The sequence below is a fragment of the Podarcis vaucheri genome (genome assembly GCF_965113315.1).
Source record: "Podarcis vaucheri genome assembly, chromosome: 1".
Classification (NCBI taxonomy): domain Eukaryota; kingdom Metazoa; phylum Chordata; class Lepidosauria; order Squamata; family Lacertidae; genus Podarcis; species Podarcis vaucheri.
In genome coordinates, this window is record NC_138759.1 from 59,189,219 (window position 1) to 59,723,869 (window position 534,651).

The following is a 534,651-nucleotide window of genomic DNA, read 5'->3' on the forward strand; positions in this document are numbered from 1 at the left end:
AGGAACCTGTAGAATGATTTATTTATTTTTATTTTTTTGGAGAGGGGAGTTGCCTCTCCTAACAGGTTGGGGATTAAGCTTTGATGGGGCAAATTTAGGCTCACAAACCTGCATACTCTCCTTCTCCAAGAAAACATTGTATTGTCATTTTATCTCATTTATATTTTCTTTCCATTCTAAAACCTATATTTTCCATGAGGCTGCATAAACATGATCCCCAGCAGAAACTGAGTGCAACCACAGGTTTGTCAGATAAAAAACCACTACTCCCACCCATCCCAATATGCTGTGGTTTTGTTATTTAAATTAGATTATTTTTCTCTGTGGTCATTTCATTATTTCAGTGGTTTATTTATGAGTCGTTCATATTCACCAGCCCTGACATGGTTAGGAGATTATAATAGCCTAGGACAAAGCTAAATCGCCCCACCTTGTTATTGGGTGATTATCATAATAAGAAAAGGGTCAATGAGCACTACTGAGTTGACTCGTTTAGCAAGTGATCCTATATGAAAGCATTCCAACTCTAGAAAGAATCTAAGGCATTCATCTGAACAGCTCAACTCTGAGCACAAACGTGCTCCTAGGACAAAAGAGCAGAGTTTGGGATTCTGCTATGTGGAAGACTGGTCCATCTACTGGGAATGGATTGTCAGTGCATATCTCTCTCTGTGCAGAAAATTGGGACTTCATGGTCAGATGGGGAATCCTCACTAACTAGAGTTCACTTGCTTTAAAATGTGATAAGTCTACCCTGCTACATGTGGAGCCCATCAAGCTGGGTGAAGGCCTGGAATTCTGTCCCAAAGTCCTGCAATGATGACCACTTTATAGAAAGTGTGATTGCATAGTGAAAACCCATACTAGTGTTTTCTTGTCTATTTTTTCTCAGGAAATGCACAGCTGAAAGCTTTTTGTATTGTCCATAGGAGGCAGCATTACATGAATTCAAGAACACATGCATCAAGATAACAGCTGAAGTAGAGGAACCATTAAGTTAAAGCAGTACATGTTTATGCCAAACCATTTTATTTATTATGCAAACCACCTTAGGGTTCCATCAAGATGGCTATCAATCAATAATAAACACAATAATGAGCAACAGGGCAAGATGATACAATGCCTCCACCTCCTTATATCAAAATGAAAACCCAAATGGGATCAAGCAGTTCATAACATACCTGCAAACATCTGCTCCCTCAGAACTTGGTGTGTCTCCAATTGTTGTTGTTCCACCTCTCTTCCTCATAGTATTAAAGATATTTGAGTTCCTTGCTGTCAGTCACTTTAAATATATGTTCCTTCAGAAAGATTCCTCTTAACCGGAGCAGCTTTAGATTCCAGATAAAGATCAGCAGGAAAACATCTTCAGCAGAGAGTTGGGTTAAGTCCAGGACAGGGTTTGCTTCTTTTTTTAAGGAAAGCCTGCTCTTTTTGAAATGTCTGACAGATTAAAAAGTATTTCTCAGTTTTGCGGTTGGTGCTGCATGACTATTCCATTTTAATTGTCCCCTGCCTTATGCTTTTACTGTGATTGTCATATTTTATGTGTTTTATTTCTTAAAGCTTGCTTTTTTAAAGAACAGCACCACATGCATTTTTAGAGAAAAATGAATAAATATCCCTAGCTTGCAGAGGCCATCTATCATATTAATTATGGCAACCACCAACATTCTAGCAGGCTAACTAACTAGTTATATGAGCTCCGAGCACTCAGTATCCCATGCCCTAGACTACACTTGCATAGTTCACTGGTTCCCAGGCGTTTTCTCCAACAAACCACTTGAATATTGCTGATGGTCTCAGCATACCACTTAATGGATTTTCTGCCTGTTGTAGCAATCATAAAGTGCTGTGCTAGATGCTGTGTTATTTGTAATTGTGTATTTGGTTAGTTCTTATATTCTATTTTATTGTATTACAATTTGCATTCCACAGAATTCAAATTCTAATACAATAAAATGCATTAAGAAGCAATAAAAAAACAATATGACTATTTAATGTAAAGATTCCATGGACCACCTTAGCTAAGCTCCTGGACCACTAATAGCCCATGAATCACAGTTTGGGAACCCCTGGCATAATTTATAACTCCCCCCCCAGACTGTGCATTGGGTTCCCTCCCCTCCCTAGTGTAAGTCGGGCAGCAAAAACATGTTTTATTAAGCCCAAATGGGCTGTCATGTAGTAGGTGAAGCCGACTCAGCTCAGGGGGTCGCAACTTGTACACTCCCATCTTGGAAAAATCAATGGCATTCAACTATCTGGGGAATAACAGATATATCTGTGATACCTTGAGGTGTCCTCTATGCTGACTGAGGTGTCCTCTATGCCTGTTCCTAATTATTTCTACTTATTGAATTCAGTGGGGCGTACTCCCAGGTAAGCAGGGTTAATATTGCAGCCTATTTTTTAAGAAACCAAGTCCTAATATTTTATAGGACAGATGTTGCCGAGGAAAAGGTGAATTGTCTCCTTGATGGCAATCTTCATTGTTTTAGGTGACAGCTTTATCGGCGACCAAGTCCTTGAAGGAGAACTGCTGAGATAAGCAATCGCAAGTGAGCAAGCATAATAAATGTTGGCCCTGGTGAGCCAAGAGGAATTTTGAAAATGAAAGAGCATCTACTCAAATCAGGAGCCATTTGTGGCCTGACAAATACAGTTGGACATGGGCTGGAAGCCAAAGGCTTTTAATTTGTATAGCAATGAGTCAGAAGATCAAAGACCTATAAGAGCGATCCCCAACCTCTAGCTTCAAGGCAATGGTGCTCTTGTTACTCCCTGCTTGGACAGATTTCATTCTTGATACTGCATAAGGTGCACATGAAACTCTGAGATGCTATACGATAAATCTAAAGTTCTGCTTGTGGTTTTGTCCTCTCTGTGTGATAAGCACTCACAATTTGACTTGAATGTCAGCACCAGCCCTGTTTTCCCATGGCAAATACATAATTGGCTTGTCTCTGTGACTAACACGACAGTCACATTTAATATGAATTAAGTATGTGTGTGTTTTACTGAAACACCAGTGCAATCTGTGAGCCTCCCACAAAATTTACAATGAGTGTTCCTAATAGTTTTGTTAACAAGTTTCTGGAAAGTCTAAAACATTACTGAAGAACATTTTTTAAGCCAGAGGTGGTTTTTCTCATTGGGAACCTTCCAATTCTAAAACATTAAGTGTGTGTGTGTGTGTGTGTGTGTGTGTGTGTGTGTATGTGTGTGTGTGTGTGTGTACACCAAAACCAGCAGGAAAACATGTTATAGTCTTGCAATGGGACCAAGATATAGGTCAAATAGTGAGAAAAGTATTCTCCAGTTAATTACTGTGATAGTTGCTTTCCAACTTCCTTTTAAGTAATGATGGGCCTCCAAATGCTAGTTTTTGCTAGTGCTCAGACTACTGGGATACATGTGCATTCTTAAACAATGATGGCAACATTTTCAGTCAGTTGTTATCATGCTTCTTTGACCTCTGGTCAAAAGTAGTAACTATCTCAATCAGTAGCTGATTAGTTACCAGTTTCAATATTTCATTTCTTTATGAAGAATGAAAGTGGAATCTCTAAAAACAATTCTCAGCCATCTCTCTCCATTTTAGGCATTGGCCTAAATCTGCTCTATAAATGTCATAGGAAGTGTGAGCAGATACGAGTTTTGCAAAGGCAACAAAACAAGATGGTACAGTTTTTTGTTTGTTAACAAATACAGTGGTACCTCGGGTTAAGTACTTAATTTGTTCTGGAGGTCCGTTCTTAACCTGAAACTGTTCTTAACCTGAAGCACCACTGCTGCCGTGCCGCCGGAGCACAATTTCTGTTCTCATCCTGAAGCAAAGTTCTTAACCCGATGTACTATTTCTGGGTTAGCGGAGTCTGTAACCTGAAGCGTATGTAACCTGAGGTACCACTGTACTTTGAAAATGTGAAGTGTCTCCAGTCCTTAATTCCCAAACAAGAAATACCAGGAGTATTGAGAAAACACAAGGGTCTAGATTGGTAGCTCTTACCCCAAATCCAAGACAATTGTAGCTTTTCAGTGTTATGGAAAATACATTCTGCACACTATTCTGCCCACACATTAAAAAGCTTCCTTCTGTATAATCAGTTATCCTGCATACTCTATATAGTCAGTGACATGATAGCATTGTTGTCTTAATTTAATAGCAAAGGAATGTATTGAAGTTAGAAATATACTTAAAAGATACTGTATGAGTGTCATTGAATGCATCTACTGGTATTTCTGCTAACAAGCTGGGCTGTTCAGGGTTAGATGACATCAACATTGCTGTGATGCTGCTGTTGAGCTCACATTACAGTTTCCACAGCAAAGGAACATTATAAACTGCATGATTTAAAGCTAGTCCTGGCTTTTATTATTTATAAATCTCTCACTTTCAAAGTAAAGGGCCGAGAGATAAGGAAATCAAAGTGCGAGGAGTTCAGAAGCACAGGACATACAAGCATCAGGAATTAATTACATGATTACATCAAGTTCCCACATTCCGGGTGCCTTGTATTCAGAGATCATATCATAGGATTGTGTAATGGAAAATCCAACATTGCCATGGCAACCCTGGCAGTATGAGCCACTGGATCTGTTCCCTGGTATGGGATGCAGAGCCACAGACAACAGCTTTTTAATAGAACCAAAGATGATGTAATAGAGACAACATTGCTAGTGGTGTAGATACTCCTTACTTCCTTCCTTTTCCCATCATCTCTGGCCAAACAGGTTTGGCAGGTTTTTGAAGTACTATAAAAACCTGCAGGTCCTGCAAACAGAAAAGCTGACTGTTGCAAAAGCAACAATGTCATCTGCACAACAGCATCTTCAACTCTGAAAAACTGCACACTGTCTCCAGTCCTGGGACTTTTGGGTTTGGGTTAATGCAGAAGGAGGAAAAAATTCTTCCCTGTGTTCACACAGGTTGGAACTAAGCATGACAGCAGATGCAGTGCTTGGGTTGGGTTGGATCCAGATTTTGGTCCTGCCAGTGAAGCAGGGGAGGAAACTATTGCCAATTCCTCCCCACCATCACTACAGCTTCCAGCATCAGCTCCCACACAGTGGGACTTGGGAATTCTCCTTGATACCATAGGAAGCAGCAGGAGGAGGGCTAGGCCCGCAAAAGTTGCTTTCTCTTCTACCAACAGGACCCCTCTGTTGGATCAAAAGTCCTTTGGAAACAGCTTTTCTATCCATGGAAGGTGAAGTGTGAACCGAACTCTCACTGAATGTAGCACCCCCATCTCATTCTCTTTTCTCCCTTGTGACATCAGAAGATACTTGACATCACTCTGCAAGTTTCCCCACCTCACCAATTGCTGCTTCCAGGGATAAGGGAATTAGCAATGTGATAACATCACCTCATACAGTGGAAATTCCTGGACTTTACACACAGAGAGAAAGAGACACGAGGCTATTATTTTGAGCGGCATCCTTGCTTCCCCTATTACATATTTCCCTTGTCCTTAGGTTACTCTGTTTTATTGATATTAAATTGGAAGTTTTATTGACAGAGTCTCCTTTCTTTTTTGGTATTTTTGTTACAATGTTGTATAGATCTTTCTTTTTTATTATCTTGCTTTGTTTTAGGTAAACTGCTTGTGGATTTTGTATATTAAGTAGTATATAAATATTATTTTTAAATTTATTCATACAAGGATACAAATAAGGCTCTGCCCATACACCAAAATACCTTGGATTGAATCAGCACTCTCAAGGACTATGGTTGGATGAGAGATGGTGAGGTGCTGGGGTGGCGTAAGCTAGTTGGCTGGATAATAAACAGCTCAGATTACATATATTTCCTATATAGGGTGTGTGCAAATAGAAATGCTTTTGCAGACTCTTTTGGACTCTGTCCTGCAATGCATTGCTGAATGAAGGATGACTAATTGGGAATTTGGTGTAAACCTCTGTACTGAACCCACAGAGGGAATTTTCTCCCACACTGAGTGGGAATCTGACCTCTGGTCTCCCAGGTCCTAGTCTAGTGTAGTAGTAGTAGTAGTAGTAGTAGTAGTAGTAATAATAATAATAATAATAATAATAATAATAATAATAATAATAGGAAGAAGAAGAAGGAGAAGGAGAAGAAGAATTTATACACTGCCCATCTGGCTGGGTTTCCCCAGCCACTTTGGGCAGCTCCCAGAAGAATTAAAAGCACAATAGAACATCAAACATTAAAGACTGCCTTCAGATGTCTTCTAAAAGACAGATAGTTGTTCATTTCCTTGACATCGAATGGGAGGGTGTTCCAGAGGGCAGGCACCACTACCGAGAAGGCCCTCTGCCTGGTTCCCTGTAGCTTCACTTTTTGCAGGGAGTGAACCACCAGAAGGCCCTTGGTGCTGGACCTCAGTGTCCGGGCAGAACGATGGGGGTGGAAACGCTCCTTCAGGTATACTGGGCTCATCACCATCATCATAATCTAGCTTTAGCCTCAGATGAGTGGCTTTGAATCTTTGAATCTTTGAAAAACATCTTCTCTCAAAACTACCCTAATATATTTTAATAGGTTTGACATTTGAATAGAAGGATCAGAAGGTAGTACAGCCCGAACCTAGGTAGCATCAGGATGGTAGAAAGGAAAAAACAGACATTCCTAATGCTGTAAATCAGAGGTATAGTTAAAAAAAAAATGTGTCAGAAAACAAGCCAGGTGAACAGTCTGTAGGGATCAGAGAAAAGTCTAGTAAAGTTTGAAAACAAATTGCTGGTGGAAAAGAGCAAGAGGGTGTTATTGTACTCATCTCCTGCTTGTGGACTTTCTATAGCTACTTGAGAATGACCGCTCCCCGCTTAAAACGGGGGGCGCCCTTTGCGTGGACGCGCGCAGCCCTGGATCTGGAGCATAGGCTTGGCTTTACCTTCCCTCAGGTGGGATACCTGGAGGTCCCCGCCTACCTCAGTCACTTGTCCAATCCCACCTGGGGGAAGCGTTGCCAAGGAGACCAGGTCAGGTAGGGGGAGGGATTACCTGCCCACACAATAGAGGGAGGATCTTACCTGGGAATCCTCACTTGGCTCCAGAGCTTCTCCCACCCTACCCACCCTCAGTCAATGTCTTCCTTTGCAGGTTAACTTTTCTTCATAGGTTTTGCAGGTTAACTTTTCTTCACAGGTATGCGGGCGCTGCTACGATAAGGTCGCTGTTAAAGGGCCGGAAATGAATTTCCCTGCATTGGCAGGTTTCGCCTTTCCTGTAGCAAAAGTCACAACTTTGGCGGTATCAGGCCTTGGGCGGAATCCTTTAGTCCATCTTCCTCTTTGCGGCGGCGATACCAGGGTTCCCCGTTAAAGGGGTTTCTGAAGGGAGGCTTTGACTGTACACCGAAAGGTCGTCATTGCTCTCCCCGGCGCCGGCGGCGTAACGGGGGCGGCTATCTCTGCTTGAACATATGTTCTCCAGAGCCGGCCCATCCCCCCCACACACACACACTGGATAACCCTGAAGCTCCCTAGGTCCCCAGCTGGGGACTGAGGAGGGAGAACACCCAATGCCTGAGCCAAGGTCTACCCACATTTGAAATTTAATAAAGTTATGGCCAATTTAATCCCATAGCACGTTGTCTTGAGTCGTTATTCCACATGACGGGGGGACCGCTCGGGATCTGGGGACTCCGCCTGTCCACGCAAAGAGGATGCTGGATTAGATAGGTCTTTAGGCTCCTCTTTATGTACTTGTTAATACAAGAGCAGAGGACGGGGAGAAATAAGCAGACAAGTAAGTAGATAATTTTATGGAGAAGTAGTGAAGCTGTAGTTTGGTTCCCAACTTGCACACTGCACAGTGGGAAGAATAAGAAAAAATCTGCATTTTCTAGCACAAGGCTGAACACAATTGCTTCCTGGGTCATTTGACAGTCTGTGAACACAGATGAGCCTGCTTTGTGAAGATTACAGTACCTCTAGTTATCCAGACGCTTCATTGGCCCAACAGCAGCGAGAAGCTGCATCATCATCTTCTGGTCAGCTGCATCAGAGGTTCAGAAATTGGAGTGCTGGTTTCTAGCTTCAAGGGTGGTTTGTGCCTTACGTCATAGCTCTGGGCTTTCTGTATAGATTAACAGACATTGTGTGGTATCTGCTGATACAACACACTTCTGCTGGAACTTCTTCTCTTGTACCCTCAAGCCTCCCGTGCACTCTCAAAATCTGTTCCAAATGTTTGGGGGACCCTCAAGAGACTGTTTGAGGGACACCCAGAGGGAGGAGAGGAAATGGAAGCCTTGTTGGACCAGCAGAACTAAGCTTTTAACTATGTGTGGATACATAAGATATGGGTTGTTGCTGTTGAAATAATGTCTGCAGGTGAACACTCTTTGCATTTCCCAAGTCTCTATAAGGGTCTTACATGGCTTACATGAGAAAATGTGGAGCCTTTTACCAATAATCTTGTTTTCTTTAATCAAAAACATAATAAAGAGACTTAGAAGACTTGACTTTAGCCCATCTAATTCCAGAATGCTTTAGAGAAGCTTGCAGTCTAGTGCAAATACACCACATAATACTAACACAGAATCAATACACTATCTTAGTATTTCATACCATACCTGTAATAGGTATGGGGGCGGGGAAGCAAACTCTGCTCTATTCTTTATTGCAGCAAGTTCAACTCCAGTACAGAACAAAAGCATACATCACTACTTGTGCACTGAACTATATGGTTCCCCCCCCCCATCAGGACCAAATTATTTCAAGATAGGTGGGTGGCTTTTTGCTAGGAAAACAGCAAGCAGCAAAATTGTTGCTGTTTGTTGCATTTATTTATCTCTTACTAAATAAAATGTCTGCAAGTAATTTACAGTTGTAAACAACATTCAACGCTTTCCTCTTCTCACACACCAGAGTCCCAGTCCTGATTGGGCTTCCCTGCTGAGAAAAGGTTTTAAAAGATGGAAATGCAATCACACACTTCTCATCTCACCTGGTTTTGGTCCAAATGAAATGTGGCAATGGTGAAAACAGGAGTGAACTTTTCAATTTCATAAATCACTTTAATTTTTTATAATTGTGACTGAATAGTATGTGAAGTAGACAAACCTTTGAGAATAAAAACAAGAAGGTAATTATGAAGGGTGAAGACAATGCACGATCAAATATTCACATCCTGTTTTTTGACCCTCAATGTCTAAGCAGCTCACAGAGGCTCCAATTGGCTTGTCAGTTGGAATGAATTTGTGTAATCCCTAAAAAAAAAAAGAACAAAGGCCCATCAGCCCTGTATTGTGTGAAAAAGCCTTTTCTATTATCTGTCTTGAATCTCTCCCCAAAACAGCTTCATAGGCCCCAAGTTATAGTGTTGCATGAGAGAGAGAAAAGGCTTCTCTGTTTATTTTGGCCAGGCCTTAATGTTCTCAGTCATCATGACTGAGAACATTAAGAGGCAGAGATATCATGCAGGCAGGCTGTGTTGATAAGCTTCATAAGAAAAAGGTTTAGGAAGCAGAGCAAAGTAGGATAGGATAGGCAGTATTGGGAAACAGATCTGAGGAAAAGATGGGCATCAGAGATAGAAACAGGTAGAGAAGGCAGAGAGATGAGAGGATGGATCACTAAGAAGGAAGAGCAGCAGAAGGGCAATGCTCATTGTGGGCCTGTTTGCAGGGTGGCAAGTGAGCAATGGACTAGATTTTGTATTGTTAGGAGTTTGGTGGTCTGGATGAGCATGAATGAGGTTTGTCCTGTTGCTCTGCTCAACAGCTTTAATGGGTGGTAAGAGCCATACCAAAATGAGCTGGATGGTCCTAAAGGCTGGGAATCTTTCCTCTTTGAAATGTGACATTCATCAAAGAGCCATATAGAGCAGTGTCCTAAATAGGTTAGGATATTGAAGAGGGGGTGGAGCTTAATGCGATCAAAGTGCAAAAGTGGTGGATATTTTATGCCTGCAATTCAACATGCGGCTTAAAGCAGAAGAGGAAAAGAAGGAGGAATTAAAAGTCTCCAGCCATAAACTAGTCCTAGTGGTTGTGTCTGTTTGTGGTGATGAACAAAGCCATGGAACTCAAGGTGTTTTTTTAGCTGCAGGGATCTAAAACAACTGCATTGGGGGTATTTGATGAAGGATCAGGGTTTTTGCTGCTCCCAGCAGTCTTTTTGCTTCCACTATGCTCCTCTTATGTGCTCATGAATGGATATGAAAAAGACCCAACAAGTAAACCCTGAAGTGCTGGTCTTGGACTTTTCAATCCTTGTGGAATTAAGACTAGAACACTGATTTGAAATAACCCATATAAGCTTTTTCCACAAGAACCTAACAAATAAATTCCATAAATGTTCCGTTCATTCTGGGAGTGCAGACCCTCTTTCAGCATAAACTACCCGAGCAAAACTTTTCCTTCAAGACCTTTCACTCACAAAATGCAGCTCTGAGTTAGGTTTCTGGGAGGTATGTTGTTCATTCTTATGTCTGTTATGTTCTTGGCAGTTGTTTGAACTTACCAATAAAAGCCAAACCCTAGAAAGGGAATAGATTTTTATCTATGTGCAACTCAGGGCAAGATATGCTTCCAGCCAGAAATAGTGATACAGTGTATGATAGCATAGGAGTCATACAGCCATTGCAAGTTTTAACACATACCGAATGCAAAGCAGATCCTGCCTTAAAAAAAAAATTAGGACAGAAAGACTTACACCCATAAATTACCCATATATATATATATATAGTGGTGAGTACTTTATAATACATTTATTGTTTTTAGAACTTGTTACAACAAATTAAACCCATGTAGATTCTTGCACCTTATTTTTCTAGAAAACAGAAGTATTGCAATTTCAAACGATGTTGTAGCTGAGCTTTCTCCTGCCTTTCACACAACCATTTTGACAAGATGGCATCTGCATCTTATTTTCCTATGCAGTAACTAAGTAGGCAGGTATTATCCAGTGTTTTGCATGACATGTCCCGTCGTATAAAATATCAGGTAAAAGCATTCTTTTGTTTTCAAACAATTGTCATCTGTTGTTTCATTATATGGAGCTTATTTCAAGATTTCCAAGTTTAATCTCATTTATCAAAATATATAGGCCTTCCAAGATCCTGCCTTCCATTAATCATATTGGCTTGGATGCAAAGAACAGCAATAGATGCTATGAAGGTACAACAAGGCTTTCCTACCTCCTTTCCATTGCAGCCTCTCTTGCCTCCTTAAAAATAAACTCTCCTAAAGATCAGAGGTCCCTCTGGAATGAATCTAGAATGCTGCCATATGTTGAGTCATTTTGATTCATCTAGCTCAATGTGGTTTATACTGACTGGCAACAGCTCTCCAGAGTTTCAGACAGGAGTCACTCCCAACCTTAAATGAAGATGCCATATGAGATGGCAAGACAACTGGCAGGATTCAGCTATTCTCCCCACCCCCTTCATGACTATGTGGGAGCAGTAATGCTTCTCCTCAGCTAAAGGGTTCTCTGGATCAAAGTTATAATTTCTTAAATTCATGCTTTCCCAGCAGAATGCTTAAAGGCCTTTTTAATTCAGGGCGGCAAGACTTGGCCTGGTCCCCAAGACACCTCCCCCCTTTAATAAAACACACATCACAAAGAATTTTTGTTTAAGGTTTTTGGCATAAATTTGGCCACAGCTTTATTAAAATACATGAATGTGAGTGGTTGCTTAGGCATTGGTTAGGACTATCTGTCCCCCCGCCTGGGGACAGAAATGACTCCCGGATCCCATCGAAAGTCAGTAATGGAAAACAAAATTGGGGAGAAACTGGAGCTGTGTCACAGGCCCTCACCTTCTCCCCGCATGTTCCCATGCGCGGCCCAAATCCAATTCCAGGGATTTGGATGAAAGCATGGCGAGCCCCTGAATTCCTTTAACAGAATTCCCTTGCAGCAGCAGCAGCAGCAGCATTGGAGCGGCAGGCCCAGCCAATCCTTACCCCCTCCACCAACCAATTTTTTAACCAATGCCTAACCGCAACCTTACAAGTTGTGACAATTTGCTATGCAGTAGGCAAAAACCAAATGGCACCAGCCAATCAGCCAAATGGACAAAATTCCTACCACGCCCCTGCCCCAAAAGCAGATGACCCCATGACAGGCATAGCAAGCTCAACACATGAAACCTAAAATTAGGGAGGGTGGGCGGGTGATCCGGTGCACGCAGTGAAAGAGAAAGCTCAAAGCTGTGTGCTCAGCTTAAGAAACCTCTGTTCCCTCCCCTAAATTGGCAACATCAAAATTGCCCCAGCAACTCAAGTGACCAATCACTGCCAGAAACCATCTATCCTTACCCACCTGACAACAGGGGGGTGGCTTGGCAAACCCCACCGCAACACATGCTCTCTTTGAATGAGAACACGCTTTGTCCTATCTTTGAATATGCTTCTAAACAAACCCTGAAACTTTGCAATCCACAGAGATGTTAATTCCTTCCCCTTGAGTTCAATGGGAGGAAGAGGAAAAGAGGGGCAAATTAAAAAGCAGGGGGAAGCAACCCCTATTCCCTCCCACTCTGGCCGCAGCAAGACTGCAGAGATTTCGATGTCATGACTTGCCTTGCCATGGACTCTTACTCCCCATCACTGTAGAATTGGTATCACAGGAGAATATTTATTCCGTCTTGCTCAGACCTCGCAAGTCTAGCCAGCAGGTCCTACTTTGAGTTGTCTAGTTTCCTTTCCTCACTGCAGTGAGGTGCAGAGAGCATAGAGGAAGTCCTCTAGGTGATCCAAACTTCTCCTGTGCTCTGCACCTCACACAGTAAGGAAAGGAAATAATTTTCAATAGGTTTTCCTGAAAGTTCTGGCAGATGCCGTATTTATGCTTAGCATGGAAAAAATGTACCCAAACAATGTTTGGCACCTGACCAACACCAAGCATACAATGGTCTATTGATTGGTGACACTTTCCACACGATAGAAGATAAGTATGTTATATTGCCTTACTAGGTCTTTGAGCTACTACCACGCAAAGGCCACTTGAAAACTACAGACATGAGGCAAGCAGTAGTGTATGTACTGCCTCACTGTGTGAATTGTCCTGAATGGTTTGTCTACAGATAGGGATGTAACAAGGCAGCAGTTTCCATCCTGTCCTCTATTCATTGCAATCACTGTTGTTTCCGCTCTGCTACAGTTCAGCTTCTTCTGAAACCCGTGTTAGTTTCATCTGCAGAAGATAGCAAGATGGCTAACATTCAGTGCCTTTCAATAGAAGGAAAATGTCAAAAACAACAATTCAATTATTATGATTATTTGTCTGTGGAATACAGTCATACCTCGGGTTACAGACATTTCAGGTTGTGTTTTTTCGGGTTACGGACCCACCAAAACCCGGAAGTACCGGAACAGGTTACTTCCGGGTTTTGGGGGTCACACATTCGCAGAAGTGTTAAATTGAGCTTTGCACATGCACAGAAGCACCTAATCACAACCTGCGCGTGTGCAGATGTGCCGCTGCAGGTTGTGAACATGCATCCCACACGGATCACGTTCGCAACCCGAGTGTCCACTGTAAAAAGAAAATATAGCAAATACTTCTCATATTTACTTGAGAGAGTTCTATTACTGACCTCAGGCATACACACGAATTGTGGCATTTCTCTGTTTCTGTTTATGACTGAGTTCTCCAACTTCCCTATCTAGAGACCATCGCCAAGTATCGATGACAGCAGTCAAGGATGACAGCCAAGGAGATTGATCAAACAGGAGTGGCCAGTCTGGGTCTTGTTGGAGAGAATACCCATGGGTGGCTCAGCTGCCATAAGGAGGCAATACCCCCTGCAGCCATTTAAGGTGCTTTGAAATGCTGTAGCAATCAATTCCCCTGCTCCCTGAATCATTTGCCTAGAATTTCAGGTGGAGAGAGACTCTACAGTGAACTTGTGACACAGCAAATGGAGTAGTTTCTTGGAACACCAAAAACAAACAACTGGTTGAATCAGGCTTGTTTTTTAATTGACTCATTGCACTTGCAACTTTTTAAAAGACTGTAAGACCGAAGCTGTTTGTGCAATTACACAACGTTATTCCATATTTTGCAGAAATTATTCATGCAAGTCTTGACCAAACTGTCTTCTAAATATTTACCAATTTCTTCTAAATCATCCCATTTGACTCGATATAGTTCTGTATAAACCTCACAAATTGGTTTCCAATTTCTTTCGGTTTTTCCACAAATCTTCCTCCTATATTTATTTTATTAATACAGGTTTTTTCTTGTTTATTTGCCAAGCTAATAGTTTCCCTGGCTTGTTGGCCTGTTTGAATTGTTTCTGTTTTAAATATTTAATATTCCACTCTATTTACTGGTTTATTATCACTGAATATTGTGTTTGCAATATCTTAATTAGGAAAATCTTAATTAGGAAAAAATTGTATAGAATATGGGATAAATATAAAAACTTATATATAAATATAAATAATTTATAAATTTATATATAGAAATAGAAAAACACCATTTTGGCTTTCACCTTTGGAAGCCATAGCGGTGAAAAAATATGCTGGAAAGTTGGGTGACATAGAAATTTGCTAAGACAGGAGAGTGGAGAATTTAAATTAAAAGAGTTTAAGGATTTATCAGGGCTGTTTAACAACATGGTTACAATATCATCATTTGAATGAAGTATTTAAAAAGGATAGGAAGCAGGGGTTTGGGGAACAACTATCACAACTAGAGAGAGACCTGTTAAACGGTAATGTTGAAGTGATGTCTAAAATGTATAAGATGTTATTGGAATGGGAGACAAAAGATGAACAAGCGAAATCTTCAATGGTACATTGAGCAATAGATATTGATCATAAAATAGAAATGGAAGCATGGGAACAATTGTGGAATACAGATATAAAAGTTACAGCATGTTATGGTTTAAGAGAAAATTATATGAAAGTGATATAGATGGTACCTAATACCTAACAGATTGACAAAAATGTATAAATCGAAATCGAATAAGTGTTGGAAATGTAAAGAGAAAGAAGGTACCATTTTCCATATGTGGTGGTCTTGCAATAAGGTTAAAGCTTACTGGGAAATGATATATAATGAATTGAAAAGAATGTTTAAGATAACATTCGTAAAAAGAAGAAGAAGCTTTATTCTTGGGAATTATGGGATCAGAACTACCTAAACAGTATAGAACTTTATTTATGTATGTGACCACAACTGCAAGAATGTTATTTGCCCAAAGATGGAAGGAAGAAGAGGTCCCGACATGAGAGAAATGGTTACAGAAACCAATGGAGTAGGCAGAAATGGGGAAACTTACCAGAAGAATAAGAAATCAAGATAACAAACTTTTTAGAAAAGAATGGAAATGTTTTATTGAGTATTTACAAATAAACTGTAAACAGATGAAGACATTGCCAGGATTATTGTAAAAACCTGCAGTTTCAAATATATATATATGATATATGTATGAGAATAGATGAATAAAAGAAAAAGTTAAGACAATTGGGAGTATGCAGAAAAGGACAGAAATAAATGTAAACAACCGCAGAAAGAGGGGGAAGGGAGTCGAAGTCAGAAATGTTAAAATTTTGGTTGCATAATTGTTGTAATGTATATAAATGAAAATTATAAATAAAATTATAAAAAGACAATTTGTTACCTGAGGCAAACAGTGCCTACCTACCACCATTTCCACATGCAGGAGCTGGCTGGACTGAGAGTTGAATCTTACTTAACCCCTGGTCATGGAACAACTTCGTTCACCATCCCTGAGGGAAGCAGGCTTCGCTTAGGATGCGGGTGGCGCTGTGGTCTAAACCACTGAGCCTCTTGGGCTTGCCAACCGGAAGGTCAGTGGTTTGGATCCCCAAGAAGGAGTGAGCTCCCGTTTCTCTGTCCTAGCTTCTGCCAACCTAGCAGTTTGAAAGCACGCCAGTGCAAGTAGATAAGTAGGTACCACTGTGGCGGGAAAGGTAAACGGCTGGCGTTTCCGTGCGCTCTGGTTTCCGTCAGGATGTTCTGTTGTGCTAAAAGCGGTTTAGTCATGCCAGCCACATGACCCAGAAAGCTGTCTGTGGACAAACACCAGGTCCCTCAGCCTGAAGCGAGATGAGTGCCGCACCCCACAGTCGCCTTTGACTGGACTTAAGGGTCCAGGGGTCCTTTACCATTACCTTAGCTTAGGGAGCACAGGGCAGGCTGTGTGGCAAATACAACTGTCCTCCAACAGGACAGAGGACAGAGACTGGGGAGCTGTGGTGACTGTGGTGAGGATGTGTTGCTCCCCCTCTACAGCCTAGTATCTTCCACTTGAGGAGCCTTCCTCACTCTGGCTAATGGCAAGGCCCATCCTGATTGAGAAACAGCTGTGTACTTTTGAACCACTGAGCTCTCACAATAAAACTCTGAAATGATCACCTTCCCTCACAGGCCTGATCAGTGTCTTGTCATACGGTTACTCAATGCAGATGGCACCAAACCAGCCTCAGAAGCACTCCACCGAGCCAACTTGGGGTTAGTTTCGGCTGTGTGAAAAGTACACAGTGTTGTGTGGTTTGTTTTAATAGTTGCAACAGCTTCATTGTGTAAATATCGCAGAGAGCATAGACGACTACTTGGCTTGTCCCAGCCCACTCCTTATGATCGCCCATCATTCATGGAAACAGATATCCGAGCACGCACCGTCTCAGAAATAAAGAAATCCATAGGATCAGGAAATAGCACCATCTGCTGGACAACTAGCAGTAGACAACTGCTTTGTCCTGACAACAGCTTTAGCTCTTCATTGTGCAATTGTTAGGGTTACCATATGTCCTCTTTTTCCAGGACACACCCTCTTTTTCATGGGTACTTAAAATAAGAGTTGTCCTAGCGATTCATAGTTAAAAGTAGAAGTCAGAAAATGTGTCCTCTTTTTTGCTCTTCAAAATATGGCAACCCTACCTTGGGTCAATGTATGAATCATAGAATTGTGAGCTGGAAGCAGCCCTTGAAACAGTCTTTTTTTAATTTGAAAAATCATTTTGGAGGGAGGACAGGCAACAAAACAACCTTTTTATGCAGAAATGGAGCATAACTACATTCAGGGTGATGCACAGCCTTAATGTATTGTTGGGTAAAGTGCAACAAATACCATTTGCTTTATTTTATACTATTTCACATTTTGCATGCTTACTTTATGAATATATAGATTTTTTAAAATGAAAAGGCATTTGGGGAGACGGACAACTGAGAGCACATAGCAGTGAGAAGATGCTTAATCCTTTCCCCATCCACCATTTTGTAATGGTTTCTCCCCCTCTATTTCAGTATTTGCAGTTTACACATAGCTTGGCCCTGTCATCTCCTTTTTTGCAGGGATACCAAAAGTTTAGGTCTAGTCTACATATGCAGGAAAATGATACAGTCATGTGGACTGTTCCATATTGGACAATGGTTAAGAGCGCCAGTTATGAATGTTCCCCCGTAGAGAAACAATATTGTGTAAGTCAGTAGGAACGGGGAAAATCTCATGGTTAATTCCTTCCTGACTCTGTCAACCATTGGCCAACAATCATCCATGGCAAGAAACCTGAAACCAAGGGAAGGTGGGCTGTGAAGTTGGTGATGGGAATGCCAAAGTCACAGCCCAAGCTCCCATTTATAGCCCACACATAGACTCTGTCCCTAAGCCCTCCCCGCAGGAGCCATCTCAAGCTACTGATTGGCCTGTGGATCAAGCTCATCCTGAGCTACGGTGAAGCCACGTCCACCAATCAGAGGCAACATATGCTCCTGGTTTCATGCCATGCAGTGAACACAGTGTGTTTCCTCTGGTGGTGAATTGGGAGCTGTAAGAAAAACTAACATTTTTTTTTAATAAAAAAAAAAACAGTCCTGTTTTCAAGCTTGCTGAATGAAACTGTGTCTCAGATGTAACATTTGTTGTTATCCAGTCCTGGTATTCAAAGGAATACTATCTTGATAAACTCCACTAATGTTTTTGTGTTTTTTGTTTTTAAAAACACACTTTAATTGCTACATCTTCTAAGAAACACAACCTGAAGTAGATGTTTCGCTTCTAACCCATCCAGCTTCCTTCCATCCAGAGGGCCAGATTTGATGAAGTGAAGGGCCGTGGAGGCCGACCAGAGTTGTTGACCTTTTTTTAGGATTGAAGTTGTTGAAGTTTTTTTATGTTCTTTGAAGGAAACAAAGCAACAGCTTGAAAGAGCAGCGTCAAAAAAATGAAGCCCTCAACCCAAGCCAGTCATCCCCTTGTGCAATGAGCAGATACTCGTTTAGTGCTTCGTAGGCTATTTGTGAAGCAAGTATGTCAAGGGTTCTGGCTCTAATCAGTAGCAAAGGTAATTTCAAATCTTGCATAATATTATGTGCAGTGCATGGAGTTTGCAGAGCAAAACAGATGAAATTGTGGGGGGTGGGGGGTGGAATCCATGCAGTCATATGGAACTTGTCATACAGAAACTGGGATACAGTAGTTCTCTGTAGTAACAGTGTTTCCAGATGGATATGACAGTGGTTAGCAAGCTGCAAGCTGGATTCAGTGAATGGGCCCCATCAACAGAAGTGCTGTATTCGCACAGTAGGGCTTGCTCTCCTCTCCTCACGCTGCACGCCCACCAAAATTAGCTCATGGGGTTGGGAGAACCCCCATGACCACATACAGGGGTTGGAAGAAAGAAAATAGTTTCATCTGGCAAGCTGAAATACATGCGTTGATGAAGCGATCAGAAAAGTGCAATGTTGAATTCCTCCCTCAGTTTCCCCACTTTCAGTACCCAGAGCCCATAATGCAACTTTATTCCTGGGGCATTAGGATGGGGCAGAAGGAGTATGGCCACTAGTTTGTGATTGTTCAGAGAGCTGCTTCCAAGAAATTGGCAGGAAAATGAGAAGTTGGGGGGAAAGTGAGCCATGGATAGAGCCTTCTCAGTGGTAGTACCACTGTTGGACTCTCTCACTTCCCCTTTTAGACAGACTGCAGAGACATTTTTATTTTATCTGCATTTGATGGATAACTCTCTCCTGGTTTTACTTGCTTTTTATTTTTACTTGCATTTTATTTTAAATGCTGCATTCCTTTTTAGTATTTGTATTAATTTTCATATCAGATGCTGCTTTGGTACATTTTTTGATCTGGAAAACAGAATCAAAATAAAATGAAATCTATCAGTCAAAGGACCATAGAATTGGAAGACCCTTCAAAGGTGACCTAATCCAATGACCCTGCAAAATTATTTTTTTATTTACAAAAACATGTTTGTATAGTGCTATTCATCAAAACGAATATAAAAGCCACTTACGACAGCTATGTAAAAAATTTAAATCAGAGATCAAGTATTACAGAGATATATTTTTCTTAATTCCCTGCATAAGCTTGGTGGTGTAAGAAAGTTTTCAGAAGACGCTGAAAGGTTATACCAGGTGGTGCCTGCTGAAAGGACTCCACCGCTATAGCATCCGTGAGAGATGGTCTTGCAACCTCTGAAAGATATGCAGAAGAAGAAAATAAACATACAAACAAAAATTGAGAGATGATGACAACATAAAAATAGAGGTACAAAACAGCCCCATGAGGATTCAGCATTCTCAGTAGCCACAGAATGCTAGTTGATTTTTGGAGGACAGGGAGGGTGACAGCAGAAAAATGGAGGGGGAAACTGAGGCTGCAAGCACCCCCTACATATAAAGCACCTTCCCCACTCCTTTAGAGAAGCCTGGGATCTGTAGCTGACTCCACACAGAGCTATAATTCCCAGGATTCTTTGGAGAGGGAGGAACATGCTTTAAATTGATAGTGTGTATGCAGCTGTTTCCTGGAAAAGGCACACTGAACAGAACCACCTCAAACTGCAAAATTTTGTTTGAAGCCCTACAGTAAGTTCATTCACAACATTACAGGGTGACATAGATACTATATATTATTCTTATTCAATAATGGTTACGCAAAATGTGTATCCAATCTCCTTCCTTTTCTACTCCTGCTGCCAGCATCATACTGTATCTTTCCACAAAGGTTTTGATGTCTGGACGTGCATGACACAGCGCTACTACATCCTTGGCTCTGACCCATGAAAAGTTCATGTCACCGTGTATTTCTTCATCTTTGAGGTGCAACAAGACGTTGTTTTTCCTACAGCGGACTGCCTCCTTTGGGGAAGGAAAACAGAAGCTGAAAAAGCCACTGGGGCATGCATTAAACATGTTATTTTGCAAATGTTTTACAAATGTGCAAATCAAAGGCAGCCCCGCTCCCTCTGTTTCTGTCCTGTCCCACCCAAAAGGAGCAAAACAGTCCTGGGAACTTCAACTGAAATTAAGAGAGCGCCACACCCTCTCAGACATGAAAAAGAACCATAAATATAAGTAGAAGAGTTCTTAAACCTTGACAACTGATAGCTGTCTGGCTTGGCCTCTGGAACAGAATGTGCATGTTAATGCCTGTCAACTTTTGACAAGGATTTAGAAATGAACTAAGGGCATAGGTTTTGGAATATTAATATCTACCAAACACAGAGCAGTAAAGGATAAATAATGTAAGAGAGACGTTCAGCTTTCTCAAGACTTATGGAACAGTGTTAAAAACAGCTCTTAATCTTTCATTCCTGTGCATTTTTGGTAGTCTGTCAGCATCCATCTCTCACAAAATTTTCATGATCAGACAAGTTGTTATTAGAAAGCTAGACCTCATGAAAATAGCTTGTGTTCCCTTCGACAACAGATTTGGATGGCATGCATATTTATGGTATGAGAAAAAGAAAATCCATAAAGGTTTTGAGAACCACATCTTCCGAGGTCCTCTAATTGAAGCATGGGATAGGTATAAAAACCTATTAGAACCTAGACTACCACACTGGTTATCTCCTTTAGAAGTCATGAGTGTAAAGAAAATTAATATGAGAGGCAATTGGATCACATATGGTCAATTGTTATTTAAAGGAGGAGGAAAATGGAAAATGAAACCATATGAACAGGTTAAAGAACATGTATATGATTGGTTGCATTATTTTCAAATAAATGAAATGTTTAGGAAAGATATTAAAGAATGTGGTTATGCTGACAAGGATTCTAAATTTCAGATTGAAATAATAGATAATGATTTTGAAATTGTATCCAAAATGTATAAGTTGTTGCTAGAATGGAATTTGAAGGATGAGGAAGTCAAGTCGGTTATGATACATTGGGCCAGAGACTTTGGCTATAACATACAATTTGAGGATTGGGAAAAACTATGGAAAGAAAATTTAAAGTTTACAGCATGTATGATGTTAAAAGAAAATGTTATGAAAATGTTTTATAGATGGTATATAACACCGGTAAAATTAGCGAAAACGTATAAGACATGTAACAAGTGTTGGAAATGTAAAGATAAAGAAGGCTCTTTTTACCATATGTGGTGGGAATGTAAGAAAGTGAAAGGCTTCTGGGAAAGGATATATAATGAATTGAAGAAGATTTTAAAATACACATTTATAAAGAAGCCAGAGGTCTTTCTGTTAGGAATATTAGGAAATGAGATAAAAAGAAAGGATTGTAAATTTTTCCAATATGCAGTGACAGCGGCAAGAGTGTTACTGGCCCAGAAATGGAAACAACAGGAAATACCGACGGTGGAAGAATGGAGAATGAAGCTGTTAGACTATGCTGAGCTGGATAAATTGACTGGGAAGATTAGATATTTAAGAGACCAAAAGTTCATCAAGGACTGGGGGAAATTTGTGGAATATCTGGAAAGTATAAGTGAGGGACAGATAACGCTAGAGGGATTTAAAGAAGCACTGTGAAAAATTGAGAAGTATTGTTTAAAGGGAATAGAAAAGAAAGATATAAATAATGACAATATAAACCTAAGGCATGTGTAACTTAAATAATGACTATGGATGATTTACGGAAAAGCTGAAGGAAGTCCAGAAAAGAAATAATTTGTGAAAAATTGGATGTGAAATTAGTATGTGTTTTTGTTTTTGTTGTAAACTAATAAAAATTATTTCAAAAAAGAAAGAAAGAAAATAGTTTGTGTTCCCTTTGTCCACCATTGTGATCACATGAGGAGAATTGTGACAGCCATGGTCATGCTTAAAATGAGAGAGGGTCGCTGCTTTCTTCTTCCTTTTCTTTCTATAAATCCAATTTGGTTCCAGACAACATACAATCCCAACATATAGATTGTACATAGGCTAGGGAAGGGGTTGTCAACCTGGTCCCTACCGCCCACTAGTGGGCATTTCAGGATTCTAGGTGGGCAGTAGGGGGTTCTACGGCACAAGCTGAATCCTCCTTCCATCGAGCACTGGGGGGCGGTAAGGAAATGTTACCATCAAGAAAGATGCATTAGTGGGGGGTAGGTATAAAAAGGCTGACTACCCCTGGGTTAGGGCACGGGAGCAAGTCATGAGTTCAGCGCTCCGTTTTCTAGCACTTCTTCTACGTGTCAGGTCATTGTGTGAATCGGCCCTTAGTTTCGCAAAACTGTGTAATCCATGTGGAAACCATTGGGTTCCACACTCAGCTGCTCACTATTTGCAGTTTAGTTGCTCTGCAGAAAGCTTGCTGGGGAGACCACGCATTACAAGGAACGCAAAAATAACTTTAACAAGGTTTTAATAACAAAAACAAAAACTCCTTTTACACTAAACATATCAACAAGCGTGACCCAACCACCAACCCATCCCCCAGGGTACTGAGAGAGCTAGGTGCTGCTCTTTATATACTATACCCAATTGCTGACACAGCTTAATTAACACAACTTAGCAGCACCTGCTATACTCCTTCACAGCTGTAAAACTGGGTCACATTATTTGCTCTGGCCCTTAAAGACATACACATCTTGTGGAACAATAATGAACCTTCAAATTTAAAGAGACCATTCAACATCACCTTGCAATCACAAATATCACCCCCCCCCCGCCAACCAATTGGTTAAATTGCCAAGTTGTTTGACTACTTTCACATGCAGATCCCCCCATAAAAGGTGATTACAGAGTCACTGAGCAAGCAGTGGGAAGGAAATATGTGGCCACATAAGTCTTGTCATCTTTCAGCTTGTTGTTCATATGACATTTGGATACATGTGTCACTGTGCTTTCTTAAAAAGCCAGTGGGCATCACACCATCGCCAAATGTATTTCTAGGTGGTTATCTGGTGGCAACACAGCAGCAACTGTGTTGGCCACCATTTTTCATCTTCTATCTGGTGTTGCAAGGGGGCGGGGAGTGAGAGCTGGTATTCCTCCCTCCTCCAAAAAAATATAGTAATAGGAGGGACGCGGGTGGCGCTGTGGGCTAAAGCCTCAACGCCTAGGGCTTGCCGATCGTCAGGTCGGCGGTTCGAATCCCCGCGGCGGGGTGCGCTCCCGCTGCTCGGTCCCAGCGCCTGCCCACCTAGCAGTTCGAAAGCACCCCCGGGGGCAAGTAGATAAATAGGTACCGCTTACCAGCGGGAAGGTAAACGGCGTTCCGTGTGCGGCTCTGGCTCGCCAGAGCAGCGTTGTCACGCTGGCCACGTGACCCGGAAGTGTCCCCGGACAGCGCTGGCCCCCGGCCAATAGATGTGAGATGGGCGCACAAACCCCAGAGTCTGTCAAGACTGGCCCGCTCGGGCAGGGGTACCTTTACCTTTACCTTTAATAGGAAGGAAAGATCAGTGAAGTGCCAAGTGAATACTGTTCTTAACAAAGTATTTTCTTACATCATTACGGCTGTAGGAGATTCTTAAGAAGGAATTGCATCACATGTCTTTCTGGCATTGGTGGATTCTCAGTATTTGCTGAAGAAATGAATGCATGTGAATGGGTCCCATTGTGCTCCTTGAATGAAGAATATCCCTCTCAAGGAATCATTACACTCTTTACTCAAGGAACAAATTAACCTTGTGAAGAAGAAAAATATACAGTTGACTGCAAGCTTACTGATTGTTAAAATACATGTGACTTTTTAAAAGACTGCTTCTAAATGCTTCCTGTCTATTAAGAAAAATATTCTTTCAGTCCTCAATTGCAGAAATAGAAAAAGGGAGGCAATGAATGGCTTGGTGGCCTTTTCTTTTCATTCATTTGTAATTAGTCCTCTCAGGGGACTGTGCAACCTCAGACTGCATGTGGGGTTTCTGCAGTATTCAGGCACAGTAAACTACAGGGGCATGCATTAAGAGCCTTGCCAGAAAGCTATATATACACTCTTGTGTGAAGTCTAAATCAATATTAAGGTTCAGCTAGCAACAGGAGGTTTCTAGAGGAGAGGAGAATATAAGTCAAGGTATGCCTCAGGCAATTTATTTAAACTAATTTTTAGGAAGAAACCTTCCGAAAGTAGGGATAAAATATTTGCATGCCAAAAGCTATAAAAGAACAGAGGGATACTAAGAGTTGGCTGTAATACTACTTTTTATTTGACTCAACCAGTTGGTCCATTATATCTGCACCTGAAGTGAGAGATTACCAGTTTGTGCTTGTTAAACTGCATTGTAAACAGTGCTTCGTTTATCCAGACTGTCCCATTTATGGGTGTGCTGCTTTGAAGTGGGGGGGCTAGATTCCATGCAAAGTCTTGGTGGAGTCTGAGTTACATCACAATCTTCCATTTCTCAAACACTCAGGACGAGTAAAATCAAGGATGCTAGAACAATGCTTCAAACAATGCACCCAGCAGCTATTGAATTTGGGAAGGAGGGGGATGTCTTCTTGATAACCAGTGCTACTTTTCTAGAAAAAAAAGTGGTACTGGAGCTCATCGTGAACTTCTCCCTTGTGCTCTTACAATGGCAGTGGCGCCCACCTGAGAGGTGACAGAACTGAGCTTCAGTGAGCTCTGGCTGAAAAAAAAGCCCTGCTGATAGCACAGTGTTGTAGTGTCCTGGGGCTGTCAGAAACAACACATAGAAAAACTCAAAAGTTTCAAAAGCAAAGAGAATGTGGTTTTTTAAAAATAAATAAATAAATAAAAATCTCTAGTCCTAGACTTGAATGCAGTCACACCGCCTCCTAGTGCTTTGTCCTAAAGTAGCCTTTTCCCAGCTAGTCCAATGTAAAACCTGGAAAGAACTGCCTTACAATTCTGGAATCCTGGTTAGGATCAAGGAACGGATCCATCTTAAACAGTGCATCAAAGTTTTCCACTGCACTGTCAGCCAAGGACTCATCCACACCATATATCGAAAGCACATTTAACACACAAAATGTGTGTTATACTCCCCGCAAAGAATCCTGGGATAAATGTGTGTTGCAGCTCCCCACAAATAATCCCGGGAGCTGCAATTTGTTAAGAGTGTTGGGATTGTAGCTTTGTGAATTGCAAAGTGCAGGTCATCAAAATTCACAAGGTGTTGTGGGGAAAGCAGATTAATCGAAGTCCAGAGACCTAGGGTACCTTCTCTCTCCTTTTCTCTGTTTGTAAAAGACAAACCCAGCTGCATAGTATAGAACAGGCTACTTTTCCTCCCCCCCCCCTTTGAAATTTAGAGATTAAGAAATAGAGGCTCCAACTCATTTTCACTCTCATCTTTCACTGAATCCTTTAATCCCTTCAAATCCTGGCACCATTTCTCACTCATTTTGTTCATACTTCCATTCTAGAGTTTCTCACCTGACAATCACATTGACCTTCAATTAAAAGGCAAGGTTGAGTACATGACACCTGATCTATGAACACTGAAGTTCTGGTTACAGTTTTTCAGGCTCCTTCCCACAGTCTCAAAATAATACTCTAGAAGTAGTAGCATAGGGGCTTGTACAGGGTGAGTCCTTTAAAAGAGGCCCCGTGGATGTTCTTTTAAAAGACTCACCCTGTAGTAGGCTGAGACTCCAGAAGTGCGGCTTCTTACAAATGAAAATATTTGCTGATGTTAACTATCATTCCTGCAATGAAAGTCTCTGCTGTAACAAAAAACTTTTTTAATTTTTCACCTGCCATTACTTCCTGTGCAACTTGGGTGGGGGTTGAAAGGGGGGGGAAACATCCATCTTGCTGCATCTGTTATTCCAGTAGAATGGCTAGCAATCATAGAATAAGTTTACTCACATTTCAGTAAGCAACTTCAGTAAGTTCATCCCTTTTGTAAAATTTCAGTGGAGTAGATATAAAGGCTGAGTGGCTTTTTTCAAAACTCTGTGAGCAGAGACCCAAAAACCCTTTGTTATCAACTGCTAGGAATGTTTCTTCAGCTGTAAAGAAACATTTAACATAAATTCAAGCATATCAGGGTTGTTCACTGTGTCCAATGACACCCTATAATGTACCACTTTTGGGTAACGGTTTCCCTCCCTTCTTGTGCTATGATCTGCCTTGGAAAACTTTGTAAATGGAGCTCAAGAACAATGTCCTTCATCGCTCTCATTAAACCTTCACGTTTGCACATTCATCCTAGAGGTACAGCCATCCAAATTTCCTCACCAGCACATGACCTACCAGTCTAGAAAAGCACTGCAGCTGATTCTCATCAGCTGAGTTTGAATAGCTGGACAGATTAAACCTGGTGGGAACAGCTCAGCCTCCAACAATTAGTTATTAATTCATGGTGCATGTCTTGAATGTTTAAAGACAGATTTTTAAAGAGATTTTGTTTTCTGCTTGACCTGCCCTTACCATTGATCTGGAGACCTTTGAAAACTGGACAGACTTGGATATCCTGTCTGGAAATGGGTAGAAATGGGAGGGAATGTTGTTTTTCTTTAACCAACATTTTTCCACACAGTTAACTGAGGTGCACACAAATATTCTACCTGCCATCATATGCTAGGTCCTAGGCACAGTGCTTTTTTTCTTTAAAAATGTTTAGGGGTACTCTCATTTTCCTACTCATATTGAAATATTGCCTCTCAATGAGGCCAAACTTAGGTTCACAAAATGTTTAGGGGTATGTGCCCCCCTGCATCCTCCCAGAAAAAAGCACTGCCTAGGCTAATTCTGATTTAGTTTCTTTGCTGGGAGTGGTTGCATAATCAAGATTCAGTCATTGACTGATAAGGAGTGGCACTGAGGTGAGTTGGGAGAACAAGGTCTGAGAGCCAAACTCTGTGTGTCAGAGACAGAAGCAAGGTCTGCATCATCCATGATCAATAATCATGGTCCATCTGAAGCAGACACCAAACGGTGTCAATTGTAAACTCTATAGCCAAATAATCCATTTAAGGACAAAGATAAGGAAAGGCATGCAGGAATATGCAAAGTAAGAAAGTTGGGTGCAAGAAGATGAGGAACATTAAGGATGGAGTGCATTTGAAAATATTATTTAGCATCCTTATCTAGAAGAGCCAGCCTAGCTCTCACAATGGCTGAATTCACACATAATGCCAAACCATGCTTTGGCACTCTGGTAATGAATGTTAGCAAGGCTATTTATTTATTTAAGTATTTATTTATCAAATTTATAGCCCACCTTTGCTCCCACAGGAGCCCAGGACAGCAAACACACTCACTGTGAGAGCCAGTGTGGTGTAGTGGTTAAGAGCGGTAGTCTCGTAATCTGGGGAACCGGGTTCGCGTCTCCGCTCCTCCACATGCAGCTGCTGGGTGACCTTGGGCTAGTCACACTTCTCTGAAGTCTCTCAACCCCACTCACCTCACAGAGTGTTTGTTGTGGGGGAGGAAGGGAAAGGAGAATGTGAGCCGCTTTGAGACTCCTGAAGGGGAGTGAAAGGCGGGATATCAAATCCAAACTCTTCTTCTTCTTCTTCACATTTTTAAAGTGTTCTAAAAGAGTTAAAGCATTCTTTTAAATTACAGTTTTAAAAGTTTTTTTAAAAAAATCCAGTGATCTCAGGCTTGCCAGGAAGAATATTCTTCAGTTGCCAAACACCTGGATTCTCCTGAAAGTGAATAATAATACAGACAGATGCACCTCACCAGGGACGGCACTCCACAAATGAGGAACCACCACTGAAAAGGACCTGTCATGAGGCAACACTGACTGGGCAGTCTCTGGTGGCTCACCCATTTGTAGGGGTATAAATGGTTGATATTGTGGGATGTACTTTTAGGTTCCGTTTAGGGTTTTATATGGTAGTACTAACACCTCGAATTGGCAGCCAGTGCCGTGCTTTCAAGGCTGGCAGTATACAGCCCCATCGGGTTGCCTCACTTACCAACCTAGCAGGCACATTCTACACTAACTGCAGCCTCCGGACCATCTCCGGCTAGACATTACTGCTCCCTTCAGGCAAGGGAGGGAGGAAGAAGAGGTCAGTGTGAGAACCTAGAGCTTGCCACTAGCCATTTGCATACAACAGTTGACTCACACAGTGAACTTTGGAAAACTACTCTGTCAAAGTGTCAAGTGAGAACACTGATTAAAGCATCTGGCCTCCCCCCTCCCCCCAGTCATATGTAATCATCACTTTTTGTAACATGTAAGGGAACCTTAAGAATTCTCCTGCGAATGCCCTTGCTGCCTAAACTTGAAGCAAAAATGCAAAAAATAACAATAAAGGGCATATAAAATTCCATTTGCAACCTTGTGTTGATTTGACATAGTGTTGAAATTTAAAAATGAAAAGCGTAATATGAAAACAAAATTCAATACATAACCAACTTAATTCAGTGGTGACATATTTCTGGGTACCAGGAGCTTACCGAAGACTTTCTCTTCCTACAAGCTTAGTGTCTGTGTCTGGCCACAGTTGGGAACCAAAGGCTAGATTGGAACTGGTCAATCCTACACTGGTCAAATACTGGCCTAGCTCATATGGATTTCTCATTTAATGATAAATGATGATGATGTATATGAATCTCTAAATTTGCTACAGGAATATTTACAAAAGCCTCCAATGGTTGAGGAGCTCCGTACTAGGTCATCCAAAGTCATGCAAATGATTAACTGGAGTGCAATGTGCACAAGCGATTTGGGGCCAATTAAAAAGATTTAAGAAGCTTTCTGTGTCAAATTTGTGGGTGCGCCTATTACTGCAAGGGCATAGATCATGATTTGTGCTTCGCGTGCATTTTGGAAGGATAGGTGCATGGTTGTACACAAGCAGACAAATGCAATCATTCTCCAAAGGTAGCAAGAGTCTTTTGGTCATCGCAAGGGATATTCTACAATTTAGAATCTAAATAGAAGGAGGTGGCAAATCAATGATGAAAACCGAAATGGCAGGAAGTTTTAAAAAGGAAAAGAACAGCCAATTGGGTTGGTTTCTTTTACTGTGCTGGCAGGGAGCAAGATGGTTTATGATCATTTCTACGCATTGCCATAACGTATGTGATTTAGTCATGTGGGCCCATCCTTAAAAGGAAACTTTTCTGTACGCAGGGTCTAGTAAAGCTCTGGAATTTGCTGCCACGGGAGGTTATCGCAAAAGTAAATAAGGCAGTGAGTCTTAAAAGATTGGACCAGCATAAACAATAACCTTTGCAGTTATGCAACCTGAGCTAATGACATAGGTAATCAAATGTCATTCTTTATTGCTTCAGCCTGAAGCAGGGTGAGAAAAATGTATGGATATTGCCCCCTGAACAGCATTTCATAATTGAGTAGGTGCCTTCTTGGGGGTTTCCCACCTTCAGAAGCCTCGGGGATACTGTATTTGGTTCACCTATGGCCAGAAATGGAGCTCCAAGGCTTTTGGAAGATGATTTTAAATTATCTTGTAGAGAAAATGAACTGGACGGTGCACATATCTAGTAATACAAGGTTTAAAATAAACTATTCAACCACTAATGACCTGAACTAAGGCAATATACAGCAAGGAAGTATTTTTGATAAGGTCTACGAAATTACAGAACGATCCTATGCATGCCTTTTTTTCAATTAGATTTATTCCCAGGTAACTGAGTACATGAGTCTTACAGTTCTAGCCTATGCATTCCTACTCAAAAGTAATCCCCATTTAAGTGAGAGTTGTAAATAGGTAAGTGTGTCGGGGGTCCTCCAGATGTCATTTGTATTGCACATTCATTATGATTTGTGCTCATGGTGCTATCGGAGCGGTCACATGAAATCTCACTTTCAATACTATTTGAACCTGCAAAGGTTTGGGGGCGGTCACCCTGCTTCATTTCTAATCAGTGCACATGGAGGGAAAAGTAAGCAGGTGTTTTCAGCTGGAAAAATACAGCTTCCATATTTTGCCCTCAGGTCTGAGTTAAGTTTAAGTATTTATACCCTGCTTCTCTATTACACTAATGTTCAGTGTGGCTTACAATGTAAAACAAAAATACAACATGCAGAAATATAAAATATTGAATGCAATATAAAATGCAAAATATTAAAAGTACATATTTAATTTTTTTAAGTACAATAATATATTCCAGCTGCTGTTCCTCCTCCTTTCTTCAGTGTAACAGAGGCTCCAGACCCCACCACCACCACCAAGATCACAGTAAAATTCCATCTTGCTATGAATATTACATGTTGGTGGTGGGTTGGGTATTAGGGGATACTGGTGTTCATGCAGGCAACAGAATCAGAGTACCTATGGTAAAGTGGGCTTTGGATTTGAACCATCTGCCAGCATCTCTTAGTGATCTGTCCCAATGTAAAATATCACTCTAATACTTAAAAGCCAGCCACATTTCACTATCCTACAATGAATAGCCAGCATCTCACCTATCCTGTAGATGATTACGCCATTCACAAAATGACTATAATGATAATCTAATTGTGATTATAACATTGCTGTCACCATGAGCTTCTCAGTGCTCATGGATAATTTCCTTTCCTCAAGTCGGACAGTTTCCAATAAGAAGACCTGAAGTGCAAGGTGATATTCTTGTCATGAGTTGTCCAGTGTATTTCATGGCAGCTGTCATGGAATGTGGGAGAGAACTCGTGCTCATTTCCTAGATATTCAGGAGGAAGTCACTTAATAGTTCCATGACCTGGTTCTGTGTGTCTTGTATTTCCAGAATTTTAATCAAGGGCCAATTATTCCTATTATTCAAGGTGTGGTTATATTATTTAGAAGATAGCCTCTAATGGAATCTTTCAGGGATGAAGGAATTAAACTAACTGTAAATAGTAGGCTGCCTCAGATTACCACATCCAAGAATATCTTTACACCATAAAATGAGTGCTGCTGTACTGAAGTGGCTAAGAAACTGAGCTGTGAATCAGGAAGTTCCTGGTTCAAATGTCATCTCTGCAGAGAACTCATTAGGTGGCCTTAGGCAAGTGATTGTCTTTCAGCTGCAGTCCCTATCTGCAGTGCAACCAAATGATAATACTGGTCTACCTTAAAGGGTTGCTGTAAAAATTACCAAGATAATGTATATGAAGCACTTGGGGGTTGAAAACAGGCAGCCATGGACATTCTAGGAAAAATCAGTCATAAACACAATGTAGCAATAGTTAACTGCAAGAAACAACAATGGAGGCCAAATATATGTGTGAAAATATATATAATATTTAAAAAAATGTGAAAAAATGATTTGTTGTACAGGGGCACAATTTGTATTGGGCCTGTGGCACCAGGGGAGGAGGTGCTAACCTATAATATTTGTATAGATGCTAATCCACATTTTTCATTTGCCTTGCTGACAAATTAAAAATGGTCAAATCATGGGGTCTGGATGGCCTTTACCTGAGATTTCTTTAAGAAATCAAATGTGAATGAATATTTATTTATGTCAGCCATTGGCCATAGCAATAAAACAACAATATGATATACAAAGAATAAAAATAAAAAGTAAATTATATAAAATATATCTTAGGGTCAATAGTCAAATAGTGGATCTTATTCTGATTCGGGTTTAAAGTAAACGAGGCTGGAGTACTTCTTTACCAAATGGCTATTCGCTTAAACCTAGCACCCCTGAATGGTTGCTGCCCTCCTGATATACCGGGGGAGTATACTCACCTAGGCATAAAATCAAATAGTGTACTAGATTACCTTTTAGCCTCGAGTGATTTGATGCCGAAAGCTCTCTCTTTTAAGATTGACAATATTCAGCTCAGTGACCACCTCCCACTTGCTGCTACGTTTGACCTAGACTGGCACGGGGACGAGTACAGTCATCCAACTCAATTAGACACTAACACAGAAAACCTGGTAGAGGGTATTAATATGACATTACGAGTGAAGGGTATAAAGTGGTCTGCAACGCAGGCTCAAAAATATTCTGAATTTTTTCATCAGGAGATCATACAAACCTATTCAGCCCTTGACATAACCTCATATGAACACGACCAAACTATCAATCTATTTGCCAATCTGTTGAATGACCTCACGTCATTCTTTACTGTCCCAACCCACCAGGCAAATCGGGCCCACTCCAAGACAGGTGCACTGTGGTTTAATCGTAATTGCAAACAAGCCAAACAACATCTTTGTGCTATTTATAATGATTACAAATCCTCAGGGGCGACTATGCTCCCCAAGGAGTACTATCAGGCAAAATCAGCTTACAAATATGTGCAAAAAAAGGCCAAACAGGAATGGCAACTGAACCGCTGGCATGCACTTATAGCTGCCTCAAATACCCGTAATTCCCGAAAATTCTGGCTGTTGGTTAACAAAAAATCTAAAAGATACCCCCTAACAGTTATCCCTGCCCCAGTCTGGGAATCCTTTCTAAGGAACTATTTTGCCTTACCAGACCTTAATATTAATACAATCGATGGATTCTATGAGCAGCTCCCTCTTTGGCCACCCACTGACCCGGAAGAAATCCACGGTCTCATTTCTAATCTCAAAGTTGGAAAAGCCCCCGGTCCTGACCTAGTACCGGCGGAAGCTATAAAACTTCACGCAGACTGGTGGGCGAAAATCCTGGCCGTTACTTTTGATGCCGTAAACAACAGTGGGAAGGTTCCAAGAATATGGAAGGATGCGATTATTATTCCAATTCATAAAAAGGGCTCGACAGATGATCCGGGAAATTACAGGAATATCAGCTTATTGTCCATAATTGGGAAAATATATGCACGGTTCTTGCTAACTAAGCTTACTAAGTGGGTCGAAGAGAACAACCTGATTGGGCCTGAACAGGCTGGTTTTAGATCGAATCAGTCAGCGGTTGATCATGTCTTAGTTTTATACCACCTTGCCCGGAAATATTCCGCCCCAAAAAGAGGCCAACTTTGTGCGGCCTTTATTGATTTAAAGGCCGCTTTTGACAGCATCCCCAGAGGACTACTTTGGGGGAAATTAGCACGATGGGGAATAGACAAAAGACTTCTGTGGCTAATAACTAAACTGCATGACGGATCGGCCGCTAGGGTAAGAATCACTCCGGCAGGCGACCTCTCAAATCCAGTAACCATCAATAGAGGTGTTCGTCAAGGATGTATCCTTGCTCCGACCCTTTTTAATCTATTTATAAGCGATATGAGGGCGCCTCTTATAGATTCTCAAGAGACGATCCACGCCCCCCGTCTTGCCCAATATCGTTGCCCCCTTCTACTCTACGCAGACGACGCAGTGATCCTATCTTTTTCAAGAGTTGGCCTTAGGAGGGCCTTAAAATTTTTTGATGCTTACTGCAAATCAAATTTTCTTACAATCAATCATGCAAAGTCCAAAGTCCTAATTTTCACCAAGAGTCGAAAAACCTATAATTGGAGAATAGACGGGAAAGCCATAGACCAAGTTTTTAAATTTCAATACTTGGGAGTCCTTCTCCAACACAACATGGGCTGGAAGGTCCATCTTGCATATGTATTAAATAGAGCTAAAGCCCTTTCATTTGGGCTACTGCGTTTTTTCTTTTCAGATGGGGCTTTCCATATTCCATCAGTGTTAAAAGTTTTCAAGGCAAAGGTGATTGCAGCAATAGCATATGCAATCCCAATATGGGGGTCCTTTGTTAATCTAACCCAATTGGAGGTAATCCAAAACCAACTGCTAAGAAGGTTGCTAAAACTACCCAGGTGTGTAGGCAATACAGCTATACGACTCGAACTAAATGTGACATCTCTAGAAACCACACTATGGAAATGCATCCTCTGTTACTGGTTGGCAGTATGGCATAAACTCCCAAATCTCCACCTGATACAGTGTCTCTGGAGAGATGACTTCCCTAGCCCTTGGGCAAAAATAATACATGGGAAACTTGTGTCCTTAGGACTATCCCCATCTGAACTACTAAAATTGGATTTAATTTCTGCCAAGAGAATTATAACTCACAGATTAGAGGAGACCGATTTACAATTTAATATTGCGACAGGTGGTGGCACCTGTTCGCCGATAAACCTTGGCTTAACACCACCAACAAAACTCCCATCTTATTTAACTACCTTATCTGTGGTGATGCACAGGTATGCCTTTATAAAGGCTAGATTCAATGTTTTCCCATCAAATGTGTTGGGTAACAGACTCTCCAACGGACAGATCTCACTCCTCTGTGACTGTAAAAGTGGATCCATAGAATCATTATATCATATAATCTTCTGTTGTCCATTACATTTGGCTTCACGGTCTAAGTTCCTGGCCCCATATTTATCGAGAATTGCTGACAGACCTCAGGAAGCCCAAATAATATACTTATTAAACGACGAAGACTCAAGTAGATCCCTTGCAGTCGCTAGATACCTGATTAATGTCTTATTTCATAAGAGGAGAAATGGATCACTGTATGACTCTGACAGCTTAGCCAAACTTAAGAACCATCAATAAGTGCCAGAACTAAGACGCATATCCCCGAGGGATTTGAATTACGGTTGACATAGAGGGAGCTTATTGTATATAGTGTTTACTTAATTGAAGTAAAATTGGTTTTATATGGGTGTTTTAACTTGGAACTGTTTAAATTGTTTGTTTATGGATAAATCTTGATGTATTGTTTTAGATATGGGCCAATGGCCGTAATAAATCAATCAGTAGATCTGATTCGGGTGACCCCGAATGAACAATAAAAAGGGGTTATAATCTCATTTCTCAAGTCTTTATAAAGAGTGCAAGCCAGAAGTCCTTATAAAGCGTGCAAGTGCCACCAATTTGGTACTGGCATCTCCACAGGGACAAAAACGTTTTTCGTGTGGAATCTGTTGGAATCATCCCTCAAGTACAGCCGAGGGCAATACATTCAATCTTGCGAGAGTAAAAGCGCGTCTATATTTTAGAATTGCTAGGTTATGCAGATAGGGTGTCAGAGAGTCGAAATGGGAAGGTGGAAAATAGTCATATCATGGGCAAAAATTCCTTATTGTGGCCAAGTTGTTCTGACGCTCAATATCATTTAGGTGCTGACAGATTAGACTGTTTACTAAAACCCAAAGTGAGTAGCTGTTGTGGTGATAAACCACAAGAGTGAAGTTTTTGATAGACAATTTTGGTCCAGGCACTCTTGTGACAATCTTGCAGCACTAGGTATATTAGACCGGGGGGGGGGGTTGAGTTTAAGCAAAGCCAATAGTGAAGTGTCCTACGCCAGATCTGTAATTCTACCGAGGGAAGATTAGTCTCTAGGCACAATGATGCATTTGGGACACAGGGTGGTACAGATAAAATTTGCCTTAAGAACTTTGATTCCATAGCTTCCATAGATGCAAGGTGAGTGCCTGTCCAAATCTGAGCCCCATATAATAACTGTGCTAGGGGTTTAGCTTGGAACATTTCCAGGACTGATGGTATATGTCAGAATTTGGTGCCTTGGGACGCTTTATCTTTTGCACATTTCTGGTGTGCTCTCCATGACCCTGTAGACTGGAAAATAAGGCCAAAATATTTGAAAACTTTGACCTGTTCAATTAGCTAATTGTCTAACAAATTGCTGGTCTTCTAACAAAGCTATGTAAATCATTCCTAAGATCAGCTTCCATACCTGAGGACTGGAAAGTGATGAATGATACAGTAGGTTTTAGAAAGGGATCCAAGAAACATGGGGAGAAAAATTACCGGTAAAAGCAATTCGTCAGTGGAACATCCTGCCTTAGGAGGTGGAGAGTCCTCTTACACTGGAGCTACTAAAGCGAAGGATGTATAGCTGCTTTCCCCAACCTGGTCCCACCCAGACACTTTGGACTGCATCAGCCCCAGCTTGCATGGTCAGTGCTTAGGAATGACGGGAGATCTGGAGGCCACAAGACTGGAAAAAGCTCCCATATGACCTTCTGTCAAGCATGCTGCAGCTGCAACATGTATTGTAGATCCTCTATTAAGAACAGAAGAAGAGCCTACTGCGTCAAGCCAATGGCCTGTCTAGTCCAGCATCCTGGTATCTCAATGGCGAACCAGATACCTGTGGGAAACTGGAAAGCAGGACCTGAGGACAAGAGCACACTCTCCTCCTGTGGCTTCTAGCAACTCGCATTCAGAAGAATTGCTGCCTCCAACCATGGAGCTAGAGTCTAGCCATGTTGGCTAGTAGCCATTGACAGCCTTATCCTTCGTTAATTTGTCCAATCCTCTTTTAAAGGCATGGGGTTGAACTAGATGGTCTCCAAGATCCCTTCCATCTTGATCATTCTTTGATTGCACAGCATATAGGTACGCATGTATGCACTCACACACTAAGGCAACTGTAATGGAAAGATGGTTCTGGAGAGGTTGAGTTAAGGATTTTTCCAATGAGTACTGAAAACTATGTTACCAGTGAACTTTGCTTGTACTCCATGCAGTGAAGCAAATGAGTTTACAAAAGATTAGGTGACAGGATCTCTGTGGCTTGGCAAAAAAAAAACCCTTGGCTGATAAACTTGAAAGAGTTCTGTAGAAGCAACAAGCCTAGTAAAACATTCTGCTCAAAGCAGACCTAAGTCGTGGCATTTACATGAGTCTAAAATCAACAGGTTTGTTCATGTTTCCAAGTCTTTGTGAAATCGAGCAGGTAATTTCTGATCCACATCCAAATAAGTCCTGATCTAAGGGCTTCGATGCACACATACAAGATGAGGACACATAAAGCAGCCATTTCAGCAACTGAAGCGGGGGGGATTTAGGTCTGGTCAGTGTTTGGATGGGAAATAGTCTGGGAGCAAGGTGCACTGCCTTGAGTTCCAGGATGGAATAAAGATGAGATATAAACAGACAAATAGCTTGTGTCAGTGCAAATAAACTTTATGCACATCCATAAATACTATGGAGGCCACAGCTTAGTAAGAAAAAAAGTTCACCAAACCTGCAATCCTAACCCCGCTAACCTGGGAGTAGACCTCATTAAAATCAGCAAGACTTACTTCTGAGTAGGCATCGTTAGGATTAAGCTGAAAAAATATTATTATTTGGTGAAAATCACAGTCTAATATATGTACAAGTATGTATGTCACTGGGATAGTCATCCTCCTGGCACAATTTTCTGAATGAACCCCATTAGCATTTAGAACCCTCTAGTAGAGATGGGGAATGATTTGGCTCTTCCATCTGACTCCTTGAATCAATTGTGTTGTTTTAGCTGGTGTAAGTGACATTAGGATTTCTACCTCTTGAGGCCCTAGAGGACTGGCTTAAACATCCAGTGTGTTGGAGCAACTGCCAGGGCTCATTGTGGCTGATGTTTGGGGTGTTGTTGTTTTTGCATTACAGTACTGTTTTGTGTAGGGATGGGGGTGGGGCTGTGGGTTAAACCACTGAGCCTAGGACATGCCGATCAGAATGTCGGCGGTTCGAATCCCCGTGATGGGGTGAGCTCCGGTTGCTCGGTCCCTGCTCCTGCCAACCTAGCAGTTCGAAAGCACATCAAAAGTGCAAGTAGATAAATAGGTACTGCTCCGGCGGGAATAATAATAATAATAATAAAATTTATTTATATCCCGCCCTCCCCAGCCGAAGCCGGGCTCAGGGCGGCTAACAACACTAAAATAGTGCAACATTATAAAAACATCATAAGAATTAATTAAAATCAGAATTGATGGCAACCATAAACTAAAGTATTGTAAGGATTGCCAAAGGAGGGAGTCAGGCTGTGCCCTAACCAAAGGCCTGGTGGAACAGCTCTGTCTTGCAGGCCCTGCGGAAAGATGTCAAGTCCTGCAGGGCCCTTGTCTCTTGTGACAGAGCGTTCCACCAGGTTGGAGCCGCAGCCGAAAAAGCCCTGGCTCTAGTTGAGGCCAGCCTAACCTCTCTGAGGCCTGGGACCTTCAAGATGTTTTTATTTGAGGACCGTAAGTTCCTCTGTGGGGCATACCAGGAGAGGCGGTCCCGTAGATACGAGGGTCCTAGGCCGTATAGGGCTTTGAAGGTTAAAACCAGCACCTTAAACCTGACCCTGTACTCCACCGGGAGCCAGTGCAGCTGGTATAGCACCGGATGAATGTGATCTCGCAGCGAGGACCCCGTAAGGAGTCTCGCTGCGGCATTCTGCACCCGCTGGAGTTTCTGGGTCAGTCTCAAGGGCAGCCCCACGTAGAGCGAGTTACAATAATCCAGTCTGGAGGTGACCGTCGCATGGATCACAGTGGCTAGGTCAGGGCGAGAGAGGTAAGGGGCCAACTGCTTAGCTTGGCGGAGATGAAAAAATGCCGCCTTTGTTATAGCTGTAATCTGCGCCTCCATAGAGAGGGAGGTATCGAAGATTACACCCAAACTCTTGACGGACGGTGCTGGCACTAATTGCACCCCCGCAAGAGATGGGAGTTGCCCCCTCAATCCCATATCGTCCCGTCCCAGCCAGAGGACCTTCGAAGGATTTAACTTCAACCGGCTCCCACGTAACCATCCAGCCACAGCCTCCAAGCATCTGATCAGTGTGTCTGGGGCCGAGTCAGGATGGCCATCCATCAACAGATAGAGTTGGGTGTCATCAGCATACTGATGGCAGCCCAGCCCAAAACTCCGGACAAGCTGGGCAAGGGGGCGCATAAAGATGTTAAAAAGCATCGGGGAGAGAATCGCACCCTGAGGCACTCCACACACCAAGGAGTGGCGGGATGACAGTTCCCCCCCAAGCGCCACCCTCTGTCCCCGACCAGAGAGAAACGAGCGCAGCCATTGAAGGACTGTGCCCTGGATCCCCACGTCGGCAAGGCGGTGGTCCAGAAGTTCGTGATCGACCATGTCGAAAGCTGCTGACAGATCTAGAAGAATCAGCAGCCCCGACCCGCCTCGATCCAGCTGTCTACGAAGATCATCTGTTAGGGCGACCAGAGCCGTCTCGGTCCCATGACCAGCGCGGAAGCCGGACTGGAATGGATCCAGAGCCGATGTTTCATCCAGAAACCTACCAAGCTGTTCAGCAACCGCTCTCTCAATCACCTTACCCAGGAATGGAAGATTCGAAACTGGGCGGTAATTGGATAGATCTAAGGGATCTAATGATGTTTTCTTTAAGAGCGGACGCACCACTGCCTCCTTCAGTTCCCCTGGGAATGTCCCGGTGCCAAGGGACAAATTGATGATATCCCCCAGGGGGGCCCGCACCTCGTCTGGACATGCTCTAATCAGCCAAGACGGGCACGGGTCGAGAGGACAAGTGGTGGGCTTTCCAGCTCGGAGGAGTCTGTCCACATCGGCTGGGGATATCCGGTCAAAGTGGTCCAGTACTGGACCCGAGGACAGTCGAGGGGCCTCCAGTTCCTTTATTGTATCCAAATTGGCAGGGAGGTCATGGCGGAGCGACAGGACCTTCTCCGCAAAAAAGCTCGCAAATGCCTCACAGCTGTGTGTCGAATTGTTATTTAAATTTGGCTGTCCTTCGAGGGACGTTAAAGACCGAATTATACTAAATAATTGTGCCGGGCGAGAGCTAGCGGATGCAATGGAGGCCGAGAAGTAGGACTTCTTAGCGGCCTTCACTGCCATCTCGTAGGTTTTCATAAAAACCCTATAAGATGTTCTTGAGGCTCCGTCACGGGCACCCCGCCATACTCGCTCTAGCCGTCTGAGGTCCCGCTTCATTTTCCGGAGCTCCTCAGTAAACCAGGGAGCCCGGTTTCTGCGGGGTCGCAGAGGGCACTTAGGTGCGATCTCATTGATGGCTGCCAGGAGCTGGGTATTCCAGCCCTCAACAAGCTCAGTCAATGAGTCGCCAGGGGGAGAAAGGTCCCGCAAGGCTTGGCGGAATCTATCAGGGTCCATCAGCCTCCGCGGGCGAGCCCAAATCGGCTCACCACCTAAGCAGGGTGGGGGTGGAACATCAATCCTGGCTTTCATAGCATAGTGATCAGACCATGGCACCTTCATCGAAGGAAACATGATCACATCTATACCAGCGCCAAAGATCAGATCCAGCGTGTGGCCTGCTTGATGTGTGGGGCCCGAAACAAACTGGGAGAGCCCTAGTGTCGCCATGGAAGACACCAGGTCCAGAGCCTGTGAGGAGGGAGTGGCATCAGCATGGATGTTGAAGTCCCCCAATACCAATAGGTTAGGGAACTCCAAGGCCCAGCCGGCCACCGCCTCCAGCAGGCCTGACAGGGTGGCTGCTGGTGCGCTAGGTGACCGGTACACCAGCCAGACAGCCAAGCTCACCTCGGAGCCCCACACTAGGCCAACACATTCAATGCCGGGGATCGATGGCGGTGGTAGAGCCCTGAAAGAACAATCTTCCCGGATTAATAATGCCACCCCTCCCCCCCGGCCCACAGTCCGTGACTGGTGGAGGACGGAGAAACCCGGGGGCGCCATCTCTTGTAAGGTAACAGTTACCCCTTCGCGCACCCAGGTCTCCGTCACACAAGCCAGGTCGACCCCCTGCGAGATGATGAAATCTCGCAGGGTGGCGGTTTTGTTGCCTATAGACCTGGCATTGCACAACACCAGTGACGGAGGTGAGTAATCCTTTCTCACCCTACCCTCGTCTCTCGGGATGGGGCGCAGATTGGAAGGGGTACGAGCATATCCGTATCTCGATCCCCTTCGCCTATGCCATCTGCCCCCACCGCCATACCTCCCTCGCCCCTCCACAGTAGGAATCCCAAGCCTCATACTCGCCTCCATTTACAGAATATAAAAGCAAACAAAAAATACACCGAAACAAAACCAATCCCCACCCCACTCAACAAACCATCCCACCCCAACCCAAAATAAAACAAAACTAAATAAAAATACATGGATAAAAAACCACCGTTTCTGGTGGTACAACAAAATAAAAAGTAAAAACACCTTTAAAACATTTTAAAATATATAACACGCTTAAACATTTGCTGCCACAGCAGCAGTGTCCTTAGAGTTGTGGCGGTGGTGAGTATGGGGGCCGCCCCCAGGCCCAAGGTGGAGAATGGGCTTGCAGGGGGAGCGGTCCTCCCCAAGACTCACTGGCAATAAAACAATACAAACAAGAAACAGTAAAAATTACAAAAACATCAAAATAAAAAATAATAATTCCCCAAGCCCAACCAAACATCAACCCCACCCCCACCCCCCACATACAAAAAAATCCAGAATTTTTTTTAAAAAAAAAACATTTTAAAAACACTCTGTGCCTCTCCGGCAGTAACAACTATCCTAGTGAGGCCTGTCAGGCCCCGCCCTGGGCCAGGTGGTAAGTGGCAGGGAGGAGCAGGGCCCTCAGGCACTCACTCAGGGAGTCCTCCTGGGCAGCAGGCAGCAAGCAGCACACAGTCCTTGTGAGGCCCCAGGCCCCGCCCCAAGCCAGATGGTAAGTGGCAAGAGCAGGGCATTTCCGTGGCATTTCCGTGTGCTGCTCTGGTTCGCCAGAAGCGGCTTAGTCATGCTAGCCACATGACCCGGAAGCTGTACGCCAGCTCCCTCAGCCAATAAAGCAATCTGAGCGCCGCAACCCCAGAGTTGGTCACGACAGTACCTAATGGTCAGGGGCCCCTTTGCCGTTACCTTACTGTTTCGTGTATTGTAAACTTCACTTTAAATCACCTTTATGTTTTCTAGAAATGCAGGATATAAATACATACAAATGATGATTTATACTATTTTGTATTATTATTTCAGAGAATTTATAAACTGCTTATTACTGGATGTACCAAAGCAATGTACAAAAACCAGTAAAATGGTATAATCAATAGTCCAAGGTCAGATAGCTCCATTATATCTGTAACTCACTGAAGCAGCTGCCATTTTCTTCTCAGATAAGCCCCCTCATTGAGGAAATGGCGTGGTGATGATCAAGACTGACATCACTGCTGCCTCCGTCACTGTCTGACACAACCCTAAACTGTGTCACTGTAGGCCGTTATGAAGCCCTGCAACAGCTTCGAGAGAAATGAAGGCAAACATGTAAAGCATGTTGTCAACCCTGTTGAAACATCTCATTAGGCGCATCATCTTTTATAGGCTTTCAGGTCAATATGACTCAGATAAGAAGCTGGGATAAGAAGATGAAGGAGAGATAAGCAGCACACACAAGTTTTCAAGGTTGCACAAATGCATCTCAAGAATTTATTATTATTATTTTTAATCCACAGAGGATTTGGGAACTAGAGCATCAGCAGTATTGTTACTTGATAGATTGAAACTATGACGAAATTTTAGGGTAGGGAATGTATCTGTTTATGCTTCTCATCTTAGCTCCCATCCTAGGGCCTGCTCATGTATGGCTATTGCTTAGTTGAGTAGATTTCCCTGTGTTTAACCAGTTTGTAAGTGGATCAATTCTTACCCAGCGCTTCTTTTCTATAAAAATAGGTGCTGGTTTTCACCATGAAGTTGTTACAGTAAGTGCCACACTTTTTAACAACAACAACAACAACAACAACAACAACAACAAACAGAGATGTCGGTACTGCATACCTTTGAGTACCCCCTGAAAAAGAAAAGCAATGTTCTTACCATTCTTTGGTTCAACCACCTTTCTGAAGAGTTTTCCAGAATGGTTGGTCACAATCAACAGTGAGAGCAGACAGAAAATAATGCTATGGAATACCAGGGAAACACAGATTTCCAGGAAACGCTTTCATCTATATTCATGACTCAGTTTAGGAAACCTGTTGAACCTTCCACCAATCCCTTTATGACACATAAAATAATTCAACTTGAGTTGACTTCATCATTGTTTTGAATGATCAAAAAAGTTGCTCCTTAGATAAGGATGTAGGCAAGTTCTCATTCAGCCGCTCATGAATATTCCAAAATCTTGGTACAGATCAAAACTTGTAGCGTGTACTGCATGATTATTGCCCCACAGAAAGAATTATAGGGCTAAAGAACTCAGAAACATGTAGAATCCTGAGAAAATGTTGTGTGGGCACTGCCACAAAATGGTTGGCATGGCAGAACACACAGAGATGTACCTAGGCTCCCTTGCAGGGATGTACAAGGGGGGCAGGGAGCGGGCCCTGAGACGGGTGACAAGATGGCCCGCTGCCTCTCCCCAGCTGTGTAGTGGCTGAGGTTCATACAGGTACGGATGCCGTGCACGCAGCAGCCCGTATGGGCTTTCACATGTGCGGTGTCTGTACAAGCTTGTGCACATGCACAGTCCATACGGGGCTTTCGCACATGCACACCCCGCCCCGGGTACCAGAGAGGCTTCCTCCACCCCTGCTCCCTTGTACCCTTGGCAAGGAGCTATATTGGCACCTCTGAAGCTGAGGGAGACTGTGGAAGCCAACAACCAAACTGGCTATGAGGCGGAAAAAATAGAGCTTCTGACTTAGGAGCAGTGCTTTTTTTCCTTTTAAAAAATATGTTTAGGGGTTCTCTCACTCTCCTACTTGTATTGAAATACTGCCCCTCAATGAGGCCAAACTTAGATTCACAAAATGTTTAGGCGTCCTCCCAGAAAAAAGCACTGCCTAGGAGTATGTCTCACTGAATTCAAATGAGACAGATGGGGTGAATTTTACATTTTTACTTTACTTTTTAACACACACACACACATGGGTGAGGAGCAGGTGGGGATAGGACACTGCCAGTTGGAAGGGGACAGTTCAGTTTTTCCAGGTGTTGCAAGCAGTGCCAGAGAGCCCAGCCAATCCTCAGTCTGTCCGTCCTCATTAGGGGCAAAGAGAAAATCAGCTTCCCCACCTCCTCTTCATGACTCCATCATTCTCGCACTTCAGTGGGACAAGTTCCCCAGAGTCTGAGAGGTGCAATGCTGCCACCTGATGCTGCCACCTCTCAGGTTACTACAAAGATGGCCACATTGGAGACCTCCTGCTCCTACTCCTGCCTGGGGCAGGGAGCTGGCAGGAGCAATGATCCATAGGGGAGCCTTGGCCATGGTCCTGGCTTCAGGCCAGGTTGGAGATGGAGAGGAAGGGTGGATTCACACACCCCTTCCACCCATGCACACACTCACCAGTGGCACAATTTTCACATGCTTCTGGGGCTGCGCCCTTGGCAGAGGCCAACTTCGCCAATGGCAAGGTAGACCCCTGGCAACATAGCTTGTTATGAAACAGTGGCGGTGAGAATGTGAACATTCTTTAACGCAGAAAGTAAACATCCACTTCAAACTTGTGAGGCTAAAAAGAAAATTAGGCAAAGGCAGGGAATGTGAGCCCCCAAACGCTAAGCCACTCCTTTGAACACACACGTTCTGCATCCACAGAACATCCATTTCATACAAAGTAAGTTCATTAATTCCCCCAAATCACCTCTAGAGAAAATTAATACTACACACACATGAAAACCCTTAGTCTTTCCCAGGCTCACATGGGAAGACAAACAAACTAATGCCAGTGTACTTGAAGAAGCAAAAATCACCAGTGTCGAAGCAATGACTTCGACATCAACATCAAATTAGTAACTCCCATATTTTATAGAAATTGACTAAACGTATGTCAAAGGACCTTACAGAACTCATGTAAGAACAAGAAGAAAATGAGGTTGCTATAGGGGGCTATTCAATCATACATCGCTTAGAGGCCAGACTGATTATACACTGTCTGTCATGTTGGGTTTCAAAGCCAATTCATTCCCTGCTAACATTTAAGAAGTCTGCTTTGATTTTTGTAAACAGATCCCCACCTATGTAAGATGTATGTGTGTATTTTATGTATGTATAATGTTAAAGGTAAAGGTAAAGGGACCCCTGACCATTAGGGCCAGTCGTGGCCGACACTGGGGTTGCGGCGCTCATCTCGCTTTATTGGCCGAGGGAACTGGCGTACAGCTTCCTGGTCATGTGGCCAGCATGACTAAGCCGCTTCTGGCGAACCAGAGCAGTGCATGGAAACGCCATTTACCTTCCCACGAGAGCAGTACCTATTTATCTACTTGCACTTTGACGTGCTTTTGAACTGCTAGGTTGGAAGGCGAAGGGACCGAGCAAACGGGAGCTCACCCCATCATGGGGATTCGAACCGCCGACCTTCCGATCGGCAAGTCCTAGGCTCTGTGGTTTAACCCACAGCGCCACCCGTGTTATCAAATTGCACAGGCAATTGGATCTAGTTGTCTGCAATCCTATATCCACTTACCTGAAAGCAAGTTCCACTGAACTCAGTAGAACTTACTCTGGAGAAGACACACACAAGATTCGGGAGAGGCTGGTGTGGTAACACCACAGAGCGAGCCTCTCAATAGTAGCATCGCTGATACTTATTCAAGTGGGACAGGGCAGTCGTGGGTCTAGGGTAGTGCAGACACAGCAGCAGAGCTCATCCAACACTATCAGCAGTGTGACCGCACTGCCCTAACCTCATCTCCACACTGTCTTGTCCCTGCACTGTCCTGGTAGGTGTCAGTGACTCCCCTGTTGGTAGGACAGCTTCATAGTCCCACTACACCACACCGGTTGCCCCTTGAAGGATTTCACTGTAAATTAGTGCCCCAGAAATAAAGGGAAGGGGCTAGCCATGCCTTAAAAATCAATGGAAATCAAGCTCAACTAGCTTAGGGTAATTCATCCAGTCAGATGTTTATGGGATGGGTGCTCCTCATACAAGCATGTTTTGGCAGGGTCCACACAACATCGGTGTCATCAAAATAATAATAATAATAATAATAATAATAATAATAATAATTTGTATTTACACCCCGCCCTCCCCGGCCAATACATTAAAAACACAAAATCAAACAATTGATTAAAACACAGCTCAAATCACAGTAAAATCAAGATAAGCTTAAGTACATACATTACGGTTAAAAGCAACACAGATCAAGATCCAAGAAAATAGAAGAAAGAATATCGGACCATCAAAAACAACAACAAAATATAAACTACCGGAACATCTATGGTGTCTATTGTATTCATATATAGGCATTGACCAATTTGTGCGGGTGATATGTTCTGACCCCTTGCCCACATCATCACCCCAATCTGTTCCGCCCCATTCCCCCCCCCCGTTTTGTAACATTTTTGTGATGTTTTGGGGTCACCTCTGGGTTCGGACCAATGTGCATGCACGTGGTTGCACACATATTAGACAAGCGTAAAATGGCTGTTGCTTGTATGCAATAAAACAAAACCCACCCACTGTAAATGTGTCCCCCCCCCCCCACTTGCCTCTTATCACCTTCAGAGTAGCGGAACATTTTTCAAGCAAGTGATCTGCCAGACTTTCTGATGCCAAGTCACAGTAAGAAAGCTGTAACTTCTATGTTAGCTTTCAGTCTATCACTTTGAGATAGGCTTTCCTTCCCCCTGAATATTCAAACAAGCTGTAAAGTTGCCCACATTAGAATATCTATGGGCTGATTAGTATGTGAAGCGGCTTTTTTACCTGCAGCACAGTTTTTTGAGTTCTTCTTGTTCAAGCATCTGTGCATGGACATATGTTTCTGTATATTGTTGCTAGATCAGAGCATAAATGGTTGCTTGCAGCATGAACTTTTAATGGAAAGATCTCATGAATGAACTGAACAAGCATTAATACATATTGCAATGTGCCGACTATAATTAAGCATTTGGTCTTTCAGTCCCCTGAATGTGTTAGAAACCTGCTGCCATTTCTGGTTTTACTGTTGTTTCACCACTACATCTTCCAGCCCGTATAATATATATCACTGCCTCCTTGGAGCCACTTAGATGACTTGCAGAGATAAAAAGTAATAGTGGGTCATAAACTGAGAAAATAACAGATGAGACCGATTCACTGACTTGGACCATCAGGTTGAGTTAGTTGAAAACTGAGCTGCATTTTTAATAAGCGTAGAAACTTGCTAAAATAGGGTAGTAATTTATTTATTTCTCTAGTTAAAACTATTAAAATACATAGTTTAGTTTAAACCCCGACAAATTACTCTGGCTAAGCAACAATAGGCATATTTGCAGCTGGTTAAGCTCTATTGAATCCTAGCAATTTCAGTGACAGACTGAAGCATATGCACTAAACAAATCTAAAGGTAAAGGGACCCCTGACTCTGGGGTCGTGGCCGACTCTGGGGTTGCGGCGCTCATCTCGCTTTATTGGCCAAGGGAGCTGGCGTACAGCTTCCGGGTCCTGTGGCTAGCATGACTAAGCCACTTCTGGCAAACCAGAGCAGTGCACAGAAACGCCGTTTACCTTCCCGCTGGAGTGGTACCTATTTATCTACTTGCACTTTGACGTGCTTTCGAACTGCTAGGTTGGCAGGAGCAGGGACCGAGCAACGGGAGCTCACCCCATCACGGGGATTCAAACCACCGACATTCTGATCAGCAAGTCCTAGGCTCTGTGGTTTAACCCACAGCGCCACCCGCATCCCTAAACAAATCTAAGAAGAGTTCTAATGAATGAGGCCAGCAGCCCATCTAGTCCAGCATCCTGTTCTCACAGCGGCCAGCCTGATGCCTGATGCCCCAAAAGTAGGACCTAAGTGAAATAGCACTCTCTACATGTGTGATTTACAGTAATAATAATAATTTATTATTTATACCCCGCCCATCTGGCCGGGCCTCCCCAGACACTCTGGAAGGCTTCCAACAAAATATTAAAATATAGTAATGCATCAAACATTAAAAGCTTCCCTAAGCAGGGCTGCCTTCAGATGTCTTCTAACAGTCTGGTAGTTGTTCTCTTTGACATCTGGTGGGACGGCATTCCACAGGGCGGGCGCCACTACTGAGAAGGCCCTCTGCCTGGTTCCCTGTAACTTGGTTTCTCACAGTGAGGGAACCACCAGAAGGCCCTCAGCGCTGGACCTCAGTGTCCGGGTAGAACGATGGGGGTGGAGACGCTCCTTCAGATATACTGTTCCAAGGCTGTTTAGGGCTTTAAAGGTCAGCACCAACACTTTGAATTGTGCTCGGAAACGTACTGGGAGCCAATGTAGGTCTTTCAAGACCGGTGTTATGTGGTCTTGGCGGCCACTCCCAGTCACCAGTCTAGCTGCCGCATTCTGGATTAGTTGTAATTTCCGGGTCACCTTCAAAGGTAGCCCCACATAGAGCGCATTGCAGTAGTCCAAGCAGGAGATAACCAGAGCATGCACCACTCTGGCAAGGCAGTCAGCAGGTAGATAGAGTCTCAGCCTGCGTACCAGACGGAGCTGGTAAACAGCTGCCCTGGACACAGAATTGACCTGCACCTCCATGGACAGCTGTGAATCCAAAATGACTCCCAGGCTGTGCACCTGGTCCTTCAGGGGCACAGTTACCCCATTCAGGACCAGGGAGTCCTCCACACCCGCCTGCCTCCTGTCCCCCAAAAACAGTACTTCTGTCTTGTCAGGATTCAACCTCAATCTGTTAGCCGCCATCCATCCTCCAACCGCCTCCAGACATTCACACAGACCTTCACCACCTGATTTGACTGGTCCTGATTTGAAAGAGAGGTAGAGCTGGGTATCATCCGCATATTGATGGACACCCAGCCCAAACCAACTGATGATCTCTCCTTGTATTCGGGTATTCAGAGGCTTACTGGCTCTGACAGTGGAGGTAGAACATAGTCATTGTGATTGGAAGCCATGAATGGCCTCATCCACCATGAATCTGTCGAACCCTCTTTCAAAGCCACCAAGTTGTAGGAGCAAATTCCACAGTTTTACTGTGTGAATGAGTACTTTCTTTTGTATTTCCCTATCTTCCAATATTCAGCTTCATTCATACAATTTACAACATCTGCGCAATATTTGCACAATTTATAATGCATACAATTTGGAGGCCATTTCACATTTATTTTATTTTATTCTTTATTTTCTTACATCTCACCTTTCTTCTGTTATGAAACCCAAGGCAAGTGTACACATGGCATCCAAGCACTGGCTTGACTCAGGTCTGCTTAGATTCAGCACCCATGGTAGCCTCACACACCTTTATACCATACCTTGGGACATCAGCAACGTGATTCATTAATGAAAAGTTAGCATTTCAACCTGTAGCATACATTGCTTATGGCCACATGGAATATTATGCAGTATAACATAAAAGAGAATCATGTGCAAAAAAAACCTCAAACACTTCCCACCAGCACAAGAATTTCTGCTTATGCAACAAGATTTTCCTCCCTCTCCTTCCACCACACATACTCCTCACCCGCCCCAACCCTGCTCCAGAAGGTTGGGGGAACCCCTAGAATAGAATTAGGGGGTGCAATGAAAAAGGAAGGTGGGGAAAGTCTCATTGTTCAAATGGAAATCTTTGCACTGAGGGTACGGTACTTAACACTGCTTTGGATACAATCTGTTGGTTTCAAGTGTGAAATGTGGTATCTTTAAAACAGTACCTTCAAAATATAATGCACATTAAAACAATTTCCCCCTTTTTTCACACGAATACTTCGGAGCAGAATAAACATGGTCATAATGTGAACTTCTACCAGTTTACCAAATGGCTGCCTCTGACTTGATGACACTTCTTTCCACTGAGAAACAGAGATTCTCAGTTGTTGTTGCATTCTGAATTTTGCTCAGAGGGGAGCACAGAATGGAAAGATCCATCGCTAGGTTTAGAATTAGGGAGTAAAGCAAGCGCAATTTGAAACCCCCTCCATTTCAGTCCCAACTGTGGCATGCCAGACATCCAACTCATGAATTCTTGGGAATCTTTTTTCAGATTTGTGTGGTATGTTCAAACACAGGCAAGATCAGCGATAGGGGCAGGGTTAAAAGGGGAAATTGGGGAGGTGAATGTGGCAGTTAGAGAGGACAGACTCCCTTGACTGCCTTGCAAATAGGATCAAGGAAAAATGAAAAGGAACTCAAGAACAGGCCCCAACAAAGACAATAGCAATGTTTCCCTGGGGCATTACAGAAAGTGTGCATATATACCACTCCCCTTTTTCTTTGTTTTTACACTGTCAATCAATTAAAGTGTTTCAATTGATTGATCCCCTAGTTTTTTATGTTATCCATTAATTAATTCCATAGAATCTATCTACAAATGATTCTATGAATCATAGAAACATAGCTGTAGAGTTGGAAGGTACCCGCAGGGTCATCTACTTCAACCCCTTGCAAGGCAGGAATCACAGCTGAAGAATCCCTGACAGATGGCCATCCAACCTCTGTTTAAAAAGCTCCAAGGATGGCAAGTCCATCACCTTCCAAGGTAGTTCTTTCCACTGTTGGAAGTCCTTCCTAATGTTTAGCCATTTAAATATATTTACATATTTTAGCCCCCCCCCCAATTATCAAGATAAACATGGCAACTTAGAATTTCATAAGTACAACCTACCCCACTTTGTTGGGAAGAAATGCCATTTTTCCTTTGATTTCCTATTACAGTGGTACCTTGGGTTACATACGCTTCAAGTTACAGATGCTTCAGGTTACAGACTCCGCTAACCCAGAAATATTACCTCGGGTTAAGAACTTTTCTTCAGGATGAGAACAGAAATCATGCAGTGACGGTGCAGCGGCAGCAGGAGGCCCCATTAGCTGAAGTGGTGCTTCAGGTTAAGAACAGTTTCAGGTTAAGAACAGACCTCCAGAACAAATTAAGTTCTTAACCTGAAGTACCACTGTACACCTATTATAAGAACCAAACTACTGTCTGGGGGATACCCATCAGTGACTGTACACAAATGGAAGGGAACCCTTGAAAAGAACCCTTCAGAGAGGCAATCTCCAGCAATCCTCCTCTCCCCTGCAGTTTCCTGTGCTCTCTCTAAATCTGCTCCAGAAGCTCCCTCAAATCGCTGGAACATATTTAGAGGGCTCTGCAGGGAGGAGGATTGCTGAAAATTGCATCTCTCCCCCCCCCACACACACATAACAAAGAAGAGAAGTTAATGGTCCTGAAGTTGTAATCAGACCTGCTTCTCTGACTGAATTATACCTTTTTTAAAGTCAGCATCCATGCTGTATTTATATAGTGGGTTATCTGGAAAATCAGCTGTCACATAGATATTTAGATACACAGGCATAATAAATTTGTCCTACTAGCAGTAGAATAATATCTTCCTAAGGGCTATATGGCTCTATTAAATTGATGAAAAAGTCATCCAGGCTGATTAGGGATAGGAAGATTCTATTGCACATGATTTACATTCAGTTTTGGACAGGTTTTCAAATATTTTGCAGAATGTGTGTAAATCACAAGTTTGCAAAGGAGGCACCATCTGGTACTTGGGATTTCCAGTTCCAAGAAAATGTCTATGTTAGGAACTGTTTCTGGTTTCTTCCTTTCTTCTTTCTCATTTCCTCCAAAACAGAAGCAAGTTCTGGCAAATGAAAGCTTGCAGAAGTGCTTGAATTAGAAGCAGGGCTTTGTGCTAAAAGTAAACTGCATTATACAATGGCTCATCTATTTTGAAAAGTTTTTTTATATATCCAACCTCAAAACAAATTAACCAAAACATATACGCTGCAGGATGAAGCAACTCACTTCAAGCAACACCTGAAGCCTGAAGCAAATGGCTACATTTTACAGCAAAGCTAGGTCGTCATTGACAGTAGCCTCACCCCAGGCCACTTACACAGCAGTGTCACCTTTTGCAATCATTGGTTCCTTCAAGGTATCGGAGTTTCCAAGTGTGGCAATCTCTCCTCAGAGCTCTCTTGAGCTCATCAGAGTCTGGTGGTCTCCTCTGAGCTCAGGGAAGGAGAGAGGCTCCATTGCCCACAAAAGCGTGACAGGACAGATGACAGACTGGATCCATCTCCTCCTTGGAGCTGCTGGAGGAGCTTACCTGTGGGAGTCCTGGTTCTGGGGCATAACTGGCCCTGAGTTAGCTCCTTTTTTCACCTGCAGTATAGATTTTACATGACCATTTACAGTCTACAGAATTTACTCTGTTAGTCAACTACAAAACATTTCAATTATGAAAATCACTTGAGACCTTTTTTGGTATATTTTTATTTATTTTCAAGAATAATAATAGGGTATAGAGCAGGGGTAGGCAAACTAAGGCCCGGGGACCGGATCTGGCCCTATCGCCTTCTAAATCCAGCCCGCGGACAGTCCAGGAGTCAGCGTGTTTTTACATGAGTAGTTGTTGTTGTTGTTGTTTAGTCGTTTAGTCGTGTCCAACTCTTCGTGACCCCATGGACCAGAGCACGCCAGGCACTTCTGTCCTCCACTGCCTCCCGCAGTTTGATCAAACTCATTTACATGAGTAGTGGGACATAGCAATTCATTCATTCCCCCCTCCTGCCAAAAAATATAGTCTAGCCCACCACATGGTCTGAGGGACGGTGGACTGGCCCATGGCTGAAAAAGGTTGCTGACCCCTGGTACAGAGGGGGGGGAATGACTTTGACAGTACAGATATTTGTCATTTTAAATTCAGTAACAGTTATATTTGAGACCTTTTAATAATGAATATTTTACAGCAAAAAGGGGGTGGGGACAGCTGTGGGGAATACTCTACATCTTTTCAATGTCTTAAAGTTTTGTTGGCCTAACTAATAAAGTTTTACTTTGCAACTCATTTTTTTCTGTTCCTTCACTGTCACTGTAGTCTGGTGTTTAACAGACTAGTTACTAAATTAAAACTTCAAAGAAACTTTGCTTTCTTTTTCAAATAACCACCTCTTATTCCTAACACCTAGTCACCCAGAAAGTCACCTAGAAAATCACGTATTTTACATTGTTTTGACTCCTCACCTCTGGGGAAATTCTCACAAACAACCCAGCCCACAATTTGGGAAGCGTTTCCCCCTGTTCTTCTATGTTGAATGAATGAATGAATGAATTTATTAATACGGTCATAGACCAGCCGTTAATAATATTATGTTAATAATATAAAGCCAACCTCTTGATGTGTGAACTACTTCTAGGTCTGAGAATTAAATGGAAAAACTACTTTTTTAAAAAAGTAAAATGCTTCAACTCCATTAGCTTTATAAAGATCAGACACAATTCAAAACATCCGGGGCCTTGTCTACCTCTCATAACCCCTAAAACCTGCCTGTTTTATAAAGAGAAGGGAAAACTTTAAGGTAAAAAATGAAACTGGTCTGAACTTAAACGACCATTTTTTTTTACTCTCATTCTCCTTTCAGCTGTGTCACACTGTTTATTATCACTGTCATCAAAGGGGGTGTGTATATAAGAACCTGAAAAACCAAACAGACCTGTCTGGAGAGTGTTCCATATATCACAGAACCACAGGTGGCCTTCCTTCCAGTGTACAACTCGCAGAGCCGGAAAGCCTCTTGGCTTTGGAGACCAGCTTTTGGATCTAACAATTCCTTGAGAAGAGAATAAGCACTCCCAGCAGCACGTAAGCTCTGTTTATTTATTTAGCTGAAGGGTCTTAAAGGAGGTTCCTGCGCAGTGTGGTGTTAGCAGTGCAAATCAAGTGAGCAGTGCAAATCACCTGTCACCGGTGTTTTCTGCCCTAACTGCCACCCTTTCCAGGCTGGCAACATTAATCTGTTCAAGCTCTTAACCGAACTGCTATCTGATGCACTTTGTGCTCTTGTCATACAGCAAACACAACACAGGAGCACTTCTATCATGGCACCCGGTCTAATTTTTGTGCTGAAGATCATTCAAAGAACATTAAGGCTGCAATTCTATGCATACTTTCTTGTGACTGGGAACAGGTTCCATTGAAAACAGCAAGACTTCCGTTTTAGAAAAGATGGCAAGGGCAAGGCTATAAATATTCATTAAAGAACTTTCCGCTCTTGCCACTGGTCTCTAAGAATGAATTTTGTTTTACATGAGGGAACACAGCACTGGGTAATGTTGAAATCTTCATCGTTCTAATGAATGGTGCCAAGGCCTGGTGTATAAAAATAATTAATCCTGCAAATCAGATTACAAACAAATACATGCAAATGTGTGTTTTTATCTAGGATCGACACCATAAACCAATTTATCAATTTAGTGGGTGTGGAAGGCATTGCTGAGATCTTCTGTAAATAAATGTTATCTTTTGTACTGCTGAGACCTCTGGTGGTGGTTGCCGGTAAGAAAGCTATCCTTAAGATACGTAGATTCAAGAGAAACACGCAAAGCTTAATCTAAAAACGGCAATGCTTGAATTTTCTAGGAGATGTATGTGGGTCTGAACAATAACAGTAATATAACTTTGAATATGTGTTTCCAACCACAATACACTTTGACCATTTGCCAGTGGAAGCAAAGAAAGAACCAGAGTCCTGATAATCCACCAGATGCTGAGGTGTCTGAAGTAAAAGATGGTTCCAGAAGAAATTTTATTCACTAGTAAAAATGGTATATTATTTTGGTAATGATCCAGCCAATCTTTTTCACATTTTTGTTGGCATCCGTCTGCCTCAAGAGACAATGGAGTATTATGTCTCTGGGTGTGAAGTCAAACCATGGGAGAATCGCAGTGCCTTCTGTGGCTGCAGAGACTGGTAACCTGTAACTGCTGCTTCACACAATGTTTTTGCTGTGTTAGCAACACCAAAATGACCTCTCCCATCCGCAGTCCTGGGCAGTGAGTTTGGGATGCTCCGACAATGATCCCATCTCAGCCTCACTGATATGATCCAAAGCAGAGCAATACATTTGGCACCAACTTGACTGCAAGAGTTTTCGGAAGGAGGCATACAATACGCCATCCAATCATCTTAGAAACTCCACTCCAGATTTATGTAGTGTTTACTCCTTAGCCGTTTCTTCTCCCAAAGATGCCCCATGTTTAAATCCCTCTGGATTCAATGGAAAAGATTTAAAGCACATGCCTAATTCTCTTTTTGAAACCAATGAGGCATAACAGTGCTAAAATCTTTGGATGGATATTGGCCAGCTTTTTCATAATAGAATATCTGGAATATATAGAATATATGGAATATTAGTGATCATGTGATAAAGGAGACTTCATTAGTCTTGCAAAAGTCTACTTTTTAGAAACTAAAATGGTTTCAGAAGCCTCATTTTGATTTTATTTCTGAGTATTCCTTCAATTAACAGATATAATGTTGAAGTACATTGTTGGCAAAATTGTAAAATATATAAAATTAATTCTTCCTTCCTTTTTAGTCCTGTACATGCATACTTCAAACTGTCTAATTGTTTGTTGAGGTCCATGGAACTGTTTTTGAAGTGGTGCATTTATATTCATATTGCATATCTGATCTAAAAAGTAATTGCCAGGAAACCATACGATTCCTGATTCTGCAATTATAACAATCACCTTGTTGTATTGTATCCCTTTTACCCCCAAAACTATATTGTTGTCACAGACTTTTTCCAATAATTATTTTGTTAGAAATACAAATAAGGAGCTGGAAATAGAGCAGGGGGCCAAGAAACCATTTTTCTTAAGCTTATGATAGTCAAGTCAAGATTCCAGGCTAAATTGGTTGTGGCTCACAGTGGCAATCGTCACCTTGTTTGGCAGCCGACTTTGGTGTATATCTTTTTTTTCTGAAGTGGGGGAAGACAGGTGGCGGAATGCAATTTAAGGCTAGGAACTTCCATTCAGTCTTGTTAAAATGTCATGCTGCTTCAGTTATCTTTGCTGCCTATTCTTCTAGGCTTGAAGTACATTGTCATAGACATAGACCAAGAATTTGAGGAGAGAGGACTATTTAATTTGGTTTGGGTCAAATTTGCTCTATTGAAGGCTATTTTTTATATAAATGTTTATTTGTAACAATAGATATCACTATTACTACCAAAGTCCTCAGCACTTACTAAAACAAATGTATACAGTAATTGTGTATCTCATGGAGCGTTTGAGACCCATCGGCTACCCTCACCTGGTTTAGCCGGCCAAGGTGTGGCCGCTGTCAAATGCTAACAGCTTCTAGGTGCTCCAGGTGAGAGCTGAGTGCAGGGTAGGGACCAAAAGGGGACAAACTACCCCAGAAGGGGCACAATGGAATAGCAATAAAAGGGTTTAACAGCAGTAATAGAAAGGTTTAAAGTCAAATGTTTAAGGTCACTTTGCCTTTCAGTTATAGTTCTAACATACAATATTATTAACTTTCATAAAGGTAGATAGAGCTTAGCTTCAGTTGCCGAACTAATTATGAACTGCTATTTCCACCTTATAAAGTACTAGCAGCCTCACACCTGGTTTTGCTTGGAAATGCTAATAATAAAAAAGGGCAAAATTTGAATCCACCAGTGAGGTTCAGCTAGTCATTTCTGGCAGATTTCTTTAAATGAAGGGTGTACTAGTGAATAATAAACCAATGTCAAATGCATATATCTATGGCAACAGGAATCCTGAAACCATTCAGATTCCTTAGAACAGCAGAAAGAGCAATTGCATTCATTAAATCTGAGAATAAGGGCTGAGTCAAACATTTAACCTGGGCTGACAAAGTTAAAAGTGAATTTGCCACCTCATTTTCACATGAAAATCCACTTGTATACAACTTCAATTGCAGGGAAGGAAGTTAGCATTCAGAGAAAATTTAAATATGCAATCCCTCTTTGATGTATTGCTTTTGTCAAACATCAACTCTTATTTGATTAGCCACATTATAGGATGACTCAGAATTCTTCCAGTACAATTTTCTCTTTCCTCAGAAATGATTGTAATCTGAGATGGAACAGTCAATGGGCTGGATTTGTGTCAAAAGCCATAATAAAGTTTCCTTCAAAATCTCAGTGAACAGCTTTTCTTTCTCAGCGAAAGGTGTTAACTGATCTCCACAGGTTGTGGTGAGACAGGGCTATAACTCAAATAGTTGTTCATTTCTTCCCGTAGCTTGAATCATACTTGATTAACTTCAGTATATCCCTTGACAAATAGCAAGCCCTGTGCACCTTGAGTGCTTTTGTCTTCTCTATGTAGCTAATTAAGATACAGGAAAATCTAGCAAGGGTGTCCTGCATATTAGTCCTGCCTCTATGCAAAAAAGTCACTTCCTTCCTTCAGCCTATTTCACATCCCTCTTATTGTGTAAGTGAAAATCAATTGAACCAAACAATTCAATATCCAGTTCTTTGCAAGGGATTTTATAACAAAATACATATCCTTACATTTTGTACTACCCTCTTTTATCTGTTTTACCCTGACATTCACTATGCTTGACAATCTAAGAGAGATGTCAGGGATAAAACCTACCAAAGAGCTGAAATTTTCTGAGTATGAAGATGTGCCACATAATCCTAAATGTGGTGGTTATGAAGAGGTCGGGCCAAAGCTGTCACTTTTTAAGCAGTGATTAAAGATACTTTGTTTGAACAAAAAGTTTGCTTATTTATTAACTTGCTCTCATTCTCAGTTGTCTTTATTTTTATTTATTAAATTTGTATGCCACCCATCATCCAACGATCCCAGGGCAGTTCACAACATAAACCCTTGACTATGCAGAGTCGCAATATCAACCTGATTGGGTGGAATGTCAAAGTTTCTAATCCAGGAGCATCTTTGGTTATTCACTGAGTTGATGAGGTCCATTTCAGGACCCCGTTTGGAACACCCTGACAATAGAGATTCAGTGGGCCCCTTTTGTGCCAACTTTCAAACACCTGCTGAAAATTTTTCTATTCTGCAGGGCCTATGCAGGAAATTAAGATTGCATCCTCCAGAATAGTCTACAGGTGTTTGGTCTTAATTTATTTTTGTTTTTGACTTGTTCTTAGCTAATAATAATAATAATAATAATAATAATAATAATAATAATAACATATTATTTATGCCCCACCCACCTGCTGGCTGAGTTTCCCCAGCCACTCTGGGCAGCTTCCAACCAAATATCAAAAACAATACAGCATCAGACATTAAAAACTTCCCTTCCCTTCACTATGCTTTTTTATGATGGTATTGTTTGGTTTTATGTTTTTAAATTGCTTGTTGTAAACTGCTGCAATACATTTTTGTGATAAAGCGGTATATAAATATTTTTATAGGTAAATAAATTCTTTTGTTGGCCTAGGGAATGAATGAAATGGAACATAATGCTCTGGTTTCAAGGCAGCTGTAGTCAAAGGCTAGTTTTCATATATTATACTTGCTTTTGACTACAAGAAATTCTTCCTTATTTTTAAAGCTCAGAGAAGTGTATATATACTTCCATGCAAACAAAATGCAGCATATTGGTGGATCAGACCAAACACCCATCTTTTCTGTTTCCAAGCACTGGCCAACCAAATTGCTATGGAAAGCCTACCAACAATGGAACTTTTGTTCCATAGCAACCAGTACATAGATGCACACTGCTGCTGATATTGGAGATAAACTATCACTATCATGATTAGCAGTCATTGGTAGCCTTATCCTCCATTTGTTGTTGTTGTTTAGTCGTTTAGTCGTGTCCAACTCTTTGTGACCCCATGGACCAGAGCACGCCAGGCACTCCTGTCTTCCACTGCCTCCAGCAGTTTGGTCAGACTCATGTTTGTAGCTTCGAGAACACTGTCCAACCATCTCGTCCTCTGTTGTCCCCTTCTCCTTGTGCCCGCCATCTTTCCCAACATCAGGGTCTTTTCCAGGGAGTCTTCTCTTCTCATGAGGTGGCCAAAGTATTGGAGTCTCAGAATGTATCTAATTTCCTTTTAAAAGCCATCCAAGTTGGTTACTACATCTTATTACAAATTCCATTATGCAGTGTGTGAAGAAGTATTTTCTTTTGTCTGCCCTGAATCTTCCACCATTCAGATTTATGGGATGACCCCAGAGCACTAAAGAGGAAGGGAAGCTTCTCAGGATTCCATGAATTTTCACTGGCTGGTGTCCAAACACAGCTCTGAGTTCATTCGTTGGCTAAAAACAAACAGACAAAAGCAGCCAGGCTGGCTCATTTCACAGAAATTGCTAGAGGGGCGCCAGCACATTTTGCTTCACAACTTTCTTCCTAAGGGGGAAAGAGACTGACCTTTCTTTAAAAATGAAAGCTCAGAATCTGTACCTCCTGTCTGGGGCTGCCAACGAAGGCCTTCAATGGTGCTGCGGCACCTGCGGGTGCCAGGTTGGCATTAAAACATTGTTTATAGTTTAATGTGACATGTTATTGCAAGTCTACTAAGAATATATATCAGTTCAAGGCATGAGTGGTCAAGCTTACTTGGTAGAGGATAGGGTTAGGACTATGCACTGGGGAACTATTGTTGTGGTTGCATGTGTAGGAATTAACCAATGAGAATAATAATGTTATATTTCAGGATGATGCTGGACTCAGTAAGCCACAATACCTTCTTGCCAAACACAATGCTATGTGAATCCCTGATGTCTTGGTCAGAACTGTTTGGAGCACCTGAAGAAAACTACCCTCCATTTGATCACCTAACAGGTGGGTACACTGGTGCTTCATTAACAAGCACTCAACACAGTAACTGCCAGCTACTACTTTTACTTAATAATTTGAATTGCACTGCAACCACAACAAAACATCCTCTACCCAAATAAATATGTCTTCCAGTGATGTAATATTCTGTGTCTGACCGTCTTTCCAGATACACTGCCCTTGTTCATTTATTGTGCTGAGACCTGGCTCACTGACAACTGTATCCATTTTTTATTGCAAATAAATATTTGTTGCTTTCATTCTTTACCTTTTTTAATTGTATATGTAAGACATTTCAGGTTCAGACCTTGAAAATAGGTTTATTTGCTTGACAGACTGGTAGCTGAAAGGGCAGCTTACCATGAAAATCATACAATCGAAGAGCTGAAAGGGAGATGATGATTATCTTGTTCAACCCTATGCAAAGAAATACAAATCTATGCCTTAGAAATCCACAAGAGAAGCCTGACTAACCTTTCCTTGGGAACCTAGTAAGTAGCTGATTCCACCATCTCTTCAGGCATCTTAGAGCAGAACTAGAGGTTCTGCCTGACTAGATGCGGAACTACTGTCGGCTCATTTCTCTTTGTTTGCTTTCCCTTGTAAAATCTTACACAACACACTACTAGCTCAATTATTATTCTTGCACAGAGGAAAGAACTGTACGTTTCTTACTTTTGTGCTAAGTTGCTCTGCTCATTGAAGGGCAAACTAGATAATACATTTGTTTCATATCTGTGCCCTAAACTTCAGGGTTGTTGTTGGGGGCTATAGAAATTTTTGGGGGGGATCTGCATCAGGACCTTATGCTAGGGAGTAGTGGGGCTCAACTCTTTACCATGTGCTGTGGCCCTATAAAGCCCACATCAACAATTTGCATAGGGGGAAACTTTCTGTTCGCATACTCCTCTTCATTGGTTTCTTCTTTTGTACTGTTTCAAGCTTAACTTCATCATCTTCTGACTTTTAAGCCTCTTGGTGTCCTTCCTCGCTCGTGTCTATCTTCATGGTTTCTCCTTTATTTTCCTTCTTGTTCTCTTAACGCATCCTTTTGTTTCATTAAAATGCCATTCCCTTATGCTCCCAGTGGCAGATCTTGGTTTCTAAAATTTTAGCAGCGCCCTGTGCGTCAACATTCGGTGAACCCCCTCCACTTCTCGCCTTCCATTATACAGCATAGTTTTGGTGTCCCCGAAGTTCTGCACCCAGTGCAACCAAACTGGTCGCGTTCCCCTAAATCTGCCTCTGGTACTCTTCTCATCTTTGTGTTCCCTCTGCTTTTTGCATGACTCCTTACATGCAGCTCTTGCCTCTTGGCTATTTCACATATAACTGCTTCTCAGAAAATTATTTTTTAAATCTCATTTTCCCCCCTCATGGTTTTGATCCTTTTTTAATTCCTTAATCTTCATGTTAGCTACTGAACAGATTTCCCTTTCAAAAAATGTTTTTACCATTCTCATTTTAATTTCACTAAGGTTTCTTTTTCTGTAAACATGTTTTTCCTTTTTGTTTCTGTTTAAATTGTGAGCTCTGTGTACAGCATATGTATAGTGCCACATAAACTTTAGGCTCCTTTTTACAAGCATTAGGTTGTGATGCATCATTTGCAAATATTAAATGATGATGTCAAGAAACTAAGATTGACAGCAGCCAATCCCTGCTGAGTTCATCATGGTAAACAAATTGGCCAGGTCAAAATTAAAGACTATGCACAAGTCCAGGAGCTGAGGATGAGAATGTGCAAGTTTCTGTTCTTGTTTGCTTCAGCAGGGCCTTGTAGACAACTGGACTGCTTTTGCAAGAGAAAAAAGAGGGTGAAGTAAGTTCACTTCCTGTTTCTTCAGAAATCCTGATTGGCTGGAAGGAGCAGCCTGATGTTCTGTTCCCATGTGCAGCTAGACCAGCCAACGCCTTCACATAACTCTCTCACCTAGCTCCCTGTTGCTTGGGAAAGGCTGTACAGAGCCAAGCTGCAATGACTAATGAAAAAGCAATTTACCGTGGTACCTTGTTTTGAGTCCAGGATCTGTTTCAGAGCCCCGGATGCTCGATGAAATGGACGCTCGACAAAGCACGGCTCTGCGCACGCACATGAATGTTTTTGCGCAATTTAGAGCTTCTGTGCGTGCAGCAAACCCGGAAGTAACATATTCTGGTATTTCCAGGTTTGCCACGGACGTTCCACGAAATGGACGCTAAACGGGCTGGACTCACAATGAGGTGCTACTGTACCAAATGCAGTAGAAGTGTTCCTTATGCAAAATTGACCTGATTAATTGTTTGGCTATATGTAGTCTTAGGTTCCTTCCAGATATCATTTTTACTGCACATTCATGATTTTTGAGCTTATGATGCTATCAAGGCAGTCACACACAATCCCATTTTCAATACTATTTGTGCCTGCAAAACGTTTTGGCAGCTATACTGCTTTATTTCCAGTCAGTGCATATTTTGTAACTTCCAGCTGCAATCCCATACCCGCCAAGTGTCCCGGAAAAAACAGGACATCCCATTTTTTTCTCATGAGATCATGGTGACCATTTTGGATGCTGCTGTCTTTTGCCACATTCACACCTTTTTTTTAAAAAAAGCACTTTTTCAGGGACACACACACCAACAGCAACAATGTAGTAGTACTGGGAAAGCATCGCAGAACAACTAATGTAGTAGAATAAATCCAGAAATTAGATGAATACCAGTCCTCCATAAAAGAGGCTGGAGCTTGTCACTTATCGCAGATACGAATTTGTTTTGTTAGGACAATATTTGTCTATACCATTGTTCTGTTGCAGGAGGATCCAGACTCTTATACTGGAGTGTTATTTATATTATTTATGCTAGTAAAAGAAAGACAATCTATGACTTGTGCACTGTGCCCTGGAGTTCCTTTCTGAAAATACTTAATAGCACCATTTTAGCTGTAGGTATAAAATTACAGTGCATAAATGTATTAATTTCACCAATTGCATTCAAAACTTGATAGTGGCTTTGAATTCCCACCAGATAATTTTTTAAATCCAATTCAGTAATGCAACAAGGTTCTTCATAGAATCATAGAGTTGGAATAGACCACAAGGGCCATCGAATCCAACCCCCTGCCAAGCAGGAAACACCATCAGAGCACTCCTGACATATGGTTGTCAAGCCTCTGCTTAAAGACCTCCAAAACAGGAGACTCCACCACACTCCTTGGCAGCAAATTCCACTGTCGAACAGCTCTTACTGTCAGGAAGTTCTTCCTAATGTTTAGGTGGAATCTTCTTTCTTGTAGTTTGGTCCGCTTGCTCCGTGTCCGCTTCTCTGGAGCAGCAGAAAACAACCTTTCTCCCTCCTCTATGTGACATCCTTTTATATATTTGAACATGGCTATCATATCACTCCTTAACCTCCTCTTCTCCAGGCTAAACATGCCCAGCTCCCTTAGCCGTTCCTCATAAGGCATCGTTTCCAGGCCTTTGACCATTTTGGTTGCCCTCCTCTGGACACGTTCCAGTTTGTCAGTGTCCTTCTTGAACTGTGGTGCCCAGAACTGGACACAGTACTCCAGGTGAGATCTGACCAGAGCAGAATACAGTGGCACTATTACTTCCCTTGATCTAGATGCTATACTCCTATTGATGCAGCCCAGAATTGCAAAGCTAGTTGAGGGGGCACCCGGATATGAACCAGGGACCTCTTGATAGAGACCCATTCCCCAATGGCAGAAATAGTAAATAAAACCTCAAGCAATAGCCTTCTCGTGCCATTGCTCTCATTCAGCATTTTACATTATGTTGTCCTGGTATTCTACATTTTGTGTTGCATGCCCACGATTCCACACACACTCTTGAAGTCACTATTGCTATCCATTCTTGCCCAACTGCCCAAGTCGGTGATATAGATTCTTCCCTCAAAAGTGTTAACGTACAAAAGAATATGAAAATAAATGAGAAGACACTAGATTTAAAGTTGCCATATTTGGCAGACTGATTAAATACATAATCACCTCTACAGGGTGTTTTCTGACTTCAAAAAAATCATCTGAGCTTTTTAGAAGTGAAAGCAATCAAGAAGACTAAACTGGCAAGAATCATTCATGAAAGAAAGGAACATGCCTTAGCATTTTTATTACTAGCAAAGCTGATATTTATCTCCATCGAGTCAATCCATCAAGTTTTAGAAACAATCACCAAAGCATTTCAAGGTTAATACATTTCAGCATCAGAAAAGCAGTTGACTTGGTCTCTTCAAGCTGTAGAGAACAAACACTGTAGAGAATAATAGAGAGAAATGTATTTTATAGAGAGAGAAAAGTCCATTTCATAGCAATGAAACAGGAATCATGATTCATAACACATTTATCATAAAAAACAGATTTCCTGTTAAAATCAATTTCCTGCTAAAGCTAGGTCCAAGTGGATTAATAAATATTGATAAGCATACGTGTTGCCTGCCTTGATCAGACAATCTAGTCTGATAGTTTATCTCCAATACTGATTGGCTAGAGCTCTTTTCAGATGTTATAAAATGCCTGGATAAAGAATAATCAGTGAGTGAATAAGGGAGCTGGATTGTGAATTTCTGCATAAACTCTGTGCCTAAATTGTCATTTTTGTCTCAGTTTTGCCCTGTTCCATCCCAATGTCTTCCCATTTCTATGCCCCATAATACATTGTGCAACACTGCTCATGTAGCTATTGCCAGTCCCCCCCACATGTTACCAGCTTAGGAACAGAAATTCTCCTGCTGCACAAGTGTAGGGTTGCCATATTTCAAGAAGTAAAAATCCAGACACATTTGCTCAGCTTTTGGGGGCGATTGTTCAAAAAGTTGCTGAGCACTTCAATGGGGAGCAGACAAAGTCCTGGATATTTACATTTACCCGGGCGCCAATTTAGCCGCCACCACCAGGACATTACAAGAATTTCCCAGTTTATAAGGCAACCCTATACAAGTGTGATATACCGTTATCTGTTTATGATACTAGGACCAGTGGCGTAGCGTGGGGGGTGCAGGGGGGACCGGCCGCAACATCTGGGGGTTAGGGGGCGCAAATCCACGGGTTAGGGGGTGCAAATTACTTGCCTTGCCCCGGGTACTGACAACCCACGCTACGCCACTGAATAGGACATTGCCACAGATTGTGATCCTTGCACAAAGATATTGGAACTAACCCTAATCAATATTTGTTAACACAGTGTTTCCATTTAAACTTCTGGTGTCTAAAATAAATCATCCAGTTTAAATGTACTGCTTTTTTCCCTTCATTGCACTGTGGCAGGTTCTGATTCTTCCTGGACATCTGTTTACCCCGAATACTGGACGAGAAACAACGTATGCGAGTGGCTACAATTTTGTTGTGATCAATACAAACTGGATGCCAACTGTATTTCATTTTCCCACTTTAACATCAATGGCCAACAACTGTGCAGCATGACCCAAGAGGAGTTTCTAAATGCTGCAGGCATTTGTGGTGAATACCTGTATTTCATCCTACAAAACATCAAGGCTCATGGTCAGTGTGCCAAAGATTTAATTGGAGTATGATTGTTTCATTCTGACTGTGACTGATAATATTTGCACAAGGCATTGAACTGACATCCACAGAGATTTATACGTTGCCCTGAACCACACTTTGGTCTGGGCATGTATGTAAATGCACTCAGTGTGCGGAAAACAAGAATAAAACAAGGTGGAAAGTGAATTTTACACAAGAATAAATCTTTTTTACAAAATCATATCTTGTGCTGTAGGCAGGTAGACAAGACTGGGACAGGGGAACAAGGACATGGAAATTAAAAAGGGAATATACAAGGGAAACTAGGTTTTTGATGAAGTGTAATGGAGGAGTCTGAAATGCTACAACAGTAGCACAGTATTGTATTTTTAAGAGTCTGTTTTGGACCAGGGACTGGGGTTTTTTAATGCAGTGTATGTACCAAAAGTCTCAATACAGACATTTATTATTAAAAACTTTTATGGTTTTCTCTATAGGTGTCTCCTTCTTTCATGACAATGAAGATACAAAGTCGTCTGAAAAAGATTGTAAGTAAACTTTTTTAAAGTGTGTGTTTTTCTAGATAAGAGTGAAAGCTCATAGCTAAAAGCCGTAACTGCAGCTTCAATATACAGCAGTCCACAGGGACCAGAACTCGCAGGGTGACCACTGGAGAGACAAAACTGGTCCCATGAAATTTAACATCTGGTGTTGAAAGCTCAGTGCTCTTCCCAATGTTCTTTAGAATCTATGTGAATGAAACCACAGGGAATTTTGAAATTGGGTGTGACCACTGTACTTATGACACCCAGCTCTATGTCTCATGAGCTGTGATCAAATGGATTTGGACACATAGACTGAAACTGAATCCAGGAAAGTTGGAGGTGATACTGTCCTGGAGGGTGAAATACGGCAACAATTGAAGAGCTTAGTTATTATTAATATTTATTAAATTTCTATACCACCCTTCATCCGTGGATCACAGATGCTTTACAATAAAAAACCCACAAAAATACATAACAAATGGAAACAATAATCCCACACACACATTGTTTAAAATACCATAGATTGATAAGCAAGTTTTGTGGTACATAAAACAACACTCTGGAAATTAAATCTGTTGTGCAGGAAAAAGGTAAAAAGTAAAGGACCACTGGACGGTTAAGTCCAGTCAAAGGTGACTATGGGGTTGTGGCACTCATCTCGCTTTCAGGCCGAGGGAGCTAGCATTTGTCCACATACAGCTTTCCAGGTCATGTGGCCAGCATGACTAAACCGCTTCTGGCACAACCATTTCGGGCTGGCGGAAGTGGCCAAGGAGTGGGCCAGGGAATACCGTGATGGAAGCCAGAGCGCACGGAAACATCATTTACCTTCCTGCCACAGCAATACCTATTTATTTGCTTGCACTGGTGTGCTTTCAAACTGCTAGGTTGGCAGGAGCTGGGACAGAGCAATGGGAGCTCACTCCATCATGGGGATTCGAACCTCCAACCTTCTGATAGGATAGGAACTTTGCCTATAAGGACTGAAATTTCCAAGGTTGGCTACTGTAATGTGTTTTATATGGGGCTTTCTTAAGACTAAAAAAGTATCAGTTGGTGCAATATTGCTGCAGTCTGTTTCCTGTTAAAAGTGCAGAGCAGGGAACATGCCTATGAAAGTTTACACAGTCTGGGATCCGTGGTCTCAGAGACCATAGGCCAAACTTAGATATGACATTAAAACATGTCTTTGTATTAACATACACTTTAAATACAAATACTAGCTACTGGCAGGTGCACAAGGTCATTTTTTGATCAGAATAGGCAGGGAAAGGGAATTTATCCCTTTCTTCCCCTTCTGTAGTGCTCATGAAAATTTCTCCTACTGTTGAAGAAAGAAGATCCAATGTATTTTTTTATCAGAAATGCAGCAAGGGAGGAAAGGGTTTAAAAAACCTCTACTACAATGCTGCTAATCTCCCTATTTGTATGGCTGATGTTTGCTTTCTTCTTCTTCTTCTTCTTCTTCTTCTTCTTCTTCTTCTTCTTCTTCTTCTTCCTCCCACATAAAATGCAACAACAAAAAAGAGCATTTATCACAATGGCTAGTTTGGTCCTTGCTCTTCCTGCCATCTTTGTTCATCAAATAAGCCCTGCATTAGTTTGCATATATTTGTGCTCTGTGAAATCTGACCCTGGAAGCAGAGCCCTTGCAGCATGGTCCTGAGGCTATGGAACAATTCCTTCTGGAACTGAGCAATGCTTGATACCCCTTTTGATCAGGCTTTTGGGGATTTCTGCCTAGACCAATTTTTTGATTGCCTGAAGCATTTCTAGTTATTTTGTTCCGTTTTTATTGATTCTTGAAGTTTCCTCTTTTTCTTTCCTCTTTTTCTTTGTTGCAAGCCACATTGGACAGACTTTGGAAATGCTATTAAATAAATAAATGGGACATGACCAAAGACCTGTGTAAATATAAGATCATATTTTGTGGTTCTCGGTTGTGCAAGTCTCTTAGAAACCAGACCCATAGGTTTACACTGTGCTTTTCCATGCATTTGCAATAAAACCCCAAAACACCAGCACTTGCAAAAAAAGGAAAATCTGCATCAACACTAACATCAGTCTAAAGATCAGCACAGAGGTACCAATGTCCAATAATGAACTTTGACACTGCCTACAATACTCCATAACTATGGCCTTCAGATTATACTGTAGGTAGAAGCACTATTTACATAGAGATACAATCAGGACACACTGTGTTTCCAAATAACCATGTTTTCAGATAATTGAAATCTGGCCACTGGTATCTTATGTACTTCTCTCTCTTTTTTGGCTGCCAGCTTAGCTAACTGTCCAGCTTCTGGTTAATAATTCATTTTGCTTTATCTTTATGTTAAAGTTGGATTTTTTATTTTAAGATAAATCACAGACCCATGTTGGTTTAGTATTGCATGGAATGTTATTGGGTGAACACTTTGACCTCTTTAAGTCACATTGTCACCCGACCCTGAAATTCATCCATATTTATTTATGTCCATGCTTTTTTAAAAAATGTTTTCCAGATATTGATAAGGCATGTTTGAGGACAGGTGGCATCAAGAGCCAAGAGTTTCAAAGTCACAGCAGAACAAGTAGGTATACCTCCGCCATCTATAGCCTTTGAAACATCATAGAAAACGTCACTGTTTGCAGTACATCTCCAAATACGCTTGTAGTCTGTATGAACAGTGCTTGTTTTTGTTTAAATGTTTATTCCAGTTCTCATATATAAGCAATAGTTACCTACTGCAATGCTCGCAGCATCACACAGCCACCAGGTGGCACTCCTAGTATCCAAGAGACAAATACCTTTTCAGATTCCTACTGGAGAATAAACTCAAAAAGCAGGTGTTGTAGGCCTTGAAGGTCCAAAGATGAAGAAGAAGCCGTGTCTAACTAGGCTTTTCCTGTTTTTTACTAGCAGTTTCGAGACACAACAGCTACAAAATCACTGCAGCCCAGTTGTGGGGAAAGCTCCATACTTATTCCTGTCACAAGGGAATTCTCTCACACTCTTTTTTTTAAAAAAAGGCAACTCTACATTTAGTCGGGAGGAGAAAAGAAGCAGAGGAAGGGGTGGAGCAGCTGAGAAGGCACGAAGCCTGAGAATAAAGAAATAAGAGAGTCAGAGGATGGTTTGGTAGAATGCTGAACAAACAAGAATGAATAAAGACAGGATATGAATAGCATCCAAAGGAACTGTGGAAGAATTGGTTTGGAAGCTATCAGCTGTGGCCTGTGTGGCAGGGTGGAGCTGTGGAGCCACCCTCCTGGCGCTGGCATTGCTGCTGTTTACCTGGATGGGGTGAAGCAGGGCAGCCGCAAGGGTGGGGCCATCAGTGCACCTGCATGGCCCTGCCCCATCCTGGCAAGCAGCAGAGGCAGCAGTATCAGCAAAGCAGCTCCACAGCTCCACCCAACCACACCAGTTGCTACTAGTCAGTAGGAGTGGAGGCATTTGGTCATATGCATAAAATATATGAATAGCTCTAAAGTGGAAATGGTGATTGTATCAGTTTTCTGTTTGAATGAATAGCATGCAAAGAAGGCTGTGCTGACTAGGGCAAAGTCGCTCATTAAGTTTCATAGTTGAGGGAGACTTGAGCTTAGTTCTCACAGGTTTGCCACAGGCATATATCCCTTTACTGCTTTTTTAAAAAATATATTTTTATTTGAAATTGTTGAATGAGCTGTAGTTATGCATATACGTTATGAGATTTTTTAAAAAAAAAAAACAGCTCTTATTATTTATCTGATTTTGCAATTTAGTCTCAAATATAGCAGAGCAAAACCTGAGTTTATTATGTAAGCGTGCAGACTCTTCTTATTAAAATCTGAAGTGGGGTCACCGGATTTCAAGTTCGGATTTAGGAAACAGAAGAGATTCAGCAGAAATTATCAGCATTGGCTTCCTGCAGCTGTAAACCTCCTTGAACTCAAGAGATGATGACTCAAGCACACTCATAGTTCATTCATTTCCTTAAATTGTTTGTTCTCCAGCTTCATGGGGATGGGGAGTTCAACAGTTAATTTCAATAGAAGTGTCAACACTCAAGCACAGCTGGGTATCAACCCATAAGCAATGAGAATGCCATAATAATCATATTGTACATTGTATATACTATATGTATGTACCATATTTATGCAAATCTAATGTGCCATCGAATATAATGCACACCTCAATTTTCAAAACCTTGAAAACAAAAAAGTATTTGCTGGCACCATCAAATCTAATGCACACCCTAATTTTTGTGAGGTCATTTGGCCAAAATGGTGCACATTCCATTCAAGTAAATATGCTATGTATAGTGATAGATAAATGAGATGAATCAATATTAATACCAACAGCTGTGTTGCAAAAATGAGGGTACTGAGAAACAAAAATATTTAGGGGAAAATATCTAAGGGGGTCTTTGTCCATGGAGTTTTCTTGGCAAGGATACTGGAGTGGCCTGCTCCAGGTGGATCATATTTGGTCAAAACTCTCCACTATGACCTGTCCGTCTAGGGTGGCCCTGCACAGCATAGCTCATAGCTCCTCTGAGTTATTCAAGCCCCTTTGCCACAACAAGGCAGTGATCCATGAAGGATCATGGGCTCCATGAACATTGCAGATGGTGACAGCAGTCACAAAATTAAAAGACGCCTGCTTCTTGGAAGAAAAGCAATGACAAACCTAGACAGCATCTTAAAAAGCAGAGACATCACCTTGCCGACAAAGGTCCATATAGTTAAAGCTATGGTTTTCCCAGTAGTGATGTATGGAAGTGAGAGCTGGACCATAAAGAAGGCTGGTCGCCAAAGAATTGATGCTTTTGAATTATGGTGCTGGAGGAGACTCTTGAGAGTCTCATGGACTGCAAGAAGATCAAACCTATTCATTCTTAAAGAAATCAGCCCTGAGTGCTTACTGGAAGGACAGATCGTGAAGTTGAGGCTCCAATACTTTGGCCACCTCATGAGAAGAGAAGACTCCCTGGAAAAGACCCTGATGTTGGGAAAGATTGAGGGCACAAGGAGAAGGGGACGACAGAGGATGAGATGGTTGGACAGTGTTCTCGAAGCTACCAGCATGAGTTTGACCAAACTGCGGGAGGCAGTGGAAGACAGGAGTGCCTGGCGTGGTCTGGTCCATGAGGTCATGAAGAGTTGGACATGACCGAACGACTAAACAACAACATCTAAGGGTGTAAAAATATTCAGAAATAGACCAGTGATGACTGAGAATGCCCAGATCCATGGAATTCTGAATGTCCATATGTAGGGGGGGGGGGTTGCAGGAGAAAATATTACAAAAACCAAGAGGAAACAAAGTGAATGTATTATCCTGAAAGTATGATTGGGGGCTGGAACACTAAACAGAAGTACTCCACATTTGTTACAGGTCCCAGTTGTCACTGCTGATATTTGAGAACCGATTGTGGCTCCTACACAGTAGTGAGGAAACAGCATTTTGCATGTGCTCAGTGGCATTATTACCATTTAGTCTTCAGAAGTCCCTAGGGCGACACCTAAAGGGGTCTAGTCAAATGCTGTTTAGCACTATCTCCAGCCAACCATGGTTATTTTTGTAATGGCCCATGTCAGCTTGCTCTACAGATTTGCAGTGTAGTGTGCCACTCCCCTTCCCTGCATCATAATCCTCCTACCCAAATGGAATTCTCAAAACCCTGACAGCCTTGCTTCTGAAATGAATTTTTACTAGTAAAATCCATGTGCTGCTTTTAATTCTTGAAGGTCTCCAGAGCTCTCACTTATGGGAATTTGTAAGAGACCTCCTCCTGTCTCCTGAGGAGAACAGTGGTATTCTGGAATGGGAAGACAGAGACCAAGGCATCTTTCGAGTTGTTAAATCAGATGCTCTAGCAAAGATGTGGGGGCAAAGAAAGAAAAACGATAGAATGACCTATGAAAAACTAAGCAGAGCACTCAGGTAAGCTATTTATTGAATCGGTATTATATAAGACAGCTGATTTCACAGTTTAACTTGTTCCAAAGATTTTTTGATTTTTTTATGCTGTATAATGCAAAGGTCATGAGACACAGCTATGGCTCTTTTGATTAAAGATAGGATCCTGTTGCCAAATCTGTGAGTAGAATAAATGAGGATAATGAGACATTAGTCAACAGATCATTTGCCAACCTACCCAGTGAATATGCCGCTTAATACTATTACCTTACCATTTCCCTTGGCAATAATCCTAGAATTTGACTCTGAACTGTTTTCTTAGGAAAACAAATGTAATGCTCAGTGTTTCAAAAGGAGGGAGTTGAACTTCATGGTGTCTGGGAAAGTGTTGAACTCTGAGCAGTTTAACTGTGCTGTAAGTGTGCAAGTTCCCCTTTGCCAGAAGACTAGAGTGGTCTCTCAAAAAGAATGTCTTATTGACTAGCATAGTAAAACATTTAACATAGTACTGTACGTTAAAGCTGTTTCTAAGTCCAACTTCATTTTTGTTGTTGCAGATACTATTATAAAACTGGTATTTTGGAACGAGTGGACAGAAGGTTAGTGTACAAGTTTGGAAAGAATGCACATGGATGGCAAGAGAGCAAGCTATGAAATAGCCTTTTGCTTCAGACTCACTGTCAAATATGCAACATGAAGTCACCAAGGGAAGCTCTTTGCAGGACCTCTCTAGATTCATAACTGGATAAAATAGCAACAATAGACTTTGAAGATTGTATTGGGGAATTCACTGTTCTCCATATTTTTTGGACTAGCATCATCAAATGCTTGACACTTATCAAAATAACACCCAAAAACTGCTCCGTAGACGTATACCATACTCTGGGGCTATATATGTAGCATTGTTCCCAATGCCAAGAGCAGCAGTTTGCCAGTCAGGGCTCCCCAGACCATCTTCTAAACTGTGCAGGAATTTGTAACTCACACTTTATGCGGTGAGATCAATGAGGGAGCAAGAAAGTAGAAAGCCTGCGGCAAATGCAGTTACACTAGAAAATGTGAAGAAGGGACACCATATTTCCAACCTATCCAAGTCAATAAGAAAGTACAATGAACTTAGCTATATATCAGATTCCCTCGCTGAATCCACAGTTCTGTCACTTTTAAAAAGCCAAACCCATAGATTTCAAAAGAACACATGCTTGAAAACTAATTTCAAAATGAGCCCATATATTTATCAATTTTTATCGACCCCCCTCCCCCATTTCTGGTGCTTCCATCACTGTATGCACTTTAGTGCAAATAGTTATCACTTGTTTATACTCTGTTAATGGGCTTGTTGGTTGTAGTAAGTCAAATACTATCTGACTGCATATTGTCCTACATTCGTTTTTATGGAGTGGAGTATATTGAGCATGGGGACGGCAGAATATAAATATTTTAAAGAAATTAAATTAAAAAATAAAATGAGGGTCTATTTTACACACAGACAGACAGACACACATTTTGGAATTTGTGAAAGCAAATACTGTGGTTCTGGTCAAAGAATAATGAAAAATAAGTTTGTGGGAACACTGCTGTAATCTAGTAGAATAGTGCTGAATCATGTTGTTGTTTAGTCGTTTAGTCGTGTCCGACTCTTCGTGACCCCATGGACCAGAGCATGCCAGGCACTCCTGTCTTCCACTGCCTCCCACAGTTTGGTCAAATGCTGAATCATAATCCCTATTAAACTCAGAGGACATACGTGCATCAGTGTATACATTTTTCTGCCACTCATATTCTTATCTAACTAGCATGTCTTTTCCACTCCTGCCTTCAGCGAGGCTCAGAAACTTATGGCATTTCTATATCAGGCACTTAAAACTGTGATATCCCCCCTCTCCACTTCCTAAAGAGCCTAGAAGGTTTGGTTTTGGGGGGTACTGAAGTTTCATTATTTGTATTCCTAAATCCCTCCACATTTCATGATCAGTCAGTTTGTACAATTAAACAGATTTGAAACATTTTAAAATATTGCAAAGCCATGCACTTAAGGTTATGTAGGTACAAGAATTCAGGCTACATAAATCCTTCTAAACTTACACAGTCATCCCTTGGGTTAAATATGCTTCAGGTTGAGCGTTTTCAGGTTACGCTCCGCGGCGACATGGAAGTAACAGAACGTGTTACTTCCGGGTTTCGCTGCTCAAACATGCGCAGACGCTCAAAATAACGTCTCGCGCATGCACGGAAGTGGTGAATTGTGACCTGTGCACGCGCAGACGTGGGTTGTGTTCACTTCTGGATGCGAACGGGGCTCCGGAACGGATCCCATTCACATCCAGAGGTACCACTGTATAACGGATTATGAATAGAGTGGTTATTTTTAAAGCAGTGTATTTGTACTATAACCTAATAGCAATTGTGCCTTTTAGGTTCAGGATTCTACCTCAGGTGGTGCTTGACCAGTTTAACTGTGGCTTTTTGTTCATCTTTAAAGCAGCAGGGCTTCTGCAAACTAACATAGGCCTCTCCTACCCTGTCAGTTTCAGAATTCGCTTTAATTCTTTTATCCTTTAATGATGGGCACATCCTAAGCACACTATGTGGAACTGAGTTACTCACAAGGAGCCAGCAGAGATAATAAATCCCTTTTGGCAAGTGGATATTTTATCAGGACTCAAACCCACCCAGGCCTGGGACATGAGAGCCATCCTGCTATGGCCAGAGAAAGGAACTGTGGGGATTTCATCCAGACCAATGTGGAAGACTTGTGAGAACAATAGATCAAAGCTGGTTAAAGTGTACTCCCTGATCCTTAACAGATTTTAAGTCAAGTTTGTTCACTGATTTGAGCAATTTAGGTATTTTTCTGCAGGTGCTGGTTTCCAATTGAATATTGACCTAGTATCTTTTCTTTTGGCTCACTTCATCCCTGCCTTACCATTTGATTGTAGCTAGGACAAAATGGCATCCTTTCGATGAAGCATTTAGTTTGGTGATGTCTGCCCTCTGTGTTACTTCTCCCAACCCGTTGTCCTTTTCATGTCATAGGATGAGAAATCTGGCATGCCTCATTTATGTACTGTAATTTCGCCCAATGTACCAAACCTTCCACCCCATCACCATTTTAGTTATATAAACACTGAGCATATTTTCAATGAGGTCACAGTGGTACACACCTGACAACTGCACTTTATATGGGGGGAAATGCCCAGTTTATTGCACAACACACAGCACCAAGACTGAGCCACAACATATATTACGTGCATCTGTTTCTCAAGAATTTTTACGCTTCTCCCTGGAAGCCTTGCTTTGAAAAGTTACTGAACTAGATTCAATTTTGATTTGAAGAGTGAAATTTTTGTGGTGCTGGGTAAGGGGACACAGAGAATACGTCACATTTATGAGTTTCTTTTTTAAAAGGAAGATCAACAGAGAAGGCTTATCAATAATATAGTTTACCACATCTGTGAGGTGCCAGTTCACAGGCCTCGCACTGCTTTTTCTATGAGCATGTGCCCTTCTAGTCACTGCCAAATTACAAGTGAATTCTGCATTATATAATAATGGGCCAAATCCTGTGCCAAAAAAGCTGCGTCTTAATTCATGTGAGTTTTCCCCACACCTTGTTAGTGGGTGCTTGTGACTCTGCTTTGTAAAGCTTCGTTTTATTTATTAATAGGACAGTTCCCAGCAAAGGACAATTGTGAGGCTGCATTGCCATTCACAGGATCTGGTTTTGACATGTTATTGCAAACATTTAAAAGAAAATGTAATGTGCCTGAGATCTAAATGAAGCATACAGTGATTTCTGTACACCATCAGACAAAAGGCCCGGAGCTGTGTATATAGGACTTTCAGCTATGTTTGCCATAGTTATTTGCAGGTCAAAACCCTATTCATCTAGCAGGGCATCTGTCTTATAAAATAATAATAATAACCAGCGCATAATTAAACCTTCCTTTATCCCCACATTATAAGTGAGGCTTTCGAAATAGTTTGGCCCACAGCATACTGGGGTTGTGTGAGGAGCTGCAATTCAAAGAAAAATTGCATCTAAAGAAGCTCCTGCATTCAGGTCCCCAAATACCATATTTTTTGCACTATAACACTCACTTTTTTCCTCCTAAAAAGTAAGGGGAAATGTCTGTGCGTGTTATGGAGGGAATGCCTACGGGTGGCATGCTTACGGATTTTCCTCCTCTAAAAACTATGTGCGTGTTATGGTCGAGTGTGTGTTATAGAGCGAAAAATACGGTATTTTGTTACTCGCGAGCAGTGCTGGTGTGATGGTGTGCCATGTTCAGGCCTGCTGGTGTTTTAAAAAGCATTCAACCATCTTGGAGTTGGCTAAAATTGCACTAGAATTTTTTCAGGTAGCACAGAATACCTTCTTGGTGAGCAACACCTTGCTACATGAGGCAAAGGCAGATTAAGGGGGCAGAACCCAGTGTGGAACTCTACATTCCTTTCAAAGCAGCTGTAGAAGTCCATATAAATTTATGATGTAGAATGAAGCATGGGTGTGAAGTGTGTGTAAGAAGATTAAATCCTGTACAATCATTTTGGATTTGTGTATTTTCCAAACCACTGTAGATTGTAAAGTGTTCATAAAAAATGTAATTGTAACCTGCGTCATTTATGTTGGATGTTATTTTACAATTCATTGTATTTGTTTTTATTTATTGAATTTATATACCATCCTATACCTGGAGGTCTGACAGCGGTTCACAGAACAGAATTCATGTCAACCTTTTTCCTGAGCCCACCCCAGATTTGGAAAGCCTGTGTCACGCCCAGTGATGTCACCTCCGATTACCTCAGCATTAACTCCATGCACCCTCCAACCTTAAAATACCACTCCACTATCCTTCCTTTTCTCTAAATGTACTTCTGGGTGGAGCAGCAGTGGCCAAGTGGGTATTGCCTTTCTCCTTTGGACTTTCTGTTCTCCCTCTAGTGTCTGAATGCTGCAACAACAGCATCACCAGACTGTGCTGCTGACATTAGGAAACATAGTTCTCATCTAGACCAGTGCTCCCCCCCCCCCGATGGTACTCAGTGGTATGCAGTACGGCACCCCAAGTGTGACACTTACTGTAACAACTTCATGGTGTGTATTGGCACCTTTAAAAAGCACTGAGGATGGCTGTGTCCATTGCAGGGACCCCACTACGTAGCTTTGGGGAAATGAATGGGTTCTTCCGTGCTTCAAATTACAATGTAATCCAGAAAAGAACTTTCAGGACTGTAACCCCTGCCTCAATTCAAGTGAAGCAACATGAGCTTTCAGGGGCATTTGTATTATGAGCCTTGAAGTTAAAGACTTTGTTAATTTCAGCTAGCATTTTATAAGAGGCTCATAAGTGCAATTCTGACCGAAGGATAGTTGTCATGTAGAAGTACACCTCAGTGTCATGTGCAGAGTTGTTGCCTGAAATACTTCCTGCAGCCAATGAGAAGCCGCAATTTGGTTTTTGAACATCTTGAAGTTGAATGGACTTCCAGAACAGGTTCTGTTCCACTTCCAAGGTACAACTGTAAATACTGTGGGATGTGACATCTCAGGGGGTATAGTAAAATGCACTTCTCTCTGATATAGTAACATTACATCATAACCAAGTGGGGGCATTTTCAGACAAACACTTATCCAAGTGCAAATTTGGGCCAGCTCAGAAGTTAATTGAGTTTGTTTGTACTGTTTTGGATATATGAAAAAACAATAAAAATATTATGAGGTGGGGAGTTGATTGTGAACCTTCTACATGTCAGGGGTCTTCTTGGCCTCACACATGCACACCCACCCACCACCACATGCAATGGAATTTATATGTTCAACCTAAGTTTTGCCCACATGGTCTATCTTCCTCATTTTGTTACAGAATGATCAAACATACAATTGCTTCATACACACATTAAATTCTACATAAATGATGCCTTCCGTCCAATGGCAAAGGTGAGCATGTAAGCCAAGACACAGTTCTTTGCCACGTGTGCTGGGCTACAACATGGACCAATCCTAAAATAGCATAGCCACATCTTCAAATTGTGCTACTTTGAATATTATACTAAGTCAGCCCTATATTTGATGTGGTGACACATAAGTGGGCCTGAGCAACAGATGCTTCCAAAGCAGTCAACCTCACTCTGTTGTGCCACTGATTCGTATTTCGTATTCTTCAACATCAACTTCGTTGGACTGGTCATGTTGTGCCAATGCCTGATGATCATCTTCCAAAGCAACTACTCCATTCTGAACTTAAAAATGGAAAGTATAATGCTGGTGGTCGACAAAAGAGGTTTAAAGACTGTCTCAAGGCAAATCTAAAAAAATGTAGTTTAAACACTGACAACTGGGAAACACTAGCCTGCGAGCGCTCCAGTTGGAAAACAGCCTTTACCAAAGGTGTCATGGGCTTTGAAGACACTTGAACTCAGGACGCAAGGGAGAAACATGCTAGGAGGAAGGCACGCTTGGCAAATCCACACCGTGATCAACTCCCACCCGGAAACCAATCTCCCCACTGTGGAAGGACGTGTGGGTCCAGAATTGGCCCCCACAGTCACTTACAAACTCACTGTTAAGAATGTGTTCATGAAAGACAATCTTACTCAGCTACGAGTGATCGCCAAAGAAGAAGTAGTAGTAGAAGAAGAACAGAGTTTTGTTGTTTTGATGTCATTGGCAGTGGAGAGCCAATTTTGCAAAGTCTTATAGTGCTTGGGCATCATCAGTAAATCGCAGCCTGGAATGGCTATATCGCTTGCCACATGCAACATGATGAAACACAGCATGCTGCCATTCTTGTGAATATTTCACCAGTGCTGCTGGGCTGGCAACTTTTTGGGGTTTCTGCTTTGTAGGGGGGGAAGCGCACATTATATGATGAATGCACATAAAGTGTACACCCATTAGAATGCCACAACCAGTTATGTTTAGGACATGTGACAATGTAAAGACCTTTTCCTATATGGAAGTGAAAGCCAATAGGACAATTATCATGTCTAGAGCAACCTTCAGAATAATGGTGCTAAGTAAGAAAATTGATGCACAGAATTCTGTCATAGAATTGCACAGGATTAGCAAAGTCCTGTGAAGATAGGCAGGGCAATTGCTTGAAAATCCAGAGCTTTCTCCAGTGTTTTCAATTATTGAAGAATCACATCAAACAGTATGGAGAAAGGAGAGATTTCACTGCTGGGAGCCTGGACAATACCCAATGAATTTGATTATTATACATCAGCAAGGAATGGCTTGGTTACTTTAGACATGCATTCATTTTGCACGGTAAATTTACTGACAGAGAGTATATTGTAAGCAGTCTGAGAAAAGTTGCGGCTCCTTTTACAGAGTGAATCAGCATCTTGTTATATATGTTAAAAGGTTTCATACCGTAGTTAAATTCTTGGTACTGCTATAACAAGTGCCTCAAAGTCTCATGATAGTCAAGCAAAAGTTCAAATGACTGGCAGGGACCCAAAAACCTACTTCAGATGTACACAGCAGCGTACATGCCCACAATGGAATTTTTTGCACTTTTTAATTCAAATAGCAGGGTACATCAAACTCCCCAAAGTTTGAACAACATGTGGAACCGGAAGGGTTTACTTTGAGATACATAAATTCCTCAAATCCAATGAGGAACTATTGGCATAGTTCTTTGCATCAAGGATGATTGCTGCACACAAACAGTTTAAAATAAAATAAAAAAATTAATTCAAACTCTGGATGGATTTTATCAAATTCATCATACCTGCCTTTGAGCGAAACTTGGTAATTAAAAATAGGAACCCAGGCAGCAATATAGAATTGGTTTCCTGCACTTCCCAAGTAATTCAAAAGAGCAAATATTCACATTTTCTTCTTAAAAGAAGCTGATAGTTCCTTGGATTTTGATCTTTCTCTTTCATCAACACATTCGCATGATTCAGACATAATACCAAACTGGTTCAGTATTATCTGAAAATAGAATCATAACATGCAGGCTTCCTCCCCCAGGTTCCTCTTCTTCCTGTGTGTCACGATTTCTTAACTTACTTTTGTGTTCTCAACAAACCCTAGAGCTCATCCAGACTTTCTTTTGTGCTGCGTTTCTCAGGCATAGGTCCATGCTTTCCAGGTCCAGGTCTGAGCAGTTGTTGATTGGAACAAATGGTAATCAGGTTTCCCACAGATTTATTTTTGTTCCAGTTCAGCAGTAAACAGCAGGTTCTCCCAGGGAAAGTGATGGGGGGGGGTGGAACCAAACCCTTGGATATGGACCTGAAAAGTGTAGACCTGTGCCTGCAAAGCTCAGCATGGGTGGAAGTCTGAATGACCTTGGCATTTTGATCAAACCTGAGCTCTCTTTAAGCATTACAACATGAAGGAACACCCTGGGAGGTTAAGGTTCTTAATGGCATGAGTCACCTCTGCACGTAAAAGAGACTCCCAGCTGTCAATGTTACAGGTGAAGATGGTGAAACTGGTATGAACTGTGAAACAATGAGGACAGGGCTAAAGGAACATCTCTATCCTTAAACACCAGAACCTCATATTCCAAAGATATGCTTACCTATGAATTTGTTCTTTTTGTGCTGCCTTGGCTTGTTCCTATGTTCAAAATTAAGCATGCTGAAATATTTAACTGTATACAGTGGTACCTCGGGTTACATACGCTTCAGGTTACATACGCTTCAGGTTACAGACTCCGCTAACCCAGAAATAGTGCTTCAGGTTAAGAACTTTGCTTCAGGATGAGAACAGAAATCGTCCTGCCAGTGGCACGGTGGCAGCAGGAGGCCCCATTAGCTAAAGTGGTGCTTCAGGTTAAGAACAGTTTCAGGTTAAGAACAGACCTCCGGAACGAAGTAAGTAATTAACCCAAGGTACCACTGTATGTGCCTTTTGACATGTTCTGCTTTCACAGCTGAATATGCGAATTTGTCATCCATCTTTGTCTGTCTTCATTGGGGTGCTTACAGGCTGTCACCAGCAGATGGAAGCAGATAATTGGAAATGAAAAAGAGAGTGGCGGAAAAGCTGCTATTCTAGGCTGCATCAACAGAAGTATAATGTCCAGATCAAGGGAAATAATTCTGCCTTTGTCAGACTACACCTGGAGTATTATGTCCAGTTCTGGGCACCACAATTTAAGAAGGATATTGACAAGCTGTAATGTGTGCAGAGGAGGGTGATCAAGATGATCAAGGGTCTGGAAACCCAGGCTTTTGAGGAAGGGTTGAGGGAAATGGGTATCTTTTGCCTAGTAAAGAGGAGATTGAGAGGAGAAATGATAGACATCTTCAAATATCTAAAGTGCTGTCACATGGAAGATAGAGCGAGTTTGTTTTCTCCTGCTCTGGAGACTAGAACCTGAACCAATGGATCAAGTTACAAGAAAGGCTATTCCAAGTAAACATGAGGAATAATTTTCTGACCATAAGAGCTGTTCAACCGTGGAATAGACTCCCATGAGAGGTGGTGTACCTTCCTTGGAGGTTTTTAAGCATTTTAATACTTCTATCATGTACAATCAAGTTGAGATTTCTACATTACAGGTGGTGGAACTAGATGACCCTCAGGAACCCTTCCAATGCTACAATTCTATGATTCTATCTTCCCTCCTTTGTTCTAGATGTCGATCTTTATTCCCCATCAGCACACACCATATTTCCTGATGTAGATCTTAACCGCCCCACCTCACCCTTCTTCCCTGGTTGGGGTAGGGATACCTTACTTGCCTAAATATCTTGGGCCAGCATGGGTGAATACGTAATGGTTTTATCATATGGTGTCTGCTTGTTATCATACTGAAAAGCTCAGGTTGAAAAATTGTTTCTTTTAGGTCTTCAATATTTTTTAACAAAAAAGGCAAAAGAAAAAAAAAGCTTTTTAAAAAGCAAAAAAATCCAAAAATTACTACAGGCATACCTTGGAGATATAGTGGTGCCTAGGGTTAAGAACTTAATTTGTTCCGGAGGTCTGTTCTTAACCTGAAACTTTTCTTTTTTAAAAATATAATTTTTATTAACAAACCAATCAAATCACATTAATTCCAAATTACAAAACCAAATTTTTGTTGGGGGTACTCATGCTTCAAGCTCCGAAAGGGATCCAAACATCTCTCTTGCTGCTGCTTTCATATTCACAGTTCTGTCCAAATAGTATTCACAGTTCTGTCCAATCTTCTCTTTATTGTTTTCTTCATCTTCTTGTTATCATATATTCCTTTCTTTGTGACCTCTGATAGTCTCCACAAGCGGGTTGGAAACAGACGTTGTTATATCCTGTGTGGATTTTCCATTCCTCCAAGAGCCATATTCAAACAGACAGACACCATTTCAACACTTTCGTACAAAACATTCTTAAAGTCTGCCCGTAAATCCTTGCAGGCCTGTCATTCTCTCCTCGAATTTCTTAGGAGGTTCTGCCAGGTCAAACTCACAGTCCGATATAATAACAAAACCATGGTCTCCTCCCCCTCGATCGTAAGTCTTGCCACCAGGCCTGTTTCCTAACAAGTCTCTTTTTATAATTGCATCATTCCAAAGGTCCTCCATTCCTTTCCAAATTTACACAAGCCATGTCTTTGATTAGTAATTCATTTCCACACAGTTCTTAATCATCCCGCTTATAATCAGTAATTGCAACGATTCTTCCGGGAGGGGGGGATTGTTAGGTAATCACATAAGATTAAAAAAAAGTCCCCCCCCATTCCATCCCATTCCAACATACCGACCCTTTGATGTATCTTCTTCTTGATTTATTTTCCTGTTAAATCCAGCCTGTCACTCCACGTCACAGAGGTCACTTCAATTAGCAGTCTTGACTCCCGTTCTTCACTCGAAATATGTGCATTTGCTTCTCTCTAATTGTTTATTTTGAGCTGCTGCAACCAGGCCGCGCGATTAGAGACAGCGTCTGGGAGAGCCGTCTCACATGAGTGCTGTGCACCTTGTGCCCTCACCCCCTTCTTTCAAACTTGGGGGTGATTTATGGCAACCGCAGGTGAGGCAGTATTCCCCATTCCCTTGGGGAAACAAGGGAGGCTGCATACTCCCATATCAGCCTTTTAATTACCTCGTGTGAGCCAAAGAGATGGTGTTGTTGGCCATCTTCCAATGCGCCCCTAGCGGCCCCCCAACCTGAAACTTTTCTTAACCTGAGGTACCACTTTAGCCAATGGGGCCTCCTGCTGCCGCTGAGCCACCACCGTGTGATTTCTGTTCTCATGCTGAAGCAAGGTTCTTAAGCCAAGGTACTATTTCTGGGTTAGCAGAGTCTGTAACCTGAAGCGTCTGTAACCTGAGATACCACCCTATTGTGGGTTTGGTTCTCAAAAGCAATTCTAGGGTTGCCATATCTCAAAAAGTGAAAGTTTTTTTTTAGTTCTGTCCAAAATTGTTCAGCTTCTTTTGCAAAACTAAAAAAAAAGGTTTTTGAGCTATTCTTAAGGAAATTCACCAAAATCTACACTTCCCAACATTTCCCCCCATTTCCTCCCCAACATTTCAGCAAATTCCATTCAGTTCTATCCCAAAGCAAGTCACACAATCTTTTTGGTTTCCCAGTGCATATAGTAGTCACATTCGCATTATAATGCTGTCTGTTAAGCCAGGCCACACTGCCTGCACAGACAGGAGTGGGGAAACCCAGCTGCAGCCCTAGAGGGACTGGACTGCCTGTATTCATCAGTAAATCAATTTTATTGTTTGTAGCCAATGGCCTGTCTGTAGTTGCACCCGTGTCCTCGCAAGGCACAGTATCTGCGAAGCATGATAAAATGAAGTGCATACCATGAGGAATGCTTGCACTTTTAAAGGGCAATGCCTAGTACAAAGGTTGCAAGTTGCAACTCCCAGCCATGTGAGAACTTTAACCATTTTCATTCCATTATTTTTTTTTATCATGCTGACTCTGGCTTTATGTTGCATTTGTGACATCTACCACTGTTTTTAATATTTCACTCCTGAAGAGTGGGCAATAAAACTTCTTTTTAAAAAGTACTTTCAAATCAGACTCCAGTTGCATTAAAAATAATTATTATTTTGTTATAATTTGTTATAATTTTGTCACTTAGGGCACAAGCCTACTGTGTCTGGGAGAACATCTCAGGGGTTGTCAGAAAAAGACAGCTTTCCTGCTCCAGTCATGGAGAAAAAGAGACAGGCAACAACCAATTTAGGTGTGTCCAGATGAAACATGATTGTGCATATGTGCACAGCACTGAATCTGGAAGTAACCCCAAAACCTCATAAAGACATGAAAATGGGCAGAACAGGGTGGAATGGAGGCAGGCAGAAAGAGCTTATGCTTGCTCTGCTGATGCACATGGAGGTCCAGAACCGCATAGTCTTTATTTTCAGTGCCAATATTACAGATACAACACAAATGTCCCAGAAGGAGAACGAATTCAAATGGAATCCAGGACTCTGACAGACTCAGGAAATGAAAAGGGCTGAGGGAGAAAAGCATCTTTGCAGTGGAGTCTTGAGATGAGTCTTTCTGCAGGCAAATGGTGCCCCCCTTTCCATCTTTAAGCAACACACATTTCCTAATAATAATAATAATAATTAATAAATAAATAAATAAATAAATAAATAAATAAATAAATAAATTTATGTTTGGAAATGACAGACCAGTTAGAAAACTGGTGGAAAGTATTGTTAAGGATAAAATAACAAAGGATATAGAAGAACAAGCCTTGCTGAAGCAGAACCAGCTTGGCTTGTCCAAGGACAAATCTTTTCTTATAAACGTATTAGAATTATTCGAGAGTGTCAACAAGCACTAGTTGAAAAGATCTGGTTGTCAAAGTGGATCTGGACTTTCAAAAAGCATTCAACTGGGTGCCTCACCAAAGATTTCTGAGTAAATTTAGCAGTTATGGACTAAGAGGGGAGGCCCTCTTGTGGATCAGGAATTGGCTAGGTTGCAGGGAGCAGAGAGTCTGAATAAAGGGACAGTTCTAGAAGTGCGGGGATGTACAAAGTAGAGTCCCCCAAGGTTCAGTATTAGGACCTGTGCATTTTAACTTGTTCATAAAGCATCTGGAGTTAGGGGTGAGCAGTGCTGTGGCCAAGTTTACCAAATTGTTCAGGGTTGTTAAAACAAAAAGAGATTAGGAAGCACTAATTCATAGAGGACTATCAATGGCTACTACTAGCCACAATGGCTACCTTCTTCATCCACTGTCAGAGGCAATATGCCTCTCAATTCCAGTTGTTGGGAATTGCAGGTTGGCCGAGGGCTATTGTGCTCATGTCCAGCTTGCAGGCTTCCCACAGGTGTATCTGATTGGCCGCTGTGAGAACAGGATGTGGGACTAGATGGGCCACTGGCTTGATACATCAGGCTCATCTTAAGTTTTTATAACAGGATTGCTGGGAAAGGTGAAGAGTCCCAGCAGGGCAGCTGAAGAAAAGTGGAATTCCTAACCGTTGTTTCTATTATACTGTACTCTAGAAACAACAGTTATAATTAAAAACATTCACATATTTATGGTAAGCATGCTGCTCCCTCCATATGAATTTGGAATAAATCAAGATAAAAACCCACTAGGCAATCAGGTTTCACCCTTTTACTTGCTGTTTAAAGTAACTAGGTGGACCAGGCCTGCCCTGAATTCCACTCCTACAACTCATAGTAAAAATAGCTTCCAAAGTCCTAGAAGCTGCCTTCTCCTTCTGTGTACCTCCCCCATCCTCCATGTCCCAGACTGGATGCTAGAGTATGAAAGCTTCAAGTCTCCTTAAAGTTGACCAAGATTCCTTCTGCTAAACACAGCATTTCCAGAGCTTGGATACTTTCCCCTCACCTTCCAGAGGCTTGGGGGGGCTGTGGATCTGGTGGACCCAGTCCACTCCTGATCTGGCCCTGAAAAGTTCCCGTTTTGCCATTACCACTATTCAAAGATTGTGGAGCAGCAAGGGCAGTGGAGGGTTCCATGTTTGCAGTGGGGAGGCATGGGAATATGAGAGACTACAGGCAATCCTCATTTTGCGCAGGAGTTACGTTCTGGACCTCCCAAGCCCTCTTTGGCCAGTGCCTCGCTCTCAGAAAGCATCATGATGGACGAGACTGGCTGCTCCCTCCAGCAAGTCACTCTTCAGCGTGCCCCCACCCCAAATCTTGGAACTCCTCTTGTCTGATCCTTGGCTGTCAGCTGTGGTAGGTGGGCCTCGGTCCAGTATATCTGAAGGAGCGTCTCCACCCCATCGTTCTACCCGGACACTGAGGTCCAGCACCGAGGGCCTTCTGGTGGTTCCCTCACTGCGAGAAGCTAAGTTACAGGGAACCAGGCAGAGGGCCTTCTTGGTAGTGGCGCCTTCCCTGTGGAACGCCCTCCCACCAGATGTCAAAGAGAACAACAACTACGAGATTTTTAGAAGACATCTGAAGGCAGCCCTGTTTAGGGAAGCTTTTAATGTTTGATGTATTACAGTATTTTAATATTTTGGGGGGAAGCTGCCCAGAGTGGCTGGGGAAGCCCAGCCAGATGGGCGGGGTATAAATAAATTATTATTATTATTATTATTATTATTATTATTATTATTATTATTATTATTATTATTATTACTACTACTACTACTACTACTACTACACTGAATTCACTCTCTAAGGTGCTAATGGACAATTTTTAAAAATTTTAAATTTATTTTGACTGTGTCAGACCAAGACAGCTACCTACCTGAATCCATAGGTAATAAACATTGAATTAATAATAATAATAATAATAATTTATTATTTATACCCCGCCCATCTGGCTGGGCCTCCCCAGCCACTCTGGGCGGCTTCCATAAAAACCAAAAATACAATAAAATATCACACGTTAAAAACTTCCCTGAACAGGGCTGCCTTAAGATGTCTCCTGAATGTCAGGTAGTTGTTTATCGCCTTGACATCTGCTGGAAGGGTGTTCCACAGGGCGGGCGCCACTACCGAGAAGGCCCTCTGCCTGGTTCCCTGTAGCTTTGCTTCTCGCAATGAGGGAACCGCCAGAACCGAATACAGAGGGACTCTCCTGTCACTTTTCATTTTATACTTGCTAAGTGACATAGTCTGTACAATAAAAATAGCCTTGTCAGTTTAATTAGATGAGAGTGAATAAAATGAAACTAAATCCAGATATGAGTATGGTGAATGGCCAGATAATCTGGAAATGCTTGAATTCACATGGCCTCTTAAAAGATCAGGTTTGTGATGTGAAAGTAACCTTGGGTTAGCCATTATTCCTAGCTGCCCAGGTGGCAGCTATCAACTGGTTCACCAGCTACACCACTTAACTGCAGCCAAACACAGTTTGTGTGTGTTTTTGGAGTTTTTGCCAGCATCCCAAAGAAAGTAAAAGTGCACCTTTTTCAATGGCACTGAACAATCAAGTTGAAAATCAAACAAAATTACAGAAATCTCGAAAGCTGCATTCATTAATAAACTGTTTATATGACCGAGTCCAATTGATTAACGCCATCTTTGTCACAGGAAATACACAGGACTGTATCACAAGCAGTTGAAACAAAAGGCAAGTTGCTCACTACCCTACTTTTTAACAGCAGCTAAACTCTGCTCTCCAGCAAGCATCAGTTCAGCAGTTCAGCTGCAGTCTAAACTGATTTAGGCAAGCAAGACACACTATATGCCAAATGGCCCAGAGTTTGTTGATACAAATTGCTTACAGCTATTTTCCGTACTAGCTGCATGTGGTGCATATTCTACTCATCTTCTCTCGGGTTATTTTGGAGACTCACTTGTTTATGTCTGTGGCTAGGCTGCAAAAATATTTGAATTGTTGACGATTCTGCTCCTTGTTCCTGGAGCTACCTCCCAGTTTGCAATAATGAACAATAAATATGAAAGATGCTGAAGAATCTTTTGTACAGAGGGATGAAGAAAGACTAAGTGAATATGCTTTGACTACTCTCATGAAGGTGCGGCTGTTTCTCATCACAGCCAAACCCTTTGCACAGCTTGCAGATCTGACCTACATTCTGCAGAGAAGCTTCACGTGAGGCGTTATAAAATCATTGTAATCATGCATAATAGCTATATAACCACAACTGTTTTGCTGGATTAGATATATTGATAAAGAGCAAGCATGTGCATGCTTTTAAAAAAATTTAAATGGAAAAATAGAATGACTCTGTTTCCATTTTCTTAATGTCCCTAAAATGAGGGTTTCTCAGTCCTGAGAGGTCACAGCACAAATGAAAGTGATGAAAGGGTGGATATTTCAAGACAGGCTTCTAAAAGCAAAACAATATGATGTTGCTCAATGGCCTTTTAGTAAACAGGGAGGATATTGACTCCAATCAGAAGTGGGGAGAACAGCCCATATTCCCTTTTTATACAGCTGCTAAAAAGTACAAGAGGGATGCGGGTGGCGCTGTGGGTTAAACCACAGAGCCTAGGACTTGCCGATCAGAAGTTCGGCAGTTCGAATCTCCATGATAGGGTGAGCTCCCGTTGCTCGGTCCCTGCTCCTGTCAACCTAGCAATTCGCAAGCACGTCAAAGTGCAAGTAGATCAATAGGTCTACTCTGGCAGGAAGGTAAATAGCGTTTCTGTGCGCTGCTCTGGATCGCCAGAAGCGGCTTAGTCATGCTGGCCACATGACCCGGAAGCTGTACGCCGGCTCCCTCGGCCAATAATGCGAGATGAGCGCCGCAACCCCAGAGTCAGTCATGACTGGACCTAATGGTCAGGGGTCCCTTTACCTTTAAACAGTACAAGAAGTCTGTCCTCTCCATCTGGACATCCTATTGTAACAGAACCTTTTCCCAACAGTATAGCTAGTTCCCCTACACAAAGTTAGCCTCCTCTTAGGGATACACTTTTAACATTTATTACATGAAGAAGAAGAAGAAGAGTTTGGATTTGATATCCCGCCTTTCACTCCCTTTAAGGAGTCTCAAAGCGGCTAACATTCTCCTTTCCCTTCCTCCCCCACAACAAACACTCTGTGAGGTGAGTTGGGCTGAGAGACTTCAAAGAAGTGTGACTGGCCCAAGGTCACCCAACAGCTGCATGTGGAGGAGCGGAGACGCGAACCCGGTTCCCCAGATTACAAGACTACTGCTCTTAACCACTACACCACACTGGCTCTCTGTTGCTAGGCTGCAAAAATATTTGAATTGTTGGCGATTCTGGATACTGCATTCCAAGTAATATTTAAAATGGAGTGAAAATGATTTTCTGTGGGAAATATCTCAGGATAATCCACTAAACAGCTCAGTATTTAAAATACCTGTGGCACTATAGTTATCAATGCTGGGCTTGCCACAGTCACCTGGTTGGCCAGGATGCTGGATTACATGAACCATCGGCCTGATCCAGCAGGCTCTCCTCGTGTTCTTCTGCTACCACACTAGCTGATTAGAGAGCTTACCGTGATAACAATCAATAACTCATCTAGGTGTGGATATTTCTTTTGTAACAGTCTCTAACACAGTCATATAAGTACCTGGAACTGGGACACATGAGAAACTTGTGTCTTCTCCATTAGCGAAGAGCTGATTTGTTTATGAACAATACCAATCCTTGAGAAACTCAACTTTTTACATCCTTCCATTCTGATAACTGCTCTTTGCTTCCTGTTACTTAACCAGTTCCTGATCCACAGGAGGACCTCTCCACTTATTCCATTACCACTAAGCTTGCTTAGTAGTTGTTGGTGAGCTACATTGTTGAAAGCTTTTTGAAACTTCAAGTATACTATGTTTTTCACGTCTTAAGCATTTGGCATTGTGTACCTCATCTAAACACTAGTATTGGCATAACTCATGTCATATCCACATCACACATTTAAAGCACATGGCTTTAAAGAATTTGGGGGAATGTAGTTAAGGGTCCTGGGAATTGTAGCTCTGTGAGGAGTAGACAAACAGCTTGAACAAGAACTAATTCATTCAAAATTCAAAACAGGTTATTATCTACTTCCACAGATATTGACATTTTCTATTGAACAAATTAGCAACAATGAGTCTTCTGCTAACTAAAGGCCCACTGAACCCTCTAAAATGCCACTCCTGGGGGTTATGGAACCATCCCAAGTTGTGGGGCCTGTGCAGGGTTGCAGCAGGGCTACAGAATCGGCAGACTTGAGGTGAAGCATGCCTTTTCACTTGTGAAAGGCATCTTAAGGTCCAAACTATAAACTGTTATGAGTGATAGGGGCAGAACCCCCCCCCCCCCCATAATCTCTATATTAAGAGATGGGTTGGAATTTGAGCAAACTCATAAATTTGTAAATTTAGCAAGGGCTGGAACTAATACTGGCTAGCTTCCTCATGAGGCCAGTCTGGCAAGGATAGGGCATTGAAGAAAGAAAAGACTGATAATGGCCTGGTTTGTTTGATAACAGTAAGACATCGGCAAAACATAAGACCCCTGCCCAGTAGCTTTTGGGGTAGGATTGTCGTTGGTCTGGTGTAAGCAGCTGGACAAAATACCTTTCACAATGGGCTTGGGAAATGGAGGTTGCCAGGGTGGCTGTGAGGGGGATGCTCGAAGTGGAAGGAGAAGGGTTGTTTTCTGCAAGTACAGCTGGGAAGGAGAAGGAGGAAGTGAGCAAAACTCCACGGAGGGACTGAAGGGCAATAGTCATGCTGGGTGGCTGGAGCAGGCCATTACAGAGAGACACGGGGATGGTGCTTAGGATCCCTCTGAATTGCTTGTCCTCTCTGCTGTGAACGCCATAAAACTCAGGTGTAAATATATGTGAATAAACCATATTTCGTAAAGACACTACAGTTGCAACCATTCTTCACTGCAAAAGAACACAACCCCTGGTTAAGTGCCAAAGCTCCTGGAATCTTGCTACCGCTCAGCAGAGATTGGGGTGGTTTGCAACAATACAATAGCAAAATGATTTGGATAGACCTAAGCAGTAAGCTTCCAATGGGTGTATATTATTCATAATATTACTTATGCCAGCCTATTACGTATACAAGCCAGAGAAGCATAAATTTGTTTTAATATAGATTTCATACATTATATGTGCCTTTACTACATCCACATAGGACTGATATTGGAAAATGTTTTCCAACTGTAAGAACAACCGAGCCATGGAATAAGTTGCATCATAAATGTTATTCAACTTCCCCCTGTCCTGGTAAGTTCTGTCTAAAATAGTTCATGCCTAGAACATCTTGCAAGTGTGTATTTTGATTTTGAACTAGACAGTCAATTTTGCAAGTGTGCATTTTGATTTTGAACTAGACAGCCCTAAAGGTATGGTCCAATTATCCAATCAAATGTAGCATGGACAGGATCCAAATAAATGTGTCATTAGTTTTGTATAGTCAAGGTAGTGTCTTTCCCTCCCAACAGCAGCCCAAGGCAAAACACTTTAAAACTTCTTAATAGTGTGGAAGCCAACCAAATATAATAAAGATCAGGGGCTGGATAAGACCACTGGGGTTCCCATGTAAGCTGATAAAAATACAATAATCAACCAAATACAGGGAGTATCAAAAGATAATATGGCTTTAGGAAGAGCAATTATGTGGGTGGGGTAGGGTGGGGTGGGGTAGGAGAAAAATAATCTCACAGTGCAGTGTCTCTAAAGTAGCTACTAATATTCTCCTAAAAAAGCAAAACTGGCAGAACCTATTTATTATAATGAATTGAGAGAGAAAAAACTGTTTTTAATCAATGTCAGAATGACAATATACATATATTTAAGAAAGTATTACAGATGAGAGGGAGTTGTATTATTTTTGGCTAAGTGCAAAGGGGTCCAATGCCAAAGGAAAATAATTTTTAGGGGTGCCTCGGAGGTTAATTTTGTTGATGAACCAATCACCTTAATGATTATCTGTTTTCCTTTTAATTGTGCTTTATGATTTAATTTTGTACATCATCCTGAAACTTTATTATCATAGAATTGGAAGGGATCCTGAGGGTCATCTAGTCCAACACCCTGCAATGTAGGACTCTCAACCAAAACACCTATGACAGATAATCCTAAACAGAAGGCATGCAGCAGTAAACTTGCGCAGCTACCTTTCAGCAGAAGGCTAGGCTTTTTAACCCATAGAAAGAAACATGGGGTGGGGTGGGTGGTTGAGAGCTGGAAAAACAAAATATATTTTTTTCAAAAGGAAAGGGAATAATAGCAGAACTCTGTTTTAGCCCCCATGGTATTTCCTAGCTGCTAATAACTGTTAGTTCCTTCCCTCGAGTTATTTTGCCCCTCCGGATTAAGGATGATAAATTGGCAAATCACGGGTCAGGTCTTGTTTGCAAAGTAGCTTTCTCTCTTCCCAAACGTATACCCAACAAGGTATGATAACATTGACTTTCACTAAAGTTGCAACCCTAATCCCACTTAACTACTATGTCATAAAATAGTACATTATTCAGTGTGGGTTTGGTAATGAAGTCAAATGAGTAATAACAAAAGCTTACTGTCAAAGTTAGGACACGGGTGGCGCTGTGGGTTAAACCACAGAGCCTAGGACTTGCCGATCAGAAGGTCGGTGGCTCGAATTCCTGCAATAGGGTGAGCTCCCACTGCTCGGTCCCTGCTCTTGCCAACCTAGCAGTTTGAAAGCACGTCAAAATGCAAGTAGATCAATAGGTACCACTCCAGCAGGAAGGTAAACAGCGTTTCCGTGCACTGCTCTGGTTCACCAGAAGCGGTTTAGTCATGCTGGCCACATGACCCAGAAGCTGTACACCGGCTCCCTCGGCCAATAAAGCGAGATGAGCGCCGCAACCCCAGAGTCAGTCACAACTGGACCTAATGGTCAGGGGTCCCTTTACCTTTACCTTTCAAAGTTACTGTCAATGTTAAGATGAAGCAGGTGCAGATTTGTGCTAGCTGCCCCTTCTGAGATGCAGCAGCTACTACCACCCAATGAGAAGACCTAGATGGGGTGTTTGCGCCCACTTGTGTGGGTCAAACCATTGCTCTGTGCCACAGTGCTACATGCCTTCTCTCCCTCTGCCACCCAAGCTTAGAGGGGATATGGCACAGAGCAGGGCATATGTGCACATGAGTGAGGAGGCAGCAGCTGCTCTTACAAGGAAAAGAAAACTGCTGCTTAAGGTAGCAACCAATAAGCAGCAGCAGCTGCAGCTGTCTTTCCCACTTGCCACCTTGGGTTGATGCGGTGGAGACAACCGGACCTGATGAACCCTCCACTCAAAAAAATTCTGTCTAGAGAAAATGGGCAACTGTATGCAGAGGTGGCACCTACTTTGACAAGCATTTGTTCTTATATGCGGAAGGGCTATAGCTTGGTGATTGAACATTTGATAGCATGCAAAAGGTCTCAGCTTCAATACTCAGCAGTTCCTTGCAAGACTGGAAATATCACCTGCCAACACCTTACAGAGTTGCTGTCAATCAATGTAAACAATACACAGGCAGATGGATCAATGGTCTCACCTTTGTATAAGTCAGCTTCCTGTGTTCCTATGCTCACATGAACATTATCACGTTTTGCCTTTCGTAGAGAAAGATAATAAACAATGGGAACCAACATACAAAGTTGGAAAGTCATCACTGGGGTATCCATACTGTTGCATGCCACCCCAATCTCTGACTGGTGTGATATTCCAGGGGTGCCAGCTGTTTACCCAGGTTTCGCTGTCCTCGGAATGAGGGACAGCAGAGACTGTGGTGTCTTTATTATATGTGGTTTGTTTAAATATATATACAACCTGAGCCTATGATAAAGGACATGGGTGGCGTTGTGGGTTAAACCACAGAGCTTAGGACTTGCCAATCAGAAGGTCAGCAGTTCGAATCCCCGCAACGGGGTAAGCTCTCGTTGCTCTGTCCCTGCTCCTGCCAACCTAGCAGTTCGAAAGCACGTCAAAGTGCAAGGTACCGCTCCAGCGGGAAGGTAAACGGCGTTTCTATGCACTGCTCTGGTTCGCCAGAAGTGGCTTAGTCATGCTGGCCACATGACACGGCTTCCTCGGCCAATAAAGCAAGATGAGTGCCACAACCCCAGAGTCGGCCACGACTGGACCTAATGGTCAGGGGTCCCTTTACCTTTTTAAGGTTTTGTTTCTCCAACAGCAACAGACTTGGATTCAAACCGAAATCAAGCTTGGCTCTTCCCCTATGCTTCTGCCTGCCCCCTGCTTCTCGCCATCTATCACACACAACTCTAGTTTTTGCCCTTCTAACTAACAGCTAGTTGAGGGAGTATCGGGACCACCCATTTGTTGTCGAGAACAGAGCTACTTTCTTTGTTACCTTAATGACTCATTACCAAGAAGCGGACCTGGTTATTCCAACAATTGAATTCTTAATTTATTTATTTTTATGATTTTCAGTTATATACATTTCAATAGTTTTACAGTTATTTTAACATTTCAAAACTCGACTTCCTTTCTCCTCTTTCTGCGGTTCCTTAAATTTATTTTTATCATCTCCTGCATATTCTAAATTAACTTAACTGCATTAACTTAACGGCATATTTTAAATCAGCTTAACTTAACTTACTATTCTACTTTATTTATATACTCTTATGAAACTGCAGGTTATTACAGTGATCCTGCCAATTTCCTTATCTGTTTACAATTTGTTTGTAAATATTCAATAAACCATTTCCATTCTGGCTGGGGCGGGACGATATGGGATTGAGGGGGCAACTCCCATCTCTTGCGTGGGTGCAATTAGTGCAATTAGTGCCAGCACCGTCCGTCAAGAGTTTGGGTGTAATCTTTGATACCTCCCTCTCTATGGAGGCGCAGATTACAGCTATAACAAAGGCGGCATTTTTTCATCTCCGCCAAGCTAAGCAGTTGGCCCCTTACCTCTCTCGCCCTGACCTAGCCACTGTGATCCATGCGACGGTCACCTCCAGACTGGATTATTGTAACTCGCTCTACGTGGGGCTGCCCTTGAGACTGACCCAGAAACTCCAGCGGGTGCAGAATGCCGTGGCGAGACTCCTTATGGGGTCTTCGCTGCGAGATCACATTCATCCGGTACTATACCAGCTGCACTGGCTCCCGGTGGAGTACAGGATCAGGTTTAAGGTGCTGGTTTTAACCTTTAAAGCCCTATACGGCCTAGGACCCTCGTACCTATGGGACCGCCTCTCCTGGTATGCCCCACAGAGAAACCTACGGTCTGCAAATAATAACATCCTCAAGGTCCCAGGCCTCAGAGAGGTTAGGCTGGCCTCAACTAGAGCCAGGGCCTTCTCGGCTGCGGCTCCAATCTGGTGGAATGCTCTGTCACAAGAGACTAGGGACCTGACATCTTTCCGCAGGGCCTGCAAGACAGAGTTGTTCCGCCAGGCCTTTGGTCAGGGCGCAGCCTGACTCCCTCCTCTGGCAACCTGCACAGAATTTTGCTTAATTGGTTGCCACCAATTTGATTTAATTAATTTTTATAATGAAATATTTTTTAGACTATAGATTATAGATTATAATCTATAGATTATAAATTATAATCTATAGACTATAGATTATAGATTTTATAGACTATAGATATAGACTATATTTTTTAGACTTTAGATTTTTATGACTATTTTACTGCTTGATTATTTGATTGTTGTTAGCCGCCCTGAGCCGCCCTGAGCCCGGCTTTGGCTGGGGAGGGCGGGATAAAAATAAAATTTATTATTATTATTATTATTATTATTATTATTATTATTATTATTATTAAAAGTTTGTTATCTTGATTTCTTATTTTTCCAGTAAGTTTTGCCTTTTCTGCATAGTCCATAAGTTTTTGTATCCACTCTTCTTTCATCGGGACTTCTTCTTCTCTCCATTTTTGGGCAAAAAAACATTCTTGCCGCTGTAGTCGCATACATGAATAAATTTATATACTGTTTAGGTAGTTCTATCCCTATAATTCCCAAAAGGAAAGCTTCTGGGGTTTTTTTTTAACAAATGTTATTTGAAACATCTTTTTCAATTCAATATATAACATTTCCCAGTAAACTTTAAGCTTACTACAAGGCTACCACATATGATAGAAAGTGCTTTTTTCTCTTTGCATTTCCAACACTTATTTGATTTTGATTAGATACCATTTATATAACATTTTTAGGTAGATTTCTCTTAAACCATAGCAAACTGTAAATTTTATATCTGTATTCCACAATTGTTCCCACGCTTCCATATCTATATTATAACCAATATCTATTGTCCAATATATCATTGAAGATTTTACTTGCTCATCCTTTGTCTCCCATTCCAGTAATAGCACTTTAACTTTACATTCCAACAGATCTCTCTCTAATTGTGATATTTGTTCCCCAAACCCTCATATCCTATCTTACTTAAATACTTCATTCAAATGCTGATATTGTATCCATGTTGTTAACTTTCCTGATAAATCTTTAAATTCTTTTAATTTAAACTCTCCTCCCTCTTATTTTAATAGATTTCTATAAGTTGTCCAACCTTCTATCATATTCCTCCTCTTTACCACTATGGCTTCCAATGGTGAGAGTCAAAGTGGTGTTTTTGTCCCAAATAAATTTTTGTATTTATCCCATACTCTATACAATTTTTTCCTAATTATGTGATTTGTAAATCTGTTGTGTACTTTCACCTTTTCATACCACAAATAGATGTGCCAACCAAAAATATTATCATGACCTTCTAAATCTAAGATATGTGGATTATCCAGTGTCATCCATTCTTTCAACCAACAAAGACAAGATGCTTCATAATATCATATCATATCTGGCAAGAAGAATCCTCCCCTTTATTTTGCATCTATCCATATTTTAAATTTTATTCTTGGTTTTTCTCCCTTGCCAGATATATTTAGAAATATCTTTTTGCCAAACATTGAAACAACGTATTGAAAAACAATTGTCTGTCATCTGAAGGGGGGGGGGAGGCATTAGGTAGCTTCCCTTCTTTTGTATCACTTTTTCTTATAGTCCTGTCCAATTCCTGGTTTCTCTTCAGTTAGTATAAATCTTTCGCCTTTTACCAACAATTGAATTCTTGCAGGATCCAGCAATTAGAAGGAACTAAGACATACAGCCTAACACACATCACAAACTTGCAACACTGCTATAGAGGTAAGCACATTTTCATCGCAACATTTCATTTATTTATTCATTAAAAATATTTATACACCACCATATAGATCTTTATCACAGCAGTTTGCAACAATATAAATACATAAAACAAAACAAAAAAACAATATAATAAGAAGTTAAAAAGCAAAAAGAAATTAAAACAAAATATTGATAGACTGTGTGTGCATGTTTGTGTACCAAACAGGAAGTCTATGTTACTTCTTTTCTGGTTAGCTTTAATGTTTACGAGAATTAAAGCTAAGGCTGCACTTCCAGACACGTTTGTTCCCTATTCCACCTCACCGACCACACTGGAGGTTGGGAAGAGATTCCTCTCGGCAGCAGCTGAAGAGTTCTTGACTATGATTAGATATTTAGCTCTCTGCACATAGCGATTGCCCATTGATGAAAACATGTGTTGCAAGAAGGACCGATGTTATGCAAAGAGAGATAACGATCACTATACTTAATTGGTGTTCAGAGCAAAGAAAGAAAAGCTCCACTTAGCTGAGCAAGTTAAGTCCAAATAGAAAAGGTGTGAATTTTACTACTTACCAATAGGCGTTGGGGAGGGAGCTCTGGCCAATCAGGAACGAGAAGGGGCGGGGCTTGGGGCTGCTTACCTTTCCTTGCTCTCGCATCCTCCGCCACCTCAGCGCTGGGCAAGAGGACGAGGTGAGCGCGGAGTGCGCTGCGCGCGAAGCGGGAGTCGCTCCGCAGAAGCCATTCGCCTCTTTCCCAAGAAGCCCGTCGGTGCCAAAAGTCATCCTCGCGGCCGTCTCGAGAAATGGCCGAGAGCCGGGACCCTGCTAGCGAGCAGCTGAAGCGCTGGCAAGAACTGCGGGGCTGTCAGGTACAGAAGAAAGCCCCCTCCCCTAAAAACCCATTGGCACGTTCCACGCAGCGCGCGCGCTAAGTACAGTATTTGGTCTGCATTCAGTGAGCTAAGCAGCTGCCTTAGGACGCAGTTAGGCGGGCGCGACCACCATCTGAGAGGCGGCGGGGGTGGGGTTGGATAGTAAGGACCATAGGAGTGGTGCTTCCCTAGACTCAGAGTGGAGAGTTAACAATCCACTGTCGATCTCGGGTGCTGTTAACGGGAAAGAAGGAGCGAAGTGGGCAGTGCTCTTTGGGGTGGGCGGGCCCAAGTGCCCACGAGGGCCAGGTGAGCCCGTTGGGGAGACCTAATAGCTGTAGAAGGGAATAGGGCTTGGGTGTCCTTAATAGCTAGGCAGCAGAGGTGAGCATAGTCTTTTGGGAAGATACGCTGCAAAGAGGTTGTTTAAGCGTGGGCGAAATGCAATAAAAAAAATGTTCAAAGCCAGGAATTTGTTGGCATCAACTTTAGGCTGCAATCTTGGAAGCCCCATTGAAAAAGATGGAATGTGCTTCTGAGTAGATATGTTCAGTATTATCCCCCCACCCCTTAAATTTATCACCCACTTTTCCTCTGTCATGAATGCAAAGCAAGATACTTAGTTCCCGGCTGGTCCTGAGTTTCCTGAGTGGTCAGCCAGTCTCTAACTTCACACAGACCTGCTTAACTTCAGCTAAGGGACTTCATGACCATTTTGGACCAAACCCTGGGGCCGTTTGATGCTCTAAGCTGGCTCCTTGGTGCCAGGGGAGGACTTTGGTAATATGGTGACCTGAGCAAGGACAACATTTGGTGCTCCCCCCCCCCCAAAAAAAAGAATAGTTCTAAATTTCACAATAAGTACTTTGGTACAATTGGTTTTAATGATTGAATACCACTTTCTGAGTTGTGCCTTGTGCTGTGCCAAGACCTGCTTAATCTTGTTTTTAAGTTGTATTCATTCAATTTGTTTTTATTATTGCTTGTTAGCCACCCTGAGCCCGGCCTTGGCTGGGGAGGGCGGGGTATAAATAAAAATTATTATTATTATTATCATTGAAGTGCCTCGCCTCTGTGCCTTGTGCCACCAACCACACCACCCTAAATCTGGCGCTGTTGCTGCACATCAGCATGTGCAAATGTTCAATGTTGGGGTTGTGTGTTTCAGTCTATTCTTGTTGCCTATTTTCAAGGTGCTGTAACGAAGCCAAACAGCATTTAAAGATGGGCTTACCTTTGTGTGAGTGATGCTACTTGTGTTCTAAATTGAAATGTATGTTGCACATCCTTCTTAAAAAGGCACCTATTCTCTAGTGGTAGCCTTTGAAGAATCTCTTCCTGGTTTGTGGAAGGCTCGTATCTGACCTGTTGTGACACTATTTGAATTCTACTTCAGCAACTTATTTCATTTTGCAGGGGGAAGTCTTTCAGAAATGGACCCTGGAAATAGCTGTGCATACCCTTGTTGTTTACTGATACAGTTCCATACATTGGCATTGTAACTGAAAGTTTAGCCAGTTTATTTGCTATAAGAGAGACGCTTCAATGTATTATTCTTTAGTTTGTTGATAAACCTAATAAAATACATGAAAACAGACCACAAAATAAAAACCAAGTACATTAGCTATTAGTTTCTAGTGCCCAAGTGAATCTTTATGCATTGGTAAATGTAGCAAATTTTAATACAGTTTGAATGATTCTACTGAAATAATTATAACCAGTACGGTAGCCAAAATACAGTAAAGAATGTGCTATATTGCTGTTTGCACTCACTTGTATAACAGCAGAACCTCTGTGATAGATATGTTTTTATCATATACCTCCTAGACTTTAATGCAAATAAAGTGCAGGAAGTATATGATTAAAGCATAGTTACTGCAGAAGTACTGATTTTATGCAAGTTAAGATTATCCCACTGCCTGAGGAGGGGGTGAAAATATTTAGTTTACTACTATGAACTAAGGAATATTTAATATGTCAGTTTACAGATTTAATAAAGCATAGAGTAATTTAATAGAGCATTTATTTAAGGAATTTATATCCAGCCTTTCAAAAAGTTCTCATGATAGCTTACAAAATTTTCTAATTACAATAACAGAATTTTAAAATATGGATAATTTCATGACAATTATACTTGTTGACCAGAGGGGCATATAAGCATATGAGAAAATGTGTCTTCCCAGAAGAATCCACTTCTCAGTTACACCTGTCAATTAGAGACCCAGTGTGGTGTAGTGGTTAAGAGCAGTAGTTTTGTAATCTGGCGAACCGGGTTCAGTTCCCTGCTCCTCCACATGCAGCTGCTGGGTGACCTTGGGCCAGTCACACTTCTCTGATGTCTCTCAGCCCCACTCACCTCACAGAGTGTTTGTTGTGGGGGTGGAAGGGAAAGGAGAATGTTAGCCACTTTGAGACTCCTTAAAGGGAGTGAAAGGCGGGATATCAAATCCAAACTCCTCTTCTTCTTCTTCTTCTTCTTCTTCTTCTTCTTCTTCTTCTTCCAGAAGTCCATACCTTGCTCTTTGAGAAACATTGGCATATAGGACCTGGGCTTTTAAATTTTACTTTTGAAAGGGAGACAAAGGCAGGGATTCTTATTTTCTGAAAAGCTTTTGATCAGCATGTGCTGGTTTATTGATTTTATCATTTTTAATTGAATATTCCCCAATTTTACTTCTCTAATAAAAAAGGAATGTAAATGAGATGGTAGTTATTTTAAGACTACAGGTGATAAGAGTTTTATAAAGGCTGCATAATGCTGAAAGTCTAAAAAGATCGAATCCACATTTGCAGACCCTTAGTCACCATGATTGAATGCAAATACATATTCCTTAAACTATTTTGGGTATGAGGAGCAGCTTTATGTCAACCATCATTTACTGCTATTTGTATTTCACATCTAACTTACTGTATAATATGCTATGCATGTATACATGGGTGTTCAAAATTAAGTTCCATCAAATTCAGTGGGACTTACTTGCAGATAAGCTTGTGTATTATTTCAGGCTGCAATCCTACATACCTCTATCTGGGAGTTAGTCCTACTGAAGTGAAAGTTCTGAGTAGCCAAGCAAAGACGTTCACTGTTAATTTTAAAATTCCAGAGATTTTGGAATATACATTTTAGATTATATTTACAGACTGAATATATGTTGTAATATTTGCAAAATTGGGATGGTTGTATGAAGGTAAATACTGATGCATATGGTTTTTTTACATCATTAAAAAAATTAATTTTAAAAACAAGTTTTTTAAAAAAATCATTAAAATGACATTTTACAAGCAAATGTGTTTAAGTCTTCACATCCAAATCTTTTAGAACTGAATTCATGACTGTCAAAGTGATTGGATTAAAGCATACCCCAATTAAAGCAAATTAAAGCTTTGATTGAATTATGGGAGAAATGACTTCTGAGGTCAAGTATTTTCATTATGTCACTATTTTGTATTTTTGTGACAAATTGTGAATATTTGTTACCACTGACCTCCTAACATGAACACTTATTTTCTTCTAATGAAAGAGACTAGTGATTGTTTCTGGAAAGTCTGAGCACTTTGGCCAAGCTCTTAAGAGCTTTCTAGGCTTATCCAAAAGGCTTGCACTAGCCCAACGGCATTTTGACTTTGCATTGAACAAATGACTTCATATCCCTTGGGCTCATTGAACTAGTTTCATGGCCCTTTTGTTTACTTGAAGACTGCTAGCCAATTTTGATTGGTATCTTTGCATGTGTATGGAATGAACAAGCAGATTAAAATTATGTAGTGCAAAGGGTGTATATGCCATAACAAAATTTTTGGAACATGCTCCTTAGTTGTAAAGCTTGGTTCTCTTTGTTGTAGTAAAGAAATAATATGTGCATTCAAATGGAGAGCTTGATTTAAATTAGTTACCGTAGCTAAACTTTATCTTGTATTTAAATCACTAAATTGAATCACACTGATTTAAATTGGCCCACTGTGGTCTGAATACTTCTTTACAAGGTGACTGCAAACTCATATTGTGATGGAAAACCATAGAATATGGTTGAGATTCATTGCAATGCAAATGAGAAAACAGACTACAGCTACACCATTGCTGAAGTGATAAAATCGGAGCCTGAAGTTTGGAGATGGAGTGGTTCCTCTCTGTCACCATGTTCTTAATAGCACCTGTGAAAGTACAGGTAACATAAATTGTTATGGATAGACAAAGGAATGGGTGGAGAGAGATGAAAGATGCAGTTCATTTGTGTGCCATCCTAAAGGCATTTTGCAACCCTCTGTACTGTATTGGACACAATCGCATCAATTCATACAAACAAAAAGACAGGATATCATTTAACATTGTGTAAGCAGAATTCCCCTTTTCCTCTGCAACTCCCTCCTGCATAATCTGCTCTGAGGGTCCCCCAACCCTCTGGAGCAAATGTGGGGGTTCATGGGGGGCCACAGGGTGAGGAAAGGGAAATCCTGTTGCACCAGTGGAAATCTGGTCTGCTTTTAGATGAGACCACTGGATATAATCCATATTATTAACCCACTGCAATAGTATTGCTGTTAATGGATATAGCAGGGCATGCTATAAGAAGAACCTGCCAGATCAGATCAGTGGCCCATCTGGTTTCCTGTTGCGTGGCGAGGCCCTGGACCCCTAGCTCCTCCGGAATAAATACAGCAACACAAGTATATTGGGTTAATGGGATAAAAAAGCCATAACTTTATTGGTTACAGATGTGAGCGGTTTGGCTTGGGCAGTTGGGTGAAGCAAGACTATATCTTGACTCCTGTCTGACTGCAGGAAGTCTCTTGAGGGTCAACCACCAGAAGGGGGAGCCCTATGATGTACATCAGTTGAGCACCCCCAGGGTCACTGTTGGGGTCGTGGCATGGCCCTAGCCCATGTCCAAGCTTCGGACAGGAACCACACCCCCGGATCCCTTTAACAGGATACCCTTAATGTGGAGGGGCAGGTGGAGGAACAACCTCCTCTCCCATAAGGCGCCCTACCCAATGCCTAACCTTACAAAGTTGTGACGAATGCTACTAGGTAGGCGAAAACGAAATTGCTAGTGCCAATTATGCCAAGTGGAAAAAGTCCTACCCAGCGCCGACAATCAGGCGACGACGTAAGTCATAGCAAGGCCGTAGTCGATCCACGCAAGAAACAAGGGTGGGTGGGCTGGGAGATCCCCAAAAATGAAGGAAAAGAAGTAGGCTGCTTCCCTGGCCACGCCGCAATTTAAACAGGCATAGCCTGTTGGCTGGGGGCCGGTTGGCTGGGGGTGTGACACAGCCAGGGATGCTGATGATGTGGGCGGCTTTCCTCCGCCCACTCCACGGTTGCTGCAAAGACCCAGATTCCCACCCACAAAGCAGCCAGCTCACAATGCATCCTTTGCAATAAAAGAAACCTATCTGTGAAATAAGTTAAAATATGGTAAAAAGAACCTCAAAATGCCAAACAGCTAAAGTTCGTGTTGCTATCACCATGCCTGGCTATCCACTGTTTCCTGAAACCATTAGCAAGTTTCAATCTGCGGAGCTCTTTGCTGGCCTTGCATATCTCAGACATTTTTATTAGATTATGATGGAAAGTCTAAATAATTTTTTCAACTCCAGCACATGGAAAACATGCTTATATACATTTTGAGATGCATTTCATCCTTCTGAATACCTGTTTCCCCAAATAAATTGTGGGAAATTGATGCATTTCAAGAGGTGTGAAGATGCAAAGCATAGCTGTCATTTGACTCAGTGATAATTATTTTAATTTTCAAAGTGTGTTTTGCAAGTCAAATGCCTCTCTACCAACTTTGCCACAGCTAATTTAGAACTCATGTATGAACTGATTACGAGTCTCTGTGCAACAAGCAATATTGCCTTTCTAAATCTTGTGACATGTTTAAGTGGTTTTCTTTTAAATATCCAACACCCAGGGGCTTAATATGGTTTATTACAAAACGCCTTTGAAATGACAGTGGTCATAATGATATGGGGATGATAAATTCACATAAACTGTCTTTTTAATCTCAGGCAAATAGTCTTCATTGCCAGGAACTCTTCAACAACCGCTTACAGTAACTTCCCTGTTTAGGGAAGCTTTTAATATTTGGTAAATTATTGTATTTTAATAATTTGCTGGAAGCCACCCAGAGTGGCTGGGGAAACCCGGTCATGGGTGGGGTATAAACAATAAATAATAATAATAATTGAGGAATGATACGGTACCATTAAGAGTATCTCTAATGACCATTCTGTTCCTGTTGAGTCCTTCATTTCCATGCTAGTGGGAATGCATGTCAACTTTCAGGGTTGATTTCCTACTGTTTTGTTTTTTGTTTTTTTTGCATGCATATTAGTATTTTTCGGTGGCCATCTTGAAAGGTAACTCCTTGCAGATTCATCTCCCACCCCCCTTTGCTTTGTTTCCCCCATTCCTTTTTGTCTTAGCTCTGTTTTGTTTATTTTAAAGCATTTTTGTACTGCTTCTAGTGGGAAAAATCAGCCTCATATAATCAACATGCCTAATTCTAATTAATACACAAAGAGGTTAAGACCATAAAGTAAGCTAACCTGCCACATCACTCCCCTTCACTTTGGGATGAAGGGTTACCAAACCCTTTGATCTCTCACTTCCACCACATGATCCCTGCTAGTAAGGAAGTCTAAGCTGGATGCTCCAAGCTTAGACCACATGACTTAAGCAAGCAATCTTTGTACAAATTGCTTAGAAGCTCTCACCATTTTGGAATCTAAGTTATACTTCCTGTCTTTTTTGCTGCTGTATGGGAAAGTATTTGAGTAGTTTATGACTTACCATTTTTAACTTACCAAATATGTGGTTTCTTTCTATGCTATGGGAAGTGGGAAACTTTGGAAGCAACTTAGAAGGGGATATTTTAAAAGTCTAACAACCTATATTTCCACCCTTTGCTTTGCTGCATGTTTTGTGATTTTAAGTCTCTCACCAAATAGCACTTGCCCCAAACCTGGATCTAGGCATCCAGGGAATTCTCCTTTTATTTTACTGTATCTGGTTCCCCCACCCCCAGCAAAATTAAACCAATACTTCTCTATATTAATTTCTATATCAATTTCAAAAGTGAGTCACAAATGAAAAAAGCAAGAAAGAAATCCCCATGGCACAAACTATTCCAGGCACCTTGTCTGCATCTTCATGTCTTTTGCTATTACAGTCTTTCTTCCGTCCACCTCCTCCACTTGGAAACCATAGTGTGACACAAAGAAATCTGCTAAAGGAATCCACAATTCTTTGGTGGCGGTGGTTGTCACTGTTGGCATCCAACTGTCTCAGGAGGAAATGGAGAAGTGCGCCTTTGGGGGTAAAGTCAAACCATTGGTGAGTTTCTTGGTCATGTACACAGAATGAAAGGAGGCAGGCTCGCTAAGAATCTCTACGAGAAGCTGGCTTCAGGCACTAGGCATGCTGGCAGACCAACTCTGTGTTATGAAGATGTCTGCAAATGTGACATGATGACTGGCAACATTAACCCCACTGTGTGGTCTAAACCACTGAGTCTCTTGAGCTTGCCGATCAGAAGGTCGGTGGTTCAAATCCCTGCAACAGGGTGGGCTCCCGTTTGCTCGGTCCCAGCTTCTGCCAACCTAGCAGTTCGAAAGCACGCCCAAGTAGATAAATAGGTACCACTCCAGCGGGAAGGTAAACAGCGTTTCCGTGCACTGCTCTGCTGTTGGTGTTCTGTTGCACTAGAAGCGGCTTAGTCATGCTGGCCACATGACCCGGAAAAACTGTCTGTGGTGCAGACAAACGCCAGCTCCCTCGGCCTGTAAAGCAAGATGAGCGCCGCAACCCCAGAGTCGTCTGTGACTGGACTTAACTGTCAGGGGTCCTTTACCTTTTTTTTATGGGAATCCCTTGCATACGATCACAGTGCCTGGAGACAGTCAGGTTGGGTATCCACAGCAGTGACCAGAGGAGGAATGACTGCTGGGAACTGTGCAGAGAGAAGAAACACCACGGTGTACCTGTAGCAGAAAATCTTGATGCCTTCATTTGCCCCATCTGCAATAAAACATGTCTCTCCCGTACTGTCAAAAAGCAAGTTACCAGATAGTGCAGAACAGGAACCAGGTCACATTTACTGTGTAACTAAGGAGCTATTTGTGTCTCTTGGCTACTAGAATCTGGATGATCTGCAAATATTTTCATGACAATAGAATAATAGTCCAGATTGTTAGCTTTTTTTAAAGGAACAGAAACCCCAATTTCTGATTGCAACTCATGCAGCAAATGTATTTGTGTGCATAAATATAAACTGCTCTTTGTCTGAAATTTGAGCCATGTTCTTGCAAAGCTTTAATTTAATGCTAACAAATAAGATGTCTGTTACTTAAGTGCAAAAGGGTTATCTACGCTTAATCGTAAGTGGGTTGTCCATAGAACATTGCTAATGTATTTTCCTTTTCAAAGTTTCCTGATCTGCTTCTGTCTACCATATATATGATGCACACTTCACTCCTGGGAAGAAATGTACAACACAGTTCTATGCCATTCACACAGGATTTCATTGAACATGATCCATATAGCCCTTTGATTAAAGCAATATATGTGGGGTTTTCTCAAAACATGTATACTGTGAAAGAGATCAGAATAAGAACCCACACTTCCCAATGACCCTCAGTGAGCTTCCTGACTGACTGGCAATTTGAAACCAAGTTCAGCCCTCCAGACACTTTTAAGGTATGCTGCATAAAACTGCACAGAAGCACAGAATGCTGCTTGCCTTGTTTTATGTGACCTCAGCCTTAGCCCTGTTTTAAGTAAGAAATACATGATTTCACACACCCAGTTTTTATGGTATGACTGCACTTGTCACTCAAGGCAGTTTGACCAAAATACGTTGCTCCATCATTCCATTTGGGAATTGACTGACACTCCTGTCAGCTGTAGCCTGTCCATAGTAACTGCTTTGACCAAGTTTCTGTGAAGATGGCACTTCGTTTGTGGTTCTTGTTGACCAGACAGAACTAGACAGAGTTTCTGTGAATGTTCAGGTATCAGAGGAACTGTGGGGAGTAGGTCCCTAGACCTGGGCTGGGCATCATCTTCATTGCCTCCTACCTAACCCCATGTAAGATTAGCACTCTGAGGAGTTTCACTGTGAAGCATCTCATAGTGACAGGTGTTGTCTTGCGCTGGGAAAAGGAGACACCTGAGCTGAGTTTGGATTCTTTTTTCTTCTCTGGGAAAGTCTCTCACAGCAACAAGTGCATATGATGGAGCTCAGAGAGCCAAATTAGATTATAGTAGCTGTTTCAGAGGAGCAATAAGTATCTGGATTGCAGCAAGTAGGAGAGGGAGTTTCATGCCAATAGGAAATTTCCTTCTAATGCAAATGGCAGTTGCGTGTCTAGACCCTGCAACCACCCCCTCGTTGAAGAATAAAAACACACAAGGACACAGATATTAGGTTAATGTTACTGGGCAAATTTTGGCCACAACTTTCTTGATTACAGAATGTGAACTGTAATTGGCTTAGACATTGAATGGACCCGACTATATCTGACTCCTGCCCACTGCGCAGGCAGTCCGGTAAGGGTAAACCACCAGAAGGGGAAGCCCTGTCGATGCTGACCAATTCAAGCTCCCCTGGGGGTTTCCGACAGGGTCATGTCATGGCCCTAGCCCCGCTCCGGGCTTTGGACAAGATCCACACCCCCGGATTCCTTTAATGGAACACTCTTAAGCTTGGAGGGGCAGGTGATGGCCACACCTCCCCTCCTCCATCATAAGGTCAAACAATGCCTAACCACCACAAGAGCCTAAAGGCTCGCCGCCAAATACCATCACACCTGTAACCAATGCCTCACACCCTCTGCAATATTGGCTAACCAGATATCATTTCCCCCAATCGGAAAGGTGTATGCCATCATCACAAAATAGGGCCATCTTGCTGTAAACTATGGTAGGGTGCTCTCTTAACTTTCCCTTGTGATAGAAAATAAAATATTCATTAAAAGTTTCTTCATGTTTTACAATCACCCCATACCAAGGGCAGTGCGTGCTATTATGTTTGCCTGTCTTCCCCCACTGCCCCACCTCCATTCTCATCTTCAAATATCTAGCAATAAAACAAGAATTCTTTCTTTTCCTCTTTATTACTTTTGTAAATTAATGTGTGCAGTTATTATATAGAACAGAAAGTTTATTGGCAGAGAGACTTAAATCTGTTGAGTTCATTTGTTGTCCGTGATCAAGAATCTAGGTGTAGTCCTTAATGCACGATTAAAGCAGACATAGAAGATGCAATATCCTTTTAAATCATCTGTAAAGGAGCGAAGGCACCTTTTATCCTCTGAATGGGTGGTGCCAGGGTGATATAACTCCCCTGTGTAGTTATTCCAGAAGACTCACGTGCTCAAGCGGGTGGAGCTGTGTGTGCTGTAGGAGACACTTAAAAATTAATGTAAGATTACTTTTGCTAATTTAATCTGCAGAGGTTGATATTAGACATCTGAATTTCAGGATTGTGTTATGGCTTGTTATCTTCCTTGTGTCTGGCTTCCAGTTATGTTGACTACCATTCAAAAGCTCTGTTGGTCTCTCTGCTAGCTATGAATAACCTGCAACTATGAATGTTACTGTAGGCATAGCCTGCAGTTTTCTACAGTGAAATTTGGCCTGCATCCTTATTTCCATTACTTAGTTTTAGCTCAGTAGATAGTTGTTTATTAAACAAATTGAATATTGGTTTGTATGTAGCTGTAGCTTGGTTGGCTGAGTTGTGCCCCCAAAGCAACTCACAGCAAATATTCAAAGCACCAAAATACAGAGCTTTGGAAATACAAGTATGCAAAACAGAACGTGTCAGTAAATTCAAAACTGACAAAAATCAATGGTTTGGCAAATGGGAAAAAATCAGTGTCACCAAAAAACCCCTCACCAAACTAAGTACATAAATACAAAGCAAAATAAGAAATAACCAACAGCAAAGTTTCTGTTCTGTTCTGGCTGTACTCCAAGTAGCCAGAAGGAGAGCGGTAGATAGCAAACAGCTAGCTCCCACATCATTCTTCCCAAAGGCAGATGTTGGTAGGGCAATGCTGGTAAGCCTCTGGGAAGTGCCAAATGTTGATGCAAGTATTGCTACACTTATGGTGCCTTAGAAGCCATATTTGGGCATTTTATTTGTTTTCAGTGTTCTTTTAAAAAAATGTGTTTATTGAACTCATATTTACAATAAAGGCAAGCTCTGATTTGCATGGGGGGGGTTGTGTTCCTGGCCTTTGCGTGCAGCGGTGGAGTGTGCATAAGCCCCCCCTCATTACACCCGCCCTCCCATTCTGCCCCCCCTGCCCTCTTCTGTGTCCTAAACAAATCACATGTCACCAGTCGGATATCAATTGAAAGCATGCAAAATGGTTGCTGCCTGTATTAAACAACCCAACATATACGAGTCTTATATTACACAAACAGAATTTGCTATGGAAATATATTATATAAAAAGATACATTTAGCCTTTAGTAATAGACCATGTGTAATATCCATGGCGTAGGCGGGAAATTCAATTACTTTTCATGCTTCAGGCTTTAAATTATTAACTTTTCGTAAGTTGCTGGAAAACCAATCAGTCTATTCTATTAAGCTTATTTTGAAAGCTTAAAGGTAAAGCATAAACACAATTAAGTACTTAATTACTATGCGCTTCAAAATTTGGTGACATTCAAGTTTGGAGTGCAGCAGGATGTTACTTATTCAACTATTTCTGCCTCAACATTAATTTAATAATGAGAACTCTTTGAAATGGTTTTCCTTTCTTCACATTTCTATTGGTTCTATTGCTTTTTTAACATCTAGATTCTTATTACATGCAAACCTAACCTCTCCTAATAATTCCTATTATAAAATGATTGAGTTTAATGCTGGAAGTAATTTTCCCTGTAGTGTAAGAAAGCATATTACATCATATGTCTGTCAAATTAACCTATAAGCACATTCACTAAACGACAAAAAAAGTAAAAAGCTGAGTGTACTTTTCCTTGTTCTAGTCTTGATGTTTTTCCCCTTTTGTAATTAGAAACCAGATAACGTGACCACAGGAGCCGGTATCCCAGTGGCAGACAGTTTAAATCTCTTGACCGTGGGTCCACGAGGCCCTCTTTTGGTTCAGGATGTGGTTTTCACAGATATGGTGGCAAACTTTGACCGAGAGAGGATTCCTGAGAGAGTTGTACATGCCAAAGGAGCAGGTTAGTGTTAGAAGTTGCTTGTTGTTTTAAAATGAAAAGATGGAGAATTGAATATTGTGAACTGGCTTTGTGTACAGAGCGAACAAGAAAGCAAAGAAGTTCCCAGAATGTGTTTCACTCAGTTTTGTAGTGCTGGACTTATGTTGTTATACCAAGAATGTGACTCCTGCCGTGGGCCTCAGACGAGCTCTGCATGGGCCTGATTCAGACACAATCCTCAGCCAAATCATGGCCCAGCACCCAGCAGAGTAGCAAAAGCAGGAGTAGTGGAGTAGTAAAATGACCGTATTCTCCCATCTCTCTTTGGTGTACCAGCACACTGCATGTTCACCTTTAAACTATAGTCAAAATAAAAAAATAGAAATAGACCGGAAAGAGAAGCTGCTGAATTGCAACTCATTACCAAACTTAAAACCATGGAGAGACCTGGTCTGAACAAAGACATTGGATTCTTATCTCATTATACACGACTAAGCCATTTTTCACCTTTTCACCCCTTGCCTTTTCCTGTAAGACCTATTGCAGTTGTTAAGAGTCGTCAACAGGCTCATCTCAGCTATCTGCCAATCTCCCATTCCCACCACCCTTCTGAGTTATACCCCTCCCCACCTTCTAACTATATAGAAGGGTCTGGCAACTTCTGTTTCAGTGTATCTGAAGAAGTGTGCATGCACACGAAAGCTCATACCAAGAACTAACTTAGTTGGTCTTTAAGGTGCTACTGGAAGGAATTTTTTATTTTGACTATGGCAGACCAACACGGCTACCTATCTGTAACTTTAAACTATAGTTAAGCTGAACTATGATTTAAAGTAGTGAGCACACCAAGGCATTGTGTGAGAGAGTGAAAAAGAAGAGTTGCTTCTGCAAGCATCTATACATAAATTGTCCTTTTCCTTCATCTGGGGGAGAAAATAGGCCAAAACATTAGCAACGATACACCCAAGAAAAGCAGAGATCTTCCACCAACTGTCTTGGTCTGTGTATCAATACTTGGCAACTGATAGTTGTTCAAACTTTGCCTGCATTCTGATTGATCTCTACAGTTATCTCCTGAATAGTTTCCCCTTATTAAAAATTAGTTCTCTGTTAATTATGAATCCAACAAAAAATTTGGCCAGTTGTTGTCCTTTATTTGCAGCCTGGAATCAGATATTTTTACTGAAGTGTGTGGTGTTTAGACTGCTTGTTTTTGCTTATCTTCAGTTTTTAATAAAAAGCAACCATTTTAAACATTTTAGGAGCTTTTGGCTATTTTGAAGTGACTCATGACATCACCAAGTATTGCAAAGCAAAGGTATTTGAGCATATTGGCAAAAGAACTCCAATCACTATGCGATTCTCTACTGTTGGTAAGTCTTTAAAAAACACCTCTTTGTGTGTCATGTGTACACATGCATTCATTAAATGGGTACTTAGAGGAGCTAATTTTGTTAGACTTTCTTCGTCTATTATTTAGGAGCTATCGGCTATATAATAATAATAATAATAATAATAATAATAATAATAATAATAAAATTATTATTTATACCCCGCCCATCTGGCTGGGTTTCCCCAGCCACTCTGGGCAGCTTCGAAAAGAATATTAAGATACTGTGATACATCAAACATTAAAAGCTTCCCTAAACAGGGCTGCCTTCAGATGTCTTCTAAAAGCCTGGTAGTTGTTGTTCTCTTTGACATCTGGTGGGAGGGCATTCCACAGGGAGGGCGCCACTACCGAGAAGGCCCTCTGCCTGGTTCCCTGTAACTTGGCTTCTCGCAGTGAGGGAACCGCCAGAAGGCCCTCGGCGCTGGACCTCAGCGTCCGGGCAGAACGATGGGGGTGGAGACGCTCCTTCAGGCATACTGAACCGAGGCCGTTTAGGGACTCATTGCCAGCTCTCAGCAAACCAAACTAGGAAATGATTGTGCAATGAACTCTTCCCATTCCGTTCTTCTTAAAAACTAGAAATGGCAACATATAGGTACAATCATCAGCGTAATCCTTTGAATTGGTGCTTTATGAATGTGTCAGCCATCAGCCATAGCAACATACACATTGCAATATACACAGAACAAAATAAAAAGTCGATTATATAAAACACATTTTAGGGTCCTGAGTCAGCAGTCAAATGGTGGACCTTATTCTGATTGCCCTAGCTAAAAACCTTGCAACCTTTGTTGCCATCTGTTCCTCTTGATCTGCCAGGATCAAGATCATGCCTGCTGCTTTATAACATTCATTAGGTGAAGGCTAGGAGGGCAGTTTATACATGTGATGGCCATGGTATGTGTAGTTCATGCTTTTCATAGCTGCGATCTCGAAGCAGCTATGTGAGCCCTTTGCATGACTGGCTTTGAACTTAAATGTTTCGTACTAAATTCCCAGTATTAGAATGGATGCCAATCTCCAGGGTTGAAGGAAAACTGTGTGCAGTTCTCAGTGTGTTCACGTTTATAAACCTTCCTTTTCTAGCGGGAGAATCAGGGTCAGCTGATACAGTCCGTGACCCTCGAGGCTTTGCAATGAAATTCTATACAGAAGATGGTAACTGGGACCTTGTGGGGAACAACACCCCCATCTTCTTTGTCAGAGATGCAATGCTGGTAGGTCAACTCATGACATGTTTATCTAAGTACCCAAAATAAGTTAATGGGTGGTGAACAAAATACAGTACCTGAATCTGTTTCTTCTGTGGGGCTTATTTTTAAAAATCAAATTACTGTTCCTGTGCCCAGAGGAATCATCTGCTAATATAAAGTACCTTTCTGTTAGCTTCTGAATAGTCATAATTATTGTTTTTGTCCAGATGTGTATTCTGTGTAATTTGAGCATTGAGGTTGCCTTTCAGTATTTCATTTCAGTTCAGATTTTTTAATTAAGGTGAGCACTTTCAAGTGATGCTCTGAAAAATGAGCTGCTTGCTCAAATGTTTGCAAGCAATATGGATTGCAATATGAATTGCCTGAGAGGGATTGTTGACTCAGGCAGGCTTTCCTGGAGAGCAAGTTCCAAAGAGCATTCTAAAAAATGAGAAACCTTTATCTCTGAGCACATTCACCTTTGAAAATCGTTGGGTGCTTGTGGACTGAAATGGGAGGTGTTCCCTTCTATACACTGGGTTCGGACCATTTAAATCTTTAAAGATTAACGCCAGCACTTCAGATTGTGTCAAGAAAAGCAATGGAAGCCATACAGTTGCTTTAGTGCTGGTGTAATTTTCTCCTCCACTCATTTTGTTAATTAAAGTGACGGTTGCATTTTCACTAGTTGAAGTCTTCTCGTAAAAGTCTTCAAAGCCAGGCTGCTGGGTGTTACAACATACATTTTGGAGCAGCTGTAACCAGTATATTGACCAAACCTACCTGAGAATCCAGAAAGCATGATGGACTCAACACAGCTCCCCAAATTACAAACCTGTTCCTTCAAGAGGGGCAGGGAGGGCATAAGTTCCATTGTTCATTGACCCTCTCCCTATGAACATCTCTGTCTTTCAGAGTTTCAGTTTTTTGTTTTTGTGAACAAATGCAGTTTCTCATGAGTTTTGTCAAAGTTTAACAAAATAGGAATAAGCAGGAGGATATAATATTGCAGTTTTCAGGATCTCCTGATGATTGTCCCAAACAGTCACTGCTCTCTTATGCTTCTTTGATTATTTTTAAGATTTATGGTTCTATCATTGCTCAGAGTAAGTTCAGATATATTGAACTTGCTTTACAGATAAAAGTCAACTTAGAATAAGGGATGTACACAATAATGTATTTTTCATTTGTATTTTGATTGTATTAGTTCATGTCCTTTATCCACACCCAAAAGAGAAATCCACAAACTCACCTGAAAGATCCAAACATGGCATGGGACTTCTGGAGTCTTCGCCCTGAGTCTCTGCACCAGGTAAGATTTACTCTTTCTAACCTGTTTTTTCTTTGCCGTGCAGACTGAGTCACCTTTGTTTCCTCCGTATATCCTGTGTGCACCTTGGGACATAATTCTCAGGCTCTCTCAGATGGATTATGTGGAAACGAGATATTGCGCTATTGATGTAGGGCAAAGGCTTCAGTAGTGAGGGCAGAATATTATGCTGAAAATTAATTATGGCTGGAGCATTCTTCAGTGCAGAGAAGTCTATGGTCCGCTATACAAAAGTGTACTTGGTTTTAGTTATGTGAGCTTTCATTGAGGATAGCCGAGGTAGATTTGTTAGTTTCTCAGTAGTGTCACCCTCCCTGTGGAACACCTTCCTTCAGATGTCAAAGAGCTAAAGAATTACACAACTTTTAGAAAACATCTGAAGGCAGCCCTGTATCGGGAGGCTTTTAATGTTTTATGGTTTTTTATTATGTTTTTAGATATTCTGTAAGCCACCCAGAGTGGCTGGGAAAACCCAGCCAGATGGGCGAGGTATAAATAATCAAATTATTATTATTATTATTATTATTATTATTATTATTATTATTATATGTGTTGCTTTATTTTTAGGTGTCGTTCCTGTTCAGTGATCGTGGCATTCCAGATGGATTTCGTCACATGCATGGCTTCGGATCTAATACTTTTAAGCTGGTAAATGCTGGAGGAAATGCCGTATACTGCAAATTTCATTTTAAGGTAATAATTTCAGTTTTCCTGTTCAGCACTTGTTAATAACCATTTCCTACTTCTAAATCAGTATTACTGGAATATTAACACATTGTTGTTTACTTTACATGATTTTGAAAATGTAGTATTGTAAGATTTTCATATGATGCTTCAGTTTCTACACACAAACTGGTCTCCTTAATAATTTTAATATTTTTTCTCTCATTGTTACTAGTATGCAATTCTTAAGCAAAAAAAAATTTGTAATGAAAAATTCTTAGTGATGTTATTTTGATTTTTACAGACTGATCAAGGAATCAAAAACCTTACTGTTGAAGAAGCAGCAAGACTGGCCTCTGAAGATCCTGACTATGCCCTGCGTGATCTTTACAACGCTATTGCTGATGCAAACTATCCTTCATGGAGTTTCTATATCCAGGTGATGACATTTGAACAAGCTGAGGCATTTCCATTCAATCCTTTTGATGTAACTAAGGTAAGTGTAATTCCTTTATCCTACATATTAAATATAAGGAATACAAGTTCTGCATTTCTATGGAAATATTTACCTGGAAACTATCTGTAATAAATTGTAATCTTGCATTTTATAGGTTTGGCCTCACAAAGACTATCCTCTGATCCCGGTGGGGAAGGTTGTCTTAAACAGAAACCCTGTCAATTATTTTGCTGAGGTGGAACAAATTGCCTTTGCTCCAAGCAACATGCCTCCAGGAATTGAACCTAGCCCTGATAAAATGTTACAGGTAATGAGTATAGTATTTTTATATTTATTTCAAAGACAAAAGCCTTACAGAAATCAATTTGCGTTATGTCCACAACACACCCTGATCCACCAAGCCTGTAACTCCATCAACAAAAGAAATCAGATTTGTCTAGCATGATTTGTTTTCAGGAAAACTGTGCTGGGTCTTAGTAATCACAGCACCCTTTTTAAAGTGCTCATAGACCAGCTATTTAATTATCTGTTCTAGAACCTTTCTTTGTCTTCTCCACAAAGCTCATTATGAGCTTTAGCCATCCTGACCTTCATCCTTGTTGGCTACTTGTGGATAGTCCTCCTTTGTGATTTCCCCTTTCTTCCATTTCTTATACATGCCCTTAACTCCCAGCTCACCTTTAGTAGGTTTCTTTAGCACCGCCTCAGTTTCCTGTGCAAAAATGAAGCTATTATCCCCAGTACCAGGTGCTCTCCTGTCATCTGTAATATTGTCCCCTCCCTCCCTTCAGGATTTAGTTTAAAACTCTCCTGCTGGGGTTCACGAAACTAAATCCCACATTTTAGAGCTGTGTGTATCACTGGTGTTTCATAACATAAATAAATATTCAGCATAATATTCTAATAATCTAGTTCTAAGAATACTGCATTATTGTCAGTAGTTGTTTTTTCCTTCTCTAGGGTAGAATAACTATGTTAATGTACTGCCAGTTCAAATGTGTACTGCCTGGAAACATGCAAAATATACAAGATTTTATTTTTTCAAATATAAGGCAGTCCTAGAAAAAACACATGATTCTCTTGTGGCCTCATGTGATTGTGTTGTGGGAAGTTTGCTTATTAGCGAATATACAGTAACTTCTGTAGTAAGCTATTTTAAATCAAAATTAAGAATGTAACTCCACAATGGCTTTCAATAGTCTCGGAGACTACAGTCCCAAAGCAGCTCATAAATTCTTTAAGAAGGTAGTTCTAATCGCACCTGGGGAGAGCCATCAGATTTATAAACTTGATAATTACCTAGTTTTCACTATGGGAAACAGAATGCTGGACTGAGACCTTTTGTCGTCTCTTGCATGTTCTTATCACCCTGGCAAGAAACAATTCCTCCTTCTATTGGCATTAGGAGCAAGAAACAGCTTAAAATGAATGGATACTGCCACCACTGAAACCATATATAACTATTATTTATTATTGTTGCTTTAACAGAATGTTTTTATTAAGAGTTTCTGCGGGGACTCGCAGCAAATAATTTGTACAGATATAAATCGCCCGAAACTCTCAAACATCAAACAGCACATAAGGATTTTACATAAAAAATATACATAGTTGGCATGTGTTATGAAATCGGTAAAACAGAGCTCCATCCTAAAGTTCTGTCTTTTGGGTTGTATCTTCCTGAAGATTCAGCTTTATGCTGGCTGGAGGGGAAATGATCTCTTCTTGTCCACTTCCATTCCACAGCCATTCTCTCAAATGGATTGGCACTCGGGAACTAACATTTACAGCCTCTTAGAACATAAAGTACATCAACAAACAAGGAACTTAAAGAACTAGGAAAATTCATAAGTCACTTTAAAATGTTTAGGGAAACCTCACTGCTCTTAATGGCTTAGGACGTTACAGAATGGAGACGAAAGCTATCATCCAAACTGAGGTTCTGAGCTAAGGTAAAGGTAAAGAGACCCCTGACCGTCAGGTCCAGTCGTGACCGACTCTGGAGTTGTGGCGCTCATCTCACGTTATTGGCCGAGGGAGCCAGCGTACAGCTTCCGGGTCATGTGGCCAGCATGACTAAGCCGCTTCTGGTGAACCAGAGGAGCACACAGAAATGCTGTTTACCTTCCTGCCGGAGTGGTACCTATTTATCTACTTGTACTTTGACATGCTTTCAAACTGCTAGGTTGGCAGGAGCAGGGACCGAGCAATGGGCGCTCACCCCATCGCGGGGATTCGAACCACCGATCTTCTGATCGGCAAGCCCTAGGCTCTGTCGTTTAACCCACAGCGCCACCCGCGTCCCATAGGTTCTGAGCTAGTTGCCCATAAAAGTAACAGCTCTATGCCTCACCTCTCCCACTGGGTATGTGCAGCTTTGTCTGAGTGATGTACATCAGTGGGATATACATGCACAGCAGGAGGAATGGAGCATCATAGTCTCAGCCCCCACCCAAAGCAGAGGACCTTGAACCTTTTCTCTTTGATGTATTCTAGGGTCGTCTTTTCTCATATCCAGATACTCACAGATATCGCCTGGGACCCAACTTCCTTCAAATTCCTGTAAACTGTCCATACCGTACTCGGATTGCCAACTACCAGAGAGATGGACGCATGTGCGTTTCTGATAACCAAGGTAATTCCAAAAGGTGTCTTCTGGATGTAATCTGCAATATCATGTACAATGACTTTTTCTTCCTCTGCGTTTGTAACATGGTCTGGATATGTGATCTAATATTCCTTCAGGTTAGATGCTTAACTGAAATCCATCACAACTTCTGCTCATGTAGTAGGATTTTTAATTTACTCTGCTCCTTCCTATAGCCCCCTCCAGCCCCCCAAAATCTGTTAAGGAGAATCCCCCAACACCTTCAGAACAGATTCGGGGGATGTGCTGTGGTCAGTAGAGCAGAGGATGGGGAAGTCCTGTTGTGTGAACAGAAGTCTGTTAAAGTTTGTGCCCTGACACAATGGAATATTGCCCTCTGTGGACTTTTACTTTTCTTTTGAAGCATATACCTACTGGCGGAAAAAAATGTAATAAAATTATATTTAAAGTCATGTCAAGGTGACGGTACTGCTTCAAAGATCTTCTGTAAATGAAGCTTTGGTGCTCAACCAAGAGCTTATAATAGGCAAGTAGCTTATCTTTCTTGAATGTTCTACTAGATTCCATTCAGAGTATTCTGTTTATCAGTAAGGACATGCAAACAAGAGTAGTATTAAGAAATTAAGTAACTGGGAAACAATATCCTGGTCAGTTTTCACTTGGACATCAGGATCACATAGGAATTGGAGAGTAAGTGAGTTGAGAGACTCCAGTTGACCTTTTATCTAAAAAGAGCTATTGCTGTACACTGACCTTTTTTTGCAAATGTTGATAGCTAGGTATGTGGGACTCCTAAAACACGCATACAAACATATATATTTTTCTAGGTGGTGCTCCAAATTATTACCCCAACAGTTATACTGGCCCAGAAGACCAGCCCAGTGTGAAGGAGAGCAACATGTTTGTTTCCGGTGATGTACAACGCTTCAATAGTGCAGATGAGGACAATGTGTCTCAAGTAAGCAGAGTCAAAATGGAAGATTACCTTATTTTGGACATGAGTTGAATATACGAGCTGAATTCATTTTAATGAAATGAATTGACTTGCTGGAGACACCTGCAAAATGCCTGCTTTGAAACGGGTTGAAGGTTATTTGTGATATAGTTCCATCTTGCAGGAACTTAGCTGTAGCTTCCCTATGCCATTACTGCATTACCCTTTTGTTACCCTATCAAGTTGTAGAGTTTCATACACGCACACGCACACACACACACACACACACAAAATAGATCAATGAAAGCTCTTTTCTAGGCCTGTATGCAATCCTAGACCTAATCTAGGGAGACCCACTGAAATCAATGAACATGACTAAATCATTTTTATTAATTTCAGTGGGTCTCCTCTGAGCAAAACTTTACTGGATACAACTCATGGTAACCTGTGCCTAACAGCAGGCAGAAGCTCTCCAACAGAGCACTCCTAACTACAGGAGGGTGCTGTAAGTTACCCCTATTCCGGAGCTGTGCTGGCTAAGGCCGCAGGTAAGTTTCTGCCAGAGTTTTGAGAATTGGGCCCAAGGTCAAATGGCTGACCTAAGCAAGGTTTGGAATAGGTGCAAGTATGTCCTTGTCCTGTCTTGGCCCTGGAATTCCCCCTCCATGACCAGGGCCATCTTACCCGTAGGGGTGCGGGGCACCCGAGCACCAGGCTCTCAGGGGCGCCAGGCCAAGAATCCGGGGCCCAAGAGTTGAGTCCAGGGAAGAGCCCACCCATTGGTCGGAGCACCACGGTGGCCTCTTCTGCTGTGGCAGGCTCTGTGCCACGAGTTTGGGGGCGACCAAGCCAGTGAGATGCTGAGGCGGCCGGCTGGTTTCGTCCTCCTGCGCACCCGGGACTGGGCAACCTGGGGGGGGGGTGCCGGGTGGATTTTTGCACCCTGGTGCCGCATATGCTTAAGACAGCGCTGGCTGCCACTGCCTCCTCTGCCGCTTTTTTGAATTAGGCCCGTGTAAATTACTTTGGCTTAAATTCAACCAGCTGAGCCAAGGTGAGCATCTTATGCCAGCATATGTCGGGCTCCAACAGGATGAAAGGTTTATGCTAATATAGGCCTGATTGAGCACCAGCTCAGCCAGGAAAGCCCAAGATCTGCCAAAAGCAAACTTTCTCACCCTGGTGGTGGCTTTGGATTGTGCTGTAAATTGAAAACCTGAGACTCATCTCAGGAGTAAGGCTGGTGGGCATCCCTTCTGTTTCCTGTGTTGGTGGCGGAGTTTAAAGTCGGTAGTGAGACTTTCTCTTAGCTCAGTTTTAATGTTATTTTAGAAAACTTCTGAATAATTATTCAGCACAAGATGCTCCCATAACGAGAGACAATTTTATTTTCATTTAAAGGTACGCATATTCTATACCAAAGTGCTGAATGAGGAAGAGCGCGAGAGGCTTTGTGAAAACATTGCTAGTCACCTTAAAGATGCTCAGCTTTTTATTCAGAAGAGGGCTGTAAGTGAAACTGCTACTTCTATCTGATGATATCTGAACTATCCTTCTTAGCTACATCCTACAATAATTTTAGAAGATAGAGTTCTATATAAACATATTGTAAAATGCATAAAAATATTATGTAAGACAGAGAAAATGTTTAAGCTTGAAAAGTTATCCAGCTTTCTAATTACTGAAAATGCTGAAATACTATTTAAAATAGGATAAATAATAGCAGAATAGCTAGCACAGTACTTCTAGCTATGGAAAGACAGCCTCCCTGCTTGCTTTTTCAAGTAAGACCTGGATATATTTAGGACTGTTTTGGTCCATGCTGTAGCACAGAAAGTGCATGAACAAAGCTACGAACAAAGCAAAAATTACATTTCAACTTTGGAGGGAAGATTTGTAATACTTTGGTCACAGGAGGTAATTTGGAAGCTCTTTCATTCAAACCCAGTTAGTAGTTTCAAATCTCCATGTCACTAGCAGATGGCATAGTTTACATATAATTTGAGAAGGTAAATTTAAGAAATTCAAGTGTTGGTGCTGACCTTTAAAGCCCTAAATGGCCGCAGACCAATATACCTGAAGGAGCGTCTCCACCCCCATCGTTCTACCCGGACACTGAGGTCCAGCGCTGAGGGCCTTCTGGTGGTTCCCTCACTGTGAGAAACCAAGTTACAGGGAACCAGGCAGAGGGCCTTCTCGGTAGTGGCGCCCGCCCTGTGGAATGACCTCTCATCAGATGTCAAAGAGAACAACTACCAGACTCCAAATAAAAAAATTCCTTCCAGTAGCACCTTAAAGACCAACTAAGTTAGTTCTTGGTATAAGCTTTCGTGTGCATGCACACTTCTTCAGATACACTGAAGACTGTTAGAAGACATCTGAAGGCAGCCCTGCCTAGGGAAGCTTTTAATGTTTGATGCATTACTATATTTTAATATTTTGTTGGAAGCCTTCCAGAGTGTCTGGGAGGGCCCGGCCAGATGGGCAGGGTATAAATAATAAATTAATATTATAACATCATAACATCATAACATCCGTCTAGTCCAGCATCCTGTACTCACAGTAGCCAACCTGATGCCTGTGGGAGCACCCCAGCAGGATAGGTGCACAACAGCACTCTGCCCACCTACAGTTCCCAGCAAGTGGAATTCAGAGACTTATTGCCTCTGACCGTGGAGGTGAAACGTGGGAAGAGAAGGGGCTTTGGATGAAATCTTAATGCAGGCTTATATTTGCTCTTCAACTTCACTTTGCCAATCTAGGTGAAAAACTTTGCTGATGTTCATCCTGATTATGGTGCCCGCATCCAAGCCCACCTGGACAGGTACAATGCTAAAGGCAGTAAAAAGGTATGGGGGCATCTTCAGTTTACTTGGTGTTGAGTGGCTAAGGCATTAAGAAGTAACTTGCAGTAGACCAAACGTTTACAGTAAGTTTCAGTGGCTTGGTTTTGGAAATGTAAAACTGCAAGAAGAACTCCACTCACACAGAATGGCCCCACTGAAGGAAGAGGTCATTTTTATTGATTCTTCCTTCCCCGTGTGGTCCCCTTAACTCCTCTGTTTTTTTATGCGTAAATTCATGAACATAACCAGGCTTAATTTGGTTGTTGTTTTTTCAAAAGCAAACATAGCAATCTTGTAATGAGAGTAAAAAAACCAAACTCTGTCTTTATCAAGTTTTAAAGTGATGTACATTTGTTATGATGGTTACTTTATTATACCTCAAAATAACCAGAGTGTTTCCCCCTCTAATTAAAATGGCAGTTCTGAACTTACTAATCATGATAGAAAACAAATATTGGGCATAGGTGTGAGAATATCAAAGCTTTAAATAAGGGGTAAATCTGGATTTGGTCTGGGAGGCATTTCCACTTGATTTAGTGTATCCTCCTTCCACTGCCCTTCCCCACAGCAACTAGACTTTGGATGGGGGGAACCTCCTCTCTCCTCCCAAAGTGGAACTGGACAGTATTATCAGTGGGAAATGTTATGCCAGAGTTGTACATGTGTATCCTGGTGGGGATGCCATGTTGTGGTATTGTTTCATATAAAAGTTATAAAGTGATGCAATGTTTTTATGAAGTCATCAGATTCCTATTCACCTTTCGAAGCTTTCAGATACTTAGTGAGCTTTTTTTGTCTCCACAGGGATGAGTTCAGGTTTTCCAGCTTCTTCCATGTTTGGGCAATCACCTTCCATGCTGTTACGAGGAGGAAACTATTCCATTATTCTAGGTTTAATCTTTTGGATCATCATGGGAAACTGACAATAAAGTGAGCTGTGGTGAACACTGAATCGTTTGATGTCAGATGAGACTTATTTCTGTATGAACCTCAGTCCAAAAACATGACACTTTGGTGTGTGCTTTTCCAATCCTGCCACATTCTCTCCAACACAGCAGGGAAGAAGGTGCTGGGTAGATGTGATGGCATTGTTGTGGAGCCAGCAGCAAAGCAGCTTAGAGGTGTTGTCTCTGATTTTTGTCTTTACAGATAACAAAGGTTTTTGGCTCACATTACAATAGTCCCCCTGTTCCATTTGAATCCACAGATCAGATTCCCAAAATTTGTTTTAGAGTTGAAATTTTCTGTCTTAATATCACAAATAATTTTATAAAGAATAGACAGTATCCTCTTTGAGTTTGAGGTTGAATTGAGCACTAAGTTTTCAACCGGGGTTTGTGCTCTGATGGATAAGGAAAGGACACCAATTGGTGGCAAAATGGACCACTTGGTGTATATAAAACCAATATATCCTGCCTGCCTGGTAATTTAGTAGCCAGCTCATCGGCCTTTATAGGTAAATTATTATCACATAGATCTCTAACTCTTGCCATGTATCCTTGCTGATCCTTGCCATGCTGCTCCCTGTCTTGATTTTGAAACTGTGAGTGGAATATGAAAGGAATCAAAGGTGAGACTGGGGGTTTAGGGATCTAGGAGCACCACACCTGGAGACCTGCAGGTGTAAATGGATTGGAAATTTGAGTGCAAAAGTGATTTACAATGGACTAAGAAGGGTACGGCTAAGAGTCACTTGGGTTTTTTGTATGAAGGCATAAGCAATCCTTAGGGTTGTGTATAATTTTTACAATATTATGTAGGTGGGCAGTTTCATAGTATCCCTGATGGTGTTGTAAAGGAAGCCCTTTTTTCGCAGAGGGCCAATATAAAACCAAGAACCGAATCTCAAACCAGGTCATTTGCCCTGGTGGACAAAAGTCACAATTAACTTTTTTAAACACTCAAATGAAACTGACAAAAATTCTCAGTGCCATCATTTTCACAGCTGATACCCAGTTCCTCTACGGCATATGGGTTGCGGCTGAAGCTTAGAGTTTGTTTTTAAGTTCTTTGAAATGGAGATTAAAATTTAATCAGTGTAGCGAAGTCCAGAATTTGCTCCCCATTGTACTGGAAATCTTTCTGAATATTGTCTGTTCACCCTGGCCACCACTCTACTACTAAGGTACAAGTTCATTGCCAAAGTTTGCATTAGCTAATATGGTAAATTTTGTTGTTTAGTCATTTAGTTGTGTATGACTCTTTGTGACCCCATGGACCAGAGCACGCCAATGAACTTTGTCAAATGCTTTGAGGGTTAGACTGCGATTGTCCTAAGATTGCTCATGGCTGCTTAAGGGCAAGAGGAAAAGGAGCTTGCCTAGTGTTTAAAGCAAGTGATCATAGGGTATGAGAGTATGGGATAAAAAGATGGAACGTGTTTCAAGCACCCTTACAGCAGAATGAAGACAGAATGTGTTAGACTGGGACAGCTGTATGTGTGGTGGTTAAGAACAGGTTTTGTGGCAAACCGATGTGAAAATACCTTTTTTAAAAAAAACACACAAAAAACCTTACTTTCAAAAGTACATTTTATAAGCCTTGTGATCTGTTTTTGGCTTTCACTGAACATTATGAAACAATTGAATGTCATTTCCTGTGGTCTGCTATACAGGAATACAGTGTTTGGCTGCAAAAGCAGAGTCATCTGCTTAAAGAGTAGGGAAGGGCGGAAAAGGCTTGAACTCAAAGCTTTGCATTGATGCGATCTCCCCTTATCTATAAAAACCTCTTAAAAGCTGCACTTCCTCTGCTCATCCTTTGCCCTTTTTCTCTCCAACATAATTGCAGCTTTGTCTCTTTTTCTCTCACCAAAATTCACCCTGCAGCTGATCCCATGCATATTTATTCAGAAATAATCCCTACGACGCTCAATGGCAGATGTGCATAGGACTGCAACGTTAGAAGTTTGCTCCCATGCACCTTTACTGAAAAGGAAGCTGGTGTTTTATTTCACTGGCATCAAAGCCTTGAAATCTTTAGGTTTTACCCTTCTTTACCTGGAGTATCAGCCGATACCCCTCATATTGAGAACATTTGTGGACTGTTGAGCGGGGAACGGGGCTATAAACTAGCAGGGAGGGAGGGAAGATATAAATTCTCCAATGGAGACTGTGTTATGTCATCCTAACATTTGTATGTATGTAGTCAGGCTGTTTACTCTGGCACCAGTACATTCCCACCTCTTTTTTGAATCCCCGTAGATAAGAAGTTATTTGTGGGTCACAGCTATCTCAGTAGTTTCTTCCGATACAGTACATTTTAATGCTGTTTTTCCCAAGCAAGCTTGGCTCAAAAGTGTAGTTTTATCCCAGGTGTGTACAATTGAAACAGAATTGCCAGGTACTATGTGTTGAGTGAAGACATCTGTCTCCACTCACTGGTGTGAATATATGTTAGGAGATACTAATCCACATCAAATCATCCTGATGTGTACACTGAGTACAAATTTGATTTGGCTCCTTCCACTTACCAGAACAAAAAAGTAATGACTGGTGAGTTAAGTTACAGGATTGGGAGAAAGAATCCTGCCTGTTCCTTTTATTTTCAACTCCCACCCACCCACACTTTACTTATGAATGATGACACCATCATATGTAGGTTGACCCACAGAACTAGATCTAAAAGTACACGGTTACAAAAAATCCATAGATAAATGTGAAACATTTCATTATAACAATAATTTTATTTGAGAATAGGCACTGTAAGAATTGTCCAGTATAATGGATTACCAGTATAATGGATTACCTTGTTTCTGTAAATATATTTATGTCAAAATGAAGTTAAAAAGAAGAAAATATGATTGAATATGTGTTTCAAGCTCCTGTAATCCACCGTGCATCAAGCAAAAGTCTGATAAATTTTAGATAAGATAAAACTGCTTGCATAATGGGAGCATTTATTCAAATGTGCTCTTTTTAAAATGTTAATACCTCTATGTGTAAGAGTTTTATTCACCTGTTGCTATATTGACTTTAACATAGTCAGTAGAAGATATACCATCAAAATATTATGCAAGTTTTTTTGGGTAAATAAATGCCCGGTTAGTTACAAGAATACAAAAATAAGGCAAACCATTTCATTAATTTTGCAAAAGTAGACAAAAAGTTACTGTAGCCATATATTTCAGTCATACCACTGAAAAGTGATTGCCAGTACAGATCGATTTTAACAGTCTAGACAGAATGCTTTACAAGGCATAAGATTATAATGCAATCAGTTTTTAATCACAAATGCAAACTTCAATGGTTCTGCCTTGCAACTGCCACAACAAAGGAGATATCAAGAAAAACACGAATATTTGCAGGATTAAGGCTTGTTTTCCAGTTGGACGGATGCAAATGCAGTGATCAATGGGACCACAGGTCATACTTTCTACAAATTAGATCTTTCCTTTGCAGCAACATGAGACGCTTGGGTGTAGGTACGAATACAATCCTAGAAACAAGACAAAAATAGTTTAAACCACTGACAGTCAGCATGGGTTGTAGGAGCAATCTTCTAACAGAGAAATTCTTTAGAGACTGGAGGGAGAATCTGAGGATGCAGGAACTACCAAATCCTAAAACGCCAGAGTAAAAGTGAGAGAGCTTTTCTTTTTAATTTTTTCATTCCTTCCATCTCCTCAGATTTTCCCTCCTATTGACCCCAAAACAGAAGGAAAATAAGCATGGCAGTTCCACAGCTGCCATACTCCCCCCCCCTTGCTTATGTTGGGGGAACAGGAGGGCTTTACTCTCCCAGAACTAAGGGATTATCCTAAGAATACGATGATTTGCTGGCATATTGGCAAATACATTTTTGTGCAATACATTTTGATATGACACTTAAAAAGGAACAATTGATCAAGGCAAGCTTGAAGGGGGGCTTTGGCCACTTGAACTGGCAGCATTTAAAGTTTGCATTTTAAACACCCCACCCCCAACTCCACAGTCCTCTCTTTCGATCATGCACTTTCATCTATGGCAATTTACAGATTAATGCCTTAGCCCCTCAGCGCACAGTAATTTGAATGGAAGTTGTTTTCATACCTTGTTTCCCCCTTTAGCATTGTACCTGTCCAGGTGGGCTTGGATGCGGGCACCATAATCAGGATGAACATCAGCAAAGTTTTTCACCTAGATTGGCAAAGTGAAGTTGAAGAGCAAATATAAGCCTGCATTAAGATTTCCTCCAAAGCCCCTTCTCTTCCCCTGTTACACCTCCATGGTCAGAGGCAGTAAGTCTCTGAATTCCACTTGCTGGGAACTGCAGGTGGGCAGAGTGCTGTTGTGCACCTATCCTGCTGGGGTGCTTCCCACAGGCATCAGGTTGGCTACTGTGAGTACAGGATGCTGGACTAGAAGTGCCATGAGCCTGATCCAGCAGCCCCTTCTTATGTTCTCAAAGTACCGTATTTTTCGCTCTATAAGACGCACCAGACCACAAGACGCATCTAGTTTTTGGAGGAGGAAAACAAGAAAAAAAAATTCTGAATCTCAGAAGCCAGAACAGCAAGAGGGATCGCTGCGCAGTGAAAGCAGCAATCCCTCTTGCTGTTCTGGCTTCTGGGATAGTTGCACAGCCTGCATTTGCTCCATAAGATGCACACACATTTCCCCTTACTTAGGAGGGAAAAAGTGAGTCTTATAGAGCAAAAAATACGGTATATGTAAACTATGCCATCTGCTACTGACATGGAGATTTGAAACTACTAACTGGGTTTGAATGAAATAGCTTCCAATTTACCTCCTACGACCACAGTATTACACAGCTTCCCTCCAAAGTTGAAATCTAATTTTTGCATGCAGAAGTCATAGCTTTGTCCATGTGCTTTCTGTGCTACAGCATGGACCAAAACATCCCTAAATATATCCAGGTCTTACTTGAAAAAGTAAGCATGGAGGCTTACTGTCTTTCAGCTGACAAGACTCCCTGTCAGAGTAGTTACTCTACTATTACTTTATCCTTATAATTTAAATAATATTTCAAAAAAAGATTGTTGAAGGCTTACCTTTTACATCTGGGTTTTTTTTTCTACCTTAACTTTTTTTGTCTGTCTCATATTTTCATGCATCTTAAAATAAGGTGGCACACAAGTCTAAGATTATTGTAGGGTGTACATTAAGAGCATAGATCAGATGTCATCAGATAAAAGTAGCAATTTATCACTTACAGCCTTCTTCTGAATGAAAAGCTGAGCATCTTTAAGATGGCCAGCGATGTTCTCGCAAAGCCTCTCACGTTCTTCTTCACTCAGCACTTTAGTATAGAAGTCTCGTACCTTTAAATGAAAATGAAGGACAAATTTCTCTCACATTATGGATGTATCCTGTGCTGCATAATTATTAAGATCTTTTATAAAATAAAATAAAAACTTTCAGCTGAGAGAGTCTCACTACTGACTTCAAACTCCACCATCAACACTGGGAACAGAAGGGATGGCAACAGTCTTATCCCCGAGATGTGTCTCACATTTACAGTTTACAGCTCAATCTAAAGGCAGGATCTACCAGGATGAGAGAGTTTGGATTTGGTAGATTTTGAGCTTTCCTGGCCAAGCATAAACCTTTCATCCTGTTGGAGCCCGACATATGCTGGCAGATATCACTCCCCCTGGCTCAGCTGGTTGAACTTGTGCTGGTGGAATTTACACAGGCATTATTCTATTTTTTAAAGGGGGGTGGCATTTCAGGAAACACTTGCATATATTCCAAACTCTAGGCCATGTGACCTAGGGCCCAATTATCAAAGCTTGGGCAAACACTCAACTGTCGGGTCAGCTACTGGTAGCCCCTCCCAGAGGCTCCTGAATTAGGCAAGTTCATTAATTCCAGCAGATCTCCCCAGGGTAGGTCTAGGATTGCCTAGAAATACAGGCCTAGAAAAGAGCTTTCATTGATCTATTTGGGGGGGGGTATATGAAACTCTACCACTTGATACAGTAACAAAAGGGGTAATGCAGAAATGGCCTAGAGAAGCCACAGCTAAGTTTCTGCCAGATGGATCACAGAAAAACTTTTAACCTGCTTTCAAGGTAGGTATTTTGCAGATGTCTCAAGAAAGTCAATTCACTCCATAAAAAAGCAGTGTATACATCCAACTCAGGTCCAAAATAATTTTCCATTTCTAATCTACTTACTTGAGACACGTTGTCCTCATTTGCACTATTGAAGCGTTGCACATCACCAGAAAGAAGCACACGGCTCTCCTTCAAGTTGGGCTGGTCTTCAGGGCCAGTAAAACTGTTGGGATAATAATTTGGGGCACCACCTAGAAGAAAGAAAGATAGACAGATAGATAGATAGATAGATAGATAGATAGATAGACAGACAGACAGAGACGTAGATGTAGATTTAGCTATAGATATGAATCCATTAGATGTGTTTCAAATGTGCCTCATACCTAGCTATTAATATCGGGGGCGGGAGGTGGGGAGTCAGTATACAGCAATAATCTCCTCCTAGAGGAAAAAGTCAACTAGAGTCTCTCAACACTCTCACTCTACAATCCTTATCCGATTCTGATTTCCAAAGCGAGAGGTGATCAGGGTATTGTTTCCCAGTAACTGCTTCCATATGAAATAAGACTACTTGATATAAAATAAGACTACTGCTTCCCTTTCTTCATTCTTACTGATAAACAAAATACTGTAAATGGAATCTAGTAGAACATTCAAGAAAGATCAGCTCCCTGCCTATTATAAGCTCTTGGTTGGGCACCGAAGCCAATTTCTAGAAGTTCTTTGAAGCAGTATAATCACCTTGGTGTGACTTTAAGTATAATTTTATTGCAGTTCTCCGAAATAATAGGCATAAATGTTTGAAGCCAAAATAACTGTTTACAGTATAACTGTGCATCTGTTCCCTGTTTCTCCATTCAAAAGGCAATACACTTTTGATTAAACTATTTTATGCATCCATATGGCTAAAAAAGTTCACAAAGGACACACATTTTAAACAAACTTCTGCTCACGCAACAGGACCTCCCCTTCATCTGTTCTACAGACAACTGCACATTCCCCAAATTTGTTCTGAAGCTGCTTGGGGATTCTCCAGAACAGATCTGGGGGGCTAAACACTCATGAGATGTTGAATTTCACCCACAGTTAGGAATCTAACATGAAGCAAAATTAGAACACATATCCAAACCGTGCTAGAAATTCAGAAGAAAATGTCCTTGCACATGGTATTGCAGATTACTTCCAGAAGACACCTTTTGGAATTACCGTATTTTTCGCCCTATAGGACGCACTTTTTCCCTTCCAAAAATGAAGGGGAAATGTGTCTGCGTCTTATGGGGCGAATGCAGGCTTTCGATGAAGCCTGGAGAGCGAGAGAAGTCGGTGCGCACCGACCCCTCTCGCTCTCCAGGCTTGAGGAAGCTCTGCGCAACCCTTGGGAGACCGGCGCGACTTCGCGCCGGGCTCTCGAGAGCTGTGCAGAGCTGTCTGCAGTCCGGGGCTTTGCGCAGCTCTGCGCAGCCCCTGGCTTCATGCAGCCCTAGGGAGCCCGGTGCGACTTCCCGCCGGGCTCCATAGGCTTGCGGATAGCAGGCTGTTCTCGGGGCTGGGGTAGAGGGAAGCTCAGGCTTCCCCTGCACCAGCCCCACGCCTTGGGGGGGGGGAATAATTTTTTTTCTTTATTCCCCCCCCTCAAAAAAACTAGGTGCGTCCTATGGGGCGGTGCGCCCTATAGGGCGAAAAATATGGTACCTTGGTTGTCAGAAATGCACATAAATCCATCTCTCTGGTAGTTGGCAATTCGAGCTCGGTAAGGACAGTTTACAGGAATTTGAAGGAAGTTGGGTCCCAGACGATGTCTATGAGTATCTGCATATGAGAAAAGACGACCCTAGAATAATATAATGGAGAGAAAAGAATGGAGGGGGTAAGTTTTCTTTAGATTGATGCTGACACCGTGCTGCTCCATGCTTTATATTATGACAATACCCATTCTTCTTAAGTTGCTCCTGCTCCTAACGTCTACACAATAATTCTTTCTCACAGGGGCAAAAAGAACATAATAGGAACTTAGGTCCAGGGTGCAGCAGGGATCACCCGAACCTTATATCCCACCAAGATCAGTTGCAGGAGTGCCAACCAAGCCTTTGGTGTCACTAACTCAGTCCTGTGGAACACTCGGCACAAAAGGTGCCCCTGATCTCTACTGGCAAACTTCTAAATGCCAGCTGAAAACTTTTCTATTCCTCCAGGCCTATGCAGGCAATTAAGAGTACACCCCCCCATAGGTTCCTGATCTTTATTTTTAACGGTTTTAACTTGCTTTCAATATTTTATGATTTTATTGTATGGTTTCATCTTATTTTTACCATTCTAAACTGCTTTGATAAATTTTGGGGATAGAGTGGTATACAAATATTTTTATAAATAAATAATGCAAGAGCAGACCTGCTGGATCAGAAGAAATCTTTCACTCCAGTATTCCGCTTCCCGACTTGGAAATCAATGTAATTTTCAAGTGTATGAATCTGACTGCTCTCACCAGGTGAGATCAGGACTACTTTCCTGAACAATTTATAAGCTGATTTGGGAATTTAGTCTCAGAGACTGTTGAATGCCACTGTGGAGTTACATTCTCAATATTTATTTAAAACAGCTTACAACAGACATTACTATATATTCGCTAATAAGCAAACTCCCAAAAACACAGTCAAAGGTAGCCATGAGAGACTTTTGTGTTTTTGCTTGGTCTTGTTTTGTTAAATATGCTTTTATTTAAGGGGGGGGGCTCAAATATTGTGTACGCTTCCAGGCTGTACCTGAATTGAACTGGCAGTGCATAAACAAAGTCATTCTGACCTACTGGCAAGAATACATTACTAGAGCTAGACAGCCGGAATATTCTGCTGATATTTTCTTTGTTATGAAACAGCAATGGGAGACCCACAGGTCCAAAATATGTGACTCATTTGCCAAAGAAGCTCCACCCTCACCGCTGAACCATCGTCAAGATTCCCTTAGCTAAAGCTTGATATATTGGAAGACTTAAAAAAATAAATTGTTAAGTGCTACACACAATAAATTGACTGAACATTTTTATAGGTAAAAACATACTGTAATTCTAACTAAATACATACCCAAAGTTGCTGCTCACTGTCTTAACCTATATTAATGGGGGCAAAGTGTCAAAGAGAAACATCCAATATATTAAATTATGAAGACATAAAAGTGAAAAACCCACAAATCTTCCACTCAATATGTTTATCTGCAATGAGATCTTGTGCTGATCACATGCCCACCCTTGTTACCATGCTAGGGATTTGAACTTCCAATAATGACCACCCACTTTTGATCCAAGTACAGTGGTACCTCGGGTTAAGTACTTAATTCGTTCCGGAGGTCCGTTCTTAACCTGAAACTGTTCTTAACCTGAAGCACCACTTTAGCTAATGGGGCCGCCTGCTGCCGCCACGAGATTTCTGTTCTCATTCTGAAGCAAAGTTCTTAACCCGAGGTACTATTTCTGGGTTAGCGAAGTCCGTAACCTGAAGCATATGTAACCTGAAGCATATGTAACCTAATAGGTCCTGCAAGCAGAGCAGACTTCTGTAACCACAACTGGGCTCTCCCTTTCCACACATGCTCCTGTGCCTCCCCCATTGGCTTCAAGGGGGAGGGATAAGCCCCAGAATAGCATGTGTGATGGAGGCGAAATCAGAAATGCTCACACTCTTTAGCACTGGGCTGAATTCCTCCCTTAAAAAAAAAAATGGGAAGGGGAAGTAAGAGAAGAGAACAAAACACACACCACACACCATGGAAAAATTGGAATAGTGGGGAAACCTCCCATTAAGACATCATCCTGGTGTTATCTTTTCTCATTATATTTGACACTACAGGTATTAAATAGAAAATACCAGCTGTATTTAAGAAAGGGTGCTCAAACTTTTTACCATCAAAGCCCACCTGCAGTTACAAACTGGTGGTACAGGGGCAGAGGGAGTCACAATGCGGTGGCAGAGTTTGGCCATTATTAACTTCCACCTTGTAATATCCTTGAACACTTCCTCTGGCACTTCCCTTCAGAAGAAGATCTCCCCATCAACGCAGACCACACCAGTCACCCTTCCTCATCATGCAATAACTTGCTGATGTTTGCATTGGTCTAACTAAAAGGCTATGCCACAGCTAATGGAAGAGGCAGGCAAGCGAGGAGGCACTGAACAGGCAGTGGCATTGAAGTCCTCTTAAAAGTGCTCCCATGGCCCACCATCTGTTAAATAAACATGAAAGCATACTATACTCCTTACCTGCAACATTTTATCAGGGCTAGGTTCAATTCCTGGAGGCATGTTGCTTGGAGCAAAGGCAATTTGTTCCACCTCAGCAAAATAATTGACAGGGTTCCTGTTTAAGACCAGCTTCCCCACCGGGATCAGAGGATAGTCTTTGTGGGACCAAATCTACAAAATGCAAGAATACAATTTATTACAGATAGTTTCCAAGTGAATCTTTCCACAGAGATGCAGAACTTTTATTCCTTATATCCAATATGTAGGGTAAAGGAATGGAAATTACGCTTACCTTAGTTACATCAAAAGGATTGAATGGATATTTCTCAGCCTGTTCAAATGTCATCACCTGGATATAGAAACTCCAAGAAGGGTAGTTTGCATTAGCAATAGCATTGTAAAGATCACGCAGGGCATAGTCGGGATCTTCAGAGGCCAGTCTTCCTGCTTCTTCAACAGTAAGGTTTTTGATTCCTTGATCAGTCTGCAAAAATCAAAATAACATTACTTTGAATTTTTCATTAAAATTTTTTTTTACTTAAAAATTGCATCCTAGTAATGATGAAAGAAAGAAATATTAAAATTGGTCTAAAGATCTGCTGTGAGAGAGGGCATGGGTGACACCTGGCTTGAGAGCAGTACATGTGAAAAGGATCTAGGAGTCTTGGTTGACCACAAACTTGACATGAGCCAACAGTGTGACACGGCAGCTAAAAAAGCCAATGCAATTCTGGGCTGCATCAATAGGAGTATAGCATCTAGATCAAGGGAAGTAATAGTGCCACTGTATTCTGCTCTGGTCAGACCTCACCTGGAGTACTGTGTCCAGTTCTGGGCACCACAGTTCAAGAAGGACACTGACAAACTGGAACGTGTCCAGAGGAGGGCAACCAAAATGGTCAAAGGCCTGGAAATGATGCCTTATGAGGAACGGCTAAGGGAGCTGGGCATGTTTAGCCTGGAGAAGAGGAGGTTAAGGGGTGACATGATAGCCATGTTCAAATATATAAAAGGATGTCACATAGAGGAGGGAGAAAGGTTGTTTTCTGCTGCTCCAGAGAAGCGGACACGGAGCAATGGATCCAAACTACAAGAAAGAAGATTCCACCTAAATTAGGAAGAACTTCCTGACAGTAAGAGCTGTTCGACAGTGGAATTTGCTGCCAAGGAGTGTGGTGGAGTCTCCTACTTTGGAGGTCTTTAAGCAGAGGCTTGACAACCAAATGTCAGGAGTGCTCTGATGGTGTTTCCTGCTTGGCAGGGGGTTGAACTCGATGGCCCTTGTGGTCTCTTCCAACTCTATGATTCTATGATTCTAAGAAGCTGCCATACTGGAAAGAAGCCTACAGTGGTACCTTGGTTTGCATACATCTTGGTTTGCATATGTTTTGGATTACAAACACGTCAAACCCGGAAGTACGTGTCCCGATTTGCAACCTTGTTTTGGATTACAACCCTTTTTTGGGGGGGGGGGATTACAAACAAATTTTTTGGGGGAGGCCTCATTGGCGAAAGCGGGCCTTCGGTTACAACCTGTTTTGGTTTACAAACAGACCTCTGGAACATATTATGTTTGTAAACCAAGGTACCACTGTATATGCAGAGGTGGATAGAATGGCAGGCATCACTACTCCTAAACCAGTATCTCAAGTGCAGTATTCAATCTTTGCATAATGGAGATGCTACAAGGGGATAAACATGTTACAGTACCCATTTTTCATTTCTTGAAGTAGGAATAGGTAAGAACTCCAGGTGTGGGGTACGTCCAGCTATTTAGGAAATTAGTATTAACAAATGTGAAACAGGAAAACTGAAATCATTACCTTAGCATGGAATTTGCAGTATACAGATTTCCCGTCAGCATTGACTAGCTTAAAAGTATGTGATCCGTAGCCATTCATATGACGATGTCCATCTGGAATGCCACGATCACTGAACAGGAATGATACCTAAATATAAAGCAAGAGCAACAAAAGTCTACGTAGGCTCTCTTTCATGAAAGCTCACATAACTAAAGCTAGGTACACCTGTGGACTTCTCTGCACTAAAGAATGCTCCAACCATGGTTTATTCTTGGCATGATATTCTGCCCTCACCCCTGATGATTTTGACCTGCAAAAATAGTACAATACATCATTTCCACATAATCCATTTGAGGGGGTTGGAGAGCTATGTTCGTATCATGGGGCTGCCAGGGAATGACCTGGCGCTGAGGGAGGGGGAGGAACAGGAGCCTTTAGACAAGACAGGAGAGGGAGGGGAGGACAAGCCAAAGGAAGGAACTCAAGCGGTGAGAATGCTCCCAAATGCTGGAGAGCAGCAACACCACTCAACTAGTTCAGGAACAGAGGGAGAGTCAGTGCCCATTCCTTCAGCACAGGATAGGAGGGGGTTAAAACACAGGGAACAAAGGAGGCATCTGGGGCTTCCCAAGCTCCTTTGCTGGAAGAGGAACCAAAAGCCCCCACTTCCTGGATCTGATACCGAGGACTTGGACACATGAAGCCATGTTCTGTACCTTGTACATAATATGTATATAAAGACTGTAAATATATCTCTGAGTGAGCAGAGGTATTTCTTGCAAAAGGCTTCCAGACCCATCACAGTTCAGGTGAGTTTAGGGAAGGGGAAACTTATGTCCTCCAACCATTAGTTTTCTTGAATGGGTGACAGGTATGTGTTTTAGTCATAGCTTGCCCAATTGTAAATGATACAAATATTGTCACATTTTAAAGAATAAAATTTATAGAAAATGGCACAGAGTTGATAAGGGAAGGGTTGTGTTGTGTATCACTCACAAGAGACCAAATACACCAATGTAAAAGAGAATATGTATTTTCACACATGAATCTTTTAGTCTCTGAATCAGAGGATGCGAAAAGGAGACAGTTGACTCAACCTGCAAGGTGAAGAAAAAAATGAATAGAAATTAAAAGAGTAAATCTTACCTGGTGCAGAGACTCAGGGCGAAGACTCCAGAAGTCCCATACCATGTCTGCATCTTTCAGATGAGTTTGTGGATTCCTCTTTTGGGAATGGATAAAGGATGGGAACTAACACAAAGAAGATACAAAGAAGATTTGCATTACTGTGTAGTTGCATTATCTACACAGTCCCTTGTACTAAGTTCACTTTGAAAAGATGTACCTGCAGATAAGTTCCATATATAAATTATATATGCTGTGAAAATTACATAATCATAAATCTTAAAACAAAAAAGGAATCAAAGAAGCAGAAAAACGTGTTATAAAAGCTCTTAATGGAAAAACCCATTGGCGACAGATAACAGATCTACACCGTCACCTGGTGTCACATGTTTATAACGCAGTTATAACGATATAATTGATGAGTGTAGACGAGTCCCTAATATTAGTGGATTATTCCTCAGGGTACAAGAACTGCAATTTGATATTAGAAAAGAAGCCCCATGGAAGAAACAGATCCATGTATGTTGCACTTTTCTCTCTCCCTCTCATTCACCACCCATTAACTTCTTTTGGCTGCCCAAATAAGTATCTGACCTACCAGCATCGCATCTCTAATAAAGAAGATGGGGGTGTTGTTCCCCACAAGGTCCCAGTTACCATCTTCTGTATAGAACTTCATTGCAAAGCCTCGAGGGTCACGGACTGTATCGGCTGACCCCGATTCTCCCGCTAGAAAAGGAAGGTTTATAAACGTGAACACACTGAGAACTGTACACAGTTTCCCCTTCAACCCTGGAGATTGGCATCCATTCTAATATTGAATGTTATAGCGCTCCAATTCCAAGGATGATTATCGTATGTGTATGTTGTCGTTTACAGCTTTTAAGAGGAACTGAATGGAAAGGGGACATTGCACAATGGTTTCCTGTGCAATGTAGTGTCCTTATGTGACACTTTCCTCCTTCGTTGCAAAACTCTTTGTTTTTAAGCACCAGATTGTTTAGTGTGGAAGTGCCTGTACTTTGAAGCTCTCAGCTTATCAAGATCAAACAGACGCCTTCACCATACTCTTTTCGGCACCTCCTAAAAACATTCCTGTTTAGAAAAGCCTACACAGGTTCCCAGAAAGCTGAGGGAATTTTAATCAGTTTTATTATTTTAATTTTAAAACATACAAAAGTAGGGTTGTCTCTCCCCCCCCCTTTGATTTTACTGTTTTATCTTTTGTCAATCGCTTTGAGGTGTGTGTGTGTGTGTGTGTGTGTGTGTGTTTTACAATAAAGCAGTTTACAAATTTATAAATAATAAATGAATAAAGTATAACAAAATTAGTTCCTCTAATGACCCCATTTAATAAATGAGTGTGTACACACAACACAAATAAAATGGAAATGAAAGGAGGGGTTGTTGTTTTTAAGACTTACCAACAGTAGAGAATCGAATAGCGATTGGAGTTCTTTTGCCAATATGCTCAAATACCTTTGCTTTGCAATACCTGGTGATATCATGAGTCACTTCAAAATAGCCAAAAGCTCCTAAAAATGTTTAAAATTGTTGCTTTTATTAAAAATTAAAGATAAGTAGAAACAAACAAACCATCTAAATATCAAGGGCTTTGGTAATAATATCAGAAATGGCAGTGCAGTTTGGGAAGAATAAATATCTCTGTTTCATATAATGTGGTGCTTTTCTGCTACAGCTGTTTCTGGCGTACACCTTAGCATATTGCCTTTTTGACCCTGAGACATTGTTATAGGACACAAAAGACCTTGAGTTTCCATAACAGAACCTTTACACGCAGGCAGGAAATAGGGAATGTTTATTATTAATTTATTTACCTATCTTATGGATTCTGGGGGACGCGGGTGGCGCTGTGGGCTAAAGCCTCAACGCCTAGGGCTTGCCGATCGAAAGGTCGGCGGTTCGAATCCCCGCGGCGGGGTGCGCTCCCGCTGTTCGGTCCCAGCGCCTGCCCACCTAGCAGTTCGAAAGCACCCCCGGGTGCAAGTAGATAAATAGGTACCGCTTACCAGCGGGAAGGTAAACGGCGTTCCGTGTGCGGCTCTGGCTCGCCAGAGCAGCGATGTCACGCTGGCCACGTGACCCGGAAGTGTCCCCGGACAGCGCTGGCCCCCGGCCAATAAATGTGAGATGGGCGCACAAACCCCACAGTCTGTCAAGACTGGCCCGTTCGGGCAGGGGTACCTTTACCTTTACCTTTATGGATTCTGGAGAGCTATGGGAAACAAGAAGGGCATGAGCCAAAATTTGTTTTCAGGAAGCAGTGATTCTCCTTTTATGCCTAGACCAAAGGACCTGAACAGCTGAAGGCACAGCATCTGTGAATACAGGGGGGTCTGCTTCTTACTAGAAAACTTTTGAGATAAGCTGAAACACAATGTCGAGTTGTATATTTTCCTTCCAGCTACAGTTCTTGGGGGCAGACAGCAGTCTAACAGCCTGATGGATCACAAGATGGCTCCTTTATTCAAAATAAACAGGAACATAATTGTATTTTTGAAGCAGTTCTGTCTAGCCTGGAACACCACAGATTTTGTGTTTAATTTGAATAAGGTTTTAAAAGAAACAGAACACAGCTTATACTTTTTTTCTGCTTTAAAATTTGATACGCTCTTTCATATGACAGCTTTTAATGCCCTGTAAAAGGCAGTAGATCTTAGTTTTGGAAGAGATGAGTAGCTTTGATTTCAAAAAATTTCCTTTAGTCCTGAACATTGTTGCAGTGGTTAGTATTATTACCACTATTCTACCTTGGGCTTTAGCAGAACTTGAGAGTGAGGGCAAGTTCCCTCCTCCTTCGGCATTCAGTATCTGCGTACAAAGTACAAGTACGCAAAGGAAAAGGTACAAAAACCAAGAAACTATGAGAAGCTGCTCATGTGATTATATATATATATATATATATATGCAGGTTTTGGTGTCTTCGGGTGTCTTCCCGTGTAAGAGTCGGGGTGTCTGTGCGACGTTTCGACGAGGTCTCACTCGTCATCTTCAGGCTGGTGCTTTCGGCTTCTTGTTACTGGAACAGAGCAGAATCTGGTGTTTGAGTTCCTATAAATACTGTTGAGGGGTGTGGTGTATAGCCTCCAACGTTCTGGGCAGAGAGGAAGTTCCTAGATTAGTGTGCCTCTTCTTCTTTTGTTCCTTAATTACTTGAGGGATATCTTGAGTGATTTCATGAGTGATATTCTGAATACCACTGGGTGGGTCATTAAGTGTAGATTAGTTGCTAAAGCTTTTGTGTCTTGACCTCTTGAGCTTGTGAAGAGTTTTTCTGAGAAGATGGCTGTGCTGCATTTAGTTGTGCTCTGGCTTGGCTTCGTGTATAGGGGCGAGCTGTGGTTTTGTGCCTTGTGCCAGCCAGATCTGTGTAGGGATTGCAGGGGGGTGCAGCATCCGGAGGTGCCACTATAGTTTGGCTACTGGATGGAGTCTGTAATATGTCTGTGGAGAGGGTCTGGGTTTGGGTCTGGTGTGGTTGATTGGTGACGGCGTTCTGTGTGCCTCTGGTTCTGGTGTCTAACGCTTCACACGTTACTAACTCCTTCCAGTTCATAGAAACAATAAAGAAGCAATACCTACATCCCGATGACCTACTTGTGAGCTTCGATGTTGTATCTCTCTTCACTCAAGTGCCCATTAATGAAGCCTTGACAGCCATTCAAAACAAATACAACCCCCCCAAATACATCCTGGACCTGACCAACCACTGCCTAACCAACACGTACTTCATCCACAATGGACAAAGATACAAACAGATAGAAGGAGCACCTATGGGATCACCCCTCTCACCGGTCATCGCAAATTTGTACATGGAACACTTTGAAACCAATGCTTTAGACAAGTCAGAACACAAACCCAAACTTTGGCTCAGATATGTTGACGACACCTTTGTAATTTGGCCACACGGGAAAGAAAAACTAGATAGCTTCCTCACACATCTCAACAGCCTACACCCCAAAATACAATTCACTATGGAAATAGAAGACAACAACCAACTCCCCTTTCTTGACGTCCTAATCTACAAAAAACCTGATGGCTCCCTAGGACACACTATCTACCGGAAAAAAACACACACCAACCGCTACTTACATGCACAATCACACCACCACCCTGCACAAATAAACTCCGTAGCCAAGACTCGCATCTCCAGAACCAAACGCCTGGCTGACAAAGACCACTTGACAACTGAGTTACAGAATCTCTCAAATGTGTTAATCGCCAATGGATACCAGAAAAACAGGGTTACGAAGCTAATCCAAAAAGAAACACCCCCCAAAAACCAGAAGAAAACAATGGCATGGCCCTCCTTCCTTATATCAAGGGCACTACAGACAAAATCAGCAAAATCCTCCATAAACACAATATCAAAACAGCCTTCTGCACCAACCAAAAAATAGCCAATATCCTCAGAAACCCAAAAGACAAAATCCAGCTGGAAAACCAAGGGGTCTATGAAATACCCTGCAAAGTCTGCCCAGCCACGTACATTGGACAAACAAACAGACGAATAAATGCACGTATCGCAGAACACAAGAATGCCGTCAAAAAAGAAGAAAAAACTTCCTCTCTTTTCCAACACATGAAAGAAACAGGACACGAAATTAATTTTGCAGATTCCAAATTGCTCTTTAACATGGAACATCACCACAAGAGAATAATCATGGAAGCCATCGAGATAGAGAAACACCCTCACAACATGAACAAGCGTGACGACACGTCCCGCCTGCCAGACATCTGGAAATTAGCCCTCCCCACAAAAACCGACACCAGAACCAGAGGCACACAGAACGCCGTCACCAATCAACCACACCAGACCCAAACCCAGACCCTCTCCACAGACATATTACAGACTCCATCCAGTAGCCAAACTATAGTGGCACCTCCGGATGCTGCACCCCCCTGCAATCCCTACACAGATCTGGCTGGCACAAGGCACAAAACCACAGCTCGCCCCTATACACGAAGCCAAGCCAGAGCACAACTAAATGCAGCACAGCCATCTTCTCAGAAAAACTCTTCACAAGCTCAAGAGGTCAAGACACAAAAGCTTTAGCAACTAATCTACACTTAATGACCCACCCAGTGGTATTCAGAATATCACTCATGAAATCACTCAAGATATCCCTCAAGTAATTAAGGAACAAAAGAAGAAGAGGCACACTAATCTAGGAACTTCCTCTCTGCCCAGAACGTTGGAGGCTATACACCACACCCCTCAACAGTATTTATAGGAACTCAAACACCAGATTCTGCTCTGTTCCAGTAACAAGAAGCCGAAAGCACCAGCCTGAAGATGACGAGTGAGACCTCGTCGAAACGTCGCACAGACACCCCGACTCTTACACGGGAAGACACCCGAAGACACCAAAACCTGCATTCCTGTACCCGTGAAAATCTACGAAAGCAAATATATATATATATATATATATATATATATATATATATATATATCACATCACCTATGATTTCTTGTTATACCTGGACTAATTAACCCAATTAGCTTTATATTTCATTTATTCTTTTACCATCACCTTGTGATAACCATGTTGTAATTGCTTCAATTATTATGCTTTAATGTAAGATACTCTTCATTTTACAATCATTCCTTCATGGTTTCTAGTGAATAAGACACCTAGGATACATTGATTTGAAATTATAGTACTGATTTGTATTATATGTTGCCGATCAAGTAACCTTTTTTTTTTTTTGCTTTTTTCTATTTACCCTTAGAAAGCAATAACCTTGTTTTAAGAATAGCATTGCTTCAGTTTCACAAGCTGCCTCAGAGCTAATAGTCTTCTTTAGCCCAAACACTTGCATTCAACTAACGGCATGTTTGATCTTTTCTTTCCCTTTCAGCACCATACCCCTATGCCAAACCACACTTTTAATACAAAGTCTTTTATCATGCAACCTAGAGGACGCTGTTCCACAAACACAGGTCTAAAGAAGCTTTGGGCACACTGAACAAATTAAGCAATTATAGTTCTTGTACATCCCCCCCCCCCAAGACTGAGCAAGGGTGACTTGTGCTTATTTCTGTGAATGGATTGCCTTTCTAAATTAGGTCAACATATGCAAAAGCGTGTTGTGCAAGATTTTTGTTTAATCAAAAATAGTAATAATCCTGAATTCAGCACCAAAAGATACAAAACTGAGGGAAACTCATTTTGCGAACTTCTTTGCTTTCTTGTTCCTTCTGTACGCAAAGTTATGTCCACAATATTCAATTCTCCACCTTTTCCTTTTAAAACAACAAGCAACTTCTAACACTAACCTGCTCCTTTGGCATGCACAACTCTCTCAGGAATCCTCTCTCGGTCAAAGTGTGCCATCTCATCTGTGAAAACCACATCCTGAACCAAAAGGGGGCCTCGCGGACCCACCGTCATGACATTTAACTTGTCTCCCACTGGGACACCAGCTCCGGTGGTCAAGGCATCTGGTTTCTAAATTCAAAAGAAAAATAAAATAAAATTAGGACACCAAAAACTACACTGTGCTATTACGTTTTTCGTGATTTAGTGAAAATGCTTATGGGTTAACTTGGCAGACGTATTGTGCTTCCTGACTACAGGGAGAATTGCTTCTGGCATTAAACAGTATTGTTTCATAACAGGAATTATTAGGAAAGGTAAAATTTGCATGTAATAATAATAATCTAAATGTTAAATGGCCAACAGATGTGTGAAGGAGGAAAATCATTTCAAAGAGTTCTGATTATTAAATTTATTTTCAAGCAGAAATAACTGAAAAGAGTAGCACCAATTGCACCTCCAAGCTTGAATGTCATCAGATTTAGAAAGTGTATTAAGCATTTAACAGATTACAGTGGTACCTCGGGTTAAGAACTGAATTCGTCCTGGAGGTCCATTCTTAACCTGAAACTGTTCTTAACCTGAGGTACCACTTTAGCTAATGGGGCCTCCCGCTGCTGCTGCTGTGCCGCCGCCGTGCAATTTCTGTTCGCATCCTGAAACAAAGCTCTTAACCCGAGGTACTATTTCTGGGTTAGTGGAGTCTGTAACCTGAAGTGTCTGTAACCTGAAGCGTCTGTAACCTGAGGTACCACTGTATGTGAATACAGTGGTACCTCAGGTTACATATGCTTCAGGTTACAGACTCCGCTAACCCAGAAATATTACCTCGGGTTAAGAACTTTGCTTCAGGATGAGAACAGAAATCGTGCAGCGGTGGTGCAGCGGCAGAAGGCCCCATTAGCTACAGTGGTGCTTCAGGTTAAGAACAGTTTCAGGTTAAGAACAGACCTCCAGAACAAATTAAGTTCTTAACCCGAGGTACCACTGTATTGCCTTAACAAAATGGACTCAGACATGAAAAGTAATTGAATTCCCAATATAAATCATGAACACTACGCTGCTATTAGGTCCATCCCTAAGGCTAAATCTTTTCATAAAACTGATTTCCAAAGAAATCAGGTCGAACCACCTATACCTTCTCATATTACAAAAATGTCATCTTTATAGGTAGAATATAACTAAGAATTATCATCTTACGATAAACACTTAAAACAAATAATATGCCCAAAATAGGGTTTCTAAAGCACTATCTTAAAGCCATCTTCTTCTGGTCCAAAACCTATGTTAATTTTGTTTAATAAACAGCTGTCTAACACACTAAACCTAATGGAAAAATGTAAAAAGTCCCGAATCATTCACCATAAAAAAATGTAAATTATGCAAGTACAGTACAATAATATAGAAAGTCTGGCATTCACAGCTGGCAAAGAGAGCAGGTGGTTCAAAAGAGACTATCAGAAGTTTGGGGAGGTGGTTAATATATTGGAAGTCAGACACATGGAGGATAACAAGTGATGACACAAGCTTGACAACCAGGTGAATTATCTCAACCTTTGCCGATTAAATTAACAACAGTAACCTCACATTAATTTTTAAATGTCTCCCACAGCACCTACAGCTCCACCCGCTTGAGCACATTAGTCTTCTGGAATAACTACACAGGCGTGTTTTAGCACCCTGGCACCACCCATTCAGAGGATAAAAGGTGCCTTCGCTCCTTTACAGAGTATTTAAAAGGAAATTGTATTTTCAACCCTCAGTTGTTTTAATCATGCATTAAGAACTACACCTAGATTCTTGATCTTACGACTACAAATACTCATTCACCCTAAGGGCATTGAGTAAGGCATTTAGAAAAAGGTTATTTCTAGCTTATACTTAACTTTCTGTTAAGTATAATTGTACGCATGTACTCATTGTCCAATATAATAAAGAGAAAACATTCTAGCACCCCCAGCACTGCTAGTCTTGGGAAAATTGTAAGATGTGAAGAAACTTTAACAAATATGTCATTGTCATTAAGAAACAATTATTAAAATATGTACTGCAGTGTTTAAATTTAGGTCTTAGTAGACCACAAGCTTAACATGAGTCAACAGTGTGATGCAGCAGTTAATGCTATTCTAGGCTACGTCAACAGAAGTACAGGGTCCCAATCAAGTTATAGTCCTGCTGTATTCTGCCTTGGTCAGGTCACACCTGGAGTACTGTGTCCAGTACTGGGCATCACAATTTAAGAAGCTGGGTTGTGTGCAGAGGGCAGCATCCAAGATTATCAAGGGTCGGAAAACCAAGCCTTATACGAAATGGTTGAGGGAGCTGGTATGTTTAGCCTGGAAAAGAAGAGACTGAAAGGAGACATGATAGCCATCTTCAAATGTCCCATGGAAGACAGAGCAAGCTTTTTCACAGCTGATCCTGAGGCTAGGTCCCCAACCAATGGATTCAACTTACAAGAAGGGAGATTCCGACTAAACATTAGGAATAACTTTCTGACAATAAGAGCTGTTCAACACTGGAACAGATTCCCATGAGAGCTGATGGGCTCTCCTTCCTTGGAGGTTTCTAAGCAGAGGTTGGATGCCTATCTATCATGGATGCTTCAGTTGAGATTCCTGTATTGCAGGGAGTTGAACTAGAGGATCCTTGGGATCCCTTCCAACTACAATTCTAAGATTCTTTGAAATATTTGAGCCCCAAAAACTGATAAAAGAGTGTGCTAAAAGTTAAGAATTAGTAGTTGTAATTTTTAAAGACATGTTTGTTCCAAAAAGCAGCCACAGAAAAAATACACATGGAAATGGAAAAGCAATAACTGACCTCCTAGAAAAAAAAACTCAGAGCCAAACTATACATGATGCTGATTGTGACTTTGCAATTCATGTACACTTTTCAAAAACAAAAATATCAGGGGCGGGGGGGGGGTAGCATGGGAAGTTAACCTTTGTGTCCCTTGACCTCATCCTTTTGAAACTCACTTGTTTGAAGCTGCCATCTGCATTGGGAGGAAATCCTTCATTGGCACCAAACTCCCTCTCCCACTTGTCATGATCCAGATAATCATCACTCCCATGAAATACCGTATTTTTCGCTCTATTGGACGCAGTTTTTCCCCTCCAAAAATTGAGGGGAAATGTGTGTGCGTCCTATGGAGCAAATGCAGGCTTGTGCCATAGCCGCGCGCAACCCCTCCGGCAGGGAGAGGCTGCACGGGGCTAAAGGGGAAGCCAAAACAGCGAGCGGGATCCATCCCGCTCGCTGCCTTGCCTTCTTCCATAGCTGCGCACAACCCCTCTGCAAGGAGAGGCTGCACGGGGCTATGGATTATTTAGCCCTGCGCAACCCTTCCGGCAAGGAGAGTCTGCACGGGGCTAAAGGGGAAGCCAAAACAGCGAGTGGGATCCATCCCGCTCACTGCCTTGCCTTCTTCCATAGCTGTGCGCAACCCCTCCGGCAGGGAGAGGCTGCACGGGGCTATGGATTCTTTAGCCCCACGCAGCCTCTCCCAGGAGGTAGAGGCTGCATGGGGCTAAAGGGGAAGCCAAAACAGCGAGCGGGATCCATCCTGCTCGCTGCCTTGTCTTGTTCCATAGCGGCACGCAACCCCTCTGGCAGGGAGAGGTTGTGTGCAGCCTGTACGCTGCTCTTTGGGGCTGGGGGGAAAATATTTTTTTTCTTGATTCCCCCCCCTAAAAACTGGGTGCGCCCTATGGTCCGGTGCGCCCTATGGTGCGAAAAATACAGTAGCTACTACTATCTGAGCCCCATCATATGTATCTCACATTGTAAGGTACTCTGGACAGGCTATGGCCGACAGGAGTTTCAGTCAATTCCCAAACGTATGGAGCAACGTATGGATGCTAGAAGTTAAGAATTGCTAGAAGTTAAGAATATGGATAAGTTAAGAATATGAATAAGAATTGCTAGAAGTTAAGAATATGGATGCTAGAAGTTAAGAAGTTAAGAAACGGATGGAGCAACGTATTTTGGTCAACCTGTCTTGAATGACAACTGCAGTCATGCCATAAAAACCGGGTGTGTGAAATCATGTATTCCTTACGTAAAACAGGACTATGGCTAAGGTCACATAAAACAAGGCAAGCAGCATTATGTGTTTCTGTGCAGTTTCATGCAGCATACCTTAAAAGGGTGCTGGTGTATCAAAGTAATGTTCTGTGGACTGGACAACACCTTTAGGATTAAGGCTAGATAACCCTTTCACATTTAATAAGCTCTTTCAAGGAGAACAGTAGAAGCACATTATTTGTTAGAATGTAATGAAATCTTTGCAAGAACCTGGCTCAAATTTCAGATAGAAAGCAGTTTATACTTAACCACACATAGAAAGAAAATTTGTTGCATTCACTGCAATCAGAAACCAGGGTCTGTTTCTTTAAAAGGAGCTAACAATCACAGAAACGTTACTCAGTCTAAACTGTCATGAAAATGTTTGCAGATCATCCAGATTCTAGTAGCCAAGAGTTACAAATAGCTACTTAGTTACACAGTGTCAAGTGACCTGGTTCTTGTTCTGCACCATCTGACATCTTTTTTCAATCTAAAAGAATTGTAGGTTCATTTAACAAAATTCTTTGTGTCACTTACTATAGTTTGAAGTGGAGAGGGTGGGGGGAATTGTAATAGCAAAATACATGAAGATGCAGGCAAGATGCCTGGAGAAGTTCATGCCACAACTTGCCCTCTTGATCTATGCCTATATTGACTGGCAACGGCCAACTAGGAAACATTTGCCAACCTTATTGGGGTGTTTGTAAAGGCATCTTTCTTACAGCAGCATTTTCCAATGGTCCTGAAGAAAGCAGACATTTCCTTTTTTAAAAAAAAACAAAAACCAACACTGTTGGAGCCTAGGTATTTATGCAATTGGCGCTGAAGTTTCCAGTCTGATCTTTTAAGGTGGATAAGTGTCATTCTGGATCTTGTCAGCCTGGTTTCAGGATAAGCTTTGAAACCGAGATTGTCTTGGCTCCTGGCATTTACCAGGAAACCAACTGGAAGAGTCTGATCCTGTTGATTTTTCTGTACTCCACAGTGGCTCATTAGAGATACCATTAAGCGTACAGTGAAGTTCTTCCAGTCATGTTACTGTGAGAGGTTGTTGAAGAGTTTCTGGTAATGAAGGCTGCCCGAGCTCCAAATGATTGTCAATTTATGTGAACTTATTATCCCCATGGCATTGTGACCACTGTGAAATCAAAAAAGTTTTCTAATAAACAACATTTAGCTCTAGGGTGTTGGGTATTCAAAAGAAAACCAACTTAAAGCATGTCACAAGATTTAGAGAAGAACAATATTGCTTGTTATACAGCAACTCATAACCAATTCACCCAATAGCTCTAAATTAGGTATGGCAGTTGGCAGAGAAACACATAACTTGTAACCCACACTCTGAAAAATAATCAGCACTGAGTCAAATGACAGCAATGCATTTTCTGCTCGCACAATGTTAGTGTTTGTGTGCTTGCAACAAATAAACTTTTTGGATAGTACACATAAGAGCTACCCCTTTCATCCATCTCTACCCCTTTCTCTTTCTGTCCCTAACTGTTTAGGTTACCGGTGCTTTCTCAGGTGCTGTGAAAGAATATCAAGACAGAGAGAAATCGCTGAACCTCCAAACTATAGATCCTGATTTTATCCCTTTAGCACTGGCATAGCTGTAGTTGATTTTCCCTTTTGTGATGCAGTTCTACAGACACAACTGGCGCTGTAACTCTCCAACAGTTTGATTTCATCTCCAAAAGGCGCACTCCTCCATTGTGTCCCAAGACAGACAGATGGAAGCTCTCAACCAAATTCAGCTGTTCTCCATCAGAAGATGACTTTACAGTCACGGTGTAATAAAGTATTCGGACCAGAGTGGACTAATTTTAATCAATGTAATTTAATTTAGTGGTTTAAATAAGCAATACAAAATTTAAATATCTAATTTAAATTAAGTTATCCATTTGCATGCAGATCTTCTTTCGTTACTACAACAAATAAAACACAACTTTACACTGACATACTTAGAAGCATAATCCAAAATGTTTATTATATACTTTTTGCACTCCTAGTTACATGGATGTAGGACTGCAACCTGAAATCCCGGACACACTTACTGCAAGTAAGTGCTGTTGAACTTGGTGGAACTTACTTTTGAACACTAACACATGCATGCATAGCATACTATATGATAAATCCAATGGAAAACAACAGTAACAGCTAACATGAAAGCAGGTGTGAAATATGAACAGCAGTAGAGTATGGCTGGCAGAAAGTTGCTCCTCATACACAAAACAGCTGAACGAAATAAGACAATGCAAAACGTGGTTTCAAAGGACTTTGGGGTCAGGGTATGCAGAGCTAAACCCAGGGTCCATTTTTGGAAGACTGCCTGTTTCCCCAAAATGAAAATAGCAGAATTCAAACAGTGTCATAGCAAGTCAGATACGAGCCATGACAGAAGCCTGCTTCCTGCTAGCCGCAGTGTTGGTTTGAGGGGAAAGCTGCTCCCCTTGGTTACATTCCTGCTGAAAGCCAGGAGGAGATTGTCCCTACATTAAAGACTACCAGTAGATAATAGGTGCCTTTCTGAGTTGATGAAGGATATGCATGATACATTTCAATTCAGTACACACATACTATCACTCAAGATATAAACATAAGTTATCTTTAAATGCCTTTTCACTCTATTACAACACACACAAACTAAAAGAGCTTAAAAATAGACAACAACAACATATAGAACCTTGAACATGAAACCCCACCACTGGAAAGTTGCTCTTGCTTTTGGACCAATGAGTCAACTTAGACTCAGAGCATCAAAATACCCTAGCACATGAGGCCACTTAATTGAAGTTAAGCAGGTTTGAGTCTCATTAGTGTCTGGACAGCTGACTGCTCATGAACTGTATGTATTCTGCTCTGCATTCATGACAGAATAAAGGTGGGTTATGTAAAATGGGGGATAATGCTATACAGTACACTCCATTGTGCATTCCATTGCTTTCAATGGAGCTTATGCCAAATAAGTATTTACAGCATGGTGGGCAAACTAAGGCCGGGGACTGGCTCTAGCCAAATCACCTTCTAAAGCCAGCCCTCAAACAGTCTGGGAATCAGCGTGTTTTACATGAGGAGAATGTGTGCTTTTATTTAAAATGAATCTCTGGGTTATTTGTGGGGCATAGGAATTTGCTCACCCCCCCAAAAAAAAACCCATAGTCCAGCCCCTCACAAAGTCTGAGGGACAGTGGACCAGCCCCCTGCTGAAAAAGTTTGCTGACCCCTGATTTACAGCTTAAAGTTGATCTAATTTCTATCCCTTCATATATATGATGCAAATAAACAATTTCCTAGCTACACTCTCATCTACATTCGTAGAGTTCCTTAAAAAGCAAAAGTGACATGCCCTGACACTTGTGTGGATCAGACGAAGGATTCATCTGTATCTACTCTCTGACTGGTTACTGTAGTCTTCAGCAACAATGAGTCAATCATGGGGTTAGTCTGCAAAACAGTAACTAAGAGGCCAGGGCTACAACTTCATTACACAAACAGAAATTGTAAAAACAGTATTTGAAGCTGTTTGCATCTAAATTAAATGACTGGTGTTTTACTGCATTTTTAATATTTTGTTGGGAGGCGCCTAGAGTGCCTGGGATAACCCAGTCAGATGGATGGCATATTATTATTATTATCTTGATACCTACTATCACATTGTCTAAATTCAAACAAGCTTCACATCCATGGTTTTATTTCATAAAATTTACATACTACTTGATTGAGGGCAGGGCGGGAATCTCTCAAAGCAGTTATAGAACTGTGAGATTTGACATACCCTACTCTTCTCCACTGCCTACATGTCCATTTCTTTTTTTAGCACCAACCATAGTTCACCACAATATCAAATATATATAATTAGCCTTCAACCTCCAAGTCAGAATTGGAAATTATGGCTTAAAATTGGCTTCTGCTTCAAATATGGAGAATGAAGGCTAACCATAATTTGCCAATTCGGGCAGCAGATTATGGATAGCACTAAAGAGAATACTGAAACTGTAAACAAGAACAGAAAGATAAGCATGCAAATCCAAATCAAGGTCCAAGTTGAACCACAGGATCCAACTATCAGAATTATTAACTAGCTCCAGTTAGTTTCCATCATGTTTTGCAACAAAATTATTAACCAGCCCAGTACATTTCAGTGCTACTTCATAACAAGAACATATGGTTGTGAAACCTGTTTCAAAGGTCCCTTTCGATGTCTTCTTGTACAGTGGTACCTCGGGTTACAGATGCTTCAGGTTACAGACTCTGCTAACCCAGAAAAAGTACAGTTAGCCACAGCAGGCGCTGTAACTCTTCAGAGGTGTGACTTTACCCCTGAAGGCGCAATCTTCCATTGTCTCCCAAGACAGACAGATGCCAGCAACTTCACTAACCTCTCATTGCTTGTAGCCCCCTGAGCTCAGTTATTTTTAATTTGTGCCATTTCATATTGATTCCTGTACAAATCACTGGCATTCCCTCTTATATCTTTTGAGACTACTGCCACAGATTGTCTCCATTTTCTACTGTCTTTCCTATTGTTGGCCAGATAAGTTAGGAAACTGTGTAATCAGCACACACTCACCCATGGCATTAACAATTGCTATTGATCTCAGTGAGGGAATTAAGTACTCAGTGGGGGAATTATGCTCTTAAATTCCTTCCATCAAAATCAAAGGAGCAGGGGAAGTGCTTCACTTTGGGTGGGTTGTACCTGGTCTTGTACTTTAGTACCTCTCTATCTAAAATGATACACTAAACAACTTGCCATATTTGACTCCCTATCTCTAATTGCAAATGATTATATTACTCTCCCTGATAGAAATAACATAGTAAGATAGGTTTCTCGCAAGTTCAACTTCCATCATGATTAAACCTTGCAGCATTATTGCAGTTCTTGATAACACTTTGCGAACTGCTCCGCCCTTTAGCAATGGAAATCTTTTTGGCAGGCAGCTGGTGCTGTGTGCCATGATAAACAAACCAATCCCAACCTCCAGAGATTATGGATGTTAAGTTTTGTTTTTGCAACAAAAGCAGCACAGGAACACAGCCCAAAGGGCAACAGTATCATTTTCTTATCCGATCGTCGATCCATGATGCAAACAGAAATCCTTGCCTAGGAGCATTTCAAGCTTGCACCTTTGTCACCCTTTCCACAACCTACTTAGCAGCGCCCCTTCCAAAGTGCAACGTTGCACAAGGGGGACAGAAAGCAACGCTGGACAAGAGCTCCTCCTCCGCCTCTACTTTTGGAGAGGGGATTCGGGGCAAACAATGCTGGCATATGGCATTGCAACACTACAGAGCGGCGAAAGCTACGCCTGCCATAATGTCAGAGCCACAGAAGTCCAATACCCTTCAACATTGCTCGCACACCCCCGCCGCCTCTCAGAACGTGGTCGCGCCCGCCGAACAGCCCGCGGAATGCAGACCCGATACGTAGCGACCGAGCGCGGGGTGGAACGTGCCAATGGCTTTATGAGGGGTGGGTGTCCCTTCTGTACCTGCGAGCCCCGCAGATCTTGCCAGCGCTTCATCTGCTCCGCTGCATTGTCTCGGCTGCCCGCCATTTTGTGCCACTTGGGCGAGACCCCTGCCGCGACGCGCGACGACTTTCGGCACCGACGAGCTCCTGTGAGGGAGGCGAGTTTCTGCTGAGGAGCGCGATTTACAAACACACACCCGCGACCAGCGAGTACAAGCCACCCGGTCCACCTCCGAGGCGGCAGAGAATCCGCGAACGAAAGCAAACCCGAGGCATGCCAACTGCCTTCAGTATAGACCCGCCTTTCTCAGTCCCGATTGGCTAGAAGGTTTCTTCACCGAAGCCCTTCTCGAATGCTTATTGGGAGTCGGGCGAGTTAGAGGCGGGGAAAACATGCCGAAAAGCAAGATCTTGCGAGGAGGGGGAGTCAGGAAGGGCAAAGGGTGTGAAGAGAAAAGTGGTTTGGCAAAGGGCTCTGAAGAGCCCGCAGGGGAAAGCTGGAAGCGGGATACAGGGCGGAAAAGGGGGGCGGGAAAGCTTATAGGGTTGAAGAGGAGAAACGGCAGCAAAGCATCTTGTTCCTCTTGCCCATATGTACTCTTAAAAGAGACAAAAGCAATTATCCCTTTGCTCATTGAGGGGAAATTGCGAGTAGACGTGTCTGGAATTGCAGCTTTACAGTTTTCAATTCACACTTAAGGATCAAAGGCGGCCAAGGTCAGCACAAGGTTATGGATAAGCCTGCAGCAATCTCGCTTTGGAGAGAGGATGCATGGCGGAACCCAAGAGAGAAGAGCTCATCTCTGGGAGGCTCGCTGGAACAATCCTCCCTCCCACCCCAGGCTCCTTCAAGAAAGCAAAAGGAGGCTGCTCTTTGCAGAAAAGCCCTCGTCTTCTGCAGACCTCGACCCCCTGTCCCACTCCCCTCTCGGTGTGGAGAGAGAGATGCTCCCAAAGTAGCATAGGAAACATAGGACGCCGACTAACACAGACTAAGTCAGACCCGTGAGGGCTACTCTTTCCTTTTCGAAATTAAAAATCTGTGTAAGCAGCTTACGCAGTGAGACATAACCCTGTGTTTCTTCAAGCTCGCACAGCCACCCACCCGAAACTGCTTTTCTCATCTACGCAGTGAAAAGAAACGCTGTCTCTATATCTTCCTATCCAGGGGTTAAAAAGTCTAGCTTTCTGTTGCAACTAGCTGCACAAAGGTTGCATTGTGCAAAGAACACGAACAGATGGCAGAGAAAAGCCTTTTTAGCATATAAGCAGTGAAGAATAATACTATAAAAAACCATGTAAGCCCACTTAATTTGTAGCTTTAAGCCTAAAACAGCAGGAGCAAAAACTAAAGATGCAAGGGTCTGTTTTTCTGTGGTTTACTGTCCCCTCAGAGAGCTGCTTGACCTTTATAGTGAATATGTAACCTAGGAACCTGTGGCAGGGGGCGGAAATGTCCTGTCTTTTGTACCATACAATCATGGTAAAGGTAAAGGATAAAGGGACCCCTGACCATTAGGTCCAGTCGTGACCGACTCTGGGGTTGTGGCGCTCATCTCGCTTTATTGGCCGAGGGAGCCAGCGTACAGCTTCTGGGTCATGTGGCCAGCATGACTAAGTTACTTCTGGCAAACTGCTAGGTTGGCAGGAGCAGGGACCGAGCAACGGAAGCTCACCCCGTCGCAGGGATTCGAACCTCCAACCTTCTGATCAGCAAGTCCTAGGCTCTGTGGTTTAACCCACAGCGCCACCCGCATCCCCACAATAATGGTAACACATCCTATAGGGAGAAAAATAATGAGCAGACATAAATATATGATAACTTGACAAAAACACCCAGAATGCCACAATAATTCCATCTTGACATCAACAAGCAAATTAGTGGCATATTACTAGCAGCCATAAGTTTAGTTTTCTGTCAGAAAGTATGTCAGGGTGAAATTGGTTTCATGGCTTATTTTGTATGTAGCATAAAACACTCCTTATCCAGAGTATAAGATGGCTAAGTAATACACCTAATACTTTTAACTCGAGTAGGTGGAGCTAATCTCTTCTTGCTTGGAAAACTAATTAAGAAAAATTATTATTATAGCCTGTCTCTATTTGCATAACACTGGTTATTCTTGAAGCACATATTCTTATATCACTGTGTACACAGAGCTAAACATGCAATCATAAGTCAAGAACTTTCCATTGCTATGCAGAAACTCTTCCCTGCCGCCCTTTGCATGGTTGCCAGATTCAGTTCATGATTAACTGTGTTAGATGTTTGTAATACAGGATTTGGAAGGTGCATTTTTTCATCTATTTTGTGTTGGGGAGCATCACTTTATACAGGTTTGAAGTGCAGTCAAATGGCCACCTGGATACACATGTGCCTCACTAAATCTGCACCTAGGTTTGTATGTATCAAATGAATTATTCATGTGCAGCAGCATCCAGTCCCACCCTATGCTTGTAAGGCGGCTTCTTGGATCTGTACTCTTTGCTCATGCTCAGCACCATTCACTGCAGATTTATATATATGGAAGAAGAGGACTGCATGGGCTAACTAAAGACGTTTTGGCATGATGGTTTTGTAGTGCTAGACTTAGTAATACCTACCAAAATAGAAATATGATGATCTCACAGTGAAGTACTTAACTATGTATGTATGTATGTATGTATGTATGTATAGAGAGAGAGATGTATGCCAGCACATTAACAAAGGTCTATAAGTGAAATACAATAAATAACAAAACAATTTTAATACCTAAATAAAAAAATTCCTTCCAGTAGCACCTTAAAGACCAACTAAGTTAGTTCTTGGTATGAGCTTTCGTGTGCATGCACACTTCTTCAGATACATCATACCAAGAACTAACTTAGTTGGTCTTTAAGGTGCTACTGGAAGGAATTTTTTATTTTGACTATGGCAGACCAACACGGCTACCTATCTGTAATTTTAATACCTGCTAGACATAACACCCAAAGCAACAAACAAAATTAATCACACACTGCCAGAGTAGACACTGGTATCTTTTTAATGCTCTTTTCACTACTGGCAATTTTAGAGAAAACCTTTTCAGATGTTTCCACACTGTATTTGTAATAAAACATACTTTAAGCTTACCATGTGAACCTCCCTCCAATCTATTAAAAGTTCACCCCAACCTCTCACCTCTCTCAAAACACCCATGTGAGCATTGTACTGGCACCACTGCCCTTCGTTGCCTTCACACTGTTCTGGTAAGTGGCAGTGATGCCACTGTCAGAAGGGTGCGTCCACATCCATGCTGCACTGCACTGGCTGCTCCTGGTGTGAGTGAAAGAGACTAGCAAGAATCCAGAGAGTTATTGACACTCCTGCAAGAGGCTAGCCTAAAAACATTTCTGAGTTTTATCACATCATATACAACACATACAACTTTGAAATTTCAACAGCATTTTGCTACTTATTTGCTTTAAAACATTCCTATCCTGCCTTTCCCCAGAGTCTATAGTGTGTAACAGAAATTAAAACCATACTATGCACACTCATGGAGAAAAACAAGGCTGTAATCCTATACCCAATCCAACAGGATTTAGACTTGCTTGGTATTGCACTGCTAAGCTCCTTTTGGCTCAAAGGAAAATTCCACCAGTCTTTGTATTCTGACCAACTGTGAGGTGTATTTAACACTTAAACAGACTAATTTAATGAGCATGATTTCGCTCATGCATTTGTAGAAACTCAAAATACCTGATGTTAAGAGTGTTGGACTAGGATCTGGGAGACCAGGATTCAAATCCCTGCTCAGTCATGAAACTCACTGAGTGACTTTCCCTATAGCAGCGGGTATGAATATAAATCTGGATAACTATATAAAATTAAATAACTATAAATCTAGCCATAAGTGATTTTAATAATAACCTTTATGTAACTGAAATCAACCAATATAAACACCCATAACTGCATTCATATTCTTTTAATGGAATCTATCACAAGTCACAAATATTTTATCCAACTGCATATTGTATACGTATCTAATATGTACATAATTTATGACTGCAGTATTCTGTTAACTATAATAGGAAGCTAAATGTAGCCAACAGCTATTTATGGCAACTCACCAGGAGCTTGATAAATCATCTAGTTTTCCTGCCTGGTTGTGATTAGGAAAAAAACAGGATGTGACCAACCACATCACGTGACCACTATACCATATCATGGTATAGTGTCTACCATAGACACTAACCAATTTCTCATAAACAATTGTGGATCAGAGTATACTCATTAGATGTATGTAATCCAAAACTGACAGACACATATACACATTCGGGGTTGGCAATAGAGGGGAGTCAATGGGAAACAAAATTTAGAAGAACAGACATATCTCAAAAAGCAATTGACAAGAAAATATTGTTGATAACACACATATCCTGGTGTCAGCAAACTAATGTACCATTGCTAACAATCTGTAATCTGAAGCAAGTGGAACTGAATTTCTATATCATGTTGTCTACTCTCAAGTTTGGTAAATCACAAACTATGCACATTTGCTCAGGTCTTGACAACCTCTGAACTAGTAAATCATATGTAAGTAACTTTGTATCCCAACCCACCTTCTTCAATATACTGCTGAAACAACATTTTTGAATTAATAGCATAAATCATGTCAACACTGCTAAAAGTAAACAGGCAGCGCATGAATGTTACATGGGCAAGAATAGTAACTAGCACTTAACTAATTGTACATGGGGTTTTGTTTTAGTTCTGTTTAAAAAAAAAGAATTGTGTGTTAAGGCCTTAATATTAAGGCCTAATGAGCCTCTGCTCCTATGTCATGGAACATCGTTCAACAGAGATCCAGCAGGTACCCTTGACTTTTAGGCTTCTCTTGAACAGCTTTTTATGCCGACAGTCCTTTATGGCTCTTTAATTTTTAAATTTTTGATTAGCCAATCACTTTAAAGATTATTGTATTTCATGTTTTAATGTTGTGCATTTCCCTGATGTTTTACGATATGGTGGCACAGAAATACATATATATATATACACAGAGAGAGAGAGTATTCTAACACTGATAAAAACAGTATTTATTGATCAGTTACAATATATAGGTTCTGCCCATTTTGCTTCTTTAGGTTAATCAGGAAGTGTTGAAGAGAACTTGCTCCCCAACTGACCTTTATCATGCTATATTACGGACACCTACCTTGACTAGGCAAAATAGTAATTATGTGTTTCTTTGTCTCCTGCCCATATCACCTTTGCTTGGATAATTAAAAGATCCCTTTAGAGCTGTCTAATCCAACACCCATGAACACCCATTTACAACTTGTTCTAGGCATGAACTGTTTTAGACAAAAACATAAGGGGAGAGAAAGTTTCATAAGATTTCTTTTGCCACTTAGGGTTGATATTGGAAAGTGCTTTCTAGGTGGATGCAGCAAAAGCACCTATAATGCATGAATTCTGTATTCTCTCAGCTTGCTGCAACCTGCCCAGGCCCCACAGCTTGGGATAGGCCCACAAACCCCAGCTTTTTAAAGAGTACGGGGGTCTTTAGTAGGAAGGAGGTTATATATGTTGCTAATTTGTGCAATAGAATATGTAATTATCTACAGCTGTGGGTAATAACAGGTTTTGAAGTAAGTTTGGGTTTTTAAATAAGATTTTGATAAAGCTTTTTGTGATACAGTAAGATAAAAGAAGCTAATTTAGATTTTAAAAAGAGAAAAGAAAAAGCAGAGTCTTCTCTCAAAGGAAGCTCTTAACCCTTAACATTACAGACCTCATATTTACTTTCAGACTTATTAACTGAAGGAGAGAAGCGGGCTGTGATTTCTGCTTTCAAAGCAGGCACTGGCACAAACTTCAAACCGTGAACTACATGAGATGAACTCTCCACATTCTGTTGTCAGAGGAAGGGTATCTACTCTTGATTTACATACCACCCAGTTATCTTACCTGAGATGATTCATCCAACAGGGCAGGTACTTCTCTGATTCGATACGTAATAAACATCGAACTGAATTCGGAATGACCCTCCTGTTTTCACTACTCTTGCTAACAAGTCTGTACATTAAAAAACAGCCTTGCCAATAAAACTAGATGAGTGTGAATAAAATGGACCTAAATCCAAATTTGAGGGTAGTGGATAGCCAGGTTCAAATCTCATAGAATCATAGAGTTGGAAGAGACCACAAGGGCTGAGTTCAAAATGCCAAGTTTATGATGTAAAAGTACCACTGTGTTAGTCGTTATTCCTGGCTGCCCACGTGGCAGCTATATCTAGGAGGGTCTTTACCGCCTTGAGATGGTTCACCAGCTATACCACCTCTTTAATTAACTAGAGCCAAACAATTTTTGTGCCTTTTTAAAACTTGTCATCTGCTCCCCAGAGTAAGTTTTCTAAACCTCTCACAAGTGAAAATACACTCTGGCACTGAACATGAAGTTCAATAGACTTTGAAAGCTGTGTCAATTAATAAGCTGCTTATACAATCAAGTCCAATTGATTGCTGCCATCTTTGTCACAGGAAATACACAGGACATTATCACACGGAGAAGAAAACAAAAAGAAAGTCACTCATCACCCTAATTTTTAACAACTATTAATCTCTGTCCTCCACTTCTACCTGTACCGTGTCTATTTCCAGGAGATAAACATCAGCAGTGGCAAGTATCAATTAAGCAGCTCAGGTGTAGTTTCAACTGATTTTTTTGGGCAGGGGGAAGATGCATTATATACCAAATGGCTAGCGACGTGTTGATCTAAATTGCTTACAGCTATTCTCCATGCTAGCTGCATGTGGTGCATATTCCAGTTATCTTCTGCAGGGTTATTTGAGTATGTCTCTGAATAAGATTCTGCTCCTTATTCTTGGAACTACCTCCTAGTTTGCATTAATGAAGAGCATTAAATATGAAAGATACTGAAGCATTTTCTCTACAGAGGGATGAAGAAACACGAAGTAAACAATACAAAGTTTTGAGTGCTCACTTGAAGGTGTGGTTGCTTCTCAACACTGCCCAACCTTTTGCACGGATGGCAGATCTGACCTACATTCTACAGAGAGGTTTCGCACATGAGCTGTTATCAAAGCACTGTAAAAATGTATTATAGCTATATAACCACAACCATTTTTCTGGATACAGTGATAAACAGCAAGCTTGTGCATGCCTTAATTTTTTTTTTAATGGGAAAACATTATGACTGTGGTTCCAAATCCTAGAATAGGACTATGTTCCCCCCAAAAGAGTTTATCATTCTTGAGGGATCACAGCGGTGGTGTTATTGATAAAGGGGTGGATATTTCAGGACAGGCATCTAACTGCAAAACTATAGAAGATGTCTGGGTCACGTTTTAACAAAGAAAGATTTTTTTTTACCAATTGCAACTTCAGACAGAAGAACAGTGCATATTTCCCTTTTTTATACAGCTGCTAAAAGGTACAAGAAGCCTATCCTTTGCACCAGGACGTCCTTTGACAACAGTGCGGCTGTTGCCTCTACACAAACATAGCAAGGTTAGCCTCCTCTGAAGAATACACACATACCAATTCATTACATGAGATCCAGCTACTACATTCCAGGTCAGTGAATGAAATGCATTTTCTGTGGGAAATGTATCAAGATAATCCACCAAGCAGCTCGGTATCTGAAAGACCTGTGGTGCTGAACTGCTTAACTCTATCTCACTAGGTAATTAAGAGAGCTCATGAGTCATTATATCTATCAATACCTTGTCTAGGTGCGGCTATTTCTTTTGTAACATCCTCCAACACAATCAGATACGTACTTGGAACTAGGACACATGGGTAATTTGTGTATTCTGCTTTAGGGAAGAGCTGCTGCAGCAATTCACAGTCTTGTTTGATAGGATGAAGGTGCATAACTACTTGGCAGTGACAGGGGGAGGGAGGAAGTCTTTATAAGTGATTTTTCATTAAAAGATCTATTCATATGTAGCTCATCTTTGCAAATGAATGAACCATATGCAGAATGATAAGCAAGCAAAGTGTATGAATTTGAGGTGAGTTACACAAGGATAATATCTCACTGGGTACTGCAATCCAGTCCCTGACTGGCTGCTGCTTTGAACCCAAGCTTGCTGAAGCTGTGAGGGGAGAAACATAAGACCCTCCTAGGTGTACTCCCTTCACTTAAGGTTTCCAGGTGTAAATATGTGTGAAGAAATCATATTTCTAAGACACTCCAGACTCGGCTGTGCCTTGATTTTCCATTGGAAACCAACCAGGCACCTAAAACCGCCTGGAATCTGGCTTCTACTTGGCAGAGAATGGGGTGGCAGGCAACACTACGCTTTCGAACTAGAAGCTTTACAAAAATAAAGTATATTTTCTTTTCTTTACTTTCTCCCAACTTCTAAGATACCTAGGAGTTTTTATGAAAACTAGGGACAGTTACAGCTTATCAACTCTCCCCATAGATAGGAAATTACTAGTCAGCCAAAATCTCCAAACCTCCAAAAGGCATTTCTGCTTGCTGGATGGAAGTATCACCCTTCTCCTCCCTCTGTTCTGAAGGTTCTCCTGACCTTCTCAAGCAGATTTGGGAAGGTCGAGGGGGTGGAGAGAAAAAAGAAGGACAAGTCCTATTTCTGGTTGCACTAGTTGCCGCTAGAGCCGTGATTTTCAAACTTTTTTCTCTGGGCCACACTTTCAGAATAAAAATTTGCTCACACCACATTGAATTTTTTATTGGCAAGGAATACATTGGAAAACAAAAAGAAACAACTCCTTGCTGTGCTAGTATAGATTACAAATACTTTATAATATGATTGTGGGGTATCCAGAAAGTATAAAACAATGCAGCTACATAATAACATGATTCATTCCCAAAACATACCGTAATTACAAAGGTGAGCATATGTGGCAATATAAGGCAAGGAATCTTATTGGACCTATCAGTAAATCTGCTCTTAAGATACAGCAGATATCCCAGTGTTAGTGGACAATGATAGCATCTACTTGAGAAAGCTGCCATCCCACACAATTATTGGTAAGTCATACAGTCATGTGAACGGTTATGCAATCTCATATCAACATATATCATTCTGGTTTCATTTTAAGAGTTTCAGTTGGTTGTCACCAGAGAATACTTAAATGCTTCATCAGATTAGACCTCAAGGCAACAATATGTTCGTTGCTGCAAGAACGTACATACAAGACGTACAAGCTACATAAAAAGATATGTTTATATTTATTAGCTCTCAACATTGCATTGTTTTGTTACTTTAAAAAGATTTATACCCTGCTTTTCTTACAAAATGTACGACAAGTGAAGGAGCACTTTAAGTGACCTTGACGCCAGTTATTGTGGAGAAAAGTGGTAAGAGCTTATTTATTACTTATTAAATTCATAGCTTTCCTCCCAAAGTTATGCAGATTTTACATAATCTGCTCTGAGCTTCACTATTTATTTATTTATGTAAGTCAGCCCAGTATTTGCACAGAACAGCTGAAAAACCCCCTTTGCTCAAATGACTGCTCTGGTCACAAGGGAGGGATGATTCCTACATTGGTCAGGGCCACAGCTGTCAACAGATTTGAAAACAAGGGATCAGCAGCCTCAAAAATAAGGGATCAGCAGCCTCACCTGTCCCGGGGACAGTCTATGGGATATCTAACAATCCAGGATAGCAGTGGGAAGCAGCGGGAAGCAGCGCTGGAATAAGGGAATTTCCCGCCAAAAAAGGGAAGGTTGACAGCTAGGGTCAGGGCACTGGGCTCTGCCTACCCCAGCCACTGGTATTTGGAAGCATGCTCCCTCTGACTGTGGAAGGTCCAAGGTCTGTGAACGCAAAACATAATCATCGCTAGTAGCCATTGATTAAGACTTAGCCTCCATAAATTTGTCTAAACCTCTTTTAAAGCCATCTAAGTTGGTGGCTATCATTGCCTCCTGTGGGAGAGAGTTCCATAGTTTAACCACATTGGATATGACCAATTTACAAGAGTATTAACTAACAGACTCACTTTGGTAGCGTAGAATTTAAGAACTTGTTCCTTTCACATATGTGTTTACGTTTCTTCCAAGTTAAGATTCAGAATTTCAAGATAATTTAAATACTTGAAGACATTTCAACAGCAATGTAAAGAATATAAGGGCAGAGATCAGGAGCATACATGGATCCCTGAGACTCAAACATTAACCTCTGGAATAGTTTTGCTAACATGTCCGTATCCCTATCTACCCATTAAAAAAATATATCAAACTGTAATTAATTCATTAGTGTAAGAAGACAAATGAAATTGTGTCCCATCCTATTTGGAACAGCGGCACACTCCTTTTCTACTGCACTCACAATGCCTGAAAAACTTGTTAGGGTGAAGCTCTCTCAACTTCCCCAAGTACTACAATGTTATTACTGGAACTGTTAAATCTACAGACACAGTGGCGCTTGGCTTTAGTCATACTCACCCCCATAGAAATAAATATATGTCATCAGTGTATATGGTGCCTTACATAACTAAAGGGGGCTTCCATCCAGAGAAGCCCGAAATTTAAATTTTTACAGAAGAAGAGCAGAAAGGAGGAAATATGGATAATGTTGTGGTCTTGCCTTGAGCATCTCCAGACTCCTTCAGTTACCGTATTTTTCACCCTATAGGACGCACCTTTTCCCCTCCCAAAATGAAGGGGAAATGTGTGTGCGTCCTATGGGGCGAATGCAGGCTTTCGCTGAAGCCTGGAGAGCGAGAGGGGTCGGTGCGCACCGACCCCTCTCGCTCTCCAGGCTTCACAGACCTCTCCGCAAGCAGCGGGAGCGCTCCCGCTGCTTGTGGAGAGTTGCCGGCATGCCGAAGCCTGCGCGCGCTGAGATCAGCGCGTCCAGGCTTCGCGGACCTCTCCGCAAGCAGTGGGAGCCAGCGCTGGGCTCCCACGGCTTGCAGAGAGCTGCCTGTTTGGGGGCTGGGGTCGGGGGAAGCTCGGGCCTCCCCCGCCCCAGCCCCGCGCCTGGGAAAAAAAATAATTTTCCCCCTTTATTTCCCCCCAAAAAACTAGGTGCGCCTTAGGGAACGGTGCGTCCTATAGGGTGAAAAATACAGTACTCGGCAACGGGGCATGCATGTGGCAGGCATCAGTGGTGTAGCGTGGGTTGTCAGCACCCGGGGCAAGGCAAGTAATTTGCGCCCCCTAACCCGGGGATTTGCGCCCCCTAACCCATGGATTTGCGCCCCCTAACCCTAACCCCCAGATGTTTCGCCCGGTGCGGCCGGCCCCCCCTGCACCCCCCACGCAACGCCACTGGCAGGCATTACAGGTGACTAGCCTACATACATGTATACATGTTGTGTGTGAGAGTGAGAAAAATTGGACCAGGTTATAAACTCCCCCCACCCCTGGTTTTGGCTAACTGGGTGGAAAAGGAGAGGTGCAAGTAAACAACACAGAAGAAAAACCTCCTTGTTTATCTATGCCCCTTTCCTAGCAACATGTGACATGAGCATATGTTCCTCTTACCAGTCACAACAACTTCTCCAGCAGATGCATGGCAGCTGGATCATGAAACCTCCTTATTCTAGAAACACTGGCATCTATTTGGACTTGATCTGGGCTCAGCAGCCTTTGCCAACACAGGGAAAGGTTATGTAAGCTCAACAGACAACAAACTGGCCGTTACATTCCAAGTTATTTACACAAATGGATTTCGAAACCACCCAAAGTAAGATTCCATGTTTGTCAAGGCTGAGCAGGAATCAGCTGAATGCTCCAGGGAGCTGCTTATTAGGCCTCTGCTTTTCTAAACGGTTCTAACTGTTTCATTAAATTTCTAAATTCTTTTTTAAAGGATTCACTATTATAACAAAGCTTTATTTTAAGGCTCCAGCAGCATAAGTAATCTTTAGTATGACTTACTGGGTTTATAAACTGATTTGGTGAAGGAGTAGCAGGCTAAGCCTATGTAACATAAGAAGAAATTGGTGGGTTCTGTCAGGCAGGGGGAGAAAAACTTCTCATCTCTTTTATTCATATCATGCAGACTTTTTTTTTTTTACATTCCCCTCTACCATGTACCCTCTTATTCAGCTTTCTTTTAAAACTTTGTTTAAAATCCAAACACAATTGCTCTAACCTTTCCTCCTGGGAAAGTTAAAGAGTAGCAATTTGAGGAGATACGAGAGCCATCACCAACTATCTAAAGGGCTTTTACACGGAGGATGGAGCAAACTTGTTTTCTTCTGCTCTGGAGGCTAGGATTCAAGTTACAAGATGGAAGATTCCATCAGTAAGAGCTGTTCGACGCTGGAACAGACTCCCACAAGAGGTGGTGAACTCTCCTTCCTTGGAGGTTTTTAACCAGAGGTTGGATGGCCATCTGTCAAGGATGCTCTAGCTGAGATTCCTGCATTGCAGGGGGTTTGGACTAGATGAGGCTTTGGGGTCCCTTCCAACTGCACTGGAGCAGCAGATTCACCATGCTAGCCAGAGCAGTAAGGCTTATTGTGATTTTTCATTACCCCAGCTCCAAGCTGGCATAGCAGAAGGGCCTGATCTGTGGGGGGTTGGATCCAGCAAATCTTCTGGCACCCTGTCCCCAGGCTACCCACAACACCCTGTTCTGAGCTTCTCTGATTGCTACTTCTGCTAGAAGAACCCCCCGCTGTGGCAGGCCCACCCAGCTAGTGGTACTCCTCTGCCAATGCAGGCCAGAGGAGAGTCTACTGCAAGCAATCCCATGCCCTCCCCACTCCATCAACAGCCACTGCACTCTAAACTCCACTGTTCTCAACAGAGATTACTTCTAGGCATGCATGTGCAATCCTACGCATGCTTACCCAATAGTAAGAGAGTTTGATGCTGTATCTGGATTAGTCTGTTATTACATATTCTAAAAGATACCCGCCAGATCAGTTCTTTAGAGTGTGGTGCAGATAGTGCCAAGGTCACAGGTTTGATTCCCATACAGGGGCAGCTGCATATTTCTGCACTTTGGCCTGGATGGTCCCTTCCAACTCTACAGTTCTATGATTCTAGGAAGTATTTTCTGCAGCCAGTTTTCAACTGTGGAATAAAACGGGGTTCTCATCGTAAGAATGATCTGAAGCGCCATCTGCTGAACAAGGAAAGAACTACCAGTCAGCTACATAATTCTGCAAATGCAGAACTGAAAGGCATTTCCTAAAAGCACACGTGGCAGGAAAATTTAAATATAAATCAATATAGGTGGCACCGAGTAGTAATAGTAATATATTATTTGCACCCCGCCTATCTGGCTGGGTTTCCCCAGCCACTCTGGGCGGCTTCTAACAAAGATTAAAAATACATTAAAATGTCACACATTAAAAACTTCCCTGAACAGGGCTGCCTTCAGATGTCTTCTAAATGTCAGGTAGTTGTTTATCTCTTTGACATCTGATGGGAGGGTGTTCCACAGGGTGGGCGCCACTACCGAGAAGGCCCTCTGCCTGGTTCCCTGTAACTTTGTTTCCTGCAGTGAGGGAATCGCCAGAAGGCGCTCAGCGCTGGACATCCGGGCAGAATGATGGGGGTGTAGACGCTCCTTCAGGTATACTGGACCGAGGCCGTTTAGGGCTTTAAAGGTTAACACCAACACCAACAACATCAATATGAACAAGCTGCTATTTAAAATTAATTTTGCACTGAATTAATAACTTCTTCTTTTTTTTGTCTAGGAGTATCCCCAAACGTGGGTGGCGCTGTGGTGTGAACCACTGATCCCTGGGCTTGCCAATCAGAAGGTCAGCGGTTTAAATCCCCGCGATGGGGTGAGCTCCCGTTGTTCGGTCCGAGCTCCTGCCAACCAAGTAGTTCAAAAGCACTTCAAAGTGCAAGTAGATAAATAGGTACCACCCTGGCTGGAAGGTAAACAGCGTTTCCGTGTGCTGCTCTGGTTTCGCCAGAAGCGGCTTAGTCATGCTGGCCACATGACCTGGAAAAACTGTCTGTGGACAAATGTCGGCTCCCTCGGCCAGTAAAGCAAGATGAGTGCCGCAACCCCAGAGTCATTCGTGACTAGACTTAATTGTCAGGGGTTCTTTACCTTTACCTTTTTATCCCGAAACTATGAAACCATTCCTTCAGAGGCAGTGTAACTCCAAACATGTCAGTGGGAAATCTTCTGCACATGGGAATCACGCATCCACAGGCCTCCCTCGCTCCCTCTTTTTCTGTTTTCTCTCTCCCCCCCCTTTCCCTCCCTCTCTCTCTCTCTCTCTCTGCCTTCTTTCCATAAGCCATTCATGTCCAATATTTACAGTCTCCATCTATACATACCTAATTGGAAGTAAACCCCATAAGTTCAATGACTCTTACTTCCAGATGTGGGTTTAGGACTGCGGCGTTATTAAGACTGTGAGTCCTGCATAAACAGTGGAAATGTTCGTTCTACTGAAATTGCCGTACATTGCTCGGAGTTCAGTGGATAGGGCAAGGTATAAATAGAATAAATGCTTAAATTGGGGAAGAATCCACAATGAGTAATGTTCACATATTGGAGCCATTAGAAACATGTGAGAACTACATTTCCTGTTTTGCTCTTGCTCATGCATCTGAAGTAGGCTCTTGCCGGCCAAAGGTGTGCAAAACTTGTTAGTGGTTAAGGTGCCATGGGACTCTGATGATTTTCCTGTTTCTGTCCCCCCCCTTTCTATTAGTCAGAGCAGCTTTAAAGACAGGTCAAACTTAAGTAAACATTTCTCTAAACAAGTTTTAGTATGATGAAAAACCAACTAAAACAAAACAAAGACTTTTTTTAAAAAAAAATGACAGCTTTCAACAAATAGCCTGTTTTCTCAACCACTCACTTTTAAAGGAACTAAGAACCAAACTATATAGAAAATGCAAGGGTGGAGGGTTTAAATCAGGCATCCCCAAACTCGGCCCCCCAGATGTTTTGGGACTACAACTCCCATCATCCCTAGCTAACAGAATCAGTGGCTAGAGATGATGGGAATTGTAGTCCCAAAACATCTGGAGGGCCAAATTTGGGGATGCCTGGTTTAACTTGTGCTACAAACCATTTCCCCAACTGAAATGACCTCTTCCAAAGCTGATATTAGCTGTATTGGACTTATTCTATCCCTTTGATGGATTATAACAGCTTCAGAAGGACAGCAATTTAAGTCAGAGTGTTGAGGGGAGGGATTCAATCTGCCCCCACCCAGTGCCACAATCGATCCAGCCTGTCACAACAGCAGCTGTTTTTACTTTGTTTTTTATTTGGCTAGCTTTCTATAGCCAAAAAACAACCACCCCTCAATTGGTTTATTTGGGTAGTATTCCCTAAAAAGAAAAGTTTTTAGCTGATATCAAAAACACTACAATGAAGGTTCCTCCCCAATATTAATAGGCTGTGAATTCCAGAGGATAGGTATTGCCACACTAAAAAGATTGACTTCTTGCAGGTATGGAATGCTTGGCAGGGGGTTGGACTCGATGGCCCTTATGGTCTCTTCCAACTCTATGATTCTATGATTCTAAAAGGTAACACTTGTGAAAGTGCCAGTTCCACAGTTTCTTTTAAGTAAATAAAAGGATGTTGGGGGATCTGATCCGAAGTCTCCCTTATCATGTTTAGTGCGCCCATAAAAAGCAGTTTGCAGAAAGTGCATGAGAAAAGGAGAGAAGAAAAATGTTATTGTACAGTAGCTTGCCTTTTTAAAAAAAATTAAAAGATGTCTTCATTTGCAATTCAGTAGCAATAGAACTTGGCAGTAGCAGAGAACTGAAAACATCAAGCAAAACATTTGTAAACGTGCATGAAAGCAGCTATCCTGTACAGTGGTACCTCAGGTTAAGTACTTAATTCATTCCAGAGGTCTGTTCTTAACCTGAAACTGTTCTTAACCTGAAGCACCACTTTAGCTAATGGGGCCTCCTATTGCTGCCGTGCCGCCGAAGCCTGATTTCTGTTCTCATCCTGAAGCAAAGTTCTTAACCCGAGGTAATATTTCTGGGTTAGTGGAGTCTGTAACCTGAAGCGTATGTAACCTGAGGTACCACTATATTCATTATCTTGCTGAGTGCTGTGTCTTGTTTTACTTTTTCTTTAACCCCCCCCCCCAAAAAAACCCATTATTTAGTTTAAGTGGCTCCCAGTGTGGGTTGCAACCAGTTAAAATGCATTTAAAATGCAGTAAAACATTAAAATCACCAATCGGAACCAAAAAAATAAACCTCACCAGCAACATTTGTCAGTCAGCCAAATGACTTATTGAAGCGGAATACTGTATGTTAACCAACTTTATAAACAAATTCTGAGCTCTGGCAAGGCACCACAACATAAAAGCCCATTTTCCTCACCATGAAGACCCCAAGTGGTGCTCAGGTGGAAGAGCAAATGAGAAAACCAGCACATTTAGCAGTGAAACGATTTCCCAACATTGTTACATTTTGTATGTTCATTGAAAACTTTTTGTTTTCTCCTCACTCTTCTCAAATTATTCTGTTTTACCGCCACAGTTTTATTTCTTGCTGGGTTTTGTGTTTTATATTTTTTTTCTGAGTACTGCCTGGGTACTCTTTGAATATAGAGTGGTTTATAAATTAAGATAAAACAAATAAAACAAATGCAAGTCCCTTCTCCCCAGCAGGTGAAAAAGACCTTTTTATTAATGCAGGTTTGTATTTTATTCGCCACTGTCTCTGTGGGTCTCTTTCTTTTTGTTGGTTTTATCTGGCTGTTTTTTATTGACTTGGCTTTTATATTGCCTCTTTTAGGCACCATATTTAGCAATATATTTTACGGGCAGTATATATAACAAAATAATTGAGCGAGTAGAAATATTCCTGCTTGCAGAATGGGACTCTCTCCCCCCCCCCCCAATCGCATGCCAGCCCTATAATTGCTCCAGAAGAGTGGGGGAAGCCCCAGAACAATTTTAGGGGGCATGGGTTGCGCAAGCAGAAGTCATTTCGCTGGTACAAAGAGTTGCTTAGTGTTACTTTGGCAACTACCATATGTGATTAACTTCTGGTATTTATTTTATTATTGTTAGCCAACTTGGACATGTTCTTGCAGAACAGTAGGGTCCAAATGTGAATAATTAAATGTACCACGGCGACCTAATTTTTGCCACACAGGAGGGTCAGTCATAGCAGCCATCTTGAAACATGAAAATCAAGTATCCTTTAGGGGTATTCCGAAAACCAGAAGGTGGTCTTAGGCTAGCCACTTCTTCTCTGCATTAGAAATATGACAAGAGAATTTGCTATCAGGGATGGAGAATCTGTGGTCTTCAACTCCCATCAGCCTCTATCAGCATGGCCACTGATCAGGGATAATGGGAATTGCAATCCAGCAACATCTATGGTTCCCTAATCTACAAGCATATGAAGCACTTTGGCTAGTCCAGAGCAGAGATGGGAAACCTGAACACCTTCAGATGTGGCTTGACTAAAACTTCTGTCACCCCCTGGCTACTTCCGACAGGAAGGGCAACTGCCTCTCCATGCCTGCTCTAAAGCACAATGTAAATGTTAATGCTGAAAAAGAGAGAATAGGAGGAGTAGGAGTATATAAATATAAATATAAATAAATAAAAAGAGTAGGAGAATATAAATATAGCATGCAATAAAATAATCACAAAAAAGGAGTGAACGTGCACTGAACAGACTACAGACCTCTAGCAGTAAGATACTGCTCTGAAACCACCAAAATGCAACCCACTGTAATTCTTTTGATGGCTTTTTATTAGCTTTGCTTTATGAAATAATTTATTTCTGAAAATAAGCTGATCTGCTTGCACTGACATTAGGTGGTTGTTGTTGTTGCTGCTGCTAAAACTTGTATATTGCCCTTCATCTGAAAATCATAGGGCAGTTCACAACATAAAAATACAAAATGAGAGCAAAATACATAACAAACGAAAAACAAAGCAATAACCTCCTCTCACACAGGCACATTTAAAAGGCCATAGAATGTTTTATCAGCCAAAGGCCTGGTTATTGAGAAACGTTTTTGCCTGGTGCCTAAATACAAAGGCCTCTCCGGGGAGAGTATTCCACAAACAGGGAGCCACCACAGAAAAAGGCTCTTTCTTGTGTTGCCACCCTCCAGACCTCTAATGGAGGAGAAACGTGAAGAAGGGCCTCAAATGATGCAGGATCCGGATCAGTTCATAGGGGGAGAGACGGTCCTTGAGGTATTGTGACTTTATAGGTCAAAACCAGCACTTTGAATTGGGCCCAGGAACTAATCGGCAGCCAGAGCAGGATTGGTGTAATAGGATCAAACCGTCTTGCCCTGGTCACTGAATCCTGCACCAGCTGAAGTTTTCAATACGTCTTCAGAGGCAGCCCCACATGTAATGTGTTGCAGTAATCAATCAATCTAACCTAGAGGTTACCAGAGCGACAACCAAAGTTGTCCGGATAGGGGTACATCTGCGCCACCAGCCCGAACTGATGAAAGGCATTCCATGCCTCTGAGTCCATCTGAAGCTCAAGTGACAGCAAAGGAACCAGGAGTAGCCCCAAGCTACATTATATACCCGCTCTGACGGAGGGATATCGGAATTATTTCTGTGTTTGCTGTGGAGTCTCTTACAGGAAATACACTACCATTGCTGAACTTCCTTCTTACCAGAAGGTGGCAATCTTGTATCAAGCAATTACAGAACAGCTCATCTAAAATACTAATAAAAAGCAGCTATTGGTGGGGCAAACCCACCTTTTAAGTAAGAGAGAAAGGTATTCCATACTCAGCTCATGGTTCAAGGTCAAAAGTGTGTAAACTTCCATACAAAGGCTTTTTTCAGAGTGCAGCATGCTGCCGTAAATGAACAGGCTGACAATCCACTCGTTCACGTTATGAGATTCATGGCAGAGATATAAACTTAACCCAATGTTTATTTGTAAGCAGGCCCCACCACATTCAGTTGCGCTTTCTCACAAGTAAATGGCGTGGAACATTAGGATTTCAGCCTTAAGTTACTTGTTTGTACATCAGTATACTTGCATATTAATAATAATTTATTATTTGTACCCCGCCCATCTGATTGGGTTGCCCCAGCCACTCTGAGTGGCTTCCAGCATATATACAAACACAATAAAACAATAGACCTGAAAAGGCTTCACTACGCAGGGCCGCCTTCAGATGTCTCCAAAAAGATATATGTTTACTCATCTCCTTGACATCTGATGGGAGGGCATTCCACAGGGTGGGTGCCACTACCGAGAAGGCCCTTTGCTTGGTGTATCCTATTTAGAATCTCATAGTTGGAAGGGACCATCTGCAATGCAGGAATATGAAGCTGCCCAATCTGGGGATCAAACCTGCAACCTTGGTGTTATCAGCACCACGTTGTAACAAACTTAGCTATGTGTTATGCTATGATTTATGTACAGTGGAATCTCGGAAGCCGAACGCCTTTCAACTCGAACATTTCGGCTCCTGAACCATCGAGAAGTGATTGTTCTGGTTTTCAAATGATTTTCAGAAGCCAAAAGTCTGGCCTGCTCCTGCAGCCAATCGGAAGCTGCGCCTTGGTTTTCGAACGGTTCCGGGAGTCGAACAGACTCCCGGAATGGATTAAATTTGAAAGCCAAGGTGCGACTGTATTTCTTAGCTTTAGAGGTCTACCTGGCAGATGAACATTGGCTTCTGTTCCAAAGTGAGCAGCTGTTTTAGCCTTTTGCAGCAAAACCAATCAAGAGTCTTGTGGCATTTTAAAGGTTAATACATTTCTTACAGTCAATGTCAAAAACCTGGGGAGTTGGCATCTCAATAATAAACCAGATTAATAAATCCACAGCCTCTGTATTCCTGCAAATGATTGGAAAATACTCTCTTGGAAGCAAGAGAAGCTCCTTTGCTTGCCTAAGCTAGTTATCTTGGTCTAACTATCCTGCCTCCATGAACTATAGTTGCTTGATCCCAATCATGACATCTGACCCAAATCCTTGACTCCTCCCACCCTTTCATCTTTCCATGTTGCAATAACAAAGTAGCCAAGAGCTTTATTAAAAGTTGCATTAAGAATGTGTCTTAGTTTCAACATATCACTGCCATGTTGTTTTCTGGAATCTGTTTTTCAGAGAGTGGGTGTTTTACCCTTAGGTATTTCCACACCAGAAATGGTGTAAACACATTTTAAATTGTTAATGCATAGTAGAAAATGGAATACATTGTTTTAATTTTCAAACTTAAGAATGTAAGAAAGGCTTGCTGGATCCAGTATCCTATTCTCACAGTGGTCTACTGCATGCGTAAGGGAACGGGCCAACACAGCTTTTAGCTTCAAATACAGACCTGAACTATTTTTAAAAAAACACTGAAGCAATACAAGACCAAAAAAAAAGTCTTGTGACTTCTTAAAGACTAACATATAAAGGACACTCTTAATTTTGCTGCAACAACTTTGCAGCTACCCACTCTGGAACTTTGCAGCTACCCACTCTGGAACTCATGAAATTATGCCCTTTATCAGGACTGTCTTTACCCAGGGGTGCAAGAGGTGAGGGGCACCCAGGTGCCGAATTCTGGGGGGCGCCGGGCACCCACAGCTGAATCCCCCTAAGCTCTTAACTATCTACCTGCTATGAAATAATAAATAATTTTGATCAAGCTAGAAAAACAAAATACATACATACCTAGGTATTACCTAAATGTATACCTACTGTTTCACTAAAGGACTTTCGACTTTGTGCACTCATTTACCAAAGACGCGCTGTGCCAGCGGTGGCTAAACTAAATTTGGGGGTGCTGGGCGGATATTTGCACCCTGACAGTGCATATGCTAAAGACTCCCCTGCCTTTTATCCCACATTAGCAGCACTCCGAAGCGCCTCTTTGGAGGCAAAGGCATCTTGAAGGTGCCTTCAACACCTGGGGCTTAAAGCACCTTTCTCTTAGGCTCAGGCAAGCCTGTGCATTCATTCTGCGCCCTTCCTACTTTAAAAACATTCCCAAGTGGCCCAAGGAAGAAAACTCAAAGGCCTTCTTCCCTGTTAAAAGCACAACTCGGCAGCGTCTAACAGCAAAGGAAACACCTTGAACTGTGGGACATTGAGAGGAGCGTGTTCAGTTGTCACTGGATTTTAGCTGTGCAGATTTTGCAACCGAGCAAACACCTGGAGCACCTAAGTCTGTCTTGTGGAAACTGACCGGTCTGCCAGCCGCTGACGTCTGATTTCCCCCACCGCCCCAGTTCACTGAGCTTGTGCAGAGGGCGGCAGGTGCAATTCAAAGTATTGGAAGAGAGAAAACTCCACAAATCGTCCTCCCCAGCAAACCACGTTTTGCAAGTTACGCGTCGTCCGCACGGGGAATCGGAGGTCGGAATAAACACGTGTCGGGCTTAAGCAGGCGGCCAACACCCTCTTTACCTTTGCTTGGCGAGAGCGGGACATGACGGGACACGCGGTTTCTCGTCGCGCAGCAGACTCGCTCCAAGTTCTCCCCGCTTGTCGTCGCGGCTCCTGGGTTTGTCCGCCCCTCTCTCTCCGGCCGTCTTTCTTCTCGCGCGCTCCTCCCGCCGCGACGTCACAGGCTCCGCCCGTCGAGATTTACATACGGGCCGCCCAGCTCGCCTTTCCTCGGCGGGCCCCGCCCCCGGAGCCGCCGATTGGTGCGGCTCCCCGCAGGTCATTTGCATGCCGCCTGCAACTCGGTGCGCCCAGCCGGGCAGCACCAGAGAAGTTTCGCTCAAAGCTTCTGCAAGTGTCTGAGACGGGGCGGGGGACGCGCGGCGGCAGCAGCAGCAGCAGCAGCAGCAGCTCCCAGGGCTGCCTCGTCCAATCTCCCTTTCTTCTTCGCCTTCTGGAGGAGTCCCGGTGTGACACCGGATCGCCGTCTGGGAAAGGGCTGACCTGCCCTCCTGAGCCACCCAGGAGGCTTCTCTCTCCGCTGCTGAAGGGCGCCCCGTTGGGAACGGCGCTGCCCTCTTGGAGCTTCTGAAAAGAGCTCTCTCTCTTTCTCTCTGCCTGATCCCTTCTTCTTCTTCTTTTTTCCTCCTCCTGGCCCCAGTATTTTCCATCCTTGCTCGAGGCGGAAAATAAATGATCTCACCCCTCGCCGTGGAATGGAGACAGCTGGCACCCAGCAGAACCTGAAGGAGCCCCAGGAGCTCGAGCGCAAACGGGACTCCTCTCCGGGAGCCTAAGGACCAGCGGGGCCGGCCAGCTCCTCGCCTCGGGCTTCTTTTGGAAGCAGCCCCCGATCTAGTGAGTTGAGTCCTGCGCTTGCTGCTGCTGCTTTTCTTTTCTCCCTTGGCTTGGCGCGAGATCGCAGGTTCCTTTCCTATGGCTGGGATATACAGCTCCACTCTGAAGACCCTGGAAGACTTGACCCTGGACTCCGGGTATGGGGCTGGGGACTCCTGCCGCTCGCTCAGCCTCTCCTCTTGCAAGTCCAACTCGCAAGCCTTCGCGTCGTCTCAGCCCAGGGGCAACTGGTGGTACTACTCGGGCTCCATGAACAGTCGCAACAACAGCTGGGACACCGTCAACACCGTCCTGCCCGAGGACCCCGAAGTGGCGGACATCTTCTCCAGATGCGCCAAGCTGCCCGACCTGGAGGAATTCCCTTGGACGGAGGAGGACATTGGGAAGATACTCAGGAAAGGGAAAGCAGGAGGGGGGACCAAGAGGGACTTCACCCAAGAAGCGGTGCGGAGGCTGTCCGTGTTACTGCGGAGACCCTTGATCCGGATCTCCAGGGAGGCGCAGCGCCTGAGCGTGATGCACTCCAAGTGCACGCGCTTCGAGATCCAAAGCGCCATCAAGCTGATCCAGAGCTGGTCGTTGTCCGAGAGCTGCGTCCTGGCCACCGTCAAGGCGCTCTCGCTCTACAGCATGAGCGCCGGCGACGGGCTGAGGAAGGGCAAGTCGGCCAGGTGCGGCCTCACCTTTTCCGTGGGCAGGTTCTTCAGGTGGATGGTGGATACCAGGATCTCGGTGAGGATCCACGAGTACGCGGCCATCTCTTTGACGTCCTGCATGGAGAACCTGGTGGAGGAGATCAAGGCCAGAGTAGTGGCCAGCCAGAGCCCCGACGGAGGTGGAGGGGGAAGTGAGATCTCCGCAGAAGTTCTGGAGATGGTCATCAACAATGATGCGGAGCTTTGGGGAGTGCTGCAGCCCTATGAGCACCTGATCTGCGGGAAGAATGCGAATGGTAAGGAGTCAATTTAGCAAATCCAATGGGCCTGATCCATACTTTTTGCCTGTCTTGTTACTTTTATGCTGCTTCCTTTCATGGTTGGTTTTTGTGTTCTGATTGCGTTCGAAACTTTTATTTCGGTAAGACTTCCAAAGAGTCTGCTTCTTTCCAATGGGCAGAATATGAGTTTGATCTTATGGAGTTGCCTTCGCCTTTGAGGGCAAAGGCTGTAGCTCAGTGGTACAGCATCAGTTTTGTATGCAGAAGGTCCTAGGTTCCACTCCTGGCATCTGCAGGCAGGGCTGGGGAAGAGCCACAGCTAAATCATTGGGCATACCACTGAGCTAAATGGACCAATGGTCTGATTTTGTATAAGGGAGCTTTCTACATCCACTGTATTTAGTGGTACATTCGTAGAGTTGCAAGTTAAAGAAATAGTATAAACAAACTAGATTATAGAATTGTAGAGTTGGAAGGGACCACAAGGTCCAAACCCCCTGCAATGCCCAGCGTAGGGCTCGAGTCCATAACCCTGAAATTAAGAGTCTCATGCTCTACTGACTGAGCTATATGAGTGTTCAAACAATGCCAGGGTTGTTCTGCAGAAGGTTAGATTGCCAACCGTAACTAGCCTAATGTACCAAGGTAAAATCGGCATTCGCTGCTCCACCCACCTTTTCTTCAGTCCCCACCTCCACTGGCATGTGGCCTCAGGAAGGATGCTCAGAAGGAAATGCAGCCTTCGGGCAATAAATGGTTCCTCACTCCTGTCTTTTTTGCTTACATACATATCTTAAGTGCCATGCAAGATAACCAGCAATACAGCTCCATCACTCCAGCCTCCCCCCACCCCATTTCTATGAATATCATTGAGAACATTAAAAGTAACAGTTGGAGAAGCCGTCTCAGGAATCCATGTGGGGAGGAAACAGAAGCAGTGTTCGGATGCCTGGCTCTACCATGGCATCTTCGGAGGTGTCCCACATCAGTTTCACCATAGCAGCAAGTCCAGCTGAAGTTCATCAATTTCACTTCCCTGCTCTTGATTGCACAAGTGAGATTGATAAACTCCTCTAGGGCAGGAAACAGAGCTGTATGCGGAAGTACAGCAACTCATTTCAAGGGCATGTTGTCACAACTACTTCAGCCACAACTGGTGGCTGTGGGAAAACACTCCACCCATAGACAAATCCCATCTGCATCAGCCTGTGGCTGGGTGGTCATATGCATGGCATAGGCAAACGCTAATTTAGCTTGCATCAGTTTGGGCATGCCATGGGCAAGTAGTTAAGGGTCTTGCTGGATCGAAGAAAAGTCTAGCATCCCACTCTCACAGTGGCAACCAGATGTCATGACTAGGAGTCAATGGTAGCCTTATCCGTCATGAACTTGTCTAACCACCTTTTAAAGCCAACAGGGTTAGTGGCTGTCACTACACCTTAAGGGAGTAAATTCCATACTTTAACTGACCACTGCGTGATGGTCCTTCCTTTTGTATGCCATGAATCAGTTTAATTGAATGACCACAGGATCTAGTATTGTGAGAGAAGGAGAACTGTGGATAATGTTATTTTAAAAATGTTATAAAAAGGTAAAGGACCCCTGGACGGTTAAGTCCAGTCAATTTCAACTATGGGATACAGCGCTCATCTCTGCCTTCAGGCCGAGGGAGCTGGTGTTTGTCTGCAGACAGCTTTTCTGGGTCATGTGGCCAGCATGACGAAACTGCTTCTGGCGCAACGGGACACTGTGATGGAACCAGGGCGACACTGTGGTCTAAACCACCAAGCCTCTTGGCCTTGCTGATCGTAAGGTCAGCAGTTCGAATCTGCATGACAGGGTGAGCTCCCGTTGCTCTGTCCCAGCTCCTGCCAACCTAGCAGTTCGAAAACATACCAGTACAAATAAATAGGTACCGCTGAGGCAGAAAGATAAACTGATAATGTTATACTACTCTATGTGCCTAAGATGCTATCTGTGTGGCCAATATGTATAAACTATGGTCAATTCACCAAACTTCCCAGTGTCATACATTCTTCTGCTGGATGCATGTGCAATGTATGCATACTTCTTATAATGTGTTTCACTGGTCCTTCTTCAATGGTTATGTATCACAAATATGCAAATACCATATTTGATATTTGTGCTACCTAGATACAGTAATATCTATTCCCACTCGCTATCCTTAGTGCCAGAAGTAAAACAGTAGGAAATGCAAGGATATGTTTTATATCTTAACTGTTTTGTGTCACTGCTACTTTTGTGGTGCATTATAGAGAGAAACAGAAGAATAAATATGTATGGTTAAGCATGTTGCTGAATTAAAGAGTCCCTAGAGAGAAAGAGTTATCTCTGAAGAAGAAACTGAATGAACAGAGGCTTGTGTTACATGGAAATATAAACAGATATGAAAGGAAATGGTTATAAGTATTCAGAACATTTAGGTTGCCAGTTATGTAACATTCACAAGTTGCATCCAAGCGTCAATTAGTCATGCAAGGGACTGGTTTCATTTGACAATGTTGTATGCTTTTTTTAGATCATTTTGTCAAATTGTATTTATTGAGTTATAAATTCTGATCTCCCTGTGCCTACATGTGCATTTAATTCAGTTTCAGAAGTGTGTTTATTGTGTTAACGGGACTGGAATGCAAGACTCTGACTACTCTAATAACCTTCACTTGCAATTTGCAAAACAAAATTGATTTTGTGGTCCTTGGATAGGAGAAGAGTTGAGGCTGAATTTTCTTCTCTCTCTCTTTCAACTAAGAATAAAAGTATGAGGAGGAAATGTCACCTTATTCCTAACACATTTGTTGTTCTGAGTTGATGCTGGATTACTCTCTAGAAGTTAATATGCACACCCCAGAGTTACTGAGAACAGTGGATTGTCTGAATAGACTCAATCTTCTTCTATGTTACTAACAACTTGTTTGTTTGTTACACTTGTATCCCACCTTTCCTCCAAGGAGCTCAAGCTTGTGTATTATAGTTTTCTTCCCCATTGTATCCTCACAACAACCTGTGAGGTAACTTAAACTGTGAGTTAGTTACTGGCCCAAGGCCATCTAGTGAGCTTCAAGTCTGAGTGGAGATTTGAACCCTTGCCTTCCAGGTCCTAGTCCAGCATTCTAACCACTGCACCAACCCATGGACTCTGTTGGGTTTTATATGTGCAGAGACAACACACCACATGAGGCCACTGCTCTGCTTAAGTTTGAAGGCCGCATGGCTGCCTTTAAGGAAAAAACCCAAAAGTCAGGTGATCTGATCGTTGTTTTCTATGAAATGTGAAGTCTAGGTCAAAAATACTACAACTTTGGAAGACTGTGTTGCCTGGGGCTATAAGAGATCAAAGCAGGCAGTCTTTCTTTCATGTTTGAATGCTGTTCACATTCTACTGCTTGTGTCACTGGTTTTTCATATATCATCACTAGGATGCAGGCAATGATTATAGCAGAAGGTACTGTATAACCGTCTCTCTGATCCTCAGAGTATCTCTTCTTTGGTGCTAGCCCACCTTCTATGAATAACTAAGCTGGATCCCAGGGATAGGGGGCATTTTTCATCCCGGTCTTCTGTGCAACCTTTTGGAGGTCACATGACAGTGATGGGCAGGGTCAGAAGCAAACGAGGGCAGAGCAATTAATTCCCGTTTCCCCTTTGTACAATGAGCTAGTATCTGGACACACTCACTCAGTCCTTCATCCAGGCAAGCAAGAGTCACCAGAATTCAAAGACACATCCCATCCAAGCAAAAACATTCAAGGAGCCTGTGAAATGAGAACAGGTGAGGGGTGTGGTTGGGGAGAGTCTCAAGGGTCAGACAGAGATGCCTGAAGGGCCACCTGCCGGAGGCTCCCCATGCCTGCTGTATGCACTGCACTTTGGGCTAATTATCACTGCTGCGGATCAGTAGGGCAACCATCAATTAGTAACACACCTTGTGCGCTTCATTGTATCTCTCTACTTGGGATCTCACAGTAATCACATTGTGCCTTTGTTCCTTCTCTTGCTTATCCACAGGCAAAACTGCATTCATTGCACTTGGAGAGGCAGGAACAGTTGTTAACTAGGTGCAGTGTAGTCGCTGGAAGTGTGGATTTGTCCCTGGTTCGGCTCGCCCATTATCTCACTGGTTGCCTTAGGCATGCCCCTATCTCTCAACATCAGCCATCCTTTTCCATCTGCAGTATGGGGATAATAGTGTTGACCTACCTTTATACGGTTGCAAGACTACTCAGCTAATGCATGCGAAGCACCTTCAGCTGTCGGTAGTGTTTATATACTTAACACTATATATTATTTAGTTTTAGCAGTTTCACTACAATAAGCTGAACATCTGGACTATGTGTTTTTCAGAGTTTCTTTAGGGTGCTTCTGGGCAGAGAAATTGTGTGTCAGGGTGATTATTCAGCAAACCTGAGTTCCTGTGCTGATTCCCTTGGTTCAAATGACAGCCTGAGGGATTAGTAGAGTCAGTATCACTAGCACTGCCGAAACTGGCAATGGTTAGACAAAACATCTGTGTAAACCTTTGCCCTTTCCTTATGGGGACTGCTCACACTTTTGCTTGGTGCTTAGGTATGAACAAGTAGTTTAGTAAGAGTCCACCTTAATGTGCTTAGTAGATGAACCCTCTTTTTCTGATCCCATGGAAACCAAGGGCAAAACTGAGCTTTCTTCTATATGTTGCATACTCAAAACTCACAATGGCTTGGTTAATATGGTATTTTAAGCCATAGTTAAACCAAACTATGGTTTACATGTAACTATGACCATGCTGGTGCATACTGATGACATCACAAGTCCTTTGTTCATCCCCAGTTCTTGCTGATGTGCTGCTGGGAGGTGTTATGTCTGAACCTGTGCTTGTTTGAGGGAAACAAAGCACAAGAGATAAGCCAAGAACAGAATATGGGTACAGTTGTACATTCACTTTTAAACTATAGTTTAGTTTAGTTTAGTTTAGTTTAGTTTAGTTTAGTTTAACTATGTCTTGAAGTGACATACAGACAAGTACTTACGGCCCGGAAAAATGCTGGTTACATAGAAAGTTGCAGGATTGTGAAGAAGGCGAAGGCTGGAATATTTTCTGTGAAGTGTGTGTTTCTATATTGTCATCAACATCTCATGAGTCAATTTTATTAATTGCTGAATGGACTGAGTTATTTGTGTATATATGCAAATGTTTCAGGATAACTTTCTACAATAATGTGGAGGAGGCCAATTACGTCTGTTAATTAATCACATCCATATTCTCTTTCTGGAAGCAATATTTGCTATGTTCAAACACTTTGTAAAAAGGGAGTCTCTCTCTCTCTCTCTCTCTCTCTCTCTCTCTCTCTCTCTCTTTGTGTGTGTGTACAATTAGAAACAGCACATTTGTCAGTCCTAATGAAAAAAATATGCTATGCCACACAGATAAAAGGGACATCAGAACCTTAATATACAGAGCATACGTATCTAGTGAACACACATAAATCAGTGTACAAAAGATTCTAGAGATAAACATACTCCATTTAACTCTTAAATGAATTAGTTAAATTGCTTTTCTCATAGAGTTCAAAGTGGCTTATATCAATGTAAATGGTTAATTTTGTAATTGAACCCCCTTTTGAAAATCTTTATATGAGAAGCAAGATTCCATTCTAATTTTAGCTCTTCCATACACATGAATGAAGACATGGGTTGTATAAAGGCTTATCTAGCAAATTTTATGAACAGCAGTTGAGATACAGTACACAGATATTTTTTCATTGACACCTCTATTTTCTCCTTTTAAGAATTACATAGATAAAGCTGATTGACCAAGCAGTGAAAATTCAATTGTCTAGACCCCCATATCACTCACCACTAGACACTGAAAGATGGCATTATGAAGCTTGAGAAACATCATTATGATAAACAGAAGATAACAAAGCTGTATGGTGCCATTAAAGATATAGCCATTGGCATACACCAAAGATTTTCTACCTTTTGAGTACACTGCTCTGTTGATCAACATTTCTGCGGCACCCGTGTGGGGCTCAGGAGCCCAGTTATGTAACCCCATGCCTGTAGAGCTGGCAGCCTCTCACTCTTTTTTGAATACCCTCCCTTGTTCCCTCAGCCTTCTCTCACCTCCCCTCTCCTTGGGAGTCCTCTGGGCAGGCAGCTGCTGCCCCTGGTCTCTGAGTTGCATCCCTCTGCCCCCAAAAGAGGTGACTCCTCACACTTCCCCACAGGGGCCTAGGACTTGTCTGTCCATCCCCAACAGCAAGGGCTGGCAAGCTGGCTGGCTGGGCTTCCTCACCCACTTGCTTGCTTACTCCAAGGCCGCCTCAGCTCCTGGCAACCAGCACCTCCTGGCCAGCCCCAGAGGCAGCATCACATGGGGAGCTTGTCACCAGGACTGCTAAAACAAACAGCTGTGCAAGCCTTTGGGAAGCAAAAACTGGAGAGGGCATCAGAGGAGGGAGGGAAGGAAAGAGGGACAGAGGCCAGTGTTGCCTGCGACACCCCTGACCATCATTCAAGGCACTCCAGGGTACCACAGCACATTGGTTGAAAACCACTGTCATACACATTTAAAAACGAAACAGAGGGATTATACATAGAGCAATGGTTCATGTAGCATGAATGCATGGACATTTAACCTCCTGGAGCAGAACTCGCAATCACTTTTTCCCCGGGCCCTTTTTGCTCCTGTGCCATCCTGAGCAAAGCCATGGTTTGGCTTAGCATGATGTATAAACCAGACCACAGTCTGATTAATTTGTTTGCATACTAATGGCCACAGATGATTGGTTGATGCCTCTAGAAACCAGCTGAAGATGCTTGTTTGCTCAGTTGTTTTTGATTGAAAATGTTTCTTCAATGAGCACTGATGGTCACCATTGAGGTGGGACCCAACATGCCCTTGAGAAGTGGCTGCAGAAGCAGCTGGGAAATAAAAGGTGACCAGCAAAGAGACAGTGTTCTAAGTCTTAGAGATGATTGGAAAGAGCCTGCGAGTTATTTGCTTTGGAAAAACTGATGCTGCTTTAAAGCACTATATTTCCCTGTGCTTGCCAGATCTGCATACATAAATATGTGCATATTTGTAAATAAATGACTCACAAAGCTACAATAAGTCTCTAATAAGGAAACAGAGCTTGTAAATAGCTTCCTTTGGAACTTAATCCAGCTGAGGTAAGTGGGGCAGCATGAACATACAATAATGCTATTACAGATCTCATCTTGAAAGTGTGTAGATAGTCAGCCAAACAAATACAAGCTCATACTCTTAGAAGAGCTAAACCAGATTATGGGCCAAGTAAGTATTTCAAGAATTAAAGCAGTCGTCCAATAGGAATAATTTCACCAGGGTCTGCCCAATATGTTTTGCTCAGTGAAACATAATTTTTTTGTCACCCCCTCTCCAAATCAATGTGCCTAGTATTCAAGGCACCTCTTCCTCCTCTCTGCCAAGAAAATACAATACTAGTAAATTAAATAACTAAAACTTTGCTGCCCTTTCATGACACTCAAAATCAGCTGTCTGAGGTGGCCACCTTACTTAGTTTAATGGTAAGGCCAACCATTACATTTCTTTCTTTCCTCTCCAACATGAACATGCATCAAATCCCTGGTCTAGTTTTATTTGTGTCACTCCATAAAATATTATTATACCAGACCAATAACTTACCTACTGCAGTGAGGCTGGCTTAGAAAGCTACAACGCCGCTTCTACTTTGCATTTTTAGTATCGAGCAACCGAAGGCATTGGGACCCAATTCCCATAAAGTAAGGAAGTCCTTCAGAATGTTGGTCTTCAACTGGTGTGTCATGACTAAAGTGGGGTCAGATTCCAACTTAAGGCGAGTCACACCATGGCACCACTACTGTTCTGCTTTTCAGGGGAAAAGAAAAAGAAGAGAGAGGGAAAGCAGCAAAAAGACAAAGAGTTTACAGCTGAGGGGAAGGAGACAATCCTATGTTACAAGTTGGCAGTAGCGGGTCCCACGTTAAAGGTAGACCCCGTCTTCAACATTGTCAAGCAGTTGCTTAATTGTATGGGTGCATTGATTTTACTGATTAAATGAACTCATATCAGACAGGAACATGGATGGTGTATTTATAGCTCCTTAAATAATGAAGCACAAAGCTTCAGACCTGTGGAAAACATCCAAGGCTATGTTTGATTAATGGCACATCTCTTTATATTTATTTCCTTTCTCACCTTTGCAAGTTAAATACAGAGGAAAAGCTAGGGTGTATTTTAAATTGTGCTGATAGGAATGGGCCATTATTATTTTGATGTTGCATTTCATTTTAATGACAACACTGAAAATTGGTTTGTTCTTCAGCGTAAAGCCACAGTTCTAATTCTCTGTTGAGATTCATGTGCCGAACAGTGAAATTACCTTGTAATGTGTGTTATGTATTCAAACTGCTTTCTGGTTAGCTGAGCCGAACTAACTGAAGTGCTCATAGAGCATCTCATTAATTTTAATAAGCTATTATTGTCACTGCTACATTCTGTGGGATTCTGTGCGCCAGGGGGAAATAGCTGCAAATGTGATCAATAAACTAGCAAGGTAGAAGAACATTACTCAGCTTATGGTTTGCTAGAAGTGTCTGGATAGCAAGTGCATCACGATACAAAACTGTTCAAAAACTCTTTGGCCTGGTTCATCATGTGTTACTCTGAATGTCTGGTTTTCAGCAATAAAATGAATCATATACAGTCAGCTGTTTGCTTGGAAGGACTGTCTACATGTTGACTATGCCAGGGCAGTCCGCACCCTCTTTGCAAAATGACGGGTTTCCCCAACAGGTACAGTCAGTCTGAATCATATGGGTAGCCCTTAATACAAAAACAGCCTAGAAACACAATTAGATTCTCACACCCTCTGACACTCCAATGGCAATCAAACTGCCAGGATAATTTAATGGGTTCTTCTCACAAGCAGGCCTGTACCTTGACTGTCACATCAAGCGATGACTTGGTTGTGTGAACTGGCCATGATAAATGTAGCACCACAGATAAGAACATCACTAAAATGCAATGCTTTTCAACGGAGTTGATCTTCACACTCGGCAAACATCCCTAAAAGGCTGGTTCACATGTCACACTGAAAGGCAGGTATATTCTGTCTCCACTCATGTACAGGTGTTTGTGTGGGAAAAGTGTACACTTGCTGATGTGTGCAGCTCAGCTCTTGTGTGCATAGGTTCATAGAGTGTACACTCATAGTGAATAACTGCATGATAGTAAATAACTGCATAGTGAATAACAGCTCAACTATTTATACAGTAAATACAGATGGTGCATTCACTGAATGTAATATGTGAACAAATATACAGCCTTCAAGTGTAGAAATATGAAGTGACGTGCATGTGTGAACAGGTCCCAATATGTTCCTCTTGTTAATGAGGCAGCACAGATAAAAGCTAAGTTCTTATGCAGAGATCACAGAGTATTTTATTATGTTAGGTACATAACAGCCCATTATGTAGAACTGACATATTACCTGTAGGTAGGGATGGAAAGCTGAGTCTGTTTTCTCAGGGGGGTTTTCTCCCAATCTTGAATTCAGTTTTCCGCATTTTGTGATTTATTTTCTTTTATCCTCATGAAAACTCACCAGGATTTTTGTGCCTGTTTCGCCTAATGCACATATGCAGTTTTGACTAATTTACACATTTTTGTAAGCAGATTCCCCTCATATAATGCATTTTCATATGCACATATTCCCCTAATTTATCCATGTTTATATACATTGGTTGATTGGTGAACTGTATAGCAAAATCCACATAAGTGTGAATTTTGAGAAATTGCTTGGTTTGGATTCAAATAGTTTCAGAAAGTGTGAATCTTGTACATTTGACTTTAAGTGAGACTTTAAATTTCTCCTCCATCCCTACTATAGGGCATGTGTGGATTCCTCTCACAGATTTACTAGCTGTAATGTGATAAGGAACTGTCTTATATTTTGGTCACATGGCAAAGTGTTAGTAAGACATTCTGGGGTATCCAGTTATTTGTCATAATTTCTTAATCTTCTTAAACTTCTCAATTCTCAGAATCAGAATTGGTGGAGAGAGGAAAAGAATATTACTGGAGTTCTAGTGTGTATAAGATGGGAGCTGAAAGAGATTGTGAAACCTGGTGCAATTATCTGTATATATGTGTCACAAGAAATGTGAGGTTGGTGATCAACCAGTTGCTGCGGTCAACAAGAATGCTAGCTCAATAAAGCTACTTGTTGCCATTGCCTGATGGTAACTTGGAAAGAATAGCAAGAAAATGCTATAGATAAGCAAGCAAGAAAGTTAATAGGTTAAAATGATGGCCATGTTTCTGTTTTACACCTCTGAGTTACAAGCTGTTTTAAGGTATACTTTAAAAAAAGGGAGGGGGGACTTTGTGTTCTCACAGTAGTCCCAAAGGAATCATTGTGCATGTTCAGGAAACCTACACATGACTTGTTACAATTGGCAGTCACAGCCATGGAGTGGCTTAGATCTGGAACCGCACCAAGTTGCAGCAGGGCTGCACCAGAATACATTCGCTGAGCTTTGTGGGTGGACTGCTTACCTTTACGACAGCTGGCATCGCACAGTGGCAAGTCCCTACTCTTTTACAAGCACTGAGATTTATGCAGGTTAGGTGCCGTGAGGGATTCCTATTGCAAAGTTATTTCCTCCTGAAACTGAAGGTCGGTCTTTGGAAATCATGGTAAAGAAACCACCTACATATTAAAAAAACCAACAGCCCTCCTGCAGGAATTCATTCAGAAAAATGAGACCTGTCATTGCCTATCATCAGAGTGAGGTGTGCTCCGCTCCAGTCAAAGCCCATCCGATTAGGGCTGTGCTCTGACATTTGCTCTTTTGCCCTGACTGAAAGCAAAGGATCTGGTGGGTTCGGACACAGTCAAAAACTAACCCTGGCTGATTCCCTTTTAAATAGAAGCATCTGGGAATTGGAGGTCTAGTTTTCATTGGTGCTGTATGTAGAATATTTGAGGATGTAGATATCTGACTTGGCATTGCTGTTTCGGGCACTTGTTCCGTGTTGAAGATGGAAGGGAGAAGTGCAAGGACACCTTGACACAGCGCTTTATGATTCAGAGGGACTCATTACTGACTGTGGTACTGTTGGCAACTGTTCTCTGCTTCCCCACAGTGGCTACTACAATGGCATATGTGGACATTAAAATGCTTGTTCTGATTCCCAGACCTACCCTTGCAGCTAGTCGGTATGCCAAATCCACATTCAAAATCAGAGGGTCAATCAGCACCAGCAAAGGCTGAAGGTCAGGAAATAAGGTTCAGGATCAATCCAAGTCTGAAGTCGGGATCACTGAAGGGTGGGTGCAGTCCACCCTGGGTGTCATCCCTGAGGGGGGTGATATCACCACGCTACTCCCCTGGGACACTTGGTCTGTATGACTGGCCCCATAAACATGGAACTTCCAGCAGCCTATCTTAGGGGCAGGCAGACTTAAGGCTTAGCAGATCAGATTTGTTTTTTACCTGAACCACAAGATCCACGAACCCAGTTTGGTGCAAAAGTCATAGACTGAGGACTGGGGAACTAGAGCCCAGTAATTTGCTTTGAGTACCAGTGCCGGACTGAGAATAACTGAGAGAGAATAACTTGTTATGTGGAAATACAATGCACACTTTGTATATTATATGCCCACTTTGAAAACTGGAACTTGTTGTGTTGCATGTTAAGTAATTACAGTGCCCAGTAGGCGTTAGTGGCTGTTAGTTGTAGCAGTTAGTAGAAGCTTTTAAAACAATGTGATGAGACACCCAGGATTACAATGCAATCCCAATAAACCCCTCACCCCTTGCTTGTTTTGCTTTACTGAAAAATTTATGGGCTGGACTGTCCACCATTTGCCAGCTTAAAATGTGTTCCAGCACAACCAAATGCAACAGTTAGTGAGACTTATTGATATAACTGCATTGCTGAATGTTTTATGTTTTGATTATTGTATTTTAGATTAGGGTTTAATTTTGTTTTGAATGTTGCATTTTCAAATGTTGTTAGCCATCTAAAGGGCAGGAAATATAACAACAACTTGTACAGCTCTAACAATAGGCGAGTAAGGCAACATATTGAAAGTAACAGCATGTATCTTCCATGAAATGATCTATAAGGAAATATTTGTTCATTGTACTTCTGTTTTGCATGATAAGCAATGATCAGGAGCTCCTAGATTATGTAGCAAAATCAAAACTGTGTGAACCATATTGTGTCACATTACACTGTAATTTTGCAATCCAGTAATTACAGGGTTGATTGTCGCTTGATGTTGCTTCAAACTGTGAAGTACTATATTTAACTGTTTAAAAAAGCAATCCCATAATTTTTCTTGTGCAGATTTGCTTATCCAAGATAAGTGGTGGTATTGGTTGAATGGCACCTAAGACTCAAGCAGGGAAGATGCTGTTTGTTAAGGAAGGGAGGAAAGTGGTGTTTTGGTGGTTATACTGGTTTTGTATTTTTCTACACAAATGCCACTATATTGCCTCTTATTATGATACATGTAAACATAAATTATGTCATCATGCATGAAATATATATTTCTGTACCAAGTTAGGAGTGAGCCTTTAGACCAATGCGGATTGTACAAAGAGGATTAGGAGTGGAGGTGTCTTCTGCAGATGAACAAGAGCAGAAACTATCACTACAGAACACAGTTTAGCACACTAAAAAGCAAACTGGATTTAATCTGGAGCTCATGTAGAGTCAGAATTAAATACACGCCCAAAGGTCAGCATTCTCTCCCTACATTGGCCAACTATACACCTTATGGGAACCACACCTTATGAATCCCTCAAGGAGGATATGTACATAAGAGCACTCTCCTTCTATTGCTCCCCAACATTGCTGTTTGAATGTATTCTGCCTCTGATATTGAAGGTGATATATAGCCATTGTGACTAGCAGCCATGGTAAGCCTTATCCTCTGTGAATTTGCCTAATCCATTTTTTAAGTCATCCGAGTTGGTGGCCATCACTGCATCTTGTGGTAGCAAATCCCTTAGCTCAACTATGAATGGTTTTTGCTAGTTCCTATTATGAAAATGATGGGGAATTGTAAATAAATGGCTATGGTCCACATCATGATATACAGACACAATTGGATCCAGATGTGAAATAGATATGTTCAGTAACTGAACAGCTTGATTGGCATAGTACAAAGATCTGTGCCATGTGCCCAAGAGTTCTGTATTTGTACTGGAACATAGAATCATAGCATTGTAAGGGACCACTTGGATCATCATTCTAGTCCAACCCCCTGCAATGCAGGAATATTTTGCCCAACATGGGCCTTGAACCTGAGATTAAGAGTCTCATGTTCTGCCAACTGAGCTATCCTATATTTGATGTAATGACAATGATTTATATAACATTCCAAACTTTTCCAAGTGCTCCATATATTTTATCTCAGTATTTCTGACAACACTCTTGTAAGGAAAGTCATTTTTTATTCTCTAAATTTTGGGGACTGAGGACATGGCTTGCCTAAGACAATCTCGTGGATTCGTGGTAGAGGTGAGATTTGTAGTATACGACAATAGCTTTGCATGTGGAGTGATAGTCTTCTGCCATCCAAGATGTCGTCCAAAACACTCTTGTATAGGAACAGATATTGCAGAATGCAGTGGAAACTATTTTCAAATAAATGTCCTTAGGTTTGAGGTGAAGCATAGGCATTATTCCCCATTTTGCATGGTTTCCCCTTCAAAATAGCTCATCTAGTAATCATACCATTCTTTGATTCTATTATTTAGCAGAGTTGTGTAAATAAACTTACAGAGGTTAAGCTTTCGCTAATATTTATGCCAACATTTTAACTTGATCATAGCCTAAACAGTTTTAAAATGGGAGATTTTATAGTTATTAGTAGTGTGCGTGTATTCTAAGGAGCTTCCAGTACAATAACTTACATTTTGTTCTTCGCTTGCTTTATCATATTTGTTTAGTCTGAAGATCACTTGCATATTTTCAGCAAGTTCTTGGCTTGAATTTGCATTGAATTGTCAAAAATACACTAGTGTTCATGAGTACATCTTTTCCTTCAGGCATGTGGAGATGGCAGATTTAAAGAATTGGTTTCTGCTGGATTGCTGTTCGCCATTGGTTTTATGGTTTTTATGTTATATTTGCTGCATTGTATTTTCATGAAATGTTACACGCCGTCCTAAGAGCCTCCAGGCAGAAAGGCAGGTTATAAATACAAATAACAACAACATTCTTTGTTGACAGTTTAGAGCAGGAAAATATAATTGATAAGTAACAATTTGTACGGGAACTCATGAACTCTCCCCCTCTTCAATTTATAGAATTATTTTCTAGTGCTCTTGCAAGTCTACTCATTGATAGTTTTGTCCTTGCCAAGAACCATGTATTGATTTCGAAAGGTGACAATGAAGTCATATATCTGTAACTCTTTTTGTTGACTCGTTCCCAATTAACTGCTGCCAAGTCTGGCAATTTATCAAGAAAATTCAGGAATCCATTAGGTGAATCACGGTGCACCATTTGGTAGCAGCTGATTTAGAAACTATATTGGTTGCAATCGGGGGGGGGGGGGAATAGACATGCCTCAAGTCTCATTGAAACATAAGCACACAAATCTGCCAACGCATCAAATCTTAGAGATATTTTGGCACCAACCACACACACACGTATTCACACACATCTTACTAGTATTTATTATTTCTTTGCAATCTCATTTTAATTCTTCTTGGCGCATATGGTTGTAATTATTCCTTTGTGATGCTTGGACAGGCCACAGTGGGTGGGTGGGTGGGTGAGTGGGTGTGGGTGTGTGGAGACTCCCTATGCAAAGTCATCATTCTATGCAGTAAGCCATTCTAAGCATGAGGCTTACCCGTGGCAAGTATAATATGTGCCCAAGTCCTTAGAAAAACAGTCTTGAGCAGCATTTGGATGAGTGGTCTGTCAATAATCTCAAAATACATAATCATCAGGAAAAAACACAGTTGCTGGGCACCACCCAGTCAAGGATTAAGTACACTACATCCCAGAGATTTCAGGGTTGGAGATAAGAATGTGCTTGGATCTGTCTAACTGAAATAAATGAGACTTAATGTAGGGAAAGCCAGGCCCGAAATTCATTGTAGATGATATCTTGTTCCCAGAAGTATTAAGTCTTTTGTGACAGCTCAGGATGAAGCCTTAATTAGAAAACTGAAGCCAGCTACAACCTTTTCTCATCTGTGAGAATGCCCAAAAATGATGGTCAGTGGTCTGAAAAGAAATTAGCAGACAGTATTACTGGCACCGATACCCTTGAAATGTTTTCAAATAAGACTTGCAATTATCCACTGCTTTTTCTTTTGCATAAAAATGATCTTGACATTTCTCACAGCACAAAAATTAGCTTGGCTCTAAAATTGCCATCATAGGAAAAAGGACCTAATTTTACTTTTATTCATCATTCATCTTTGGGGGTTTTCCATTAGATTGTGTGTGTGAGAGAGAGAAGAAAAATCAGTTTAGTGCAGTGGGTTGGACATTTCTCCCGCAAGCTGAAATCTCTACTTAAAAACCCTTTAGATTCCTTTCTGCCACTTCCTACTTGCCTATAATTTGAATGTCTTTTTTGTTTGTTGCAGACAGTGAATTAGTGGTGTTCATTACAGGTCATTGTTGTGTAGAATGATCTATGAGCCAAATATCTGTATAAGATTTTTGGAGAAAACTAATTCCAGCCGGTGGAATACCAGTGCTACCCACGAATGGTAGCTTTAAACTCTCTGGCTTACGCTGCAGCTACTTTAGGTATTTCTTTCCTTGTTTCCACACCCCCCCCTCCCTCACTGCACAAAAGGTCACAGCTGCCTTAAGGCAAACAGCACCTTCAGAATTAAGATAGATTGACTTTACTAGCAGAAAGCCAGCACTTGAAACACAGCCAAGACCTAGGTAATGGGTTTGCTATGGAAGAAGATGCTAAACTGGCAAGAATCAATTGGACTGGAACCATCTGCAAACCCTGTACAATTTTCTCCTGTTGCCACGGGCAGCAGACTCAGACAGGAAATCATGGTAGGATGGGAAAAGATCCAAAATACACACAAATAGTGTCAAGCTTTTAGTTAACAGAACCCGAGAGAACAGCATAGGCAGTGCTACCAAATAAGCGACGCAGAGCAGCACTGACTTGATTTTAGTAGAATTCATATTTTAGTCTCTTTATTTTAAAAGCATTAATGTTTTCCTCACTCAGGCACTGCAATTTTAACTTAGGCATTCATATATATGGGTCTTCATTTATAGCCGCATTACCCTGTGACCCTACTGAGTCAGTTCACTTACCACTTGAACACCTGTGGTGAGTTATAGATGGCAAAGGAACCAGTCTATATTATGCAAGAAGAATCATGTTAGATCAGACCTTAGCATATTGAGGTTCTATTTAGTTGCCATGGCAAACGGCCACAGATAGACTACCCTGCATATATTTTCAATCTCCTTTTAAAGACATCTAAGTTAGCGATCATCAACACATCCTGTGACACTGCATTCTGTTAGTTAATTGTGAATTTTTTTTAATAAGCGCTTTCTTGGGAAAGCCCTCAATCTACAGCCAATCAATTAAATTGATCGCGGCAGAGTCACAACATTACGAGAGAGGGATAACTTTTCTTTTTTGATCTGTCTGCTATCTCTACACTGTTCAGTTTTATAAACCTTGGTCATCTTTTTTTACATCTACACCAAAACGATGCAAAAGATGTTTTAATCCTTGCTTTGTTTTACAGATAGTGTGCTTTACCCCCTTGATCATATTGATTGACTTTTCCTGCACTTTCCCCAGATTTGAGATAGGAGTATCAGAACCTCATGCTGTCTTCCAAATGTGCACCATAGATATGCTCAAAGTACACTATGATACTGGATATCTTCTTATCAGCCCTGTTCCTGTGCCTAGCATGGAATTCACCTTTTTCATTGTCACCATACACTCATTTGCCATTTTGACTATTGCTGAGCCTAGGGTACACTGGATTAGTTCTCACTCTGTTCATAGCATAAAATGAAGATTTCAGTGTTTGGGTTTTTGTTTTGTTTTTTGCAACGTAGAAAGATCTAAGTGCATGGAAAGATCTGGGTGGAAGAGAATTAAGGACTTGCTTGCTTGATAGAGTTCAGTGTGTCCTCATGTGACTCTTTCCGTTTAAAGTTGTAGCCTTGATCCTAGTAAAGAATCAAAATGAACTCCACTTTCATTTCTGCACGTTGCTTTTCATGTTATCTACTTGGCTCTGCAGTGGGCAGCATCAATCCCTTACTCACAGCTTGAGTATTAATACTCAAGGCAGGGAACTCTTCCCCAGGAACACAGTGCTCCCTAATCATTAAACTGCTATCTTTATGAATCATAGAATCATAGAATTGTAGAGTTGGAAGGGATCACAAGAGTCGTCTATTTCAACACCCTGTAATGCAGGAATCTCAACTAGATCACACATGACAGGTGGCCGTCCAACCTCTGCTTGAAAACTTCCAAGAAAGGAGAGTCCACCACCTCTCATTGACTCATGTTATGCTTGTGGTCTACTAAGACCCCTAGATTCTCTTCACATGTACTAATGGCAAGCCAAGTGTCCCCCATCTTATGTTTGTGCAGCTGCTTTTTCCTGCATCTGTGTCAAACCTTGCATTTGTCCCTAGTGAAATTCATTTTGTGAGTTTTGGCCCTGTTCTGTTAAGGTCATCTTGAATCCCATTTCTGTCTTCTGCTGCATTGGCTACCTCTCACTGTTTGCTGTCATCTGCAGATATGATGAGCATACCCTCATCCAAGTTCTGTACAAAGATGCTGAACATCAACCAGCCCAGGACAGAACACTGCAGCACCCCAGTTGTCCCTTTTTTCCAGGATGGCAAGGAACCATTAGTAAGCCAAAGCCAAAATCAGTTCAGTTGTTATTGCACGATTTGCAGAAATGTGCACCAAAACTTCCCATTCGTAAGGAATGGATTTTTCCTACTCCTTCCTGAGAAGTTACATCAAACCAGTAGAGAAGCAGGGAAGGAAATACAGCTTGTACTTTGCAGCTACAAGCCTGGAGATCTGTCAGAAAAATTGTTCATACTTGGCATGTAAGCATGACTTCATTATTTATAAGACTTTGGCATGACTTTATTAATCTTTTAAACTTCTTTTGACTTCTACAGTTTCTGAACTTCTTGTAGCTAGCATATGAAACAGAGCCGCCAACCTCAAGAGTTCATTCGCTGTCTCTTCCTGCAGGGATATTGTCAAATTCTGAATTATGGATTTGAGGTGTCAATTGCATGAATTAAAAACTTTCCATATGCAGTTCTGCAGTGTTTTTCAGTGTGAACTGTATCGCATACAGGACACTGGGTCTAAATCTTGGCTTCCTGAGCTTTTAATGTAAGTAAAAAAAAAGCCAGGCATCCTATGGCAGAAATGGAGGAGGAATTCATTTGAAACAAGTCACTGTTGGCAGGAGGGGGAGAAATTGTGGAATAAGATGGAATGTTGCTAAGACAAAATTGTAAGAGCTCTCTTGCAGTAGGCCAGGGGGCAAGCCAGGGAAAAGATGTTGGGGATTCCCCCCCACACACAAACACACCAGAATGCTCACCAAATGCTGTCATCCAACACATCCAGTTCTCACAGTAGCCAACCAGATGTCTATGGGAAACTGGCAAGCAGGACTTGAGTGCAACAGTACTTACTTGGGAGTGATTGAAATCAGTAGGACTCAGATGTGAGTAAACATGGAAAATACAGTAGTACCTCGGGTTAAGAACTTAATTCATTCCGGAAGTCCATTCTTAACCTGAAACTTCTTAACCTGAGATGCGCTTTAGCTAATGGGGCCTCCCACTGCTGCCAGCACACGATTTCCGTTCTCATCCTGAGGTAAATTTCTCAATCTGAGGTACTACTTCCAGGTTAGCGGAGTTGGTAACCTGAAGTGTTTGTAACCCGAGGTACCACTGTATGGAGCTGCATATAACCCTCACAACATGGATATAGTGAATACACACTGATGCAGGAGAATGTAATTGACAGAAACGACATTCCAGTCTTAAACACACTGATGAGATAAGAAATAAAGGCCAAACCAGACATGTGTGTGTTGCTAAGCACATGCTATCTGGTTTGGCTATAAAGTAGGTGTGAAGTCTTCTTTTATCACTAAATGCAGCATGGTTGGTGGTGATGGTAGTGAATCTACCATTTTACCACTGCTCTAAGACTTTCCCTGCAGGGACACGGGTGGCGCTGTGGGTAAAACCACAGTGCCTAGGATTTGCCGATCGAATGGTCGGCGGTTCGAATCCCCGCGGCGGGGTGAGCTCCCGTCTTTCGGTCCCAGCTCCTGCCCACCTAGCAGTTTGAAAGCACCCTTAAAATGCAAGTAGATAAATAGCTACCGCTTTATAGCGGGAAGGTAACCGGCGTTCTGTGTGCTGCGCTGGTGCAGGCTTGCCATGTGACCCGGAAGTGTCTGCGGACGGCGCCGGCTCCCGGCCTCTGGAGTGAGATGAGCGCACAACCCTAGAGTCTGTCAAGACTGGCCCGTACGGGCAGGGGTACCTTTACCTTTTAAGACTTTCCCTAGCTCACTTCTGGTATTGGAGCCAGGCATAGTGTAGAATGGAAAAAGCTGAGCATGGAGAGGTGAGGTGATGTAGGGTCAGATTTCACCCCTGTCCCACAAGAGCTTTGCTTAGTGATAAGAAGAGACCCACCCCTCTGCATAGCCCAACTAAAGAGAATGCTGCCACAAAGAGCCTGTATGGCAAAAGTTAAAATTTAGGAATGTTGGATCACTTTAATGTCTGTTTTAATCTTTTGCAATGCCCGGTATTCCTTCCTGCCGTCCTTCCTAAATGGCTGTAACTTGCCCCTGACAACATCCTAAAGCAGGTTAGGCCACTGCACCAAATATCTGTAAATACTGAAGCAAATTCCATTCTGGGGTCTTCAGCTGGAGACTCCATGAAGTCTGTCTGTTGGGAAGGTAGACTGAAAGCCTTGAGGTTCCAGACTCAACCATTGCTGTCCAAAGCGAATCATTTGCAGCAAATTAAACAAGGGATCTTAGGTGTGATCTTCTGGGTTTCTCCCCCTATCCCTGTCATAACTGCTTAGAAGCCATTTTGGTACTTCCTTCCTTCACTTAGGAGGCTTGGGCAACTGGCTGCATAAGTAGGTCCATTCCCTGCTGTCATCGTGCACCGAAATGAATTTGTTATGCCCACTGACACTAATTGGATTGTAATGAAATTGTCAGCATCTTTCAGCCCATCCAACCCTGCCCACATCCTGCCCTGAAGTGTAGTCATTAAAAATTATCTCTCTTTTGAAATAGAAAATAAAATGCCTTAAACTGGACTTGCTTGTCCCCCCCCCCCAAAGTGCATAGAAATATTGTTCTACTCTGCAGTAAAATACCAGGATCGCCCTGATTCCAGAGTAATGAAACAATAGGGTTACTGAGTTGCTGAGGGAACTGCAATATTCTTTATATAAATGTATACAGTAATCATAAAGGAAGCAGAGTAGTTTTGTATGTCCTTTTTTTAAAACAACAACAACAAAACAGATAGCACTTGATAAGTTAATTTCTCTGTTGGCCCCTAAACAAACTTCAACTTTGTTTATAACTTTTTGCTGTCATTTTGTTTCCTTTTATATTTCCAGATTTCAAAATGTGTGACCAGCCTAATCACAGCTCTTTACTTGTTCCATTTCAGAGTGGCAGATCAACATTTTCTTAGACATCACTATTATGGAACAAAGAAAGTAGGTGGTGATATGCATTTAGAGAGCTCATAATAAAATTTATTTCATCCAATGCAAGAGAAAACTATGTGCTATTATAGGACACCATGAAAATGAAACACAGCTGCTTCCTTGCTTGTCACAACTGGTTTATTGGGCTTGTGGGTCCCTCCCTCTTCTGTTTTTCATAAACTAAACTCCGAATTGAAAGAAAGGTGGCAAACTGCATTTTCTAGAGTCCAGTTAATCAGATGACAAAAGCTATGTTTACTGAGACCAGACCTGTACCAGCACCTGACACCCAAGGGCAACTGCTGGGGCACTGATTCCCTTGCAAGGGATTTAGAGCTGTTTTGAATTTCAGTCAGTACCCTACATTGGGGGGAATTTAAAATGGAGGCTCACAGCCCACTCCTCCCATCAAATGAATTCATGGCTTTGGGGGGAGGGGGTGTCACCCCAGAATGAGGCCCACCCAAGGGCAAATTTCTGGGGATCTCTGGAGCTGGCCCTGAATATGGCCTTATCCTAAGTAAGCGTTACAGCCTAATCTGCAAAATAAACTATAGTCCTTGTTCTTCTTTAGAGTTACCAGCTGTATATTCTCTCAGGATCCATGAGTCTTTAAATAACTCAATGAGAAGTAGAAATTCAGCGGGTATAGCCCTTTCTGGCATAGAAGCTACATTTGTTGAATTCTGGCTTGTCATGCAGCTGTTCAATGCATAAGAACCCCGTCAGAAAAAAGTTGGCCACCCTATTTGTCTTTGCATCAACAGCTGATACAAGTCAAACATTCTCATTTTTTTTTCTACAGATGACTTATTGCAGTTAAGAGATGCGTTGAATCCAAAAGCTGCAATGATACACATGGTTACTAGGACTTCAAAACCATTAAATGCAATGTGTATGGTTAAGATGCAGTGTGCGACTGAAGTCCAAATTTCCAAGTTCTGGATCACACCGATGAGTACTTTTAGACAACTGATTCACAGGATCAGTACACTTAAAGAGATTATATCTGATTTGGCTTGAAAATCTGAGACAGGATTGTTCCAGATTGTGTTTGCTTAGTGAGCTCATATCTGTCCCCTGGCTGGATTCATGCGTCATGTTTTCCATTTTAAAGACAATGTATCCATATCCACTATCATATGAAAATATAAGTATTAACAATGCCAAGGCGGGGGGGGGGAGTGTTAGAGCTAATGCTCTTGATTTTTCTAAACTAATGGTCTCCTGCTGGGTGGATTGAATGGGATCAACCAGGATATTAGTAAATTAGGCTGGAGAGTTGTCAAAGCACTTGGCTATTGGACCATTAAGCCTCCATTTCATATGGGCTCATTTAAAAACCAGATGACATTTTTTGTCTTTTTGGTGCATTTTTCGTAAGTATTGATGTGCTGTGCCATTGCTTCTTTTTACAGAAGATGGTATTATCTTCCTCGAAACATTAGCCACTTTGGTAATTCAGTTACATGCAGAAATGAACATGCCAACACTAGAGAAAGTGACCAAGTTGAGTTTAGCATTTAATATATAAAAGCATTGTTCAAAGCACAACATGTTGCTGTATCTTCTACATGAACACATGGCTTTTACAAAGACTTAATGCAAAATTATAAAACACTTTACATCCAGGAATGCATTATATTCCCTATGTACGTAGTTTGTCGTAGCCCAGAAGCCAGTAGACAAGACAGTTCCACAGGTAGACAACAGGCTATGGCACATTGTGGCAGGGGGACTATCAAGTGCCCGAGGAAATCACGAGACCTGGCACATCACATTGAATCAGATTAAAGAAAGATTCAAACAGCACGACTGTTCAAAAGTACATCTCATTGATTTCAGTTGGATATTCTCCAAAGGAAGTCTGTGTAGAATTGCAGTTAGGCAATGCAGTATTATGCATATTTACTTGGAAGCAAGTCCTACTCTGTTCAGTGGGGGGTAGTGACAGATAAGTGTGCATAGGATTGCAACCTTGGGAGTAAGTTCCTTTGAACGGCAAGGGATTTGGTTCTGGTCAAAATGAATCACTGTTGTACTCCCTGTTGCAATCTGGGTCAAACGTAGCCTAAAACAGGAAAGGGCTAGATGCTCCTCGAAACCAGCCTCCTGATGCAAATAATGGTTTGTTATTTATTTTAATATTAAATTTTATGTAACGGACTTTGTTTTTGGAATGAATGAAACACCGTTATTACGGTATTCTGTGTTCCTTTTCCTGACAGAGGTCAGCTGCTGTGTTCACTGAAAATTACACACCCGAGCACTTGGGAGAGCTGTATGTGAATAGCTCCCCAGTGCTTTTAGTTTCAGACGTTTGTGGATCTATTGATCCCTGAACACCTTAAGGTATTAGGGGGAAAGAAAAACAGAAGAAATGAAGCCTCCAGGCCAAGAACATAACTCAGTGCTTTGTCCCCACCCCACACTTCCTCAATATGAAACAACTTAATAGCCAGTTGTTAATAGGATATGCATTTTACAGGAAGGAATCCACCCACCACAGATTTATTGAGTTAAGTACTATAAAGTGGAATTCCAGTGTGTTAGAGGAACCAGCTTCTTCTGCAGAAATGAAAGAGAGATGTCTAGTTGGGTGCATTCCAACAGCTGCTAATAAAATGTTCTGGTAAATAGCAAATAAATTATAAACATACTATGCCAGACTGTGTTTTTCTTCACAGCAATCTAGTAAACCCCAGGGCTTGAGAGGCTTCACTTCAGATAATGCATTCCAATGCATTTTGCATCTTGGGTTGAACTTGAACTGTAACATAGTGTCCTGAAACACTCGCCATGTTTCATTTCAATATTCCCATCTACAAAGGGATATACCCCATTGCTTAGTATTTTGCTGATTAGTTTCCTCCTTGGAGATGGATCTGGGGACTGGACTAGATTTGAAACTTGAAATGTAGAATTGTGCCTTGAACTGGTGTTCCAAATTTCTTCCCAATATCCTGATATTTTTTCAAACTTAAGGTTTTACAAGCAAAGGCAAGGTCTACCACTATGGACCACTTCATTCAGCCGACAAATGCAGAGTTCAAATACACAGACTTTCTCTTCCAGCTGGAATATAATAAATTAGTCAGTCTCCACTTATAGACAGAAATCTGTGCGAAAAAACAAATCAATGCCTGAGGAAGGTTTGGAATTCTCACAAGCGGCGTTTCCCAGATGCATTGCTGAAGATACAAAACAAAATGAACCACATTAAACTCATATTATGTCCTATCTCTGACATCTGAGTGTTGCCTGGTTGCCATGGAACAGCACTGCACGTTTGATCTTGCACATCTTTCCCAGCTGAATTCCTTTGCGCAGAAATGTGCTTTATCTTACAACATTTGTATCAATGCGTCTATTTAAGGCAGTGCCAGCATTTCCTTTATGTAGTCATGCACCTGAACATGTCAGGATTTGTTTGTTGGCTACAGAGAAGTCTCAACCCCAGAGTTATTTTTGCCCTATCTGTAAAACTTGTTTGGCTACTTGAAACATGGTAACAGGGAAGCTATTTAGCTTTTGTTACAATCCTGAGAGTAATAGGTGGCCCTTTGTATCATATTGTGCTACACTAAACTGAGAAATGTTCCCATTTGCCTCAAAGAGATGGTATATTAGGTAAGTGAGAGCAGAACTGAGTCCTTGCTACTTTTTCTTCTCCCCCTTGAGGTGGCTCATCAGAAAAAGAAAATAATGTTTCAATTTGGGGATGGAGTCCAGATCCATTAAAGTCAGTAGGAATGTTATTATTAGCTTCAGAGGGATGTGGCTTGCAGCTGCAGTATATATGTGTTTGTGCATGTCCATTAAATATAACAAAGTCTGTTATGTACATTAACCCCACCTCCACAACCTAAGCTAGATGTTTATTGACTGCTACAACGTTCCTGAAGGTGTGGCCTTAGAAATGAGTGATACCTTCCTAAATGAGTCGATACACTGTCTATACTCTATTGCACTGATGCACTCTTATTATTCCGCTTGTGATTATTGTGCTGGCATAACACATTCATTGCTACTGTTGCAAATACTATATATACTTGTGTTTTGCTCATTTACTGACAAGGGCCACATTCCACTAGTGGGAAGGTCCAGACCCACACACCCTCAACACACACAAACACAGAGAGAGCTATTTAACATGGAGACAAAGTAACACCATTCAAGTTTCACCTTCTATTTTCTTAAGAATTTCCCGCCTACACATTTCTAAAGGTTTTTTTTATCTGTCCAGTTGTGCGAGGGCAAAAAGAACTCGGGCATCCCAGCAGAAGAATGCAAAAATGGTTGGTGTATGGCTGAACCCAGCCTCACAGCTATAGAAAGCCTCAAACTTAAAAATGCAGATACATCCTGAAAATTACATGCATGCAATTGTAAAATGCTCACTTTTTGCACATTTGTCAAAAAAACCCGCAGATCTGCTGAGACATTCATCCCCTCTGCATTGATATTGCAGCAGATCTTCTTGCAGACGAAGGAGCTGCAATTGGCTTTGCACAGCATCAAAGTCCTTTCCCCTTTCAGCTGCATCCCACTGAAGGAAGGACTGATGTTTTGGGAGGAGACCCAGAGGGAATCTAGCTATGAGCAGGCCTGTAGCTCCACACTTGACCCTACCCTATCCAGTATTATCAATACATGACCCAATTTACAGTGCAATTCTATAGTATGTTTAGGATTGATGCTTCAAAAGAGACCATTGGGATCTAATCTCTCCTACTTCTGCAGCCCTTTATGGGTTCAAATGAACTGTAATTCAATACTGAATGCACTATTATAACTGTAATGTTGTCTTATGTTTCAAAACTATAATTTTTTAAAAAAACCCATTTCTATAGTAGCATTGTTTATCAGTGTAACTGAACATAAAAAGAAATGGCTCCATACAAACTTATGAAGTTTAATATGTTGACTATGTGTTAACCTAAGCAAATGTACTTTTTTGTTAAAAGTAAAAGTAAAATCCTGCATTATTCCGAGCTTTTTTTTGGTGACACGGGTAATGGGAATTTTATGCACATGGGAGCAGACTTCCCCCAGCCCAACTTCTCAACTAAAATAACAGTGAAGCAGAATTTGGTGTATTTATATAGTGAAACTCAGGAACCGTGTCCTGATGGTTTTAATCATAGCTCACACCATGTGGTAATTAGGGGCTCTCTCCAATGGCTCTGTTTTTACTTAAACATTAGAATGTGCTGGAAGTTTAGGTTTTCAGAGATATTTGCCATTAGTACAGCAACATTTGCATGTATAATTCTCAAAGGGCAAACACAGTCTCTTGGATACATATAGTCTGACTCCTCCCAGACCAGCTAGTATTCAAACCAAATTAGGGTCACTTCACACATTTCAGTATTCTGGTTGAAAAGTGCTTCTGCACAGGAATTAGTATGAAACCATGTGTAAATCCTGTGTGTTAACATTTCTCTACATACATCTCAGCATGTTCTTTGGGCAATGGATTAAAAAAAGAAGACAACCTGTATTACATAAAACTACAATATGAGCGTAAATTGAAAATCGTGTTTACATCACAATAAAACCAGCAGATACCCATCATTTAAATAGCATTCACCTGAAAACCCAAACAAAATACAAAGATTTTCACCTGGTACCAAACATAGACACTAAGGGGAACCTCTTCAGAAAAGGCATTCCACAGCTAGGGTGCCATTACTGTAAAGGCCCTCTCCTTAATAGCCACTTGCCTAACTTCATTTGGCAGTGCTGCCTAGAGATGGGTTTGGGAAGATGACCTTAGAACCTGTGCAGGTGTACATGGGAGGAAATTGGCACTCTGGTAACCTGGTCCCAAGTTGCTTAGGGCTTTATAGTTTATTACCAGAATTTTGAGTTGAATTAGAAATTAGTACAAGCAAGTGCAGATGTCAAAGCACAGGCATTATGTTGCAGCCCTATTATGGACCATGTGAAATCTCCACCCAGTTTTCCATGCAGCCTCATGATAGCAGGTTGCAGTAATCCAAATGAGAGCCTACTAAGTTACCTCTGAATGACTGCAGCTAGGCTTTGTTGGACCAGATGGGGTTAGAGTTGGTGTATCAATCTAGTTACAGATAGGTAGCCGTGTTGGTCTGCCATAGTCAAAATAAAAAAATTCCTTCCAGTAGCACCTTAAAGACCAACTAAGTTAGTTCTTGGTATGAGCTTTCGTGTGCATGCACACTTCTTCAGATACCATAAAAGGTTTTCCCTGCCCCCAAGGCCACCTGTGTATCCAGCAAAAATACTGGATTTCAGAGCATCCCCCAAACCATGAATCTGATCCTTTAGAGGGAGTACAGCCCCATTCAAAGCAGGTGGGTCAGCTGGGGAGGCAAAGCAACCACCAACAGAACTTCCATCTTGTCTGGATTGGCCTTTGACTAGTTTATTACCATACCTAGACACTGGCTTGGGAACATCTGGTTTAGATGAAAAGGAGAGATAGAGCTGGGCGTCATCTACGTATTGGAGGCAAATCAGTTCCCACCTCCAGATTCCCAGCAATTTCATGTGGCTATTAAAGAGCATGGTATATAAAAGCAGAGCCCTATAGATCTTCATAGCATAACTGCCAACATTTGTGAGGAATATATATGTGTCTATTCTGCCACATGTCTTTTTGAATGAAAAGTGAACAGCAAGGAGCTCTGAGCCTCAGATTTCCTCCCTGCCAAGAATGCATGCAAATTCCCATGGGCAGAAGTGAGGATATATGCTTGATGTGTTTCTAGTCTCCATGAAGGAAAGAATCATAGCAGTTCGTCTTTGAAAAGCATTTGGAATGGCAGTCCTTGAACCTGTCTCATTAGAAATGAACACACTAAAAGGGCTAGGTTTATACTGAGCTGGCCACACACCATTTTGCTTTATTGGTGGTTCTGTGATGCACCCCCAATGTTATAGCACATTATTGCAATCAGGAGGGGACCCTAGCACTATAGCGCAGCAAAAGTGGGATAAAAAATAAAGGGGAACTTTTGTGATATGAAAACTTGCAGGATTTCAGCAAGAAGCCACAGACATTCACTTATTGGAGACAAAGCAGTTTGTATACCCTCAAATCCTTGAAGGCACAAACTGCATTGAAAATGAGATCACATATAATGGACCTGATACCATTGTAAGCGCAAATCATCATAAATGCACAATGTAAAGTACATCAGAATGGGCTCTAGAATTTGATTTCTTGGTCATATTGCCACTACCCAGTGTGGGTGGGTGTGGGTGTGTATTTGTGGTGTGCTTTCTCAAGAAAGGTAGATTTGTGATATGACACTTTTTTGTCATTTCTACAAATAGATGCTCTGGCTTGTAATACCACTCAGCTTGGTGCAAGTGATTACATTCTGAAGAGCTGTGCACATCCCTCCCCACTCTGCCGCTCACCCATACATTAGTAACATTTTCATATTTGTATGACGAGCTACCATGCACGGAGGTAATTACACAAAGCATGTTCATCCAGCTTACCGCAGAGCCCTTCCAGATACAACCTAGGGGTAACCCATCCTGTGACAAACAATTGCTCAGCTAAGCAACAAGCTGTATGCTCTGATTTCTCTTTTTGATGGTAAACCAAGGTGACTTCCTTTATTGAAAATTATGGGAAAATCTCTCGCTCTGTAATGATAGGATAACTGTTTTGGTCTTGGTGGTTTTATCACATTACACTGAATAATACATACCAAGAATAACACTCCACCCTCTACTGCTTTCCTGTTGTATAGGATAATGAAAATAGACCACTAAAGCTTTCTGGCTGCATAAGAAGAGGTGTGTGTGTGTGTGTGTGTGTGTGTGTGTGTGTAGAGAGAGAGAGAGAATATGACACATAGCATAAATGCATGATGACTATATTTTGAATCAGTTAATCTTCAGAGTATCCACTCACACCCTGTGGCAAGATAAGCATCTACAGTAAATCTTAATTGAGAGTTTTGTGACTGCAAAAAACAAAGCGCACCATAAACATTAATTGAGCACCTGTGCATACCTACATAAAAGCTAAATATTTTCCCAGTCTGCATGAGATCGCAAGAGAAAGATAACTGATACTGCACATTTGAGCTTATCTATGCTGAACTGGCACAACAGTAGCAGTAGGAGCTGGAGCAGCCAGTATGCCGCTTCTTCCAACTTCCATGAAGCTGCAGATTTTTGTCTTGTTCAAAAACAATGCTTGGTGGAAGAGAAAGGTCTGTGTGTCACCTTCTTTTCTACTCCCATGGGGATTTGTTTTACAGTGTACTATGTCACTGTGGGGACCAGTGCAAGATCAAAACAGTGCACAAATCCAAGCCAGAAAAGGAAATGGAGCGTCCTGGCTTTGATTTGTTATAGTCTCACAAAGTATCAGTGAGTGCCCTGGGCATGGGCATAGCCAAGGGGGTGCAGGAAGGGGCAGCTGCCCCCCCCCTAAATCAATAAAATTCAATAAAAATACATAGCAAACTGTGGTTCTGTCCCCCCTAACAAAAATCCTGACTATGATCATGACCCTGGGTTTGTTTCAAAGGAAGAACTGCATACTAGCTTCCTAGCAGTCCTAAAGCTACCTGGAAGAAGACATTATTACTTTATTCTCATCTGCTGTGGATTAGTAGGAGGAAATCAGTTGGGTTCATCCACAGGGGTCAGCAAAGTTTTTGTGGCTTGGGCCAATTCCCGGTCCTGCAGACGCCACGGTGGGCCAGTGTGTGTGCGTGTGCGTGCGCGTGCGCATATGCATGCATGCATGCGCAAACACTATTTCTGGCGCTCCTTCCAGCGTGGAGGAGGCGTGTGCAGCTTCCCATTGGCTGCAGGAGCTTCCTGCAGCCAATGGGAAGCCCGCCAGCATCATAGAAGGCAGACCGTGCTCTGCTCTGCGCCAGTTTAGTACGTCGCACAGGAGCCGGGTGGCGGGGAGTCCCCAAGCAAGCGGTGGGGGCCCTGGGCTGGTTAAATGATCCCCCATGGGCCGCTTGTGGCCCATGGACCTTAGGTTGCTGGCCCCTGCTCCAAAATGTGTAGTGAATACACAATCCTTTCCCTGTTCAAACGGATGCATCCTTGCCTAAAAGTCATCCAGCTCATGAACACAAACTGAATCAGGAAAGCTTGGAATATCTTTAGGTGCTCACAACCGGAGGTGTTTGGGAATATAAATTGCCCTTGAATCTGCAGTTCTTTATTTTATTTTATTTTTTTAGTACCATGTGACATTGAATCTGCAGTTCTGACACCAGCAACCCAATAAAAGTGCTTCTGCTGAGCTCCATGTTTGGTTATTAGCAAGCCAATGGAAATGGAAAATAGTCACCATGATAACCTGGAACGATGATAGCACCCAATCAAGTACACTGCTTGCCTTCACAAATAAGTACTTTGTTTGGGTGGCACTGCCTCAGGCTCATGTGTTGGCACTACAGTGCCTGGAGAAGTTACTCCCTAGTCATTTCAGTTTTGAGAATATATGTCTGTAAAAAGAATAAATAAGTAAATATGCTTTCTGAAAATGAAAAATCCAATTGTATAGATCCAGGACCAAACTAAAAATAAAATAAAATGTGGGAGACATGAGAATAAGACCATTACTTGTCTTTACGGAAATGTGGCCACAGGGAATTACAGACTTGATAAGAGCAAAGCAACAGTGGACACTGCTTATCTTTTTCCCTGTGGGTGGAAAAATCTATAGAGGATCACCTAGACTGAAAAAGAGCCCTAGACCTTCTTAGAATAATAGAATCTTAGCATTGGAAGGAACTCAAGCGTCATCTAGTCCAACCCGCTGCAATGCAGGAATCTCAGCTAGAGCATCCATGACAGATGGCCATCCAACCTCTGCTTGCAAACCTCCAAGGAAGGAGAGTTCATCACCTCTTGTGGGAGTCTGTTCCACTGCTGAACAGCTCTTACTGTCAGAAAGTTTTTCCAAAAGCTTAGTCGGAATCTCCTTTCTTGTAACTTGGAGCCATTGGTTTGAATCCTGCCGTCCAGAGCAGGAGAAAAGAAGTATGTTCCCTCTTCCATGTGACAGCCCTAAAGACATCTGAAGGTGGCTATCAAATCTCCTCTCAGTCTCCTCTTTTCCATGCTTTTCTTCTGTTCTCTGTTCCAATCAAATTTGATACACAAGTGACTTCATTTCACTTTTTTAAAAATGAGAAATTGTCATGTGTCTCCTCAGTTTGGCCCTGATTCTTTGGGAAATCATTCATTATTATTATCTACTTTATTTGCTACCTTCTAAAGTGAGGATGAAAAGAGAAAGGGAGAAATTTCTTTCCAATACATTTGAAATAATTCATTTTATAATTTGCCCTGGAGAAAAAAAATGAGGGCATCTAAGCCTACATTTTTAAAATCTTGAAATATAAGTGGAAAACAAGCAACAGTTACAAAAAACTTAGGGAAGAGATAAGGGATTAGATTGGAGGACATTTTGATAATGGGGCAGCCTCTAACTTCCTCAGAGCAGTCCAGATAATGATCTCAGTTGCCCTAGTTTGCTTCTAATCAGAATGAAGATTGATAGTGTTTGTTTAATGAACTCAGTTTAATTGCTCATACAGCTACCTCAGGCAACAGCAGAAACAATCTGTTTAATAAATTAATTCTGTAACTAAAGATTTAATTAAACTGTCCAGGAAACTTTGGAAAGAAGGAAGTAGTGGCATGATGTAGAGATTGTCACTGGAAACCTATCTACGTGTAACTCAAATGTCAGGCAGGCCAAACTGCAGTTCCTATGGAAATCTTACAGCTTAACATCTTATGAAGGTAAGCAGTTGGCTTTGAAATGATACTATTATACTAGCAATGATTTTACAATCCTTTCTTCGTTTTTTTAGCTGAACCAATTTTGAATGCCTTAACTTACCTACTAAAATTCCTGTATCTTGTAGCCAGTTCAAGCTCAATGCTTTCTGACATTATTTGGGGGGGGGGGAATGCTTGCATATGCCCAACATTCATTCTGACACTTTTGAGATATATTCATATTTGGACATATGTTTTTAGATCAATTTCTTCTTGTTTTAAGATAAGCAAATTTGGGCCAGATGTTGGCTATGCCTCCTTGAATGTCTCCTGCTAGAACTCCAGCCATGACTGTACAGTGGTACCTCAGGTTACATACGCTTCAGGTTACATACGCTTCAGGTTACATACGCTTCAGGTTACATACGCTTCAGGTTACAGACTCCGCTAACCCAGAAATAGTACCTCGGGTTAAGAATTTTGCTTCAGGATGAGAACAGAAATCGTGCTCTGGTGGTGCGGCAGCAGCGGGAGGCCCCCATTAGCTAAAGTGGTGCTCCAGGTTAAGTACAGTTTCAGGTTAAGAATGGACCTCCAGAACGAATTAAGTACTTAACCCGAGGTACCACTGTATAACCTTTTGTGGCTCGAGGACTATTCAAGAGGCAAAATGGTGGTTCATGTTTCAACTTTACAATTCCGCAACCAAGCCCTAAGCACCAGCTTTATCCACAAGCAATTAAAAATAAGACTGGCTGTAACTTTGGTTGAGGGGAACTTCTACTCCCACAGTTAATACTTCATAATGACCCATATAAGGTGCTGTGAAAGGAGCTAGAGGTCTCTCAGCTAGAGCTTCTTCCCTATCCATAGAAATTATTTCTCTGTCTTAGAAAGGGCAGTAGGAAGTTCTTAGTCCCCGGTTCCCAGTCCGCGGTTCCAATAACTGCTGCTGCCATACCAATAGGTCGTCTGCTTGTTCAAGGCTGTGGGTACTTATAGTACATAAAATCAGGGTTTTTAAAAAATCAAATTTTCCAGCTGCATAAATTCCATCACGCAGCCCACATGGGAGAAAGAAACACAAAGTATGCTTTGCTTCTTCCTTACATCCTGTATCAGTGATGTTTTCTCCATACCGTAGGAGAAATTAGTTATTATCTACTACTATACAGTAACTGACAGGACAATCCAATGGCCCTTGCAGCAATGTAAATCCTAACTCAGTGACTTGAACACCAGTGCGAGGGCCCCATCCTGAAAGTTATCTATCTGTTCCTACTGGCTTATCTAACTTGTGCTGCCAAAATTAGTACCTCTCAAGCTTGGGGCTTCTGTTAAGCACATCTGATCTGGTGGCTTGAGCACCCTTAAGCCCCAAATGCTGTTAACTAATAGAGGAAACAGGATAACCACTCATACCGTGTGGTATTATTGTTTGGGTGTTTGTGGTCATGGGGAGAGCACCATACATATGGGTAAAGAAGAAAGCAGGATAACCACCACTCGGTTCCTAACTAAAGGTATTCCTGTACAGTGTCAGACAGAGAACTTGGCTTGTCCTAGTCAGGAAGAAACAACAAAAGCTATCTTCACTTGCTACCGTTCTCCTCTGCCCTGAGTCTTCCTGCTCAGCTCTACAGCCCTGGCTCTGTTAAGTTCTTACAGTGATGATTCTTCCCTATTAATTCTCTCTCACTTCAGAACCCTATCACAGGATGGGCCCCAATTCTTTCTTCAGGGTCTGCGGGTTTCCTTTCTTTCTCAAACCCTTCTACACTCTTGTAAGTTTCTCAAGGTGCCTAGTTTGTTTCCCCCACCTTGTTTTTCCAACTGCGCATTTTTTATCTAAGTGCACATAAAACCCTGTGATTTGCTAAGACTGTATTTTGTTGATACAGTATAAGGCTGTATATAGAAACTTCCAGTATCATCTCCAGCTGCATACCCTCCAACATTTCTCCGATGAAAATAGGGATGTCCCAAAATGATAGTTTTACTATTTATACCCCACACATCTTATTGGGTTGCCCCAGCACTCTGGGCAGCTTCCAACATATATAAAAAAACATAATAAAACATTAAACATTTGAATGAACCTCCCTATACAGGATTGCCTTCAGACAGATAACTCCATACCCTCCAACATTTCTCAAATGAAAATCGGGACATCCTAAGGAATAGTGGGATATTCTGGGATCAAATCAGAAACCAATATGGCTTATCTAAATCAGGGACATCCCTGGACACTTAGAGAGTCTGAAGCTGAAAATCAGTGGTTGAGAGACCACTTCCTGATGACTCGAAGAACCACTGTGGGTCAAAACTGACAGCTTAAGGAAACAATGGTCATGTAAAACAATAGTATAAAACAGTTCTTTATATCATAACTTATTGGTGGAACTAGCACTGTGCCGGTACCTGTCCCCTCATTTCTCAAAAGTTTTCTTCCCCTGCAAATGAGGTTTCTGTTTTCTTTTCTGTCTCATTCACAATGTGCTTTAGCATTCATTTATTTTAAATCATGGTTGAGAGGTGACTAAGGGTGGTTTGTGTGGTTTTCTTTGAAGCCTCTTAGGCTGCCTGAACTTCCTGATATGAAAAAGGAGGAGAAAAAGCTTGGAGTTAACCTCATGGCAACTTCCTCTGGGTTTTAATTCCAGCACAGGCAGCTGCTACTAAGCACCTGAGATTGATGAGCTTGCTAATTTTCAAGGAGTGACCTTAAAAAAAAATCTTTCTACACTGATTTCTTTAACAGTAAACAGGTTTCACTTCAGTAAAAAATGATGGTGACCAGCAGACATGATCAGGACAGGCAGCCTCTCTGGTTTCCTGTGCTTACAGGAAGGCTCAGCTGAGGACATCATGGGGTTTTCAGAAAGTTCAGGCACCCAGGAAGGTTGCAGAATGCAGACCATCAGAGAGATGATTTGTAGAATGAAAGAAAGGGCACTTGTAACCCCTCAGTTGTACTGAAAACAAGGTAAGCATCATGAAAATTCTGCACCCATGATAATTTCCCTATTCCTTTTGATAGTTTTAGAATGCATTCTTTTCCTCTTTAGTTGGTAGAGAATGGTAAGAAACTTCTGGCATTGCACTAGATACAGCCCATGTGTTAAATCCCGTGTTCAGTTCATAGCATCTTCTCTGTTAAGGATTACACATGAGACAGACTTTGCCTTTTATCTTGGGGAGCCACTAATGCGCAGGGGTAGTGGGCTTAATGGAGCACTGGCCTGATTCAGCATCAAACAGCTTCATGTGTTATAATGATCTGTGCACTCATAGTGGGAAATAGAAGTGGACCAAAAGAATGATGCTATAGTATTCCGGAAAATATTTTTTTACAATGAATGCGTAACAATTTCCCTAACACTTGCATGCATTTTAAAAAAACACATCTCTGCACACACTGCTTTGAGGCATGACTGATTCTGTTATTCCAATATATCAGTCATATGGGTTCAGCCATCAAATTGTGCCCTCCGTGGCTTCATGGTACCTTCATCACTGACTAATTAAGCCCTCAGGGACTCTTGGGGCACTCATGTATAGATTTTGGAGTTTAGTTAATCATTTTATTGATGCATTGGGGGTGGGAATATTCTCTATTCTTTCCCTCTCTTAATTGTGTCAGTGTTTGGCTGAGAAGAGTTGTCACCAAGGTCTGCAGATCAGATTATGAATGCAGACAGGATAATATAAAACAGACCTGATGAGGAAGAACCGCCCCCCATTTCTATATAGCTAGTTTCCTAGAAGAAATATACATTTAAAACAAAACACAAAAAACCACGAGGTATGAAACCAATGCAGCTGAAAATGTTTGTCACGGCCAATGCAGAGCTGGAACTAACAGGGTTCACACTGATCTGGATCTCATAAAGTTTCAGTTTGTTATGTGATATGGTAGTACCCTTATCAAAAGCTGGTTAACCAAAATTTACCCTGGTAACAATGCTGCTGAAAGATAACAAAGCTGAGAAAACTGGCCTAGAATGATCGCCTTGCATCAGATTAGAAACACTTCGCAAAACACTCCTTCAACGATTCTCCTCTCACCTCAAATGTATGTTGCCAGCAGATTTTGTTATTTTATGTGGGGGTTTTCAATTTTGTAGGCATTGCACAATTTTGAATTCACTTTGCTAAAAGAGTGCTGAAAAAGTTGAAGCATGCCATGAAATTATGTACAGCTTTTGGTGCTGGCTGGGGCTGATGGGGATTGTAGTTGAAAACAGCTGGATGGCATCAGGGTTGGGAAGGCTGTTGTACAGGGTCTGGGCTAATACGCTCACCCACAAAGACCCTGTGATTGTGGCCTGGTGTGGCCATGGGGGAGCCGGGGGGGCAGGTTCCTTCCCACACGTGCGGCTGACTCCCTCATCAGCCTCAGCCGATTGCAGGGTTCTATGGGATTTTCCACTAAAATCTAAATTCGAATTGGCCAATCATGGCCTTTCTGAAAGGCAGGGCTCTGGGGATGGACTGGATGAAGCTCCTCTTCACTCCACAGCATTTAAACTGGCTGTTCTGGGAGCAAGCAGAGCAGCCACAATGACTCTTTTTGTGTTCACACCCTGCACCTTTATTAGCCATTATAAGCAATTGCAACAACTTAATAATTTTTTAAAACATGCCTCTGGCCTTGAGGAGTCCAGAGAAATTTAACAAGCCACTTATTAGCCGAGATATGAAAGAACACATCAAATCAATGGCATCTGGGCCACAATCCAAACAGAGCTGGGCCCAGTCAAACCTATAACATTCAGTAGACCTCCTAGAGCTTGAACTCTACCCAACTAGTCACAAATAACAACTGTGTTATCCACATCCCCATGCAGACGTAAACCCACATCCAGACAGTTCAATGTAGCATAGGTGAGCACTGCAGTGTGGATGAGAGTGCACTCATGCATTGGCTATGCACATGGAAAGATCCTTCCAGATCGAAGATCTGAAGTGTGATAAACCAATTGCTATCTGAGTAGCTTCTCCTTTGTTAAAAAAAAGTGGGATTATTACTATTATTTCATTTTTCAAAAGCTGTAAATGGTAGTATTTCAGTTGCTGCCCTGTTTATTAGTTGTTTGACAAGATAATGCCAGTTCTGTTTTTGCTGAAGCCAGCCATTTAAAGGTTTAGATTAAAAAGAGAAAGTATATACATTCATGCACTTTCTCCTCCTGCCATTCCATAGTATATCAAAACACAGAAAGGAATTTCACCTCCACCAGCTGTGGCAGCAGATTATGGCAGCTGTTTTACATCTCTAGATTTAAAAAGAAATATTTTTAAAGTCTGTTTTTCATTTCCAAAGGTGATAGCAAAACACCCCCCAATCTGTTATCCATTAAGAGATGAACCAGATTTTCATGTTTGTTTCAATCTTGTGATTTTTAAGTTAGCCTTATGAAGCAAATGCAACAAGGAATAACCACTATTCTTCCCTGCTTGTAAAGGCATGAGGTTTGCTCCTGTTGAACACATAGTAGCACTGAGCTTTATTGTCATTTGTCAACTATAAGAAGGCAATTTTTACATTATTTTACATTGTTAACAAAGGGCTGATTCACATGTCACACTAACTCCAGGATGGGAAACCTGTAGCCTTCCAGATGTTGTTGGACTACAACTCCCAACATCACTGACCATTGGCATACTGACTGGGGCGGATAGACGTTATTCTGACAGGCAACGTAACTGGATTTTTATTTGATTTTTATTTATTTATTGGATTTATATACTGCCCTATACCTGGAGGTCTCAGGGTGGTTTATATAACAAGAACAATTTTATAATTTTAACTGATTTTTATTTTCATGTATTGGGTTGTTCATTGACCTAATTGTGATTAGGTAGCATATAAATTGTTGAAATAACAAACAAACTTCTGCATGATCACAGGTTCTCCAAATGTGCCTTAGATCATAGGTTACGGAGCTGCCACAATCCTCAGGCTTGTGTCTTCCTCCTTGCTTTCTACCCCATGAGACTGGGAGGAGGACTTTAGCAGCTCTTCTGGTGTTTGACTAGAGATTTTTGTAAGCCAGGATCCCTTGTCCAGTTTCAGAGTTGGCTGTCTTCAATCTATGGTTCTGAAGCCACGTAGCTATTACAAAGCATGATTCCTGGTCTGGATGACATGTCAAGGCAGACATGAGTGTAAGCGAAACTAAAAGCTCCTGAAATCGACCTCCCAGCTGCATAGAAGGTGGAGAGCAGAGGAGGGAACAGCAGTAGCCCAAGGCTTGCAGTTTCTTCTTCCTGCTCATGCATGTCTTTGCTAAACCAAGCAGCTGGCTGTTGGGTGCTTGGGAACTCCGCAGAAGGGATTTTGGCAGGCGGGCAGGAGCCAGTCAGTGGCTCTGTGTAGGCCTCCTACCTTCAGCTCTCCAGTCCAGCATGCTCAGCAAACGCACAGCTCCAAAGGGATTCTTCATAAGAGGCTTCTCTGCAGAGAACTGCCTTAGCCACTCAGTATCATTTGACACTGACCAACAACCAGTTAATGAGGGGGCCATTAGAAAGATCTAAGTCTGGCCACAAGCCTTTATACATTGTGCCAGCTGTAGGAGAGGTCCCCAGTAACATTGGTTGTGTTCAGATAATGACAGAGGGAGACACAGAAAAGCACTTGCTGATAGAAAGAGGAGTTCAGGAATTGCAGCCGCAATGAGTTTGCTAGTTTTCAAAGTTCTGTGAAAGTTAAGATCTTAGTTGCACTTATTTGCTCAGCTCCATATTTGTCCATGTTGTTGTTGCCTTGCTTTTTTATAAATGTCTGAAAAGCTTGATATGAACCATTAATTGGAAATTATTTTTTCCACTGAATATGGTGGCCTCATTAGCATGACACAGTAAACCATAGCTAATTGTGACTGAGTCTTTCTGGTTGGCTTATCATCTTCCATCATGATCCAAATTAGGACCAATGCAACACCATTTAGTGCTTTCCTCCTTTAACATTCAATATATATAATATGTGGAATATATGTTTTGTATTCAAAAGCTAGATCTCCCAAAATAAGTCTAGTTATTTAAAAATCATCCAACTGGTCAGTAGGCATAATGCGTGTGTTTTGCTAAATATGTTACAACAACATGTTAGATAGCTGCCAAGTGTACAGAGCAAGAATTTTAAGATCTTATCAAGTGTTTGGATTAAGAAACCAATTACAGCTCAGCTGAAAATGAAAGTTTTAGTATAGGGTACAAGTCAGATTATATTGGGACTGAGATATTATATATGAATCCAATTCATATATTTCATGCTTTTTTTAAAAAAAGGTTGCAATTTGATATACACCTATCCAGGATTAAGTCCCAGTGAATTACATTATCTGTATTGAACACTGCAGCTCTGCTTGCACAGCAGAGTTCTAGAGACTAATCTCCCATTAATCTCAATTACATCTGGTAAGACACAGAGTTAAGGCAGCAAATTATTATTCCATAAATTGGGTGGTATCCCATTGGTTTTGCCCTGCTGATAGAAGAGATCCATCGGCAGAATGGGCAGGGAGTCAGTTTTGAGCAATTCCTTCTCCTCCTGCCACATTTTTTTGTGGGAGCATTGGGGGGGACGACCATTCAGAGCTGCAGGAAGAAATGTCTAAAACGGCCACCCTCCTCCCCATTCTGTTGATGGACCCTTACCGTCAGTGGCGCAACACCAACTGGATTGTTCAGTGCTTTTCCTGTTAATTTATTCCCATGCTGCAAATTATGGATTCAGTTGAGACAGAACTAATGCGGTTCTTTCAAGCTTTAAGTTCATATTAAAGAATCTTGCATTGATATTATGGAAAGACCCTGGAAATGGATTTCCATAGAAAACCCTCTTCAGTGCTTCTCCTAGTGCTCACAGCCACACTAGATGATGCAGCTTTTGCCACCTTTTGCCCAGGAATGTTGTTTTTCAGGAGACACCTCCTTTGTTCCCAGTTGTTTGCTACATTGCCCAGTCAGTAGCACAGAAAGCTGCTTTGTGGACACAGATGCAAAGCCCTGAGACAGTATCCCCATAACTATTTTCCTATTGCGTCTCTGGCATTCATATCACTATGTCTTATGAGGAAGGTCAGTTTCATTCTAACAAAGAGTACGGCATTCAATTTAGGACAAAAGAGTAGCTGCCTCACAATCAATCACCACCTTGACAAGGCATAGTTGTGGGTTAAGGAGATCTAGGGCAGGATGAATAAGAGTTTATAAGAGTTTACTGTGGGAATAATTATATTCCAGATGCTATGTGGTTGTTCAAAACCAATAAAATGTTCAAATTAAAAACAGAAACAGAAGATGAACGAAGAGGAAGAACCCATGCCCTATTGAAGTTATTGAATTATTTTTATTATTAGTCCAATGTATTATTTTATATTTTGGGGCCTTTTATACTCTGGGGCCTGTTGGTGAAGGGCATTAAACAAAACTCTTAAATGATTCTGATCTGGCTGTTAGAAGTGGTGATGCTGAAAAAATGTCCTGTGGACCGTCGATATTGTGTGTGTGTGTGTGTGTGTGTAGAGCGAGAGAGAGAGGAATAGGAATTGAAAGGCAATTTAGTTATGTGTTACTTGTTTATTACTTCCTCCAAGGCATCAGCAGCACATTGTACATGTTTTCTCTTCCTTCCTCACCCTGGCATACAGTTTAGGATAAAAGTTTATAAATTTGGAGAAGATTGTGTTTGTCTTGATGGTGGTGGTAGCTTATCTTCCCCAGCTGCTGGCTGAAGCGCTTTCCCCGACTTGCCGAAATACTTTTAATGACATTCACGAGACATCCAAGTCCATTTTTGCTTTTGAAATGGCTAGCTCGCCTCATTGTTATCCAGGTGGAATATTGCCAGGGTTTTCTTTACAAGCAGCTCTCCCAAATGAGGAAATTTGACGTGCTAAGAAATCTTGGCCGAGAGATCAAACAGATCGTTCATTAAGTTGTGTTCTTTCAGCATAGCATTTCCTTGGTTTGCACTTAATATAGTCAGAGATTTAAGGGGCTGCATACATTGGTTTCATAGGATTTATAATTTGTTCATTATTTTATTTTTCTTTACTGTTTCAGCTGTCAGTCCTGGCTAGCATGTTTTATAGTCTGCAGATTTAGCAAGATTGCAGCAGGGGAACAGAGTACACCCTCTGTACTCGAGTCAGATGTAGCACTGTTTGAGCTTAGAAATAGAGATATTAGGTAACTGGAAAGATTATTTGAAAATGGCCAGTTGAAAAGAAGAAGAAAAACACTAAAGGAGTGCTGTCAGCTGCATCTAGATCTCTCTCTAGGTTTTGTTTAGCACTATATAGAGCAGTTGTTTAGAACTTGAGAACTGCTGAACAGTATGCCTTTGAGCCATCGGTGACCAAAAGTCACATTCAGAACTTTCATATAATTTTATACATAATGCTTTTCTGTGGAGTCATGTGGCACATTGCAAAGAGTGGGATGACTGGTCTAGGTGGCAAACGCCAGAGGAGGGGAGCGGCAGCAAGGTGTTGGGAGATGGAGCTGTGTATACTACTAAGCTAGTTTGTTGCCCTCGAGTGAGGTGGGGGACATTATCCCATCACCAGCATTTAAGTCAGATTCAGTTGACAGTCTCAGTGTGATCTGCTTCTGTTGAATGGGGTAAACACCATTCTGTCCTTTGCCTCAGGCAGCAACATTTCTTTGGCTGGGCTTGATTCTGCAGAGTCATCAAGGGTTAAGAAAAATCAAATGATGGGCATGCGTGTGTGAACATCTCAGTGCAAAACATTGTGTGCAACAGCACAAAAAGGTAACAAGCAATTCAAATAAGGACCAAATTAAAGGTAAAGGGACCCCTGACCATTAGGTCCAGTCGTGACCGACTCTGGGGTTGCGGCACTCATCTCGCTTTATTGGCGAGGGAGCCGGCGTACAGCTTCCGGGTCATGTGGCCAGCATGACTAAGCCGCTTCTGGCGAACCAGAGCAGTACACGGAAACGCCGTTTACCTTCCCGCCGGAGCGGTACCTATTTCTCTGCTTGCACTCTGGCGTTCTTTCGAACTGCTAGGTTGGCAGGAGCAGGGAACAAGCAATGGGAGCTCACCCCATCGCGGGGATTCGAACTGCTGACCTTCTGATCGGCAAGTCCTAGGCTATGTGCTTTAACCCACAGCGCCACCCATGTCCCAAGGACCAAATTAGCACTTGCTTTAATTTCATTTCTAAGAAACACAATAGGATGTTTTATTCAGTTGCAGTCAGTTGCAGACACTGGGTGGAGAAATTTGTACTGGGACTGTAGCATCTGGAAAAGGAAATGTGACTGTTTGACTGTTCCTTTGCCAGCCACAAGCTTGGTGAAGATTGCCCCAGAACCACAAGGAGAAAAGCCCCCATTGGAACCAATGGGAGCTTTTTTATATAGAAAAAAGGCTAATTTTGCAGTGGCGGGGGTGATGTTTGTCATGATCACAGCTGGGTAGGCAAAGGTCATCATCTTATGTTGTAGTCTTGATGCAAACTACGGAAGAGGGGCATGTCTGTAAAAAAAAAAGAAATAAAACGCCCTACTGTGCTTCTTAGCTATGCCTTTATGGTAGATATAAATAATGAAATGCTTGGGGCGTAACAATGCTTTCCTAGAATCCAGATCCTAATGGTATGAATAATTGTGGTGACACACAAAGTGGTTTATGCCAATGTGGCTGCAATGCCATCCTAGGCAACCTTAACAAGGTAAATGCACCTTGCTATGTTGCCTCCCTCTTCCAATTCTCCTGTAGGAGGTTCCTACTGCCTATCAGGCATGTAACTTTATTCAGATGCCAGTACATTTCTTGGAAATTGCATAATGGGAGGGTGTTGCTTGCTGCAGGGTTGAGAAATATCCAGGGCTGATGATGTGAACAACAAGAAGAAAAATGGGTATGCTTCTAAAGAAGGAAACTCCGACAGTGACGAAATAGGGCAGTGGCACAGATAAGCGAAACTGATCTGTGTCTGGAGAAGCATATGGAACACTGTGTTAAGGTTAAAACCCGTTTCATGGAATACTGATTTTCACAAACGAAAACCCACAAGTAGAGCCCAATTTGGACAATACGTGAAGCAAAGAAGCCGATGCTGTATAAGCTAGTTGTATTTATATCGTGCCCAAACAAATAGCTTGCTTAGGCATACTGTTAATGTTGGAAACTCAGCTGTGGTTAAAGTTATTTCTGCAAAGCAAATGCAGTTCAAACATTTGGTTGCTCTGATGTTTACGGTATGGTTTTAATATAATCAGCATTTGTAACTCTCTAAACTACAGATGTGTAAATTTCACTGCTATAAATACATGTCTACCTGGGAATAGCAAGTTTGAAATATTCAGTGAAAACAGCACATTTGTCACGATTTATTCTGACCTGCCTATGCGCCGGTGAGATGAACTGCGGGTGTGTGAATTGAAAATAAGGTGGAGGACACCTGCGCTATTTGAAACGCACACTGTGTTAAGGCTGCAGTCACTTGCTTAGATCTTTCTGAATTCAGTGGGCGTTACTTTCAGTAGACATGCAGAAAGATTGTACAATAGGAAGCAAGTCTGTGTCTAATATAGAGTGGCAAGATCCACAAGACAATGGGTCTCATGCCATCTTTAATAGCTGTGTAGAAAAGGGAATTCAGCAGTCCTTCCAAAGAACTATTAAATGTCATGTCCTCTTTTTCATCTCTCCCCCCCCACTGTTTTGGTAACATTTGTCAGGTGTTTACAGGTATTATCATTAATAACATATAACCAGTTGCCAATATGCTATATATTGTATCCCACTGATCCTCCAAGGAACTCAAAGTCCTTAAGTACCTGGTCCTTTTCCTTCTGCCCCATCCTCACAGCAACTCTCTCAAGTAGGTTAGGATATCTCTTTAATGCCTCTCCCCCCGCCCACCAAATTTCTTCTTCTTTTCTTCTGCATCATTACTGCAAAATGCAAAGAGGTACCCCCTTCACAAATGGGGAGAATCCAAGAAGAGAGTGCGGCCATGGCAACTGCCAAGGCACTAGAGATGAGCACAATGTACTGTTTGGGGTTTGTTTGTTTTTTTTGTAATATAATACAAACAGCAACAATTACTGATATTTGAATAAATGAGCTTGCACATTCATCTACCTGGGAGTAAGCACTATTGAACGGAATGGAACTGACTTCCCACTAGACACTGTAGGATTGCTCCCTTGAGTCAAATGTGTAGCATTTTTAGATGGCACTTTGCCAGTGTGCTTCCCCAGAGCACTCAGACAGTCCTTCATGCTTCTGTTTCCTTTTTCCTCGAGAAAGAAGAATGAGCCCTTTTTTCACAGCTAGGAACAATTAACCATGGATTTCCATTAAAGCACTTGGACCAAATCACTTAACGTTTTCATTTGTCTGAGGCCAGCATGTGGAGGCTGGTGCTGCCTACCTTAAGCAGAACTGTCGGAGTGAATGCATCTCTTGTTAAGCTGCACTCCTGCTGGTTATACCAGTGTCTGGCGTAGATGAATGTCCCCCACCCCCATTTCTTTCTCTCTCAACACTTTCGATATATATTTTTAATAACTCCACATCAATGTGTAGTTTGCTAGGACTTAAATTTTGTCTGCAATCCTATGCATGCAAGTCCCAGTGTGCTTAATAATATCTATTGCCAGAGAGTGTGCATGGGATTGCTCTTTAAGCTTGCAACATGCAGAATTTGGAGGCTTGGCCTATGGGAGTCCCTTAGTGGAGCAAGCACTGAGATGGGTACGAGTGGTGGAAATCCAATTGTGGAAAAAAATTCACTGTTGTATTTCACTGCAACAGTGAAATACCCTATTGTATTTCAATGGAGTTAGAGGTCAGAACTTTACATAGGGAGCTTTTCCATGGGGCTGTACTGAAGAGATGCTGCAACCTGTGGTCAACAAACTGTTACCAGACTACAGCTCCCATCATCCTTGATCACTGACCACTCTGTTTGGGAGTTGAGGTCCAAGATTTGAAGTGCCACAGGTTAGTCAAGCCGACTGTATTGTGATAGGAACATGTGTTTCCTCTTTTTCTGTGACAGCTATTTACACAAATTAAAACATAGGTGCACTTTCAGAAGCAATCTTGTATTATCCAGATTTCCATAGCATATACTGTATCCCTGCTGGACCCAGAACAATTTGCATACCGGTGAAATAGATATTTCTAAGAGTATCACCATTTGATGCATTACAACTTAATCTGTCTGATAAAATGGGTGTGTTGCCCTTTCCTAACATAGGAGAGTGTGTGTGTTTCTTTTCCCCAGCACCCTCCCATCTGTGCAGGAAGCATTAAATGTGTTATACAGACAAGCTTTTAATCAGAGTCCAATGTATGAGCTCAGCCAGCAATGTGAATGCTAGTCCTTTTGGGCGAAAAACAACAAAGCATCTTCTTAGTTGGTATGGAAAGGAGATTACTGTTACCTCAATTATCTTGAGTTCATACTCATGCTGTAAATGTAAGACCTGTTCCCAGTGAGATGTGTATGCATGTGTGTCTCACAGACATTTGAAATTCATTACTATACAAGTTGTAATGAGAAATCCTTGTGAGGGCAGGAGCACTTGGAAATGTGGGGGGGAGGGGAACCTACATCTGATCCATAGACTTGATTTTCAAGAATCGCTATGGCATTGCATTGCTTCTTTCCTTTGTAGAGCTTTTCAATGGAATTTTGCTCTCTTGTGTCTTGCAGAATAAGGTGAAAAATGATATTGTTCATTTTTAATTATACAATACTCTGGGGGGAGGAATAGGGCAATTTTTGGATTGCAGTTTTATTCTGAAGTTCTAGGCATGCATACTGGAAAGAAAGTCCCATTGAACTTGCTTCCAAGTAAAAATTCTCAGGATCAGTTTCCAATCAACTTATTGCAGTAATGAATGTGCAGCAGTACTTTTCTCTGCGCTTCAGGTTTCCTCCAGTGTCCACAGATACTATTTTCGATGTCATTTGAATCAACGTATTGTGATTTTTGACATCCTTGTTAAGGTTTGCTTCACTCTGATTCATCAAATAGGGATCAATCTTCACATTTAAAAATGACTTTATTCTAAATACAAGAGAACTGTCTGTTATGAACCAGCCTAGCATTTTCCTTGGTCTTGTTGGCTACATTGGTTTTTTTTTAAAGGATAGTTGTTTGAAAATAGGAGGGCCTGGCTTAGTGGCAGAGCATATCCTTTGCATGCCTACAGACAGTCCCATGTCACTCCCTGGCCTCCTTTGGAAAAAAGATCCTAGGTAATGAATGGGCTTGTGGAAGACTTTGGCCTGGGGCCTCAGAGACAGGCTGCCAGTTAGATGAGACAGAAGTGTGGTCTCATGGTATTAGGCAAGTTCAGATGCTACACCTATTCTATCTAATCAGAAAAACTGGTACATGGCTGAAAACAATGAGGGTTGTCAGCAACAATTCTCAGCTAAAACCTCTCCAGAGCCTCATCAGACCTTGGGGGCTGAATCCATCCTCACTTAGAGAGAGTCCCTCCATCTGATGCAGCTACTCACTAGCAACAATGAGACGCTCAATGTAGATACAAACCCACATGTTTACTATGTTTCCTTAGGAACTCAGCCAAACTCTTACAGTGGTACCTCGGGTTAAGTACTTAATTCGTTCCGGAGGTTCGTTCTTAACCTGAAACTGTACTTAACCTGAAGCACCACTTTAGCTAATGGGTCCTCCTGCTGCTGCTGTGCCGCCGCAGCATAATTTCTGTTCTCATCCTGAAGCAAAGTTCTTAACCCGAGGTACTATTTCTGGGTTAGCGGAGTCTGTAACCTGAAGTGTCTGTAACCTAAAGCGTATGTAACCCGAGGTACCACTGTACTGTAAAAGGTTTCTCACCTGTGCATTTTCCAATGTGATATATGTTGTCTTCATCTGCCAACAGTGCCCTTCTGGCAGTTACAACCTCCTTCTAAGAGAATAAGGTAAAGGTAAAGGTAAAGGTACCCCTGCCCGTACGGGCCAGTCTTGACAGACTCTGGGGTTGTGCGCCCATCTCACATCTATTGGCCGGGGGCCAGCGCTGTCCGGAGACACTTCCGGGTCACGTGGCCAGCATGACGAAGCTGCTCTGGCGAGCCAGAGCCGCACACGGAAACGCCGTTTACCTTCCCGCTAGTAAGCGGTCCCTATTTATCTACTTGCACCCGAGGGTGCTTTCGAACTGCTAGGTTGGCAGGCGCTGGGACCGAACAACGGGAGCGCACCCCGCCACGGGGATTCGAACCGCCGACCTTTCGATCGGCAAGCCCTAGGCGCTGAGGCTTTTACCCACAGCGCCACCCGCGTCCCCTAAGAGAATAAATAGATACAAATCAGTGGGTGATCATTTCTATCCCTGAGGACTTTCTAAAGCAAGTTGCCATTCTTGAACAAAAATAAATAAGCAAAGAGGTTCAAAAGTAACTGCCAACAAATTGTGTGGTATAAGGTAAAACCCTATATGAAGAAGTGTGCATGCACATGAAAGCTCATACCAAGAACAAACTTAGTTGGTCTCTAAGGTGCTACTGGACAATTTTTTTAATTTTTTTATATATTTCGACTACGTCATACCAACACGGCTACCTACCTGAATTAAAGGCTAGGTTAATGGTATCGGACCTTGGCAAAGTTATTGTAAATCTACTACTTAATGGCAGCTAAAACACTAAGTGGGAGAAGACAATTGCTTTATCACTTTCTGAATATATTGGCAGGCAAGTTTATTAAAACTAACTGCAGAAGTTTAACTAATGGAGGAAAAGTGTATAAAAGAAGAAGAAGAAGAAGAGTTTGGATTTGATATCCCGCCTTTCACTCCCCTTCAGGAGTCTCAAAGCGGCTAACATTCTCCTTTCCCTTCCTCCCCCACAACAAACACTCTGTGAGGTGAGTGGGGCTGAGAGACTTCAAAGAAGTGTGACTGGCCCAAGGTCACCCAGCAGCTGCATGTGGAGGAGCGGAGACACGAACCCGGTTCCCCAGATTAAGTGACTCCCGCTCTTAACCACTACACCACACTGGCTCACTAAAACTAATTAATTAATGGGGTAGGGTAGGGTGGGATAGAGGGCCCCCTGCACCTTTAATAGTTGTGTACAGCTGGGTGTATTATGCAAACTACAACTGCTGAAATTCCCTCTTCTAAACTATTAAAGGTGCAGGAGTCCCTATCCTCTTCTGCTTCTACCCAGCCTGATGGAACCCCAATTTCTATATTTTGTTGTATATTTTGAAATTAACCATTTGTCTACTTTGTGGTCCAGTTACCTCAAATAAGCAGTTAGTTTCACAGTTGCTTCACTTATAGTAATGGAAACTTAATTTGGGTGATTGGGGGTTGGGAGATGATAGTGGTTCAGGGAACAAGCTCAGCATTAAAACATTTTTTTTTAAAAAATTAAATCCTGATGTATCCCATAATTACTCCTTATTTAGCCTAGGCATATTTACCTGCCTGGCACATTTATTAAAGATTTCGTGGGATTCTGGAAGCAGACCTTTAATTGGCATTGACTATATCAGTTAAAAGGAATAGCTATAATTCTCTTTCCTGATCCATATTACAAGTCGCACCTGGGTTCCTGGATGGGAAAAAAGATGTTGTAATGGTTTCACAGCACTCTGGTTTCTCCAGTGTTATTCTGCTTATCATAGCAATTTACATCCCAGTTGGTTTTATCAATGGGTGTACTCATTTAATTATTATGCTTTGTTAATTCTTTCCACCCAGATAAATTCTTGTCACTGTGATGGCTGCATGCCCACTAGGAAGGGAAGCTGGGAGGCTTGCTTCCAAAACTCTGCTGAATGTTGTATTATTTGACAGTCAAAGATCTGTAAGATCGCTGCTCTTTATTACAATAGCCCATAAGCGGTTCTTTATCAGATGATTGTGCTGCAGGGCCAGTGCTCACATCTGCCATTGTAAGACACTTCCCTGCTGCAGCATTCAGCTTTCCTATGAAAGAGCCAAGCCAAGTCACGAGCCTATCATATCGCTGACGGAGATAGACAGAAGGCGCAGGAGAGGGCCAAAGGAATAGTGTTAGAAAAGAAGACTGTGGTGGCAGCAATTAGATTCTAACTCCAAGACCTAGGAATGTTGCCAGCTTTGGCACTGTGCCCTGTTGTGTCTTTCTGCAAGTCACTTGACTCAATGTCAACGTACAACAGAGGAGTTGTTCAAACAGAGGGCAGCATCTAAGTATATATAGTCACCGGGGCAAAGTTCCAGGCTTATAACATAGTCAAGCCCTAGAACCATTCTGGGAAATCAGCGCAGTATTAAATGCAATGCACCACAAATAACCATCCTTTGCATTGGTTATTTGAGGTGCTATGCATTCGATTCTGCTTGGTTGCTTTCCCCTCCAAGCAAATATTCTATTCTTTTCCCTTGGTTTTCCTTCTTTCCAACTGACACTATAAATTCATAATTTAGCTGTTCGAGGAGGGCATGTCGGCCCATTAAGTTTGTTTCTTTTGAACATACTTTATTCTTTCCTCAGGGCTCCCCCAAAGGATCTTGGGGTGGATGTGGGAGGTCATTGATCCTGTTGTAGTTCCGTTCCTGTCACTTGCCACCTGAGAGGATGTGAAATGACCCAAACTTGTCATTTCAATCCTACTCTGTATTCCAGAAAACTCACATGGCTGGGCAATCCATTTTGACTCTTCTGTTAGAGGGGCACTCTGTGAAAAGCAGCAGCCTGGAATGCTTTAGCTGTGTGCCTTTATGGATCTTCGAAAAGAAGAACTTTCTGACTGTTGAAAGCATGCCTGTTTCTAAGGTTCTTCATGCAGAGAGACACAACAGTGGTCATGGAAGTGAAACAGAAGCACAACAGAAAGAAAATGGAGCGAGAGAACAGGAAAGTAGTGAGTGGGGCAGCGAGAGAACAGAAATGAAACAAGACAGAAGAGGCAGGCCGCTTTTCATATCTCCCTGCCATTCAGCAGCTATCCCAACGTTGTCACATTTCTGAGATTATGCAGGACTTCTTCTGTCTTTCAGCCACCACTTGTACTGGCACCAGCACTGCTTCAAGATCTGAAAACAAAGGAGCCTAATCTGTCAGCCAGTTAGAAGGAACACCCTTTCCCTTTCAACTGAGATATTTGCTTGTCTGCTCAGACTTTCCATATGTTGTAACCATCTTGCTGTGCTGTATAAATTCAGGCCCTTGTAGAGGTGTGGCACCCAACTATTTTAAGTGTACCCTAACTGCAGAAGCTTCAGTCAGAAGTCTGGAAGGGTTAGTAACATCTAAATCAGGTGAAAAAGCAACAAAGCTAGCTTTTCTTTCAACCACTGCTTTCATAAATCCTTTTAGTTTTAACCAATTAGTGTTCCAGCCTCCAGTATGTTCTCTAATTTTCTGAATTTCCTGTTTGTGAGTCTCCTTGCACTCTAGGCCCCACATGGGAGCCGTGGTTGAAAGGCTGGAAAATGAGCTTCTCGTAATTATAGAAGATGACTGCCATCACCAAATCTGCTATTCTACTACATTTTGCAGGCAGTAATTTCTACCACAGTGTTGAAACATTATCTGACACAGGAGACCGTGATGATTTTAAAATCTGTTTCTGGCAGCATGGAAACATGCACCTTCAACAGTACACATTCTGGGAGGCACACTAACATGAAGGAGAAATCACTGATGAGCCCTGATATGATCATTCCAGCTTGCATGAGTTTGTAAATTTGTGGATAAGATAAAAAGAAGACCCAATAATACAAGGATGGAGGGAGAGATAGTAACTTGGTGGCAGAGCACAAGTTTCACATGCATAAAAAGGTCCAGTCCCTTGTGTGTCTAGTATTTCCCACCTATTCGTGACTGTAATGAATTAAGATAATCACAAACTTCTCCTCTTGAGCCCATGTTCAACAATCCATCTTTTCACTCACCAGTTCATACTGACCATTGAATACTTAAAATTCCCAAATACAACCGTGGGGCCATATCTCAACCTGGTAACAAGAACCCAGCTGGCTACTCCTTTTGAAACAGATACTAATTATGATACTGCAGACAAAGAAGAGGCACATATCCTCTTTCTCCTTTCACTTGCCTTTCCTGAAGCATTTCCCAAAGCACATAAAAGCTGCTATAGATGAATCCAGATGAATCCTGCTCAGTAGACTGCACTATCTAACCGCCAATATTCTCCAGTCATTTCACAATGTAAAGAACGAGAATGACCTCTTGGCAGTCTGCATACTCTGTAATAGGGAATCTTGAGGTTGGATTACTGCACTGCACTCTGTGAGAGACTGCTCTTAACATTGGTTCAGAATCTGCAGCTGGCACAGATGCAATGGCTAGGTTACTCAGTGGGGTGATATACCATGAGCATGTAACTGTCTTAGTAAGGGAACCGCACTGGGTGCCAAGTTGCCAACAAATGAAGTTTAAGGTTTAGTTGTTGAGTTTATAAAGCCCCAAACAACTTGGGGGCAGCTTTCCTGAGATAACACCCATCTCCCACAGATCTCTCTGTTCACAGAGATCACCAGGTGACATCCCTTCGGTAACACTGCAGCCCTCTGAAATCTTTCTTGCAACAACCTGGAAGAGAGTTTTTACAGTGGTGGCATCTACTATGTGGAATAGTCTACCCTCAAAAATTCTTCTTCTTCTTTGGCAATCACTCGTAGCAGAGTAAGATTGTCTTCCATAAACACGGTTTTAACAATGAGTCCGTAAGTGACTGTGGAGGCCAATTCTGGATCCACACAACCTTCCACAGTGGGGACATTGGTTCCCGGGCAGGAGTTGATCACGGTGTGGATTTGCCAAGCGTGCGTTCCTCTTAGCACATTTCTCCCTTGTGTTCTGAGTTCGAATGTCTTCAAAGCCCATGACACCTTTGGTAAAGGCTGTTCTCCAACTGGAGCGCTCACAGGCCAGTGAATAATAGAGGCTGGAGGAACCTGTTCATCTCCAGATGTTTGACAACTCCTGGGATCACTGACCATTGACCATGTTGGCTAAGATTCATGGGAGTTTTATTTATTTTCATTTAAGGCATTTATATACTCCTTGATCATTAAAATTTCTACGCGCTTTCCAACATTTGGATGACCACAGGTTCACCATTCCTGCTTTATTTGCATGGCTTCTATGCTGTCACGTAACTGAATTGATTCATGAAGGTCACCAGGGAGTGTTAAAATCCAGAGACCTACTTGGGCTTTGGTAATATGTAAAATTGCATGTCAAGTAGCAATTAGGTAATTTGTAAAATTATGTGTCAAGTAGCAATTCCAGGGTGTCACACTTCTTCACCACACACTTCTCATCTATCTATCCTGTTTGGAAGGCAGTTAAGAACTAATCTCCCTCCGATTGATAACTAAGGATGTAGAGCGTGTTTTTATGCATGGTACTGAAATACTACACATAAATGTAGAATACAGCTGACTTAACAGCCAAAGACCAGAAAATTAGTTCTTAGTAACATGGGTATTGCTAGATTAACTATAGGTTATTACAGTGGCGATTATGTGGCTTTATTTTCAAATCTTTTACATTGATGGCTTGTAAACAGATAGTTCTTCTTTGCTCTTCAAAGGCTATTAAAGTTCCCCGGAGAGTCTTGTCACATTTGTGTGATGATCACCATCCAAAAAAGCTACTAACAGAAATGCCACAACAGAGTGTTGAATTCAACACTTCTTCTGTTCTTCCTGATTAACTTCCCTTATTCTTTGTCACCAGTGAACAACTTCACAAGTTGAAATGTTTACCCTCGTGGTCTTCCTCTAATTCCTAGCAAGCTGGGACTCTTGAAGAGCCTCTGCTTAGATTATGGTTTTGTATTCTGGTTTTGTCTGACAAATAGCACGGTTATTTTATGTAAATATCGTATGGCAAGTTACCTGAAACGTTTATGGGCAGCTATAGATTGCCATGAGGAGCCACTTGAATATGTAGGGCAAAAAAAGTTAACCAGGGACCTCTTCCAAAATAACCTCCAAGTGGTTAAAGCCACTCCCTACTCATTTGCAGTCAGCGTTCGAAGCGCCCATTGTTCTAGGCATGTTTTGTGACAGGGAATTTCATTAATGCAAGCAGTTTCTGAGCTCTGGGTGCAGTACTGAGCCTAAGATTTCAGATTAAAGCTGCCACTGCTGAAGGAAAAGGTGGACCTTTTTCTGCCTCCTCACTTCAAGCCACTCTCAAGACTGGAGAAGGGACCCTAATAAGAATATTAGGGCGGCGGGCAGGGGAAGTATGGCTTTGTTTTCTGCAGTCTTCAGATGAGGACTAGACCATGTGGAAAATGAACATAAGTTTTGCAGCTTTGTATTCTTGTTATAAAAAAGTGCACTTAGATACTCCATTGAGGTGCCCATAACCTTAGGGTGCCATTTAGATCCTAGCTTTCATATCTCAATTTCTAACACTGTTTACAGTATGTCAGAATTCTGCTGACTTTAGAGCTAGGGCAATACTAAAAGTAAAAATGAGCCTGAGGGGTCCTGAGGGGAGCGACCATAAATTAATCCTCTGAAAAACAGCAAATAAATAAATAAATGGATGCTTCCCTCAGGACCCAGCTGAAATCTGAAGTGGTGCAATTGGGACATAAATATCAGTCTTCAGGTTCTTCCAGAATTTACAGCTTGCTTTTGCTTAAAAGAAAACAACTGGGAACTGAGCATCTGGAAACTGAGGCTGTGTCTCAATCCTTGATTTATCTTGGGCAGAAGTATTATGAACATGGAAATAAAAGTTATTAGCTGCTCACTATTATTTTTATTTTTATTTTCGAATCCCCACGACAGGGTGAGCGCCCGTTGTTCGGTCCCAGCTCCTGCCCACCGAGCAGTTCAAAAGCACATCAAGTGCAAGTTGATAAATAGGTACCACTCCGGCGGGAAGGTAAACGGCGTTTCCGTGCGTTGCTCTGGTTCGCCAGAAGTGGCTTAGTCATGCTGGCCACATGACCTGGAAGCTGTCTGTGGACAAATGCCAGCTCCCTCAGCCTATAGAGTGAGATGAGCATGCAACCCCAGAGTTGTTCGCGACTGGACCTAATGGTCAGGGGTACCTTTACCTTTACCTTTTACCTGCTCGCTAATACCATAAAAATGCAGTGTGCTAAGCAAAGAGTCTTTTGCTCTATGCTCTGGCCAGGACAACGGGGTCTTGGATCATCCTGGTCAAATCAATTGTTCAAACATCCAGCATTACCAGAATTCCTCAGCAGAGTGACACAATGTAGCAGTTTCTGAAGTACTGAGGTAAAATCTGAGAATTTCCCGTGTCCCATAGAATTCAACTGGAAAGAGGTAAGCCCTTGCTTTGCTTTCCCAGTGAGATCAATGGGAGTCATATGTGCTTAGCTTTTGGCTGAATCACATCCGTCGTTCCTCTATAAAGTCTACACATATTATTCACGTCAACAGCATAACAGTATATAAGTAATGCCTTCTGTTCTAATGTCCTTGTATATACCAACTGATATAAATTAAGATAAATGACAGGAATATGCACACTGAAGTCATGCCATACAAACCTTGGATTAATAAAGATAAAAGAAGATCCAAGTTAACAGTTAGGTCTCCCCCCCTCCTTTTCTGATTTGGCCAGGGAAATCAAGATTCTGTAGACGAAAAAGAAATTAGCACTCCTTCATGCTGGAATTTTGTTTAGGCAGATGCATAGATTCAAAGCTTAAAATATCATTGTCAATATTGATGTAGTGTGCTTTGGAACATATCTCATTTGCTCCACTTGTCCCTCTTGATCCACTAATCTGTATATCCGTAGAATCAAGATAACAGCAGTTTCAACGCAAGGGTAAATAAAATTTGAGGAAAGAACAGAAAAGTCTTGCACTGGCAGAGATCATTTCTCCAGGCATATCCTATTAGGAAGTTCAATAAGCTTGCAGAAGTGATATAGTAGCTGAATCTATTCTTCCGCTGCAATGTGCTGGACTAGAAAATGTTTCTACAATACTGGGTCAGTCGTAGTAACACATTGACATGCTCTGTCCCCATTACTACATATCCCCCAGCTGTTGTAGTATTTGTTCTTACAAATTAGTTAAATAGGAGCTGACAAATCAAATTGCATTAATGCATCAGGCCTGTTCCACCAATCGCCAGTGTGTGTTTGTGGATTTGCTTACAGGCATGAGTAGAACTGGTTCACACAGATCAAATCGTTTATTTTCAACTCTCTTGTGATGTGTGTGTTTTACCGAAGGAGGGAAGATGTTGATTGTAACCTATTATTGCCAGTGCCCTGCACCAGCTCAGAGGCCACCCAGAAAGAACTGTAATGATAAGATAAAAGTAGGGTAGAATCTCCAAACAAATAATCTGGAGAGCCTAATTTGAGGTTTTAAATTCCTGTTTAGTCAGACAAACATCGATTGGACTTTCTGATCTATTGTGTATATATACAGACCTCACAAATCAGTCCTTTGGTGTGACAAGAATATGTATTTTATAAGAGGTTGTGGCATTCAACTTCCTATATGACTAAATAAACCATAGAATAAAATGTTCCAACTCTTTGGCTTTGCTATCACTTTCTGCTTGCTCCAACACCTTTCTGCTGTAGGATTATGGTACAGTCTCTGAATGTAAAGTAATGCAATTTGATCCAGCTTCTTTTTCTCTATTTTTCCTTTAGCTGGCTGTGTTAATTTAATCTGACATTGTGGAACATGGTGTTTCTCAAATGCTAAAGCAATGCAAATATTGCAATATTTCTGCAATCTAGGTGTGAAGGACAATGAAACAGTGAAATTAAGCAAAATATTTAGGCTTTTGCCACATATTTCTCCTTTTAGAATAAAGTTCACAACAGAAATAAGAAATAAGGTGCCGTTCAGGTGTTAGTGGCTTGTCCCACAGTTCTGGTGCAGTGTTTATAGAACTTCTAAATAAGGCTTGGTGTAATTAGCCATTATTTTTCTATTCTAGGTGTAGTATTTTACTAGGAGCATCTCTATACAGTGGTACCTCGGGTTAAGTACTTAATTCGTTCTGGAGGTCCGTTCTTAACCTGAAACTGTTCTTAACCTGAAGCACCACTTTAGCTAATGGGGCCTCTTCCTGCTGCAGCGCGGCCGGAGCACAATTTCTGTTCTTATCCTGAAGCAAAGTTCTTAACCTGAGGTACTATTTCTGGGTTAGCGGAGTCTGTAACCTGAAGCATATGTAACCCCAGGTACCACTGTATAGGCGGATGTTACGCTGTAGTTTCCATTGCAACCATTTTCATAATATTAGAACTCATTTATTGTTGGAGGATTCAGGGCAGATAAAAGAACGTACTTCTTCATGCAGTGCAGTTAAACTATGGAACTCGCTCTTGCAACAGGCAATGGTGGCTGGGTGGCTTTAGAAGAGAATTGGACAAAATCATGGAGGAGAATGCTATTGAAAGCTATTAGCCCAGATGACTAAGCCCTGCCTCCACAGTTCGAGGCAGTGATGCTGCTGAATAGCAGTTGCTGGAAACCGCAGGAGAAAAGAGTGCTGTTGTGCTCGAATTCTGCTTGTGGGTTTGCCAATGTGAGAACAACAAAAAGCTGGGCTAGATGTACCACTGGCCTGATCCAGCAAGCTCTTCTAATGTTTTACAGTAATAGTTCCATATGGAGCCACTGTCCTCTCAGAATTATCGTAGAAGTCTAGTTTTCTTTGCATTCCTTTCAAGTCTACACTGCATAGTCTTCCTATTTTATTTTATTTATTGAAAATATGTAAGGGAGGGTGTTATTATAACATTGCTTTTTGAGCTCATTCGAGCATTTTAGCCTCAACTCTGGATCCAAGATTCTAGGATTTTTTGTTTCTCTTGTGCATCCTATAAATGCTAGGGGAGGGAATGTGTTTTATTTCCAAAGGCTTCATCACCAAGACCACACACCCCCTCCTTCTTTCATTTTTACATTGCATTAGCCAGGTTCAAGCAGATACTTGGAACAGCAGAAAAATAAAAGTTCTTGTCTAGGTTCTCACCACTGAGTCTAGTAATGATGGTAATTCTGCTGCTGCTGTTTAATTGGTTTTATGGATCCTGGCTCAATTTCTTAAAAAGCCACAGAGTCTTTAGAGTAGGGGATCTTTGGCTGGGTGCCTCCCAAATTAATATATTAAATTGTGGAATGCCTTGGAAATACCTGAGATGAACAGAACATTCTATTAGCTTTTCATGTCACAAAACCCTGTGAACCATCACCAAACACTTGCTGAGTTTGTCAGTTGTCTCTGTAAAAATGCAGCATAAGCAGCTATAGAAGCACATGCAATATCCCACACACCCTGCTTGCTTCTTCAGTGTATGTGCTTCATGGTTGTTCGATTCATTCATTAGCCGTGTCATACATTTTTGCTGCTAGTTCTGCAACGCACTTTATTACTAAAAATGGAGGGACCTGGGCAGACAGGGGAAAATGGAAGGGCCCTCGAAAGCTTCTGAGATTGTTGCCTGGCCAATCTGGAGATGAGCATTGGCTTCTGTACAGCACTGTTTGAATAGAAAGGCCAGCTGAATCTCAGCCATTCTGCCCCCCTCTGTTATTGGTTATAGAAATAAACATGGCACTGGGACATTCCCAGTGGGGAGATACTGCGGCTTCCCAAACGCTTCTTCTGGTTATGCGCAACAATAGCTGCATATGTCCGTCCCCCCACCAGCAAAAAAAGTTGCAGGATAGTGTTAATCAAAACAGAAGTCAGATATTTACAGGTCAGGCAAACACGAAATGTATATCAGAAGGATAACAGTGCTAAAGATTTGTTTATTTATTTATTTGAAAAGGTAAGGTGGAATACAAAGTCACTGTTATAAGTTACAGAATGTGGGAGGGAAGGCTGAGAGGAAAGGAGGGAGAACACACACACCCCTCCACTGGCAGCATGTCAGCTAATGGAAAAAGCAAAGTATGAATAGAAGTATTGTATTCAACTTCATAAAATGAAATATTCCCCTGGGAAAGCTTAGGTTGCAAGATAAGTGAAATACCTTCAGATGCCATCCTGGTCAACTATAAACACAATCACGACTTCTTGGGTTTTTGGTTTGTTTGTTCTTAAGGCAGCACAAATTTTTATTGCTTGGTGTATAAAAGTGGGCTGTTGCTTTAAAAAAATGCTGTTTACAAGGGAAGATCGTTACCAGGGTTGAGTCCTTATGTGAGAAATCCAGCCTGTTCTTAATACATTTATTTGGAAGTAAGCCCATTGATTTGTACTGAAATTGCTTTCAAATAAGCATGCATAGGATTGTAGCCCTTGGCTATATAGAATATTTATCACATATGCACTTTCACTCTTCTATTTTTTTAAAAAAATATTTTTATTTATTTATTTTTCACAGAGAGTGAACCAGACAGTGAGATGTTGCCTCCTCGCTTCCTTTCCAACGGCTGGGTGCAGATCTGACAGTAGCACATTTATTCCTAGAAATGCTTTCTGTTCTGCAAGAGTAAATTCTAGATGGAATAGACTCCTCGCAACCACATCCTTTCAATTTGCTAGAAATGCAACCGAGAGCCTGAATTAATTTTTCACAGGTCACTTAAGGCATGTCAGATTTTTGTCATGATTTACTAGGGCTGGTTTTAAATTAGCTCAAAGACAAATTAATCTATATCTTGTACACTGCCCAGCAGTTCTTCCATAGTGTGCCAAAAATTGTCGTCTTTATGCCCAGAGACTACTAATTGAGCCAAGTCAGTTTAACAGCTACAGGTGCAAGTGTAAAAACCCTTCTGTTTGGCTTTTAATATTAGGAAGATTGGGAAAAGAGACAGATGGACCAAACCACTGGATTATGCAAGGGTGTTCACATAGCTGCACCTGATATACAGAGGGATATGCAACAGGGGAAATCAGTTTTGCTTCCATTTTAATGTGATTTGCACATCCCAAATCTGTCTTTCCAAATTCACGCTTCTCCAGATTTTACTATGCAAAATAAAAGGTGTTCAAAAATGTGTATGTTAGAGGAAAGTGTGCATAAGAATTCATCTATTACTGAAAATAGCAAAGATACACTAGAGAAAGTTGGTTGCAGAAATGTCTACATGAGGGGTAACTGCACACAAATGTGTATATTAGGAGAAAGTCACACTTTTCTTCATGAAGATTTTTAATTGCAAAGCGATGGGAAAATGTGGAGAACTGAACCTCAAGATTGCCAAAGGGGGGGGGCTGAGTGAAACCAAATTGGACAGATTTGTCCATCCCCAGGTATGTGGCAAGGTTGCCCTTCCACTTGGCAGGGCAGGATAGAACAGGAAGCAAAGCCAGATACAAGAGAGACTTCACACTGGGGTAATTTGGTCATCTGTGTTACTCATGAGATTCTCTTCTAGCAAAACAAAATAATAATAAAAACCCCTGCAAATAAGACATAGAAAGCTGCTATGTGCTGAGTCAGGTTAATGGTCCACCTGGCACAATGTTGTCAGCACTGACTGCCAGTGGCTTTCCAGGGTTTCAGTCAGAAGTCTTTCCTAGTCCTCAGTAGCGATATTTGGGATTGAACCTGCAAGCTTCTGCTTGCCGTGCATGTGCTTAGTCACTGAGCTTCAGGCTGGCCTTGTGAAGCTTTCAAGCGCAAGGACAATCTGCAGTATTTTATATTTTCTAAGTAATAAAATCGTTTTTGTTATGATGATGATTGAATTCATTACCTGCCACTCACCAGCAGCTCCGAGGGTTAGCATATGCATTAATTATTGCTTCATGCATTTCATAACAAAATGCTGCCATCACAAATCAGCTTGCTGCTAGATCTTGGGTGATCACGATAGTGTGGTCCTCACTTGCCCCAACAGAAAATCCCCTGCTATGGAAAGGAACCAAAGGCTGAACTGCACATGCTGCAGCCTGTTTTGTTTAGCAAGTCATCTCTACACCTCCCCAACCTGCCACCCCCAGTTTTGTGTACTTATTTCTTCCACATCCTCACCAAGCTCTGGAGTGTGTTTCTTCCGCAGTAGCAATTCTGTTTGCCAATAATAAAGTTATCTTTAGTTTTTCTGACAGTTCACATATTTGTGAATGTTCCCTTAGTAATGATGGAGACAAATGCCAGCTAATTCATCCTTTTTAATCCCCTGCATCTAGAAAGGCAATTAGTTGATGATATCTAAAGATAAATGGGAGTGACTAAAATAATTTATGGAAGCACAGGAAACAGCTCCCACAACTGGGAGCCCTTGGGTATTCCAGAGGTTTGGCACATCAACAAGCATGCATTGTAAACCTGCTGTCGTAGTAATAGGGTATAAATGATTCTTTCAACTGAAGCAATAGGCAAAGATGAAGCTGCTTTTTACTGAATCATACTGTTGGTCCAGCCAAGTGCCGTTGTCAATTCCATGAGGAACCGATGCTGTGCCTTCCAGGTGTTGTTGGACTCTGCCTCCCATCAGCCCCAGTTTGCCTTGCCTATCATAAGGGAGGGTGGGAGTTGTAGGCCAATGTCATCTGGCGGCACCACATTGGCTGCCCCTGGTCTGTTTTGACTAGCATAAGCTTTCTAGCAGATTTTTTATTTGTTTTATTTTTGTCACTTACTGCCTGAGGATTCAGCTGGAGGTGCAAAGGATAGACCTGGGAGCTTCCTCTGTGCAAAGACTGTACTCTCAGTATAAAGACAGCTTTCTATTTGCCTGATGTTTCCCAGGGAGTAAATGGGGTACATGCCTTGCGTACAGAAGATCTAAGGTTCCATCTCCTGAGAAAGACCCTGGGAAGCTACTGCCGCTCAGAATGTAGTACTGGGTTAGACAGGCCAGGTCTTGTTGTTCACATTTTAATTCAGTAGTTAAGCAGAAGCCTCTTGCATTTCATCATGGAGCTGTTGGGAACAGCGTTGTACAGTACTGGTGAGGGAGTGTTTTATATTAGGCTCAGGAGTGTCTGGAAACAAGGCCCCATATTGGCAGCGTTCCAGATGTGTTGATGTTTGAAGTCCTTTTTCTCTCAGGCTTCGAGGGAGGGATGGCAACACATAGTGCTGGGAACTGTGAATGGGATGTTGTTTGGGCTTGGTTTTCATTTTTAGTTTATTCCCCTCCCCATTGCAAGGCAGATGTATGTATGTTTGCATTTTAGGCTGTGCTCAGACCTATTGTCACATTTCATTTTGTTTTCCTTTTTTCCCATCCCTCCCTTTCACTATCTCGGTTCAAATCTTTATACGATTCCTGTTCCTAGAATGCTTCCTGAGGTCTCAAGAGATGGGTGGGCATGCCTGTTTTGCCTTCCACACTTCCCGCTACTTGTTTTTCCCAACTTGCCCAGCACACAGACTGTACATGACTATTCCAGGTGAAAAGAGTATGTCTCAAAAAGCAAGTTTTAGTGAAAGATGAAATCAGTGAGCATTTGAGTGGCGATTGGAATTGAATTAACAGCTATGATGTTTCCAGAATCCACATTCGTTACACACTGGCAAGTGAAGTTCAAAAGTATTCAGGACATATGGCATGGTGCGGAAGTAAGAGAGCTCTTGCAACAAGGTATTGATTGACTTATGCTTTTTATCTTGCATTTAGAGTCAAAGTGCCATAATAATTGGATTGATTTTTATGTAGCTCTGCACAGAGTTGCAAGTGAGTGTATTTCCGCAGGGCAGGATTGAAATAAAATTCATACTTTGTGCTGTATGGTTGGAACATAACATTTTCTGCCCCACTGCCAAGTGCTGTGCTTTAGCAAATATCTCCTAACTGCTAACACATGTTTGGGGGTGGGGAAGAAGAAGAGCAGCATGGAACGATCCAAGGAGCACAGTAGCATTTCTGCGCTTAGTACGCTAGCCATTAGTTACTGAGATGAGTAAATGCGAGGACTCCGGTGGGATGGTGGAATTGGAAAGGACAAAAGTATAAGGAAGATGCAGCCAGCTTGCCAAGGCTGTGGGTCAGAGGGGCAGTTTGGAGAGGATCCCTGCCCAGCAGCAGACCTAACCATATCAGAAGTGGCTTTCTGGGTGGGGTGGAGCCGCTACACAAGCTTCCTGGCAGCTCCGTCATTGTTGCTTGCGGGGAAGGGGAGAGGCGAAGCAGCAGGGAGGTCAGCATAATGCCCTGGCAGGGGTGCTGGATTGGCTCCATTGGTGCGTCTGCATTGCACCGACCTCCCATCTTGGCAAACAAGTTGCAGCAGTGACTCACCTGCCAGAAAGTTAGTGTAATGGCTTGGCCCCACCCAGTGAACCATTTCTGGCTGTGATGTCACTGCCACATTTAATATACAAAGAATGAAGACCTGAGGATGGAAAGCGTGTTGACTTCTTCCCCTCACTGCCTTCAACAGGAGTGAAAGTATCTCATCAGTTGCTTTCTACTCCAAGCCCTAGCCATTCACACATCCAGTTGAAATAGAGGACAAGAGTGGTCCTGCTGGGATTTTGATTACTTGAGTGGAGGAGTCCACTTAGTAAAGAAGAGAGTGTGTGTGTGTGTGCACTGGTATCTTGTGGGAATAATCAACTGCACATGGAGAGACTTCACTTCAAATGTGACATAAGAGATCCAATTTAATTGCACATTCAAAAGCATCCATGTGATGTCCAAAGGTAAAAGTATTTCATTTGTTTTTGAGCGTGGAAAACATTCAGTATTCAGTACATGCACGCTGGGTTCAAGGTAAAACAAAAAGCAAAATTCTTCCGTTTCTCAGTGCCCACCTTTTGTGAATTTAGTTCAGGGTTTTCTGTAACATTTTCGGCATTATTGTTAAGTAACCCAAAGGAATGAATGGTGTGTGTGTGTTCTGAAAGTGTTCTGAAAGTGTCTGGTTTTCTGGAATCCATCATAGACTGTTTGCTGTGTTGCTAATAAATAAGTTAGGAAGCTTGTGCAGAAAGGTTTATTATAACTATAATCAATAAATAAAATATAATCTGGCTTCAGATTGAGGAACCCTTGCCTGTCCTGGTGGATAATCTATACTAAGAAGGTGCATCCATGCTGGTTCTGTTGGACCTTTCAGTAGGGATGGGAGAAGAATTCGGAGAGACTTGAGAGTGTTCCAAAGTAGACTCACCTGATTCACACCTCCTTGACCAATGTGGCCCACTTCCCAAATCCACACCTCACCATTCATTCATTCATTCATTCATTCTTAAAAAGAGTTTAAACCTGCCTTTCAGGGCATACTATAAATCCACTGGAACACAGGACATGTTCCAGAGGATAGGAATGCCCAGCCTCTGCTATTTTTGTTACTCTTGCGAAAACCTCTTCCCCTCCAGAGCTGACCAAATGAATATCAAAGAAAAGCTTTCACCCATATACTGACTCACCAACACCAACTTCCACTCGGTCCTGTTTGCTTAAGACTCCTGTCTCTCCAGCTAAGGCTGGATTTGACAAATGACACTTGAGGCTTTCCCACAAAGATAATGAAACCCAGAACATGACAAAACATTCCCAGTTCTGAACACAAAAGCCACAGTTTTTTAAGAATGCACTCTGTTCAAAACAAATCTGGAGTATATTATCAATCTGGATCAATTTAATCTCTTTAACAGTCTTCTTTTCCCTTTTGGGGACTCTGCCATACATTGTTATGTATTTTTCATATAGGAATGGGCATTGTAAATTGGTGTGTCTGATATGAAAGAGCCATCACTAGTCAATCTGCCAGACTCCATGAAAGTAAATTGCAATATTTGCATTGACCTGCTGGGTGATCTTAAACAAGACATTTGCAGCTTCCATACCTGTTTATTTTTTGTCAAGCTGATGTGCAATTCAGTCATGAGGAATGATTTGCCCATATATCACACAGATTATTCATTTACATTTTGCACTCTTCTCATTCTGAAGTCCGGGAGCATGCATCAATGGAATTAAAATATGTAAAATACCTTTAAAAGAGCAGAGGGGGCAAATTTTATTCCTTTTCACTGCCACAACCAACTGAGTCTTGGCCAGAAAAGTCAGTCTTGGTAGAAAAGGGGAATCAGACAGAGCGTATCTGTGCTACAAATTACATTAGCTTTAGAGAAGTTTAAAATGCCATGGCTCTCCTCAAATAATCCTAGCTGTTGTAATTTAGCACACTCCTTAAGAAATTGGTTAAATCTTGCTTGCAGCTTCTAGATAGGATTGAAGATACTGCAATATTTCTGATCATTTTAAAAAAGTCATTTAAAAATGATTCAGAGGATACTACCTTACTGGATTTTACTAGTATCTGCCTATTCTGACATAATAAACCACATTCTGGCACTTTAAAGACCAGGGGTAGTATTCAGCTAAATTTTATTCTGAGTAGACCATTGCAATTAACAAACATGACCATGTCTATTAATTTCAGTAGGTCTACTCTAAGTAAACCTTTGTTGACTACTACCCCAGGACTGCAATCCTAACGACATCTACCTGGGATTCAGCATTCATGCAAATTGCATACTCCTGTCACAAGTCAGCCCATCAAGAGAGTACTAAAGTATCATAAGATATTTTTTAAGGACTGGATTTTTGAAAACATGAAATAACTCTTGAAAGTGTCCTCTATGTGTAAAGGTCTAAACTATATGTTACATAGACATCAGTCTCAGAAACCAATTAGCTGCATTGAGCTTGGAGAATCATGCAGTTTGTGAGCCTTTGAAGACAGGTGTGTGAAAGACTAATCTAGCTAAATTGGATTTTGCATTAATAATTTTCAAACACAAGAACAATTAGGGAGTTATTACTTGTCATTAAAAGCTTAGGGGAGAATTGAGATCAAAAGGCAATGGGAGAGTTGAAAGGTTAGATAAAAAATTATTCCATTTCTACCTTCTAAGACATCTTTGAATTTGACAGAAACTTTCTGAAAGCAAATTCTGATGTTGACTTTTTTTCTTCTAGTGCATTTCTCCTGTATCAATATGTACAAGTTTGTCCTTTGTGCTGAATGTTATATATGTCAACCAGTATTTTTATATTATACCCTGAGGGTTCTGTGGATATACATATTTTAAATCGGGATAGCAAACCCCTGGCCTGTAAATCTTTCCGTGCCTTTGAGGGCTTTTGTCTGACTGGAATGTGACCTTAGGCTATGTTAATGCCTCTTGTTTACCTGGGTGAAAGAGAGGGGTGTGGGTGTGGGTGGGTATAGATACCTCTGACTTTAGACTGGCTGAAATACAGCCTGTTGTACAAAGGTAAGATTTGCATCCATTGCTCTGCCTAATTTTTCCCTCTGACCCCTCCTGGTGTACAGCCCCCAGGACGCTAGATGGAACATGGCCTTCAGTCCTTCAGGCATGCTTTTAATGAACAAAAAATGGTGTGATCAATACATAGCTCATCAAAAGTAAGTACCACTGAGTACCATGGGGCTTACTCCTAGGAAAGTCAGTATAGTTGCAACCTAAATACTCTTCATTTACTTGTAACAGGAAGCTATAGTAAGGCCACATGCTTCAGGGTGAAAAATTGGACTGAAACTGGATCTCTTTCTAAAGAGATGCATGTGTCAGGTAACCAGTCTACTTCCCAAGGGAAATGAAAAAACGTGTCACTTGATCTGGGGTTCTTCCTCTATGCACTAGCTGTGAAAGCTCAGATCAAGCTGACTAGCAATGTCAGAAGAGACTCCTATTGAATTTCATCCGTTTCAATGTGGAGCCATGTATCATTCACTAGGTAATACACCACAGGTATTTGAGTTTTCACTCAGGTCATTTACTTGCCCCAAAGAAATCCTGTCACATAATAGGTGCTTTTCATCTGCAGGTTATATTTGATCCTCTTCCTTTCTTTCTCTTTCTCTTCCTCCTCCTTCTCCAGCCTTATGAGTTTCCTAAGTAAAAGCTGCACAGAGTAATCATTCAGTTGGATATTTGCTTTGAGATGATCACAGCATAGGTCAAAGCTTTGAAGCATCTGTCCCCAGTGAGAGATAATTCCCTGTTCCTAAAGGGTGCAAAGCATTATCTTTTCAAACATGTCAGATACTCTGTTTCCCCAGGGAAACATGCAAAAGAAATCAGCCAAGGTTAGATTTTGGCCTCTAGTGCCTTCCAAAAACTCCAGGTGAACTAATAAACACAAGTGGCAGTCTTTCTGCTGTGCCTTAGGTATTATTATTTTTATTTATTTCTTCTGTTGGGTGTCCTTTGCTTTTTCTGTAAATGAATGAGCATTTGTTACTCCTTGGTTGCTGTGGATCCAGACTTTGCCCCAAGGTGGCAGTTCTGTTGCAGGGATAATTTAATTACCCAGCATTTGAATGGAAATATTTCGTGGATAGAAAATTACACTCCTGCTCTAAATGTACACCTCTATTTTATTACACATCGAAATGTTACATGGAACGTAGTTGTCAGAGTGTCATGAATACCAGCAAGAGAATAACCTGACATCAGCGATTAGTGCAATTCTGTGTACACTTACTGGAGAGTAAGCTCTATTGAATACAGTGGGGACATACCTCTGAGCAAATGTAGATAGTATGTAAAAACCTCCAAGGAAGGAGAATCCATAATGTTCTGAGGGAGTCCGTTCTCTTGTTGTACAGCTCTTACCATTAGAAAGTTTTTCCTGATGTTTAGTTGGAATCTTCTTTCTTATAACTTGAAGCCATTGGTTCAGGTCCTAGCCCCCGGAGCAGGAGAAAACAAGCTTGCTCCATCTTCCATGTGACAGCCCTTAAGATATCAGAAGATATCTCCTCTCAGTCTCTTTTTCTCCAGGCTAAACAGCCCCAACTTGGTCAACTGTTGCTTATAATACTTGGTTTCCAGAGTCATCTTGGTTACTCTCCTCTGCACACATTCCACATTAATGTCCACAGCAGATCCTGCTCCCTGATTAGGTATTTAGGAGAGACCCCAGTGTTAGAGCACTGGTTCCAACACAGAGAGGAAGTCACTGTCTTTTGCTGACTCAGTTCCAGCACCGCCAAAATATTGTTCTCTTTCACACAGAGGGAGATACCTTCCAGCCAGGGGAGAGGGGGAAGAAAGATACACATCCACATATCCTCCCTGAAGGATATTCAGCTGTTTAGCTTATGTAGAACACATCAACTGTATTTGGCCATCTCTTCAGTAAAACAAAGGCCCATTTTCCCATCACAGAAAAGGCAAATGGCAGGACATGTTTGTCTACCTGGTTTGATTTCTTGACAGTCCATTTTACAACCAGAATCACAGTGGTAGTGAGGGAGGGGAGGATACTAAAACTTCATGTAGTCTAAACCAGTTATTGAAACTATAGAACCATTGAGGGGTTTGTTTTTTGGTGGGGTAGGGAGCTGGAAATCACTGCAATATGAAGGAAATGGACAGGAAAAGGAGCTGTAGAAACGGAGGCACAGTGAGACAGATAACCCAGGGAAGATAGAGTTTCCAAGTTGAAATCCTGAGAGGGTGCTTTCAACTTCACAGGGGGAATAAAAGGAAGAATTTCATAACTGCAGCATTGCAGCTCTGAGGCAAACAACAAGGACTTGAAGGTAGTCTGGCTGTGGTTGAATTTCACAAACATATTTTGAACGAAACAGTCAATTTTGGATTTCAGTCTTCTAGTTAAGGAAAGTTGACTCTGCTGTATAAAATAACCAAGGTGGCTTTGTAGCTATATTGGTCCCACAGAGTTAGGAGCATAGACAAAGCGCATGTGTCTTTCATTGAACCAGTTAACTTATTTAAAGTAATATGAGCTTGCAAGGTGCCCTGGAGCAAAAATAAACAAATGACAGAATACGTTCTAAGAGTTGGCCATTGGGCCACTTCAGATGAAACAAGGCCAAAGAGGTGGTGGAGGGTAAACCATGATGGTTAAATTACAGGGTGGAGCCTCTGCATATTTGAATTTGTAAGACAAAATGCATTAAGCAAAGCCTTTTGAAATCTGAGGCTACTACAATCCCCCAGGTGTCTTCTCGCCCCCTGCTTCCCCTCTCAGCCATATTCTCTTGCATGATACAAGCCTGTTAGATTGCTTCTTATTGCTGATTTCTCCCCCTGCCTATCCTCAAGCTGATTCTAGCAACCAAAAGGTCAAGAAAACCTGGTTTGCTTTGGAGCATTCATCACACATTGTTTTCTTAAGGAGGCTCTCCCCCATACGGATATGCTATTATGGGGAGACCTGCTGCGTCTGCTAATAGAAGGTATGACAAAACTGGGTTTTGTTTCTCTTTTCTGCAAATCATAGGCTTTGATATTCCTTCAAACCTGCTTCCTTCTCACACACAGAGACCCTTTTTATAGGCTCTAAGTAAGATTTATTCTGTGACACTCATTGGGGGATACTATAAGAGAAAAATAAATGCTGCAGAGCAAACTGGTCACGAGTGACCAAATCAACATGTTAGGCTTTTCTGTCTGTTTTTTATTAGGCTGCCACAGCTGGGATTTACTTTATTCTAAAGCTCTTCTGTTCACAGTGCAAAAGTAGGCATATTTCTGTCAAGTTGTACATTTACCTTCTTTCTTCCCCTCTGGGAGATAAGGGCCCCAATTCTAGACAGTGGGCAAGATAGAAGCTCACACACATAGCCAGAGATGTTTTCATTGAAGTGTGCACGGGGTGCAAGATTCGGTTTGGACTCCAGTCTGGTATGCAGGCTGGCTGATTTGCCTTAGGGGCCTACTGAATTTCTCTTTTGTGTAAAAACGAGGACTGCTGTATTTTAATATTTGTTGGAAGCCGCCCCAGCCAGATAGGCGGGGTAACAACAACAACAACAACAACAACAACAACAATTGGAAATAACAACAACAACACCTATAACTTTCCCTCCTTTTGACAAAAGTGGGTGAAATTTGCAGGCATAGTGGCCCTTCCAGTGAATACAGCCTACCAAATTACAGACAAATGGGTCCAGGGGTTTTATGTGTGTGTGTGTGTTGGGCACCTTTAAAAGTTGTTTTTTTAAAAGCAATATTGGGCGGAAGATTAATTTTTGTCATACCCAACAATATAAATATATACTTGTAACTCCTTTTATACTTATCCCCTTAAATGAACCTGCCACCACCTTTCAAGAAATGAAGATTTTCTCCCTTCAGGTGCTACTAATAACATCATGAAAATGTTCTTGAAGGATGAAAATAGCTGCTTTGATTTCTAGCCCTATCAAGATGCTGCTGGGTAACAGCTGCCTTGCCAGACTTTGAAAATTCCCCCCCAAAAAATAGGCTTTTCCTCTTGAGTTGTTCCTGGTCAAGGAATGCAAAAGAACAGAATGCAGAGGCTTGATAACCATATGTCAGGAGTGCTCTGATGGTGTTTCCTGCTTGGCAGGGGGTTGGACTCGATGGCCCTTGTGGTCTCTTCCAACTCTATGATTCTATGATTCTATGAATAGTAGATTTTAAATAAGTTATCATATTTTGGGGGGTTGCTTCCCTACGTTAATAACTCATTGCAAATAGAAATCCAGCACATAAGGGAAAGGGCCAAGCTAGGACTTTTACAATATTCATTTTAGCATGTCAAAGCCGTCAACCTGAAGTGCAGCCTGACGTGGTATAGTCTACTGTGCAGTCTCATAATTCTACCACGTTGGTCCACTGCATGTTTCAACTGCATCACAGAAGATTGCTAAAACATAGAAAATCAGTACAGGAACTTTTAAAAACAGCAATCCTAAAATGTAAAAAAAAAGTGGTTATCTGAATTAGTCTCTAGTATTTAATAAGAACTCAGAGGTTACTTGTAAGGTAAAGAGCACAGGTACAAAAAACGTACTTCCTTTATTAGCAAGCCTAGGGTATTAATGGTGAAAACGCACTAGCTCCATAGAATCAGTAGAGTCTAAATAAGAGATAGTGTTTCACAATGAAAGTGTGAGCTCCACAGTCACCATTCCTGTGGAAGCAAGAGGCCAGAAACAAAAATATACCAAGCCACCCATATAGTCTTTTTTCTAAAAGACTTTTCTTTTCTTTGTAGAAGATAAGAATCCAGACATTAGGACTGCTTGCTTATCTAAATGGAGACCACACTCGGCACCTTTTGAAGTTTGCCATCAGGAACAAAAGTTGCAGCGAGCTGCAACTTGTGGCAAAGGTCAGGTAGCATAAGGGAGATGGAAACTTTGCCATAGGCTCAGTCCCTGGATGCTGCAATAGGGTACCTTGCATAAGGAAAGAGTGTTTTATGTTTTTGATGAAGTGAAAGAAGAATGGCTATTGTTACTATCATTGTTTAGCTACATAGATTAAGAGGATTTTAAGGCTTAGGTGTACCTTAAAACGCTGGTAAAATACAAGAGGTACACTACATAGCTTCCGTGGGAAATGGGGTGAATGTGAAGATGATGATGGAAGAGCAGCAAGCAAACAGGGTGTGGGCACCTCTGTTCCTTGGTAACTGTTCCAAACCACTATATATCTGTTGTAGCTCTAACCAATTACTTTGTAAGGTAAAGGTAAAGGGACCCCTGACCATTAGGTCCAGTCGTGGCCGACTCGGGTTGCTCATCTCGTTTTATTGGCCGAGGGAGCCGGCGTACAGCTTCCGGGTCATGTGGCCAGCATGACTAAGCCACTTATGGCGAACCAGAGCAGTGCACAGAAACGCCGTTTACCTTCCTACCGGAGCGGTACCTATTTATCTACTTGCAATTTGACGTGCTTTCGAACTGCTAGGTTGGCAGGAGCAGGGACTGAGCAACGGAAGCTCACCCCGTCGCAGGGATTCGAACCACTGACCTTCTGATCGGCAAATCCTAGGCTCTGTGGTTTAACCCACAGTGCCCCCCGCGTCCCTAATTACATTGTGGAGAACCTCAAATCTGAGTGTCAAATGTTGGCCCTCCAAGCTGCTCTGTATTCTGCCCAGGTCCCCTCAGAGGCCCTGCTCCATGCCCTCAAGTGCTTTTGCCTTTGCTGAATTGTGTCCTTGAACTGTGATGGTGCTTCTTGCTTGCTTGGATAGGGAGTTTTGTTGGTGCGAAGGGAGTGTGGAAACCTCTGACTTTTGCCTAGCTGGAATTTGGCCTACTCTATAAAGGTAAGGGTCTTGTCCATTGCACCACCCACTTGTTTCTGGCTCTCCTCAACATTGCTGAGCGGCTCCCAGAAAATTGCCCAGGAAGGGAAGCGGATCTCAGGCTGAAAACAATCCCCCACCCCTGGTCTATATCACTCAATCCTGTATATGTTATTTCAAAGTGAATTGAGGGAGCTTACTGCAAAGAAAGTGGATGTAGGAATTCAGTTGCTGCTGTTCTTTGAGTTACCGGTACATCTTTACAATTATGGAACTTGTAACTGGAATTTAAATGCTTTAATCCAAATCATATACCAGAGATATAGTAAATCCTTCTTAACTGCTAGTTTTTAGTGACTGTGATTAAGCAGCTATTGAATGGCATTTGTAGAATATTTATAATCTCATAAGGGTATACACACACAGACACACAGACACACACACACACACACAATTGCATGGGCTATAAAAAGAGCAGTGGAGAAAAAACTGCTATTCTCCCTCTCTAAATCTTCTTTATATGAAATTACTGTGATAAAATGAAGCAGATTCCGTATATATGTAGTATGCAAATAACTAAGTATTTCCAGTAAATTGTTTCGGCCGCTACAGCCAATAATACTATTCTATATGTAGTAAACATCCATGTCTAACAGCTGTGCACAAGTTATTCCATATTAGGGACAGCCCTATAAAGGGGCAAAACCAGAAATATATATCTCTGGGGCAATAAAGGGTACAGTATAATATATAGAGCTCAATATCTTCCAACATGCCCAAGAAACACACGCATTGTTGATGATCTAATGGAAAAATTGAATATCCACTACCAATATGGCGTCGTGTGAAGCCTAAGAAGGGGGCATGTTTAGAATCAAATAATATGCCTGAAAATACTGGTCATATCTGAGAAGGGCCTAACATCCAGAGGACTGAGAGGATCCAATACTGATCTAATCATTTAGAACATCCTGTTGAAGGCTTTTAAATATATATAATAATTTTAGAAACTGGTGCGTTCAGAGGTGAGCCTCCCCGACTAAACCATACCTATGTTGTATGATAATACAGAGCCTGAGGAAATATTAGAAGCACAGGAAGCTGAGTCAGACCATTAGTCTATCTCACTCAGTTTTGTCTACACTGACTAGCCACAGCCCTCCAGGATTTCAAGCAAGAGCAAGATTTCCAGCCCTGCCTGGAGACACCAGGGCCTATTCCATACAAGCAGATGCTCTGCCACCAAGCTGTGGTGCTTCCCTGAGAAGAAAGCAAGCCACTGACTGAACCAAAGTAAACCACTGAGACACACTGTACAATTGTCATTAGTAGATATAGTTGTATTCAAGTTTGTGCTAAGGTTCCATCAGTGCCAGGATTTCTCTATATGTGACAGAATATTCTCCTCCTCCATGTGCACCTTAAATCTGTTCTATGGGATTGGGGGGGGAGAGGAGGAAACCCCTTGTGCTAGTGCTAGCACAGAACTAGCAAAAAAATCAGTTGAATGCCCCCCATAATGATTTGTGGATTCTGGTCAGAACAAAGGAAGGACTCATCCCTGTCCTCAGCATGACCACAGTAGTCAGGGCTAATAATGCCCTCAGAAACAGATTGTGTAAGGTATCCAGGGCTGACATTATATTGAAGGAAGCTGAGACAGGTAGTGGGTAAAGGAAATGGTAGGTGGCTCTGTTTTGTTTCAGGATACATGGAGCGATGGTTGTGTGTGGTGCATGTGCTTTCTCTGGATTGGGACATATGCGTTTCATTGCTGTGGGAGATGTGTGGGCTCAGTTGTAGACATGCAAATAAGCCTAGGAAGAAGAAGCCACTCAGACATCCACATTTAGAATGACAGAAGTCACTCAGAATGAATCAAACAAATTGTGCATCCTACATTCAGTTCGCCTCTTCAGCATATTTGTTCTTATTGCTGCTATATGAATGACGTGGTATATACTCACATGCTCGTTCTGGGCCTAACACTGGGTGCAGTGTCTGGGCAGGAACTTCTCCCTTCCTTAACATCTCATTCACAGAGTGCTGCAATACCAGCTTATGTCATTTATATCCTGATCTCACACCCACAGGGTTCATTCACTACCCGTTTAGTTGTTTTGTTTCTGTTGTAATAAAAATTGAATGACTTGGAGACTGACTGCGGAGAGCAAGTGTGGTCAGAAATGACAAATGTTTCTGGCTCTCTTCCTTTCCCACCCTCCCCTCCCTCTGAGTGAACAGAGCGCAGCTTTATCCTCGCTGGTCAGGGATCAAACTGCTGTGCGTCCCTGCTCCTGCTACTAATGCAAGCCATATTAAGCGCCATGCTAGACACACTTATTTGAAATGAAGTTGCATTGAAGCCAGTGGTCATTACTTACTAAGGATGTCAGCTCTAGTTTAGTGTATTTCAAATTTCCCAGTTGTCAGTCTTTCCCCACCAGCCCCCACAACCTTTCTCTTGGCTCTGTACACAAGATCTTTTTTCTTGATAGTGCTTCAGAACTGTAGAGGCCACTGTGTTGTTAATAAAGTAAGATCGATGACCTGCCCAAAATATACACTTGGCAATATTAATGGATTCAGAACAGTGCCTATGTATGTTTTTAACAAAAAGAGCTAGTTAAGCCCATTTGTAGGTCATCCTGATGGAAGAGGGAATGAACCTTTGTCAATTGAAGCCTATGACTGGGTTGGTTCTCCACTGTGTACCAGACACGGGGCCATCCACAATTCAGGTGACACTGCTGAGCATTCTTTAGTCTCCCAAACAAGCAGCTGGTTCAGTGTCATTTTAAGGCCATTCTATACAGTGCATGGAGGCATTCTCTAATGTTGAGAACCTCCCTTTCTCTGAAGGTAGGGTTGCAGTCAGTGTCTAGTTCCTGGATAGCCTATAAGTTGGTTTCAGATAAAGACACAGAAGCTACTAAGAATTAATTAATTAAGGATTATATTGAGGAGTGGTGAAATAGCAGGCTATAGTATCATTAGGGTTTCACATTATTATGACTTACTTTGTTTTTTTTAGTTATTACTGGGAATATGTGTGATTTGAACATCAAATTGAAGAAGAACCAAGGACCACTAGATTTGCTACTGGTTTTAATCTGCAGACTGTCATTTTGTTCTCCCCCCAAAAAAATGCCTGAACTGTAGTGGACTTTCAGTGGATCAGCATTTGCGCAGTGTCTGTGTCCGTGTGATGCAGTGAGTAACCTCAAATCTTCACTGGCATCTATTATGGCTTTTTGGAGGGCTCATAAGTGGGTGAAGCAGGGTGCCAGTGTCAGAGCTGGCACTATTCACTTGTCAGGTGTTATGAAGCCACACATCAACCTGTAGGCATAGCAGCGAGTGAAAGAGCCCCATATTACTTATAGTTAAGAAAGGAAATATTTCTAGAAATACACTTTCCACACGGCTATCTATCGTGAAGAGAAATCAAAGGTTGCATTCAGTCACAAAAAACACAGCATAACTACCAAACAAATTCTCCCTCTTGTTTTAGCATGATTTGCTGGGGAACCATTCATTATATGAGAAGTGCATTTGGAAAACTGGTGCACTGCAAAAGGAAGCTATGAACAAGGAGTTTTGTTTTGTTTTGTTTTGTAGATACCTGAACTAACCAGACTTTAGAAGTGGCAGGCTGTTGGAGCCAGAATGCATAACGCTGCCCATGCTGGAGGGACGTAAAATAAATCTTTTTAAAGCCACTACTTTATTTGGCTTGATTTATATAGCTTGATTAAATCCTTTTGTGTGCATGTACTGCAGAAGCATTGCAATGTTGCTGCATTCAAAAAACAAGACACAGTGTTTTCTTTCTTTTAAAAACCTGGAGAGTATAACATCCAAGAGCATATAACTTCGACCAGCAGTAAAGGCTGTGCAAATACTGAAAAGCAATTAAAGAGGCATTAAACCAAGCCAAGCGGCTGGGCTCTTAAGGAAAATAAAACTCTGTCCATTTTGTATCTTGGCAGTGAGTCTGCTAAGCTATAGTTAAGGCAGCACTGCTTGTGAAAGGGAGAAAAGAAGATGAATTAGCGGCTTATTTCCCTATTTTGTAAAGCTATGGAAATCCCTGAGTGCCTCCTGGGCCATTTCTAGATAAACATCAGATAAAATAAGCTGTTTTTCTTTGGTTATCATCTCAGAAAGGATGGTTTAGACTGTCATGGGATGTGCGTTTGATCTAAACCTCAAACCTCAGATGGGATATAGACCCCAAGAGCTAATGTTTAGTGACTTGGATTAGAGTCCCAAGACCTGGTTGTGCTCAATATGCCACAAATATGGGGAACTGAAAAAAAGGGATATGGGGTTCCACTTTTTAAAATGATAATTTATATTGCATTCTGATTAAATCAGAAAATATATATATGACTGGCTTCACATAAATAGATGCAGTTGGGCACACGAGCAGGGCTTAAAGACAACTGAATAGCTGTAGATAAGAAAGATGAATAAAAACAGTTTGCAAGAGAAGAGTAAAATAAAAATTTAGCACACTGTAAAGATGGCACATTTGTAGAGCAGCATTTATGGCAGGTTTTATAGACTTTTTGAATGAGCAGAACTTAATAACTGAGCAACACTCAAATTATTTTGGGTAGTAATAACTGTTGTTTGTGCACTTCACTGTATTTCTTTGCTTTCATACAAAAAAACCCCCTGATGTCTTAATGTCTTATTGATGACTGTGTAAAATTATCAAAGTATGGACTATGATGAATCACTTCATTATGAAAATTAGCAAACCTTTTCAAAAGCATTAGAATAAGGAGCCTCTCTCTGTTCTACCTCATTTCAAGGCAATCACACTCTCCTTGCTTGAAGCTTACCAGGACCTCAGATACCACTTCTCTTGTCAGAGGAGCACAGCTTTGACTACTACGTAGCATCTGGGATTCCTCCTTCTCCCCCTCAGCCTTTTGCTATGTGGTTTTAACCACGTTGCCGCAGGACAACATCTTGAATCTGTACAGGCATATCCTGTCCATCTAATGCCACAAAGTATACATGTTTATCCAAGAAGCTCCGAGCAGTTTTTATGGTTGCAATCCTAACCTAATTTACCTGGGAATTATGTGGCATTTACTTCTGACTAGATGTGTTTAGAAGTGCAACATTAGGCTCCTAACAGTCCTATGAGGTAAGTTTTTAGCCACAACTCCAGTCTTCCTCACCAGGTTTTCTATAACAACAACAACAACAATTTATTATTTATACCCCGCCCATCTGGTTGGGTCGCCCCCCCCCCAGCCACTCTGGGCAGCTTCCAACAAAACACTAAAATACAATAACCTATTAAACATTAAAAGCTTCCCTAAACAGGGCTGCCAAATCTTTCAGACTACAACTCCCATCATCCCTGACCATTGCCCATGCTGACTGGCAATGATCTGAAGTCCAAAACATCAGGAAGGCAACGGGTTGGGGAAGGCTACGCTACAATGGGTCTCCAATTTTGTTCTGAATAGTCCTTAAAGTCAGCTACCTCCAGTTGTCTCCAATCTCCCCAGTCTCTCCTTATGTAAGGTACCAAGTTATGTGTTTTCTTTCTGCCTGCCCAGGCTTTAACTTGCATTTTCCCAAGGCTTGGCATGGGTCAGGCAAACAATGCTAGGTTGTAACTTTTCCGTGCAATGGTTGTGAAAATGTTTTTATTTAAATATTTTGTTGGAAGCAGCCCAGAGTGGTTGGGGAAACCCAGCCAGATGGGCGGGGTATAAAAAATAAATTATTATTGTTATTATTGTTGTTGTTGTTATTATTATTATTGACTTTACAAGTGGGTGTGATAAAATCCTCTTTCAAGGAAGTCTCAGGGTGAAAAAATAGGTCATGTCCCCATGAAGAAGAAAAAGAATTCTGGCATGTGTGTGTTCAACTCCATGCAGTGTTTTGGATCTGCTTTCAAAGGGGGCTTTGAGAATTGTTTGAAGTTTCTTTTCCCGTATTGCCTTTTGTGTTGGCTCTATATCACCAGAGTACTTCGGTTCTGAATTCTTTCCGCTTCTTTTCAATGAAAAGGAAAGCCACTGTTAAAATGTCAAAATACTGGGGTTTTCTTTTTCTATTTCTTGTGGGGGGTAAACTGAGGATCACTTCACACAACCATTGGGCTCCCCACCTGAAATTCTGCATGTGTCGGCTTCCTGCTTCTGCTAGAAGGCTATATGCAGCTGCTGTCCACCTGCAGGATCACTGTTTGTTTTTGCACTGCATTACAAACCTGCTTGGGCCATTATAGTGTTTTGAGTCCCTCCTAATTCCTGGATCCAGCAAAGATTTAATTGTTGGAATAACCAGGACAGGTTCTTCATAATAAGTATGGGTCATTAAGGTAGAAAGGAAGTGGCTTTGTGCCAGGGGACATATGGGTGGGTGCCCCTCTCTCAACTAGCTGTTAGTCACCACCCCTTTATACATAACACTAATAGGCACACAAATGGGGAGAGGAAGGTATCATATCTTGACAAGGACAAGCAAGGCAAAAGTGGGGTTTATCACCCAGGAATGAAGTGCAAGCAGGCACGTAGTCCCAAATACATATTTTGCTGTAGCTATGTTTTGCTTAATATGTCTTATGGGGTGATATGGGTCCTTGAAAAAAAGTTTGCTTCAAGAAGATCAGCCTAGATGGGAGAGGTTCTTGTCTAGATCCCTAGAAAATGCTTAACCTATATATCTCCCTTCCACAAATCATACTGACCCAGTTTTGCCAAGGAGAGTGTTGTATATGGCTCCATCCAAGCAACAATACATCCCTGCCGCTCCTGGACAATCAAACTTAAAATGATAAGATCATAGAGTTGGAAGGGATCCCAAAGGCCATTGAATCAACCCTCTGCAATACAGGAATCTCAACTACTGTAAATCATATATGACAGATGGCTATCCAACCTCTGCTTAAAAATCTCCAAAGAAGGAGAGTCCACAACTGTCTGAGGCAGTCTGTTCCACTGTCGGAACAGCTCTTACCATCAGAAAGTTATTTCATGTAACTTGAAGCCATAGGTTCATGTCCTGCTCTCCAGCAGGAGAAAACAAGCTTGCTCCATCTTCCACGTGGCAGCCCCTTAGATATTTGAAGATGGCTATAATATTTCCTCTCATTCTCCTATTCTCCAGGCTAAATACCCTCAACTCAGTCAACTGTTCCTTGTAAGACTTGGTTTCCAGACCCTTGGTCATCTTGGTCACTCTCCTCTGCACATACTCCAGCTTGCTAATATCCTTTTTAAATTGTGGTGCCCAGAACTGGACACAGTATTCCTGTTGTAGTCTAATCAAGGCAGAATAGAATACATTTGTACTCCAGAATGGGTTAAAACATGCTGCCTTATACTGAAGCAGACCACTAGACTGATTCTATTAATCCTGATCTCCAATATCTCTCTGTGATCTCAGGCAGGATTCTCCCTTGGTTGATCATGTGTGCTGCTTGAGTATTTGAATATGAGTCTTTTTATATACAAAACAGGAATTCTTTCACTAGGCTGTGACCCATCCTTCTATTACTCGTGCTAATTGTGTAGTATTTCCAGATTATTATTATTTTTAATGATGAAAATTAAGTCTAACTATAGGTTTCCTACAAGGCAGGAGCTGATTTAAACATTACTTGCTGTCAGCATGAAGACTGCATGAAACTATTACATCAAATGAAAAGTGCTAATTCATGTCAGAACACAACTCTCTAACGTATAGAAATCTTTAATTTTTGCTATTTACACAGATGCTTTGTTCCTCGTCCTTCTGTGATGGAGGGAAGTCAAATATGTAGGCATCTCAATCATTATTTAATTCCCATGGAGAAGACGAGGCAGTGTTTGTTTGAGGAATGTAACAGTAAATCAATAGATTATTTGAGAGAATAGAAAAAGTAGAGTGATTCAGGATTCAGAGAGTAGAAAGAACATAATTTTCTCTGTATAACAACTTGTAACATACTAGGCCTGGGTTCTAGTATCAGGGTTTGTGAACTGAACTCATTGGACCACCAAGGCAGCTTGCAAAGGGAAGGCATTGTTGACCTGATACCAACTTTGCTGCAACACTGCTCTTGTCAATCGCCAAATGTGGTTCTTGCACTTCCCAGTTTACCAGGGATCAGAGTGATGATAAAGAGGACTGCTTTCTTTCTTAGCAATACATTACCAACAGCAATTGACTTTTAAAAAAGAAAAAGCATTGAGTCCAAAATATATCTGAATTACAAAGAAGCATTTCTGACATATAGATACAAACTCCTGTTTCTGACTCTATTTTCTAGATATTCTCCCCTTTTCTTGTCGTTTCTTAAATCAGGCTTTCACAGCTTGTGAACCACCAAGTCAAGTTTAGCAATGTCATTTCACCTGCCAAATATTGAATATACCCCCACTGTTTGTTGGTTCCATGCAGACTAGAAAACCAGTAGGTTGTGTTACATTTAACATAATGGAAGGTCACGTGATCTTTCTCCATAGAATACCTCAGTGATTCTGAGCATCCCCAACCTTTCCCATCCGTGTGTGTGTGTGTGTAAATCTAGAGGCCAGAGATGCATCCATTGTTCCACTACATTAGATGTAGGGAACATTTGACCCTCCAGATATTGCTGAAAAGCAACTCAGATTTGCTGGAGAACAAATCACTGACCATTGGCTATGCTTGCTAGGGCTGATAGGAGTTGTAGTTGATTGACCCTGGATAAGAGGAGACTGAGATGAGATATGATAGCCACCTTCAGATATATTCTTGGCTGTCACATGGAAGATGGAGCAAGCTTGTTTCCTCCTGCTCCAGAGGGTAGGACCCCGAAAGATTCAAGTTACTAGAAAGGAAATTCCACCTAAATACAGTCATACCTCAGGTTACAGATGCTTCAGGTTGCACATTTTCAGGTTGTGCACCGCGCCGAACCCGGAAGTACTGGAACGGGTTACTTCCGGGTTTCGGTGCATGCGCAGAAGTGCTAAATCACGCTATTCGCAGAAGTGCTGAATTGCGACCCACACGTGTGCAGGTGTGGCGCTGCGGGTTGCGAACGATGCAGGTTGCGAACGTGCCTCCCGCATGGATCAAGTTCGCAACCCAAGCCTCCACTGTATCAGGAAGAACTTCATTGGCGGTAAAAGCTGGTCAACCATGAAGGGCCGAAGATTCCTCATTTTACACTTTGGAACTGGAAGGAAAAGGGTTGACCTCCTTTCATACCCAGTCCTATTCTAGCCAATTTACACCAGGTGGAATCAGTAAACTCACGTACTGCTTTGCTTCTGTTTACAGAACAACTCTGTCCCAACTTGAGACATAAGATTAAAGTGGCATGCTTACCCTGTTCCATTCATGGGTGTCATTAGATTCCCTGAATATTGCACACACACTGCTTTCATAACTATTTATTAGAGACTGGGATCTTAATAGGTGTGTCTCCTGTCAATAGATGTTAAGACAATTTCATTTCCATGTCAGAACTGGGTGGACCCAAAAGAATGGAAATGATAGAACTAGATAGATGCCCTTAATAAGATGTTCAAGTCCTTGTGTATGACAGCTACAGAATCAAATGAATCTAAGTGATACTTAACTGGCCAGATATTTTTACTTGCAGCATTACAACAATATTGCTCATTGTGGGAGGCTGCTTGTGGTTGTTTTTAGCTCTTATTTTGTTTGAATTGGCAGCATCCCAGTCAGTGGAGGTCCACTCCAAAAAACTTGTATCAGGAAGAGAATTGCTGGCAGTCTACTAGAACTCTAATTAGGTTAAGGCTTCTGGCTATGATTTGCATGGTCCAATTAGCAGAGCTACCCTCAATTAATTAGAAAGATCTAAAAAGTTGATGTACTCCTAAAGTATATTTCATGCAATCATGGTCTCAATATTCTAGGCTACAGGTACAATAGATTTAGCAAAACCATTTTTTAAAAAAAATTACAGGCTTCCTTGTCTTTTAAAGCACAGGACAAACTCCTAGCACATGGTTTTAATGCTGAGCGCTTTGAAGAACAGTGCGTTGCAAATCAGAATATCGTTAGGAATGTCGCTTTTTCCTCCCTCGTGTTCTTTAAAAATGATCTGTAAAAAAATAACCATTCAGGATGTCAGTAATGCCAGTGACCATTGACATTCTTCTAAAAACAAAACTCAAAGTAGCATTGTTGAAAACTGAATTGCACATTGAAGGAGTTATATATAGTTTGGTACTACTATAGAATCTGAATGGATGCTAAAGAAGGGTGATCGTTCAGTGGTAAAGTACAAATTCTGCTGCTTGTGCTTCTGTAAATGGCCAAAGGCAAGTGGCGTAGAACAAAACGAGCCTCTGTATCAGATGATGGAGTCCAGAGAAAAAACTTTGCAACACAGATTTACTGGAGGGCTCCAAACAAACTGACCAACACACCCCATGACTGCTTGGACACTGAGAAAACAACTGCACTTTTCAGAAATAATTATAGTGTGTATTCTTGCTTATATGAACATGATGGCCTGAAGGAAAGACAGATTGGATCTGGGGTCATATGCTATGGTCATTAGGGAGATAATGTGGCTGAAGAAACAGGGGATGGTAAGGGAAGAATAGGAAGGGATCTGTCCCAGGAAGAAATAGGTAGCCGCAAGGAGGGAGGAGGAGGTGGAAGGAGACTTTCAGTGGTCTAGCTAGCCACCCAGCACTATGTACAGAAATGAAGCTCCAGCTTCTGCCAGGTTAATGTTTGGGAAACCTTCTGAAAGACAATTGTAGGCATTTTAGTATTCTGCTTTGTATACAAAAGTCATATATAAATACTGGTCCACTTCCAGTCATGGAGCAGTTGAGCTCTGTTGAGTGCCAGCCACCCAATGATGCTGGTCTCTAGCTTGGATCCTCCCTCTAGTCCGGTGTGGAGAACCTCAGGCCTGCAGTCCAGCTCTGACCCTCCAGACTTCTCTGTCTGGCCCTTGGGCCTCTTTCCAAGCCACACACCTCCTTGGCCTTGCCTCACATCCTCCTTGAGGGCTTTCGCCTGGTTGGAATGTGTCACTGAACTCTGATCATCACTCTGGCTTCCCTGGATTGAGGACAGAGAAGGATGTGTGAGCCTGTGTAGAAACTAGCCTTTTGTAGAAAGGTGAAATTAATTTTATATATTTATTTACAGTATTCTTGCATATTTCAACTTGTAAAGTAACTTCTCCCTTTTTAATAACAATCCGCAGCACCTAAGAGCATTTCACATACATCCTTTCAATAATCCAGACAGTATCGTGTTAGTAATCCTTCAAATAGCACTGTATTATTCCCATATTGCAGATGTGGGGCCTGAGGTGGACATGTGGTGACATGTCTTAGGCCCCAGAATGAGTTGATGACTAAAGAGGGATTTAAGCCAAGGAGTTCCCGGCTCACAGTTCACACTCTTAAGCACTACATTATACCAGCTCTTTTTTGGCTGACCCTATTGTAACCTCTCATTACAGTGAGGTTGGGAGGTTTATTCTAAGAGCTGATAATTATTTGAATGCTGTGAAGTGTATTGTAATGAAAATAAAATAACTTGGCCTACTAGATAGTCACAAGTGTTTATCTGAGAACATCTAAACTCAAGTGGCAGACAGCTTCTTTTCCAATACACGGCTGACCTAGAGTCAGATCTTTCTCTAGATGATACTGAACATCATACATAAGTCTGTCAAGAGACATTGGAGTTTTATTTTCCAACACAAGCATTTCTCTTCAGAATAGACTTGAGGATATTGATCTAAAATACTGGGATTACAAAGGCTGACTTTGAGCCCTGAGCTTGTTTTAGCCCTGATGATGATCTGTGATTTTTATTTTATTTTTTTGGTCAAGTTCAAACTAGTTTGGACGGTATTATATTTCCGGTTCTTATTAGCTATTGTTGCTAAGAGCCCAGGCTACACATTATACTTTTAATAAGTGATTACATGAAAACCAGATTTACTCCACTTGTTTAGAACCCTGAAGGCTCCTTCCTACTAGCTGACTATACAGCAGGTAAGGGGAACCTATGGCCCTCCAGATGTCAATGGACTACAACTCCCATTATCTCTGCCCACAGGCTGGCTGTGACTGATGGGAACTGAAATCCAACAATCTGGGAGGCCACAGGTTTCCCATTCTTGCCGCCCAGGCTTGAAATGGCCTTTCCCCTTGACTTTCTCTCACTCTAAGGGAAGAAACATTCAGCCAAGGAGAAATAATCTTTCACAGCTTCCTTGCTAGACAAGGAGGGGTTGTGGTATTCTATGTTCTTCTTCTTTCTGATCTCTTCTGGGGCAATATTTTTAGTGCATGCACTGGCTAAAGGACTGGAGGCCAGCAAAACTAGCTTTCGCACTTGTGTTGCCTTACTAAAAGGATAATGTATGAGTCCACTTTTTGAAATGCAAGTGAAAGTGAAACGCAGCAAGTTAAACGGAGATGTTCAGGGTGTGAGACCTCTTTAGAAGAACTGGGAAATTATTATTTACTAGATCTTCTGAACATTAGGCTGTTGCCTGGATATGTTGTAAGAGCTCATTCATTACATGATGTTTGGGCTAATAAGCCTAGTGCTATTTCTGTATTTTAAACACCTTCTCCCACTACCCCTGGTCACATACATTTTCACCAAATGGAGTCCCTCAATATCAGGTGGGGGAACGTTTGGCCCTTCAGACATTGTACTACAACTTGCATCAGCCTCAGCAAGCATGGCCACTAGTCAAGGATGGCAGGAATTGTAATTCAGCAACATCCAGACAACCAGAAGGTCCCCACCCACCCCTGCTTCATATACATGTACGAATTTGCTGATATATATTGGTGGAATAGAGAACTCACCTGGTTTGCAGTGGAGTCATCTGTATATGAGGGAATTATCACAAACATACCTACTAATAGTTCAGTAATCTTTGGGGAAATGTCACAGTGAAAGTGCTCCTAAAATAGGCTGCTTTTCACGCTTTTACCTTGAATGTATCCAGGAGCAGGTTCTTGAACCAGCTGAATAATCCTTTCGTCCTTCCCCCAAGTGGTGGCATGGCACTCCACATTAAATCAAGGAAGAGTGAATACATTTTACAGTTGTCTATAGCGGCCTTTGTGCGAAAGGGATGCATTAATATTATTTTACACATGAATGGATTTAGCCATGGAGGTCAAATAAAATGACGTAGTCATAGCAGCTCAGTGGCAGAACTTGGAGCAGAATTCAATCGTCCCAGTCTCAGAACTGAGCCCTGTTTCTTCGTTAGTCCAGTGCTTATTGACAGCAGTGTTGGGCAGCTATTTCCATTTTGTCCACAAGGCCAGTGGCACATTATACTGCACCTCATAAAGCTTTTCTCCATTTGTCCATGTGACATTTATAGCACTATAGAGGCTTTTCTTTTTAAGGATTTAATTGGAGTATGTAAGCAGAAGTTTGTAAACTCAAGGTGACCTGTATTCTTCAGCCTAATATTATCACTCACTTTTAGACCGGTTTTAATTCTTAGGTAGGGTGAAGATGTTCACGGGCCAGTTAAAAGCGTTGCAGTTTGGGAACCTTACTCTTCAGTCTGTAATTGATGTTATACATGTTTTCAGTATTTCTGCAAACTTGACTCAAGAGCCCCATTTATTGCAAGAGGTTGTGCAGAATAGCTTCCTAATAGAAACTTGTTTTTGTCTTTTTGATTGCATTGCTATCCATTCCTTGGGGTTGTTTTTTTTTTACACCGGAAGCCTTTACAAGATCAATAAAAATATGCACATCCTTAAATCAAACAAAGCTTGGCAAAATTTCCAAACTCTTAAAGTGTGCCATACGTGCAAATGTTCTTTATAATGTGCTCTGAAAGCTATGGGGTGTTTTTTTTAAAAATTGCAAACCCGTACTCCTAAACAAATTGAGGAGAAGAATAATTTCTCAATGGGTTATGCTAATACATCGAGAGAGTTAGGTTAGAATTTTGGACCTGTGGTAGAGTGCTGAATTGCAGAGGTAACCCATACACATCCTGTCACATTGAAATGCACTGACTCATTAATGTGCTGACCCATTTTCGCATAGAACTTGCATGCCAGTGGCACATCTGTCCTGGCCGCAGATTGCTAATGCTACAGGCAAATGGGCCAGTGCATATGATGAGGCATATGTGGAGCATTTACACAGGTAAACACTTTGCGCCTTGCTTGCATAAATTATAAATTGAGCTTCAGGCTGGGCCTGTGCAACCCACAATGGGATCCCCACCCATCTGTCCATGAAGTGAACTGGTTGACCTTGACCCAGGCACTGTATCGCCCTAACCTCCTTCACAGAGCTGTTGGTGAGGATAAAAAACAGAGGATGTGTTGTATTTGCCACCTGAGATAAAATCTTGATTTTTTTAAAATAAAGGAAATAGCATTTGTTACAGCAACTGAAAAGTGTGGTTGGATTAATGATTAATGCTGAATCACTGTTTAAAACTTAGAAATATTGCTTAATCTCGCTGTGCTGCCTTCTGTCATACATTGGAGATTATGATGCCCTTAAGGATATTCAAGTCTGGAATACAAGGTATTGCATAACTTGAGAGTTGCTAGGGGATTTTACGCTGCAATGGAAGCGTACCTTGTTTTTCAAGTATTCTTTAAATTATCTGCTCAGGATATGATGTCATCTGATCACACGAGACTGTGCAATCTGGCTCCTATTAGGTCAATTAGTTAAACAGCAATCCCTTGGGGATAATCTTAGATGTTATGGGAAGTAGTAAGGATATTTTTAGGTTCATGGGATCTAAAGCTAAAAAGGGTCGCCACACATATGTAGAAAACTCCAATAAACGAGAGCACTTTTGCATGTAGTTATATTAGATTGCTTGAGATAACACAGAGAGGAGGACATAAAGTAAATTAGGGCAATTTAAGGCTGTATACGTTTACCTGAAAGTACACTGTGATTTGGAGCCAAATTTATTCTTACATATATACACGGAAGGAACAGAAGGACCTCTTCAGTGAGCCAAACTCTCTTTCCATTCACATAGCAAAATGCTAGGATCCAAGCCAGTGAGACTGTGAGTAGACAAGTATAGGATTGCACTGTAAGAGACCCAAAAGTTGAGGTCATGGAGAAACAAAATCAAAAGAGAAATTAAATTGAATGTGGCAAGAAAGTTGGTTCCAGACAAAGCCATTAAACTTACATGGTTTGCATGGCCTGGCCAAATCCGTACCAGTCAGGCTGGTACCAGAGTTTTAACACACTGCCTTATTACTTTTTCCCCAACTGTCTGTGTTGTCAACACAACTGAGTTTAAAGTTGTAGACAGGAAAACTGACTCAGTTCTGGAGCCTCTTCTTTTGCCATTCCTTATTATCTTAATATCCATATGTTTGATTTTACTCAGATACTTAATTTGGACTGCAATTGCTGGAAAGATCCGCTAAATATTATTACCACTTGATTATTATTAACATTATTGGGAAAACATACATGAAACCAATAATGTCAAACTTAGTTCCCAGCGCTGCATGTCTGAACCTGAGCCTTGAATATGGTATGTTTCACAAAGTCTAAATTTATTTATTTTTTTAAAATAAATCAGTTTCAAGCTGTTAGGGGCAGGAAACTGCTTTATGTTTGATTGTAGCACACTGATAATGAAATAACAATAATCATGATACTTTTATTATTTATATGCTAATCTGACTGGGTTGCCGCAACCACTCTGGGTGGCTCCCAACAAAATATTAAAAACACAATAAAACACCAAACTGTAAAAACTTCCCTACAGATGTCTTCTAAAAGTCAAATAGTTGTTTATTCATTGATGATGATAATAAATTTACTATTATTAAGCTTTCGTAAGAAAGCTTTGACGTTCAAATTACTGACAATGGCTTATATTGTCAGAACAGTTGTTCAATTATCAATGGCTGACATCTAATCAGAGTCTGAGATCTAGTTAAAATTTGGCTTCTCCTAGCTTTATAGGCATCATTTTTAGAAACTGCTTGGGAACTTTCCCAGAGAAGAAAATATATGTGTCTCCAGGAAATGGGTTTGAGTTAGCAGGTGGGGTTTATGCCTTGGGAGACAGCACTGAATCAGTGTTTCAGAATATGGTAGTAGGACAATGCAGGTCTTTGGTGTGATGAGGAAGGCACATGAATGGAAGCCCTGACCATTTGTGGTCTTTTAAAATATTTTGGCACACTTTGCATAAGGATTTCATTCTTGATGGCTTGGCCCAACTCCAGCGTGGAGTTGCGGTTTCAATTAGATTAGAAGATTTTACTTGCTACAGAAATATTCCTGTGCAGCGTTAAATGCGCTGCTCTGTGCTCAGTTGAAACAGTTATGAGGATATCGCCAATATAATGATAAACATCACTCATCACGATCCAATATACGTTAACCTAGAATACCAAATACATGCCTTAGAGCAGGATATAATTAACAGTTCTAAACGTTATTGACAGTTGGGCTCAGCAACTGGGTGCCAGATCTGTCCTGCTGATGGGTGCCATCTGGTCCCCCAGTCACCACTCCAGAGACAAAACTGGGATGGTTAGGAGTAGCATTTGTTGCAATGGGACTTACAGTAGAAGCAGACAGAGAGGGGGATTTGGCTTTGACCTCCTTATCAAAGTAACCTGCTGGGAAAACCAGTTGCAGACCAGGGATCCAACATGCTGCTAGATGCAGCTCAGTGCTAGCCCCATAGCCAATGTGTGTAACTTGAAAAGAGGAAGTTACCAGCCATATTTGTATATTAGTGGATGCATCTAATAGACTGAGAATTCCTTGTGTGAGCAGTAAGAACTTTCAGAGTACAGTGGTACCTCGGGTTACATACGGTTCATGTTACAGACGCTTCAGGTTACAGACTCCGCTAACCCAGAAATAGTGCTTCAGGTTAAGAACTTTGCTTCAGGATGAGAACAGAAATTGTGCTCCGGCGGCGTGGCAGCAGCAGCCCCATTAGATAAAGTGGTACCTCAGGTTAAGAACAGTTTCAGGTTAAGTACGGATCCCCAGAACGAATTAAGTACTTAACCCGAGGTACCACTGTACAGTGGTACCTCAGGTTACAGACACTTCAGGTTACAGACTCTGCTAACCCAGAAATAGTGCTTCAGGTTAAGAACTTTGCTTCAGGATGAGATCAGAAATCGTCCTGCCAGTGGCACGGTGGCAGCGGGAGGCCCCATTAGCTAAAGTGGTACCTCAGGTTAAGAACAGTTTCAGGTTAAGAACAGACCTCCGGAACAAATTAAGTTCTTAACCAGAGGTACCACTGTAGACTTGTAAAGTAATACTTACTGTTATGCTTTACCTGGGTAAGGTAATCATCATCATCATCATCATCATCAACCCATCTGGCCAGGTTTCCCCAGGCACTCTGGGCAGCTCCCAACAGAAAATTAAAAGACCAATAGAACTTCAAACATTAAAAACTTTCCTAAATATCTCAAGGGTTCCAACCCTGGCAAGAGTGATGACCCTCGTTAAGATAACCTGCCCTAGATTCTGATAGATCTAAACAGTTTCTTATAATGGCCCCAGGAAGTTTCCTGCTAATTTTGCTATGTAGCCTAGTTGACTTCTTAAATATGGAGCTGTAGCTGGATTAAGAACGTTGACTGCCCAGCTGTTGATCTGGACGAATCTCAGAGCATAATATACCTATGATAACTACACTCCCAGTTAAGTTTTCAAGTACCATTCAAAGTGCTGTTTGTTTATCTCTAAAGCCATAAACTTTCAGCATCCGCTATGTCTCAGAAAGCAGACCTCAACTGTGTGAGGCCACCTTGTTTATTCAGATTATCTAGGGGTTATTCAAGCCCCTCCCACAATCTAGTGCATTTAGCTGGGCCTATCATGCTACACTGTTACAACCACTAGGGGAAATGCAGTTATATCCCTCAAAGGACGAACTGTGATTGGAGCACGCTTGGAAATTGTGTAGGAAAGGCCTTGCAGAAGGTCTCTAGTCTAAAACGGATCTCAATTCCAAGAATCCTCATCAAAAGTCATACATTTGCATACCAGTTAATAAATAGCCCAGAGGATTGATGCACTGGTGATATTTGGAACTGGCTCTATCATCACAAGACTAACAGCAGAAAAAAGAATCCAATAAAAAAATCATGCAAAAATCAATGTATATGATCTGTCAAATCTGCATGGGGTTAAAAAAACAGCAGCATTAATTAGTCTAGAAGAATATGAGGTGCAAAATCTGCCTTAACCCATAAAGGGATTAATTCTTACTTACTTGCATCAGCATACTTTAATATCCATTTGGTTCTTTAAATATTTAAACTTTTAAAGTATATTATGTGGCTGAATTCATTACTGTTTGTTAAATGCTTCCAGTATCTTATATAAAATACGTTAAAGTGCAAATAGGTGTTTAATATAGCCTTAAAATTAAAATTTGGCTATTAAATAGCACATTAACCAATTAATTGCATTCAGATTTTGCTAAATTGCATAAATTGCATTTTCTATCCATAATAAAATAAAGCATGCTTTAAGGACATACTAATCCTGTCGTGGCCATCTCAGTTGGTAAGTTTGCCAACTTATTATTAGCTTTTATCATTGTCCTTACGTATTCATTTAAGTCTGTTTAAATTAATGGATATATGAATTTTTAGCTTTGATTTTACACTGGTGAAGTGGCAGTATGCTTTGGCACATGATGTTTGTCTTTTTTGGTTTGGGTTTTTAAAAAATATTATTTTAGGCTATATATGAATGCAATTTCTAATTTTTATAAGAACTGAGCAAATGCTGCACACCTTCAGGGCTTTTCCTGAGTATCGCCATTTTCCTCAAATGTTTTTCTTTCCCTTTAATTTCCTGAACTGACTATAGTTTCTCTTTACTTTTTGTTTTGTTTTGTTCTGTCCAGAGGAGAAATATGGGGGGGAAATGTAATTGTATTTGGGGATTTTTTAAACCTTATTAATGAGCAGAACACCTTGATTTCTTTACATTCCTCCTGACCTGTGCCCTGCAGTGATCATTGGCCACCAGCCCACGGGGCATACGTACGTAGTCTCTGTGTACTTCTAAGAGAGTCAGATTTTTAAACTCACATTCTTGTACAAATCAGTAACAAGAGTCTCAGGAGCGGGGAATTTTAAGCTTTTCATATTTTTCTTACTGGCTCTTTGCCATTCCTGGAATGGCCCCGTCTTCACCTCTGGATGCCATGCAATTGTTCAGAAAGCTACTAAGAAGTGACAAGGAAAAGACTAGGAAATTGCCTTCTAATGTTGAAATCATGCAAAGTGCTAGACAGCCAGAGGCTTCTTCTCCACTATGAAATACCTTTCCCCTAGCATCTGTAAAACACCTTTTTAAAAATGGTTTTCAGATTCCTATTTGGATTGGCCAAAGAAGCTGTGGTAATTCTGTGGTAATGCCCAGTGAGGCATCCACCAAATAAATTTCCTCATGGTCACAGCAGGGGAGCAAAGGGTTAAATCCTCCTCTGTGTCTGCCATAATGCAGTGGTACCTCAGGTTAAGAATTTAATTCATTCCGGAGGTCCGTTCTTAACCTGAGGTACCACTTTAGCTAATGGGGCCTCCCACTGCCGCCACGCGATATGTGTTCTCATCCTGAAGCAAAGTTCTTAACCCGAGGTACTATTTCTGGGTTAGCAGAGTCTGTAACCTGAAGCGTCTGTAACCTGAAGCGTCTGTAACCCGAGGTACCACTGTACCAACAAATTATCAGCACACGCACACACACACATGCTGATGCTATTTGCATTTTTTAAAAACCTGCATGTTACATGCAAAAATACATCTAAACTCAAGTTTAGTTTGGGCCTTATCAGGAATAAAAGTTCAGATTGCAGCTTCCAGATGGTTTGCTCATCTTTGTTCACATACAAACTAGTTTGTTTGAAACCAGAAGCAATGAAGTGATGGAAGCGGGGGGGCAAGAGAAATCAATTTCCTCCTTCTCCTTCCTTGAACTGATTTTGCCTAGGAAGCTGGAAATATTTCAGTTCCTTTAAAAAGTATCATGTTATAGACAGGAATCTTAAAAAAAAAAAACTTTTTAAGCTGGCAAAATAATTTTGTTTTTTAAGAAAGGGCTTACTGGAACTCCACCCTGTCGCGCCAGCTTTTTAACGGTACTGGCAGAGCCCATAAGCAGGTTTCCTGTACTGAGTGAGGTAGAATAAACATACCTTATTCCCAACTGCTATTTCAAAGACTTTGACAAATGCCAGAAACTAATTATTTTTGCTCAGTTCAGTCTTGATCACCACATTGCAGAGATGCTCTGAGTACAGTTTCACTACAGATTCTCGTATATATGAATTGGCAACTTAAAGGGCCACCATTTATGGCCGGAATCTTCATAACCTCAGGAGATGCGAGAGAACCAGAACATCACTTATCTGAGAGATAACAACCACAATCCAACAACATTTAAGCTTTAAGTGCATTTAATTCTGTGCTGGAGTTTGGCCAGCAAAATCCTCTCTGCAGCATGGATTTGGTACAGCTTCTGAATCAGTTTCTGGTTGGCAATAATTTTCTTCTGGTAATGTGTTAAGACTAGAATTTCTAACTGGTTTCTTTTGAAAAGAAGCCATAAACCATAAGCCCCCATTTATCCAAACAAATGAAAGTGGTACGCTTAAACAGCATTGGCATATCAGAGGATCATGTAAACACATTGATTGGCATTAGTCTTTTTGCTGTTTTTTAGATCCTGGGAGCTTCAACAGTAGAATATTTCTGTTCTCTCATAGTAGCAGCCACAGAAGAAGTGTCTATCTGCTAGCCTTTCCCCAATCCAAGAAAAGACGTATCTGAAATCTCTCTTTCCAGCTGATACTATGTTGATGATATGAATGACAGACCCAGTTACTAAGCCATTAAGTTCACCACATCATTCATCAAACCCTTCACTTTGAAAAAACAAGGGCTATGTGGTTTGACTTGATATTGATAGTTTAAATCATTATAAAAATATTTATTTCCTATAGTTATTTTTTTAAAAAAGACATCAAAATTTCCTGGGACAAAGAAGTAAGTGTAACTTTATTTGTTTATTTCTAAGTGATCCTTTTGTTTTATGAGCACATTCCTTAGTTTCTCCTTCCACCTTCTATGGCATTGTGTGCTTCTGAATTAATCATCTGGAAATTAGCCCATTTTCACTTTGCCACAGTTGTGAGATCAGTGTGCGCATTAGGGGGGGAAATTGGGGTATTAATGTAGGGAAAGGGAATCGGAATCAGTTTGATTTCTTCTTGTGGTGGGGGCGAAGATGGGTAGTTTTCCCTGTGTTTTCCAACAAAATATATATTGTTGGCATGTGCTGCTGCTGTTTATTCTCTGCTTTCCAAATATGCAAATGACTTAGTCCGCTGGCTGGGCTTTCCCATTAGCTCACAATGATGTACAGTGCAGAGACACAGCAGATTGCATTATTTCCTTCTCCTCAGAATACCCAGGAAGTCCTTGCTGATGTCATTGTTGGCTTTCCTACTCACCAGCATGTGAAAAGAAGGCATGTGAGATCAGCGAGGGAAACAAATGCTACAGCCAAAAGTCGAAGGGCAGGAATATCATGATGAATAAACCAAGTATCCTAATATGTCTTTCTTTTGACAATTCTGTTGCTTCAAATTAGCACAACACTCATTTGGCCAGATGCGATTGCAGTTGTAGAATGATCTCATCAGCACAAACAAAATTTGCTGATAGCAAATGTTATCAGTGCCTACCAGATAACATGCCAAAAGGACACCTGAATTGCCATCTCTAGAAGATATAGCAGCATAGCTTTGTATGTCATGACTGGAGTATGTTTCCAGAGAGCGTGCGTAGATGCTCAGATCTGTAACAGAAACACTATCCAACCTTCTCTCAAACACATCTTTTCTCTATCCATTGTGGATGGAGGTCCACAAAGTCCATAATCAGACAATATGGAACCAATGGCTCTCCTGAACATGAGGTGAGAAAAATAGAGAGTATACACACATTACTTCTTCTGCCCCACGCCTGATGTTACCATCCTTCCATGTGAGGGCAACCTATCTAATCCACCATCCTTTTCCTAACTAGAGATGAGCCAGAGACCTTTGAAAAGCACACAAAGGGATGAGGGCAGCAACATTGCCTGTTTGTGCCCAGCATCTGGTATTCAGAAGTCCACTGAACTCACTTCGTAGTCTGCACTCAGTTCCTATTATCTTGACCAAAGCTGGAAGTGCTTAAAACAATCTGCCCTGCTACAATTGTGCAATAGCAGTTTATGTACAGATCACTTGTTTTGCCCAATGCAGCATTACAGTCTTTTGAAAACTGAATGAAGGGGCTTTTATTTCTCATTGATCCTGACCATTGTTTCTTTCTGGCACATACAGGCAGCAGCCCGAGTGATAGTTTCTTAGAGCCCTTTTATTCTGCCTTTACCATTCTAGTGTTAACCTAACAGAACTAATTGGCTCAACCTTCACTGATAATGACCTCATTTTCATTGCATTGTCTAATGCTAGAACTAATGCTAGAACTCATACATCCAGTGTAGTGGTGTAAGTGTTAATGCTAAGTTGACATATGGTCTCATCCGCCGCCAGAATCATTGGGATAGAAGTGACCAGACAGTCTTCTATTTCAGCCTTTGTCTTGTGGAAAGATTCTGCAAACATCCTTGTACAAAGCAGCTTATATATGTCATACCACATTTTGACACAAATCATATGGAGCAAATTGTAGTCCAGATGTTCAGGCAAATGCTGAGCATGAAACCAAACCCAGGGTTGGATCCTACTAAGTTCTGCAAGGGACATTTGTGGGCACAAGTCTACTTTGCACAACATGCTTATCTCTACTTGTAACAGCCCGACTGCTAAACAAGTGATTTAGATAGGTGGGAACCCATTCTTTGTTATTTAAGAGACTTCAGAGGTCTCCAATCCAGGTACAGTTGCTAATTCTACCACTCTTAGGCATGTTGAGAGGCCCTACAAGATAGCAGAAGATGTGACTGACCACTTTGATTGGGTCGTGCTCTGGAAGTTCACCGGGAATGAAGATGGGTTGGATCAATCTTATTTACTTCTCATAAGTCAGCACTGTGGCTTGCCGCAGAGGAAGCAGCACACACTTTTGACCATTCTTCCTCTTTCTTCTGTGTTGTTTTATTTATCCTGGTGCTTTCTAATAGGCATGTTTTCTCTTCTCTGTCTCTTTCTAGGTGTACTTTCTCTGCCTGCGTACTTCAGTCCTTACAATGATGGATCCATGTGCAGCAATGGAAGAGCTGATGCTTACGCCCAACTAGAACTTAGAACTTTAGAACAGTCTCTCCTGGCAACTTGTGTTGGAAGCATCTCCGAACTGAGTGAGTTCCACCCGCATATGATCGCTTGTTTTCAAAAATATGGGACCCTTCCATAGTGAACACAGAGGAAATCTTGGTGTTGGCTTTGCTATTCTTTTGCTTGGGCCCATGTTGTTCAAGGTATTAGCGTTTTGGGATATTACTCAGGAAAATTCAGATTCCCTCACTTGGTATTTTAGATATAATTTCCTACAGTGCTCAATCTTTATTTGTTTAATTGTTGTCAGTGTACATTATGCTTTACAAATAAAAGCCTGAGAGCCCCCTTTCTCAGCAGGTTTGCAATCTTAGACACAGGAAGGAAACAGAGGAAGAGGAAAGTGATGAAGGCAGAGATTATTGCAGTTACACATACCCTCAGGATCCCTTCCAACTCTATGATTCTATGAATGTACTGTAGATAACCTATTCACTGCAAGTCTATAACATTGTCATCATTAATTTGCATGCCACATTTCCATAATCAAGAAGTTAAATTTAAGTAACCATGAACAACAAGCTACGGTGCATCACATTACTGTAATGAAATTCAGCAGTCCCCTGATCTAACAATAAAAATGCAATAATGTGATCTCCACGACTAAAATTTGACTCCGCTAAAACACCTAAATAACCCTTCACCTTGGTGGTCTCGAGTCTAGGCATCATGAAAGTCTTGAAAGACTTTCAACAGAAAATTTGTCTCTGGCACCTACAACTGAACAGCTTTGGCTAGCTTTAGGTGGTGCATGATGGGCACAGCTCTGATCTCACAAAGAAGGGAATGGCCAAGGGTCCTGGGAGGAATGAATAGCAGGCTGCCTGCCCACCCTGCATCTTCCACCTGAGGCAACTACCTTACTCTGTCTAATGGTGGGGCGGGGTCTGCAGGAAACTTTCAGGTGGTGGAAGGTGTGGAAGTGGAGGAGCAAGGGTGACGACTAGAAATGTGTCAGTATATAAGAGCAGAAATATAAAGGAGGCATGGCTGTGGAAGGTTTTGAAGGCAAAGGGGAGAAACTTTGAGGTGAGAAAGGTGACAGTGTGGTCAGGAAGCCATTTCCTTGCCTAGAAGAAGAAGAAGCGTTTGGATTTGATATCCCGCCTTTCACTCCCCTTCAGGAGTCTCAAAGCGGCTAACATTCTCCTTTCCCTTCCTCCCCCACAACAAACATTCTGTGATGTGAGTGAAGCTGAGACTTCAAAGAAGTGTGACTGGCCCAAGGTCACCTAGCAGCTGCATGTGGAGGAGGGGGATGCAAAGCCGGTTCACCAGATTATTAGTCCACCGCTCTTAACCACTACACCACACTGGCTCTCTCTCCAGCCTAGAGCTGGAGGCATTAAAAACTTTTCACCTCCGACCATTTTTCCCCCAACTGTGCAATAGTAGTTTATGTCTGCACCACTTGTTTTGGCTTTTGCAGCATTGCCCCTGTTGTAGTAAACATGGGGCTGTATACCTCTGGCAAAATTGGGCATCTCAAATTATCTATCTCTGAGCTACATACACTATGTGAGTTATAGATTGCTCACCCCGAATGCCTGATAAAACCCACTTTATATTTTTTTGACTACATTTATACCCCGCCTTTCCTCCATGGCATATGTGGTTCTCCCTCTCTTCATTTCCTCTTCACAACTCTACAGCTAGGCCTGAGGGGCTGTGACCGGAACAAGGCCACTCAGTGAGATTCATGGCCGCATGGGCATTTGAACCTTGGCCTCCCAAGTCCTAGTCCAACACTCTAACCACTGCATCTTACTGGCTTCTTTTCTGAAGCTACCTGGAATTGCACAAAGAGGAGAGCTGTTAAGCACCTGGTGGGCTGTAGCATTTGGCTGGCATGTGACAACCAGCCTAAAAGCTGTGAGTTTGATAATGCTGTGAGTCAGGCGATTATTTGACCTTCGGCTTGGGAATGCACAAATGCCAAAGGGCCAGTTCTCCAGTTGAGCAGCCAATTTTGCCTTCTAGTTTTTGGGTTGTTGTTTTTTTTTAAAAAAAAGCTTCCTCTAACTTCAATGTTTTCTATTCTTTTTTTTAAGCAGAGGAAAATCATGAAAACGTTTTTTCATGCTAGGTTTGGAAAGTCTGTTTATATTTTGATTAATGCAAACTACGTTTTGGAGCCTGTGCTGCTGAACAATGACCCTTTAAGTTGTGCTTTGCTGGCTTATTTCTTCCTGGAAAAACATTCTTCTTGGCATTCCTCCCCTCGTCCACCACCATGCAAAAGCTGCTGTCAGAAGCCAGCGCATACCTTATAGGTCTCACCATTTATTTCACAACCTGCCTTAATTTGAGGTTTCATCCCCCTCCCCTTCTAAAAAAAAAAAAAGTTTTACATACCTCTGTATATTCTGTGACACAAGAGAGCACTTGTAGCAGAAGTCCATGATTGAATGCAGCTTCCTTTCCCTACTCTCTATTCGGCTGGCTCAGTGATTGTATTTAATGAATGGATCTCCTTATACATTTCCTTAGTAGCTTTCTTTTTTAAAAAATGTGGTCAGAAGTTGCCAGTACAGCAAGGAGGGAATACTGGGTAAGGGATATGTGTATTATTCTGCACTGAAAATTTGAATTCCAGATGTACCTCTTGTATAAATTTGCAGCATTGCAGATTAGACCAACAGAAAATTCATAGGATGTTAATGTGGCTACAATTTTTCAGTTCTATTCAATATCCAGCCTCAGGATTCGAGAATATTCAGCCTAATTGTGTGGGGTTTTTTACTCAGAAGTAAGTTCCACTGTTTTCAATTGGATTTACTTATGAGTAAATGTGCATAGGAATGCAGCCCTGCAGCCCAAGTCTTCTTAGAAGGTACCATTGATGCCAATGCAGATTATTCTCTAATAAAGAACAAGCCTCAGAAACGCCTTAAGCATCCTAGTGTTTATGACTGCGACCTGGTTTCCTCTCTTCATTGGTTGGAAAGACACCCTTAGGTGTCTTTTCGGGAATCAACTTGCCTCGTTGCAATTTTCTACCCTTTACCAGCATTGTAATCATAAAAGAACAACGGAAGACTCTTTCCTGCTGTACCTTCCTGAGAAATAAGAGGATTCCCAAAGAAAAATAGGAATTTGTAGTTTACCTGTGTACATATAAAATGTAGTGTTGCCCTTATAAGCCTTTGTGACCCATCAAGCTGAATGGGAGGCTGCCAGATGCTTAGCAATCCTCTCCTTTTTGCAGTCATACACAGGCAGCCACAAACAAACAGGAGGGCTTTTTGGGCCCCTGATGGGCCACCGTACCTGGCAGGCCAGCTGCGTTTTGCTTGCTGTGTCACAGTGTGCAGGCCTACTTGAAATAAAGTAGCTGTTGACAACCATAGACTTAAGAAAAGTTCTGCTGGATCCAGCCAAAGGCTCATCTTGTCCAGCTTCCTGTTCTCACAGTGGCTCACTAAATGCCTGTGGAAAGCCCACAAGCAGGACTTGAGTGCAGCAGCACTTTTCCCAGATTGTGATTCCAGCAACTGGAACATAGGCCTCATGGCTAGTAGCCTTTGATAGACTACTTCTATAAGGTCATAGAAGTCATAGAATCATAGAGTTGGAAGGTACCCAGAGGGGTCATCTAGTCCAGTCTCCTGCAATGCAGGAATCCCACCCACAACCGTCCCTGGGTGGGCTCAAATCACCACCCTTCTGGTTAACAGCAAGACACACTGACCCAATGTGCCACCAAAGTGTCATACTTCAGCTGACAACTTCTAAGGTCTCATATAGAAGATGCACGCTGGCGAGGTGGGGGTGGTCTTGTAAATTGGAAGATTTAGTAGTGTCCCAGTGCTTGACAGTCAAATGCAGCTTTCATAATTCTAACAGAAAGCTCCAGTTAGCTTAATTTATAGCCTCAACAATTTTATGAGGATGAACAGAAAACAGTAAATGGCTCCCTCTCGATTGTATTTGCAGTGACTGTGGCTGAAAGGCACTCTCTGGAACTGGTGAATATATCATTTCAGCAAATGATACTATTTTTCTTTCTTCCTCTGCTCCTTTCCCAGGTGATTTAGTGTCACGAGCAATGCACCATATGCAGTGTTTGAACACGCTCCGCCCTGGCATGAGTCCTGTACGACAAAACAGGCAGCAGCAGCAACCCATCTCCTGGTCCCCTGATGCCCTCCACACCCTTTATTATTTTTTACGCTGCCCTCAGATGGAGTCTATGGAAAACCCCAACCTGGATCCACCAAGGATGGCCTTGAATAATGAACGGTAGGTCGTGGTTAACAGAGCCTCATTTGGGGGCACACAACCTTTTAAGCCATATTGATAGTTCTGCTGAATTTCATGTATCAGTGATTCCTGTAAGACGGCCTGTGCCTTTTTTTCACTTTCGCAGCTAATTGGAACTGGAACTGGGAAGTGAGTAGTTACCTTGGTCACTGATTTGTGCAGCTAAGGCATACCTTGTAAAATTATCCTCAATACGTTTATCAAAGCAGCCATTCCCAGATGTCCAGAATTGGCCTGGACAATACAGAAATTGCCTTTTCCAGTGTCCAGAACATATTTCTCTCTGGGCATGGATCCCATGGTGGTTGCTCAGTTTCTGCCTTGCAACCATAATATCTAGTTGAAATTTTTATTTGCTTATCTGTTTGAAATATTTGTGCCCTGGCTTTTGCACTGAAAAGTCTTCAAGACATCTTACAGTCCAAGAAAAAAACAATATCCGATCCAGTCCACACACGTCAAAACAGCAAAACCCACACCAGACAATAGTAGATTCAGCAGCAAACTAGAAAGGTAACAAATAACAAAGATCATGTGATGACTTGCCAAGAGCTCAAGGGAATTAGATGTTTTTAATTTGACACCTAAATGGTAGGAGGTTGGAAACCAAACAAGAGTATGACTCTACCTTCAGTTCTTGTTTTATCCCTAATATTTTAATTCTGCTTGGCACCCAGCTTCCTTTTCCTCAGCTCTGTGAGAAAGGCCATAATGCAGTGGTTCCCAATTAGTTGAGGAAGCATGTCTTTTAAATGTATGGTGTGGATCTGTCCCCACAGCTAGACAGTGTAGTCAGTACTGGGCTAGATGGTCTAACTCAGTATAAGACAGCTTCCTGTATTCCCCTCTCTGCTCATCCCTCCATCTGACATCACAGCATAATTTTTTCAGCACTCTAGTTTTGCTTGAAATGGGCTGGCTCAGAATTCTGCAGAGCAGAGGGGAGGATGAGTCTTAGCTTCCTTTTCCAACCGCTGACCTCAGATACCCACTGCTCTGAGGAGCCAAGGGAGGCAGCACTTCCCCCATGACATCATCACTCATCTCACTTCCCTTGGCCCTCATTGCAACACACTTTGGCCTTGTAAGAGGCCCCTGGTGATGGGGTTGGGGCCTGGGGAAGGAATCAATATATATCACAATATATCTTGTGAACTGTAGAGCCTGACTTTCTATATGGAGGCATTTTGGAAGGAGTTGTGCAATTAAAACACCACAGCTACATGTCCTGGTTATTCAGAAGAAACTGTGTGTTTAAGTAAGATACATTCTAAGGGAAAGAAACTGCCAATGATGAAGGAACCCTCTCCCCATGGGCTTTCAAACAGAATACCACAGTTGTTGTTTTATGTTGCTGTGGCTAGAAGAAAAGATGGAAGTGTTTTTTTAAAAAAAAGAATTCCCAGGAGGTCACAGGAAATGTAACACAAAAGGCAAATGTGGTAGGTTCACTGCCCTTGACAATACCGCAAAGGAAGAGTTACTCTCTTAAGAGCATCTCCAACCTTCTTCTTCTTTTTGTAAATGTAATGGTCGCGAAGGTTAAAAAGAGATCTGAAGAGCACTTCTGGGGCTTGAATTGCTATCCCTAGTGTAGAGGTCGGTCATCGTTTTGCAAGAGGGCTTTGTGGGACAGAAAATATGAGGATGTTTTCTCATATTCTCTTCTTGACATGTCATTATTCCTATGACAGCTCAGTGTGATGCCATCATGCTGACCACATCTCATTTTCCCTGTTGCATACAGAGAAGGGCTCTGATTAGAGGGGGATGCACATTCATATATAAGCATTTTTATTTTTTTTGTCCTCCCCGCAAACTCCTCTTCTCATGGGCTTCGTGCCAGAGAGGAAAAACACCAGGATTCCTTTCCAGGCTGCGGCTCTAGTTTATTTCTTAAATCAATGTTATATATACTGCAGAAGCCTCTATTATTACTGACTGAATCCATGTACAAGAATTGCACAGTAATGTTTAAACGATATGCACTTGTGGGCTTTGATTCAACAGAGCAAGTGCACTTCAACTGTAGCTTCAATCCCATTAATCAGCTGTTTGGCAGGGAAGAGGAGAGTTTGCATCTGTGTGGGAGGGGGTGACTTGAGTGCAGCCTCCCATTTAGCTCCAAACAGCTGATCAGTGGGATTCGGTTTTTTTAAAAAAATAGGGATATGCATACACAAGCCTTGGCTGCCTGGTTCAGACTGGGGAACTGTGTGTGCCAGATCCATTTTTCATCTAGCAAGGGATATGCCTGAGGAAGCCAGGTTCCATGCAGTTTAGTTTTTAATCAAAACAGGTTGAACAAATGACAGGCTTTAATGTAACCTGGAAGTGAACAAAGATCCCAAAATATCTGGCAGCCAGCTATACCGCAGTCAACAAAAATCCAATGAGCCTTTGAAAATATTCCAAAGTATATTTTGTGTGTTTTACCACAATGACCCCAATGCCTGTCATTTAATGTGGCCAGTGGGATGAATACTGCAGAGGATACTTTCCTGCACCGAAGTCCATTCTTTCCTTTCCAGCAAGAGGGAAAAGTAAACGGAGGTTGCCTTTGAGTGTGCCAGGCGCACAGCGCGATGCATAAAGGCACTGATTCACTTACGTTGTCTTAGCAAGGCTGTAGAGTCAACCCTCGCCTCTCCCCACTTTTAGCTGTCTGTTGTAAATCAGCTGCAAATGCTGCACTGCTGCATTGTGTAGCATTGCTGTTGTTGTTGTCTTCTGGAACGTGCTTTCGATGTGCATTGTAGACCCAGGAACAATCTTAGTCACATATAAGGGGTGATTACCAGCTATGCTGTGGCTTTTTAGTTGCCATGCAAAACCTACTGGTGCTAAACAGTCATTCTAAATAGCAAGAAATATAAAGGGAATTATTGGCAAAGGCCCATTTTTTGCAAAAAGTAAACTTCCTTTTCATCTGGAAGAAACTATTGGGCGGAAGAATTCCTTACTTATTAGTCTGTTGATTGCTTACCTTTCTCTTGCTCCCCTTTGTTCACTCCTTTTTGGTTTTTCATCTGTACTTTTGAGAACGCCGTTGTCTACTGAATCGTGGGCATAAAACATTGAGTCTGCTTAGCACTTGTTAGAATTGGGCCTTCAAATCTCTGCATGAATAAAAATAGTATTTAATGTTTGTTTATGGCTTTTGGGAATTCAAAGTGTTTCATGTGCCCTATCTAGTTATAATCCTTACAACAACTTTGTAAAGTAATCGGTATTACTATTTCCCCATATTGTAGATGGGTAATGGCAGCTGAGAGAAAGTGGCTTGTGACAGAGGCAGGATTCCAACTAGGGCCTTCTGTTTGGTAGGTCAGTCTTTTAGCCACTACAGTGTGCCAACTCTCATTACCTTGACATAACTCACGGAACATTCTCCTTAGCAATGCTTTGAAGACAACCCTTAGACTGGGAAGGCACTCTGGGGTGGGGAGAGGCTAAATCTCTTCTCCCAGTGGCAGGGGCTGAGGTGGGGAATTGCACCAAGGACAGTATATGCAAGTCAGAACTTGTGCATGTGGGAAGGGTTAAACACCTCCTACCTGCTAGTTCTTCCCTGCTCAGAACACGGTCCTGTGTTACCCCTGCAAACATGGGTTGGAAACATACATCAGCCAATACGACATGTAGTTCCACCTTTAATGACCAGGTGGAGTCTTCACTGCTATGAGTTTGTTTGACAAATGTGTTATTTCTCTGAAAACCTAGTGGAATCTATGTTAGCAGCCCGTGTGGTTTTATTAATTTATTTTCCAGTCCACCCCCCCCTTGCAACCACCCTGTGAGCTAATTTAGCTCCTAGCCCCAGGCCACTCACTGAAGACAAATGTGAAACCCAATTTCCCAAGCCTGGTACTAGCTGTGGCACCATTCTGCCTCTGCTTTCTAAGTCAACTAATGCTACGCCATTTGCTGGACGATCATTATGAATTTGGGGCCATTTAAAGGGGTAACGACTACAACACCAACAGAACTCTGACTTTCTGGCGTTAGAAACTGCACTTACATGGAAAGGTGTTTTGCAATATTCAGAATGCTACACCTGTGTCCTAGAATGTGAGTACAAGCCTCTTTTCACATTGCAACAAATCCCCTGTTGCCTGGTGGGGGGGGCAGTGCCTTGGAGATGTCACTATCGGCAAACACATCTTGACAGGACACATATGCTTCTGCTCCAGCACTTTTTGGGTTTCTCAGAGAGATCCTGAAAATTGATGAGATATGTGGAAAGCAAGCAGAGGTGTGGCGACGACGCACCTGAACATCTGCTCTGTTTCCTTTCCATCACTAAGGTTAGCATCATTTGGTTATACGTTAAATGGACCTGAGTACATTGTGAAAATATCAGAGAGAAGGATGCATTGACCCTTCAGTCCATTCACACTGCCCTGTTTCCCAACTCACCACAATGTACAAAATGCTCAAAATTTGCTAAGAGTGTAGCATTTTGTTCTGACTGGCGGCAAGGGAACAAAACAATCAATCTGCAAGCTTGGAGGTGGTCCAACTTGGTACCCCCATTAGGTTCTTTTGATGAAAGCCAGTAAGCATTTTATTTCAGAGGTGAGGGGGAGTATGCCGTCCAGCTAGAAATAAAAATTCAGAAGTTGCCAACTTGGTGGAAACGGAATGTAGGCTGGAAAAACTGTGAGCGCTGCAAAAAAAGAGAGGAGGCTTTAATGAATGCAGGGAGGCCAGCTAGCTTGAACAAGAGAGACCTTGTTCTGGTTTTGGTACACTAGGGGCCCTCAAAATGTGTCAGGTTTTGTTGCAACGAGGGTGTTTGTGAGATGGATGCAAAGCAATACAGTATCAGTTGTCCACTGTGCACTTCAATGGAGATTGGTGGTGCTGATGTTATGTACCAGATTATTATTTTTTAATGATGTGCAAATTTCTTGTTTCAAAGAGATGCCTCCTCTTACACTTATTACTTCCACAGGGCTAAAATCCGAAAGCATTGTAAGATCTAATAAGAAAAATGTAAAGCGTTGTTGTTGTCATCTGATGCCTGCAACTTGGTTGTCAACATCAGACTAGGATATTGCTGGAAATTTGCTAGGATCAGCACCCCGCCTCCCCGGAAATGAAAGTAAGGGAAATCCCTACAGCTGCCACTGCCACTATGGACCCCACTTCCCTGGACTTGAAAAAGCCTGTAGAAGGGTTGTGCATGGATTCTCACAGAAGCATAGTACCTGTGGTATCTGTTGCGTTACAGAACTGTGTCTTTTTAATGAAATTAACTCCATGTCTCGTTAAATGTGGGAAAGAACTGTATGCCAGGTACTGCCCTAAATTTCATCATGTGAAATTAACATACAAGACTCCAATGCAGTCTCTCATTCAGGCACTGACCAGACCAAGGCCTGTTTTTCTTCAGCAAGATGGTGGGTGGCCTCTAATGTCTTCAGGCCATTCCCTGGTCTGGCTTCGGTAAGATTTCACAGCACCTGATTTTAGCAGATGTGCAATAAAATGGACACCTTCCCAGACAGCAGCTCATATAGTGGATTGTCTAATTTTAAGAAGACCACCTGGCTACCTTTAGAAGACTCCCATAAGAGGCAGTGATGACCACCAACTTGGATGACGTTAAAAGAGGATTAGATGGATTTGTGGAGGATAAGGTTATCAGTAGCTGCTAACCCTGATGGTTATGTTCTGACTCTGCTGTTGGGGGCAATATGCTTCTGAATACCAGTTGTTGGAAAGCACAGGAAAGGAGAGAGCTGTTGTGATGAGGGCCTGCTTGTGAGCTTCCCATGGGCTTCCCATCTGGTTGGCCACTGTGAGCACAGGATGCTCGGTGAGATGGGTCTCATTCAGCAGGATCTTCTTACATTCTTACAACAAACTAGAACTTCCTTCTTACTGTGCCTTCTGCCTTTGGAATATTTCATAGAATAATTTCTGCAAGATTGTTGTTCCTTATATGAGACTGGGGACGCGGGTGGCGCTGTGGGTTAAACCACAGAGCCTAGGACTTGCCGATCAGAAGGTCGGCAGTTCGAATCCTTGCGACAGGGTGAGCTCCTGTTGCTCGGTCCCTTCTCCTGCCAACCTAGCAGTTCAAAAGCACATCAAAGTGCAAGTAGATAAATAGGTACCGCTCTGGCGGGAAGGTAAATGGTGTTTCCGTGCACTGCTCTGGTTCTCCAGAAGTGGCTTAATCATGCTGGCCACATGACCCAGAAGCTGTACGCCGGCTCCCTCGGCCACTAAAGCGAGATGAGCACCGCAACCCCAGAGTCGGTCATGACTGGACCTAATGGTCAGGGGTCCCTTTACCTTTATATGAGACTGAGAAACAACACTTTTGAGGCCTGGGGTGGGTGACAGGACAGAATTCTGCCATGTTAATATAGTGGCCTTATTTTAGGATGAATGTTTTTTTTTTAAATAAATATGGTAGATTCCTGTAACCCATATTTTGTGATGATAAAAACTCATTCTGTTTGCTTTCTCCCCCGTGACATGATAGTCCTGTGTAAGCAGCACTCCCATTTAGGTCATCTGTCTTATGTGAGAAGTCAAGTTGTATTGTTCATAATCAACCCCCTAGGATTGCAGAGGGGTCCTCCTATGTCTCCTAAGACTTTATATAATATGAGCAAAACTGATGAAACAAGAACTCCATTGACTTTACATAACATCATGGACTTAGCTGACCGTTTTTACTTGCAGAGCACAAGAGACTTTCCTGAACCTTAACATCATGAGATTCTTATGTGACTCAGTGAATCTAATTTTTTTTAACAGTATGTTCCTTAAACTTGTGCCTCTAGTAAACAAAAGTGTGATTCTCTGGCCAGATAGATTGTAGCCAAAAACAAATGTTTACAATCGTAGACAATTTAGACATGGTTGAATATTTAAGGCAGGCAACCCTACTACTAGACTTTACCCTAAGCCTTATGTTCATCAGCTATAGTCAAGAAAGAAGTTACCATAGTAGAAACTACTCAGCATCTACATGTCTGCCTTAGATGTCTGTGCTGGGTATCAGCCTTCAGAAGATGCCATAGTTACTTATATTTTGCAGATACAGCGATCCACATGCCCTGTCCAAGGCATTTACTTCCCAGACTCCAAGTCTCAGATCAGACTATTTGTGGTTTGTGACTATTTTGCATTTTCCTGTAAAACAGTTCACATCGGATAATGCACAAAATATGAAATGTTTCATCTGAGTTTCTAAAACGACATCAGAAGAGATCACATTTCATTTTTTAAAACCCCAGAGAATTAACCAGTAATACTCCTTCTCTACACAGATGAGAGAAAGTGAGTCCAAAGGGGCTGTGGGACCATACTTTTAAGTACACTGCTGTCATCTTCCTGGCTGTTCACAAATTCACTAGTACTTTCTGCAGCAGGGAGCCATTTCTACTTATTTGGCCTGGTTTGTATGCTGGTGCACAGATAGAAAATCTCAGCTGCCTTATTCCTCTCCTGCTGCTTCCAGTTCTACCCAGAGCTAAGCCATAGTTTGGCTTAGTGTTATGTCTGAAACCAGGCTTGTGGTTTGTCTTGCTCTAAGCCAAACCATGGATTAGCCCTTGGCAGCGCAACAACAGCAGGGAGGAGCAACTAGCCGTGAGTTTCTCACTGTGCAACCATCATGCTTGCTCATTCATGCCAAGCCATAGTTTGGCTTACTGTTACGTTCAAACAAGGCCATAGAGGCTCCCCACTTAACTCTAAATCCTATGTGGCAACTCTTGCCTCTATGACCTCAGAGACATCCAATCATCTGCCCAACATAATCTAAGCACTTATGTGGTTAAAAAATTGGGACCCATTAGAAAACAGTCTCTGTCCTTGACCATCCCTGCTATGCTTGTCCAAAACTGTGTCCTTGCTAGCTTTCCTAGGTTTCAGGGATATTCTTGGCTAGTTTTATGGGAATGAGGTAGGGTTATATTTTTGAAAACAGTAGTGAATGCTTCTAGCCACGAAGACATTTAGGCCTTTCTTCAGGCGTCAGGTTCATGACTAAATAGATGTTTACAGGTTTGCAAATAGCTTTACCTGCCCTCACTAGCCACTGCTTATAAAACATAGCCTCTTGAAGCTTTATTTACTGCATTAGCAGATGCGTGCAGTGTCTTTTTGGATTTCTCTCCAGAATAAGCCTCAAAAAGGCACGCGGAAAATCAAGCTATTTTGCTTGCTTAGTCTGACCAAGAGCACAGTTTGTTATGCTGTGCTGTACTTTTCAAAACTGCAAGCTTCTGTCTTCCTTCTGCAGTTCCCTTGATCACAGCAGGATGTGAAGCTGCCACACTAACAGAAATGACTGGAATTGCATCTGTGGAGTCCCAGTTCACACAATACAGGTCTTCACACAATGCCCATACTAAGGTAATCAAGTGAGAGTGCCAGGACATGTGACAAGCAGCCCTTTTGCATAAGAGGCAGCATGCATCCCATGTGGCATTAGGTGCCATAGTGCTTCACTGCTCTTTCACTTGCTGGAAACATGGCAGGTGTTGCCAGTGGGGCTATGCCACTTGCTTAAATCAGTTTTAAAGAGCCCATACAGACTAATGAGAGAGCATAAAACCGCTGATGGACACGCAAGCAGGCAGCGGAGGAAAACGGCAATGGTACAAACCAGATTCTTGTCTGTTTAGCACAAAATGATTATTACCAACCCAAATGAACAGCAGACTGGATCTCTGGCATAATTTGAGGCAGGTCTCATCAAGGCTTAGTCTCAGAGCTTGTGTCTACCATGACGGTTCAGCCATGAAACAGAGGAAGCAATAAGAAGAGGAGTTTGGATTTGATATCCCGCTTCATCACTACCCGAAGGAGTCTCAAAGCGGCTAACATTCTCCTTTCCCTTCCTCCCCGACAACAAACACTCTGTGAGGTGAGGCTGAGAGACTTCAGAGAGAAATGTGACTAGCCCAAGGTCACCCAGCAGCTGCATGTGGAGGAGCGGAGACGTGAACCCGGTTCACCAGATTACAAGTCCACCGCTCTTACCCACTGCACCACACTGACTCTCATGTGGTGAGATGAGCCTGCTGGATCAAGTCAGTGGTCCATCTAGTCCAACATCTTGTTCTCACAGTGACCAGTGGGAACCTTGCAAGCTGGGCATGATGGCAACAACACTCTCACCACTTGTGATTCCCTGCAATTGGGATTCAGAAGCTTGCTGCCTCTGAGAGTGGCAGCAGAACATAGCCATTGTGGCTAGTATACAGAAGAGTGTCTCTGGACATGTCTCCTCATTTCACGACTGACCAACCACATCCAGGTGGGGTTAGGGGTAGGAGTTTCCAAGAAGGCTTTCAAACACATTTGGCTCTCAAATATTAAGCTGCAGTACTAAACCATGGAAGTGTCCAATGTATCAGTGATTCCAGGATTGTACTACAGGACACAATTAAGTAGGGTCGAATTCGCAGTCTCTGGCCTATAATTTATTAAGGTTGGACCTTGGAGTCAGGGCTTTGTTTTTCATCCAGAACTCACTAGAACTCAGTTCTGGCACCTCTCAGGTGGGCACCACTGCCATTCAAAGAGCAAGGTGTTAATGGTGAGTTCTGGCACCTCTTTTTCCATAAAAATAGCACTGATTAGCGTTAGGATTGCTCTGCCCTTGCACTTTACAAATTTGGTCTACGGTTACTGACTATCGCACATACAAGAGAGCACGTAACAGCCAAATTGGGCAGCATGACTGAGCACAAGCTTAGTTACTTAAACAGTTTTGAATATACAATAATCTCATCGTGTGTCATTTTAGCAGTTTGCAAACATTATAATAATTGCCCTTTCATCACTTGAGGTTAATATAATTTCCTATTGGACTAAATTACACATCCCAGGGTGCAGGGATCTCTTGTTTCCTGAGGAAAAATGTGGTCTGTTCTGAAACAATCAAGTCGTCCTAAACATAAGCACATGGTGTTGAGCCTGCCTTTGACAATAGTCTATAGTTGGGTTTGACTTGGGCTTCCTCTTTCCTTGTTTATATCTTCATCACAAAGAAGGCACTAATCACTGAGCTGAGGAAGGAATGGAACTTGCTATATATTTCTATAACAGAAATGTCTCATTGTGTGCTGTATTGTTTTAGGATTATCTTAATGATTTGTTGATAATTTTCATTGCCTTTTTTTTTTTTTTTTTTTTTTTGCTGTGTTCTTAAGACCGTTGTTAGCTGTCCTGGAACAGGATAGGGGAATAATCAGACTGAAAGGCAGTTCCTCCCCCCACCCCCCACCCCGACAATAATATGCCTATCTACTTGCATACCTGTTTGTAACCATAGATCAGGTGAATTCTTTTAAAAGGATAACTGCTCTGTGTCAGACAAATCCCTCTCAAATCAGTTACCTGTCTACATTTATTACAATTCTTTGTCTCTTTATTGTGGGAGAGGAAAGGGGGCGGTAACATTAAATTGTGAGTTTAACATTTTTTAGTAGGGGGGTGGCAAATGGGAAGAAGAGACTCTACATTTAAAACACAACTTGAAAACAGAAAGTATCACAGTCTTGAAGCTTGATAGTATTGCTTGAGTTTGTGAGGTACAAGACACCCTAAATTCCTGAATTCAATAAAAGTTAGAATTAATCAACGTTTGGCAAGTTGGACTGTGCCTACGACTGAACCCCTGGTTTCAGCTTTTGTTGAAAATGCAAGCTTAGTGAGAGTTGCTAAATGTGGGTCGTTAGGGAAACAAAGCCTGATAATGACCAAATCATTAACAAAACAAAAGGTAGGCAGAGGGACCATCAGGAGATTCAGTGCCAGATAGCAAAATGGCTGAAGCCCCTTCCTGGGCCCTGGTTTAGTTAGTAAGACAAAAGACCAGTGGTAGTTTTTAAGATTGCATTTTGCCTGATGTTGGAATGAAAACCTTTTCAGTCTGTTAGTGCCAACAGGCACTGGTTCTGGGGTCAGAGCGCAAAGCAGGCTGCCTGCTTCTGTGCTGCAGGAAGGAGTCAGAGAGCATGGCTGTTTCCTGTTTTGGATTTGGGAGAAGCAAGAAACCCACTTGGAGTTCAGTGCTATGGACTCCTCCATTGTAGGCTGAGGTTGTCTATATGTGTAAATAAACCATATATCATAAAGACACCACAGTCCGCTGTGCCTCATTTCCAATGGAAACACGAACCCTGGGTAATCTCTCACCACTTAGAAATTGGGGTGGCATAGAACAGTATTCTAGGCCATGGCTGTAACAGTCACATAAATGTGATTACAAGCTTTTCCTAGATTCTGCCCCTAGGGCAAAATACAAGTTTGTGGTTAGAGAAAAGGAATCTCATGTAACAGGAAACACAAGTTCCTCTCTGTGCTGCACATGCTTTGTCAATTATCTGGGACAACCACATAGCCTTGTTCCAAAAATTATTTTACCTTCTGAATGAGTGTTATAAAACTCCCTTTGCATACCTGCCACCATTTTATAAATGAAAAGATGGACTCTTCTTTGTGTATTTGTAACACCCCTATTCTGTACATCGAAGATGGTTACACCAAGCCCCATAACACATTGCACAAGGCTGCTCTTTACTAGCCTCCTGTTGTATTCATTTACTCTGCATCTGTCTGTCTGTAACTACCACAGTTGGAGTTTTATTTTGGTAATTAGCTAGTTTTATACAGGGTTACCATATTTCAAACAGTGAAAATCCAGACAGAAAAGTTGCTTGTGGGGGGAGGGGGGCAAAGTTGTTGAGCTATTTTAAAGGAAAATCTCTACCTCCTCCATTCCTGCAGGGGGAGCCACTACTAGGACTCTGTTTGTTCCAAGCATAGTTGGAGCCCTTCTGTTTACAGAAGGGAAGTCTTGACCCAGCCCATGAGGTACTCCCTGTGGAAGGATTGAAACTTGAAATAGCAGTCCACTTAGGTGCATACCAGCAAACTTAGAAGAAGCTAGTGTAGCTACAGTGGCTTTTAAGAACAGGACATTCTCTTTTGAGAGGCCATGAAACCATAACAACATGAAGTAGAACCAGGCAGAGGGCCTTCTTGGTAGTGGCGCCCACCCTGTGGAACGCCCTCCCATCAGATGTCAAGGAAATAAACAACTATCTGACTTTTAGAAGACATCTGAAGGCAGCCCTGTTTAGGGAAGTTTTTTGATGTCTGATGTTTTATTGTGCTCTTAATTCTGTTGGGAGCATGGGAAACCCAGCCAGATGGGTGGGGTATAAATAAATTATTATTATTATTATTATTATTATTATTATTATTATTATTATTATTATTATTTAGTTGTTTCTGATTTCAGGTTCAGGGGATGGTTGTCGTACTGCACTATACGTCTTCAGCAATGGAGCGCTTCTCATGTATTGTTAATATTAGCATTTGACTTGCAACTTTACAGGAAAAATGATCTCTGGAGCTCTTGAGAGACTCCAGTTAATTATCCGCTGCAGAGGAAAAAAGAACCCACCCTAATTTAACATTCCACTAGGAAAACACTTGCATCTACTTCAAATGGGAATTGAGTTACACAAAGACTGCACACGCAGCAACAACAGATTGTGTACAAATGCAACATCAATCAAATACTTCAAAAATAATTCTGTCTCCTCTGCAGTGGTGCTGATCAGCCATTTCCCCTACATGTTACTTTTCTTCATCTTAGACTGTCTGGTGCTTATTAGAAACTCATTTATTTTTTGAAAATTGTTCTTGGAAACATTATGTTCTTGATAGGCCTAAGAACCGAATTAAGTCTGCCACACTGGAAACTTTTAGTACAAAATTAATAAAATGGCCCATTTCCCCCATCCTTCAGAACTGATCAAATGTTTATGTGACGGATCTTTTATTATTATTATTATTATTGATTGATTTTGCAACATACAACCTGAATCCTTCACTTGTTTGCAGTTCTGAATTTGTTGAGACTTATTCCCTAGTAAGCATGTGCCGGGCCACAACCTTCACAGCTTTCAGAAATTTGCTACGGCATCTCTCTGTCCAAAGGGTTCTCCAACATTCTCTTCAAAATTAATTGCAGGGTTGAATGTTGCAGATGAATCCTGAGTATTGAAAGCAATATACAAAAGAAAAATACACAACTTCTTCCTGTTCAGTGCAGATCACTGTTTAAATGCGGGTGCCAGTCCTTCCAATGGAAAGCAGCGCAAGGTCAGAACACAGCCCTGTTGAAACGAATGAAACAGGCCTTATGGGAAAGGGAGCTCTTTGGGCATTTCTAGGTTCTGCACCAGGCTTCCTCAATCTCGGCCCTCCAGATGTTTTTGGCCTACAACTCCCATGATCCCTAGCTAGCAGGACCAGTGGTCAGGGATGGTGGGAATTGTAGTCTCAAGATATCTGGAGGGCTATTCTGCACCTACAGCAATTTGCTGGGTCAGTCCAATAATCTTTGTGTCCTTAAATTGGAGGCATATTTTTGCTCTTGATCTTAGGTGGTGAAAGTAGAAAGTAGTATTGGTTTGCACATCATGCTATGCCAAACTTTGATTTAGTGTGACTGCATACAGGAACCTGTGAAGGAGCTCTCAGCCATGGTTCGGCTTAGTGCAAACCAGTTTCACAGAAGCAGGGGTGCCAACTTGAAAAAAATATTAGGAGGGGACAGGTAAGCGCCACCTTGCATAATCAATCACAATATGCACACCATTTGAATGGCAATGTCCATTAACAGTGGAGGCTCAAATATTTTATTGGGGGAGCTAAAGGACCTTGGCCCCTAGGAGTTGGCAGCTATGCAAGAAGGGTCTTTTGGTGCCTCCCAATCTCTGCTGACTATTATTTGCAGGAATAGCCAACATGATACTGTCCGGATGTATGAGACTCCAGCTCCTGTCAACTTCAGGTCAGTGCAGGAATTGGAGGAGCATCCTTTTGGCTACCTTGGTTTAGAATGATGTGCTGTGCCTTGCAAAAGCAAACCAAAACCCTTCCATAAATTGCACAAGCAATCATTGCGGTTTAGAAAGCTAAGCTATGCAACCTATTATGTATGTATACTCTGCAAGGCAAAGGTTTAGCAGTATTTAAACAACATATACACATGGGGGAAGTAGATGGAAGAAAGCATTAATTTTTAATCTCTTGACTTACCAAGCCTGACTTCCCATTCAGTGATGAATATTTTGAGATGCTGTTTCTAAAAAGGTACCTTGCCCATGTTTGTCTTGCCTTTTGGTTTCCTCCTCTGTAACTTGTAATTTATTTATTTTTAAAGAAAATAAATAGGGCCCTACCACTGGTAGGCAAATAGCAGGTGAAATAATTCTAGTGAAAAATACTGAATGAAATGTCCAGAAGACAGACCTTGGCTGACTTTATATGTATCAAGGGTACATGTAATCTGTACTGGGTTCTGCGGGAGACTGTAGAAATGAGCAGTTTTGTTTTCAGTATTTGTCATTTCATCATTAAGTCTGTAAGGTGCAGCTCAGTCATATTTTCATGACACACATCTGCAGTTTTGCTGGTTCAGAGGGGGAGGATGTGATTAACAAGGAGGGGTGATCTATGGCTATATCAGGGTTGCAAGCAAGCTTATAGGCAGATAATAGTATTACAGAGCAACCCTATGGATGTTTTACTCAGAAGTAAGACTCAATGTGTTCAGTGGGGTTTAGTCCCAGGTAAGTGTGGATCAGATTGCAGCCTTAGTTTCTGATTCACATAAGTAGTTCCTAGCTTGCGAATGGAATAAGTGCATTATATTGTTCACTACAGGATTTTCATTAAGCAGACTCATATCAAACTGTTTCTGAGAGCAATGCTAATGAGCTGTGGAGGAAAAAAGATAATGTATTCCCAGGATAAAAATCTCATGGTCAAGTTTGACTCTTGTAGCAGAATAGCTTAACTCTTCTTTGATTGGTCTTAACAGGTTTCTTTACATAAAAATACACTGAGGTATGGGGAAAACTAAAATATTGAAGGAAAAAAGATGATTCTACCCTCCCCCACCCCCAGGTTAAAAGTCAGATATTTCAATTAATAATATCAGAATTTGAAGGGGGGGATGTGTACAAAGATGGTGAAGATATATAAATGATATTGAAATATGGATATGAGGCACTATCAGGTAAAAATTATGTGGCAAAGGGTATAAACCTATAGACAGCCAGAAGCAAGTCTTACACAGTTCTGTATGTCTTACTTCTGAGTAGACATGCCTAGGACTGCAATGTTAGCAGGACCTATGAAGGTCTGACATTTCAGGACCAGCACACTTCTCTGGGGAAGATCTGCTTTGCTTTGGAGGAGGTGTGAAAATCTCCAAAGTATCCTGATTTGGTTCAATATTCAGACTTTGTCCAAAGCAGATGCTTCTTCCTGATGGATTGCTCTTGATGGGTTGCATGGATTTAATACTCCGAATTGCTTATTAAAACATATTGTACACATTTATGTATCAAATTTCTTTAATGCAAATATTTTCTGGGGGATTAACAATTAATAATAATATATTATTATTATTATTATTTATTTATACCCCACCCATCTGGCTGGATTAAGTCATTTCAACTAAGTTGAAAGTACTTGCATATATATATATATGCACATATTATTGATACTAGGGGCAGCAGAGAGTGCTCACAGCAATTGAAGGTCTTGGTATCCTGATGCATGTGTGCGGAAACAATTCAAGAATATTGAGCATTCTCTGTATCAGGCCCAGAATCCCTATAGTAAGAATGTGACGGCATGATTCTTGAGTGTTGAAGGGTTCAGTGGAAACTGGTCACCCTTTCCTGTATCCATTCTTCTTGGACCTTATGGTACCATGAGACATGCTTTGTTAGCTGAACAGAGCCACAGATTTCCAGGGAGACTAAGATTATATCTTTGGAAATTTGGAGCTGAAACTGTAGAGCTGTCATTATATGTGCCTATGCACACACATTTTTCTCCATCTTATTACTTATGTTTCTGGTTGATCTGGGTGTGCAGGTTTCTGTACAGTCCTGCCCAGACCAGTTTTCCTTAATTTTCTTAGCTGGCAAAGGAAAGGATACATGTGCAGCCATTTATCCGTTTATGGACATATCCACATTTATTTCATTCTATATCAGCCTTGCCCAGTGTGATGCATTCCCAATGTGATGGACTACAACTCCCATTGTCCCTGACCATTGGCTGTGCTACTTAGGGCTTGATGGACTGCATGCATTTAAGACACTAATGGGAATTGTATAAACAACTGTATACGGTAACTTTCCTTATACATCTGAAGGCAGCCCTGTATCAGGAAGTTTTTAATGTCTGGCTTTCATTGTGTTTTTTATATTCTATTGGAAACTGCCCAGAGTGGCTGGGGCAACCCAGTCAGATGGTCTGGATATTAATCATCATCATCATCATCATCTGGAGGGCACCAGTTTAGAGAAGGCTGTTATGAACTTTAAGAAAATACTGGGATATGACTACTCAATGCCAAAAATCAATATCCTACCATTGCAGAAAGTTTTCCCTTTAACAGAGTTGTAACCAGTGTTAATCATATCAGAGGAGACCCAGCGAAATCCTTCAACCTAATTTAGTCATGTCCATTAACTCCGCTCTGACTAGGACTAACAGTGGATACAACCTGTTTGTGTTCCTCATTTCCAGCGCTTTGAAATGTTTACATTAGGAGTGAAGCTGACTGGACCAGAAGATCCCCTTCAGTTTTCATTGTACTTATCAAGCTATTTTTGCTAGCTAAAAGCTAAAGTGGGGAGTTGCTTCTGCTCTTACAATCATGTTGTCCATGGTTTACCTGCCAGTACAGTTTACTGTCGTCATGGTTTACTGTGCATGAGCCCTCTGTGCTCATTCACTTTGCTTCTCCCAACTTGTGCTGGGAAGAGACAAGGCACAATTCCTAGCTTTGTGGTACATCTGAACCAGGGATCGTTGTTTGTTTTCTTTAAACCAGAGTTGGCAAGCCAAGAACAAAGTACATGTGCTTCCACATAAAAAGAATTACTTCTTACAGAGGGGGTTTTATGTGGCACCTGTAACAATGCCAGAACTGCAGAGCCAAGCAGTAGGGTGGGCACCTATTGGGTAAGGTGATCCTGCAAGTAAATTGGTCCCTGGCTGCTGAGGGCTTCGTTTACCAATAGCAACACCTTTATTTATGACTTGCTGTGATGTGTGAACATGACCATTCTCCATTTACTCTCTTGGACAGAAGGGGAGCAAACCTTTCCACAGAGCAGTGAGATTTCCTCCATGCCAGTCGGTACATCTCACTCCTCGAATGCTTTCCATTCAGATTCTGCTCTGACATTCCAGCTGCTGTTTGTAATTCTGGCCTCTGTCAGCTTTTACAGCATTGTACTTTCCACTCTGTAAGTGTTACTTCTGTAGCCTTCCCACTCTTCCCCAAATGACTGAGCAGTTTGTGGTCAGGTTCACCGCTTCCTCATACCAGTAATCAATTGACTTAGGAGACATTTCCATCTCGAGGAGCATGACAAAGAATGAGTTATGGGTCCGTTCTTTTAAAATCAGACACTAGAGTATGCCATTTTCATCTAAATAAAAAAAGAAGAGCCCATTCACGGGACATGAGTTGACATTGATCCTTGACTGCCTCTGCCAGTGACGGTTATGTGTGTGCTAAATCAGCATTAGGAGAGTATTTCACCTTGGATATTTTCACACAGAACATGCTCTGTTTCAGTTCTATAAAAGGCTACCTCATATTCTTACTGCAGCAGTTGAGGGCTATGTTTGATCAGGTACCTCAGCTTCTTTTGTAAAGCTTAAAAGCATCCTTTGGAATGGGGAGAAATGTATTGAGAGAGCAAGACTGAGGGAAATGGGGCTTTTCTTCCTTTCTCATCCGTTGATTTCCCTGTTAAAATGCACCACACACACATTGCTAATAGCCTTGCTGGGGTGGGGCAGTAAGACAGGTACAAAACAGCCACTTGCCTTCTTTTTTAAAATGAAGGTGTAGGCAATTATTTTGATCAGGAAAATAGCATAGTGGAGAAGAGTAAAACATCACCACCCTCTTCCCTATTTCCCATTTCTGCAGCTGTTTTAAAACAACGAAATTGGGCTCCGCTCCAAGTGCTGGTGCTTGTCTTTGTAGCCCTCTGCATCATAGAAGCCAAGTGGCTGCTGGTTCATCTCCTCTCCTGTCACTTAACCCATGCACATATATCTACACCTAAGAGCATTCTCCAAATCCCTGGTTGAGTGGCAGCCAGGAACAGAGCCTTTTCCACGATGGCACCCCACCTGCAGATGGCCCTTCTTTGACAGGCTTGCCTGACACTCACTTTACTATCAGTTCAAGTCCTTTTTTTAAAAAAATTGCAGGGTTTTTTTGATAGTGCTAACTTTTCTCTGTTTTATTTCTTTTAAGCTAATGTGGGTTTTTAAGAATTCAGAGTTTTACCTTGACACATGCTCTTCTTTTTTATATTTTGTAATCTCCACAATTTTTCTTCTTTTGTAAACTGCCCTTGGGAATGCCAAGTGGCTATTGAAGGGCACGTTATACATTTCAGGAATGAATGAATAAGTTTTTAAAGCCCGTTGGGAGATCCAGTTACACGTTGTTTGGTCCAAAGAGAAATCTGCAAGTCAGCTTCCTGCCTCTTAGTTTGACACTCTAGCATTAAACAAGCAGGGGCAAGATCACTCTGAATGGGCCGCCTGAGATTGTATTTCTTTTTGTGTCTGTGATAATATATATGTGGCAAGCAGGAAGATAAACCTAGGAGCTGAGCTGTCACAGTTCTGATGTCATTTTTGTGGGGGAAACACCATGTTTCAGTGCCCAAAGAATTGGTTTCTGCTCGCTGGAAGGTCACCTCTGTGCCTGGTGTAGAATGGCTAAATGCCCTATAATCAAAAGCACTTTGTCTGTCTTTATTTGAAAGTAGCTCACTGACTCCTGTCAACTCTTTCAACCTGTTTTATAGGACTCTTGGTCACATCACATCCCCATCATACATTTAAAGCACTCTTATACCACTTTTAACATTCATGGAGAATCCTGGGAACTGTAGTTTGTCAAGAATGCTGCCCTCACAGAGCTCCATTTTCTACCACGCTTAACAAACTACAGTTTCCAGAATTCTCCAGAGATGTTAGGACTGCTATAATAAGTGGATGTGACTTTAGCCTGTGAATGGACAGACCTAGAAACAGGGATGGAAGAAGAATTAATTTGGTTTGCATTTTGATATGAACCTACCCAGTTTACACGGGTCTCCTTCAAAATTCACAGTTCTCTGAATTTTTCAGTGCAGCATACCAAAATGCACATACTATTAGTGGAAAGGCAAATGCTTAGAAAAACTAGCATATTTCAGGAAATGAAGATGAAAATGTTTATGAATTTTCATACAGACTCTTTTTTTTTTAATGCAAACATCGGGAAATGGGATAAACCTGAGACTGGAAAACTGAGAAAAGTTGACAGATTTGTCTTTCTCTACCTTGAAAACAGGGTATGCCACTCCCTTTTCCTACTGCAGCTCACACACACCTCCCGGCCTCCATCTTTACAAGCCTTTTAACAGACTTCCTAGCTGGCAAATCGAATACCAAATCACTCTGCTATTTTGCCCACCCTTTCTCTCCTTCTCCAAAAAGAATGGTAGAAATCAATGTTTTATAAACCTTTCCTAAGAGCTTCCATGAAGCGGGGGGGGGGGGGAGAGTGAGGAGGTTGTGACCCAGGGGCATAATGGGGCGGGGGAACCAGTTAGCACCCACCCTCTATAGTTAGGTTCCTTGGAAACAGGCAGAGCTGGTTGGTTTTCCCAGAGGTTGAGCCTAAGGAAAAAGCTGTATGTATACAATGCAGTGAGTGCCCTTTTCCAGCAACCTCACCTCTCAGGTTACATACATCTGTACGCAACATTAGTCATTTTGTGAGGCACCTTGAGAGGCCTTTGTTGGATTAAAGGCAGGATAAAAGTTTCTAAACCAACTGATAAATTACAAAGAAGGTTCCTGATGCTGTCATGCTGAGCAGTGTACTTTGCGCAAGCACTGTGTGTGGGTGCCCTACTCTACTCCACCCCACCTCCTTGACAAAAGCTGCAAATAAATACTTAGATATTGTTTTTGATTTAATTGGTGAGGTAACAGATGGAACAAATGATTGGGAATGCTCTGTGGGGAAAATTCCTTTGTGGATTAGGAGGGTTAACTAGATAGCTGAACACAGAAGGGAAATGGGTGCATGTTGCTTTTTATGGGCTGCCTGTGCAAAACACACCTTGCTTGTGGCAAAATGGAAACAGATGTTACACTTTTGATGAGCGGAGTTGAAAGTGTACATGTTGAAAGCCTGGCAGAGGGAGCTCCACTTGCAAATCCTATTATTTGCAATGATTTCTAACAGGATTTGTCTTTCCTGCTCTTCTTCCCCGCTCCGAACGCATCAATCTGAAAATGCCTTTCATGATGTCATCCGCTTTTCTTAATACCCAGTTCATTTTTCTTTCCCTCTATCACATCTGTGGTCCCCCCCCCCTTTCTGATCTGAACTTTAAAGGGTAGGAAGAAGTCTATCCTCTTAGCCCCACGGATCAATTGCTCAAAGGGGAAGCATATTTTTCTAGCATAAAACAAACTGAATTGGATTTGAGAATATGTTTCTTTAAAATATACACTTGGCATCTGTAAGCCTATCAGCAAGGGCAGTTTCATTCTTTCGGTGGAACGAAACAAATCAGTCTTGGTGTTTCTAGTTCTGAGGCAGTGCTCTGGTAAGAGAAGCGATAATAATGATAATTAATAGGGGAAAGTTTCTACTATACTCTCCTTCTTGAGTTTGACCAAGAAATACATACCATCAGAGGCCAGATAAACAAAAGAAGGCTTGCTCATCAGTGACTGGAGAGTTAGAAATTATATTTAGTGGTGACCCAGAGCACATCACTATTCCCCATGTAAGTGAATGATTTCTTACAATGGAAAACAAAATACTGCAGTTGGGGACAGTTTTGTGTGGGCCAGCTATTGAGTGCACGACTCAGGCAGTATTTTAAGTAGGAACTCACAGCACACATCCTTAACCACTTCAATTCTAAGTGGGTTTTTAAAAAGATAAATCCTGGTGTATCTACAGAAGTGCTGTTTATTTCAAATGTGGTTCTTCCTACCTGCAGAACATACAGGCTGCCAATCTGGATGCAAAGGCCCCAAATCCTAATCATATGTTACTTGAAAGTAGTTCCCATTGACATCAAAGAAAGCTTACTTTCCAGTTTGACGCTAAGTGTGGAGTTTTAAGAAGAAATATTTTGGAAGTGAATAAGATTCTTAACTTTCTTCCTAACTTTCTAGGGCACTTTGAAATATATTTGGCCCAGATAACAACCACATGAGGTCTAATGGGACTTCCCTTTCTCTCTGAAGGCCATTCATGCTTCTTCCCCCACTGATGGAATGGATGCGAGTTGCTATAACATATGCTGAGCACCGGAGGAGTTTAACAGTGGACAGCGATGATATAAGGCAGACGGCCAGGCTACTCTTACCTGGCTTGGACTGTGAACCTCGGCAGCTGAAGTAAGTATTGTGCTTTTATTGTTTGCCTAAAAACAATCCAAAAAGCTCTGCTAAATTTAATCACTGGGTATTCTTGTGCAGCTTGTAGGTTTCAGACAATTTTTACACACACACGCAGAGGAAGTCTGAAATTTGTCCAATGTTGCAGTGTGTGTGTGTGTGTGTGTGTGTACCTAAACTTCAGGATCATCCTTTGCCATTAAGAATCATTTCACACTAGCCAAATACCGTACACAATGGGCAGAGAACCTTTTACTTTTGAGGGGCATATTCCCTTAGGAAAGTTTTTGGACTCTTAACTATTATCTGTACTGGCCAGCAGAGCCAATGGTCAGGGGTGAGGGGAACTGGGGTCTTCCAAGAACTGGAGATCACCACATTGGCTACTCCTCCTAAGAGATAATATTTTCTGAGACAGAATCAAAAGTGGTTGCCCCCTTTTCATGTGTGTAAACTGTGATCTGTGTAAACTGGGCAGACATTTAACCAATGGGCTTGCCTGTCCCTGTCATGTCAGTGGCACTTATTTTGAGTAAATACACAAAGGATTGGTAGCAAAAATCCCAAACTTGGAAACTACAGCAATGGCTCAAAACTTCTCATGCTCTTCCATCTACCTACTTTTATCGTGGACTGGATTGAGATGGGTAGATGATCACATTTGGCACATGCATGACTTTGGCAGAGAATGCACACACTGGGAACTTAAAATGGGCCCCGGTGTCCCAGTGCGTGTGCCACATATAAATGGAAATATCTGGTCCTTGGATCTCTTCTCAGCCTCTGCAGCCACACTCCCAGGCCTCAGCCCTCTTCCTGCCCTGCTTTGCGCCATCCTGGAATGTTTTTGGCTGCCTGGAATGTGTCTTTGAACTCTAAAGATGCTTCTTACTTGCCTGAATGGAGACTAAAAGGGTTGTGCAGGTGTAGGGGGAAAGCAGCCTGCTGCACAAAGGAAACCCAGCCAGATGGGTGGGGTATAAATGATGATGATGATGATTGAAATCCACAGTTGTTGCTCTGTCCACCTTTGCCCCTTGCCCTGCTCAGTGCTGGCATGTGGCACCCAGGAAGTTGCCCAGAAGGGGATGCAGCTCTCGGCCTGAACATGGTTCCCCACTCCTTCCCTTGCAGACTGTAGATAAACTCATAGTAAACAGCCATCTGTGTTTCAGACGCTATTTATACTCTGGCAGTTTTGCAGGCGCTGGCAGTGGTCCTGGCATCACGCAACTGCCACAATCGTCTTTAAATACGAAAAATATTTAGATTGTATAGAAATCTAAATATTGCTACACAATGATTTTGATGATGAGATTAATTCCACTATTTATTGCTGCTCAGCGCAGTGTTTGTTGCTGATTATAAATACATCTTATGCACGAAGGAAGGGTTTTATTTATCTCACAACCTTCTACTGGATACTGCTGCTGAGTCCCTGCTTGGCTTTGGACAAGTCATCAAACATCCTCCAGTGTGACCATTTGTAAATCTCGTAAAAGGTTTAGTATTCATTATGAGAAGAAAGGTACTGCAAAGATTAATTGTGCTTTTTTTATTGAACATTAAGATGGTTAGATGAAATGCACTGGGGAAAGTATTGGCCTTTCCCTTAGGTAGTCAGATGAATGAATTGCTCAAAATACACTGCAAGATTATTTTCTTCTTAGTCAAGCTAACATTAATCTCAGAAAGAGAGAGACATTTTGAATTTAATAGAGTGCTATATTTTATGGAACAAATTCTTTAATAGGAAGTTGAAACTAAAAATAGAATAAAATATCACACAGCGAGATTTCTAAAGCCCCTCTGCCCAACAGTAGACCTTAATGCATCTTCACAAACATCCTGTAAGGTACTAAAAAATAAAATAAAAGCAGGAAACTTGCAACAAATAATAGAACACGCTTGTTGATGTGGCTGTCAACTTGCTGAAACTAAGCAGCTCCTAGTCTGGTCGGTGCTTGGCTGGGAAACTGCTGGAGAACGGCATGTGTGCTGCTGTGGATTCTATGATGGAAAAAAGGTGGGCTAAAAATACAAGAAAATATATAAATGACAGCTCAGATGGCTTCATAAAGATCCTTCTTTCTCACCGTGTGACCTTACTCGTTAATTTCAGTTTAACGGGCCCAGTTTGCCTACACGGAAGACTGCATCAAATGAATGTGCTGGCCATCATGCAAGAGAAATGTCACATGGTCCAGTGTGTTAGATCTAGTCTAAAAAGGGCAACAGCATGCTATAGACTACATTGTAAATCTTTGGGCCGCAGATGGTTAGTGCCATTTTTTATTGCTTCAGCATGTAAAAAAAAAGCTTGCAAGTACAAAACTAGCATTCTGGAATGAGACATTATAGGTAAACTTGCTTACTAATGCCATTTTTCTAAGAGTATGGAGCTTTCATATGGGGGAGCATTCAGAAATATGATTCCCACCTACCAATGTGGCCCTCTGTGAAAGTTCAGAACAGCGCAAGGATTTATGCTTGCACAACAACACATTCCCTCCCCCCACCTCACCTTCTCCACACCTTTTCTAAATATGTTCTAGGGGTTCCCACAACCCTCTGGAGCTGATATGGGGAAGATGTGTGAAATGCATAGGGGGAGCAGGGGGAAAGTCCTATTATTCAAGGAGATGGGATGGGGTAGTTGAGTACTGTTCCATATAGTACAGGAATGAGACAACTCTGATTTTCATTAGGTCATAAGGCCCTGCTTGATTTTATTAGAAGGGGTAGCTTTTTATTTGAAAGAAAATGAATTGTATCTTAAAAAGCTTTTTCCTGGTTGTGTGAAAATATTTTTGTGTGAAAATGTTTTTCCTCAGCTATCTGCAAACAAATAATTGGGGTTCTGGTGTGGGGTGTGTGGGTGTAAACATTATAATACAAACAAAAATAAGTACAGACATCTTGTAGTAACGGGCTGCAGCCCTGTCGTCAGGGAAAGTCTGGGCAAAAGGATTAGTCTTTACAAGACATCTTAAGCAACTGACAAGTGATGTTTCACATATGGCAGAGGGAAGGGCATTTCAGAATGCAGGGGCAGTAGTGGACAGATTACTCCTGAGGCAATGTGGCACTCAAAAGGGGAAAAGAGGTCGACAACCACTGCTATTGATCTTCCCCGAGCCTAGTCAAACCAAGGCCTGCTGAAATTCAGGACTATAAATAATCATAATGGTAATAATACAACCCCCTTTAATATTAATAATATGGCCCTCTTTAAAACCAGTAACGCACAGCTTAAAATTGCAGCTATATTTTCTGGCTATGTGTCCCCCACAGGCCTGAATGCTGCTTCAGTTCCTTCCGGAGAATGGATGCAAAGGCCGCCACTGAAAAATTCCAGCAGGATTTGGGGTTTCGAATGCTGAACTGTGGAAGGACTGACTTAATCAACCAAGCTATAGAAGCATTGGGTCCGGAAGGGGTCAATACAATGGACGATCAGGTATGTAGAAGGACGGGGTGTGTGGGTGTGGGTGTATCTAAAATTAATTAGGCAGATCAGTATACAAAGCACTTACTGAGATAGCTCAGACACTGTCTCTTCCAGCTCTGCAACCCTGTGATTCTAAGTTGCAGAGGACATTCCAGTTCATGAGAACTGATACTTTTCCTTCCTGTTTCTGCCCACCATTATCATATTCTGGGGAGTGGAGGACAGAGGCAATTTCATGGCCAGCAGCAACCAAGTAAAATTTCTCATGGGGCAACACAGCAGCAACAAGAACATCAGCAGGCACACACCCCTCACTCCATGGATGTTCTTTGGAGGTTGTCAGCCATTATGGACATGTTGACAAAGGGAAGGCAAAATGGCTGTATCCTGCTGCTATTTCAGGGACCCCAGTGGGTTGTGAGAAGAGGGAAGCCTATTCTTCTTGCAGAGTTCTCACCTACAAAGTAGGGCCAGCTCCCCAGTGCAGAGCAACTCATGGGGGGTGATGAGGATGGGCAGTGACAATGGGGCAGGGGAACAGACCTAGCATGCTCATCCCTCTCTCCCTTATGCGATTCTCTCTCATGCAGTTAATATTCCCAGATAATGTTCAAAAGTGTGCCTATAAACTCCACGTGAGAATCTGAATCACAGGCTTTTTGATGGTCATTGCTTTTGGGCATAGCAATCGAAGTTTGCTGACCACACGTTTTGTCCTTAAAGGGTATGACTCCACTCATGTATGCCTGTTCTGCTGGTGATGAAGCCATGGTCCAGATGCTGATCGATGCCGGTGCAAATCTAGATATACCAGTAAGTAAAGACTGAACCCAGGGACGCTGCCAGTTTAAGTTCTGGCCAAGAACCATTGCTTATTATCCCTCAGAAACAGTGTCTTGTTTTGGGACGATTGCATGTACTGAAGGCCATTCTGAGAGAGAGAGATTTCCTTCTCTGAAAAATAATTGTTATGGATTCTAGAGCAATAAAGCTTAAATCACCTTCAAAGCTTGCCACAGATGAGGTCATGATTAACAGTGGCATAGTAATGGGGAAATAGAGGGAGTAAATGTTTCCTCCCTGCAAAAGCAGCCTCTGAAGGAAACCAGTAGATGCAGTAGAAGAACCCAAGGGATTGAATACACTGATTGGTGTTGGCAGTACTTTCTGAGCTGTGTCAGCCTGTCACTCCCAGGGGCCGTAATTTACTAGGGAAGTGCCACTCCCAGGCATTTCTAAGGGGAGAAGAAAGATGGCAGTGGCTAAACATTCTTTCAATTTTTCCTAGGTCCCTGGTAGTTCCTCCCGATACCCATCAGTTCATCCTGATAGCCGGCACTGGACTGCACTCACCTTTGCTGTGTTACATGGACATATCTCTGTAGTTCAGGTGAGCAAAAGACAAGTTGTCAATCTGCAGTTTGAAATAACAAGAAACAAAATGGGAGATGCAGAGCATGAAAGTTCAGAAACTAGTTGCTTTTGTTGCTTTTGGAACACATATCTATCCTGTAAATATTATTATTATTATTATTATTATTATTATTATTATTATTAAACACAAACAGGATAGAGCATAGGTTTTTTAAAAAATAACAGCAGTACCAGGTCATCACACGAATAACAACATATAATAAACTTACTCCTAAAAAGACTTCATGTGATCATTTTATTTTGTCTACATATTATATTTATAATATACTTAATAGTGTATGTGGTTGAATATTTCCTTGCATTGTATTACATTACGAACACACTCCATTTTTCAATAACCAAGTTATTGACTTGACTTGAAGACTTTCCATTACCCTCAGGATACAGTGGTGCCTCGCAAGACGAAAAGAATTCGTTCTGTGATTCTCTTCGTCTAGCGTTTTTTTCGTCTTGCGAAGCAAGCCCATTGACGGATTAGCGGATTAGCGCTATTAGCGGCTTTTAGCGGCTTTTAGCGGCTTATCTGCTGATCGGATCAGCTGATAAGCGGCTTAGCGGCTTAGAAAAAGGGGGGGAGGAAAAAAACCAGCAGGAACTCGCAAGACATTGTCGTCTTGCGAAGCAAGCCCATAGGAAATTCGTTTTGCGAAGTACCTCCAAAACGGAAAACTCTTTCGTCTAGCGAGTTTTCCGTCTTGCGAGGCATTCATCTTGCGGGGCACCACTGTATTAGTCAATTTTACTACATTCATTAACTCCCCAAACCTCAAAATCCATTCATCCAAGGTAGAACTTCTTACTTTTCCCCAGTTGTGACAGATTATCATATGTCTCTCTGTTAAAAAATAGATTACAATTTCTATATCTTTACAGAATATTAAATCTTTCACATAACCCAACTGCAATTAGGACTGGATCTGCAGACAGATCTATTATAAGTTGACTTGATTTTTCAGCTCAACACATGATCTTGGCATCTCCAACAAATATACCACACTAATAAACTTATATCAGTTTTGTATTACTTCCCAGCTTTCCAGAAGGAAGGAAAATTCAGCAAGTTTGCCGTGCTGATATGCTATGTCTGCAGTATAAATATGGCATAACATTTGTTCATGCAATGTTTTGCTCCTCATTATTTGTTTATCTGAATGTTTTAAAAGTTTTCATGGACCAGTTGCAAAGGTACCATCATGATATATTTCCAAGGGATCTGCCCACAATATGGTTGTTTTAAGATCAGGATTGATCACATGCTTAGTTACAGCAGGACAATAGAGACATCTGGAAATCCAGATCCTCTTGCTGTTATTAATTATATCTGGATACAGGAAGAATATGTGTAAAATCATTTGTGCATTTATAAAACGGTGGCATCGCACTGGTTATGCTTATCCAGGCTCTTCCAGTAGTTATAGCAGAATTGACCTTTACATGGAGAAGAGAAGTCTAAAAGTTTCCTCCCTCTTCCCAAGTAATAAAAAGAATGCCTGCAGTATGATCCTAAGTGGGTCTAGTTGGAAGTGTATGTAGAATTTAAATTTACAGCACAATTCCATACATGTCTACCCAGAAGTAGGTCCCATTGACTTCAGTGGGGCTTACTCCCAGGTAAGAGTGCCTCCACACTGAATAAGGAATGATGCTCCATTTATAACTAGCTTTTATTTGTTTAAATTCTTCTTCCAAGATAATGAGGAGGCAATATGAACAGATATTTTGATAAGTATATTTGAAAGCTAGAATGTGTCTACATCTTAAAAATTAGATTAATGAAATCTAACAATATATCCAGAAGTTGCAAAGCAACATGTTTGAAATGTTTCTTTAATATGTCATTGGAAAAACCAGTGTTGGTCATTCCTTACACTCCCAAACACGTTAGCTGCTGCCTTGTGCATGTCCGCTTTCTGCTTATATTGTCTGTGTTGTGGTCAAAGGCTTTGTAGAATTTGGGTCCAGTGATGGATTTTGGGCTCTTGAAATACTGCTATCTTCTCCCTTTAATGTCAATAGGAATTTAAAATGAACAACAGCAAGTAGCAGTCAAGGGTAGAGATTTTCCTGTTTCTGCTATTTCTGTTCACATAAGTTAGCAAGCAATTGTGGACAGAGTTCATTCAATTTCGAATTATACATAAATGCAAATGTCCATGCAAATGAGATTTTGCCTTCAAAGACTTGGAACATTGCCAGTGCACTCTTTAGTATTGCAAAGGCCGGGCACACTTAATTTACACATGCAATGATAATAAGCGTGTTTTGCCCCAGAGACACCGCTGAGAATCCTGTCAACAGAACCTTTCAGAAGAAATGAAGCCTTGGGCTTTCTAAGCCATGTTTTTGTTAACTGCAATTAATGTTTACTCACTCCCTGTTGTTCAGTGGTAAACATTTAATCTTTGGAAGCTCTGTTTTTCAGGTGTCTCCAGTGACCCATGGGAATTAATTGTAGGACCGATTCTGATATAATAATAATAGTAGTAGTAGTAATAATAATAATAATAATAATAATAATAATAATAATAATTATACCCTGCCCATCTGGCTTGGTTTCCCCAGACACTCTGGGCGGCTCCCAACAGAATATTAAAAACACAATAAAAGATCAAACATTAAAAACTTCCCTAAACAGGGCTGCCTTCAGATGTCTTCTAAAAGTCAGATAGTTGTTTATTTCCTTGATATCAGAGTAAACACAATGTGGGCAGATCCTATGGACACACATGCTTGGATTACTCAGTGGTAGTTGTGTAACTGACAATGCAGCTTTGAGGATCATTCAGAAGTACAAATCAAAATACTCCTTTTAATGACAGCATTCCCTTTTTCATATTTTTGTAATGTTTCATTGAAGAACATACACACTGAGACCTTTAGAGCCAGTAAACAAGAAGGCAGTAAACATAAGTAAACTTGAAGGAGTTTTCCACACAGCATTCTCCAATAAGAAGAGAGGTGTATGCTATCAGCCTAGTACAGTGGACCCTCTGGATACGAACTTAATGCATTCTGGGGGTCCGTTCGCACCCCAAAGATAACATAAATAGAGGTGTTCTTCTGCACACACACGTAGCACGATTGAGCACTTCTGCACATGTGTGTGCGGCAAAACCCGGAAGTATACACTTCCGGGTTTGCCATGGCCGTAACCTGAAGATTCCATATCCAGAGGGACACGTAAGTAGAGGTTCGATTGTAGTGGATTTCTGCCGAGGGAGGTTACTCTTGTACTTTTTCTGTTACTCTGTTTCTTGAGTTCTTTGTTCCTACTGTGCATTTGCAGTTGCTCCTGGATGCTGGAGCCCACGCCGAAGGCTCTGCTGTGAACAGTGGAGAGGACAACTATGCCGAGACCCCACTCCAGCTGGCTTCAGCAGCAGGCAAGTCTGAGCAAGCCTTGCATTTTCACTCCCCAGAAGCAGGAATTTGCTCTCTTAATGCGCAGTAGGTGTCAAAACACATAAAAGTGGGAAGAAGCAATGTTTTCAAAACTGCCAAACGCATCTGTTCCCGCACCCTTCAATATTTTTAAGCTGACAGCTGCTGTCATGCAATTGCTGACTGAGCATTCAGTGTGCACAGTGGGGCACTGGGATGATGTGTAAGTTGCACCACGTGTAGAAGGCTGTGTGTGACCCAAGTGGAGGCATGTCCATCCGGTCTTCTTCATCCTATTTCAGGGGGAATGGTCATAGGTGTCTGCTGTACAAATGCACAAAGTTGTATACTCATTTCCTAGACTGCACATTCTCTTGTACACTCAGTGGGACGTGTCCCACCCTACGTACAGGATTCTCTGCTCACGCTATGTGGGTTCTTTTATACCTGGATTGTTTCTCAACTGCGTGTCTTTTACTGTACAGCATTTTAATGTGTGGTGTGCATCAGTTAACCTATAACCCATTTTCTCTCTATGAATGAATACATAAATCAGATGGTTTCTATACAGTATAGTATATCCTTTGAAAATACCAGTCAAGGTAAAATGGTTTGTCTTTCTAGGCAATTATGAGCTAGTCAGCTTGCTGTTGAGCCGGGGAGCAGATCCTCTTCTCAGCATGCTGGAAGCCAACGGGATGTCATCATCGCTTCACGAGGACATGAATTGCTTTAGCCACGCCGCTGCACATGGACACAGGTAAACCTCATGGACAGGCACTCATTTGCTTAAAATGCCAGGTTAACAGCAATGGACTGCACTTCAAGGTGGTCATACACTATCTCCCCTCTCCTTCCAGCAATATGGGTATAACAAGACCAGGGGCATTTTGCAGGGCTAGCATAACCCACACTCTCTTAGCCACTGCTCTGCCCTCTTCAGTATAGGCATCATAAGGATGAACTTCACTGGCATTGACAGTCAGGGACCGGGCAGAGGAGGAATGGTGGAGACTGCCTCCCCATCCCGACCCTTCCAGGGAGGAGGAAGACAGAAAAGATGTACGACAGGGGTTTGAGGAAGGTAGCAGATGAGGCAGATGAGGGGGGAAGTTGGGAAATCATGGGAGACCCAGAACAACACCCAGCTGACATGTTGTCATTAGACAGCATTCCAGCCCCTCCATCTCCCAGAACCCAGACAGCCTTGAAAGTAGGAGAGCAAAGAACTCAGAGACAGAGGGCACATAGCAGCACCTGTAGAGGAGATGATGAGAATGACGAGTGAGGAGGTGGGAGAGACGGAGGGTGGCGATTCACTCGGGACAATGCCATTATCCAAGAGGCTGGGCTCAATAGCCTCTCACTGTAAATACTGAATAAAAAAGGACGGTAAGAAATTTTCCTTTGCCTTTATACTTTCCTGGGCAACAGCCGGGAGTTGCTGACAGCATCCTGACATTGACATTAACAGAGTAATTTTTTAAATTTAAAGTTTACAAACACAGAAGAAAACAACATTTTTGTATGACATAAGTCCTAAGTTAGGAAGATCATGAGCTCATGTCTCTGCTGCTATCTTTTGAAGAAGAAGAAGAAGAGTTTGGATTTGATATCCCGCCTTTCACTCCCCTTCAGGAGTCTCAAAGTGGCTAACAATCTCCTTTCCCTTCCTCCCCCACAACAAACACTCTGTGAGGTGAGTGGGGCTGAGAGACTTCACAGAAGTGTGACTAGCCCAAGGTCACCCAGCAGCTGCATGTGGAGGAGCGGAGACACGAACCTGGTTCCCTAGATTACGTGACTACCGCTCTTAACCACTACACCACACTGGCTCTTTTGCTTTTGAATTCACTCCCCCAAACACACCCATGCTAAAATCATGGGTACCTGAACTACAGAGTATCAATTACTTTCTTCACTAGGGAAAAGCAGCAGAAAATTTCACTATCTGTTGCTTCTTTCTGGGAAAAATGCACAAGGAGTGCATACAGGAGAGATACATTTGTGCCCTCTGTATTCATACAGAAAACGTCATGTGCCCAGCTTGTGCGCAGAGAGAACAGCGGCAAGCAGTAATTTAGATCAACCACTAACAGTTGGTGTGGCTGTCGTGTAAATTGGTGTGGTGCAGTGGAATGTGGACCTGCTAAGCTATGAAGCTCATGGGGTGGCTGTAGATTGTTATGATGGTAAAGGAAGATGAACCCATGTATGCTTCTCTTGCTCTTTGGAGGAAGAAGGGGATACAAATTGGGGTAGGTGGGTGGGAAACACAGATAGCCTATGGACAAAACAAGTATGCAAGCACTGAAAGGATTTAATGTTGAAGTCTGCTTTTATATTTATCCTGCTGATATGGAAAGGCCCTTTGCCATCTTTAAAGCGTATCTGTGGAGATAAGGGTCTATTAACCCAAACTTCTCGCATAACCTGGAATGAGCTTCTACTTTAGCCCTCTTCAGGCAATACCTGTACATGTTGAGTAAAGAGGTGAGGGGACAATGAGCATGCTAGCTCTGCCACCGCCACTCCAGTTGCCACTGGGATCACCTTCCACAAGCAGGAGGGCAATCTTCTGAAGTGGGGAGACTTCTGTACCCATGGAGTACATTCTTGTGTGTTTTAGACTACAGTGGCACCTCAGGTTACAGACGCTTCACGTTACAGACTCCACTAACCCAGAAACAATACCTCAGGTTAAGAACTTTGCTTTAGGATGAGAACAGAAATTGTGTGGCGGCAGCGCGGCAGCAGCGGGAGGCCCCATTAGCTAAAGTGGTACCTCAGGTTAAGAACAGTTTCAGGTTAAGAACAGACCTCTGGAACGAATTAAGTTCTTAACCTGAGGTACCACTGTAATAGGGACGCGGGTGGCAATGTGGATTAAACCACAGAGCCTAGGACTTGCTGATCAGAAGGTCGGCAGTTCGAATCCCCGTGACGGGGTGAGCTCCCGTTGCTCGGTCCCTGCTCCTGCCAACCTAGCAGTTTGAAAGCATGTCACAGTGCAAGTAGATAAATAGGTACCGCCCCAGCGGGAGGTTAAACTGCATTTCCTTGCGCTGCTCTGGTTCGCCAGAAGTGGCTTAGTCATGCTGGCCACATGACCCGGAAGCTGTACGCCGGCTCCCTTGGCCAATAAAGCGAGATGAGCACTGCAACCCCAGAGTCGGCCACGACTGGACCTAATGGTCAGGGGTCCCTTTACCTTTACCTACCACTGTAATGGGGTTTTCAAGATCTGTGTGGAGCCTCTATGGGTACAGGAAGCTCTCTTCCTCAGACAGTCACTCTGCAACTTGTGGAGGGCCACAGGTTCGATGGGGAATATTGCTATAGCACACTCATCTCTCATGCCCCACCCTCCACCTCCCATGTTTAACAAACACAGGATCTGAACACCTGAAGAGAACCCGTTGGGATACCACACCCAACCGCGAATAGCATCTCTCGTTTTCCTTTATTGCAGAAATGTTCTGCGCAAGCTCTTGACCCAGCCGCAGCAGTCCAAGGGAGATGTCCTCTCGCTGGAAGAGATTTTAGCAGAGGGCGTGGACAGTGACACCTCCAGCCAAGGAAGCTCCAACGAGGGCCAGGTTAAGCTATGCAAAGCCAGGATGAAGGCTTTGCAAGAGGCCATGTACTACAGTGCTGAGCATGGCTACGTCGACATCACAATGGAGCTCAGAACGCTTGGTAAGGGGAGCTCATTTCCGGACACATTGCTTCAAGAATAACAAGGCCTGTGGTTTTAAGATATGGGAGCATTCCCACTCTGTCTATAAACATTTATTTATTTATTTATATTTTTAAAAGAGGTGTTTCAGTGCATCTTATATAGTGGGCGAGATTCAACCGCTGAGTCCCATCAGCATAAGCCCTGAACAAGGACCTCTGTTTACGGATGGGGTGCCCCCTTCTTGTCCTCCCCGTATGCCCCTGCACTCCCAAAATTGGGTCTGAGGGGTAGGGTTAAAACAGCATGTGAGGGATCGCTCTATCTGGCAAGCCAAAATGCTTGCACCACTGGAACGAGTGCAGCGTTGAATTCCTCTAAATATGTTTCTAGAATACATTACATAAAACTTTAATAAGTCAGCACCTGCCTGAAAGCTTACATTCTAAAAGGCAAGACAACAGAAGTAGTGGAGAGAGGAAATATTTGCATTTCTGTGTTTATCCATATTTTATTTATTAATTATAGTGTTTCTGAAGTAGAAAGAGGGCGCTCCTTACTGTTGGAGTAACACATGAGAATTGCAAAGTAACAGAACGTTGCCCTGTGATTTCTCAACTTTTAACATTTGTTTGCACATTCTAAAAGCAGAGCAAATAAATAAATACAGATCTCCAAGATTTTTTAAAATCGTTTCACATCTGTTCCTAATTTGACCCATGCCAAAGAACTCACTGTGTTTGTTGTAAACATCTAGTTGTAGCAATGTTCAGTTTTAGAAACAATGTATAGGACATGGGTAGGCATGTCCGTGGACTGGATGCGGCCCAATTGCCTTCTCAGTCCGGCCTGCGGACGGTCCGGGAATCAGCGTGTTTTTACATGAGTAGAATGTGTGCTTTTATTTAAAATGCATCTCTCGGTTATTTGTGGTGCATAGGAATTCGTTCTTCTTCTTTTTTTCAAAATATAGTCCGGCCCCCTGCAAGGTCTGGTTGACAGTGGACCGGCCCAGTGAGCCTCTTGGGCTTGCCGATCAGAAGGTCGGCGGTTCGAATCCCCACAATGGGGTGAGCTCCCATTGCTTGGTCCCAGCTCCTGCCAACCTAGCAGTTCGAAAGCACGCCAAAGTGCAAGTAGATAAATGGGTACCGCTCCGGCAGGAAGGTTTCGCCAGAAGCGGCTTAGTCATGCTGGAAAAACTGTGGACAAATGTCAGCTCCCTCGGCCAGAAAAGCGAGATGAGTGCCGCAATCCCAGAGTCATCCACTACTGGACTTAACTGTCAGGGGTCCTTTACCTTTACCTTTACCTTTACTCAGTGGGTCTGCTCTGAGTAGGACTAGTTTTATATACAACCCACTATGTCTATCATACCTTGAAAGTAAATTCCCCAGAGACATCTGGTTAGAATATTGAGAAGAATCACTTGGTTTGATTCAGCAAAAAAAAGAAAATGTGTATGTTTTCTGCCTTTTCTTTTGCTGCCATGCCATCAATTCAGAGCTTTCTCCATGGTAAAATAATCATTTTTGCTTTCTAATGAATGGCCACAGGGATCCCATGGAAGCTCCACGTGTGGATTGAGTCACTCCAAACAACTTTTTATCAGTCTCGTTACTCAGTAGTGCAGAATCTTCTACGGGAATTCGTCACCATTAAAGAAGAAGACTACAATGAAGAGCTGGTTAATGATGGACTGCAGCTGATGTTTGAAATCCTCAGAACCAGCAAAGTAATCAGTTTCAAAACTATATTCAGATATGCATTGTTTGGCTCAAGAAAATCTTCGGCTCCTTCCAAGGGCTCTGTAGTTTGCTTGGGCGGAATCAGTGACGTGTGAGGATCCCAGTTAATTCTGGAAGCAGGGGACAATACCATGCTGTGTTTACTTGAGTCTGATTAACACAATTTTGCCAGGGGTCAAATGTAAAAGTTCTCAACAAAGTCTCCATTTAAGCAGAGACCCTCCTTCTAATAGTAATTGAGATATCTGTAGTGAGTTTGCTCTAAAAGGATTTCATTAAAACACACACACACACACACACACACACACACACACACTATTTAGCTAAAATACTTTTATTCTGCCTTTCTGCCACACAGTTGCATACATGGAAATTTAAATGCATTTAATTTGCAAAGATCTAAATAGTCACACTGCATTATACAGAAGTAGATAGACACTTCAAAAGGATAATACAGGCCCTAGTCTTACTCCAGCTCAAGCAATTCACAACTAGTTGCAAAAATCACCCCTCCCAGCTGTGGAATCACATCCCTATATGCTTCAGAAAAGACATCTAGCTCACATAGTGGGGTCCGTATTTGTATTTTTCTTAGCAAAGAGAGATTCCAGTAGGAATGGATTTAAAATTAGCTCTGTTTGAACCTTACACTCTGCAGAGAGCTGAATTTTAACTCCTTGTCCTTCATATTCCTCTATATACTGTAAGGGAGCAGCAAGGAAAATAGGCAGCTTTTAGCTGTCTGAGATTGGTCCTTACAGAGCTCTAATGATCTCCATTTGTTCTTATTCACAGAATGAGTCTATCAACCAGCAACTTGCCTCTATCTTCGCTCATTGCTACGGAAGCAGCCCCATCCCTGGCATTCCTGAAATAAGGAAGACACTTCCAGCACGCCTAGGTAAGATGGTCACCAGCAGAGATTTTGAGGGTATTGTTTTTGACTTTGTAGCTGTAAAGCCTTGCTAAACCATTTCCTCCTCCTCTTCTTCTTCTCCTTCACAGATCCTCACTTTTTAAATAACAAAGATATGTCCGATGTTACTTTTTTAGTGGAAGGAAAACTGTTTTATGCACACAAAGTTCTTCTGGTGACTGCTTCAAACAGGTGAGATACTTAGGAAGTGGCACATGATACCTTTGCAGAGTCATTCCAAGATCAAGAAAAATGAATGGTTGAGTTGCTTACTCAAAGAAGTAATCCCTATTTTAGTTTTTCACAATGCCAAGCTGTCATTTCTTTGAATATGGATGCAAGGAAGCATCACTGCCTTGGCAGCTGTGTTCTTCTCCATACACATTAGTCTGTGTATCTATCGCATCCGATCTACACTTTCATGTAAACCAGTCTTCAGCTTTCATTGATAACTTGAACAAAACCTGAACAGCAAATACTTAAGCTGTAGAAGGAGGATTAATGGATGGTTGCAGCTCAGAATGGCAGAGAACAAGGCTAGAGGGAGGATTTTCTTCATTCAAGGAGAACAGGACTAAACAGGATTAGATATGGTATGTAGCAGGCATGGGAAACCTACTGCCTGTGGGTCTCATTAGACCTAACATGGCTTCTGGTTTTTGCCACAACACCATTTTCTCAACCAGAACCAACTGTCCATTACCTATTGTCAGGTGCAGGGCAGTAAAGGTACTGATGGGAAGGAACAACCTCAAGAAGGTTAAACTGTGCTCCTGATTGTTTCTTGGAAAACATGCCTGGCATTCATCTCCTTTAAAATTTGATACCAAATGTAAGCCCCACTGGGATTGGTTTCACTTTGGAAGTTTAGATCAGGGCTCCATAAAGGAGCCCATTCCTGCTGAAAGCAGGGCTTGCAGTCAGTGATGCAAATGCAACCCCCATTGGGACTGTCTGAACTTGGATGCAGTCAGCTGACTGGCAAGTATTTCATGTTTCACTTTAACCAGAGTTGGATAAGCTCACATATTAGCCAAAACCAGGCTTTGAAGGACAAGGGGAAATAATGAGAGGCAGGAGGGTGCATGCAATCCCACGGCTTGTTCCCAGCCTGGCCTCATGTTAAATCTTAATCAGTCCTTCATAACTTCTTTCATATACCAGGAGCTAGTAAAAAAAATGGTTCTACCTACATATTTTTAATTCTGCCTCTCACATAGATGTTTCTATCAGGAAAGAAGGTGTCATTGAAACTCCTAAAGCTATAGGCCCCTTTTTCACTTCACGTATAGAAAAATAATCTAAGAAAATGAAGCTTGAAAGGCTCTTTCTGAAATCTTTCCTCTACTTTCACAGGTTTAAGACACTGATGACCAATAAAACTGAACAAGACAGTCAAGGCAGCAAGACTGTAGAAATTAGTGATATGAAGTACAATATCTTCAAGGTATGTATTTAAGAATAATCTGCACTGTTACCCTTTTCAAATGCTAAAATTGAGTATGATTCAGAGGATGTACAGATAAGATGTACAGATTCATAGTCTGAAAAGTTTCAGGTTTAGGGGACCTGTCATTCAAAAGAATTAACAATTTTGGCTGAAGAAGCGGCTTTTGCTTATGTTCAAAAGAAGAAACCAATATAAATGAACTCTAGAATTCATTCATCAAACTGAGATCTACCCAAAATTAATTTGTCCAACCAAACGTTTTAATCCATCCCCGGTTACTTGTTGATGTGGACAAAGTAGCTTGTGAATCAGAGATTGCTGAAATGCTCAGCAGCAGTTTTCATGTCATGGTGTCACTTTTTGCATTGGTGATGAACTGCTATTAACCATGTCCAAGATCTTCTAATTTACACATTACTTTTGTCCATGACAGCAAATGTATACCAGAGATAACTGGGCAAAGCTGTCAACTTTTCCCTTTTCTTGCGAGGAATCGTATTCGGAATAAGGGAATTTCCCTTAAAAAAAGGGAAACCTTGACAGCTATGTAACTGGGACTTCTAGCACAGCTCAAACTGTACTTGTGTAAACAGTCACCAAAATCTGCTGGAAGTTACGAGGCATAATTTTTATGCCATGTTAAGCAAGTTAGGTCTGAATAGAGTCAGAAAATGTGCAGCCTTTGTGTTGAATCTGTTTAATGGTCAAAAGGTTAAAAGGATTGGAATATTTAACTTTTACTCTCTTTTTCAAACATCTGCAAACCTTAATGTCCAGTATGTCATGAAAAGGGAGAGTTGGCATTGGCATATAAACAAAAATATACACCACTGAAATCCAGCACTCAGGAGCTCTTCCCACTTTCCAGATCTGTTTTTAAAGATCTACAGGAAAATGTGTTGAAGCTGGAAAACTGAAAGCCTAAAAGTAACATTCTGTAGAACTGACACAAGGATCCGTTTATTTGCGCTCTTTCCTCAGCCATCAATCACTTATTTTTTGTGCTTTGGCTATATAGGAAAAATGCAATTGCAGCTCAGTTTGCAAAGTGGAGACATTCTGTATTTTAATCTTGAGCTGAGCTGTAATTGCTATGTTTGCATCCAGACTTTGCTGGCCAGACCGGTCCATCGCCAGAGCTGAATAGTAAAGAGCTTACACGGAAATTAATATTGCATATTGCACTTGCTTTAATTTACAATCACTGAAAGTTTCTGTATTGGGAGCCAAGTTGCTGTGTGAGTTTCCCAAGGCAAACATGCGAGTTCGTATTTCTCACTGCTTTGGCTGTGTTCCTGTTTCAGATGCTGATGCAATATTTATATTATGGAGGAACAGAATCTATGGAAATTCCTACTGCTGATATTTTAGAGGTGAGAGCATTTCTCCCAATCCCTTTCGGTCTATTGCAGTGGTTCTCAAAGGGTGTAGCAGGAGAGGATGGCAAGTGTGGCAGGAAGATGCAAAGACAATTACAGAAACATTTAAACATTTCAATGTAGTATAGTATAGTTTCACCGACCCCCCCCCCCCCGAATATGGATAGGTATCTTTTCAAAATGAGAGCAAGAGCATCAAGTGATTCTGAGGACAATCCTGGTTGCCATTTATCATTATACTTTGGGAATGATTCATGTTCTTATGTAGCTGCATTGTTTTATACTTTCTGGGTGTCCTATTATCATGTTATAAAATAGTCGTGCTCTGTGTTATAAATCAAGCACTTCTAGGAGTTGTTTCTTTATGTTTTCCAACGTATTTCTGATCAGTAAGAAATTCGGTGTGGCGTGAGCAAATATTTATTCTGAAAGTGCAGCCCAGAGAAAAATAGTTTGAGAACCACTGGTCTGTTGTCATCTTGTGCTGGTTCAGGATTATTTATTTATTTATATACCAATAAGCCATAAGCACACTTCAAAGCAGTTTGCATTAAAAAGATACAATAAAAGCCTTCAAAAGTTAAAAAAAAATTTAAAAGGAAAAAGGTTAAAAATAAGCATTGTGGAAGGATGAACTCTTAATTGGCTGCATAGGACTGGCGGGATAGAAATGTTAGTATCAATAATATTGAGGACGTGTATCTGTACCACAAAATTTGTGCTTTGCAGGCACACTGCACTGTTTGACAAATGATTTCCTAAGAGTTTAGACTTGCCCATGTGATATATTCTGAAATCAAAAGAGCACTTCCCTGTCTAGGGAAGCTTTTAATGTTTGACAGACTATTGTATTTTAATATTTTGTTGGAAGCCGCCCACAGTGGTTGGGGAAGCCCAGCCAGATGGGTGGGGTATTAATAATAATAATAAATAATAATAATAATAATGGGATGAGGAAAAGTGATACTCTGAGGACAGATAGTCCACTTTGTGACTCAGTGACTGGAAATGGGGAGCCCGTAGACTAGTTGATCTGTGCATTTATGTAGAAAATTAATAGTACAAGGTTCATGTTAGGTGGAAGTTCATTTTTGTCAGTTTAACATACTGGGCCAGCTAGATTAAAATCTACAACCAGGTTGTTATACAGTCATACCTCGAGTTGAATACGCTTTGAGTTGAGCGTGTTTGAGTTGCGCTCCACGGCAACCCAGAAGTAACAGAGCACGTTACTTCCGGGGTTCGCCGCTTGCGCATGCGCAGACGCTCAGAATGACATCACGCGCATGCGCAGAAGCGGCAAAGTGTGACGCACACGTGCGCAGATGTTCCGTCGCTAGTTAAGTTTACCTCTAGATGCGAACAGGGCTCAGGAACGGATCTCGTTCGTATCTAGAGGTATCAGTGTAATTTACAAACATGGCCAATCAGCAAGGGTGATGGGAATTATAATTCAGCATCACCTGGAAGGCCAAAGGTTCCCCACACACCCCGGGTTAGATGCTCCACAGTTTTGGAATCTGGGGAGCATTATGTCTGCTGTTTCTTTTTTTCAATCTGTATTTGCCGCTTACCTCTCATCCTGATGTTTTAAGCTGTTATTTTTAAAGGCTAGTCCATGTTTCCACCTCTATCTTATTGCCCTGTTTGTGAGATTCATTGAAACAAAACACAGTTTAGAAGAGCATCCAGCAAAAAAAAGTGATGTGATGCGCAGGTGTGAAAACTCAAAATGTTATCATATTGCATCACAGCATGAGTAGGGAGAGTTCATTATGGAAGAAAATGGCACAGACATGCCATGACACACACGTGTTGCAGCTGGTCTAGACTAGTTTAAGATTGCTCCATGCTGCTTTATTCTGTATTGTTTTGCTGTTCACTTTTAACTTTTTCTACAGTACCAATCAGTGTACACAGAGCCTTAACTGAAAAATAATAACAGTGTGACAAAAATAGGCATGAGATTGCAATTGGCAACAGGGAAACAAAAGAGAAAGGGGGGAAGAGAGAAGGGGGCAGCAACAGAGAAATGTGGGGTAAATGCAGCTTTACTTACTTAAAACCCTTTAAAGCTCAGGGGAGGATCAAGGACTAATGGCAAGGGTGAGATTGAATGAAGGGATTTGAAGGAGATAAAATACTACATGCACCTTTAGGAAGGGTGTATGGGATAATGGGTAGAGTCACAACAGATTGCAATAGACCTTTGGGAGGCTGAGACTGGCTCAGTTTAAGGAGCAGAGATTGTGAGGGAAGCAAGCAATTGGGTTTTAAGAAGGAGGGTGTGATAAATGAGTACAGACTGAGAAACTACTGTATGATTGGGGGGGGAGAGAAAATGGCAGTCATCCCAGACACAGGTGAATAGCCAGGGCATAGCAGAATTTAAGCTGACCAGACCGAGAGAAGTTGGAGGGGTTTTGGGGAGAAGTGACACAGCTGCGTAACCAACGCAAAGGAGAGGGAGGTCTTAGAGATAAAGCCAAGGCTGCCTACGTGGTCAGGAGGAAAGGTTGCTGAGAGATATGGAGAGTAATCAAGGAGAATTAGCCCTGGCAGCAAAGATAAGCAGTTCAGCCTGATACACATGGAATTTGAAACAGCGATTAGACATTTGAGTTAATGGACAGGGAGATGGAGGGGGAGAGGTGTGGGGTATACAGTTCCAGTTCCCTATAACTTTGGAGGGCTTAAACCTGATCCAGCCATTCAGACACACACATAGTACAGTACTTCACATAGCTGGACCGCCTCATAATATGTGTTAAGAGTGGACTCCTTGGTGAAAACTTCCATCCGCACAGAATGCTGAGAGCCATTGTATGCAATACTAAAAATAGATGGCTAAATTCTGGATTTTACCGCTGTGCAGCACATAGCCAAGCAATTGTTTTTTAAGTGTTCCTCCTATAGAAAGCTCTGTAAACAGTAAAACTAGTACATCCATGAAGAGAACTGAACTAAACCTCATAATGCCCTGGTTTCCTACATGCATTTTGTTTTGTGAGGGAATACACTTTCAGTCTAAAGTGGGACAGCCATAGTACGCTACCAAAACACTCTTACATCTTACTCAGTGTTATCTGTGGACTTAATGTCCATATTGAATTAACTGGCACATCTCCCTGACATTTCTCTCTCTCTAATAGACAAGAGAAATTATGACAGGGGCATTTTCAGGCAAGTTAACCCTCCTGCAATCCAAAGGAGGATTCTACCATCTGTAGAGCTTAACATTTTGATTAAGGCTTTGGGAGATGCTTCCTGACCCATTAATGCTGTAGCTCAAGTATAAGGAAAAGCACCAATTACACAGTTAAGTTTTGCAAGGAAGTTGGAAGGCTGTGCAAAAACAAAACAAGTTTCAGTTTTGCTTCCTTGATGTGCACAGCTTCCCTTGTCAATCACCCGTTGTCATCTTCACTGATTTCTCTTTCATCCTCACTAGCTGCTCTCGGCTGCCAGCCTATTCCAGTTGGACGGCCTCCAGCGACACTGTGAAATACTTTGCGCCCAAACCATCAGCACCGAAAGCTGCGTCAACATCTATAAATATGCCAAGGTAAAGGACAAGTCCTCTTCCGTTCAGCCTCAATGAGACTTGCAAGTGTTTTCAGGTGCTGTGAACGTAAGAATAGCCCGGCTTGATCAGAGCAAGGAGTAATCTAGTTTTGCTCCTTGTTTCAATCAGTGGCTGGCCAGCTTTGCTTTTGGAGAAGTCCAGAAGGACACAAAGGCCACAGTTCACCACTTCTTGCTTGCCCACAACAATATTGTATGCTGTATTTGAATTATGTCGGCTGAGCAATCCCAGACTAGATGCTCCTCTGCATAGAAGAACATTAAGGGGTGGTATTTGATTAAATAATACAATGAGCGAAATGACTTCCCACTTGTGCCCACTCCACTCACCATGTCCACCCCCCATCTGTTCCTCTAGAGCAGATTTGGGGGTGGCATGGGGTATACACGGAGGAAGGAGAGAAGGGAAGTCCCATTGCACAAGCAGAGGAGTTGTTGCATTGGCTCAGTTATTTAGTTGACTGCCACCCACGGAAAACTGGGATGTCAGTGACATCGTGCCGTGGAGAAAGTTTCTAGCAGTCCATCTTCTAAGCTCCCATTTGCAGTGTGAAGTGGTGCAGCTAAGGCACAGACTTGCCACTTTGCTGCTCGGGAGAAAAGGAGAGAAAAGGCTGTGTTGTTGTTATGATGCACATGTTATCAGCAGCAGCACAAAGTCTTAACAAGTTAGAGTCAACTAACTGTTAGGGCCTTGTTCATAAATCCTACATTGGTCTACCTTTCTGTGGCAGGATTCCTATCCCACAAGCAGCTCCATGGCTTGTAGATGCTCAGTAGATGTTTTCAATCAACACTGCATCTTCCTTCTAGGGAAAGTGTCACTTGTTTAATTTCTGCCCAGCACCATAATCATGTTAAGAAGCAGGCAGTTACTCCAGCATGAACCGGGGTATGATGCAGGTGTTGCATCATGGTGACACAAGTGACTAGGCCTGGTATATCCAACACCACAAGAATTTTTCAAATATTTATTGCTTCTTCGTTGGAACTTTCACTTCTGTGAACTGGGAAGAAGGTGGACTTCATGACGCCCATATTATATCTTTAAGGATGCTGTGGAAGGGAAACACCAGAAACAGACTCCCTCATCATACATACTTTTTATCAAGACATATCATCAGAACGTTTTTCTACCAATGAGGTTGCAGCCCAGTAGATTATAAACAAGCAGGGGCTGGAACCATCTTTCCCAACACAGCAGCAGGGTACCTTAGAGTAGCTCTTGTGTGTTTTATTAAACGTCCACTTTTTCTAAGGCTCATCGTATATGCACAGAATTTCTTTGACTGCTAATACCATGTGCCATCTGGTACTGCTCATTATGCTGTCATGGGGTGCCACATGGATTGCACCCTCACATAACAAAACAGGTATCATCTTGGCTATTTCATTGACCAGCTGCTCTTTTCCTTTAAGAGTTACTTGACTTTGGCTCAACAAGCAGCAGGAGATCACAAAGGGATTAGAAAGAGGGAGACTTTTACCCTCTTTAAAATATCCCAGTAGAACTGCCCCCCCAAACACACACACACACACACACAGGGGACAGAAAATATTCGTTAACCCCGGGATTAATATCCTCTTAACCATTTGCTGTCAGCATTTAAGCCTCCCCATACACTGAAGCTGTCTGAGTGGGTGGGGGAGAGAGAGGCGATAATTGACAGCTGCATAAAAAATCCCACTTATCTGTCAATCTGACATGACGCTCTTCTGTTTTTCAGATCCACAGTGCCCAGGAACTAGTCTGTTTCTGCGAGGGGTTCTTCCTCAAACACATGAGTGCCTTGTTGGACCAGGAGCCTTTCAAACAGCTCATTTATGGCAGGAACAGTAAAGTTCAGGGTCTGGATCCCCTGCAGGACTTGCAGTCCACACTGGCCAGCAGACTTCATTCCATTTACATCACCTCAAGGGTGTGATTGCCAAGAGGAACTACAGTGACCCTGTCTGGATAAGCTGGGATGCTCAAAGCACTTGCTCATCTAACTGCACTAGGACGGGATTTTGGCCCAAATTTGCTGGCTTCCCTCGCCAGCAACTGGATTGCTGAAAGTTCCTCCACCAGATCCAAAAATCCCCAGTACAAAAGACCTGACCATTCACTGTGCAGCTGGGATTTATAGGCACGGACACCCAAAGCAAATACTCCAGTCTAGCTCAGGAAACCTTGCTTGCTGGATTAGAAGCTGCAAGTGTAAATCATTCAGGCAGGAAAACATGCAGTCTGTTGCGTTTTTGTGAAGGAGATGCACATTCTGAAGTATGTTGTAATGTACATTCTCCACCGCATTTAGTTGCACGTCAACAGCTTGTTTGGGTGTGACAAAACTGAACCGGTACCTTAATGCTTTGATCTGTACTGAAAATTAGATGGCAGGGTTGGGAAGTCGCTACCTGGGAACAAAACTCCTCCCTAACACCCAGGGCTTTTTTCAGCTGGAACTCACTGGAACTCAGTTCCAGCACCTCTCAGGTGGGTGCCATTCTAAAAGAACGAGGGAGGAGTTCATGGTGAGTTCTGGCACCTCGTTTTCTAGAAAAATAGCACTGCTAACACCCAACACCTTTGTCAAGGGTTGCTTCCACCTTTGCATTCTCTACTGGATGAACATTTAGAGTGGAATATTTAAAAAACTGAGACATCATGCCGTCTCACTGTTTGGGGAGAGATTTGCAAGTGAACGATGCTTCTTCTGTGAAGGGCGTATTGTTAATAGACTAAAGGAGGAAAAGGATAGAGGGGAGGTGTATAGGAGCAAGGGGGAGAGAGATGTGTTGCAAATGTATTTGTAGAGCGTGGATGGGGAACCTGTGGCTCTCCAGGGGTTGCTGGCCTCAAACTCCCATCAGCCCCAGCCAGCATGGCCAGTCTTGAGGGATGATGGGAGTTGCAGTCCCACAGTATCCAGATGGCCACAGGCTCCCCACCCCTGTTGTAGTGTTTCAGGGAAGTTACTAGAAGTGTAATAGAAATGTGGGACTGCTTGGTGTGAATATATGTTTTAGAGGCAAGAGAAGTTTTTCTCCACAATCATATCTAGGTTTTTTTCGACCCTGTGAACTGCCCTCCTCACGCGCTGAAGCATTTTCGTTTTAACATGTCTTTGGGAGGTTGGGAGAGCATTCAATACAAAACCAAGCATCTTTGTAAATGATTATTTCATCAGTTTTGAGGATGATAAAGGTCAAAGTACTTCAGCATATTATGGCTGAGAAAATTAACTCTGAGACAGAAACCTTTTCTCAGGCATCAAGCCTACTTTCTTGCATCTCTCACTCACCACTGAACCATTTGTCTCTCTCTACTTCATCTTTCTGCGTAATACACTAACATCACACAGTACTGAAATGTCATTGCTGCCAAGGTAAAATAATTCAGCCCTTCAAAAAGCCAGGAGGAACTTCATGAGCGGCACATGTTGTAAGTGGGCCAGGAATAGGGAGAGGATCAGAATGCTAAAAGTTAAAAAATGCTCAGTGCAAACAGGCTCTTGCACAGTAGCTGTCCGAGGCAGTTGTTAAACTAGGTGGTAAGATTATACACCCTTCAATCACTTACGTTTGAAATTTGGACCAGAAACGAACCCACAAATTCACATTTCCCTCCCTGACCCCAGAAATCACAGAAAAGGTCAAGCTTGTTTGGGAATATCCCCAAAAGTTGTAATTCTGGAAAATAATTTTGAAAAAGCTGTTTCAGCTATCTGTACAAAAAAATAATTATAGATACTGTTGCATTGCTGTAATGTTGTCTGCTACATTAACTGTACATTAATGTCACTTATGTAAATGTACCATATTTTATTAACAACATAACTTTTGTTAAACTTTACAGATGGTATAAGCTCAGTTATTTTAAGGCGGCTAGGGAACGTATTATGATGAAAAGGAAGAGATAAAAACAAGAGTGCCTTATGATAAACTATGCATGAGATGGGCTCTGCATACACAAACACGCTCAGGAAAATAGATTTTCTTCCAAATTCTGTGCTCAGCTAGGACTGAGCGAACGGCATGCAGGTAGTCTTGTTTCAGCAGCTAAACAGTTTCTATGATACTACTGCCTTCTTAATGCCTTACTAGCCTTGGTTATGCCATCCTATAGAAAGAATAGCTTTCAGCAAGGAATGGAGTTTTGAGGTTTAGAGGAAAGGTTTCAGCTGCTGGTTTTCAGCTGAAAGAATCCTTAAAGCAGAGCTTCCTTGCTGCTTCTGAGATGGCCAGTAGTTCAGGCTAAGTCTTGCTATCCCCTCTGTAGAAATTTGCATGCTTAAGTTTGCACCTGTGGTCTCAAGCCCCTACATCCATTTGACTCCTATGAAAATGGGATTATGGCAGCCAATGTACCCCAAATGAAGAAAGGGGAACTGTCCCTTTAAGAGCCTGAAGCACCCAAATGCTCAGCTTCTTCCACCACAGTATTCAAAAGATGGGGTTATTGCTCCTGTTGAAATCTGTCCTGCTTCACAGCCCTCAAAAGGATAGAAGCCCAATCTCTTCTAAGAGATTGTTCCCTGCTAGAAATCTCCCAGGACTGGGATTATCACCTCATTCACTTGCCTTCAAATGAAGCCTGTAGACCAAGGCTGGCCAGAGGCATTTTACTGCCCGAGGCAGAACAGCAAATGATGTCATCACTCCCCCTACACACCTTCTACCAGTCAAGGTACATAGTGGGCACCTGAAGCAGATCAAAGCACACAGGTGCCTCCCCCCACTTCCCTAGTAGTAAAAATACCCAAGAATAATAATTTAAATAGCTAAGAATTTGCTGTCCTTTCAGGACACACAAACTCTTTAGCAGCTGGCTCACGTCCCCTAACAGTAGGGCCGGTTCCTGACCCAGCAGCTCGGCCAGAGGCTTAGACAGAAAGTAGCCCCAATGAAAAAGTGGCTGCTTGGAGGAAGAGGAAGAGGAAGGTTAAGACACATGTACCCAGCATTCCACACACTTAAGTTTCACTGACGCAACAGGAGCTCCATTTCCTCTCCTCCCTCTAGCACATCCCCAAAATCTGCTCCAGAGGGTCTCCCGTAGCAGATTTCTGAGGGTGTATGAAGTCCTATTATGTGCATAGAAGCCGAGGCGCAGCATTAAATACCGCCCATGGGTTACAATCCAAATAAGGGTGGAAGGGGTTTATTATGTGCGCAAGGAAGAAAATGGTATCTGTAGTTGGAATGTTGCTTGTCTTGCTGCAGGTGTTCTTTCTGCTGAGAAGGAAAGCCCCTTAATTTATGTTTTCATTTTCAAGTCAGCTTGCCTCTTTGTCAGTACAAAGCACCATAGCAAACACACCAAATTCAGGCTGTACCTGTTTTTCTCTCTAGCCTACACATGTCTCTACGGACTGTGGCTGTAAGCACAGTCTAGGAGAGCAACCCAAACTTGCCAAGCCGAATGCACACTGTATCCTCCAGGGGGCTTGGCTATAACCACAGGCTGCAGCTCTTGAATGAGCTTCCACTGCCATGCACATCCCCTAGGAAACCCCTTGCCCCCCCTCCTTTCCCCCTTAGAAGCTTGATGCTTGCTGACATGGCCTGCAGCTATCAGAGTAGGCCCAGAGCAGAAGCCATTTGGGGGTTAGTTAACAAAGGAAGGGAGAAAAGATAGACAAAGGGGTGGCGGTTTGGGGGCTTCATCTTAAAAAGCTCCCTGAAGCCTTGTAACGTAAACAGAGAGGCTCTCATTGTCAAGAGCACTGCATCTGAGAACAACAGGAAATGAATGAAAAGCCGTAGGAATACAAAAAATCCAGAATGCCAGAACCAATAGGCAGAGGCACCATTGACGGTTGGCATCTTGGGATGCTTAAATACCCTTTTAGTAGAACTGTGCCCATTGACTGGGTATTTTTTCAAAAAGCAGCCCTGGTGAGTTCTTCAGAGCCTAAAGTTCCCAGCAAATTATGCTGTTGCAGCAAAGAGTCTCTTGCCACCTTAAATCCTATCAAATGGATGAAGGCATGAGCTATTGTGGACTAGAATCTGCGTCATCGAATGCTGTAGCTACAGCTAGACTTAGGCAGGGATGATGGATCAGAGGGTGAAGTTTGGGTGTGTGTTTTTTGGGGGGTGAGGAGGTGGAGCCTGAGAGTTGGAACCTGTCACCCTCTTCAAAATTCCTGAACCAAAGGCACGTTTGCTTAATAACCTGGCAAAAATATTAGGCTACCATAAGCAAATCCTTTGCTTGCTTTTTCATTAAAAAAAAAAAGCCACTCCCCTCATACAGGGGAGAAATTACCAAGAGGTGATTTCCTCTGCTCTTTTTACCACTCTGTCACCAGGCTGTCATTTCTCCTGCTGCAAAAAGAACAGGCTCCACTAACGTTCTGCCAGGGCACCGCTAGTCCTGCAACGTACCTCTCCCACAAGTCGGCTAGGTGCTGCCAGCTGTCAAAACCATTCAGGGCTCTCTGACGCAGAGGAATGATCACACTGACAACTAGGTCACATCACCTCCCAGCCTCCTGCTGGGAACAGCACCGGCCCGACACAGCTTTGCCATTTTAGTCTAATTAATCAGAGCACTCTCTCATCTCCAGCCAAGGTTTGTGAGAGTTACCTGGGCTAATGGCCCAGCTCCTACCCCTCTGAGATCACCCAGTTGCAGGTGGTGCTCTGAGCCGTGGGAATGACCCCTGGTAGGCAATGTCAAAAGTCTGCCTGCCAACCCTTTTAAATGAATTGACAGTTCTCAAGTGTGGAGGACTCAAGCTTTGGCCTTGAAAGGTTTTTCAGCTGCAATGGTATCATCTTAACACATCACAGTTCCCCCTGCTGGTTGATCTTGGCAAAACAAAGGCAGGAAGAGTTGGAGATCTTGAAGATGAATGGTTAAAACGTGCAAAAGATGCAGAAGTATCTATTTTGCTGTGTGTTCACATGTGAAAGGTTACGCTGCATACAGCTGAGGAAGTGTTTCAAATGGATCAGAGATGCTGCAACCTCAGAGTCAGAACCAATCAGTATTAAAGCATTGCTGAGAAGTAGAGAGGCGTTTTTATGGGAAAGTTTAACCTCCTATGCTTGTCCACTCAGATGTAGGCCCTTCTTAGTTCTATGAGGCTTCCTTGCAGGTAAAGTAGCATAGGACTGTGCTCTAAATATTGAAAAGGGACAGAAATGGGAAGTGCAGCAATGTCGCAGTGCCAGAATGGAAATCATATTGCATGGGGTCATCAGAAACTGGAAAAACACACACCCAATTCTCTACAAAAATGAAAACATCAAGGAATTTAAAATATAATTAAATATAAAAGGATTAACTATGGAAACTAGGTAAGCACACGTAATTCAAATTTAAGATCCATGTTGCAATAAATCAGGTGCTCTTACCAATTGATTTTGTCACTAGGTTGTTTCTGAAATGCGAATAGCTTTGCTCATTTAATTAACACGTTGCAGCACAATATGAGGCAGCGGTGGAAGCATGGGACAGCCAGCAGCAATTTTTTTAAAAAAAAGATTTTTAAACTCCTACTGTATCTTCTTTCTTCACCTGCCCTTTATTTTAGCCAACACATATTCTCTTCTACAGCTGTTCTCAGAGCTACAAGACTAATTACCTTACCATCCACCGAGTTCCTTTTCTTCCTCATTTTATATAAAGTTAACAGCCAGGATTTCAATTAGAGTCCACTGCCCCCAAACAGTGACACACACAAGGAGAGGCCTCCCATTACTCTGGTTTAATGGGCAGTAAGCTACACAGTCCATAAAACAGGAACATCTGTGTACATTAATCCCAACAGTCGGCACTGGCGAAAGGATGCATTTGGAAGCAATTTAAAACTCCTGCTACCTCTGGCTTCAGTTGTGTTAAAGCGAGCCTCAGCCGCTCACAACACCAGCACATCGGCCTCAACTCCATTCACTAGCACAAAAGATCCATTGGACACGTACCTTATATACTGGGATGATCCATCGGTCCAGTGGTGTTGGTGTCCTTTTTGAAATCCCATCAGGATGAGTCTCAATAGGATGTCAATGCTTATCTTGGCCAGGCAGGGCCCTCCACGTAACTGCTGCAGCAAAGGGCAAGGCTGGCCAGCTGGAACCCTGAACACAGGAGCGTTTCTGTCGGGTGATGGGAGACCATGGCGACCTTTTGTTGAACGTTCCATCTGCTTCCTCTTAATAGTGAACTCAAAACGTCTGAAAGCAAAAATCAAGTACCAAAAAATAATGCTGCTGTGTTTTCTCTAAATGCAGAGGGGCACTCCCTAGATACGCAAATATATGTATATTTGTAGGTGTGTGTGTGTGTATTAATAGACTATTTTTAAAAAATCAAAAATGGCCCAAAAGGAACCAGCGAGCTTTCAGACTCTCAGAAATTTTGCGTCTGCTGAGCTGAGAGAGAAAGGATCTTAACTCTGGTTATAGCTGAAATATGAACCTAAAAAGATGAAGAGTCCTGAGGGATCAGACCAGAGGTCCATGTAGTCCTGCATGCTCTTCTCAATGGCCAACCAGATGCACATGGGACGCCTTCAAGTAGGACCTGAGCACAACAGCATCTTCTCCACTTGTGATTCCTAGCAACTGTTTTTCAGAGGCATACTACCTCCAGCACTCATGGCAGCACATAGCCACCGTAACCCAAGAGGGTGGTATCCCACAAAACGCTCCTGCTAGTGCAAGGATGTTTGGCTGCACAATGGGATTTCCCCGTCCTCTATTCTCCCTGTACCCACCTAAATCTGGTAGGGAGTTCCCCCCCCAAAACCTCAGGAGCAGATTTAGGGGGGAGGCATGTGGGGGTGAGGAGGGACAAGCAAGAGAGAAGTTCTATTGTGCAAGTCAACCACTTCATTGGATACATGAATCCTACCTAGCGACCTAAATTTTGCTTCCAGGACCACACAACCACATTTCTCTGTATTGTTGGGTCCAGCGTGCACCATGACCACAAACTCTTCCCCAGCACTACCTACCAAGCTATCCAGGCAACAGGTAACATCTGCAACCTTTGCATCAGGCAGGCAATTCATCCTGCCATCCGTATGCCCATCACACCCCCAGCTATGTTCCTACTGATCGAATCGCCCACTACCATGATCTTCCTAACCACCAGAGAAGTATACACACAGACATTAATACATTTCTCCATACCCAGCACCCTGAAAGGTGTGTGGAGCCAGAAGACATTTCTATGCCTGCAGCTGCTGGGAAAATATATAATTGGAAACATTTACCAGCTCCATGTCCCAGGGTGGCCATTTCTAGTTGTTATAGCACAGGCCCCACGTCCAGCAGATGCTTTAATTCTGCATTCACAGTACAGGTCTGGGAAAAAGGAAGCCTTAACATTTTTCTGCTTTTAAAGTTGCTTCTCAACTACCAGGGCTTTAAAAGGAAGCTGGGGGAGAGGAAGAAGAAAAACCCACTACAAACCCACAGCTACTCCAAACCCACAGGCAAAAAAGCCACAAAGCTGAAAGAAACCTTTCTTTTAAAAGTCTCACACTGTAAGCTGATTTTATGATTAGGTGGCCTGTGGGTTTGGGAACATCTGGCCAGTGTGTTATGTGTGTGTTGCATGCAACCTTGCCTAATCCTCGACAAACCTGTTGTTCACTGTTGTCAAGCCAGACCTCAAACCCCTGAATGCTTCAGGCCAAGGGAAAGTGGTTCAATCCAAGCTGAAGCGAGTTGGAAAATATGCTTTCAACATGTAGAGAAACAAGAGGTGCCGCTCCTGCGGAATTGGCCAACAAAAACACAGACCCTGGGATCCTCAAACTGCATTTCCCTGACCTGCAGTGTGGCAGAAAGGAAGGTACAAAGATCAAGCCAGCTTAATTCATCTCTTTATTTTGCATATTTCTCTCGCTTCCAAGACCTTGCATTTCTGGCGTTTTATTTATTTACATTTTAAATAAGTGGTGGGAAGGAAAAACCTAGAGGCTGTAGTAAGCAGAGGATAGGAGGGCTGCCATGGATATCAGTGAAGACACACCACAGACCATCACAACTTTTCTTCCCACTTTTGATATTTTATCAGATACTGCTGAGACATTATCCAGCTTATCCTCAGTCGTAAGGACCAGAAATATTTTTTTTCTGGAGAAGAGAGAGAAAGAAGAAAACTGGATGTTCTTGGCAGCATCATACTGTTTCAAATAATATCCCTGCAGAAGACAAAGTCCTATATTAAGCAACCTACTACATATGTGTTGTTTGAAGACCCAATAAGGTGTCTGCGGTACAAGCTCTTCTTGATGGTCAAGAAATTGAATCCAGATGGAGTCAGTCAGTCCCACCCTCCCCAAAAAGGCCTCGGCACTTGGACCACCCACCCTCCCACACGATTGCCACTCCTGTGGGACATGATATCAAGTAAGAGTACTGAAAAGCAGGGAAGATGCTTTTCAAAGGACAGGATTCCCTGCCACATTCTCTGTTTTTCTAAATACCAGTAGACGCTCTGGCTAGGAGAAACCAATGTCTAGAATTAACCACAGAACCCAGAGTGCAAAGGTGAAGGCAGTGCTCAGGCTGCTGATTCCTCCCTTTTTATCAAAAGGCATAACATGCAGCACACACCTCAATGCAACTCCACCGTTTCAAAATCCCACAGAGTGTTTTTACAAGCTCATTGTACTGACGCTTCTTAAAAAAATACCAGCTTTCAATTAAAAATAAAAAACATGCAGCACTAAGGCCCAGGCCTCTCTCCAAAATTGCTATTAAGGAAACAAATAGTAAAGAGAAGATGTTTATAGGTCTCTGAGGCACACAAAACAGAGGCTTTTTAAGGCTAAACTGTAAAGAGTCATAATTCCTGGTAACAATCCAGTTTACTGCTCTACAGTTCTTTTAGCATAACACAAATGCTGAGCTGGCAGCAATGATATAAAAAAGATCTTCTGAACTGTTTAGCTTCAGGCTGCCCCTATATGAAGGGGAGGAAAAACCTTCATGTCTTCCCACTTCGATGGATGGTTTCTTTGTGGCCTACAGTGATTTGCTTTTCAGGTTCCCACAAAACAAGAGCTCCATGTCCCAGATTTTGAGATCATTTCTTCCACTTCTGCTTTGGAGTTTTCTTTTTAAATTTCTTCTCCGGTTTTGATCCTATTGTGATTGCTTCTGATTTTCTTTTCTTGTCACTGAGAAAAACATAACACAACAGTCACAAAAATGCTTGTGGATATTGTGCACTTTGGGCTAAAAAACATAATATAGCTTTGTTTTCTCCCATCTTCTGCAGGAAGATCACCAGGCAGGGGGTGTGAATTCACTTGGGGGTGGTGTGAAAAGTAGTAGTGAGGGAAGGAAAAACCACCTTCCATCCCTCTAGTAGGTAACCTCTGCTGGATTCCAAGTCATTTCAATAATCAGAATAAATCCTTCTGTTCATGGATGGGCAAGTCTAGATGCAACCTCTAGAAAGTGGTCTCTGATTTAAGCAAGTTTGACTATATTTGCTTGTTTACATAATTTATTCTGCTTATTGAGATGAGGAAGGAGCTATGCAGGGCACTAAGACCTTGACTTAAGGCTTGAGAGTCTAACCACTTAATAGATAGAAGGTCATAGATCTTCCCATGTGTTGAGATGCAAATCAGGCATTTTTCAAACACTTTCATTTCTTTAACAACAATATGGCCTAGAAACATTCTTTTCTAAATGCAACTGGAAAACATCTATTTCAGTATTCAATAGGCAATACTTATGGCATAGTGAAATACATAAAGCCCTAATATCATCTCTCCACAATAGAATGGGCAGGAAGAAAAAAACCACTTTAGAGAGAGCTCTGGTGGAGATAATTTTTTTATACCAAGTTACATTAACTTAGGAAAGTTGTCCATCCCTTCCTTTCCTTACAGCGTCCTGCGCATCCCCCCAGGCTTTGTGAAGGGACACCTAGGGGGTGGGAGCTTCTGAGTAATGCAGGACAATGCACAGGCAGGAGATAGCCTGGGAAGCTTTTCTCCCATGAGCTTCCTTAAGTTAACATTTATTGAGATTGAAAGTTAAATATTTTGGCTTCTGAAGATTTAGGAGTTCGTTTCATTTATTGAATTTATATACAGTGGTACCTCGTGTTAAGTACTTAATTCGTTCTGGAGGTCCGTTCTTAACCTGAAACTGTTCTTAACCTGAAGACCACTTTAGCTAATGGGGCCTCCTGCTGCTGCCATGCCGCTGCAGCATTATTTCTGTTCTCATCCTGAAGCAAAGTTCTTAACCCGAGGTACTATTTCTGGGTTAGCGGGGTCTGTAACCTGAAGCGTATGTAACCTGAAGTGTCTGTAACCCGAGGTACCACTGTACTGCCCTATACCCGGAGGTCTAATGCAGAGCCAAACAGATCTTCTCCAAAATAAAAAGATTCACAAAGGGAACTTGAGGACTGCCTTCTCCACTAAGAAGCTACTCTACTTGGCTCAAGCCATCTTCTAAGACCCTGCTCTATATTCCATCCCAGCACCCAATGCGACTGACTTTGTGAAACAGGGCACACTCAGTGGTGGCCCCAATATTGTGTAGCACCCATACAAGGGAGACTTTCTCCGATTCCTTCCTCTGGTTTGTTGGGAATGGAAGAGAATGTATTGAGATAGAAACTTTTCTCTTCTTCATTTAATCCTTCAGTTTCCCAGTATTGTCAACCCTTTGAGAAGCGTGCGTCACTACCTTTTGAGGCTGACAATAGAAGCATTCTGTCCTGCTTTGGTCAACACTTCATTCCATTCTTCATCATCTCCTCGGATAACATACCTAAGTGAGAAGAATTGTGTGGTTTTTTTAGATTTAAAATGGAGGACACTTGATCAAAAAATACTGGTTTATTTTGCAGCAATGCTAGTGATCATGCAGGCATTGGTTAACGACAAGAAAGAGCATGATCAGGTACATTCAGCTGAAAGAGTGTGTGCAAGTTGAAAGTAAAAAAAAATTAAAAATGGACATCTGAACCCTCCCTTCAAATGACTCAAATGCTGTCACCATCCAAACAACTACTAAAAACCTCCCATCTTTATTAGTATGGTCTAAGTTAAAATCAGCCCAGAGGAGGTGGCAGGCAGATAGGGCTGATGGGACCCAATCCTGCAACCCCTTCCTCTAACCATAGTTTGATACCTAAGTTAGCATTGCATCCACATGTTTTTGGGTGTTTTCTTAAAAACTTCAGCAGCCTTTGGAGAAGGGATGACAGAAATTAATTTTAGGATATTCAAACCCTGTTCGTAAGACTTTCGGAAACTGACAGCAATCTCATTAAAAAGCCACAAGAGTTACACCACAGCTGGAAGACAATAAAAATTCAGTTGTGTCTTCCTGGTGACCTTTTGGGAGGGGGAAAACATCTGGAGAATGCCTGTCCTGGTAAGGGCACCAGTGAGAAAATTCTGGAACTGCAGACCTGTGCCTCAGAAGACCACATGAGTTATGGCAAACCTATTTTGAGAGGCCTAAGTTCCCATCCACAAGTAAGACAAGATGGCTCCCTGTAGCCATCAACTTCCATAAAGAGGTTACAGGGCTTTGAGCATATTTCCCTGTAGCTTGTGGGGAAGTGACCAAGTGACGTTGGGAAAACAGCAAAAGCTCTTCTGAACTGCTTAAGACCCATCAGGCTAGCTTTATGGAGTCATTTGGTTCCTAAACAAAGCAATGTGATCCGTATTATCATGTCAACATCTGCCTTTGCCAACACAATGGATAGTATGAATGGGTGGCCATTTATACGTGAAACCAAAGCAAGACTATATTTTCCCCGTAGCATCCTTGGGCTATTAGACGACATGGTGAATTATCTTAGACCCCTTGATTCCTTTCCTGGAGACTGTGGATTTATTTACTGCAAATTACGAGGGCTTACTGTGAAAAGTCCAGATCTTTCAATTTCCCAACATCTTGCTTGTGTTTTTCCTGAAATTCTTTTGCTGCTTCTTCCTGCATTGAAAAAGCAATTTTTAAAAAAGGATGCTAAATAGGGTTATGAAAAAATATACAGTTCTGAAGCCAAACACACAACAAAAAAGGCTGACTAGCCATTGTATCTCTGCCCCACAATCCTAGATTTGTAACCTGATACCTTTGGCACCCAGGACAGACTTATCCCATCTGCAAATTCCACAATGGAACCTAATCTAAAAGCTGATCTAATGGCTACAACATCCAGCCCTTTCTTTGTTCTTCTGTATTTTTTATATTTCCCCCCATGTCCTCTCAACTGTGGCTTTGCATAACATATTGCCTGAGGAAGAGTTCCAGAGAACTTTAAAGCTTGCCATTATTGTGTGACATTTTGGGTAGTTCTAATGAAGGCATTGCCCAATGTGACATTTTGGGATTTTAAATGAAGCAGTGATAATTCCAAGGAAGATTGTCTCACCATAATATGATTAACACCAGGTATTGGTGTTATGCACCGCCAGTTATAAAAACCTGAGATGTGCAAGCTATTGGGCAAGCTTTCTTTAAAAGATAATACAGTACCTTGGAAGTTGAACGGAATCCGTTCTGGAAGTCCATTCGACTTCCAAAGCGTTCGAAAACCAAAGCGCGGCTTCTGATTGGTTGCAGGAAGTTCCTGAAGTCAATCCGAGGCTGCGGAAGCCCCGCCAGACATTTGGCTTCCGAAAGAACATTCGAAAACCAGAAGAGTCACTTCCAGGTTTTGATAGTTCAGGAGACAAAACGTTCGAGAACTAGGCTGTTCGAAAACTAAGGTACGACTGTAGCATAAACCACTTTATATTGTAAACTTTCTGTGATCTTTAGATTTAGAAATTTAATAAATAAAAGAAACAGTGCTTGCAAGACCAGACAAAAGTTCCCACTAGTTCACGGATGTGGAACTTGCAGTCCAACAAAACCTAGAGAATAGGTAGGCAAACTAAGGCCCAGGGGCTAGATCCAGCCCAACCGCCTTCTAAATCCGGCCCGCGGATGGTCTGGGAATCAGTGTGTTTTATATGAGTAGAATGTGTCATTTTATTTAATGCATCTCTGGGTTATTTTGTGGGGCATAGGAATTCATTCTTTTTTCTCCAAAATATAGTCCAGTCCTCCACAAGGTCTGAGGGACAGTGGACCAGCCCCCTTCTGAAAGTTTTCTGACCCCTGACCTAGGGGGCCACAGCTACCACCATCCCCAGCAGTCAAAAAGGCTATTTGACCTCAATGTCTAATATTCAGAGGTGACTGCTTTTGTAAATGGAGGTTTTGTTTAGCTATCAGGGCTCATAGCCATTGGCAAAATAATCATCCATAGAAGTGTGGATTAAAGAAATATTGCACTGGCATGAAGGGGTGGTGGTAGAAACCTCTACATACATAGCACTAGTATTTAGAATCTCAATATGAAAACACAAATTACCAAATCCTCATTTAAGGATTTCAGAGTTGGCTCCATTACAACGTCTTTGGTTACTGCCATCTGCTCTTCCACAGCCTTTTCCAGGATAGTGTTGAACAACTAGGAGGGAGAAATTACCATCAGGGTCACCACTCATGGTTAAGGATGAAATCCTTGATACATTTTATTGGCGGTAAAATTGGTTCCCTAGAAGTTACTAATGACCATCCATGCAATGGCCCCTTATATGGTAAAAATACAAGATTTTGCATAACCAACTGGCAAAATTAAATTCTGCTCTGCACCATATTCAAACAGTACGCAATGGTCAGTCAAGTGCAATTTTTCCCTGACATCACGCACACATCTTGAAATAATGAGTGAAATACTCAAGGGAGGGGAGGAGCTGCTTAACACATTCCCTTCCAACCATCAGTCCATTCAAAACCCTCTTCCACCATAGTGTTTTCTCACCTGGAGGAGGTGCCATTTTGAGTAGAAAACCAACAGGAATAGAAAGAGTTGAGCAGTCCCGTGTCTCCCCCCCCCCCCATCGGCACTTTGCTAAATCTTGGCTGCTTCTCATTTATTAAAAAAAAGAAAGCAAGGGAGATGTACACACAGCTGAGGATCATACAGAGTTTGAGCCTCAAAAACATTTACCCACATCTGAAGAACCAACCTAAGAGAGGCTATGATACAAGGGGGAGTTGTTCAAAGCAAAACATATTGAAGTTATTTTTATACAGTTAAGTTCCAACAGTGTTCCACCATACAGGTAATCCTCCCAAATGCAACACTCACAAAAACTACATTTACCTGAACCACCTTGCGGATAGACCTGTTGAAGAGGCCCATCAATTGGCCACTAGGCAGCTCTATCTCTTTCTCCAACTGATCCACAGATTTGTGCTGGAGACCAATCCCAAGAAGAAGAGCCTGGAAGAAAGGGAGTTTCCTGGTTTTGATTCAGCAGAAGGAAAAGTCTGGCCTTTGTCATTATGATTTTTGTCCAGTAATTTCCTTGTCTTTTCAAAAATTTAGGTGCACAAAACTCAAAGGGCCACATTACATTTTTTTTAGTCCAGGAAGATCACATCACATCAATGGTAGAGTAGCATTTTGCTACCATTTTAACTCCATACTCATTTTTAACGCATTCCTTGCCAATCCCCTTCTTCTCTCTTTGCGAAGTGAACCACCCAAAAACAAACTGCAAAGTCCCCTAGCAAACCACCACAGACCACATCTTCTCCACTATTAAGTGTGCTCTCTTTCCTCTGTCCACAAAGTACATCACTTATGCTCTCCTCAATATGCAACAACAAAGATCTGCACCCCTTTTGTTACTCCCCCATTTTTGTTTTATCACATGCAAGATCTGCACTATCAACCAATGCCAGATTTTCTCATTTTCTTCCCTTAGCCTTTCCTTTTCCTCTGTTTTGCTCCCGCAAAACTTGTCTACTGCCCCTTACCAAGTTCAGTGGCAACAAAACATATGGCATTCATTTGCTCCACTAATTTCACACACAGAGTCTCAGATGCAGGTAGGCTACAAAACATCACTGGCAAACTGCCAAAAATGGCATCAATTCCCAATGCCTGCATTACGTTCTGCATTCTTCCGCTGACTGTTGATGGCCTATATGAGCCACAAATGATCCCACAAATAGGTTAAAGAGGTCTTCAGATAAGGGGTGCTGCAATCAACCTGCATGAATTATCTTGAGCAAGTGCCTTAATTCAGTTACTGTTTGATTCAGAAGTTGGGCTCTAAATTAGGGTTCAAAGGCACCTGATGTAGTTCCAAGACAGTTGCTTTGTGGATCTTGTCCTGGTGAGTTTCAGGTTAAGTGGACAACTGGAAAACCCAAGCATGCCACTAAGTTCGGGGGGAAAGGTCAAGGTCACAAGTGTAGCAAAGATTTGGAGATTGCTAAATCACACACACACACACACACACACACACACACACACACACCCCTCAGTTCAGAGACTGGCCATCAAATGAGAGGACTTGCATTAACAAGACGCTAGCTAAACACATGATACTTACAGACTGAGTAGCAGAAAGGGTCATATCTCCAAGCTGGTTGAGAAAGTACATCTTAGAGATAGCTGGAATCATGTCCATAATCAAGTGATAGTCCACCATGTTCCTTGAGTACATCTCCAGCCTCTTCAGGTCGTAAGGGATAAAAACAGCTTCTAATTCTTTACGACTGATTGCTTAGCAAACCATGAATTAAATTTTGAGTGGAGTGGCAAGAAGGAAAAAAACAAGACAGAGATAAATTACACTTGCTATCTAGGTGTTAAGAAGAGGAAGCAGAGAAGCATTTGTAAGACGGGGATAGCCCATCTGATGTCTTCCGTAAAAGATTCCCTTTCTCAGCATGGAAATACAACAAGCTGTCCATCAAGGAAGAGACGGCTCTTGGACCAGAGAAAGCAGAGTACTGTGTATATTTATTGAATATCTTTTTTATTTTTTAATGCGATGCATGTATTTTTTCTGGGATTTGCTTTAGAACTCTTTAGTTCATGGGTAGACAAACTAAGGCCCGGGGGCCGGATCTGTTCCAATCACCTTCTAAATCCGGCCTATGGACGGTCCGGGAATCAGCGTGTTTTTACATGAGTAGAAAGTGTGCTTTTGTTTAAAATGCATCTCTGGGTTATTTGTGGGGCATAGGAATTCATTCTCCCCCCCCCCTGCTGAAAAAGTTTGCTGACCCCTGCTTTAGTTTCACAAAATGCCCTCCAGGGAGCTTTGCAGACATTTACTTACGGGGTTGAGGTGGCTGCTTGATATTCCTGTTTTGCAAAATGTTCAAAGCTAATGAAGGAGAGAAAGTGCTGAACTGATATGACAAAAGGGAGAGAAACCTCCTCCTGAAATCTGCAGGACGAATGGAAACAAAACCTCGTTTACTACTTCATGTACAACTGATCTAAAGGCTGATTAACAGTAATTGCTCTCTTGGCCAATAAAGTGAGATGAGCGCCACAACCCCAGAGTCAGCCACGACTGGACCTAATGGTCAGGGGTCCCTTTACCTTTATACCTTTTATTCAGAGGAACTCCACTCCCCACCCCATAGGAATGTGGCGGTAAATTTACCATCCAACCCTAAAATGGCAGCTCACTGAAACATCATTCCTACTAGTCACCTTTCCAGAAGGCACTTAGCCAGTTCTCCTGCTCACTCTCTTCCTCTTCATTCAAGGTCTTCAGCATGATACATGAATGCTCCCCAGTCAGATCGTTCTGGAAAACAAAGGTACTGCTTGTAGCTGCAACATTTTATGAGCTGTTGAGTCTTTTCAACAATAAACAGCAGCAAAAAAATAAACAAGTTTATCAGAAAACACACAAGATAGTCAACAGCAATAACTGCGGCGCATCACCATAGTCTCAGTGCAACCTGGATTCTGCTTTTACAAAAAGGTAGCTTGGGTAATTTAGAACCAAATTACTGTTCCATTTCAGATCACATCAGGTGAATGATGAGGTTCCAAACCGGAGTTATTTTCTGGCTCAGATTATCAAAGCTGGAGGAGAACCATAGGGTCACAATGCTTACTTCAGACTGGAGGTGAGCATTATAAGTTGCCCAGTTTGGTATAGTAGAAGACTATGGAATTCCAAACTTCAGGGACATTATTGGTGAAAAATGAAAACTTATTAACTATTATTTCACTGTGTATGTCTGATGACTACGAAGAACCAGTCACTGAAGAGATCAAAAGGAAACCATTTTAAAACCAAACACCTGATTTACGCAAACAAACCCCACCCTAGGCAAACCAATGCCACTCACTGGATTTATAGTAAGGCTGTCAACCAATTAAATAATGCCTAGCTGATTGTTCAATAAATATACACCAAACATTTTTGTATAGGATAAAGCTTAATAATAAAAAAACAATCACAGATAAGCTTAATAATCAAAAAACTATCACAGAAATAACAGAAATCACTGGGTTAAAGCTGACCAAAAGCCCAGAGGTAGAATTATTATCAATTTATGATGGGGTGGAAGATTCACAGACTATGAAGGACTTGCTCACAAATTTATAGACAGCTGTACTTGTACAGGGTGTTTGTGGAATCTGAACTGGAAAGGGGGTCAAACCATCGAAGGAGGTGTTGAAATTTTGGGAGGTTGAAAAGTTGCAATGGAATGGTCTCGGGGGTGGGGTGAACATTTTTATTCGTGTTTATTTATTATTATTACTTTGTCAAAATAAAAAAAAAAATCATAGAAAAGCTTTCACATTGCCGTAGCGATATAATCTTTGTTTTCCTTACAGGGATCATCAGAACCAAAAAACATTCCAGCACTATTAGGGTCTTGGGCAATGAAATGAAACTTACAGGAGTCTGCCTAAGATAAACTGGTACAAATCCAGCTCGTTTCCAAAACCTGGTAGAAGAGAGAAACAAAAACTTACTCATAGCCTGTCAAGAGAATGCTGATCGTATACTGATGGTCTATAAAACACAAAATAACTGCACAATATGGCTCAATATTTATGCTTAGGGCTGAGCCAAAGCTACATATGATTCCCTCAGGCATTTGTAACCAAAAGATAATAATAAATAATAATAATAATAATAATAATAATAATAATAATAATAATAATAATAATAATAATTTATTATTTATACCCCGCCCATCTGGCTGGGCCTCCCCAGCCACTCTGGGCTGCTTCCAAAAGAATATTAAAATACTATAATACATCAAACATTAAAAGCTTCCCGAAACAGGGCTGTCTTCAGCTGTCTTCTAAAAGCCTGGTAGTTGTTGTTCTCTTTGACATCTGGTGGGAGGGTGTTCCACAGGGAAGGCGCCACTACCGAGAAGGCCCTCTGCCTGGTTCCCTGTAACTTGGCTTCTTGCAGTGAGGGAACTGCCAGAAGGCCCTCGGTGCTGGACCTCAGTGGCCGGGTAGAACGATGGGGGATGGCAAGCCTTCCCTCTTTTTCCACCACTCCTTGCAACCATCTCCATTTATTTCTTCTTTCCCTTGGCCTCACTCTTAGTTGCTCTCACTGACACTATCGAATGTGATGCAGTCCATGGCCCTGTGACCTCGCCACATTTCTTGTGATTAATTTAGGAAGGAAGCAGCAACAAAAAGAAGGCGAAAGGGAAAATGGCACTGGAGCAGCAGTGGCCAGTGCCACTGTAAAAGCGAAATATTTGGATAATCTGTGGGTGCAATTCAATATTGTGCCATTCAGTGCAAGAATTTCTACTTGACAGAAATAATTATCTCCCCTTTGCTCCCCCACCCCCACCCCATCGCTTGCTGTTCTGGCCCTCCAGAGCAGATTTGGGTGAGGTGCGGGGGGCACATGGGGAGTGAAGGGGGGAACCCTTGCTCTCGCACCGGTTAGATCAAATCAACCCCCCCAAAATTGCCATGAAAATAAGTTGTTTTGATCTGTGCACTGGAGAATATTTCAGCACAGTCCTAGGTATAGTATCCAGGTGTATGGAAGAAGCTAACTGAAGTAACCAGAAACTGCACATTGATGCAGAAAAATGTTCTTGTACTGCTCCCTTCATGTCAATAGGACTTGGAACCCTAGAATTATAGAGTTGGAAGGGACCCCAAGAATCGTCTAAGTCCAACTCCCTGCAATTCAGGAATCGCAGCTAAAGAACCCCTGAGAGACATGTTCTGCTGTGCGCAAATTTTACCAGATGGTACCTTGAACAACCCAAAACAGGCAAAGCACCCCAAGGTTAGAAAATGCACTAGGTCTGAACCACTAAGATTTCATGCTTGGCAAAATACACCGATACCCGACTTCAGTATAGTTGTTAAGAACATAAGAAAAGCCTTGTTGGATCGGGTCAAAGGCTCATCCGGCACCCTCTTCTCCTAGTAGCCAGCTGTATGGGATACCCCTAAGGAGGTATCCCACTTGTGATCGCCAGCAACTGGTACCCAGAGCTGTACTGCCTCCAACAGCGAAAACAGAAAACAGCCCATTGTGGCCAGAAGCCATTGATGGAATCCTGTGTATACCTGGTATCATAATGGCACTGGCATCTCTTAACCTCTCCCAGCAGAGGATAATTTTGGAATCCATGGTTTGAATGCAGCTTTGCAAATTAGCAATTAGAGTCTCCACAGCATGGGAAGACAGAGCATGAAAGGAATCTGCCTAGAGATAAGGAGACCCAGCAATAACCCGGTGATTAGCTGAGGTCCCTTATGACCTATAACACTGGTGTGAGTGAGTGTTAGTGTGGTGTGGTTAGTGCTGAGGAGGTGCTGAGAGTGAAGAAGTCGTGTTGTAAATAGTAACTTGTAGATAGACTTGTATGTTTGCTGCAGTAAATAATAAAACAACAAGAATCAAGTTACTAGTGATCTGTTTGGTTCCTGCTCTTCATCCTGCCTGGGCAATCTCAAGAGTTGCTCAACAATCGCTGCAGTACTCTGCTATACTCTGCTAAGCTGTGCAACAGGCGAAAGCACTTCAAAGGTTCAGACCGCTTTCAAAGTTTCAACAGATGCAAATGCATCCAAATGCTTACTTGAGCAGCCTCGGTGTCAAACCGTAAGACACACCAAGATAGTCCAGATTCTCAGCTTGCCTCTCGCTCAGTTTGAGAAGCAGAGGCGGCAAATCCTTCCGAGGCATCACAGCTTCTTCTAATAAACTGACCGCCTAAAACAAAACAAAACAAAAACCCAGCAGATCACTTAGCAAGCGGATGAGTGGCCAAAAACATTTGCCTGTTCAGTGGAAAGCAGTCCGAAGAGGTATAAACATAATGAAATCCCCATGTGGACCTCTGAAAAGCAAATCTCAGCAGAAGCCTTTGTAGAATGTCACAGAATCATAGAGTTGGAAGGGACCCCAAGGGTCATCTAGTCCAACCCCCCCTGCAATGCAGGAATCTTTTGCCCAAGGTAGGGCACCCACCCACAAGCCACAACCTTGAGATTATGAGTCTCATGCTCTACTGGCTGAGCTAGCCTTCCTACCTCACTGCTCACGGTAGCAATTTCTCTTGGCTTCTGAGTCACTTTTTCTTCCAAACAAGGAAACTTGCCTTCATAGTACATCTGTAGCAAACGCAGAGCTCGGCTGCCATAACCCATCTGGGAAGAAAAGGGTTTTGAAAGAAAGGATGCACATTTGAGAAAGAGAAAACTCTTACAACCTGGCTCCTTCAGGAAGCTCAGCATCTGAGACGTCAAGCATCAAGCCCATTTCACGTTGGGATGAAGAACACGTGGCCCCTTCAGATGTTCATAGACTACAACTTCCATCATCCCTGACCATTGGGCCATGCTGGCAGGGGCTGGAGTCTAACACCATCTGGAGGACCACAGGTTTCTCATCCCTGATTTACATGACCAGGTCAGCATCACTCTGCAACCACAGATGATTATTAGTTATAAAAAGTTGCCAACACACACAGACACCAGAATACACATTTCATACATATTGTTTTTTCATTAAATTTATATCCTGCCCAAAGAAGCCAGGGCAGTGGGAGATATAAGGCCCAAACTAATGGGTCTTAAGTAAGCAGTTTACTTTTTTAAAAAACCCTGTTTTTGATACAATCTAGGTTTCTGAGGCAGGAAAAGAATAAGATCCCCAAAAATGGTATTTGCAGGATTTCTTTCAAATGCTAGCAACAGAAGAATAAATTACATTACCCCTTGATAATCAGGATGGACTGCAATGCGAACAACTCTCCCACCAGACAGACTACCAAAGTCAGGATCTTGGAACTAGAAATAAAAATTTAGAAGAAATGAAGCAATCATCAAATGGAATTGAAGAATAAGAATACAGGAAAGTGCAAAACACCTGAGATGCAACTGAGAAGCTGATCAGTTACCTGCTCTGAGACGCTCCATGGAATGAGATCTCCCGATGCTTTCTTCCCCCTAGACAGACTGTTCATAATAGACTGACGGGCGATCTCTCCCTCCAAACATACCTGCCAAAAGTGGGGAGAATAAAGGAGACATGGAACTTAGTGCTAGACTAAAGCACAGTACTCAACAGACTAGGGCAATTTAATCCATAAATGTTAAAAAAATGAAATAAATAGGGGTTGTCTTATACATGGGGGAGAAATACAGTAATTTTCCCTAGGAGTCAATGATGAAAAGGTTAGCTCTCTGATGTAGGATTTGCAGCCTTTATCAGATACCCGATTTTCCACAGCTTGCTTTCTGGGCAAATTAATCAGAGCTCTTTATACACAAAAGGCTTCGGGTTGGATCCAGTCTAAGCTCTGAGTGCAATATAAACACTCATCCTGATGTTGATGAGAGAGCTTAGGAGGGTGTGCAGTTGCCCCTCTGCTGCTCTCTGCTGCCCATGAAGAGGAGTGCGGCTGGTTGGGAGACTCCACCAGGGCAGAGACCCAACACTTCACCCTGGGGGACAGGAAGGTACCGCCGGCAATTCTTCAACCAGAGCTAGCCGTCAGAAAGCACCCCAATGGGGTGTTTGGGACGGGACCATCAAACTCTTTGAGTCCCAAAGGGATCCAATTCTTTTCTCTCTCAGCTGCACCAGCTTGCAGGTGGCACAACAAAAAGGAAACTGCTCCTCCCCTCCCCCGACACAATACTGCCCTAGCCAACACAAGCAGCAGGGCTTGTGACGCAGCTGTCAATCTGGCCCTCCACTCTGCCCTACTGGTCCCTGGCTGGGGGTTAGGATTGCTCTGTTAGTTCTGTTTACAGCAAGTCCCATTGATTTCAATAGCGAAGCCAATTTAGCCTACACCCAGCCCTCTGTGCCCTCTCTTACCTGAACGACAGCAAGCACTTCTGGCAAAGAATTCTGGGTAGGTGCAACAGGTGGCAGGAGGCAGAAGAGGTGATGGGCAGGAGCATCTGAAAGCATCTGGAGGTCATTGGGAGTGTTCTGGAAAGACAACCGTTGGGTCACAGAATTAGCTCTCCAAACACACACAAACAATTGTATTTGTTTCTCATCTGATGAGCAACTATTTCACTGCGTCTGATTTATCTGCACTGTGGGTTTTTGGAGGGTTTTTTGCACAGAGAACTCTCTTTGAAGCAATGAAGACCATCGGCATCAAACTGATTTTTTAAAATGCCAAGCTATATAGGGTCATTTTGATACAGCAAAGTGAATATAGTATATAAGAGTGTATATAATAATAGATTTTATTTTCTTCCATCCAAATGCAAATACTGATCTTGCTCCAACCAGCAGGAGCTTCTCAAGTGGCATTCAGCTGAGGGATCACTCCTGTTGGCAGGGCAGCGGGGGTGACTTTTGCCATGTCTCTCCTTACGCCAGCCCCCAACACTCCCGTATCTCACTGTTGTGAAGGGTTGCGAGTCTGCCCAGAACAGTGACAGAGGTGGCCCGAAGGAAAGAGGGGAACTGAAGGAATCAGAAAGAAAAAGAACCACAAGGAAAAGCACTTATGATTTTTGTCCAACCACAGCTCAGCAAGGAAGGTCAAAGGTCCCCCAATCTCCAGCCGAAGCTGGCAACAGGAACAGTGCCACCAACCTTGTAGTGAGAAGCCACGTACAGCGCCATCAGCCTTTGAAGAAAAGTCTCTGATGCTCGGTGATAGCAGAAGAGGGTGTCCCTGTTCACGTAGTATCTGAGTGCCATGGGTTAAGGGCCATCTCACCTGTGGCTCACTCTAGGAAGGACCTGGGAAGGGAGTACAGTGGTGCCCCCCAAGACGAAATTAATTCGTTCCACAAGTTTTGTCGTCTAGCGAATTTTTCGTCTTGCGAATCACGAAATCCCATAGGAATGCATTGAAAATCAATTAATGCGTTCCTATGGTCAAAAAAAGTCCAAACAAAGCCAAATTTGGTACAACAACAGTTTATTAACTGCTCTTTAAAGTCACACATACTGTAAAGAGCAGTTCAAAAATTGAAGGGAAAATAAATTAACTTTATAAACAAAACATGTCTTTGTTTTTAGACAAAGGAAACAAAGTCGCGAGACGTTTTCGTCTTGCGAAGCAAGCCCATAGGTGAAATTCGTCTTGCGAGGCAAATCGAAAACGGAAAAACCTTTCGTCTAGCGAGTTTTTTGTCTTGCGAGGCATTCGTCTTGCGAGGTACCACTGTAATTTGCTGGGAACAGAATGCAGCAGGAGGAGAGAGAGGCAAGCTGAAAGGTTTGCCCTGGTGGAAAGAGCAACAGAGCCTGATACTGAATTCCTGTCAATTTTCCATCTCCCTTACTCCCTGTGGGACTGCTAAAGGCCACACACGGCATGAGAATAAGCTCCAGCAGCAAGGATACAGGTCACAGGTTTCGGGCAGCGGGCAGCCAGATATAATCCTTGTGATGTTGAGGCAATCCAAACACAGCAAGTCGTTCAGCCACTTTTCGACTGGATCTCCCGGGGCATACCTAATGGATTCCTGGAGGGAAACTTCATGCAGGGAGCGAGCTGGAGAGAGAGAAAGAAGCAAAAGGGCAAAAGTGAAAAATTTAAGTCCACGGCCAATTCATATCCATAAAAAAACCAAAACAAAGGAGATAGGGAAGAACAAAACTCTTACACCCCAGTGTTTCCTAAACTGGTGCCTTCCATTTGGAGGGCAACAGATTGGGGAAAGCTGCCTTGTCCAAAGAATTATTTCTATTTCTATACATTTTACACTACTTAATGAAATAAAAACCGCTAAGTGGTTTATGTTTACATAAAAAACAACACACAGAGAACAATATTCAATCAAATTTCCTAATACCTAAAACGTGATATAAACACAGAACTGTATGTCACAAAGAAAACTGAGCAGTGTACGAAACAAATTTAAAAATTAAGGGTTCAGTCCAGAAATTAACCACCCTCGGCTCCAAAAGCCCCAAATGGGAAGTGTTTTCACATTAAACTCCCAAGAATGCGTCAGCAAGTTGTGTCCTCCTCACAAGCCCTGAAAGCCCTCTTAACGCTGCCCAATAACAGCTTCTCACACTGCCGCACTGTCGGCCCTCCATGTTAGGTAGATGATGCTTGGAACCTACTGTTTGGTCCACTGCCTGGAGACAAAACAAATACGCAGCCTATTAGGAAAAGCTGGTCCACAACCCAGGCACTAAAAATGAACTAAAAGCCAAGAAGTCGTCTTGGGTTTTCTCAATTCAGCACTTTCAGGTCCAAGACACCTAATGGTGACAGCAGCTCAAAGCTCTTGCATTCATTTCCTGCAGTTCTGGGGGGGGGATTTCTCCTGCGTCAAGAGCCACTCTTTGGCACATATCTGAGAAACGTAGATGCTGTGCTTCCGCAGTGCAGATTTCCCATTATGCAGCCTGGGGTTTCTCAACTCAACTATACCTGAGGACAGTTTCAGCGTTGTCGTCGCCTTGTTCTCTGCTGTCATACTGGCCTGTGCTTGTGCACTCTGTTGCCGTAACTGCTGGATCAGCTTCAGGGAGAGGGAACGGCCAGTACCCTCATACCTATTAAGAAGAAACAGACAAAGCAGTCGAGTGAAAAGAGAGACACACAAAACAAGTAAAGCTTTTGATTCCTGTAGTATCAAGGGAATACTTCCATGTGCCATGACAGATTAGTGACCAAAGAAATAGCATTAGTTATCATCAGGTGTTAAGCTACAGCGCAATACATTTTGGGGGAAATAATTCACGTATTCAGCAGGCAAGTAGGAGAAACTAGGGGATGGGAAATCAAGCGATGGGAAACCTGCGTGTGAATCAGAAAGCTACTTTTCCCAGAGTGCTTTTATAATCAATCACAGGGAACCCTGGGAATTTTAGCAGGGGTGGGGGGGATAGGGATTGCCTAACAATTTCCAGCAGCACTTTTAACAAACTACAGCTCTCAGAATTCTTTGGGGAAAGCCAAGACTGTTTAAAGGGGTGTCATGGTGCTTTAAGTGTATGGTGTGGGAGCAGCCCTGCCAAGAGTCACAGAAACCCTTAGAGCAGATTTAAGGCAAGTGAGCTAGAATGAAGAACTTACCCATTGATTGTAGAAGCCATGAAGACCAGGTAAGGGCCTAACAGGTTTTTCACCAGTGGGAGTGGGATAGCAGCAGCTTCATCAATCACCACCAGCTCAGCTTGCCCCAGTTTCACAGCATCAGCAGGGTGGATATACTTGCCAAGAAATGAGAAAAAAATAATTATTATAATTATTATTATTACATTAATACTACTACTATTTCTAAGTAAATGACCATTCTCTCCTGAGCGTTCAACCAATCAGAAAGGAATCCACAACAAATATAAATTATTTCTTTAACTCACACTTAGCTCCAGAACTGCCCTCCAGAATTCTGGAATTGGCCTCCACAGTCACTTACAGACACACTGTTAAGACCATACTCATGGAAGACAATCTTACTTGGCTACAAGTGAGCACCAAAGAAGACTTAGCTCCATTTGAAGATAAATCACCTTGTTTTCCTTAAGATTTTTGATGTTGTTTATTAATGCAATATAATTCCACAGAGAAGGAAAAAGATTTAAAGGGGGGACTTTGAGCTAACAGAAACAGACAACGCCTTTAGAATATGGGTACAGTCTAATTGTGAGGAAGTATAAGCAGATGTTCTAAACAACGGATGAAAGACCTCAAAATTAAACTTACATCACCTGGACACCAGAGCTAGCATACTTAAGAGGAAAAGAGGGAGGGAGAGGCAGAAAGAGAGCCCAGTGTATGTGCAAGGACTAAACATCCCAGGTACAGATCTTGCCTGTGCTGCAAAACTAACCAAGTGGCTTCAGGAAAGTGTAGCATAGTGTATCTATGTTGTACATTATTTCCTGCACCCTACTGTTCTTCATGGGATGTGGGTGGCGCTGTGGGTTAAACCAGAGCCTAAGACTTGCTGATCAGAAGGTTGGCGGTTCGAATCCCCGCAACGGGGTGAGCTTCTGTTGCTCGGTCCCTGCTCCTGCCAACCTAGCAGTTCGAAAGCACCTCAAAGTGCAAGTAGATACCGTATTTTTTGCCCTATAAGACGCACTTTTTCCCCTCCAAAAATGAAGGGGAAATGTGTGTGCGTCTTATGGGGCGAATGCAGGCCTTCGCTGAAGCCTGGAGAGCGAGAGGGGTCCGTGCGCATCGACCCCTCTCGCTCTCCAGGCTTCAGGAAGCTATCCCAAGTCTTGGAAGCCCGGAGGGATGTCCCGCGGGCTCGCAAGGCTTGTGGGCAGCAGCCTGCAGCCCCACAAGCTCGGGGGATAGGGGGATGGCGGAGCGCCGCCATCCCGCTATTCCCCGACCTGATCTGGAGGCTGGCGGGGGGGGGAGAAGCAAACCTGCTTCTCCCCCCCCCCCCGCCAGCCCCACAAGCTCGCGGGATAGCGGGCCAAGCTGTCCCTGAAGGCAGAAGAGGGAGACGGAGCGCTCCGTCTCCCTCTTCTAGCTTGGGATGGTTGCGCAAACCTGGGGGGGGGGAATAAAAATTTTTCCCTTGATTTCCCCCCCAAAAAACTAGGTGCGTCCTATGGGCCGGTGCGTCCTATAGGGCGAAAAATACGGTAAATAGGTACTGCCCCAGCGGGAAGTTAAACTGCATTTCCGTGTGCTGCTCTGGTTTGCCAGAAGTGGCTTAGTCATGCTGGCCACATGACCCGGAAGCTGTACACCGGCTCCCTCGGCCAATAAAGCGAGATGAGCGCCGCAACCCCAGAGTCGGTCACGACTGGACCTAATGGTCAGGGGTCCCTTTACCTTTACCTTACTGTTCTTCACATAGATAAGCAAGTATTTTAGCACCAAGGACCACAGTGGAAATTGTGGCCAAAGAAAAATAAAAAAGATTGTGCCCTTCATCCTGGACCATCAGGTCACATGCAAAATTGAGTGTGAGTAGGTGTAGTGTAGTGGTTAAGAGAGTTGTTCTTGGACCTGAGAGACCAGGGCTCAAATCCCCCCACAGCCATGAAGCTCACCTTTGGCCAGTCACTGCCTCTCAGACTAACTTACCTCACAAGGTTGCTGTGGGGATTAAATGAGGGAGAGAGCAGCCTTCTGGAGGCCACAGGCCAGTGCTGGGCAGAGCTATTAATGGACATTTTCCTTGTTTCTATACTTCCCTATCCAGGCAAGCAATAGGCTTTATCAGAGCTCAGGGACACATTTCAGCTAAGCAAATACACTAAGCACAGTGCAAAGCAGGGGCAGTGAGGAGTGGGGCTGGAGGAGAATTCCAAGGGCCAGAAAGAGGGGTCCAAGCACCACATTCAAACCCTAGGCCCGAGGGCCTGGCATTGGGTGCAGCACAATATATTATGTCTTCTGAAAACACAGAGCTGAAGACTCGCTTTGGTAAACCAGTCTGATTAGGAGTTAAGCAACCTTGTCTAGCTTTTGCAAAGAAGTTATAGCATTTGAAGAGTGCCAGGAACAAGTAATTGTGTCTACACATGCCTGAAGGAAAACCGAAGAAAGCTTCTATCAAAGATAAATCTACCTGGATAGTCTGCCTATGCTCTTTGAACACATTCACTCTGACGACTGCTTTGCTAAATTCAGGGTTGAGAGACTGAATGATCTCATAATCCAAGTGTTCCTGAAAACGACAGACATAAACCACATTAGGAACACCAAAGAAAATAAAACCTAGCTTGTACAAAAAAAACCCAACCCTTCAGAGCTAGTTTGGTTGCAAAGGTCATCTGAAGCTATAATTATCTAAAATTGTTCCACATATTTGGTAACCCCATGCTTTGTAAAAAAAAACAAAAAACCCCACAAAAACATTATTCCACCAGGCTCTTAGGGCGTAAGAATTTTCCCTCTACCCACTGATGGTTCTGCTGTTGTTTTATTCCATTGGTTGCATAATTTGACATTTTCAGTATGGCTTTGACTGTTATTATTGCAATTTGTATTGTCAGCCACGCTTGCAACCCATTGGAAGGAAGGGCAGGATATAAGCCTATGGGAAATAAATACAAAAATAAGGAACTGAATCTAGAAAAAACATGACCAGAACACCACTAATGGAACAGGTTTCTTGTATTTCCATTGCCACTGCAGAAATCTGCACAGCCTAAAAGCAGCTCATGAGAGTCAGAGAACTTTCTGGAATTGTGTGGGTTATACACAGGTGGTTGTAAGGGGCAAGGGGAAGAAATTCAGGAGGATAACCGTGTGCAATGTACACAGAGGCACTCTGTGGAACCAGTCAATATCTGCTTATATTACCTGATACTGCAGAGCATCAAAGCCTTTAAATACAAATTCAAACAGGGTGTGAAGGTTATCTGGGCTGGGAGATGTGACAAAAATGTTGGAATAGCTGCAAAAAAAAAGAAAGAAAAAGAAAAACATGACAGAAATGAACTTTACAATCTTTTATTATTATTGAAACAGTAATATAAATAATTCGGCATGTTGCAAAAGCGGCAAAATAATTTATCAGCTTTTTAAAAGAAATATTGTTATAACATGACCCAGCGTTTGGAGAAACTGGAACTGAAGATGGTTTAAAGCAGACTTTACAAGAGAATATAAAAACCTGATGTAAGAAAAATGCTCCCCTATTGCATGCACATGTGCTACAGAAGAAAGTACTGAAGTACTCCTATAGTAGTCTTTGGTCATGTTTTCACTGGAGTGGTAAATCTGTTTCTGTACTGTGGCACTTCAGAGCTACAGCAAATTTTGAACAAGTAATGAGCTACATTTTCAGCTATTTCCAGACTCAAAAGAGAATGTGGATTTAACATCACCTGGAGCCTCTTGAAGGAAGAACAAGTTACAAATTTTTACATCAGTTATTTTGCAGTGTTTTTTAAATTGCTGCCTCTGGGCTGAGAGTGCAGCATATTTGAAATCATTTCTGATTTCAGCCTTAACTAAGTAAATCGTTGGTTTGACACTAATTCTATAGCTAAATGTGGCAAAAGTGAGCATATGGACCATTTTGATTTTTATTTATGGCTCATAACTTGGCAGCAGGGGGCAATTACCTATGTATATTCATTATTACTGAATCAGTTCTTTTCAGACTTATGTGGAGAGTCCAGTTCTCCAAAAATACCTTCAGGTTTTACCTTTTAAACACCCACCCACCCTTAAAACACCCCAGAGCAACTTACCCAAAAGCCACTGCTCCAGCTATGGCCAACCCCAAGGCAGCTGATTTACCACGACCTCGGGCGGCTGTTAAAGCCACAGTGCTTCTCAGCGTCTTCTCAGAAATGGCTTCAATGAACTTCAAAACAGCTTTGGCCTAGCAACAGGGAAGAATATTAGAATAGTTTGGCCAGAAAAGCAAGACCACAAAACTAGAGAGCTGCAAGCAATAGCATATGCTAGTAAGATTTCAAGTCCATTCATTTATTCATTCAGTAAGATTTCTTACACATCCTTATAGTTATAAAAAAGAGCAGACAAGTAAAAATAATTCCAAATGGAAGCTGCATAGAATGGGTTAAACAAAAATGGAAATTGGTCCAATAAAGTAGCTTAACTATCTAAGGGTCTTTGGCATACAGAAACTGAATAATGACGGTGCAAAACGTACTTCTGTATTAATATCAGACACCAATTTCATGCATAAAAACCCCATCTGCTGAGAGCAGGAGGAGATTCTCCAGCAGCTGGCAATATCTTTCATCCCCCTCATATCCTGGCTCCTCTCACCATCCTGAGCTTCACCAAGCTTCATGAACAGGACACATGGGGGTGAGGGGCTCAAATAACTGCATCACCTGATTCCTGTTTCAATGTAATACTTGCCTGATCCAGGGTTTTACAACCATCCACAAGCACTCCTACAGGCTGGGTATCCTGGAGGTTCTCCTTTAGTTCCTTCAGCTCCATGTCCTGAGGACTCAGACTTTCCTCCTGTGAGCAAGAGAAGTGTCACCTAAATCAGAAAGGACTGCTGCCTTGAATGCAAAGAGACACCACGATCCGCAAGTAGCTCGCCTGCACAGATTTGTTTTGATGGGAAAATGAGCATCCTACTGCTCATTAACCAAACATGGTGGATTGTCTTTGAGGGATACAACTCAGAGCACCTGCAAGTGTGCAAAATTAGCTGCATAGGAGCAATCCTGACTTTGAATATATATGAAGTGACGAAGGCAAGAGGGTTGCGGGGGGACGACCCTCCAACACTTCACTCCTTTTCCAAGGCCTGTTTGTTATTGTTATTAGGACCTGCTGCTCCAAGCACAACTCCAAAAACTTTATTTGTACTTCTGGAAATACAGCTTTTAAGCCCTGTGCCTTTGGAGCAAGAAGAAACAGAGGGCTCTCCTGTCGGAAAACAAGAAGAAGCAAAATAGAACCTTCCGCCAAGTCCTAGAAATCATGCATTTATTTTACCAAGCACCTAAAAGAAGTTGAAAAGGCAAGTCCTGTTATTGCAAACTAAACATCCGGAAATCTGAAGTTATAATCTGAATTATATGAATTTAAACTACTTACCTGAGACCGGGGTGGAATAGCAGCAATGTCTGCTACATGGGTAGAGATCGGGAGGATGTTAAGCTGATCGTCAACCACCATGCAGGTTTTGCAAGAGGCCAAAGAAAGAATGAACCTGTGCGATGAGACAGAGGACACAGCACCATTGTCGCTGTTGTACTTGACTGGTTCTCCGCCTGCAAAATGATTCCTCGAGCTACAGCTCATGTACGTGGATAGATAAGGTGATCCAAGAATAGTGTTTCTGGATGGCACATCAAGCCAGATAGCACAGACTGCTTCTGTATAGTAGCTCCCTTCAGCATTAATACAGCGCTAACACACAGACCCTGCCAACTTCACAGCAAAGCTTAGGGAAGAGTTAGCCTTGGGACTCAAAGCCACATTTCCAACATGCAACAATACACTTTGTTCAACAGCATTTCACTGCACAGGTGAGTTTCCAAAAAACAAATGTGGGGGTTGGCAGAGCATTTGTTGGGAAATTTCAAAGTGAATCTACATAGCAGAAATCATAGACGTCCCAACATTTTGCTATTGTAAATTAGACTTTGTTTATTTTAGTCTGAGCACAGCCACCCTACACAACAGGTGTGGGGGAACCTGTGGCCCTCCATGTATTATTGGACCACAGCTCCCATGTTCACTGGCCTTGCTGACAAGGACTGATGGGAATTGGAGTCCAAAGGTATCTAGTGAGCCAGGAGTTCCTCACTCTTGCTGTGCATTTCCCTACTAGTCAAGATTGTACACAGCTTCATGAATGATCTCATGGACACAGGGTAATAATAATGAATGCAATTCGGGTGGGGAGAATTCACATTTAAAGTTATAAACATGCACTTAGAATCATGCAGACTTCTGAAACAATGAGCCAAATCTAAGCAACAGGGCTAGAGCTTCTAAGATTCACCACCCCATTATGCTTAAATTGAACATACTATTCCTTAAAACTTCCACTAGAGGGCAACAAGTACTTGGGCCAGCATGGAATCCCTTCTAACCCAAGGCTCAACAAACACACTTTTCCCTTCCAAGGATTGCTAATATTTGTGCTCAAAATAGTTTGGCAGCCTACCTTTCATTGAATCGGCCGACCACATCCTGATGTGCTTCTGTCCGGTAGCGAGAGTGTACATCCTGGGGAGAAGAAATGTTGTTTGTACGAAGCCTGAAAAAAGCCTTGAACCTGACAACTTCAACAAAGCACAGGCACAGAACAGCCAAGTATTACTGTCTTGTTAGACTGTGCTCCTTTCCAATGCCCACATTTTACTGACTGCTCTTTAAAAGGCTCTCAAGTTTACCTCTCTAATTCCTCAGCAAAGGCCCAAGTAGAGATGGACACTGGCCCTCATTAGCACATAGCCCTCAGCCAGACCAGTCTATGACTTAGGGTGCATGAGCAAGTGTGCTGCCTGCAATCGTGTGACTGAGTAGACCAGCCTACTTTTCTGCCAGGATGCTTGCGCTTCCAGCACCTGCATGTCTAGAAATTCTGCATCTAAAGCTTTCCCCATAACTGCATCTCCACACCGAGAAAAACTCCATGTGCTTGCCGCTTTCTTAGCAGCTAAGTGCAGAAATAAACAAACAGCTTTCATGACTCTGATACGCATGTTCAGAAAGGACACTCATTGCATTCAATATGTGGTATGTTTCACCACATATTTCTCAGCACTACAAAACAGGTTGCAGCACTGAAAAGCTCCTTTTAAGCTGGCATTATCTCAAGGCCCTAGTCCAGCAGTACATTTCAAATGGAACACTGTACTACTTTCCCATGCAGCCCAGCACTGTCTGCTCTGATTGGCAGTGCCTCTCTGGCCCCTCAATATTTCCAGTTACATGCAACCTCATCTGTTTCTAACTGGAGGTGCTAGGAATCGAACGAGGGACCTGCCGTATGCAACGCATGGGTCCTACCACTGAGCCATGGTCCCGAATAGGAGAGCAGGCCAATTTTCTGTTAAGTGCAGATAGAAACATCTCAGGAGGCATACATACCATGGTCATGGTGTAGAGCTGCTTCAGGGAGTTCATTGTTCTCAGAAGAATCGCCACGATGCCGCCGCCTTCCACGGTTTCAACTGTACGAGCCAGCAAATTGGGTGTCAAAGCTTCAAAGTCCTGGAAAAGATTGTGCCGGAAATTGATGCACCGTCTTCAGTAATGTGCCGGCAAAAAATGTGCAGTGCCAAGAATGGACGTGCTAGATGGAACTGTAAACTTGGGAAGGGGCCTTACAGCGGTCAGGCCACTGATCTATTTTGCTCAATACTGTCAAGAGTGACTGGCAGCAACCCTTCAGGATTTCAGACACGGGTCTCTCCGAGCCCTGCTTAGGGATGCCAGAGACTGAACCCAGGACTTTTGAGATGCAAAGCACACACTCTTCCACTGTGATACTTAGCCTCTCCCAACCCTTGAGTACTTTGAACCGATGCAGGCTTGAATGCCTTCTTCTCCCCGCAGGACAATGTACCCTTAAAAGCCTTTGCAGATTTGTGTGCTTTTTTTTTTTTTAGGGGGATGGTGGAATAATTGAGTTGTAATACAGAAGGAAACAGAATGTTCCTTAAGTTTATCTACTGGGAGTTGCTTATCAAAAGGCATGACCGGTATGGACTTTCATTATTCTTGTACAAATGGAGTCAGGCAACAATCTGCAACATGATGGTCCAGTTTAGATGGATCATATCTTAATAAGCAGAGATAGAAGCAAGACTTTTGCTCATACATGCGGTCCCTTCTCCCTTGTGGTGTATCTGAATCAAGGTCTGCAATTAATCAGAGTTTCTTTATGGATAGTGCAGATGAAGCCTAGAGTTAAGGAGCAAGTAAACTGCCCAAATAACTTGAAGAAAATGACTCTCCTGTATTGAACACCTTCCTACCTGGAGGACGCACATGCCGAACGTATTTCCAAGAATTTTGTGTGTCTCGTTGTAGTAACAGTACCGAATGTTTGTGGCTGCTATGAACAACTCAAACGGGTCATCTTGTTTCAGATCTAACATTCCAGTTTTAATCTTCTTCTGCAACTGCCTCATTCTTTTTTTACGGTGGCTGGAGGGAAGATACAGAAAATTAAATTTGAAGTCCTCACTGAGGAAATTATCACATACTCAAATATGCAGTTCTGTGTGTGTTAACTCAGAATAAAGTCCCACCAGGTTCAAGGATTAAATACTTTAGAGCCTCACCACATAGTTGCAATTTAAAAAAAGAAAAGAAAAAAAAGTCATACAAACGTTTTTACCTGCTGAAGCCCAGCTCTTTCTTATAACACCATAATACTGATGGTCTAGCCTTTACAGCTGCTTTAGACAACATATGATGAAGTATGACTACCTGTAAGGCAATAAAACCTATCATTACCTCCAAACAAAGACAGCACTGAAATAAAGCACCTGGAAAGCAAACAGGAAGATTTTAGAAATACTGTACAATTAGATTTATGCTTTGCCTATGCTTCTGAGAGAAGTGCCAGAACTTTCACATATAATCTTGTGCTACAAAACAATGGGGTATGGAAAAATAAAAATGACACTCATGACAGAGACTTAAAAAAAAGAGAAACCTTAACTGAAAAGACAGATACTGTATGGAATTCAATGCAGCACTAGGTGGGGAATGTGTGCAAGAAACAAGGTCTGATCACACAACAAGACTTTTGTGCTTGAGAATGTTGCTGCGATAAGTTTCATGCTCTATAGCTTATAGTTTGAATGCATTTATTTATTAATTTGCTGAGAGAACACTAGTTATGGGGATGGAATATAAACTGTCATCAGTAAAATACTCCCAGATCCTTCATTGGGTGAACTACATACATGGAAGTACAACCCCAAGACATTTTTCCTAAGTGAACCAGCAACATACAGATAGATTTCCACAGACAGCAATGATTTTAGCTTCTCCTTCTCTACAGACCCTCAGCAGAGGGGACGCTCTTGGTAGTCCCTCGGTTCAGGAGGTATGTGACCCAGGAGATGGAATTATCTGTGGCAGCCCCTAAGTTATAGAACTCCCTTCCCACAGAAGTGCATCCAAAATCTTCACTATATGCTGAAGAAGGCACAGCTCTTTGCCCTGGCCTTTGACACTTGGGAGATAAATGCAATTAGTTTTGCACTGGTTTTAATGTTGTATTTTTAAATTACCCCTGGAGCTTGGGGGTGAAGGGTGGGTATCAAAACAACAACAATGGAAATCGCAGCAGATACCTTCTCTGCAGAAATGGGTCACAGTGTAAAAAGTCCCTGGAAAATGACCATGTTACTCAAGGGTAGGGAACCAGTGGCCCTCCTGATGTTGCTGAACTCCAGCTCCCATAGCCCCAACCAGCATGGCCAAAGGTTAGGGATGACAGGAGTTGTAATCCAACAACTTTTGAAGGGCTGCAGGTTCCCCATCCCCAATTTAGATTTATGATGAGCAATCCCAAGCTGAATGAAGCAACCACATGTGGCCACTGCTTTTATTTTAACTGCTTGCACAAATCTCCCAAATAAGAAGCCAGCACTTTCCACAAGTGCATTAACAGCACCCGGATGAAGGTTATATACATTAGAGAAAAGAAGTCACGGGCTGCACTTCACCTGATCTTTGCTACGATCCCCTACGACAACAAAAAGTGTCCTGTGCCGTGCAGCTACTCCATTCTCGATCAGTATCCGGATGCGATTGTCCACTTTCTTGCGCTGCATTCTCAGCTAGAGAATCTGTAAAGTTTTTAAGAGATATTGTAGCGATTCAGTGCAGGGTGGCTTCAGTTTTCACGGAGACAGCAGTCTGGGGGTGGGGGTGGGGGAATAGCAAATACCATCCATCCCAAGATTGCATTTTTCATCCTAAGCATAAGAACACCAATCCTCCAGCACCTCTGACACGTCTCCCCACCTCAACTCGTCTCCCTGACCCCTAAACTAAAAACCCTCAATGTTGTAACCTTTTCTCACAGAGGAGTTTCCCCACCAGCTGCTCATTCCGATTGCCCAGCCAATTATTATTATCATTATGATTACTGCCCTTTTCGCGACCGTCTTGCTGCTCTTAACAATACCTTGGGTACACAAAATTGGAATCGACACGTGCAAACAAAGAAGATGCCTCCAAACCCAGCCGCGGACTCGGAGACTGTTCCCTTGCTTTTTCTGCTTCCTTCCTTCCAGAAACCAGTTCTGTAAGCCAAGAGGACCCTGGTGCCTTTAAACTCTGGGGCCAGCTTCCCACGTGCAAGGGGGAGGGGGCCCACATGGGCTGCGCAGCAGAGAGGAAGGACCCGGGCTGCTGACTCAGGCACAGCCTGCAAGGATGCCCTTCCGGAAAGAGGCGGCGCTGGGGCCGCCAGGCGCAACACGGCCGGCAAGGGCTTTACGCCGAGCCGAGGCCTATAAAGGATTCTAGGTACGGAGCGGGGGGGGGGTGGAATTCCAGCCGAGGGCTTTTTTCGCCTGGGCGCTTCTTGATATCGTATTCTCCACGAGCAGGAAGAGGAGGAGCAGGAGGCGCCGGCGGTCCTCGTGCGTTTAGCGTCCGCCCGCTTGCGAAGCTGGCTGGAATTGGTAGCCGCGGGCCTTTCCATTACATACGGATCTTGAGAGTCCCGGTGCCTTCGAGCCCAGTCCTAGGCACTTGGTCCCTCTCTACCGCATAACCACGCGCGCATAGCGCTGAGCTGAAACCTGCCAATAAGACTGTAACCCCGCTAATTTCAGGGGACAGCAAAAACTGCAAGGTTTTCCGAGGGGGCAGTTAGAGTAAGATCTACTATTTGATTATGGTTGTAAACCCCCAAAATGCATTGCATCTCTATCTTCAGTACATTTTATTTTATTGCTATGGCTAGTGGCTGATGCAAATATTCTTCTGATTCTGCAACCCCGCATTTATTTTTCCCGGGAGCGCCTCCACGTTCCGTTTCCAGCTTTGCTTCTCAGTCATGTGCGTTGCCCGCTTCAGTTCCTCGAAGGGCTCCCGTGTATTTCATCCTCTCAAAGAAAGATCTCGCCCTGTGATGCACTCTTTCGTTACTGTCGCCACAACGCAAATAGTGTTGCTGAGAATATAGCCCTGCAGGATGAGCTCCCCAAAGTCCATCTGAGTCCAGTATCCTGTTCCTACAGCAGCCAACCATTCGGAAGCCCGTAATCGGGACCTGAGTGTTACAGCAACACTCTCCCCACGTTGTAATTCCCAACTGGCATTTAGACGTAGCGCACATAAACGATACGGGCAGTAGTCCCTGGTAGCCTTATCTACCAAGAAGGCTCAGAATCATGGCCGAAATTTGATGCCAGTCTCTCCTACCTCTTTCTCAGCCTACACAAAAATAAATATATACAGGCCATGCAATTATTTCTGCTGAATTTTAAGTTTTTGAATCATTGGCTTGACTGAAGTGTTTGTGTGTGTATTTACAAACACCATTCCTGTTTACCATTTGTAACAGAGCTACCATTTTAAACAGCTTACAGAAACCACTTTTCCCCCAGAACAGAAAACTCAAAATCTCCAGTAGTAAGACTTAGCTAATCAACTTCCAATAATCAGGTTTGGGATAAGGATGAACAGTACAGTCCTAGGCCTGTCTACTCACAAGTCTTGTTGAATTCAGAGATAACTCCCTGCCAGATAAATATGTATAGCATCGTAGTCTTAAGGCTAAGCAAATTAACTTGAGATTCAGGAAAACAGCTGCATTATACAGTCTATAATCAACTGATTCATCTAGCTCAGTATTGTGTACACTGGCTGGGCGGGGGTGTGATTCAGGTATGGCACAATTTCCAGTTTAGCCTACAAGGCAGGGGCAGCCCAGTCCATTTTGTCACCTGAGGTGAATCAGGAATTGCCACCTCCTGTCCCCACCACCACGCTGTCACACACCCCCAACACACACACACTTTCACTGCCACTGGGGGGGGGGGCATTCTGGCAGTGGTGGAAGTGGATAGAACGCTGCCTCTTCTGCTTCCGCTACCGGAAGTAGGTATTTCATCACATCTCATAGGCAGGCTGGCTCCGCTACAAGGCATTTTACCCAAGATTACACCAACTGCCCCACACCTGAGATCTACATCGTGGGCAGGTGGAGATGTGGCGGTGGTAGCCAGTGAAGAATTAGGAGCCTTAAAGTGCATTGCCAATAAACACGCACAGAGCCTTGGTCCTTACTGATGGTATTGTCAAGATGCAAGCCTCACATGTACACGATTGTGTTTTCAAATTGCTCCCCAGCAGGACTTTTTTCAGCCAGAACTCAGGTCCAGCACCTTCTCAGATGGGCACCTCTATAATGACAAGAAAACAAGGGGAGTTCATGGAGAGTTCCGATACCTATTTTTCAAGAAAAATAGCACTGCTCCCTAGTTTGCGGGTGCTTTACAACATAAGCCTGTGCTTTACTCTGAAGTGAGCTCTACATGGGACAAGTGCCTAGTGAGTAGGAAGTGTAGGTAAATAACTTATTTAAATCACCTTCTCTAATAGAACAAATCATTTTAGTGTCACGTAGCACACCCTACATATTTTCATTGTAGTCCACCAATTATCAAGGAAGTTGGATTTAGTCCCAGATGTCTATTTGTGGGGAGAGAAGTGCAGGGCTGAAAGCAGGAGTCCTATTTTTCTCCATTCACACTCAAGATATATAAAACACGACTACACAGTAAACAAGTATAACTTCTCAAAAGACAAATATATAGCATAATGGTTATCAGGACTAGGTGTCATTTTTCAGCCATTTGTAATATGGGTCACATTCACACCATATATATATATATATATATATATATATATATATATATATATATATTTGCTTTCGTAGATTTTCACGGGTACAGGAATGCAGGTTTTGGTGTCTTCGGGTGTCTTCCCGTGTAAGAGTCGGGGTGTCTGTGCGACGTTTCGACGAGGTCTCACTCGTCATCTTCAGGCTGGTGCTTTCGGCTTCTTGTTACTGGAACAGACTGTTCCAGTAACAAGAAGCCGAAAAAACAAGAAGCCGAAAGCACCAGCCTGAAGATGACGAGTGAGACCTCGTCGAAACGTCGCACAGACACCCCGACTCTTACACGGGAAGACACCCGAAGACACCAAAACCTGCATTCCTGTACCCGTGAAAATCTACGAAAGCATATATATATATATATATATATATATATCACACTAGGATATCACTCTTAAGGGTGCTGAGGGTTGTGAGACCACCGGTGTTCCCTTGCCAGTTTCCTGGGAATAGGGATTGTTAAACCACTGGGAATTATAGTTTTGGGAGGGGATTAGAGGTCTCCAAGAAGTCTCGGCACACTTAACAAGTTTTACAGTGCTATCAGTGTTTTAAATGTATGGCATGAACGTGGCCATTCTCTGGGTTTTCCTTCTCTATTCAGGCTTGAAATAGTTGCTGCAAATGAAGCAAGTATCCCAGTGTAATTGTTTCTTCTATGTAGCCTTTACCACTGTGGATGATCATTGTGAACTTCAGAAGTGTATCCATGAACATTGTTTGAACCACAGTATTAAGAAGATTCAACATCACAGGAAGGAGGCAGGCTTAAGATGAATGGAAGTGTTGAACATTAGGCAGTTGCACAGGGCAGTTCAACGGGAAATACAACCTTCATGAAGATTTTTATTCCTAATGTTTGATTTTAAAAAGAGTAACAAACTGGAGACAAATACATGGCTAATTTGACATTAGTTTCAGAGTTGGATCTGCAGATATCAGCCCTATGTATGCAGTTTAGAACAGATGGGTGTTGCTAGGTTGACACACTATTCGGCTTGTGCTGCTGCCATTATAGAATTTTGCTTGTAGAATGGTGCTTAAAAGGGGGGCTTGGTTGACAAAAAAGCTAGTGAGTAAACATGTTTAGCATGAATTTCCAATAGCCAAAGATTGTAGTATTGGGTACTTCCTGAATCAAGGCAAAACAGCATAACAGCAAAGATGCTGCAGAATAAACAGAGGTGGGAAAGCATCTTCCTCATGGTATCGAATGAACGGACCCTCAGTTCATTTCACTGCAGATGAAATATTATGCAGCTTCTCTATTCGGGCATTAACACCCTGAAACATGGGTTTCGTTCACATATCCACTTTTACATTAACTATAGTGTTGTGAAAGTCTTCTCAATTTTATTAAAATCAGTTCTGGAACCTATTTTTAACTAGCATTATCTTTTGAAAACTTTGTACTACCTAGTAAGCTAGTCTTGACTCTTCTGAAAAAGTAGACTTGTGTCTATAGTAATTACTCTGAAGACAGGGGTGGAGAACCTGTGGCCTTTCCAATGTTTCTCAGCTCCAACCCCCATCGGTCCCAGCCAACACGCTCAATGCTCAGGAATGATGGGAGTCTCAGGTTTCCTGAAAATGTTATATGTACCTAATTGCCTGTTTATATTTACAGGCAATTAGGTACACATAGCGTGCTCTGGTCCATGGGGTCACGAAGAGTCGGACACGACTAAATGACTAAACAACAACATTTACATTAGAAGTGTAGTCCCATGTCAGATCCCTTTACTATATGCTGAAATTTCACAACTACGCCAGCAGTGTTGTTTAAATATTACCTGACTTTCACCCTAAAATGATAGGACGGGTTGCGATTTAAAATACATTTAAAAGTTTTTAAAAAGTTATTACAAAAATGCAATCACAAAAAGGTGTGAAATTATACAGACACACGCTTCTTCTTTGCACACACACCCAGTTGTATTTAAAACCAGGCTTCCTTCCTTTCTGTGATCTAGGATGCAAATTATCTGTATTGGCAGAAGTTCATTTGGAAGAAACTGGTGGCGAGATTTCACGTAAAATCATGATTGCTGGTGATGTCAGTGTGAAAATAATAAAGCTTATAATAATTTAAATTACATTGTTTTAATGAAAATCCCAGTTCTCACGCTTTTCCCATACAAGAACTACAAAATAAATGCCTCATTGGGCTGGAGCAGTAAAAGGCAATGGTTCACCAATCTGATCTGCAGTCAAAAGTGCAGAATACAGCTGCATAGGCACTAATTTCAATTTCTTCCAGGAACGTCCAAATTAATCACTACCCTCAAATTTCTAATTTTTAAAATTCACAATATTTGCATAGATATATTATTACAAGCTTGGCTTTGAACAATTCTAACACAACATGCAATAGTCACATTAGGCAACAGTCACAAGAGGGGCAACTTACTATACTTTTAATGTACTACTGTAAGCACCTCTTCCTATCCAAATGAAGTGTGTAATTTTTAAAAATGAAGATTATACATTAATTAAAAGAATGCTAAGCTGATTGCAACAGTAAACTTTGTGTGGGTGAAGAGAGATGAAGAACATTACAATGGCAACACCGAAATCACAGAAAAGGCAGGCAAGGTTTTAAAATGTAATTTCTGTTAAGTGGCAGTAGAAACAGGAATGACCTAACACACATTTGAATGTACTGGTGGTATTTAACAAAAAGTAGAATACCAGAGAAAGATGCAGGGCAAAGCTTTGAAAGTTTTTTTTTTTTTAACACCAGTGGTATTTTAACATACACTGAAGTTTAGGAATGTAGGCTGCAGTGGAATTTTTTAAAAATATACATCCAGAGTGTTTGATTCTAAATGTCATTGTTTTTTAATAAAGTCATCAGCTTAAAGGTACTGCAGTTAAAAAACAAGGCGCAAAAACACCAAGGCAGACAAAACAGTTCCATTCACTTAATGTCTACAGATTTTACACATGAGCACTTTTCCTTAGTCTCATATGCAAATATAACTCCTACATTGCCTTCAATATGTATTTGATTTCTGTTAAGCTGTTTGCCCCACTTTTAACACCATTCAGATGCAGAAATAGTAATAGGAGGGACTCAAACTGCTTTTCATCTTGACTTGTGAGAAAGGTCTAGGGGGATGTAGATGAACAGTGAACCGATCATGAACACTGAACACGGAAATTCTATTTTGATGATAAAGCAGTAACTCTAGAATGGGCACCACAAACAGACACACCTTTCTTAAAACAATTCACAAAACATCTGTAGATCTCATTACTAGAGACTGTTGTGAAGGGCAGTAGCTTTGCCAGATTAAAAAGGAATTAACAAGTGTATTATTATATCAATATATTAGTTAAGAGTCTGAAGATCATAACTGAATTTTTGGATCCTGAAAAATAATTGGAGGAAAACACTATGGTTGGCATCTCTCTCTCTCGGGAGAAGCACTATCTCATGTCTTTTTGATGGCTGGTCACAGAAGACAGGATTCTAACATACAAAGTGATGATCTGAATAAGGCAAATAAATACATATAATACTGCTCCTAAGTTGTTTGAACTGTAGCTTTTCTATCACAAATAGGCCTCTATTAAATAGTACTTCACTTTTTTCCAAGCTATGAAGGTGGATGATGATTTCCTAATTCAATATAATCATTTAAGATCCAGTGATCATAAAGACTACCACCAGTGAAGTCAAAACATCACCACGTTGGTCTCCAACTCAGGGGTTGCATCCAGAAGTGGAACTCTATTAATTGTACACTTCAATGGACAATGGGGAGGTGATGGTTTTGGTTATTCCTCTTCATGCCCAGCAGCCTCCTATGCACCCTGCAAATCTGCTCCAGAGGCTTAGATGACCCTTTGGAACAGAATGGAAGGTAACAATTAAGGAAAGGGGAAATGAAAAATCTGTTTCCCTCCCTTCAGCGGAAGCGTCCATTATGGTGATGTCCCTTCGGCAAACAAATTGGATACAACCCAATGCCTTCTGGTCATGCTGAGTCACTATGGAGAACATAAGGAATCAATAATATTTAGAAGAGTAGAGCTCAACTTTAAGACGTGTACTTTAGTTTGATTATAGTGCCCAGGGATTCTGGCCTTTATAGCTACAATATTGGCCCTGAAAGTACAAAAATAGTTGGGTAAAATCTCAGAAGCCAAAGAGGGAGGTTAGCAGTATTTCCAAAGTATTCAGAATGTATGGCTTGATTGTGCTGCATGGCTCCTTACAGCCAAAGCCTGCAAAAAATTGTGTAAAATAACCCCAAAGCATGCTATTTGCATAATTCATACTTGCACAGCTTTTCTAGACAAAAATTGGGTGTGTGGTCGTGTGTATAATCACACCACAAATTTCTGCCTATTTAGTTCTTAAATCTGAACCTTTGGCTTCAGATACTGTACCAACCTGTTAGAAGACTTGCTTAGCTGTATAAAATGGATGGGGGTCACTTTTTAGAAATGCAAAAATACTACTTGTAAGTACTTAGTAATTACAACCTAGGACAACCTCAAAGATGAAAGTAGGTAATTCTCATGGTGATAGCTGAAGTCTTTCTCCTTTTTAAATAAATGGAGGTGGGCACAGATGCTAAGTAATTTAAGAAGAAACCACTACTTGCCAATCAGATTTTAAAAATCTATTCTCTTTTTCAGTTCAATTAACTATATCCATGAAACAAAAACAGTCTTAAAAGGGGATCAGCACTAATAGAAAAAGGGCACTGTGCACACAGAATCAGCCTTCTGCAAATATATTCCCAAATAATTCAGAAACTCTTGTTCAGTGGGTTCCATGGGCTGGACTGCTACATTCAACAGGTGCCATGAATACAATTCTCACTACCTGCTCAAACTATTATGTACAGCTCATGAGATGGCTTGAATTATCAGCTTCAACAGTCTTCAATTGGTTGGGGGGGCAGAGAAAGAGAAAGAGAGAGAGAGAGAGAGAGAGAGAGAGAGAGAGAGAGAATGAATGAGGGGGAGAGGGAGATGACTGCATCTCCTCAGAAGATAAGTTTCAAGACTCCACAGAAGATAATACACCTACTAACTTTCTGAATATCTTTGAACGTTAACATTTAAAGATCTGGGAATGTGCTTCTGAAGTTTCTGTTTCCCTATTACATTTGCAGTAGTCACTTAAGATACGTTAAAGAATACATTTTTTTATAAACATGTTTTATTTATCTTGCTTAAATCTGTAACTGCTGGCTGTAATTTCCCTTAAAGGGGAAACCGATCCAAACACATACTGGTGCTTTTCAAAAGAGAGCAATTTAAAAGGGCAGCAGCAGGGATTTGAGATTTCTTAAAACCTTCAGGCTGCAAAATAGAAATAATGTAACCAAAAGTGTTATGAATATCCATTAATTCCCATCAGTACCGACATCAGTTATTTGGGCAATAATACAGCAAGATCAAGTATCAGTGGCAGACAAGGGGAAAAAATAAGGAAAGATAAGAATACCAATCCTTACAAATGTCATTGCTATCCCAGAAATGTGTTCAGGAGAGAATTCTTTAACACTTCACATTGCAAACAAATGTGGCCATTCAGATTACATCTTCTATTTCTTACAGAAAAATTTAAAGTGCCAATCAAAGCCTAATTCTGGGTTTACACAATTATATCAACAGCTACACAAAAAAATTAATGCATCCCTTTGCCACAGCAAGTCAGGCCTAATAAAAAAAATGCTGTAACTAAGGGTGTGCCCTAAGCTGTCCATCAGCTTATTAGTTGGGGTATAGGCATCATTTATTATGCATCACAGATGTTCAGTGGTTCAGTCTAACAGAAAAAGCTGAAATGCAGTTGCTCTGTCAAACCACAATTCGCTTCTTCCATCTTCCTTTCATGTCAAAGTTTAAATACACCAATTTTCTGAGTAAAACATTTAGGGATTTAGATATTTTTATCCGAATTTGCTGCAGCACTATATAATGTCAATGGAGTCAGTGGGGTTATTTCTGCCTGTTCAGTTAACTATGGAGATTTTCATAACCCTAAAACTGCCATTTTTTGCTTTTAATCAGAGCAAGGGTAAAGATTCTGGATCTCATGTGCAAGGCTCAAGATGATGCTTAGGATAGAACATGCAGAGTAAACGTTGTTTCTTTCCATATCCAGGTATAAAGCTGACAACTGTAGTCTTGTCTTTATGGGCAATGAAAATAATCCCTTTACTATGAACTTCCTATAAAGGAGAACCAAGAGATAACTCTTCTGGAACATGTATGGTACACTGGCCAGTGTGTTTTTGGCGTTTAAATGTAATCCTGTGAATTAGTTTAATTCACTTGCTGAGCATTCATTTGAGGCATCCCTCTGTTGGGTCTTGGGGGCCCTCCACGACCTAGAAAATAAAAATAGCATTTTATTTTTGGATCAAGTGAGATCCTTTAATAGTCAGAATGGCTGCCTCTCTAAAGTCTGGTCCCCTACTATGTTTGTCTAATAAATGCCTAGAGACAATAAGAGGAATGATACCTATTCGCTCACCAGGTGAAGACAGGCTTTGAATGTACACAAACAACTTACTTACATCAGTCTTAAATCTAACCTTTGTTCCAAATGCCTACCAATCTACTACCAATAAGCCATAAACTATATTTCAGTGAACACAACTACAAAGTACTATTGAAATGTAGTAACTGAATAACAGTATTGTATACACTTCTAAAACAAAATATAGTATAGACAATTGTCAGTGTGCTGATCCAAGACACTAAAAGGGCAGTATCTGGTTAGAACTGCTTCCAGTGGTTCTATTTCGTATTTTGGTACATCAAAGCAATTGTAAGAAATTCCTGTAATTTACTTTCGTTCAATGGATTTTCTGGAAGGATTTATAATAAAGTTTGCACTAGATGAGATTTAGCTATCTTTTTTGCCTCATCTTAAGTCCTACATCCATTTTCAGCTGGTGCACTAAAAATGATTGGCTTCTATCCACTCAAGAGCAGGCATAGTGCCAACATGTAGAGTCCCCCACCCACAAGACTAAAGAGCCCTTCCTCCCACCAAGTGTGCATACATTGGTGACATAAGGGGGCACTGCAGGGAACTAAATACCTGTTTACGTGCTTCCTATAGCACCATCCAGCTTCCTTCTGCACATCCTGTGCTCATATTGGCAAGGGAAATTTGGGGTGGGGTGGGGTAATAGGCTCTACTAAGCCCTCTGAAATGAATTCTTGCACAGGGAGTACACCCACACTTGACTGAACTGCAGCCACTGCTTTGCTTATTTTCCAATTGCAAACTATTTTGTACACTTAAGTATAAAGCAGCAAACAGAATAAAGTTGTAAATATGTATATGCTATTTACATGCAAAATTGAGTAGGTCTTTTTCAACAGATTCCATCTGCATACAAGAATATAGCATCTTATGTAGCTGAAAACAGAATTTCTGGACAGGCTACAAATAATGCAAGTTCTTTATTGAAATCCAAGTAGCAATAGCAAAATACAAAAGCAGACACTATTGGAGCTTGCCAAACATTTTCCACAGCAGAATTACACACCTCACAATTGGGTAAGCTTGCATTTTCAACAGTGGCTTGGGCAAGGAATAAAAAGCAACCTAGTAGCCTTAAATAAAAGCCGAGAAAGGAAGTTTAACAATATACAGTTCAAAAATCAAATTCATGAACAACTTTCAACAAATGTCTACAACAGTTAAACACATGAGAACTGAAACAGCTGAAAGTCTGCAACTCCTAAGAGCCTCTCTACAGATTCAATCAGAGATTCACCACTTGAATATTACCTCGAGGGGCTCCCCGAGGACCACTTTGTCCAGAGCCACGCTTGAAATTCTGTTGATATCCATCCTAGAAAAAAAGATGACCAAAGAGAAGTGCAACAAGTTTCATTAAAATGGTTTTAAAAGTTGTCATTTCAGTATTTTATTTCAGGATATACCGTATTTTTCGCTCTTTAAGATGCACCCAACCATAAAACGCACCTAATTTTAGAGAACAGGAAAAAAAAATATTCTCTCCCACTCAGTGAAGTGGCAGGAGAAACCGAGCCCCTTCCATTTCTCCCCCCGCTTCGCTGAAGGGGCGCTGTGCAGAGAGGGAAAGATGCACAGCGCCTCTCCAGCGAAGCGAAGCCCGAAGAACAAGAGGGGTTGGTGCGCACCGATCCCTCTTGCTCTCCTGAGTTCAGCGAAAGCTGCGGAGCCTGCATTCACTCCATAAGACACACACACATTTCCCCTTACTTTTTAGGAGGGGTTGTGTCTTATAGAGTGAAAAATACGCTTAGTTTTTGGAAGTCCCTGTCCAGGATTCAAATGGGCATATGTGCTATTTCAGTCACACCCTTAAAAACCATTTCAGAAGATTGGGGGACAAGGGGATGCAGCTAAAAGAGAAAGCCATTAGCACCCTTCCTTTCTTGTGCACACATAGAAATGCTTTCTGTTCACACATGGGGCAGATGGAATTCTGGCCCCGGGGAATCAAAACCCAGAAAACGACAAGCTGGAATTTGAACACAATATTGCAATGTCCCTAAGAACAGAGTTCTAGTCAATCTAGAACAAGAGACTTGCAATGTTGTTCAGGAGGGGTGGCGGGGGAGAGAAGACAAGAATTTGGTGAAAGAATACCTTTTTTCTCAACTTCCACCCATCCCCTGGTGATCCTATGTTGTTCCATATAGGACTAGGCAGCTGCCCACCCCAACCCACAGTATTTTATAACTATTATTTGAGGCAGGAGAAGAGAAGCACAGGCATCTTTTTTCATTTCCTTCCTCCTGAGAAAGCCACCACTTCGCTTAGGGAGAAGAGTTGGGCTTCTTAACCACACAGCACTCATTCCCTCCCAACTTGAACCCTCTGCAGCTCCAGGGCACTTACTATATGCCGCCAGGGGCTTGAGTAGGCCAACTTCCTATCCCTGTCTGCCCTCTCCCTCCCTTCAAATGACACTTTCTGTATCTCAACTCAACAAGAGGTATAACTGGTAAAATTCTCAAAGGCTGCTGGACCTCTGGTTTTTTAGGCAACAGATGGGGAACCTTTGGCTCTCCGGATGCTGCTGAACTACAACTTCCATCAACCTCAGCAAACATGGCCATTGGCTAGGCATGATGAGAATTGTAATCCAAAAACATTTAGAGGACCAAAGCCCCCCCACATCTGCTCTAGACCCTCCTCTCTCTTGGCCATTAGCAGTTCAAGTTCACAGATTGCTGTCAGATATTTTGGGGTGACTCAAGTTAACAAACTGCCTTATAATTGGCAGTATAATTCTATACTTCTACATACTTGAGTTATGTAGAAACTTCTCCCTTATTCTTTGGTGAGCTCATTTTGCTTCTCAATTGATAAGCCCCTCACCTAGTAACGTCAGTACTAAATGGAGTATGATGACAAATGGATGCAGTCTAACAAAGCAGACTAGGAGGCAGAAAGTATATAGGCAGTGGCCTATTTGTACCCAATGGGAAAACTGTTAACCAAGGATTTCTAAAAGTAGATTTTATCTTTAGATTAAAAATCAATCCAAATATAAATTTCTTATGCAATGAAACTTTTATTAAAATATGCATTTTCTCAAGCATTATAAACTAAGGAACTCTTTCCACTGTTCCATCAACTTACCCGCTGGTAGGTGGAATAGTCGCGAGGAGCACTGAATTGTGCCTGTGTGTAACCACTATTTGGAGTGTTGGAAAATGAAGGGCGGTAGCCATCATAACCTCCTAAAAATCAGAGGGGAAAACTAATTGAAAAGTATTGCATACCTTATAAAGGATATATGTATATATTCAGAATAAAACAATATTCAATTTAAGGAAAAAATATTCTGTATTAAAGAAAGCAATCCAAAGGTCATCTAAGAGATTGAGAGAAAAAACACACCGGAAGGAAAAATTTCAAGCTGGTAAGCTTTCAGTATAGACATTGTAGTTGTAGTCCAATATCATCTTGGGACCCAAGGTTAAAAAGCACAGTGACAGGCTTTTACAATGTAATAATGTGCAGCAGGAAAATATGTAACACCTAACCCTTCCTGATACAAAGTAAGTGGATACACGTTTAAACTGCACCTGGGCTCCTGGGCACTATTCATTGTCTTCAGTTTTGTTCAAGACTTCACATTGTGTGTAATATATATTTAGCAATGTCATTATTTAAAGTGATTTAATAAATGCAGGCACCAAAATAAAGAATCCCACAAAATGCCATAGGCTGAATAAATGAAAGACTTGCTTTTGTAAGCCAAGGAAGTAACAAGCCCTGAAAAAGATGCAGCCATTTAGCAGGTTACAAAAATGGAAAGTCAGTTTCATACTACATCATGTTATGTTTCCAGTCAAACAACTCCATTGTTAGTTCATACTCATAGTTTGCTGTCATGTAATTTTTACTTAGTACCATATGCACTAATATTATAGCAGAGCAAAAGCGGCAGCAAGCTGACCAATCTGTAGTATATTAAATTAATAATTTTTTAAAAATCATCGAAGCATGCTACTACAATGCTTAAGCTTCTGGACAGTTTGCATTTCTGGAAAACATTCAGAATTAGTCTCAAAAGGTTTTTAAGTTTTTACCTCTAAACCCATTGGCTGGTCCCCTGTATCCATTCATTAAGCCTCGAGTGCCGCGTGATCCACCACGAGACACTCCTCGGCTGTTATAATAAGGCTGACTGTTACGTGGGAACCCAGTATTCTGTTGTGGAGGCTGCTGGTGGTTACCTGCCACTTGATGGGACTGGTCCGGGGAACCATGGTAGGTGCCAACCACTAAAATGAAGAGAGAGAGAAGAAGTGCAAAAAGCTTGAATTTACTTATAATTCCAGTTTCCTAAAGACTCAAATAATATCAAGCTAACTCACCAATGAACTTTGCTTAAGAGCCACCAAGTACGACAGTAAATGTTTACCTACCTAAAGAAAGATTGTTTGCAGAATTAAATTGAACATTGCAGTCTAAGTACCCTGATCATTGAGAATGTTCTCTGGATGTCCTTTGGCATAACCACACAGATTTAATTTGATAGTGCTTAACATTTGGGAGGTGAATTTTTATTTCATGTAGTTCATAAATGTACCAAACTGCACTTTTCTCCTAAGTCCCTATAAATACTATAAAACTTCCTTCCACCTCACCATACATGCTTGAAATGCTACTTCAACAGCATCAATCAAGATATGCTTTGTTTGGTCTACATTATCTTGAAAACTTATCCTTTCAGAATGAAGCATTTAAGTTCTATCTTTCACAAGTTTACCTGTCTGAAGCTGCTGTTCTTGCTGAAGTTCCGATTGCTCTACTTGGTGAGGCTGATTGGAGAAAGGCTGGCTGTAACTGGTCTGGTACTGATTTTGTTGCTTTAAAGTTTCTGGCTCATTGACAGGAGGAACAGGTGCATTCATGTTAAATACCTATAGGAGAAGTAAATGAGAACCAAAGAGATTCAATATTCTGAATAAATTGATAAATTACCAAGTACACTTTGCAACTTTTAGAAAGTTAACTATTACTACTGTCCACGGTACAATTAACCATTATGTAATCAAGATGCTGACTTACAAATGTTTTGCAATCTATAATAAATATGATTGTTTAGTACTTACTGTCTGCATGGACTGGAATGGAGCTGCATTAACATTGATTCCGCTGCTATGCAAAGGTTTGCTAGAGGCAGCCTGAAATACCTGAGGCTGGGATGCAGCTGGAAGAGGCGATGATGTTGGTGTCTGATCTGCACTTAAGGTTATTGAAGCCTGCCAAATAAATTTCAATCTGATGTTAGCAAGCCATGAATCAACTTCGTGTGATATCATATTATAAAAGCATAGGTAACTGACGGCCAAGTGTTCCCAAGACAAGGATAAGCTAAGATCCCTACTTATCTAACACTTATTATCATGCTCTATGTCTTTGAGATATGGACCTAAGCATTGTCCCTCTACACTACACCCATATACATGAGGTTCTGGAGCAGGTTACACTGAATCAGTAATGTCCCTCCTCCCCTTGCCAAGCAAAATGAACTTGCCTGAATCTGGTCAATTGATTCTTTCTGAGGCCGTTGTTCTGTTGAATGAGAAGGCTGATACATGGGCTGGGATGCTGTATATCCCTCACTTGTGGAAGAAACCAAGGGGACCTGTCAAAGTTTTAAAATTAAGCAGATACTCCTGCCAGGGCCTCTGGGTAAATTTCTTGCTATTAATCTCATATGGTTTTACTGACACCTGCGCTAACAACATTCTTTTGCTCAGTTCAATTACCTTTAGATTACCTTTAGTATTCATTATTCCCAGTAAACAATTACAAGTTTTGCCAAAAGTTTTATTTTGCAAGTTTCCATCACAGGCAGATGAAAAAACAACATTTTGCTAAATTTTTGCCACATTTTAGTATTTGCAGAACTGCATGCCAACATAGATGTTCATACACCTGAGTGCAGGCTAATACTAATTTCAAAATACTTGGGCCTATGATAAGGACTTTCACATGATGGGGGCAGGAATAGGCCTCAGACTTTCCTGACAACATACAAATTAAAAGCTTGTTTTGAGCTAGGTGAACTGAGCTTACAATACAAACATTATTCATGAGATATGGATGTTTCTTTCAATTCCCTGCGGATTGGGAAGAAAACACAGATAGGCAAAACCTTCATATGGGGACTCCTGAAGACAAAATCCAAGGCCCAAATATGTAGTAACAGAAATCTGCCTTACAGAGCACCAAAAGATTGGTGCCTCTCGCTTGCCTATGCCGACTGGCAGCAGCTCTCCAGGGTTTTGGGGAAACAGAGAGGAAATTTAGCCAATAGTTGTCCAGGTACAGTTCTTACCTGTGTGGCTTCAGGTTGGACAGGAACCTGGGTGGACTGCGCAAGCCTCGATTCAGTATGAACTGGAAATACAGTAGTATTACCCATAATAAAATAGTGTGTGTGTTAGATATTATCTGAACTACTGTCTATTTGTTTAATATAAGCTTATATATTTCTGCTGTAGAATACTGCATTGAAATTAAACGTATTTGTTTTCCACATAAAACCTAACCGCTGCAAGCACAGCCTCAGATTGTATCAGATTTTTTATTAATCAACTACTTGCTCTTTTGTTCAGTATTTACAAGCCTGGCATCAAACAGACTTCATCAGAATATAAAAAGTAGTTCACATCCTACTAGCCTCACTTGAAAACCTATAAGATGACAAACGTTTCTACCAATCAACTCCCTTGACAATGTTTAAATAATGCACATTTCTAGATTTAGATTTCTGAATTCTTAGTAACTTAGTACTTCCAACTATACCAAAATCTTACTCCAACTAGATATGAATTCAATTTTACCAACCTGGAGGGCAAACCATCTGGGGTATATCCAAGTTTTGTGCTGCATTCATAGGCTGAGCTGAAACAATAGCAGGGTCGAGTGCCTGATTCTCAAATTCCAACATGGAGTCCTAGATAATTAAGACAAGATTCAAGCAAGGTACATAAGAAACAGAATCCCTTCAAAAGTACCATATATACTCGAGTATAAGCCAACTTTTTCAGCACATGTTTTATGCTGAAAAAGCCCGCCTTGGCTTATACTTGAGCAAGGCGGGCAGTGGCAGAGGGACGAGCGACCCGAAATGAGCCCTTTCTCATTGCTGGTCCCACCACCTCTCACAAGGGCAGGCACAAGAGCCGCGGCTGGGAGAGGCGCTGCGCTGTGCTGTGCCTTTCGGGCTGCTTGTTCTTCCACTGCTGTTTGTGGTGTGGTGAACCGGCTTATACTCGAGTATATACGGTAACCAGCAAGCCAGCCAGGGCTGACCTCTCTGAATTAAATGAATGCAAGTGAAATGTACCCAATTTCAACTGGGCTGTAATTCCCGAGAATCCCTTTTGACCAAATCCAACTATGAATAAGGAAAACAACACACCTGCATGAAGTTGTAGGGGCCTTGCATTTGTGCCATAAGGTCCTGTACTCGTTGTCTCCTAACAAGAGGATCTGCTTGAGCCACAGCAGTAAGCGTATGGGCATCTGGAACTGGAGGAGATGTAGCCTGTGGCTGTTGCTGGAGCGAATTTACCACCTACATCAGAAATGGCCAACACAGAGTCAGTCTGTCAGTTTCCGCTACTGGCCCACTATTATTATCACAACCGCTAAACTGGATGTGCAAAATATGATATGTAAAAGAATGCATTTCCTGCAAAGGAAAGCATTCTCTTTTAAAAATGAGTATCATAACTTAGTATTGCTGCTTGTTCAGCTTCACTAAAGATAGAGAAGTGAAAGTTGGCTGTAGTGAAAGTCAAGGGCACTAACATCTGACAATCTACCACTGAAACCCCTTTATTGTCAGCATGTATTTTGCTCACATGCTTTCGATGTTGATTGGTAATATAATGAATAATGTTAATTTTAATCCAGACTGACAAATAATCTAATGGGTTCTGCTTGTGTTCAAGAATCTTTATCAAACATTCCCACGCATCAGTTATTCAGCAGGAATATGAGGGAAACTGGTTCTGATGTTGTACAAAGTCTATAAATGCAATTCTTTCCTCTGCAAGAATATATGTTGCAAGATCAAAGCAAAAAGGAAAATGTATCAACAGAGTTAATTTGTGTTCCTTGAAAATATGTAAAATGTGCCCATGCGTTTTGCAACTGCGTGCATGCATGCTGCTTTTAGAATGCAATTGCATTTTGACATTTGAGGCACTGAATAGATGTAAGGCACGGCTTGAAGTTCAGTTGTGCATTGAATTATTTCCATTCTTCAAGAGAGATTTCAAAGTTCTTTTTGCCTTTTGCAGACTCAGGAAATACTGGACGAGAGATACTTTATTTTAAGGAACTTTATAGTACAAATGCCTGGGGAGAAAATGGAAGGTGAAACTTGAGCGGTGTTACTAATAAATAAAGTTGCTTTCACAGGAAACAGGTGTTCGTGTGTACAAGTTGCTCAAAGTATATCTACAATTAGCCCTATAGCATCTAAAGCAGTGATAGGGAATTTCTGGTTCTCCAGATGTTGTCCCAGCAAACCCAGCCAACTGGAGGGCCAAAGGACACTCAACCCTGCTCTGATTAAACACTTGTGGTGCCACATGTTAGAGGCATTAAGGCAAGCAATGCAGTTTTAAATAGTCAAGGAAACATCAGGATTATCCAATACCTTCAAATTTTATAAGATTGAACAAAATAGAGTGGACTTCAAAACCTGGTTATCCCAGAACCAACATTTAAAGTCACACCATGGCTGAATATGCACTGATAATATTGCTGTAGAAATGTAACTTGTACATATAGTTCATTGCACTTTTTATTCTATTTAAATTTAGCTCTTCTTTGTCTACTAATGCAGACATTTGGGGCTAGGTTTCCTGCCAAAAGGTGTTCTTCTAGTGCTAGAAAGTTCTGAGTGTTTCACTGAGCAGGCAGAATCCATATGTGAAACTGCAGAGACCATGAAGAATTAAAATAGCTTTAATATTCTTATTATCCAGAATTTCAAGTGTAACATTTTTATCTCAGGACCAGGAGAAACACACACACACACACACACACACACACACACACAGTTACTGTTACAATCTTAGGTAACAATTCTTTTTTTTAAAAAAAACACCATTTCATTTGATAACTATCAACATTTATCACAGATAGCCTTGCAACTACAAATGTTAAATGCTTGTGGCTTTTAATGGTATATTGAAATTCCACATAAAATGCTGCATCCTGGCTTTAAGGTAGATGAACAAAATGTTACAAAGTCTACTTCAGATAGTCAACTGACAGATGCACCATCTCTTCAAAGGCTGAAGACAACTGTGGACAAAGCTGTAAAAATTACAATTAGTTTATATTCTAGAGTTAGAGTGAACCAATGTTTTATAGAGTTCTACCATTCTGAAAACATCTGTTCTCCCTAATGGATGGGTTCATTCCAATTTGTTAATGGAAACTATCTTAGGACAGACATCATGCTGTAATTAGTCTCCCAATACCAGCAATACAAAGACTCCTGGAATATAAATATAAATCTCAATTACACTATTTTACATATGGGGAGGTTTAGTGACTGTAGGAGGAAATTCTAAAGCAGCACTAGAGCGTTTAATAACAGATATAGGCTTGGATCCCCTTCCTTCTCACTTCAACCACCTGCTCAATCTAAAAAACTACTTCTAAGTCTCAGATTCTACAGAACAGTGTCAGAAGTAGCACTGAGAGCTACAGAGGAAGTGGGATACTGGCAGAAATAAGAGGAGGGAACTTGTATCTGAGCCATTTTCTTCTAACTTGTCAGTCTACTTTTAGTTGTGTACTAGCTTAGGAAATGTGATTTAGTTTACATACTGAATTTTCGAAATTAACTGTGGGCAATAGCTAGCACTGACAAGGGGACTACCAGCTCAATCATGCTAAAAGACCACAATTCTCTTTAGATTTACAGCTGCATTCAAGCTACGAGGGAATGAAAACAGATTGTAATGTTACCTAAACATTCAGAACACCTTACCTCAACAGTTTCAACTGTCCACTCATCTACCTGTTCCTTCTCACTACTGCTGAACTGAGTCTCTGCCATGAACTGTCTGTTTACATACTAAAATAAAAGTGAGAGAGTACAACAGTAAGACAGTAGCATTCATTTTTAAAAGGTGCCTACAATCTTTCCACTGTTTAGTACCTCTGTTGATTCAACTTCACTGGGTTCAGTGTATTCTTCCGTTGGTTCTGGCTCTAAGAGGAAAATACATGATTTTAGGTAATGCTATACTGAAACATAATACATAACTTTTAGTTTACCGTTACCTTATAGTTTTAATTTACTATTAACAATTTTAGTAGAGATACATTCATTCAAGAAACCACTTTTTGAAGTGTTCTGAGCTTATATTTGGTGCTTTTGTTTTTGCTATTTATTTTGGGGGGGTTTTATTTTGAGACTTTTCCAGTTAATTTGTTTTTGTGACTGTGTGGATCCCAGTTCAGCTACTGATTGATTGATTGATTGTGTGACTGCAGAAATGAATAAAAGCCCCCCATCCAAACAATGACTATCAGCAGTGCAGGTAAGAAAAAAAAATAATTTTAATTTTTGTCATCTACAATACTGTTTTATTTATTTTATAGTACAGTATGTTGTTTATTGCTTTCATTTGATGGATGAATGGTCTCGTAAGATAGTAAAATTCATGTTAAACTGCTGTTTTAGGGGTTGTTTTTGAAAGTCTGGAACGGATTAATCCGTTTTGCATTACTTGCTATGGAAAAGTGTGCCTTGGTTCTGGAACTCTTTGGTTTTGGAACAGACCTCCAGAAGTTTGAGAACTAAGGTACCACTGTAGTTAAATTTTAAGTATTTAAGAATTTAGTATGCATACAAGATGAAGGTTGGTCATAATAAGCACCCGGTAAAGGAAACATACCCACACTACAAACTTTATCTAGTTTAGAGAACTACAGCTTGTTTGGGGAAAGCCACAGAAAGTTTTTTAAAATCAGTTTAAGTTTGTAGGATAGATATAACCAGTTACACGAGATTCTAGTTTTGTTTTCCATGGCCGGCTCCAATAAAATACTAAAGGTTTCAGTAAGCCTATAAATCTACTGAAGTTGCAATTCTATTCACATTAACTTGGAAATAAAACACATTAACAAACCTAGGATTAGGCTCCTAATATATATTTTTAGTTACCAGTTTCTGCAACAGCATCTTCAACTGTAGGTGCAGGCACCGTCTCCTCTTCGTCACATAATCCGTTCTGCTGGTTGTGAGTGTCAAAGTAACTTGTTTGAAGAATACGTTCAATAACTTCTCTTAGGGCTTTATCTGTTATAAAAACACAGATATTTTTAAAACTTGTTTCACCCACTAAATACCTGAGCATTTTAATTTTATCAAATTATTTTATTATTATAACACTAACAAAGGACATTGCAGATTAATACCTTGCACTACCCACAGCACAATGATCTATTTTGCAGATTTCTGCATTGTTTATTTTTAAATAAGGACTTACTTAAGATGAAAGTCATTGTATGTAAATCCAAATTCTTCAAGAATAAATCTGTGTATCAATGGATGATGCACACAAAATTCAACAAATTAGAATTTTGGCTCTTCGGTGTTTCTGGAAGTTAAAAACTATCCAAAGCCTACATGCAGGAATAAGAACTCCTGACTTGTTAACTTTCACTAACATGAGAATGGAAGAAAGGCACATGATAGAATAAAAACGAGAATTACTTGTCTAAAGGTAATATCCAATGTTAATCATACCCACTGAAATCAGTGGCTCCAAGTAACGTAAGTACATTGCTTTCAATGGGTCTACTCCAAATATGACTTGGTCAGGTATTATCCTAAGTAGCCATGCCACATATTAAAATGGGCAAGGACAAAAATAAATCATCTAAAGAGAGAAAAGGAAACAGAACCTCTACACAAGCAAGAATGAGACCATTTTTCTGTAGTGTTATATGGTGCAATTTGTCTGTCACTGAAGCCACAGGTATATGAAGTATAAGAAAAAAACTGATAGGCCAAGCTCAAGCTTAAATAGAGGAACTGAGTAGCCAGGACTAAACTAAGGTCTCAGGTAGATAGAGGATCCCAGTAAATGTCGGTAATGAACAACATTTTGAGAAGGGTGTGAACTTGTAGCACTGTAGCCTTATTGGAGTTCACTGATTGGGTCTGCGTTGCTCCGGGACAGGAGGAAGGAAGTCAAAATGACACCGAGTTGGTTCAAAGAAAGAGTTTATTCTGCTCTCCGGATAGCAGAAGGCACTTGCGTGATTAGTCCACAGCAAGTCCAAAGAAATGACAAGTTTCATGCAGTATTTATATCCTCCAGGCACCCTCTCCCTCCTTCCAACCACATCAGCCTATGTATGCAGGTTGACATCACATATGTTCCTGCTCTGGTACTCTCAACCATAAAAGGGATTTCCTTCCTGCACTCCTGACCATAAAAGGATATTCCTGTTCCTACTCCTATCTTGGAGCAAAAGGTCACTACTTCCGAGAACATGCTCTGGCGTTAGTCCCAGACTTGGGTCTCCCCGTCATTTGTGGTCAGAACATAAGATATGTCTGTATCTGTTCTACTGGTAAAGTCAAGGCCAGTCTTGCCGTCAAACTGATAAGGGAGAGAGCTGTGTTCTTGTTTTGCATTTGCTCAACGGCTAAAGTTTATACATTTTAGCTAAGGAGAAATGGGGATTTTGGTGCAGTTTAAAAATGCCTGCACAGTCAGTTTTGGGTTTGGGAAACCCATTCCTTCAGCACCATGCAAGATGACAGGTAACTGATAGGTATTTGTATACTATTTTGACAGATAAAGCAAAACAGGATCAGCAGAGAAGAAACAGTATTTTTTGCAAAGAAAGGATATGGACAATGGACATAAACCTATAGGAATCTCTCAATAGAAAGGACTTTGATATGGAAGTGATCCCAAATTCTAAGGTATAAACTTTACTGATAATCCTCTGAGTGAAGAGGAACACAGCAAACCTGCTCAAATATGTGGGAGGTAACTATTCGGTCTTGGTCAATCACACCAACATGCAGTACGGACAGTTGTCTCCACTGAAATGCTACCTTGATGCTCACCAAAGGCAACTTCAAAACTCTGGGTGAAGTGACTAGATGTTGACACTTGAAAAAGACGAGAAGTATATGCCTAGCATTGATATAATCGTATCTTGAGTGTGCTTTTGCAGGTGTGATAGGAAGTCACAGAAAAAAATTTTATCAGTTGCATCTGAACAATCTTGACAATTCTGCCAAAAAATGCCATGGCATAGTAAGCAGTCTAGGGATCGAACAATCCCCTAGACATGATGTGCATTTCCAAGGAACAGAAAAAGCTGTTGAGTTCATATTTCTAAGGTCCAGCCTTCCCCAAGGATTCAGTAGAAGCATGTATGAGTGATGCATCCCTGCAAAACTCTTAAGACATCTTATGAGTAAAATGTAGACAGAGACAGCAATGCAGAAGTGTTTATAAAGTTGTGTTCAAACCAACAACTGTTCACTTAATACCAAGTTGAATTTTCCCAGTTAAAGTGACAGACAGCAGATTTAAGACACAAAAAGAAATACATTGTGACACAAAGCACTTCCCCCACTGAGACAACAAAAGGAGAGAGCTCCATCAATGACAGGAAGCCATAGCATTCAGGAGAGCAGCTTCCATACACAGAGACAGTACCTCCAATTAACACTAAGTAGTGGTGTTCAGCAACCAAATGTACTGTGTATTTATGTCCTGTCTGAGAGCTATGCAGCTCACTCATGAGACCTAGCAAAGCAAAATTAGCAGGTCATCCTATAGGTGGCTTAATCTAAACACAAACATTCTGGACTCAATTTTACATATGCACTGCAAATGAATATTATGGGAGATAAACTATGATCTCAACCACTAAACCAGTAACTGAAACATGAAAACTATTTAAACCTAGATTATTAAAATGACAGTTTCAACATACAAGTTGTACCCTTTAAACAAAAATAGCTTAGATAAACTTTTAATGACAAAATTCCTCAGCAAATATGACTAATTATAGTGATTTAAATACACTACTCTTGATTTGGTTCTTGAAGTATGTAATCACTTCTTAATATATCTTCTACCATAGCTTCTTTCAGCCACTGTAACAGTTAATTATTTTTGAAATAATGTTCTCCACTCCTTTAACTGTGAACAATTCTTCAGAAGGCTCTGGATTTATATAATATACCAACTATGACTGTATACAGCAATTCCATACCTTTTATGTATGACCACATTGTACTTAGGCATCTGTACGCTGTACATGGGAGATTCCATCAAACCACCTGAATCTAGTTTCTTTAGTGTATTTGCTGCAAAATTTTACTCCAGCTATCAGTTACAACTTGATAGGCCTGTGAAATTATCTGTTTTACTACGTCAAATGAAACTTTGAAAGGCTTTTTTGCTAACCCAATTTCTGGAAAGCAAGTGTTGCTAAGCAGTCACAAAATACTGATGAACAAACGGAAACCAGCAATGGTTTTCATTAAGTGCTGAGTAAGGTTACATGATAATAGAATACAATATGCTGTAAATTAACATATTGTCAGCTATTCAGCTACTATATAACCACTGACACTGGAAATAGCATGTAACAGAATCACTGTGAATACTCTAAAAGCTTGGTATTTGAAGTGCTACTTTAGCTCTAATGTTAAGAAAGATAAACATACTTACAGGTTGTTCCACATACAGGCTTTTCCTTCCCTTCCAGTAAGTCCCACAGATGAATCGATGCCTGTTCATACTGTTCACTCAACCTTCAACAAAAATATTAATGGAAGCATAAGATACCTCAAACCACCTATGTTGCAAAGGAGATTAATTGGATTGTTTCATTAACCATATCAGAATCATTCTGGCAATCACAATACCTCACATTCATGTCCCGTTCAGGTTCAACTAGCTTGTAAAATTCATCTAGTGTTGACAGTTCCGTCTCTGTTAATACCGGCACTCCATTTGTTCCTTGCTTTAGGTCATTTCGCACTTCATCATCACCCAATTTGTCCAAAATAAACTGCAATTCAAGTACTGTTTTTAAACGTTTTTGCTCAGCTTCTTCTCTCATTAGCTGTTCCCGTCGAGCTGTCTTCTTTATTGTTTTTTGAATCTAGTAATAAAGTACACTAGGTTAACAATTAATTGTGACCAGTTTAAACTGTTACCCTCTCTTCACTTATGAATGAATGAAAAAGTAAAATATTCCCAATTTTATCAGCATTTCAAATATTCTCAATGTTTCCCAGAAAGTTTTATGGAATGTGGACAAACAGGTAAGCCAGCTGTCTTTCTCTACTTCCATTCTTCCCAGTCCATTGCCTAAGTCCTCCACTCCGCATCATCTGTGGTTTACCACCTTTCTAGAACTGTATCTCTGCCTCACATACTGCATTGCAGCATCATGCACTATCATCTAAAATAATACTGAAGCATAATGGAACCAGACTGCTGGAACTTATCAAAAAGGTCTAAAGAGATTCTAGAAAACCTGTTTTAATATCTGCATAATGTATGTGAAGACTACATAGGATCACAGACATTTTTAATCTTTCAAAATTTGCAATCTCAACAATAGGGGGAAAAATCAACTTTTGACTCATGTTGTCCTCCTCTATTCCTTCTTTTCAGCAGAGCTATGTCAATTTAAAACAACAACAACACCGGATAAAAGGAAAGAATTTGTCATCATTTAAAAGTGGGAGTGCTTTTTTATTAGACTTCTTTTGTGCTCTTTCAAATGTAAGAAAAATCAGCCCAACACTGCTACAGTGGTACCTCGCAAGACAAATGCCTCGCAAGACGAAAAACGCGCAAGACGAAAGAGTTTTCCGTTTTTTGAGACTCGCGGAACGGGTTAATTTCGTCTTGCGAGGCACCACTGTACTAGATACATGAAAGATTGGGGGGGGAGGGTTATCCACATCAACCATATTTTAGGAACGTCATTCACAAGTACCACATTCATTTTGACCAACAGCACAATCCTAACTAACCATGCCTACTGAAATCAATAGGCCTACTCCCAAGTAAGTGGAATCAGGAGTGCAGTCTAAAACGTTAAACATGAACAGAGAAAAAAAATCTCACTGTCCAGTTCACAAATCACAGTCAAACCATGGCTTGGGAACATGGTGAGTGCTCATTTTATTTCAACTTGCTAAAATGATTCCCTTTTCCACTTCCTGATTCACAGTAGTCAGTTTGCCATGACACACAAAGCAGTTTGTTGCCTCTATGCAGCCAGTGCCCTAAGTGTCATCTGAACTGAACCATCAACTTTTTACTTACATCCTGGCTCAGAGCCATGAAACTCCTCTGCAGTTCCTTAGCAAATTCCAGGTTATTACTGACTTCTTGGTGCTTGGACACAGCATCCTGGGGGAGGGAGGAAAATTAATGTTGCCTCTTTTGAAGTTTGAAAACTTGGAAGACTTTCCCAACTTTAATCCTCAAAAAAAGAAATCTACTGTACGCTAGTCTTTACTTTAGTGTACAGACTTTCCTCCTAGTCATTTGCATAGAATAGTTCCATATTTTCCCTAATGGCAGAGTGTGTATAGATATGGTTACAATGCACCTCTGCTGAATATAATAATATAAAGTACTGTTATTAAGGTCTCTCATTATCCATGATAATGCAACAATTAGAATAAAAGAACAAGGGCTAAAAGAAGCCAATCTCTTATGAAAAATCTTTCAATATGTCAGTCAAAACATTTACCAACTGGTCTTGGTTAAGGCGTTCTCCTTTGTTCATTCGATCCTGATAATCATCAAGTTTGCCCTGTAAAGAAAGAAAAAAGTTTCACAATATATATACCTCAAACAAATTTAAATGGAACTGACTATGTTATATACTTTATAGAACACAGAAGCCCAGTTTGCCATGTTCCATTGTTTAACAGGAGAAATCAAGTGAAATTATTCAGAGACAAAATATCACAAGAGTTTTCTGAGATTAGGTATTTATTTATGAACCACTAGAATACATCTGGTAAACAAACAGTACTAGGATGACATTTGTATTATTTCTTAAAATATAATATGCATTTTCCCAATTTAAAAAGAAAAACAGCTATACTGTAACCTTAAAGGGAGTAGACATGTACTGTAAGATCAAAGTTTAAATGTTTATCTGACCATGCAACATTGTATCGAACTGCTGAAATAAATGAGTTATTTATTAGCTGCTTTTCAGGGCCAGGATGTTATAAAGCAACATACAAAGAAAAGAAAGGCAACATAACAGGCAGTGTGAAGCACAAACAGATACATACTGAATTAAGCACCCAAGTTCTCTTATAGAAACGCAACAGAAAAGGAGATGGTGCTATTCCAACATTAGTCCCGTTAAAATCAATGGTGCTACTTAAGTAGCACTGAGTATGACTTAGCTGGATATTACCCTTAAGTTTTGAAGGAGTTACCGAATGCCAGAAATTAAAGAGACAAACAAATATTAACTGGAAGAGAATTCCACAACTGTGGGGCCACCACCAAGGATGCTCTGTATCATGTGTTCACCACCCTAGCAGGATACTTAAAAGCTGAATTTTTTTTGAAGTTATAGAATTCCTACACAGATTTACCCAGGAGTAAGCCCCGTTCAATTCAATGGTGTTAGCTTCTGGGTAGCCATGTGTAGGCTTGAGCTTGCAGGCTTTATACAATAGTTTAAGGAACAAATTACATTTGTTTCTTTTAACTTGTTCCACAACTTTGAAGGTTTTTCTTCCACTTTCCATTCCATTTTTTAGTAATTCTTTGCAATATCCAACTTGTCATACGCAGAGTAGACGCATTGAAATAAAGGTTACTAAAGCTGCTTACATCCACGGATTTCAATGAGTCTTTGTCTGATATCACCCATCCTTCCCACACAAACACACAGATTCCATATGCAACATTCACCACACAGAGAATCTCAAGCATCGTACCTGCCCAGGGGAATATTATCACACAAAGCAGTTTTATGTAGGCTCCTTATAGGACCATTTATATTAAAATTAATCATTTTGCTTTGAGTAAGAAATATTGTCATCTAGTTCTTTTCTTTAAGGTAGTATACTGTAGAATCATGAGTTGCAGGAAGTATCAAAGGTCATCCTGTCCAACCGCGACAAAGCAAAAATCTATTACCATAACATTCCCGATAGGCAGCTAGCCAGCCTCTGCTTTTATCTTAAAGGAGAGTCAATCACCTCCTGAGACTATAGTAATGTAAAATGCTCTTTCTATCCTTTAGTCATATTTTATTTCTAATTTGATTCTATTTCTAATTTGAGTCTAGTGGTATAGGTTCTACTTCCTTGGAGTGACAGAGAAACAAATCTGCTGCATCCTTTATGTGAATGTCCTTCAAATATTTGATTTTTGTATCACCTCTTAAACAGTCACTTGTTTCTTCAACCATTCCTTCTATGACTTGGTGTCCAAACTCCTCAACTTATTCATCCCCCTTCTCTGGACATATTCCAGTTTGTCAATATCCTTCTTAAACTGCACTGCCCAATATCAGACTTGGTATTCCGGATGAGATCTGATAAAGGCAAAATAGGGATACCACCACTTTTCATGATCTGGACGTTGTAAAATTGTTTTAGCCTTTCAAACAGCAGTTTTGTGCTGGTGACTCGTTTTTAGCTAGAGCCTAATCCTAATCCACGTACCATCATGGTGCTCGCCAGATGTTGAATTGTCCAACACCAATCATCTCTGACCACAGGACATGCTGGTTGGAGCTGATAGGAACTATAGTCCCAACAACACTTGGGGGCATTACATTGGCTATCCCTACCCTAGAATCTTTTTATACATACTATTGTTAAACTAGGTTCTATCTACCAAAATACATGATTTTTTTCACTGTTCCTAAGGGTCAGCTCTAGAGTAGCTCTTCTTTTTGCCTGTTCTTCCATCTTCTAGAAGATCAAGTTGTCAACCAAGTTTCATTCTTTTAATAATCTGCCAGTTAATATTTATCCTCATTCCAAAATGTTTTCAACTATGAACCTCCTTTCTTGAAATATCCAAATGGGCCTTACTAGTCCTGAATGATTCCTTCCAGTTTTGGTAAAACGGTGCTGTATCCTTTCACTAATGAAAATCCAGACAGATTTATTTTTAATGCTGAGCTTTTTTTTAGTTTTGCACAAAGTTGTGGCTGCAGTATTTCAGATGTGTCCTGACTTTTGGCAACCCTAACTAATGAGAAGCCTCTTCCACTCATAGATCCCAGTCTTCAGATTCGGTAGAATAGCACTTCATTAGAAGAGTACCGGTAACTCAAAATCCAGAGGAATGAATCTGTTTGTGCAGACTTTTGTATAATAATTTGCAAAAGCTCATTCTCAGTATCTTTATGGTCTGCTGGTTTACACACAACTATTTGTGTGTCCTTATTCACTGCTTCTTGTGCCATATGCCAACTGTGATACATTGTGGCACTGAACTGTACTTCTACCTCTTGCATAGGAACTCACGAAACACTGAATTTCCCTCTTATTAATGGACTTGCTCTCTGCATTGCTGCAAATTATTGTAGTAAAAACAGTGTATCAGGCAATAAATTTCAATTGTCCATGGGAACTAATCAGCAAGATTACAAATTCAAATAATCTAAAAATGAGTGTTCCATGTGCCTTCATTTCAGTGCTTTTTGTAGACTAATTGTTCTCAAGATGCCAGGTCTAGCCTTCCTGCAATCCAGGAGAAGTGAACATGTAATAAATTTTGGACTTCTGCTTTCTGAACAACAGCTATCTCTCCTCCACCCCAACATGCCACAAGGCAAATCTATTTGGAAAGTTTCAAAGGCAATCTGACACAGAGGGCCTGTCATTTAAAGAAAAATGCTTAACTTTCACTAGGCATGCTACAGTAGCTCTTGGTATCTGAGCTGAAAATGTGTCAATAACCATAGTATACAAACCTGTTGTTTATGAAGACACTCCTGGTTTGTACTATTAATTGTACTTTGTGCTCATTCACGCCTAGACTGTGATTAAAGGCAGGATGAATTTGTAGGTGGGTAGGTAGGTACGGAACAGGTAGACTACTTTGCTGCACCACATGTGTAATACAGCAAATGCAGTATCATTTGCGGAAGAGACTGGAGAAAGCATGCAAGCTTGCAGCAAGATCCCCTAATCATGGTTGTAAAGTGAACATTTTACATCTGTATGAGACCAATAACCTAGTACAGTGGTACCTTGGGTTACAGATGGTTTAGGTACAGACTCCACTAACCCAGAAATAGTACCTTGGGTTAAGAACTTTGCTTCAGGTTGAGAACAGAAATCGTGTGGCGGCGCAGCGGCAGGCCCCATTAGCTAAAGTTGTACCTCAGGTTAAAAATAGTTTCAGGTTAAGAATGGACCTCCAGAACAAATTAAGTTCTTAACCCACGGTACCATTGTACAGTGGAACCTTGGTTCTCGATCGGCTTAGTTGACAAACAAATTGACTTCTGAAAGGCAAAAACCCGTCAGTAAGTGTTCCAGGTTTTGAACGTTTTTCAGAAGCTGAACGTCCAATGCGGCTGTCAGCTATTGTTTCCAGGGCGCCTGCCCCAATTGGAAGCTGTGCCTTGGTTTTTGAATGTTTCGGGAGTCGAATGGACTTACGAAGTGGATTAAGTTCGAAACCAAGTTTCCACTGTAATGTAGTACAGTGGTACCTTGGTTTATGAACTTAATCCATTCCGGAAGTCCGTTCTTAAACCAAAGCATTCCTAAACCAAGCCGTGCTTTTCCATAGCAGCGGGGGACTCAATTTACAAATGGAACACTCAACATGTTCTGCTTCCAAGGCAAAGTTCACAAACCAAAACACCTACTTCTGGGTTTGCAGTGTTCTTAATCCAAGTTGTTCATAAACTAAGCTGTTCTTAAACCAAGGTACCCCTGTAGATTTATTTTACTCTCCTACTACGAGTATACCTAGCTGTTCCACTTTTAGAATAATTTTAGGAACAACTATAGAAATAAAATGATGAAGAATCCAGGGAGTCTCCCCCTCCTGCTGCGACCAGCTCCCCTTCCCCATGTCTCCTAGAACTTGCAGAGAAATGAAACTGGAAGAGCAGAGGGTGGTTGTGTGCAGACGCAGCCTGATACTTCATGGGAAAGACCCTGGAGAGGAGGCATCTTAGTAGACACTAGGAAAGTAGGGGCCCTTAGTCCTCACAACTACTTCATCAGGGCAAGACCTCCTAGTAAGAGTTGCTGAGACCACTAGGCCTGAGCTGTGGTTTGTTTCCTTGAATAAATATTAAACTGCACTGGCCTCAGGTGATTTATCATTTTTGTCGCTGACTCCAGCCTTGACAGCTGATTACACCCAATTCTCTCCTTTCCATTTGATTCCAGTGTTTAATGTCTGTAACAGGTGGATTAGGATCAACAAACTGAACCGTAATCCAAACAAGACAGAGGTGCTTCTGTTCAATAGATAAACCAATCTATGATAGGAATTCATCCTATTTGCATGGGGTTGCATTCCCATTGAAGTTTCAGGTATCTAGTCTAGGGTACTTCTTGATCCAGCTTGCTGAGATGTCAGGTGTTGGCAGGCGTGCCTTAACCATCTTAGCTGGTGTGCCCATTCCTAGAGGTGTCCAATGACACACACCTTAAATTATATCCAGATTTACTATTGTAATGCACTCTACATAGGCATGCTTCTGAAAAGTGTCCAGCAGCCTCAGTTGGTGCAGCCTGCAGCAGCCAGATTTTTAAGGACAGCTGGTTCACCCCACAGCTGGGATCATCTTGCTAAAATAGCTACAGTGGTGCCCCGCAAGACGAATGCCTCGCAAGACGAAAAACTCGCTAGACGAAAGGGTTTTTCGGTTTTGCGTTGCTTCGCTAGACGAATTTCCCTATGGTCTTGCTTTGCAAGACGAAAACGTCTTGCGCTTTTTTTAAAAAAAGCCGCTTGAAGAGGCGCAGTTGCGACGGACCATGCTTCGCAAGACGAAAAGACTCGCGGAACGAATTCTTTTCGTCTTGCGAGGCACCACTGTACACTGGCTTCCATGTTATTTCTAGGCACAATTTGAAGTGCTGATCATAACCTTTGCAGTCCTAAACAACTTAGAACAAGGATATTTGGTGGATAGCCTGTCCTTGTCCCCCATTGTTCAGATCTTCTAGAGAGGCTTCATTGAATCACACCAGTTTCCTAGCTGTAGAAATGAAAAAGGGCATTCTGCTGCACCTAAAGTGTGTCATTCTCTCCCTTCAAAAGCAGATACCTCATTTCCTTATGCCAGGCTTTGGTTTGTAAGATTATGTGTCTTGGGATCTTGCCACTGTGTCTACTGTTAATATTTTATCTGCTCTTTTCTTACAGCTGCTATAGTCTATTAATCCTAGTTGCTTGTATTTTTGCTAGTGCATTAGTATTGTCTTTATTTTTGTATTTATTATTACCACCTTTAGTATAATTCATAGAAAGATGGGGTAAAAATATTCATTATAAATGCACAATATAAAGCTTGAAATTGTTGCCTTTGTACAACGGTTTACTACTCTCAAACCTTTCAACCAAAGAGTTCAATTGGAATCAAAGCTAAGTCATCAACGTAACTATCAAGGAGCAATTTTATATACAGAATAAAGCAAGCATAAGAATATTAGTTTTAGGCACCAAATTAATTGGACATCACATGAGTGTTATCCAGGCATAAAGATGGATACGAACAGAAGCTTGCAAGATATACTCAATTATATTCTTATTTTCAATTTTATGCTACCATCTACTCACCAAATAGACAAGAGAGTTAAACAACCACTACAATTTAACTTTTATATTTTTCACTGAGCAACAGATTTTTAAAAAAAATTGAAAAGCTATCTGGCACAACAATCTCCTTAAGAGTGAATACAATGTTCCAATAGAAAACAGCTTGCCTACATTTTTCACAGTGCAGTTTAACTTTGTGTGAAATAGTTCTCCAAAACATCCTTAGCTAGCTTTAACATTGAGAAGAAGTTATTTTCACTTTCTATTCCAAATAAAGCCTTCTACTTCCTTCACATTAACTTTTACACCTTTAACAAATACTATCTTTTCACTTGACCCGATGCAATCAAAGCCACCGAAAACTGCTGTGCTTACTTCTAAATTCTATTTTAGCATGAATGCAACCTATTTATAAATGAAAAGGAAATTATCAATTTTAACATAGAAATTTAAAATAAAATAAAATACAGTCATGCCTCAGGTTAAATGTGCTTCAGGTTGAGCGCTTTCAGGTTTCACTCCACGGCGACCCAGAAATAACAGAATGCATTACTTCTGGGTTTCACCATTTGCACATACGCAGTCAAATGACATTGCGCGCATGTGCGGAAGCGGCCAATCACGACCCATGCACACACGCAGTTGCGGGTTGCGTTCGCTTCTGGATGCGAACGGGGCTCCGGAACAGATCCCGTTTGTATCCAGAGGTACCACTGTATTTGCAACCTACAAAGTATTTATTATCTGAATCAATAATTGTGGACCATATTTGATTACACAGCAGATAAAAAAGGTAATCCTTCCTACTTAATGATGATATTTGGAGCCAGATTTAGCAACAATTTAAAATCAGTACATCCACGTCAACCATGCTAGAAAATGGCAGAGCACTGTCCCAGTTTAAGGGGATGGGGAGCATTACATACACAACAGCAAGATTGTGTGAACAAATGCAGTGTGTGGCTCCCCTCTCTGATCTAGTTGCAGGACCCATGGTGCGAAAATCCTGCTGCTTGGTGAGGAAGGATTTTATTCAGGTCCCACACCTATCCTTCCTGAATGTCAGATAACATATGAAATTTTAAGCTATAAAAAGGGTTCTGTGTAGCCCTAGGTGATCCCCACATGTATTAAATTGAGGTGCTATTTATAGCTAATGCTAGAGTATATACTGTATCATTTTTTTTTACATAATGGACACTATCCATGGAGCTAGCACACAGGTGTTAGTGACAGTGCTGGCACATGAGACGTATTCCATGAGTTCCTTGGTGGCAAGCTTCCATGTGCTTTCCTTCCACTATCTATTTGGAGGTTAGACTGGAGAAGCTGCTCAAAAGAAGCTGAAAAAATATGTATAGGTTTTGCTTAGGGCAGTCACAGGATGAGCCACCAGACTAGGTACTGTACCCTTATAGGTTAATTATAAACACAAAAAGTAAGCTATTTATCTTTAAAGACTTAAAAGTATAATTATCTATAATTTGTACCAGAATTTTCATCCGCAGTTGTGTTCTGTCAAGTTCTACCTGCGCTGGAGAAATGGGGCAGGTAGCCAAAGCTGGTAAAACACACCCCTAACCACCAAGGCTACATATGTCTCCAGTGACAAAGCTGGGGTATACAACCCCATCCAGAACAGGCAATTGGCCAGTTTCTTGGACATGGGATCCACACATCCAGAGTCTTGCCAGGATTTAAGCTCAGCTTAATTTCCCTCATACATCTCAGTGTTTTGTTTTTTTTAAAAAAAAATTATTTAACTATTTATAATCTGCTTTCATAAAGTATATCAAGTACTGCATTCAGGCACTGGTCCAAAGTCTCCAGCTTCAGATAAATGGAGCTGAGTGTCATCAGTATACTGATAACATCTTGCCACAAAACTCCTAATGACCACTCCCAACAGTTCTAGAGATATTAAATAGCACAGGGGTTAAAAATACAGCCCTGCAGCACCCCACAGTGCAAGTGCCAGAGCAGAAAAGCACTCTCCCATGCTCACTCTGGAGGTTATCAAAAGCTGCACAGATCAAGAAACAGGAGTACAGCTGCACTCTGCTTGTCCCATTGTTGATAAAAGTCATCCATAAGGGGGGACTGAGACTGACTTGGTGTTATGGCCAGGCCTAAAGTCAGATTGAAATGGGTGTAGATCAAGGGTTCCCAAGCATCATACAAGTGGTTTGGAGTGTCTGTAATAAAATTTCCTTGAGAGTGGTCATCCCACCACACCTTTCGAATCAGCAGGAACCACACTCTGACACAGAGAAGAATTAACAAATCCTGAACACAATCAGTCAAACTCTGTTAAATTTAGGAACAGTGGTCAAGTGGGCACATAGTTGTGAACATAGTTGAGAGTATAGGTGCAAGCACTTTGCCCTTATGTGGCTGCATAAACTAAAACCAATTCCACGAAGATCACAGACTCTGGCATTGGCTACTTTGACTACAAGCGCAACAAAAGCAGTATCAAGGTCACTCTGAAGTAAACTAACTTTATCCTCAAAGTGTGCAGCAAGTTGCTCACAGCAGCTCCCTAAATGCTCCAGAGGTTCTTCCCCCACAGTGGGAGTCAGCAACCTTTGGACGATCTGAAATAGCTCTACCAAACAGCTACTAGATGTAATGCAAGCTGTGAAATATGCATTCTTTGCCACCTGTGCTGCCACATGGTAGGCACAATTATGTTCACTAGCCACTGTTGGTGGGCTTCAGACTATGTCGTGTACCATCTGGGCTCTAGTCTTGTGTCCAGCTCATTTCATTGCCTGTAGCTCTCCAGAATACCAAGGAGCCAGTTGGGCTCTGCAACACCAGAAAGGATGCTTAGGACCAATTGTATCAACCAAACAGCCATATTATTTCAACATCTATAGAAAAGACCAGAAATTTGACAGGCTCAGCAGATTTCTCTACTAGAAAACCTCCAGTATGTTCAGGAACCCAGGTTTCATCAGTCTCCAAGGGTGACCATTCAAACAGGCCCACCATCTTTGCCAGGGAGAATTGCCACCATTTTGCCAAACTTTACCTGAGAATTATCTGTCCATGGCCAGGGAGTGCATTTTACCCCCTACCTTCAGTCTATCACTCAAGGTAAAAACTGCATCAAGCATGTGCCCTGCCCAGGGTGTTAAACTGATGACATCTAAGACTCCTCCATGGTTGTCATAGAAGCCATGAAGTCCCAAGCTGGCCCTCTAGCAACAGCCATGTGGGTACTGAAATTGCTCAGGTCTATTGTCCTGGGGTCCTCCAACACCATGCTAGAGAACATCTTTGTCAGGGAAGCGACTGGCCAGCAGGGAGGTCAATATACCAGCAGCATCACCAATCTGTCTTTCCGGGACACCACCAGGTGCAAACCTTCTAAGCACACCCAAATGTCAAGAGGTTTTCTGGTAAAGGAGATGGTACTTATGTGGATAATGGCAGCACCCACTCCCCCCAGTCTGGCCTGGTGCTGTAACAAGTACCCAACCTTCCATAATACATACCAGGTCAGTCCTCTCACCACAATCCAATTGTGAATGGTTCACATAAATCCGGGCCACATATTAAAAACTAGGGACCAATAATAAATGAATCCTACACAGTTGTTCCTCCCTCTGCTCCTAGTTCTGGGAAATGCACCATACCCAACCTCTCATCTTGAGTTACGGTCACAGGTTTGCTTTTCCTACAATGCCTATCCCTAACTGAAATACACTGGATGAGAGGGCTGCAGTCCAAAAATATTTGGAAGGCACCAGGTTGTAGTAAGCGGTCTCAGGCCATCTAATCTATACCTCTCTCCAACATGTGTCATTTAAGGATGTTCCTTGATCAATATTTGTCACTGGAAGCCCAAATGGCTTCTATGGCCAGGAAGACCTTTTTCCAGTTACAGCCTTCCCTAGCCCAGAATAGCTTGGCCACAGTTTTGCAGTTTCCAGCCAGACCCTGAAGAGGGTTTGGAAACTGAAGCTGATACAGAACACTACTTCTAGAGTGCCAGCTTGAATTTTGATGTAGCGCCACATAGTATCTTGCAGAATCTGCACTGGCAGCCTTTATGCCACTAGGCCTCATTTAAGATGCCGCCGCTGACGTATAAAGCCCTGAGCTACTTGGGACCTGCCTGGTCTTCAGTTCAGCAGAGGATTGCTTGTTGTTCTCACCCAACTTCCAGCAAGTATTCACTGTTGTTCAGGTATGAAAGAAAGGGCTTTTGTGATAGCTGAGTCACAGTTAAGGAACTCTCTTGTCCTAGTGGCATGGACACCTACACTTTTATTGAGCTTTCCCCGCTATCACATCAATACATCTTTATTTTCCCAGTCCTGTGTTGGATCTGTTTAAGTCTTCTTATGTACAAGTCTTTATATTTTAATTGTTGTCTGAATCTGTGCATTTCTATGTTTTGAATTTTTAGGACATTTTGTTTGTGTTTATTACTTCTGCTTTTAACTGCTTGTGTTGTTTATTATGTGTTGGTAATTTTGGTACTGGACATTCAATGCCATTTTGTTGTCTTTTTCAGTGAAAAATGGAACATAAAAACAAAAATAAATGTGGAGCTTCCTAAAAGTCAATACAGAAAAGTTCCTAAGCCTGAAATATGATGCTTACACATGGGGTTCTGAAATATTTTCATTAGAAAGATTTGCACTCCAAAGTTTGATTCTGGGTTCAATATATTTACTATTTAACGCAATGGTGCACTCCCATGCACCTTTACTTGGAAGTAAACTCTGCTAAATTCAGTAATTACTCCCAAGTCAAACAGGTTTAAAATTACATGAGCCCTACCAGATAAGGCCAAAGACCTATCTAGGCAGCATTTTGGTTTTCACATGAACACAGCAGTCCTCTCTTGTTGCTTCCTGCCTACTGCTCCTCTGATCATTGAAACAGTATGCCACCACCATGATCCTGATCCTCTTTTAAAGCTAAACTGGTAGCTATCACTACATCTTGTGTGGTAGCAAATTCCATACTCTGTGCTGAACCCTTTAAAATTCACCTCCATTTGATTACCCCCAAGTTCTAACACTGAGAAAACGAGACATTCCCTGCCTGCTTTCTCCATGCCATGGATAATTCTATTCATCGATAATGTCCCTTTCTACTTGTTTTTTTCTAAACTCCCCCCCCCCATCGTCAATGAATAAATCTTAACCTTCCTCACAAGGGAATTCCTCCAGCCCATTGATAATTTTGGTCTCCTTTTAAACACTTGATCTTTCCATGCCAGCTGGTCATTGCAGGAACTCTTAAGAAATTGGTTTTCTTTCTTTCTCCTCCCCCTCAATCCCTTTTGTGTGATGTTTTACATCATACACCTAGGGACATTTGGAAGCAACCCTGGAAGGTGGCTTTTTTTCGTTTTTTACTAAAGAGCTGGATAAACATTGTTTAAATTAATTAATTAATTAAGATTAACCAAATTAACGTGATACAAAGAGCTTGGTGTCCTTAAGACTCCTGTGCAGCCAGTGGAACTTTTACCACATCACCCCCATCACAACTATAATAATTTAGCTTTTCAAACTCATTGGTGCTTTAGAAGTGGCATGACATTTAAGTTCCACTGAACATGCAGATGAACTGGAATGATTCTCTGGACTGTAGTGCCAGTATTTTTATAAACCCATACAATGTATCAGTTTTGTGGAAGGAAGAGACTAACTTTTCACTAGAATGGGTTATTCCAGCAGCATAGTCTCAGCTTCTAATCATGTATTCCCCCAAAAGCTCAATTCTAAAGTGCAGCTTGATCAAATGCATGCTGACTTGAGAGGAAGTCTCACTGTGCCCCAGGTACAAAGGCAATTCTGACAAAGAGCACAGGGCACCTTAGGTGGCAATAATTTAAAAATGCTGCCCACGAGGCTGATTTCCCTTCCTGGCCTAGACTTTGCGACAGACACCCTTCCCAACAAAGCAGCCTGAGCTCTCGTCACCCAGGGCCGGAGCCGCAGCCAGCCCGCCTGAGGCGTTTCATACGCGCCGGAGCCCTTTAACGTCGCCGTTAACCAGGGCGCACCCATCTTCAACGGGGCAGCGAGGGCATGTTTTCATCTGGCGTCTACGACTCGGCTTCGACATTATAGAAATAGTAACTAAAATGGGAGGGCACGGGGGGAGGGGAGGTGGGGTGTTGCGCGCACACAGAGAGCGGAGGCTGCGCGTCTCTGGCAGGAAGGAAGCCTGCCGGGCCTTTGTGCAGCACCCGCCGTCGCTCACACAATAAGCCTCCCTCTCTGGGATGAACCGCTGCCTCTCGCCGCCGCCATGTTGGGTCCTGGCCGGCTCCATGTGCACCGGGGGGGGGGGAAGAGAGAAAGAGAGGCGGGAAGAGTAGAGAGGAGAAAGAGGGTCGCTCGTAGTTCGGCCGCCACCGAGCCTTCAAAGCCTCCCTTCGGGCGGGAAGCAAGGAGAGGGCGGGGGGCGGATTGGAAAGGCAGCTAAGCCCCCGGCTCCAACGGCCCCCAAATGCGTCCCGTTCGGGGCGGAAAAAAGAACAAAGGGAGAAGGCCGCGCCGCCTCCCCTCGGCCGCGGAAACAAAAGGCGGGGCAGGCCGGCAGGGCCCCGAAGGGAAGGCACGGTGATATGCGACTACGCCTCCCGCCCGGCCCCACAAGATAAGATAGCGGCATCGGCCGGTGGGGGGGGGGAGAAGAGCTGGGGGGGGGATTTGCGCCTCCGCACCTTTTTCTTCTCCAGGTTGCGCAACTTCTTGTCGATGACGCCCAGAATCTGCTTCATGGCCTCGGTCTGCACCGAACTCGTGCTGCCGCCCGGAACCGACGCCGGCGCCGCTTGGGATGGAGCCGCCCCAGCAGCTACCGTTGCCGCGGCTGCCGTTGCCGGAGGCGCCACCGACGCCGCCTCGTTCCCCGTTTTGCCGCCGCCGCTGCTGCCGCTGCTCGCCATCGCGCTGCTGGTGGCCGAGGGCATCGCTTAACTGAGGAGAGAAGAGCGCGGCGTTACGGGATTCGAAGAGGAGGGAGGGGGAGAGAGCGAGCGCGAGAGTCAGCCCTTGAAGGGAAGCGGGCGAACGGACGGGCCGCCGGAGGGGACACGGCGCGCGAGGGGAGGGGGAGAAAGGAAACGCCTCCTGCCAGGAATCCTTTTATTCTGTTTTTTTTAATTATCTCCCCACCCCCTTTTCTCGAACGCGCGACTCAGACCGCACCTGTCGGCGCGCGCCCAGCGATTCTAAGGCAACCTGACTTGTAAGGTCCGTCAGCGGAAGGGAGGGGAAAAAAAAGAAAGGCAGCCCTTCGCGCGGGCGCGTGCTCGGCACCGCCCACGTGACCGGCGGCCTTCCCGCAGCGCCGTTCCCTCATCCTCCCGCCCAACAGTCTTGGAGGAGCCACCCCTCCTTTATCTCAATCCTTTCTCCGACAGCGCCCCCCCCCACCGGTCCGTCCGTCCCTCCTTTCACTCCTCGCTCCCGCTTCCTCACCGTGTGTGTTTGGTGCGCGCGCACGTGTGTGTGAGAGAATGGAAATGGGTATCCCTAGGGCGCGCGGGAGGGCAAGAAGGGGACGGCCCAATGTGTGTGCCTGCGCGCGCGAGTGGGGGGAGGGGGACGGCCGCCTCTGCCCACTCCAGCCCCGTCACTTTCTCCGCTCCTCCTTGTTACCTCTGCGCCGAGATACGGAGGGGAAAGAGAAAGAGGAGGGAGGGAAGGCGAAGAGCGCACGCGCACGCGAGGGGCGGAGCAAAAAAAGGAGGGGGCGAGCGACCGAGCTGAGGGAGGGAGCGGGGTCCTCATCCGTTAGGGCTGCCTCCGCAGAGCGCCTGATCGGCAAGCGGCTAAAGCAGCTCACGCCCGTCTCCCGAGTGTGCCTTCGCGAGAGCCTGAATATTATGACGCCGGTCTTTCAGGCGCCAAAGCGGAGGAGCACAATGGTGAGGCGGAGTGAGACGCTTGCCCTCGCCTTGAAAGGCCGCGGGGCGGAGTTCCCGGCCGGGCTGGGCGGCGAATCTGCTCTTTTTTGGGGCGTGGTACGTCCGAGCCCTTAGATGGCGGGGAGGCGGGCCCCTCTGAAAGCGCTGCATTCCCACGTGAAATTGAATCTGCAGGTTTAGACACGCGTCATTAAAAATCAATAAGACGCTGATTTCTGTCACTGGCTGGGCAGCAGCTGCTCGCCAGGTATTTACTTGGCGACTGTTTTGCAAGTTTTTTTTGTGGGTTGCTTGCTAGAAAGCGAAGGCGGTTGTTTGTGTTGGCACTTGGAAAATATTCAGTATTAACCTAAGCCTCCTTGGTCCTCTGGGCAAAAGTGTGGCATCCATTTCGGAACAGTGATTAAGTGTACTGGAAAATCTCTAGCGTTGTTGAATTTTCAACATAGGTATGGTCATGGTAACTGGACATACATGTAAATTTATGTATCCTGGGTAAGTGGCTGCCTTAGTAAAACCCTTATATCTAGGGTTGTTGTTGGGGTTTTTTCAAAACATTGCCCTCTGGACTTTGGAGAAGGGATGGTTAATGTATTAATAAAACCAGCAGGATTTACGGTCGGTGTGGAGGGAGATGCTACTTGTGTAGGCCGAGGTGCCTAATCAAGGTTTCAAATTCTGAATATTTGGGAACTGGTACACTTGTTTTTGGTAAATGATGAAATAATATTGCAGGAAAATTATCTAAGGTGATAAAAAGGACCCCTGACCATTAGGTCCAGTCGTGGCCAACTCTGGGGTTGCGGCACTCATCTTGCTTTATTGGCCGAGGGAGCCGGCGTACAGCTTCCAGGTCATGTGGCCAGCATGACTAAGCCGCTTCTGGCGAACCAGAGCAGCGCACGGAAACGCCATTTAGGTACCTTCCCGCCAGAGCAGCACCTATTTATCTAATTGCACTTTGATGTGCTTTCGAAATGCTAGGTTGGCAGAAATAGGGACCGAGCAACGGGAGCTCACCCTGTTGCAGGGATTCGAACCGCCGACCTTCTGATCGGCAAGTCCTAGGCCCTTATCTAAAGTGATAGTGGATAATTATTTGTTTTACAAAAGGCTTTATAGGAGTATTCTTTTTGGTGGCCTGTTGCAACTCGGTGTAGTCACCAAATCCATAGAGAAGGGCCCAAAAGTTTTTCCCAAGAAGTTGTGTTCAGGTTCAGTAGTAAAATAAATTAAGTGTATAAAAATATGCCTTCTAGGCAGGAAAATGACCAGGATTTTTAAGTCGTGCAGTGAAGGAACTGAGCTGTAGAAACACCCATACTGTGACGACACACCCTGCTATTCAGGTTGCAACCTGCACATGCACAGGCAGACACAATAGCCGTGTTTCCCTAGAGTTGCTTTGACATCCCTTGATCTTAAATAATAAGTCCATTGAGAAAGCAAGAAATAGGTTTGGTACACTGGCAGGTCAGGAGAGCTCTGACTAAATATCTGCCACTCTTGGGCCAGCCACAAAATATATTCCACCTCTCTTAAAACTGTAGCAACACCCATTTGAGAGAACTTGCTGGTTCTTTATCCACATCAGGGTACCATCGTTCCAAACATTGTGAATACAAGTTTGCAAATGTACAGGTTGTTTTATTCTTCTACTTTTTAATCGTAAAATTACATAGAGATCTTTTCTGCAGTTGTGAAGCAGTTCTACGGCGATGTTCCAAGAGCCGTGGCAAGTATAGAGGCAAGGGAAGAAGAGAGTTGAAACTGTAGAAACTGTTAGAAAGCAGCTGTTTGCAAGGAAGCAATGCTTTAAAGATTTTGTGAGACAGTTCAGATACAAAAAAATGCAGGGTGCAATAGACTGCCTCCCTCACAAAGTTATTTCTAACAATTGCAGTAGATGGCTTTTATATGTGTGTTCTAGCAATGTGTGCTTACTATGCAAATTCTGAACTAACAAGACTCTTGGAACAAGCTGCTCCTCCAGTTACATTCGGAGGTACATAGTTGAAAGCAGACATCCTCAGCATGTGCCCTTCTCAAATACCATATATTTAAATTAAAAGTATTTAATGTGTGTGTGGATAGAGCTTTGAAGGCATTGGAATTAGGTAAGATTCCTAAAATCTTGTTTGCCTTTAGGAGTCAAGAAATATTTCCACATTTTCCCATTATGAGGCAAGCAAACAGTTTCTCCAGATTTCGCTTGGATCATATACATTTGATTATGATTAAAAAAAAACAGAAATGTATATTAAGCCCCCAGTCATAGATTTATTAGCCATGACTGCATGGAAAGCATCACATTTGAAAGCATGTTTCACAGAGCATTGGGCCAGGGGAGCTATTGCCCTGGATGCACATTTTTGAGGGGGCGCAATCAGGCGCCCCCATGACAGGCACAGAGCCCTAGCAGCTGAGGCATGTCTAATGAGCAGGTGGATGGAGGCAGCAGTCAAGGAGCCTGTTGGAATCAGGCTCCATCCATCTTCTGCATGGGCTCTGCATGTGACCCCCGGTACACCCCCCAAAAAATGTCCAGTCCACCAGAGGGGTGCAACACATGCCCCGCCCCAGGTGCCAGCAACCCACACTATGCCACTGCATTGGGCTGAATACAGTGTTCAGAAGGATGCTCCTGTAGGGGGCATGCACAGGATTGTAAGTCAGGTGGCCTGACCCTTTTAACTGTAAAACCTGTAGCTGCTTATTCCTCAGTGTGTTGCGTGAAACCAGTGCTTAGGCCAGAAATAGTGCTAGAGCATCCTAAAGAGTACAGTTTCCCAGATACTGGTATGTGATTTGGGATGACTCAAAGCTTATGATGAGGTGCAGAGGTTTATAAGCCTTAAATACCTGTAGCAGAACAATTCTAACCTTGGCTGGAGTCAGTGGAGCAGTGGATCCTTCATCACATTTGAAACATTTGCAGCTTGAGTGAGGATGAGGTTTATTTTGTCTTTTGGTTTACCAGGTCTAGGTTGGTCCAGCTGCTGTAGCAGAATCCCCACAAAACCAGTAGTGCTTTAAACTGGTGGAAAAGCAGCACCATTCTAGCTACCTGCCATCAACTGTACCCAGTGCTCAAAAGAATTAGGAAAGTAAAGCTTGAAGAAGCTTATAGTTGGCCCTTTTAGGCAGAATAGCTATGTTCAAAAGGTAAACCTTCCAAAAAGTGTTAGTTATGTGTGATAGCTATATCACCGTCAATATCTGTCCACTTATGGAAGAACAGTTAAGAGATGTTATTGGCCAATGTCCAAGTCAACTGCCTTACTGTTCATCAGATCAGTTATTTTCTTTCCGATGGGGTTTTAAGGAGTAAGCTTTGAGGCCTTGATTTGGGGCGTGGCAGGTGAGTTTAGTTTAAAGTTATACTCTGCATTAACAGGAGATACAACTGGAGAAATGGCTAGTTTTAGGGCGCTTTGGGGGAGGAGATTGTACCAAGTTAATGGAATAGCATCTGGAATGTGAAGCTGCTTATATCTGTTTCTGCATACATGAGAGAAGATAAATTAAAAACATTATACTCCAGTGAGGTTGTACCCGGCATGCCTATATCAGTGTCTCCTGGCTGTTGGAGACTTGTGGTCAATGGAGAGTGCCACAAGTCATGAGATTTTGGATGAGGTACTCAAGGAAATAAATGTAACTTGGGAAACAGTTCTTAAAACACCAAAATTAATGCTGCTTCAACTGTCTGAGTTGCATGGGGAAACATAGTATTTTAGGACTTAAATAAATATGTTAGCTGCCAGGCTTGTAGTAACGTGGTTGTGGAAGAGCAATAGGACTCTATAGATCTCTAGTACAATAAACTTTGCAAAATGCCATTGCAGAGGAATTTAGGGATCAAATCTGCATCATCAACAAACAAAAAAAACAGGCCCTTTTTGGGGGTGGGAGGCAGAATGGAGTAGTTTTATTTTTCATAAAGACTTGGCAGTACAAAGACACCTCCAGCCCAATTTGCAACAATTTAGAAAGACTATTAATTATTGAAGTATCTTTGAAATTATAATTAGTTAATGTTGTTCATGATGCTTTAAGTCCCTCAGTTTGATGAATGTGGTTACAGTGATTGCCTTCTATTTTACAGCCATAGTGACAGAGAATAATATGTTAGTTCATGCCATTGTAGCATTGGGCCTTTTCTCTGATCCAGAGTTTTATTTATTGTTGTTTCTGTTGCATACATGCAAATAACTGTAGCTCTCAAAAAATGCATTAAATAAATGAAACATGACTTGGGACTGCATTCTTACTCAAGCTGTTCATGTAGCTGTTCAAGATCTGGCCACTTCAAATCAATGAAATGAAAACTAGGAACCAACTTCAGCCTTATATAGTATCCGACCGTGAGATTAAGCTTCCTAGTTCCTTGACTACTGTGCCATGTGTACCTCTATATCTTTCTCAATGGATTGCCTTTGAATATTTTATTGCTCTTGCTTGCTGGTGCATTAATGTTTTAACATACAAGACCTAATTATAATTCTTGTTTATTTACAAAACTGTCAAGCTTTTAATCCTCAGAGGATGAAACTTGAATGTAATTTTATTATGAAAACTTAGTTAAGGTGGTATTTTGGACACTATAAGAATTTGCTGCTGTTCTCAGGAACACACCTTTCCAGACCATTCTATTATTATTGTTTTATTCCAGCAGAAATTGCACTTTTAATTATTCCAAGCATTTTTTTTTATTCCAAACATTTAATTATTCACGTTCCGGATGGCCAAACATTACAAATTATCTTAACAAGGAAGGGTTTGTTGTTTTTTTAGTTTTAAAATGCTTTATTTAAAAGTTTTGTTGCCACATTTCTTGAAAGAAAAGGCAAGCTACTTACTGCAAACCCTTAATATTACAAGGGTTTGCCCTGGATGCCAGTTCTTGGCTCCATTTTTACACATGCAATCTACACCGAAGTATTGTGATAATGGTGTATTTGAGGTGCAAGCAATTCATACCTTTGACAGTGATTGTGTCAAGCGGGAAAGAAACCTGTGATGAATGAGAAGACATGTAGTTGGCACACTTGCCAGCACCTTCCTTGCAGTATCAGCTTAAAATGCCCCCAACTTTCCCATTATAACAAAATAATTAATGTTGACATGTGTAAATCCTTGTGCACTCAGATGAGAACATAACACATTGAAGTCTAGGTCTTGTGCCTTTGTTTTTACTGACCTGCTTATCTTAGACCCGCTTACACATTTACAATTGTCAGCCTCACATAGCCTCTTTCACATGACAAAGTTTCATCAGAAACAGAAAAATTAACCACTTCTGTAGCCTTATTGGAGTTCACTGATTGGGTCTGCGTTGCTCCGTGACAGGAGGAAGGAAGTCAAAATGACACCGAGTTGGTTCAAAGAAAGAGTTTATTCTGCTCTCCGGATAGCAGAAGGCACTTGTGTGGTGAGTCCACAGCAAGCCCAAAGAAATGACAAGTTTCATGCAGTATATATATCCTCCAGACACCCTCTCCCTCCTTCCAACCACGTCAGCTTGTATACATAGGTTGACATGACATCACATATGTTCCTGCTCTGGTACTCTCAACCATAAAAGGGATTTCCTTCCTGCACTCCTGACCATAAAAGGATATTCCTGTTCCTACTCCTATCTTGGAGCAAGAGGTCACTACTTCCGAGAACATGCTCTGGCGTTAGTCCCAGACTTGGGTCTCCCCGTCATTTGTGGTCAGGACATAAGATATGTCTGTCTCTGTTCTACTGGTAAAGTCAAGGCCAGTCTTGCCATCAAACTGATAAGGGAGAGAGCTGTGTTCTTGTTTTGCATTTGCTCAACGGCTAAAGTTTATGCATTTTAGCTAAGGAGAAATAGGGATTTTGGTGCAGTTTAAAAATGCCTGCACAGTCAGTTTTGGGTTTTGGAAACCCATTCCTTCACTTCCACGAAATTAGCTGTAATAGTAATAGTAAAGTACATCAGATAAAATGGCCCAGTTAAAATGTGATGATCTAGAGCGCACACATTTTCACAGAAATAAAGGAATATTACATCTTTGTGACTACTTTTCTGAACGACAGCATGATGATGTCCAGTGTAACCCACATGGCACAAAATCATGGGACGTGGAACCTCAGTGTTCCTTCTGGTGTTGCATAATGTGTTTAGAGGAGAGGCCTTACTCAAACATGCACTGGGTGACCCTTGGCCAGTCACTGGCTCCTAGCTTAATCCACTTTACAGGGTTGTTGTGAAGATAAATATCAAGGAAAGGGGAGAGAATCATGTATGCCACTTTGAGCTTGCTGGACAAAAGGCGGGATAGAAATGTAATAAGAAATATATTCCCCTGGAGCTGTTAAAGGTCTCTTTTTACATGAAAATTTAACCCATACTTGACTCAATAAGGGAGTAAATTTTATGTTGTGTACTCAATAAATGTACAGCAATGTGGAAGTTGAGTGCTGGTTTTGTTACTAAGTTTTTTATTTGAATATTTGTGTGACAAGGCACCAACTTGGCAACTGTTTACAAAATGCTACTGTACCAAATAGGTTTCTCATTCCATCTTTTGGACTACCTTGGGACTGATGTGTGTGAATTAAAAAGCCTTCCTACCGTCAATAGCTCTAGAAAGATTTCCATTCTTTTCTATTTCTAAAGGCAGGCCAGCTGTGTGGGAGAGAATTTTAGAAGTCGGCCATCAAAGCACATGAATAAATGTAATAATTTAGCTCATTGCTATGAAATGGCAGCTGGGAATGTCCTAACATTCACACATGCACAGTGATGATAGGAAGGAAAAAGACTATAATCCACCAGACTCAGTAGCTAGTCAGTTAATTCATACCTTTTCCATGCACACCAACTAGCTGCTGAGCTTATAAATTATTACATTTTAGAAATGAGAATTTTGCTGCAAAGTTTCAAAATACGAACATGATGCTTTATGTCTTTTGTAAGTCTATATTGTGTCATGAAAACAACTTTGAATTTCTCTTCCCAGAGTATGAATAAGTGTAACCACAGTATAAAGCTCTGGTTCCCATTGAAGCCAGGGATTCTTAGCATATATAATTTGTTCTATGACCACATGCCGGGCCGAGTCTAAACAGAAGAAGTCTAGTCTTTGCAAAAGTGGAGGCAATTCACAAAGACTTCAGAGAGCAATAAAACAACACAAGAGTTTGTAGCTTTTAAACTGTTAATTGTTTTATTTAATGGTTTAAAAAGATTTGTAGAATGAAGAAATGCTCTCACAGTCAAACTCAAGAGATGTGCCAGCTATTAATCATCCCTAAAACAATAAGGGCATTTGTTATTACTGTCTACTGCCTGTTCTCAGCTTTAATCTGTCTTTCGAGTTTGACGCTGCCAGATTTTCAGAAGTGGGTCACCCAGTTCTCTCTGGACCCTGTTTTTCTGCTGAGCAGTTAAAATTAGCATTTTCTATTATGCTGCTGGAGATTTTGGAAAGATATTGAGGTGAACTTAGTCACATTTTCCTGAACTCCCCCACCCCACCCCAATTTCTGGTAATGAAAAAAAATCCAGTTCATAGATAGGGATAAGAAAAACCTCGTGTACTCAAAGAAATGCCTTGTATGACCAGTAGGGATATAGGAGAAATTCAATTCAATTTGCATTTAAAGGTGAACCTACTTAATTTGCCATTTCCAAACAATACAAGTAATGAAACACAGCATAACCCATAAACCAGATGGATGTATAGTTTGATCACTCAGCAGCTCGCCCCATCCCATTCTTGATATAGTTCTGTGCTCAGCTGACATTTACAGCTTTTGTAAATAGCACTAGTTTTGGGGGAAGCACATGACATCACATTTGGCCAAAGAGTGAAACTCTGAAGTCTGTCTTAGCAGCACCAAAATCTGACTGTTCTGCAGCAAGTGAAATTTAAAAGCACAACATGGTGGAAACCAAAGGCAGGAACACCATCAAAAACTCCTCCAGAACTATGTTGCTGACCTGGCAGCAGATATCAAACAATTGTATCTAGATCTTACAAAGGATTGGCAGAATGCCCTTAAACCTCTTGAATTTTCCTTTAAAGATCTTCCAGCAAAAGTAGCTGACATTTCCAAAATGGTGGATGAAGCCTTGGAATTTGACTTCCATCCCAAAAAACCGCATGCAGACAGGTTAGCTGAACAAATCAGCAGGTTTGGCTGGAAGATTAACAGGATCGCAGTCACAGACAGGATCACAGTCTTAAGAGGGGTCCTGCGCAACATTGCAACCCCTCCCTTCACTTCCTATCTCTTTCCGCACTTTTAAATATGTGGCACATCCCTTGTTGGTCTGGAATAAGATGGACTCATAAGCTAGGTCCTCAGTGACTATCCTAACTGTAGGCATCCTGGCAAGTATAAGCGATTAGTAGATTGTGGACAAAAGAGACGACTTATGATGGAGGATTTCTCTGATAGGAGCAAGCCCATTTCCCCTTTAAAACTATGGCAGCTCCTTTCTGGGACAAGGGTTAATTGGGTTCCAATATTTCAAATAACTTTTTGTGCACAGTCAGTTTATAGATCTGAGCAGCTGCCACACCCATTAACTGTTTACAAAAAACCCCAAAACTCTGCAAACTGGGCTCTAAGGGGCAGAAGGGTTTTATCTACCGTATCTTTTACAAACTCTTACTAGATCTTAAATTTGGAGCAGGGAGCTCTGCATGCAAAGCTTGGGGAAAAGACTTCAGCCCATTATTCAGTGATTCTGATTGGGATCATCCATGGGGCAGCTCTCACCTTAAAGCAACGTCAGCTCTTACATGGGAGGGTATGTCGAAACTGATTTATTGCACTTAACTGCAGTCAGGCTCAGCTATTTCCATCGTTCACTTTCACCAAAATGCTGGTGAGTTGTGAAACTCGTGGGTCATATTTGCACCTTCAGTGAGAGTGTGAAAAAGTGAGGGGCTTCTGGCTTAACCTGCCCAGTCACATAAAAAAGGTTTATCAACCAAAGAAATGCCCCCAAATAGACTTTAGCTCTCCTTTCCATCTTCCTTAAAAAGTGGTACAACAGACTTGGCAACTAGCAGGAACAGAGAAAGGCATGGGGTTGAGGAATCAAAATTGATAAATCTATGGCAGTCTGATATCATTTTTTGTTAATAACGATAAACCAACCGAAAGGGTACAGCACGAAGCCTTTCTCTCGTTTTGGTCTGACATCTGGCCTACATCTCATTTCTCTAGTAACCCAACTGTAATAGGGGTGGCTTAAAACCTTGCCTCCACCCCCACCCTTATTGTAAAGAGTGACACAGTTGTTACACACTGTTTGCTCCATTAATAATGATAATGATATTTTAAAAATATATATGCTAGAACACAGCTATACTTCAAAATTGACACCTCTCTAAACTTCACAACCCAGTTCTGCAACCAAACATTTACAAAGATGTATATATTAGAGAGAAATGTGCCTAATAATATTGGTGAAAATAACATACCAAAATGCGTTATATTAGGGGAAATTTCTTGCAAAAATGTGTACATTAGTCAAAGTTGCATAGTGAAATGTGTTTATTAGAATTTCACACTAAAATGCAAATCACATTTTAGGAGTATTTTTTTTTTAAAGCAAGAATTGATGCAGAATGTGGAGAACTGAATTTACGATTGGAAAAATGAGAATATGACAGAACCAGAATTGACAGATTTGTCCATCTCTAATGGCCAGTGATGGGAACAAGTATAATTCTAAATTTAGACTTCATTAGTTGGCATAAGTAAATGGTTCTTACATTGCACTATATGTTGCTGCTTTTGTTCTAAAACCATGCACATTCACACACAGCCTGTACTTCCTACGGTAACTAAGCTCTGTTTAGCTGCCCTTGTAGTAAATAAATCGAAGGAATTAAAAAGTAATTTCACCTCAAAGCAATCAACTCAATTGCTTGTATCCAGTTTAATTTAAATAGGAAGAAACAGACAATATATTCTGCCTATCAGCCACTAGAGGGTGAGAGCTCTGTGAGGGAAATAATTGAACATTATAACTAACCTATTCAAAGGCTAATGAATTTTCATTTCAGGAGAAATATTGGCCCATGACCTTGAGAACTGTTAAAGACAGTTGCTGGCAGCTAAGCTTCAGAATATTCAGCAACAATATAGTTCAGCTTTTCATCAGTTTGCAAGCTGACTTTTAGTTTTCAAGTTATTTTAGTGTGAATGATAGGTAGAGCCAGATAAATTTTCCTCTTCCTAGCTACATACAAGATGTCTGAAAGCCTTTTGCTCCCAAGGGTTTGCTTGACATCCATAATGTTTGCTTGGAATCAATAATTTCATTATCTTGTGTCTAGTTCCAAAGTCCAGTGAAGAATATTTGGAAGTCATTGACATAATTTTGTACTAAGTTTCCAGTTCTTGTATCCTGGACAATTTGACTTCAGCTATATTCGGAGATTTAAAATATGCTGCATATATAACATGTGGCTTTTCTTTAATCTCTTAGAAACACTGAAACGGGAACTCCAGCTAATGAATGGTTCGTGGGACTCCTTAGGGACTCTTCTATCTTGTGTAAAATTCCACAAGTGTTTAGGCTACTGTGTGGAAGTGATCAATGAGCATTTAAAGCCAAGATGAGGGGACTTCAGTCTTACATGGTCTGCTTTGAAAGCACTCCAGCCATGATCTTCTGATGCATTTTTAAATTCTCAGCATACTCAGGTTTTCCTTAGCCAGTTATGGGATAACCACTGTGTGCTAAGACATCCTGATTAAGCACTCTTTGCTCAACAATGAAATATCTTGCTAGATCTGATCAAGATCCATCTCATCCAGCATAGGAAGCTGCCTTATACCGAGACTTCAATGCCAGTATTGTCCACTCTGGCTGGTAGCAGTGTTGCAGGTGTTCAGACAGAGCCTACCTGGGGATGACAATGAGAGCATCTAGAACCACCTACTTGCCACTCATCTGTTCTACCAATGAGCTGCTGTTCTTCCCCAAGGCATACTTTGCAGGAATCCTAGCAATGAGCAGGTGCTAAATGGTCCATGGCTGCTGGGTTTAAAGTGTCATAGCCTTATGTCCTAACTCTGCACTTAGCACAGTGTATTTGCCGTTTAATTCAATAATTTTCAATGACGGTCTTGTTGAAAATGGCCCTTGATTGCAGATAGGCCTTGAGTTAAATAATGAGGGACACTAAGTAAATGTAAACAACTTGTTTTGTGCCACCATATTGTCTTTCCTCTTTGAAATGCTATAATCAGCTTAGTGAAAGCAGCTGGTAGTACTGTGCCTCATTAATGAAATGAGCAGGGAGCTCATTTATTCTCCAGCGAAATCCAATGTTTTTTTCTAGTGGCCTCCAGGTGGCACCAGTGCTTAAATGATAAAATCAGGCGTTGACCTTCAGAAAACATGGCATCTTTGTTTTGAGGTTCTCTGTGTCGCAATTGGATGCGGCTTGCGACCAAGCGACAACTTTCGCACAAATGAAACTTTGTCCAGATCACGGAGGCAGCTCCTCCTCACATCTGGCTCATAGATCAGCTTGTTTCTAAAAATACATTGTGTGCTCAGTTTGATGTCCTGGGAGTGCAGTAACTGCAGCGTGCCGCTTTGAACATTTGCCTTATTAAGTGTTGCATCCAATTGGTGTCCCACTGCTCTTTGATACATCTGAACCTTCCGATGTGTTAAGTCTAAGGCCATTCCCTCTACACATCCCCTTCCCCAGTTAGATTTGCAGGGAGCTATTTCGGTCAGGTTGAGCTTCCAGAGTGCAGTGTACAGGGCTAAATTCAAGGTTCTAAAATGCACAAAAGTCAATTTGAGTCCCCTTTTCAACGGGTCATGTAAATTAGTCTCTGTTTTTGATTCTGTCTCTCTGCAGACAGTTCAAATCTGCAAATAGTCATGTGCTTCGTATCCAAATTATTTGAAATCACAATGCAGTGGTTTTTAGAATGCTTGGACCATCTTAATGCCTTGATTTTGTTGCATGTGGCAGCTTTTCTGGAAAAATAATTGTTTTTGTGTTGACCCTTGGAAACCAGTGTGGGCCTAAATGGGTAGAACCCTCTTCTGGAGAACCTTTAGAACTGAACAGTGCTCCTGCAGAACCACCTTACAGAGCCATCCATCTAAATATGAGTGGAACCACCGCAATGTTGTGCCTCCAATACCCAACTCAGAGTTGCCCTACAAGGATACCCTGGTCAAAGGTATCAAAAGTTGCTGAGATTAAGGCCTGAATGCTGATAGAAATGGTTTTTAAAAATGGATAACTGCCAAGCCACATACATTTTTCCCCTTATCATAGTACAGTCTGCATATGCCTGTTTTGCTGAAACACATTCTTACACCTCACTATACAAGTAGAGGTTAGGGTTGTAGAGCTCAACATCAAATGTGTCCAGTGCTTTTTTTTTCTTTAAAAAATGTTTAGGGGTTCTCTCATTTTCCTACTCATGTTGAAATACTGCCCCTCAATGAGGCCAAACTTAGTTTCACAAAATGTTTAGGGGTAGGTGTACCCCTGTGTCCCCCCAGAAAAAAGCACTGACTTTGTCTATAGAATTAGGTCCCTCTACACAATACATTTAAAACAGTATCACACCACTTTAAATGATAATGGCTACACTTCTCCAAGTGGTTAAACAATCAGTCCCTCTCCCCTGGGAACTCTAGGAACTATGTTTGTGGGAGAAGTAGGGATCTCCTAACAGCAGGCATAGGCAAACTTGGCCCTCCAGAGGTTTTGGAACGACAACTCCCATGATCCCTAGCTAACAGGACCAGTGGTCAGGGATGATGGGAGTTGTAGTCCCAAAACATCTGGAGGGCTGAGTTTCCTATGCCTGCCTAACAGCTCTCAGCAGCCTTAATTAACTACAACCCCCATACTTCTTTGAGGGAAGTCATGAGTGAAGTGGTATAATACCACTTTAAATGTAGAGTACAGGTGGGGTTTTAGTTTGCCCAGCTTCCGTTTTGTCGCTGCAAAGGGGAGAAAGTGTCCTCTTCTCTGTTCAGAACAACAACATGATAACTGCTTTTTTGGATCCTACTTCAGTTGGTATCATTTTAGCAACTCCTCTTTTCATGGTAAGTATTTGTGTGTTGAGAGTGATAATGAGAGGAGGGTTGGGAGAAATGCCACTCCCAGTCTGACCACAAAGTCTTTTCCTTTCCTTTGCTGTTTTCTTATCCTCACTGCTGGGGTGACAGGATGTATGGGAGGAGGGATAGCTGTTGTCTCATTATCATGGTGCTGCAGATAATAAACATGCTGACACCATGTGGATGCCTTCCACAAAAGCTGTCCTTCAGTCAGTTAGCAATTCCTGTGCCATGTGCATGACTGTAAGCAGGATTGTGCTTGTCTTCTTTCTACACATGTGGGACTGAATGTGAGAGACGGCACAGAAACTAGTATGGAATTTGTAGAATCTCATCTGTTTTATTTAATCAGTATGTTTAATCAACACAGATGAGGGAGATCATTTTGAAATTGTGCATTTGGTGTTTGCAAATACAGTACTGCTAAAGTACTTGGAGATGTCTCCTTGTGTGTCCTATATGGCCATCTCTTCCCATGCCAAACCACCTGAAAAGTTCATGATTTCATAGAATTATAGAATTGTAGAGTTGGAAGGGACCTCGAGGGTCATCTATTCCAACCCCTTGCAATGCAGGAGTCTTGCCCACAGCCATCTCTGAGTGGGCTCGAACCACTGACCTTCTGGTTAAGAGCCAAACCCACTGACCCACTGTGCCACCTGAGGGTCTTTCCAGAGCAGGGGTAGGCAACCGAAGCCCGTGGGCCGGATGCAGCCCAATCGCCTTCTCAATCTGGCCCGTGGACAGTCCAGGAATCAGCGTGTTTTTACATGAGTAGAATGTGTCCTTTTATTTAAAACGCATCTCTGGATTATTTGTGGGGCCTGCCTGGTGTTTTTACATGAGTAGTATGTGTCCCTTTATTTAAAATGCATCTCTGGGTTATTTGTGCGGCATAGGAATTCGTTCATTTCCCCCTTCCCCAAATATAGTTTGGCCCACCACATGGTCTGAGGGATGGTGGACCGGCTGAAAAAGGTTGCTAACCCCTGTTCCAGAGGATGTGGAATTTAAGGCATGCAAAAAACCTGGAACCCAGCTGTTTTCATTTCAAAGAGATGAAGATAAAGGAGCAACACAGATCAAAAGGAAAAAAATATTATGTATGGTGAGATCAACCTCTTCATCCATCCCTGATCTTTAGTGTCATCCATTGCATTTATTTATTGCAGGGGAAATCAACCTGGTACCCTTCTGATCTTGAACTCCAATCCCCATCAAGTCCAGCAACATCTATAGGTCACCCAGTTGTTCATTCCTGGTTTATTTTATTTATATTTCTGCTTTCTCCCACTGAGTTCAAGGCAGTACAGTGGTACCTCGAGTTAAGTACTTAATTCGTTCCAGAGGTCCGTTCTTAACCTGAAACTGTTCTTAACCTGAAGCACCACTTTAGCTAATGGGGCCTCCTGCTGCTGCCATGCCGCTGCCGCACGATTTCTGTTCTCATCCTGAAGCCAAGTTCTTAACCCAAGGTACTATTTCTGGGTTAGCAGAGTCTGTAACCTGAAATGTCTGTAACCCGAGGTACCACTGTATATCCTGGGTTCCCATGAAGTTTTCCACCCAGGCACACTAAGCAGGCTTGAACTGCGTTAGAGAAATATTTTCAGTGTTAAGCCAATAAAAGACTTCTAATGGCTAATTTTGAAGGCAATATAACGTGCACCTATTTCCCTTTGAAATAAATTAAATAAATAAAAAATTGTCCAGTAGCACCTTAGAGACCAACTAAGTTTGTTCTGGGTATGAGCTTTCGTGTGCATGCACCCTTCTTCAGATTCTTTGGTATCTGAAGAAGTGTGCATGCATACAAAAGCTTATACCCAGAACAAACTTAGTTGGTCTCTAAGGTGCTACTGGACAATTTTTTAATTTTTTAATTTATTTCGACTGCGTCAGACAAACACAGCTACCCACTGGAATCTATTTCCCTTTGGAAATACTTGGCCCTCCTAAAACAGTGGATTGGCATTTCTTCTCTAAAGGCAAAAATCAGATCCCTGCAAGTGATAAATTGCCTATAGCTTATAACAAGCCACAAAGCCTATGAAACAATTTTGGAGAGCCAAACTTTAGACTTGACTGTAAGAGCACTCATCTGCCCCCTGGCATGTTCAAATTACTCCAGTGTGCTATGTGTTGGGCGCAGTTTTCCCTTTCCTCTCTTTGATAGGAAAATGCGGCATGCAATAGAATGGGGGCGGGGAGCGAGCTTTAGTAGTGATTTCAGTGACATGTAGATTGGCAAGTATTTCTGATTTCCAATTTTTTCAACAATCAACAACCAAAATAAATACATGCACACCCTTAATTCAGGCTGCCAAAATGCAGAAAGATTGAGTTAACAATGAAAGGACTGTAAGCTCACTTACGGACTCATTGTTAAAACCATGTTTATGGAAGACAATCTTACTTGGCTACGAGTGATCGCCAAAGAAGAAGAAGCTCAGTCCAGTTCTGGTATGGAAAAGAAATTCCCAGACTTAAAATGTGCTCAGGGGCACCTTGTTCTTCAATTCTAACCACATACCTTTTGCACCTGGCTCTGCTTGGTAGATCTTGGCTTTCTAGCTTAAAATAAACTACACTCCCATCCTTGCATGCCAGCTCTCATAGGAATGGTAAAGTCCCTGTGAGTTGACACATATGTATTAGTGGCACTGGAAACATGAAGGACATTCTGTTATAGGTATCATATTCCTCTTTCTTGTTCTCTTCTGGGGGGGGGGATTCTAAAGGAACTTCTTGACAACATTTCATTCCTGAATGGTAGTGATAAAACCATTCATTTGATACCTGGGAGAGATTTAACTCACAAGGTTGCTGTGTGTGCCCTTGCAACCCAAAGGTTTAGGTGTAAATTTATCCTGCACAATACATTGCATTGTGCAGGGAGTCATTTATAATAAATTGCAATACTGTCCCTTTCACAGGACATATAAGCTGTATATAAAATGGTGTTTGTTTCCCATGTTTGTGACGACCAATGGTGTTTAATAAAACTTGACATTTCTCTTATAGAACAGAATGAAAAGCCCCAAAAGGCCTGAAATGTGGCCCTTATGTTGCTGGTCCTCTAGGCTCCTGCCATGATGGCTTTTATTAGCTCTGTTTTCTAATAGCATCTATAATAAATTAGCAAAATTGCCACACCAAATATAACCATAAAGCAGCCATCAGTAATCAGTATATGAATCTAAAGACTGCACTAGTGCAGTGTTTCTCAAAATCTTTGAATGCAGCCCTCCTTCTGAAATTATGCTACCTTTTGTGACAGCCACATGTACCCATGCAAAAATAGCGGTTTGTTCCACAGAGGCATGTGTGTGAAGATTTTCATACACAGTTGAATGCAGACTCCTGATGTTTGTGTGATGATTTGTGAACTGGAGTAGTAAAATGAGGAAACTTGTAAAATGGGACATATGATTCCCCTATCCTAAACCAAACATTGATTTAAAAAAAATAGAATAAGCATCCTCCTTCCAAAATCAGATTTTGATGATGGGCCAGGAGGGATAAAGTCATCCATATAAATACAATGTGAATCAGTGATTGTCCTCTTAAGTTTTGGCTGTGGAGTGAAGAGGGCAGAATGAGGAAAGTTCTTGGAGTGAAGCGCAAAGAGAAAGCGATACCTTGATCAAGAACCCCATATAACTTATGGAGGCAGTACTGTACTGTGGATTCCACACACCCACAAACTGACTGAAAAAGAATGGTGCTAGAGACAGCTTGGCATATCAGGATCAGCAATGGTGAGGAAGAGGCCTATAGCTTGGGAAGCTTCATCTGACTATAGTATAAGGGTAGGCAATATGGCGCCCTTTGGCTATTGGACTACAACATCTGTCAGCCCCAACCAACATGGCCCATTGTTAGGGATGATGAGAATTGGTGTCCAGCAACATCTGGAGGGAGCCATGTTAACTGTCCCCGCTCTGGTGAGTGACCCAGATGGAGGCACATATATGAGAAGCTCCGGCTAGCTTCAGGGTTAAAAAGCAAATCCAAAGAGGGGATTAATACACTCATTTATCTAATGAAGGATTGGGCAGATGTCATTCAAGCTAAGCGAGGTAGGGTTAAAGAAATCCAATAAAGTAGTGGAAAGTTTCGAAAAACATTTCATTGTGAGGAGCAATGTGATTGATGGACAGGCACAATTTAATACTCGTATGAAAAAGGGAAATGAACCTATGGATGATTTTATTACCTCTCTGTATTCCCTAGCTGAGCGTTGTGAATGTGATATCCTCCTCTGTGAGATGATCAGAGACACAATTGTTGTGGATGTCAGAAAACTCAAAAGCGTCCAAAAAACTACAATTGGATGAGAGACTTACCCTGGAAAAAGCGTTCATCACTGTGAAGTAGCATGAGAGAGTGTAAAGAGTCCACCATTAGACCTTCATAAAAGGAGCAGCATTCCCCACCCCCACCCTCACACTGACAGTATTCATACTCTGAAGAGAAAGTCACAGCTACAGGGACAGTCCACCACACAAAACTCACAAAACAGGGAGGAAAAATATCGGTGGCAGGATTCTGCCTAGCAAAGGATTCTGTTTGCTACTGTTGCAAGAAAAAGAAACATTTTGTTAAAGTATGCTTTGCTGAAGTAGCACTGGGACAAGTCACTACTAATCCAGCTGGCTTTCTGGGATCCTTGGCAGACAATCAAACAGTAAATTTGAGAATGTGGTTGGCAGAAATCGAGATGGATGGGTACCAAGTAGAATTCAAGCTTGACTCTGGGTGTCACAACTAACCTACTAGTGGTATTTAGACTACATTCAAAACACCAGGAGAACAGTGGGCAGTTTCAGAGTAGTCATGCACTGCAATGACAAAGAAGAAATCAGGAAAGTGATTTATGTAGTGAAGCAAATAGAAAGCCCTCGTTAGGATGCAGAATGGTATATGTCCAGCATTTGCCAACAGGAATACCAATATTAACTACCTCAGAAGGTGGCCTTTCTATTGTGTTTTAATAGCATACAGAACTATGATAGAAAGAGGCTACGGATTCGCCAGATTCTTCCTGCAGCTCTTCATTCAGACTTCCCCTTCATTGTCTCATAATGTCCTCTGGACCAGGCTTAATTGTAATCTCTTTGCTGCTAAAGTCTTTATTCACTTCAGAAGCAGGAAGTTCTGGAAGAAAACATCATCATCATTATTTTTTAATTAAATCGCCAGATATTGCAACACAGGCATTCAGCTTTGCCCTAATTGACTCCTCTTGGCCATTGTATCACTCCTGAAATCATATCACCAGATAAAGTTTTCATACAGTCTATGCAAATGATAATCATCTTATAACATGGAGTTTGTGGTGATGCAGCTGGATCCCACAGACTCAACTCAGGTATCACTCCAAAACATTGTGAAGAAATCACAACTATGGTTTGGGGAAATGTTCAAGTTTTCAAACCGTAGTCTGTGATCAAACAGCAAAGAAGAATCATAAACACAGACAGAAGTGGTTTTGCAAATTTTGGTTTGTGCTAGCTATAGTTTGGCATATCTGAATTGTACCCCAGAAGCAGGAACAGTTCTGTACCATAGTTTGTATGTTGGGAAGCTCAAAGCAAGGTGTGGCATGATGTCTGAACCGAGTCAGTAACCATATTCACTACCATGTACACATTGCTTAGAGATTTTTGAGCTATAAATGCTTTTGAATAAATTAAATAGTATGATAATTGTAAGAGGTGACACTCTCCTTTATGCTCAATTGCTCCTGTAACGTCAACGGTATTCAAATACAAAGTGGGCCAAGGGAAATCACAATTGTTCATCTGTCTCACTAAATGCTAGGTAGAGGTTTTCGTCATGAAGTCTGCCTCAGGTAAACAAATCATAATATAAATGTGTCACTCCCTCATAATGTGGCCCTAATCATGATTTTACATTATAATATGATAATATTATAGTGTAAAATCATGATTAGGGCCAAATCAGACTACTGCTTTTCATGTTCCAAATATGCTTTTCCAGTGCATTTTCATATGCTGGAGAAATCTTGAATGATTTCAACCTGTTTCCAGAGCCTCACTTACCACATCCTGACTTCTATATTTCAGGGATACAGTGAAGTGAGATATTTAAATGTTCACAAGACTCTTTGGGGACCAGGACTGGTTGGAAAGTGGGGACACACACACACACACACACACACACACACACACACAACTATGGCTATGTGCATATGGTACATTTAAAGGACATGCCGTTTTAAGAATCCTGTGAAGTGTAGTTTGTTAAGGGTGTTGGGAGTTGCAGCTCTGTGAGTGGTAAATCAGTTCCCATGATTTGCATGGGGGGGTTAGTTTAATTGTATGGTGTCTGCACAGCCACAGTTTCAATTCCCAAAATCACACACAAAACAAGTGTACTTCATTTATCATTTATTTATATCTATCAATAATAATCAAAGCCGTTCTGTTAGCCTCAACACATAAAAAATGGTTGTATGAGCGGTTTCTTACTTCAGATCTGATCATCTGCTAGACATTATGAAGTAGGTGAGTCAAGGTTCAGAGAGGCCTCCCTAAGGGTTCTACTTGCCAAGATGATCCAGACACCTTTCAGGTCAGCCTGGGAGCATCACCATGCCACTGGGCTTGCCTTCAAGAATCCTAAGGCTATTGGAATGGATGTAAAAGCAGATCCCTTGGTATTTTTACCTGAGTGTTATTTATTGAACATCCATTGTGGTTTGTTTGCGGGGAGGTTATAAGTGTCATTGCCTCAAGCAAGTGTTCTCCTACTCTAGAGAACGAGAGTGTTCTTTCAGTGCATTTTCCTGTCACTTTCCGTATCGGGAAGAGTCCATTTTTTTTTTTTTTGAGGAAACAGGTTTAGGGCACAAATTGTACAACTTGAATTTGCTGGTACGTGGATCCCACCTGAAAATAGTGACAGTCCAGAAGTGCCCCATGACACATGAGGCACCATCTTGGTCAGAAGGAGCGACTGCTGATTATGAAGGGGGGGGGGCAAAGAAAATGTAGGAGAAGCTCGAAGGCAGCCTCTGTTTTTGTTCACTTTGTTGAAATTTCCTTCTATTGCATTAAAGAAGAACAAACAGTTCATTTGTTTCAGAGGTGCTGCACATCTGTTTCTGTGTCTAATCACTGTTAATTATAAAGGACCATGTCTCAGTAATATTCCCAGTCCCAGAGCTATGGTGTGCTTGTTGCTTCGCCTACATTTTTTATTGCCAACTTTTGGCACAGCCTCATTTCATTATCAAACACAAAAAGGTAGAGCTTTTACTGGATCCTTGGCATGCGCTACAAACTATCCAAGCTAAAGCGGTGACTAATCAGGGAATTCCCGCGAGGAAGCTTTGTAATAACTCTTGCAAGGGTAACAAGGACAATTTCCATAGCCACAATGTTTTAAGCCAAACAAAATCCAAGCAGCTCTCATTTTTTCCCTTGCATGACCACACACACACACGGTAAGCAATGTCCTTCTAAAACAGAACGGCTGTACGGTTAGCGTGCAAAGTTTGCATTGCTTTATCATAGCGGGGCTAATAGCAAAATTCTATTAATTGCCGGACGGTGTTTTGTTTGGCAAATCCAGGAAGCAGTTTACATGGCTACGCAGTGCTCTGGTTCACAGTGCTTCTAAAATAGTATTATTGTAAGGGACTAATACTGATTAGGGACAGTTCCCCGGAGGAAGGAGGGCCTTTTGATGATTGAGTCATTTCCTTTCTCTGTTCTGCTTCAGTGATACAGTTCTTCTCTCACCCCAGATACACACCCCTTCTGTCCAGAGAGTCCTCCAGCAGAGTGCTCAGAACTTCATGCCTTGGCCTGACGTAGAGATGCTTGCGTTCATGGCTCCTGGAGCAAGCAATTAAGCAAATATCAGATGACATACACCCACAAGACCACGTATTCACCTCCCACACAATGCTGCCGGTTTCTATATCCTTGCTTTCATTCGATGGTGGTTTCCCAGTGTCCAGGGAAGACTGGTCCATTAGGGCAAATGGGACATTGCTTCATCAACCTCAATCAGCCCTCAATTTGAACCCTGGGGGAGCTTGAGTCGATTTACATTGGCGGGACTCCCCCTATTGGTGGTTGACCCTTCCTGGACTCCCTGCACGGCGGGCAGAAGTCAGATATAGTTGGTTCAGTCCACTGCCTAAGCCAATACCGCTCACATTCTGTAACCAATAAAGTTGTGGCCTAAATTTTGCCCATTAACCATTAACCTAATATAATGTGACAATGTGTCTTTTTCAACATAGGGGGAGGCCTTGGGGTCTTGACATGCAAATGATATGTTACAGACGATATATTACATAATCTGTATGCACCATGTCTAGGAATGTAAGATTTGAAGACACAAACTGCAGAAGGCCACTACCCTGCTAGACATTAGCAAGGGGGTTGGACTAGATGACCCTCATGGTACCAACTCTACATTTCTATGATTCTATTATTCTAAATCCAAACGAAGCAAATTAATCTATCCACACATGGCAGCTTAAATTCAGCAAGGCCATTCCCTTCCTGCCTAATGTGCTTCAAGTCATATTTGCGTGGACAGGCGGAGTCCCCAGATCCTGCACGGTCCCCCCGTCATGTGAATAACGACTCAAGACAACGTGCAAGTGTGGATTCCTAGGTAAGATCCTGCCTCTATTGTGTGGGCAGGTAATCCCTCCCCTACCTGGCCTGGTCTCCTTGGCAACGCTTCCCCCAGGTGGGATTGGACAACTGACTGAGGTAGGCGGAGACCTCCAGGTATCCCACCTGAGGGAAGGCGAAGCCAAGCCTATGCTGTTGGAGCCGCTCCAGATCTAGGGGCTGCACGCGTCCACGCAAAGGGCGCCCCCCATTTCAAGCGGGGAGCGGTCATTACATGTTGCTGTAGACACCAGAGGGGTGTGTGACTTCACTCAGTGTGCATTATCTGTTTTGTTTCCCCACACCTGCAACTCCCCAACTCCTGTTCATGAAGCTGTTATCTGCGCATGTGCAATTGCTGTCTGAATTGTACATACCTTAGCTTAACTGGAAAGTGAATGTGACTTCTATTGTCATCAGATAGAAGCTGGCTTGAGGGAAGACTCATCAAACAGCAGCATTTTTTCAAGAAACTACAGGATGGATATTAGCCACACATTGTGGCTAATGTTGTGTGCACATCACTTCAGACACCAGCAGTGGAAGCACACTGGAGCCAGAGTAAATGGTAATGTGTATGCAGTCTTCGACTCCTGATGCAGTTTTCTTTCTCCCCCTCCAAAGCCACCCAAAAAGGGGTGTGTGAGGGAATCATAACACAGATAAACCCAGTAGAATGAGGACATTTTATCATCCATTCTTATCCTGTACCCATATGCACATTATAGCAATGATAGTCATGTCATAATGAAATGTTTTAACAAATGAGGGTACAGTGGTACCTCGGGTTAAGTACTTAATTCGTTCCGGAGGTCCGTACTTAACCTGAAACTGTTCTTAACCTGAAGCACCACTTTAGCTAATGGGGCCTCCTGCTGCTGCCGCGCCGCTGGAGAACAATTTCTGTTCTCATCCTGAAGCTAAGTTCTTAACCCGAGGTAATATTTCTGGGTTAGCGGAGTCTATAACCTGAAGCGTCTGTAACCTGAAGCGTATGTAACCTGAGGTACCACTGTATTCCACACAGGGCTTTTTTTCAGCAGGAAAGAGCGAGTAAGGGAGATGTTTATGGTGAGTTCTGGCACCTCTTTTTCTAGAAAAGTAGCACTGATTCCACAATTGTGGAATGCGGGTTTCAGCCTGAGACAGGCTCCATCCGTTGTGGAACCAAGCAGGCTCTAAAGACCTCTTGACTGTGGTGCTCAGCAGCTAACCTGGTGGTGAGCATGGTCAAAGTAGGTGCCCTCCTCCTCTTAAACTGGCCTCCACATGCACAAAGGCCCTCCATTATTGAATTTATAACCAGGAAGAGGGTGCATCATCATCGGGACAATCCCCACTTTAGCAATGGGCCTACTTTAAAAAGAAATTTGCCCCTGCCACCAAAACTCCTGAGGTATGGGGACGGCAGAAAAATTGGCTTGGGGAAATTGAACCAGGACGCCAAATGGAGGGCAAGCTGTCCCTGCTTTACAAGAAACGCCATACAAAGCACATGTTGATTGTCATATGCCAATCCTAAAGCACACACACCCTTGGAAGCCAATTGTGGCTCCCCAGTGTGCATACCTGCTGCAGAAGAGATGCCAGTTTGCTTTACACGAGCCAAGTGAAACTTGCAGGAAATCACAGCAATCTCCTCCTGCAACAACCTTTGCAGAAGGGCTTATTTTATCAAGATGCTGCAGATCTTATGCCCATTATCCATTGCTTTGTGGGTTTGTCACACATTTTCTAAATGGGCAATTTTGAAATGACATTTAAGGCCAGCAAGGGAAGGCTATCCCGTCTAAGCTAAGCTAAGCCTAGACATTTTAAAGTGCTTTCCCTCTGGAGGTGCAGTAATTGCTTTACGATTAGACAGGAAGCTGTATCAGCATTATTGCTCTAAAGGAGCCAGTGTTATCAAAAGACAACACTTCGGGGCCTGTCCTCACAGGAAGGGCATCGTGAGTAATCAACAGTGCTTTAACCCAATTGGCTGCAAGACCCTTTGTATGGCTGGCAGAGTGTTTAGTGGAAAACATCTGACTGCCATTATTTTGTAAAATGCCTGGAGAATATAAATTTAATAAATAACGCCACTACCATGGATGTAAAAATGTGGGTTTTGTTCTTTAACTCAAATCATGTGCACATAATAATTTGTACCCAAATGCAGGTACGTTCGCTTCTGCCTCTTAGTCAAGACTTCTTCCCACCCCTCATGCTAAAATATATTACTATTTTTCTGAATATAAGAATTCACAAAGCAAGTAAAAAGGAGGTGATTGCACAGAGATATTTAATAGCTGCTTGCTTATAAAATGCAATAAATCCTGAGCAGGTGTGAAAGAATAACAGATCTGGTTCTAATCAGGATATGATAACACCTTGCTTCAGATTATCAGTCTTAGCGGCTTCAAACAGAAAGATACACCATATACAACAGAGCTCTGTGGAATTCATCATTAACTTCCGAGACCCTCCAGAAAGGAGTGGACCTAGTTCTCAGCTGCTCAACAGAACACGGTAACCAACCATGTTAAAAGCTGCTGGAAGGTCCAGTGGGATCAACCAGCTAGTTGTGACCCTTGTTAGCACATACACAATATGTTGAAGTCAATCATGGTGTTACAAATGCAGTCTGTATGTAAGTGGAGAATGTGACAAATGGAATGGGGAGGTTGGAGTGATTGGATCTGTAGTAAAGTCACCAGGATATTTTTAAAACACAAAAGGGCATTCTCCTGCCTGCCTAATAAAAGTGAGACATACGATATTTCAGTGGATATTATTATTATTATTATTATTATTATTATTATTAGTCCTATGGGTAGGCTAATTTAGTTTGGCAAGCTGACACAGTGAGAAGGATTACATCAGGCCCCATTAGTAACCAGGTATTAGCTAAACAATTGTACATACCTGTTTGGAATAAATCCTCTCCCAAAACATAGGTCCTTAACTATTGGAGGAGGGAGCAGTGGCTTCAGTGCCTGAACTCTTTTCTGGGTTGTGGATCTGAAAATAAATGTGCTCTTTGTGAATCATTCTGGAGTTTGGCAAAATGAGGTAAATGCGTAATAAAGTAATCCTCAAAGAAATACTGGAAAACCAAAATCAGTTCATTTCTCATGAAAGCAGATTGATACCACATTTAGATTAAAAATAATCAAAGCTATTAAACACTCGCCCCCTTATTTCCAAATAAGAGATTGTTATTCAGCCCAAAACCATTTTTGCTTTCATTATGACAGTAAAGGCTCCTGAAGGTAACTGACACTGAGGACTGAAAATGGTGTCTTAACATTTTGTACATGGGACTATTCCACAGTATTGAAACATACTGAACTTGTTTCTTTTATCAGCATTTGTTGCTTGGATTATTGTTGTTATATTAGTGTAACCAGAAGTACTCTACGTACCTTCTCAAATGTGATAGCAAAATATTAAAGATTGTGTTTTCTTCTATCAATCTGTAGCAATGTACCTAACAGAGTGGTAGCACAGAATACTAATTAGGTATTTGATAAACACTATAATTAGCATATCATGTAATGATAGTATGAGGCCATGGGGTTTTTGATATGGGAAATTCCTAATGAATAGCAGGAATTCTCAAGTTGGAGCAAGAATATTTACAGCGATAGTATCTTTTGGCTTTGGCTGTCAGTAAGTTTGATATCAGAATGTACCTTTCCCAAGACAGCACGAGGGACAACCTTCTGAAATCCCTTTTCTTGGGAAAGGACCTTATGAAAGACATTGCAAAACCATTGGTTCCCCCACTTTGATTTTTCTAACTTTCCCTCTAAGAGCTCCCAGGCAAGCAACAAGTCAAAACTAACAAACACCCACCTGGTGTTTTTGTGTTGATCAAACTTTCCTGGGGCTCCCCCTCCCATGCCAGTTTGAAAGCAAAATATGCAACACAGTCAAACAAATATATTAAGCTCAGATTAAGTCAACAAGGCGAAGTGTTTCTAAAAAGAAGAGCACACATTCAGCCACTTTTAGCCATACACCTGTGCAGACGGTGCACAGAGATTGGGGGTGTACTTAGCTGTGGGGAATATTATGTTACATTCTCCTGATTATAATGCTGGTGCTTTTGTTCTGTTTTCTAACATGCCTTTTGCACTGCAGTACCTGCTGCTTGGGGTGGCCTATCCCTTTTCGCCACCTGAGGTGAAACAGGAAGTTGCTGCCTCTTCCCTCCCACCAAAGCCGGGGTCCTGCTGCCACCACATCTCCTCACTTGCACCAAATCCCATTTGTATGAAGTAAATGTCTGTTTACTCTCATCCATTTGGCTGCAGTTGACTGAAGCTGCATTTCCTTGACTGGTTGAATCGTCATCTCCACACACTACCTTCAAGACAAACATTGTTCTTTCTACCCTTTTACCCTCATGATGACTATCCTGTGAGGTACCGTATTTTTTGCTCTATAAGACTTGCATTTTCCCTCCTAAAAAGTAAGGGGAAATGTGTGTGTGTCTTATGGAGCGAATGCAGGCTGCGCAGCTATCCCAGAAGCCAGAACAGCAAGAGGGATCTCTGCTTTCACTGCGCAGCGATCCCTCTTGCTGTTCTGGCTTCTGAGATTCAGAATATTTATTTTCTTGTTTTCCTCCTCCAAAAACTAGGTGCATCTTGTGGTTTGGTGTGTCTTATAGAGCAAAAAATACAGTAGTTAGGTTGAAAGATAGTGTCTGGCCCAGTGTCACTCAATGAGCTCCATGACTGAATGGGGATTTGAACCTAGATCTTCCATAATAATAAAGGAGGCAAGCTAGCCTCCTTAAGGGATCCCATGGAGTAGACTCTAGTGAGCAAAAATAAGTTTTCCTATATACTAATGGTGAAATGATTCTCAAAGAGGGAGGTATTAGACTTGGAAGAAATCCCAAAGTTTCAAAAAATATTCAGGGCAGGGTACCTAATGGGGAAATGCCCCAAACAGCTTAATAAAGACAGAGCAGGCTCAGTAGGCATAGAATCCTGACTGACTTGGGAGGGGTTGCGGGAACAGGAAAGAGAGAGAGAGAGAGTGATGGAAATGGAATGGAATGGAAGAAAGGATGTCTGGTTGGCCAGAAAACTGAATAGCAGCATTCCATGCTGCAACATTTTGTTGCAGGTCTCACTTGTAATGATTTCCTAATATAACTTTCTTTGAGCATCAATACAACAAAATAAATATGCACACAAAACTCCTAAACCAATTCAGTTAGTGCATTTGCTTATGCTCCTACACATTCTGTACATGATACCACAGACTTTTCTTAATAGGAAGGGCTATAAAGGCTTCCTGTTCCGACTTTGCCTAGCTCTCATTCATGGTGTGTTTAGTTTCCTGACTCTGACCCCGACTTGACTCTTGGCTTACAGCTTCTGGCTCTCACTTGGTGACTGCCTGCAGTTCAGCTCTGATACTTCCAGACAGCAATTAAAGACAGTAGCTTTCTTTGGAGACAAGATTTGACAACCTTATTAACCACAATGCACTGGGGCCCCAGAACACTGTTAGAGCTGGACTGGGACCTCCACAGTCTGAGACCTTGTTTACACACCCATGTTCACAACTCAAAAACAGCATCAAGTGACAACCTGTGTGAAAGTGCCATCACTGCTCAGACACCATAGATAATGGCCTCAAACACAAGGGGTGGGCCTGAACTAAGAAGAGTTTCCTGAGCTCAAATGTAACAGAGAACTTTGGTTAGCTTAAAAATGGAAGCATGTGTTTCTGGTGACCATATTAGAGGAAGAGAGGAGGCTGCAAGCTTGAGGCTTGTGCAAATTCATTCACATAATGCTAAACCATAATTTAGTGCTATGTCTGGACCAGCCCAGAGCTTCCTGAGAGAGATGCTACTGTGATGGTGTTCACTGAATTCTTCACTGGGATGTTTATGTAACACTTTTTGTTTCCTAAATTAGTGTCTCCTCAAGGACAGTTGTGAGAAAAAAGCTGGACTAGGTCCAAGTATTGAGTCTGAGGCTATCTGCATGGCTTTGCCTTAACTCACACAAGTGTCTGTGCTGCAGTGCACGGACTGTGGAAGGACCATGTGGACAGCGTCTGTCTCTTGAAAGAACCCTTGTGTGCTTCTACCCTGAAATCTCCTGATGTACCAAGTTTCAGGGCCAGTTTCCGCATGCATGAACTTCACTTAATCTATCATCACTCGATTACTCAGCTCCTGGGCCTGCTGCTTGAAATGGTGCCACCAAAAGATAATCGTCAGTTCAACATAACACAGCAGAATGTACTGAAAGAACTGGCTGGTTCCCACCATGGACTTTTGTGCTCGCATTTCACAGAATCGGGCCCTTTAACAGCTGGCCAAACTTTGTTATGATGAATACTCCGAGCTCTAATTGTTTGGTGAAAAATATTGCTCAGTGGCTATATAAACAATTTTAATTGGCTCAGGAGCCCCAAAATGTGCTTTTTTTGTTTGGCTGCCAAGCTGGCTTTCTCGCCTGCTAATTATGCTGAGCTCTAGCTTTTAGCAAAAACAGGAAATAAAGCATCCATTACTCAAATGACAACTTCTCACCCTGCCGGCATTTCAACATCCATTGTGTAATTTCCTACTCCTGAGCCCAGTTAAGAGCTAAACACATTTTAAAAACAAGTCGCCCCTTTTTGCAAGGGCCAGTGCTACAGTTTATGCTACCCATTAGTAGACTGCAGTGCTTGCAATTCTAGAAGCACTCAAAAGAGGTTAGCCGCACACCCAGCATGCATCCGTGTGAGAGAAGTCATTATCTCCCAGCTCCTGCTGCCTACCTATTTTCAATAAATAAGCCCACCACAGGATTTGTATCAGCCTTCAGGCAAGACAACAGGTAAAACTTCCCTGTGGGATTGCTAGTCATTGTCCTTCAGGGATAACCTCTTTCTCTGCCGCTCAACAAAGGGTCATTGTGGAGCGTCAGCTGCCCTCAATACACTCTCCCACCCCACCCCCAATAGATTCAGTAGATTTGCTCAGCTTTATCTAGCAGCAAAGAAATAGATTATTGACTGTTTTACACAGATATAATTGGACAATTGTTCTCGTGGGAAGTCTCTGCTTTTGAAGTGAGAACTTGAAGACCAAGAAGGAAGGAAGCTGTGACCTCTCTGAGGCAGAGAGGCGCTTGGGGACTTCACACAGAAAGACTTCGCCTTTCCCTGGCATAGTAATGGTAGTTTGCTAGAAAGAGAAAAAGAGAAGATCGGCTAAGCCCATTCCCTGGACGTGTGCTGGCACAGACATCTGCATTATTGAAACCTATGTGCAGGTGCAGGCATAGACATCCAGAGAGCAGGGCCAACAGTTCTGCCTGCTCCATTCCCTGGTAGACATGAGGGACCCCTTCATGGCTCAACACATGTTCCCATTTTCAAACACTGACAGCTGGCTTGGTGGAGCTCCATAGTCGATTTTTTTACCACTTTGAAGACAAAACAGATACTGTAATCAGTTTGCTAAGTAGATACACAGTTCTCACTTTTGCTTTCACTTTTGTGGACAAGGCGGCAGTGTGAAGGCAAAGTCTTGAGAAGCCCCGTGCAGTCTCTCTTCCTCTTTCCTCTGCACACATTCACACAGAACAGCAGTCCCTGCTCTGTACTGCAGGCTTTGTGCTTGCAGCATAGCTATCTGCCTCTTGAGTCTCATTGCGCACACACCCAAAAAACCAAATGTGTCTACAAGGGATATCATACTGTAGGGATTTGTGGGAGTATCCCACAAAGGATAAGATGCGTTTGGGACACTCTTCGCTTGATTGTGTGTGGGGAAAACCTTTTATTAAGGCGGAGTCCGTTCATGTTCTGTCCATGAAGATTTGGATAAGCTGTGCTCTGAGGGAAAGAGATAGTTCCAGCTTCTGATTCAGTGTGGCTGATGAGCTGAGCAAAAGCCTTACACATCCTTTCCCCGTAGTCTTTTATTTTTAAACACAGCAATTTATGCTCCTTCGCCATTTTTAGTTACAATTTCATAATGGGGTGAGAATATTCCTTCAGAAGAAAAAGCATACGCTATCCAGCAGTAGAAAACACAGAAAGCACAGAGAATAATGTAATTGTTCAGATCCAGAAAGAAGTAATAAAATTCATTTTTTTTAAAAAAAAATCTGTGTTCAGTTTTTTCTCAACATACGTTAGCAAAGAGAACTACAACCATTTCATATATGCCTGCTTTGTAGTAAGTCCCACTGATATCAATGGTGGTGGTGTTATTTCCAGGTAAGTGTGTCTAGATCTGCAGCCTACAGTATATCACAGAGTGAACGTTCTTGGTCAGGTCTCCCCTCTAACCAATGTGAAGTATTTAGAATTTCCTGGAAGGTGACCAAGAACAGAACAACACCTTACATATGTGCACTGCAAACATATGCAAAATAGCAACCAGGTCCCTGTTTTTCCCCTCCATGGATCTGGGAAGAGTAAACACTTAAGTTTTATTCTATATCCTTTCCTGCCGAAACGCTCTAAGCCAGCCTGACCTTTCCCCAATGGATCATGTGCAACCATCTTCAGAATTGCCTCCCTCTTTTTGTACGGCAGTGGTAACAATGGTAGGCTACAAGCCAGGTCTGGCTAATTGTTTATTGCTGCCTGGCCCACTGACCATAGAATCCTGCTACGTAACCTAGCAACATAGCTAAAACCCTTGAGTATATTTTTATGCTGCTTTTACTGTTGTTTTTATCTCTGTGTTGTTGTATATTGTTTTTCGACACTGTTGTCGGCTACCCTGAAAACACAATGTGCTTGAGGGCTGATCAGAGAAAGGGGATAACTTGAGGAGCCACCTAGAAAGATGGACCTAGGAGCCAGTGTGGTGTAGTGGTTAGAGTGATGGACTAAGACCTGGGAGGCCAGGCTTCCAATCCCCATGCAGCCATGGGGTGGCATTGGGCCTGGCACTGTCTCTGAGCTTAACCCACTTCACAGGGTTGTTCTAAGGACAAAATGGGGATAGAGAGAAGCACGTATGCCACCTCGAGCTCCTTGGGAAATAAATGTAATCAATAAATAAAAATAAGATAGAAGATAGCCGTTTGGGCACTTTTCTGGGAAAAGACTTGGCCTACCACACCAGCTAGGTACTTAACACACAGCTTTTGCCCAAATAAACTTACCAACCCCTATAAATTCTTAGAGTGGTTACTGATTTCTCATTTCCTCTCATTCTTAATATGCTACATTCCCTCATCTTGACTCATTGTCCTGCCTGGACTGGTATGCACAGCACTCTTGCAGTTCCCTACTACCTTATATATTCTGCCTCTATATATGTAAGTTTCTTGGACCAAAGCCATTCTGTACCTGTCTACTTAGAATTATGCTTCACTGAATTCAATGGAAATTCATCCCACATGACTAGAATTGCAGGCAAAATGATCCTGGGTTGTTTCCTTATACTGAAATGCTCTGAGACAGAGTAAAACACTATTTGAGCATTACCTTAAAGGCACTTATTCAAGACAGTTAAATGTTGAGCAGATGCAAAGCACATATTTACAAGATTTTTTTCTATAAGATGAATGCTGAAATTCTTTTTTGGCACTTCTCATATGCCAAAACTTTGCAATAATAACTATTGGTGAAATGACACTTATAATGATGTTAATGTACTCTGAATATAGCTGTGGAGACAAATGCGAAAACAGGGAACAAATGAGAAAGCATTCACTGGACCAGTTACACAGGATTCAGAGAAAGCACTCTTGTCTTTTTCAGGGCATATCTACACTGCAAACGTATTGGTTTCAAAACCATTGTTTCTCCCAAAAAAACATGGGATATAGCTGTTTGGTGGGGCCAACCAAAATTCTCTAACAAGGTTTTTTTGCTATGTTCACCAAAACAAAGCCAATGATGAGTACAGGCTACACATTAGGGCAAATAAAGGTGCCCTTTGAATTGTCCATAAAAGCACTGGATTCATAGGTTTCCATAGGCAATTTGCTCAGCTTATTGATTCTCTGCTGTTTAAATTAAAGTTTGATGTCCTGGAACAGGCTATTTGGCACAAAGAACTAATAGGATGGAAAAGCACATATGTTGCCACAATGGAAACATTAACCTGCACACAGAGCAACAAACTGCATTGCTAAATGAGCTGCATATGCAGTTTAAACCTCCAAATATTTTTAGAAATTTGCTGCAGGATGTGATGATGATCAACAACACAGATGACTTCAAAAGGGGGTTATATTTATTTTTTAGGTTTCCTGCCCGGCCTTCATGACAGGGTCCCAGGGCAGATTACAACAACAGGGCACAATTATTAAATAAAAAGATAAAACTATTGCAATTATGAAAACAAATAAAAACTTCCCGAATGGAACAGAAGAGGACACATTCAAGAAAAGAGGTGCGTCTCCCAAAACAATATACCCCAACCGTCAAAGGGAAGGGCAAAGAGCAGCGTCCTCAGTGCTTTGTGAAAGCTGTACAGCAAAGATGGCAGAAGCACTGCTGTGGGCAGAGAGTTCCACAGAGAAAAAAACCCCCTCCAGGCTGCCTTTCCTCACACTTCTGAGGATGTCAGAACTACCAAGAGAGGCCCCTCTGCAGATCTCAGCACCTAAGAAGGTCAATAGAGATGGAGCACAGCCTTCTAGATATTATTGACCTAAGTTGTTCAATATTTTAAATGGCAAAGTTACTGAGCACCTTGAATCGGGCCTGCAAATGAACTGCCAACCAGTGCAGCTGTTTTAAAACAGGGTGTATTTGACTTAACCCGGTCAGTAATTTGGCCATTGCATTTTTTGATCTGTTGAGGTTTCTAAATTGTCTTCAGTCTGGAGGTCACCAGACCATAGAGTACATTGGCCATGTGATCACTGTAAAAGGGGTGGCAGCCTGCAGCCCGAAGCAGGGGGCCAGCTGCGGAGCCCGCCCCCTGCTTCGGGCAGATGTCGGCAAGCCTCGCGTGCCCTGCAGGAGGTCCCGCTGGGCGCGCAAGGCTTGGGGCGGCAGCCTGTTCTGGGGGCTGGGGTCGGGGGAAGCTCAGGCTTCCCCCGCGCCAGCCCCCGCACCTGGGGGGGAAAAATAAAATTTCCCCCTTTATTTCCCCCCCCCAAAAAAAAAACTAGGTGCGTCCTATGGGGCGAAAAATATGGTATATTCAGGACCAGGGGTGTTGTCTGCTAAGCATCAGTCATTGAGGAACAACAGCAGAAGGGCTATGGCCTTCAAGTCCTGCTTCTGGACTTCCCAGAAGGATCTGGTTGGTCACTAGGAGTTACTCTGCTAGACATGATAAGCCCTGCTTATGTTCCTCTTAGTTAAAAAAAAAATGCAAGTAGAAGAAGAGGGAGAAAGGTCGCATTCTCCTATCCCTGAAATAATAAAATCTCTTGTGGCACCTTAAAGACTAGCAAATTTATTGCAGTGTAAACTTTAGTATCTGTTGAAGTTGGTTCTAGTCTATGAAAGCTTGTACTACAATAAATCTGTGAAGACAAGATTCTATAAGTCTCTTTGTTGTTCATGCCGTGACAGTAAAAACCCACTTACTGCTCTGGAAGTTCTAATCCTGAAATGATAGTAACTACATTCTAAATGTTCTCCAATGACGTATCAATGAAAAATATCCCCTCTTGCCCCAAATCTGGAAAGGTATAGCCCAGAATTCAAACTTGCCATCTCAGTTGGGATTCTGTCCAACCTAAGCATGTGACAATTCACACAGTTGTCAATAATTCTAGAGGATAAGAACAAACCAGTTCAGGTGTAATGACAGGCTATGGTTTGTTTTGAACAAAGAAGCAAGGAAGTAAACGAGAGCCATCAAAAGGTGTGAGCTTATTTGAACAGAAGATTTCCTCATGAAACATCAAACCATGATTTAATGTTATATCCCCCCATATGTATACTCTAATATGTAATCCTAGGGCACACCCCCACCTACTCTGTCTTTTAAGCCACTTTAATATGCTGTATGTTATATACAGTGCACTTAAGAGATTTACTAAATCTTACTGGAGGATTTGAGACAATCTAGAAACTCATGAAATCTCCTTCTCATATGATTGTATCAGCACATTATGAGAGTGGAAGCAAAAACCATATAAAAATGAGACAGAATACTTTTAAGAAAAAGAACAAAAAGGAAATAGAGACATAAAAATGTGAAAAGGCAGGATCCATTATTAATTTTGTAAAGTTTTTGAACGAGAGAAAAATTGACCCTGAGAATGAATAGAGATTTAATTTCAAAACTGGCTTCATTTACTGATGAATAGAAAATAGCTCAGAAGTAATGGGAAATCCAGATACTGAAAGTCCTCGATTTGGGGCTAGCTACTAGTTCACCAAGTACGCTGGAAAATAAATTAGTCTGGAGAACAATGGATATGATGACATGGAAATGTGGTAGGGAATATTAAGCAAATAGTAGTGTTGAGTATATGCATATAGTTTAAGAGACTGCTGTTTGAATAGCTTGAAACAAAACAGTGAATCTCAGCATTTTTAAAAAATATATATTATTTTTTGTATTTCAGATAATGCAGTAATTTAAAAAAGCACACAGGGTCAGAGGAAGCTGTCTTATACTAAGGGCTGTCTACACTGAGTGGCAGCAATTCTCCAGGGTTTTGGGCAGGGTTCTCTCCCAGCCTTACCTGCAGATGCTGGCAACCTGGGACTGTTTGCATGCAAAACAGATGCTCAATTGCTTAACCAGTGGATTCTCCAACAACACAGCTTCTCTTCCTTTGCCTAGCACATCTTTCTTTCCATAAATCTCATCATGTCTGATGTATGAAAATGTTAGGGATCTTAGTGCTCATATATGGACCGTTTTTTGAGATACTGAAGGCATCATGAAATCGGTAGGAACAAATGGCTCCCACGGCTTGTGAAAAAGGCAATACAGTGGTACCTCAGGTTAAGTACTTAATTCGATCCGGAGGTCCGTACTTAACCTGAAACTGTTCTTAACCTGAAGCACCACTTTAGCTAATAGGGCCTCCTCCTGCTGCCGCACCGCCGGAGCCCGATTTCTGTTCTTATCCGGAAGCAAAGTTCTTAACCTGAAGCACTATTTCTGGGTTAGTGGAGTCTGTAACCTGAAGCGTATGTAACCTGAAGCGTATGTAACCCGAGGTACCACTGTACCAAGATCAGTAGAGATGATAAGACACTTTTATGCACGGGAGCCAATCTAAGTCATTGGTGCTCCAAGTATAAAAGATAGCTGGGAAACTGTGGCATTCCTAGACAGGGTCTATGAAACTGGCTAGGCATGGCATCTGGCTGTTACTCCGGCCTGCTGCTCCTCTGCTGTGCTGTTTAGTGCTCATTCCATGGCACAGGGAGATACAGAATTTCAAACAGAGTTCAAGGACAATGTGGTGGGCTTGTTAGAGTGTTAGATCATAAAGACTTGCATTCAAATTCCCTCTTGCCCTTGAAGAACCATTGGGAACTTTGGGCCAATCATTCTCTCTACATAGCCCACCTCAGAGGGCTGCTGGAGGGGGAAATATATAATAAAATACAGTAGTACTCACTGAGTCTCTACTTTTTCAGACACTGCTTTGAACTTTCGGCATCCTGCCAAAAATGTTGGTCACTATTCTTTTATGGCTTTTCAACCTGCTGCTATTTTAGTATTGAAATAACATTGCCGCTTAAACTTACTTTCACTTCACAATCACTATGAAGCTTAACATTAGAGAAGATTGGTTTTTTTAAAAAATGTTGCTCATAATTTTATGGGTTCTGGTTGGAAGGGCTATCCGGGAACCCACGACATCAGGATCAATGCTAGCGAAAAAGGAATCATGATCCTATGTTCAGCCAGGAGCACAAGCAACCACGCAACAACAGCCGCAAAACAAAAGCCAGCATTGCTAGGCATGCTTACAGTGTTTCTGGCAACTCGCCTGCCGCCAACTAATCACAGCACTGTGCACAAATGAAAGCTCTGCATTAGTATGAATACACCAATCAATACATGGTGATGGCTGAATGACTCTGTGGCATCACCAGCCAAGTACACTAGCACATGCTCACACAATGTTGTCCTCATTGCTGTCTGCAAGGAGAGTAATAATTGGCTATAGGGCTTTCTAAGGCCACAAACCTAGACAACCTTTAAGCAGCTAAGGGGAAGCAAAGGAAGAATGAAAATCTGCTAACACCAGAGATTCCTAAGGAAAAAGAAGGATGTTTTTATACGCTGCAACAGCAGCAAGAATACTGGTGGCCAAAAAATGGAAAGGTGAAATGATACCATCGAAAGAGGAATGGCAGGAGAAACTGTTTGAACATATTGAACTAGCAAAAATGACAGAGATCATTAGAAGACAGCCAACCCAAAGGTATAAAAAAGAATGGGGAATTTATAAAGAATATTTAATTAAACATTGTCACAAGTAAAAACCCTGACATGCTTTGACTAAACTCTGCAATATGTAAGTTAGATAAAGAATACATGAAACAGATTAAAGAAAGAAAGGGAGATAAGGAACATTGAAGCAGTGATAATAAAAGGGGGAGGGGAGATGAACCCTCAGTGAGGAGGTTGGAAGTCATATGGAGAATTTAATTAATTAATTAATTAATTAAAGCAATTGTAAAATTAAGTAATTTTTTCTTTTTTCTTTTTTTTTTGGAATTTAAGGCTCATTTGGTAATTTTTTATTTTTATTTTCTGTATCTCAGTTGGAATATATAATTTTTACCATGTAAGAAAATCAATAAAAGCATTACACGGGGGGCGGGGGGGGGGAGAGAAAAAGAAAAGAAAATCTGCTAACACCATAGCCCAATGAAAATGAAGCATGTGGAGAGAACTCAACAGCTCCTCAAGAAAAGGATCCAGGTCTCTTCCAAATATTCCTAGTAATTCTACCCAATTTATTGGTTTGTAAACTGTGTCCAGGTACTGTAACATTACCATATTTATAAAGATGTGTTGACCCTTGGTCTGGTTTTTCTGCAGTTTGATAGTTGGCACTCCTGTGGTCTTTCACTGCATAAAGGCTGCCACCAAATGCCTATGCTTACCTCTCGGCCAATATGAGGGTCTTTCCTCCAACCATAAACTTAGGGGAAGTCTGTACATTTTTTACCATCGCCTTCTGCTTCAGCTTTGTAGACACAGCCCTAGAGAAATGGAAAAGCATCAAGTAAGTTTGAGATGTGCAGATAAATACTAGCTTGTGGTCATGATGATGCAGAAAGCCTATCTGGGCTAGTAGTAGGCTATCTGAATGCATACCCGTAAAAGAGCAGCATAAAAAAGCAAGAAACAAAACAACAACAACACAGAAAGGACATGTGTTGTGAGAACACTGCTTTTAAAATGTCCAGGAAACCCTGCTCCGTCTCATACTGCAACTGTGGATCAGCTCCCAACAGTGGCCATTGTCCACACTATATGGAAGTGAGAGCTGGACCATAAAGAAGGCTGATCGCCGAAGAATTGATGCTTTTGAATTATGGTGCTGGAGGAGACTCTTGAGAGTCCCATGGACTGCAAGAAGATCAAACCTCTCCATTCTTAAGGAAATCAGCCCTGAGTGCTCACTGGAAGGGCAGATCGTGAAGCTGAGGCTCCAATACTTTGGCCACCTCATGAGAAGAGAAGACTCCCTGGAAAAGACCCTGATGTTGGGAAAGATGGAGGGCACAAGGAGAAGGGGACGGCAGAGAACGAGATGGTTGGACAGTGTTCTTGAAGCTCCAAACATGAGCCTGACCAAACTGCAGGAGGCAGTGGAAGACAGGAGTGCCTGGCGTGCTCTGGTCCATGGGGTCACAAAGAGTCGGACACGACTAAACGACTAAACAACAACAAGACATAGCAGACGGACACAGCGATTCTTCAAACAGCTCTTGTTTATTCACAGACCAGAACAGAACTGAACAGCAAACAGCTCAGCCAGCCTGCTTTTATAGGCAGCCGGCAGTCAACATTGTAGCAACAGCAACCCAGGGTTTCCCACCTAAAGTAACTGAGGTGGACCTGAGTGAAAACTACATACACGATACTGCAGGTGGCTAGCATGAGAACTTCAATACATAACACACACACTGAGAGCAGAAACACCTGGATTTGGGTAAACTGTTATTACTCATCCTGAGCCCCTGGGTGAGTTTTAAAGCTAACTAAATATCAGGCACTGTCAGGTTCACACCTTGACCCACAGGACTGTCAGGAGGAGTCTTGGCTACAGCAGTGTCCAGCTATAGCAGTGAATCATAACAAACGTAAGCCATGATGATGAAGAATTAATTGGATATCCCACCCTTCCTCCCCAGGGCAGCAAACATGAAAAGTTAATACAATTACAAAAGAAAAGAAAAGAACTATTGTTAAGCATATCCTCAAAGCTAATAATTTCAAAACTAATAATAACTGCAAGGAGCAGCAACTTCCAGCCATCAAATGCCTGAATAAAATGAATGTTTTTAAATGCCTTGTCAATCTTAATAATGAGGGAGACAGATGTGCACCTCTCTTCCCACTAGCTACTGATTGTCTTCTACTCCTACAGGACTACATTTACTGCCACATCTTTTTAAGCTAGGTGGTGGCACTGAGCCTTTTCTTTTCCTCAACATTAACAAATAACTGGAATTTATATGTACAGTACATTTATCTGTGTATGCCGGATACGAGAGAAGAATTGAGTCTCCTGAATTATTTGCGCTTTCCTGAGACTTTGTGAAGACAAATGTAGTGTTTAGAGAACTTCCACAGCAGGTCCTTCACCCTTGGTTTGTGTTTACCTCAGGTGTTTACCTCAGGGTCAGGACCTACACAACAAACATAAAATAGTAGGAGCTAAAATGCTGAATCAATGCACAGCCTTGCCTTGTGAGACAGGCAAAAAAAGAGACACAGGGAGATAGAAGAGAAATGAGAAGGGAGGCGGCTAACATTTACGGTATTTAAAAGTTGCAGAACTGCACCATGTATTTGGCCAGAGGAGGTGAGCTGGTGATCTTACACACACTATAGACTCTCCATAACTGGATTTCTCCCAACTCAAGTTCCACTATGTTGAAAATACCATGTGCAGGAACAGGGAAAAGGTATATTCATAAAACAGTAAAAACACCTCTGTCCTTCCAAAACCTTTACATCAATCTTCACCCTACTGTTTGGTCCTGGATCTACAAGGGAACAAACACCTTGATAGAGAGCTCTGAAACATTCATTTACTCCAGCTTAACTCTACAATGCCGGGATCTGTGGCAGAAGCACTGCTTGAAGAATGTCCTCACATACTGTGTCCCCCAGTAGAGCCTTAATCGGAACATATGAACTAATCTGAATAAACGAGTGAAGCAAATTTCACCTTAAACCTATCCGTATGAGATTTCAGAACTCTCAGAGCTTATTAAAGCTAGGTAGGGAGGTAAATATTGGCACTGATGGGATATACATTAGAAAATCTTCCTCATTATCCAAGAGTCATGCCTGGGCAAACTGCCTGCTATTGCTAAGTTTAATAAGGCAAGGGTGTTTTTTTCCAGGAGGAAAAAAAAGGCAAATTAACTGTGCAGGGGTTACTCCATGTCAGTGTCAATCAGATTGTGATATTTTATTTCCTGTGCAAGTGTGACTTCCAACTACTGTATGCAAAGAGCAGAGGTACAGATCTGCATTTTGCAGAACATATGAACCTACCATCTTCTAAGTCAACTGATCCATCTTGCCGGGGAATGTCTAGTTCTCTGGGGTCTGAGAAATCTGTTCTGCAATTATTTTAACTGGAGATGTCAAATCCCAGAACAGGTTTAGGGGTTGCGGGGTGGGGTGGGGGAGTTCCATTGCACAAGTGCACCTCATTCCCTGTTTTAACTAACAGTTGAGACTGAAATCTGAAATTTAGGCAAAAGTTCTAATCTATTCACTCCCAAAGGACCCCCTTTGTACTGATCAGCTCTGCATTTATAAAACGTTTGTATTAACTCCCCTACTCCGGAAGCACTTTTCACAGTTACAGACAATTGGATTCTGACTATTTACTAAATTTTTATCCAGCATTGCATACACTTTACAGTATTTAAAAACACACAATACATAATATACTAACATGCTAAGAGTGTCATATTTCAAAAAGTAAAGTTCCTGACACCTGCAAAGTTGTTGAACACCAAAAAACCTCCACCCACCCAGAGAAGCACATTTAAAAGCCTACCTTTAATCAGCTCAAGACCTTGCTGAAAAGGAATGTTTCTGCCTGGCACCTAAAAGATATGTAATGAAGGTGCCAGGCAAGCCTCCCTGGGGACAGCATTCCACAAGCGGGGAGCCACCACAGGAAAGGCCAGTTCTTGTGTTGCCACCTCCAGACCTTTCAGTGAGGAGGCACGCAAAACAGAGCCTCACATGATGATTTCAGGGGCTGGGTTGGTTCATATGGGGAAAGGGAGTCCCTGAGCTGTTTAAGAAACTAACTGGCAGCCAGCACCGTCAGGCTAGGATTGGTATTATGTGTTCAAACTGTCCCAATGAACAACCTGGCTGCTTAATTCTGCACCAGCTGAAATTTCTGAATTGCCTTCGGAGGAAGCCCCATGTATAACGTGTTGCAGTAATCTATCCTAGAGGTTACCAGAGCATAGACAACAGACGTTGGGCTATCCCTGTCCGGAAAGGGGCACAGGGAACTGTTCCAATAAGTTAGCCTTGTGACTAAACTTGTGGTTCTTTTCATATCTAGCATTGTCCTCATAAATCAAGCATCACAATGACAAGCCTCATGCCTATTGTCCTAGAAAACACTATGCAACTTAAAACCTTTTTGACTGTGGGTCAGGTCCAAGTCAAAACAAACACAAACCAGAAATCCCTATAGCCATGGTAAAGCTTTCTGCAGAGATTCATGTTTTAAAGTGTGAATGCTTATCTCCTCGAAGGTAACTGGATATATTTTCATTAAGGTGTTTGGGTACGGCAAATGCAACAGGCCCACCACGGCTTTCGGAGGACAAATTTCAGGTGGGTATTAGAGAAAAGAAAAAAAAGGCACATTCATCTCTCCAGCTTGCTGTGGTGACCAGGAAAAGCTATCACAGGAAGCCATCTGTAAAAAAAAGCCGGCCTATCAGTGTGTTGCTTACAGTTGGGGAGGGTGGTAGTGGTACAGGAAGTCAGGCATACAGGAAGTCAAGCAGAGGTGACTGATGCCTGGCCAGTTGCTTTTTTCAAACACAAGCCTCTATTCCTGTTTTGCTCTTAGCAATGCGCCCAAGTCCATTAGTGGAAGAAGAAATCAGCTGCCTATCAAAAATGTATGATTTGCTGCGGAATGCAAAGTATGTTAAGTAGGCAGACTGATGAATTGCAGATTTGGGTTTTATTTCCTCTAGGGTGTGGTTACAGGATATTCACTTAATTTGTTTAAAGTGCTTTTCTGGGAATAGGAATTCCATCTCATTAGAAGATACTGTGGGCACATCATATCAAAGAAGAAGGGGGCAGGATTATTTTTTGCAGTGAAAGAAATGGAAGGGGAAGAAAATAATTTGCTCAGAAAATATGTAGACATCAACAGCTATCTGTCTGCTGAAAACAGCAGAGCATCAGGACATTAAAAAGAGCTCTGCCAGATCAGTCCTAAGGAGCATCTAGTCCAGCATATTCATTGCTGCAGTGGCCAACTGGATGCCAAAGGGTCCTATTGCCGCTTCCCAGCCACTAGTATTCAGTATTCTACTAGCCTTTTTGGGACGTGGGTGGCGCTGTGGGTTAAACCACAGAGCCTAGGACTTGCCGATCAGAAGGTCGGTGGTTCAAATCCCCGCGACGGGGTGAGCTCCTGTTGCTCGGTCCCTGCTCCTGCCAACCTAGCAGTTCGAAAGCACGTCAAAGTGCAAGCAGATAAATAGGTACCGCTCCAGTGGGAAGGTAAACGGCGTTTCCGTGCGCTGCTCTGGTTTGCCAGAAGCGGCTTAGTCATGCTGGCCACATGACCCGGAAGCTGTACGCCGGCTCCCTCGGCCAATAAAGCAAGATGAGCGCTGCAACCCCAGAGTCGGTCACAACTGGACCTAATGGTCAGGGGTCCCTTTACCTTACTAGCCTTTTTCATGCAGGAATCATACAGAGGCTCCATGAACATAAGCAGATAGAGCACAGCAGTAGCAGTCTGCTGACCTACGTGCATTTTTTTCATATGAGATTATCATATAAAAAGGACTACTGCAACTGAACATGGAAACTCCATTTAACCATCATGACGACTAGCCATTGGCAGACCGATTGTTTCTAAGGTGAACATTGTCACCATCTTGTTTCTGTATTTAAGTCTGGGGAAGGGCAGTGACTTTTAGGAGATTTGAAAGAGGTTTATGGGAGGCTTAAGTTTCCATGATTTACACATGCATATCCTTTGTCTCGCTGTCACATCTGATGAAACAGGTTTTGGGGAAAATACAACACCCCTCCCCCCTCCTACAAAACATGCTCATCAGAGGCAAAAGTGAGAAGAGCTAGGAACAATTTTCCTTCTTTCAAACTGCATTCAGGTCTCTGTCTCCAGAAGGCAGCCTATATCCTTTTCTGGATTTCTGGGTCCCTTGCTAATGTCACTATTAGCTTCAGCACTGCGGCTAAAGGAAGGAGGTTGGTCAGAATAAAAAAGGAGGTTTTTTGCTCCTGGAATCATAGGGCCTACTCAGTGTGTTAGAGTCTACACACACACACACACATAATTTATTCTCTAGTTAAAGGCATGTAGGTGTTAATATAGTTATTTTGCCAAATATTTTACAAGAACCATGATATCCTTTCTTCTACCTCATGAGTCATATTGGTCATAAATCAGAGAATTTTGTACTCCAAAAAGAGGAAGTGTTGCAGTCTACATAACAATTTCCTTTGTATAATCTCAGCAAGATCATGAGAAATCTATTATTGTAGCACACTTGTAAACTGAAAAAAAAAATATAATCTTTTTTCATTCGTTCAGCCGGAAAGTGAAGATGAATATGGCCTGAAGAGGCAAACTGAATTCCTTTTCTACTGCCTTTATATTGTGCACCCAATTGGTCTGATGTGCTTTGGGATTGTTAGTTTGATAATCTTTGTTGAGAGAATGAAGTGGTGATTGCAGTGCAATGCTGAGATAAAGGTGCACGTCACATAAGAGTCCCTCAGCTCCCATCCCCAGAACCATTAGGAGTCCTTGGCCGCCATGAGAAATGTGTTATGCAGGATGCAAAGGGAAAAAGGGGGATATGCAATGGATGGAAAGAAAAAGAAGGATGGCAATATGCATGATGGTGGTTGCTTGATGGAAACGAATTGCTAGTTTAATGCTTTAGAGAGGTGTGTGTGTATGTGTGTGTGTGTGTGTGTGTGTAAATAAAAACACAAGTCAAGCCCTGAAGGCCTATGTAGTCCTTTATGTAGTCTCACAGTAGCCAACCAGATGCCTGGAAGAAGCCCTCAATCAGATGTGTAGTCAATTTATACAGGAATGTAAAGGCCCTTAAGTTCAAGCCCAGTTGATTTCAATTGGATTTTATGGTTCTTAATTTTGCCTGGACCAGCATGCATTTGACTAAACTGCAGGAGGCAGTGGAAGACAGGAGTGCCTAGCGTGCTCTGGTCCATGGGGTCACGGAGAGTCAGACACGACTAAACGACTAAACAACAACAACAACAATTTTGCCTGGATTATGAGCTAAACTTTCAAACAAAGAAAGGAAAGTTTCACCAAATGGCAGGTCAGTGTGGGATGGAAGAGAAATGACTTTTGTGCTTCTTCTCGGACTAGACAGTGGTTCTAGTTCTGGCTTTGTACATTGATGAAACACTATGTTATTACCATCAAGAAAATTGCAAGAATAATATGTTTGTTTAAAAATAGTGCTGACAATGGGAAGCTGAATCAGAAGTGATGTCACTGATTATATACTGTCCCAAATCCACATTCTGTCTAGCGATCTGACACAGCACCATTGGGTAAGCTATCTAGAAGAAGAATTGCACGTCCCTAGGTACATCATGGTCTGTGTCCTAGGCAAAGTGATATCCCTACAACCAAAGTAGAAACCTTGATGGGAAAATGTGTCAACATTTTGTCACTCAGTAATGATTTTACAGAATAGTCCTTGCGGCCACTGAACACCATACAACTTTCACACATACCTCTTTGTAGAAATAGGAGTGACAAAAATTGTGAAATATATTACACCAGCACAGAAATGGGGAAGGAAACAACATGTTAAATCATTTTATTTTCTAAGCTTATTCTGCTCCTTGCAGATAGAGGCTTAGAATCAGAGCTGATTACAGAGCAAGGATTTGATTAAATAAGACAGAAAGAAGAACGATCTAACAGAAAGATATCTATCCATTTCCTATTATAAGTAGAGGCTTCAATAATTCCAAGTGAAATTTATCTTTAAATCTTTTTGAGCCAAATTCTATTCTCAGCAGCATTGCCGCAAAGCCAGTGTAAATTTATTTTCTTTCTGCATTCCAGTCTTTGGTGGAGCTGACTTGATTGTAACAGAATTTGATTTTAAATGAATTAATAGCAGATGTTCTTTCTGTAAGGAAGTAGTATGTTGCTTATTTCTATTATTTGGGGTTAATCGAGGTGCATATTTACACTGTGGTCTCCTGCATGTTGACTGCATGTGCAAAAGTCCTCTAACAACAAAATCTGAATCAGTTAACTGTTAACTGTTGCAGCCCATTGGAGTGCTGGAGCTATGGAACCAATTGGGAATGTTGGGTGCTCCTTGTCAAAAGTCTGGTGTTTGGGAGGTACCTAATCAACCAGAGGTGTGGATGTTGGCTATTCAGTCAATATACTGCCTTGTCATGCTAAATTTTAAATGGCAGGAAAGAACTGTATGCCAGGATACTGCCCCAGATTTCATTATATGAGTCCAGGGATATGATCATAAAAACCAAGGAAAAATTACAATGCAAAATGCCTGTGATTTCCCAAGCTAATGGGGTTGCAAACAGATTTTTGACAATGACAACATGGAAATGAGCTCTAGATTTTTGCTAGATTCCACTAGATTCCCAGACGTGGCTTTTATGTCATGTGAAATATCACATAAAACATGAAAATTAACAGGTAAGGAAACATCAGGCAGATGGAATAAACTTCTGTCTGAATGCAGCCTTTGACTAAACCAGCAAGGAAGAGTTCATACTAGGGATAGAAATATGTGGCCTTGCAGAGATTGTTGGACAGCAACTCCCATCGCCCCTAACCATTGGCCATGCTGACTAGGGCTGATAAGAGTTGGAGTCCAGCAACATCTGGAGGGTCACAGGTTCTCCACCCCTGGCTTATTTGGTGCTCCCAACCAATCCAAAGGCTGGACTTGGAGTCAGTCTAACACATGGCGAACTTGCAATAAGAAGGAAAATTATTCAGAGCAGGACCTAGGAGTTGAGGAGGACAAGGGAGAGGGGAGAGGCAGAGAAAAAGATGGTCTGAATAAAGATACATGCTGGATGTTCTGAATAAAGATACATACATACATAATTTTATCTGTATGCAGCCTTTCCACAGTTAAAATCATGCTCAAGGCGGTTTACAACATTAAAAAATACATAACAACATATCAAAAGTAGTTATAAACAATAAAAAATACACAACCAAACTTGTGTATTTCCACATAAATCACAACAAGATCTAAAATAATGATACAAAAAACCAACAGCAACAACTCCCTCTACAACAACACCCCCCAAACAACACCCCAGCCCTGTAAGATCTCCATTATTCAAATCTATTCCTCGTGGACAGACAGGTATTTAAACCATGGCTGACTTGTTAATGTGGCAACTGTACAGAAGAGTACAGTAGATAATGAAAGGAATATGCAGCTGTGGACTTACAGGAGCCAGCACTTGAGACTCCTCCGTCAACTTTAACACCAGAAGTGCTGGCACATCATTAACCTACGACAGACCTGCACACAGTGAGAACCAGCAAACCAGACACAACCCAGGAGCCCCATAAAGTGGTTTGTCAGGTACTTGACACTCCTCTTTCCAATTTGGCAGTCCCAGGCAGGCAGTAAAAGCATGCGATGAACTGACCCACTTGTGACCCCTCTTGTGAGCCGCATTCTGCTTGGGCAGGCCTGAAGTGTGTTTTTCACCAGTCAGAATCGCTGTTTAATGCTGCCCAGATGGAGTTCCCATAACACTCAGTAGCAGGACTCCCAGGCAAGACTATCACTCCTTCTGTAGCACCTGACAAAGCAGTATGCCTCTCTCCTTCTTCAGGAGATTAAAGCAGCATTTCTTTTGCGCTACCTGGTGATTTTTATACTCTGTGATAACGTTAACGTATATGGCTGTCATTCTCTGTTTCCTTTAACCAGAGTGTCCAGCCGTTTCTCTGGACAAAGCCTAGCTCCATACTATCTAAGGATAATCTAATACAGTGGTACCTCAGGTTAAGTACTTAATTCATTCTGGAGGTCCATTCTTAACCTGAAACTGTTCTTAACCTGAAGCACCACTTTAGCTAATGGGGGCCTCCTGCTGCCGCTGCACGATTTCTGTTCCCATCCTGAAGCAAAGTTCTTAACCTGAGGTAATATTTCTAGGTCAGCGGAGTCTGTAACCTGAAGCGTATGTAACCTGAGGAACCACTGTAATTAGCCTGATCTGCTCTTAGGCCTTTTTTTCTCAAAGCCATAAGCAAAGCCAGGTAGAAGGCGGATGCTATTTTCATTTATTTTTTGTGAGACTGCATTGTAAAACAATACATGGCAGGATAAATTCAGCTGATGAATATCCCCTCTCCCCGCAATCTGGGAGCCATGTTTCCACAGCATTTCTGAACAAGTCTGAAACTGAGGGAAGAAGTTCGACTGAGGTCGCACTTAAAGGTGAGCCTAGTTTCATTCACGCTTTCCAGTATCTGGATCAAAACACAGCCATCTTTTGAATTTTGCACCTTTCTAAAGTTTGCAATGCCAAGAAATGTGTAAAAACATGCATATGTTAAGAGAAAGTGTGCATAAGAGGCATATATTAATGCAAACAGCATTCAAACGTGTATTATTTTAGGAGAAATTACTTTGAAAAAATGTATATATTAGGCATATTTGCAGAAATTCACACTGTAGCAGGAACCCCCCCACCCCAATCATTCTGTTTCCACAAACTTCACACACACTCACACTCACACACTACATACGCCACATTTCTGTTATAAATTCATAGAAAATCAACCATACATCGGATTTGCACTGTTCCATTTTTTACTCCATGTGACAAGGACTATCAAAGGGGGGTGCTTGGTTTCTGGTCAGCCATAATCCCTTCACCATCCCAGCACATCCACAGGAGCCCTGCCCAGTTGCTATGTCAACCCTGATAATCCCAGACAGAAGACCATCAAAATCACAAAGAACAGTGGATTCACCACAGGCTGAAACAAAGGACAATGATCAGATCTTCCCTCTGGGGGCAGGAAACTGCAAACTCCCCATTGTCACCTGGAAAGTACTCATGGGGAGGGGGAAAGGAGGAACCAGCTGGGTGACTGGACACTCAGGTTACCACCACAACTCCTCCCTCAACCCCTCCTTTCTGTAATGTATGCATGATGTCAACCCCTTCTGTAATGTATGCATGATGTCAACCCCTCCTTTCTGTAATGTATGCATGATGTTTCTGGGGGTGGGCTTGACCTAGAGGAGGGGAATTTCAAAAGTTTTTATAAGGTCTTGCAGCCCATTGTTCTGGGTCTTTCCTCTCTCTTGCAAGGGAAGGGAACCCTGTTGCAACAGTTCAATAAAGGCCAAGCCTACAGGCTGCTGTTTTGCTCCAAGTTATCCTGGTTGGTGTCTTTGTTTTTGTCCAAGAGAGCCCTCAGATTTTTTTCCGTTAACAGTTGGCGACCGCGACTCAGGGACACTTGGTTCTCCTGCAGAGGTGAGGAGGGAGATAGAGGGGATCAGGCGCCACTGGGCAACCTTAGCCCAGAGATCCTTCTTCCTCTCCCTGCCTCCTCTTTGTGGGCGGTAATCAATCGTCACCAAAAGCTCAACCAGGGGAGCAAAGGCGAGGTCAAGCCGGCTAAAAAGAAAAGGATCCTGAGATCTGCGGGGGGACATCTTCGAACGTGAGTATGGTTTGAAGTAAATACATTGGGAGGGGGGTGGAAAAGTAACGTCCCCACGACAGCCAGACTTTCCTTCTTTCATTTCTGACGTTACCCTTCGGAGTCGGCCGGGTACGTTCTCTCTCTCTCCTTTTCTCCCCCGATTCTCCCCCTCGGAGGGTGGCCAGGGAAATCGCGGAACTTTTCTGTCTGACGTTATCTCTCGGGGTCGTCTAGGAACGTCAAAACCTTTCCCTTTCTCTCCCCACAAATTCTTACGCGGTGCTGGGCCGGGGAAATTGTGGTACCTTTTGCTGTTTTCCGACGCTCCCCCCGGGGTCGTCCAGGAACGTCTTAATCTCTCTATCTCTTTTCTCCCCCGTTTTCCGTCTTGGAATTGAGTCCGGGAAAGCGTGGCTCTTTTACTGTTTCTCTGACATCCCTCTCTCGGAGTCGTCCAGAGGAGTCTTTCAAGTATTCTCTTACTCTCCACCTACCCTAACTCTGCAAATGAAACTGCCCCTCCTGCCTGGTGACCTTTGTTAGGGATGACCCGGGTATGTGAGAACGCAAGGTCATTTGCTTCCTTTCAAAACTTTGTTTTCTCGGGTCCTGATCTGGCACTGCACTGTGCAGGCGTTTAGTAAGGAATCCGAACTTAGTCCGAAGGCTAGGCAGGAGGCTGTTGTGGAAGGTAGAGGGGAGGTTCACAATTGGGGCCCCACACTAGGGTTAGTCTTGAAACAGTACTGTGGTTTAGGTTTCCGGGCAGCGACCCGTGGTTTAGGTTTCCAGGCAGAGACCCGTGGTTTAGGTTTCCGGGCAGCGACCCGTGGTTTAGGTTTCCGGGCAGAGACCCATGGTTTAGGTTTCCGGGCAGCGACCCGTGGTTTAGGTTTCCGGGCAGAGACCCGTGGTTTAGGTTTCCGGGCAGAGACCCGTGGTTTAGGTTTCCGGGCAGCGACCCGTGGTTTAGGTTTCCGGGCAGAGACCCGTGGTTTAGGTTTCCGGGCAGCGACCCGTGGTTTAGGTTTCCGGGCAGCGACCCGTGGTTTAGGTTTCCGGGCAGCGACCCGTGGTTTAGGTTTCCGGGCAGCGACCCGTGGTTTAGGCTTCCGTTCAGGCTTGAGGTTTTTAGCAAATAGCTCGTGGTTAAGAAACAAGTAGGGATTGCGCTAAGTCAAGGATATTCCAAATACTGAAAGAATCTTTCTTCTACCCCTTTCTTTCCCATTGCCCCTCCTCCCTTGTGTGTGTGTTTCCACTCTTTATGTCTTTAGCGTACTTCGTTAACAAAAAAAAAAAAACAAAAAAAAAACCCAATAATAACATATGAGAGAATGGGAGCTCACTAAACACCCTAGCTGGACTCCTCCTGGCAACAAAGCTTCCATGAAGCCTTTTGCCCCAGAGAGGACTCTAATATGCCCCTCCAGCTTGTCATCTCCAATTAGAGAAAAAATAGAAATAAAATAAAGGGGCAAAATGGTCTTTCCAAGTACAAAGTACGAGACCGCTGTAACTTTTAGTGGGTGGCTTAGGCCCACCACCTAGAACCCAGGGCACAGTGGCCACCTCTGGGATCCTTCAACAAAATCAGGGTGTGAACTCTTAGGGAGAGCTGAACACATCAAATTTGTGTTGTTAAACTATAATCTAAAGCTAGAACATGAAACTGTAAACTTAATGGTGCTCAGAGGCAAAAAAATAAATAAATGAATAAGAGATGTATTCAAAGATTTAGAAATATTTCAAGGGTTTGTATTTACATTGGCCTTGGCATCCACAGACTGTTCTTAAATGCACATAGTTTTAAATTGCAAGCTTGCTTCAAAATTTTAAATCTAAGGAAGCCATGTTGCGCCTATCGATCTTAAAACAAAACAAAATGGAGAATGGAGTGTGCAAATGTTTGTTATTTGAGAGAGGCTCTAAAAGAGAGTTTCCCTCCCAAGTGGTGAAATCCTGTATACGTGCTACTTGTGTTCTGAAAGGGGGATTACCCCACTCCTTCCTCTAGTTTAAGTGAGGAGGGCGATTTTAAGTGTAATGGTAAATGATGTTGTGTTGTAACTTTTGAGTTTGCTCCAGTCTATTTTGGAAGGAGAAGTTAACCTAATGTTTCTGCTGCAAAAGCCTAGTTGAGCACAACTGCTCTCTCAAGCTAAAATGCAGTGTATGTATTTCATTAAGCGTATGCCTATAAAAGTATGGTGTTCATTCTAAGAAAAAAACATTTGAGTCCAGTTTTAACTTTGATTTGGTTGGACAGAAGAGTTATTGTAAGGCTCCTGATATCAGTCTCTATAAGACTTCATGGCCTCTTTTGTTAGAAAATGCCCCCCCTCCCCCTTGTTTCACTCTGCCTCTTTCAGTTGTTTTCTCCCTTCTTACTTCTGTGCCAGGTAAATTTACTCCCGAGTAAGCTTCCTTTAAAGGAAACTGCAAAGAGGGGAGGGGGCAACACTTGTGTATTCCCTAAAAAAAAAAAAAAAAATCAAATCTAGGGCTGCTTTAACTGTGCTTTATAAGAGATCCTCTCAGGAGTATAGATGTTTCCTTTCCCAGCTGTAAATCTGTACTTAAATGTGTATGCCTCTTTGGTAGTACAAATCTTGCTGCGAAATTTTGCTGTGAACCCTATATTTTGGAGGGTTGGACTAGATGACCCCAGGGTCCCTTTCAACTCTCCCAATTTGTGGCTGTGTGGAAGACCATGTGTCTGCAAGCATTGGAGGGTAATTCTTAAATTCTGGTGTGGTAATGGAGTTGAAATTCAGCCTAGCTTTGCTCTTTAGTTTTAAAAGGTGAGAGGTGAAGCCCAACTGGTAATATCAAGCATTTGAGTGATTACAGTGTTTATCATTTTGTCTACTATTTAAAAATTAGATTTAAAAGTCTACTCAAAGTTTAAGCACATACAAATGAATAATCAAGTAGAATTAGCCTTGACCATTCCTGTAAATAAAGGGCAGTAAATAATAATATTAATAATAATATTTTTTGTCTGCAAATGGTAAGGCTGAAATGGCTGAGAATGTTTAAAAATAAATAAATAAATAAATCCTATGAATTCTGACCCTCTGGCCATTTCCCCATATATAAGGGCGTGGCATTGTTCTGCGAATAGCCAGAGGGATATTAGCCCTTTCCTGTACATAAAGGAAGCAGTCTCAGTTTGCTTGGGCTGAAATTGCTAGCTTTGGTGAATACTTAAATTGCTGAGTTTCTTTTTTTTGTTTAAAATCAAACCCTGTTTTCAAATCTACTCCTTACCCTTCCCTTCCCTTATTCAAATGGTAATTTAGCCAAAGGATGCAACATTTTCAATAGTATAAAAGGTTTGCTGAGACATGAACTCTGCACATGCACAGAGGCTAGATCAGCTAAAGAAGAGAGAGAGAGGAAGGGGGGAACTGTAAGGGGGGAGAGGAGGTTTCTTCCAAATGTAAAAGAAAACTTGGAACCATTGAGGAACCATTGAGGGAAATCACCCTTAATCTGTCTTTGCTCCATGGGCTACTTAAGACAAAAGGCTAAAAAACAAAACAAAACAAAACAAAGCAACAACTAGCCCATCAAAAGTCAAGAGCTTTCCAAGTTCCAAATCTTAACATGCCAAATTCTTTTCACAGGTAAATATCAAAGCATTCCCCCCTCAATGGGAATTTTAGGAACAGCATTTCCTGACAGGCTTCTCACATGAAATAATTTTCCCTTTTAACAGGATATGTGAACCCCGATAACAAAGTGTTTGTCCCTTTTTCCTCCCACAGCAACTTTCTTTCTGTTCTGTGAAACAAGTCTGAATCCCTGCTATATTAGTGATTTCCATCTCTTTATGGCTTTGACACTTTTTTTAAAGTTACAAATAATCTGTTTTCATTTATTTAATCTGTTTCCCCATGATGTCTATGAAGTTAATCGAAGCACAACCAAACATTGTTTGGTGAATGGTATTTGTTTACCTTTTTGCCTGAGCATTTCTTATTAATTCTGTCATTTTGGCTAGTGCAAGGTACCTGCACAACTTTAAATTGCCATTCATTTTTCTTGGTATTAACTCATTTCCCGTATTAACATTACAGTTGATGTTGTCACATCAAGAAACACTATTTTATTTTCATTTGGGATGTTAGAATGCCAAAACAGATTACTTCAGGTTACTTATTAATTGTGTGTTTTAGCATTTATTTATTTGGTTCCTCATAGGTCATTTTGTGTGTGTGTGTTTTACTTTGGGGACATGTTCATCACATGTTGAAAGTCAGTTTCATGAAGTTCTTTTATCAAATAGCACATGGTGAATTTAAAGTTTTTTCCCCATGGTTTTCCCATTTTTTTCAGTCTAGTAGTAATCTGCGTGGTTTTGATAATATATATAATAATAATTCTTTTCTAAATCTGATGTCTTTGTGTCAAGTTTGTTTTCATCTGACTGGTAATCTAATTTTTTTGCTTTCTTTTGTATTTCTTAACCTTTGTATTTTTTACAGCTCTCTTTCTCTCCAAAGTGAAGGAAAGCAAACGAACTTGGCAGATAATAACAGTAGTTATAGGAAAATGTGATAATAATATTGGAATGAATGAAACGCTTAATTCGCTAAGATTTTTATTATTTGCAGCTTCCAACAGAAACCGAAGGACATCCTTTTTGCCTTTTGCCCCCTCCCTTTTCTAACTGTCTTTAAGCCCCAAAACCCTGCCCCTTACAGGATATCACCTATACAGATGTGCAATGATGAAAAGCAGCAACAACCCCTCAACTCAGTTCTTCCGTCATCACAAGACACCAGAGTTTTCAAGTGCCCACAGCTATCTCTTTCAAAGGATATAGACTGCCAGGGGAGTGGGCCTGACAAAGGGGGGTGGAGTTGACTTGCAAGGACATCTTTTCACTTGAACCTCAAGCCTCTGTGCTCCAGGATTCAAAAGATACATGCGTAAAAGATCACAATTGTGTCAAGATATGCAACTGATATTTAATTAGTTTGTTTTGTATTAAGTGTTATTATGTAGGAATGTTGAAATGTGTCTGACAGTGTGTTATTTCCACAAGGGGGGTATTTTTGTGTGTAATTTTTATGTTTAATGTCTTATTGCTTGCACACCAATTCTCATGCATTTTATACTTTCTGATAGCTCACACTATTGTGTAGTCCAATGTTTAGATAACCACATTTCATTGTCCCACCTGGCACTCTGCCAACTTTCCCTATCCATTTTAAAATGTGCTAAAACTTGCTTTACCAAGGAGAAGCTTATAAGATACATAAAGGTGCACATGCTTTGGTTTAGCAGGAATGATCCCTTATAGAGTTAAATTGACTTATTTGGACAAAATGCCCTTTTAAGAACGGTTTTCCTTTAACAGACTGGTTTGAAAGGTTGAGAACCATGGGCACATAAATTCAAATTGGACTCAGTTTGAATTGGGCAAGTGTATCCAGGCTGCAATTAGCTTTTTGGTCCTTAAAGTGCAAGTGATCAACTTCCCAGGACTACAAGACCAGAGCCTGTAATAATAATAATAATAAATCCCATGGATTTTGGCCAAGGCGAAGACATTTCTCTCAGGACGTGTCCGAAACCTGTGCCAGCTGTGGTGGGTGCCAGGCTACATGAAAGCCCTAAGTGGATTCACCAGGGATTGTCACTACTGCGACACCGTGCCGATGTGAGACCACAGAAGAGCTACCTTGACACCTGAGAACACACAAATGGCCGGGGGGGGGGGAAGCAAACTGCACTTTTCAGTCATTAGTGGACCTTCCTGCCTAAATGCAAAGCATAGATCACTATTGAGAAAATATTTCTTCCAAGGTGCTAGAATACCACAAGTAACTGAGCAGTGCACTGTTACACCATTATATTTCCATGCAAATATCCTTAAAGTAGCATGATATCCAAGTCCCTTTCAGGTTCACATGGACACACATCTGAGACGGAGAATACCAGGTTATTATTTACCACCTTAAATTGTACGGAGAAAAGGATTGCAAAGTAGCCACCTTTGCAATCTTATCTCCGAAGGGGGGAACTGTAGCAGGAACCCCCCCACCCCAATCATTCTGTTTCCACAAACTTCACACACACTCACACTCACACACTACATACGCCACATTTCTGTTATAAATTCATAGAAAATCAACCATACATCGGATTTGCACTGTTCCATTTTTTACTCCATGTGACAAGGACTATCAAAGGGGGGTGCTTGGTTTCTGGTCAGCCATAATCCCTTCACCATCCCAGCACATCCACAGGAGCCCTGCCCAGTTGCTATGTCAACCCTGATAATCCCAGACAGAAGACCATCAAAATCACAAAGAACAGTGGATTCACCACAGGCTGAAACAAAGGACAATGATCAGATCTTCCCTCTGGGGGCAGGAAACTGCAAACTCCCCATTGTCACCTGGAAAGTACTCATGGGGAGGGGGAAAGGAGGAACCAGCTGGGTGACTGGACACTCAGGTTACCACCACAACTCCTCCCTCAACCCCTCCTTTCTGTAATGTATGCATGATGTCAACCCCTTCTGTAATGTATGCATGATGTCAACCCCTCCTTTCTGTAATGTATGCATGATGTTTCTGGGGGTGGGCTTGACCTAGAGGAGGGGAATTTCAAAAGTTTTTATAAGGTCTTGCAGCCCATTGTTCTGGGTCTTTCCTCTCTCTTGCAAGGGAAGGGAACCCTGTTGCAACAGTTCAATAAAGGCCAAGCCTACAGGCTGCTGTTTTGCTCCAAGTTATCCTGGTTGGTGTCTTTGTTTTTGTCCAAGAGAGCCCTCAGATTTTTTTCCGTTAACAACACCAAAATGGTGATGAATTTTCATGACTTCTTTTTTTATTATTGCAAACTGATGTGGAAACGTGGAGAACTGAACTCAATGGGAAAATGCTACACTGAAAGAAGCCAAAACTAACATAGTTGCCTATCCCTGTTGAGGCCACCCTGGAATCAGGAAGATCTCTCTTGCACCTGGAGCTTTCCTAGTCTTTTTGCAGAGATGTCAGAGTGCAGAATGTAACCACTGTGGCTTTCCTTTTAGGAATATGAACCATATATGGGGATTAATTGAGGAGAGGGAGAACCATGTACGCCACCTTGAGCTCCTTGGGAAAAAGGTGGGCTATAAATGCAACCAATAAATACATTATCCAGTGGCATTGTTTTCACTGGAAGGAATGAAGGGGGAATCCAATGTGGATTTTTGTGGTTCTGACCCGGTACAGCTTTACTCACATCAGACTGCTTCTTGCATTGAGTACCCATGTATGTCCAAGTCACTAATGCATTGTCAGAGTTTCTTTGTTTAAAAAAACAACTTTTATGCAAAATTGAATATAAAGTTACAAGCCAAAACGCACACACACAAATGTATGTATGTACCGTATGTATGTATGTATGTATGTATGTATGTGTGTGTGTAATGTATCAAACCTCTTGCTATACTATATTTCTACAACCTAAAATTGTATTTTATTTTTATTAATATATACATATTTTATGCAGTTGTATGCATTGCTACATATGTATAGTACAGTGGTACCTCAGGTTAAGAATTTAATTCATTCTGAAGGTCTGTTCTTAACCTGAAACTGTTCTTAACCTGGGGTACCACTTTAGCTAATGGAGCCTCCTGCTGCCGCCACGCGATTTCTGTTCTCATCCTGAAGCAAAGTTATTAACCCAACGTACTATTTCTGAGTTAGCGGAGTCTGTAACCTGAAGCGTCTGTAACCTGAGGTGCCATTGTAATGCATATAATGTGTGAGAATTGTTTGTATTTTTAATGGAACTGGGGGAGGGACTCGCTTCTCATCAATATTAAAGAGTGAAATGGAGATTAGGGGAAAAAAAACACCTGCGGAGATAGCTTGATATCAAGAATTTCAGAAAAGTTGATCCCTTGTCACTGGAGACCCAAATATGGATATCACCCCAGATGCAAATTATTTCTCATGTAACCTGGGCCATATTCACACAAATAAAGCCAGCTGAAAACAGCTGCCTTTTCATCATGGTTTCGGATCGTGATGGAAGCGTGGTTACCATGCTTCCAAAATAAAGTCTAGGTTCAATGTGGCACAAGGCAAATGTTCTCCCTCCCTCTCCCCACTGTTTGCCCCCCAAAGCTGCTCTGTCCGTTCCCCCAAGCTTTCAGAGCAGATTTCAGGGTGGTGTGGGCCACAGGTGGAGGGAGGAGATGGGGGAAGTCATGCTATGCTAGCAGTAATCCTTTGTGTAATTATTCAGTTGAATACTGCTCTTGGAATTGAGCCACAGCCACTGTATCTTTCCTTCAATACATTTTTTTAAAAGCCCATGTACCAAGGTGTTCCTAATATGCAAATTTATTTAAATTTTAATGATTTTAACCAGTAAATGTCTCTTGCCTGCTCCCGTAAGTTGCCACTGTGGCATTGCATGAGTTCCTGCCACTCGCGAAAATAAATAATTCACATAAGCTGACAAGTGTATGGAAGTCAGTCAAATCAAAGTTCCTTTTAAGGAAGACAGTACTTATCAGGATCGAAGAGACACATACATTCACGCACACTCAAGTTCACACACTTTTTGTCAGCAAAAAGAATTGCGTTTTGGCTAGTGCAGAGCTAGAGGATAATACAAAAGAAGGGGTCACTTCATGTTCTGCAGTTGTCCGGCTCTGTCAGGAGCTGCTGGATGAATGATGGTCTTCTTGTTGGCAGTCTTCTAATTGGACAGAAGCAAGGAAGAGCAGAGAACAGCTCTGAAAGATGTATTTCTGCCAGTGTGTGCTGCCAACACCAAGAAACAGAGCTCACGAGAGGTGAATTGGGGAAGCAGAAACAATGAGTTGCTTCCTCGCTATGCTATGAACTAAAGCAGGGTCTATCATTGGGGCACCCATGGGCACCATTGTGTCTGTCAGTACTTCCTGTGGCGCCTGCAAAAGGTCTCATCAAATGTCCCCTCAGAAATATACAATGTGCAAGAGGTGGTTTGCTCTTTCTCCTCAGTTCCTGTTTGCCTTGGTTCATCCTTCCCTGCATTGAACACAAAGCCCTTAAACATGCCCACCTTTCAGTGAATGCCAGAACTGGACACCCATATTCCCTTTCATTCTGAACAGAGGAGAAGTGCAAGGAGCATCTCTTTGTGAGTGAGCATGGGGGTGCCTTTCCCCCAATGATTATAAGGGGCTAATGGGGGGGGGGCAGGTCCGCACCATTTATAGTCCTGTTTCTTTTTCTGTTCTCTTAAATGTGGAAATCATTTTGTGTTATACCACACATCCCATTGCAGCCACTAATATGTCACTTTGTGAAACTGGACAAAATGCTAGTTTTAAAAATGTACTGTTCCTGTTGTGCCACTCCAATTAATGAAGCATCTAATAGTGGTTGTTGTTGTCTGAAAATACAAAAATACAAGTTTTTCCCCAACTATTACTCCCTGCCCCAATATCTGCTATTTCAAGGGATAACTTCAAGTTACAAGCAGAAGTGTAACTGAGCCCTGGCATCACTTTTAAATGAAAAACTGCTGACGGTGGGAGGAGGTTAGAATGGAGAAAGCAGAGCTCCTTAATCCTTTCCCCACCCACTATTTCTGTGTGATAAATTCTGCCCCATACATACACCAGTGGCTTTTCACTCCACAAAGTTCCTGAATACTGTAATGTTTGCTGTTTCTGAAATCCCCTGGGCAGAAAGCACTTGGGGGAGAGACAGCAATTTGGAAAAGAGAATAGACAGACAGGGAAACAGTTAAGCTTCCTCCATTATCTGCTGCAGCATCTCTGGTATAAATTTATCCTGTCTAGTGTATTTTTTCTGAAAAGTGGTGTAGGGGTTAAATTACATACATTCACATGTAACCAACATTTTTAGACACACACACACAGAACATGAATGAATTTGACAAAAGGACAGGAAGGATTTCCAGAAGGAAGTCCTGAAGGGCATAAATACATAGCAAGTTCCTTGTTAGATGAAACCAAAGTTCCACCTAGTCCAAAATTCCGTCTCTCCACAGTGAGCTTAGAAAAATAACAACTGGAACAGCTGGTTCCTTTTGTTTATCATATAATTAGGTCTGCACTGTCTCTGAGTGTGAAGATTCCATTTTTAGCTATCATAGCTTGCCCTAACTTGATTGCCCTCATTCTTGCTTTGCATGGGTATCCAATGTCCCTAGCCTGCTCTTTAAAAAAAATACATGGTCCCTCAGTAGTTTCACAGAAATAGCAAAGAACGTTGCAAATGTTAGGCAAAAAAAATTTTTTTCATGATTGCCCATCGCAGAATTCAATGCAATGTAGTTAACCAAATCAGTACATTTATTCACAGGACGCTGAAAGAACATGAAGATCAGGTATTTGGAAATAAACAAAGAAAATACGCTTCTGTTTATGATTCTGGAGTTGATATTTATGAGCAGGGTACCAGTAGTTGCCCTGTATAAGAAAATAACCAGTCCATCTTCCAAACATGCCTGTTATAAGCAGCTTTGGGTGTGACAATTACACTGAGAGACCAGGAAATGCACATGTCTTATGCTTCCTGTTCCTGCTCTTCAGTGTCTCATCTGAAATAAAATGTTCGATGCCTCTCCCACAAGTGGGCAGATTTAGTGTACAGACAGCTTTGCTTATCTCCCCATCAGCAGAGACTCAAGTTATATTAAATCATGTTTATTATGCTGCTAACTTAATGTAATAATGACTCATCCACTAGATGAGATCTAGTAGAGGCCATGCTTCCCAGGCGCAATGAAATGAAATGACATGTCCTTAAAGTCCACTCAGCCCGAAAAAGCTGCTACTTCTTCAGATGAAGTTGCTGAGCAAGACAGTCTCAGCATGGCAGAAGTACCTGGAAGTGCTAGCTTACATTACTCTAGTGCTTTGTGTGAAGTGGTAGCCACTGCTTGTTGGTACAACGCATGACTGTGTGTGGAAGATCCTAGGTTCAAATCAGTTCCCAGCATCTCTAGTCAAAAAGACCTCAGGTAACAACCATAGGTAACAAGCCCCAACCCTTGAAGAGCTGCTTCACATTAAAGCAAATAGGAGAAGGCTAAATGGGCCAGTTGTCAGACTCAGAACCTGAGGCGCTGAGTTCCGCCCAACATTTTTTTTGGGGGGGCGGTGTTTCTGCATATGTGACATCACATGTGCAATGCAGCTGTCCTATCGGGAGGAGACTAATAGTGGGAGGAGTCTGAGCACAAAGCCTAGCTGTGAGGCATGACGCTGTGCTCGGCTGCTGGCTCTCCTGCTTCACTGTGGCTGGCCCTGTGGAGGAAGCAAGCTCGGCGGAGAGGGCAGACGGGGCCGAGGCATGATGGGACTCGCAGTCCCTGCTTGGCCTGCCCTGAGGCTACAGCAGGAGGCACAGCAGAGGCAGCGACCCATTGCAAAACAGTGCTGCGGCAGGACCAGGAAGTGGAACTGTCCTTTTGCTACTGCTCCAGGCGACTTTGCAGGGGCCCCCATCCCCATGGTGAAACACCCAGGACACTCCGGAGAGTCCTGGCAGCCTCGTTATGAGAGAGACACTGGGCAGGTGGCGGAAGGGCCACAGTGATGTGGGTCTTCCCTATGAGGAAAAACAACAGCACGGGGGAGGGGGGTTGCTTAGGGAACAAGGCAGTGAACAGGCAATGTGTGCTGACTGTTGCGTTGGTAGGTGGCTGATTCTGCACTCGCCCTCCTCCGTGCCCTCAAAATTGGGGGGTTGAAGACACCTAAGCCTTATAGAGTTGGCACCTATGCTCAGGCCAAGCCAGTTTCATATGTAGTTAAGGATGCAGGATGAACTCTGGCATTGTTCCGATGCCTATGGGAAGTCCACCAGCAGGACATGAGGCCAACAGCCCTCTCCTGCTGCTGTACCTCAGCAACTGCCTTCCACAGGCATTCCCCCTCTGAGTCTGGCAGTCACATAGAGTCATTGAGAGCCTTCCCCTTCACAAATTTGTCTTAATCGCCTTTTTAAGCCATCAAAGCTGGTGGCCCTTATCACACTGTGTTCCTATGCGGACCCAGGTTCTGTGAATCGTCAGAGAAAGAAAGCTGGATGCCTGCTGGCGCTGGAGTATTGCTAGCAAAGTACCCATGCAGAGATCCTCCGATTCTTACACTTCTCTTTGGTATGCACGCAGCATTCCTTTTTGCTGGCGGAGCAGAGTGGTGGCACTGACAACAGCTGGAGAGGGTCTCTTGAGATGAAACAGGTGTTGCACGGCAGCAATTAGGGAGAAAGCAAGAAGGCAAAATAACAGGGAGTTGCCAGGAGCTAAATCCTTCCCTCGGGAACAGTGCCTGACCTCAAGGAAGTCCACGAGACATCCAGCCAGACGGAAAAGAAAAGCTCGTCCCTCTAATAATGCGCGTTAGCCACCACCGATAACACACTCTCTCTGTCTTTATTTCCTGGGTGGGAGTGAAATCTCTGTCAAATGATGCCCTTGATGTTACAACTACTGTAAATAGCAGCATAAGAAACAAAGATCCCGCTGCTGGCAGCTTTTGGGCGGCTTGAATCGAAAGGACGTCCATTTGAAAATTTGGCTGTCATTAGAAAGAAAGCGAGGCAATTTCATGCCACAGTAGTTAAAGGCAGACAGTGTTCTGGTCACTGGTAAGCACAATGTTGTTGCTAATGTCTCCAGTAACTGCTAATTTACTCTTCCATTTTGCTCCTCTACACCAGCCACAAAGGGAGCTGACTCCAATTATTTTTCAGACAGAAGCCAGCCTGGTGTTTACCATTATCTCCCTGACAACCCCTTCGTGTGACAACATTATGCAATGTAATTGCAAAGCTGCTTCATCTCACTGGGGCTGTTATTTTCAGGTTTTTTTTTCCCAAGGTCAAGGATAATAATTAAGGGATTGCCTGCAACACAACCTTGTTATGTACCCAAAAAAATAACTCCCAATAAGGCACCCACTGTTCCCCCGTGAGGAGATTTCTGTCCAGTTAAGAAGTGCTGGAAGATCATTTGAATGGCGTTTGGGGAGTGGAACACTAGGGAATAATTTGTAGAGAACAGCATCTGGAAGTCCACACAGCTTTACACATAACGCTAAGTCAAATTATGTCTAAGTGTTACAGAACGAGTATGCAAGTTCATGAAATTAAAGTCATAACTTTGTTGCTCCTTCCACCATCCTGCTACTGCCATAAGTACCCAGAGCTAAGCTATGGTTTGTCTTCATGTTATATCTAAGCCCAGGCTCATGGTGTGTTTTGCTCCAGACAACCCACATGTTCTAGCCATGGTTCGTTATTGAATGATAATTCATGAGTTGTCTGGAAGAAACAAACCAGAATCCCTGGTTTGGACATAACACCAAGGTAAACCATGACTTAGCTCTGGGTTGCACAGCAGGAGCAGAGGATGAGCAAAGTCACCACAGTTCTTGCTCCGTATATTTGCATACTCACTCATTCACATTTCGTTTGGCTTAGCGTGGCATGCAGACTGGGCCTTTGTCAGGTGTTGAGGACAGATATAAAACAACTGAATGAATATATATCACACGCACACCCCATTGTCACATTGTATCATGACCAAATTCTCAATGAGGATTAACTTGTTCCATAAAGCAGGAGTGGGGAATTTTTCTTCTTCACAGCCAATCTTCTGGCGGCCACATACCAATGGCCACTCTCCATTCTCCATCCAGGCAATCAAGCAGTATTATCACAAGTCAAAACAATATTGTAGGCTGACTAAATCACTAGGGAAGGGTACAGAGCAGGCCCAGTGAAGGGTGTGGCCTGGGGAGGGGCCTGGGAAGTGTCGCCAGGGCAAAATCCCTCGACAGATTTTCTGTGCAGCTGATAAAATCCGGCTCAGAGAGTAGGATCAGATTTTCACAAGGCATGGCCACAGAGCAATGAGTAAAGCTCTTGGAGCAGGGGGAATAAATCAGTACATGGAACAATCAAAATATGGGTCCACCGAAAGTGGGGATGAGCCATAGGCATAAATACTTAATGGAGTGCCTCACCGTCATCAATCTTCCCTTGGTTTTCCACAGCTAGATAAGATTAATTGTGTAGTAACATGGGAGAGGGCCTAGTCTGCGATGGCGCCCTGTTTGTGGAATGCCTTCCCTCTCAATATATAGCTGGCCCCTTCTTGAGTTTCAGCACCAGCTGAAGGCAGGCTTGCTTGCTCAGACATTTGTGCGGGTTAAGTATAGTTATACCTGCTGGTGTTGACTTGTTACCTGCTTTTGTTTTAGGGTATAATTGTATTGACTAGTTTTATTGTTTGGGATTTTTTAAATGTGTTTTATTGTACCATTCCCTGGATCAACTTGTGATCAGGCAGGTTACAAATATAATAAATGAATGGATAAATAAATGGACATTACATTTTCAAAGAAATACAGAGTGGGAGATGGAAGTGTGTTCAGCGGAGGGAGTGTAGAGACCTCAGACTTTTGTGTGTCTGGAACGTAGGCTATTGTATAAAGGGTCACATCCATCGCTCTGCTCACTTTTAACTCTGGCCTCACTGACCTGGAGCTTTTGCCTGATATGTGGCCCTCAGAAAGTTGCCCATCAAGGAACGGGGCCCTCAGACTGAAAAAAGTTTGTCCCACAATGCCCTCCAGTGAAGCCCACTGTCTTGTGTTTGCAGTTAGTGGCCCATTCGGTGTCCAGTATTTACTCCAGCTTTCCCATCTGAGTCACACCTTGGTACGGTAATTGTAACCAGCAGCCTGGCTCATGGGAATTGACAAAGATGGTAACGGAGAAAGAGTAAAAGTAGTGGCACAAAGAAAGTGCAAATCACCTCGATGGCTGACACTGATGAGCAATGGCCTTCTAGAGGCAGATAGTCTGCAATAATTGGATCCCACTTGTGTGTGAGGCAGAAAGGTCTTGATGGGAGCAAGGGAAATCAATGAAACAAGATAAAGGTAGAACGAGGGTGGGGGGATCCTGTACATTTGACACTAGTGAAACATCTCTCCATTTTCCCATGTCTTATAACTTACTTTTCATTATCTTTAGTGTGGGTAGAAGTGGATCTTTGTTCCTTGTTGTAAAAACCGTCTGGCTTCATCTTTGTTGCCTGCTGAAAGAAATAAAGCAAACAGTCTTCTCGCCAGGCAGCCACATACAGTCCTCCAGATTTTCTCCAGCACGACTTCCATTCCCCCCCCCCCAATGAGGCTTGTGAATGAGAACAACAAGGGAGGACCAAGCATCTATTCTGCATTTCTCAGATGTTTTCTTTCCACTAATTATTTCAGTCTACTGTGGATCTTCTCCAGTCATTTTTAGCCCTCTTGGACCAAAAGTTGGCCCCCTAAAAATATGAGTTAAGTTGGTAGAGCATGAGGCTCTTAATCTCGGGGTCCTGGGTTTGAGCCCCACACGGGGCAAAAGATTACTGCATTGCAGGAAGTTGGGCAAGATGACCCTTGTGGTCCCTTCCATTGATTCTATGAAACTCTTAAACCAGCAGGATGCAAAATATTGGTTTTAAATGTAAGGACCTAAGAAGAGCCCTGCTGCATTAGGCCAATGATGCATCTAATTCAGCATCCTGTTCGCACATTGGACAACCAGATGCCTGCGGGAAACCTTCAGAAAGGACCTAGGCACACGAGCACTCTCCCTTGTGGTTTCCAACAACTGGTGTTCAGAAGAATGCTGCCTCTGACGGCGGAGGCAGAGCATAGCCCACATTTCCTCATAATCCTCTTCTAAAGCCATCCAAGTTTGTGGCCACCACCGTCTCCTGAGGGTGAGAGCTCCGCCCTTTAACTATGCCCTGTGTGAAATGTCCCTGTCCCTGACTAATAACTTCAGGAATGTTTGGGGACTTTTCTCCTTCAGTTTGCAGAGAATACACAACTTAAGGTCAGCAGAGTTATAGCTTAGTTAAATCTACTGAGAAATGGTAGTTCCCCGATGGACGAATAAGGCAACAAAATAAGGTTCTCGGTGATGGTCCCATGAGGAGCTACACTCAGGGCAGTATCGAATTAAAACAGGTACACTAGTGCAATGACTTTTGGCTGCACAATGTAACTTCCCTGCCCTCTTCTCTCCCTGCATGCTGACTAAATCTGCTTCAGAGGAAACCCAGAGCAGCTTTAGGGGTCACACTGTGGTGGGGAGAGGATAGGATGGGGAACCTACATTGCCCAACAAAGAGTCACTGTGCTAATATGACTGTTAGTTGGATACCATTCTCAGTTTGGTAGATGTGAGGATGCACTTGCTTGCCTTTGATCACACTACCCTTATGAAATGAAAAGTCATGCTTTCTCCTACTAAGGAAAATTCATGAACCAAGCTTTTGTGGCCTTGGTACATTTCAGCTGTTGATGGGCACAATCAATACTTAGAGCATGTTTTTTTCCTGGTCAGTATTCCATTTCTCAATCATAGCCCATGTGGATCATGATGATACTTTGCCTTGGGAACATCATGTCTCCATCTCTGTCTTCTATCTGCTTTGTAAGATGGTATCCTTGCTCCCCAGGGTTGGTCTGATATATTTATTTAGATTTCTTTCCTGCCACAGGAACACAGGTAATGGTTACCATTATCTCGTTTGATTCTCTCAAAAACAATAAGGGCTGCCTAAATGTATAGGAGTGGACAAACAGTCTTGATCGGGTCCATGTTCCCTGCACATCTTTAGTTTCATCTTACATGTGACAATCTATAAGTGGATTGCATGTCGTTTCCTGTACAGAACTGTCTTTCTATCAGCTGTAAGAGATTGGTTAGGCTGATATGGGGACTCAGAACTATACATTCAGAACAGTTACCGTATGTGGTAGAGTCCTTCCTGGAGTGTACAGTTCAGACTGAATGTGTGGTTGTGTGTGTGAGAGAGAGTTGTGATTTTGAACTCTCCCCTATGTAAAAAATATTCCTACAAGAAGAAAGATAGCACATTGGGTTGTATTCATTGCTCGTTATATGCAGAGGAAACCCTTAGAAATTAATGGGCATGCCTAGCTTAGGTCCATTAATTTCAGTGGGTCTATTCTTAGTATGACTATTGTGTGATGCAACCAACTGGGTTGTATCAAGCATTGACGTTGTGCAAGCAGAGCAGATTTTTGCTCACATGTAAAGCAGTAAAAAAATATTAACTACTTTAAGCTGGATATAGTTTTAAACAGAGGCTGCGAACACACTAACCCATTTGTTGCACAGGCATGTAGTTTTCTCCTGCTTTGGAGGGTAGGACTCGAGGCAATGGCTTCAGGTTACAAGAAAGGAGATTCTGACTAAACTTTCTGACAGTAAAAGCTGTTCGGCAGTGGAACAGACTCCCACGAGAGGCAGTGGACTCTCCTTCCTTGGAGGTTTCTAAGCAGAGGTTGGATGGCCATCTGTCATGGATGCTCTAGCTGAGATTCCTGCATTGCAGGGGGTTGGACTAGATGACCCATGGGTCCCTTCCAACTCTAAGATAAATCTGGAACCGTTCATGCTCATCCTTAACACGCTGCTTTTAATCTAGATTGATTCTCCCACCTACTGTCAGCAACCAGAAACATCATAGCCAGACACTGGAAAGACCTGTCAAGAATAAGCTTAGACCAATGGTACCAAATAGTATGGGAAACAGCTCTACTAGGAAAATTAACCAATAAACTGAAACTGACACAGGGACAAATAGAAGACTATACCTTCACCCTGGTATGGCTCCCTTTCATCACATACACAGCCCAACTAGACAACGACAAGAATCCACCAATAGCATATGAATCAATATTGCTAACCTGATTCAAAACCACCCACCCACTCCACTCACACACGAAAACAAAGTTCAACACAGCCAATCACAAACAAGCAACCGCACCTTAGGCCAACCACAATTTCTCTCACCACCAAAGGAACACAAGCGAATAGCAAAGAGAACCTGCACAAATGACGCTGACACAAAAACCCACACATACATTAAGCAAAATAGAAATATTGCCTCCCGACCCCACCCCCACCCACCATGGCCCCCTCCACCTCTTCTCCCCTCTTTTCTTCCTAATGTAATCCTAATGTCTCAACAAATGAAACTGACCTATGGAAAATGTAACTTGAAAAAAGAGACATTGTGCATACCTTTGTAAACCAAGAAAACTTTAATAAAATTTAAATTTTAAAAAAAATAATCTAGTTTGATTCTAAATCCTGCTGTCCACAAGGGTGGGTGTAGATGCCTGGTATGCATTTGAAAACCCTCCTCTTTATTAGGTTGTCCACTCCTTTTCCTCCCTGCATATGCCTCAGGTAAGTGAAGAAGGAAGCAGTGGCTGCAATCTTAGCACATCCCCACTCACAACATCATTGGACATATGTGGATACATCTCCCCGCATCCCCCGGCTGCTGTTGGGACTTCCTACATCTGTTTTCAACTGGTCACACTGCAGAGTAATACAGATGCAATCTGCAGTGTGATTTTATTTTCAGAATGAAACCAGTTTCTCAAGAAGGGCTTTTCGGGTGCAAAAGATAGGCGCAAGATCTAGACTGTGTGTGGACTAAGAGTAGCCCAGGGTGTGGAACCTTTGGTTTTCCAGATGTTGCTAGATACTCCACCTGCAACCATCACTGGCTATTGGCCATGCTTCCTGGTGCTGATGGGAGCTGGAGCCTGAAAGCATCCAGAGGTTCTCTACCCCTGCGTAATGGAAAGCTTTCCAAAATCCTCTGGATCATGATTCATCACCTGTTTTACAAAGCAATTAGTGTTATATCTTGCTCTCTTTACTCAGGCGAGGCTCCATAACAGGTTGTCCTTTCCTACTAAGCTTATAAAGAATGACGCATAGCAGCTCTTTCCTTGTAAAGCTGCAGGCAAAAAGAAAGAGCATAGGTTTCCCACATATGAGAGAAAGAGCACTTGGAATGATGTAGTGCGCTGAGTTAACAGATAAAGGAGCTTTGAGGAGCCTTGAAAAGATAGCAGATTTAAAAGAAAGAATTGTTTTTATATGTTGCCTTTCACACTTGAGAGCCCCCAAAGCAGCATCGTTCAGAGTAATGCAATAGATATTGTTGGTGTAATAGCTTGCCACAGCCAGTATATGGCCAACAATAGAACAATAGAATTATAGTGTTCCAAGGGACTTAAAGGGTCATCAAATCCTCTCCTCTGTGCTGGGACAGGATTAATGTCTAAGGCTGCAAGCCTATGCACAATTACCTGGAGTAAGTCCCAATGAACTCAATGGGTTTTACTTCTGAATAAATGTGCATAAGAGCAGCAAGCTCAAGGTAAGGATTCTTCTTTTCAGCCAGGATATTTCCTGTACATCAACATTTGCCAGTCGTGATGAGGAGAAGCCTGACTCCCACTTCCCAAATGCCATTTACGCTAGAGTTTTCCTCCCTACAGTGCAGTAAACAAGAAAGTGAAAGGCAATTATTGTGCCAAACCAGTCACTAATTAAGTTGAAGATGCTTGATTTCCCTTTTATGCCTACGACAACAACAAATCAATAATGCCTCAAGCCAACAGACTGAGTATGAAATTCTATAGCAATACATTTTTTTCTGCGGGACAGTTGCATTAATATTGCAGTTAGATTTGTGTGTGTTTAGGCTTACTTGGGAGTGAGCCCTACTGAACACAGTGGTACTTTTCTGGGTAAATATGCATAGGATTGTGCTGTTTATTTCAAAATGTGCTACTTCAACTTTCTGACAAGAGGAATGTTCAAGATGACATGTAAAAAGTCAGATTTGAAACAACGCAATCTGAAATAACAAATATACAGAACAGCAGAAGTAAACATTGGTTAAAATAATGAACAGATCTATTGCATTTGTCATTAGAACAGTTTTTGGTTGGACCCCCCAAAGTAAAGTGCTAGCAAGCTGAATGTGGCTAAGGAGCCCCAAATTGGGGTGTCACCACTGGAAAGGCCTTGCTTCTGGCATCCACCTGTCAAAGGAAAAGCCTGGAACAGAGTCTCACGTTATGATCTTGGCAGAACAGCAGGTTCAAAAGAGAGAAGGTAATTCTTTAGAAAGTGCAAGCTGGATTTAGAAGAGGCAGAGGAACCAGAGACCAAATTGCAAACATGCGCTGGATTATGGAGAAAGCCAGAGAGTTCCAGAAAGACATCTACTTCTGCTTCATTGACTATGCAAAAGCCTTTGACTGTGTTGACCACAGCAAACTATGGCAAGTTCTTAAAGAAATGGGAGTGCCTGATCACCTCATCTGTCTCCTGCGAAATCTCTATGTGGGACAAGAAGCTACAGTTAGAACTGGATATGGAACAACTGATTGGTTCCAAATTGGGAAAGGAGTACGGCAAGGCTGTATATTGTCTCCCTGCTTATTTAACTTATATGCAGAATTCATCATGCGAAAGGCTGGGCTGGATGAATCCCAAGCCGGAATTAAGATTGCCGGAAGAAATATCAACAACCTCAGATATGCAGATGACACAACCTTGATGGCAGAAAGTGAAGAGGAATTAAAGAACCTTTTAATGAGGGTGAAAGAGGAGAGCGCAAAATATGGTCTGAAGCTCAACATCAAAAAAACGAAGATCATGGCCACTGGGCCCATCACCTCCTGGCAAATAGATGGGGAAGAAATGGAGGCAGTGAGAGATTTTACTTTCTTGGGCTCCATGATCAGTGCAGATGGTGACAGCAGTCACGAAATTAAAAGACGCCTGCTCCTTGGGAGAAAGGCGATGGCAAACCTAGACAACATCTTAAAAAGCAGAGACATCACCTTGCCAACAAAGGTCCGTATAGTAAAAGCCATGGTTTTCCCAGTAGTGATGTATGGAAGTGAGAGCTGGACCATAAAGAAGGCTGATCGCCGAAGAATTGATGCTTTTGAATTATGGTGCTGGAGGAGACTCTTGAGAGTCCCATGGACTGCAAGAAGATCAAACCTCTCCATCCTGAAGGAAATCAGCCCTGAGTGCTCACTGGAAGGACAGATCGTGAAGCTGAGGCTCCAATACTTTGGCCACCTCATGAGAAGAGAGGACTCCCTGGAAAAGACCCTGATGTTGGGAAAGATGGAGGGCACAAGGAGAAGGGGACGACAGAGAATGAGATGGTTGGATGGTGTTCTTGAAGCTACTAGCATGAGTTTGATCAAACTGCGGGAGGCAGTGGAGGACAGAAGTGCCTGGCGTGCTCTGGTCCATGGGGTCACGAAGAGTCGGACACGACTAAACGACTAAACAACAACAACAACAATTCTTTAGATACCTGATTTTGGTGCTGTTCTTACTGTCAAAATAATGAATTTCCAATCTCCATCAAGGAATTTTCCACTTTGGGAACAGAAATGCGCATGCTTTTAAAGAGAGTTCATTCGAGGCACATCTTTTACAAAGGAAGCAGTGAGAAAACGGATGCAAATTTGACTCTGCTTTGTGCATTTTGTTGTAATATCTAAGGAGAACTCTTATGTGTCTTTATCAATTTAAAATGCATGCTCTTCAGATGCATCTGTCTACATGAAAGATGTATTAATTGGATGTTATACCTATTTCTTCATTTAAATATTCTGTAAAGGGAGATTTCATTAATCATCTACATTTGTGGATCACTAGTGCTGCCAGCTCTGATTCACCTTTTTGGCTCAAGCTGGAGGTAACAGGGTGTCACTTGTGAATTCAGCATCCATTTACCCTTCAGGCCAGTTTAATACAGTGATCAGCACTAACAGAGCTTCTTCAGGTACCATCTGTTAAGTAGAGGAAGGGGGCTTTGCAAATACATCCCAAACCAAATGTGTGTTTGCAAAAAAAAACAAAAAAAAAAAACAAAACTCTCTTTGCCCATCAGCAGTTGGTGAGGTGATCTTTTTCTTGCACAGGCACACATATGCAAAAGGTAATCAATAACATCTAGGATTTGCTTCAAAAGAGAATAGACAGTATCATCCATCTTAATGAATGTTAACTGAAACTCATCTTGCTTAATTCCCAGCACAAGAAGATCTATAGCTTAACAGCCCCTTAAAGCAATGAGTCTTACCAAAGATAGATCAAGAGAGGGGGAGGGAATTATGTTTCTTTGTTGTTTTAAACAGAACATGGAAAACTTCAGTCCTTTTTTTAAAGATATGCTGATAAAACTATAAATCTTTAAACTACTACAGAATTTACTGTAGAATTATAGTACAGTAATGGAAACAGAAAAAGCTGCTTTACCTGCCAGACCAAAAGAATGATATATAAGAAGAGAAGGAACATGAAAATGCATTCTTCATGGCTGGAAAGGAGAATTCCATCCCATATTCTATGCCATTCATTAACAAAAGGAGATTTTTCAATAAGGGGGAAATACAGCAGCAAAGTTATTACTTATGAATCTGACATATTAAGAGAAATCTTATTTTGCGCCTGTGAATCAAGCTTACATTGCAGTCTCTTTTTCCCTCCATTTGAAAAGAGTAGTCAGCTAATCCATGTCGGCTTGAGAACGTTGTAAAAATGCTTATTTTGCTTCCTGTTATTTAATCCATTGGGAAATGACATTGTGTGCTGCCATTGAAAGCTGAGGGAACAAGCTTATTTTAGATATGAGTGGAAATGCCACTCAGAAAGAAAATGTCATTTGTGCTAATTGCAGCTTGAAGTACACCCATGAGTAAAGGGCACACACACCTTCTGGCTTCACAACAGCTTTGTCCACTCCTTAAAAAGGGCCCTCCTGATGGTGTGTGGTTTAAAACCGCACCTGCCACATAAAACCCAAACATTGCTTTGTGTTTCTATGATGCAGGTAACTTAAGCCTCCATGACAACTTTTATCTCCAGGCAATATTTCCTGCATAAGTGTTTGCCTAACCAGATTTAATTCAATTGCCAAACACAGAAGAATGACACACTGATCCTCTGGAGTGCTGGATATTTGATTATGAGTTTCCATCTTTCTCCTCCTCCTTCTGGTGGCAGTTGTATCTGTAAAACAGAGAGTTCAAACAAAATACTTCTCTGTCATCACCAGACTTCTCCACAGGAAAGCAACACAAAATATAAAGATATTTTCAAATCACAGAACTAGGCTGCTGTGGGAACTTCACAATCTGATTTTGTGATACTGTAAATACTTCTAAAGAATTTTGAAGTGCCTAGCAAAATAACAGTCTTGGAAATGTTTAAGATGTGTGTGTGTGTGTGTGTGTGTGTGTGTGCATGGGACAAAAGCTTCCAAGGGTCACATGCTAAGAATGGGCAGGCCCAGAGACAAAAATGGACAGGGGTAATGAATGTAAATTTCACCTTCGTACAGTAGGCTAGTTTCTATGCAAACCCATCTCTATTAAGGCACGTAAAATGCACAGTCAGAGCTCCAGAGCACATTCCAGGTATGTGAAAACACTCAAGGAGGGTGCAAAGCAGACCAGGGAGAGGTGTGACCTTAGGAGAGTTCTGACTGCTGGACAGAGAAGCCTGGAGAGTGACATTTCTCCCCCAGGCATGAGTTTCCCCATTACCTGATTTAGATACATGTTCTAGCTTTATTAGACATTTTGCAAGGATCAGAGCTGGGCAACGACTTTCTGCTGCTTTAGGTGAAAGACAAGATGGCGCCCGTGTCCAGAAGCTGACTGGATAAGCTTAATGTTAGCCACAGGACGGCATCATCCATCGTCATACCTGACAGCAGCAAGCTCACTTAGGTGTTGCACTGTAGGGCACGTGGCACACAGCCCTGTCCGCCAGAGCCTCCCACTGTTCCCTAACCCCCAGCATGTGCTGTCTGAGTTGCCTCACCCTGCCTAAAGGAAACGCTGACCCTGGCCAGGATCTGATATGGGGAATTATTCTGTTTATCAGTAGTAAGCAGAAGAATGGTCAATATTTGGTTGTTGTTGTTAAATAAACTTTTATACCAAAACACTGAACATTGGTTCATATTTAATGCACTTACTCTTCAAATCTTCCCAGAATCCACCAACAAATATAAACTTAAGAACCATTTTCTCCTACGAAGTTGCCAAGTCTGTTTAATACAGTAAATGGCTTGAAGCTTGCAGTCGTGGGTTATTTTCGTGGGTTATATATTCAGCAACTTCTCTTGCTTAAATTCACAAACTACATTATAAACTATTTGGAGTTTTAAAAATGTGTTTCAAGGCTTTTTAAGAGACCTAAGAAAAGAATTGCCTCCAGGAGGCAGCTGCTGTTGAATCCAACTCAACCATGGCTTTGACTGAGCAGAAAGTGTTTATGCTTCTATAAGTTAGGGCAACTGATTTTCACCAGCACCACACACACACACACACACACACACACACACACACACACACACATTGCTGCTCTGCACAGCATGCCCCATTCTGTTCCAGAGGCTTCCCAGCCCTCAGGAGCACATTCACAAAAAATATATGAAAGTAGTCCAAAGTCCTAAAAGTAAAACAGATCCACCATGAATCATTAAAAATAATTTAAAATGTATTTGTAACCGCTTCCTAAAATAATTTGAAACACTTACATAGGTCCTCAATTCCCATGTAGATTAAATAGCTAAAATATTAACTCATTTCTTTGCTTACATTTAACTTACTTCGCCTTTATTGTTTATTTCATCTTCTGACCTGACAGCACATAGCTTACATTAACAGACTGTAATCTATTATATTCTCAGGTTGAACAATCCTAAACCCCAGTCCATGCTGCTGTCCTAAGCTCTTGTTCCTCCTCTTTAGGCATAGAGATATGCATATACTTGAGATGGCTCACATGCATTTTCTGAAACATTTCCCTAAGTGGATATTCTTTAATCACGCGGTGTAGTGTATGAATGGCACCTTGTGCATGTTTTGAAAGTGAAGATGAATGCACATTAAGGGTACTAGAAAACTGGCAATAGTGGGTGCCTATTGAGGAGCATACCTCTCCACCACTGGCTTGCAGCTGGTTTTCAACAGTTGGGCAAATGTTTTGTTCTTGTAGTGGAGAAGGTACTATGAATGGTTATCTGGCACCATCATGCAATCAGAGACCAGCAGACTCTATATTTACATGAAATGGATGGTAGCTAGTTTGACCGTATTCACTCCTTCATTCCTGAGTACCCACAAATGTCTGCAGTTAATGGGGAAGAACTTCCAGACTTCCAGAACGTGAAGGCTCCAGGAGCACCATTACCTAAACACCAGCTGTTTCCTAATGATCTGCTGGTTGAAGCAAACAAAGGCACTAGGGCCAGATCCAATGCCCAGTGAAGCCCACAAGAGAGCTTTGTACATCTGGAGCCACTGGCCTTTAGAGGAGGTCCTGTCATTATTCCCCAGTACTTTGAATGGAAGCTCAAGGGGCTGAATGTAGTTAAGCAATTGTAAATGGACGTCTTTATTTTTTGTGGGGAGGGGGTTGTGTAGGGAATAAATAAATATCAGGAGATTGTCTGGTATTTTTTCACTAACAACTTTTGGTCTTTTTTCTTCACTTATATTGGAATCACCAGAGCAGACAGCCTCATCTAGTTGACAGGCATGCTTCCAACATGGTGCTGTGACTGTACTTTTACAGGGAAGCTTAATTTTATAAACAAGGCAGATCACTTCACTGTGTGAGTGAATCATCTTGCCTGAAGAGGGGTTGTTGAGAGAGGCTGGAAAAGATTATGATAGAACTGTTTCCATTACTTGTTCCTAGGTGTTTGCTCATTCCTTTATCCACGTCCTTTTGAAGGTATATCTATTTGAACTTGAAGATAGGTAGATAGATGATAGGTAGAAACACTGCTTCCTATTCTAGCCTGCCACTCATTTTCATGCAGTGAATTTGCCAAGTGGTCATCCATGTTCATCCATGACCGTGCACTTGCCTTAATGATCAGCAAAACTCAATACGCTTCATGAGATCTGAAGTAGGAAGATAATTCTTCTTCAGTTTTATGTGTCCTCCCACGGACGCACTTTTGACCTCAGGCAGTGCTGTGGTTAATGAAATACTGGGCACTTAAACCTGAACCTAACCTATTAGGCAACTTTCAATTAGCTTGATTTGCTAGCAAATGGTTGCATGGTTCAATTAAAAAGACACCAGCACACTCCTTTTTTTAAGCAGAGTCCCAGCCTTCCCCCCCCCTGTGTGTGTGTGTGAGAGAGAGAGAGAGAGAGAGAGAGAGAGAGAGAGAGAGAGAGACTGGCCCTTTAAGGAGCCAACTCAGTCGTGAGAGATGCTGCTGTTCGGGCTTGCTTGAATCCCCAGGAGCCCAGTTAAGAAATAGACAGCTGTCTCTTTAAGTGTCATTTCCTTCTATTGTATTTGAATCGTGAGCAGGAAAGAGGATGTGAAACCAGAGAGGACAGACCGCGGAGCCAGCTTCAATAATAATAGTAGTAGTAGCAGTGGTGGGGTAATAATAGCAGCAACTTCGACTATAATGGGGATGGTGCTGTTGGTGGAGATGCTGGCAGCTGCCTCTGCGGAGCAGGAGCCCCTCTCTCGAGCGCGCCCGGAGCTGCCCAGGCAGCAAACCTAAGGCAAGCAGCAGAGGAGACTCCGGGATCCAACGCAGCAGCAGCAGTGACAGCTCGGGAGACGGCGGCGCGGAGCAATCGGCGGCAGCAGCGGCAGCAGCTCCAACCTCTCTCTGCCCCGGTCGCTCGCGCCCCCTGAGCAGGAGGAGCGTCGGCGCAGCCAGGATGGGAGGTTAGATCCTAAGGGTTAGCTAGGCGCGCTCGCTTGCAGGAGAGGCATCGTCGCAGGAGCAGCATCCAGCACGCACCAGCCCACCTCTCTCTCTCTCTCTCTCTCTGGTGCTACAGGAGGAAATCCTGCGAATGTCCTTGGGGAGCGGGAGGGGGGCGGAGGTGCCACTCTGCCGCGGGTAGCGAGCAGGCATTCAGGAGCAGGCAGCCTTTGTGGGGGCAGATCTCGGCGCAGACCAACCCACCGGCGAACTACAAAGGACCCCGGAGCTGCCAATGTCCTCGGCCATCGAAAGGAAAAGCCTCGAGCCCTCCGAGTAAGTGACCTCCTCTCCCTGTAAGCCCCCTCACCCCCCCAAGTCCCCTCCAGCTTCGCATCTCCAGAGCTAGGGCCAACTTTGCCTTGGAATGGAGACGGATTCTGGGCAATCCGTGGGGCTGGATTGTTGGGGGGGGGATAGAGAGAGAATAATGACTATTATTATTATTATTATTATTATGAGCGCTGGCTTAAGAGAAAGTGCCATTTGGAGAGAGACAGAAATAAATACGATGGGGGCTGCATCTTCCTTTCTCCAGGTTACTAGGTGTGTTTCAGAGACCCCGCTCTCCCCATCCCGATCCAGTCCCTGTACCGCGATCACGTTGTGAATACGGATGGACTGTGCAGCAAGGACTAGGCAAGATCTCATTAAGCTCGCACTAAGCCAGCCAGCCTGCTACTTGCAGGGATGGTAACTGAAACCCAGAGCCACAGGCAAGTTCCCCATTTTGAGTTGGAGGCCAATTACCAGAGCCACCAGATTTCCTATCCAGCTCCTGCTGAGGGCGGGAGTGGGGAGGCGAGAAAGGAGCGGGCATTTAGGGTCGCAAACGCCTTTTCATCAGGTCCTGCAGATTAGGTGATGCTGATGAAAGTGGCTTCAGAGGGATAGGGGCTGGGAGACTCCCGTTGTAAAAAAGCCCAAGTTTGCCTGCAGTCCCTCTCTTTCTTCTTCTTCTCCTCCCTGCCCGGCTACACACTGGCTGATTAGACTAGAAAGGTCAAGGTTGTTATCAGATGCGTGTGTGCTGGCGCTCAACTTCCACATTTTCATAATGCAAACCACCGGTTTGAAACTTGGAACAAAATGTCCAGCAAGAGAGTTTCTGTGCATGAGCCACAAGCGAGATCAGAAGAGGGGGGAGTGGTTGCTGTCACTCACAACCCCAGCCCTAGCTGTTAAAGAAGTAAAAATAAATAAATGTTTAAGTTAGTATAAAATTTGGATTTCCTGGTAGACTTTTTACCATGAAGATCTCACTGTACTCTCAAACAAATGCAGATATACATAATTTCAGAGATGGTTAATTTGCTGTATCACTAGCACTGCCATTGAACTGGGCTTTTAAAGTTTACGCATTTACCTGTCCCATTGAACTTGGTAGGACTGACTTCTGAGTAAACAGATGTAGGATTCAAGCTACATGCCTCTATTTAGGGTGGTCATATTTTATTTGTCTAGACCACAGTAGCTTTGTGGTACTCTAGCAAGAAAATACTTTTAATGTCCCTACTTAATTAAATATATGTGTATATTTAATTCATCTGTCAGTTGTTCTCATGAGGTATCAAGAAAAAAAACAGGATGTGATTCTCTGCTCGGTTATACAGGCTTAAGGCTGCAATTATAAGCCTTCTTATCATGTACCAAGCACCCTTGAATTCAATAGGGGTTTCTTTTGAATAGACATGTTTAGAATTGCACTCTAAGTACCACCGAAATACTGTAAAATGAATCCACATGCAGAAAACAGTGCATAGGTTTTCGATCAGAGTTGGAAAGCCTTGCAGACCAGTCTGTCTGCTTTCTGAAAAATAGGTTATATTAATTTCAGTTGAATTTACTCTTATATTAAGTGTGGTAAGAATCAGTTTCTGGCCTCATTCACTTCAGATACTTTTACAGAGACATATATATCATATGTACTGACTGAAACGTTGTGCATATGCTACAATTGCTCCATTCCCTATTTCCCCCTGCTATGTTAAAGCTCCTTCTTCATATTTTAGGTTGCAGTCCTATATATCCATTTACTTAAGAGTAATCCTCTGAAAACTCAGTGGGACTTAATTTTTAGTAGACATGTATAGGATTGTGCCGTCAATCTTTCAAAACTGCCAGCAAAGGAAGGGGCTTGAGATTCAACTAACACCAATTTTCAGTGTATCGTTATGGCAGACAGCATTCCAGAACATAAAGTTTATTATGAACATTTCCTCCTCCCACTATTGTAAAAGTCCCTCATTGTTTTGGGATAAAAGGACATGAAACTGGTCTTAAAGAACCATTCCAAACTGCACAACAGTTGTGCAAACCCAAACCTTCCTGTACCTGTTTATGCAGACTTGTAGGATATCTTGGAGATAGTTTCTGGGTATTGGTTCAGGAACTCCCACACCTCTTTTCTCAATCCTATGCATTTTTAAATATATGGTTGCTTTCATGACAAGTCATGAATAACAATGAAAAAACTCTGTTCTTTCTGACAGAAATTGCTACTGTCTTCACTGACAGCATTCTCCATAAAAGACTAGTGTGCTAAAACATCATTTAAAATAGATTTGTGCGCAGAAATAGCAGCTGTGAATAGTGAAATAATTCAGTAGCACACTCACACGGCTATATAGGTATGGAATCAGGAGGTGTTTCTTCATAACGGCAAATCAAGAATTAGTATGAAATGCCTTGAGAACTTGATCATCTTTCAAGCTTTACGTAGACAAGATTCAGCCGTATTTATTTTTCAGATAAACGTGACTTGAGGAAGTTTTACTTCTTTGAATAGCGTTTTTGAGGGAGTTGAATCATTTTTCATTATGTTAAATTCTTCTTTCTTGTGAGATTGCTTTTGAGAGCTTAGCGAGATACAGTAACACAGCTTACTTATTCCTTGAGTGTAACATATAAGTCCTCTCGCAGCCTTAGAATTTAGCTGTTATTATTGTGAGCATTTGGGAATCTATTGTACCAGTTGGTAAACAGGGATTAAAGAAAAATCAGGAGCAGGGTGGGTGAGACATAGCCTTATCCTCACACAGATTTGGTTGAGAAAGGAGGAAATGCCTGCCTTCAACTGAGAGAATATGGCTACCCAGACTACCTCAGAGGCGTAGAGCCTCAACTGGAAGTCAGCATCTGACTGTGATCTGGATGGGAAAGTGCCCACTTCTAATTTTTTTAAAGTTGAATATGAGGCTGCCAAATTAGATGGCTGCTGGTAGACTAAGATTTTGTTGAAGATTGGGGCAGTGGAGAGAAGGCTTTTACCTCAGGATTTCACCCAAACTGTCTTGGGGTTATGGAGTTGCTGGTGGGAGATATGTGGTAGCAAAAATGGGAACACCTTGGACTTGCCAAGGTCTGCACTGCAGTTATCCCTTGTTGGCAACACTGTGTCACATAACTTTTAAGTGAGAGAAGTTCCACTGGGCCTTTTTACAGACTTAAAGTGGTCTGCACTTAGAGAGATCTATAAGGCCAATGTTGCATCTACTTTGACTAGAATGTACATTTGAATTTAGTTCCAAAAGCTTAACCTGCATTATGATCATTCATATGTAGTATAAGTGGTGTCTGTGAGAGAGAGAGACTCAAATGAACTTATTTAGCATAAAAACTGTCATGGGCAAAAAGGCAAAAGGACACCGTGAACATTGTTAATGGTTTGAGCAAGAGGCATAATGTAAGCCAGTAAATCACGTGATTAACTTTGAAAATGTGAGGGTTTTATTTTTCCTCCGTGGCAATGTTTATGAGCTTAAGGTTAAACATGTGCTAAAATATCTTGCTGTGAGTTGCTGACTGTGCAGGCTGCTGGCGTTTTGCTGGGAATAATTCCCAACAGAAATTGCAAAATGGAATATCCAGGGAACAAAGAAGCTTTCAGGGAGATAATACATTTACATTAAGAAATGTCTTTTCTCCTCTCTCTTATTTTATCCAGTCATTATTTTACCTTGTCCCCGCCCCCAGCCCCAAATAATATTTTTCCCTGGGGTGAAAAGTGCATTACTTCTTGATAATACCATGCTACAGTGAATAATTTGGAGCTGAATCTTCCCAGATGTATATGGTGTTACTCTTGTTAGCAGTCTCTGGAAAAAAAAGAGATGACTATTATTAACAATCAGGACCTTCTGATTCCAACTAACAGAAAGCATTCCATGCCTATTGTTTGGGAAGGTGGTTCCTACAGCCCTAAGTGGTTTTTTTCCTTGAAGATGCTTTGACTTCTGCAAAGGTTTTCCTGAGGCTGCTGATACCTTCCCCTGATGCATGCATGGTGCCATTTTGATGGCATAAGGACCTAGACTCAAAGAGTTTTCTATTTATTCTTTCCTATAAACTAAAGTTAGTACAGGACTGAATAACTCAAAAAACAACAACACCTATTTCAGTCCACAGACAAATGCATATGGGAAAAAGCCTTGAAGATACTTCTGCCCATTGCACCCTTTTCAAATATTACAGCTGGACAGTGGACTCTTTTGATGAGCTTATTGGAAGGCATTGCTATAAGGCAATCAGGTGGGCAAAGCTAACTATGGGGGCAGTGGCGTAGTGTGGGGGGTGCAGGGGGGGCCGGCCGCACCAGGTGCAACATCTGGGGGTTAGGGTTAGGGGGCGCAAATCCACGGGTTAGGGAGCGCAAATCCACGGGTTAGGGGGCGCAAATTACTTGCCTTGCCCCGGGTGCTGACAACCCACGCTACGCCACTGTGTGGGGGCCATTAACACAAAACCATCTCCCACGCTGCGGTCAGGTTCAGGGTGCAGGTATAACATTTGAAAAGCGCTCTCATTATGCAGGCGGGGGCAAAAGATAAATGTCCTTGGTTTAAATTAGCCTTTCCAACCTGGTGCACTCCAATTTTTTTAGGCTACAGTGACTTTTAAGGAGGTCTTGAGTCTCAATAACAGAGTTGTTCTACCTTGGAATCAGGAACTATTACGAGTTACTGATATGTATGGACTCCCTTTGGGCATTTAGCAGGAGGGCCTACAGCAAAATGTTGAAGTATGTCATTGGCCCTAATTGAGGTGTTATGGTTCAGTGTGCCAGCCAGCTAGTGAAACTATCTTCCAGGATGCCATAAGGTGGAAAAGTAGGGCATTCTATAACTCTGTTTTCTTTTGGAATTTGCACTCAGCATTTTATGTTTACTGAGCATGCTCATTCCTTGCTGGGCATTTTTTAAGGGACTGCCCCATAATTTATTTATTTTTTAAATTAATTATGCAAATCTCTGTTTTCCTAAGCACACCAATATCTTATTTCTCACCATTTTGGCCCCACTCCTGTCAACACTCAATACCTATGGTTCCTATTGGAGGAGGTAGTTAATAACACTCAGTATTCTGAAGCATGGGGCTATATTCATTTTCTAGCCTTCTCATCTTCATTCGCACATAATATCAACCTCAACGGCTGCCCTAGGGAGGAAGGGTGTAGTATAAATTCAATAAATAAATAACAAAATAAATATCAGAGAAAACCTACTGGGGGAAACCCTGTACTTATCAGGACATGTCCTTGAAAACTCCCCATATCATTTGATGACATGCAGTGCAATTCTGCACATGCTTACTCAGAAATTAGTCCCGGTATGTTCAGTGGGATTATTCCCAGGTAAGTGTCCAAAGGATTGCAGCCATGGTCCTGGCTCAGCAGTAGATCTGCTAAATGGACATAGGCGAGGCAACGTACCTCACACTAGTTAAGCTGTGAAATGGGGATAAAAGTTACCAGTCTCACACAGTTGTTGTAAGACTATGGTGCTAAATAACTCTTCACATTCAAGTGTCATATGAATATTGATGGTCAAGATATCATACCTGTATGGCATTCTTTACAAATGTTATTAAAATGTCTGAAAATATTCATCACAGCAGTGAAAACATTGATGTATATAGCAGAGTAGGAAAGGGAAACAAATTGAATAGCAATGGTTTTCCTTAAAGACTTAAGAAAATATTAATTACTTAATGATTTGGCTACTTATAGTTTTTCTTTATAGCGTCCACAAATTCATTGCCACAGGACTCATGGGGTGGGGGTGGGGAATCCTTTTCGACACAAGTTTGCAGTGTGTTAATTACAGCTGTACGTATATATTATTTGTAATAGATGTTGGACTGAATTTGGACCAAAGCAAAAGTAATCCAAACAATTTCTTTTCCCATTTTTGTTGGTATATTAAGTATTGCAAATTAATTAAAATTAATTAATTACAATAATTAAAAGAAAATACATTAGGGCACCATATATATTCTGTGTATATATATATATATATATATATATATATATATATATGCTTTCGTAGATTTTCACGGGTACAGGAATGCAGGTTTTGGTGTCTTCGGGTGTCTTCCCGTGTAAGAGTCGGGGTGTCTGGGCGACGTTTCGACGAGGTCTCACTCGTCATCTTCAGGCTGGTGCTTTCGGCTTCTTGGAAGCCGAAAGCACCAGCCTGAAGATGACGAGTGAGACCTCGTCGAAACGTCGCCCAGACACCCCGACTCTTACACGGGAAGACACCCGAAGACACCAAAACCTGCATATATATATATATATATATATATATATATATATATATATATATTCATTCCAAGATTTTTCACTGAAATAGGCTAGAATTTACATTAGTATAAATTATATAAATTGAGCTTTCCCTCCATACATTTGCTAGCTATATGCAGGTCACCAAGTCCATTTACCACAGGGGATCTTACATTCTGGAATGTGAGGCTTCTGCAAGCATTTCCTACTTTTCCACACTTACCTTTCATTCTTAAGGAACAGAAACTTTATTGTAAAGAGATGAAACTGAGATTCTCAGGATTTTAAACCCTGTACGCATAACCCTAACCAAACAATAACATATGTTAGGAAACTCTGTATTCTACAGGGGTTGAGTTGTAGAGTTTATTGCTGAGATGAAATTGTGTCTCTTTTACTGTACATTTCTTATTATGAATTGCATTTATGTAATTGTTTTACTTTTTGTATTGCATGGATATTATGTCATGTTTGAATATAACATCCATATAATACTGTGTGGTCTTCTGATGAAGGGTAGTACTGGTATATAAAATTAAAATTAATTTAAATTAACAACGGGAGAAAAATCAGACTGAAGATTTTCTGATTAGACTCTGAGTTGGTTGGTTTGGCTGGATTAGTGTATTCTAAAGGCTGTCTCTTTCCACCAGGGAGCCAGTGGATGAGGTGCTCCAAATCCCCCCTTCCCTGTTAACATGTGGAGGTTGCCAGCAGAACATTGGGGACCGTTACTTCCTGAAAGCCATCGACCAGTACTGGCATGAAGACTGCCTTAGCTGTGACTTATGCGGGTGCAGACTTGGAGAAGTGGGAAGGCGGCTATATTATAAACTGGGCAGGAAACTGTGCCGAAGAGACTATCTCAGGTATACCAGCCACCATAACATAACCCACCCTTCCTTCCTTCCTTCCTTCCTTCCTTCCTTCCTTCCTTCCTTCCTTCCTTCCTTCCTTCCTTCCTTCCTTCTGTCCTTCCTTCCTTTTAAAAATGAAGGTAGGTCTATGCTCAAAACTCTAGTGCAAGATCTGGGCTCAGTCTGCACAGAAGAGGTCTAAGACACAGTAGTTGGAAACTGACTAGTCTCAAAGCCAAGTCTGGATAAGTTCCTTGTCAGTTAAAATGAGGAGGTGGGGAGAACTTCAGGCTCACAAGAACCTTCTCCACAAATTGCTGTCCAGTCTTATGCAAGGCTCCACTTTGTAGGCTGACTACTGATATTTGAGACACAGTATGGCATGGTAAGGGGAAGGGAGGAAGAACTATGCCTGCATCACAGGTAGGCACGTTACCATTCCAAAGGTTTAAAATCAGGCACTTAAAACATGTGCTTTTCCTGAAGTGGGTGTAACCTTGGGCTGAATGAACTGTAAAGAGATGTAAAACTAGTGTCCATAACTATGGATGGGGGAGAAAGTCAGTTGCATTCATATTTAAAGTCAAATTTATCAAATTCCACACTTTCCGGAACAATATGAGAATTCAAGCACAGCCATTCTTTAAAATTCACACTTCTCCAAATTTTGTGATGCAGTTATCTAACCAAAAAATGTGTGCAAAAATGCATACATTAGGGGGAAATGTGCCAAAAATGAATATTTAACTGAAAATATAACTGAAAAACGTGTGTGTGTATGTGTATGCACTATATGAGAAGAACTTGCTCGCAAAAATGTGTGCATACAAAATATGTTTATTAGGAAAAAAATACTCTAAAATGCTGAATAATTTACATGAAGATTTTTTTTGTAATTAAAAAAGTCACAAATTGCTGCAGAAAGGTGGGAAATTGGAATTAAGATTGGAAAAATCAGGAACTAAGAAAATTGGAATTGATGGATCCTTCCATCACTATTCATAAGACACTATGTACACACAGTTAATTTTTCTTAGGATCCTGTCTACATTTTCTACTTTTAAAAATAGCATCAACAACCCCCCCATTAGTTGTGAATAAAAGAATAACTATGTTCTTCTACAAATCAAGGATCTTGATTGTTTGCCATCTCTTTTGTACTTCATATGTGTGATTCCATGAAGCCATGAGGGGGGAGAAACACTTTATTTATAGCTAGATGTATTTAGCATCCTCAAAAATTCACAGGGGTGTGTGTGTCGGTGGGCAATGGGGAGGAATAAAGTGCTAACCTACCCAATCATCCCACTTCAGAGCTTTTTCTAGTAGCAGTTTTGCTTGAGTAGGACTGCATTTGCGTAAAGTAATAATATGCAGTAAATCACCAGTGTACGTGCAACATCCTGAAAAGAATTCAGCCCTATTTCCACTAGCTGAATATTTTCTCACTGTAATGGCAGAAAATATGGGCTGTTAAATTAATGCATTTTCTGTGCCTTGTAATTGGATGTGTTCCATCTTTTCACAGCATAATGTGTTAATTATCTGTGTCTGCTAATGAAGAATTTCATAGACACAGGCCGTTAAATTGGCTTTGGCATTTCCCACATCTGTAATTCAAATGTAAAAGCCTACATTGCCTGGAACCTGTGTGTGTGTGTGTGTGTGTGTGTGTGTGTGTGTGTGTGTCTGTTTTAAAACAGTCCCTCTTCCTCATTTTAATCCACTATCACAAGTGATGCGTTCCAAGGTGGTTCTTTAGTGCCACCTTAAAAAAAAAGAAAGAATCCATATGTAGCAATTGTTACAGTGACTAGGAAGCAATGAACAGTGACATCTCCTGGAAGGCCAGGGAAATGAAGACAGTTTTCTTTCTAGGGATTGTACTGTATTCCAAAAACCAAGCAGTTTGCTTTTTGTATGATGAGCACAGCGTTGGAAACTGACAAGCCCTTTTTGAAATGTGTGCGATTGCAAAAAACATTGCAAATTTATATTGGCCTCTGATTCCCAGTACAATATATCATCATCTACTGGAATATGAAACTAGATTTTTGCAAATTCAGCAGGCGGTAGCCTAAATTAATTAATTATCTGGAAGCACATGCTATCAATATGTATCTTGCACATTACACTGATAAACCCTTGAAAACATAGCACCATAATGGTGGTCTCTATGGGCGTGTCTTCATGAGGCTGCAATATGCTAAAACAGGTTTAGTCAACATGGTGCCTTCCATAAATTGTTGGGTTACAACTGTCATTATCTCTTGACCATGGGCCATGCTGGCCAGTTCTGATGGAATTGGTCATCCAACATTATCGGGAGGGTAACATGTTACCTATGCCTGTGCTAAAATAAAGGATCCTATAAAACTTTTGGATTTGCACTAGAATTTCTAGCAGTTCACAGAATCCGCTGTAATTCATTTTTATTAAAATGGTTCTATGAACTTCAACATGCTTTTATTAGAACCTACAAATGCATCTTGATTGCTTACAAATCCATATTAAGACAAAGCCAATATTTCAATCAACAGACTGGGAGAAAATACTAACTGGCAATCATCATGAGAGCATTAGAATCCTCATTCACCTTTTCCATTACCCTTTCTCCCTTCACAAATTTCTGGGTGTCCTTTTACACAAATCTATTTTGCCTTCACAAAACGCAGCCAAATTAACAAGCAACATTCCTTGTACTTTACGCAGTTAGAAATACATTTGATAATCTGACTCCTGAAGGTTCTTGAATTTCTTTCCCCCTCTCTAAAGGCTTTTCGGCCAAGATGGCCTCTGTGCCTCCTGTGACAAGCGGATCCGGGCCTATGAGATGACGATGCGAGTAAAAGACAAAGTGTACCACCTGGAATGCTTCAAGTGTGCCGCTTGCCAGAAACACTTTTGTGTCGGTGACAGATACCTTCTCATCAACTCAGACATAGTCTGTGAGCAGGACATCTATGAGTGGACTAAGATCAATGGGATGATATAGCTCACTTGTGCCTCGTGGTCTCCAAATCCATCTCATGGGTGACACAAATACCTAGCTGTGGTGAGGAGATTATCACTCACAACATCTATGTGCTTTGTCTAAGGAAAGGGGGGAATATACAGGCACCTCATCATGTACAATTGCAGATTGGGGACTGGAACAGTAGCAGGCAGGTGGATTTCTGTTAGCAGTCATGCTTTGGTGATAAAACTGACATTCTCTGAAGTGATGGTGGAAGCTGGGGAAACAATATAAAATAACAATGGGTTCTCTTGACTGGAAATATAGTAGTGACATGTAAACCGATATTATGGCTTCGACACTTGCAGACTAGGTTGTGCAACGAAATGGGTTTGGGGTATTTTCTTCCTTTCTGTTTACGCTATTGAGACCATGTTCCCAACTTTAATGCAAGATGGGATAATGTCAGGCGGTGGGGAGGGGAGCAAGGAAAACAGGACTCCCATTCTTTTCAGTTCTGGATGTGGAAAGAATGCTTCTTTTTTGCATGGTAACCAGTTTTTCCCATTTGAGAATGAAAAGTACAACCTTTTCTCTGCAATGCTGCATCAGATGCACTCTATTTTATACATTTAAGTACTTGTGAGGTCAGTGGGACTTAATGGCATGTGACTAATGCCAGACTGCAGTCTTCAATGTTAAGCAATCATTTCAAGAACTTAGGATAGGCCTTTCGCTGCCATTGAGTGTGAGAAATATCACCACTCATTTCTATACAAATGTTAATTGAAAAAAATTGTCCAGCTATTTTATTAACTTAGGCAATATTAATAATTTGTTGTGTGTAGTAAGATCCTGCAGATTTAATTAAAAAAATGTCTGGTTTGATATCTGTCCTTATTTTTTATTTCATTACACTAGTGACTTTTCCAGCCAATCAGATTTTAGTGCAACAAACACACAACCAACCAACCGTTACTAATTTCTTTTGTTGCAGGGATGCTGAACCACTGAATTTGCAATGTTTTGTACATGTTGGTTTTATTTTTTTTATCTTCTGTAAGCCACCCTGAGAAATGCAAGTGTGATGGAAATCTAACCATCACCATAGAAAATGCTATTTCCCCTCACAGACAGTACATCTGTTGCTTTTGTGACTGCCACATATAAGCAGTGTGATGGTATGAGTGTCAATCAAGTGATATGAATGGTAACGAGTGGGCTATTGAATATTACCTGTGATATGATTGGTAATGAGTGGCATAAATTCTCTCTCCTCTGTACTTGTGCTGCTTGAGATTTTTTGTTGGTTTGTAATAGGTTTCAAAAAGATTTCTAAAATGAGGCAGTCACTGGAATTACTCCTGCCAATTTGAGGATGAAACCAGGGAGAGTTTGAAAGATGATCCTCTCCACATGCACAGTAACACACTGTTGTTACAATAACCCTTTCAATGCAACCCGATACAGTGGTACCTCGGGTTAAGTACTTAATTCGTTCCGGAGGTCCGTTCTTAACCTGAAACTGTTCTTAACCTGAAGCACCACTTTAGCTAATGGGGCCTCCTGCTGCCGCTGCGCCGCTGGAGCATGATTTCTGTTCTCATCCTGAAGCAAAGTTCTTAACCTGAAGCACTATTTCTGGGTTAGCGGAGTCTGTAACCTGAAGCGTATGTAACCTGAGGTACCACTGTACATGCTTACTTGGAAGTAAAACTGGCTATGTTTGGTAAGGCTTACTCCATAACAAGTATGTTTAGGATTTTAGCCTAAATTTTTATTTTATATTATTTGAGTTCTTTAAAGGTTGGGTGTTATTTCCTTCAACACTTTCACTTCTCCTCAAAGGGTTTAATAATGCTATAGCTATCCCCTCTTATTCATTGCATGTAGAGTGTATACTGTATTTTACTGATTTCTTTATATGGGAACTTAAGGGAGTAAACACAGTTCAGGCATCCATTCACTGATTATCTGGAGATGCTTTAAGGAAACTGGGTACAATCCTGCCAGCATTTATTTGCAAAGAAAGTGAACCATCTACTTGAGCTGCAAAACTCACAGATTAATCAAACACAAGATTGGAAAGTTTATTTACAATGGGTTTTGTTCATGTACAGCACAACCAAAGATAATGATCCATCTCTCTCTCTCTCTCTCTCTCTCTCTCGAATTGTTATAATACATATACCAGAACCTTCACATAAACCTGCCCAAGAACTGAAGCCTTCCACTGATATCCCTACCATAAAGTGACAGTGCTCAAAGGGGCATTTTCTGTTTGTGGCCCCTTTACCTCTGGAATGCTCTACCTCAGTAGACCCAAATATGACCTTCACAGCTTCTATTTAGGAGAGCAGTTAAAACTTTTGGTTTTAACTAAACTTTAGAGCCCCCCTAATTTTGGGGAGTGGCATGAGTTCTACAATTGTTAGTGGATGCTGCTCTGTGTTTTTAGTGAAGAAGAGCAGGCTATAAATGATTTAAAATAAATCCAGTGTAGAAAGCAGAAGTCTGATGGGTTTTGATAAAATGCTTGTGATAATAGGCCGCTGAGCAGCCAAGTGAAATTTTGGCACAGCCGTTTAAGCTGTAGTAACTGCCTCCCCTCCTCAGGATTGGATAGGAGTCCCTCAGACAGGACTTCCATATTAATCTCTGTGTTATACTTCAGCCTAATACAGTGGTACCTCGGGTTAAGTACTTAATTCATTCCGGAGCTCCGTTCTTAACCTGAAACTGTTCTTAACCTGAAGCACCACTTTAGCTAATGGGGCCTCCTGCTGCTGCCGCACCACCAGAGCACAATTTTTGTTCTCATCCTGAAGCAAAGTTCTTAACCTGAAGCACTATTTCTGGGTTAGCGGAGTTTGTAACCTGACGCGTATGTAACCTGAAGCGTATGTAACCCGAGGTACCACTGTACAGATAATCTATAATTAACACATATTACGTACATAGTGCCTAGAATGGACAAAAACATTATGCACAAGTGCAAAATCTGCTGTTTTCTAAAAGTAGTTCTGGCTGTCCATGAAGGCTTTGCCAACTCTAGTTGTATACCTGTCAGTACCAATTTAAAGCCTTTCATTTCTACTCTAAAAACACCTGTCAATTGGCCTGGGTATTGAGCTATTGATAATTGTTCTAATATGAAGACAGGCAGATAGCCCTGCTGAATTGTCGGCTTACCACCAAATTTGTGCAGACAGACTCCTCACAAATCAGACATTATGCCTCTCATCTCATTTCTTTTGCCTTCCCCTGCCTGGCTCATGGTTGATTTGTTGTTGTTGCTTGTTCATTTTTATTATTTATTTCCCAATTGGCCTCGCAAGCATTGTAGGCAGCATGGTCCTACATTTTTTGCAGTCCTGTTCCTATATACAGTGCTGCTCCTATATAAATGCACAATAGCTCAACTATTCATTGACCTTTTAAAATCTAAGAGTGTCTGTCAGGCAATCTTGCCCACACATCTCTAAAGAAAGCCCAGATATCCCAACATATGTGCCCCAGAGAAAAATAAAATATAGGTTAGATAAGGAAGGATGGCAAGGGATGAGATCACACAAGGCAAATTGTACTGCCAAGTTTGGCGAACAAAATCACCCGTCCTCCATTGCAGAAATATGAGGTGCTGTGGCTACCCTCTGAACAAGACACATGAATGGGACCATTGTTAAGGTTCAAATGATGAAGTATGAGGTTATGGTGAGCAAATAATTTTTTCTGGAGAAAATTTGGCCTTTCTCAGACTACCTTGAGAAAGAAGTGATCACCTCCTGGGGTGTTTCATGTGGGGCAGGAGAACAATTTAAGGACATACTAGGCCATCCTGAGGGTTTATGAGGCTGTGGGCACACAAGAGTCAACCCCTTGAGCTACAGGCTGAGATGGGCTCTGGGGCATCCATAGGGATGGACAGGCACACTAGAGTGAATGCTTTGTTGTGGGGCCATGATGAATATGCTCAGCCTCCACATACCTCAAAGCTCACCAGGAAAAGCTGGGGAGATACACCCAATTCTTGGCTAGAAAGCTACTGTATGCAGCAGTGGACATGCCCAGGGGATGCGAGTGGGGTGTTCCCCCCTTTATACTGTTGGGAGGTTGCGGAGACAATCTGTATTGTGCCTGAGTCCTTTCTAATTCCTACTCAGCAGCCCTCGCTTAATAATTGGCTCTTGATTTGCAGATCTCATACTATATTTCAATAAATTTAACCATTCCACCAACATGCTGTCTCTTGAGTCTTCTTCAGTGGTGTAGAGGAGAAAGAAGCAGGGAATGATGGGATTGGGATTGCTTCGAAAACAGCACCTCACTATTTAACATATGTTTTTATTACAAAACAGAGTGTGAATTATTGGAGAAGTTGTTTTGAAACGTGAAAAAAAAGAAATAGATAGCAGATCTCCTTTTGTAAAAAGACCAGAAAAGCAATTAAGAAATTAGAGGGAAATGTCACTTCCTTCTATTCCTTTTAAAAAGTCTTTAGAAATGTCACATCGTCAGAGATCGCATCATGATCCACAAAAATAAAACTGGAAAACTGGGACATTTGATACTGAATTATATTGTTCTTTGGACGTGTTCAGCAACAGCATTATTTGAAAAGTACATCATTATTTAATATTTTTTTTCCATTATTCAATGTCATGGTTGGAAAATGAGAGTATTACCGGCAGTATCACTTTTTAATTCTGTGCCCTTGGAAAAAAAAGGGTAATATCATGTCAGCTTAATGGACTTTTTGGTGACATGAGTAAAACAGGAAGCTACTGTTAATGCAATATCTTTATTGAAAGCTGGGTATAGCTGTCTCTCCTGCCTCTTTTCTCAAGGTAATACTATGCTCCCAATCCTGTCATACCCAGGAATCAAATTATTTGAATTCTGGACACATCAGCAGAAAACTGAAGACACTCTGCCAGATCCATAGTATGCTTGGAAAAGAACATCGTACAGCATCACTCATTTATACGACTGTCAGTCTGGCGCTGTAAATTCACAAGATATGGAGGCCTCGGGTGCCACACTTTTTGTCTCTCTGCTCCTCAATCACCTTCCTTCAATATATCTACCCTATGTAAGCTAACATTTCATCTCTGAGCCATGTAGCTTTCAAATATCTGCCAGGATACTCAGAGGTTGTCCATGCTGTAAATTTGAATGGAAAACTATGCATTAAGGTGACTAGTTGATTACAGTCACCCAGAAAGATTCATGCCAGTTCTGAGATATGCCTTTGGAGAAGAATCTGCAAAAAGTTTGGTAGATCTAAACTAGAATATAGTTGGCACCTACTGGCTACATCTATGGTAGGTTTACCCCCTGCTCCTCTTTTATTAGATGGTTCATTTGTAGGCAGAGGAAATTCAATAGGACAACTCATTTTCTCTTCTGCTCTTTGCCAAAAAGAAAATACAGTGCAATACTTAACAAAAATTCAAGACACAGATTGTTTAATTAACATTCATATTCAGTAACCACCTAGATTAAGGTGAGGTTCACATAAGATTAAGCCTTCACATAAACAACGTGTATCAACTTTTGTGACATTGGAAAAAGGAATCTATCTAATAAATATCTAAACAAATCAGCAAGTTACTTAATAAGAATAGAATAGAATAGAACAGAATAGAATAGAATAGTTGGAAGATATCACAGGGGTCATCTAGTCCAACCTGCAATGCACGACTCACAGCTAAATAAAAGAGTAATCTGTTTTAGTGGTGGATGCTGGGGGGTTGAGGGTCAGAACAGCACGTCATATGGCTTTCCCTGGGTGCCCTACACTAGCCTGCTGTCCTCAGGTGTGATAGAAAATGATGTTCCACCATCAGTGTTGGAAGTACTTCTTAATCAGCTTTCCGGTTGGCTTCCGCACATGAAAATTGTGGAGGCACCATCTTGCCCTTTGACTCTGGCAGCAAAATTCTTGGAATGGTTCTGAATTTTCTCACTAAACTATCAGCAAGATCATATGTGTGCAGTAAGTTGTGAGCCGGCTTTCACATCAGTGAGTTGTGTTTGGTGTTCTCAACATGCTAAGTGTGTGTGTGTGTGTGTGGAGACAATGGTCCAGTAAGCTCTGTGCAATGGAAGTGGCAACACATTGCGACTGGAATTTATTATGGTTTAAATTTATATTGTGTCTTTTTGAAACCAGGCACCAAGGCAGTTAAAACAAAAGTAATATACAAATACAATACAGTGGTACCTCAGGTTACATATGCTTCAGGTTACAGACTCCGCTAACCCAGAGATAGTACCTCAGGTTAAGAACTTCAGGATGAGAACAGAAATCGTGCTCTAGTGGCGCGGCGGCAGCTAAAGTGGTGCTTCAGGTTAAGAACAGTTTCAGGTTAAGAACAGACCTCCGGAAGGAATTAAGTACTTAACCCAAGGTACCTCTGCATAAAAGTCAATGTAATGCAACAAATTAAACACACAAAAAACACAGTAAATAAAAACAAGAGCAGGTTAAGGACAGTCGCCAGCAACAATGCAAACTAGCGGTCTCTTTCCTTATTTGGATGGTGGATGCATTTGGCTTACCATGAGGTTCTATTCCCTGTACATGGGAAGTTCGGACACTTGTGGCTACAGGGGTAAGTATGCTGAAGAATTGCCTTTGGAGGGGTACAGACTAGATTGACACTGAACATTTATTGATGTTTAGCACACATGGGAAATGTGACATTGTGTCTGATCAATGGCAGGGGAGTTGCTAGGGATGCTGTGGGGTCTGCTGCCAATGTTGCTATGTTAGTAAAATAAAAAAGTAAATTATAAGTAAAATAAGTAAAATTAAAAAGTAGAAACAAATGCTATCTCCTTTGCTGTTGGAAGTACAGTCATACCTCGGGTTAAATATACTTCAGTTGAGCATTTTCAGGTTACACTCCGCGGCGACCTGGAAGTAACGGAACACGTTACTTCCGGGTTTCACCGCTCATGCATGCGTAGACATGGCAAATCGCCGCTTCAGGATGCGAATGGGGCTCCGGAACAGATCCCGTTCGCATCCAGAGGTACCACTGTATATAAATTCATACACTCGTGTTAGCCTTGGCACAACAATCAGCCCAGCATAGCTGAACCACAGGACCAGCCTATGTTTAGGATTGCAACTAAAGCGAAAGATTTGGGGATGTAAATATGACCTCTGCCAGGCACATACTGTTGATTTAGAAAGCCAAACGATCAACATGCAGTTTGTTTACACCTTAGTCTTGACTTGACTATCTCTAAAAGAAAAAAGGCAACATGTGTTACATAGATACGAGCTCACAGAAAGCAGACACGGCATCAGTGAACTTCAAAGGAGAATTTCTAGCTCACTCACTTGGGAGTTACAGTAGTTACATTGAACTCAGTGGGACTGACTTTTGAGTTAACATGCTTTTAGAATAGAAATGGGTGGAATTGTGGTTTGTTAATAAGATGTACACAGTAATTACTTTCCATAATAAAAGATACTAGGGCTAAAATATGTCTAGATATCTCATCCTACATTCCTGGAAATCTTGCTCCAAATCCAGATGCATCTGGGAATCAGTAGTGAGAAAGGTTATTTATGACAACATGGGTAAGGGCAATCTGCCCATTATTATTTCATGTATTCCACAGCTGAACCAACATTATGAAAAATATATTCTGGCACTCAGGCCTGACTGCAAGACCACTTTAAAAAATAGCATAAACAAAAGTTATCATAACCATTCGATAGCAGCTTTTTTATTAATTCCACCCAAAGTAGATGTGTTCTATGGAAGGCAACAAATTTTGGGATTACCATTTTATTTAACCCTTACATTAAAGCTCTTCAGCTGTAAAACATCTTCTTTTTACATAATCCAAGTTGTTACCCAAGTTTCTGAGAAGTGCAGCCCACTGAATGTGCATTTCATAGATTAGGGTTTATCAGCTACTTCATTACACAGTTACAGGCTCCCTCCTAAAACAGCTGAGTTTTTCTTGAAGGAATGGAATTGGTGTCTTGGGCAAATCTGACACATGCTCAGGGCTGGATTAAGATATTTAGAGGTCCTAAGCAATGAAAAGATTATGGTCCCCCCCTCCCCAATAATTCAAAATAAAATCCAGATCAGTAATTCAAAATAAAATCCAAGAGCTTTAGGAGGAAACCGATTTTCTAGATCCATCTCAATCTGGGTTTAGGCCCGGTTTTGGCACAGAAACTGCTTTGGTTGCCCTGTATGATGACCTCTGTTGGCAGAGAGACAGGGGGAATATGTCCCTGTTAATTCTCATCTCAGGAGTTTTTGATATTACTGACCATGGTTTCCTTCTAGAGCAGCTGTATGAGTTAGGGGTGGGTGGCAGTGGGGGAGCTTCATGCTCCTGCATTGGGGGCAGGATAGCAGGCGGGGCGGGGCTGGTGCGCATCCCGGGGGCATGGTGCGCCACCCACGGGGGCGGGGCGTGCATCCTGGGGGCAGGGCATGCCCAGCGCAGGGGCGGGGACAGTCACGATGGCACAGAGCTGTCAACTTTCAGATTTGAAAATAAGGGATCAGCAGCCTCGAAAATAAGGGATCAGCAGCCTCACCTGTCTTGGGGACAGTCTACGGGATATCTAACAATCCGAGATAGCAGCGGGAAACGGTGCTGGAATAAGGGACTTTCCCGCAAAAAAGGGGAAGTTTGGCAGCCATGCGATGGCACCCTACTGGGATCGCGCTGCCGGGGGCGGTGCGCATCCCCCCCCCCGCACTCCTCTTCCTCTGCCAGTGGTGGGTGGCATCACTTTGCGGTAGTTCAGGTCCTACTTGGATTGGTTCTACTTGGATTGTACACAGCCTGGCGGTACTTCTGCATCCTATTGCTGTCGCTTGAAGCTCAGGTGGCCTAGAGTGGAGTTACCGGCGATGGGTGCGAGGAAGTCTAATAAAGCCCCGCCCTGCCCCCCGTGATGCCTACTAGTTGATAGTTCTTTTTTAAATAAAATTTTAAATTAATTTAATTAAATAATTAAAATTAAATAAATAATTTTAAATAAATAAATAAATAAGCAAACCAACCTCAAATTCAACCTGCTTCGCTGGCGCCCTAACTAAGCACGTGCGTCGCCTTGCCTTACTGCGCGTGCTCGAAAGTCAAATCTTGCAGACCCAAAATTGGGGAACGGGAAAGCTACACCTGTTGCATTTCTGCCTACTGCAGTGCAGCTGTTCAAAGCAGCCCTCGCGCCCACAACCCTCCAGGCGAGCAGCGTTTTGTGAGATCGAGGCTTTGAATGCAGCAGCGCGTCCCTTGAGCCCAGCCCAGCCCTGTGTGTGTGTGTGTGTGTGTGTGTGTGTTTGATAACAAACCAGCGTGAGGGGCGGGAGATGCGTGCCAGGCGGGCAGGAACAAGCCGTAGGCCGCGCTTCGCCCTCGCCCAGCCCAGCCCGGCCCCAGCTGAGCGGGGAGGAGGAGGAGGAGGAGGAGGAGCCTCCCACACCGGAGCCGAGGCCCGACCAGAGAGGCGTCAAGATGGCGGCGTCCGTTGAGCTGGACTTGCAGCCCCTGAGCCTGGAGTCGCTGCCCACGGACCCGCTGCTGCTCGTCCTCAGCTTCCTGGATTACAGGGACCTCATGAGGTGCGGGGAGCCCGGCGCCCGGCGGGGCTTAATGCGGGGAGCTGGCGGGGCAGGGCGGCGCTCTCGGCGGCTGCCTTTGGGTTCCCTTGGCGGCGCCAGCCGTGGGGAAATGGGGAGGAGGAAGAGGAGGAGGGTGGCGGCTGCTGCTGCCGCCTTCTCGGGGGAAGAGAGGGCCATGGCGATCCGTCTCCTTTCACCACAACCACCACCCAAAAACAGTGGCGTAGCGTGGGGGGTGCAGGGGGGGGGCCGGCCGCACCGGGCGCAACATTTGGGGGTTAGGGTTAGGGGGCGCAAATCCACGGGTTAGGGGGCACAAATTACTTGCCTTGCCCCGGGTGCTGACAACCCACGCTACGCCACTGCCCAAAAAACCCATCAGTGGCGGGGCTGCGCGTGCAGGAAACAGCTCCATGGAGAAGCTCCCGAATGGGAAGGAAGAGTAGGGGACGCGAGGCTTGGGTTGAGCCGAGTGGGGAAATGGGGCGAGGGATAGCCCATAGCCCTGGTTATGGGAGCTGGGTCGATGGCCCTGCCTGTGGGGAAGCAGCCCACAACCCATCTCTCCCCCCCCCTTCCCCCTGCAAGAGCTCCTAGTTCTCTGGGCTGCTCTGCATTGCACATTTCAGGAGAGGCTCTTGCCGTGGGTCCCAAGTGGCTTCCAAGCTGGCCCTGCGCTGATAGACAGGTTTTCTTTCACCACAGCGCGGCTGTGTCAACAGGTGCTTGCTCTGGGCAACGTGCTCGAAGCCAGCCCTGCCCTAGTGACACCACATGGTGGATGCTTAAAATCCTCTCGGTGGCAGAGGAATAGATTGATAAGGTTTATGATATGGGGTGTGTGTCTTCCTTTGTGCAAGGTAGCTGGGGGCTGGACTTGATTGAGCACCACAAAGCTTAGGGCCAACTAGGTGATAGGTGAGTGTAACCATCTCCTGACATTGTTTTTTAAAAATAAAAAGTAACCCTCTCCTGACAATCAGGTAGCGAAATGCAGGAGGTGAAATTAAGCCTTTCCTTTTCTACTTCTTTAAACTCAGAATTGTCCCTTCCCAGGCTGCTTTTCCACATGCAATAGAAAATGTATTGGTTCCCATATATTTTCCCTTAAGAAGTGACCAGAGAAGAAAAGTAGCCCCTCTTCATTCCTCTGATTAAATTTGAAACCTGCTGAGGCTTCTTCTCACTTAAAGCAAAACCACAGGACTATTTTTTCTGGGAGATGCATTTATGTCTAGTTTGGCCCTTGACTGCACATACTTTAGATGAGGCTAGCATTGACAATGCAGCTTGGAAGTGGAACCTTTTAGTTTGAGCCAAGCTTGCAAAGTGCTGAGAGCGAGTTATTTTGTTAATGTCTGATCATGACAGCATAGTAAAACTTTGACATGTTCTGCATTCCTTGCAATGGAATTATTCACTTCCAGAATGTTTCTGTGACCCTCTGTTTCAAAACCTGAGATAATCGTGGAGCCAAAATAGATGGACCTCTCCCCTGAGGGAGTTTCCATATATTAATATAAAATTGACTTTAAAAGAAAAAGCCTTTGTTTTACTCTCCTTTGCTTTACAATTTCTTTAAAATGGCTTGTGGAGTGTCCCTAAATTTCCAGTTATTTGTATTTTTTGTGTTTAATGTTATAGATACTATAGTGTCTGCCTCAGTTTGTCTCTATACACTATGATCAAATCTGATGGTGGTGGTAAATATATTCTGCTGTATGTACTGTGCACCCAAATGACAATTCATAGTTTTTCAGTGTTAATGGAAATTCTGTAGGGAGGTGTGTACTCCATTGTATTAGGATATCTTGTTTAATGTGCTGAGTTTGACATCTGTTAAAGCCAAAGTTAAGCACAGATAATTGGTGTGCTTTATAAGCAGCCCAACAAAGCCTTGGCAGAATTCCCAATGGTTGGAAGATGGGACTTAAGTATCCCCTTTCCTTTCCTATGGCAATGATTCATTTATTTCATTTATTTCATCTGTCCAAAATCTATATGCTGAGCTCACCTTAACACCATTTAGTTCTTTCCAAAAGGTGCAAATTAATACAACAACCAAAGCTGAGAATTGTAAACACTTGGCAAAATAGCAAATACATACAAATGTGCAACATTACTGGGTTTATGTTACCATGATGTTGCCTCCGATATATGTCACAAGTAGTACAATTCAAATAATTTATACCAAATAGGTTTCTGAACATACAGTTGAACAAACTCTAAATTAACTTGCTCTTCCTGAAGTAGTGATTACGACATGAATTGAATCTCCTGCCCTGAGAGGTATCTCTGATGAGAATAGATGAAAAACCAAAGCTAATTTCTTTTAGCTTTTAAGATTAATTTTCTCCCTTGCCCTCTGCAGAGGGGCTAGGGTATTTTTATTTTTTTTAGCTCTTGCTCTCTATTTTTCTCATATTCATCATAACAAGTTGGAAGCTAATGCCCTAACTTGGAGAACTCCGGTTATTTGAAAATTTGATCCGTATCCAGCCCATTACCAAATCCAAGCACCAGTCCAGTTCCTGAACAGTCTCACTTGATTCTGATGAAATAAACAAAGCTGAATGTCATCAACATACTGATGACTCCTCACTCTAAATCGTCTTCTGATCTCACCCAGCAGCTTCATACAGATGCTAAAGAGCATGGGGTGGAGCACAAAATGAAAGTGTCCAGAATTCCACAACACAGCTGCCACATAGAAAATGTACAAAAATGTGGGTTAATTTAGAGAATTGAGTCTTAAAGATGAGTGTGAAATCATGTGTCAAATTTAACTTTAAAAACAGGAAATTCTCCAGCATTTCTGTACAAAGTACAAGTGCAATCATTACTGAACCTGCTTTTAGTCTGACTTGTAGAGAAATTTAAACTGACTTTGTATTTGCAGCTGCTGTTGCGTAAGCCGTAGATTAAATCAGTTTTCAAGTCATGATCCACTGTGGAGGAGGCACTGTAAGAAATATTGGCTTTTGTCTGAGTAAGTATGGCTAGTGTTTAATTTACATAAAATGAGAAAAATATACAGTTGTGTTACCAGTTTTCTGTCTGGTAAATTTACAAGTTTTTGTAACTACTTCTTGGATTAAAAGTTGTGTGCATTAAAAAATAAATTTTGAAATAGCTGGAAAAGTATGCAAGGATCAGCTCAATATGAAATAATCTGTTAGTAAATAATAGCTTCCTCCTGCAAAGATGCTAGGTGGTGCTGATTCTCTAGTAGATATACTAGAATAGCTTAGCTTGTCTAATTCGTAGGGTAGTTCTATGAAAAATGATGCAATATTCTTATCCCATAGGTTTTAATTGGAATCTAATTGGATATCAGAAAATTGTATGTTTGTGTTTGAGTTTGAAACTTGGATTAATTGCCTCTCATTTTGACACACAGTCACTTTTACAGGTTTCCTTGGTAAAGCATGCATGAAAATTCCCCCTCCCCCTTTTTGCTGGCCAGCCCTATGTTTCTTATGCATAAGGATTCTTTATTCACACCTGTGGCAAAGCCTTGACTGTTTTTGTGACATCCTCTAGAATGAATTCATAAATCATTAGCCAATTATCAGAATGGTATTTTGCTTTCCCTTTTGTAAAATCTTATTTCTGTTGTTTCTGTACAATATTACACAATTATGAGGCTTATTCTTCCTTCCTGCTTTTTGTGTGCATATTATTCAAAATTAAATACAACTCCAGCTGATTTTTTTTAATGGGATAGTTAAACACTTATGCAAATCCTGCTCATTGAACTGTAATCCAAACTTCTGAACTGGAATTTACCTTAAAAAATTGGAAATTAGCAAATGGGGGGGGTACTAAGAGTTAAAAAAATGCATATATGCAATATTCTTACTACTTATTTCTGTTTAGATATTGTTTTTTATCTTTTTAGAGCTGAGAAATCTCGGAGTTGGAAAGCAATCTTTATAGATACGTATGCTGATCTCGGAAGGTATATTCAAATTTATGCTACACTTAAAAAGGCCTGGGATGATTTAGAAAAATATCTGTTTCAGCGTTGTCCTCGGATGATTACTTCTTTGAAAGGTATTGTTTATAAGTTTGCTGTTTTATACAACTTCAGTTGTACTTGCATTTTCTCTCTCTAAAGTTATCGTTTTAGATCAGTGTCAAGTGCCACTTAATGAACACCCTCGATTATTTAACTATTGCCAACATGCCTGTTAAGCTGAGAACAGTTCTGTCCTCCCCCTTTTTTATTTTAGCCTTCTTTGTGTGTGTGTGTGAATCACAATAAATTGTGCTTAGCTGTCAATCTGGCATAGTGATCTAGAACAGGAAAAGGAAAACCAAATGGACCTCGAAAGCATAATATAGTAATGAGTGTGGTATTTTTCACAAACTGTTAAATAATGTACAGTATCTGTAAACATGATGAAATTAAGGAAAACTTAAGGACCCGATTTGTAGTGGGTTTTCTGACTTTGATTTGAATCGGTGCTAGCCTGTCCAGTGCGGACAGGCAAAACACTATTGAATTTTGCATTTTATTTTTGTTAATTCTAATTCCCAGTTTTGTACATAGGCAAAAGTGCAGCAGCAATAGAGTTTTGAAGAAGTATATATGAAAAGCACACACTGTGAGATTTGAGGAATGGTTTGAACAAGGTGTTCTTACCCCTGAATGCTGCATCTTTCCATTAATCATTCAGCAACTGGTTTGTTGAGGGTGGGGGTAGAGATGCTCCTTAAAAAACCAAAATGGGGTCCATGTGTGTGGATCTTTTCCCAGAGGTCTCACTGCTTTTCTGGAAATCTGAGAAGATTAGGGGGGGAAAGGAGAATCCCTTTCAGCTGCACTGAATTTCAAAGAGGTTTGCAAAGCAGCTATATGTCTCAATCTTATAGGCTTCTAGACAATGGGGGGCAACAGGAAGTCTTAACCCTAAATTCAGAGTTTTTTAAAAGCTCAACAAATTATTATTATTATTATTTTTAAAAGCATTTCATTGTACTTTTGCACACTAATGAAGTGCAGAAATGTTTTTCAAAGCCTCAGGATCAGCTCTTCCTCCCCCACTTCTCAGAGGAGCTTCTTCAAATGACACCCACCCCCCGAGTCTGGAACATGCCCTGCCCTTTTCCTGCCTTCTTGTGGGGGAAAAAACAATAATACATGCTTTTAAAAGTTTAATCAGTGTGCTAGAGCAGATGTGCATTTTTATCAAGCAAAACCAACCATATATTGCAAGTGGTCTCTTGTTTTTCTTTAGCAGCCAGTTTTGGAGCAGCTGTTTCGTTGTTCCTCTTTCCTTCACTATAGAGACATGCAAGGGGAATGTAACTCTCTAGTGCCATTTTAATTTCACTTGCAGCTGATAGTGTCTCAGCATTACTAAAAACCCTAGAATGGAAGCAGCCATACTAGGTGAGAATGATTGTTACTGTAGGCTTTGGAATACATGAATCTCTTTTGGGGTTACGAAGAGTTTGACACGACTAAATGACTAAACAACAAACATTAACACATGCCATTTTCTCTCTTATATGGCCCTTGAAAATTATTTATTTTCCTCCTGAGTAATAGTTGGCAAATATTTTAGCCACAAATTGCATAGGGCAGGAGAATCAGACAAAAACTGCTTCTGAGTCTGGACTACAGACTACTAGTTGGCCTTCCTTGTTTTACAACAGTGTGTCCCTATTCAAATTATATGTTGTGGCTTGAATTAAGACAGACTTCTATCTCTGGTTTGTCTTAAAAAGAAGCCCACCACTTTGGAGTACATAGGTGTTTTCCAAAAGCAAAAGACATTATGCTTTTCATGTAGTGTTTCTGACATAAGTATTAATGTCTGTTTCAGAAAAAGTAAACTGAAGGAGCCCTAGGAAAATATATGATTCTGAACACAGTTGTCACACCTGCTGACTTGAATGGGGCTTGCTAAAGAGGTTTTAACATCACATCTTAAATAAGTTACTGCAAAATGCATTGTTTATATTGTCTGAAGATAATCTGCTAAATGGTATAGTTTTTGAATGCTCACAGAGAGTGTTCGGGAGGAAGATCTGGATGCTGTGGAAGCACAAATTGGTTGCAAACTCCCCGATGACTATCGATGTTCATTTCGGATCCATAATGGACAGAAGCTAGTCGTTCCAGGGTGAGAAGCTAACGTTAACTGTCATTGCTAATTGGCAGTCGGCCGCTACGTAAGCTTGCACATACTTGAAATTTGTTTCTTCCAATGGTTAATAATGTCTCTCCCCCCCCTTTTCTTTCTGTCTTTCCAAAGGTTGATGGGAAGCATGGCCCTTTCCAACCACTATCGCTCTGAAGATTTGCTGGACATTGACACAGCAGCCGGTGGCTTTCAGCAGCGGCTAGGACTGAAACAGTGCCTCCCCTTAACCTTTTGCATCCACACTGGATTGAGTCAGTACATGGCTCTGGAAAGCGTGGAAGGCCGCAATAGTTACGAGATCTTCTACCAATGCCCAGTAAGAAAGACTTGTAAATAGACACTTTAGGCAACACTAATGCTACTCATTATCTTCAGTAGATTAAATTGGTGCAGTATATGTGTGTAGAATGCTTTAAAAAATCTAAAATCAGCTGTCTTTCATCTCTGAGCTACTTCCCACCATCCACAAAAGGCCACATAAATGTTCAAACATTCTAACTTGTGAAGGATAGGGGCTTTTAAATGGCAGCAATTGCTATAATTGCCAGGGAAGTGAAGGCTGATCATTAGGACCTGGAGCTGAGAGACAGGCAAAGCAGGGCTACTAGTGAAGAAGCTGGGGGTGTGATGATGGGGAAGGAGGATCTTGCAAGTTGATTAGAAGTTGCCTCCAAAAAAATGGGCTTCATACAAATGTGTCTAGTGCATAAAAATCAAACTTCACACTTTGAAATAATAGTAAGTTATTTATTAACACCCTATTGTTGATAGCGGTACATAAAGCACCAATTTGGTTTTTAACTACAGGAAGGGCCATAACTAAGTAGAAGAACTTCTGAAAGCTATCTAATATTAAAAAAAACACATTAATATAAAGACTGTTTCATTGATATTATAATTTCAAAGAAATAAATCTAACTTTTCAAGTTGAGTTTTCTACCAAATTTTCACAGACGAGATGGGAACATAAAGTGACTTGCACAGATGAAACACTTAATTTTGCTCTTTTTTTACTACTGGTTATAAACTAATGTTTTCCTGCAGCATTGTATGGTACAAATGTCACCTGTAAATCCAGTTTTTAAGGATACAAATAAAATTTTCCCTTTTTCTTTTAAAGGATCAAATGGCCCGCAATCCATCTGCAATTGATATGTTTATTACAGGTAAAAGTATTTTGGAACTTAAATGGGAAACAATTTAGAGAAGTCAATATGAATTGGAATATGTCTGGAACTTTATCCACTTACCTCAGCATGCAGCATTTGCTCATTCTAGATCTTTTGCACATTAGGGGACAAACTATATGTTAAACTGTGATCACGCGTAATATTGCAAGATGTTGGGAGAGTGCATTTATAAGCAGAGAATGAAAGTAAGCGTAACTCTTCAGGTGCTAGAATCCAAATCATATCTCTTGAAATCTACCCCCAAAGTTCTGTATTTGCAAGATAAGTATGGGCACTAGCACTGTATCTAAAAGCAGCCAGGTGGTGGAAGATAAGAGCACTTCCTTTCACTTCACTTTCATTCTCTGGCTTGGAGTGCCCTCTCTCAAGAGGGAGAAGGAAAAATCAAATCTTGGTTGCATTTGTTCAGCATTGCAATATGAAGTTTTGCTTGTTAAATTTTGCTGATACTCTGGGCTTCCGCAATATTTTTTTTTTTACAGTTTTAGAGGGGTAAAGGTAAAGGTAAAGGTACCCCTGCCCAAACGGGCCAGTCTTGCCAGACTCTGGGGTTTGTGCGCCCATCTCACATTTATTGGCCGGGGGCCAGCGCTGTCCGGAGACACTTCCGGGTCACGTGGCCAGCGTGACAACGCTGCTCTGGCGAGCCAGAGCCGCACACGGAACGCCGTTTACCTTCCCGCTGGTAAGCGGTACCTATTTATCTACTTGCCCCCGGGGGTGCTTTCGAACTGCTAGGTTGGCAGGCGCTGGGACCGAGCAGCGGGAGCGCACCCCGCCGCGGGGATTCGAACCGCCGACCTTTCGATCGGCAAGCCCTAGGCGCTGAGGCTTTAGCCCACAGCGCCACCCGCGTCCCATGAGGGGTAGCAAAACATTAAAAGGTGGGTGCACGCTCACAAAAAAAAATTGAGAAGCATAGTGCCTGTACTTTTTGCTTACTGTTTCTAGAAAGGAAATATAGTTACTTCCAATTGTTTTAAATGAAAGATGGGAAGCTAGGGATTATAGTTCAATGTGATGGTGGCGGCGGCTCTGAATTAGAGTAACAGCAAGTCTAGGAATGCTGGATGTCACATCTCCACTGCAAAGTGATGGGATGATGTGCAAGGAAGAAGTAGGTGTTAGAGGAGTGCTTAAGTCGTCTTCCTCGTGGGTCTCCCAGATTCATGTTTGCTGCATCAGCTGGGGAAAGCACTTGGTGAGAGGATTATGCAGCCCCTACCAGCCAGCTCACGCAAATTGCCTTTCATCCCATCTTTCTGCTTTGTCTTAGAGAAGTAGCAATCAGGGTTTCTCAAGCTTGCATTTTCTGCAGTCCTTATAGTTTGGTTTTTGGAGAAAGCAACTGCAGTAACACCATCAGACCCTCTTTTCATAGACCTGTGATATGTAATTGAGGCATAATTACCTTTCAAAGGTTATGGCAAATCAAAAATAGCATGCTCAGAGGATCAAGGATGGGAACAGCTTTGGGAAGGGAAGTTTAACAAATGGAACCATCTATGCACACACATCTCTCAAAGCTTTTTATTTGTGCTTTGCATTGGGAGGAATGATGGTTTATTTGTATTTTAAAAAACAAGAGCCAAATTCAATTAAATAGTTGTACCAGCATAGTTGTACCAAATAGGGACCCAGTGTGATGTGTTCCCTAGCACAACAAGGCTCCTCCTTTCTTCTTCCCCTGTGCTCTCCCAGTTGACTCTGGGGGAGGGGAGTCAGAGGGAAAATCCCAGAACAATTTATGGGACAAGAGGGGAAATAACTCCATCTCGTAAGAGGAAATGTTTGCTGATACCGAGATACTGAATTCCTCCTCCTATCTTGCTAAACGTAACAATGTATTTATTGCCATCTATAGTGAAATGAAGCTTCATAGTAAAATGGAATGAGGCAAGCTGATCTGTAAGGAAGTATGGGTATGGGACAAACAAGTGGGAACTTCCTCTTTCTCCCATGCCCCAGTTTCATTCAGATTTTTGAGTTATGGACTTAGATGAATGAGCAGCTTCCGCTAGTCCTAAACCTCAGCACTCTAGTGCTATAGTGCCTTACCATGTACTTGAGACTGCTAATGGTCAGAGCTAGGTGACCACCACCTGGGAGGTCTGAACTGTTCTTTGTTTTGTTTTGTTTTTAGTCATAGAATATGTAATCGGCATACTGGCCTTTTTATGACCTTGTGAAATGTTTCTCCCCCTTTGCCATTAGGTAGCTCCTATTTGGAATGGTTCACCTCCTATGTAAACAATGTAGTAACAGGTGGCTATCCCATCATCAGAGACCAGATTTTCAGGTATTATGGCTTTGGTTTACAATCTGTGGTATCTTATTAAGACAAAATGTAATAATCTTAAACTTGTAACAAAAATAAATTATCATCTTATAATATTTGTTAGACATGTATGTGAGAATGAGGTGGTAAAGCAAAGCACACTTATTATTTACAATAATAACATTGTAATGTTAGCAATACATTTGCACTATGTTCTGCAGAAACAGATATAGTCTAAATGGCATTAAGCAGGTGCAGAGAATGCCTTCTCTTATTATGGAGAGAAATAGATGCACAAATTGTAAGGTGAAAGTTGGTTTTATACAAATGAATTTTTCAGTATTTGTTTATTCTTTAAACTATCAGACAAGATAATGCCTTTTTCTTTATTTGCTAGATACGTTCATGACAAGAGTTGCGTAGCAACAACAGGAGATATTACTGTCTCTGTCTCCACATCTTTTCTACCTGAACTCAGTTCTGTACATCCACCTCACTATTTCTTTACTTACAGAATCAGGTAGGAGCAGTAAATGAATGCTGATTTTATCAGTGTGTTACTGACACATCTTGAAGCTTTCTTTGCTCACTGGCAAAATTCTAAACGACCTAAAATATAAACTAGTCCTTCCAAAATCACAATTTATCAGTGAGAGATAAAAAGTAAGAATGGGGAAATGCTGAATGCTTTTTACAAGACTGCACTGAAGTTACTTCTTTGCTTTTGACTTCCTTTTCTGTAGTGTTCTATAGAACATATTCTTTCTTCTAACATCTGTTCAATTATTATTTTTCCTGTGTAATAATTACAGGATCTAGATCTTCCCCCTTAGGGTAGTATTTCTTGGACAGTCAAATTGCTACATTGCTACATTGTGTCAGAGAAAAACATGACTCTTATGTCCCTGCTAATGAGTGTTGTTTGTAATGTGGTCAGACGAGTGTCACAACTATTTCCTTCCCCCTCTCAAGGCCCTAAAACAGTTAAAATATTCTGGATAGTATTTTAAGGAAGGTAATAGTTTTTGACTAGTGCTTTTGCTCTCTCACTAAAATGAGTATTTTGCCTAATTTTTTAGAATTGAGATGTCCAAAGATGCTCTTCCAGAGAAGGCTTGTCAGCTAGACAGTCGGTACTGGAGAATAACCAATGCCAAAGGTGATGTGGAGGAGGTGCAAGGTCCTGGAGTAGTAGGTAAGGAATATTTAAAGAATGTAACTGTTTTAAAAACAACAACAACAAATGCAGGGTGCAGTTAGAGCAGTGTTTCCCAACCTTTTTTGGGCAAAGGCACACTTGTTTGATGAAAAAAATCTCGAGGCACACCACCATTACAGCCCCGTGACGTCAGCGCGCAGCGTCACGCCGGGATGGACGCACAAAAGTGTAAGTTGCAATTTTTTCCTCTCCCCCTTGCCGGGGAACCTCCAAGCTTTGGGGGTGGGGGGGGGAGGAGGCAGCAAAGCGAGGCAGGAAGGAGAGCGCGGCTTGGCTGGGTGAGCTTTGGCAGGGGCAGGGAATGAGAGCCGCGAGGCGGGCGCTGCGGACGGAGGCGCTGCCCGCCGAGCTCGCAGGCAGCCAGGCAGGCAGACGGCGAGAGCCCCGCGCTGGGCGGCCTCTCCTCGCCGCCACCACCCCGCCTCTCGCCACCCGACTCGCCCGCCTCCCTCCAGGCAACATCTCGCGGCACACCAGGCAACTGGTTGAAAAACACTGAGTTAGAGGAACCTTGATCCTTTTCTTCTCAGCCATGATTCGAATCTAAGCAACCATCGCTGCCCCCGCTGTGTGGCAATTACACTTTAAAAAAAAAGGTTTCTTTGTTGCACCATAATTGAGGAAGGACTGAAAAAGAAGCCTGCAACAGTGGGATGAAAACAAAAGAGACATTCTCTCCTTTGCTTCCCTGCAACAGCACATGGAGAGGGAATGAAGGAGGGGAAGGCTTTCTACCCTTTTCCCTGCTGCTGCTGCTGCTGCTGCTGCTGCTGCTGCTGCTGCTGCTACTTCTACTGCTGCTTCCTTCAGCAAGGATCGGGGAGAAGGAAGGGGAGAAACATGTGTGGTGGGCAGTGGCATCAGAGCAGGATGATTTCTTGGGAGCTGCCCCAGACTGTCCTGCCTGTTGCTCTGTGGCTTATCTGAGGTGGCTGCCACACTCACCTGCTTGCTTGGGCTGCCTGCTCACTCGCTCTGTCTTCCTGCCTGCCTGGGCCTCACACCAACTGCCTATCAATAAGCCATGCAAACTGCAGCATGGCAGCACCCTTACAATTTTATACTAAAATTAAAATCTATAATAGTATAGATTGCTCGCTCTTTGTTTCTTCGAAGTCTGTGGCACAGTTCTAAGGGCCAAACTACACATTACAATAAACATGCTGTTTAAAAAAGCGTGCTTAACCTGGCCAAATTTATTGGGGCAAAGGGGAGTAGTTTTGAGGCCCTGCACTGAAACTTGTTCTCAGTCTAAATTGGAGCCCAGTTTTTGGTGAAAAACACTCCCCCATGACCATGGCTGATAAACTGCCAAATGTGATAAATATCACATTTGAGGGCAAATAGCAGTTAAGAGGGTGGGTTTGTTTTTGTCAAGAAACTGGTATGGGGCCTGTATTGGAACCAGTCTTGTGGCTGTATTTCTTTTAGAAATAAAAGTGACTAGTTGGAAGCACACTTTTTAAACAAGTTCATTGCAATGTTAAGTTTGATCCTAACTGAAGTATTTTTGGTTCCAGAGGTTGAAGTCCTCTGTTAACTTTGTTTCTACAGGAGAATTTCCCATAATCAGCCCTGGTCGGGTTTATGAATATACCAGCTGTACGACATTTGCCACTACTTCAGGGTACATGGAAGGATACTATACATTCCATTGTCTCTACTATAAAGACAGATTTTTTAATGTTACCATTCCTAGATTTCATATGGTTTGCCCAACGTTCAAAGTATCTACAGCACGCATGGTAAGTTAAAATTTATGTTTTTAGGCCTTAACTCTTCTCTTTGGTTTCCAGAAAACAATTGGATTTTGTGTTTAAATATAAATAATGATCTCCTTTTTGCATAAAACTAGGTTAATAGTTTTTAGAAGCTATAAGGTGAGTAAAGTAAAAAAACACTTTACCTAGTTTAAAAATGCATGTGCTCAAGTATCATACTTGCTTCTTTATCAATTATGAGCAAAAATGCAGTAAGGGGATCGATAACAACTTTCTCATATATGGGATTATGAAATGTGTATAAAGGTCCTGGAACATTTGGGGAAAGCCCAAGTAGTAAAATGTCTTTTCTGACTGCTTGTTTTGTTGTTTTTTGCTTTGTTTTTTGAGTAATGCTCAGTTTGGGGAAGAACAAATATATTAGATATATTAACAATTTGATATTGCCTACATATTATATAACTGCACTGCTGTTTATGTGCTAAATGAATAACATAAAATAAGTGGGAACTTATTGTTGGATAGAAACATTTATTTAGTTACAGCAGATCATTTGTTCTGCTTTGCTTGTTCAACCCTTGTCCATGTTGTCAACATACACATTATGTGCCTTGTCTTGAAAATAGTTTTAACATTGTTTTCCACAAATGACAGGGGATAGGACATTTTTAAGCATTCCAGGAAAGCTATTGTCAGAATACATGTTTTTATAGAAGAGTGTTTGGATGGGCATTCCACTTTTTAAAATGCACTGTCTATTTGGATATCTTATTTTAAAATTGAGCCTTTGACTGCTCTTACTGAAAAAAACTGTAGATGGAATACGGAACTTACTTTTAATTAGAAATATTTATAGACTGCCTTTATGAGTAGAACTTTTTGGCTTACACAAAAGTAAAAAGTTTTCAGTGGTAATATGATAAAATACCAACTGGATTTATATTCAGTTTGTCCAAAATACACTTGGCAAACAAATCATGTTATATCTTGGCTCCTTTTCTGTAAAATGAGAGTAGCATAGCCTTCCTATAGAGTGTTATGAAGTCCAGTGATATAAGGCTGTTAACCACTTTACACAATTGGAATAGGCACGTTTAGTACATTCTCCCAAGTGTTGTGTGTGCTACAATTTGCTAAGAATGGGTGAAATCCAACAGTGTCAGTGCACTTGCACAAACTCCCCTTCCTTTTCTTTCCTGCTGCTGCTCCCTGCATGCCCCCAGAATCTGTTGTGTCCACTGGCATTGTTTTGGATCTTGCCCAATGCCTACTAAAGAACCAAAGAAGTGTCCTACTGTCTAGTGTGTAATATATAGCATAATGCTATCTTGCATGGATGTGACAGGAATTTCAGCCCAGCCCCAGGCTTTCTGTTGGGTAACACTTTGGCAAGCTGTTGGAAACCAGACATAGTTGTATAAATGCCATAACAATTACAAGAGATGTTAAAGTATTTTACTTTTTCTGTGGTACTCATTGATCCTTTTGTTTGTTTAATGCAGCTTGATAAACATGATCACATTTAGTTGGGGTAGTTTTGCAAGGAAACTTTGTCAAAGAGCTTACCTATATTGCTTCTGTTCCTGCATTTAGGAAACCAATCATAACGAATGCGCGATGGATGAAGACGAAGACTCAACAGATACTGATGAATATGAAGACAGACGCAGAATTCTGGACATCCCTGTTCCTTCTGGACGTGGCCGTTGTCCACGTCAAACCTGAGCAAACTTCCAGAAAAACAAAACAAAGACCTATTGATTCTGCAGAAAATATTTCTGTGGAAGATACCATGTAAAAATATTTCTGAATATTAAGTCATTATTTGGCAGAGGAACAACTAGCATGAGTGCTGGTTCTGGCTTGCATCTGAACAGATTATACAAACAGGGTTCTCTTTTGTCATGTGTTTGCTTCTCAAGAGAGAATATGTTGGGTAGAGGTGGGAATACAGTAGTGTGGTGAGCTTTATTCTTCCAAACAGCTTTGCAGTTGAAAGTAAGCATTGTACATTTAAACTTCCTTAAAACCAGAATGGTGCTGCCCATTTTTCTTTCCGTTCCTTTTTTTAATTAAAGCAGCAAACAAAATGGAAAATTAGGCATGTCATTTTCACAATGATTTTGTATTACTATTTCATCTCTTGACATATGTGAATGAAATAACTGAAGTTAAATCTGTATAGCCATTGGGACGAATATGTATGTTTTTAATGGGACACTCTGAAATGTTTGAAAGGAGCTGGTCTAATGTTTTAAATCCTGCATCATGCGCCTTTTGGAACATGGAATATGCATATTGCCTACTGCATTTCTTCATTTATTATATAATATAAATATGTAAATAGTTTGATTTTCCTCTTCAACTGCCATTTAACTATTGTGATACGTGTTTAGAATTTTAAGTATAAACATGTTTTCTTGAACACTAAATGGTTTTCTTTATAACTGTCTCACTAAAAATGAAGAGAACTTGAAATAAGTCTTAACTGGAACATTTACATTGATGGGTATTAATATATATATATATAGCAAAGGACAGGTGAGATGTAGTTTCGTACAGCAGTTGCACCATTCTATAAAGTAGTGGGGGCTTTAGGCTGCAATCCCATACACACATACCTGGGAGTAAATCCTATTCTACTCCCAAGTTGACATATCTAGGACTGTACTGTTAAGCAGCAGTGGTAGAAAGGATTCACCTGTAATAAAACTGGAAAATCTGTCATAGACTTCTATGCCAGGATAGGGACCTGTAGGGACCTCCAGATGTTGTTGGGACTACAACTCCCATCATCCCTGGAAATGCTGTGGATTGAACCTTGGGCCGTCTTCCTGCAGTGCAGATGATATACAAATAAGCTGCAGCCCTTCACTGATAGTGTGGCCCAGATGTTCCTGCGAATGATATATAATTAGGTTTTACCAACTTGTACTTGGTACACGGGGGGGGGGGGTAAAAAGAAAAGTAAAATTCATAATTAAGAAAATATCAAATTGATACTCCTAGCTGAAGTAAACTGCAACTATAATTTCCAAAAAGAGTGAACTTGTTACATTGTGGAAAGCGTTTGAATTTTCTCAATGCCATAGTTGTATAATAATTTATTGTAGAGTTTGTATTATACATTTACAGCATAATCCAGTGTTTCCCAACCTTTTTTGGGCAAAGGCACACTTGTTTCATGAAAAAAATCTCGAGGCACACGACCATTACAGCCCCGTGACGTCAGCGCGCAGCGTCACGCCGGGAGGGACATGAATTGCTAGCAAATTACATAATCACCTCCTTGAGGGCTGGCTCATCTTCTCCGAAGGCAGAACCCCATTAATTAACAGCACAGACTCACACCATAGCCAAGACGAGGGGGGAAAACCTCAGTCATGCACAGTCATGCACATGTGGGGGCTAAATGAGGACGAAGACCGGGCAGAGAGCAGGGTTCAAATCACCCCACCTGGCCAGGACAATCCCTGGGTGCTCCCTTGGGCCACTCACCTGACCCACCTCGCAGGGCTGTTGTTGCGAGGATAACACGGGGAGAACCACGCGCGCCCCCGGGAGCTCCTTGGAGGAGAAAGCGGGCGATGAATGCAATGCACGAAATATATGAGAGGCGACCAGGTTTTGCAGGTGAGGGCCCCCCGCCAGCCTCCGCTTCCAACACCCGGCGCAATGACGCCGAAGTTTCCCCCCGGGCTCGGCTCGGGGAGCAGCGCTGCTCCCCCCGGCTCCCCTTCGCCCTCCCAGCTCTCTCTGCCACCCACTGGGGACCCCCCTCACCTGCCAAGTCCGGAGCGCCGGTGGAAGTTGCATGCATGCATGCAGGGCGCCGCGTTGCCATTGCATTGCACTGCACTCCATGCAACGCCTGCACGCATGCATTGCCTTGCCCGCCCGCCAAGGGGTCTCCCCGCGGTCCGATGCATCCCCTCCGGCGCGGATGCAGCATTGCAAAAATACCCCCCCCCCAACGCAGCCCTACCTGGGGGGCAGCCTCCGCCGCTCCGCCTCCGCGGGGATCCCCGGGCTCCATCCTGCCGCCCAATCTCCGCGGGGGCGCAGGCAGGCTGCGTGGGGTCTGCGCGGAAGAGCCCCTGCCCAGCCGGCCGCCGCGCTCATTCCATGGCCGGGAGAAGAGCGCTTCAAACAAAACGCCCGGCCCACCAGGCCACGCTGGGAAACGTAGTTTGCGCACCCCGCGCGGGCGCGGAGCCCAAGGGCGAGGGGACTACGGATCCCGGCAGCCCCCGCGCCGGGGATGGAGGGGGAGAGGCCGGGTGCAGGGATGGAGGGACGGGTGGGCGAGCGAGTGAGTGAGTGGCAGCCGCCAAGCCTTGGCCGAGAGCCAGGAAGGGCCTCCCCGGAGGAGGAGGAGGAGGAGGGAGGCGCAGAGTGGGAGGGAGGGAGGGAACCCCAGGGGTCATCTAGTGACGGCGCCCCAATCGAAAATTTGACTTTTTTTAAAAAAAAACTTTTGAATTTTTTAATTTTTCCCGCGGCACACCAGGCAACATCTCGCGGCACATTAGTGTGCCGCGGAACAGTGGTTGGGAAACACTGGCATAATCTACAGCAAAGGGAATCCAGGTAAAGTCAGGATGCAAACAGTTTTTAAATTAACTTTTAAACTTGTTTTTTCTTCTTTTGACTAGAACAAAAACAGTACTTATCGCAGATGGTGATTTGGGAAAGGGGGTTAAAATAAACCAGCATCTCTGATTTGCCCCCCCCCCTTATGATTACAGGAAGGAGCAAAACAGCCACGATCAGTTTATGATGACGTTTACCATGACATGCTACCAAGGCCTATCAGACCCCTTTATCCTATGAGATGATATTTTACTGAGGCTAGATAACCTCAGTTAAAAAAAAAAAACTCATTCCAGGAGGTTTAAGATATTTTCCGATATATGTTTGTTTACATGTCAGTTGAGTGCTAAACTTGAGGAGGAAGTAAGCTCTACAGAAACTTTCACTGTATGTAGTAAACCTGACAATGCTGAAGTCCATGCTATTCCCAGTTCCCATAACTGCATAGCATACAGCCAACTTGAGAAGGGTTTGAAGTTTATATGCCCAGGGACATTTTATATGCTTTTACCTCATGTCATCCTTATTTTCCTTATCCCAGTAGGTAACTGTTCTTGAAGTTCTTTGAATATCAGAAGCTAGCATCCCATTTGATATACAGTGATACCTCGGGTTAATTCGTTCTGGAGGTCTGTTCTTAACCTGAATCTGTTCTTAACCTGAAGCACCACTTTAGCTAATGGGGCCTCCCGCTGCCACTGCACGATTTCTGTCCTCATCCTGAAGCAAAGTTCTTAACCCGAGGTAATATTTCTGGGTTAGTGGAGTCTGTAACCTGAAGCATATGTAACCCGAGGTACTACTGTATACCATGTGCCTTACTCTATCCTTTCTGGAAGCAAGGATATATGTTAAAAACAAGCTTTGCAATCTGGATAAAAAGGTCTCTGATGTAGGTGTTGTATTGCTTTCAAATACATACAGTATTCAGAACCAGTTTGTTCTCAATGTGGAGGCAGTGTTTAGCCTAGGTAAAGGGTAAAGGGACCCCTGACTATTAGGTCCAGTCGTGACCGACTCTGGGGTTGCGGCACTCATCTCGCTTTATTGGCCAAGGGAGCCGGCGTACAGCTTCCTGGTCATGTGGCCAGCATGACTAAGCCGCTTCTGGCGAACCAGAGCAGCGCACAGAAACACCTTTTACCTTCCCCGCCGGAGCGGTACCTATTTATCTACTTGCACTTTGACGTGCTTTCGAACTGCTAGGTTGACAGGAGCAGGGACGGAGCAACGGGAGCTCACTCCGTTGCGGGGATTTGAACCGCCGACCTTCTGATCTGCAAGTCCTAGGCTCTGTGGTTTAACCCACAGCCTAATTAGTCTTAATTCCCCAAGGCCTTCAAGTTGGAAAAAGTCCTTTCCTCTGCCTGTCCTGAATCGCCTTAACATTCAGCTTCGGTGGCTGGCCATGAGTTCTAGCCTTAGGAGGGAGAAAACCTTTTTTCTATATCAACTTTCTTCGCACTTTTAAGCAAATTAAAACCCCACCGTGCTGCCTCTCCCTCGCCTTTTCCCTGAACTAAAAAGTCCCCAATGCTGCAGCCTTTCTCAAAGGGGAGCCGCACCATCCCGTTGTTGATGGGATGGCCTTTCTCCGCTCCCCAATGCCTGCGGTTTTATTCCCAAGCTCAATTTGCCACCCTGGCGGCGGCGACGACCCCCTCAAGGCCTCGCTCCTCCTGGCCAGCCGTTCATAGGTACAGCCCGAGCCCGCTCCGCCCTCTTGTCGCTTTTCCCTCTCGCTCGCTCCCATCATTGAAACACTTATTTATAGTTCGCTGCTTCGGCTGCTCTCCGCATTGCCGCAGACCAGCCTCGCCGCGCGGGAGGCGGAGCGTCCTGGTGCCCGAGAAGAAGCGGCGCGCTCTTCTGGGCGCGAGGGAAAGCGGCGGGCCAGGATTTTGCTGCAGAGAGATTGCGGCGGAGCGTCGAGCTGCGGGCAGGAGGGTGAGCGGCGGGCCGAGCACTTGGCGCGCGAAGGGCCGGCTTCGAGGGCTTGCCCTCCGTTCTTTGCTTCAGGATTCGTCATTTAATCGCTTCAGTCCCGCTTGGAAGGTGGGAAAGGGACACCCCCAGAGCAGGCGGGTCTCCGGAGAGCAGTGGCGTAGCGTGGGTTGTCAGCACCCGGGGCAAGGCAAGTAATTTGCGCCCCCTAACCCGTGGATTTGCGCCCCCTAACCCTAACCCCCAGATGTTGCGCCCGGTGCGGCCGGCCCCCCACGCTACGCCACTGCCGGAGAGGATAGGGATAGGGGCGAAATGAGCCTAGACCAAGCAGGTTGCATTTAGGGGTTAATTTTGCGGGGAAGGGTAGGGAGCAGAAAGCATCCTCTCCAACTAGGCTTGGGAGAGACCCCCCCCCTTTCCGAAAGGCTGGGGAACTGCTGCCGGCCAGTGTAGGCAATACTGATCTAGATGGGCGGGGTAAGGCAGCTTCAATTGCTCTGCCGGGCGGAGTGCCTCGTAAATCGCGGTGGTAGGTGGGGGGGGGGGGTCGGAATTCGCGCCAGGATATATGGTGCGTGTGGCGGGCGGGGGGCGTTGGGTGTGCATCGACTACATTGGGCTCCCGTGCTTTCTGCTGTGTCCGTTCAGAAGCGATTCCATTCAGTTGGTGCAGCTTTCCAAACCTTTGCCTCCCCATTGGCATGAGAAGGCGATCCCATCAAACAGCCCCGCCCCAAAGCGCCCCTCCTGTCGTCCGAGACCGTCCTAACTAGGGTCTGTCCTCTTGCTGCTTTCTGCGGGTCTCAAAGAGAATTCTCTCGGGATCGTGGAAGGAGCACGTATCTAAGACTGCAGAGGCAATGCTGAGAGATAAAGGATGCTCTGCCTGCATCAAAGCCCTGGTTCTGGTCCCCTTTCCCATGATCTAAGGTCACCTGATACATTGCTGCTCCCCAATAATTCTAGCTTTGGTAACGCACCAAATTGGGATCCCTCTTCTCTGTTTAGTATGCCTGCCATGGTGGTGCTGCATGGTGCAAATTTAATCAAGGCACTTTATGTTTTCTTCCTGTTAACTCATTGCTTTTCCTAGTGTGAAAGAGTAGGTCGTTTTCTCTGAGAACATAAAATATCACTGAAACATAAAGTAATGGAATCCCCTAGAGCCATTGCTGTTAGTGTGGCAAACTGTGTGTATGTTTTTAGCATGTTAGAAGGCAGAATTCCCACCCCAAAATTTTGGTGTTCCAAGTGGGAGTTGGCAGCAGTCTGTAAAATTATTTCAAAATAACAACAACAACAAGCCTGCAGTTGTATCCACACACATGGCATGTTTGGAGCTGAGGACTTTGGCTGAGAGGGTATGTGCGATATGTTACGGCCCTGCCATGTAGTCCACTTTATTTTAGAAAATATAGTACAAATTTTATACTATTCAAAATTCAATACTGTATTCACAGAAACGTAGTAATCTAGAGTTGGAAGGGACCCCAAGAGTCATCTAGTCAACCCCCCTTGCAGTGCAGGAATCCTATCTAAATCAGTCATATGTTGAAGACAGATGAATACTGGCATATGAAAAGATCTGTATAAAGTGCCAAATGAATATCTACCCTCAGGTTTGCAGCAGCAGCAGCAGCAGCAGCTAGTAACATCTGGATCTCCAAAGCATCCAGCGTCTTCAGTACTGATCATTCAGAATATTTTCGTAGTTGTCCTTTCTTTCCATCAGGTTGTTAAAAAAATTGTGTTTGGACCGCCTCACCTTTCAAAACAAGTGAGAGCATTAGCAAACCAAAATACAGAAGGCATTTTTAAAAATGAAGTCTAGGACTACTTTATTGCATATGCTTCTAAAAAGGGAATATAATTGCCAGCCACCATCAACACATGGAATGTTGTGCCAGGAACTCAAGGTGAAGCAGAAGGGCTGGACACTTGATTTGACACCATGTTCACATCACTGCTTGGATTACAGGGCAGTTGATAACACTGCATATTGTACTTACACTCTTATTTGTTTTGGTTTGCTTACTTGTTCAGTTAAATAATTAACAATAAAAATGGAAGAGCAACGAACAACAGCAACAACAAATCACAAGTCTGTACACTTGGCCATCTTCACAGTGGAAGCAGACCAAAAACCTTTTAGAGAGCATACTCAAAGTGCCTGCTATTTCAGTACCACCAATCCCTCAATGTATTATTCTGAAACTTCAAGGGTACAAGTGCTCTGGAGGTCAGAACCCAAACCGATGAATCCAAATGACAAGAAAGGAGATCCAGCTAAACATCAGGAAGAACTTTCTGACATTAAAAGCTGTCAACAGTGCAACAGACTCCTTCAGAAGGCGGCAGACTCTCCTTCGCTGGAGGTTTTAAAGGCAAGATTGGATGGCCATCTTTCCGTGATTCCTGCACTGCAAGGGGTTGGACTAGATGACCCTCAGGGTCCCTTCCAATTCCACAATTCTATGATTCTAAGTACTATACTGCAAAATACAAACCTGGAAAAGGGATCTTGATTGCAGACCTCCATTATCCAACTTAATCGAAAGACAGGATGCTTAAGAGGAGACGTACCAAGAGAACAAGTGCACATCTGTGACAGCCACCCACATTTTGAAGAGTTAAATGCTTGTAAACTAGATCTGAAACAGATAGCTGGGTGGCTATTTGATGAAGAAGCTGTAAACCTCTCAGGAAGACATGATGGATACAAGCTTTTCTTATTGAAACTATCCCTACTCTCTCCTATACCCACTGCAGGGCCATCTACTGCATGTAATGGTAGTATGAATGTATAATCTTCAAAATACACTTTAAAAGCAATACATATAGTGTCTGTGTTATACGTTTTCAGCAGAAATTTGGATTGTATGAACAAACAGAAGATGTTTGGGAGCTGAAGTTTGGAACAGTCCAGCTTGCTGGTTTCTCTGGCTGTTGTCTTAAAATTATTGCCACTATTACCACTGACCTTGAAGTATTAAACTGCCAGCCAGCCATTTTCCTCCTCTCTGTCTCTTTCTGCAGTTCTCCTTTCCTGTTTCTCTTTTCAAGCTGACTCAATATTTTTGGTTGCTGAGCATACTCAGTTCTTCTTGGGCTGGGCTGGACTTGGGTTGTTTCCCCCCTATTAGGTTTTCTTTTTAAAATATTTTTGTACGTGTTTCTCCAAACCTCCTACAGGGTCTCCAGAGCATGCTGCTACCTGCTTCTTTTCCAGTGCAGCCTAAAAGCAAATAAATAAATAAATAAATAAATAAATAGTAAAATCTTATTAAAATGTATAACATAATTTAATTTGAAAACAGCACCATTATCAAACTAGAGTTCCCGGGAAGCTATGGAAGCTATGACTGTTAAAACTGATGTAATAGTGGAAGGGAGGGGTGTATTAGTGTAAAAAAAATATATGTAAGAAGGTAACTTTGTTCATTTGCCTCCTTGTCAAGGCTCAGTTGATTTTCTCTCTCCTAGAGGCTAATAACAGCTTTGGATGGGAGGCTTTGACTAGAGCAAATAAATTATGGGCAGTCTCATGTGTGTTTCTCTTTTTAGACTCCAGGGGAGCCATGGACAAAATGAACAGCATTCTGCTTACAATATTCATTATTGTAACTGTCTCCTGCAGTTCTGGTAGGTATCCGCCTTGAAGCTCCTTGAAGGGAGTGGCTCAGTAATGTAAATTTGATGGAAACCTATAGAAAGTTTTTTTCTGTTGTATTTGTTCAAGTGCTGTACAGAATACAGCAACTGATGTGAACATAGCGGTTGGCATACAGTTAACCAGAAGGGATTTTAAAGCCTGAGGGGAGAAGATGGGGAATGGTCCTGAACAACACGCAACCTTGCAAGCATTTCGTGTAGTCCTTTGGTGGAGGTGTCCACCAAATAATTGTTTTGTTGGTAAACTTTGAATTATTATATTTAATGCACAGCCTAGGAAACACAGCAGGTTAATCAGCAAAAACATAATAAATAGTGATGTGATAGTGACCTATCAGGTGCTTGGGTTTACATATCCCATGTGCAGGCATCAAAAATGGGAAATTTGCTTAGTTCCATCATACATGACAGGTGAGTTTCTTTTATGTAGTCAGTCAGGAATCAGCATGGCAGGGACAGGGAACCCATAGCTCTCCAGCTGCTTTTGGACTCCAGCTCCCATCTTCCCTGACCATTGGCCATGCTGGCTATGGCTGATAGGAGCTGGAGGCTATAAGTTCTCTGTCCCTGGAAGAGGGTTTCACAGCAATTAGTGGAAACAGGTAGAGTTGGGTGGCAGTTGAGGCAAAATGTTCCACCATATCTGCCTGGATATTCTACATAATGAATAATTTGTTTTTATATGTCAAACTGCTATTGTCTAATTCATAATGCAGATGCACTTAAGCCTATTGATTTCTTAAGACTGAACTCTCAACAGGAGCCAAAAGCTGCCCAGTTCAATCCTTTGTCCAGTAGGGGGCTCTTCCTCTCTATTTGTCTCATTACCTACTACTGCGTCAAAGTGATCAAACTTGGACAGGAGAGTAGATTTCCTTATTAGTTGAATCCTAGATCAATTTAAAAAACAACAACCCTGCCTTTAAAAATGTCCTGTATAAGGTCTGTAAAAGCAAAAAGTATTTTACACTTTATTATTGGAGACGGTAAAGCAACAACAAAAGCAAAAAAGAAACTTTTGGCGTAGTGATCAAAGCAGTGATGTGTCGTCAGTTTTCATTTTACCAAAAATTGAATTGGGTTCTGAAGTGACAGCTACTCAGGTGAGCTGGAGATCCCCAAATCTTACTCTAGCCACAAACTATTTAAGTGGCATTAGGAAAGCTGCCATCCTCTCTCCTCTCCTCCTGCAATATTCATTATGATGTGAGTAATCATATTGGCCTAATGTTTGTTTACTGTGGCAGTGTACGTAAAATACTTTAGATTATCACGCTATATAGATATTTTGTTAGTTTAACAAAATCTCCCTTTGTATCTCAGGCTATGCACTGCGATGTTACACTTGCGAACAAAGCCCATTCCTGTGTAGGACAAACCTTACCTGTAGCTACGAAGAAGATGCTTGCTTGCAAATTAGGTTTGGTATGTATAATATGCAGCAGTATATCAGTCTCACTCTTGGTTTGAGTGTCTCTTGCAGCACAATCCTATACTACTAATAAGCCCTTTCTGAACACTTTCCAACTCTACGATCTGCTTTTTGAGATGAGGCAATCTGTACTGCACACAGTATGCAAAGTGCAGCCGCAGCATAGATTTGCATAGTGGCATTATATGAGAAGCCCTTTTCTCAGAGAGCCCGTTTCATACAATCATCCTTTGGGGCCCATCCTTATCAGCCTTTCTCAACCTGTGGGTCCCCAGATGTTGTTGAACTACAACTCCCATCACCCCTAGCTAGCAAGGCCAGAGCTCAGGGATGATGGGAGCTGTAGTCCAACAACATCTGGGGACCCACGGGTTGAGAACCGCTGCGGGCTTAGCTTATGGCAGGCTTCCTCAACCTCGGCCCTCCAGATGTTTTGAGACTACAATTCCCAGCATCTCTGAACATTGGTCCTGCTAGCTAGGGATCATGGGAGTTGTAGGCCAACAACATCTGGAGGGCCGAGGTTGAGGAAGCCTGGCTTAAGGTTATATTATATTTTTACATATCTGCTTCTTTCTTTTGCATAATTTAATTCCAATGTTTAGGGTTTCTTTTTTTAAAAAAGAAGTGGTTTGTTTTTGAGATGGAGTAGAAGCTAGGAGTGGCATGAGAATCTGACGTAGATGATTTATCTGCTTGACATGGGATGAGGGCAAAAGCTACGTAGTGCACTAAAGCAGCCCCTTCTGTGAACAGGAGTCCTTCCGTTCACAAAAGAGCAACTCAAGATCCATTCCAATATTCAATAGGATTATACCCTACATCTATGCAAGAGTACTGCAAAGTACTGAGACATTTAGCTATTTTTTTAAAGCTTCCTTATTTACCATATAAACCATATTATAAGTTATGGTATCCTTATAAAGTTATCAAATTAGCAGCTTTTGTTAAACTTTTTTTTTAAAAAAAATCAACGGAAAGCAAATGTATTTTAAGCTGACAAGTTTTCAATTGCTTATTTTGGGGTGTCATTTTTCTTTTTTCTTCTTTTACAGTGCATTTGAGAACCTATAGCTGCTGGAAAATGTCACAGTGTACCACAGAACAAGTTGCCAATTACTTTAACGCTGACAGTTTTAGATTCCTTTGTTGCCAAAGAGATCTCTGCAACAAAAGTTTAAACACCATGGTCAGTACAGTTCCTCTAGCCATTTCTGCAATGACTGTGATTTGGATGATGTTCCTGTGATATGGAGCTTTTAAAAATGTGTTGTCTATACACATCACACTTTTCCATCCTTTTTTTAGTTGACATGTCTGCAGCATTTGGAGAAGGGGTGCATTGTCTTAAACCAGAAAAGTATTCAGAGACACAAAAGAGAAGGAGCTGCCAGGACAGGTTAAAATCCCCTTTTCAGATAACTTGGGAAACATTCCTGAATGGGAGAAACCCATTCTGTAATAAAATGTTCTCAGCCAGTGTATTCTGATGTCCTTTAGCAACTGAGCCAACTCCATGATTCTTAGGTCTGGTCAACAGCCGGGGAGGGGGAGGGGGAGGCTGCTTTAACCTGCTCCAGATGGCAGTTCTTATGTAGAAACAAACACATTCTTTCTTAGCTATCTGGAATCTTTCATATCCAACACTTGCAGAGATGAAAAGAGAACTGTATGCAAAGAGCCATCTACTTAATGGACCTAATATGTAAATCATCCCTATTTGTACGGCACATTACATTTCTAGGTGCTTGACGGCAGAACAGAGGAATTCCCAATAAAATCAAAATTAAGTCGGCAAGAAAAAATTGACACCAAGACATGACGCTTACTGGGCTTAGACTAGCATCCAAACTCCCTTGGCATCAGGCTGGGGAAGGTTCAAACTGGCCAGCAGTGTCTCTCTGCCTAGCCCTGCCAGTGATTCCAGAGTCCCTCTGCTGGTGCAGAGCTTTCCATTCTGCCTGCTGAATGGGCGGGCAGAAGTACTACTGGTGGGATCCTCACCAGTGGTAGGCCACAGTAAGCCCCAAAATTTGGCAATCTGGGAGGAGCAGAGCCAGCTGGGATCCCATGCAAGTCCTGCTGCTGTCATTTGACGGCATCGGGCCCAATCTGGGTCTGCTTGCTGCTCCCGTCTGGCACGCAGCAATTTGCCTCTCCCGCCTGCCCTGCCCCCCACTTCCACCTTGACTGACATAAGTGGCAGGGCAATGGATGCCATGGTGGCTCTGCCAGTCCGTCTCAGTGCATTGCTGCCCTCTCAGCCTCTTTATCTCGCCCTTGGGACTCTCCCTATCCTTACTCCATGCCTTCCTCGAAGCTGGAATGGGTCCTTGACCTGTGATAATGCCTCCTGCTTCCTTCGATGGAAATGATGCACATAGAAGCCTGCCCTATAAAGAAAAGGGTTGTGTCTACTGATCACTTTGGTCTCTAGCCCTGCTCACCATTGACATGCTGTCCCTGGAAGGAGAAAATTCAGCCCTTGGTCCATGGGCATAGCCAGGATTTTTGTTGGGAGGGGCAGAACCTCAGTTAGCTATGTATTTTTATTGATTTAGGGGGGCAGCTGCCCCCTCTTCGCTGAAAAGAACATGCCCTGACCCTTTCTTGGACTGTAAGTCAACTAGATTCACAGGCAGCTTGTGTTGATGACAATGTTGTTGGTACTGTAGTTTGATTTGGTCAAAGTCTTATATAAACATATATAATGTGGTGGTGAGTAATTTGCCTCTGCTCAGCTTTAAAATGCTAAAACACTGCAGCAAAATGCTTGTATCATTGTTTCATTTGCAGAAGTCTTGCTGCTAAACGTGTAGTAGCCTATATCTGCTGTTTGAACACTTACTTCCTGATCCTTATAGCACACTTTCATGCAATTCCCTCATATAGCAATGAAGCTTACCTTCAGGAAGTGCATTTAGAATTGCAGCCTAATGACATTTCAACTTTGAGTTTAGTGTGAAGACTTTGTCCAATGAGGGGAGGCTCTTTATACTGTAATCAGATGTGAAACGCATTAGCCTACTATTAGCTGGTATATATGACGGCCTATAGTTATTACTCTTTCTATAGTCATTCAAGAAACAATGCACTTCTTGCCATGTTTTTTAAACTGCCAATATACTACTAGCATTGCAATAAATGCATTTACTGTGAATAATGCTTATATACTATGTATATAGCAAGGGTGGTGAATCTGTGGCCCTCTGGATGTTGTTGAATTCCGATTCCCATTAGTCCTGACCACTGGCCATGCTTGTTGGGACTGATGGTGTAACAACCTCAGGGCAGCCACAGGTTCTTGATCCCTGCTATAAAGAGCACACTGGCTTTGTTTACAATTACACCCATTGAATAGACAGTAGCTACTTTTTAGAATTCTTCTTTCTTCTGAAATAGTCTTCCATGCATTGGTCTTCCATGTTATTCTTGTGTGTGTGTGTATCCTTTCAGGTGGCAATGGGCTAGTTGTGGGGACAAAAAGCTCTCTCTCTCCACCCAAAAACTTTAGTTGCTGTTAACTTTCACTCCAGGATAGCACACATCTAATTTTCAGCCATTGTACGCAGATAGTGCCACATTTCCCATTTATACACGATACATGTTTCATCAACAAGGATTTGTTAAACAAACTGTTCAATCACTTGGAACATGACTGGTGATGGCTATTTTTTAAAACAACAACTATAAAACAGTAAATAAAACACACTTCTGTGTAATGTGTGGTTGTTTGGAAATTAGGAACATAAGAAGCTGCCTTCTATGCAGCCTTGGCAATGGTCTATATAGCTTGGTACCAACTTCCCCCAACCTGAGGCCATCCAAATGTTTTAGATTACAACTCTTGTCAGTCCCATACAGCCCAGGCAAAATTCAGAAATGATGGGTGATCCAAAACATCTGGATGGACCAGGTTGGGAAAGGCTGGTTTATACTAACTGGCAAGGGAATTTCAGACAGGGCCTCTTTCCAGCCCTTCCTGGAGATTCCAGGGGTGACACCTTCTGTGTGCAAAACAGATGTTCTACCAATGCTATGTTCATACCAAAGCTGTGTCCCCTTTCCAAGTTGTGTTGCATTGAAGCAATAGCCAAGATCAGGGGTAGACAGTGATGTCCTTTGCTTGATAAGGACCCCAAGCTCCCATCATCCCTGACCAATGGACATGCTGGCTGGGAATTGCCATCCAAAACATCTGGCTGGCACCACATTGGCTACCCTTCTTCAAGACTCTTGGACAGTGAAAGCACTTTTTAAGAAGCATAATGTATATGAATGGAAAGGTCATATTTCTGCAATCCTACATTTGGATAACCTACATTTGGGAATAATTGTTCATATTCCCAATGCTTTTCAAATATTTCCTATAGAGTGTAGGCCACATAGAGCCTATAGCAACTATGAATCAAAACATTATCCTGTACTGATTACATGTCTATGTTCTGTCATAATCTTTTTTTAACAAATGTCCAGTGAAAAAAATAATACACAGCTGGCAGCATTGTCAAATAGCAGCAAAATTATGCTGCGGTCAATGGTTATGCTGCACACACAAAGCATTTATGCAGTATTAACACACTGTTTGAAAGCAGCAAGGTTTCTGAAATTTTTTCAGAAGAGTCCAACAAGTGCCTAAGGGCACAGTGAAACCCATTAGCTCACTACAATCAGTGCTTTTTTCTCTCTAGAAAAATAGCTGCTGGTACCATGAAGCTGTTACAGCAAGTGGCACACTTCTTAACAACAACAAAAAGGTGTCAGTACTGCATACCTTTGAGTACCACCTGAAAAAAGAGCACTGACTACAATAATATGTAACTATAATATTTTTTCCAATAAAGATTCCAATGAAAGTAGAAATGTTGCCAGATTTACCAAAATTTCTACCAGAGCCAGTACTGCATACAGCTTGACACAAACATGATTACGTGCATAATATATACATTTTGTGAATAATTTTGCATCTAATTAGTCTGACTTTTTAAAAGAAAAAATCCAAACATCTGGTGGTCATCAAGTTGGCAAAGGCTGTTTTAGTATATAAAGAATGCTTAGGCAGCACATTTTTAAAGGGGCAGGGAGGCACAAAACAGTTGATCTGTTGCCTGTTGCCTGTTGCCAGGCAATATGGAAGTTGTGTGTGTGTGTGTGTGTGTGTGTGTGTTTGCTGGGTCAACCCCAGGCTGAAGGAGCTGAGGGGTCAGGAGAAAATCCACAGGATGAAGAAAATAAAAATCCCTTTAGGATGCCTAGGTGCAAAAGATGACAGGGGCTCCTAAACTTTTAACAGTATCAGAGGGAATTCCAGCAGGTGTAGTTTGCCTGATAAGCTACACCTGCTGAAATTCCTGCTCCTGCACAGTTATTAAAGGTACAGGAATGTGTGACTTGCACGTAGGCACCCAACTTGAGACTGAGGGCTCACTACAGCCCTATTTTAAGCCCCACTTTGAACCTGACTCAGTTGCTGCTAGCAGAGCATTCCTATATACATCTGCTCGGAGTTAAGTCCCATTAAATTCAGCGGAGCTTACTCCCAGGAAAGTGTGCCTAGGATTGTAGCCTAAGCACCACAGCATCTGAGTTATATAAATCGGCATAGTTGCAATGAGTTCCCTAGCCATCAGTTTTCTTTCTCCATGTTCTTCAACTTGTTCCTAACAAGCTCTGAAATGACCCTATCTTTATCCCAAGGATTGCCCTTTTGTGAATTAATGTGAATGAAATAATCTAGTATAGATAAACAAACAGGCATGGTTCTTGTAAGTAAAAGGGGTTGAATAATTTTTTATAAAGCCATTTTCCCAGTAAAAGAGAGAGAGAGAGAGAAATAGCATCACACCAGCCAGAATAAGGAAGGACACAGATATTGAAAAAGATACAGATATGGAATGTGGTGAAAATTGGCTGCAAGCCTGGGAATCAGTTATTGCTAACTGGTTTGAAGAAAGAAAAAAAAGAAATAGAAGATTAGCAGAGCCCCAAGTCAGAAGAGGAACAGACACAACAGGATTCTGTCATGGCTGCACAAGATATCACCAAAGAGGCAAGGGTAACTAGCTACCTGTGCAAGTATGAAGTGTAAATGGCAGTGTAAAAACCTGCTATTCTGCTGGTTAAAGATAATAAAAAGGTAAAAGAAAATCAAACTGTCTAGATTCCTGCTCTTGCATAGTGGTTTTGATCACCCACTGGGCTTAGTGGCACTTTTAAGAAAATAAAATTAGCAACACCCCCTAAGCCTCTCATGGAGAACATAGGACAATGATATAGTGCCAAAAGAAATTAGAAGTGCTGCAGGCCAAAGGGGGTAAGCAAGTAAGCCAGGGAATGACGATAGGCACCCACCCAGGTTTGATGTTTAACAGAGCAAACCTATACTGTACATGTCTTCTCAGAACCAAGTTTCACCAAGTGCAACAGGATTTACGCCTAGGTAAGTGAAATAACTCCCTCTCGCAGTACCCTCAGGTGATGAGGACCAACTGAAATGGACCCAAAACTGAGCCAGGAACAATGGTATCTAATGAATACCTACTAAATGGCAATGTCATATTAGACACAATATTATCCCAGCAATAAACTCCACAGCTCAGTCCCTGTAAAATGCACACACTATTAATATAAACAATTCATCAGAACATTTAAATAATACCCCATTAATATGTACAATAAAACATGTGGTCTGCATATTTAAAAATATCTGAAGGTTCTCCCTCCATTTCATAATCCCCTATAACAGCACATTTATTGTGCAGATCAAGCCCAGCCCACTGAACCCTCACAAGAATTTGCCAGGCTATTTATTCCATCCCGCAAAATGTTGGGAGGTGTGTCTTCCTTTATGGCCACGTGGCCAGCCTTGAACTTCTCACACACCCCATCTAAAAGGGGCCGACGCTACAATTCAGGGCTGCTCAGAACTGACTTTGTGGAGTAGCAATGCGCACATTTTAGTTTTTCCGACGTGGCACCTGTTTAAATAACGACCGAGAAACCTCTGGCTGGTGACTTTTTCCTCTGACAGCCTTTTTCTCCTTTGGATATCTGGCAACAATTTTCACTAGGCGGGTTCCCAGCTGTGCTTCAACATAAAATACAGACGCAGAGCGTCCTTCAGCAGACTCAGATACGGATCTTAAAACTGAAACCCTACTCCGGGGAGGGAGGAAGCGGAGGGGAATCTGCTGGATTGGATAGAGAACATCCCGTTTTCTATTTCCAGGCGCTGCAGCTGAGCAATAATTAGCAGGTGATATTTGATCGAGGATCTATCAGAGTTCCGTCCTGGGCGTAGCCAGGAATTATGTTTGCGGGGGAGGGGCAGGACACCCACCTGGCACCATCCTCTGGCCGATTCGGAATAGTCAATGACAGTTGTTTTGAATTACTTTCTTTTGACCCCAAGTGCTCAGAAAAAAAATCTCTCAAATTCTTTCTACGGTTTCTACATTTAGTTAAATATTTTTATTGATTGACTTGATTTAGGAGGGGGGCGGTTGCTCCCCCCCCGCTATGCCCATCAGTAGCGTTTATTTACTTCTCTCTCAGCAGTGACAGAGAGGGGCTGTGTACCATGCATTTAAAGCTCATAAAGTCCCCCAGGTATCCTGGGAGCTATAATTTACCTCTCGCCGAGCTACAATTTCCAGCACCTGTAACAAACTACAGCCCCCGCCCCTTTTTTAATGGGAGTCCTAAACTGCAAATTCCTATCAAAGACAGTTTTGGATTTACTGGCAACCGAGCCGTTCCCTCTAGTTAACCCATGACGTCACCCTCTCCGCTAGCCCTTAAGCCAATCAGGAATCCCGCCCTCGGCCAATGAGGCTAAACCGAGGCTGGCTTTTGCTATATAGAAAACAATTTCCCAAGGCAGAGCAGAGCAGAGCAGCCGAGAGGCGTGTGCAGGTAGAAGCACGGAGCAACCGAGGAGGGGTGAGTGCAAGGGGCCTTTTCTTCCGCCAGGGTTTTCTTGATCATCAGCGAAACTCCCGCGGCTTCTTCTCCAGTTTTTCCAGCGCCTTCTCTCTGTCCCTTTGCAAGATGCGAGCGGCGCGAATGGGGTCGGATCCCTGGGCGGATCCGGGAGGTGGGCGGGTCGTCATGGGGAATGCGCGTGGAAGGCATTCGGGAGCGGCAGCGGGACCGAAATAGTTGCCCACTTAGCAGGCCGGTCTCGCGGAGAAGCCGAGGCAGGCGCAGCAATGTCCGGTTTCAGCGCGGAGCTTGGAGGACCCGGCGCCGATATCCCCCCCCCCCAGTGGCGTAGCGTGGGGGGTGCAGGGGGGGCCGGCCGCACCGGGCGCAACATCTGGGGGTTAGGGTTAGGGGACGCAAATCCACGGGTTAGGGGGCGCAAATCCACGGGTTAGGGGGCGCAAATCCACGGGTTAGGGGGCGCAAATTACTTGCCTTGCCCCGGGTGCTGACAACCCACGCTACGCCACTGCCCCCCCCCTCCCGCGGTACGAAGCGAAGGGAAATGCGCGCCTATAGATGCTGGGGGAGAGGTTTCCGTCACGCTGGAGATCATTATCGTTATTTATATAACAAATGCACAGGCTTGTCGTATATAAGACCCTTCCAAGCTCGTTGCTCATTCCGGCGCATGGGCAGGGCCATAGGCGTAGCCTTAAATATAAATAAATAATCAATAAATCAATAAAAGTGCTTAACTGAGGCTCTGTCCTCCCCCAACAAAAGCTTGCTGCCCCCCCTCCAAATCCTGGCTACGCCCATGCGCAGGGCCTTGGTGGGGAACTGGATTCACTACATTTTTGTATGATCCGGATCGGTTGCACTGGGAGTTGGGGGGAAATAATGGAAGTCTGTCTCGGTCTCTAGAGGCGGTGGCTTGTCTACTTAGCGATGGTCTTTGAGGTACCTACCTGACTATATCTCGCAGTAGTAACCTGTAATGTGCACACCTCCTGCCATTTGGATTTGGATTGGATTTGATATCCCGCCTTTCACTCCCTTAAAGGAGTCTCAAAGCGGCTCACAATCTCCTTTCCCTTCCTCCCCCACAACAAACACTCTGTGGGGTGAGTGGGGCTGAGAGACTTCAAAGAAGTGTGACTAGCCCAAGGTCACCCAGCAGCTGCATGTGGAGGAGCGGGGAATCGAACCTGGTTCACCAGATTACGAGATTACCGCTCTTAACCACTACACCACACTGGCTCTCACCAGTGTTTATTCTCCTGGGGGGGGGGGGAATGTTATTGTAAAGGTATGAAATTTAACAAGAGGAAAGAGGGGAGGTGTAAAATAGCACCCTACATTTCACAAGGCAAAATGTTACACGAAGGTGCTGCAGACCCAGCCTGGTGTGACCTAACCCTACTTGCTTGTGGAAAGTTTGCTGCCTACTGAGGAATATGTATGGGTGTGGCCCCTGGCTGATTTTTCATCTGGGCCTCTAGAGCAGAGCTTTCCAGACTTTCCATGTTGGTGACATGCATCATTTTGCAAAACAGTAATTAAGTTTTACTAGCAAACCAGAGGTTAAACTCTTTCCAGCCCTGGCAGGAGCGCCTTGAGCATTCGCGCAACACACCTACACACTGCAGCCCACACACTAACATGTCGGAGCACCTCTTCCGTTGGAGAGGAATTCATCCTGTACTGTATTGTTATTACTTCAAAGTGAACTGTTGTGTGGGGAAATGGCAACCAAAAAAATGAATGAGCTGCATTGCTGAGTTCAATTCTGGTCCAGTCTGTAGGCACCGTGAAAGCAAAACTGGAGGAAGGAAACTTTGGCCAAGAAGCTTTGACTGAGGTGTCAAACAGGCAGAAATGTTTTGTTAGAAGCATAAATACTGACAAGACCGCAGTCCAGATAAGAGGGTACACTAGTTTTAAGAAGAAAAGAGCTTTGTTACTCCATGCAGCTAGCGGTGCTCGGTGATAAGGTTTGATACCACATCAAGCCCATAAATAAAGGAAACTGTTTTTGCAGTTTTCTCGTCTTGTCACTGCTACAGAATGAATTTTAGTTGAGTGTAAAAGAGAGAATTAAAGCAACAAGTCATCAAACCGGAAACGGTTTTTTGGATGTTTGGGAACAGAGTAGTCTTATTTTTATCCTCTGGATTCAATCTTAGTTTCATTGTTTCCACACAAAGTTTTTCCTGATGTCTTTTGTGCTGTGGTATATTTTGTCTACAGAGGAAAAACATCGCTTTCAGATTCCATTCTTGCTGCTAGTAAAGAAACATTTTTCTTTGATTTTCACCTGGGCTAATCCTCAGTTTTGAATTTCCTGGATCCTATATATTGGCTGTGAATCCAAGAACTAAGGAGCTTGTTTCCATTCCTGGGTTTCCATTGGTAGATACGTTCTTCTCAAGCCAGAAGGCCAAGTAGTTAGGACAACTAGGCTTATGCAATAAGCTTTTACTAGTGGTGTTTAGGTGGGGTGTTTAAACTGGTGGAGTTTAGGTGGTCCAATATAGTATTCAGCAATGGTTAAATAAGTTGTACTTGATTACAGTACATGAGATTATAATTTTGTACATAACAGCCACTTTGTATTTTCCTTACCTGAAGATTCATCCATATATGATGCGCTATTAGATTTCTCTTTGGTCAGAGGAGGTTGGTCTATGAGGGCAAATGGGGCACTACCCCAACTTCAGTTGATGCTCACCTGCCTCCTTACTTAGAACCAGCCCAGAGGGTGGCACTGGCTATCCATTTCCACCTCCTCAATGTTGGCGTTGTAGCCTGATGTGGGGGACAAGCCTAGACTTAGTTGTCTCCACCTGTCTCTGGCTCGAACTACAATTGGTCTCCTTACATTCTGCCCCTGTGGTAACATAGGATAGTGCATATAGAAAATGGGTGACATGCCAGTCCTTGTAATTTTTTCTGCACCACACATTTTCAGTGTTACCAGATTTGTGCAAGACTGCTGTTTTGGCCTTGTCATTAGTGCTGTTACTTTTTTCTTGCTCCAGAACAGCTTGATTAAACTACGATTTGCCCAAAGAAATAGAATTGTGGCTGCAAATAAAGTTATTGGCACCAAAGAGGGATTGGAGTGGTTGTGCATCACTGGGTAAAGGGGTCTCATTAAGGGGTGGCAATGAGAGTTTGGTGTAGAAATTGGGAGGATTTGCCCACAATTTAAGAGATGCAAGCAAATTTCACTATTGTATAAGACCTCTGTTAAGCAAACAGAAATGGGTGTTGCGCCCCACAAAAAAAGCACATGCCTCCATTTTGCTCATTGTGAGGCATGTTATTAAAGACTGGTGACATTTGTTTTTGTGGTATTGTGCAGGCAGGTTGGTTGGTTGCTGTAGTGGAAGTCTGCACAAGGTTTTCCAACTAACACAACTGGGCTTGCCTCTCTTCCCCCCACAAAATGCTCTGAAATTGGCTCTGGTGGGGGTTCGGAGGATTCCAGAACAGCTCAAGGATGGGAGGAGATAGGAGATTGTTCCATCTGGCAAGTTGAAAAGATTCTGCTGACAGAACAGTTGCCGTAGTGCTACATTGAATTGTTGCTTCAGAACATCCAGCACCAACCAAACTGTGTTTTTGCTTTATAGTCTAAGGCTGGAAAAATAATAACCGGAAGATGAAGACTCTTGTTACCACCGTTTTGATCGCCACGTTTGTTCTGACTTTGTTCAGCCACTTTGGTAAGTATGCAAGTGCGCTATTAAAAATAGTGTGAACTTAGAGCAAGGCACTGAGCAGAGGAGGTGGGCTTCACAAAAAGGGGTTCAGGGGCTGGGAGAGAAATGTGGACTTGAACAGTTGTTGCTGGTATTTCCCCTAAAGAGTAATAGATATGGGGGGGCAGTTTCTGGTGGGCTATGATTCTAGTAGGCCAAGGAGGACTTGCTTAATTTTGACTCCTGGAGGCAAACCTACTGGGATGTGGTAGGTTCTTCCTTTGTAGGTAGGTAGTCCTTCGGAGATGCCAGCCACTGCTTATGGCTCATAGCTTAATCTATACTTGTGATATTATACTTGCGGTATTGCTGTTGAAACTGGTTTGTGCTGACTCCAGCTGTATTGTAGTCAGATCTTCTAGAATTGAATCGGGAACTCTAGAACAGACTTCTTCATATGGCTCTTTTGCATACATACTAGATTATACTTGGTTCCCTCAATGAGAAAAGCCTTGCATTAATGCCACAACCTATTTTTATTTATTTGGTTCAAATTTATAACTCCTTTTTTCCTTTCCATGGGAAACCTGTGATGGCACACAATAAAATTACATAGAGTTGTTCAAAACAACTCTGCGGGATGGTGAAACTTCCCTCTGTGAGGGAACATTCCCAGATCCGCTGAAAGAGGCAGTCATTAAACCGCTTCTTAAAAAACCATCTTTAGACCCGGCCAGTATGGCCAACTATCGCCCAGTCTCAAATCTTCCATTCTTGGGCAAGGTGATTGAGTGCGTGGTTGCTGAACAACTCCAGGCACGCCTGGAGGATGCGGACCATTTGGATCCCTTCCAATCGGGATTCAGGCCTCACCATGGGACTGAAACTGCCTTGGTCGCTCTGGTTGATGATCTCCGGCAAGCTAGGGACAAAGGTGAGAGTTGTTTCCTGGTTCTGCTGGATCTGTCAGCGGCCTTTGATACAATCGACCATAACATCCTTCTGGACCGTCTAGAGGGGCTGGGAGCTGGGGGCACTGTTATACAGTGGTTTCGCTCCTTCCTCCTGGGCCGTGTTCAGAAAGTGGTGGTGGGGGATGAGTGTTCAGACCCCTGGGCCCTCACTTGTGGGGTGCCTCAGGGTTCCGTCCTCAGCCAGTGTGGTGTAGTGGTTAAGAGCGGTAGTCACGTAATCTGGGTAACCGGGTTCGCGTCTCCGCTCCTCCACATGCAGCTGCTGGGTGACCTTGGGCCAGTCACACTTCTGTGAAGTCTCTCAGCCCCACTCACCTCACAGAGTGTTTGTTGTGGGGGAGGAAGGGAAAGGAGAATGTTAGCCGCTTTGAGACTCCTGAAGGGGAGTGAAAGGCGGGATATCAAATCCAAACTCTTCTTCTTCTTCTTCCCCCATGCTTTTTAACATCTATATGAAGCCGCTGGGAGAGATCATCAGGAGGTTTGGGCTGGGTGTCCATCAATATGCAGATGATACCCAGCTCTACCTCTCTTTCAAATCAGAACCAGTGAAGGCGGTGAAGGTCCTGTGTGAGTGCCTGGAGGCGGTTGGAGGATGGATGGCGGCTAATGGATTGAAGTTGAATCCTCACAAGACAGAAGTACTGTTTTTGGAGGACAGGGGGCGGGCTGGTGTGGAGGACTCCCTGGTCCTGAATAGGGTAACTGTGCCCCTGAAGGACCAGGTGCGCAGCCTGGGAGTCATTTTGGACTCACAGCTGTCCATGGAGGCGCAGGTCAATTCTGTATCCAGGGCAGCTGTCTACCAACTCCACCTGGTACGCAGGCTGAGACCCTACCTGCCCATGGACTGTCTCGCCAGAGTGGTGCATGCTCTAGTTATCTCCCGCTTGGACTACTGCAATGCGCTCTACATGGGGCTACCTTTGAAGGTGACCCAGAAACTACAATTAATCCAGAATGCGGCAGCTAGACTGGTGACTGGGGGCGGCCGCCAAGACCACATAACACCGGTCTTGAAAGACCTACATTGGCTCCCAGTACGTTTCCGAGCACAATTCAAAGTGCTGGTGTTGACCTTTAAAGCCCTAAACTGCCTCGGTCCAGTATACCTGAAGGAGCGTCTCCACCCCCATCGTTCTGCCCGGACGCTGAGGTCCAGCACCGAGGGCCTTCTGGCGGTTCCCTCATTGCGAGAAGCAAAGCTACAGGGAACCAGGCAGAGGGCCTTCTCGGTAGTGGCGCCCGCCCTGTGGAACGCCCTCCCATCAGATGTCAAAGCGATAAATAACTACCTGACATTTAGAAGACATCTTAAGGCAGCCTTGTTCAGGGAAGCTTTTAATCTGTGATATTTTACTGTATTTTTTGTTTCTATGGAAGCCGCCCAGAGTGGCTGGGGAAACCCAGCCAGATGGGCGGGGTACAAATAATAATAATTATTATTATTATTATTATTATTATAGAATACAATGATACAGGCAGGGATGTTCCTCCAGATGTAGTTGGACTCCACATCTCATATATTTTGCCTATGCTGACAGGACTGATGGGTTTTGAAGTCCAGTAATCTCTGGAGAGGGATGCGGGTGGCGCTGTGGGTTAAACCACAGAGCCTAGGGCTTGCCGATCAGAAGGTCGGCGGTTCGAATCCCCCGGACGCCCATTGCTCTGTCGCAGCTCCTGCCAACCTAGCAGTTTGAAAGCACGTCAAAGTGCAAGTAGATAAATAGGTACTGCTCCGGCGGGAAGGTAAACGGTGTTTCCGTGCATTGCTCTGGTTCACCAGAAGTGGCTTAGTCATGCTGGCCACATGACCCGGAAGCTGTACGCCTGCTCCCTCAGCCAATAAAGTGAGATAGATGAGCGCTGCAATCCCCCCCCCCCCAAGTCGGTCACAACTGGACCTAATGGTCAGGGGTCTCTTTACCTTTACCTTAATCTCTGGAGGATTGTAGCTTCCCCTGTTGGAAGGACAACAGAGATCATTCAGAGTGCAACTTAAGGATGAATTCTATTGTTACTGTTAAAGTGAACTAGGTGTTGGTGGGGAGTTTTATATAGCAACCAGGTAAGGTGGCATGATCTTTACTAAAGCAGTATGTGCTCTGATGAGCTGTGACATCTGATATGCCTTTGCGGTACACTTAAACACTTTTAACTTATCTTTTAATTATTTCTACATCAATATTGTAGTTCAAGCTTGTTACCAGGAATCTAGTTTCATGATGGAAGCCTGCAATAAGACCATCTTCTATTCTCCTCCCCTCTTTCATTTAGGAGCTGCCTTAAAATGTTATCAGTGTCTGGATGGTATAGGTCCATGTAAAACGAACGTCACATGCTCGGGTGATACTGATTCTTGCATATTGGTAAAGTTGAGTAAGTATGCTGCCTTATCTGATTCATGTGTAACTTGTGATTAAGTACAATTTTAAAATAACTATTTTCTTTACTTCATTATGGTCAGCACTTGTATTTTATGCATTTTTTCCTCCCAACTCACTGAAGTGAGGCCTTTTCTTCAAATTACTGTATTTTTTGCTCCATAGGGCGCACCAGACCATAGGGCGCACCTAGTTTTTAGAGGAGGAAAACATGAAAAAAAAAATCTGAATCAAATGTTGTACTAAACTATTTAAAGCAGCAAAGCGGGTGGCTCCTGTCCGCTTTGCTGCTTTAAAGCGAGCCTCAGAGGAGGGAAGGAAGGGGAACCACGGCTTATCTAAGTCCAGTTAATAATGCTGAGCCTGATTTTATATGCATCTCAAAGCCCTTGACATATATACATTATAATGACAAGCCGAGATAGGCCTCCTGCATAGGAGGAGGGGAGGAGAAGAGAGGGAGCCATCATAGCTCAATGGGGAGAGCATGGAGAAGATCCCAAGTTCAGTCCTTGAAAGCTTCTCCGGGTAGGGCTGAGGGTGTGTCTCCTGAAACCCAGGTGAGCCTCTGCCCATCAGTGAAGACAAAACTGAGCTCAATGGGCTCAGGGGTCCTGACGTGGTACAGGGAAGGCCCCTCTGTTCCTGTTTAAATTAGCCCTTTCTTCAGAACCATGGGGACTACACTCTTAGTTTGTTTTTAAAGGGAACAGCTGTAACCTCAGTGGCTTTGCATGCAGAACACCACACGCTCAATCCCTGGCTTCTCCAGGCCTGAAACTCTGGCAAACTGCTACCAGTCAGTGTTGACATTACTAAGCTAGATGGAGTAGTGGATCCAACTCCTTATAAGGCAGCTTCCTAGGTTCCCATTTATGCTTCAGATCTGGGCGTGAGGCCTGCTTTCACTTTTAGTGTCAAGAGGGTGGTTCTTTGCACATCTGGAAGATGACTGTGTCACCTCCCATCACCCTATTGAAGGTGCTTTTACAGCTCAGGGGAAAGGGCAGGCAGACGCAGCATCTGTAAACTGTAGCATCCTGAATTAAGGGAGGGAGGGGAAAGAGCTGATCTTCAGCTTGAAACCAGGACTTGCTCTTTAACCATGCTGCTCCTCCAGCTGCCAATGGCATCCATGTAACCTGTGTGAATATCAAGTGTGGGTAGTGTCCAGGAACCTGGGAGGATTTCTTTCACATGAGTGCATGTTTTTGTCTTTAAATAAACAGCCCATGCAAGTTTCCAGCTCTTATGGCCATGCCTGGCTGTCTCAGTGGAAATCTGAGGAGGCTGAGATGGACTTTCCAGTGGTCAAAGTCTTCCTGCCCGGCATCTATTTCCTGCCCTCTTTCCCCACTGAACTCCCGCACCCTGCTTCAAAGCAAGCTACGGAGGGGATTCCCTCTGCTTTGAAGCAGGAAAGTGGAAGAGGAGCTGCTTAGACAAGTGTAAGCTGCTCCCCTCCCACTTTCCTGCTTCAAAGCGAGCCACGGAGGAGGGAGGGACCAACGGAATCCCCTTCCCTCCCTCCTCCCTGGCTCAGCTCATCAGCCGCGGCTCTTGCTGGCTTTACAATGAGCTGGAAGGAGGGACAGATGGCAGTCCCTCCTCCCGCCTCCCTGTAAACCCAGCCAGAGCCGCAGACACACTCTACGCAGCTCTTGCTTTAAAGGGAGAGCTGCGCAGAGCTTGTCGGCAGCAGCAGCTCTTGCTGGCTTCGCTCCATAAGACGCACAGACATTTCCCCTTACTGTTTAAGGGGGGGGGAAGTGCGTCCAATGGAGCGAAAAATACGGTATTTTAGGGATAGGTTGTTGAGGAGATTGCATTGGTTTAAATATGGCATTAGGCAAATTTAATTGTCCTGCTTCTGACTCTTCTCTCCCCATCCTCATTAACATTCTTCATTAACTGCTGGTTGTACACCTAGCATTGTACTTTTTTGGGTACATTTGATGATGTGGAAGTCTCTGGGCTGATTTAATTAGATGAAACATTAAGGGAAGGTGGGAGGGGTCCCTGAGCATTTTAAAGTTGGGCAATCCATGAGAATGGATGTAACCTAATACTTGTAAGAAAATTAGTTTATCTTTCTTGCATTGTACCACAAAAAGTAGAGCTCTCTCCCTGAGACACTGTTCTTGATATGGTGATAGATTTTTTTGGAACATGAAAGTGAATTTAAAATGTTTTCATAATAAATGCATATTAAAAACAAATGTTGAGTGATAAGTCATACAAACTACATCTTTTGTACTTAAAGAAGTAAAGTAGGTCTTGGATTCAATGTGAAATTATTGTACACATTTTCATTTCCCCTTACTTTTCTCCTTTGCCCCTGTGCAGAGAAGCAAATGGGTTTTGGATGGTTACTTTGGCTTGATACTATTGCCTTTGTTACTGGAATAGGAAGCTGGCTGCTTCTTCAAATAGCTCTCGTAAAGTAAACTATCTCAAATAAGATTTGGGGGCAAACACATGGTTTATTTTTTTCTTTTTAGATGCTGTCTCTATATTTTTATGACAGTATTTTAAAAGCCACCTTGCGTGTTTTGAACAGATAGGCAATATTTTTTAAAATAACTGTAAGGAAGGTATGGAAGACTTAAATAGACATTCTTAAACTCTTCTCCCCCTCCCCCAATTTTCTTGCTCAGCAGGAAAGCAAACTACTTTCCATAAAATCTTGTCTTTGTGTTGTTGTTTTTTAAGATACTGGAAGAAATATCTCTACGTGCTGGAAATACTCCAACTGTGAATTTGACATTGTTGAGAAAGAATTCAAGACTGGAAACTTCAGATTTCATTGCTGCCAAAAAGATTTGTGTAATGGCAGCCCAATTACAGCAGGTAGTAAGATGGTCCTTGGCTTAACTTCTGTGCTGATCGCAATCCAGATGCTCTGCTTCTGATCTGGAGTAGGAAATACTTTGAACAAAAAGAAGTCATTTCATACCTATTGACAAATAGCCTTGTAAGAGAGAGCACCACACATTGAGAACAGAGACCGAATAAATCAGGGAAAATGGAAAGTAGAATAGCAAAACTTGTTTACTACATTGTAGTCACTGCATTGTGGGTTTTTCTTTGTGGTGCTTCATTCTACTTGTAAACTTGTATCACTTTTGTACACTTAAACTTTTCCTAGCAGAGTTTTTGAATCTAATGAAACTGCCAACTTATTTTTCATCTTTTCCTATCTGTAAGACTTTTATCTCAATAATAAAAGTGTTTACTTGACATTTGAACTGCATACCCTTTCATCATGGGCCTCTGTTTCCACACCACAACTTGCAACCAGTTGCACCCGTAGAAAGCATATTTTTGCTGGCTACTGTCAAATACACTTACGGTTCCTATTCTTTCTTCCCAACATGGCTATAAGGAAGTATTTCTAGTGAGGCATATTTCACATGGTGGGTAAGAGTTCAGAAGGCGTTATTTGGACAGTCCTAATCTCCACTTCATCATAAGTTTCCTCATGCCAATGCTTGCAGTAACCTTGTAGTCCAGTGACCCTGAGCAGCGTCTTGTGACATCCCATCACGGGTCCGAATGTATTATTGTACTCTAGGATTAAATGGGGCAGCATTTCAGACAATGTTTTATCAAGATCTGCAGCTCACAGATAATATAATAGACACTCACTGTCTAGTGCCAATTTTTCTTTGTGTTCTGTTTAACTTGCCTGCCAACAATCCTTGGAATCTCAGTTCTGCAGCACATGTTTAACTTACCCAACAAGCATGATGGGATGTTTTATAATTCGCTATACAAAGAGCAGCTTGGTTGGTGATGTTTTGTTGCTTTTATACTTGTTTATGCACAACCTTTCACATGTTTAAAATATTTCTAAAACCACAATGGCACTCTCACTCAATAAGTCGTGTCCCTTGATAAGGGTTGCTAAATTAGTTGAAATGCTCTCCAACTATGAGTTCAGAGCAATGATGGGGATGTCACTGGCCATTTATTAGTGTCACTGGATAACATGAAGGTTACTTGAACACTGCCCAATAGTCCCCTGCTGCGAGAAGCCAAGTTACAGGGAACCAGGCAGAGGGCCTTCTCAGTAGTGGCACCCGCCCTGTGGAACACCCTCCCACCAGAAGTTTGGTAGCTATTTTTCTCTTTGACATCTAAAGGCAGCCCTGTTTAGGGAAGCTTTTAATGTTTAATAGATTATTGTATTTTAGTGTTTTGTTGGAAGCCGCCCAAAGTGGCTGGGGAAACCCAGCCAAATGGGTGAGGTATAAATAAATTACTACTACTATTATTATTATTTTATTATTCATCCATGCCAAAGCTGCTATAGGAAACTGGTTCACCAAAGCTGTCATGTTTAAAAGTAGGGACCCATCACAAATTTTGCACAAGTGGGTAGAAGGAAATGAAGGTCATTTTCAAGGCGACGTGGATAACATGTTGCTACCTGAGACGAAATAGGCTACCTTTAGGAAACTGCTGCAGCTTGTTTATTAACCTATTTGGATAGGCTTTAAATCAAAATGAAGGCAAGGAGATGTGCTATAAAACGTAACAGAAATGGAACTCCCATGTTGAAGGCTAAGGTGTTGTAAAAGCACGCAAATAATTAGGGCAGAAACATGACTCTGGACTTCAGTATACTTAACAAGGTACCTAATAATTTTCAATATAAAATACTATGGTTTAAATTGAAGCCCCCAATTACACATGCAAAGTTATTCAACTCCTCCATGGTGGGTGGATCTATTGCAGATGGCAATTCCTTTCTCCTGGAAAAACAACAACATAAGATTGTGGAACCCATCACAATGATGTAGCACAGGAGTTGCAGCCACCTGTCTCTGGAATATGAGTAGCCCCTTGCTTACAGATAAGTATACTTGCTTGCACAAATAGTTTTAGACCATGCCCCCCTTTAAAATATGCCTAAAGCAACTCCTTATGGTTAATAGTACAATAATGCTCATGTATAAACAAACTATTATTAAGAGCTTGGCTGGGAGCCAGATTCTACACCCAGATTTGTAGGCACAAATCATCCTCTAGAATAAAAGTTTACTAGGGGAAAGCTGATGTCGCCCTTGGGGCGCCTCAGGGTCAATTTTTATGGTAGCCCAAATCTCAGTTGTACGCGTACATGTACAGGTATATATCTCAATTTTAATTCAGGAGCTACAGCTGCAAACTGCTCCAATTGTATATTTTATCTTTATGAATGCTGTCATTATTGTGTTATACAAGCTGGTCTGACCGTAATAAATTGTCTATTAATTAAATTTCTATTCCACCCTTCATCTGGAGATCACATGGAGATTTGCAATAGATTTGCAGTTGGAGTTCACTTAGAAGAGCATTGTTTTAGGCAACTGCTCTCAAAAAATACATCCATCATGCAGTTCAGTTATTCAGACATCAATGATTCAGTCATTCTCAACCATTTTTCCATGGAATGTTTAACCAAGAGTGTCTGTTAATGGTTCACTGAGAATGGCTCACTTCTGTTGGGCTGGTGGAATTCTACTGGAAATGTTTACATATTTTACTACAAAACCCTTGGAATAATATAAATTCATTAATATTTGCTGAAGTCCTGAAAAAAATCAGAGCTATTATCAAATTTCACAAATGCATTCCCTGTGTTGCTGCTTATTGTTCATCTGCTCATCTAGTGAAAAAAAAATGGTATTACCTTCATGTTAAAAAAGCATAGTTTTATTTATCTCCAGAAGCAAATGAACCGACATGCATATAAAACCGGTAAAAAGCAATCAATAAGTCTTTGCATGTAACCTGATCCTGAAATTAGTTATAATTGCAAGAGAAAACATCATTAAACATTATAGGCAGGTCTAAAAAAATAATTTACTTGAACAAAAAAGCCCTGGGACAACAATTGTGTCCCTGCAAAGTGAACTGCAAAGTAAGGGAGTTGTTATTGGAAAAGCCCTGTAATGGGAATCTGTCTATCTTATCCTCCAGGGTAAAGCCTGAGCAGAACCTTATCAGCTGCTCTTGAAAAGGATTAAGTGTGGGATAACCAGCCTCATACAATCATCATACTTAAGTCTGATGAATGCATGAAGGGGTAAGACCATAGAGAAAACGTATCTTGCCAGGCTTACCTCACTTTGGGAGCAACTAGGCAATCAAGCCTATTGTTTTCTCCCAGTAGTTGAGAAGCTCAGTGTGTGAGGTTTCAGCTGGTTGCTCCAAGGCCAGACCGCATGGTTCCAACAAGCCACTCTTGAGTTCCTATACCAATTAAGTTAGGAATATTCACTACTTCAGAACTAAGCCAAGTTTTATTGCTTGTGCAACATTTTTTTGAATGCTGTATTTAAAAGCACATGAATCTGGCCTCTGATGAGTTTGTAAGCAAACCATTTTTAATGTGTTTATATCTTATTGAAAATATTTCAATTAAATGAAATAAAGTGAAGAAATAAAAAAAGGAATAAGTAAACCATTTTAAACTTACTGAACTTGTGGTCTTTTTGTATGCTAAGGGAAGAGGGGAACTTTGGAAGGCACTGAGCAGAGCATATTTTAAAGGTCTAACAGCCCATCTTTCCACATTTTACTTTGCTGCATATTTTGTGATTTTAAATCTCTGCTGGGGTTCTCTCACCAAAGAGTACTTGCCCCAAACCTGGATCTAGGCATCCAAAAATTCTTGAGCTCCCAGTATTTGTTGGGGCAAGCCATGACTGTTAAAGTGTATAATATGGCTTTAAATATAAGATGTAGGTGTGGCCTTTGTAGAGTCCTCCTTAACACCTGTTTTAACATCCTGAATGTAATTTGATATCATTAGCAAACTTGGCCACCTCACTAGGTAAAGGTAAAGGGACCCCTGACCATTAGGTCCAGTCGTGGCTGACTCTGGCATTGCGGATCTCGCTTTATTGGCCGAGGGAGCCGGTGTACAGCTTCCGGGTCATGTGGCCAGCATGACTAAACTTCTGGCGAACCACAGCAGCGCACGGAAACGCCATTTACCTTCCTGCCAGAGCGGTACCTATTTATCTACTTGCACTTTGACGTGCTTTCGAACTGCTAGGTTGGCAGGAGCTGGGACCAAGCAAGGGGAGCTCACCCCGTCGCAGGGATTCAAACTGCCGACCTTCTGATCGGCAAGTCCTAGGCTCTGTGGTTTAACCCACAGCACCATTTCACTACTTAACACCAAATATAGATCATGGGGTGGCCATGGACGCAGTTTTGAAAGGTAACAGTGACAAATAGCTGGAAGCAACCAACCATTTGGGGAGGGGGTGGCTATGAACACAGCTCAAGATGGCAAATGGTGTTGGAGGCAACACACAGGTTGCATTAAGAGGCTGAGAAGCATAGGTGGGGTTTGGGGGGCGTTGACCACTGATGAAATTCTGAAAGGTAGTGATGACCAAGTTGGACTTGAAGCTGTAGCTTCTTCTCGATACTCAGCCACACCTGTAGCTTGAGGCAGCTGCCCCAGGAACTGAAGGGGAGGCCCTGGTTTGGTCAAGGTCTTTGTAAGAAGACTTCAGCTCAAGCAAGACACTGAACACCCCCTTGTAAGTAGCACAGGATTGAGAGGAGATGCTGTTAGGTAAGGATTTCTTACCTTCAGACTGTGGCTGATGCTGTAGGGAAGTTTATATGGTTTCCCCCCCAAAGGACCCACATGAGTCCCTATATGCTTTAGCTTACACTAAAGCTTGTGCTTGGTCTAAAATGATCTTTACCACAGAGTCCACCTTAGCTTGGCGGTGGGAGGCATTTGACCTTCTCTAGTAGTTTCTCCCCATTCAGAACTGTCAGGTGAGTTCTGGCTGTTTCTTGGCTCTTGAGGAAACATCCACCAGCTATCATGGATATCTTCCTAATAAATGGCATGGCCAGGCCTGCCTGCTGGATTGGCCAGCATTCCTGACTATATACACCCCCCCCCCCAGAATCATCCCTCTCTGCAGGAACCTGACCTTAAAGTTGATACCTGAAGTTTTCATTGCATTTGTGTCGTAAATCTGCTGGAATAACATCCCTGTGGTAGACCGAGCTGTATTGATTGATGGCATCACAGTCTCGTTTTGTTAAGCTTCCTCAGCACTATGTATTTCTTCAGAATTAATAGAATCAATGGTAAATAATTTCTCATTGAAGAAAATCTGGGTCCAGACTAGCTGTCTCATTTTCCATTATGTTGAATCTTTGCAGATTCCACAATGGCAAGCCTTACGCAATGTGTTGTATTGACCTTTCTCAGGCTCTTGTTATCAAAGCTCACTCACAACTAATTAAACCTGGCATGTGATGATTCATCCTGCATGTTTGTTTCCTTTTCTTGTGAAAACTAGGTGGTTATGAAGCATTTTCATGGCAGCTAGCAATTTAAAATCCCAAAGAGACGACTTCTGTCCCTGTCATTCTGGTCCCTGCCCCTGCTTTATGATGAAAACAATGGACAGGATGCAGTCATATCCTAACCTCACTTAGGATCGCTTTCTACACAAACCTCTGAAAGATTCCTTTCTTGCTGTCCCAACAATGTCTGAAGTATGTTTGGTGCCCAGGCTGTGGAACTTCCATTGCAGGGAACACCATTTAGCCCCCTCTTTGTTGCTCTTCTGCACTAAATTTAAGACACCTTTTATTTAAACGGGATTTTGACCTGTCAAGTTTATATGTGCTATCTGCTGTTGTTTTTAACAGGCTGTTTATCTTTTTGTTGATGTTGTTCCTAGTTGTATGTTGGTTGTTGTTAGCCACGTTGGCCAACGCTACGTAGCAATGGTGATGATAAAAATATTATTCCACCTCCTAAGCAGGGCAATGTATGCTTGTACACCTATTGGCAAAATCTGTGTGTGTTATATGTGAGGATTGTTAAACCTGCTTTCCCTCGTGCCATGG

General features: G+C 42.2%; 11 protein-coding genes and 2 long non-coding RNA genes across 25 annotated transcripts; 8 read left to right on the forward strand and 5 right to left on the reverse strand.

The window, feature by feature from the left end:
- Positions 1 to 8,990: 8,990 nt before the first annotated feature.
- Positions 8,991 to 96,751, reverse strand: LOC309535116. The gene is made up of 2 exons (XR_014221021.1): positions 96,627 to 96,751; positions 8,991 to 9,203 (listed from the first exon to the last, which is right to left on the reverse strand). It is a non-coding gene; the product is annotated as an uncharacterized lncRNA (long non-coding RNA).
- On the forward strand, positions 53,041 to 72,492 carry ELF5 (E74 like ETS transcription factor 5). Its single transcript, XM_082226817.1, has 7 exons — positions 53,041 to 53,173; positions 58,990 to 59,117; positions 64,375 to 64,608; positions 65,088 to 65,138; positions 67,640 to 67,708; positions 70,854 to 71,049; positions 71,583 to 72,492. The coding sequence occupies exons 2-7, from the start codon at positions 58,991 to 58,993 to the stop codon at positions 71,677 to 71,679; spliced, it is 774 nt and encodes a 257-aa protein (XP_082082943.1). The 5' UTR covers positions 53,041 to 53,173; position 58,990; the 3' UTR covers positions 71,680 to 72,492.
- LOC309533866 (catalase-like) lies at positions 96,654 to 121,424 on the forward strand. Of its 2 annotated transcripts, none has more exons than XM_082225538.1 (13): positions 96,654 to 96,856; positions 108,901 to 109,072; positions 110,314 to 110,424; positions 111,531 to 111,661; positions 112,845 to 112,949; positions 113,535 to 113,660; positions 113,935 to 114,126; positions 114,242 to 114,394; positions 116,581 to 116,719; positions 117,520 to 117,650; positions 119,028 to 119,135; positions 120,389 to 120,475; positions 121,277 to 121,424. In XM_082225538.1, the coding sequence occupies exons 1-13, from the start codon at positions 96,791 to 96,793 to the stop codon at positions 121,280 to 121,282; spliced, it is 1,527 nt and encodes a 508-aa protein (XP_082081664.1). In that variant the 5' UTR covers positions 96,654 to 96,790; the 3' UTR covers positions 121,283 to 121,424. The 2 variants fall into 2 exon arrangements, with proteins under 2 accessions (XP_082081664.1, XP_082081665.1); XM_082225539.1 differs by lacking the exon at positions 96,654 to 96,856 and adding an exon at positions 100,957 to 101,025.
- A 2,713-nt stretch (positions 121,425 to 124,137) lies between these two features.
- LOC309533773 (catalase-like) lies at positions 124,138 to 171,956 on the reverse strand. Of its 2 annotated transcripts, none has more exons than XM_082225350.1 (13): positions 171,801 to 171,956; positions 140,933 to 141,104; positions 136,056 to 136,166; positions 135,230 to 135,360; positions 134,653 to 134,757; positions 133,528 to 133,653; positions 131,997 to 132,188; positions 131,723 to 131,875; positions 129,165 to 129,303; positions 127,593 to 127,723; positions 126,627 to 126,734; positions 125,503 to 125,589; positions 124,138 to 124,909 (listed from the first exon to the last, which is right to left on the reverse strand). In XM_082225350.1, the coding sequence occupies exons 1-13, from the start codon at positions 171,822 to 171,824 to the stop codon at positions 124,847 to 124,849; spliced, it is 1,542 nt and encodes a 513-aa protein (XP_082081476.1). In that variant the 5' UTR covers positions 171,825 to 171,956; the 3' UTR covers positions 124,138 to 124,846. The 2 variants fall into 2 exon arrangements, with proteins under 2 accessions (XP_082081476.1, XP_082081475.1); XM_082225349.1 differs by lacking the exon at positions 171,801 to 171,956 and adding an exon at positions 150,536 to 150,734.
- On the forward strand, positions 155,310 to 157,629 carry LOC309535191. The gene is made up of 3 exons (XR_014221092.1): positions 155,310 to 155,351; positions 156,290 to 156,474; positions 157,021 to 157,629. It is a non-coding gene; the product is annotated as an uncharacterized lncRNA (long non-coding RNA).
- Positions 171,957 to 172,096: 140 nt separating the features above from the next.
- Positions 172,097 to 318,096, forward strand: ABTB2 (ankyrin repeat and BTB domain containing 2). Its single transcript, XM_082224358.1, has 17 exons — positions 172,097 to 173,589; positions 267,324 to 267,470; positions 271,476 to 271,689; positions 293,083 to 293,235; positions 296,530 to 296,695; positions 297,410 to 297,499; positions 297,975 to 298,076; positions 301,407 to 301,503; positions 302,126 to 302,261; positions 304,974 to 305,200; positions 306,737 to 306,915; positions 307,724 to 307,829; positions 307,934 to 308,036; positions 309,201 to 309,291; positions 310,599 to 310,667; positions 314,125 to 314,238; positions 315,986 to 318,096. The coding sequence occupies exons 1-17, from the start codon at positions 172,716 to 172,718 to the stop codon at positions 316,181 to 316,183; spliced, it is 3,066 nt and encodes a 1,021-aa protein (XP_082080484.1). The 5' UTR covers positions 172,097 to 172,715; the 3' UTR covers positions 316,184 to 318,096.
- A 6,503-nt stretch (positions 318,097 to 324,599) lies between these two features.
- On the reverse strand, positions 324,600 to 352,403 carry NAT10 (N-acetyltransferase 10). Its single transcript, XM_082224370.1, has 29 exons — positions 352,096 to 352,403; positions 351,632 to 351,754; positions 350,290 to 350,381; positions 349,925 to 350,096; positions 349,035 to 349,157; positions 348,106 to 348,167; positions 347,028 to 347,142; positions 346,332 to 346,439; positions 345,689 to 345,822; positions 344,793 to 344,886; positions 344,056 to 344,154; positions 341,592 to 341,728; positions 340,944 to 341,068; positions 339,902 to 340,052; positions 339,143 to 339,239; positions 338,405 to 338,521; positions 337,479 to 337,580; positions 337,294 to 337,368; positions 336,610 to 336,726; positions 336,156 to 336,289; positions 333,977 to 334,025; positions 332,770 to 332,866; positions 332,387 to 332,497; positions 331,652 to 331,824; positions 330,412 to 330,531; positions 329,614 to 329,712; positions 328,111 to 328,184; positions 326,922 to 327,005; positions 324,600 to 325,387 (listed from the first exon to the last, which is right to left on the reverse strand). Exons 2-29 carry the CDS (start codon positions 351,737 to 351,739, stop codon positions 325,294 to 325,296), a joined length of 3,063 nt encoding a protein of 1,020 aa, XP_082080496.1. The 5' UTR covers positions 351,740 to 351,754; positions 352,096 to 352,403; the 3' UTR covers positions 324,600 to 325,293.
- Positions 352,404 to 356,906: 4,503 nt separating this feature from the next.
- Positions 356,907 to 391,780, reverse strand: CAPRIN1 (cell cycle associated protein 1). Of its 5 annotated transcripts, none has more exons than XM_082224811.1 (19): positions 391,608 to 391,780; positions 390,848 to 391,103; positions 378,122 to 378,184; positions 377,689 to 377,775; positions 376,272 to 376,510; positions 376,075 to 376,157; positions 372,528 to 372,662; positions 371,517 to 371,569; positions 371,346 to 371,432; positions 368,751 to 368,906; positions 368,174 to 368,282; positions 367,662 to 367,723; positions 366,855 to 366,965; positions 366,430 to 366,579; positions 366,084 to 366,237; positions 365,401 to 365,595; positions 364,445 to 364,545; positions 362,597 to 362,660; positions 356,907 to 361,178 (listed from the first exon to the last, which is right to left on the reverse strand). In XM_082224811.1, exons 2-19 carry the CDS (start codon positions 391,094 to 391,096, stop codon positions 361,114 to 361,116), a joined length of 2,163 nt encoding a protein of 720 aa, XP_082080937.1. In that variant the 5' UTR covers positions 391,097 to 391,103; positions 391,608 to 391,780; the 3' UTR covers positions 356,907 to 361,113. The 5 variants fall into 5 exon arrangements, with proteins under 5 accessions (XP_082080937.1, XP_082080940.1, XP_082080936.1 ...); XM_082224814.1 differs by lacking the exon at positions 391,608 to 391,780 and adding an exon at positions 391,335 to 391,472 and having other exon boundaries at positions 365,548 to 365,595; XM_082224810.1 differs by lacking the exon at positions 391,608 to 391,780 and adding an exon at positions 391,335 to 391,471.
- Positions 391,781 to 410,139: 18,359 nt separating this feature from the next.
- LOC309534759 (uncharacterized protein) lies at positions 410,140 to 500,751 on the reverse strand. Of its 7 annotated transcripts, none has more exons than XM_082227102.1 (7): positions 500,697 to 500,751; positions 454,913 to 454,992; positions 428,849 to 428,947; positions 416,735 to 416,830; positions 414,205 to 414,300; positions 412,950 to 413,032; positions 410,140 to 410,324 (listed from the first exon to the last, which is right to left on the reverse strand). In XM_082227102.1, the coding sequence occupies exons 2-7, from the start codon at positions 454,978 to 454,980 to the stop codon at positions 410,239 to 410,241; spliced, it is 528 nt and encodes a 175-aa protein (XP_082083228.1). In that variant the 5' UTR covers positions 454,981 to 454,992; positions 500,697 to 500,751; the 3' UTR covers positions 410,140 to 410,238. The 7 variants fall into 7 exon arrangements, with proteins under 7 accessions (XP_082083228.1, XP_082083229.1, XP_082083227.1 ...); XM_082227103.1 differs by lacking the exon at positions 500,697 to 500,751 and adding an exon at positions 462,537 to 462,750; XM_082227101.1 differs by lacking the exon at positions 500,697 to 500,751 and adding an exon at positions 462,290 to 462,530 and having other exon boundaries at positions 454,913 to 454,989.
- On the forward strand, positions 466,076 to 477,841 carry LMO2 (LIM domain only 2). Its single transcript, XM_082227228.1, has 4 exons — positions 466,076 to 466,369; positions 466,655 to 466,854; positions 473,794 to 474,009; positions 476,773 to 477,841. Exons 2-4 carry the CDS (start codon positions 466,814 to 466,816, stop codon positions 476,990 to 476,992), a joined length of 477 nt encoding a protein of 158 aa, XP_082083354.1. The 5' UTR covers positions 466,076 to 466,369; positions 466,655 to 466,813; the 3' UTR covers positions 476,993 to 477,841.
- On the forward strand, positions 486,273 to 501,562 carry FBXO3 (F-box protein 3). The gene is made up of 11 exons (XM_082225877.1): positions 486,273 to 486,567; positions 489,467 to 489,556; positions 490,469 to 490,623; positions 492,587 to 492,701; positions 492,834 to 493,038; positions 493,843 to 493,888; positions 496,127 to 496,211; positions 496,588 to 496,710; positions 497,270 to 497,385; positions 498,964 to 499,154; positions 500,724 to 501,562. The coding sequence occupies exons 1-11, from the start codon at positions 486,461 to 486,463 to the stop codon at positions 500,853 to 500,855; spliced, it is 1,365 nt and encodes a 454-aa protein (XP_082082003.1). The 5' UTR covers positions 486,273 to 486,460; the 3' UTR covers positions 500,856 to 501,562.
- Positions 501,563 to 505,440: 3,878 nt separating this feature from the next.
- CD59 (CD59 molecule (CD59 blood group)) lies at positions 505,441 to 514,485 on the forward strand. The gene is made up of 4 exons (XM_082227516.1): positions 505,441 to 505,670; positions 509,235 to 509,312; positions 510,666 to 510,767; positions 511,830 to 514,485. The coding sequence occupies exons 2-4, from the start codon at positions 509,249 to 509,251 to the stop codon at positions 512,021 to 512,023; spliced, it is 360 nt and encodes a 119-aa protein (XP_082083642.1). The 5' UTR covers positions 505,441 to 505,670; positions 509,235 to 509,248; the 3' UTR covers positions 512,024 to 514,485.
- A 4,124-nt stretch (positions 514,486 to 518,609) lies between these two features.
- On the forward strand, positions 518,610 to 529,021 carry LOC309534913 (CD59 glycoprotein-like). The gene is made up of 4 exons (XM_082227484.1): positions 518,610 to 518,715; positions 522,339 to 522,431; positions 525,662 to 525,763; positions 528,481 to 529,021. The coding sequence occupies exons 2-4, from the start codon at positions 522,368 to 522,370 to the stop codon at positions 528,678 to 528,680; spliced, it is 366 nt and encodes a 121-aa protein (XP_082083610.1). The 5' UTR covers positions 518,610 to 518,715; positions 522,339 to 522,367; the 3' UTR covers positions 528,681 to 529,021.
- Positions 529,022 to 534,651: the final 5,630 nt, after the last annotated feature.

Coding starts and splice junctions, on each gene's coding strand:
- ELF5 (XM_082226817.1), top strand. CDS start 58,991: ATGATGCTGGACTCAGTAAGCCACAATACCTTCTTGCCAAACACAATG. Junction 59,118..64,374: donor TCCATTTGATCACCTAACAG/GTGGGTACACTG, acceptor GCACTGTGGCAG/GTTCTGATTCTTCCTGGACA. Junction 64,609..65,087: donor ACAAAACATCAAGGCTCATG/GTCAGTGTGCCA, acceptor TTTTCTCTATAG/GTGTCTCCTTCTTTCATGAC.
- LOC309533866 (XM_082225538.1), top strand. CDS start 96,791: ATGGCCGAGAGCCGGGACCCTGCTAGCGAGCAGCTGAAGCGCTGGCAA. Junction 114,127..114,241: donor ATCCTTTTGATGTAACTAAG/GTAAGTGTAATT, acceptor TGCATTTTATAG/GTTTGGCCTCACAAAGACTA. Junction 114,395..116,580: donor GCCCTGATAAAATGTTACAG/GTAATGAGTATA, acceptor GATGTATTCTAG/GGTCGTCTTTTCTCATATCC.
- LOC309533773 (XM_082225349.1), bottom strand. CDS start 150,601: ATGGCGGGCAGCCGAGACAATGCAGCGGAGCAGATGAAGCGCTGGCAA. Junction 141,105..150,535: donor AAGATCTGCGGGGCTCGCAG/GTACAGAAGGGA, acceptor TTTTGAATTTAG/AAACCAGATGCCTTGACCAC. Junction 129,304..131,722: donor GCCCTGATAAAATGTTGCAG/GTAAGGAGTATA, acceptor ATATTATTCTAG/GGTCGTCTTTTCTCATATGC.
- ABTB2 (XM_082224358.1), top strand. CDS start 172,716: ATGGCTGGGATATACAGCTCCACTCTGAAGACCCTGGAAGACTTGACC. Junction 296,696..297,409: donor TCAATACAATGGACGATCAG/GTATGTAGAAGG, acceptor TTGTCCTTAAAG/GGTATGACTCCACTCATGTA. Junction 306,916..307,723: donor AAATCCTCAGAACCAGCAAA/GTAATCAGTTTC, acceptor TCTTATTCACAG/AATGAGTCTATCAACCAGCA.
- NAT10 (XM_082224370.1), bottom strand. CDS start 351,739: ATGCAGCGCAAGAAAGTGGACAATCGCATCCGGATACTGATCGAGAAT. Junction 337,581..338,404: donor AAGTGCTTGCTGTCGTTCAG/GTAAGAGAGGGC, acceptor CACTTTTGGCAG/GTATGTTTGGAGGGAGAGAT. Junction 336,727..337,293: donor TCCATCCTGATTATCAAGGG/GTAATGTAATTT, acceptor TTTTCTTCCCAG/ATGGGTTATGGCAGCCGAGC.
- CAPRIN1 (XM_082224811.1), bottom strand. CDS start 391,096: ATGCCCTCGGCCACCAGCAGCGCGATGGCGAGCAGCGGCAGCAGCGGC. Junction 377,776..378,121: donor GCCTTAACCAAGACCAGTTG/GTAAATGTTTTG, acceptor TCCCTCCCCCAG/GATGCTGTGTCCAAGCACCA. Junction 371,433..371,516: donor GTGAAGTTGAATCAACAGAG/GTACTAAACAGT, acceptor CTTTTATTTTAG/TATGTAAACAGACAGTTCAT.
- LOC309534759 (XM_082227100.1), bottom strand. CDS start 462,313: ATGGAGGGAAAAAGAGACTGCAAT. Junction 454,993..462,289: donor AGGGAAAAAGAGACTGCAAT/GTAAGCTTGATT, acceptor TATTTCTTTCAG/CAGGCAACAAAGATGAAGCC. Junction 416,831..428,848: donor ACCCTCATATTGGCCGAGAG/GTAAGCATAGGC, acceptor ATTTATTTTCAG/ATCCACAACCCAGAAAAGAG.
- LMO2 (XM_082227228.1), top strand. CDS start 466,814: ATGTCCTCGGCCATCGAAAGGAAAAGCCTCGAGCCCTCCGA. Junction 466,855..473,793: donor AAAAGCCTCGAGCCCTCCGA/GTAAGTGACCTC, acceptor TCTTTCCACCAG/GGAGCCAGTGGATGAGGTGC. Junction 474,010..476,772: donor TGCCGAAGAGACTATCTCAG/GTATACCAGCCA, acceptor CCCTCTCTAAAG/GCTTTTCGGCCAAGATGGCC.
- FBXO3 (XM_082225877.1), top strand. CDS start 486,461: ATGGCGGCGTCCGTTGAGCTGGACTTGCAGCCCCTGAGCCTGGAGTCG. Junction 489,557..490,468: donor AAATATTGGCTTTTGTCTGA/GTAAGTATGGCT, acceptor TTATCTTTTTAG/AGCTGAGAAATCTCGGAGTT. Junction 496,711..497,269: donor TTCTTTACTTACAGAATCAG/GTAGGAGCAGTA, acceptor CTAATTTTTTAG/AATTGAGATGTCCAAAGATG.
- CD59 (XM_082227516.1), top strand. CDS start 509,249: ATGGACAAAATGAACAGCATTCTGCTTACAATATTCATTATTGTAACT. Junction 509,313..510,665: donor AACTGTCTCCTGCAGTTCTG/GTAGGTATCCGC, acceptor TTTGTATCTCAG/GCTATGCACTGCGATGTTAC. Junction 510,768..511,829: donor TTGCTTGCAAATTAGGTTTG/GTATGTATAATA, acceptor CTTCTTTTACAG/TGCATTTGAGAACCTATAGC.
- LOC309534913 (XM_082227484.1), top strand. CDS start 522,368: ATGAAGACTCTTGTTACCACCGTTTTGATCGCCACGTTTGTTCTGACT. Junction 522,432..525,661: donor GACTTTGTTCAGCCACTTTG/GTAAGTATGCAA, acceptor TCTTTCATTTAG/GAGCTGCCTTAAAATGTTAT. Junction 525,764..528,480: donor TTGCATATTGGTAAAGTTGA/GTAAGTATGCTG, acceptor TTGTTTTTTAAG/ATACTGGAAGAAATATCTCT.